Raw genomic sequence first — 570550 nt, 5'->3', positions numbered from 1 at the left:
TCGAATCTCACACTTTGGAACACGAAAATTAGGTCATAATATGCATCACTAATACGTCAATAAATACTTTAAATAGTTATAAATACATAAATCTAACAAGAATTACGTATATCTGTTTCATTTCTTTTCTATATTATTTCACAACATTCTCTACCTTAGAACTAGGTTCAGGCAAATTTATCTGGCTTAAAAGAAAATTTTCACTTGGTGGTAGGGCTTTGTGCAAGCCCGTCTGGGTAGGTATCACCCACTCATCAGATATTCTACCGCCAAATAACAGTACAGTGTGTTGTTGTGTTCCGGTTAGAAGGGTGAGTGAGCCAGTGTAATCACAGGCACAAGGGACATAACATCTTAGTTCCCAAGGTTGGTGGCGCATAGGTGATGTAAGGAATGGTTAATATTTCTTACAGCGCCTTTGTCTATGAGCGGTGGTGACCACTTACCATCAGGTGGCCCATATGCACGCCCGCCAACCAATGCCAAAAAAAATAAAAAATAATGTCAGATATAACAATAAATATAAAATAGAGATGATTGCGGGTTATCAGGAACAAGTGCCATTGATTTTTTCTGGCGGCGAAGAAAAACTCCGAGAGAAAAATGGCATGTGTCGGATGAAATTCTGCCACATGTGTATCCTCAAGCACGGTGAGCACATCGCGAGCAGCGTAAACTTCTTTCCAAATTTCAGGCTGAAGCTCAGAATTTACAGTCTTTTATTTAATTTAAAAACCGAACTTCAATGGAGTTGATTCTAATCGCGATATAGAATTATTAGAAGCATTACAATTACTAATTGATAATCAAAAAAATTATACCACCGTTTCGCTAAGAGACTCCGCAGACTTAATATAAACCGTTAAAAGGTAACGCAGAGGGACTTTTTTATCTTTTATTTTCAACAATTATATTTATAGTGAAATCTTTCATATTCGATTAGATTTACATCATCAGGTTATTTATTATTATTTATTGAGAACATTCTATACTTTATTATCTTAAAATAGATTTTTTTTTTTTAACGAAAGATTAGTGCCCATGTTACGTATTATGCGAATAGACTTTTTCTGCAACATAAAGTTCGTATTGATATCGGCTGTATTATATCAAAACAGAATACCAGGATATTATGCTGTGGAAGTGACTACTTTTTTAACCGCAAATGCAGAGCATAATCTATTAACCCATTAATTTTGGTAGTGGTAAAATTTGGTAGTATCAATAAAGTCTAACATTTAGTAATTACAAAATATTGAGAGGCACCCCACTAATGTCGTACTGAATTAACGTCCTGACCACACAATCAAAGGCCTTAGATAATTTACAAAACATCTCTCCAAGGCATCCTACAAGGCATGCCGTGACTTCTGCCAGGCCTCAGAATAATTTTGATAGGCTCGTCACCAACTTTTCCTAACATAATATAGCCTTATTCATTATCAATTAATATTATCATTGTTAAAATTATATCTACTAAAATGTAAACTGTGTACTATATTGCAAACAATTTTCTTTATCTTCATAATAACTTAGTAAAAACATGAGTAGTGAACACGACACAAGAAACAGAACTTAAACTACATAACACGAACAGCTAAGCAGCATTAATCACAATTCTCACCTTTAACTTACATATTGTTACTAAACAGCATCCAAAGGGCCGTTAAGAAGCTAAATAAATCTCTTAGTGGCCGCCTACGACCTCTCGAACACATATTAATATTTAATTGTAGACGCGATATCATCAAACGACGCATAACTTACTGTTAATAAAGTGTATTGTTGACGTGAATTATCCTCATAAGTCTGCCGAACGAGTCTCGCTTAAGAGCCACTTGGAGGCTATTCTGAAACCAACTTTTCATAAACAGCGGTTGAACAATAAATAAGCAACAAAATAGTTCATTTTACAATTATGAAATATTGATTCAACAAAATATTACTATTAGTTATATATAATTTTACTATTAAAACAGATCGGCAACAAAAGAATTAAAGCAGTTTAAATTTTACACTTTTATTTACGAAAGTAATAAAAATATCATAAATTAGTTACCTTGAGATTTTGACATGTACAGTAATAATATTTTGTAGAAATTACTTAAAAAGCTCGAAAATATGAAAGAGAAAGTATCTAAAATAAATTGAAATATAGTACAGATATATCGAAGAGTTACTTAATAAGTAGTCGCGTGCGATCATCAGTAAGAGTATGTCGCCTCGGGAAAAGCTCGAATCCAATAAACGCTATAAATAACAACATCGTGGTGAACTCCACGGATCCTATAACAGCTAATATTATCTGTTCATACATAACAATAATAAAAAATAAATAATTATAACGATAACCGTACATCATGTTTATTAGTTCCGATAAATTACACGAACTATGGAACTTGATCGATTCTAATGTGCTGTTGTATATTTATTATAATTAGGTTCGTCTCGTGTGGCGCGCCCATCAAATGCTTAAACTGTTTATTAAGAACTAATAATATTTGCATAATCGTATTCTATAACGTTCCTCTATGAAATTTAATATTTATCGACGAATACTTATAAGAATTAGTTCGATATAAAGACTTTTTTATAGAAATACCTAATGTGTAAATGGCATTAATTTCAATCAATAACGTTATGATTTATATTCATTATCCAATACGCCATTATGATTTAAGATTTTTATGAGTTTTTTATAGCTGAGAATTTTCAGAGAAGTATCGTTGCGTTTTAATTACCTAATATATTGATATATCTCTAGACAGCTGGTTTTTTTAAGGTAATTTAAAAAATATAATGTGTTTTCTATATATCCTTTGAATATCGATCGCCAATCGTATTTAAAAGCGAATTGTAAAGAGTTATTTATTGTTTAATTTGCATTTTACAACTACAAATAATCTATACAGAATGAAAAATGGCCATAGGTATATACAATAAAATCCGCCTTTAAATATACTGTAGAATGAACCTTATTCATTTACGCCAAGCTAGCTGCCCGTTCTCTCTTCATAGAGTCAAAATTCATAGACAGTAACACTCCACGGGGTAACCCATTGAATTTAAAATTTCCAAATACCTATTCTTAGCGGAGTCTTACGTTATAAAGTATACCTATGAGCCAAATTTCGGCTCTTTAGACTCAGTTGTTAAGGCTGCGTGTTGACAGTCAGTCAGGATGAACGATTTTATTTACGTATAATATCGATTAATTTAATCACTTCGTTTATTTACTAATATAGCAAATTTGTTAATTTTATTTCCAACGGCTACGAAAAAAAACGAAAATTTGGATTTGATTTATTGATAACAATATGACAATATTAATATAAAAAACTGAGCATGGTCGTTTCGATAATCATTAAATATTTATTGTACAATCCGAACATTGGTAAAATATTTAAATTTTTATAATCAAGCAGTTTATTCTGCGAAGATGACGTTAAAACGTTTTTTTTTTATGTTAAAGATGGATTGAATACATCTTTTGATACACAATGTGATTTTCATTGTAGGCTCCCACTAATTGCATAGGATATGGCATAAATGTATGAAATAACAAGTGCTCACTCTATTAATTTACACTCAATCTAATGAGCCGGTAGATTCGACAGGATAACCGGACCCTATTCCGGGAAGGGAGTACAAGCCCTAATAACTGCCGAACTGATGAGACCATCCTAATGTTATCATTAACTATTTTATTAACAGAATAGTTCAGTTCAACTTTTTGTCGTTTGTGGGATTTGAGGCCGTAGACCTCAAATCTCAAACACTGCCTGGTATGATATATATGTATCGTTAGTAGGTATCACTTTATTTAGGTATCACTACAGGAACACACTTACCAGTTATGCTACAGCTAAACAAAAAAATATATAGTTATGTTTCTGTTTTAATTGGTACATAAGATAACACCTTATATCCCGTTGTTAGCTACGCAGTGACGGTGTTAGAAGTGGTTAGTCGTGGTGATTGTATGATTGTTACGATGCCGGTCTTATTGAACAGTTATATCAATATGACCTGAATGATAATGCCACCTTCCTTGGGGAAGGTGGCATTATCATTCAGGTCATATTGTCATTTATCTTCATAAAAATGTATGAAATAAACTGAAATGAAATAATTCACATTTGTACTCATACTAGCTAACAAAATCTCGAACAAAATAAGTCATAGCTTAATTTTAAAAGAAAATCTTTGTTATTCAGCAATATTAAAATTATTTATGAAGAATTCTTATTATAAATAAATGTGAATACCTGCTCTAAAGTTGGACTCCCATGCGGTATGCATATGTAATGGATGCTATTCCGTTTAATTATTATCTATCGATAAAAATAGGGAAAAAAATCTAAATAACTAATTAATAATCATTCGACAAAAACAGGAAACTTAAAAGACTTTTTTAAATACTTAAATATTAAAATACACTAGATTATAAGCGAGATATTGAACAGTTATGTCAAACAAGCGTCGTAATCGCCAACTAGTCGTAAGTTCGTGCAAAAACTGCAAAAAGCCACAAAGGTTATACGCGTGTAAATCACAATAAAAGTCTCGAGAGACGCCTGAGAGGCCGCGGAGGCTGGAGACGAATTATGATTGCCGCGGGATGGCCGTAAACTACGCTACGTTGTATGCACTGTAATGCCACATAGGGATATTTGCGATTTGGTAATTTAAAATTTTATTCTCTTAAACTTTGTATTCATAGAAAATATTTCCTATAAGATAATGTAATATCGAAAATTACCCGAATAATTTCAAGCCAAATAGGCAAGCACATTACACAATTTCTTATTGAAACGATTCAATTTACTGCTCTTCGAAATAGTTTTTATAGTTGAACTTCTGACATCAAGAGTTGCTATACTTATTTTAGCCATATTTTTTACCACTGATGTTGATAAGTATGACAAATAAATGACAAAACATTTTTTAAAAGCTAGTAAGAGTAAGACATTCATCTTTCTTGATATAAATCGTTAAGATAAGCAATCATTAATAATTGTGCTATAGCACACTAATTAATATATAATTATGTTTATCCAGTAATGCAGAACAGGTAACAATTATTAACGTGTAACGTGTAAAATAAACATTTTCAAAATAACGCATGAACCACGGGGACATTTTTTCCCAAAGCCTTTATGTATACATGGCATAATATATTATTAAGAAATGAGTTAATTACTTATGAATTTTAATCAGTGGACAATACTTATATCATTTTGAAATGTCAAAGTTTAGAAGTGAATACAATTATTATTTCTAGGTATAATAAATAATTATATTATGATATCATATTATTATATTGTTTTCTCTTCAAATTCCCATAATAGTGGTCCCACTATTCATTTTAATGCTAGTAATATGTAATATTGGAAATTCAATATGTCCATATTAGAGCGGAAGTTACGCATAACCAATTGCACGAACCTTAGATACGTCTATAATATATTGATACGTTTTAAATTCCATATTTATAGATTGTGATTAAACATAAATGTGTTTTAATTTCCTCCATTTTAAATAAATATCATTTTTTTCCATTCACATAACAATCATCTTAAATCGGGTAATAAAATAGCGAATGAGTTTTTCAATAAATGTGGTTAGCCTACAGCTAGGGCGTGGGGGGTGCGAGGTGTCCGGCGCGCGCGCAGCGTGCGATAAAGCAGGGCGCCGCGGGGTCCCTGGACCTCCAGCATGGCGGAACTGCCGGCTGAATTGTGTGGACATGGGCCAATAATTTAATTTTTAAATAATTATAAAAAAATATATTAATACAATGTAATATTTTTGATAGAATAACCTAATGTGATTGGCTTACCATAAAGTAAAACACAATTCGATTATTCTATTATAAATATTTGTCTTACAATAGATTTTAATTAACAAGCCTAAGATACCTACATCTATTACTTTCCTACGTCTATTATCATCTGATAACAAATGTTCATCTCATGTTCAATATTTTTATAATAAATTATAGTTGTTTTAAGATTTGAAATATGTATACTATGTATGTACCGAGAATGTATACAAATCCAGTAAATTAATGTTATCTACTTTTAATTTTCGTATCGTAACGTTTTGAAACTTTGCAAATATTTCTCACTAGCTATACCTGCCCTGATTGCCCGCGTGGAATTAAGTTTGTGACGGAAATCCAATAAATTCTTTATTTTACCGTTCATATGCAAGATTAGCTTCTTGAAGGGCAAAAAGGTACCCAATATGCTTCCTTGAGGTATAAGCTCGCTTCGTAACAAATTTCATCAAAATCGGTTCAGTAGTTTAGCTGTAAAAGTATAACAGACTGATAGACAAACAGACAGACAGAGTTTCGCATAAATAAAATATTGAGTAAGATTAATGTGGGATTTTTATAGAATTCTATTATTTATAATGAGAGAAGCCTTGTTTTTAAACATTGTTCAATTTATATTAAGTATATTTCAATTTTACAAATTAGGAATAAATTAAAATTAATTATTATCCATGTCCTTTATATTCCATCGTCAGATCATGGTCGACTGCGCCGTGTAAATAATAATTAATTTTATTGTAAATGCTTATATTTTATTGCGGGATTTGTCAACAGAGTGCGCGATGTATTTTGTAGCCTGAGATATTTATTGTTAGTTTCTTAATGTAAAGTCTAAGTGAATATATGCCCGTACGCACGGTAACTAGCTGTATCATTAGTCTAGTATATAATATACAACTAATACTAACGGTTTCCTAAGAAGCGATATCTTATATAAAATAATTATATATCAACTAAACTTTATGACTTTGGAATTTGGACTATGTTTAATACATTTCCTTGTATTTGAGTGCTAGACATAGACTTATTTTAAATTATAATGCGAGAGCAATATATGTACAATACAGTCGACAAAACAAATATTGCCAAATGTATTGTATTTATATATTTTAAAAAATATTTTTTTTTTTGTTTCTCAAGATTGCAATCGAAAATTTTCGAAATTCGAATTTTCGATTTGTGTATTTTTTTAAAACGAATAATTATTTTTGTAGTCTGCATACCTAAATTCTATAATATTATTATTATCGAGATGTAATGCCTAAACTGAAAGTGGACAAGCAAATATAAGTTTTAATTTGATTAATTGATCTTTATTATCAATTTAGTGCTCGACGGTGAAGAAAAATATCGTAGGGAAATCTGCATGTGTCTGTCCAACCCTCAGTGGAATATGGTAGATACTTTTAGATTTAGCAGCGTCTCTAGAAATAAGAGTAAATTTTAAAATAGCAAGGGAAAAAAGTACTACAATATATTCTCTTTTTTATATACAGATTTCTATGGAGGCTAATAATATAGACATGCAGATATTTTTTGCAATTACGAGTTACATTTACATAGAAACTGTTTTGATTAAATGATAGTGTTTCTAGCCTTATCTCTTTCTTAAATTTTATTCTCACTTTAAGCTATATTTATAGGTATTGTATAAGTATATTAAAGTCAGAAATATAATGAAGTAAAATATAGTTGTATGTTAAAAAAATAAGCCTATCTATGTTATAATTATTCGGTTGATTTGCAACCATTTTTAATTTCTTTTTCAGTCTTCTTATATACATTAGAGCTTTTTTCAGATGCGCAAGAGAGAAATGATAAAAGGAACTTGTGGTAAATGATCACCTCAGATATTGATACCAATAAGTAAAATTTAAGTCGTCATTACGTCACTAGTCAAAGTATCTAAGATGTTATGTTTAAATAGATCACCCTTCAAACCAGACAACAGCTATACAAATTTACTTACCTATTGATGTTTAGTGGTAGAATTACTAGAAAATGGTACCTAAACGATCCTTGTCATAATCGTTTTATTCATAGTTAAAGTAATCTAGATAGATTACTATAATTACCCTACTATAAGTAATACTATCAGTAAAATATAAACATATCCCATTCATTCTTCGCTGCATTCTAGCTAAGTAAAAATATAGCTCAGCATTTTCAACAGTTACTCAGACTGCAAGAGAACATGCGCTGCATCCGTTTTGCTAAATCATCACAAACATTTGTTTTATTCTAACGAATGAAAAACAGTACCTCGAGCTTTGTTGTTGTTGTCGATCATTGTTGTTGTTTCTAGTGGTTGGTATTGGTGGCAGTGAGTCGGTGTCGTTTTAGCTTACACACCGTTTACACTAAAAAAAAACTGTATATCGAAATTGCAGTACCTCCGAACCGTACGTAGTAATTATATTCTCGACATTCACATTCACCTTACGTGCTATTAGGCTATTACCCGTAAGACCCAAATCGATCGCGTCCAATAATGTATTCAGTCACTTTACGACGTGATTTGCGTCAGATTCAATTTAGTTGAAAATCACTTCATCGTAAACCTTTGACCTTAAGGTCATTTCGTTTCCATTTGTGTCGTATTAACGTGCATAAAAGATAATCATAATAAACGGTGTAATTACATATGTTTTAACGATTTTGATTTCCATGTAGGTACACTTTATGAGTATCCGTAACATTTTTCTTTTTGACGTGTTTTCTACATATATCCTGCATTTCTGTGCATTTGTATGTCTTAAGTAAGTATGTATTAAGCTCATGAAAAAATATCCTTGTTTTTATTAAATAAGCTGTTTTCTATTTTGCCATAATAGGCCAATTCCAAAAAAAATGAATCTTTTGGTGTAAAAGCCGAGATTCTAAAAACTTATTGCGTTATATAAAACAACTCCTATTAGCAACCTCTATGTCAAAAAGTTGGGTATACTTATTACAATACGAGACTCGGCAAGTAAAGCGTTGTCTCTGCACCGGATCTTTTTTCAGTCGTGACGGATTGTCGTCTCAACGGAACATGGGAATATGAGACCTGAATTAAGGATACACCTGTTTTACAAAACAGGCTGAAACAGCTGATGGCGCAAATTCGCTCAGAAGGAAATTATTTTATAAATAGATAAAAATTTAAATGTGACTTTAGTTACTGCTAGTTGGTAGTGGGAATCTAATTATTTATTCGAATTCATATATAGGTAGTATTAGTAATTTAATGTACTAAAAAGGTAAAGAAAAAAGTAATAACTATACAAAGATTAAACGTGTATAGACTAATAAATTTTACCAATATTTCTTCAAAATGTGTTTTGTAAAACAGAACTGAATCAATTATAAACAAATAAGTTACCAACGTGAAGATGCACATTAAACATTTGTTTTTTACTTTGTTTTGGTAAACACTTATAAGACTACTGCTGGTTCCCAGTGAACAATTGTAACAAATCATCGCCGAGCGACATGTGGTGTGTATGAGCCCTTATCTACACCACCGACGACGTCCGCGTCGGAGGCATTTTGTTATCTTTAACGTAATCAATAGTTTAAATAACAAGGATTTTCAACCCAAAGTTTGCATTTAAAATTAACGTACTGGAAAAACTAATAAGAACAGCTATTTAAATTAAAAATTTACTGAAAAACAAGTAGTTGAAGGAAAATCGTATAAAAAAGTTTGCTTAGTTTATTTTCATACTTACATAAAAGTATTATAAACAAAACGTCTATATAGCGCTGAAACGATTTCATTGCTAACAGATGTTTAATTTCAAATAATATTCCGTGTAAATCGCTAAACATTACAGAAATTATTTAAAAAGAACGATGCGGCTTTGCGTTAATATGTTTTAACGAAGTACGTTTGTGCCGGGCTGTAAACAGTAGATCTTGCCCGATGACAGATCCACCACAGAACCCCTCATTACCCGCTTCTACTTAGCCAACCAAAATATCATAAAAACTGCAACAATCCACTCAAATACATACTCTAAATATAAGACATTTAGGATCAATTTTGTTGAAAAAGTGAGTAGAGCGATTCTCGAGTGGTAGATACAATAGCATCTTTAAAACGAAGATACAGCTATTATTGGGTGTTAGCGTGAATATTTGACAGTTTGAAAACGTTTACAGATTATAGGTATATGGCGGGGCAATCTGGCTTCCTGCTTTTAATGTAAACACTGTTTTGCTGCGATTCAGTGGAAATTAATCGGTATTTTACATAACGGGCGGGATTTTATAACCATCGATTATTTAGTGCACATTAAATATAAGCAGCCTTCATACGATTTTTATGCTTGTTAGTATAATATGCGGTAACAGGAATATTTGGCACTGAACCTTACAAATTATACATTATTTATAAGTTTACAACAATTTATTTATATTGGGGTTAATCTCAATAGTTTTTCAATTATATATTCATTGATAGACGCATCCGTTAAAGACGATTTACAATGAATATAAACCTTGTGTCGGTAGATAAGTAATAAGCGTTCAGAATATCATGTAAAAAGTTGGATTAATATTATTTTAATAGAAATACATCAAAAATGAAACTAATTCAAATGTGTTATAATTGTAACAAAGAGATGTTCCTGAAAGAACAATCTATTTCACTTGAATTATTTTGGTCAAGTAGGTGCTGATAATAATTAATTCTTCGCCTTGATATTTAATAATATTTAATGAATTAAAAATAGTTACTGTTTAAATCTTGACCGCAAGGAAAGATGGCAAGAACAAGCCGCATTTCCCCGTTGTATCGCAAATTTGTATATACTTATTTAAGCACTTAATGTTATCAATTCTTATGTTAATAAATTTATATTTAATACCCTTAATGATATTTAATGAGCGATTTTTATGAATCGTAAAATGAAGAGACACGTCTCAAAAAAACTAAAATATGGATCCGTTATTTTTCTTTACTTATTACTAAATATGACTTAATTCTATTACCTAATTAATTTAAATATAATATTATTATATTAGTATTACAGTAATATAATATTAATAATATAGTTTTTTTTTTTGGGATAAAAAGAAGTTTTTCTCACAAACGGGTCGACAAACTGTCACATCGATCGTTTGCTCAATGCTCAGTCTCGTTGCTGCTTTAACGAAGAAAAACTAACAATCTATACTAATATATACTAATATTATAAATGTGAAAGTAACTCTGTCTGTCTGTCTCTTTTTAACTACCAAACCAATGCACCGAATTTGATGAAATTTGGTATAAAGCAAACTTGATCTCCAAGGAATGACAGAAATGACTACCTTTTTGCCTAACACATGACAACCAACCCCCTTAAACGACGAACGAGCGAAGCCGCGGGCGAAATCTAGTTAAACTATAAGTGTACTTCATTTCATCTATAATATTAGTAAAGAATCCGACAATTCAATCTCTACTATCAAAATTTTTATTGAAGTAGTATTATTTACTTAATATTTTTTTTTACAATTTTATAGTTAAACTTTTATATCCAATATTTAAATTGAAAAAAAAAAATTGAGTAAATGCAAATGGTCAATAATGAATTACATATAATTTTATACTATATATACTATATTACTATATTATATGTATAAATGGAATATAAAAAATGTGGTATAGTAAATAACTTTATTAATTTTATTTAAAACCGATGTTAAATACCAAGATTTATATTCGCTTATTATATATTAAAATAAAAAACTTGTATGTCTTATTTAAAACTATGTCAAACTTTATTTCAATTGTAATTACATTTTTCGCCCTTTACTCCATTTAGCGTAGCCCTCGCAAAGAAGCAACAACGCAGAAAACATTTCCTCAGGAGGGACATCTACATCTTGAACGCCTCTTTTTGCTCTCCTCCGGCGTCCGTATGAACTAAAAGTGGTTTGAGGCCTCTTGATACCAGCGTTAACGAACAATGTCGGTGTCGGAGTTGTAACTATTGTATTCTGTTTTGATTTCACAGCTTGCACAATAAGACATAATAAATATCCACCAAACGCAAGAAAGGCTAGCGTTGTAACTGATATTGAGAAAATGTTACTTATTTTGCCGTATCCGCCTTTTTTGTATAGCCCTTCATACTCCATCCTTTTAATGAGCGGTGCTTTAAAAGCCATCGCTTGGGCGCCAAAGTTTTCTATATTAGCTGGTGTTGTGACCGTCATATTATCGTATTCGGTGGAAAAATCTTTTAACGAATTCTTTAATTGTAACAGCTTGTCTATAGTTAACTCGTTAAGATATTGAACTTCTTCTGTGGTTATATCCATAGTAATATTTCGACACAGTATTAATATAATGAAAACATAACATAGCATTGTTGCTCACAGGTTGATCTACGTGACACTGGTCCCTGCATGGTTAAGAAGTTATCACGACGGCGTGAAAGAAAAATTATTGCGGTCTACTAAGCGCAACAGTCAAGTAGCGGTCATATAAACTTGTCAATTATTGCGAAAAAAGTCGCAAGTATGTGTATACCTATAATTATTTGCTACATGAACGCTTTTTAACTGACTTCAAAAAAGGGAGGTTATCCGTTCGACATTATTAGAATTGAATTATATTTGAGTATGGTGATCCATTTAAATTTCCAAGCACGTGGGCTTAATTAAAATTTTAATATAACTTTTACTTTTAATATTGGAGTCCAAATATTTTTAAAAGTCTATTGTTCTTTTGTTATTTTTTCTCTTTGTCGTCAATAAGTATGTAAGAATCAAACCATATACATGGTGATGTGAATGTATTATAGATTATAAAATCTAACGTAAGCTCTATCATTTTTTTTACAATAAATAAATTCACATTTCTCTCTTGTCTTCCGTTTACGTGTTCTAAAATATGCAGTTTTAAATATTGTTATATATTGTTTATAATTTGTTACGAAAGGTTTAAATTTATTAAATCTTGATACTACACTATAATATATCATAATGAAACCAACATACTTTAAGAGCACTAGCATGGCTTTTGCTGACGAAATCTTAAAACATACATGAAATATATGAATGAGTGAACTGGATGTCTAAAATACGTACAGAAAAGCCCACGACGAATATATCTTTTTAGAAGTCACTGTAAACATTTACATTTTGAAAAAAGAAAGTAAAAAAATAACTCATTCAAACCATTTTTCAATCAATATACATTTCATATTCATTGTCTATACGCTTTTTCTGTAGGTAAACAAACAGAAACCAATAACAAGATCTTTGAACATGAAAAATATATAAATATAAAAACGCTTATATGAAAAACTACCTAAATATCGCACAAGCAGTAATATCGCTTGAGTAAGCTCTGCTTGTATTTGTTTATAATATCTCATTATGTAATAGAATATCATAGGGATAGGTACCTGAACAATCCGCGTGCGGAGTCGAGGCGGATAAATTTTAAAAACTAAAATTTTGGACCTATATTATCTTAGATGTGTTTGATGGCGATATACGCGTACCTATTAGTGTTTTGACGACCTCCGTGGTCGAGTAGTGTGTACACCGGTTTTCATGCCACTCTGAGTTCCCGGGTTCCATTCCTGGCCGAGTCGATGTAGAAAAAGTTCATTAGTTTTCGATGTTGTCTTGGGTCTGAGTGCTGTGGTACCATCGTTACTTCTGATTTTCCATAACACAAGTGCTTTAGCTACTTACATTGGGATCAGAGTAATGTATGTGATGTTGTCCAATATTTATTTATTTATTTTATGATGAGTAAATACTAACATTAATCTTATGTTGTTTAAATTTTGATGCAAAGTAATGTTTAATTTATTTTGTTTTGAATACTTTCGAAATGTTAATCTCCATATTAAATTTATCAATATCATTAAATATGGAAAGTATTATTGAAGAGTCGTTTGTACACAATTTCACTGGTCCAGATTTATTATAATTTGAATGATTACTTATAAGGGTACGATTAAATAGTAAAGTATAGTTAAACAGGTGATAAAGCTTCTTGTATGACTATCAAAGTATAGAATATCACTAATGTTCGATTTTCCTCATTTGCATAATCAAATTATAAACCAGTTTTGTACAGAACAGTGTAGCTGTCAAATGATACAATTTTCACTTATCTTCTTTAATAATAAACTAGTCAGCCGTCTTAGCTACGCAGGGGTTCAATTTACTAATAGACAAAATTATATAATATACTTAAATTTTTTTCATACCCTACAGAACTCAGGAATAGTGTAAGTACATAAAGTACATAGCTTTCTACCAGTGACTTTTTTTTAGAATTGGTTCATAAGTTTCGGAGGTCACTCCCTACATACTAACAAAAACTAATTTTCCCTTTTGTAAAATGAGTATAGATAAGGATGTACTTAAAAATACAAAACAATTCGATTCATACATATATATTAATATTGTATAGAATTTTAAGACACGCACTGACATCTATCGGAACTTTTTGGAAACTTTACGTAGAGATATATTTCTTATTAGTTTTATATATAAACGTGTACAATAAGACGTGTATAAGTAAATCAGATTTTTTGTTAATAAATAGTGTACATTAACTTATATGAGCAGCCTATATTGTGTAAAAATAATGAGACAAATTTTTACGCTCTACTGCGATGATTGCGCTTGCGCAGCCATCACATGGAGAACCGAAGCGTAGCTTAGACCCGACAGTTACATACTCTCTTTGTAGTGTCGTTTGTGATCTCAAGATGGCGTCACTTGTTATTTGTTTTCTTATGATTCAAATCGTAGCAGGAAATGAAGAATATAGAAGTGATAGTATTTTACATCACTTGAATACTGGAATAAAATTTGCTAAGGATTTTTTGGGTATGTTTCAATCATTGATACAATTTATTCATACGTTTTAGAAATGAAAACTATATTTTTATGTTGTTTCCGTTTTTTTTATTATAAAATGATACTAAAAAAATTTATAAATTATTAAGTATTTTTATTATAATTTATTTAATTAGTAGTTGTCTCAAAGTTTCTGATATTACAATTGTTTTTTTTTTAAAACATTTGAATTTTCAAGCGAGGCCAAGATTTCAACCCGCCTTTAATCAACCGTATACCATATAGGTACTGAGCCACCACGGTTTCATAAAAATCATTCAATATCATGAATATCTATTATACATAAATTAATATATTTCTTTCAGGATCCGAATCAGTTGCACTCAAAGTTGCTGATTTTGTTGTTCGTGCCTTTCAACCTAATATATCCTTAAACAATAAGCGCCCAAAACCTGACAACTCGAATGAATATAATAATAATGAAAATTATTCGGAAGAAAATAAACATAGTTACAATACAAATGAGGTTCCTTATTCGATGTCACCATTGCGTCATTTGGTACGATTGCTGGGTCTTCAGCCGAAACAAATCAGTGCAGTCGCTGTCAACGCACTCATATTTGTCGCTCAAATGGTAAGGACTTTTTCTATTGTATATAAATAAACGAAAACAGATTCAAAAACAGTAAACGTAATTATGTTGGAATTAAAAATAATAATATTTATTTTTAAATCTATTTATATGAAATATTTTTATTATCACAATTGACTAAAAAAAAATCAGTAATGTAACTAAAAAAAATGTCATAAATATTAAGATAGTTACATAGACTTATTAATTTTTTTTTAAATAATTGTTTATGGAACAGTATTTACTTATACAATTTACCGTTTTCATGACTTGAAATATAGTATGTACATATATTCACTTACGAAAGCCTTTTAAGTTAAACAAGACGTAAAACTTAACAAAGTAATCATATAATCTAATGTTAGTTGTCTTACGTACACCAATAAGTACATCTTGCAGCACGGGTCACTCAAATCACAATACTAATGAACGGTGTTAAAATTAATCAGTCTTAGGGAGTGAATAGATCTATAATATCATAGTATCGGCAAGCTTAATACTTGGTTAAACCTAAAATATTCCCATGAATTTATTGTAATGTATTTATATATTTTTTATGATGTATCTACTATGTTTATAGCAAAGATTATTTTTAAATTATTAATATCTTATTTTTAAGAACAAAAACGTTATAATTTATATTTCGCTTAAAATATTTATTGAGCAGTATTAAGACTGCGTTAATATATCAATATAACGGCAATATACACCAAAGTTAGATTGAATAATATGAAAAGTCTTATGTCACTCGTGCTGACTGTTTTTCGTATAGTTCTGCTTGTATTCACTGGTAGCTTGTATTCACTGATACATAACTTCAGATTGCATAATATGTTTAAAACAAAAAGAGTAAATAAATGATAAACATTTATCTTTTTAGATCACAACGTTCTTGGCAGGGCCTAGACGTACTAACAAACCATACCGATCGGAGGATTTTACGCAATGGATTCTTAATAAAAATTCAAGAAAACTTCAAGACCTTTTAGCGACAGCTAGAAATGATTCTCTGCCAAATTTGATAGACGATCTTATTCTGGAACAGGAATCTGAAGAAGAAACTAGTTGTATTCGACTTTTTGTTTGTAAAATAACACCATTTATAAATAAAATGCAAGAAGCGGTTTTTGGTGAGAAAAGAGATGATTTTGATAAAACTCACGGTGCATCTTTTTTGTATAGACATCTACCCACAAACGACGAATTTCTTGCTAAAAGTGAAATATGTGAGGAAAAACACAAAGAATGTAAACTATATGAGTAACTCTATTTATCCACACGTTTCTATTTCATCATTATGTACGGAACTAACAAAATGTTAAACAAATTGTAAAATACTTATTTATAAAAGTTGTTTAGCAAAACGTTTAGTGAAACAGTGATTTCTCTCTTTCTATCATCCTAGATTTAAAAATCGAATTTTATAGTTAAAATCTCAGATAAAAGAGGCAAGATAAGAGGCAAGACCGCGCAAAATATATAGTAAGCCAATAAATAAATGATTAAAGAGAAATAGAAAATCAAAAGCGACGCTATTTCCCGGTAGTACAAAACAACGAATCTTTTTGTAATAAAAATATAAAGGTAGTTCCTTAATTTAACATTTTTAAAGTGATTAACAAATTATCAATAACTACGCGCTACCAGAAATTTGTACTCCTTTTTGTTATTGAATTCTCTTGTTACTTTACTTCATAATGTTAAACACACTTCATGTGCCTTCATTCATGAGGTTAAAGCTTTTAACATTTCTACCCTTAGAAACTTTGATAAATTATTATAAAAAATAATTTATCAAATGCTTATTTATACACAAAGTATTATTTTCGTACTTATTGCAAATTCAAATAAATAAATAATAATTTGAAATATTTTATTTATCACATTTTATACTGGTGGAATCGATTTTTTTTTTACGCTGTTATTATATTTTATTTTAAATTCATAAATAGATACATCCTTTTTGAATTGGTATTTTCTAACACTGTTATAAGTAAACATACTCAAGTTCTTTTTATGCATTTTATCATGTGCTAACAAATATGATTATTGCACATTACACAACATCTGAGTCGACGATGTCAATAACCTCTAGAAGAAACGATTTTTATACCAGCTTATTTTTGTTTAATTAAACATTATGTAATGTGTCTGTGGCGAGAGACTGCATGGCGTAGAGAGCATGTCGCTAGGATCTGTGAAAGTCAAAACTTCGTAAAAAGTTATATAATAAAGTAAGCCTACAATAATAATGACAAGTAATTATAGGAATAAATACCAAATCATCAACTTTTTCAAAACAAGCAATGAACTCTTAAATAAAGTGTTATAAACACAAATATACAGAAATTATATCTGTTATGCCCATTGCTTAATCATAACTAGAACTTACCTAGGTAATCAATCGATTAGTATTTAAATTTGAGGAAAACATAAATAAATTTGCTTGTTTCAAACCTCCATTTTTTCTACTTTTATTTCCAACATTTTTATTAATCAAACTATTATATCTATAAAACCTATAGAAAAGGGTACAGTAAAGTAGGTACAATATTAATTATAAAGTAAAAGTACATTATTCGTATTTTAAAATAAAAAGTATTGACTATCTTAATAATCAAATACAAAAATAACAACTGTATTAAAAAATATCACACCATAGATATGTCATTTACCTAATGTTTGCTTACTTTTAAAAGTGCAAATTAACGAATGTCAATAATTTAACAGTTATATAATAATCGGTGATGTAATAATTAGATAATGGTAGATCGATGGCCGAGTGAGTGAATGGTGTTACATAAGGAGAATTTAAGTAGGTGCAAGAAGAAAGGCCATCGGTCGCCGGTGAAAAGCTTACTGGCAAAAGTTCGTCAGAGATACGTTGATAATCCCACAGAATAAATGCATTAAATTTTTATTGTATTTTTTATTTTATTTTAACATACTATGTCCCTTACCTATATAAAGACACTGAGGAAAAATCAACATTCGTCTCAGTCATTAGATATTTATAGACATATTTTCTCATAATTTTGAATAGCGATAGCTTAAACCATATGCAATAACCAATTCACCAAAATAATTACGTACATATACCTACAATCTACGTTATGTAGATATACGTAATTAGGTAGCCAGTCAAAAGTGCAGCTAATCTTTAAATGCATTTAAATAATACTCGTATGAAAAGACGCACAGCAAATGAAGTCAATGCAAGACGAAGTCTCATCACGATAATTTCTTCTATTAAATTTCACTTTAATTTGACTCACAAGTAAAATATAATAAACGGATAAATATAGGCATTTCGTGCTGCCAATGTGCGCCAGAGAAAGTGGTGGTCACACGGCCAAGTAAAAAGTAGACGAATTTTGTTTAAAACAAAAATACAAGCGCAAAATGCGGACATTCACCTGAATTAGCAAGAGTCAAACTCTTTAATTTTAACAAGAAAAAAAAATATTTTATATAATGTAAATATATAAAGACTTATAATTATTGAATGTCTGTATTATTGGTCATTTTCAGCAATACATATGTATTTTTAATTGTTTTTATATAAGTAAATTATGAATTGAAACATTTATAAATAAAGACTTTTTGTAAAAGTATTCATTCAAACATTTTTATTGATGATAAAACTAACTACTACAGGAAGTTTCCTTAACTGCTATATTTTTTGTAGCCTACCTTTATTAATACTTATTAATTAAAAATTATATCTGAAAATCCATTGAAAACTATGAATTTGTCATGTACGAGTATGATTCTAATCATAAATTAACACGGTTCTTGATATCTCAAATGAAAATTTAGATGCAGTTTGTAGGTTCTCAAATAAAACATAACATTTTACAGGCGATTAAAAGTTTTATCCAAGTAAATATATAAATCTATAATCCTTCAACTATATACCATATGTCGTGTATGCACTTTAGGGTGCACGATACAGATTATTTTTCATAATCAACCCACCAATACTGCATCCCATTAGTAAAACGCAGCTATTTAACCGCTTTGGGATATTTGACTCTTCTTATTAATAGGTAAAATATATGAAACGAAGTATGTCATTTGTGAAAATAGAAGAAAACAATTGTTATGCTATTTCCTAGTATTTTCTCTTCACATGAAATGGTAATTTAAAATCATAAGGTATTGTTGTTTTGTACCTACGAATGATCTGTCCTGGTTCACATTTAGATCAAACTTCACTTTCTATACAATATTACAGAGGTATTTGTTTGTTTATCAACTGCCTCGCTTGTTTAGTGGCTGGCTACCTTATAAGCCTGACGCCGGGCCAATCGAGAAATTCTCAGTAGGAGTCTGGAATCTGGAAGTTAGGAATATTGGAACAAGCAGCCGTTGGTCTTGCACCTGAAGTCCTTTAGATTGGTCTAATTTAGCATAGCATCAGATTACTGTAGTAATCTAATACATCTTTCCTCACTTAAGTGAGGAAAGATTTAAAAGGGAAACACTATTTTATTTTAAAATATTTTCGTAGTTTCTGGTAAGTCAGGAGCACATCATCACATTTCTCAAAACCTTAAATATTACAATTTAAGTTGTCACTAAAATATCGATTAGAGTAAAGGTTTCTAATAATACCACATAGCCGAGATGGCCCAGTGGTTAGAACCCGTGCATCTTAACCGATGATTTCGGGTTTAAACCCAGGCAGGCACCACTGAACTGAACTGAATTTCATGTGCTTAATTTATGTTTATAATTCATCTCGTGCTCGGCGGTAAAGGAAAATATCGAGAGCAAACCTGCATGTGTCTAATTTCAACGAAATTCTGTCACATGTGTATTCCGCCAACCCGCATTGTAGCAGCATGGTGGAATATGCTCCAAACCTTCTCCTCAAAGGGCGAGGAGGTCTTTAGCCCAGCAGTGGGAAAATTTACAGGCTGCTAATGCTAATAATATTATAATGTGTATTCCTTTTTAATATTTTTCTGCCATTAAATTATCAATTAATGTTCTATCGGATTATGCACTGTACCTGTGTTTGCGAACACACGTAGGTACACATTCTAATATTTCCTGCGCAGTTAGTACCTTTATGTACGTATTAATTAACTTTAGTAAACGTAAATTCATGCTACGTACTCTAAAATGTAAATATGGAAAAATTTAGACAATTAATTGTTTACTTAACGTAAATATAACTTACCACTTACAACAAGTCTATTCTTGTGGATCTTGTCTGCAATCAGTTTAAAAAAAATTATTTTAATGAAAGATTATTACCAGAATATAGTGCGCTTTTACTTTGATCTTTAAGTCAAATAGTAATAGAAAGTTTTGCGATGGTAACAAAAATAAGTTAAGCTGATGACAAGTATTTGTTTGTGATATAATAAAACTAGCTACCGATTTCGGTTTCACGCATGTACAATATAGAACTTTTAGATTGAAAGACAGACATAAAAAGAAAAACTCTTGTTTGTTCCAGCTAGGGAAGTTGAAATTATCGACGTTTCCCTACAGTAATATGCATGTTTTATATAAACCTTCCACTTAAATCACTCTTTTGATGAAAGCCGCATCAAAATCATACAGACTGCGAGTTTGATTTATATTATGTAGAGACGATATTATCTTTTACTAAGTATATAAACTTACGATACTCGTGATGATTTATTCTTCTCATTATCACTGACTGGCTGAACTTGCGACATTAGCCGTCAAACAGTCATCCATATTTTACCCCCTCAAGGTATAAATTAAAAACGTAGCCAAATTGCATCTAAGTCGGTTCAGTGGATTAAGCGGGAAGAGGTGACAGACACAGCTACTTTCACATTTATAATATTAGTATTGATAATTAAATAATTTTTGAAGGATTCATTAATGTATACCTCAAAGAATATTCATATCTCATAATATATTGAATATTATAGTGAACTCAAGACATACAGTATCTTGCGTTTATTGTATTTTAATCAAACAAATATCACAGTTACATAACTCATTTTAATTTTGGATCTATTAGTCAGGTACCTTGCCTGCGTTTTTCAAATATTGTTATAGGTGTGATGATAAGGCGATGCGACTATGGCAATCGGAATGCGGCGTGTCCTTCTAGGTCAGCGGCCCGATAATAGACTGTCATTGACCAGTAAGAATGAAAGCCAACATTTCGCTGTCCTACTGCCCTACTGGGGCGGTTACTGTTGATAATGACTTATTTACATCCACTTTTTATTATCTATCAATAAATATTTTGTATATTTTTAGTACTTTTGTTAGTTAAATTTAGCGTGTAGTTTCTTTTTCCAAGATGAATTTCAATGTGAATTATAATCGATGACATTTTAAAGTTTTATTATTAATTTTCAAGCTATTTAACAAAGAAAACTTGCGTAAAAACAATTGTAATCCAGTTTTCTTTCTTGCACATTATAAGGGCGCAGATTCCGGGATTATGCGTTCAAACTTGTGTCGGGCCATTAAACATATTGAGTTTTTTTTTCAGGATGCACGAAATGCAGTCGCAATACAAAAACATTGTTTTAAGTAAAAAAACGAAAAACAATCGCCGAATATTTATATATACCTGTACATTTACTCATATTGACAATTTTTTCCTTGAAAATCCTAAATTGAGACTGTCAAGGTAAATAAACTTTATTTTCAGCGTTTATTTCACCACGCCCTTTGCGGCTGCATAGAAATTGCTTAGTTATAATGAGAACTCGACACAATTTCAACAAGTTCCGCTTATTATAAATAAACTGTATTTTTATGTTTTCCTATTCATAAATGAGTTTATTATATTTTATATCATTGTAGTATTACTTATATGTGATCAAAGCCATCTACAAACACTACACACTTTAATTTTAGAAAGAGTTAACGTTATATGCTTATATGTATTCATACGATTATTTTAAGGCTCAACAACAAATTGAAAGTGAAATAAGAAACTTACGTAAACATTTCATTTAGTAAATTTACTTTATAATTGCAACGGGTTATTATTAACTCTTACTATTAAAATATTGTTTATGTAAGACATAATATAACATTAATTAAATATTTACATTTTGTTTCAAAATTAATATGCGAAGATCGAAAATTATCGCATTTTTATGCTAAATTTAGTATAAAAGTAATTGTAGCTTATAGGTATAATTGTGTCGAAAAGTTTTTTTTTTTTTTTGTCATAAAAATCACTTAAATTTTATTGATCTAGAATAAAGCATATTTTAATTTTTAGTATATTTTATACCAACCAAGTGTAATAGTACATAGAAAATTGTTATAAGCTGTTCAAACGAAGTTTTTCTTATCAACCACTCCCTTCTCTATATCGGCGATACAGCTTGACCATTTGCTTCAGAGAAATGTAAGTCAAGCATACATTCCAAGTTTACAGTTACCCTCCGTCCTCTAAGAGATGCAAATTGATAAATACACTCTCGCAGGTGTCGGTATAGAGGTGAAGTTACACATAAGTGTGAATTAGGGATAATTTAGAAATTTAGCTTTTCAGTGTGTTATTTTACACGGCGCAATACAGCTAGCTGAAAGCAAATAAGTACTTACTTACTAAATATTTTTTTATCAGTTTTACTCCATTCGTAAAACTAAATTATATTTTGTGTCAAGAACACATCAACGTAATGATTTCATTTAAAATTGATAAGAAATGTAAAGAAAGGTGACAAAAATCGTGAAGCAAAATTCTTTTTTTCCTTTATTTAATACATACATATTTTACGTATTTTTATACAGAAAACCTTTCATCGAAGTTGAAGTAACGTGTTCGTATTTCCCCGAATAAGAAAGTTGCGTTGACTCACGCTTGTTGCGTATAATACTGTATCTTGGAGCATACTATCAACATCTCCATAAAATACAATATTCAACATTCCCAAAACAACGAAATTATGAATTCCTACTCGTAAAATTGTTAGACGTAGTGAGTCATACCTCTAATATGTTATCCTAAATGTTATAATTTTTGTTTCTTGTCGATTTCGAAAGTTCATAATTATTGTACTTTATCGATTGAGTAATTTGGCGTATTGGCCAAGGTAATGCAAATCTATTCAGATATGGACTCCGACTATATTTACAATCGTATCCGTAATCCTATCATATTGTAAATATCTGAAAACTAATATTCCAAACACAAAAGTTTACAAGATAAACTTTTGTCAACATAATTTAGGTAGTTGTAAACAAATTCTCTGAAGTCTATTTGTTTTGGAATATATCAAATCATTAAAAATTTGCAGAATTGTGTACGTTTCATCTCATTGCCTTTGATTAGACGTTATAGAGTATGTACTATTAAGTATATTTAACAGTACCTACCGCAGAAGGCTATGTACGACGAGGTATCGTCTATGCGGGACTCCAACGAACTGTTATAATAATTACGGACCTATAAAGTAATTAAAAGTAAACAAATAACTTATATAAGGATATTAATACCTACATGTTTTTGTTCAACAATTACATTTTTTTTATGTAAAATAAATGGAAAAAACTACATAGGACTACCTACTCAGTTGTGAAGAAAAAAAATGTATGGAACTTGTGTACTTATTTAGTGGGAGAGCTCTGTGCAAGCCCGTCTGCTTAGGTACCACCACCTCATTAGTTATTCTACAGTCAAACAAAAAACTTAATTGACAACAACAACATAGTAAAATAAGTATTTATTAACAAGATTTTAGAAGTATACTTGCTTCTAGAATCTTGTTAAATATTACTCATATATCTTATTATATAAATTTACAGACCAATGCAGTTACTTACCCATTATTTTAATAGACTTAACAAAATGCTTTATGGTAGATGAAAAACACTTCCTATCCCATAAAATACTTTAGGTATGAAAAAGGCTGTGTTCACCTTTTTCACCTTATTGGTATAAGTCATCGAATTATTTCGTCATATCTTCACAAAGCAATATAAAAATTAGGTATATTTTTGTGGTGACTGATAAAGCAACCGAAACGCAAAAGTTTATAGGAATATCCGCTTATTTTTATAAGTTAATCGTAAGAAAGTGAATATTTAAAAATAAACAAAGTCTAAATCACTTTTTAATTTAAAATTTATTTAAAAAAGTAAGTCGACACGAACTAAATTACGACCTCACGGAGAGATAAAAGGTAAGAAAAAGTTTACAAGTACAAATAAGCTATGAAATTATCGACAGTTAATTTGTTCAAGTAATGTTAATTTCAAGTTTATTAACTTTTAAATATTTTTCAGCACAGGTTAATACTTCGTATAACAGCAAAGCTTAGTATTGTGTTCTAGTTCCCAAGGTTGACTTGAAAATTTAAGTCACAAAATGGGACATTGATAAAAATCTTACGGTTTTCTCTTTCATTCAAAGAATGAATGTAAACATACTGCGTTAAATCTTGCAACTTCAAGGACACGAGTGAAAGGGGGCAAATATTTTCCTCGACGCTCAACCAGAATCCGTTGGAAAGTACATACATTCATATTATTTAATCATATCATTAATTCTCGAAATTTATGCAATTCATTATTTTCTTAAAGAAATAAAAAAAATAAAACAGTTCATTCTATACTTAATTGTATGGATTAAGTATAGAATTATTATTTTTTTTTAAAAAGTAAATACAAGACGGTTTTTATGTAAATCTATTCAATAAAGAACTCAAATACTTAGATCTATAATGTCATCTTCTCCTTTGTTTGTCGACCGATTTTCTATTTCTTGTTTTGATTACTATTGACGAAAAAATAACTAAAATAAGAGTAATAAAATATTAATATTCTTACTCAAATTTTTAATAACGATTATTAGCAAATAATTAAGGTATTTACTTCAGACAAATAAAAAAACTTTTTGTTAAAAATATTTATTGAAAAAACCAAAACCTTAAAGAAACATTCAGTGTATAAGCAACAGTTACTCGGAAAAAAATAAACAAGCATCATAATAAATTCTAACGATCGAGCTCGAAAAGGCTATACACTTACCGTAAACATCCGCAGTTTTGCTTATACCCAATAAGTAAAAAACCGTAGTTGTGACCTTTGTACCTGTGAAATATAAATGAAATATATATTCAATCGTAACACAAATATTTAATAGATTAATATAATAAATTTACTCTCATACAAGATTTATATTGCATCACAATATTATATGATTTTCAATTTTAGGTAGCCCATAGACAATTATTACCACCTTTATTAACTTTATATTTTCATAACTATTCATTGTTAGGACATATTCCTAAAAAATAATCTTCAAGTAGGTGACAATTTCGCAGTATTGCTTAATCTCATTATACGGCAATACTCAACTCGCGTTAGAACTTTAGATATTGGTTTTATAGAGCATCAAAATAAAAAAGTCAAATAAGCAGTAATGATTTGGAATATTTTGTGAATCCTGAAATAATATTTTAACGTAGCATCGGGTATATTAAGACGATTTTGGATGCGCTTTGTGTAAAGGCTACATGAAGCTATTGTAAGCCAAAATCAAAGCCTTGCCTGGCATATTTGTCTTATTATTAATGTGCCTGTAATTGAAAAAAGTGTATTGAGATCTTTTTTGCAACAAATTACCTTAAAACTATGCGTATCGATGTTATTGGTTACGGCGCGGGCGCTGATTCTGAAACTGAGCCTTAATTACGAATCGCAAATGCAATAACAATCACCAGAAAACTTTAATGGTGAAAAAAAATCAACACGATGATGGTTTTAGTATTTACATATTTAACTTTATTGTCATTGTGATGATCAAGGAATACTTTGTAGGTAGTTACAGGCTATGCTCAGTTACTACAATCAATCTTTGTCCCTATTGTTATTCAAAACATACAAAAAACTACTTATAATATACTAAGTTAAATGTATAAGGATCACAGATATTAGTTTTTCACTTAATTTAAAATTTTAATTAATGTGACCATTCTATTATACTTAATAAAACTAATCGTACATTGAAAATAGTAAACTTAAGGAGTCAACTATATAATAGTCCTAATCACTGCATTAAACACTACAATTAAAATAGTATCTAAATATAAGACACACCAGCCGCGACCAATTTTTGAAGTGCTAGATGCTGCATCACGCACATACATTTTATTCGCATATTTATTCCTCTAACCAAAAACTAAGCACAACTACCTCTTAATTTAGGACATTTGCAATATATAAAGTATGCTAGATATCAGGTACTGTAGATTATTTTATTTTAAATATATTATTATTTCACTGTAATGCTATGTCATAAATTATGTTTATATCTGCCTTGTACACCCTTACCTCTTTCTATATCTGTTTCTTTCCTCTATCTTAAGTTTGCCTGGAAGAGATCGTTGTTATAGCAATAAGGCCGTCTCTTGTGCATCTTTCTGAAATGTAACTAGATCATGTGTTTACTGGTATACAATAAAGAGTTTTTTGTTTTTCTTTTGATTAATGTTAATTTTGATAGTTACAAAACGCGTACTTCTGATTAACAAGACTCTTCAAGCTCGAAGAACTAATATAAATCATGAGGAAAGAAATCAATATGTAATAACCGTACCAAGACTATACTTACATAAATTAATGCACACAAGAAAGATGCACTGATCTACTTTGGAAAATGTTATGAAGATGACAAAAAATAATGAACAGCGTGTGAATAGACGGTTACGATCAGAGGCTGTCGCTTGATATACTTAGGCATGTATTTACACCTGTGTTTAGAAGTGATCATATAACTCACCCTAAATGCTGACTTTATCACAATGTAGAATTTTTTATATTCAGAATTGTAAACCTTATATTTTAGTTGCATATAGTCAATCTGAAATCAATCAAGGATTATTTTACAATCTTACCCACTCATTGTACAGTAACGAGTACCTGTAACAAAAAAAAAAATTATAAATCAACTAAATTTCATGTATGATCCTTCTTGACAGACGCCTATTACATAGCTGAGATAGAATAACACTATACAAACTATGTCCTTGTCAAGGACTCGGAGAACGCGAGTTCCATGCAACGGGATGAACAGGTTGGACACACAGACGGATGGACGGACTAGCACAGTTAGCTATTGCTTTTGTATCTGGGTCATCCTATATATATGTGAAGTTCAAGGCGCACCACTCATTGCAAGTCAAACTCTCGCACAAGCAAGACGCACTTTCACCGGTGACGATTAGCTACATCGTGGAAGATATAGATAGTGTTTAGTGATTCAGTGATTGCTCTTTGGAACGAGATAAGGTAAGAGATTTTTGGAAGTTAATGATTTGCAGCAGTGAGTGATACCGTGTTTGAAGACCATGTGAAAGTTACTGGGTGTCTGTTTACGGAGTGGACGCTCCCAGCATACACGAGATCATACTCGCACTTATCTAAGGTGGTTTCACAAGTGATTTTAGTGTTTTAAGTGAGTGTCTATCGAGTCACTATCTTATTAAAATCTGTTAAATATTCTTGTGATCATAAATTGACATTTTGTGAACACCTTCCATATTTGTGAAAGTACCGATAGCGTAACAATTTTATTTTTAAGAGAAAGTATTTTAATTTTTGCATGTAGCACGAGGAAAACTTATTATAAGATACGTAATGAATACGTTAGTGGTTATGAACGTTTTTTTTATTACCGTTACTTTTTGTTTTTTTTTTTTTAATATATTGATAAATTTCAGACAACCATTAGCCATATTTTAACTGTTAAAAATATTGTTTACATGGTATTTGTTTAATAGGTATTAATATAAATAAGGTTTTCTCTAGATGACAAATCGCAAAAATTCACTGTCGCTGAATTGGTTGTGTTCCAAAAAAATAGCCAAACAAAAACTAATTTAAAATGTACAATTGAAGATGATATTATAATGTATATGTTAGCAAATAATAAAACAAGGCTTGGAAAAAAAAAACAAATAGACACGCAAAACCGTAAAAATAAACAACAAAACTTCTCTTTTGACATTAGGAAAGCTATGATGCTCTCTTAAAAAAACACACCATGGCATTCATTCGCAAATTACATAATGTGCGTATGCCACAGCTCAATTCACACGCCATCATTTACGAGATGAATAGGTGGAAATCTATTGAAAATGCACAAGTAAGAAGAAACAATAGCTTGGGGGTCACGAGAATTTCACAATACTTAAGGGGATACGTGCTATTACTCTTCAAGCTGACTTTAGACATGTAAATGAAAACCTTCACTTTCTAAAATGTTAAAATACATTCAGTATTATTCAACCCTGAATTAGACGTGGTCGATGAAAACAAAAGATTATTCATCAGGACATAAATTTGTTTACAAGATGAGTCCACAATGTTTTTAAATCTAAAAATTAATAAAAAATCATACAGAAACCACATAAGAATTGTGCGTTTTAGACCGGTAGCAGTATTTAATCTTAACGGCTTGATTCTTTAATTGCTCCAATTTGTAAATAGAGCGAATCAAATACTATAACGAACTCACTTTTTCAACGTTTATTTTTTTAAATATAATTGGAAAAACATAGTTTTTAATGCACAATATGCAATTTAAATAAATGGCTATTTTTATATCGAGATACTGTTCAAGTATCTAATTAAAAGTCTCAAAACGTTTGCGGATAGTGTCGAAAGTGGCGATGAAAGCTGCTTCGATCGGAATGGTCAATACAGTTTGCGTGCCATTGACACTCTTCTAGTTTCTCGTGTAGAATAACAGAAATTACGTATTACAATTACGTTAAAATTATGCAACATTTGCTTTTTCAAATATGAAAGTTTGGTTAAATACATAACATGCAAAAAACAAACAATATATTTTAAGTCCTTATGATTAATGCTGTATAATGATATGAAATAGAAGACAAAAAGTTTTAAATTATAGTTCAAAACTTTCAAAAGAATTTTTTAGAAAGCAAACAATACGAATGTACCTCTACTAAACAAGTTCTTCGACTCGCAGCTCGTAAACCATTCCGATTCATTCCTTTCATATCCAAAAAACTTTAAAGTGAAAGTTGTGACGACGAGAGAGGAATCTAGTCATTCACCGGCCGTTGAGTAACAAAATCGTTTAAACACGTAAATAATTATGCATTATATTACAACCATATATTTTTCTTTTTGATATCAAGATTTCACTTGATGTTATTAGTTATCATATTTGAATACAAGTAAAATCGGCGGATTAACAGGGAAGTAAAGGGAAATATACCAATATAAATTATTAATAGAGCATAAGATATGCTATTCATGCGTTAACATGTGTTTGTAGAAGGAAACGTATTTATTAATTATTGAGTGCCCAACAAGAACACGCAAGTTTTATAGATATAAGCGGTATTAACTCCCAAGAACATTAATGTCAAATAGATACAACAAGTTATTTCGAGATTTAACTAGAGATTAGAACATATGAAGTGCACTTCTAGCCGGTGTACCGTTTGGTCCACTTATAGAACACCGTAACGGAATATAAAATGCTCGTGCAATTAATCGAGTTTATGGAACATTGATTTCAGACTATCCGAGACATGTATAATCAAGTTCAGACAAAAAAAATTAGAGCCGACGATAAATTAATTCACGTATAAATAATAATTAGCTAATTCTTTTCATAAAATAATTACGCTTTTAACAATTATTACTTATGCGGAATACTTCGACGGTTACACTAGTTATTTATTTTTCTTTTCAACTGTACAGTTACTAATACAATATGTCCACGGCTGAATAATCAGTTCGTGCTCACATCCGCGTGTGAAACACGCAGTGGCAGTCTTATGCGCGGTTTTAGAAAGCGGATTGCACGCCGAACCGGTCAGCGAATAGGCGAAAATGGAATCAAAAACGAAGAAAATAAAAACCTTCATACAACATTTTCATTTTCTTTATAGATTTGTACTAGATGAGAATAAGTATGTTCGAGAAAACTGTCTTTAAAGTTAATAGACAACTTTTATTTTTCCACGGTGAATTTCCGATGAAAGTAGCCAGTTGGTCGTGCCGTGATAGCAGGTCTTAAGCCCTCACTCCGAAATTAGAAAAACGTTAACCTTGCACAGCAGTAGCACACGCAACCAGCTAGCGTTGCTTTCACCTATCGCCATGTTCGCTGCTCTGTCCACACCTTACTTTGCCATCAGTTGACAGATTTTATATATATACGACAAGTTAACATAACTTTATGCTAATGCCAATATTTATATCAAATTATTTGAAGTTATAATTAGTGTAGATTTTGTAGTAATTAAATAAAATATTGTTTTTATTTATTTATTTGCGCTAATAAAACAGAAAATAAGAAAAATCGACGGAATAAGGTAAAGACGCACGATTAATGTCAACATCCGTGTCAATTGAAAGTGAGGCTTTCCCGCGGAACGCGCCAAAGTTCATTAGCCTGCGCTACACAGGGTCACTAGGTCGCGATGTCAATGCCATTAAATTATACGTTATAAAATAAAAAAATATAGTAGTATTTTTTCATTTTTGAAGCTTATTAATATTTTAGGCAAATACGAAAATATATTAAAAGTGAAGAATTGAGCAAAATAACTAGGTATAAGTTATTTCAGCATTTAACTTATATTGTTTAATAAATTGGTAAAAATTGATTCAATCAAAATTATCTTTTATTCTTACTTCACTCACACACTTCTGTCGTGAGTTAACTTGTTCGCAAGTGTTTAATTAATTATATACCTGGGTTTTCCAAGTAACATCCTCCTTTCTCTTTTTAAATGAAACATAATTTCCCTTACAAGAAACAATTTAATCAAGCACAAGAAATATTATTATCTTTCGAAAATACCACGTGTAGCTAAGTACATACATAATACATAAGCGACTTGTATTGACGCAGTAAAATTTCTCTACGCGAATCTCGTGGACGCGGTGCCTGCTATAGAGACGCGATAAACTTGTTTTATAAGTTATAGTATCTATGAACTATACTAATACATAAAATAGTATAAGTAAATAAACACTGACCGTTTAAAAAAAACTTACGAGCAGATACGTCACATACATTTTTTTAGAAATATATAAGTATAAATAAATATACATTGTTCACTATAACCAAAAATTTAATTATTTTATGGTTATCATGTACTAAGTACATATGGAATGACTCATCATTTAAAGTGTAATGTAAAATGCCTACCATAACATACGTATCTATCTTAAATAAATATTCAAAGCAGACTATATTATAAATATAAAGATATATTTATATATATATATATATATATATATATAAATAACATAATCATATTAAATACATAAACAGTGTATTTTATATAAACCAAAAAATAATTTTACCTTGGTTTTTTACATAAAACAGAGAAAGTAGATTGTGTTGATATATTCGTGGGCATATTAACTTCAATTTATACAAGTAACACCTTATTAAGACAGGTGCGAGAGGTGACAACCAAACTACAGTTAGCAAAGACCGGGTCACCTGTATAGAGATTGTCGGTCAAACCGCTAACACACTTCCATACCGGATGAGCGATCAAACAGCGTATCTTACCGCGTATCGCATCTCTAATATAAATATAACGCCATAACACAACGTTTCTTGTAGAAAGTTGTCCAACGTTTTGAATAAATGTGGATAATAAAAGACAAGTTAAAAACGTGTAGCTAAATGGCGCCAGCACAATAATTACTTTAATGAACATCCTCTAATTAGTCTACATCCTCGTAAAAATATTCCGAGCCGACGTCTGGGGCTACTTTCTATAAGCGACTCCAAACACAGGCAATCAATCCGAGCGAATCATTATTCACTCATAAGAACACTTTCTAATCTGATGTCCACTGAGAGTGCAGAATTAAAATATCATTTCATGAATATGTATTAATCGCCGAGTGTATATTAAAATGTGTTCCTTAAACTTACTTATTATTGTTTCAGCAAAATGCAGCAGAAGGTTTCAGGATGGGTGTTTTTAGCCCTTATAAGTTCATCAGCAATTCTTCACACCCTCGCATACCCGCAGCATGCACCTCTCATATCACAGGTTTTAGTTATAATTTTATTCATATTATTATCAAATAGTTACTTTAGACGAAATAAAATGTAACAATAATTTTTTTTTTTTTAGTCCACAAGTAATGTGCGAACACAAAATCCACAATACTACAGCAATTCTTTACCGATACCACACCGAGAGCAAATAGCTCAAGAGCGTAAATTTGCTGAAAAGTCTAACGCGCTCAAGAAGGTGGCGCTCGACGACCTAGACGACAATCAGACCAATTCATTATCCGAAAACGGATTTTCATGGACGAATATATTAAGTAAGAAACGAATTCATCATATTATAATCCGTATATAAATTATATACAGTTCAAAAGTTATGAACATGTATCCGTCTGTATCGTTATGATGTTTTTATTTTTTCTTAGGTTCGTTAATGCAAATGATTTTCAACCCTGGAAGTATAGGGCCCAATAAGAGTGACAGTTTGGACACTGAATCTGTATCGCCATCTCCATGGGCCAATTACTTATCTTTGGGTTTTAAAATTTTAACCGCTATTCTGACCGGAGGGAACAGCGAGAGTATCGACAAAGGTGACAACAATTCTCCAATGCAGGTACAAACCACGACTATTTATTTTTAACGCATGATAAGAAAATATAATTGAAACATCGTATATATAGCAATTTATTGTACAAAATATATTTTTTATAAATTAGCCACATTATATATCATACTTATCCACTAACAACGATTATGTAGATATTTGCATATTATTTTATTGCATTTTTTTTTGTAATGTCAGACACTAGTGTAAAGCACTTAAGATTTATTCCTCACCTGTACGGAGTAGGTTTTCCAATTTAGATTTTAGTCACCAAAAATAACTCCATCCTTCACGTTATATATATATATATAATATAGGACTACCTCACAGAACAATAAATAATCCAGGAAAATAAAATATAGTCATTTCATCTCTGAGGTACTCCTATAGTATAGTTGTAAATAGGAAATTATGGTTATGGAGACGGTTTCGCTTCTCGCTTGCTTCAGAGTGTATTGGCTGTGGTTCTGTCGACGATGCTCGGTGCAAAAGATCCCGATCAAGTCGCCTCCATGGCAAAGCAGGCTGGAGAGGTACGCGAGCTATCCTTCCTACCCTTTTCAAAACTCCAATCATAATATTTATTAAAAGTATTCAATTAGTATTTAAATCAATCATAACAACCCCTTCTATTTATAATTTATGTATATTTTTTCCAGTTTATCAACGTCGTCATGAATCTTCTGGATGCTCTCAAGACATCTTTCTCTCACCGATCATTAGCTGCTAGATCAATAGGTCGTAAGGACTCTGTTAGTGACGCCGCCCTTGCCGGCATTGCCATGTTAAAGACCTACGTAAGAGCCTTCGGAACGAATGATGATAAATGTCTCCAAAAATATGTATGCGATGCTAATAGCGAGTGTTCAGCGGACATTGGACCGAAGAGTGTCTTCTGCCAACTTGGAACGTAAGTTTTATATTTGATAATACATACATTTATGTATGTATGTAGTAAAAAAGAAAATATCAATGTGTTAAAATTTTTTTAGTTACGCCGCAAGTTTTGTCCTGGAAAGACAGTCTGCCGGAACATTCGAACAGTTTTATGAGGCGGGAAGACGCGGACGTTCTGGAATTGATTGTCGTCAACTTTACTTTGAATGTAACGAAGTCTAATATGTTAAGTCACTAATAAATATATTTTTACATGATAAAGCGCCAAAACAAACAAAAATTGGCAAAAAAACATGAAACTCGTTTATGTAAAAAGCCGGTAGTAAAAATAGGATTTGCTTGTAGGAAAGGCTGTCTTTTGGAAACATATTAATTAAGACTTGCTTATTTTGTAGAATATGTAAAATTACAGATTTTGCTTTGCATAAAAATTGGCAAAAAAAGTGGTGTTATCCATCCCATCGCACAGTTTAAACGCGTAAAGTAAGGTTTTATTTAATTAAATTATTTTATTTATTTAACTTATTATAGAAGATAATGCTTAAACCCTTTTAACGAACCGCAAATGTGTAGTGTTCTCGTATATCCAAATTTAAACAGTTTTGTGAATAAATTGGCACCGAATTCGTTTTTTAATTCCGCCAATTACGTGTAATTAATGACTGATGTATTGAGTGATATAAATTAATTAATATCACCGGATAGTTGATATTTGTGTATATTGTTGTGTTCGCGTGATTGAGGACGTCCTTGTGTGATTGTGATTGTAAAATAAAACTTTTTAAATAAAAAATAAATCTTTTATTCTTATCACACTCTACTTGATAATTCGCGGAAAATCATCAAGTGATGATACCGTTATACATAAGTACAAAAGATTAGTCACAGCAAAAGAACTAGAGCGTAATGAAAATGTGTTTGAAAAACGCGCTCTGCCATACACCTTGACATTCGCAGTTCTGTGTGACATCTGATACGACGATGGAAAATTACCTCTCCCAAATGGGAATGGCTCAAAAGGAACTCACAGACAGGTAATTAGTGTCCACTTTAATAAATAGGTTTATAACGGACTGTGAAATAAAAAAAGAAAATAGACAAAAAATGTTTGACAATATTTTAAACTTATTTACACCAATAAGCGTAAATATGTAATTGAATAAAAGTAACATTTTTTACAGATTATCTGTAATATATTTTTTGATAGTTTCCAAAATATCATAATTTCCTTCAGAAATAACATAAAGAAGAAACTTTAATTTTCATTGGTGTTGAATATTATACAAAAACAGGTTTTTTTCTGCTATTTACTTATTCATAATACCACGTAAATAGTTGTAATTTTTTAAAAACATATACATACGTTTACAACTAAGATTATTTATTTGACAATTACCTCGATCAATTAGGTAGGTAGTTAATAAATTGTTTAATGTGAGTCGACGCTTAAAAAGCACCTTGAGTAATTATTTTAAGCGTACACATAATTATGGTAAAGTGATACGTTTGAAAACTGACTAATCGCTGAAGAAGTTACAATTAATGTTGACGAATAGTAAAACAAAAGATGTAGCTATATATTAATGAACGTAAATCAATAAATACAAACATATTGTTACTATTCAATTATTTATTATTTCAAGAGTGTGTACCGCATTTATAATTACTCTCGTAGTATTTTTTTAAAACAAATAAAAAAAGAACATAGTTGTAAAATATTTTTGACATATTAAAAAAAGTCAAATGTATGATGATACATACAATCTAATTTCGTTAGATATGCAGAATATTCCGGCCCAGCCCAGGAGCAACCTTTGTATTATCCATATGAACCAACGCCATCACAAGTGCACGTGAATGCACCCTTTAAACAGTAAGTATGTTATTTAATTAAATAAATAAAAAAAAAAAACAGTTTAACACTGACGTATCAAAATCAAAATTAATTCTTTATTCAAGTAGGTTCATAAAAGCACATTTGAATCATCATGTTAAATTGTTGAATTAAGTGTAAAGCTGGTGGGACCAGTTCGGAAAGTCGATTCTACCGAGAAGAACCGGCAAGAAACTCAGTAACTACTCTTTTCCACCATGTTATGTCAGTAGAGTACAATTAAATTTGTATTAATATACTGGCTTGAAATGAATAAATACTAAGTCTACGTTTATTTATCTTGAATATAAACTAAAATTGAGTAATATTTACAAATGCTTTTTTTTGGGATGAGTTTTAAATTTTTAAATAATTCAAGTTAAAAATAAATACGGAATCTTTATACTATACAAATTTCAACGTTTAGTTTTTTTTACCGGTATACTTGTGTCAAAGAACACGTATACTAATAAAGTACCTGTTTTTAGATTCATTATATTATTCATTAGATTAAATCGATAGGATACCAGAAATATGTTTAAATCTCAATTAAAAAGACAGATTTTTATATTAAAATAATCCTATTAATTGTTCTAGCCAATTCATAAGCGGAGGTCATAAAAACAATGCAGCTATGTCAGCTCTAACACTTCTGGCTTTTCTGTTTTTCCTGCATATTCTTCAACAATGTTTGAAGGACCATATGACCGCTATGAGTACTTCGCAAGTAATGATAATGACCGGTGGAAGAGAAGGCGACGAACACATCGCCAAACTTTCCCACAGTAAAATCGATAAAACCGGCGAACTTGAAACGGAACAAGAAAATAAGGATATAATCAAACACAGTGCAGCCGAAGTATCAAATAACAGTAACGAAAAGCACTTAATGAAAATCACCACTACCGAACACGGATCGTGGAAACAACACGACACACGTGATAAGTACCAAGAAAATCATGTTTTCAATAGATTTGGTAATCCACACTCAACGTCTTCAGACTATATCAACGCCGCGGAAAATGAAAAGCCCGATTTTCGTATCCATTAATAATTTCGTTAAAATATATTGCATTAAGTGATTGGTTAAATTTTTAATAAAATAAAAATAAAAATCATCCTCATTTATTAAGAAAGGGAACCTTTATTAAGAAATACTGTACAATATTTCAAAACAATCAGATTTTTTCTAATTCAATGAATTAATTTGTAACAAAGAATCTTACGACTCTAGATCAATTTATTCACATATTTTATATACTAGCGCACATCTCTTATGAAATGCTATTAAATCATTTTTATCACAAAATAACTTTTAAACTTATATTTTATTGATTGTCCATATAGAAAAAGAAAAATTTGTCAGAATCTAAATGAATTCATTGACAAATTTCCTTACAGTGGATTTTGATAAATTCACTTGCACTATCTTCAAGTCGATATACTAAAAATATGAGTGTCTAGTGTTGAAATAAAAATAATAGAAAATCTATTCTTCCTACTATAGAAGTTAAGTTTAAGACTGACAGCAATGTAAGATAATGGGGGAAAAAGTTAAATAACATTTAAGATCGTAATTTGTAATATATTTTAATACCTGGATAAAATGAAAAAAACATCAACTATAATTGTTTTAACTCAAAATATTCCAGTATGTTTACAAAGGATACATTGTAGCACTACAATACTTTATCGTTTCAAACATCCATTACTTAATTTCTGAAGTTATAAAAATAAGCCTTACGTGAATTCAAGTCTGAAAATTCGAGAACCTGATAAACACACTTTCTTCAACTCAATCGCTCAAACTCAATATTTATAAATAATAGACAGGAGCTACCTATTTCGTAATAAATATTCGAATTGTTTTGCAATATTTAGCGACTGTTCCTCGGATCCCCATAACCCTCAATTATTACGACCTGGCGTTTATTGAAATTGGTGCCAAGAAAGTAATATTTCCCATATTAAAGTATTATAGTTGTTTGGTAAAACTTTTATGTCGTCGTCTCATTTCGACTTAACATTAACACCGTTTAAACTTAATAAGTATTCAATGCAAAAGGCATTTACTTAAACCACCTTGTAATTAAACTTTTAAATCTGGAAGTCAATGAAATCTCATTTTTTTATGCTAGGATAGTCTTATTTTATTTATACAAAACTATCCGAACAATTGAGAAACAGAAGATGTTTAATTCTGTCATGCTTTTCCTAAATTAACTGCTATTTTAGAGATAATGTTACGCCCAGAATCATTTATCTATCTGTAAAAGCTTTCGTACGTATCACGAGTTCTCATTAAAAAATCTCTTTTCTAATATCGTTTAACTCGTTCTATATATTTTGTCTGAGTGAGCGCACTGGAACCCATGGTCGGGTCCGTCATTCGATTCCAGTCGGTCTGCCCTACTACAAATCCGATGGCTCGCATCTTCTCTTGCTGCCTTCTCTCTTCTATGTCAGCCCACCGTACCTGTTTTAATTACAACATGATGAAACCCCACTATAAACGTTATTCCAAACTTACCGTCAGAGAACAAATAATTGAAAAACCTTATCTTTTATGGATGAAACCGAAAACAATGTGATATTTTTTTACGAGAATGTAGAGATCTTTTTTTTACTCACAAACGAATAATATAATACTGTTTGTGAAAAGCGTATTTAAACGATATTTTAGCCATCCTGCGACTAACAATATAACAAATATTGTTATAAAAGTAATTTGGCGTATAGCAAATCGTGCAAGCCCACTAAATATTTCGCAACCGAAATACACCACATTTCCAAAGGGAAAATGGCTGTTTTATTTCGAAAAAAAAAAAATTGACCGCGTAACGGTTTACATTAAATATCCGAAACGAATTTTAACAGTGTACTTTGTTTTGAAAAAGTAGTGTATACTTACAGTTTTTTTTCCAGGTTTAGCTGTATTAGGTGTCCATTCGTCTAGCTGTAGGTAGTCTTCCATTGAGAGCTGGGAAGATCGAAGCGGCTTGCTGGTGCCGTCGAGGCGAGCTGGAACAACATATTTATTTTATCAATGCAAAATAATATTGTTTCCACTGATGCCCGACAATTTGAGACAATAAATAAATTGATAAACTAAACTAAAGGATAAGACCATACGATATAAATATGAAAATAGGCTAATATAACCCATAACCTACCTAGTTGCGCGGCGTCGTCCACTTTCTCCCACTTCGAAGTAAAGCTACTTTCGACCTGTGACGGACAGCACTTATGTCTTTAGTTACAAAGCTGAAATAAAAGTCATTAACCCTATCCATCCATCTATATATGACAAAATAAAATAATCGGGAAAACAAAAACGATAAGTAGAGGATAATTGAAACAATTAGATACATAAACATTATCAAAACGATTCTGTACATGTCCTTTGAACATGAATGTGGTTATATCATGTTTGAAACAATATATGTTATCGAATGTGTGTAGGTCCGCTGGACGTGAAGGAAGGCTGCAGCTCGTTAGCGGAATCTCACCTCAGTGTCGTGTGCGTCTTCCATGGTAACGTCGTCTGCGTCTTCCATTTGCACATCGGTTATGGAAGCGCTCTGGAGCAAAGTGGTCGCATCTAAATGTATGTGATGCGCAGGAGTTGGGAAGAACTTAGCAACGATCGATTCGATATCCTCGAGAGACCTGCCATGAATGTTCCGTTTGAAGCAAGTTTGCGAGTCAATATCCATCGTACAAATGTAAACCTGAAAAGATAAAAGTAAATAGCATGTAATATTATCTACCTCATAAATACCATATAAAAATCGAATATGTTAAACTATAAATACTGTACCTGGAAACCATTTTGCCGTGAAAAATTCCATATATCGGCATAGCTCTTTAATTGTTCGTTTACAGAGTCATATATTAAAAATGTAAAGTATCCATCTGTTAAACTCCTCTTGAAAGCTCTTTTCAATGAGTTAAGATAAACTTCTTCGGATTTTTGATCATACTCATATTTTAAAGATGGTTTTTTCACCTTATCGAAAATAATAATATATATATTAGTATTTAGTCGCATACATGCGAGTTTTCTAATTCTTACCGAACTAGATGAAATGCAATTAATTCAATAACTTACAATTTTTCCGGTAGTAGGATCTTTTTCTTCTATTTCACCTTCCTGCATGAAATAGTCATCTATTGACATGATCCTAACTGTACCTCCATGTTCTGCTTCTTTGTCTCTTATAAGTTTCGCTAAATACGATTTTCCACTACCAGGTGGACCTAAATTTAATTGATTTTATTAGAAAATTTTAAATTATCCATGTACCATACCATTCTGGATAATTATGAACACATTTTCTTACCTCTAAGTATAATAACTATCTTCTCCGGTCTCATGTCACGACCAGGTGGTTCTAATAAGTCATCAATCATTACTATATGCTGTGGTTTACCAGACTGGGTAGCTGTAGATGTTTCTTTCAATTCTCTAAGTTTTTTTGATCCAGAACTATCAATTGAATCCTTACTATGTTCTCTTTTTCGGCTGTCCCTTTCCCGACTTCGGCTACGATTTCGAGAGTCGTCTTTTCTTAAATCCCTGTATCTACCAGAGTCTCTTTCTCTGCCTGTATCCCTATCTCGCCCAAGATCTCTTTCTTTACCTATATTCCTATCTCGTTCTCTGTCTCGACCAAGATCTCTATCTCTACCTAAATCTCGATCTCTGCCGAAATCTCTGTCTCTACCCAAGTCTCTTTCTCTAAGTTGATCTTTCTCCCTTAACGACTCCCTTTCTCTACCTAAATCTCTTTCCCTTCCGAAATCCCTATCTCTTCCGAAATCTCTATCCCTTCCATAATCTCTTTCCCTGCCAGAGTCTCTTGATCGATCATATTCTGGTACTCTGTCTCTCCGTTCATAGTCTTCACGTAAAAAGCGATCACGATCATCACGTCTACGTTCTTCATAAGGATTATCCGACCTTCTGTTGAAGATATCATGATCATCTCTGATTGGTAGTTTAGCTCTATCCCTTTGGTCATCCCTGAGAGGTCGTCTATCATTATGTTTTAGAGAATTATTCCAATCGTCATTAACCTCTGGCCTGCGGGGTTTTTTTGAAAATAAATCATCAATTTCTTTTTCAAAATCTTTTTTACTGCTACTTTCACCATCTTTTGATTTGTGATTGTAATCAAACATATGGACGGGTTCAATAAATCCTCGAGCTGAAAAGATAAAAATCATATATTAATAAAAAGTAAACATTTATTTTTTAAGGTTTTGCCTACCCTATCTAGGAGCAGTCCCTCTCTGGGAGCATTCGACTACAGTGTAACAATCTAACACTGAAGTATGAGCATTACATAACAGTACTTCAGTTTTTCTCATTCACTTTTGTAATACTCGAATCTGAACTGTTAATCACAAAGGCGAATGCCCCTGCTGAGGAAACTCCATAATGATAGTAACTATTTGCCTACTTTACAAAATGAAGCTTTAATGTGCATATGAAAGCTGATATTTATGTTTGTTAAATACAAAGAAAATACAACATTAAGAGTCTATATATAAAGCAAGTTCAGTGAAAATATCCTAAACTACATAACACTTAATTATGACAAATGATTAGTCTAATTATGGTTTTAAATGATAATAAAATGTATAAAAATAAATGCAGGTACATATATTTATATTTGCTGCAAGAAAATTTCTTTATTATCAAAGAATATGCTTATTTGAATTCAAAAAGTAAAAATTCATTTAATATATGGAGAACTCCAAATACCTAAGGGTATGGTAATTTCAAAGTCAATTGCAACCAAATGCAAATGTTAGTTTTTATTCTCTAATGAACCCACCAAACATTTTATCAGAATATATGGTTCTATTATAATTATTACTTTTGATATAATAATTTTATTGATGATTCATTTTATGAGGCTTTTGTAATACTGCTATATTTTACTTCATATGTACACCAGAATTTATAATTTACTTGATTGTAAATTGAATTTTATATGTTAGATATTTTATTTCAATCCCTTTTTAATGTGTACTTTTGCCACAAATAAGCTTTATCATAAAACTTTTATCATATTATTGCTATTGTTATAAATCAACTTATTCATATCTTTAAATTGAAAAAGAAACAAATTGTACAACACTTTTATTCAATGTTGAGCCTTTAAAAATAGTAACTTGTATGATAAATACCATAGTAGGCATTACAAGTAAAAAATATATTTATTAAGTGTTTGTACAATATTATTACCAAGTATTATTACCAATCGATTAAATCCATTTTATATTGACAGATATGATTAGTTAAAGCAAATTTGTATTGCATATGTATTAAATAGTTTAGAACTTTTTTATAAATTCCAATAAAGGATGCATAAAATTTATTATATATTTGGATAATATTATTTTTATTTTCTTGATTAAAATTAAGGTATAGATAGGATGAATAAACACACATTACTTGCTAGTTTGATTTGAAAGTATATGCAATGGATCAAAATTTAAATTTATAGCTTTGGTGAGTTTAAATTCTAATATTTAAATGAAAAATCCTATAAGGATATCCTATTTAATAGATTTTAAATGCAATCTTAGCAATCAGTATCATTATTTTTAATTACCTTTCAATCTTAGACATTTGTGCTCATAGTCAACTATGATAGATGGAGTAAACAGTGGTTCATCTATCCATTTTGGTTTTGCTGGTTGTATCAAAGGTTTATTAATGTTTTCATGTATATCCCTTCTCTCAAATCCATCATGAGAATAATCATTTGAATTTTGCTGAGATGGCAAATTAGGCAACAATGGTCTTGATAGAGCTATATTAGATCTTAATGGTGGCGGAACACTCCTTGGGGGCATATTTTTATTGTGCCCGTCATAGTATTGTTCTTTTGGTGTATCATTCTGCCTATAATCTTCTCTAGCATAATTTTCCTCAAATCTCTGATACGGAGGTTCAGAATAATTAGAATTGGCTTGTTCTGGGTTATTTGAATAGGTATTAAGGTTATGTTGTTTATATGGCATATCTTGTCTAGGACCATAATCATTATTATGGTAATTGCTGTTATGACTCTGACTGTAGTGACTCTTCTCATCTTGTCTATAATGTCCAGGTGCATTTTGTGTGACATTACTGTTTCCAGAACTTATTTGGTTTGTTACCATAGACAGGATATTCATAATTTTCTCATCTCCAAGAATGTTGTTAATACCTTTTGAAATTGTTGAATAATCAGGCTGTCTATGATTTTGCTTTTGCTGCATATGTTTATTTTCAGAATTTTCTTCTGTTATATCAATTACATCTTGTTTACTTGAAGATCTATCAAAATCTGGTACTAAGTCTAGTCCTGGTATTCCCTTGGATTGATTAGTTGGTAAAAAGTTTTGACTTCCGGATTGAGAAGATTTATAATCTTCATTCATAGTTTGATAAGATTCGTACCTATCTTGTGGATCTACATTTTTGTTATTGTTCCTATTGTAACCTTGTTGATTATTATTACTAAGCTGCTGGAATTGGGGTATATTCTGAATTGTGTGACTATGTGCAGGAATATTATTTTGATTTTGTTTATTTGGGTGCACATTTTGGGGATAATTTGTTATATTTGTATTCTGCAATGGAGGAGGAATAGCAGTTGATATATTACCTGTATTTGTAGTATTTGTCACTTGGGATGTACCACCCATAAGGCGAGCCCTTTTTAACTTCATTTGTTGGCGGCGCTCTAACAGTTGCACACGGCAAGCTTCAAACTTTTGTTCATATTCTTTATATGCTTGTTTGTCAGGGTGATTAACATTCTCTTTTCGCCATTTTTCAATTTCCTCTTCCCATTTCTTAAATTGAATATCGAATAATTTCTCCTCCTCTGCAAGCTTTTTGAGAGCTTCTGAGTTGACTGACTGAGACTGTAGTGTATCAGATTTGACATTTGCAGCATAGGACCAATTTAGATTGTTACCTGTTGTGGTGATAGTATTGTTGTAGCCAGCTTGCGCACTGATGTGATATTGTACTGGAGGTGGAACAGTAGTATCCTGTTTCTGAGTGTTTCCATATAATGGTTGATCATTCTCATGTGGCGGTGGAGGTGGCTTGTCTGGCGGAGGTGGCGCTGGTGGAGGTGCAGAAGGTGGGGGAACAGGTGGAGCGCCAGCCATAGCTTGAAATGCTTGCATTTGCTGGGCATACTGTAATAATAATACTCATGTTGAAATATTTTAATTCTCATATTACCAATAATTTGCAAACTCATTCATTAAAATACATCATAATTTTGTAATTTTAATGATTGGATCCTAATATTTGTGATTTAAATGAATTTAAATAATTTCACATAAATAGCTATCTACCTTATCTCCATACTGACTTTGCCATTGAGCATATTGTTGTTGCCATTGTGCCCACTGATGCCAATTTTGTTGTTGCATTAGAGCCCATTGTTCAGCCGTATATGTTCCCATATTCATATCTGGCGTCATACCAATGTTAGGATTCCATTGACCTGTAGTCGGCATTGACCACGCCATAATTTAAATCAATATTATATACGTGATTATATCTAATCATAAAATATATCTATAAATTCAATCATTCAGAAGTTTTATTAAAACTATTAATGAGTAGTTGTCAATAATGTACAAATATAGATTTTTTAACAACACTCGGCGGCCATTTTGATAAACGTGAACGCTGCGCATAGATTAACGATTATCGACAATGCGGCTTGTGACGTAGTGATGTACAAAAATAAATGATATCGATAATAGCAGATGATTAACTTTGCCAATTAATAAATTTAAAATCATTTGATAAAAATGCCATTATTAAAAAAGGAATATAGCACAAATAAAATACTAATAGACATATAACTAGTTAGCATTTCTAGACAAAAAAAAAGAAAAAGACTATAAAGCTGATAATATCAACTTTAAAATTAAAAAAAAAAAATATTTCATTAATATAGTCTCATAAAATTATGATTAAAAAGTACTCGGAAGAGAGTTTTGGACAAGGTTTTGGCGTATCATATTATTATATAAAAGCTACGATGCTAAAAACTATGGAACTGCGATAGTTCCACCATACACTTAAGTTATTGACATGAGAAGTGGTAATTACATATTCGTATAAAGTATACTTCGATTTCATGACAGCAGTAAGTAGTAATACTTTCCAAATATAGTACAGTCAAATTTAATAAAAAATTTAATATATATCATGAAACTTTATTTTACTATTTATACAAGGCTAACAAAACTATATAAAGTATTTGTTTGGTTTATTAAGTATTATATACTATGTTGTTTCAATTACAATACTTGGCAAAACAAAAATGATTATATATTCCTCACATTTATTCTACAGATAGGTATGCAATATATTATCGTTTTAGTTTTTTTGAACGAGAACGATTAAAGCTTCAGTAAGTCAAAGTTTAATGTCTCAAATATTTATATAATTCTCATAATACCTCCTACCCTATTCATATAATTAGATAGATATCTAATTATATGAAAGTTATATAATATACATGTAAGTAACACAAAATTATTTTTATTAAGTCTAGCTTATCCTTTCAGAAAAATATTTTATCACAATCATTTTCTGTTTTCCCCACACATAAACATTCATTTTTTTTAAAGTTTAAGTTTATTATATAAAAGTTTAAAGTGAATTTTAAAATGTATCTCTTGTTTATTGAAAAGGTCTTTAATAATAGTTAAAACAAAATATTTTAAAATTCAATCATGCATTCTCAGTAAATGCTCAAAACAGTTGTACGGTAGTGATGTATGAAAATAAGAACCAGATATTTTAAAAATTACCTTTTTCTGTAGTTTATCGTTTTTTTAAAATCAAATACATCGATTCACAGCTACAAAACTCTTCCTCTAAATTATATTTAAGTCAGTTTTCCTTCAGAACTCAAATAAAAAACATTTTTAAGAGATCTAAACACATTCAATAATTCATACAATTATGAAATTAAATGACGAAATATGTCTATATCTATTTATTATTTATATCTATAATAAAATGGAAGTCTCTGTTTGTAATATTAAAATAACCGCTTTTTATTAAATGCATAATATGTATGTTTACATGGTACATATACCAAAATAACATTTTTTACAATTTTTGTCTGTCTGTTTGTTCCGGCTAATCTCTGGAGCGACTGGACCGATTTCGACGGGACTTTCACGAAGTCACAGGCACAGCTAGTTGTATATAACATTATGACTTACCTATTTTCTAATTATTTTGACAGTAATTGTGTTATTTAATTATTTTTTTCACGAACAAGAACTTGTATTAGCTTGTAACTTTAAAGTAAATTTATTGTGTTAATTAGATAACGGTAAAACTATATCTTTAAAATAAAGCCTAGCCGTGGGTCGCCAAAAGTTTCTTTAGAGAAATAGATAAATATATGCACTCAAAAAAACCATTATCCCTCCTTCATTCCATTATCCGCCACTGGGGACATATATGATAGTGTACATTTTTTAAATATAAAATTAGAATTACGATTTTACGTAAAATGCTATTAACATTTATGATTCACTTGTATTCATTAAATTCTCACCATAAAAAAAAGCTTGTATAAAAACAATGTATTTAAGTATACATACTTTTACTTTTTCAGTACAATGCGAGCGAAACCCTTATTAAAACTTATATATATTTCTAACTGGGTAACAACATTTCTTATTTAAATAACATTTATAATAATAATAATCAAGGAATAGATTTCTGATTGAGTTAGTTGTTTTCGATCATTCAATCCACAAGCACCGAACTTTGATTAAATCTGAAGAATTAAAATATTAGTTATACATATATTTAGAGCTTTTACTAATTTAACATTGATACAAAACTATTTGCCATTTGGATGTAATTAATAATTAAAATAAACATAACATAACGATACGATTTGCATTTCACAGGTAATAGGAGTAATTTTTACTTTATTATTATTTTATTAACCCTAGAAAAAATATTATATAATATATTTAATTTATTATATAATATATAAATTTAACTTAAATAGTGTTTTTTTTTTTTTGTTTTGTTGCTGTGTTTATTTTCATGTTTATGACTAAACATGAAAATTATAATATGCTAAACAGTGAAAAATTGACAATATTGAAATGTATTTATTAATATGATAATTATACAGTATAAATAAAAGTCATGTTAAATATAAAAAATAAATATTATAATATAATAACAAATTCATAGAAGTTTGACATTGTTTATGAAGTTTATTATATTATTTTGTGTGTGAATCTACATTTCGACACAACATTGTGTCGAAATGTTATCGATAATATCCAACTTTATGACGACAATACAACACTATTAAGACGCCATTTTTGCGTGATATGGAAGTGACTGTTGTGTGACGATTTGTCTATTTACGTTAATTTTAATATTAAAAGACATATTCAATTATTCATTTAATTCTTTTTTTAAATGTGTAATGTTCTTACTTTATTAGTAAGATTATCAGAAAAAAGAATTACCGTATACTATAGGTGATATCATCTGCGCGGGAAATGTGGATAGCTACGTTTTGTATTCCCGCAAATTAAAACTCATTTTATTTTTAAATATTGTGTTAAAAAATCAACATGATTGCATACAAGGGCCGAGAAAATAAGAGAGGTAAGGCCATAAAAATGCCTAGGAATATAGAACGCTTATATAAAGAAGGGAAATGCCGTGACTGTTCAGTGGTGGTGACGCGAATGGATTTTGCTAAAATATTGGGAAAGTTTACTAAAGTTAAAATACAATATGAAAGCAGTTCTTCACCAAAATCACAGAAGACGGCAGAAACAGCTGTACCAAATTCAAATGCAAGGTTAAAAAACAACGAAAATGGCATGGTACTCCTGCGAAGAACGGCTTACAATCAACATCCCGTAAAAGACTTAGTTAACTCTAGTTCTAAGAAACAGAAAACTAATGAAATTTCAACGATTACACCTCGGCAAGTAAATAATGTACTCAAAGAAAATAATGGCTCCAATAAAACAGATATTGTAAGGGAGAAAATCTTAACCCAAAAACAAACAAATAATAATTGTAATAAACAATATGCTATCATATTTAATGATCCATCATGCAATAATAATTATGATGTTAAATGTGATTTTTCCTTAATGGAACTGTTACCCAAAGTAGACAAAAGTATATTTCCTTCAAAGGAATGGTGTATAGATTATTTTCCTAAAAATGAAGAGCCGACTGATGATAAAGTATATGACCGTATAGCGGCTGAACTTGAAGATCTAATGTATAGTGAGAAACCAGATGATAAATTTAGTAAATCAGAATCTGCAGAAAATAAAGTGGATGATTTTCCATCCATAATGGACATACTTAATGATAACAATACCCCTGTAAATAGTACAGAAACAAAAGACCAAAGTAGTAATATAGAATTTAAAGATAACTTGGAATCAAGTGATGTTGAAGCTATGCTTCTTGGTAGCCAGCCAGCCCTCGATAACAAGGAAACGGAAGAAAACAAAGCATTAGAAGAACCATTACCTATGGAAGTTGATACTACCGATGTTAATAAATTAATAGAAGATGTTGCACAATTTAGCACTAGCACTGAAAGTGAGAAGGCTGAAGTTACTCCAATAAATGAAATTGAAAATCCTCATAGCCCATCAATATTAGATGAAGCATTACAAAAAGGAATAGAGGAACACTTACCATGTGACACATCTCAAAAAAGTGAACCAGATATTGAACCTGAACCTGAAGTAGAAGCGTTACCAGAAGAAAGTAGTAATGTCGCTGACCAAAATAAAACGACAATTGATGAAAGCCAAACCAACACTGATATTGAACAAGCTATAATTAATGACCAAAGCACTAATGAGAGTCCATTGAAAGAAAGCTCGGAAAATGATTTAAATATATTTCCAACATCTAAATTAGAAGATATTACACATGTTGTATTTAAAAAAGTAGTTGATGGTATATGTCAAAAATCTGTGACATGTCCTAAGAATTTAAAGTATAGCATAGAATTAGAAGAGAAATCTGTGGAGTTTTTAGGTGCTCCTAAATATATATCAAGTTTAGAAGACTTACAGGTATTATTACAAATTGTAAATGAGACAGACTTAAGAAGTTTATATGTACTTTATTGAAGTTTTTGTTTTGCTTAAATAAACCTGGACAAACCTATGATAACTATTTAAAAAAATGACCTAATGTAATTTTGTCATAACAAAATATAATAGTTGACTTGAAAAAACATTAAGTATAGAGATAGTATATAATAAGATAACATTTTGTCTTTATGTCAATGGAATATCAATATATTTCATCCAAATATTTGTTATAGTTATAACAATACACATTTGTTTAAAAGGTTGATAATTTAAAAAATGTTTTATTATAAGATCCAATAGGTTAAAAGCCAAAATATAATATACTATGAGGAAAACAATTGGTTATGCTTATTATTGCATTTATTAAATAACATTGATAATATTTATAAAATTAGTAAATTTTAGCATTTCTTTTTCTTGTATTTTCTTATCCTTCCATAAGATTTTTTCTAAATATAACATTGTCTAGGAATGTATCAAAGGAAGGGAAATCAAATTTATGCCTTTAATACATAAAAAGCGTTATTCTAATGGTTCTATTATATGTGAAATTATAGTACCTCAGTTGCCCTGGCAGAGCAACCAGCAGTTTATATAATTTGACACAGATTGTGTCAGACTTCTCAAAAACACCTTATATAATATCAGTTTTTTTTCTTTTCTGGTAGGAATATCCGATGATAACAGGGGTTATTATTCATATTATTAATATAAAATCGATTTAGATTTTATATACATTAAAATAAGAGTAGATATTTTAAAAAGTGCGTTTTATTTTTATTGCCATACGAAAGTAAAAAGTTACCAAGTTTAATTAACGATATAACTGATACTAAAATATTAATTTCCATTTGCCAATAAAATCAGAGATCAAAGCCAATGATTTTCTGTAAGCTATGTTTCGTCAAAATACATTTAAAATGGAAAAAAAATTGATTTCTTTAGAATTAGACAATTCTTGTCTCAAAAATTAAAATTACCTACAATATCACTCATTATGTCCACACTGAAAACTGCTGAACTTCTGAAAATTATTAAAAAGAAATACCAAACATTTTGATTATTAAAATAGTTGACTTTAATTAATATAAGTATTATTTGATACAGTTGACAAAATTAAAATATTTTTACGAAAATTTTATTAAGTTTTCAAAGTTGAAAGTCAATATGCTTCACATATAACATTTAATTGAAATTAATTCATGGCTTTGTATAAATATGAATTATGTTTTATGGCAACATTGAAAATTTTTAAGTAGATTATTTTATGTAATTAGTTTTTAGTTGGTGTAGTTCTCTATTTTATTTGAGTCTTTTTGTAAAAAAATATATCCTACAATTTAGACTCCATACAGCTTATTCATTAGATACCTAGTTTATACTTTAGTTGATTTTTTGTTCCGTGTATTCTTGGTTGCACCAGTCGAGTGATCAACATCACGATGTCTATGATAAATACTTAACTCTAAAAATGTCTTTAATTTATTTAAAATAAAAGTATCAACATTTTTTTAAACACAACCAACGGGGCTCGTTGTTATTTCTAGTTTTTTTAAATAAAATAATTTCAGTGACTTTGTGGAACATATATGAATAAAAGTCAGAAAATAATAATAACATATAACCAAAAAGAAAATATAGGTATATACTTTGCTATCTAATAATACAAGTTATCTCTTACCACGTAACGTTGTTATTATGTGAATTTGGATTCATGTTCCAAACGATTAAATACCAACGTTAATACCTTAAACAACGTAAATACCAGTCATCTAAAATTACATTATGTATAACTTTGTATAATTTTAAATAATCTTATTTAGTATAAAATAAAAATAAGACCTAATTATAATATTGGTATTGGTATATATTATTTTAATTTGCGTTCTTGTTTTTATTGAAAAATACCAAAATTTAAATTTTAAGACTAAAATTGATTGAAATGTGGCATTTATGCAATATGAATATAAGTTTGCATTAAACATCGAAGAATCCAGACGATTTGTTGATTGAAGCGGAATGTTTACCAGACTACTTGTTCACTTCCAGTTCTTTAAATGTTTTTTTGTGAATGGGATATTACGTCTCACTGCTATGTAAAAACATAAAAATCGACGTTTGAAATATAAAATGCTGTATAAATAATTAAACGTCCTTTACTTGTACAAATATTTATATAATGATTTAAGATCAAATAATTACAAAACTATATTCTTCAGCAAAGGAACTATGGTTTTCAGGATAACTTGTTTGGGTTCCTTCCCTCATAACAGATAAAGTAGCAATTTTGCACGCCGCGCCGACTACTTGATGCAAAGGTTTATTTTTATCACGCAGAAGAAACGTAGCCAAAGCACCAACAAAGGCATCACCTGCACCCTACAATTTTTAGGTATTAATAATGGTAAACATATACCTACTTATATCACCCCAAACTTCATACTTACTGTCGTATCCTTGGGTATCACTTTTTCACAAAAAACATGAACACAATCTGGTGAATTTATTGAAGCATAAACAGCTCCTTTGTCACCTAAAGTAATGATGACAGTATCACAACCCTTTTCTAATATTTTTTTGAGTGCAATTTTCACATTACTGAAATAAATAAGAGTCTAATATATTTTAACATTAAATTTATAGTATCAATTAACAACACGTCAGTCACGGCTATGTAATTTTGCTTACGGTATTTCGACGTTAAAACCGACTATTAAAGAAGCTTCAGGTTCATTAACGCACAAAATAGTGCAATGAGGCAATATAGCCTCAATATCAGTTCTAGCAGGAGCTGCATTTAGTAATTTAATCTGTAATATCCAAGATTTAACATTTTATGTTAATGCTTTCAAAAAATTGACTATTACTTTTAACCTTTCTTTTGCAATAACTTACACCAGTGTTTAGTTTAAATGCTTCTAGCGTAGTTTCAAATGGTGTTTCCAGTTGTGCAATGAGTACATCAGCATTTTTTACCAAGTCCTTAGCAAGGTCAACATCAGATTTACTTAAACAGTTATTAGCACCAGCGACTATTACTATTTGGTTTTCACCATTTTCCGCCACTGAAATTTGTGCAATTCCAGTCGTAACGTTTTGAGTTACGTGAGTATGGGATACGTCTACACCTAAAGAACTCAAATGTTCTTTGTACTGCTTACCCCATTGGTCATCACCAACCTAAAACATGAATTCAACTCTTTTACTGAAGTCAATCGTTAAATAATCAAAAAGTTTTACAATCCAATAAAAAATGTAAAATAATTCTGAAGCATCATTATCAAATTGTTGTAAAGAAAAAAAAATAGTTTCTTCCACAGGCTTACTGTATATTAAAAAACTTACCTTTATCAATAAATTGATCTATATTATAATATTATCGCTTAACAAAAAATAATATAACAAGAAAAAAAACCATATTTTTAAATAAACTTTCTAATGAAATGTTCGCTATAGATCTGTCCAAAGGATAGAAATGAGATAGGTAATTTTAATTTTTCTAAAAATGAATAAAATATTTACACAAATTTAGTTGTAGTTCAATTGAATCTACACGCTGTAAAGATAATTTATTTATATTATTTTTTGCAAATGATTAAGATGGTAAACCTACTCTACTAATCATAAAGGTATTTCCGCCTAGTTTAGCTGCAGCCACACATTGATTTGCTCCCTTTCCCCCATAGCTTGTCATAAATTTGGTGCCATGAAGTGTTTCGCCGGGCATAGGGAGCCGTGGACAAAATCTGAAAATAATACACTAAATCAATGTAATCTTTATAACGATATAACCTTTAAAATAGACTAAGTCGTAAAAGTTAAAGTGATATTAAACATTAATAAAGTTATTCAATAGATACATAAATACTGATTTTGGTATTTAGATAAAGAAATTAGACTATCAATTACATGTCAATAATTCCATAGTTTTAGGCAACCTTTTTTTTTTTTTTTTGTTTAACGAGGAGGAAATGCATTTACGCATGCCGCCCGGTCGGGGGACCGGGACGGGTATGTGGGACTCAACCGGGAACTAATGCCCCGTGCCAGGGCACGCTAGTGCTAATGCCCTGTCCTACCCACTAAAACCATCCTCGGGTTTCCACCATGCCGCCGAGTGGTGAGGCCAAGGGATCGCCAAGGGCATGCAACCGCGACCCCACCAGCGGCAGCCGCCCTAAGGCGGCTGAATATTCATGGAAAGCGCGCCTAGTGCGCGCCTTCCCCCTCATCCTCCACGTAAGAATGTAGCGAACTCCCCCGAGTTCGCCACTGGAGGCTGGGCGTCAACGAAGCTGACGCCCTGCGGCGGATAAGATGGTAGGCTCCGCCGCTGACCGCCGGTGTAAAACACCTGGGAGGCTCGAGTAGCGAGCCCTCCCACTCCCTCCTAGCCAACGAGGCCACTCACATGGTCCGCCCTGACGCCGATCAGGGACGTACCAGGAGCAGCCCCGCGGCATCCCTCCCGCCAGTCTTAGCCGTGGCCGACGAGCAAGCTCAAGCCGGCCCCGTTGCCCAGGGTACACCACGAGGAGGTGACTGACATGTACCCCAGTTTTAGGCAACCTAGCCTATAGGTACATAAGTGACAAAATAGGAAAAGAATATATAAATTATTTAAGTATTTACATACGTTGTAAAATCAACACTACAGGATCCAAGAACTACAATTTTTGGTTGCTTTAATTCTGGCTGCATTCTGCTTATGAAGAGCAAAAAATAGGTTAGGTATTTCAACTTTAAGATAAGCTTATAATAACAGGCAATAGTCGGGTCGATTTTCTTTATATCATCTGTTATCAGTATATACAATGGTTATAAACAGTACGTTGTGTTATCATGACTAATTTTAATATGTTCATGATACTCTGCACCTAGTTGCAAACATAAATAATGTGTCGACAATCTCACTTTATATTTTGTATTTCGTGGTTTTTTTTTTTATTATTGACAATTAATTAACCCTACCTTGAACTACATACATTTTACATTACATAAATATATACAAAAATAATATGTTTATCTTCAATATAAGTCTGTATGTGAGCGACAGCCCTAATAGTATGTATTGGTTAACCGATTCATTTTGACCTGCCTTATTTTATATTCACATGACAGGCGTTTATTTATTAAATGTAAATGTCAGATGACAATTGACATTGACGTAGTGGGGTTGACATACTCAACCTACTCGGAATTTATTCTATTTTAACCTCAAAGAGATTGAGGTGGCCATCGGTCTGTGGAGATCATAAGAAAATTATCAATTGTTTCATCAGAAAATAAATAACAAAAATAAAATATACTTACCTGTTTGCAATTTTAATTGTTTCATTCATTATTAAATCCATCCATTTATTTATCTTGTTTCATCCATCTGTTGTGTGTTTTAGAAAGGAAGCTTAATATATAATAATTAAAAATATTATCATGATATAATTCCTTTTGTTAATTGTTAGAATAATTATTTATTTACTATTTTTAAAGCAACAAGAAATATTTAGTAAAAATTAAATCTGGCTCTTGTCTTGCTACATAACACACAATTAATAATCTCACAAGTGAATCCTTTTATAATCTAAAATTATGTAGGTATATAAGTCATACATTTCTTTATATTTTTTTTGAAAATCCCAATAAATTTATAATTACATTAATTTTATCATTAATTTAACAAAAGCATATGTATGTCTAAAATTGAGATCATATAAAGATTTAGATCAGTTAATATTGAATTTAAATGGTAATTTAAATGATGTACAGTTCTAAAACAGGCAACAATAAAATCTTATCTACTCCGGTTTAACTTCTAGCTATGAAAATACTTGTTTAGGTATTTAAATAATAATATAGAGCATACCATATAAATTTAGCTTTAACTTTTTATTCTTATAGTAATTAATTCACTACATACTCTATTACATAATTATCAACAACCTTTAGTAATGTTGCATTATGAGGATTCAGAAGGTTTACTTTCTGGGTTATTGTCTAATTTTGTCTGTAATTCTTCAGTTTTACTCATTTTGTCTGCCATTTCTGCATATTTTGCTTGTCTGTAGTCATATTTAGCTGCATCTAATAGAACATTTTGTAGTAAAAGTCTATTATTTGACTGTTTATTTGTCAATGAGGGGTATGGATTTCCTCTTAATTCTAGAACAGCCTTATCAATATTTCTTCCATAGTAAGCCTGTGGTGCTTTATACATTTTGGTAAAAGCTGTATTATAATTCTCATATCTTGGTACTAAGACCTTAAATAATTTGTGAACTAGTTGCTTTTCAAGTAACCAGTAATCTGCTATTTCCATTGTGGGTTTATGACAATCGCCATGACTGATAGCTTCGGATATTAACTGAAAAATGAAAAAAATGAAGGGTAAACTTAGCTTTATAAATTTAAGGTGAATATAAAATTTACCTACCCTCTCAGCATATTGACGCGCTTCATCACCTCGACGGTAATTTAGTTCAATTCTTTCATATTTAATTAAGCCCGTAACAGTTTTTCGCAATTTATTTAGCCTGCCTTCCGGGCCTTGTGGGCCTTTTAGTCGGCGATGTTCAGGTGGTACTTTTATTCGTAACTTCGAAACAATTTTAGAAATATCAGCTTGATTCATATTCGATTCTTATAATTATTTTATTTAAACAGAAATGTAATTCAACTGTTCTGAGGTTATATTTTTATCATTACTTAGATGTCAATTTAGCACAGATAGTACAATTACATACACATACATCACGGAGCTAATAGAAATTAAAAAAAATCATCATGTGCGTGGTTTATTTTCATGATCGCATATAATTTTATATCTATTATTTTGAATCTTTTTTTTTTCATAAATACATAGTTTTGAATGAAATAATATATATTTTTTAAATTGATATTTTTTTGTTACTATGGTATCAATAATACAGTATTAAATCTAATGATATTACGTTATTGTTGTTATTATGAAAATATGTCAATTAAAATATGATTTAACTATGAAAAAAATGTAAGTAAAGTAAAGTGACTACTTCGATAAGCGTTAATTTTACCGTTTATAAATAATTTATAGGCTTTTTTATTTAGGCTTATTTATGGTTCTGTAACCGTTTGGTTCTCGTCATTTTTTATTTTTCGATCATTATTGAGTAAGTAAATTTTATTTATTTCATATAATGTAAGATGAAATAATCAATAATATTTTTTAAGACAATTTTGGTGAGATTACGGATTAAATCCACATGAGTACTTGTACATAGCAATAAAACTGACAACTTGACAATGACAAGTGACAATTGTCTTTTTATTCAATTTTAATGTTGATTGGTATTTACTGTTTAGTTGGTAATTGTTATTCTTCTTTCCTAGGTATTCTTTTGGGATTTCATTTAATGTATACTAGTTATTTGTATAGTTTTGTTAAAGATGTGTACAATCAAATACTACTAAAGTTTTCCTAAAAATACACATCCAAACATTTGAAAAATATAAAGAGGTAAACATGAATAATTCAGCATCAGGTATAGAAAATGCCGGTGTTTATGAACTTATCACGAAATTGTGCGAGAAAATGGCTGAAAAATACTGCGATAATAATAGGTTATCGCTGAAGCTCTTAGCATCAAAGTTAAGAGCTCAATCATATGAAATTATTTTAAAAAGATCTTCTACTGGAGTTTCATCACTGAAAGCTGATCCTATTAAGGATTTATTATCTCACCAATTTGTGTCACAACTAACTGTTAAAAATGTTGCTGAATATAAGCGGTCTATTGATCTAAAAAAGAATATAAGCAATATACGTAATGAAGACTTTGGAGAAAAGCAGGACCTAGTCAATAATGTACTTAGATTATTGATTGGGCTTCAAAATTCTATAAATGAAGATTTATCAAGTGAAATGTTTCAGGTTATTTCTTATTTATATATGCATAACAATGAAATTAATAAAAAATGCAAATTGTTTATAGTGTTTGCTTAACTTGAAATATAAATTATTACAATTGTTTTAATACTCTATTTTAATTTTTTAGAATCCATTTTCTTTTGGTCTTTTTGATGAAATGCTTCCAAAGCCGAAGAGAGAGATTTTTGGATCACCCCAGCCATACTCATATTTTCCAAAACATGTCTTTGAACTACCATACTCATTAAAACGTCAAGAAAATATTTTAGATAACAAAAAATCTCAATGCTACACTGAGTACACAGTTGAAAGTTTTGATTCACGATCATGTAAGATTACTATTATAAATTATTAATATCAAAATTATTACAAATACTAATGAAAAATAAGCTAATAATAATTTATATATAGTACAGTGAACATATTTAACAAAACTGTACACCAAATCTTTGCAGTTATTCCTGATATCCAATCTCAACCAGGCGTAGATGATATGAAATCATTCCAGAGTCCCATGTCAATACCATCTATGACATCAACAGCTTTATCTCCTTATACAGAAAGTACAATATTTAACTATCCCAGACTGATTGCTCCTAGAGATCTCTACATACCGAAATCTGATCTTCACATTCAAAATTATATGGATGTTAATGTTAAGGTTTGTTACATATTTTATGATCAAGTTATTGTTTCATAATTAAATTAAGAAATAAAAATAATAATAAATAAAAAATATCACTAAATCAATTATAGTATTTGATTTTATTAGATTCAACTGAAATGAATGATAAAAATTAATATTCCACCAATTCCACAAATTAAAAAATTTGATTATAACATACTCCATTTTGTTTTTTGTCTTTGGTCTAAAGTTACATTATTCTAACTTTCCTATCTAGCTAGCTAAATTAACTAAACTAATTTTATAAATTCGAAAGTAATTCTGTCTGTCTGTGTCAAAACACTTGAAATTCGGTATGAAGTAAGATTGAACTCCAAAGTGAGACATAAGTTTGTTATTTATGGCTGATAAATGCCGACCAACCTGCACCATGAGCCACAACCAGTAATTTATAAAAAATAAACTGTCTTTCTATAGAAATAAAACATATTTTAATGGAAAACAAATTAATATAACTTATTTCTAGGTTTCCTTGGCTGGTACAAGTGTTAAATCAGACATACCAGATATGTTTAAAGTCAACACAGATGAGTCTTTGAATGTGTGGGAGATTGTAACACAATTAGATAAAGATATACCAGAGGATATTTGGGAAGAAGTTTGTAAGTATAATTAATCATTTGTATTCAATGATAATTTAGTATGTATAAAATTGTTTAATGATTTTCTTAATATTTTTCAAGTATACAAACAGGATATTGCATTACAAATTTGTTACGCATATGTCAATAATAATTTTTGTATTACAATTAATTTGTTGCCAGGATAGCTTTTGAATATGTCCATTAAAAAAGCATTATTATATAACTACAAGTAATTGTTGTGTTATGATTTAAATGGTTAGTGAGCCAATCTTTGTTCCCCAGATTGATTTTGGATTGATGTTGGTGAGAAATATTAATCATTCCTCATATCACATTGGTGATTTCTCTTAAAGTACCTCTCAAATGAGCAGTGCCTACTAAGTTGGCCCATTTGCCTGTCCACCTATCTAAATAATAAACATAATAATGATTGTAGATTTGTCATTATTATTTAACTAGTTGCTATATTTATTTTTTCCAGCTAAGATGCCTATAGTCAAAGAAAGACAGCTAATAGCCTCTTCTTCAAGAGAAATGTGTCTATGGAGGAGTATCTATGGCAGTGAATTATCGGATCTTAAGATTATTTCAGAAAAACAATTTATCAGGCATATTATGTATTTGATAAGTAAGTAAATAATCAAATATTAAATTCTGTTTAGTATTCTAATTTGTGTTTTCTTTAATTAAAAATATCTTTTATCTTAAATTCGAAATTTGGTACAAAATCTATTCAGTAATTTTAGTGGTAATTGCCTAATACAGATTAATCAGTGTGTGGTTTTTAAGGTTGTTTTTGTATTATAATATTATATATTTTAATTTACGCTCTTTCAGTTGGTGTAGAAACGAATTCATTTCCATTTAGCGAAGCATCAAATTGTTTTTACATTAAAGACAATTTGGTTCTTGAAGCAATATCCAAAGAACATTTAAGAGGATATATTGCACCTTTGTTACTAGTCGGCACATATTATAGTCGTCTTTACAATTTCGCATTTAATCTCACTGCTGAAGATCACTTTCACACTAAAGGACTTGTTTTTGAGGTGAGTTTTTTATAACTTTTATTAATATATATTGATCCGTCGCGATTTCATTTCATTTTGTTTATGTCGAGTTTTTTACAAAAATATCGCTATCAAAACACCCGACTGCTTTCTAACCGCTAGGCAATTTTTATTGATGTATTTTAAAATGTATTTTATAATTTTTACTTTTCAGGCGGCAAGAGAAGTAATCAGAAGATACTTATTAGAATTTCGTCTGACTGCAACGGAAATATATGAAGAATATTGTAAAAATAAGACAGAGGAGCTGAATTGTATGCCAACGTTATTGCAGATCTTGCATCATATGGAACCATTAATTTATGAGATTGAAACTATTGCTTCGATATATAAAATGGTTGATCCAGGTATTTAAGTATCAATTTTTTTTTTAATGTAACATGTCAAAGACCACTTGTAGTTCCTAATTTAGTCATTGAGTATCTTGTTGGTCGAGATTTTGATTTGAGATGATGAATTCTCAATAACAGCCCGGAGGCTGAAAGCAGGTAGCATTTTACACTCTCATACCTCTGAAAAACATATAAAGCCATTAGTCCTGAACCTGTATTTTTTTCCTTTCGTGTCACATATAGAAGGGCCAAGTGGATGAAACTTGTGAGTAAACGCGTTCTTTTATGTATACATATCTTTACAATATGTCCTCTGTACTTTACAAGTCTCCCATGAGAATGGCCATTCTTGCCTAAATCAGTCGGAAATATAGAATTATTTTATTATGTTGTTAAAAAATGTGAGTGAAGAAATATATATTTAAAAGTTGAATTTCTTTTAAAATTAAATACGAATGGAAAATATATTGTGTTGGTGATAAAAGTTCATTCACACACAATTAAATTATGATGTAGTTTTGTTAATTTTTATGACTCTATTGCAATAATTGTATACATAGAAATTGCCAATTAATTATTGGTAACGCAGCAATTGATTAATAATGGACCGCGTTGTTCTAAAATGTACCAATCCACAAAAACAATAATAAAGGCTATTAAGATTTTAAAGAGAATATTATTTTAATAGAGACAGTAACCTTGTTACATAATGTTATGAGATGTTTTTAAAACAATATTTAAAGCAAAACGATTCAATTAAAATATTTCGTATTGTTTGTAAATATTTTTTTGTTGTTGTTACAGATTCAACATCGATACCACACGGCGCCGAGCTGATGTCATATTTGTTCAATGAAATATCCCTCGTGACGCACAGGAAGACGTCTCTAACGCTTTTTAATTCATTGTTTTGTATTTGCAGGGTTTATTTTAAGTAAGTTTTGTATACTTATTAATTGCTTTCTTGAATAAATAAAACGTTCGAAACGTTTCCTTAAATTTTCAATAACGACTAAGGTCAAATTTCGATCACTTTGTGAACGGATAGTGTTCACAAAGTGGTCGAAATTCTGTTAATAATGAGTAAGTAATAAGTGTTTATAATGAGTGAAACGAAACAAGCTGGATATAGAATACTATTGATTTGGGATTCATTTAATGGTTGGGATACAATGTTGACACACAAAATAAAATGCTGTTTTATTTTACAGATTTATCGAACGTTTTATATTCGAAGGTGAATTGGATGACATATTTAATGAATTCTTCATAAGGAAAGACAATCAGTATGTGAATTCTCGTTCGAAACGTTACTGGGATAAAGGTTTTCATATCACGCTAAGTGTAGCGGTGCCTGATTTTCTGAGACCTCTGGCAACGTTTATATTGCTATGCGGAAAGTCTCTGCGACTATTGAAGCTGTGCAATCCTAGTGTAAGCTTATATTCTAATTTATTTTAATAACTATCAACACTGTTGGTTTCATGTTTCCGAGATCAAAACATTGTTCCAATATCGAGTCTGGTCACTAAAAAGTTATTAAACATTTATTATATCGGTATCTTCTGTATGTGAGTATCGAGAAATACGTATTGGAGCACAGTTTTGCAACAGAACAGAACATCATTACTGTGACATTTTTACTTCTAAATTAAACAGTACTACTAAAAACTCTTTGGACATTACCTCATGATTTCCATATGTTTGCCTATTTATTCATACCTTTTGTATAATTTTTATAGGATCCTCTAGTCTTACTTATATCGTCAGACCATCCCTCCGTCCGTTGTTGTGCCAGTTTTGAGGAGCTGGAACGTCAGCAGGAAATCCTAGATGTGTACCGCACACGTTGCTTGTTCGTTAGCGGCGAAACTGTTACATTTGAGCAAATATTGCTTAAAAGGGAAGCAGAAAGGAAAGCGTTTACTGAAATGGCCTCCTTGAAACAGGCTGAAACTATGGAGAAGATTGTCGGTGAGATATTTATTTTTATTAAGCTTTAATAAGGCTACAAGGTAGTAGCTGCGTCATATGCTACCACTAGTTAAGAGAGGGATAATCATGTGAATAAAATATGATTGAACAATTAAACTCCAAAAATGTACTTAATTAACTTCCAATAATGTTGTTCATTTAAATCAATACGGTAAAATCAATGTATTTATTGAATTATTCTATTTTGATCTGATGATTATTATTGATTTATTTTGTATTCCATAGCTGAAAGAAAAAGATTAGCCCAATTAATAATAGCTGAAAAGCAGCATTCATTGAGGATCTTAGAAGCAGCGATGGCTGAAGCGAAAGCTAGTAAAACCAAGGTTAAGAAGCGTGAGGGAAAACTTTGTAAATTGGAAGAAGCGGCCAAGAAGGCTACCGAAGAAGTAGATTCGAAACTAAGAGATGATGAAAAGTATATATAATTTTTTTTTGTAATTTTACTGTTTTTACTGTAATTTTAGCTTTAATACATTGTATATTTTTAAATTAGTTTCGTATGGTAACCAGATATACAGGAGTTTATATCTAAATATAACAAAACATATTTTTTTAGATTTTTTTTCATAAGTTGACATGAAATGGGTTCGATTTATAGTTAAATTTTGCGACGCCATATATATATCGCTTAATAATATTTTTGTTTCATTCTAGGAGTAAGATCATGGAATACTATTCGAAATTGAATATGGAAGTGGAAAAAAGTAAGATACATACAGAGTGGAAGATAAAACGTCTGCAGTTAGACCAAAGTAGAATGCAACTGCTCTCTACTGAAGAGAGAAATTTAAAAAGGGAAAAGCTGGAATTGGAACATCAACGCAATGAAGTTATGGCGATGTCGATACAGAGTGATTTCAAATCTGATGATGATCTCGATAATGTTGACAATAATAATGGCGATATGGAAAATAATTCTACGGCTGACTCAACGCCTTCTGCTGAGATCATCGAAGAGCCCGAATGTTCTGCAATCTCAGAATTTAATAGAAACCGGGAAAAAACACAAAATTCATCAGACGTATTAAGTGCTATCTGTAATGTCGCCAAGAGTATTTTCGGCGTATCAAAATCTAAAGCTGGTTCGCCCTGTGATAATGAAGTAGAAGTTGACATTCAAGGAAATGTTGTTAATGCTCTTAAAGAAATTAATCACGAAACAAAAGCGGATCAAACATCTAACGATGTGATTGGCGCGAACTTAGACAATGCGATCGATAATTTAAGATTTCTTGAAAGCAAACAAGAGGCACTGAAAAATAAACAGAAAGTTATGGCGCATGAGTTTGGTCAAATAGACACGGAAAATAATCAGGCGAAAGACCTATCGCCCACTGTAAATTTTCCAGCACTTGATGAAGAAAATAATGAAAACTTTTGGACACCGAATGCTGAAGCTAAAAGAAACAAGCAAAAAGTGTTAGGCGCTGAATTTGCAATGATTAAACAAGAAGTCAAGGAGATTGTATCGGAGCCACGAACTGAGGCACAAAAAGAAGCCCTCTTGAACAGGCAAAAAGTATTAGGCGTTGAATACAATCTGCCATACGAAAATATCGCTAAAAAAGAACCTGCGAACGTAGCCCAGGAAGAGGCGATACGTAATAAGAATAGAGTACTGGGTTCAGTTTATGAAAAGACTATGAAAACTGTTGCAAAGTTTGATGCCGCTAAAAAGTCTGCTTTGAGGTTAAACTTAAAACCCTATAGTGATACTATGATTACAAAGACGTCTAGTGTTACACCAAATACTGGGGCGGTAACTCCGGGTGAATTATTTCCAGGGGTAAGTTTAAAAAAATTTTTGAGTTTTATCTGCATAAGACAAAGCTCGTAGCTAATATTTACTTCAGTACGAATTCCTTTTGATAAATTTCTGTATTTCTATCATTATTTAATTTAAGTTGTTATCGAAAATCTATTATTTTAAGGCACGGAACATCTCTGTGTATAAAATGCCTTCAGTATAAAAAAAAATATGCAAAGTTTTTTACATTCACATTTTACATTTTATAAAAGTCTTATTATAAAGTTTGTATTAAAAGTCTTTTTCTTTAATATTTGAAATTCTTTGTCAACCGATCGACATTTTATAAATAGTGAACTGAATAATTTTGCTATTTTTAGCTTGACCTTGAAACTCCTACAACCGCTGAAATGCCATTGGATGGAGCAATGACAAGTGACATATTTACTCCAAGAAGTGAAGGCAGTAGAGGCCTTGAATCAGCGAAAGTTAAACCCGATAAAGAGTTTTTGACATCAGATGGGTTTAATTTTTCATTGATCGTGGAAGACGAAGCTGTCGCGGCAGAAGACTTAAGTGACGCTCAAACAGAAGTGAGCCCTGAAAGTTCACCTTCAAAAAGCGTAGATTCTTGTATTAGTCCATTATACAGTAAACGATCATTGTTTAATATAATAGATGGTTCGTACAACTTGGAATCTTTCGATCCATTTGGCGTGAAGCAACTACAGAACTATTCTAAAGATTATTTTAACCATAAAATAAATGAAGATTCAAATTCTGTTTACACTCATCCAGCTGTTCTAATGGAGGAAGTAAAGAAGAGGCCTTATAATAACATATTTATGTCACATTGCGACCACGAAGAGGAAGATCAGAAAATATCCTGCGATAATATAGCAACACTCACAGCTTGCTTGCAAAGATCAGTAATGTTGCCATTGACTTATCAATTGGAAGTCGTCAATAATTCGATTCTCACACATTTTCTAGTCAATCTAGACATGTATGAACATTTAAGGAGTTTAAAGGATTATTTTTTCTTAATGGACGGAGAGTTTTCTAGAAGCATTTGCCATAATTTATTTACGAAGTTAACCAAGACATTGAACCCGCAAGAGTTGTTGAATTTCGCCACTTTACACAATATTTTAGACAAAGCTTTAGGGTCATCGATTTCACGTAAGTTCATACTTCTGTTTAGACATAATTATCTCCAAAAAAATACACTATGATTTAATTATATTATTTTTTGTTTTAATGTTGGATATTGATCGTCTCGGCCAATTTCGGTAAAGGCGGCAAATCTCAAGAGAGATCAGCCAACTACGCAGAACATGTTATCATACACAAGGCGTGCGCAATAGGTGCACTCTCTTTTCCCTCACTCTCATGATCCGATGGGACAGCAAATCAGACGCGACCGGAAAGAGTTCAGCTGCAGGACCAACGGCTTTAGTTTACGTACTTTCTGAGGTACGGTAGTGTGTACACAGCTCCTAGATTCCGAGAATTTTCGATATAAATTCGATAGAAGAACTCAATAACTTTTTATCGGCATACTTAGGATTTGAACTAGGACTTCTGAATCTGTGGCCACAGCCACTAGACCAACGACGAAATCATTAATATATAAAAAGGCAGTTATTTGTTTCAATGTTTACTATTATTAGAATATTTTATTTTAATGATAAGGTATGTATGATAGGATACTCAGAATAGGTCTTAGATAGATTCGAATAAGTTATCGCCAACGTCCATACCATGTTGAATACACCGGTTCTCGTCCGATCACCGAAGTTAAGCAACATCGGGCACGTTCAGTACTTGGATGGGTGACCGCCTGGGAACACCGCGTGTCGTTGGTCTTTTTTTATATTATCATGTCGTTATTAAATTATTTTACAGATGTTCACAAATTTTCTGAAAATTTATCATTTACTATTACGGAATCGCCCCTGAGTTTTCAACATAGTTCGCCGGATGTGTTACAATGTCTCTCTCTAACGTACTCCGTGAGCTGGCCGCTGAACATCATATTGTCGCAGGAAGCGTTGCTACGATATGCTAAGGTGTTCCAGTTTCTAATAAAAATGAGGCGAATATTTTGGGTTTTGAGCGAGGACTTCGTGGTAAGTAAATATGTTTTTTATAGTCATAAATTCATATTTCTCTATTATTATTACTTTTATTCAACAGCTACAAAATAAAAAAATCAAATTAAAAAAATATTTATATTAGGTACTTACATTTTGCCCATACAAAGAAGTTTTTGCAACGATTACAATTTTTTTTTTGACTAGAATAAAAATTCGCCTTTTACTAATGTTCCAGACTCTTAAACTCACAGCAAAATTATCGAGACAGCATTCACGAAAACTCCTCAATTCCTCTCAGTACATATCGGTACAAATTTACCGACATAACATGGCGTCATTAATAAGGGCATTGGACAATTACATCGTGACGACATGCATCCTAACGTCTTGGACGGAATTCGAGAAAGATCTGAAGAAAGCTAAAACGTTGGACGACCTGTACGAATGTCACGTGGTGTATATCAAGAAAGTACTCTTCAGATGCCTTTTGAATAATCGATCGACGCCCGTGATGAAACTCTTGAATGATATTTTCACTGTTATATTAAAATTTAATCGAGTTTTGAAAGCGGGGTAAGTTATTGGAACCCATTTGTTAGCGTTTGTTTCTTTATTAATGTTAAACTTAAAACTGCTTTATTTGAATACTGAATACACTTTTAATACTAGTACAAAAATAATTTTATTCTAAAAAGTAATTTAAGATTGTAGTTGGCAAAAAATTGTGCGTGGGCATATTCTTTTCTTTTATTGGCAAATATACAACGTACAATTAACTACTTCTAACTCAATCTGAAACTGAGTATCAGTAATACGTGTATTATATGTAAAATATTATTTATTTTTATATAATAGTAAATATATGCTTTTTTACAGAGAAAACTGAAATCAAAATAAAGTCTAAATCGTTTATTTTCAGAGAATGGCGACAAAACGCGCCCAACGGCTGTTTCACGCATACAAGTTACGTTCAATTAGAAGAACTTTTCCATTTGTTTGAAAAACTTGCAAAGTATTTACACAAAGTCATAACAAAGTTAATGGAATGCGGTTACCAAAGGCATTTGGTTGAATTACTGACTATGGTTAACTTAAATGGTTATTATGATCCTGATAGGTCGAAAGAAGACACTAACATTAGTTTACAATCTACCTGAAAATTGCCAAATTAAGTATTTTTAGGGGTCATGATTTTTTACAAAAACATATCATTAAATCTCCAATTCACTTTGGGCAAAATTATTAATAATAATTGTCTTAACACTAACTATGCGTTCTATGAATTAAACTTCAGCATTCAAAACATTTTCATTTTATTGAATGTTTTTAAAATTATCTTCTACAAAAGGACGTATGTATTTGAAGAAAAAGATTTTTCGCCACCTAAATAATTTCTGAAACGTTTTTGTATAATTATCGTTTTTCATTTGTCTTTTGTCAAGCATTAGGAAATTATTTTATACAACTAATTCTTGTCTATGGCAAAGTCGGATAGTGACGTTCTTTAAGACATTTAGATAATATATGTTACCACTTTCCAGCACTTAATTAAATAATTCCTTCCTAAAAACCGTGCCATCAATGAGTATGAGTTTATAATAATTAATATCTATGTCGTAGTGTGGAAATAGTTTTATAGTTTGAAGAATGAATTTGTGTTAAAATGTTCCATTATGATATGGATATCTTGTTACATTTTTGTGGTTAGATTGTATTGTATGAGAGATTGTAGAATTACGGCAATTCAATGTTTTTTATATATGTATTAGTTATTTTATTCATTGGATAATTAAATAGTTACTATGAATATCATAATAGCTTTAATAAAACTAAATTGAACCTTATTGTTATTACGATTAAAGTCTATAAATTAACGCAATCAGTCAAGATAGGATGTTATTTTTATGTATTGATGTTGCCATTAATTTTGATGGAATATGAAGAGCGTGTGTATATAGTTGTTTTTTGTCACCATAAAGTTAATTTTGCTTAGCAAGTTATAATCGATTAAGTTTTAATATTGTGATATATTTCCCACCAATTAATAATCATTGAAATATGTGCTTCTTGATGTTTTTTTGTTTTTATTATAAGTATGTAGTTGTATGTCAAAATTATGTTTTTATTTTTTATATTTAATCCATAGTTGATTCTAATCTCACTGTAATCACATAAGCAAGATTTCATGAGCAAATTAATGACATTATTTAAACTAATTTTAGCAATGAATCGTAATTCGCTTAGATCTAGAGATAATTTATAAACAATTTTTTTTACGTCAGATTATGATATTATTTATAATTAATAAATTGAATACTCACATAAATATTGTATTTTGATTATGAAAAAGTTATTGATCTCCCATCACATATTTTGTTATTAATTAAATTAAAACTAGTTGTCGATCGTTCTGTTATAGATGGGTTTATGTTCATAATTCAACTATTGATATTATCAACAAAATAATGATAAAGTCCACTGTGTTGTCACAAGGTCTTCAGATTTTAAATTAATGCTTAAGAATATGTATTTTTTTAAAGAGTATTAGCAATGCCCCAAAACTAATTAAGGAATTACTAAAATTCCTATTCACCCCTCCGTTTAAGCTTATCACTCGTTAGGAATGGGGACGACAATTTTTAGGTATTTAGAACATTTGAACAAGTGTACTAATGACTATATAGGAATTAGTATTACTATTGAATGACTTTTTGAATGATATTCGTAAACATAAAGTATATTCCTTATTTCTAAGCCTCCTCTTGAGTTAAGCCTCAGAATTTGTCGATAGAACAAAATCGGCTTTATTTATCGTGGGCTCAACGTATATGGAATCATAAGATTGATCTCGATGAGTACGTAATCGGTAGATTGACATTTTGGGTATCAACTGACAACATGACGATATAGAAAGATTATTTTAAATTAAATGATGATATTTTACATAAACCCGGAAAAATAATCAATTAAAAAGGCAAATCCTGTAAAACTACTACTAATATTGGACAAATAAACGGAATTATTTAATGTTTGCTTCGATATAAAATTTGTTCGTGTTTGCTATCAATTGTAAGATGTGTGTGTTGCTTTTTTCTTGTTTTTTTTTGTTCATTTATTAATTTGCTAGTAGTTGTTTGAGACAATCGATGAAGGTCTCCAGCATATTCTTGAACTTAAAAATCACATTTAAAAACAACTAAAAAACATTAATGATGAAAAGGATGAATATTATGTATTATAAGTTCGCATACCTCACGACGTCCCTAACATCTTAATGCCGTCAATACTTGCAACTCTGGTGGGTACCGCAACCTTTAGCGCTCAGCTGCAAGTCTTAGTGGACTAAATTTATAATAAAAGTAGCCGTTTTTTTAGAAAACCAATATCGCTTTCGGAATTTTTCATCGTCCAAAGAAAATGGATTCCCTACTTGGCCGATACACTTATTTGCTCCGATTCATGACATTTTCAATCACCGCAATACTTTCTAGGGTTTGTACTGCTTGCATATTTAGGAAAATACGTAAAATTTCTTTTATCAAAAATCGCGATGTCGGATGTATAAGAAATCAAATTTCATTGCGAAACTCGGCCATGTTTCTTGCTAATATACGTTTATCGAAGGTTTATAGGAGGGTCAAGGGTCATAAAAAGTCAGTAGTTACTCTTTTCCACCATTTAATTGATATGATAAAGTTCAATTAAATTTATATATATCCTGCCTGAAAATCAAAAAATACAAAACTAAGTCCACGTTTTTATTATGAATATAATATCGTATTTAGTAATATGCCTTATTAATCTATGTTTTATTGACAGGAGATTTAAGTTTATTAGTAAGTCAAGTTAAAAAAAACTAAATCTTATTATAGAAACGATTGAGTACCGTGCCCTAAAAAGGATATATTGACTGTATTTAAAAATATAATAATAATAAAATTAGGTGTTATAAGTTTAACTTAGATATCACCTCGTGTCTCAGTGGCGGACTAAGCCCGTCAGAGGCTCGGGGCAGCAAAACTGCTTGATTGATTTTGATGAAATTATGGAGGTGTTAAGCACATTTTTAAAGTCTTGTTTAAGATTTCATCAGGAGAACGTGGATGCTTTCCAACAGTATCAACATAAGTTAACTGTCTAACTTTTCTAACCGAACATACTGCGTAGCTGAGTCACTCTGTCCGGGACGTTAAATGAGGATTCCACAAAAGTGATTCCTGAAAATCAAAGTTTCAAGATTTGAATTTTGCTTTCTTACATAAGGTTAGGCAAACAGTACGCTTTTGTCTTCTCGGCATTAAAACTATTAATTTTTTTATTAACGAGCTTTGTATTACAGATGTTGCATAAACATTTAATGGTATATCTATCATGTCTAATTGCTGCTATCTCTTAAAGAATAGAAACCTTTGTGGATGGCGATTGTACTTAAACTTATATTATTATTATTAATTATAATAAGCTTTAATATTTCTCAATTAAACGTATATCGTGTATATTTACACCTCACTCATCCTCACCTCACCTTTAAAACATAACAGAACAATACTAAGTATTACTGTTTGGCGGTAGAATAGCTGATGAGTGGATAGTACTTACCCGACGGGCTTGTATAAACCAAGTGAAATAAATAAAATTATCCACTTTCAGCGCCATCTAACGATAATAGCTTAAACTACGTAACTGATATTTTATAGCTTTATTAATGGTATAAATTCAAGTAGTACTTTTAAGTCAAGCAGAAGTTCGAAATATAATATGTCAAATTTATTATTACAAAACTACCAAAATATTGTATATAAGTTTCTATTTAGGTAACATAATAAAAAAATATTTGAAAACTAGTAACGCCATCTTTTATCGAGTGGCGTTTTCTCTACAACGGTAATGATATTTTTACACCTATGTAATATAAACCGAAAAAAATAACACGTAACAATCTTTATTTTATATATACCCGGAGTAAAAAATTACATTTAATTACAAGTACAATGTCTAAAGAAACTATAAAATTATATGTTTACAATAGTGCCCGTAGCTACAGTGGCGCCACTATTTTCCTTATATTCAGGGTGTGTTTTCACAAATACTTCATTCTACTGCAATTCGTCCTAAGGTGAACATCCGAGCTTAATAGTTTCAACGTGTGTGACATTGAAGTGAAAGCTTGTTTCCTTCCTCAATACCTTGAAATATTGAAATATATGATTTGAAATAATTATAACAATAAGAAAATCAAAAAGTATTTACAAATTTTATAATCGCTATATTAGCTACTACAGTGAAAAGCAATTTAACTCCTATTTACCAGTATCGATCGGCAAACAGTTTTCCGTGAACAAGCTATAGTTTACAGCGGCGCCGACTATATTTCAACAAAAACGTTAAAAGTCAAGAGTCACCGTTACCGTCGCCGAGATGGCGTTCATGATGCCTGTAATGAAGAACGATTGGGACATTTACAACTCACAGCGGTCGCGGCGAGCCTCAGAGTCCGCGGACAAAGTGGCGATCGGCGGCCGGGTTCGAAAAGTGTCCGAATCAAGATCGGAAGGTCCCGTGTTGTCCCCACGAACAGCCGCTGCGCTCAGCCCTCATCGAAGTGCTCCTGCGATGCGCTCGTTGTCCTACTGTCGGGTACCTCCGTCCCGAGCATCATTGCGAGTGCACGAAAGCCGAAAGGGTTCGGGTAGCCCGCCCAGCAGCAGCGCGCGGGAATCGGACAAGTTTCACAGCAGGTTGGTGGAGAAGTTACGGCGGGCGTTTGGTCGTTCTGAGACCCGTAACGACGAAAGGAGCTCGTGAGTTAACCGGGCGTGCTTGTGTACAGGGCGTGCGCCGGATCCCCCGAGCGACATTCGCGCTGTGGCGCCTGCATGCCCTACCTGTGAAGCGGCCAGGCCCGAGGGCTCTCGCCACCGCCCTCGCCGACACACCATCTGTGATATGTACGCGATAGAGCACACCAGTTGAGTACGTTTGAATGTGTTAACCGAGGATGGACGCTGGAACCTTAATGTTTGAACATCCTAATAGTAATAGTCGTCACCTATTTGGTTCGCTTTGGCGGTTGCATGTTTGTTTAGTATTATGTTCACCTTCGAGTATTAAAGGGTTGTCGAGTGAGGTTGTAACAGGGCTGTATGTAGAATGTTTAAGACTGCGTTTAGTTTAAGGTGGAATATCGGGAACGTTTATTAGTCTATTATGAAGAGCTCTTAAATCGTTCGTTTAATCGTACGCCCAGTAGTCTTGGCAGTTCGCGATTGGTATCTGTGATTTGTTAACTATAAGTTACGGTGTTATTAATTTTAAATGAAAAGAAGTACCTTATTATTTATTTCTTTAAGCGTAAACGCCGTAATGATAAATTATCAGAAAATGATTATTTGAAAATCTGATGAAAATGTTTCATTGAAATTTGTAATTTTTGTTTAGCTTGATTAGTAAATATTATTACATTTAGTTTCGAAATTGGATTCAGTATTCTTTGATTGTACTTTAAATGGAAGATGCGTTTGCATATAAATTTTACGACATAGTGATTTAATTATTATGTGTTAGGTAGAGTTAGAGTATATTTAGCCATCGACTTGACATTAGCTTGTCCCAACTACATTATTATTATGTACATGATTAAGTATTTTTTGTTACGTATTGCATGATTTTATGTGATGTTAAAAATGACTGTGTAAATGGACCAGATTTATTAAATTTTAGGTATTATTTCAGTGAAACTGAACGCAAGTGACTTATAGTGATTGTATTTTAAATGTAGAGCTATATTGATAAGCGAATAATATTCATAGTATTTCTTTTGCATATTAAATTATGTTCCTTTGTCAAAAGAACTGCCGTATTTATAGACGTTTCTGCGTTTTCATCAAATGTAATAATTTCTATACAGTATGTTTATATACAATTACATGTAATCTGCATTGTCTGATCTGATGATTTTTAAAAAAAAATATATAATGCTTATCCTAATGATTTGTTTCATTATCCCATGAACACATCCTACAATTAAAGCTCGTAATCCACTAAAAACACGTTTTTTTTATATTTAAAAATATATTAACAGTAACAATAGATTTTTTGTACTTTTATTAATTTAACAACATTTTCAGTATCGGTGCCGTAACAATTAATTCGTACATATTAATTCAGTAATAATTACAAAATTAATCCCCAACCTACTTATCGGTTTGGTATTGATACGTTGAATACTTCTATTCATTTAGTTTTATACTGAAAAATATTTATTAAGAAAATTTACCTAAATAAAAAAATGTGTGGTATCGCTAAATATCTAATACAAAATTAATTTATATTTAATGATTAGTGCAACTTATAGCAATATTTAGAGCAATATATAACTTGGATTAAATATTTAAAATATCAAGCAAGTCCGGTAAAGTTTTTGTTACAGTGCCTGAATGTGACTCGGAGGCCTTTTTGTATTGCGTCGCCCCTTCGCGGCGCGGAACATTCGAGAACGTTCACGTTTAATCCGCGCAAATGTAAGGGTGGACTTGTATTATAGGGACCCTCAGGTGGACGTGTTTTACTTAGTACAAATCCGCACCGGTATAACTTGGAAACTATATCAAACATTCGCCCGCAATTTTTATTGAAGTTTTTTTTTTGCCAAAATTATGTATGATATTGTTAATTTTACGTTATTATTTCAAAGATATAAATATAAAAAAAAATCAATCTTTTATTACGTATTTTTGAATGAATGTATGATTTATTATTACCATAGGTCATAAAAATAGAGTTTCCTCCTTCCTGGCGTTCCTTTATCTTTTGTTTATGTTCGGTATGACATGATTTTATAATGCATGCAATTTGTAATAGCAATTATTACCGTGATTATACTTGAATAATTGAGAATTACAATTAAAATATATTCATGCATTAGTTTACAAAAGAAACGCGTAATAGGTACATATATTTTTATCTAAAGATGATATCATGTATTAAATTTTGGGAATATATTATATTAATATGATAAAAGAGTAGATTGACATAATATCTATATTATAAATATGAATCACTTATATTAACAATGATATTATTTTAATGGAAACATTATACTGTTTTAATTTTGGTGAGTTCTGTATAATTGTTATTAAAACAATTTTTCGATGTTACGACTTAACGTAACTTAATAAATAATATATAAAATCATATATACATGCAAGAATAATGTTTTTAGATTGTTTTGGTATTAACAATAAATCTAAAAAAATACTTATATACTTTATGTATATGAAAATGTTATCAATTTCACAATCAAGTTTTATTATGAAACTGACGCTACCAACGCCTTAACGTCCGTAATATTATTATATCTTAAATGATATATCAGTCACAATATATTGTATATGCGACAAACACACATACGTTCGTATATACCTTCCCCGTGTCACCGTAATCGGATAAAAGTATGTCCATAGAATGCCAAAAACCCTGTGAAACGCAGATGAGTCATTGTTTCAGCATGTATGGAAACGTTACCTAAATGTTTCGATAAGAAAATTTTCCATTACTTTGATTTCATACTCGAGGAAACACACCTGTTGCACAAAAACATTTTTTATTGTTTAAAAAACTATAATAAAAATATTTGAAGCCTTTTTTATTTTAATAGTATAGACAAATAAAAAAAATTAAAGAATTTGATAATGTGTCAATATCATATCTGTAAACGTCCTTAGCTGGGCTAAAGTCTCCCTACCCACTTCCTCCCTATTGCATTCCCTTCTAAAGTGCGCGGGATTGTGGATGAGATAATGACGTTACAATTCGCCAAGTACGAAATATAAGTACGTGAAAAAGCGTTTGAATGGGCAACGGTATAGGTTTACGTTTAGCCACTTGTCCATCTCGGCTGATGATCATAAACAATGTAAAAGACGTTATAAATTGTGTTGTAAAAAAAGTTTGGTTATTTACTTGAATAATCTTTTATTAGCCGAATTATATATCAGTTGTTCGATATGCATTAGCTGTAATGCTTTTTGGGGCTTGAGGGCTATGTAATTGTTGGCACAAGAAATACAATATCATAGGTCCAATGTTTAGGGTACATTTGATTTGACATTATTAGTCTAGGTACCAACATAAATTGGATTTTTTTTGCTTACCAGTCTTCTTGTCGTAAAGAATAAAATCTTTTGCAGGAATAAGGTACAATGGGTTCTACTTCTTAAGTCCCGGTTGGTAGGTACATAGATAGCTTTTTCTGTCTTCGCGATATAAAGAAAGTAGAAAAGTTATACTTTTTAATGAACCTTTTTGGTGGAATACTGACATCGAGAGAAAACTTGTGTTTTGTCCTAATGATTATTACTTATTTAGTTGACCTTCTTTGTGTGTGCCCCTAATGGCTGCTTAAGTAGATGACCTTTTCGCTAGTTATGCCGTTATTAATTAAAACAAACTCACTTTGTCAAACTAATTTAACTATTTTTTTAACGTTGTAAACGTTCTGGTTGTCTTGCATTTGTACGTCACAGTTATGGTAGAAAACATTAACAAGTACTCGATAAAATAATTTGAATACATATGTCTAATAAAATTTTTATTAGTTTTATTAACATATCTGTACAAATGAGTCTACAGTTAACCTATATAAGAGTCCAGTAGATCTCATATGCTACTGCATAATTATACTAACTACTGTTAGCCACTATTCATTTGAAAAAATAATTGAAATTATGTATAGTATAAATTCGCAATTAACTCCGTCTGATTGGTATAGACTACAGATATCTCTACATTACATAAAACATATACCTCTGACTTTAAACCTTTGCCTAATTAATAACCATTTCCTTACAACGAGGAAGCGTTTTATTATATAAAACATTCGAAAAAAAATATGTTTAAAATCATAAATCCAAAACGTCAAACAAAAAGGTACGATATGACTCAACTACATATAGTAACGAACGAAAAAAACGAAAAAATATAGTAATATTTTTATTATAATAATTGTTTTGTATACTAAAAACTCGGAATCCCTGACCTAGAGTGAGTTGTACAATAAAATTTTTCATTTATCGCAACGATTTTGTTAAAAACCTATATTCAGTTATTGTCCTACATAATGCAGTTCACGTTACGAAATTCAGGTGTAGAACAACAATAGAAAAACTTCAAGTTATTCGTTTGGACAAAAACGCGCGATAAAACTCGTTGAATAAAGAAGCCATACTGTGGTTTCTTTAGTACGCTATAATCGAATTGAATTTTATCCTATTAGTCACTAGATATTTCCAGTTCAAATAGGTTTAAAATTGTAGTAAATACAAGTAAGAGAGGTGCAAGTACTTATGTAAGTTTGAAGGTTATTTTTGCATCTACTTTTTATATTTAATGATCCGCACTGCATAATAATAATATAATTATTATAAAAAAACACAAAATGTATCGTAATTATGATTGATAACATTGTACACTAAGAGAAAAAATCTATATTTATATTTATGTTAAACGCTAATATATACTTTCATAAATTGTATGAATAGTGCATGCATTAATCTTCACAATTATTTTCAAAGTACTTATTAAATTTATAATCGACATCGTTGTCAAGTATTTCCTTGTAGAGATATTCCTTTCCGTTTGACTATCAGTTGAAGGATCTATGCATTTTAAAATGTTTAGTGGGTTTAACGTGATTCTTTCCGAGCACCTTGGTATGCGCTTACTGAAATAATACTTTTTTATACAAAAATAGATACACTTTTTTTGTATAACAAATATACAAATATAAAAGAACTTATCAAAATAAACACGTTTGTGCAATAAGGCGGCCTACTTAGCAGCCATTTTTTTCAGACAAACTTAGGGTTAAAATCATGCAATCCAATAATGGCGTAATAAAAATAAAACGTATCTTCAAGGTAAACTGTTAATCATTTACATATATATTGTCAATGTCTTATTATTGATTAAATATATTTATTTTTATATATTACTCTACCTATGTTCGTTTTTTAATTAACCCGTTGCCTCCACTTTTTTAATTTATTATTTATCTACTAAACGGAAAAGAAAAGAGGCAGCATATAAAGTAAAAAGTTCGGAAAAATAGTAATTACAAGATTTATTGCATCACATGATGACATTGCTCATGTCACGTAAATATAATGATCTATGTACTTCTAGGGCCTACGTAATTACCCAAGTATGTGACAGAGTGACAGGTGACTAACATAAGCGGCCAAATGAATGGAATTATTATTTCATTAATCAGCTCTTCCATATTGTGTCAGACAGTTCTAGATTATAATTTTTTTTATCTGTATTTATGTAAATTTATTTTATCAATCATTGTATCATAATGATGTAGGAATTTTTTGAATGTTTATATTTAGCGTATATAAGAAGCAAATAAAGATAGTTTTAATATTACTAAGTACTTACGTACTTACTAGTACTAGCTTGTGATTAAAAATTCTACACTTTTAACCTAATATATATATATTGTTATTATTATAGAATTATATTTTTTTAACGTACTCCATCTTTCCTCTCGCTTATCTGCAATAAGTGGAAGTTATTTCGTGAAAAGGGACGGAAATGTGTAACAGGAAGCCGGGGACGCGCGCGCTTTTTGATTTGACCAATAGGCTCGCGCATTGCTCCGTTCTATTGTAAAACTTCTTTATTTTTAGTAAATAATTTATGTTTTTACTTATCAAACTGTAATCTAAAGCAATATTATTGTCTTACTGTTCATTAAGAAAAAAGAAAACATAAGAACTCTTTACATTAGTGCATAATATTTATATGTATATACTGCATTGCCATTTATTAATGAAAAAGGCTTATTTTTTTAAAATTATTTGTTATTGATCATTCGGATCACATCCATTTTTCTTCAAATACTATCGATATACATTTAATACAAAATTCTAAGTAAAATAAACATTATCACAATATTATTATAACGTAATAAGAAATACCATTATATTACCGACGCTATAAATATGACTTTTCCGTTTTGAGTTATTACGTGGTAATTATTAGTATTCTGAGAGTCATGAGCACGATTCTTTATTTTGTAAAACATTGCTGTGTGTCTATGTTAGAGTGTGTTTATTTATTACCCTTTGATGAAATTGGATTTAGCAGTTATATTATCTATAATAACATAATATACTTTGTGTAACTAGTATCGTATGTCGAAAGTACAGTACATAGCTGAAAAAATAAAAATTTTCGTATAATATATTTTTAGTTATATTGACCACCCATCATATGATAAGTAAGTATAGTTTCATACAAAATATACTTATCATATGATGACTGGTCTGTACAGCAAAGCGAATCGCAAACCAGATTATACCGGATATAATACTGTATTGATTCCGCTTTGAACTGTCGAACGCGTTGTAAGTGGCTAGTGTACCATATGAATAAGTAATATAAATAAATTAAACCATCCGTTTAATTTTTATAATTATAATTTTTCTTTTAGTATCCTTATTTGGTGACTGGGTTTGACAGGACTATCTTTACAAATAAGAACTCATCCAATTCCATCCGATGAGTAGTTGCGCAATAAATTCTAAGACTAATTTTGGATTTCATTTTATTGGGCATTTTTTTTTGTTTTTTTAAGATTTGCAGATATAGTGCTAGAAGGTTCTATATAATCTGTAGTTTATTTGTATATAAAGCTTGATTTGATATTTTGATGATATTTTTTCATGTTGAGGTTTTTTATGATGTTTGTATGTGCAACAAAAAAAGTAATAATTAAATTACCGAGAAAAATGTCACAGTAATAACGATTATTGTAGTATTCAATCATCTATATAAATACAAATCCTGATAATAGAGATACCTTCGTTATGGAAATCGAACTTACTGATAACTATAACTGGTTAATACCGGTTTATAACGCAACGTACGTGTTTCTGCCAATTTTATGATTTCTGTTCTAACACTCTCACATTTTTAGATATTTTTTTGTATTTAATTCGTTAGTGGAAACATTGTAAGCTGATATTGAATTATAAAGGAGTTCAGTGAAAAAATCAATACCTCTGTGAAGTATACGTTTTTTTTTTAAATTAATTAATGCCTTACACCAAGTATTGGTTAGCTTATACGAGGATTCGGCTTCAAATTTGTGGTCGGGTTGATGAAAATAATATTTAATTTTGATCGAGTTTGGACTTAATTAAAAATAAACGATAAAAAGGTGGTTCTATTATATTTGTTTAATTAAAAAGATTAGAGGTAGAGTCATACATTCGGCTGTGTCGTCGTAGTATTGTTTGTATTTTAATAAATTGGCCTTATATTTATCTAATCAAAATTTTAATGAATTTTGATAGATAATAACAATATAACATTGCTTCGTGAACAAACTTTTTTTAATATATATTTATTTATTTATTCTTTATTGCACCCAAACTTAAAACTAAAAATTACAATATTGATACACAAAGTTGCATGAGGTGCAACAGGCGACCTTATCGCTCAGTAGCGATCTCTTCCAGGCAACCTTTGGGCAGAGGATCATAATATTTACATATATGGGGAGGGTACAGTAATTTTAAGTCACAATATAATTAACATTCAACAGATATTTATGTCCATATTTATTATTTTAATTTGTAAGTATATACATTTGTTTAATATTTTCTTTTATAGTATGTAGTGTAAATTTGATTTTAATGAAACGATAACAAGTTTTTTAGTTTAACTGAATTTTTTAAGTATCTTTGATTTTCTCTAATCTTATGTGTTATTATTATATGTAATTAGAAAGCATCGTAGAAAGTCAATAGACTTCAGTAAAAAAGTTTTGGGTGTTCTCCTAACTCACTATTTAGTATATAATTCATCATAAATAAAATAAATAATTAATTAAATTAGATCTATCAAAAATCAAGCTGTACAAAAATTTAAATAACTATGTATAACAGGTTACATTGGTGATAAATACTAATTGTATTTGAACATTGCTTGCAATGTTTCTTACGAGTAATTAATCAGTTCTTTTATTTTGAAACATTGTTAAGAAAATTCCTACTAAAAATGATATGACACTCAAGTAGGAATTTAATCGTATTATTTATATACACAAATGCCATTGAAATTGTGTAAATCATAATCACATACCCAAGTTGACTTAGGACCTTTTAAGGTCACATAATAATTTTATCTCATTGTGATCATAGAATTGTCACATCTTCTATAAAAAAACGTAATGCTGCTCATTTGTAAAAATTAATCGAATATCCAAAATATATTATTTTTGAAATTTTAATGGCATCATTATTATAGTTTATTAGTTTCACATATCGCTACAGACTTAGAAAATAATTCATTAGAGATATAATATCTTTAACGTGATTTTAACATTTAGATGTTATTAGGTAGGTATATACCTAAATTATAAATTGTTTTGTTTTGCTCTTGTGAGTACTATTTACGTAATGGAAATACATTGAGTACACAAAAGAGCATTGTGTGACAAATTTCAAGCAAGGAATAAATGCAATATTCTTTACAAATTAGACTACAATACGTTAGCGTCACGCGAGTGTCACCGCCATGATGTCGCCGGTGATACACGTGTGTTATCCGTACTTATCCCTGAAGCACGTAAAACTAATCCATTTTAAATTACGATAAAGAAACATTATTTTAACAAACAATATTTGATAAGCTTAATTAATGTTACTACATCTCGGGCAGGAAAACATCATGAGGGAATTTGTATGTGTGATGAAATTCTGAAAAATGCCTATTCAAATCTTCGTCTCCTTTGGCATTTGCTGAGCAGTAGTACATTATCTGGCTGTTTATTGATCGAATTAAAATATATATATATATGTCGGAGGAGCAGGATGCCGAACAGTTGGGTTCGGGGATTGATCTGACATTTGGAAGACTATGTGGGCGTGCAATGGTATCTCCATCTCCAATGGTATTCACAAAATAAAACGTATTTAATATCATCTAATCATTGTATTAATTGATTCAATAATCGTACACCACAATAATATCAAAAGATTACAATAATTCATCTCGATTAAGAGCAAATGGGTTTGCAAGCAACCATCGCATTCGAATCGCCTGTCAAAACATAACGAATTAACGACTCGCGTTGCCATGACCATTACAACTCCATTCGGGGTGACCCGCTCTTAAAAGTAAATCAGCCATCAAACATTATTGCCAACTACGCGATTAATTAATTATCCAAATCAACAACCAAAGTAACCACGCTCCGATATATATATATATATATATATATATATATTTGAACAGCTAAATACGTTTTTAATTATTTATGATAATTAGAAAAGAACACATGTATAAGATCAGGCCAAGAAGAAGTGACATAATGTCTTAGTTCCCATTGGTGGTAACTTATTAAAACGCTAATGTCTATGGGTGGAAGTGCAAGAAATATGCCTGTAATAATAATGAATTAGGAATTTACTCTTCTGCCTAATATTCAGTTTATTAAATGCCACTTCATAAGACATTTCATGACTTTTTATTTTATTAAAAATACATTACAGTATATAACCTTGAGTGACATACTATTTGTAATATATATTTATATATTGTATTGTAGTTGGTTCGATTTTGTTTGATTGTGTGTGTTTTAAAAGGATAAATGTGTTATGTATGTTTGTATTTGATTCTTGATAACAAAATGATGATATCGATTCCAGGCCAATTTTATTCATTGCTAAGTAGCATGTGATTGAGTTATAGTTTAAAAATAGGTGGCTATAATCTATCACACCTTTAAAAAGCACCTTGATTTTATCTTTGGACAATTATTAACTATTTTTTTATTTTATTTCTTTGTATACATAATACTTATTGCAACAATTCCTACATTTGAAATAACAATGTAGTGTCGCCGCCATACCGTCGCCAACATTACGCGCAGGTTGGACGCACTCATCCTCGAAGGACGTATCAGATAACACCCAGATTGATTATATAGCATTAGATAAAAACATAATAATTGACATATTTTTAGTCTACATTGCTTGGAATAAGAAACATCAGAAAAGATTCTACATTAAAAATGTCTTTTATTTAAGACAAAGACTAAGAATATTTTAGTTGTTTGAAATCTATTTAGAAACATAAATTTGGTAATCACCATTTACAATCGTGATTTTTCAGAAAAATGTACATTTATGTTGAATCAAATGTCGATAAGCAAAGCCTTTGCGTTTAATTTTCTTAGTTTTGTTATAAAGCTTTGAGCTTACTTCAGTTCGATTTTGTTTTGTTTTACGCAAAAATAAACACGTACTACGTATTTTTTTAGTTTGAAAATTTTACTACAAGTCAAATGGAAACTTTGAGGTATATGAAAACAAATCAAATATTTACCAATACGAGCTTAGAATTTATAAACACTATTATCATCTTTTACGTCAGACACTTGATGACGATAAACGTAAATTAAATTAGAGTACTTTTATCAGCTTAATAACATGTGATCTATGAACGTGTCAATTAGTGACGTTGTGTATTCAACATATAAAATATAAATTTACGCTTTAGGAAGGTATTGATAATAAATGTCGAGAACTAACTAGGAACGAAACCTTAGTATGTCAAGTAGCCACTGGCTGGTATATTACGGTTGCAGAGATTAGATGGCAATCATTTACTGTGAATACCAGTAAGTAATCTAGGTAGATAAACAAATCTAGGTTAAAGGATTTCATAAGTAAAGTAGAACGAACAATGTGATGAGTCGGAAAATATTCTTTATTAAATAATAATTTATATTGATTATTTAATAACATTATGGATTAATTATGGCCGTACTATCAATGAGTACATAATTATCATATAAAAACAGAAATATCTATCTATTTTATACGGGATGTAAAATCATTTACCCCATGATTGTTTTATGAAACAGCGGGGATAAAGCAAATATTATTATACTGTGAGTGTTGGTCCACACGAACACCTTACTGTGATACATTGTACCGACTGTCTCACGTCCTTCTTTCATGCGCTTATTCAATGATCTCCTAATATATCTAAAATTACGGCAATCCAAAATAAATAGACATTTGCAATACAATGAAAATAATATATAATTAGATAATGTTTGATAGGCTATCAGTGTAAATCCAAGTTTTCGGAAAGTTTCATGTGAATTGAATTGAAAGTAGAACAAAGAAAAATTACCTTATTATTATAATTATATAATATAGACTATTAATCCAAGTCATATCATTTATATATGTATTATAATAAGGATAAATAATAGTTCTTATTATGTTATTAATGCAAAACCTTCAATTTTTTAATTTTACAGGCCATAAATAGCAGTTATTTTAACTTACTCCATCCCCACACATAAGAGCTTCGAATCCCGAGACCTCAATCTTCATTAATGAATGAAGAAAAATAATATTTATATGAGGCAAATAATTAATTAAACAACAAAATTCCACATTTATTTAAGTTTTATTATTAGCATGAGATCAATCAAATTACATATTATTACATTTTATCACAGAACACAGAAACAAATATCGAAAAATATATTTGGCAGACATGAGAATAGGATATTAATTTAACAGCGTGTATGTTTCGTTTAGAGATCGTTTAATTTAATTGAGTGTGCTTATGTGTTAATTTTTCTGGTAACCGTTTGAATATACACACATATAAAATACATATTTGTATATGTATAATCTAGAATTAGATTTTATATTATGTCGATAGAACAGAAAATAATATTTAATAAATACTAAAATCGTATGAAAATAACGAAATGAATTTGTGTGACGTTTTATATGGAACTTATCTTTAACACTTGTTAGCAATAAATTATATCAGCATTGTTAAGAGATATACGATAAACAATAGATTAATTATTATTATATTATTATGAAATAACTTTTACGCTCATTTATAATAATATGAAGTAATAAACTTTTATAATGACCGCCTTTAAATTAAAACAATGTTATATGATCAAAAATAAAGTAAATCCCTTAACGATTCAAATTAAGAATGCCGCTTTGTTTTTTTTTACAAAGCCAAGACAAGAGATAAACCATATTATATATTTTATTTAAAAAAAAAACAAGCTGTAGAGTATAATGTCTAATGTTGCCATATTACTTAGTTAAAAACTTAGTGTTAATTGTTATCCATTAGTTCATACAATAAACGCAAGTCAATATTGAAAAGTAGTAGTAAGTAAAATAAACGTCTTAATGGTTTTTAAAGCTTCAGTAGAGATAACTACTAAGTACCGAGTATTGTTTAACTACAAAATGAAATGATTTAATTAATTACTTTTTAAAGAACCTTGTTAGCATTTTGAAATGCACGTGAACTATTAAATTTAATGGAAACGCGAAAATTCCTTATAATTAAGCCACTTAAATAAAGTATCCATGTAAGATATATACTCGTTTACATAAACTAGGAGCTAAGGGATCCACTCAAGGCGTCGTAGCATTATTATTATAGTAATACGTATAAAATTAGTCATTTAGTTCAGTGTTGATTAGGGATTAGCCTACATGACTGCTTGTACATTATGAACGTAGATCAAAAAATATTTTATCTTGTAAGTGAGTATCCGGTGAATGGAATATAATATATTTTATATGTGTGTAAGCATGTTGAATAGAAGTGTGTGTCAAAATATGTATGTGTATGTTTCATGGCGAGATTTGATGTATCACGTGCTTCAAATTCTGAAATCGAAAATAATAGCCAAAGTTTATTACACCGACGCACATCCAATGACGTACACGATAACGCAATATGCATAGTTCATTAAATTACAATGACAAAAATGCATTATTATACGATATTTATTTGAGTTTTAATGCCTAGGACATAAAGCTTATAGTTTCTTGCAATATTTTTAATCAATAATGTTTGCCTGTTATACCCGTGTTTTATGTCGCTTTTATGATCAAAATAGGTTTCTATTATTTTCGTTTGCGTTTTGTGTTTGAGTAGATGTTGTGTTTTATGCAATATATAATTTAATTCAATCAAGCTTAGAAATAAATAGATGATTTCATTTGATAAAGATTGACAATGCACATAATATAAATATCTGCTTAGTCAAGACGCAACATCAAACAATTCCGTAATATATGTGTGTTACTTTGGTGAAAAATAACAATAAATATTTAGCTTCCTGCTGTAGTATGTAGTTAGTATCTTTCTGCTTGTATTTATTGAACTTAAAGTTTTTCACAATATCTTAAAAATCCAAAGTATAACATAACATAACACATAACTTGATGTTAAAAATACAGAGTAATTGCCTTGAAATTATCTAATGCTAAGGCTTTATGGATATATTTTTTATATTGATAAATAAGATTTCGGCAAAAAAAAAACAATAAAAAACTAAAAATTGTTCGAAAGACTTTAAATGTTTGTTTTTTAATGAATAATGAAGAAACACTGTACTAACTAACAATGGCATAGGAACAAAAAATACCTACTATATTGATTTTCATATTTATTAAAATTTACGATCAACTTAAGCTATGATGAAGTATTTTCTCATTCAAATATAATAAAGCTTTATTGTCTAGGTATTGTGATAAGTTTTTAATATCTATTTTTCATTCTATTTAATCTATTCATATAAAAATAATAAATTATTGAATAAATTTTTTTTCTGTTGAGCGACGCGAGATCGATGAAGTTCAATGACCCAACGCAAGTTCTATCTCGCGGAAAAATACGGAGGCGATAATAAGACAAATCGTTTAGCATTATTTTCACGTTAGATACACATGATGATTAAATGAGTATAGTATATGTCGTAAAAAGGTTGTGATTTTTCAATAAATCTTTTTTTTTTCAACACTGTATCGGATTGGCTGTATAAGCTAGTTCATTTTGCTTGGGTTTGTAATCTATCCGTTTAAATTGGATTTATTCTATTTTCGATTTTCACATCAGACTCCTAACCTCGCTTTCGCATTCAATGCATGTTTTATTTGTAAAAAAATATGTACGAGTATATTATTGTATAAAATTGTACCTACTTCGAGGGTTTAATTCTCTACCTTTGTATGGTTTCGTATTTCCGACGGAAAATGAAATAATTATAGGATAATTCTCGTCTGCGACAGCCTTTTATCCCCGAATCTGCTGAATGGTATATATATAAATATGGAGATATAAAGATTTGTGATGAAGCCATCAAAATAAGATCTGGATGTCGTTATGAAAATATTTATTAACATAAACATTAAAATCTTCATAATTAAATTTTTTTAAAATTTTAATTATGAAGAATTTAATGAGAGGCTTTTATTTGCACTACCTAATTATGTTTTAATACGGCAGTCTGTAAAGCGGTCTCTTATTTTATTATATTGTATGGTATAGCAAATAAACTATTATTATTATTATTATATATTGTATTGACCCTGACACTCACGGTAGTGGGACCGAGTAATGAGATTCGGCTAACAAAAGGGGATGGCTCAATGAGGCGAAACTTCTATGGGTGTCTCCTTCAAGATCGCAGCTCGGCTTTGGTCGTTCTGCACTGGCAAGGGCGTTATGCGGAAAGCTTTCGGTTGATACGTTCATCAGGGAGGCGTCACACAGGGCATCTTGTCTGCTAGTGGAAATGTCCACTAGCAAACAAAATTTCCTTGCTTGCGACGTACACGCCACACGTAACACCATTGGTGCTTGGTGTACATACAGCTCTTGTCGCGGTCTCTCTGTCTGTATTCATTCACATTGTAAAAACAAAGAAACAATCAATAAGTTCCAATCTTTTTTAATATGCTATGACTATGACCTTGTGTATTTAGTAACATTGATTCACTCACTTTATTTATATCGTAGCGACTGTTCGGTAGTAGAATAACGAATGATTCAAATTTGAAGTTTATTTATATAGAATAAATAAAACAAAAACCACCTAGAATCGCCGTATTGAGGATGTTAATTTAGCAATATTTTATACTGTCATTTTATTCTATACTTAATTAACAAAATGATAAAAAAAGTAAGTAGTAAGTATAAAGTTTTCCTATACTTTTTAAGATCATACACTTTTGTGTTAAGTGTAATAAATTAAAAAAAAAAACGTAATAGACCAATGAATATTTTTTTATACTTTATTAGGTCAATCAAGATGAAGGTAAGTAGTCAATGGCTTTATTCCACATCGGCGCTTTCCTTTATTTTATTCTTATTAAAAGATAAATATAGTGATTATCTATGAGTTTCATATCATTATATATTGTTCAATAAATCAATAAACAGATATAATTTATTAAGCATATAACAACTTATATCTTAAAACCACTATTATCGTTCGCTTGTCCTTATACTACATAGATTTTTTTCAAATATTGTATTCAGATGGTGTGAAAGTGCCTCTCGAAGGTCGTTGGTTATCAACGCTGATAGACATTGGCGCTGTAAGAAACTATAACTATTCCTTACCTTCCTAATTAAGCTATATTATATTTTAATGAGAAACAACTTCATTGCCAATGCGCCACCGATCTATCCCTTGTACCTGTAGTGTCACTAGCTCACTCACACTTTACACCGGAACACAACAATATTAAGAATAGATGTTAGGCGGTAGAATATATTTCAGTACATAGTACTAGACGGGTTTGCACAAAACACTCCAACCAATTATAATAATCACAGGCACAAGGGACATAACATCTTAGTTCCCAAGGTTGGTGGCACATAGCACCTGTTATATGTCGAACAGTTTCAGCCAAACGACAACATGATTATAAAGCAGTTTATTTGTATAACAAAATAAATAAAATAAAAAATATCCATCCCTTATGTAATCGTGAAGCTAAAGTATATATTAAAAATTGGCTACTAGGACTAGATTATGAACAAACTGAGCTGTTGTTGCTATAATATTTTGTGAAACAATTTACACATACACATACACATACACACACACACACACACACACACACACACACACACACACACACACACAGACACATACACATACACACACATACACACTCTACTATAGTGTACAGTAAGAAATAGTTATTTATCATTTATTTTTATTTACATAGAACGATATGACACTAAAATATGAGAGAGGACACTGATTTCTGTAATACAGGTCTTTGAGCCTAGCTCAGAAATCAGGGACTTTATTATACTTTGTAACTTTTTATGTGAATAAAGATTATTTATTATTTATTATTATTATTTTATTATTATTACATAGGTGATGTAAGGAATGGTTAATATTTCTTACAGCGCCATATGCTCGTCGGCCAACCAATTTCATAAAAAAAATTGAGTTTGAGTTTGAATTTCAAATTACATAAAGTATGTAGTTATGTTTTAGGGAATGTAAAGTAAAACCGAAACTCAATTAATCCATATTCTGAATGAGTACCTACTATCTTCAAAAATGTTACCCGGTTGCTTCGCACGGTTAAAAAAAATGTTTTAACACGTGATATTTTCCTACCGATGAGATAAAAATACTTTAGACTTTTATATCAATCGTATGAGTTGTTTTTATATGAATCCGGATAAAATGTACATACAAGTCCTACCTCTTTATATTTTTAGAATGATATTTTATTATAAGGCACATAAGTTCAGCGTAGTTCAGTGTCAGATAACCTAGATACCAATCTGACACGACGCTTAAACAGTTTACGTACATAATATATATATATATATATATATATATATATATATATTTTCTGGCTTTTATTTGTGCCAAAAAGGCACAGATTATTTCGCCAATGTCACGTATTTTATATTTAATTACAGTGTTATCAAACCTCTATAATTCATGTCTACCACGATAAGAAAGCCGCAGAATCGATTCTAAACTTTTGGATTATGTTATTTCTAGCAGTTTCAAATAATTCAGCAATTCCCAGTATTTAAGCCTTCATTTAAGTCACATTTTAAAATATTAATAGAGAGCCGACATGGCCCGATAAATCGTCATTCTCAACCGTCATCTTCATAATTTTTATGCTAATTTGTGTAATTCATCTCATGCTGAAATCTTCATGTATCGTATGAGAATCTGCTACATGTGTATGCACGTGTTACTTTACTTGCCGGTATTTAAAAATATAAGTTTAACGAATGTATACGAATAAGTTAAGGCTGTGATGAAATATCAATGAAAGTATAGAATGAAACATATGTAAACTATTGTCAACTATTTAACAATTGCAATTCATAATCCTAGTGAATCATACACACGTGGTTGTACGGAAAATATGAGAAGCAAACAGAGATAATAATATAGTGATTACTGGTGTACGCTATATTTAGCTTCAGGACAGATTACCATATACTTTTATGATCGCTTGTCACGTTTGTGAACGTGTGGGTTCTGAATTTAATTTATATACAACTAGCTTAACCTACGGCTTTACACGCGCGAATAATATGTTACTTTACCTATAGCACACAAACCTTTACCACTTATTTAACATTCTTGATTTCGTCCTTCCCCTACTCCTTGCTCTTCCTATATAATATATTATTAAAGTATTTGTATTTTACTATTTACTAGCAGAATCTGCGGGTTTACCCGATCAACATTTATAATATTTATAACCGTCTCCCCCATTTTATCCCCTGGAGGGGTGAATTAAAAAAGTAGCCGAGGAAAGACCCTCACGATTAAGTCTATTTCCATTACATACTGAGTTTCATATAAATCGGTTCAGCGGCTTAATTTTGATGAGGTAACAGACAGAATGATTTCGCATTTATAATATTAAGTATAGATATGTATGGGTTTATTATTTATACCGAAGTCGGAACCTAATGGAAATAAATATATGACTAGGTACAGTATCGTGTGACATGATGTTTTATTTAGGATTGTATTTGTCTAATGGATACCTTGTATTACACTAGCAACCCGTACCGACTTCAAACGGGTGATAATGAAAAAAAAAAAAGAAGTGTACTTAGCAAGTAAACATTAAGTATATTTATTTCTTCGTTTATATAAGTATGTCTTAAAAACATTGATCAAAATGTGTCCCCACATCACTTTATTGTTACAGCAGTTATACGACCACCCGTTTCGCAGCGAACGATTTTTACACGTTGCACATAAGTTGGAATCGGTGTATAATATATTTGACATTGTTCATTCGAAATTTATAGGGTGAAAATCAATTTTAATCTATATTACATGTTCAAGGTTATTTAATTTAATACGTTTATCTGATAAAACAATAATAGTGAATTTGAAAACAGATATGTACATACTTCTGAAAGCAGACACATGCTATTGTGGATTTTTTTATTGGACTTATGAAAACCCAAAATTTTCAAGTAGATTGTTTTGATGTATTTCGTCGATTTCGCCAGCGTTTGCCATTTCAATATACGAAAACAGTTTTTCGGATATAACTCAATCACAGTTCTGTTCTGTAGAAAATATTTACTTACAATTTTTTTATTCAAATACCAAATCTTATTAATTCCTAAGCCAAACATATACAGAAACAGGAATTGCGTTTTTTTTTTAATAGAAGTATATGGATAATATTTAAGCGTGAAATAATATGAAATTAAATTTTCCATGTTTTTTTATTTTTCCTGATACATAAATTATATTTAAGCAGTATTATTATTATTATTGGGTAGAAATATGTTACTTTGTTTTAATGTACGGTAACATTTTCGGAGTAATATAATTTTCACGGAAGTCAATTAGTTCGTATAAAAGTACTCATAGTTGTATGCGTTATTCATCCAAAACTCAATTACTCACCCTTTTTTGTCAGCTTCCAATTTAATTCCGTGAAAGCCTTTTGATGACTATAGTAACCCGTCATATTAGTAAATGAATTATACTTATAACCGATAGTGTCAACTGATAAAATGGATGCTGCCAAAAATATATATAAAGTAAAAGTAAAGTAAAAAAAAGAGATATGCCAAACACACGGAGAACGAAGTCTGAGGATATACAAATCAACCATTTATTATCTATAAATATATATGTATGTATAGTTCTTTGTACTTCTCAATTAGATTCTCTTGTGTGCCTATTTTGTGCCCGAACGAAGATTTGTAATTTTTAACCATTGGGAACAGATTGCTTTGAACATTAAACTTTACTGGGGCAAAATAAAAAAGCTGTTTTTGCACGCCTTGCACTCGAAATAGTAGTAGTATTTATAGTCAAATCAATTATTTGTTACCCTAACTTACATTAAATTCTTACCCGTAGTTAAGAAAAGATAACCAAAGATAATATAGGCTCTTCGTTAACACTTAGGTTGTTATCTTAGTTCTTCTGTATATCAATACAATTGTTTCTATATAGTTATAGTTATAGTAAATTCAAGTACTTAAATTGTAATCGATAATTCGCTACGCATTCCATAATAAATTCTACCTAGAATCCTATTTTCAAACGGTTATTACGATAACATTATTTAAACTGAATACGTGATACTTTCTTTTAGAATAACAAAGTAATACGCAAAAATAAAAATCCTTTTTACGTATTATTAATTATTATCTTTTATTTTTACTTTCCTTCTTCCAATATATCTAGATGAATTTTCTGACATTTCTATTTTTTTCCAGAACAATAATTCTTGTTCTTCAATCATAACCTTTTATGACACCGAACATTAACTTTCTATGTCACTCGTGCTATTTACAGATCATGTTATCCCTTACAATGAACTAAAACGATAAAAACTTTTTACAGCAGTCTAAAGATTTAAGCTGTATGACTCTCTTTGTTAACTTAAATCAACAATAAGGTTTTTTCATACCATTGAAATAGCCTTATTAAAGTTAAAAACAAACAAGATGAAGATAAGAAAAAAAAAATTCTTGAGACGAACCAGAACTCTTTCGGCATTGGTCTCTTTTTGCTTTATTAGACTTAAAAAAATATCAACAATATTTTAAAGACAGTATTATCTTGACTGATTATTATCTATTAGTAACGAGTTAACCTTCTTATCATTTATTATTTTATAGCTACCAAACTTGCCAATATTCTCGAATGTTCTGGTTTTAAATGAAGTTATCACATCAGATATTGTAAATGCATGATTAACCCAATTACTCGCAAAAAGATAAAGATTATACCTTACCTAGTTGAAAAAATAATGAGTATGATATATCGTTGTTTGACGATAAATATAATAAATATAAAATATTTGTTTATATGACGCTCATTGCATGTTATTGATCTATTAAATCACGGAGCCGCACCCTTCAGGCTAAATTGTCGGCGTGCATTAGTGCGAGTGACGCTCGTGCTTACTGGCAAGTAAATAGAATTCGTATTTCTACCCGGTCGAAGTAATAATTAAATAAGAGTATTGTTACGTTTTAATTAAAACGTCTTTAAATCTTTAATATAAACCTTCTAGTTTATTGCTGTAAAACCTACTTTGTTAAATTTCGCCCAAACGAAGATCCTGATAATATTATATAATGTCTGACTAGCCAACTGCGCAGAAGAAATTATAGTGCACAATGGTAAGCGTAAAAACAGCTTTTGCACTCTCTAATTCATTTCTGTCGTAATCCGATGAGAGGACGACACATTAAACAGAGAAAGACATTAAAATCTATGAGTAAACTATTCGTTTTTGTTCGGATCATGAATAACTTTATGAACTGTTATGATGAACGAGCAGTTTTTATTTGAACCTTATGTAGGTTGTATTTCATAAATTCTTGTAACTATTTTTTCACGTTTAAGTACATTATAATTAAATTGTTTTAATAAAACGTCTACAGATATTATTACAATATAATATGGATTAGATTAAATTAATAATAATCGTTTATAATTTTTCATTAAAGCATTACAAGGTTTAATTTTCCGTTTATAAATCAAAATCCGTTATCAAAATAATCGTACATAATTCAATGTAAGAAAGCAATCATATACATACCTGCTTACATCGAATATATTAATTTATAATTTTCAATCTACAATAATACAATGAAAAGAGTATCTTATTTCCAAACATTCATTGAAATAAAACGATAGATATTTAATAAGCGAAAACGACTATCATTGGGTAGCTGCCAGTTGTTTGGGGGGAACTATTGTCCTTGGAATGTCAAGGCAGGCTTTATTTAGGTCACACGTTCAAGGACATGCGTGTTTCTACTATTTTCGGTAAGTCAAACATTTTAAAAGCATAATAACTGTGTAGGATTGTTAATATTTTTTTATTGTGAAGACTAATTACCGCAACAGTAATAAATATAACAATTGATAATACTTATAACAATAATTTGTGTTCGTGTGTTGTGGTAGGTATTTGTTAAAATTATAAATATATTATGCTGAGAGTTTAAATATTTGTAATTTATGACGCGTTAATATTAAACATGTATTTTGTTTGTGTCTGAAAATAAACATTGGAGCGTTGCCAGGGCATTATTGCTAATACTCTCCTATAAATCTCATTAGCTTGAATTTATCTAACTGGTTAAAAATATAACAGCTAATCAAAGTCGTATGTTATGTTGGTATAAATCTTAGAAGAGTAGTTGGAGTATTTACGTCACCTGAGATGTAAGTCTTAGAGTTGCCACTGTTATCTATACATTTATTAAAAGAAAATGATAATAACTTTTTTTTATTTTAATTTAGTAAAGCATAATAAGTAATTTTATATTTGGAGTGACGATTTGCGCAAGGCGGCGGGCAGGAGCTAGATGCGAGTTGCCGAAGAAAGACCACAGTGGCGTGCGTTTGGAGAGGCTTATGTCAAGCAATGGACAAATATGGGTTGATGATGATGATGATGATGAAGCATGCAACAAAATAGGCCATTTGATGGTAAGTGATGATACTGAAGCTCACTTAACATTAAAAACAGTAGTATGTAGTAGGCGCGAGGACCCAGCAAGACGGACCTGCACGAAGCCCTGCCTTTATTTTATTTACTAATAATCTCATTTAATTTTATTTTCAGAAATATATTTATTACATTTAATTTTGTAAATGGTAATTCTATAGCTAATTGAGAAAAAAGAGTTCACAAACCAGTTGTGTATCCTGTAAATAAACTCTTAAAACTATTATGTCTTGCTTTTCACTTTAATATAAAATATGGTTTTTTATTTGTAATAATATGACTTCTCAGAAATTTCAACGGTTATACTACGTTTTAGTACCCCTTTTCGAATAATAGTCGCTGTGAAATCTTTTGTTGAACATAGATATTATGTTTACTAATATAATATGTTTATTTAACCATTTTGACAGAATTTAATACTAAAATATTTCGTCTCTTAACCCTATTTCGATAAGACGTCGTCTTTCGATCGTCTTCTCACATTTTTATTCTATCTAGGTTCCTCATTTCAGGATTTTCGGGCTTGCCAATAAAAATAGACCAGTCACATGCGCGTTAACGTGAACTCGTTCACGTGCTCATAAAAACACATCGAACGCTATGCTATGTACGTGTACGTGTAGTCTACAACAAAATCAAATGTTAAAAACAATAAAAACTTTTTTCCTTATCGTTCCCATTATTTTAATCATTTGCATAAAAAAAAAATGTAAAAAAAAAGTCCTTTATACAAATACGGTAAGGTAAAGATTGCTTTGTTTCTTTATTTTTACAACTCATCTACGTAACGCTGGCACGGACATGAATAGTGAGATAAACGCCGCCCAAAGAATTCGCTAGTGCTAATTTCGTCTTTTCAAATTACGACGTGTGATAAAAAGGTTTTTGCCTAATAACATTGAAGCTGAATTTTTGTTGTATATATATATATATATATAAATATATATATATAATATATAATATAAATATATATATATAAGGTCTCAGTATGACTACAATTCGAATAATGTGAGCACTATCAAATGAGTTTCTTGCCGGTTCTTCTAATATTACATACAATTACATTTAGAACCAGAAGCACCTTACATTCAATTTAATCCTGAAACACAGCGTAAGTTTTAAAAGATATTAATAATGATAGATAATGAATATTTTGAATTTGAATGAAGTTGGCGGTTAGGTGACGGTTTCACAACAATTTGTTGCTAAAATATTTCAGAAATTTAAACTGAAATAACTTAACCATATTTACATGAATTACTATAATATTATGTAGTCAAAGTATTTAAAAAAAAACATTCAGTCATTCATAAATAATCATTATTAATAGTTATATATATGATACTGAAAAACTTACTGTAAGAAAACAACGTATTAAATTAAAATAATATAAATGTAATGAACATTATATGTATTTTGATGCCAACCATCTTTGAAAACCTAAAGATGTGCATTGGCGCCAAATACCTAATTCTTCGACAATAATTGCGTTGTATTATAATGAAATAAATAAACAAAATAATTTTGTTACCTATTCTTAGCTTTAATGAAAACTTTTTAATAGTACGTTTTGGCAGTGTGTATAATAATACATAAATATTGATGTTGGTAAATCTATTCGAGACTTTGACATCGTTCCACAGATCATCATGAACGTTGACACATAATTATATGTATGTATTTTTTCATGGATTAGGTTATTCTACTATCCAATGTTTATAATACGCCGCTAGATGGCGATCCAGCACAGCAACTCTTGTATCTTTCAGTTTAAGCGATCGTAGTGAAATGTTTGTTTATTGAACCGATCATCTTTAATTTTTCCATATACGTTGTTAGGGGCAACCCCGTCTTAAGCACAACGAGCTATTATCGGGTGCAAGCAGTGCTGTGGCGTTTGCACTCCCCTTCAAAAAATGTTTAAAATACATTCGGGAGTACTCAGAGAGCCCCAAGACCCGGCTTCCGGGTTTTTTGCACCCAGTTGGCTTAAGACGAGCCAGAGAGTTCAGAGGTACAGAAATGGAAATACCCTAAGTCCTAATACCTGTACCTTATATTTGCTTTCGCTCACAAGCCGCTGGCTGAAATAACTTAATTTCAGCATATTAATGAGTAATATCAACAAAAAGGTTTTAAATTAAAATTTTGTCTCATTAGCTATTGGAAACTAAAAATGAAAATTATGCAAATTACAATAAAATTTATTATTGAACCGAAGTGCATATTTATTTAATACGTAATGAGATATTGTATTATGTAATTTAACCACTATTCTAGAGAAATCATCAATAAAAATAGTAGTATTATATTTAACCGCAAGATATTAATATTTTGTAATACTTATTATAAAGAGGCGTTCAGCGAATATTATGTGTACATATTTATATTGTTATGACTCAAATGTACTAAAAATACTTATATATTTTTTTTTAATTTAAATATCATTCCAAGTGGGAAACTTGTCAATTACATATTAAGTTATTATTAAGGTCATATACTGTATTATATGCAGACAGTCTCAACCGTTTAATTTATTTTTTAATTAGAGCCATAATATAAAATGACCACCTGATGAAAAGCAGTCATGTCGATCAGACTAAATTATTGTAGGCAAGATCAGCTATTGAAACATGGCCAGTACTCTGCCAAATAATTTTATACCTACCAGCATATAATAACTAATAATACTATATATTTCGACACGAGTTGTATATACTATATATTACAAATATAAAGATAAATGTATGTTATTTTTTAAGTATATTAAAGCTGAAATAATTAGTAACTATGTATTTCTTACACCGCCAACCAACCAAATAAGATGTTAACGCTATTTTGCCTGCAGTTCCACTAGCTGACTCACCCTTCAAATCGGAATATAACATTATATAGTGCTGCTGTTTGGTGGTAGAATATCTGATGAGTGGGTGATACCTGCCCAGACGGACGTTCAGAAAGTCTTCAATCTGTTATATGTATTTTATTCGTACAAAAATGTAGCAATAAAGTACAATATTTGTTAATCATTTATAAGTTGAAATAACAAGTGAAAATAACCTAAAAAAAAGGTTAATTTTATACTGACTAAAATATGACTAGACGATATCATTCCAAATAAACACCTTAATAGCGTTGAAAACATTTTTAATATATAATGATTGCATTTTATGGTATAGATAATTACAGTCTGTAAATTTTCCACAGCTGGGCAGAGGCCTTCTCTCCTCTTGAGGACAATGATAAGACTTAATATCATTATATATTTAAAATAACAATGTATATAAACAAATATTACCTAACAGAATAAATAAAAGGGGAGAACTATTTTTTTATTATGATCACCTCGAAAAACTACTACACCAAAATACTAGACACTAACAGTAGATGCAGCGCCGTTCTGAAACGATTTAGCATATAGTATTATTATATAAGCAGCTTTGCTTCGCAGTTTCGCTTCGTTAAATTTAGACTATTGACGTGACAAGCGTGAATTTCATGTTCTTGTACAGTCAGCGTCAAATAGCAGAGCAGCAGTTAAGATTCCCAAAAAATAAAAACATCTGCAGTGATTAATAATAATCATAAAAACACAGTAATTTAATATTTAAAACATTTATTCTGCCTAAATAGAAGGAGCACGAACATCGTCATACATATATATGAGTTCATTCAAGTTCCAGTTGTTTCTAAAGTATTAAAACATTTAATGGAACACGCAATTAAAACAAACTTTATCGAAATTATTTTTACTTATTTTGAGCCATTGTTATATTTTTGACAGTATAAATCGCGTCATTTAAAAAAAAGGCGGTATAGTTAATCTTTAAGGGAACTTAATAATATAAAATAAATATCGAGCCAAGCGACCTCTCCGTCCATACTTTGCATACAAATTTAATATCTCACAGAATGCCAAGTTTTATTAAAAAAATGACGTTTATCCAAGCATCTTGTAATATCGCTGAAACTGAGCTACTACTAATTTATACTAGCTAAGTAATGGATAACCGCTAAAACTTTTAGTGTATATTATTATTATATTGAAAACTGAGTGACAAATGTTACTCAAATCATTGTTGTTTTTCATCACATTATAATAAGTAATATACTTGTTTATAGACATAAATTCATTGATGTTGATTTTTCTGTAGCTTTACAAATCTTTTTCGCTTATATTTTATTGGTTTGGCAGCGTTTGCTTTAAAAGCGTGGAACATAAATATCAATGAGGAATATTAAAAAAATATGCTTTATATATAAACATAATATACTATATATGTATAATGTATATGCAATATATAGTCTCCCATCCGAGAATTATAATCCAAAATTCACAGCATGAAAGTTTCATGTCAATAAGAGTTACTGTTTTCGCGTGACTCATCGTGAAAATATAACAAAACAAAACTTATCTCTTTATATAATGATGTCTACAATACCAACGAAATAAATTCCAAGGCTACAGCAAATTTACATACATTCGTACCAGGGAAGCGCAAAATTATGATCCAGAAATATCAATTACGCTGAGGACGCGTTACTGGCTCACACCCGTGGAATCTGATGAGAACCACTTTATAAATTAATAAGCGTCATTCAAACAACAAACAATTAACTATACTCGTTTTAAATCAAATACTTTGTTCGTTTAAATTCATTAGATGATACTATTGGTATGATGACGTCCAGCCATTTGCGCACAAGATATTATAATGCCTTCTTTATTCTCGTAGTCTGATGGACAACAATCCGACATAACAAGATATAGTTCAGGTTCAGGACCATGCTTTACGTATTGTCCTTCGAGACTTTACAATGTAGTACGGCCCAATTGAAACGTACGAAAGTTCCTTGATAAAACCCCTATATTTATTATTAGGTCGTCTACAACAAGTACCTTTTGATACTTATTATATATTGTCTATAAACAATATATATATATATATATATATTTGCAGTGACTGAAAATATTAATACCTCTTTATAATTAAAGATTTAGAAAAGGATAGAAAGTATTTAAGTCGTGTGATTTGGTTAGTTGAAATATTTTATAAAGTAGAGCCACACCATTATCAGTCCTGCAATAATAAATTTTCAATGTATACCAGTATCTGAATAGTTTTTTATCACACGAGCGGATGTCCGACGAACAATCTTTTGTGGGTTAAGTAATTGGGGAGTAAAGAAAAGGGTGAGTACAAAAGATACTTTGGGGTTGGCTTGAGGCCGATTTAAGATTTACAAGGGGGCATTGCCTATCCATCATCACCGATTTCGCACAAAATTTATAGTATATGCAGGACTTGGCTAGAATTGAAAATTCCCAATTTGGGTAAATTGGGAACATTAGATAGTCAAGCGTTCAGAAAATAACTAATTGCTGACACGGTTCTCGCACTGTATAAGCGATTTACATTTACAAGTTCGCCAGCAGCCGTTGCTGCAGCGGTAAGAGTTCGGACTAGTCATTCTATGGTCGACTAATTTTGATGATCTCGACTTAAAATGTCTTATAATCTTACCCCTGGAGATTGAAGATGGAGATTTTTTTTGCTTTTCAATTTTTATTTAAATTTTTATAATCTTCATTTTCCAATTAAGCAAAGAGGAGAATAAATTATTATATATATTTATTTGTTAAACCATTTTGAGATAAGGCGCAACATCATACCATATGTGAAATATTGTTACGCACGTACATCTTCATGAACTCAAATTCGGCCTTATGGTATCTCAAACAAAAATGATTTTAATTGCCATACGATAAGGTACAATATCAAATAATTTAATAACAAATATACCTTACTCGCTCAATTTGTGTGCTTGTTTGTTGTAAAATGATATTATTCGTCAATTTACTTCTACTGTTCTCGTACAATTTGTAACCAAAAATATAGTGTTTTACTTGCACAAACCCAAGCGAATGTGGAATGTTTGATAGTGTATTATTTTAAATTATTCAGTTTTCTTCATACTTTAAAATGTTAATACAATTATTTATGCTTCGTGTGGGTTAGGTTAGAATGAAATAAGAACTAAGTAATTAAGACCTCATAGTTCAACCAATTTATATTTTTAACCTGCATTTTCATCAAAATCTATTTTTATAATAAATGTTTTAGTTAATTAGGAATACTTTCATAACATTATTTTTTGATGATGAAAAAATATATACTTTATTTACATAATAGTTATTAACATTAATGCCTTTACTATATGTACAAGTAATTATAACGTAAGTATTAATGAACTCATCTTCATGAAAAATGTTTTAAAACTTATTAATTAAAAAAGAGACTTCTGAATTTGCATGTGTTTTAAAAAAGATGGCTCTAGCCTCGCTATTAGCCTTTAGTATAATGCATTATGGCGAATTTGGGCGAAATAAATTTATTTAACAACATATAGTCCATATAAGAGATACTACAAATAGATAAATAAAATAAATTAATTTTGTTTTAATATTCAGCACAAAATCTGTCTTGCTAATTGATGTTAGTTCATCTTTATTATAAAAGTTTAGAGTTCATTTGTTTTTTGTGTGATTCAACGCCCTAATCTCAATATCATGTACATACATATATTCAACACGCTACGAATCACGGAGGCAGATTTAACGTGTATAATAAAGTTAGTGGAGCAGCGTGAAACACCTCGTGTAGAGCAGTATTTAGATATAAAATGTAGAGTAAATTTTTAAAAATATCGTGTATTTAATCCCACGCATATTACTATTATTTTTATGTACAAACTATAAATTCCATGCAAAAATAAATTAATGTTTGAATTTATGTGCTTTAAAATTAGCGTTCAACACGTTCTTCGGACGCGACACTCAGAAATGAGAATGAATCACAGTTTATTTTCTCACGTTATAAGTTTAGCATAAAGTATTTAAATACCTAAATGACGAAAATGCTTGTGTATTATTCAAATAAAAAATTTTATAAGTTATTTTTTCCCTAGATTTATAGTCGTGGACCCGAAGATTGCGGGTTCTTTTCATCAGGAATTATTATTTATATATCTTTTCATAGGAATTATTATTTACGTAATTTGTGTTTATTATATATATTTGCAATGAAATTCTGCTTCGATTGTTTCCATATCGAAGTTGCGTGGTTGAATAAGCTCCAACAAAAGTATCAGAAATTATCAGCTTCTTTAGCAGTTCAGAACTGTTTCTATTGGGGCCGACATATAGGCTGCCTATAAAGGCACCTTACAAATAATAGAATATAAAAAAAAAACGTTTCAATTGTTATAAAATCTATAGAAGAATACATTTTTACATCTTAAATTTCGCCTTCTTAGTACTACCTACTCTTTTAGTTTCCTAAAACTCCAACACGGAACGGATAATATTCTGGGAAACTATTTACAAAGGATTACATGGTCAGACACTATTTATTGAGGCGGAATAGTTTAGAAATTTAGGTTACCGTTGTCAAAGCCAGAATTGAAAATTTCTCATGAAATTGTCGCTGCGAGTGGGTGAAAATCGAATAAAATATAGTGGGCAGGTCTGAATTTTTTGATGACTACCTAATAAAATTATATTTTGAAGGGTATTTTTCTATTAATACAACATTGTATGGAGAACATAATAATATTTTATTTTCTTTTGTGTCATTTGCATGAATTCGTATTCATAAGGAATACGCATTCACGCAAATGACAGGTAATTGACTCATTAAATACGTTTTTTGATTTGTTTTATAAGTATGTTTGTATCGTTTCATAATTATTAAAGTGTTTATTCAAAAGCAAATTCTTGTTGCTGCCTACGAATCGTATCATTGTCAGAGATATAATACATGCTTACATACATTGTGTTCGAGTCACCAAGCGTAGGACATAAGTTGTACTAACTTTTTATCACATAAGACCTACAAATGAAAAGAGAATAATGTAAAACATTGTTATAGAACTCAGGCGATTACATTTTTACAAATATTTTCAAGGTTACATTGAAAGTAACTTGAAAAAGCATTAAATCGGTTGGATATTTTTAAACCAATAAATGTATTCTACAGTCGCAGCACGCTTCGCCATTGGCAATAACGATCAAAGAACGATAAGCAATAAGCATAACATGTGACGGATTCATGTTTGTGTGACCTTCAATGTTGCCAATATCGAAATTCGATTGCTTGGAATAACGTCAAAATTATTAATTAATGCGGTACCTATGGATTAAATTTTACATGTTTCAATTGTATAATACTTTTTAGGAATTTAAAAATAATTAGTTTACAATTAAATCTCAATTTTTATCTGTGTACACTTTTACATGCACACATAATGTAATATAATTAAAGTGTTGTAATTTATTTTCAATAGCTAGCATTTGAAAAAATTAGAAATGAAAAAAATGTTTAATTCTAAAAAGTCATCAATGTATTCTGTGGTTGGTTAATAAACGTCTCAACGCACATTGAAACATCTAACTCTTAAGCCTAGGTAATAATGTCCATAATGCAATATAAAAAACAAAGTTACAGTCAGACAAAAACCAGACAATTTACATAACTGCTCGTAAACACTATCACTGCATAGCTGTGTTACTTTTACTCATGGCCAAGTAATTTTAAGCTCTCTCGTTTTAAATTTATAGTTCAAATTGGTATGGTACATAAAAAGGTAGATTATAACATTCGCGATGTCTCCGGTCGGCCTTGTTCGCCACGTGCTCTCGTATAACACTAAGTTGTCCTACATTGCAGACAGAAGGTTAAGTGATTTGGCCGGTGCACTGTGTTGAGATTATTGAACTGTTGGTGTTATTGGCTGGATTATAATCTTGCGAGTCTTATTATACCGATTTAATGATGTAAATCTTTTCTTGTACGAAGGAGTAAAAACACTTATGCATATTAATAACATTACAGTTTCTCAGAATTATAAGTTATAACGATTCTATTCAACATTTAAATTAATATAATATTGTTGAAGAAGCATGGAATTTTGCTTGATATTTTTGGTTCATAAAAAATATTAAAAATATATTTTTATTAAAATGCGCAGGTACTACAACTATGTGTATAGTAATTCCTGTTTATTTTTTTTACATTATTAATATTCTAATTTGTAAGTGGTTGTTTTACTTTTATTGTGATTATAGAATTGAAAAATTCAACATGCGCCAGTTTTCGTCAGAGTATTCTTTATATATTGATAGGAATAGCTATTCCCATTCGCCATGAGAGTCTCATAGCGAGACTATTTTATAGTAATTTGACAACCTGATCTTGTTTAGTTTACCTACTATGCAAAATACAACAAGCTTACTATGTAAACTAATGGAAGCTATACGGAAACGAAATCACAATAGTAAAATATATATTTCTATAATTAAGCCTATCTGAGAGCCAATCGTTTAAAATTATCATATTTAACAGATGTGGATAAAAAACTGTTACTAAGGCACGGCGAAAAAAACACAAAAGACATATATTAAATTAATGGTCTTATTCAAAAGACATTTTCGTTTTTTGCCAACATTATTGCTGCCATGTTACAGGCGCTCGCGCACTGTAGGTACGAAATAGAAAGCCCGCCTAATAGGTCAATGAACTTTCAACCGAGCATCGATCCACAATCAAACACGCGTGTAGTGTATAGTTTAAGCTAGGAACTAACTCGAATTCAAATCTAGATACGTACGAATTAAAACAAATCGTTTTACATAGTTTTAATTCATATACATAACATCTGCTGAAGAAAGTAGGTACTTACAACTACAAGGTCGTGCTGTGTCATTCGAACTTGATAAAACCTAACGGAGAGATTTGACGTTTGAATTTCATATCTAAGCACCATTATAATTTTCATAGAAAAAAAATTGTGATATGTATGTTATATGTACATATGTATATACATCCAACTCGGCAGCGTGGTGGAATAAGGTTTTATGCCTACTCCACAACAGGAGAGCAGACATCAATAAAATATTATAAATTAACTTTATTATTTGATTCTGAACGAAATCAAATTGAAGTTTGAAAAATACATTTCTGTACTGCATGAAGTTATATAAAACACATTTGTCGTTTGTCGAAAATCGCATGACTGGTCAAAGGCGAATTTTAATCGTTAAGGTAAAAGGTAATTTCGCAGATTTTTCTCAGACTTATGGCATTTGAAACGGTGGTAGATTTATTGATAATCAATAAGCAAGTGTAACGCGTAAGGTAAATTGAATAAAGGTGTTGTTTTTGTCCTGTCATGTTCATCTAGATCTTCTACTAGTGCAAGATTTATGAAAGATAGCAAGTGAAAATGATAATCGCTAAATAATAAAATAATTTCACGAGAATTTACTAATTATATAAGATATAACTAATAGCAAATTATGTATGTTGTTGTAAATTGCGGTGTCCGAATATGACACATTTTACATTACATTACATTAATAGCCCACCCTTTTGAGACGAAGGTTTGGAGCATATTCCACCACGTTGCTCCAATGCGGGTTCGTGGAATACACATGTGGAAGAATTTCGTTGAAATTAGACACATGCAGGTTTACTCACGATGATTTCTTTCACCGCCGAGCACGAGATGAATTATAAATACAAATTAAGCACATGAAAATTTAGTGGTGCTTGCCTGGGTTTGAACCCGAAATCATCGGTTAAGATGTACGCGATCTAACCACTGGGCTATCTCAGCTCTTGTGACACAATTTACCAAAATTAATCAATCATCCTAACATTGTTTGTACAATGTGGTATTTTGACATTTTCCTATTTTTAAGAACCTGTGTTTAATTTATGATATAAAATAATTTCTTAACAATGAAAACAATACGAGCTATTGATAAAGGACGAAGGTATATTGACATCACAATAAATCCAAGCTTAAATGAAACGGAAATAAATGAAATTCTGACATTTCCATTTGCCTTTGACCTTTCTCTTTATTCCAACTCCAAACAGACGATGAAAATAAACGTAGCCTTAAAAAAAAGTTATAAAATTTATTTATGATGCAGTTATACCCGCAACTTCGTTCGAATTAACTACCTCCAGGAATTGATTTATTTTCAGGTATATCTACAAGAAAACATTTAAAAAATACTTTACATTTTAAATAGAATAGTATTTTGTATCAAAATTGTATGTTGGGCGCTTTCAAAGTCAATAATACCGAAACTATAAATATGTCTACATATCTCGAAGGCGACTAGCTATATTAGCCACTCAATTATCAACCTAGAGTTTTAAATAAGCGGCGCAGTACAATGTAATCACTAACTGACAACATTTAAAAATCTAGTGATTAACAGCTATAATATTATGTTAACTAATTCAACATAAGAGCCTGTAATCTCACAGTAGGACTTCTTTACCTTAGGCTTTTATAGTTGGTGTTAACTCCACAATGCTCTAAACTCCATTCAGATTTTTTTGTGATTCATGCAGGTTTCCTAACGAGGTTGCCCTTCACTAAAGCATGAGACGTAATTTGTGTAGCTAATAAAAACCAGTGGCGCTTGCCTGAATTTCAACACGAGTTAATGGGTTAAATACCGTAATTCCGCCCACGGGTGATGATGTATGTGTTAATAATTTATTCTTAGTTTATATGTAAACTTATCTAAAATAAAATAATTTTGCTAAAAGATTTTTCCCAAAGTAACACTACACTACAATAAACACTAAAACACTAAAGTAACACTACACTTATTTGAACATAACAAATACCAAACTTAATGCACCATACAAAACTAAAAATGATTAACGAAAAATGCTCAGATTCGCACAAAAAAAAGGACATAATTCGATTTTTAAAGACTATTATTTACATTAACACAAGGCGAGAAATATAATTTATTGATTTAAAAAACATAACCTCTATACACATGTACATATATATTATTACACTAGTCTATATATGGATCAAATTCAATTGTTACAGGGTTAACTAAAAAGAGAATTATTGTTTTAAAAAGTATAAGCATTTCCTTACATTTTACATACACCATTAACCATGGGAATTAGGATATAAGACATTACAACATAATCTGTGCCTGTGGACTAAATCATCCAGCCTTCAAACCAGAATATAGATACTATGATTTCTGTTCGGTGGTGCAATAATTGGTGGAAGTAACATATATACGCCTGCACATATATTTTCAAATATTCATTACAATTCCCATAACGAAACTCTTCAAGTTGTTACAAGCGTTGCTGGATTAGTACCTACTTAGATATCGTGACATTGGCGAAATAATCTGTGCCTTTTTGTCACAAATAAAAGCCACTGCCAACTAATTGACAGTTTATAGCAATCGAATCGAATTATAATCGTTGCCTTTCAGCTGTTTTCAAATTCTACAAAAGCAACGATGCGATTGCAGTTTGGTCAAAGTTGGATCGCAATATAATAGTATAGTATAGTAATCGATATGAATTAATAGAGTTAATTATGATTGCGTTGTGATTATTTTATATGAGGAATAGTCTAAACGGGATCGTATTAGAATCGGGATTTTATCATTACAGTTATAAGTTTGTAGAATTAACCCCAACACAGCAAGGCGTAACGATTTCTCACAATTCATTCTCCCAAAAATCGGACGCATAATAATAACATCGATGTTTATAGTTCGCGTTATATTCTCTTAGTTAACAACTGTACACGTCCTTTTCATTTAATTTTCATTACACTGAGTGACGTGTTTTGTTTTGTTCTCATTTATAAAGGTTGTATTAGATTATATTATGTCGTGCAACGGCGTACGACGCAATATATATCGTCATGTCATATACATAATACATATACTATGTAAATATTATTCAGGACTATTGTGTCATGTGTAACTGACCTATCTTCACTAGGTTTTAGTATGTTATCACAACTAGGAAATGGCTCTACTTTAATATTATTTAAATATTTGTTATTAAAATCTGACCACGGATGACGGAATAATACGTAAATGCGTCTACGGCTGTTGTCATGTCTTGGACAATATTTGGATCCCATACCTAATGTTTGTTCATGCAAGTATAATTTTAGGTACAGTTTTTTTATTCAATGTTATTTACCCTGATTCGAATGTGCGATCTTCGGTTAAAACCACGTATTACACCCGCTCTCAATGTCCGAACTCGAAAATTTATTAGACGTATAAAATAACCAACCAAGTTCAATGAACGACTTAGGACGATATAGCACCTACCGTCGGTCATGTTATTTGACAATATCGTGTACAATAGGCACTATGCAACTCTATTCGACATCGTTTTAATAGTTAAGAGTACAGAGTTTATAGAGTCGACTACTAATAACACACACATAAATATACAAATGCAATGCGTTAGGCACTTCTTCAATTGCGACGTAAAAATATGAATATAAATAAACGTTAATTAATTATGGCTGCTCACATATCTTGTGCAGATATGCGAACGTGGGAAGTAAAAGGTGCAATGAAAGTATTATCATTTACAGACGTATTTAATATTTTAAAATATAGGTGGATTACATACACGTCATATTGCTTAGATTACATTTTAATTTTAATGTTTTTCTTTTTTTCGAAATATTATTTTTTGTCTGTATATGTGTAATTTTGTATTGAATAATCCTAAGCCACGAGTGTAGCACGTGGTAATTAATGTAAAAAATATATTTATAGTCAAAATTACGTTGATGAAATATAAAAGTTTTAAAAACTAACTAAAAATCTTCTTAGATTTCTAGAAATTTTCAAAAATGGAAATATGCATCCTTTAGAAAAATAATTTTAAAAAAGGTTGAGAAAAATTCTAAGAATAGGATGACACAAAAAATAAAAATAAGAAGCATTCTATTTTTAAACTCTTTGAATTGTATGAATCGATGTTTTCCTTTCTCTATTTATAAATATCGGTGAATCGACGTGAGCCCCTGTGAGCTGTGACCGTTAAGAGTAATTATGCAAGCCTCACGGTTGCGAGTCGACGACGAACAGACCGCGACTATCAGGGGCTCCGTCTTAAGTGTTGTTCCGTCGAGGTCATTCGTGTGTCGATATCGATATCTTAAATACGATTAAATACGATAAGAACTTTTATTACATTATTAAAATAATTAGCTAATTTATTGTTAAAATATTTTAAAAGAATGTTATAGAAATATTCTCTTTTATAAATTCCTTTTCTCTTTTAAATAATCCCTTTTTTAAAACAATTGATCACAATATTTTAGCACATATTGCAAGTATATTAAATTTAATTTTGAAGTTGCCGTGAATTCAACAATTAGATATCGTAGATGTAAATGATCTAAAAAAATGTAGTAAGCGTACTATATGATTGCGAGGAAGCAACCCACGAGGCAATGGAAGGAAAGGAATCAACAGTAAGACTGCTAAATATGCAGCTTACACCAGTTACGAGTATACATCGCACTGCCTTCAAATAAATGGGATAAGGGTAAGCAAATGAAAATGACGAGTGGCGATGCGATAGGCATTTTAATTATAAGATTTACTTTATGAACAAGCGGAGTAAGAACAGCTCAGTCGTATAACCTTAAAGAAAGATAACTACGACGTAATCTTTTCCCAAGGCTATCTGATTGACACTGAGTATAATTTTAGCTAGAGTACTTGTCGTTACATATTCGTTGTATAACTAGAAATAATTGAATTATGTTAACACTAACTCATTGATTCTCTGACTAATATGTTTCTATCTTTAACTGTAAACTTAAATTTAAATTTTGTTCCCCAGCAATACTCCGTGTTTCTTATATTTTGTAGTGCCTTTTTTATAAAATCTAGAACTATTAGGCATGCGTAATTAAAACAGGCCAAGTTATCTCTATTTAATTTATTTTCGAGATGGAAGAGATTTTCTTTTAGTGTAACTGTGTTGGCCATTGAAATGACAGCGAAGTAAACAGACACGTTATTAAATATCAAATAAAATTATTAAAGTACTTTTTTCTAGTATTTGTAAATAGTTGTATAAAAATATATGTTTTGAATGAGATTATAAATGTTGGTTTAGGAAAGTGACGATCATAAATTAAATATATTACAAAACTAAAAAAACATTATAAATTATTTTAAAAAGTGTATTACTAGAAATAATAAAATGAAACAAATTAAAATATTATCTGGTTATATAATTATTATATTTTATTAATTTAATTTAATAGTTTTCATTTATAATGAAGCATTAATATAACAATAAAAAATATATATATTTAAAAAAAAAAAAAATCTTCTTCAAAATAGCTCGACTGTAATATAATCAATGGTTATTTCCTTTAAAGTTTAAAACTGATACTTAGTTTATCGATAGCATCGAATACCCGTTAAATGCACGTACCTTTCGTTCATGTTTCATTGTCGACAGTGGAAATTTCCACGCATAAGTATGCAACCATCATCTATACTCTTCTTGCATTAATTCCAGCGTATAATTCTGTCTCTGTCTTTTGGAGTCAACGCAGACGGTCTGACCTACCCAGTTGGTACCGCTCACACATATACACTTTGATATATACCTTTCTCTTTCGTAGAACGTTCTATTTTACGAATAGCTTTGTGCTATGTATACTTCTCGGTCGTCGGCCAAATGATTTTTGTTAGCTGTCTTTCTCTAGAGCTTGAATGGGGCAAAATTTGTGTTCTTATGCAGAGCTACAGCTTCAAATCCAACAAAATACGATACTACAACCACGTGTTTTAAAGGTTAACGACTGATAAAAGAGATAACATTGAATATAAATAAACAATGGTCACATGTTATACATGTGCGAATTTTAAAGATATTTTTAATATTTTTTCCATTTTCTTTATCATGATTAATTAGAACGTGGAGGGTAGACATTATTCCAGGAGCAGCTTATTGTGTACATTGCTAATTTAATGGCGTCTTATCTGTATAGAAAACACATTTAATGGTCCTACGTAATCTAAAGTGTTACTTGTTACTTCGATATTTTTAATTTCAGCCGAATTATTTAATATTTTGAAATGTTAAGCAATGACTGTATATTTTTATTAAAATTTAAAATTGTTTGAATTGATTTCTCAAAATTTCTCGAAGTTACAATTGTGACTCGTTTAAAATGGCCGTTGTTGATCAATTTGGAACAATTAACTCAGATAAGTGACATGAATTCTTCAATAAAACGAACGTGAAACCAATTTATCATAGTGAATTATTTATACGGTAATTTAAATTATATTTTGAAAATATAAATGACTCGTCATTAAATATTGCTAATATACCTCCTCACAATTCTTTCAAATTTGTATAAGCCTTGTTAAGTTTAATTGTAACTTAAAATTTTATATACTTTTTTGAATAAATACTTTTTTATACAATTTTAATTTAATTGCTTTTACTTTTATTTCGTTATGTAGTAATCTTACGTATATGGAGATCGGTGAGGAAATGCCATATTGAAATTCTAACAGTGGGTTTTTTCCTATACCTACTACGTGAGTATTTCATTGTTGGCTAAAATTGCCTTATTCTGCAAAATATGTCGTGTTTAATACAATTGCTATAATTCACAATAATTCCACAAACAATATTTTCCATCAATTGTTTATTTCTTTTTGGAAAACAAAATTTTTCGATTTTTATTATAATTTTAATATTTAAAACAAAGAGCATTTTGCTTACATATGTAAAATTATCTAATTCTTAATTAATTATTTATTTTAAATTATTATTAAGTATTTTATGTATTATTTAAAAATACAAATGATAAAATTATTCAATAAATACTAAAGAAGCACAGAGTAATGATAAGAGTTTAATTTTGGTATTTATTAGGGCTGCTTTTTAAAAACACTGACCTATCTTAACGAAAAAAAATGTTAACATCAGTGTGAGTTATTGTTTAAATATTAACTTATTTTTAGTCACACATTAAAATATAAACATACATCAATAGATACCTACCTAATGTTCACGGATTCCTGATTATACTCTATCATATATTTTATGAAGATACCAAGTTACAGTTAACTAGTTGCTACTAGTGATAGTTATTTGTTCCAAATGACTGCCAAATAAATGCTCATTAAAAAGTTATTTTTTATTTATCACTCTGTTTGGAAACGTGGAATGTTGGCAACGTCACGGGCGTCGTCGGGACGCTTTAAAATAACTTCGCGGATTGCTTCCTAAAGTCGACGTCATACGTAAATATTTAGAAATCAGTTCATTAAAAATTGAATGGTGTATTCCATATAAAACAAAGAATAATATCCTTCTCTTTTATTTGTCATTGATAATTCTTTAAAAAATATTTAATCGAGCTAAATATTTTTTTATTCATCGTGACTATATATTTAAAAAAAAAATAGTTTTATTGAAAAAGATTGAGAATTATATAAGGTCAGTATATTGGTCATGGAAATTTAACGAGGAAATTTATATACTGTTTAAAATATACCAGGCTGGTATCACATATAAAGGCAGAATTATAAAATCATGCAGCACAAGATACTTTAGCTAATAAACGCTAAAACCTATCGTTTAATATCGATTTCATTCAAACATGGTTGGGCTGGATAATTTGAAACTTAAACTATTTTAATGTTAATTTTTAATTAAATTATTTATAGTAAATTATTAGTTGCTGCCAACTATGGGATTCAATCTCATTGTGCACTTTGAGCTTGTAATATCAATTAATCAATAACTGTTACTCCAACTTAGTACATATGTATAGTATTGATATTTGGCTTTATGGTAATAAAGGATTTTTTATACTTATTCCTTCCTATTTGTTTCCAATAAAAATCAGTATCATTTATTTATATCCTATTGTAATAGTGGAATAATTCCATCACACAATTATCAATGAAAGGCTTCTTCTCTAATATTGTAATGTATCTTTTTCTTCAAGGTAACAAATCTCAACCGTGGTTGAATTTCTTTTTTATTTTGTAGTTTGAAATTTTATTTAAATCCTCGTGTTTATTAAAGAAAAGTGCTTGAAATAGTTAGTGTTAGTTCAATTACAAGGGTCGTCCTATATGGCTTCTTTGTTTAGTATTTGTCCAGTATATGTTGACATCATTATAGGTTGTTAAGGATCATCAATGTTGTAGGTACATGAGCGTCTGTAAGTTAACTGAAAATGTACAACGTTTACCATAAAAATAATTCATATCTAATAGAAATGTTAATACTCTACATCTATTTATAAAGACAAAGGAAGATGTGATACGATATTTGTAGTGATTTGCTATCCAATGTATAAATCCTTAAGACGCTATCTGACAGACAATCTGAAAGAGATTTTGGAGAATGTAACAGTTGCATAACCTTCATTATTACAATTCAATTAAGTCTTAAAAAAATAATACATTTGAGTATTAACAAATGAAAAATCTTTTTATTCACTTAATTACCTACATAATTAAAAGAATTGAGAATTTAGTTTCAACCGTTTTGACATTTCTGTTTTTTTATGTCACTCAATGGAGGGAAACATCTAATATTATCACTTGTGACGTCAGAGTGTGAGGTAACTCCGAGTGCGAAACTTGGCACTGATTTTGTTTATCCCGATTCTTGGCCGTGAATTCATGTCGTAGAGTTCACAGTCATATTTATTTATCATGTTAAATGCTACGAGTGTTTAACAACTAAAATAGTACCTACTTGTAGGTTTTCGAGACTTATTTGGCTATAGTTTTATTTATTGAAAAATATATTTTTTTTAAATTTTATATTCACTTGTGGTCATTTACGTATATTTTTATGCAGCAATAATTGCAATAAATTTAATTTGCTTTGTAAATTAATACAAAATTAATTAAGATTTGATAAAATATAAGACTACTAGGGTCATCTATTGTCGAATAGCGGAACGAAAACTTATCCCATTGAACCATTGCTTACCTAAAATATTTTCTACTCGTGCTTTGAAATTATTTACATAGATGGCGGAAAGAACGGGTTTTAGTCTAGTTTCTATTTCTATACAATAGATGTCATTACTTGTCCACTTGGGCGTTCTCCATAAGACAATATATTATTATGATGTGTCTATTTAGTTAAAAAAAAAGAAATAATAAAAACGATTTTATTCATTATATAATTATATCTATCTATGTCTAACTATGCATTAACTTCTCATTTGTGTGAGAAATGTAAATACATTTAATTTAGCTATATAACAAGATTAGCTCGAACTCAATATCTTGATATCTTCCAATTTTCAAACATTATTTAATTCTTCGATGGTTAGGTGTATATAAATGACAACATATCTAGATATATTTAATGATTGTATTAGGAAGAACTTTATGAAATTGCCAAGAAAGGGATCTAAATTTATTATTAAATTGTTTTTTTATCTTCTAGCAAAACTTCACCAGCTCCAAATTTATAAATATTTACCTGTAGCAGCCAAACCATCATTTATTCCCTCGAATAGTGAATTAAAAAGTAGCCTATGACCTACTCCGAGACTCCAACTATCTTCATAATAAATTTCATCTACATCGGTTAAGCAGTTTATGCGTGCAGAGGTTACAGACAGAGTTACTTTCGTATTTTAGTATTAGTATAGATAAGATAATTATGAAGTAATAATATTTTAGTCATTTAGTTGAATTTAATAAGATATTAAGCTGATATTATATACATTATAAATTGTAATATATTAATTTAAATGTATCATACTTAAACTTATGTTGATAACATAACCCAATTATGATTCTGTTAGCCGCTTATTTATTAGTAATTTGCGACGTGTAACTAAAAAAAAGGGATTTTTTGTGATGAATAATAGCAATACCTTATTTTAAGAAATTACTAATATTCTTATTTACTTTTTTTTTAATAATAATATAATAAAAATAATATTTAATAAATTAACTGTATACAATCCAAATAATTGTATTGTATCTAGTTTACTTAAAGTAAATTAAAATACAACTTATTAATATACTTAATTCGTTTCTAAAAGTAGAAAGTTAGTTGATACGTCAGTCGTAGATAGTGAGTAATCAATTCATCATTATAACGCTCGCTACTTGATTACAATAGAATTACAATTACTGCGGAGTTGGTCTGTGGGAATGCGTCGGACCCTCACACGCTAACTATATCAATTACACGCATCACGCTGTCCGTCTGTAGATTTCCCTTGGTAACAATTCCTACATAATCGATCTTAACGAACATGCGACTTGTCAACGAATAATTCTATTCTTATTGACCTTAACTTGTAATAATTGATTGCATATAATTCATAAATTATACAAATATACAAAAATATGAAATTCACATTTGCCATGCGATCAGTGTAAATTAAAAGCGAGTAAAACTTCAAAACGAAACTACTTATTCAATAATATTATATATTATAATATAAAACGCGCTGTATATTCTTGTTTAAGTTTCATGTATACTTATTGGTTATGTAGTTTTTCAGTTAGGAGTTACAAAATAATGTCTTCATCATTAGAATAAATAGATGTTGATGTGCAATGTATTCATACATTAAATATTGCTCTAATTTAAATTCTTAATAATCTCAAATATTTATTCACATGTAATAATATTAATATTGCTTTTCGACCCAACTTTTCAATTGAAAATGATGAGTTTATACTGAGAAATTCTATTAAATAATGAAATATAAACAATATAAGTATATCAATATATTTTACTGATATTTACTTCTAATCCATCCATCTAACTTTATTATATTAATTAAAAAATCCTTACTATATAAAGGTGAAAATTTGTATGTATGAATGGATGTCTTGTCTTTTTCTTTGACGCAAAAACTACATAATTGTTTATAAGGAAACTTTACCATTATATAGCTTATAAATCAGAACAACACATTATAGACTAAAATAAAATAAAAAAGCGTGAATTGTCTTAAATATAACAAATAAGTAAGTAAGTATAAAAAATTTGCCATCTGCGAGCTATTCTGATGTGCGCTGCAAAAACCGTTAGAGTTACACGTTATCTTAAATAGCTCAAATACAAAAAAGTCCGTGAAAGTATATTTCTTTAATGTCTACGCCATTATCTCCAACGTGGTGAATCATAAATACAATAAAAATTTATGATTTATTTGTAATGAATATTTGGTAGTCAAAAATTGATCCTTCAATCAAAATAAATACTTTTATCTCTTCTGGTATTATATAAATGTTCGCATTTATATAATACCTAGGTACTTTTTTTCACTGGTTCTAATCTACGTTACGCCTGAATGCTATAGGGTAAAGAATATATTTATTTCATATAATTTTGTTTATCAGTAAACTGCACCCGTGCGAAGCCGGGGCGGGTCGCTAGTACATAATTACAATGACTCCTCCAAGTTATCTAATTACTTCATTTTACTGCACAAATAAAAACATGAAAACGTTATGTTTTTATTCAAATCTATTAAATATGATAAATATAATAATATAAATATAAAATCTCTTAAATTGTGATACTAAATGCAAAATTTAAAATGTAAATCGACCGATACAAGGATATATATATTAAATTTATGACAGCATCCAGTAAAATCAAATATTGGTATATTATTATTGTCTTTAATATAAAACATGCATTACATGAGCCGGAGAGTGTCAAGAAGGCAATATAACTGTTTGGGGAAATCGTACATGTCCCCAGAGATCGGTGGTGAGTTATCGAAATTCGTGCTGCACCTGAGTACCTACTATCACTACTTTGTACTTATCTTTATTTTCCGACAACATATGCTTTGAATGGTATTCTGCTTTAGTAATCATTTCATAATCCTTTTGATAATTTTTTATCTAACACCTGCGTTAATTTTTTGATATCATATCGAATTGATGTATGACAATTCTTATCTATAGTTTACGCGATTTGATTTTTGGGTAATTTAAACAGAATCAGTAGACCCGAAAGGATCGTCTTAAATATAATGATACCTTTATAATTTGTGATACTCATGAGTCTGCTCAAAATGGACATTAAAGCTATATTGTGTGTGTTCTTGTGTCTATGGTGTGGTGTATCTGCAAGATGTGCTATGTATGGACACTGTGCAGAAGTTGGAGGATTTGCAAAACCATGTCCTGCTAATCATGAAGCATTGCCTTTGTTCAGCAAACTAAGTAAAGAAGACAGAGATGAAGTATTTGATATAGTTAAATGGCGTTGCCCTCATTTGTTATTCGATGAGGAAGGTAACCAAAAAGATGATGACGATATTGTTGCCTGTTGTGACTCCAAACAAATTAAGGATCTACACTCAAGTTTACTATTGGCTGATGGTGTCTTTGGGCGTTGTCCTATATGCATAAGAAACTTTGCTAGGCAAATTTGTGAAATGAACTGTTCTCCAGATCAATCCCGATTTGTCAATGTGACCTTGGCTATCGCTCCTGATGGATCTGAATATGTAAATGAAGTAAACTATAGACTTTATGAAGACTTCATGGTGAATGCACATGCCTCGTGCTCCGGCGTCATCGTACCACAGACTGGAATGCCGGCTATAAATCTTATGTGTGGAAATGCTCCTGTTTGTGATCCTGAGGCTTGGTTTGGCTTTACTGGCGATACAGCCAATAATCCCATGGCTCCTGTTCAAGTTAACTTTTTTAGATGGTTGACAGAGGAAGATTCAATGAATGTTCGGGCTCCATTGTGCAACGAAACCTTAGAGGGTGATCTACCTTGTAGTTGTATTGATTGTTTTGACAATTGTCCAGTAACAGATAAACCAATAACTCCGGACATATGCACTGTATTTTCTGTACACTGCCTCGGATTTTCGGTTGGAATAGTGTTTTTTACTTTAACAGTTATAATATTTACAATTCTTTCATTATTGGAACGTAGGAAAATAAACAAAGGTTCATTTAGTAAAGCGGATGAAAAATACCAATATAAGGTTAATTTTGTAATTAAAATATTCCAAGAAGTTTTTAAAAGCATCGGTATATTTTCCGTAAATAACTCCATATTAACTATAATGTTAACAACATGGATAGCTTTTTCAATGGTATTCGGTATTTTAAATATAAATCCAACGACAAACCCCGTGGAACTCTGGTCTGCCCCAGAATCTCGTAGTCATCAAGAATTACTTTACTTTAACTCTAGGTTTGGTCCTTTTTATCGAGCTGCTCAAGTATTTTTAACAATTAAATTAGATCCGTTTGTTGTCAATAATGTAACTTACGGACCTGCGTTTAGAATAGAAGCAATACAAGAACTAATATCACTTGAGAATGCTATTATGAACATTGGAAGACAAGATGATACAGTAACATTGGAAAAAGTATGCTATGCTCCTCTACGTCTCCCAGGGAGTGAGCCAAAGTTAGAAGAGTGTGTATCAATGTCAGTATCTACTTATCTTCCCGATAGAAACAATATTAACAATAACACATATCTTAACAATATTCAAAATTGCCTTTATAATTATCTTTCTCTCAGTTGTATGGCCGCTTGGGGAGGTGGGGCTGAACCAGAAATATCACTAGGTGGTTACGAAGGTGATAATATGTTACTCGCTGATACTTTGCTAACTAATTACCCCATAACGAACCATTTACTTGCGGACCAATTAGAACCTGTTTTAGAATGGGAAAAGAAATTTATAGATTTGATGCATGATTATGAAAAAAATTGGAAATCTGAATTTGTTGAAGTAGCCTTCGCAGCTGAAAGATCTATCGAAGATGAAATCGAAAGAATTTCGGCAGCCGAAGCTATACCAATTGCTATAAGTTATTTATTAATGTTTATATACGTTATTTTTGCACTCGGCAACATTAAAAGTTTAAGAACTTGCTTAATCGACAGTAAAGTTACAGTAGCCATTAGTTGCATATGCGTAGTTGTAATCGCCATCATTTGTGCTTTGGGATTATTAATATATTGCAATATAACAGTGACTTTATTAGCAATAAACGTGATTCCATTCTTTATTTTATCGGTAGGTATTGATAACGTTTTCTTAATGTTGAAGGAATTGCAACATATAGAAAATAATTTGAATAACTATGAAGATTATAAAGATGACTTTAGTTTTGAAAAGAAACGTATTTTTGTGTTCGGTAAGATGATGCATAATGTAGGACCGTCGATGTTTGTTTCCTCTACTACCCAAATTACGTGTTTTGCAATCGGTACTATTTCTAGTCAACCGGCAGTTCAACAATTTGCTATATTTGCTTCTTTTGCTTTAGGATTCCTTTTTCTATTCCAAATAACGACAGTAGTTGCTATATTATCAATCGACTATAAACGGGTCCATTCTAATAGATTCGATATTCTATTTTGTGTCCAAAAGAAAATACTAGATGATCAAGACCCGCTACAAAGTAATAAGCCATATAAAAGTATTACTGAAAGACTAATGGAACCTTATGCCAAATTTATCTTAGACCGGCGAGTTAAAATAATTGTAGCAATTGTATTCATGGCTCTTGTTTCCATAAGTGCTATCTTGATACCACAGATTGAAATTGGCCTGGATCAAGAAATGTCACTACCGGCTGATTCTTATGTATATAAATATTTAATAGCTGTAAATGAAATTTTACGTATCGGACCGCCAGTTTACTTTGTACTCAAAAGTGGTTTAAATTTTACAGATCCGGATCATCAAAACGTAATCTGTGGTAGTAGGTTATGTAATAATGACTCGTTAGCAACACAAATATTTTTAGCGTCCCAATATAGCGAGATAACATATATTGCTAAAAGTTCAAATTCATGGTTAGACGATTTCTTTGATTGGAGTAGTTTACCTGGATCCTGTTGTAAATTTAACGCGACAACTGGTGGGTTCTGTGCAAGTTCGGATACCTCACCGGAATGTAAGGACTGTATTATTGATAGATCTTATTTTGGAAATGGATTAAGACCAGCAGGTGAAGCGTTCGGTGACTACATTCCGTTCTTTTTAATTGACAGTCCAACTGAATCATGTAACAAAGGTGGTTTGGCAAGTTATTTCAGCAATGTTAACTATGTACTTGATTCACAAGGCAAAGCTACGGTGGAGGATTCTAATTTCATGACATATCACACCAATTTGAGAACATCAAAGGATTATATAACTGCTTTAAAATATGCTTATGAGTTGAGCGATAATATCACAGCAGCGATATATAAAAACACAGGCTTAGACGTTGAAGTTTTTCCATATTCCGTGTTTTATATATATTTTGAACAGTATTTATATGCCTGGGGAGACACTTTTAAAGCGATAGGATTTTCTCTTTTGGGAGTTCTACTAATTAATTTATTTGTAACCGGTTTTAACTTTTTAATTACTTTCGCTTTAATTTTCACTGTAGTGATGATTACTGTTGAAATGATGGGTATTATGTATATCTGGAATATACCTCTTAATGCTGTTTCTTGTATAAACTTAATCGTGAGTATAGGTATAGCAGTAGAATTCTGTAGTCATATTGCTTATGCTTATGCTACTAGTAACAGTCCGCCGAGTCAGAAAGTCAGCGATGCTATTAAGAGCGTAGGGGCAACTATCATAACTGGAATAACTTTTACGAATATTCCAATAATAGTTCTAGCTTTCTCTTATACAGATATCATTGAAGTGTTCTTCTTTAGAATGCTTTTTAGTTTAGTTGTATTAGGTTTTCTTCACGGAATGATATTTTTCCCTGTATTATTAAGTTATTTAAACGACTTAAAATATCGATAAATGTAAAACCATTATGTTATTGTTTTAATAAATTTAATTATTGGGATTTATTTGTATAGTTCGATGCAATGCAATGCAAATACTTTTTTAAGGTTTGATGTAACTTGCAAATGGAAGAACGTTGATATTTGTAAATATACTTACTTATATAATTAAACGTAGTTAATTAAGCTCTTATCTGTTTTTATTTAATTTATATTATGTTTTCTAAATAGAAAATAAATTTAATGTATAAAAGTGTAATTATTTCTTTAATAAAACTATGAACATTTCAATGCTTTTTTTTTAATTATTAACAATAAATAATTTAAAGATTAGGTAAGACGAAATATACATTTTCACAATATACTATAAATTTAGCACAATATACTATAAGCTTAGATTTTACATAATTCTTACAATGAAATTACATACATACGGCGGCTCATCTCAAATCATTCGCCGTTTATACTTTACCTAAGCGATCTAAAGAACTAAACGCATGCAGTATGTACTTTATATTTACAAATATTTATTAGATGGTAGAACAAATAAATAAACTGTACAACGTAAGCTTAACAATATTTTTACTAGTATTCTAACGAAAAAGAAACCGTATAATTCAACAACTAAAACCTCCTTTGTTTTCGATTTGCCTAGAATCAGATCTTCCGCTTAAGTTCCAGCACATTATAGATAGTTATAGATATGCTATATTATAACTGTATAAAATGACCTACGTTAATGTTTATGCATCTAAAACGTGATTGAGATAAGCAATATAACAAATAGCTAGTCGCAGTATTTCTATTTTTGAAAGTTTTTTATCAGGTGGTAACGTTGGGAGAAGTTTCCTGAGCGATCCAAAAGCAGCGTTGAATGCTTCCACTCTGATTCTTTCTCTTGTTGCGTGAGCGGTTCGATACTTTAAAGTTGCTCGCCGTCGTCGTCTCCGTTCTTCACGAGATAGCCCAGCGCACGGTGATCCCGTCCCGCTTGATAAATATGCATCTTCGGATAGAGAGCATGGCTCTAATGTTCTGTCTCTATTTATAAAAGAAATATTGTTATTGTGACATTATTATTATAAGAATTATACTGTTATTGATATTTGTTTATCGAACATAAAGTATTTTAGCTCAAATGAATATTGTTTTGTGTATTTTTTTAATTGATTCCGCACAGTATGTTCTATTCAATTACCGTAACAAATTAACCAGTTATTGGGCGCTATGAAGGCGCATTCGTATAATTTATTCTATTGATTAACAATAACTTAATTGTTGTGCACAGAAATCTGTGTGATTTTAATAATTTGCAGTGCTTTGCAATAATTGGTTCATATTTCTTACAATGCCCGTTTCTATGAACAAAAATGACCAGGATGGACCATAATAGATTTTAGAGAATTTTCTCGATCATTATCTTAAAGTATAATATTAGCTAATATTTACTTTAACTTTATCTTAGCGATGGTGGAAGCGTACGAATAATACGTGCTTCTTAACATAGACAATTTATTTATATACCATCTTTAATAATCTAAATTCCTAATATAACTAGATGAGCATGTCAAGTCGCAGACACTGTTTGTTAGAACCTTAATGCTTACCTTTTTCTAGGTGCTAAGTTCTCTCTGCCAGTAATCGGTAGCAACGCCTCCCTTGGTTCAGCCAGCATACAGGGTAAGGATCCGTCCTCCATGCTGCTGGCGGTTTCTAACCAGCTCTTCATAATGAGTCTGTAGAGATTGATTTTAAATTAATTGAAATTTAATATAAATTTACCATGCTCATTAAATTATAAATAATTATATAACGTGTAATTAATATGGCATTAAAGTAAAACCGCGTGTAGCAGCTCCTTAAGGAATACTCTAAGGTTTTTTAATATTAGTGTAAACTGTATGTATTTATGTATATGTAATCTTTAATAGCTTTTGAGAGCCGAGATGGCCCAATGGTTAGAACGCGTGCATCACATTAACATTAACCAACAAGGAGCATCCTGGTGGAATATGCTACAAGACTTCTTCTCAAAGGGAGAGGAGGCCTTAGCTCAGCAGTGGGAAATTTACAGGCTTTTAATGTAAGCTATAATAAGACGCTTGATCAGAAAAATAAAACATCTTTATTTTGCCTTTTGGTGTTACAAAACTAGCTACTTAACCCCACATAACCCTCGGCACGTTTGTTTTGATTCCTGACAAATAAAATTTGCCGGCCGCAGGGAAGAGTGCTTCATATAAATAATACATCACCCGTTCACACCTTACACTAAGCGAGCTCTTTAGGGGATAATAAATCCGTATTTATTCTTTTTATATCGACCCTAGTAACCCTCGGGTAATCGAATCATGTTCGGTCGCCGTATCGAATCGATTGAGAATTTTGTCCACTCTAGATTTGGTATGAAACTATCTATCATTGGTATAATGATTAGGACTACTTAAGTAGTAATATAATTTGTATTAGAGACTAGTACTGATTACTGTATTGTAATGTGGATATGTTTCAAAAATACCGAAGTGTTAATTCGTTAATAATTCATTTTTGGTATTTTATTTGTGTGCACGCCCGCTTCTATTATGTAGACATCTTAATAAATGGTAGAAGTATTATTTTTAATATTCACATGGTCACGGAACAAATACTAATGTCAAAAAAAAAATTACCACGCGTGATCACGAAAACCGCTTTCATCAAAACACAAAATAAAATTTATCAATTGTTTTAACAAGTTAAACTATGGTAATTTTTTAATTCAAATTGAAGTCTGTCTATAAGTAGTAGTAGTCATTGTACTTAGTTTTAAAATTTCCCTGTAATTGAAGAGGCTCAAGCAATTGGATTCCATTGATGTAATTCCCTAACAGCAGTCGAGGGTGACATTGTTCCTTTATTGCATTTAAATGCAATCCATTACATATTACTTATACACGAGATTAAAATTTGAATGAATAAATTTTTCCATTTACGTGGTAACATAAGGTTTGTGGCATTGCTATTTGCTTGAAGACGAAAATTCACACGATTTATGTGTAAACCGTATTAAAGAATGTATCATCGATAGCTCGATGTTGTTATCTTATCGCGATGATATCACGATGATAGGTAGGCACAAAATTGAATTGTGGATTGTGTGAAAGACGATATGGCTGGAAAGAATGTTACTTGTGAGATGACGTCAGATAGAGAAGTATGAAAGAAAAAGACGTGCTGCGTTGACCCCAAATAAAATTGGGTAAGAGCAGGAGGTTAAAAAATGTATGGTGGAAATATTTAAAAAATACATGTATATTCTGTTCTAGCCTTTTGGATGAACTATTTTGTTCCATCGAACTAATTTTCTGGACATCTAGATATTCAAACATTCTGCTTCAGAAGAATTCAGAATAAACATTCAAACCAAAATAAGATTCGCAATTTTTTTGTAACTTTATATTTGTCTAAATATAGGTAACCATTAATGGGATTAATAATATTATTTTTACAGATTTCAGTCATATTTAACCTATAAGATAAATCCACTTTCATATGTTTTTTTTTTTATATTTAGCTATAATTTATATATTTTAGATATAATTTTCCTGCCGTTAGTGTGTCTCAACCATTTTCATCGTAATATTTATACAAGGTAGCGGTATTAAAATATAGTATATAATACCTAAAGTAAGCATTAAACAAATACTAATAATAAATTAATAATGCAATAAAATATTCTTAAATTTTGTAAATTAAAATGAAGCACACCTTTAAAAAAATAAAAAATCAAACATAAATCAATACCCAAGACACGGACACACTTAACTATGGAAAAAATATAAAAAAAAATTATCTAATGTTTTGTAAAAACGAGGATGATTTAATTATTTAAACTGATATCAGTCAGTTATAGACAATAAGCATAGTTGATAAATATCCTCTGGCGAATCTACCCCAAAGATTGAATATCTTTCAAAGTTGTCTCTTAAGAAAGTTTTACGTGAAATAATTGCATGTTTTCGCGTCATCTAATTTTGTAAACATTATTTTTCTAAGTTTACATGACTTCATTTTGATATTGACCTTGTTTAATTTTGAAATTTCTATTCGGCACAGAATACAATAACCGAAATATATGCCAATAAAAATATTTGTATTCATTACATAGATCAGAAATCAAACAAAATACACTAAGCCTTTAAGTAAAGAGCTTGTACCTACTATCTACTATCGGCATTTTTACTTATCTAAGTATTAATAAAGAAACTGCTTTAAAACGTTTTTTTCTGTTTATAAAGATGTATATATTCAATGGAAATCTTGCAAGCAATGAAAATAAAAAATAAATAATATTTAAAACTCACTTTGTAAATTTTTTTCAGTCCAAATCATATATGTTTAATAATTTATCAATCAATTAGACACAAATCACTTTAACTTTTTTGCAGTTCGCGTGTGTAACTTAGATATGACTATACTGGTCCAGACGTCAGCATCCCTCTGTATTTATGTCCTCTGAGGGGATGGTTTTACCCTCTAAGAGGGCGGTGCCTAGCTTTCAGTTTAGGGATCCGTATATTCTAACGAACCATTATAAATAATTATATTTTATCCATATTATAAATTTATATTTCAACATTTACAAGGAGACTTATTGTTATATTTAAATATTTGTTATTGTTACTAATGATTAAAAGAATCCTGCAGATCTTGATTTCATAGCTATTGTCAATCAGGGTCGGATCTACCGTATGGCTTTTTGGGCTTCAGCCCAGGGCCCCGTGGATTCAAGGGCCCCCAAATAAGCCAAGTCAAAGTAAAAAATAAACGATAATGCGAAAGAATGCATCATTTTATTAAATTAAACAGATCGTATGGTTTGCAGCCCTGCGAATCGAATATTGGATGAACACATGTTTAATCGCAAGATTCACGTTATATTCGCAAAACTTTGTCGTTTCTTTTATATATTACCAACAAATAAATATATACGTTTATTTTATGTATATATTAAATAATCTTAATAAGGCCTTGATTTTTTAATCAATATTATTTATTACACGTGAAATTTAAAAATAAATAAGATTATAATGTTTACAGTGACTTTAGTATTGTTATATATTTTTTTTTCTTTTTTGAAGTTATTGTTTATAATTTTATTCAGTTACGGTCCGCAGCATCTGATCTAAGCTCCGCCTCTCTCGCTCAGCCAATCCCACGCAGACTCCGCCTATTGATCCGTGGACACAGGTGTTTCCGGATAATTGATACCCGTATAAACTTGCCCGGATACTAAATCGATACAATTTCGGAGCGTTCCTTTTGAATAACACTAGGTCCTTTAACTGTATCGTGAAATTTCTCGTAAAATTTAAATTTTAATCATGAAAATAAGCCGTAATTATATTTTAAACTTATCTGATTAAAATCTGCTAAAATATTTTGATTGTCATGATTAGTTTTGATAAATTCTTCGTCGTGTTCAAAACTTTCAAATATTCTTACGATATAAGGAATTCTTACTGAGTATAAAAATATGTAACATATACTTAATATGAAAGAAATTTTTGTTTGTTAAATTAAGAATTAATGTTTTCTTTACTAATTTCTTCGAATATATTTTAGAATTATTTTTAACTTGGATCTATATTGTACTTACTATAAATAATATGAGCTAAAGTTATAAATAAATCTAAAACGCAGACAATATAGGCTCTCTCTATTTGCCTGATAAAATAAATATAGACAATAATCATTATAGATATTATCTGTGGTCTAGTGACTAGATATAAGGCTGCAGTACCAGTTGGTCTGGCTTCAAATCACAGTTCGATCCAATAAAAAGTTATTGGGTTTTCGTGTCGAAAAATCTCGGTAGTAATCCGGAGTTTAGAAGACGGAAGCGTGTATACTTCGGTGCCTTGGGATGCACGTAAAACCGTTGGTTCTGCGCCTGAACTCCTAGTCCAGTAGGATGTAGGACTTCCAGTCAGATTGCCGATGCAAATTATAAGAGTAAGGGGATAGAGAGGACACCAGTGTTTTCGTACATACAGCGGTCCATCACAAGAGAAAGCAGCTCCGCTGTTGTCGAAATCGGAATGACTTCATTATCATCTCTTATTGTAATGATTTATTTTTTTAGCAGATTTATACGTCAGAAATTCCAGGTCAGATTTTAACGAATACATCTGATTTTGTCTATTCACAACCGCCAGCTTCGCAATACGCAAGCTTCTAATATTTAGTGTGTAACTAGCAGTGACTAAATGAAAAATTGCCAGTTATTTAATTTAAATACAATATATAAACCTGTTTTATATACTTACGTGATGAAAATATAATTTAAAAAAATCATAATTTTATTGACTGACTTACAACATACATCAAGGATTATAAAAAAGAACGCTAATTTCTAGAAATTAGGTACATGTTACAATTAAACATTCATTGTATCTTGACCTCGAATTGTTACTCTTATCGCGCCCAAAGAACTGTCACTTCAATAAAAAAAATCTTTTTTAATCAGTATAATTGTCACTAGATACCAAGACAGCGATAATTCCATTTTCTTTGTAGGCATAAAACATGTTAATTTTGTTCGAAATATTTTTTTACATCTAGAATATTTTAATAAGCTTATATTCATATGGGATGTAATTTTTTGATTAACTTTTGTCAATGGATTATGAAATCACATAAAAAATATTTATTAAAGTTTTTATTATATACAAATAAAAAATAAAAATAGCTTCTGTACAAAAAACAACCGAATCGCAATTCTGATTTTTGGTTTTTGAATAATAGAACTAAGACACAATTTCGAATCAAAGACGTATAAGTACATGCATTGTTTGTTCACTTCAGATTTTTCAACGGCTTCAGCCATTTATGGATTATTGTAATTCACACTTATGATTATCGAAAGCTAACTGCTCGTCCCGACTTCGCTGGGCTATGTTACAGATTCTTCATACAAGTTTTTTACGTCGCAGCGTGATGTTATATTGCCTTATTCCAAAAATGATCCAGTAGTTGCTGAGATTCAAGACAAACAGTTCTTCAATTTTATAATATTAGTATAGATACACTTTTCCTGAAGTCTGAAGCGATATTACAATTTATTGTGATATCATTTCACACGGAAAAAAGTTGTTATTTTATTACATAGAAGCTTGCAAAAATGACGGAAATTCTATTTCTTCACCCACAAAGCCGTGAATACTCCGAGTTAACATAAGTTATGCAATTAGGGTTCATAATAGCAAAATAGCTTCAATGAACCGAGACATCTTATTCTTCGAGAAGCTAACTTGAATTGTGGGATACTTGATATTGGTAGGTACTCAACTATGCATGATGATCATGTATAAGAAATTCACAATTAATAGCGAAACAAAACAAAAAGCGGATACAAAAGTTCGTGTGGATTTGATTAAAATAAAAAAAGTGTCTAAATACATAATTATAAGATAAAATATCATATAATGTATATTTATCAGTATAATAATTGTTATCAGCGATATAAAACGTTTGTAAGTACAGATGCGTGATTTCAAGACTGACTAATTTTAATTCACCCATTGCATTTTTTATACAATTGATAATTTCTGAAATCATGAAAAGAAAATATACTTAATCCGTAAACGTTTATGTAAATTTAAGCGAATCTCCTTTTATTGTCGTTAATGTAAATGAATAAACATTAGCCAATAAACTTCAATACGATTTAAATGACTCGAATGATAAGTTTACTTCGAGACTGTAATATAATTTATGCAAAGAATCATGTACCGGGCGGCGACATCCGCTAATGGTATTTTGTATTTCAGTATTAATGCCATAATAATCAGCTATACACAAATACTGCACAGACCTTGAAGGTCATGGTTAGGGACATATTTTACATGACGACAACGTCACGGCATGTTTATTCCTCTATGTTCTTAAAGGTTAAATGTTGAAATAAGACACGACATTCTAATGCTGCAAAAACTTCGTAATATTATATCAGCTTTCACATATAATCTACTATCTTTTGCATTGTAAATTGGTCTAAATGTAAATTGATGATATATATTTATATATATATGGTTATAGAGAGTAGATCAAAAAAAAATTATCTACTAAGAAATTCTGAGCAGCATTTCGGAGTAAGAAAACCAGCGCTTTTTTAATCAAGTCTGGTCTTACGTGCTTAAAAAGAGACCAGAGAAAGGCTCAGAACCAACAAGTCCTGACCCACAAGAGAGGTTCTAATTCGTCTCCATAAATAATGCAATCAATATGCCACACGTAACATTCCTTCAAAGTTTGAATAAAGCTGTATTACCCTATTTACTAAAGCTGTATGCTTCAAACTTTCTCTTTAAGCTGAGAAGAGGCCTTAGCCCAGAAGTGGGAGATCTACCTTATCTTTTACTGAACTCTAACTAGTATCGATAATCTATACTAATATTATAAATGCAAAAAAACACTAAACCGAATTTGATGAAAATTTATATGAAGCTAGCTAGGAGTTCAACTCCAAGAAAATACATAGACTACTCTTTTACACCTGACGACCAACTCCTAAAACGCGAGCAATGCCCCGCTTCTTCAACTAGTTATTTATATATATCAAAATATCTTGTCGGTGGGTACGAATGAGGATATCGTGTGATCGAAAGGAGGTCTACCGCGTACGTTAATTTTCCTTATAGTGACATCGCGTCACGATACGCGCTGAAATAGTTCATAAGGCTTTTTTTCAATTGAATAATTTATTTCGTTTTAAGTGAAGAGTATAAAACATTTATACAAGACTATCTGTTTTTTTTCTTTTGAATTTCTATGTCGTCGATATTATTACAAGGCGCCTCTTAAAGCTAATTCGGTACATAAATGTGCCTTGTGTATTTGCGCTTTTTTTTAGTACACACTACAGTAGAATAAATTATGCCAAACAGAAATTTAAATCCTTTTTTATGTATTGACAATTTGAAAAATAATTACAATAAAATCCAACCTAGTACTACTACTACAAACGCAACAGACAAGATTAACTTTTATTATTTATATAGTGATACGCTAGAAACACATCTCTTTACAATAATTTGCCAAAATTGCTTGAATATTTTTTTAAATATGTTTACTTCTATAATATTGCTCTTAATTCGATCAGAATCGACTTTTATTAGGCTTTGAAGTTGTCGATGATAATGACGGTATCCGGTGAACAATAAATTAAATAAATAACATATATTTTTTCATATTTATATGTTGTATCGAAGTAGGGCCTAGGCAAGTTCCATATCGATTGAAATTAATTTCTCTAAGCTCTGAACCCGCAATTTAAAGCACTTTTTATCAACTTACATTGTTCATTGATTATTCTATTCATTAATAACCAAATCATCAATCAATCATCATCAACCAAATCATTTTAGAATTGATACAAAATGAAATATTTTAAATTAGGCGGTTTGTCTTCAATCCTACCTTTCATATTTTACAGGATAACGTTGCAACTGAAATGGTAGTGAACAGTTTTAGGGAGAGTAAGGAAATGCCAGTTACTATAGAGACCAAACAGTTAGGCCGATAATGTTTTCCGATTTTCCTGGTTGAAGAAAGCCTACCATAGACAAATATGTGACTAATAACATTTTAAAATCATTTTTGACAAATTTACATCATTTTTGACACGTTTTATGCAATATTTGTAAAGTCTGTGATATTTCCAAGTTAGTTTTGTTTAAGTGTTGCTTCAAGAATGGCTTTTAATTTCGATAGCGGGCAGGTAAGCTATTTATTTATAATAAATGATTATTTATAGTTAATTGGTTTAATATTTATACTTTCCAAGTTAAGTTTGCCAATTTTTAATGAAACCATGTTATTTATAAATATATTTAATCATCAGTGTCGTTATCTTAGAATTCGTAATTGTTTTACATTATGCCTCAAGCTTTTTCCAGTTTTACGAAAAAAAAAAGGTTTTCAATATTATTACTTACAAAATGTTATACTTACAACATTTTGTTGATTTTTTTTAATTATTATCGTAAAAATTAAAAAATTGTTTAACTAAATGTTATGAATATATGATTTGTTTCCTACCTTATCTGACTGTGGGTCTTTTTATGTTTACTGACTGATATGGAAGCACTCTGCCAGTGACTATCCCCTTTTAACATTTCTTTTATAACTCGTTTTTGACGTAATATTTTAATCCAAATAATGTCATTGAAATGCATAAGATATAGATCGATTTTTCAAACTAACTATACGTAATTATTATATTGAACAAATAAATATAATATATATATACATATATATATTGTAATGTCTAGTAATGCTCGATAAATAACGTTACTAATAATTTGACGGGAAAATTAAATCATAATTGAAATTAAAATTTTACTTTCGCAAGTAATGAAGATGAGAGTTTGATAGTAAACTTTCGTTGGAACATACTGTTACATTGGCCTTTAAATAATTTCTAGTTTTATTTCATTTTAAGCTGTTCGTTCTTTTGCTTTGCATTTTTTTCTACAACAAGAAATACTACTTGACTACTTCTACTTTTGTATTAACATTACATTAATAATACAAATAGTTTTGGTACGTAAATAAAAATGCCTACTATAATTTGCATGTAAAAACAGTAGCAGCCCGTAAATGTCCCACTGCTGGGATAAAGGCCTCCTCTCCCTTTGAGGAGAAGGTTTGGAGCATATTCCACCACGCTGCTCCAATGCGGGTTGGCGGAATACACATGTGGCAGAATTTCGTTGAAATTAGACACATGTAGGTTTCCTCACGATGTTTTCCTTCACCGCCGAGCACGAGATGAATTATAAACACAAATTAAGCACATGAAATTTCAGTGGTGCCTGCCTGGGTTTGAACCCGAAATCATCGGTTAAGATGCACGCGTTCTAACCACTGGGCCATCTCGGCTAATTTGCATGACCATAGAGTATTTTATGAAACTATTACTATACTAAGTCAGTCAATTGATCATCCAGATCTATTTGATTCAACAACACTAATCCCATATATTTTTTAACACCACTGCACCTGCAACGCCCATTAACGTCCCCCATCCATTTCTGCGACGAACATTTTTTATTTGCGAACAAATTGTAATTCCTTTAATCCAAGTTAGATACATCCAATTATATAGTAAACATGATTTAGCCTTATGATATATTTGAAAATTACATTTATTATTACTTAAATAAGGTACAAAATTCAATGGCTCGTTTTCTAGTCAGTAACAATAGAACATTGAAAGGGGGTGATTCTATTTCAAAGAGAATGACTATTTTTCACGCTTTTGTGTACGGTGTTAATCCATGTTTGACGTTGGTCGGTGTTCTTTAGTTAATAGTTATCATTTATCTCAAATGAATTGATTTTTTTATTATTTATATCAAAACACTCGCTGACTGACTTTACTTGTTGGTAGGGCTTTTTGCAAGCCCGTTGGGTAGATGCCACCTACTCATCAGATATTCTACTGCCAAACAGAAATTCTTATTATTGTTGTGTTTCCGTTTAAAGTGAGTGAGCCAATGTAATTACAGGCACAAAGGACAACATCTTAGTTCCTAAGGTTGGTGGCGCATTGGTGATGTAAGGAAGGCGCTTTTTAAGCATAAGCTTATATAATTATGACAAATACAACATTTAGTATAATAAAAGTGAATCTTTTTTAATAAAATTGAAATGCCCATATAAAATCTAATACTAAATATTTATTTAAAAAAAAAAATTGCCGTAGATTAAAATTTTCTGGGGCACTTTTTAATTTAGACCAATAGTTTCTGAAATGTTACATAAGTACATTATAATTTAAATAACACAGAAGAAAAAATCTATTATTTATTAATGAGATATGTAAAGCAATCATATGAAAAGTATTCGTGCGAGGTCGGGCGGATATTCAGTCAGCATATAGTCGACATAACATTATTTTGTTGGTACAACTTCCAAGTCAGTTCGCGTGATTTATGTCCGGAAATGATTTCGTGACATGACCGAGCTCCTCCCTTGAAACTTGAGTGCAAATATTTTTCTAGACAACCTCAAAGCGACGAAAATAGTTGAGCGATTGTACTCATAAATTGCGTTTCACATATAATATTTTGGGCGAGTTTATATAAAGCAGACTTTTTGCCTTTATTATGATTTTCTCTCAGTTTGATTAAGTTGAGTATATTTGACTAATATTTACACAAAAGGTCAGTTCTTTTATCAGGTCTATTAATAATCTTAAAGTTCGAGACTCTTTCCTGGAAAAGAAAAAAAAATAAAAAATTTAGTTATTAATCAAACATTAAGTATATATCTTCTTGATACAATAGTGACAATCATACTTTAATCATCAGAAAAAAACGGTAAACGCCAACACCAAGTTTCTTCGTAAAATGGTGTACATACATTCTTCCAGAGGCATGGTATTTATTTCAATACTGACTCCACAGATGTTTTTGTCTTTTGTAAGACTTATTACTCAATAAAACATGATTGACAAAAAAGGTTGGATTTATAAATTATTGATTTTCATGCCGGATAAAAAATTATTTAATTGTATTCAATTAAAGTACCTATTTAATATTATTGGTGGAAAAGAGTAACTATTGAGTTTCATGTCGGTACTTCTCTGTTAACTTCACCATAAAATGTTTTAAATAGGGATAGACGTACCTAAGTTTGGATAAAGATTCCTTCGTTTAAAAAGATACAAAATTTAAACCATTATGTACGTATTTCAGTTCTTTAATTAAACAAATATAAATTTATACTAATATTAAAAATGCCAAAGTAATCCTGTCTGTCTTTCGTCAAACCGTAACAGACAGATAAACAGTATCTGTCTGTTACTGTTTGACGGCGAAACCGCTGAACCCATTTTTATCAAAATTATTTTTATATTAACCCTTTATGAGAGGTAAAATTGGGGACAAAGAGCTGTTACAATTTCTTCAGTTTTAAAGATGAAGATATATCAATAGATACTTAGGATATTGAAAAAAAAAATACAAAATCTATAGGTACTAATATTATAAATGTGAAATAAGTATAAGAAATTAAAATGAAAACAAATATATAAAACAATTTAAATATATCAGCAACGCTTTTCTCTTCTCCGTATTTGAAAAGTGAGGTCATAGTCCACCAAGCTGAGAATGCACTGGATTCCAATCATTTCTATTTTTATATCAATAATTTTAAATAAGTATATATTATTATTATTATTAGAAAATAAATGAATTTTCGTGACAAGTTGAATCCCCCATTATATAAAAAAATACTTAACACTGTATTTAATTTAATAAGAAATTATTCTATAAATATCTTTAATTTTCAATTGAAAAAAATTAAATCTTGATAACAGAAGTTTTTTTTCCACTTTCTGTCTAAAGTTTCATTAATGTAATTTTTTACAAGACAAATGATACTGCAGTGTCACGGCAACTTGTATGGGAATTCGGAGGTATAAATAGCGCCAGTAATTTAAGCCTTTTAGCTGATTAAGTCTATTTAGGTTCACGGACGAGACCGTGACCTTAACGTGACCATCTTCGCTATTAGAAGAATTTAATCGTAGTTTAAAACAATGTAATTACGTATTCATGACTCTTAGGTTTTAAATTTCTAACTTACTCGTAATTATTCATTTACTTTGACTTTGATAATATACTATTATTAGTAAAAAAAATAGAATATACTGCAGGCAGAGTACAATTAATAAATGCTGTGCTAATGCTATTCTGTTTACGAACAAAGATGATTCCTAATAGCAACAATGCATAGGCAAAGTCACTGAGAAATATAGATAGACGATCTATAATTCCGTATCGGTAATAAACGGAGACTTGATGTAACTAGATTGAAAGTACTTTTGCACAAAAATGATATATAGACAAAAGTTATTATAAATCTGTACAATTTATATTTAAACATTAAAATTTTTCGAAACAACTGAAGTTATCAAAACAAACCAATGAAATTCTACCCACTGTTATGGTGTAAATCGACACCGAATTTGCTCCAAAATTCAATAATTTCAACTATAAGTATTATTGTTAATTTTGCATCGTTGGTGTAGTGGCTATTATAGGGCTCCCGAGGTCATGGGATAAAATGTTGTCTTTGCCTAAACTATAATAATGATACTGAGAGAAAATAAAGAGTGCACCTGTATTTGCACAACAATAGAATATCTGCTCCGCAGTTTAATATTGACCGTTGCGAATGGATGCCGCCGTGACCGAAAATTAATTCGAATCATCATGAATTGATTATTCTAAAATAATAATTAAAATATTTTAAAAACACCGCGTTATTTTTAAATATTTCATTGTAATAATAACAAACATTTGTATAATTCTACATATTCTTAAAATATAATTCATTATACACAAGGGTGCGACATGATAATTCTAAATTATTGCGGGCATTTAAATTGAGGCAAATCACCGAGTGACGTATTCGGGGTAAATAATAATTTGCAACCCTTTGTTGAGAAAAGGGATGATGATTATGACGCCTAGTACAGCGGAGCGTGCACTGACACCTGCTCAATATGACGTGTCACGTGTGGCGCTATTGTTCTTTTTTATCTATAATTTAGGATAGCAACTTCATATCTGTAGGTGTTTTTTAATAATTTTGTAATTTAATTTTAGATTTGATGATATCTATTTTTTTAAATATTTTATCTGTATTATCAATGTAAATTATTTGGCAATTGGAAATTAAATCATTTTTTTATTAATATTTAGTATAATAGTTTAATTTTAAGTATTTGAATTTTTGCCAAAAGCATAAAAATGTTTTTCTTACATAACATTTAACTCTTGAAATCAGTAATTTGTAATTTTGTATTCTTTCTTGATTAAAATTTAATATGAATGACTGTAGGCACGTGCGTCACGCCGCTCGCGGTCGCGTGCCTCCCTTCATCGGGTAGTCAAAAGTTGTATCAACTATTTATGGCTTGCAGAATTATTTACTATATGTATACGGCGGTAGCAACTACTTTCTTGGATATAAAATGTCACCAACTTTAGAATACAATATTGGATTATGAATGACAAGTAGAACTAAGATGGTTTTTGGCGAATTAATTGGCTTGTTGTAGTCGTATTTTTTATACTATTGCAAAATTAAAGATTTTATGTTGGTATAACATTTTTTAAATTTAGACTTCCAGAAATTGTTTTAAATCTAAAGTATAGTTAACATTTTTAATATGGTAGGTATGTTTGTGTATGTACAAACAAAGAATCTTAAATAATATAAATTCTAAGTTATTTTCACATAGTCCAATATTAGTTTTTTTATTTCACCCATCCGATTACAAATCAACATCAATCAATTCTTTTAGTTCAACAAAGAATCAACTCCAAAACGACTCGGTAACTGGCAAGTACCACGTTGGGCGCCTACTCGGGCCCGTCCAGTAGAAATGCGACCAAATCCAAAACCAATATGTGATATAAACGGTCGCTTTTTACCTGGAGCGCCGCGTGGAACCTCGAAATGCTTCGGACACTATACTGGAACGTGGGAGTTACCTCGGAAGATTACAAGAAAAGTCGGTAATAAGATATAATTTATTTAATCAACAGGCAAGGGGACTCTTATAACTATAATATTATATGTGAAGCAAAGACTGTTTGTTTATTTCCAAGATTCATTAAAATAAAAGTTAGAAATTATTATGTACGAGGCACGGCTTAAATCCTATAATATATATATAGGTGCATATGTATACCTATTATATATACATCAACTCCATAAAACGTTATGGTGTCTTTCTTTTTAGTCATATAACTTCGAGGTTTCATATGTTGACAAAAATACTTCCTCGTTCGATTTTATATTACGTGTTACGAAGTCATTTACTTTTTGTAGATGTTTTGTCAACCAGAAACATATACCAGGAGTACATAAGTCGGTTGTTTTGTTGATACCTACTTTGCACGCAAATCGTAAACTACATTGTACGATCTGCGTTGAGTTGAGTTTATAGTAGAACTTGTAGTGTAAATGTATTATTATTTATTTACAGCTGAAGAGTTAACGAAGGAACCACCGGCTGGAAGATTTTCAGATTGGCTGAATCTTCGTGTTCAAAGACAAAAGTCTGTCGTTTCGGCGCCAACACGCCTGCGCGCAGGAAAACGCGGCAAAGCGGAGAAGGAAAAGTCGCCAGATGATCAGACATTCATAGTAAGTTAGAGAAGTTACACGTGACGTTGTGAAATCATTAACGCGGTTCGAGAACGTCATTGTTTTTACCGAATGTATATTTAAATATTGGGTAACATGAAAGTTTTATACCTAATTTGAAGTGTAATAATAGGTAACTTGTTTTTCTTTATTATAAATAGATTTTTTCCTTACATCACTTTAAACGTAATCTTCAAATAACTCATTAATTACCAACTTGTATATAAGTATACGAAATAAATAGGTTTAGTAATTTTAATTTTGTAAAAGAATAAACTTTTTTTTTTAAATATCGTAACAGAAGACTATAATATAAGCTTTAGGGCTAAAACCTAACGCTATACTACATAATATAATAACGCTACTTTAATTTGATGGTTTTTGTAACTAATACTATGTTACAAAAGAGTAATTCATTTTTAGTAATTAAGTATATAGGCACTATAAAATAGTTCCTTGGATTCGTACCTATTATCGTTTTTCTTTACAACGCACACACACGTATAGTTTAATACAAACATATAAAGTAATTTTTCTTAAATGCACTTTGCACGCTTTATGACTTTTTTGAAATGATAACAGTACTTTTTTATCAACCTCACTTATCGTTGTTTACCGGATGTCTAGTTATACACAAAATTATCTCTTTTTGGCATCATTGGTTTGACACTGGTAAGAAGACACATTGTTTAACTAATAGCCCCCTAAACATCTTTAGGTAAACTCGTTAGATATAATATAGTTTTATTTGAATTACCAACTCAAGTTAATTAAAACTATACTTGACCCTTTTTATACTTTATAAAAGTTTTTAAATTAGTTGCCTGAATACGTTGTTTAATTAACGAGTAGTGTATTTATAGGTAATATATACTTTTTTAAGATACTTTTTTAACATACGATATTAATATAAAATAATAAAAGTAATGAAAATTTTTGCAATGACGAAAACTCAAAAAATTATTTCATATTGATACCGAACACAGAATAATTGAAATTGGTTATTATTTAAAAAACATCAAAAAACAGGCGGTCGGGCAAACGACCCATTTGATGGTAAATGGTCACCACCACCCATAGACAACGTTTCTATTAGAAATATTAACTATTCCTTATATCGTCAATGCGTTACCAACCTATCTAGCAATGTTATGTTCCTTGTGGATATTATTATATCCTAATCATTAAAACATTAATCCATGTATCTTAACTCATGATTTTTAGCTAAAATCTAATTATCTATTTTTAGAAATAGTTTCTTCCTTAACCTACACAACCTCAAAGATCAGACCAGTTCCAATCAAAACAAAAAAATTAACACTTTCCATTTAGAAGTCTACTAAAAAGTTATTAAAATATGAAACTGTATGCTATCAAGCAGACGTATTTAGATAATTTGTTTCGTCTAGAGCACACCTGCGTACCTATATAAGAGATAATTTTAATAAAAGATAATTGGTGGTCGAATTACATATTCAACGCTTAATTTGTATTTCGGTAATGATATTGTTTGCTTACTCATTGCTTATGCGTAATGTACCTAATGTCAATTATATGATATGTTGCTAAGGCCTGTTTCTCGGTAATTACGCTGGTTGTCAACATTATATATGACTTATAGCAAGCCCACCTAGGTATTTAAAATTAATTCATATCCAAACAGCAATACTTGGTACTGTTATGTTCCGGCTTGACGGGAGAGTGAATGAGCGTCAATATCTAAGGGAAAAATAATCATGTTCATAAATTCATATAGACCAGGCTGCTACTGAGAATTGACAGTGTTGTTTCTCCGTGTCTAGGATAGTACATAACAGAGATCAGTTCGATCTGTCCGGTCTTCTCGGTTTTCCTTGCACTAGGACTATTAGAGTGCAGGTATATTTGCGCACACATTAGCTACCTGTATTGTCTCTTGCGCAGTGGGATAGTTCTTGAGATTGGTTGCCTTAGCTGGAATTGGGTCAGAAGTACTTCTTTAGAATGCTTTAAATACAAGCTTCTCCATAAACAAAAAAAATATTTTTAAAATAATTTAATACTTCATATCTCTGTACTGTAGTTATAATTGTAACATTACGAGTTGCACATTTGTTCTGTGTTATAATTGGATAATGACTGATTACAAAACCAATTTTATTCAATTATTATTATTTACATACGCAGAGTCCTTACTCGTATTGTCAAATAAAAAAAAATAATAGTGTTCTTTTCCATTTCAGCCAAATCAATGTCCATTGCACAAAAATAAGTTAAAGAAGGGAAAGAAGAAACAATAAAACATACGTCCTATACCGTGAGTTATACAAATATTAATTTTACTTATTTCTTTTTTAAATTATTGCATGTCTGTACAAAAAAAGGACCAGGATCCAGAGGATATAAAGAAACATTCAGGTGAGGATTTAAATGTAGATCAAGATGACAATAAAGAAGAAGACGATAATCCTTTAGATTTAATTGCACCCAAAGAACCAGTCGACAGTAATGGTCATGGTCCTTACATACCAGGTTCCAAAACCGATTTAGACAAACGACATGAAAGTTATGATGTTTTAGTAAAAAACACTGTTGAACAATTGCACGGACCACAAGAAGATCCAACTGACCAGTTTTGGCGTAAAGTAGCAGAGAAGGCTACGAAAGATGACAAAAACCAAGATAAAATGAAATACAATAAAAAAAGTGGAACTCTGAAATTGCCGTACGTGAACGTTACACAGAACTTTCAATTTGCTAAGAAAATGCATGCAGGTAATTTAGAACACGATCCCTTACCTGATACTTTGGGTTATCGTAACATGACTAAAGTGGGAGAGCATAGAGATTCAGATATCGTCGTGAAGCCTTATGCCATAGGGTGGAAAGGTTATGGTGCTTCAGGCCCAACATGCTGCACAAAAATGCGTGTTCATCGACCTAAAACATGTGATCCGAAAAAAAACGACGGTGGAGCTGATGATCATAAACAGCGCCCAGCGACATCTGCTCTGGATTTAGGAGGCGAATACAAAAAACCCATGTCTTTAATGGATTTGGCGATTTGCTGGGATTTTAAGGCAGATGACCCCAAGAGGGAACCCAGACCGCCAAAACACATCGATGGATCGAATGGGTCGCAGGCACCGGCCGTTTTTACAGTGGTAAACACGCCTAAGGAAGAAGTAAATGAAACAATATTAACACACGCATACCCTATCTTTAATCAAAACCGAAACTTGGATGATGTGGGACGTCATAGTGTACCACATTTTGAGAAAGATATGACTAAAGAAAAACGAAAGGAATCTTGTGATGTGCAGTACTGTCCACAACATAATCAAACCGAAAAAACTATTAAATCTCGATCTTCAAGTAGAAAAAGTTCAATTCAATCTGGAGGAAAATCTCAATGTGATGGAGTTAATGGATGTGGCACACTTTCCGATATAAGTCAAAATTTAAACCGTGAAAATTCGATACCGAAAATGAAACATATAAAAGAAGCTTGGAATTCTGAAAAGAGTAAAAATTCTAAGTATGATATTAATCGCAACCGTCATAGTTTGGAGTCCTATGAAAAAACACCCCTAGCCCAGGGGAAGTTACAACAAAGTTCACCAAATGAATCCGAGATATCGAAACACTCTCCCAAAGAATCCTCCAAAAATAGTGAAACCACTAACACAAATACCAAACATAAACACTGCTTTTCTTGTAACGGAGTAAAAGTGTCTCAAGAAAGAAAACAAAAAGATGAGTATAAATTCGCGTTTAAAGCAGGTAACCCAAATTCCGTTCAAAGCACTACCTCTAATGACTCTAAGGAATTGAAGATACCGAAGATGCGTCATCCATATACAAAAAAGTCATATACTATTCCTACTTTAGCTCCCCCCTTTAGTATTTGGCGGGATGCCAATGCTACAGGTTATCCAGAACATTGGAGACTGGCAAGTGTATACCAACACGCTTACAAACCACCTGAACAGCGACGAAAACCTCTTATCGAAAGTGTTTATCAATAAAAAAAATACAAATGGATACCAAATTGTGTACGTTTGTGATTGAGTGCAATTATTAAAATATAAATATTCTATCGACAATTATTATTATTTTAAGCCGTAAACACCTGCGTTCTTATCAGAAGATGTTGATTCACCTTTTATACGTTTTTTATCAGTACAGTAATCTAGACCATAAACTAATATATTTTGTAACTAAATCAAATAATCTTGACTCGCAAAATTTGATATAATAAATAAAATAAATAAACTACCAGACATGATTGTCACAGAAAATAGTTCCAGTTATTTTCTTGTTATTCTTTAAAAGGGTCAAATGAAGTTAAATCTACTTGAGTAATCCCTAATAATCAATTGATATAGGACACGTGGCGCGCTCTGGGGGAGGCCTCTGGCCAGCAGTGGACTGCAGTAGGCTGATGATGATGATGATGATGATGATGATGAATTTGTATCATCCCCTTTAGGAAAGATATCTGATTGATTAGCTATGTTCTCTTTTATTTAAGTTTTATATTTATGTAGGTTGTTACGTATCTTCAGTAAAATTCTCCTATTGGAGAATTTAAAAATAGGACGTAAGTATTAATTACAATACAAAAAATAAAATTAAGACCTCGATGACAAAGTGCTTTAATTAATTTAATACTTAAGCTATACAGAAGTTATATTTTATAACAATCATCTGATTACGGCAGAAACCGTTCATATTCCATGAAAAATGTGCACTTTCGTATCGTTTCCCATGCTTTATTGCAGTATTGGAACCATCCCTTTTCCGATAAGTTTGGTACATTCGTTATTTGATGCCTGTTTACGCCAAGTATCATCCATCGAAGACGCTTCGCTAATTCTTCAAAGGGGGGATGACCGCGGTATATGTCGCGGTTTTCTAAAACGAGAAATCTATATATTAAAACAACACGTCGGAAATTGTCATGGACTTGAAACAATAAATATTAATACGCAATTCTTATCATGTAGGAACATGTACGCCCTTATTTTTAACACTTTTAGTTAGGCTTGGTCCATAGGTAACTGCTATAAAATAAACTGTAATATGAACCATAAACACTGGCATTGGTTTTATTTTCCTTTCTTCAAAATTAACAAAGACCCTTCATCTCCGTACAATTTCATATTGTACGTTGTATTTCTTATTGTATCGTACAAATTATTAGTAGTACTCTACAAAATAGGTTACGATATAGGTTCCTATCGGAGGCAGTGGAAGTACATCTAGACCTCTCCGATGTATCAATAGCGCAATAGCGAAATATATAACACAGTATTAACATTGGAATCACACTAACTCGAATTAGAAGGTTTTATTTACAAAATATTCCAAAAAATATATACAATATATAGTTACTACATGTAAGTGTTCCACTGCGTTACTCCACTAAAGCCTCACGCAGCGCCATTTCGGGTTTGTGGGAGATTTTCGTTTGAATCATATAAGTAAAAACATTAGGCATAAACTGAAGCAATATTTTTTAGATTTACTTTAAGTGTGTATGTACGTATTTAGATTTGTAGTATAGCGATAGTATTTAAATGTATAAATTTATAGTGTAGAGTTTTTTAGCTGCTATCATTATATTAAATATGTCATTTAAATGGATAAATAAATTAATTAAAAAAAAAAAAAAAGTATCCTTACTATGTTTAACTTCACCGCCATGTAAAAGATATATTCTTAACTAAATGCCCTTGAAAATTAAGTAGTGTTCGCATTGGTTTGAACCTGCAATCTTCAGCTACGTATCACATGTTCTAATCACTCAGCTCTTAGTATTATTATAAATAGCCTTTGTTCCGATATACATATATTTATTTAGTGGTTAATTAAATTATTTAATCTTCAATTTTAATATGAATGAAATAACTTACCAAAATCATCATATATCTCGGGTAACAAGAACAGATTTATTGGAGTACCACAAGTCCGAACATTATAGGACTTGCACACACTGTCTATATTCAGACCATTTTTATTTGTATCACTGTACATGTACATTCCGGAATTAAGCTGAAGATTAGATCTCTGGTATGCTTTCCTGTAAATAAACCAATCATTAGGTTTTGCGGTGAGAAGAGGAGAGGACACATTTCAGTTTGGTGGATATAAGATATCCACCACATGCTGGAATTAGCATTATGTTTTCCTTCACCCAAAATCATATTAATTTAAAACAAATAATAAATCCACTTGCGTCTCTCTTATATGGCTCTTAAAAATGTCAGCAATGTAAATACCTATAAAGATCCTGCATTGTTTCGACGGCTTTCGGGGTATAATCTTCTAGTTGACATCTGTTATGTAGAATGAGTAAATGTGGATGACTTTCCCCACTACTTGTTGACTCGGAACTTTCTTGATTGGTGTTCACTGCGTTAGACGCTGATAGGGTAGGTTTCAACATTTCTGCTGTTTGGATGTAACTGTAAAGAGAAAAGTTTAGTTTTAGTAGAGTATTTTTCAAATATTTTATCATCTTAGTAATATTATAAATGTTAAAGTTTATATGTTTAAATAGTTAACTCAATCATACAAAAACGGCTGGACGTTTTTCGATGAATATTGGAATAGAAATAACCTATACCCTGATTTAACATGAAGACTACCTAGCACCCGCCACTGATTGGCGGTTTCGCAGTCAGAAGTTAGTTTAATTATACTAAAAATTGAGGAATACTCTGATGTAATACTTATAATAAAACTGGATTTTATTACTAATATACAAAAACCAGAAACACAATTATTGTGTCTGATGTGTTGTTGCCTACAAAAAAGATTATTTGTTTAAGAACATGAAATTAGATATTTAAACATTATCATTAAGAATAAATAATTTAAACTGTTTTTTGTAGAGCATCGTAAGGGTTAACATAATATTATTCTGAGATTAATTATTAACATAACATAACTATTATTCTGAGAACTACAAAAATTTTCATTATAAATATTAATCTACAAAACAATACAACTATTACAAAATCTAAATTATAATATAATGCTGAGTTTGAATAATTCTTTATATTTCATCATGTATATTTATAGTATGTTCATGTAAATAATAACTACTTTGGTCTGTCACAACTGTACATGTTTTCTTAATATAATTATCATTATACTCTAATTACCAACCGTATAAAATTGTAATCAGTGAACCAATCTTGCACAGTTATTAAAACATGACATATCGACATAAGATATGAAGCAATTTGGAGACAATCAACTGTCATAATGTTAGCACTCCTTGCAGTCACAGGATTTGTACTTGTTTCTTCTATCAATGAAGGCGACCACAGAGGTTGACAATCCAGTAGAATTATCCGATCATTAGTAATATACATGTCGACACCTGAAATATAATAAGCACAATGTTATTGGAGTTGTTTTAGATTACATTGAATATTAGTAGTTACAGTACAACTTTCTTATTGACTAACTACATATGAGATCATTAAAAACTATTAAAAAAAGTAAGAAATGTTATGTATAAAAAGCTCTTAAAACAACTTTATATAAAAACATTATAGAATATAAAGAATATTCTATTGCATATATGCATGATATACATCATATACCACAAATATTGATCTTGAAAATTTGGTTTGGTAAAACCATATTTGGCTTTTCTTTAGTGTATTATTATGTTGAATATTGAGAAAATACCTTTTGTGCAGTTAACTCCTCGTTCTATATATTCTATGTCTTGCATTTTGAATTTAAATATATTACGAACATCTTGTGGTTTCTCTTCGGGTGTTTCTGAGAAGCTGAGACTTTCTAATTGGTTTTCCACTGGTATTTCACTTGATTCAAGTGATGGCTCTATAGAAACTTCATGAGATTGTAGTATTTGTGTACATAGGTCACTGCCTACTTCATTTTGGGCAATGAGATTTAAAATCATAGATTTGCCAACACCCTGAGTTCCTGTAAATGAGAATATTAGTTATAATTGTAAATATTGTAAAACATGATGAAATGGATAGAATGCCTCTTATGCCTTTCTCATTCACCCTTCAAACTGGAACTCAACAGTATTGCTGCTTGGTAGTAGAATATATGATGAGTGGGTGGTACCTATCAGAACAGGCTTTTATAATGCCCTACAACAAGGTAAATAGTTTATTACTGAAATTTTCACATTTTTATACAATGGTAAACTAATTTTATCAAATGTTTGAGATTATTACAGAGGAATTTATTAAGTTATATGTTTAAAATATTATGAATAACAAAATGTTCAAACCTAATATTCCAACCACCAAATAATTTGAATTAGAATCATTGAGAAACTCAAGAGCTGCACTGTTAAATTCTAAATTCTCATCTAGTAATTTCACAGGTTCTGCCATCAATTTGAAAACAGCATTGGATTTTTGATCTGAAAAAAGGTTTATTAATGTAAATGAATATTAAACATTTTCAATTCATACAGATAGATAAAATAGATAGATATGAAATCTCGTTGTTGTTAGATCTTGAAAATTTTTTATACCTACTACTTTTATGATTTTGATAGTGATATTTGGCAAGATACAAATCCTATACTGAAAATGTATGGATGTTGTATTATCAGATCAAAATAGCACCTTCATAATGTACCTAAAATACCTAAAATGTCATGCCATGCTAATTTTACGTAGTTGGAAACCACTTATTGATATAACACATATTAGTTTAATAATTTGATAATCGGATATCTTTTGAAACAAACCTTTCTTTTCCTTCTCATTTTGAGTTATTTTCGATGGATGTGGGCTTTCAATGTCTGCTTGTGACTTCGGACTCAGTGGCCTTTCTTCTTTTGGAGTACTCTGTTCACGAGTTTTTAAGATAAAAGTGGGTGGCTTGTCTTTTTCGTTTTTCTCTTTGGATTGATCTTTTGGGACATCTCGATCAGATTTTAAAATTACTGGCCTTCTCGGAGTAGTTATAGACTCCTGTAAGTTTAATTTGTTTAAATAAAACAAAAATTAAGAGATTAACAGGCGCATCATGTTATTTTTTTTGGTACCTTAGTCGTTATAATTTTCTTTTTTTTGTCAGCCATTCTAAACGGATATCTGCTAAACTAAATAGACAATTATGAACTATAAAAGATATTAAGAAAAATAAAATAAATTCATATTTATTGATGTTTACACCGATTGTTGGACTGTAAACATAAACAACACCTTACAAAAAAATTAATTTATTTTTTCTGTCAGTCTCAAATGGCATTCATAGTGATCATACTTCATACTTCATACTTCATAGTCAACTATCAAAGTCAAACGTTTTAAATAAAATTCCTTCATTTCTTAATTTGTTGGAAAAAGTGCAAAGATCTGAGACGATACAGTCTAGTTAGTAGTTTGATTGAAAACGCAGCCATGTGGTCATTTGTTAATTAACTTAATCATGTGTGATTTGCATTTTTATATATTTATAAGATTACTAGGTATTCCTTTACATGGGTACAATAAGGTTCTTTTTCAACTTTTAGATTGGAGAAATTCTAAATTTTTTCGGCTAGTAAAGTTAATATTTTTAAAATTTTGGCGATAAAGTTGGCTTTTTACAACTATAATTTGCATTTATTATACATATAAACCTTTCTACTCGGATCACTCTGTTTATCGGTGCAATCCCTGTGAAAGTTATTTAAGTGGCTTAAAAGACCTACACGTATAATATATACGTGTAGGTCTTATATAGTATAATAAGACGGTTGAAAGCAACTGAATTTTATACATACTATGTATAGCTTGTCCGATTATAACATAATGACTAAGTAATGCTTTTGTACTCATGTTTAGAAGTGTGAAAGCAAGATTTCAACGTTTGTAGCTAAAAAAAAACATTAAATTTAATTCATTTTTGTAAATCATTCGGGTAGATTTTTTAATACAGTTTTTTTTGTGAGGTAAGATAAGCCAATTTTAAAATTTGGCTACACTGCAAATACGATTTATGATTGTCATTTTATTAAGTAAAAATAGTAAGAACGAAAATGATCGGCGTAAATAATATTTATTGTTTGTCGATTGTCTTTTTTGTGTTTTTATTAAAAACAGTATGTACTGAAGACATATGTGTAGCAAAAGGTCCTTGCTCGTGTGTATTTTCTAATGGCACCGGTATTGACTTATCGCTTACTATTAAAGCAACATTTTATTCTACGCAATCATTTAAATTAAAGAACAATGGATCACAGTACGAATTGAGTACCTATTTCTATCATCCGTGCACTGATGTGTTGCTTAAAGTGAATAGTACTGCAACGAATAATTCATGTGACAAGCCATTGTCGGTAAGAATCTTTACATCTAGTTGTATTTTCCTTCTACTCATCCTTATCTTCGTATTGTATTAAAAAGCTTAAAATTGTACTCCTAATTTTAAGATTGTTATCTGGTATCTTAACATTGAAAGTCCTTGGTTGATTGTGATGATAATATTTTATTGAAGTAAAATAATGTCATTTGACCGTTTTATACTTTTGTTATAAAAAAAATCCAAAAATCACATATGGCTGTATAGCATTCTACTTTCGAATCAGTAAAATACACGTGTTGAAAATATCAGTATATTTGTGATTTCCAATAAGGATTCAGTTATGATATCAGGAACATTTCATAAAAACAAATAAACAAGTTAAAAAAATAATAATTGTATAATATGCTTATATAACTAGTGATTGCGTACAGTTTATTGAAAATGAAATAAATGGTATAGAATATATACAGAAATAAAATAAATTAATATCAGTTTAACTTTAAATGACAATCATTTTATTAAAATAATGATAAATACAAATACTGTGTCACAGTAAATTTGAACAATAAAAATAAATATGTATATAATAATCATAAGGTCATTTACATTCATTTCAGATATGTAGACATAAAACGACATTGGATTTAGTTCCTAATAAAACAGATACATTTAAAACAGATGGAGGTAATTATGAATTTCTAGGACGATCAAATGTTTCACAGTTTAGTGCTGATGGGAAATCAATTACTTACTTCAATGGTCCATCGTAAGTATACATTTACATAATATAACAGTAACTATAGTAATGTGTAGCTTGTAATGGTTTCAATGGTTTTCCAAGTCTAATCGAATTGAATTTTTTTATTACAAGAATATGAAATTTATGCTTGTCACATCAACAGTTTAAATTTAAAGTAAGTGAAAATGCAAAATGCAGCTAATTGTTATTATATTATGCACTAAAACCGTCCCCAAAAACCACTTCGACTTCTGGTATAAGTATTATGTAAATATTTTACACAACATTTCTGAATATAAAAAAAAGAAATAGAATATTTCAATAAGTTAATCTCAATTCTTTTTTACATTAACCTTTATAAGTGTAACTTAAAATATGTATTTAACAATATTGTCTACTCTTTTACATTGATAGAAAGAAACACAAGTAGAAAAACTGGTTTTCTGAATTAATATCTGGCCCAAAGTCATCATCAGTTGAATAATTACAGAACTGGTTTTGATACTTGTGGTTGTAGTTAGTTTCACATTTAATGTAAACTGTCAATAATTACACCTTTCGTTTTTTTCATTGTATTATTTTTTTTGGGCCATTTATGATTTAAAAATATATATAGTACATACTTTTTTACTTTAACTTTTTAGATATTGTATTCTTTGTATATTTAGTTCCAATTCTTGTTTATATTGGCCTTTTGAAAACTTCTTTGTATAGTACCCTACTTTTTGTTATTCTAGGTATAAACATTTATCTTTGTATTGAAGGTGCATTTTTACATTACATTAACAGCCTGTAAATTTCCTACTGCTGGGCTAAGACCTCCTCTCTCTTTGTGGAGAAAAATTTTTTTGGAGCATATTCCACTATGCTGCTTTAATGCGGGTTGGTGGAATTCACATGTGGCAGAATTTCGTTGAAATTAGACACATGCAGGTTTCCTCACTTCCTTCACCACTGAGCATGAGATGAATTATAAACACAAATTAGATGAAGTTGCATAAACCAATGTAATTAACCATAACAATATCAATTATGTCAAAGTTCGAAATCGTTGCAATAGAGTGTGTAGAGATGAACAACGACGCCATATCTACAAATCTGTCATCGAAGAAGAAGATTCCTGTAAAGTTTGGAATTTTTTAAAGTCACTAGGAGTTGGTAAGACGCGACAGGACAATTCTTATCAAAACTTGAATCTTAATGATTTAAATATCTATTTTTCCTCTTCTGTTGCTATTGATAGTGCAACTAAAACATGTACAAGGAATCTACTTTTAGCTTTACCAACTCTTGATACTCCTGTTTTCTTTTTTAGTCAGTTTTCCGAAAGTGACGTTAAGAAGAGTATTTTAGCAATAAAGTCCAATTCTATCGGGTCTGACTGCATTAGTCGTAAGATGATCATTCCCATCATTGATATCCTGGTTCCTGTTATCACATCAATTTTTAATGCATCCATTTCTACTAGCGCCTTTCCATCTATTTGGAAAAATGCTGAAATTATTCCTCTCCCGAAAAAAAGTAATCCTTGTTCTATGTCCGAATATCGTCCCATTTCAATTCTTCCACTTTTGTCCAAAGCTCTTGAACGTCTTGTTCATCAACAGCTTAGCAATTTCCTTTTAGAACATAGTCTCCTTAATCCTTTTCAATCTGGTTTCCGTCCTGGTCATAGTACGACTACTGCACTTGTCAAAATTACTGAAGATATACGATGGAATATGGACAATCAAAGGGTTACAGTATTGACGTTACTTGATTTCAGTAACGCTTTTAATACTGTGGACTTTGATATCCTGTGTGATATTCTGCGCACTCTTAACGTATCTCCTACGGTTACTGAATGGTTTCAAAATTACTTACAGGGACGCCGACAGCGAGTCAGACTGAATGATTCATACTCAGACTGGTCAATGGTTTCTGCCGGTGTCCCGCAAGGTGGCGTGTTGTCCCCTCTCCTATTTTCAATGTTTATTAATTCTATCAGTAATATTATCACTTCTCTCTATCACCTCTATGCAGACGATCTTCAGATATACTCTCACTGCACAGTTAATGATTTAACTAAAACTATAAATTGTATTAATAGCGATCTCACATCAATAGCAAACTGGAGCAAATCCTTCGGCTTAAAAGTTAATCCATCTAAAACTAAAGCGATAATAATTGGTAGCTCTAAATTACTAGCTCGAATCGATAGAACGCAGCTACCACCAATAATATTCGATAATATTGAAATTTCTTACAGTGACAGTGTTAAAAATCTGGGTATTTTGTTTGACCAACATCTCTCCTGGGGACCACAAATTTGTGACATAAGTCGTAAGATATTCGCTTCAGCTGGATCACTCCGCAGATTGCGTAATATGCTCCCGATTCCTACTAAAATTGTGCTTGCACATAGCCTTCTTTTACCAATTCTTGATTATGCTGACACATGCTATGTCGACATCACTGAGGAGCAACTAAATAAGCTTGAGCGCGTTCAAAATTTATGTATACGTTACATATTTGGTTTACGCAAATATGATCATATATCCGAATTTCGCAAGAAGCTCAAGTGGCTCCCAATTCGCCTTCGCAGGAATACTCATATTCTCAATCTGCTATACTGTATACTATTCAATCCTGTTTCCCCTCCATACCTAAAAGAACGATTTAAATTCCTTAGTGATTCCCACGAGCGTTCCCTTCGATCTGAAAGCAACTTGCTTCTTGAAATTCCTTCCCACTCCTCTAATTTTTATAGCAAATCCTTTACTGTTCAAGCATCCCGTCTTTGGAACTCCCTACCCCTGACCATTAGACGTGCACAATCACTGCCAGTTTTTAAAAAAGCTGTCAAGAAACATTTCCTAGAAATGTAACTTTGTAATATATAAATATTTCTTTATATGTATTTATCGATTAGTTTATATATTATTTATATATTTATTGATTATATATGTATGTTTGCCTGTGTATATGTATCTATTTATTTTTGTATGTATATTTGTATGCACAAATATACTCGTATGTATGTATATTGAATATTCCATTTAAAAAAATGTACACCTATGCCGTTAATAGACCATTTCCTCTGCCCCAAGGTTGCCTGGAAGAGATCGCTCTTCAGCGATAAGGCCGCCTTTTGTGCCATGCTTTATTTTGTTAAATTTATTTCCTGTGTGTTTTACTTACCTTGGTGTACAATAAAGAATATATTATTATTATTAATATCATCAATTATATATCTTTAATAGATATACTTTATTTTATATTATAGTAACATAAACAAGTTCATTATATATTATACTATGTTGAAAATCATATATTTTTTATATTTAACTACAAATTTACATTTTGTGCAGGTTGACCCTTGTTACGTTAGTATGTGCTCAAACAGATGACCAGCTACAAGTTGTTTCACTTGTGGATCCAGACAATATAGTAAGTTAAGATATTTATAACAGCAAATACTAAAATATATTTAGACTTACTTAGATTAGATTTTTACTTGGTGGTATGGCTTTACAAGTACCACCCACTCATCAGATGCACCCAAACAGCTATACTCAGTATGTTCCAGTGTGAAGGGTGAGTGAGTCAGTGTAACTACAGCCACAGAGGACATATCATCTTTATTCCCCAGCACCAATGTCTATGGGTGGTGTTGACCCTTTACCGTAAGGAGTCTGTTATATTGGCCTTTTGAAAATGCCTACTTATATATTCTTTTTTTATTTTTAAAACTGATTTTTAATTAATTATTTTTGATTAATTTTTAATGTGTTAGTTCAGCTGCACTACTTCACCAAAGACTTTTTTTACAGGTACTATCATTTTATTCAAGACAAGCATGCCTGAAACTTCTTGAAGAGGAGGGACGTTCCTTTGGTTCAACTTTGCTTATAATATTCTTCTCATTTGTGATATTATACCTTGTTCTTGGAATATGCACTAAGAAATTCTTAATGGGTGCAACAGGGATTGAAGTTGTACCTAACTTGACTTTCTGGTCAGATTTACCGAATCTAGTCAAGGTATGATTTTTTTTATTGATTGCATTAAATTGATTATTATTTGAAATCTATCATGTAATTTTTGTATATAGTTTTTCTTTGTATTTTTATATCTATATCTTTATTTCACGTACATGTTGAGCAATATTTACTAGGATGACAGATTGTTTTCTACCTTTGTGTTTTAGGACGGTTGGGCCTTTGCAATCAACGGCTTCAAATTGCCAACTCGCGGAGCCGGCCCCGTGACGTCACCAGACCCAAACAGTTACGACAGCATATAACATCAGAGCGAAGACCCCCTCAATGAAGGTCAGCTAATATTGATTGAGTAATATCGTGAAACAATATATAACATGGACTTAAACATTTAAACATTACGTCTTGCCGCTATTATAGTTTTCTGACGCTGCAACACGTGGGGATCAATATAAATGTGGCGTTATGTAATAACCGTATTAAAAGAAAAGCTTAAATATGTATAGAGAAAGTAGAATAATTTTTATACATTATATAATAACTATTCGTAAATTATTATATTATATTCAGCAATTTAAAAATCAATAACTCAGTAATAAAGAATACTGTAGATTTTTCCGAGTGTACTCGGCATTGCATTCAATGTTGCTTAAACCACGTTAATAAGCTAATTTAATGAACGCAAAAATATAATGTTGCAAAAATCTGTCTTTTATATACAATTTAAATTTAGAATTCTCCTTTAAATATTTCAAGACTTACATCCAGCAACTGAAACGCTGTTCAGAGTCACATTACCTACGTATATGCAAGTCTTTAAACTAAATGATCATTGGTTAGTGGTAGATGATGACGCAATAGGTGACCAATGAACAATCTGTATTAAGTTGGATTCGTAATTTGAAAACAGCTTATCATTTCAGAATCTGGCAGTTAGTGTGAGAACTGATTGGAATGTTTTATTTTAAACGATTGCCATTAAACTAAAACATTAAACTATCTTTAAATATCAATTTTAAAATTTTGGATAGCCGACCTATATTTTTGCAGACCCGTATACACACCTTTAAGAATCTCTAGATAAGTCTCGAAACAAGCATAATAAATTTATTAAATAAATTTGAATTTTATATGCAATATATTTAAAATGTTAGCGGAAAATCCCTAGCTAATAAATAATTAATTAATCTGATATTAAGGAGGCATAGAGAGGATATTATTAACAATTTATTACATGATGATATTACGACAAAGGTCCGCACTTGGCAGTCCTCGCGATGCCAATATGATATTATTTATGACTTTAAATATATTGAACTGAGGGTATGAATTTAAAACTCATTGATATTTATCTTAAAACATAAGACATTTTCGAACTGAAATCGGAACTTTTTCTTTGAATTATATAATAATATACATTGTTCATTTTTATTACAATAGTTAATTAGTTATCGAACTCTAACACATTAACTTAGGAATGAGAAATATGACTTTCCAATAAATTTCTTGTTTACAAAAGACGTAAATAACAACAATGATCCCGCCTAAAAACGTGAACAGTGAACTGTCAGTAGTATTCCAAATTATGTAATTTTTTTTAACCAGCAGTTCGATTTGTTATAATTCTTTTTTTGTTGGGTCAATTTATTGAAACAGGTTATAGGCAGTATACAGTACAACCTTCATTAATAAAATGCAAAAAGAAACCGCAGGGTTCAGCTAATTTAGTTTACAAATATGATAATTTTTTTCTAATCAAACTGTTATTCTGGGTGTATAATGTATATGTGTAGCCGTTTATGCGATAACGGCCTAATTTATTATTGATTAGTTTTACCATTTTCAATATCGTTTAAAATTGGAATCGAAGTCTGTTTAATCTAATTGTAGTATAAATGTGTAAATTTTTATGTATATTATGTAGTGATTGTACTTGATGTTATAAATCATGAGTTCATTAATCATAATACTATAGTTGTAACTGTTATTAGTAGAATTTTATGGATGAATTATGATAATGGCACATTATTTATTCAAATTAGGTATTGTAAAACCCAAAAAAAGCCCTTACTTTAAGTAACAATATCTATATTATCGTGGCATAAAAACATGATTAATTAAGAAGCTGGCAAGGATTTCCGTACTAGGCTTGCTAATGTTTCCAGATCAGATCGATTTAAATGTATTTGATCGATTTTTCATTAAAAGGTCTTTGTTAAAAAAAATAAAGAAGTTTTTATATTATTTGCTTTATATCTATCTCTTGGGTTGAAAGTCAGAATCATCCAGAAACCAAGAAAAATCCACGCGGACATCCAGGATTCCATTTATTTCTACGAGGCGCAATGTATATTGTTTTTAATTGTAAAGTTAACTTGACGGCTTGAATATGTTGACAGATTATATTATCTAATGTTTTTTATGGTATGATTAAGTGATAATGTCTGCCCTATAAGCAAATAATATAAAAAAAATACAAGCTAGCTGCTTAACCATTATGCGATTATGTCACGTTATTATCCATATTATTAATAATAAGAAACACTCTCACATAAACTCCCACTTAATTAATGTATATAATAACATATTTATATTAAAATATATTTAAAAACAGAACTACAATATTTTATAAAATTTTCAAATAAGCTACTATACTAATACGACTTTAATAACTTTATCATAATATGTATATTGGACATTAGTATATTAATTCTGCTATATTTTATATAAACATATAAATATGTATGCTAATTGCATTCATATAATAAGAAGTTTATTAATAGTTACTCTGTGGGTTCTTTTGCTTTATTTTATTATTTGTCATCTTTCTTTATCTGTGGTCAATATCATAAATAGTTACTACAGGTATAATAATTCTTTAAACACATTTTTTTTCCTTTTCCTTTAAAAAAATGAAACAAAAAATAATTATTTATGGTTGATTATGCCTTTTTCAATTTAGTAATGTTAAAGGTTGATATATTAAATCTTATTTACCATGTATTGTAGTGTATTATAATGTGCCAAGAAATTATTTAAAATGTATTACCCAATAATTAAAAGTGCATAATTTTGTTTGCGGTTTTTGCTTTTTCATATATTATACATATCTATCGATTATTATCTTTGTAATGTGTAACATTTTTACAAAATTATTGCCGTCACGACAAAGAAGGTCGTAATTACAACTAATGATGTTCAGTTATTAACATTATAATAATTATGAGATGCCTTAAGATCACTTTTTGCGTGTATTCCTGTTATAATAGCGCGTTCTACACCTTATTTTTGGAACTTGGTTTGTGTTTGTAATCCGAGTTTCGATGGGCAGGTTATAATGTCCCAGTTTGTATCACGAACACCTTTATAAATACGTAAATTAAAAATAATACTCAAATCGAATGGTTTGTTTGTAAAAGATTTTGAAGATACCTGTAGCTGCCTGAAATTTATCGTAGCTCATTGACTGAGTATTGAGATAACGATCTCTTTTTTTGAATCGTAGGTGTAGCGTTTGCTAAAGGCATCTTGCAATATTCGAAGTTGGGTACTTTTTTGTGTGACGGCAGTACATTTTATAATCTCTCGTCTTACATATCTTTGAACAATGTTTTTTTTTTATTCTATATTATACTGTTTGATTGCTCATTTATATTTTGAAGTGTTTTAAGAGTAAAATATATATTTGTGATTTTATACATTGTTTTATATTCACTCGAACTTTATACTTTCGCTTTGCACAAATAATTAAAAACATGGTCTGTGTTGAACCTCTTCAATAAATAATATAAAATAATAACATATTTTTTCTTCTTTCCTTTTTCGTTTCGTAATAATACTGTTTATTCAGATGGCGAGTCATGCTGGCGGTGAGTTGTACTCGCAATAGTATGCTTCATGTCTTTCATAATATAAAGTTTTAGGTATATTTGTTAATTATTTGTATGAAAATGTGTCACGTGACGGTGAAAAGTATTAGCAATTTTTTTTTATATTGTATTACAGATATCCATAGTTCTTGTCAAAAAGGTAATTTTAACTTCAAAAAGAAATCAGAAATGTGTTTGAAATGTTGCTAAAGGCTAAACATAACTTGACTAAACAAAGCTATTGTGTTAAAATTACTCTGGAACATCGTTGTAGGTTAGCAATATTCGAACAATAAATACGTTCAGATTTTGGGTACGATATGGATAGAATTTTGTTAAATATAACGTAGAAATAATAACGATTGTGATATTATTGTCTAATAATATTATATAAATTGTACTAAATAAGAAAATAAATAGTAACTAGTGATCAAATAAAACATATTCGTAGATATACATAATTTATTTGTACTGGATTAATAGACGAATCTAATAATACCTATTTATATACTAGGTGTATGAAGATCGGTCCTTGGTGACTATTGAATTAAAAATCCCATCTGAAAAAATATTTTTTTTTAATACGTTACCTTCGTTTTATTTAAAACAAAATCGAATAATTGCGCAAGTAATTTTGTTTTCCATGAATTTTTAGCACATTTGATTTCCAATATAAACCAAATAAGAAATCAGAAACCAGAAGCAAAAGTGGCCAGTTAAAGGTGAGCTATGATTAGTGGATATAAATCAATGTTTTTTTTTTACTTTGCTTGTCTAGAAGCAAATTGTAAATGGTCACTAAACTCGCCAATAAGCATTGTATTGTAGAAATTATAAAGTTTTCCATAAACGCGTCAATGCGTTGTCAACCATACAAACATGCTCGTATATTCACCCACGAAGGCGTGCCCTTCACGTTAAAAAAATCGGCGTGCATTAGTATGAGGGAGTGATGCTCGTGTTTATAAAATGTCTTATGTATTAGTGTGCGTGATCTGTATACGAGTAAAGACAGCAAAACAATACATAATTGTATTTATAAGTGTATTTTATTAAAATGCCGATAATTCAACGTGTCTTCGTTATTGACTGTCTATACATACATGGTATTAATGTAATGTCTGTCGGTAGAAAACCTGATGTCAGTGTTGTAACTTGGTATTAGCTACAATTGGATGACTGACTTGTGGTAGTAGTACTAGTTATATAGTAGGTAGTAGATGTAGTTCCAAAATAGGTTCGCAAGTAATAATGTAATCAAACATATATAATTACAATTGTGCTTGTCGATTTTATAGAGACTGTCTTGTCTTTTCTTATTCATCTCAAGTTTCTCATATGAATATATAATTTTATTGCGTAGAAATGTGATTATTTTCAGTATGTACCAGTATGTACGAGTACGAATGTTCTTAGCTTACTTTTGGGGCGTGTTCAGTCAAGCAGGTTGCCAGTAGAGCTGCCCTCTCGCAACCTTCTTTATCGTCACCTACCGACGCCTTGTTCACTGGGATTAGATTAATAATGTGTAAATTGTATATTATAAATATTTTTTTAAATTATTAAATAATATAATAACTTACATTACTATGTTGACATTACTATTGTGTTGTTATAAACTGTGATATTTTATTTTATACATATCTAAAAAAGTCTATGTTTATTATAAAATACGACGTCGATTTTGGTCATAGTGACTATTTTCTAGGGAGGACTATTTTCTATTTTAAAGTGCGTTAATAAATTCAATCCAATCAAGCCCATAGAATGAAGATTAATTGGGTTGTAGATGTAACAATTGTTCTGTCTTTTAAATAATAAAAAATTACCTGTCATGCAAGTTTCGTACAGCTTCTTTGCATTGTCCAATCTTGCTTGATCATCGGGGTACTCTTTTTCAGACATCTTGTATGCATTTTTATCGTTAAACATACCTTTGTCATCAATCTGAAATTAATATACAAGTATGTTTGTATCATATTTTTTGTTTAAATGTTTCTGCACAAAGTATAGATCGCAACGCGAATAATTCTACACCAAGTGATTTCAGTGAAACTTTACGCTTAAATCCGTAACTTTTCATTATGAAACCAAAGCGATCGATAGTTTCGCTATTTCAGCATAAACATAAGCTCTTGGTTTTTTTTTTAAATTGACTGTTACGCGTATTGCATATTATGATAAAAATGTTTCTATGTTTGAATTTTACTAAATAATCATTGAATATAATGAATTATTAAATAATTATTGTCATATTACCACAACCTATCATCAGAACATGTGAATCTTAACCAAAGCTTAATTTGTGTTAATAATTCGTCTCCTTGGCTCTGGAGGAAATATATTGAGGAAACCAGTATTTGTTGGATGAAGTTCCGATCCGCTTCCACCAATCGGTATTGGAGCAGCGTGGTTTATCAATAAGCTCGATAAACCGAGATACTTTACCTCAAGAGGTGAGGTCTTTTCTTTGAGGTGGACAAGGAGGAGGAGGAGGAGTGACATTTTCAGGTTGTAACCTAACTATAGACAACTGGGCAGTTGTCTATAGTTAGGGTATATACTTCGTTCAAACTCTAAAAATACCTAATAATACAATTGTTTACCCAATCAACTTTTTTGAAAAGACAAGCTACAAGGCACTTGGCGTTCTGGTGGTTGGGAATTTTATGATTTTTCATCATTTCTATTTCATCTCCGGAGACTGGATGCTCCTTGCTACACTCCAACGCTTGCATGATGAACCATTTCTTTATATCTTCGTCAGATCGGGCCTGAAATATTTTGCAAGCGTTTATATTGAACGCTCATTGTATTCGTAGGAAAGTTTTAATACAAGACAATGCGATTTAAACCGTCAATTTTACTATTTTTTACTAATTGTTATATCGAAATGGTCGTTTTACATTAATTTTGTACTGAACTTTAACCAGAATAATATTTTCTCATTATTCCCTGGAAATGACATTATATTGAACATTATATAAAGTTTCTGTACTTACAAATGCGATTCCGACAAAACAACACATAAATAAAATCGTTAATGTTGTCATTTTGTTTACAGTTGAACATTTACTAACTAGGTATTCTATCAGAAAATCTTTTTATATGTTTCATTTTCAATCGAAGCTCGTTATACACAATAGTTATGCTGATAATGTCATTTTAATATTTTGGTGATTAAGAACACTGTTTTCAGCGAGGGAGTTTATGTTATTTGTTTGTGCGTTTGTAAAAAACTAATTTCCGTCGCTGCGGGGATGGGGGAGGGGCTGTGTTACGTTTGTTGTTCGTTGGTCATATTCTTCGTATCTGTTGGGTATGTCTTTGCAAATTTTACATAGATCTGAACGCGTTAAAAACAGTATCATTTTTCACTTTCGCATTTATAATAGTATTCCTATTTTATTAATTATTTATAACTAAAACTAAAACTATAGCTAAATTAAAAAAAATACGTCTCGAAATTTAGGGCGGTCAGATCGTTGTCAATGCGAATTGGGGGATTTATTAAAAACGATTACATTAACGAGATGTCACTATACAATTATACTTTGTTTTCTAATTAGTCATTGTTTTTGCAGACAATTAAATCATTGTTGCTCATGATTATTATATATAAATCATCATTTTATCAATGTTAGGTAATTGTTTCGTTGTTATTATTAAACGGATCTCTACAATCATAATAGTAATAATGTTTTTATAATAGGAGTATACGCGTTTGGACACTGAACTTAGCGATTTGTATTTTATTATTTTTTGAATTTAGATTTACATTAGAAGTAGTGTTTGGGTTCTTAATGGTGGATAAGCTGTTAAAATAAGTTTTGGTTTCCTATTTTTCTAGATAAAATCAACAAAAACCTGACAAAAAAGTTATTGTTGTAGCCTAAGTTACTTCTTATTACATCAGCTATGGATTAGAATATTGTTGTTTAATTTGGTTACCGTGACGAAAATTGCACATTAATAGAGTCGAGAATATACAAAAAAAGTTTCCTCGTCAACTATAAAATTGTCAATGAAATTTTTATTTAACTGACTGACTGACTGACTTAATAATATTGACTGTCCGGAACTTTTATCAAAATTCTATTTAAACGTCCCTCACATAAATTCCCGTAATATGAGCCATTTCTTTTATACCAGATTATATAAAACGCAACTAGGTAGGTATTCCATAATATCCAGATTATCATTGTTATACATCACCATCAGTATTAAAGTAAAAGATTTAGACATATGTCACGATAGTCGCCCTCAATTCAATCGAAAAATAAAGAATTTTATTTGTGCTCAATTCTAATCATATGGTTTATCTTATTGGTTTTATTAATTATTCTATAATCTTTTAAAAATGTATTATATTTCTTATTTTTAATTAGTAAGCTTATGTTTAATTTAAATTTTCAATAATTACATTGTGTAATATGATAATGCATGGTGAGACTACCTGTAAGTAGTAGAACTTTTGCCTTGATAATTTTGAAATGTATTTTTTTATTTTTTATTTTGGATGTAATTGTTTCTACTGTTGGTTGTCCTAATGAAAATAAAATATGTACCGTGTAACCATATAAGTATATGCATTTAGTAAAAAGCGTCTTTTTTAATATTATAAACAGACACTCCAATTTTATTACATGTATAGATTTCTTCATTCATTCATTTTCTCGAGAGGAATGCGACTGACAGTTAAATGGCTGTTAGAATGCATACTTTTTTTCAAACAATACAATTGCATATAATTACCGTCACGTTACGAGGAAGACGTCCAAATAGTTATGCATTAAAAACACTGGCGGAAAAAATCTCTACTAATTGATTGTTATCTCATATTTCTAGAACCAGGTATTTCCGTGAATTTTGAAAAAATCTATTGTATTTTTTTTATTTAAAACTTAAGTCTTTATAACTCAGTCGGGCAAATGTAGGTATGACTTCAAACGCAATAAAGGATAACACAAAATAATTTATTATTTTTTATTTGAATACATAAGTACGTAATAAAAAATACAAGTTGATTCTTACGAAAACACTTATCGTTTTAATGTTAGTTGAAAATAAAAAAGTATATTTTGTAACTATTATGCGAATCGTAATAAAAATAATTTTGGTTAATTAAATTTACAGGAGTTTCCAACCGTCTTTAAATACGTAGAAAGTTATTTACGATGAGATTTTATATTACGGTAGGATCGATAAATATTTTCATAGATAGATAATTATAAAACTAACTACGGATTTGAATTATTCATTAGGGAAAGTAAAAAATTGATGGATTGTGGTTGTAAATACATTTTGTCACGTAGAACGAGGCCTCGCAAACGTCTTTGTAAGAGTCCGCTGTAAAAAAAAAACCGTTTAAGGTAGATTATAAGCCATAATTTGATAAATCTATATACCTATATTAAAGAAAGTGGTGTTAGTTACACTACTTATAACTCAAGAACGGATGAACCCATTTGGCTCAAAATTGGTGGAGAGATAGCTTAGAACTAGGAGACGGACATAGGATACTTTTAATTCCGTTTCGGAACGGAAACGTGACTATGATCACCAGGAATTAGATTTTGTAGTTCAAACGAATATATCCCTGTTAAATCCCTGAGCAAATGGAAGTTTATGATACATTCATGAAGGCAATTGATTTATTTTTAACACATCACAAAAAGAATGAATGGCTGAATGAGCGATCAATTTGGCGGCTAAGAGTAAAAATTTAGATGATTTAAACTACATAAACTACATGTTGGGCTTTGTGCTAGCCCGTCTGGGTTGGTACCACCTACTCATTAGATATTCTACCGTCAAACACAAGTACTCAGTATTGTTGTGTTCCGGTTTGATTTGATTGTCCAAAGGTTGGTGGCGCATTGGTGATGTAAGGAATGGTCAACATTTCTTACAACGCCTTAGTCTATGGGTGGTGGTGACCACTTACCATCAGGTGGCGCATTTGCTACCGATACCATAAAAAAAAACATCGTTTCCGATCCATCTTGCATTCGCTAAGACCATTAACAAATCACAAGGCCAATCTTTGAAAGTTTGTGATCCGAATCTAGATAGTCCATGTTTTTCCCATGGTCAATTATATGTGGCATGTTCACGGGTCGGAAGACCATCTGCGTGATTTTTTCTTGCGACTGATAATAAAACAAAAATGTCGTTACAAAGTGCAATGTCGAACCAAAGACTTGAGCAAATTATTTAGTAACCTGTTTAATATTTACAATTTTAAATTGTAATAAGTCCAAAAGGCATCGTCGTATTTCCTTTCTAACTGGGAAAAATCGATTTTTATGTATAAGAACCTTAATCGTTGTCGTTACAAAACATTAGAAAGTCAAATTGGATGAGAAAATTATCTCTAGTAGCATCAGTTTTAGTCTGTGTATGAACTCTGAATTGAGAAATGCCTTGAAAAGTACGTAATAAGCCTTTGGTCCTGATCTTAAATAAAATTTCTCGGGATGCGTTGTATTGCCGCTTCATTAGACTAAGAACAACGGTTGAGTGAGGGAATTAACAGTGTTTTTTCTCATGTGCTAATCTTCGAGATCTTCGTGGCGGAAATTCCGTTGGAATATTTTAAACGACTACGTACTTATTTTCCTGCAAGCTGTAATTGCTTCTTTAGCTGGCTCCTTTATTTCCTCCGGCAAGAGCAAGTCTGCTTGCTTCATCGCAGCTTCATAATTTAATTTACCATTTTTTATCTGAGGGACAAACAAAAAACATATGAAAAACGGATAATTAATTTTGTTTGGGTATATACAAACAAAGTTGTATTAAAATTGAATAGATACGAACTGAAATTTTTAACCTATTCCAGTATGAGAAACGTCTGTTTCTAATATTGATCTGATGTATGAAACCCACTTTCTGGATGAAATTCAATTTTATTTCTTCGTATTAATTTAAATTCATGTAAAAGCATAAGCGTTCCCTTACTATTTAGGAGTCAAAGTTTAAACGGGCTTAAATACTAGACAGGTTTTTGACATATTTTGTTATTATTTACAACTTTTAATATGATATAGAAAAACCAAAGACTCGATCAATTTAATTCTTAAAGTGTTGTGTCTATCATCTATTCATTCATTGTGCAATTATCTTTTGATTTTACGTGAAGAGCTTCGCGACAATACATCGTCCGATTTTTCTTTTAACTTTAAGGATTTTTTTTAATACACCACACTTATTTAAGTCACGACTTTCAAACCTACGTTTATATAAAACCACGCATTATTTTCACTGTGCGGGCAACGCTCATAATGTCATTTTATGATTATTATAATATTATTAAATATAGTATGTATAATACCGCATTAGCCATTTTCATGATGCATGCTACGTAGCACATTACTTCTTTTTCTTCTATAAATACGCCTTTGATCATTGGATCAATTTTCTCTGAAAAAAAAAGGAAACTAATTCATAGTGGACCAGCATTGTGACGATGAATAGCCTTTACTGTATCTGTCTTTTAACTTGATTGAGCTTAAAATTAAATACAATAACATAATAATTTGTTGTCTTCATTGATGGCGAACCGGCTGATCTCAGAGGATCGGAATTGCGATACAACGGGGAAATGCTGCTAGCGTTATTGCTACCATTCCAGTCATGATTTATACAGAAGCTGTTTTTGTTTTCTATTTGTATAGAATTAGGACCTAATGTATACAGTTCTTATGTTTAAGAGTTTATTTTCCTGGTAATATGAAGATGTAGAGAGATTACAATTTTTATTGCCTTTAATGCTATATGATTTTAGCTAACATTACATACCATCAGCAACATTGTTTTTTGGTTGACACGTTTTTCTCATCATCTTTCCTGTTGATCTTATCTGTTTCATTGTCATCTATAATTAATTTAATTAGGCTATATAAAAATTATGACGTACAAAAGTAATACAGTTTATTTTTTTGAATTAAACACAAACGCAGTATGGTTTTATTTAAACTATTATAAATTGCAATGGAAATTCAGTAGTTACGAATAATTCTAAATGAATGAATAACGATGTTTGGAGCAGTATAAAAAATTCAAATATGGAATGCACTTACCGCGTTACATATATTCAGAACAACTAGAATTTTAACGACCACAATGATAACTGACATGGCCTATGTTTTTCTGTAGACCTTGATCTTGTCTATTCGCTTATAAGACGATGGATAATTGATTAATGATAGTGTCATATTTAACACGTTGTAATGGTGTTAGTGCTGACACCATGCGTACAACTTAAGATTGGATATTTTTCAATCATAATTTAATTAGGTATAGTGAATTCCCTGATGTTGCGTACGTAAGACATTTTTAAATATAGAATGTTAAACACATATGGCGATGTCATCATTACGCCACATTTCTTTACATTTGGTCGTATTTGTAATTAGCTATGGTTTTTAAATGTAACCTCTTTTGTGATCCACTTAAAATAAAAATGATTAAAATTGAAATTGAAAAGACATTGGTCACCCTACCGACGACATAATTAATTTAATATGTAGGTTTCGTTTCGAGAATTATTGCACGGTAATCGTTTATTTCCGACGTAGCTTCAACCATTCATGACAATTTTATATCGATTTAAAAGTCAGTGCTCGGAATATCAGCAGCTTACTACGGATTTTATATAAAGTTATACCAATCATGGTACTTAAACTAAACAATGATTGTTATTACATTTTTTATTAGCAGCCTTTAAATTTCCCCCTGCTGGGCTCAGGCCTCCTCTCCCTTTGAGGAGATGGTTTGGAGCATATTCCACCACGATGCTCCAATGCGGGTGGTGGAATACACATGTGGCAGAATTTCGTTGAAATTAGATACATGCAGGTTTCCTCACGATGTTTTCCTTCACCGTCGAGCAAGAGATGAATTATAAACACAAATTAAGTACATGAAAATTCAGTGGTGCCTGCCTCGGTTCGAACCCGAAATCATCGGTTAAGATGCACGCGTTCTAACCACGGGCCATCTCGGCTCATGTATGATACCTGAAGATCCTTAAAAAAATGATCTTATTAACTTGGTTGCTAAAAATTGCACAATTTTTTATGAAGTTATCGAAAAGTAAAATTATAATGTGTTTTATATACCTTAATAAAATAATTGATTCCCAATATAAACTTCCACCTCTCTTTTCACACCTTTAAGGTGGATTCCATCTTTTGGTTTCCATCCACACCATATTTCAAGCATCGGTTCAGAGGCTTAAGCGCAAAAAGGGGTAACAGAGGCCGATTTACATTTCTAATATTAGTAGGATTTCACAGGAAGACAAATTAACTTAAACATTGAATTAACGCTAAGTTTACCCTTAAAGCCTTAACTTCAAAATTCAAAATGCCTGTTAATATTTTTTTAACAAATGCTTTCTTTTCAAAAATATATATTTTAAATTTTGATACATGTTTATATTACTTTTAATATTATGTGAACTATTGAATAAAGGAAATTGAGTTTGAGTTTATTTTTTTTTAAATAGTATAGACACTATGTAACAAGATGTGTTATGAGATAGATTTTTTGATTGTAGTGTAGTAGGTATATGAGATGACAGTAATAAAAGGGCGTATTAGTAATCAATCAATCAAATGTCACTTTGTGACTTCTATAAAAGAAAATTTAAAGTGTTCCTACAAGTATTCCTTCTACTACGTTACGCATGTAATATGAAGTCCAGTTTTGTTTATTTGATATTTGTTATAAGTTTATATCAATGCAGTGTCACTTTCGCAGTAAGTATTTTTTTAGAATAGTACAGCAGCCAATTTACTCGTGAGTCTCGTTGATGTGATAGAAAACATTTTATTTTTAAGTCTATAATGAAAATAAAAAATATTTTTACTAATATAATTAATATATTTTATTTTCGAAGTTGTATAAAGGCAGACAATGTTTGTTTACGCTTATATGATGGGATTAGCTACAAAATTTCTTACCGGCTCTTCTCCGTAGAATCTGCATTCCATTCTGGCAGTAGCTTTATTACTTCAATTATATATTAATAATTGAAAACTGTAATATTACAATTCCAAAAAAAATCATAATTTCTAAAATTTAATAAAGAATATTTTGATTTTGGCAAAGTTCTCAGATTTTCTGGAACCTGGTATCTTATTATTTTAATTGGCAAACACATTTTATATTCATAAAGGATATACCTACATACACCAGTGATCCTTAACCTCTAACTGTAATTGCGGTATACTTTTGCTATTAAAATAAATCGTTATAAATGATTTCTTTGTAATAAATGAAGGTTAAACGAGGTATACAAATTAACACTTTAACCTTAGGTATAAATAGAGTGCATGAATCATCATGGCTGTTTTATACTGGGTGGGTAGGGCTTTTTGCAATATCGTCTGGGGAATTGTCACCCGATCAGATAGGAGTATTCTGGTTTAAAGGTCGAGTAAGCCAGTGAAATTACAGACTCAAGGGGCATGCCAACTTAGTTCTGCAAGTTGGCGGAGTATTGGTAATCACTTACCAACAGGTGACCAATCTGCCCACCGGCCAACCGATATTAAACCGGATAACCGATAAAAAATACTATGTAGAGTGTGCTGCTGTGGAATACAATATTTTCTCTATAAGACAGCAGTAGGAGTAGCACTTTAGGAGTGATTGATGATTATCTTAAAAACCTACTTACATGGTTACTTACAAGCACATTTAGGCAGGTGTGAGCCGATCATCGTAGATTCTACTATTAAAAGTTATTATATCGGCTCTTCTTTTACTGAATATGAAAAACCGGGATATTGTCCTAATAAGGGTCGGCCCTTTATCGATTATACATTTAAAACTGCCAACTAAAGAAACCACAGGTTTAAACAAAAATTCTATGTTAATCGCGTTCGGTGACTATATCTCGGTTTATAACATTTGTAGTAAAGGCAAGGCTAGACTAGAAAAGTCTAGAAAACTAATAATAGAATCTGATGAGTTGGTCGAACCTACTCAAATGTGTTTGCCTAAATACCTACCACAAAGTATGTAAGTTTTTAAGATAATCATTTAACTACAAATATACTCCTAAAGTGCTCCTACTGCTGCGGTGGACTACAGTATTGTCTCATAAGTCTACATAGTAAGTTTTTAAATAATGTAAGTACTAAGTTTAATGTGCTTTATTTATCTTTATAATTACATATGTATGTATATCTCGTGTTCGGTGTTAAAGTAAATCTGTATGGGTTGAATAATATTTGTGTCACATTGGAGTAGCGTGTGATACGCTCCAAAACCTCAATTTTAAGAGGAAAGGATGTTCCATTAGTGGCACATGTACGAATTCTTACTTAACTTTGTATGTATAATACCATCTCTCTCTTGCATGACTTCTCCCACTTGTCTACGGACATTCGGCATTTTCACGTTGAATTAAAAAGATGACAAGGCAACAACTTAAGAATTCTGGGAAACTTATGAAAAAATCTTGTATTCCGAAGAACGATGTTACTGAAGGTATACTATGTATCAGATTTATTAAATACCATGTTTTCGTTAAATTCACTAATTGTTCCACAATCGTCCATCCCGTAGTTGCTTAAATTATTATTTTTCTCATTATTTACCTCATGTAACAGTAAGAATATTTTTAATGTATATCATACAGCAGAAAGCTGAAGGGTAACTGTAGCTAATATAAATGTAAGCGATAAAAGAGATAGTTCAGTTAGTAACATTTACGTAACTTAATAATATAATTGAAGCCATATTTACATTCACGACTTGTAAATAATATAGCACTTATTAATTTTTTTTTATGAATAATAATCATCAAAGGAAAATTAATATTTGTTATTTTTACAGAGCAAGTCGGAAAAATAGAGCAAGGAAAGTTCTTAGAAGAGAGAAATGTAATGTGTTACATCGCCTGCATATATTCGATGACTCAAGTTGTAAGTCATTCTGTTTACCATTATTTGCATACCAGTGTCTGCTATTGTGACAGATACTTAAAAAAAGAAAAAAATAGCCGTGCAAATTAGAAGACTTGTTTATTTCATAAACTATAAATATATGATACCAAAACGTTCTATTTAGCCGAAATTGTACCTACAACTCATTCATATTAAGTCCAAGTTGCTCTGTGGAAGTTTATTCCATGAATAAGAATGAATTTGAATGAATGCAGCATCGAAATCTAAATCACGAGTATTTAATTTACAGACTAAAAAATAATAAATGCATCATATAAATAACTAATAACACTTTTTATCGGACTTTAAATTATCTGTATTTTAGATTTGGAATGTTTTTATACGATTTTAAAATTTAATAAAATCACAGTTTAAAAATTAAATCTTAAATATCTTTGAGGTAAATTGTGTTTTGTAGATAAAAAACAATAAACTAAGCTATGAGGCTGTAATAAAACAAGTGGATTTGATGTTTCCGCCTGATATGAAAGATGCAGTGAAGGCTGCCGCAGAAAAGTGCAAGGACGTTGGTATGATATCTATTGTTACAAAAATTATCTCAAAGACATTTTTGAAATCACAAAGTGAAGAGTAAGTGTTTATAAAAAAAGGTTTTTTTTTTAGGCAAGAAATATAAAGATGTATGTGAAGCCTCGTATTGGACAGCCAAGTGTATGTATGATCACGATCCGAAAAATTTTGTGTTTCCATGAATTTTAGTTCAATAAATTGTATTGTTTAATAATTCTTTTATTTATTACATTCCAGTGTTCAACTTAAAGGTATGCTAGTATGCTATAATGCTTTTAAATATGGTATGTTATATATCATACTACATATACCGAAATAGTTAATAAATTAAATATAATAAATTTAAAGGAACTATATAAATTTTATAGTATGAGAAGCAACAGTCAATATCTTAAAGTAGGAAAGGTGTATGACAATCCAAATTCTTAAAAGGAGAGGAAGCCTTTCTCTTTAATTTGGATTAAGAATGGAGCTATTTATTCATTTATAAATAAATAAATCATAATCTTCGTTAAATATAATCCTGTTATACCACGTAAGACTTGAAGTTATTTTAGTATGAAACGTAATTAAGGAAGTCAATTTAAATTCACAAGGGATGTAAGACAATCAAGCGTATAAAAATAAGATGCATGTCGCTAGATGTACACAAGAATGGAGTAAAAAAAATGTTGTGTCAAAAGCAACGGCTTAAAGAAAACTGTAATGTTCATGGGCTTATTTTCAACAATAATTAAATAGCCGTATGAACACGTAAGAAAATCTTTGATTTTGTTCATATTAAATATTATCAACCATTAAAAGATTTGTCGTTTGATTTCTGTTCATGAGTTAAATGATATAACAATAGGTTGTGTTTTTAAATACAAATTATATGTTCAATGCACGGAAACGTTTAGATAATGTACAATTAACTTTATTAAACATAGGTTCCCAAAGTTTGGTAAATGATTTTCCAAAAGTACCTGTACGCCTTATTTGTGATGTGTTATGACAGTTCTATAACAGCTGCTGACGATTTCATTTGATTCTTCTGAAGGAGATTCTGATTCACATAAGTTGCCCTTATAATACGAAAATGAATTTCAAAATTGTTATTTTGTTTTATTTTTCGATAACAGTTTCTAACTTTGCTGTCGGGGTAAGTGTTTTTATTATTTGGACTATTATATAATATTAAAAAATAATTAAAATATAAATTAAAAATAATTTTTCAAATAGATGTCGAGAGCTCAAGTAAAGAAGACAATGACGATTATGAAAAATCAATGTATGCCTAAAAATGGCGTCACGAATGGTATGAGAACTTTAAATATATATCAACTCATGTAAATAAGTTATTAAGTCTGATTTAAATATATGTATAGGTATATAAATACTTCGTGGTTTGTTAAATAAATAATATTATATGTATAGTTTGTTGATATTTGTATATGTTATTAACGATCATAAAATTTTACAATTGATTTTTATATCGAACAAAGTTGTTGATCTGATAACAAACCGATATAACTCGATAGTGATATATATTTACTGTAATTATTAATTGAGGTTCATTTTCATATATAATATTCAAATTCATATGTGTTCGTTTTTTTTTTAATTACAGAGAAAGTTGGTAAAATCGAGCAAGGAGTTTTTCTAGAAGACCACGACGTAATGTGTTACATTGCATGTGTATATAAATTTGCTCAAGTTGTGAGTATAAAATATACTTTAAATATAAGTTTTTTGTCTTTGTCACTATAATTCGTTTGCTGTTAACCTTTTTGCTTGGTATTAACTATGAGCATAGAGATTATTTGACTTTTACGTCCGTCCAACTTGAATTATATTGTTTATTGCTGATGGGTGATATATATGGATAAGGTGATTACGTGTTCGATTTATGAATATGATTTTCAAAAATTACCTTAGTTCCACCATCACGATGTTACTACCCTACGAGTTCATAAGGAGCTTCTCTGTTGGAAACCGTACGGCGCAAAATGTTTTTTTTTTAATAAATTGTTTTTTAACTATGTCATAAGTATGAATATTTTCAGGTGAAAAATGATAGATTAGATAAGGACTTGATTTGGAAGCAAATTGATATCCTTTATCCTGTGGAAATAAGAGAACCCGTTAAGAAATCCGTGGCAAAATGTATTTTACTTCGTAAGTATATTTAAATTTAAAGAAGTAACACAATTCTGACACCATAACAGTATTTAGAAAAGTGTAAAGCCGTTAATATTTTATAAGTGTTCATACTCAACTCAACTCAACTCAAATTCCTTTATTCAATATAGAAATATTACACTTTCTTATTGATTGTCAAGTTAAACACTACCACCGGTTCGGAAAAAGAAAACACCCTGACCTGAGAAGAACCGACGAAAGAAACTCAGCGGGACTTTTTTTTTTTACGTCAAATTAATTATATACATAATTGTATATGAGTAGAAACAGCATATCATATCATATTTTTTATTATAGTACAAATTTATATACTCTCTAAGAGCGAACATGCGTTTAATTATTATCCGCGTGCATTAGTATGAGCGAGCGACTCTCTTGCTTACAACATGTCTTATGTCAAATTGTGAGACGACTAAAAGTAAAGACAGCAAAAAAATACAAAATAGATTTTATATTTGTTTTTTTTTTAATTATTATTATATCAAAAAGTTTTCGTGGACTGCCGCGGCTTCGTAGGTGGCTAGATCTTTACATTTAATAAATAATCAGTTGTTTAGCTGTTCATAAATTTCATTTTCCATAAATTATAATTCGTATAATAGATATATCAAAACGTAATTCTGAATATAATAAAGGATAATCAACGAAATATTTTCAGAAACTAATTATGATGACGGGTGTGAAGGAATATTCCGTGCAGCGAAATGCCTCTACGACGACAATCCCGACAATTTTATATTTCCTTGAAATTATTTAACTAACTGAAACATTTTTGAAGATAACTAAAATATATATTGTGGGGTAAAGAAACTTTGTCAATATAATTTAATATTACGATGTAGTATTGTTTTTATTTTATTTTCTTATAACAAATAATAAAACTCATTATTTATATTAAACATGTTATTTTTTACCTTAAAAATTAATATTTTTTATTAATTAGAATTAATAAACCAGGCTTTCGATTTCACGCACAGTGAGAAAGGGTTTAAATTTAAAATTGATAATCATTTATAGTTCTTATTAGTTGAATATATTTTTCTTAACCTATCCAGACGGGTTTCATTAACATATTCCTCACCAAGTTAAACGGCCACACCGTTATAGTATATAATAACTTTTAGTAAATAAATATTTAATCACAACAATTTCGATAATTCAGAAGCGTGTAACTTAAGTAAGTTTTAATGACTCCCGGTTTTCTCTGCCATTTCTTGATTTGATTTAGAACTTGCACTTTTATTATATGAAAAACGGGGTCTTCCCACCATTGACTGTCAAGCGTCAAGGCCACGAGTGACAAGAACTTAAAAAAAAATACACATTCATAATCAATGGGCTTATGGAATCTGGACCGAATGTATAAGGTATTCATAAGGTAAACAGACAAAGTACTAACCTAAGAAAACAAATACATAGATTTACCTCTTAATGACTGCAGGCTATAATCAACTCGTCTTTATAAATCTGGGATCGCATTTATGCATTCATATGTTTGCCAGATTCTAAGCAAACTGAGTGAAATGGATCGAAGAGATTTTTCTATATTCATAATTCTTACAGTTTTAGCCGGCGGTATCGACAGTGTGAGTTTTATACTTAATTTTTTTTTTTTTAAATATTAAAATAATTGAAAAAAGTTATTCTTACATAAATTGACTTTGTAAATATTCAACGAAATAGAAATTATGTTAAATATGTATAATCTTAATTGTAATTTTATAAAATACTGTTTAGATTATATATATACATATATATTATTTTTAAATGAAGTCCTTACGAATAAATATCCATTTTATAAGCTCGCGTAAGAGACACGTCTACCAGAATAGCTGCTATTGTTACAAAACTGGCTCGATTTATTTTTATATAGTGTTGATACTAATTCTTAAAATTCCATGTAACTCATTAAAATGTTCCATTACCGTGATTACACCCAATTTGCTACGTACTTCATGCGCCAGTAAATAACTATTATTAATGCCTATGCAGTCGTATCTAAGTTTCATTTGGTCTGCAATCTCTAAAACATTTTGTCGTAATTTTCTATAATTTTATACGCCTCATTATTTTAAAATGTTAATATTATTTTAGATGACAAGACAGCAATTAAAAAAGTCAACTAAAATGTTAAAAAATAATTGTATGGGCAAGAATGATGTCACAGAAGGTAAAAATACTTATTATGTAATTTAGTTGATAAAGTCGGTCACTATTAAGATTTATCTGCCGAAGCTTTTCAATAGATATGGTAGCTCTACTTTAAACTCAATCTGACTTTTATAACTATGGACTCACTATGAAGAATTTAAGTTTGCAAGAGTTTACTTGAAAAAGTAAATAATTTAATTTAATAACTTCACAATTGCAATACTAATGAGTTAGTGTGTTAATTGTCAACAAAATAGAAACACACCGCTAAACTGGTATCACTACAAAATTAAAGTAAAAGACTTCTCAATAGCTTAGTCTAATTGAAGACGAAGAAAAGTTAAGTAGTGACTGGTTAATAGACCTGCCACCATTTATAATGCCATTTTTTCACGAATCCATAATATACTTCGTACAAAGATTAATCAAGATTTCTACTTATGATATCGCGTCAATTAAATCTCAATTTTTTTTTATTTGTTGTTACTCCTGTGATGAGAATAGGTTTTATATTAATTACATTGTATATAAATAAAATACAATCGCTTATACGTTATCTATATAGAGTATATTGGATTATAATACAATAACGAATTTTACAGATATGGTCGGCGATATTGAAAAAGGAAAATTTATCCAGGAAAAAAATGTAATGTGCTATATTGCATGTATCTATCAAATGTCGCAAATTGTACGTACAAAAATTATATTATATTACTTAAAAAAAAAAAAAAACAAGAATTATCACATTTGTATAAGTCCTTATGTAACTACGTCTGTGATATATTAATGAGTTATAAGAATTATCTAATAATAAATTGTATTACATACAAGCACTGCACGATTTGCTTTATTTATGTAATAAAATAAATCACGATCACGATTTGATGAAATTGATGTGTATATATTTTTTATAACTGTTATAAATCTCTTTGTTACTTTTTGTAACAACAAAATAAAATTTTCGTATATGAATTATTTTTATATTCTGAGAAACAATTATAAAGTCCAAACACAACTATCAGCGATATAGCTAGGGGTTGGTTGTATTACCATTATAGTCATGGCATAAAACAAACCCATTATAAAAAATAGTAAGAGATATTGTTGTGTCATTTCTCTTCTTGCGGCGTAAAATTTAAATTTTACCAGAGACACTCTTGACGACGATGAGAACTATACCTATTTTATTCGTGTATATATTTTATTTAAATAATTTGTCTTCTATTATAAAAGTAAAGGCATTATAAACATAAACATACACAAACATACATAATTACAAATTCAGGTGGCCAGCTCTTTGTATCCTTTGGTGTAAGTGTAAGTTTTGTTTAAGGTGAAAAATAATAAGTTAAACTACGAAGCTTCAATAAAACAAGTGGATATTATGTATCCCGCGGACATGAAGGACGCTATGAAATCTTCAATTGAAAAATGTAAAGATTTATGTAAGTCTTCTAATGTTCCTATAAGTGAAATTTAGATCTTAAGAATAGCTGACGTACATAGCAATAGGTGTTAAATCTTATTTTTCAAAACCAAAATGGGCACGTTTCACGTAATTAAAATTACAAAAAAAAAAAAAATTTAACTTATATTTAAAATTGACTATATTTATTATCTGTAGCTGTCTGATTTTAGGCATCACAAATTACTACCTTAATACTTCTTAAAAGTCTAGACATATTAATGTTGGTAATCTATTTATATAGTCGTTAATTTTGTTTCTTAATCCATTAAAACTTTTTGAAATAAGCTTATTAGGTAATTCGGGATTTAGTAACTTTTTTAAATTGTAATATTTATCTACTTATACGCGACTTCGTCCAGGATTTATAAAAGTCTACTAATGATACTGCATTAGTATTTGTTGATTTTGTAAATTTAATTTATGAGTAAATACGAAGTTTCTTGCGGATTTTCCACGGTAAATCTACATCCTGAATTTATTATATTATTTATACTAAATTTATGACATATTTATGTATAATATAATGTTAAATGCAAAGCATTATATTTAATGTAATCTTGTGAAGTAATGACTCAAAAGTGCTTGTGAAAGTTTGTTTAAATAGAGTATATTTTGACACATGTATTTTAATAGTTTTCTTTACTTTACAGCCAAAAAATACAAAGACATATGTGAAGCCTCATACTGGACAGCAAAATGTATATACGACGACAATCCTAAGAACTTTCTATTTCCTTAATGTATTCAAATTAAATATCTTACTATTTTTGAATACTACTGCAATGTAACCTTAATACCTAAAAAGATCCATTATTAAATATTAGATTGTAATTTTGTAAATGATGTTTTAATTTTATCCTATCATTTCATTATCATTTTTTGTGTTACCGTACCGTATTTGAGTTAATTTTTTTTAAATTTTATATGTTCTTTTAGTAATGAGTTTTCTTTAAAAATAAGATACGAATTCCAAATATGAACACTATACACACTTCTTGAGATATTTTTATTTTTAATTTCAAATATGTTGTTGGACATGCTATCTGATGGCAAGTAGTTACCACCGCCCATAAATGCTGGCTCTGTTAGTCTTACTTACTGACCCTTCTAATTGGAACGCAACAATACTAAATATTGCTGTTTGGTGGTAGAATGTGTGATGAGTTTTGCTACCGAGATTTGAACAAAGCAAACATATAATAGTCAATTTTTCAGTTTTCACACAAGAAACATTAGGATGAGGCTAGTTAATCATTCACACAGTCAAATCGTTTTGGCGGTTTTTTGATCAATTCGATTTGTCTTCAAGGTACTGAGAAGTTGAAGTCATTATTGTCGTTAGCATTGAAGGTTACATAGATATTCACAAAAAGTGGGATTTAACGTGATTCTTTGTAACAAAGCGCTACGTCATGTTTCCTCTGCTGCCTAGTGTGTAATTGTAGAGTTCTCGTGACTTGTAATTATATCAAGGTACAGGTTATCTAAAATATGTAGGTATTATTTTAACATGCATGCTTATGTACAGTATACATTATTAAAATTAGCCTTATTGTTTAACAAGAAAAAACAATAAATATATTAATAATAGACAAATACCTTAACAGAATTAATTAGCATTTTTAATAATTTAAATTTACTGGGTGGTAGAATTATATACAGAGTTATTTTTGAAATAGCATGGACTTTTTTTATTTATATATCCGCTGTCGTTGCTTAAAAGATAGTTTGTTCATAAAGTGTTCATATATCAATTAACTATCTCTATCTGCAATTATTAACAACGAAAAATGGTACAGTCTACAATAAAACGTAGGATATAATTTTTTGTGCAAAATACATTGTTTTTAACGTTAACGTTTCGATCTAGATTTTGACAGAATATCTACACAGGAGGACTCCTTGGATTTTGTATACCATTAAGCTATACTTTATTTAAATTAATGAGAATGAGCCTTTATAGTGATTGAAGACGTGGAGGCATGAAGTCGGGGTCGTTTTGTTCCTAATGGACATTGTGACCTAAATTATATTATCAAATAATTTATCATAGTTCTTAACATTTTATCCATTTAGTTACTATGAATATTAAATTAAATTTTATATTTAAGCCAGAATAAATTTAAATAACTGTTCCCTATAATCTCTATAGTCCCGTATTCTACATAACTTATTATTAAGCATGCAAAATACTACAATACTGTATTGTGCTATCACGATAACCGTCCTTATTCAATAACAAATTCAAAAGCTATATATTAAATGGAATAAGAAGAAACTGGTTGCCCACATTATCTTGCTATTCCACAGCACGATAAAGTAAACTAATTTACCGTTCAATCCATTTCCAGTACTCTATCAGTTTCTATCTATACTAATGTTATAATAATTTGTGTATAAATATAATTTCATATAGTATTTAACTTCTGTGCTGTACACCCGCTTTCCGCTTTTTCACATTAACTCCTCCATGCTGGTTGTCTGGAAGAAATTGCTCTTAAGCGATAAGACCGCCTGTTGTACATTTCTTTTTTTAATATTGTGTTATTGAATGTAAGTTTTTTCTTATGTGTACAATAAAGAGTTATTATTATTATTATAAATGCGAAAGAACTCTGTATCTCTGTCTGCTGTTCTTTCACGGTAAAACTATTGAACCGAATTTCATAGAATTTGATATGAAGTAAGCTTGAACTCTAAGGAAGGACATAAACAACTTTATTGTGCCTATCACTTGATGACAAACCCCTGAACGACAGCTAGTATTTTAGTTTTTTGTTAGTAGAATTATCGTTCTTAAGGACTGTTTACTTGGTGCTTTATTTCTAAGGGCTGTGTTTAAGCCTGTCTGGGTTGGTACTGCCCATGCTGTATTGTTGTGTTCCGGCTTTAAGGGCGAATGAACAAGTGTAATTACAGGCAAAAGATACATAATAATTTAGTACCCAAGGTTTGTGGCGTATTCCACAAGGTTAAATTTTGGTTCCTTTTCTATTTCTAGTATATATAAATAATATTCCTTTCTATGTTAAAGGTATTTGTGATATAGTTTTGTTTGCTGACGATACTGATTTTTATGGTCAACAGAAAAAAAACTAAATTTGACGATGTAAACAGCGACAGTTTATGACAATGATAGATACACGATTAGTTCACAATAAATAATTTAGTTTTGAATGCTCAACAAACCAAATATATAATTTTTAACATACCGAATCTTAAAAGAAAGGAAAATATATGATTAAACGGTGGCTTTATTGATGTAGCCGATATTACGGTGTTATAGGAATAGCATTGGCCTCAGTGGAGTCGTCATTTACTGTCCCTAACGGTAACACTCAGCTCCGCGACATACGCGGTTAGAAAAGTTAGACCACTAACTGACATTGATACCGCTCGTCTAGTATATTTTGGTTATTTTCATAGTATTAAGTCATATGGCATAATATGCTACGCTTACGCTACAGATATTGAATCTGTTTTTATTTTACTAAAGAGTGCGCTCTTTTTATAATCTTGGAACTAGCTAGCTACTAGATAGCTAAAACATTCCGAAGAGAGTCTCCCATCGGGACTTTTTTTAACTAAGTAGGAATACTATAATATGCACTAATGTATATGTCTAATCTAAAAAAACTACCACATAATAAAGTCATTGTATAAAATCCAGCTGCAAAGCTGGCTGCATGCCATCTGAAAAGCGTAAACGGATATTAGGAGCAGTTATAATAGTGAAATATTTATTAATTAATTATTATCAACACTTGAAATATAAAACAGTCAGTTTTAGTGTCTGCAGGGTATTCTTCCAAACTTTTGTGGTCATTTCTAAATCTGTATTCATTAATATAGTTAGTATATTTAGTGCACTGTTCAGTTACATTATAATGTATAAATATTAATTTATTTTTTATACCGTTTTTTAAATTACCCATAGTATATTTAATTGCTCGTTTACAAGATTAAATGTGTAGATTAATACATTTATATTTAAAAATGCATGGTTTTAAACGATAATTCATGTATTTGCATTTATTAAACATATTTTTTTGCTCTGATATTAGTTCGTTATTACTGTATAGTATATGAAGATATGTATACACATGTTAAGGAATATAAGATCTGTATAAAAAATCTTACCGAATATTCAGCCGTATAATCTTTCGGTTCGGTAAATTGTCGGCAAATAAAGAGAGGATTTTTAACTTAAATTACTCGAAGTAATTTATATAACATTCTGAATGGTTCGATTGATAACAAAAATAAAAAGGTGGTATACATGGTGCTAAGCTTAAGGCGAACTTATGTACCTACATGTATATTTAAAACTAGCTAAGCCGGCAGACGCTGTGCTGTTAGTTAGAACAAAGCGGATAGTTTAAAAACATAGTACTAGAAAAAATGCATATCTAATATAATAGCCATCTATAATGATTAATGGTGATCGGTCAAACAGTTTCGCAGTTTATTAATATACCAACATCAATCTTATTGTTTTGTTTTTTATCTGTATCTTATTTTTGGTCAATGGTAGCTCTGAGTCATCATAGATTTTTCCCCTCATTACTGCTCATGGTTCAATATGGTCTCTAAAAAATTAGGTTTTTAATCTACTAAGCGTCGTTAGGCGTGAATTAAAACATAACAATATATATTTTATATAACAATAAAAAAAACCGATGTCATCTATACTGTACGTCATTCCATTTGAATATGATTCGTATAATCGTTCCAGCGTCTGATACAAACATATGAATATGAATTTTATATATATATATAAATTTAATAAATATTTTACTTATTTCACATTGTATTTTATTAAATTTATGTATTTTTAAGCTTTCGTTCCAAAGATATCTCATTTTATATAATACTCTTTATTGCACTGAGAAATTTTACATAGTAATTTTTACTCATGAAATTATTGTTCACAAATTTTATTCTTATAATTTAATTTAACGTCATAATTTGAACTATATTTTCTTTGTTTAAGTTAAAATTAAAATAATTATAGGTTATCAATTTTATAAATATTCCGCTTGTATTAATGATTTTGTAATAGAGTACCTAGGTTGATAATTGTTGTACCTACTCCGGAAAATAAATAAAATCCCAAGTTTTTTTCTTTTATTTATTTGGCTTCAACATATGAATTTTAGTCAAACAAGTTACTCCATTGCAAGATGCTCGAATCTTTATACAATAAATCAACGTTAAAAGAGCATTGGCAATGTTGAAAGGTCATAGAGATTCTAATAGAAGGTCCATTGTATATAAATGATAAAAATATATTTGCTAACAAATTAATTATAAACATCATCGAAATCGGTCTGATTTGAATTTCGAACGTGAGTTTTTGTGACCAAAATTACTTTAAATATACGCCGTCTCTTAACAAGTGAGAATGAGGCCTCAATTCCATCTTTGGGTGGCCCACTGATTCAGTTTTCTAATTCAAACATCAATACTTTGTATTGCAGTGATCTAATTTTAAGGTAGAGTGAGCCAAATTATTCCTATCCTTTCCATCCCATGTTTAGTAATGTATCCATGGAGAAAGTGCCCCAAAAATTACCACTAAGAAGTCTAGTTAATTGTAGGACTATTTAAAAATATAAAATTGACCGTATGAGACCTATATATTATATATACAAATTGTTCACTGCGTTAAGTTAAAACTACTAAAATCTTGCAATGTCAAAATCGACATCTCTGATAAACTAAACTCGTTTTACGAGTTATTTTAATAAAATAAAATACCATGTTCATATTCATATATTTTTTCCATTATTTATTTATTTTCTTATCGCAACACAAATAATATACAAAAAGTTATACAATAATCTAATCCATTTACAGGTATACAAACTAATGATCACAGACGAAACTTGAATAACAAAAAAAAATCGTAATATATTTAAAAGATACGGCCAAAAATATATGTATTTAGAAGTAATGTATTAAATATTGAGAGATATCCTTATAAAATACAATAAAATATAAAGGCCAAAGATGGAGCACTGAGAATCCTGCTTTCCAACGTTGGTGTATAAAAATTCCAATATATTTTACTTTGACGGTCAACAGGGTATCGTCTTCAACTCGAGGTCTTATAGTTATACAGAACTCTATTATACAGTCACGCTTTTAATAAAATATCTTGGCCTAGGATCCGCAAAAAAACAATAATATAGCTAAATGTTATCCCATTAAAGGAGGACCAAGTCGAACAATTTTGGTACATAGGTTCGGAAAGCTTCGGACACGTGAATGGGATAATTACCCTTTGACTATTAATAATAGTTAGTTTTACTAATTAAGTTTTAATAGTTTAGTTTTACTAAACTAAATTGACATCAAACGTGTGCACATTTTAGTATAATCCTGTGTGCCTTGCGCACTTCATAACCAATGTTAAACCAAATAGTTCAGCTACGCAATTTGGCTATGCTTAAACAGCGACGGCTGAAATGACTGGGACATGTAGATATAAATGGTAGGCATATGCTGGTCTTATCTTTCTAGAAGGGATAGTAAAAACTCAGATGGTAAAAATCAGAAACACCACAACATATACGTGTTTAATAATACATGTACGAAACAAAAGCGAAACGAAAGGTAAGGTTAGAGAGTGGATGATCTCGTCTCGTATTGGGATATGTAGCGCCAAGGAATAGTTTTGATTACCCATAGATTATATTTAAATCATTTGTAAAGGTGTACAAGGCTACTAATGAGACTGAAGATATATTTTATTACCTTTCGCTTGATTAATATGTAGTGCAATCGTATTTACCTAATCCTATCAAAGGTTACTTTTTGCTTATACAGTCTTAGTTTTAAACGATACCTAAAATAAGGTAAATTTACTTTTTACTAAAGATTATATTTCGCGTCCGGAATCAAAATATTAAAAGGGGTTTTTGCATAGGTAATTATCATTTCAACTAACTTATCAATTTTGTTGAATTAATTTACAGAAGGAGGAACACAACAAGTTAATTTTCGTAACCATCGTTTTTTGTTTATACATTTTAACACTAAGTATTACTTATAACACAGGAAAGGTTTCTTTTTAATTTGGGAATCTTAAATTACCTCATTTTTTAACTTTAATTTAAGCGCTAAAAAATATTAGACTTATGTTGCTGTACTCAACAAACGAATTACCGACAGGCAACAGGTAATGTTCCATGACGTGTTATGAACAAAGATAATATGATATATCTATCAAATGATCAAAATAACTAAGAAATAACCTGTTTTTACGTGGATACTAATCGCTCGTACGAAGCTAGGTTCAGATAATAATCTTAGAAAAAATATTGCTTGACCATGCTTGTTTTGTATATATATAAGATCAGCTTAGTCAGAACAAGTAAAGATTGAGCAAGGAGACGGTACAGTCGCATTCCTATAAATATATTATTTTAATAATGACGTCATTAACATTTGTGTTTCTCGTAATTGGAGTAGCCATTAATTTGGGAAACGTTAAAGTGAGTAAAATTTTATTTTAATAATTTTATTTTTATAAATATTTTATTTTATATTAAATGCACTTTCCAATTGCATAAAATGGTGATAAAAGCGAATATAATAATATAATACAAATATAATGTTGTTTTGGTATCTGTTGTGATTAGTTTTATATTAAAAAAAAATATTTATAAAATATTTATTATGGGGGTACATAGCACGTAAGCACCATCGGTAGCCTCATATATAATATACGTAATAAATAGTTATACGCCTTGTAGAAATGAATAAACATTGATACATATATATCTAAATCTTCTAACTTTTAATTATACTGAAAACTTCTCTTTTGGATGAATTTGACAAAAAATATTTATACCTATATATAGAAATATTTATTTTCCACTATTTCGTTAAAATAAGAAAATATTTGATAAAAAATTAATTAAATGTTTTACAGGCATTGTCTGATGATGAAAAGACCAACATCCACGCAGGTTTACTACCATTCATAGCAGAGTGTAGCAAGGAATACGGTGTGACAGAGGATCAGATCAAAGAAGCCAAAGAATCTGGTCAGATTGGTACCATCAATCCTTGTCTAATGGGATGTATATTTAAGAAAGTCAATGTGGTAAGTAAAATGTATTAATTTACCTCTTTATAGTATAAAACAAAGTTGCTTCCCGCCGTCTGTACGCTTAGATCTTTTAAGCTACGCAACGGATTTCAATGTGTTTTTCATCAATAAACAGAGCGATTCGAGAGAAAGGTTTATATCTATATTACTTACACGAATTTTTACTTTCGCTAGCCAAAAATAAAGTTTTTTTTTCTTATGTTTGTTTTTCAATCTAAAATCTCTATTCAAATATAAACCCTTATTTTACCCATGTGGCGGCGGGACGGGTAGCTAGCTTATAGTAAAAAGAAAACAGAAAAAAAGTAAGCATTTTTGACGAATAAGGGCTTTAAGTCCAAGTCCTATATATTATGATCAAGTAAAGTTTATAAGCATTTTCAACTCAATTTCAACTCTCTCACCGTCTCGTAAAACATCTTCCAGCAAGAAGAAACGGCAAAAAGCGCGCATAGTAACTCTTCTAAAACAAACCAGATTTTACTATAACCAAAGTGCAGTTTTTTATTTATGCTATGTTTTTAAGCGTGGTTTATCGTTAAGTATTATATATGCGTTTAAAAATTAGTGTTTTAATTTGGACGTTAACTTTCTCTTTCAGATTGACGAAAAAGGATTATTTGTTCCTGAAAAAGCTGAAGAAATTACCAAGAAGTTCTTGACAAATGAGGATGATCAAAAGAAGGCTTTCGATATCATCAAAACTTGTACATCAGGTTAGATTTACTTTTATATTATTTATTTCTAAATATTAATAGCATAAGTACTATGTTATACATATCTAAGAAAGAAAATAAATTAAAACAGTACGAAACATCGTCAATACTTAGTTTTAAGTAAATAATACGAGAATTAAAACATTTTCATAAAAGAAGTTGTACAGTTTTAGTATTTATTAACAAAAGATATAAAGGAAATAAATGCGATAATATACTTTGTATCTACTAATAATATACTTACGTATATAATATATTTACGTATATAATATAATGATAATATACTTATGTATATACATTGTAGATGTGGAGTCCATAATTTTATTTTAATGCACTGAATTTTTTTAATTCATGAATCACAAACATTAAAAGTTAATTTTTTATTTCAGTTAACGAGAAAGATGTCAGCGACGGAGAGGCCGGTTGTGACAGAGCCAAGCTTTTGTACGAATGCTTCATCCCATTCAAAGGGGCGGTAAGATAAAATTTGTATTTATTTCCTTTTAAATATATTTAGTGCAATAACCTTTATATTTTTAAAATTCGAAGATGTACGATTTTATAGTTTTAAGCTACTTTATCGTCTATGTATTTATATAACTTAGTAATCGTATGGAACTTATATATGTATATTTTTTGTTTCAGTTTGGACAGGCTCGTTAAATCAGCGTATTTGAAAAACAAAGATCTTTACTTTTACAATTTATTTACAAATGTTCCTTGACGTTTTGTTATGTTTAACTTGAAATAAAGCAATTATAATTTTATTTACCATTTTATTTATTATTTATTGAAAACATTGTTTACTTTTACATTTATTTGCTTATTATTAATAATTAATTTGAAATGAACATACGTTCCATTTTTCATTGGTCAAATGGATTTCAGATATTAAATACTTCCATTAAATTTCAATTCCAAACTGAAAAAGAAAAAAGAAAATACATTTAGGTCAAAAGCGTACAACACAATTTAGAACGTATTTTGAATTGTATACTTTATATTTAAAAACATAATTAATGACTAATTTACCTGCGATGCATTTTCTATCATGCACTTGTAAGCCAGCATAGAACGTTCACAGCCTTTGTCACCGTCTCCTACTGGTTCGGAATTAACTGAAAATATATTTTATTCATAAACATTTTTGAGGTTTGAACTATTATTTAATCTAATCATCTCATAGATTTATTTGAAATAAAAATAGTAATGACATTTTATTACATTATTAATATCACTTGGATTTTCCTATGAATAGTATAGGCAGCTCGTATACCATTAAGCGGATTATAATTAAAGAGCATTAATATATATCTTTGCACTACACACACACATACACAACACATTCACACTAACACGCTCTTCATACACTCATAACTCGTATGCTTAACAATAATATTTGTAATCAATTTGTATATATTTAATATTTATAATCCTACTAATTTATGATAATTTACGATTACGAATTTACTTTCCGCAATTAGATCGATGTTTTAGTAGTATCGGTTAAACAGGAACTATTCCGTTTCGATACGATTGCAATAAAGTGACAATTTGTTAGAAGAATTCCCCTAGATTATTATGTAGCTTATCTAAGAGGACTGTACCTCAACCAATTAGTGTAGTGTATCAAATGTTTACTGTTACTATAAAGTGTTCGTAACCACTTAAATATTATGATTATTGTTAAGTTTTTTCTTTTTAGATTGTTTCTCTTCTTTTTTCAAGTAAGAAGGACCATTATATTATTATACTATTATTTAATTAAATATTTATTTTAAATGGAATATAACAAAATAGTAAAAAAAAAACAATTCTACGCGCAATTTATAATTAATATTATTTCTATTTTATAGAAAATAAAATGGAAATAAACATCAAAATAACTTACTATGCGAACAGGAGTGGAGATAATTTTCAATCAGTTTTAATTCTTCGTTATCATTAAAAACTTTTTTAGCGAGGTCCAATGCTGTCTCTTTCTGAAGTAAGCCAGCATCATCCAACTAGAAGTTGACATGAAATCGTACTGTATTTTGTTGTAACAAGAACTTATCATCTTTTAAAAATTAATTAAATAAACGACTTTTTAAAATTTAAAGTAATGTTTACTTACAACGCCTAGTTTTCTGAGCATGCAAGCTAGGAAGCAAGGAGCATTATCGCCAGTAGGTATCTTCTTTGCTTTGAGGTTGGTGATATCATCTTTTGTAATAACGTGATCTTTTATACACTCAATACCTATTTCTTCAAAATGCTTGTGTATCATTGCTTTTTGATCAGCTGTCATAGCCTAAAAAACATTCAGATTTTGGGTTGGTGATCATATTAATATAATTAGTTATATTTTTATATTTAAAAAATATGTTTTAATTATTATTTAACATTATTTTATTACTTTTAGACGTAAGATGTAGAGGTAAACTTTTATTTTAAATTCATAATAATAATAGAAAATGGTCACAACTGATCATAGACATTTCCACGGCAATATTAACTATATCAAAGTTAATATTGCCGTTGTTTACCCCAAACTTGGTAACTAAATTGTTATGATCCATTGTGATTGTATTTACAATGGCTTACTCATCCTTTCATTTAGTATACAAACATAAGTAAGTAATGCTGTTTGGTGGTAAATTTTTGATAGGTGGTACTTAACCAGACGTACATCACCATTAAATAGTATAAAACAAAATCGCTTACCGCTGTCTTACCCTGTGTATGCTTCAATCTTTAAAATACACAGCGTATTTTTTATTAGATAGATTGATTCAAGAGGAAGGTTTATATGTATAATACGTGCACAATACAGTAGAGAAACACTGATTATTTTAGAGGTTTCTAAAGTGATGTCGTAAATAAACACAAATTTTGCGCTTACATTGCAAACGCGGGCTGAATCAATCTATCTGTGGTATTACTATGCCAATATTTCTCCTAAAAAATAAAGAATATACGAGAATTTTTACGAGAAATATTGGCTTACTTTCGAAGCGATTTTAAGCAATAGAGCATTAATTCTTATCCAATTAAATACATTGAGCATTTACTATAGATCAATATGGCCCTTTACATCATGTAATTTATATGAATATTTTTGAAGGTATACATCTGTATTTAAACCTTTAAAACGCATTGACATAGCAGTTTGTATTGTGTCTAATGACTGAAAAACTGTGATCTTTGTATATAAAGACATACTGTAGTATATTTAGTATCAGCATAGCACCCGCGCGAAGTAAATAAAAATACAGGAAAAGATATATTTAAAAACTTACAGCGATATCGAAAACCATGTAATTAATTAACAAGAAGGAAATTAAAAGCACAGATCTAAACATTTTTAAATAAAGACTTTACGACCTTTTTGATGTAATAATACTCTGTAATGTGAGAAGTCTATTACTAGTAACATACTTATATATACGGGAGTCTAATAATCGTTACAATGACATACATTTCAACCTTATTATTAAACACAATATGAAAAATTCGGAAATGATTCCGCGTAATATGCATACAGTATTGCTGCGTAATTCTCTCGTTTAAAGATTTTTTACTAACGATTATTTTGGACATGGTAGTATTGATTGCCTCGTTGGCCCAGTGGCTGTAAGAACACAGATCCCGAGGTGTTGGATTGAAACCCCACAGGCCGCGTCCATAAACAGCCCGGAGTCTAGAAGTTGGAAGTGTGTACACTCCCGTGTTTCGGAAAGTACGTAACGCCGTTGGTCCTGCGCCTGAACCCTTTCTGGTCGTTTCGGATTTACCAACGGATTATGAGAGTGAGGGAACTCTATTCCTTTCGTCCGTTGTTTCCGAGTGAGAGGTAAGGAATGAATCGTTAAACCCGATACATCTGTAAGGTTTACAAATCAACTGATAACAAATATCTAAAAAAACTATTTTAATACTTATTTTGTTTTTTTTAAAAAGCACTGACTATTTATATTTTTGGCCCTAAATTTTAGGCCCTGACTAACGTTTTATACTATGAATTAAAAAAAGAGGAATATCGGGGCACTAGAGAAACTGGCAGCATTATGTAGGCGCTACGATATTAATCCGTTAATTGTAAGATGTTTAAAGAGTGGGTGAGTGAGTGGTACTTAATGTTTGCGTAAGAATAAGTCATCAAAATCAGTAGAAGTTGGTATTTTCTTAGTGTAGAAGCTACATGTAAGTTTTTTACGATATTTTCAATTTTTTTAATTTAATTAATTAGACAAATTAAGACAATGAAATGTCAGCCGCGATTGCCCAGATTTGAGCGTGCGATTTTCGATTAAGATTCCATTGCATTTCCCTCCTTTATCTATAAAAGTGTTTTGAGCGGAACATTTTGTAACTACATTTCAAGCCAATCCCAATACCGCTTCTTTGTATAAAACTTTGCATTAACCTTTGGTACTAACGAATAGCAATTTGACCATATAAACAAATTTTAACTTTGCAGAACTCACAACATGAATATTTGTCGAAATTTGGGTATTTTACTTTTCCTTATTATTTGTACAAGATTCATATATATTTGTGTGTCAGCAGCGACGGGCTTGATAGTTAAACACACTAATTTCCCCATAATGTGTATCCACAGTTATTTATTACTAAATGGGTCAAAACAATGTTTTTATAAAGTTTCACTTAGTTTTATAAATATATATCACAACATAGATAATTTGATAATGATCCTTTTGTTGTATTTCATATATTTCTTGCTGTGCTATTTTATTTCTTATTTTCAAACCAATAGGACGATTTTTTCCGTAGCTACTTCTGAAGATTGGTGTTCTATTATATCTATTGTGATTTCAACTTTATCATTGGAGTGATCACAACTATTATTTAGCATATATAAATGGTTATGTAGACCATTAAACACATTTACACTTCAGTTTTATCCGTGTCAAAAACGATCCATTAAAATGGTTAAAACATTCATAAAGTTCTTTTTTTATACTACTATTTTATTAAACTTATATGCAATGGTAAGAATTTATAAAAACATAGTATATTTTTGTGTATAATATATAGGTAGTAATTTTTGAGCAAGATTAGACAGCAGTCTTAGCCCATTTACTTTGTGGTAGGGGTTTGTGCAAACCCGTTTGGGTAGGTACCACCCACTCATCAGATATTCTGCCATCAAGCAGCATTAATTGGTATAGTTGTGTTCCAGTTTGAAGGGTGAGTGAGCCAGTGTTACTACAGGCACCAGGGTTATAACATCTTAGTTCCCAAGGTTGGTGGCGTATTGGAGAAGTAAGGGATGGTTAATATTTCTAAGAGCGTCAACGTTTATAGGCAGTGGTGAGCACTTAACAACAGGTCCATTTGCCGGTCCGCCTACCCATTACATAAAATAAAAAAAATCCAGGTTCCTAGGGCACACGACAGTATGGGGCAATAAAATATTTTACTAAATTAATTTTCATTCATTTTTATTTCAGTGTTTTCTTTGATATATTTGCTAAATTGTACGTTTATTTGAGAAAATTTAAATATTAGGACTGCAAACCTTTTATCGCTGCATAAAAAAAAGGATTATTCCTTTTTTTTAAACAACAATCAAATATGCTACAAATTAAACTGATTCAATAAAAACCAAATATTTTAAAAAACAAAAAATACCAAGTAAAATTAAACAAGAAATTTACAGGCAATGGATATGGAAGAATTGAAACAGCAATATGTAGAAGTAATCATGAATTGCGCCAAGGAGTTCCCTCTTTCTGCAGATGATATGGAAAAGCTTAGTAACAAACAGATGCCTGATAATGAGAACGCCAAATGTCTCTTCGCGTGCGCCTACAAAACATCAGGAATGGTATGAATATTATTAAAGGCTAATTTTCAAATTCCCAGTTAATGTAGCTCTGAAGAATTTGAGTTTGATATTAGGATACTTTTTGCTCAGAAAATATGTCATAAAGTGAATAGTGATATATTTTTTTAAATAAACAGTCAATGAAAAAAATTACCTGAAATTAAGTAGGCACAATACAAATAAGTTCTTGTAAATTTTATGTTAAAAAACTTTCGCATTAAACCCCAAAAATTGTAACTCACATTTCGAGACAGCATTTCATTAGTCGTAGTAGTCCTTTTCTTAATTTAGAACACTGTTTCCATATGTCAATCAATCCAAGAAGATTATTTATTATTATTTAACCGCCGTAACCGCCGCCGGCTGAAAATTTTGAAGGAGTTTGTGCAATTTCGAATACTAAACTTAACTAAATGATTGGGCAATTTTAATGTTATCTTCGATCTCTATCTTTAGGTAAATCAGCCAAAATCTGATAAATATTATTATTAAATGAAAAACGGTAGAAATTCAATACAAAGTAGGTTTACATTGATGTATCCCTCGTACATTCACAAGGTCAATATAAAATGACTACAATTACATGCTCTGTCGGTGTTTGAACAATGACATTTCGGTTTGATTGCCAATTTTGTATACTGTTTTTTTTTGTCTACCGGAAAACATATGATTTTGCCTCATACAAAATTTTTGTTTCGTCACATCATAAAATGCTAATTTATAATATTTCAGATGGACGATCAGGGAAATCTGTCAACTGAAGGCGTAAACAAAATCGCTGACATGTATTTAGCTAATGATCCTGATCGACTTGAACAAGCAAAGAAATTTACAGAAGCTTGCAAATACGGTAGAGATGTTACAATAGACTAGTTGGAAGAAGTTACAGACAAAATTTATCATAGACAATCTAAAGCTGTGCTAGGCTCTTAGATCATAATTTAATATCATAGCATATTTAACTAACAACCTCACCTTAATTGTTATAAGAAGACTGCCGTCAGACCTAACTCACCTTTGCGCATCTGTGCGCTGCTGAAAGTATTTGTTGATTTATAATACTTACTTATTCCAAAACAAAAACGATTCTATAGAATACTCTAAGGTCTTATTTAACACCTTGTCATGTTAGGTTAGTTTGTTTTTGTTTGTATTATTTACATTTATAATTTGTCCAGACAATTGCTTTAAACGTGCCATACTTCATGGGCAATAGCTATAATGAAATTAAAATAATACGTTTGGATACTCAATAAACCGAATAACCAGGTTTCGATCGTGTAATTCCAGATTCTAGAAATATTTTTTACTATTGCAGTGTTAATATTGTAGTAATTTTTATAATTTTTCAATCTATAGTTATTTACCAACATTTGCTACAGTCATTGGTTATTATTATAGTAAAATTGGTTTTATTTTTTCAGTTAATGACGTTAATGTCTCTGATGGAAATAAAGGTTGTGAACGGGCTGCGTTAATATTTAAGTGCAGTATTGAAAAAGCTCCACAGGTTAGTTTTTTTTTTCCTTGTCGTACTTGTAAGATGCATGAGGGGCATACAGACAGACAAATGTCTGTCTGTATGCCCCTCATGCATCAATGAACTGACATTTGCTCACTCAACTTCAACCAAACCGAACCTGCGTGAAACTCCACATTAGGGCGGAACGGGAATATGTGGGACCTGGGCTGATACTACTTAGGGACCTGCCGAATTAATCAACATTTTCGTGTATTTTCACACAAACGCAGGTATTTACAGTCGAACAATGTTCATTAATCAGCTGATCGATAATTATTTTATTCGTAAAGTTACCCAGGATAAGAAATTTGACGTTTACAATAATATATTTATATTAAAAGTAATAATAAAGTAAGTAATACCATTGACATCAAAAAATCCAATTTAAACTAGATAAAAAGACACTACCTACGGCTCCTTGCTTAAATATAACCAAAATATAACATAGGTGGTGAAGAACATGAAATAGAATTATTGTCAGAGTAAAATAAAATTAATGTAGTATGTAGGACAGAACATCGGATGAAATGTTTTGATATACTTAAAATTTCAAAATTTTACACTGTTAAATGCGTTCGTTAAAGTGAACGCTATTTGTATTACGCTGTGGAGGGTCATTGTCATACTTCACACATCTTGAAAATATATACTAGCTCTTTCTATCAAACTGTTGAACTATCTTGTGTATAATTTTAGCGATACATAATAGTTTGCGTGTACCGTCCCCCTAGGAATTTTTCGTTTCTTTGAGATTACTACGAATGATGTTCCTGAAAATAGCCTATTAGTAAAATAAATAAAATATTGTGAACACGTGAAATAGTGTGAATATGTGTATTGACAATTATTTTGTCACTGTGAAATAGATAATGAATCAATTATAAAAAATCTAACTTCTGGTCGTGATCAAATATTTTACGTGGAAGACAAAATTCCTTTAACGACACAATATCCAGATAAACTATATACCCCATTCTTTAAATTAATATTAAATGAATTTTAAAATATACCTATTTAACATTATACATATTATAGAAATTAAAATTGAAGTTTAGCAATTGATTTAGTTTATAAGAGTAGAAATCAATTATATAAATTATATAATGAGAGGCAGTGGAATCAGGAGACTACCTTTTTGGAACACGTTAAACGTAATTCGAAAACTTTTAAATTAGTTGGTATTCATACTAAATCAATTTATCTAAGAAACAAAATCCTAGATTCAGATGATAAAATCAAGGCGACTTAAAAGTGTATGCTGTTAACCTAAAAAGAAAATTTTGCCTATGGAATTAACCCTTGGAAATAGATAAGTGCGCTTGGATTTACAAATTGCAAATATTTTTAAAACTTTCTTCGACAAAATACCCAACGGAATAACTTCCCATTTAAATGTTCCTAAAAATAATGTTCCTAAATGTAGTGTTGAATTTTTATATGAGCGAGTTACTGACTTATTATCTACTTTTAAATGTAAGCTTATTTCTATAAATTGGTCGTTGAGCAAAATATTTGAAAAAAAAACTGTTAAATCAACTTCTGGTTCACTTTGGTATAAATACTTTTTTTCATAGTGAATTTGGCTTTAGGCTTTGGCTGGAGGTCGCTCAACAACTGATGCTGATATATGATGCATGGGAGAAATCACTGAACGCGATTAGCGTGTTCTTCGATATATCCAAAGCATTTGATTGTGTAGAGCACGAAATACTCATGAACAATCTAAAATATTACCGTGTTAATGGTAAAGCTCTTGAACTAATTGCTTCATAATTGAATCAAATAATTCAACAGGTGTCTATTAATGGAATAAAGTCTTCTGGATCTGTCCTAAGAATAGGCGTTCCACGAGGCTTAATTTTAGGTCCATTTTTATTTTTGTTGTATACAATTGATCTTTCTTTTTATGTTAAAGCTATTTGTGATCTAGTTTCTGAACCAGTGGTAGCTTTACATTTAATTCGATACTGTAACATGACGACTCATAAGTGCTTCTATGAGCCAGCTTGAATAGAGTATATTTCGATTTTGGTGCGGCGGTGGCAAAGCTATCCAAGAGATCCGGTGTTAATGAGCTTACATCTTAAATATAGTCGCCTGAGTGGTGATTAAGGTGAAGATAGAAGGAGTACACTAATATTTTTATTTGAACGAGTTACTGTACTGAGTACACTAGTGGGCAAAAAAGAACTTGTTGCCTGCCGACAATCGATGCATGAAGCTTGTACACGAAAACCAACGACGTGGTTCCGTTCTCGTTCCATTCGATAGGCGCGCAAACGGTTTCATCGATCTCAGGGTTGGCAACTTTATGTCTGGAACAAATTTTTAAATTTTCAACATTGTTCATTTTTCTAGAAATTGGGCCAAAAAGCCTTATGTAGATTTGGCCCCGTGCATATTCTTGAAAAATTATATATATATATCTATATATTTTATTAATGTTATATTGATTACTTGAAAATTTTGTAATATATGTACATATTTTTTTGTTTCAGTTTGATTTCCCAATGTAAAGAAGCCCAAGTTTAAAAATCACAACGAAACATTCAAACCCGTTGACAACTTTGAGAACAACATTAACAAAGGAGTTTTTAATAGTGTTGTTAAGAAAAAATTATATAAATAAAAAAATAAATGTACCTATATTATTATTTTGTTTTATTAGTATTTTAAATTTAATAACACATTGTAAATGACTACCTGAACAACTTTTATCAGTTTGATTACAATCAAATGCGATATTAGATTATTTGAAGTATGTAATTATTATTTTTAAAATTAATATAAACATCGGAAGTTAATCATTATGGGATTATATGAATTTATTAAGATAAATATAAAGCTACTCGTTTTGTTTAAAAAGTAACGTATAAATTATTTTACGTTATTTCCATTTAGCTACTAGTTAATATCGGTTTACTATACAGAATTACACGATGTATTCTTTGAAGCTTAGTTTTTTATTTGTCATATTTTTTACAGGCTATTCAAATGTAAGTCGTTTATTATAAAGAATTGTTATAAATATTATTTTTGTCTATCTTCTCATCAAAAGTCTATAATAGCTATTTATGATTGTAAGTAATAAGACCAATGTAGGGTAAATTATAGCGCAATGTAAAAGTCGCAGGTTTGACTTAGGGCCTTTGTTGACTCCTAGCAAAATTTACACTCAATTAGAGTCTAAAAAGGAGTAATAGTAGCTATTATTCTGTACAAAAAAGACCACGATTTACACTTTTTACTATAAGCCCATTTTCACTGAATCAAGTTTATCTAATTCATTATATTATTGTTGGAATTGGTCATATTAACATAATGAAAAACAATGTTTAGGCGTTGACTGACAAGGAGCTTAAAGAAAAATTCGTATCAACGTTAATGACTTGCATGCAAGATCATCCTGTAGAAATGACGGAAGCGCTTAAATTGAAACAGCTGATAGTTCCGACAAAACGGGAGGTCAAGTGTCTTCTGGCTTGTGGCTACAAGAAATTAGGAACTGTGAGTAATTTATATCTCTAGCATATAAACAAGTAAAGTTATTTATAATTTATATGTCACTGTATAATTATAAGTACCGTTGGATTATATTCTATCTTGTAAAATTGTAAAATTTCCAAAGATCGTGAACCGAAACTTACTTCTTACAATTTAACGCATTATTTTTTAATTAAAGTTAAATTATAAAAACTCTTACCTAACCTAACCGAAAGATTATAAACTATAGGACTTTCATACGTTTACATTATTGTAAGTCGTATCTCCGTTTACAATCTATCGACGGTTTACAAACTCGCGAGATAGATTATAATATAACGGTATTTGCAATTTTACGGTTACGGTTAGATTAGGTATAGAAATACATACAGTTCAGTATCTTATTATCCTTTCTTCCCCTGTTTGTTGGTCGATTCGATCAACCGATTTTATTTTTCGTTTATTTTAATCGAAGATTATGGGTTCGACACGCACTAAGCTATCATGTGTATAATCTGTGTTTAATGTTCATCTCTTGTCCTTGTAACAAGTGTTATAGATCTAACGCAATATGTTTCTACCACAATAAGATTACCTATATATAAATAATATAACTAAAAACTCATCATGATCAGCCAATTGCAGTTCACTTCTGGTCATAGATCTCTCCCAAGGTATACCTACCGACTTGTATTAGCTGTGGTGAATCTTCCATTCACCATCCATCCATTAATAACATAAAGTAGGATCGACTAACATAAACTCATATTGCCTGTTATATCTTGTGTTTATATTTTTAATCTGTGTACTCAGATGAATAGCGACGGTATGTATGATATCGAAACTGGCTACAAGCTTGCCGAAATGGTGAAAAGTGGAAAGGCAGATGATAGTAAAAGATTTGAAAACGCTAAAAAATTGGTTGATATGTGCAGCAAAGGTAAATACATTCCGCTATGATAAACTATAAACAAAATAAACTTAAGATTATTGTTTTATCTTTCAGGGGCGAATTATAACAAAGTGGATGGTTTGAAAATCTCCATAAGGATATATAATAGAGCAATTCATGCGGTTCGGTTAAACGATCTCGAAATCTTTTAATCTCAACAGATATACCAGCATCAATATTTTTATATCACATTTACATAGTTGGTTATTTTTAGATAAGGCTTTTTCGTTTTTCTATTCAGTGTTTTTCCTGTGGCTTTCGGACAGAGGCTGTTAAGGCTTGGTTTTACATTAAATTGCTAGTATAGTGTCAGGCACAAGAGATATAACATTTTAGATCACGCAGTTGTCAGAACAAACACTGCTTAGAATGTTATAGTGTCAGTGTCTATAGGCGAAGTTGTCCAATTCCCACAAAAGGGGGCGCATCGGCAGCCTTATTTAGTTAAATTATTTCATATATAAACGCAATAATTATTTTTTATAAGGCGTATGATGTTTACCATATAAAATGTATGCCAGTTGGATAGAATTAGTTTAAAATAGCAATATCTGACTGGCATGCGTAAATTGACATAAAAGTTAGTAAAATAAAAAAGTATGTAGTTATTCTTAGGACAAGAATTGCACTCAACAGTAATCATGATTTTACGTATTAATGTTGTTTAGAGGATGGTTAGTTAAGTAGGAATGCTGTGTTTTCTTCTTTCGACTTTCAAATTAATGATGGTGAAAAGAGAAATCAGTGTGTAACTAAACTCCAGCCATATCGTAAACTCGAAATTCACCGCGGAACAAAAGCGTGAAATGTCAGAATGTGATATGCGTTGTTGACTGTAATAATTATAAAATTTACAGTATACATGTATTAAAATGGTTCAAAAAGGCGTGTCTGTTGTGAAAATTTCACGAGTGAGATACGAAGTGAATTCTTACATAATATTTATACGAGTCAGTTAAGCTTTTGTTTAGTTCGTTTAATTCATTTCTTATGAAATATCCTTTAGCAAAAAAACGTTTCTTAACGGTTTTTTAAAACTTAACGGATTTTTACAACGTTACAATAAAAGTTTTGAACGTTTTCTGGGATCCTTATTTAAAAGTACATTACTTTTGACAAGATTTGCACTTAGTGAAGTTGTTTTTTTTTTTTTAAATAATATTTCGAAGTAGATTATCGGTATAACCATGTACTACATCGGAGAGAGCATTGTTCATCTCGTCATGTAACAATTCAAGTGTTGTTATTTTAAAAACTAACGATGTATCATCGGTCACGAACACAATATCATGTAATATATAAATTATACTTGTTAAAGGGATTGGATTGGGTTTGGACGTATATTTTGTTTACTAAGTGTACTGAAAAATGTAAAATTCATACAATATATTAACTATTACCCGTGGAAAAATAATTAGTAATATATATAATAAGTATTTATTTTAGTAAACGACGAAACGGTTAGTGATGGCAAAGAGGGATGTGAAAGGGCTGCTTTAATATTTAAATGCAGTATTGAAAAAGCTCCGCAGGTTAGTTTCTTTTTTTAATTATTTTAACTTCTTTCATCCTGATCTACGAGACCTACTCGTACTTGTAAGATATCTGTCTGTCTGTATGCAACACGTCAACGTACTGACATTTGCTCACTCAATTTCAACCAAACCGAATCTGTATGAAACTCCACATTAAAGGCGGAACGTGACTATGCGTCAGAAAAAGGTTTTTGTGGTATGTTATATTCATTCGATTTTTATTCGTAGCAGGACCTTATGGTGTGTACCAACCAACCACATGACTATAATGATTATTATTCTAACGCCAAGCAGTAATAATTTGTATTGCTGTGTTTTGGCTTTATATATGTGAGCCAGTGTCTGTTCAGGCTCAGGAGTCAGGACCAACATCTTAACGTGCTTTTCGAGACACGGAAGAATAGTTTATTACCTCAAAATTTAATTTACTCTTCTTATTTAAGCTTAACCATATATCGTTTTTGTTGTTGTGGGGTCATTTAAGTCCCATAGAAAAAAGAAACATATATATCTGTGATATTACAACTTATATTGAAGTATATATATACTTATATACATATATATATTTTTTATAATAAGAGTTGTCACTTTAAATTATCTATTACAGTTAAATTAAATACATAACATAACAATATTTTCTTTTATTTTGGTTTCAGCTGGGATTCAAAATAGATTAAATTCAAAACATACTTTTTTATTATGAGAAATACAAATATTACATTCAAGATAATGGTTTTTAAGCACTTGTGTTCAATAAAAATTAAACAAACATATTTAGCATTTTTATTTTATTTTTTTATAACAAACTTCCCAATACAAAAACCTATTACTTGTTTCTTTTTTTACTTTATTTAATTATTTCATTTTTTAGCTTAAGTTATTTGAGATATTATATTTTGATTCGATTGCATAAGATGGTAGCAATATTTTGGATCGCCTCAACTTTCTGATGTGTTGATATAGCCTATTAAAATTGATGTAGGAAAAAAGATAAACAAACCTTAGATTCACGTATTTCATGCAATTTGCTAATAACTCAGCTATATTGTGCACTACTGAGGGTTAATGAATAATATATCTTTATTTATAATAAAACACTATTACACTTAACTACTTATTTCCACTTTAATTTTACTTCAAAAATTCCGATGACTGTTTCATCGATGTTCAAAACGCAATCTTTTCGTATTCGCAAATCCATAGTGAATATCATAGATTAATCAAGCTCTCGACCATTGATGTCGAGTTAAATTGCTGTCGAATATTATTTATTTGGCTTTTCTCCTCTGATGGTTGGAATAGAGTATACAGGATTGGCATCGGTTATGACATTATGTCTCTCTTTTCTATTTTCGTACACCTAAAGCTTTTTCTCAACGTGTACCTACACAATTATACACCTTAACTACATATAGGTTTTCTCAGGGCCGGATCTACCATATGGCTTTTTGGACTTCAGCCCAGGGCCCCGTGGATCAAGGGGCCCCCAGTCAAGTCAAAGTCAAAAATAGACGATAATGCGAATCACGACCATTCATTCCATTCATTTAATTCAAGTCTAAGTTCAGGTGTGTTTTAGGTGGGCCCCAAAGTAGTATTAGCCCAGGGGACCCTAAATTCACGGTCCGGCCCTGGGTTTTCTTACTTTATTTTAAACATTTTTCATACATTATTATCGAAATAAAAAAGAAGAGTAAGCCTCTTCACTTCAGTAGTATGATGCAATTCAGTCACTCAGACAATTGGCATAAAATCAAAATCAAAGTATACTAGTAGGCTACAAGCACTTTTGAATCGTCATTTAACAAACTATACCAAGTCAAGCTAAAACTGAAAGTTAACCATAAGGGCGACTTATCGAATACGATTTCTTATGAGCTTCCTCCCGCTATCTACAAGATAAACTTTTCTAAGCCTGTGCAATGCTTAAAAAACAGTCTGCTCGGATCACTTGCGTTTTAAATGTATCCATGTATATAGTGACTGCCAGTATGATTATTGTTACCCATTATATAATTGCAAGTTTGATATGAGGATCAAAAGGGATTCCTAGTATCGTATCTTATTTGTTCATGGACTATCAATTCTTCTTTTTCATAGTAATTCAAACATTCTTTACCTCGAAATCGTGAAAAGCTACTGGCGGAAATTAGTTTATATTTTCGTTTGTTTTTTTTGTGAGGGGAAATATAGCGACATCTGCTAGCGATACCTAGAATTATTAAGAGCAAGTATGGTCGTTGCAAAGCATAGCATTGTAGTTAGCTTAAAACATTTAAGATGGCGCTAGAAGTTAAAACGCAACGAGTGTTGATTTATTATTTTTTTACTTATAATTATTATAAATCTAAAAAATTAAAAAGTCGTCAAATATATACCATCAACTTAATATACTAAGTAAAATTAACGCAATATTTAAAAAAAAAATTATACATCTCCTAACATTTTTAAATTAAATTTTAATATCTAACACAAATTAAAAATACCTTGACAACTTCACATGATAAAACGACATCATGACGTTTTGCATATCCACCATTCACCAACACATAAACCTACAATCTTAACGCATGATTCACACATTCATCGAACCAGGTTTTTCTACATCTACACCCCTGCGCTGCGCGAGAGCATACACAGTTACACACACAGAGAAAGGTCAATAGGCAACCAACTTCATTCAAAGTAGCGCCTGTTGATCCGCCGGCTCGTGTTTTAGTTCTAACTTCACTCAAGCAACACAGTCTTCGGTCTCATTGATGACGTTTCGTGCAAACAATTGACGGTTTACAGTTTTGTTTTGTCAATATCTTGTATATAACTGTGTCTGTTGCATTCGAACATGTGTTGTGCGTTTACGTGATGTTATTGATTACTTTTCTTGGTTGTAAAAAATGTTTATGAGTGTAAATGTGTGTCCTTAAGGTGTTCATTGGTTATGTTATGGGAAATCTATTGTTTATTTGAGATTAACCTAGACAGCGTGAACCGGTAAGAAAATATAACACTATGTGACCTTTATTTATGAATAAGTAATTAACACTTTAAATGTATAACCGAAGTTACTTTAGTGATAAAATTAAAAATAAATATTGTATTTTAACATGTAATTAAACATTCTGCATCGGAACTCGTACAAGATTCATATCATGCGATTCATTACTTATTGGAGCATTAAATTCGAAATTTCCAGGTGCTTGAGTGGGATGATCATTCATCGATAGGCGTTTTGATTTTAGTTTCCTATTTTTCAAGGTTTTTCTTTGAAAATGTATTCTATTTAGACTTTTATCATTAATTTTCGTAACGAGTTGTGGAATATCTTCGATTTGTGATTTCCATTTCGTGAAGTCGGTGTCAAAATCGGATCCAGTAATTTCTTCGGTTTCTCTTCTCTTTCGTTTACCGGTCGCAACGCCGAGTTGCAAAAGAATTGGATTGCTAACTAAAGCGGCAGCGGCTCCAAGAAGTGCAATTCCTGCTATCGGCCATAATACCGCTTTGGCCGCCAATGCCTGTAAAAAATATGTTGAATCCAATGAATATTCATAATTAGTACTATGCAAATTACAACGTTGAAAGAGTAGTAATAGCCGTACCATACCGTACCAATAACATAACATACATACATACCTATTTGCGTCTAAGGTTTATTATTCAGAGAAAAACTACTTTTACAGATTATAAACTGTTTATACTTAAATATCTTTCCACCACGATTAAACTCCAATTAATGACTTATTTAACAAAGACAAGTCGGTCATAAATATTTGTCAACAACAAAGAGCATCAATACTATTTACGTTTTGTTTAAACAAAGATTAAAATTTTATGTTATATTCGAGCAGTTATTTAGTTAAAGCAGTCAATTAAATTTTGGTACATATTACGAAATACAATTTTGTAAAACATATAATATGGTCACATAACAACTTAATAATATTATAGATTAAAATGTAAAATAAATTATAGTAGATCGAATCAAGCAATCTTGCCGTTTCCTTATTACTTGGACATGTTTATGTTTAGTCGACATTTACTTGGTAATTTAGGTATTAGCGTGACTAGTAGGCGGAATTTAATTCATTGCCTTTAATAAATTTGACATGTAAAACTAAAAGTATACTTATAATACAAGTGGGAACTAAAGGTCTTATCTATACAAGATAATCGCTTTATTTAGTTATACGGTATAATTAATAATATCAATCAAAATATGCTACACTCAATTAGGCTTTTACACGTCGTAAAATTATATTTTATAGCTATTTTCAAACTTTATTATACGTTTCAAATAATGTACTAATTATAACTTAAATATAATAGTCATTCTCGTGGTTGCTACCGCATTGGTTATGTACGTATCTATAAGGTGGTTATACGTATTTATAACGTCTCGTATTTCCGAGTACAATTTTATAGATGACTTCTTTCCAACTGCTCAATTACTTTTATCACTGTTTTTTAGTATCTCGGATAGGCAAATGGGCCACTTGGTGGTGGCCCCACATAAAATTTGACACTGTAAATCATATTTGGCAAACTTTACATCCCCAGTGCACCACAAACCGTGAAATCTAAGTATCTTGTGACTGTTTACACTGGCTCACTCATTCTCCAAATCATAACACAAAAATACTTAGTATTGCTGTTCGGCGACTTTCATAGAACTTTCATAAAAACAAAAAAGGAATTCACTGACGTGGTTGTAGTGTTTGTAATGATGCCCAGAATAGTGTCCGACAGCACCATGATGTCCGTAGTGATAAGGGTCGAAGTTGTGATGATTGTATTCGTTATGAGCTTGCGGTACGTGATATTCGTATCCGTAACCGATATGTGGGTATTCGTCGTAATCGTGTATGGGATAACCTGAAAAAAAATGTGCATTATCTTATGGTTCATACTAATGTATCATTATTGATTCCTTAGCTGGTAATGACGAGACATTATGATTGAGACTAAAAGACAACCTGTTTTTAAAACAATATTCTCGCATCTTCTACTAAAAAGATGACATATTAAACCCAAATGATTTATTTTGATAGACAAACAATGAATTAGTTCATTCATAGTAATCAAAATTATTTTACCAGGATGATCTCGATTGATTAGTCCTCGGCTGTGACTTGAGCTTGCTAATTTATTGTCGGGTATATCCTGAAAAATTTATAAATATAATTAAGACCATAAAACGAAGCTTCATATATATAAACAAAAACTCGAATCCATCGCAAATATAAATTCATTTCAAATCATTTAAAGTTGTGGGCGTTCAGCCCTTGTGGAGATTTTTTCCCTAGGAAAATAATTAAATCCAATTACACCGTCGTCCTCAGGCACGGTCCGATGGGTCGGAGTCGGTGCGTCTGGTCGCTGCCCTCTTTTCACACGGCTCTTAATGTTGAAACTTCTCAATCGAATCAAAGACTTGTTCTTTTCCCGATTGAAATTTCTCAATCAAAATATATTACTCGCAAACAAGGCCAAATATCGTAAGCATATAATTAAATCAAAATAATAAAATATATGCTTCATTCAGGTTGGTTCTCAAATATTATTGAATCGTCATATAAGAAGATTAAATTTAATGCTAACCTACGACCGATTTCTATCGAGAAGAACCGGCGAAGAACTATGTATTTAGTTACTTTTTTACGTCAATCTCATGTACAAGATATTATCATACAGTTATTTCTCGAATATTATTTTATTCAAACTGTATGAAAATCAACGAATCACTTTTACTTAACATTTTACATCTTTAGTTAAAATGAAAACTGAAACCTACAATATTTAACAATTTACTCAGTGAACTATAATTGAAATTTGAGTGTTTTACGTGTATCTGGCCTAAAATTCAGCTGTATGATTTACCAATACACTCTAAAAGGTAAGGTAAACAAAAATTAGTCAAGGCCTACGTCAAATGTTTTCTTCGTATATTACTTAAAAGATAATACCGAGAATCGATCTCATATATGACTAATAGAATGGTGCCTTTACACTGTCGGTCGAAGAGAAATAAAAATGAAGTAGGAAAGATATACCTATTTATTATTCTCATAATAGTGATAGCTATTAATAGTAGGTTACCTTCTTAAATGTGTAAGAATATACTTTATGTAGGCTCTTGCATTTTTGAATCGTTATTTTACAGGATTTAAATTATCATTCATATTTTATGAAATCATATCCCTAGTGTCTGTAATAACACTGGCTCACTCGCCATAAACTGGAATAGCAATACAATATTATTTATTTTAGGTGATAGAATACGAACTGAGTCGTGTGATTATGTATCGAATGGACAATAAACGAGCAACTCATACAAGACCCACCCAATCCCAGAAAGGCCTACAACTCGTGTTAAATCAAAAGAAATTAAAAATAATATTTGTAAATTTTAAGTCATCAGTAACTATAAAAAAAATTTTTGTTCCTATTTACGTTCTTACAATTATTATAAGTTTTATCAATTTGTTTGCAATAAATATACATATGTTTAACTAATTTAGAAACGAAATTGCATCCCCTTTAAATTAATGCTTTTTGATTTTGTATTTTAACATATTTGCATTCAAAGTCACATTAGTCTGACTTTGAATGCAATTGACTAAAGAATGTAATGTTTAAGTGAGTAAACTGCTTAAGAAAGGTAACATGTTCACCGTCACGGGAAAAGATTACCAGCTATGTTGTCCCAGTTCCGACGTAAAATAAGTGCTATACAATAAAAAACAATTCATCTAATTACTATGGGAACAATATTTATCATGTATTTGTAATAAAAATTAATGTAAATTATATCGGTTAAAATGACTCACGTTTCCGTTCCGACAAGTTATCAAGAATGTGGGCCATACTAGTGATATTCTCACCAATAGCCTGAGCATGTATTTCTACATTTCAATTACAAAGTTTCTTACGTAGTTCGACGTTTTATTTATATATCACCTACATGACGTCTAACTAGTTGATATTGCATTTAATTCACCTTGTGCTAGTCGTTTTTTGGTGTCTCAATCAAAATTTAAATTTAACGATTCATTTAAAAATACATATATTTATTAAGTTATGAAATTTTACATATTACAAGGTGGTTTTCCATCACAATCTCTAGATTTTATAAAAATCAATTGGTGAACAACAACTCTTCGATTTTATGCAATTTACTGCAAAACAATAAATAGCCAATTGCTTTGTTCCGGTTTGCAGGTGCAGTAATCATGTGTAATTATCGAGACAATTATAAAATCTTATACCTTGTTGTTGGCGGTACATTGACATTGTATGGGCGAAGATGACGTACCATTGGGTGCCCCATTTGCCCTTCCTAAAAAAAAACATATCAATAAATTGTTCAAATTGATATTTACCTGTAAATTAGTCGGTCGAAAATGAGATAATTCAGTATATCGTTTCGGATCTTCTTTCTGCAACGTTTTTACATTCGAAGTATTCTGTAATACAATACATAAAACAAAAACTCAAATAAATACATCGTATCGAAACATCAGAATGTTAAACATAATAGCATTCAAACCGCTTCGTATATTACTTACAGTATTATCTTCCTTCAAAGAAAATTCCCTGATGTTCTCGTTGAAATTGGAATTCGTAATAGGATTACATCCTCCAAAATTCTCTATTGTTAATATAAAAATACCGAATGAAACAAATACATTGTACGAAGATCTAAAAGAATGTAACTGCATGATGTAAACACTTTCAAATGAAACCACTCGAACACATGAAATATTGCATGGTGCTCATGTTACATTAAAAGAGTAGACGCTGAAATGCTATACTTTATAAAAAAATGCGTTAGAAGAGGGGAGGTTTGGATGACAATTTGACAGACTGTGAAACAATGGATTCCAAGATATAGTTACGCCCTGTTGAGCGTTGCGAAGTCATTTCATTGTTCCTAATCATAATGATGGTCATATTATTGCAGATTGTTACAAGCTGTATGAGCATTGTCTCAGATAGTTAAACTGTTAGTCCTACTTAGAGCATGAAAGTAAATTGATTACGAAAAGATGAGGTGGAGAAATGGGGAACACGTATCCATATTCATTGAAGTACCTGGAATGGTAGAGTATTCTACACAAGTATCGCGAAAGCAAAGAAAGTCAACAGTTTCCGCACTGTATAATGCGTTCTCTCTGTGTATAAATTATTGAAAACATCGTGCTCTACCATAGTCCATAATATATTTTATGCTTCCAAATTTAGAGTCCAAATTTCTTTTAGAAAATCTATTACCTAAGTACTACATATCCTTGGTTTATATAATGGTTCATTGTGCAAGCTAGGTACTGTATTGTATACTGTCACCAATTAAAAACAAACATTAATTTATTTAATATTTACTTATACTAAAATTAAACAAATTTAAATACTTATGTTTAAGAAGCCGCTTAAGTATTTTTTACATTATTTTGTTATTTTCTATTAGTTTTCTTTATTACTTTATTAGTTTTCTTTTTCCTTAAATGTAATTTGTTATATAGTTTTATTAGTGTTAGTCCGAAGTTAATGGAATAAATAATCTCTGATCGACAGAAACGTACGCGTTTCCGTTTTATTAGTTTAAATTATTTATTTTGCGGCAAGCAGATTTACGATTGGCACTGCAATATATCAGGAACCCACTAATAAAATTCTGCGTACAAAGATATAAAACGGTTGATAATGTTAACGAAAATTATTCATTACGATGGAGCAATTTGGAAGGTAGAGCATTTCAGAAAAATAATTTACGTGAAGCCTACATATATAACAATTAGGGAAGTATTCATTAATATTTAAACAGTTCCTGTGTAATTTAATCTGTTATTAAAACGACATATCATTATTCATAGTATGTCGTAGAATATAGGATTACTATTATTATGTAACTACGTTCTTATTAAAGTTATATAAAATTGCTGTTAATTCCACTTCCAGGTGTACATTTTTTATATCTTCGTTTTTCCTAGACGGTGTACGATCCTTTATTTTACGACCTTAAATTCTTCAGGAGATCCATAGGTGGAAAAAGTATCGGATGCCTTTTCAATTGCTACCGCATGGAAAAACATTTGGAATTAGAAAGAGGGTCGTGACAAATGATCTTGTAGGATAAATTGGTCAAACCTCATTTTTCTTTTAAAGCTTTACAGAAAATTGGGATTACAGTTTTACAAAATCACGTATCTATATTGTAATTTTTTGTACCCTATATAAACTTGTATTTAAAATCTTTTTAAGAATAAAAATATAATTTTCACGTTCACTAAACCCATACCTTACGACGTTATAAAATCAAATCGCTGTTTCCTTGAATTTGTTTTTTAAGCCTTAGAAAGCAAACATCCATCAACGTCTAGAAGCATCAAAGAACGTTTGGAAGGTAAAGCAGGAGGTGTCACGGTAGATAGATCGAGTCGTAATCGAGTATCAATAGAAATACGATTTGTGATTGCGTTGGACTATACGTCTACGTGAGCGATGGCCTTACTGATTTGATTATACATGACACAATGAGTATTGATGCTGAATCGAATATCTTTTATAGATATCTGGGTCACACCCAGACATTCTTGTATAGTTAGTCGTCAGGTATTAGGCATAAAAAGTAGCTCTTGCTTAGAATTCAAGCTCGCTTCATATTTCATCAAATTCGGTTCAGTCGTATGTCCGTGAGTAACAGACAGACAGACGGACAGAGTTATATTCGTATTTATAATATTAAATATAGACATTAGTATAGATCATAATCATAGACACATACATAATATAGAAAGTTATGAAATCTTAGGATACGATGACAATTATACAAGTATACAAGTAGTTAGTTAAAAAATGAAACGCTTCTGACACGTGATCTGAAGTGCGAGCGCTGTTTATAGTTTGTAGTATATTGTATTTTAAAATTTTAAAGTAGCTTTTGCTTGAGGGTGCTCTAAATGCATCCACCGATGACATGAGAGCGATGTTTGTGAGATTCTCGCAATACGAGTCTTGTGAGTGACGTGGTTTGAAAAATGCGGTGATGCTTGTGAGACGTTAATGCAGCTGAATATGCGAGGGTGCAAATGTGCAGACGTACGGGTATTCGAAATAGAAATGGGGTGACTTTGAGATGACATCGTTTATGAATTGTCGAGATGTCGTAAACATAAAAGCGTTTTATTAATGGAAAACTTTAATACTGCATTTTGAAATATACGGGTTTCTTATTAGAATTTACATTTTTAGCATTTTTATTTAGCTTATATATCGTTTATTGAACTATGACGTTATTTTCGGTTGTGTCTCCTATGGTTCAGTTAAATAACATACATAATATCATAGATGATACATTTTACGCTAACATAGAAAGACAGAATGACAGACGAAACCCGACTGATTATAGTCACCAGTCTTTATAATATATTACCTTTTAAAAATGGCTTCTATGTCAAAACAATCGACTATACAAGTGTAACAATCATTATTTCTTAAAAAAAAAAAACATACAATTATTTCAGTAGAGCTATTCCGTAAGAACAAACTCGAAACTCATTGCAGAATACGATCGTGAAATATTAAAAAGTGATATGCGATATTTGACTATAACACTTCAATTAGTTTAATAACACACAGATAACTTATCAAAACTCATCACTCCAATACGATCAATCAGTTACGTGCTTTTATTCACAGGAGATGTCTAAAATTACATTTACATATATTAGATGAATACAAACGATTAACCATAAATGCTCTATCCTCTTGCTACATCTCTGTAATAAATCTAAAAGCCACAAACGTAAACACGAGCTGCACATCCCAAAAGGAATAGGCGGAGTAAAAAAATTACACTCGTTAGAGCGCGAGAAATTGGCGTTAATAAAAAACTCCGCGTAATTCGGAAACGTGGACGCTGACAAACGAGCTGGATGGAGGTGCGTAATGAGGCGACATCACCTGCCTGTATACAACGAATATCTACTCCATTTAAAATTGTTATGTTAACCTGGCAATTTGTTTTGGAATATTAGATTTATTTCTGGGTTTTCAATGTATGTAATGCTTCTTAAAACAGTATTATCTAAGCTAAACGTGGGCTCATATCACTTATAACCAATTGATTTTTTTAATATTGAACGTTTTGCTGATTTTTTTTTGCTTTAAACTTTGCTTAAGTAATGTTTGATACAAAGTGAACTTAATATAATTTCTCGAAATAATCTCTCTGAAAAACCAAATTTTTGGCTACTCTTTCCTTTAAATTATGTTTGAAGGTGTAAGCATATTTCCGTTGAGGTAATTTCACTTTGAAGATTGATGATTGTTCAATAGTTTTTTGGATTTAAATAGGTAATATATTTTTTATGTCATGCAAAAAAAGATCAAAAATATGTTTTAAAATGGAATGTATAGGATTTCATCAACGTCCTTATAGTATTCAGTATCATAGATAACTTTTTTTTTATATTTAGGTATGCATATATATATTTAAAATGAACTGTTTTTGTTTTAGAATCTACGGAAGTAAATTAATGATTGTCAGATGAAGTTCACCCTTCATTTCCTCTATAAACAAAGGAGGGTGCTTTAAAATTTAATAATTTATAGAGCTCGTTTGACTTTAAATATTTCTTAGCTTTTAGTTATTTTTGACGAAAGTATATTATGACGTGATTTATAATTTTATGAAAATCAAATACCAAAATCAGAATTTAGTTCATTTCTCGTTCGAAATCAAAATTACCTCATTTTACAGAACTATATTAAAAGTAAAGCTATCACCGGTTCAGAAAGTAGATTCTACCGAGGAGAAGGTCAAGAAACTCAGTAGATACTCTTTTCCTATATTTGAGATACATTATGTTTGTTAAATACAGTTACATATAAAAGTCAACTAGTATATTAATTCAAATAATGAAAAAAAAAAACATTTGTTTGATATAAATAATACTCTGATGTCTATATTACATACATGTGTGGACAGTGAACGGAATCAAATAAATTGCGGACACAAAACGATACCCCAACAATCCTATAATCCGCACATTGGGATATTCGCATGGTTCTGTCATGGCAGATAAAATGACACGACGCTGTGCCTTAAAATATTCACAAAAACAATTGATGTTCCTGAATTGATTATAAACAGTATTAAACAAATGACTTAGTTGATGAAGAGATATGTTACTAAAATCGCTTGGTATAAATGATAAAATTATCGCTGATGAAATTGTAAGTATTCGTTCTTGATGAACAGTAAGCGGAATTTTAGTGGCTTTAAAAACACAGGTTGTTTAATTTGCAAACCGAAAGGGATCATTGTGTCTATTATGACCGAATCGGCACGTTCCGCACACCTATGTGATCTACGGGTACGAACGAATCCGACTTCGTTGTTTTTTATGAAAAGATTATATTCGAGTATAATCCGAATTTAAATGAAACTGATAAACTCATTATAAGGATTTAAATAACAGAAATGGGTATTTCTCAGTTGTTCTCTTTATCTGTGGTTATGTAATTATTGGTAGGGCTTTGTGCAAGCCCGTCTGGGTAGGCTGTTAGATTGTTGTGTACCGGTATGAAGGATGATTGAACCAGTGTAACTTCAGGCAAGAGCGACATAACATCTTAGCTTCCAACGCTGGTGACGCATTGGTAATGTAGGCAATGGTTAATATTATAATATAACAGTGCCAGTTTCTATCAGCAATAGTGACCACTTACCATCAGGTGGCCGATTTGCCCATCCGCCTACTTGTTCTATAAAGATAAACAATAATTTATTTCTAAATTTTTGCGCGCTAGGTCGGCTCCAAGTATTTTTCAAAGCCTTGGACTTACATCGTCTCATGTGCTTAATTAATTATTGAGCCTTTTAAATTCGGAATTATTATCATTTCTTCTCTTTTTTGAGTCATTTTTAATACGTGCATATATCCGTCCAGCAATACGTTTCTGTTCTAATATCATAAATTCTATATCCCTTGTTTAGGTGGCATTGTATGAAAACTACCTATAAAATAAAATATTTTGAATTTCATTGCTACGCAGTCTAGCAAATTAGACTTAATGTTGGCTTTGTTTAAATTACTAAAATAAATAGTCCCCTGTGAAATATAAAATAGAAAAGTCCTCATATAAAAGTCCTCATATAAAGTCCGCATAGAAAAGTCCTCTGTGATATTACCTGCGGCACAGGGAACAGATATAACAAAATCATTAAGAAGACGTAATAAGGAGCCTAAAAATAATAATTCCAATTCTAGATGTGGGAAAGTTAATCTATGGTAAGGCGACAGGATGAATTGAGGTGCTTGAGGTGGTATTGAATATTATAATATTATTTTATTTAAAAGCTGCCTAAAAATTTAGTTTAAACATGACAATAGTAGCATATCTCTCAAAGAAGAGAAAAAGTTATTCTATGGTAAGGCGAAATAAGCAAAACAAACCGGAATGTAATGGATAGTCTATATCTATACAAATACATAAAATTTAAGTGTCTATCCGTTATATCAAAATAACCGCCTATTTTTAAGTTTAATTTGGCTATTTGCAAGTTACCAGTTACATTTTTTTTATCTTACGCTGTTACTTAATTATTTAAATATTTATTTCCGTCACAAACTGAATTCCACGCTGGCGACACTGCGAGTATTGCTAGTGTAAAATAAAACCTAAAATGGACAGAGATACAGGATATAAGCATAACGGTCTAATGAAAGCCCTATGCAAATGTTACCAGGACTACATAACTCACGCACGGGTGGCGACAGACCACCCTTTTTGTGAAATGACACTTATTTTTGGTAACCAGGAAATTGCGCACTTCTAACTAGGACGCTTAAACGGTGGAGCTCAAAGGCAATTTGTTAAAACGTTTCGAGTTGGGGACGCGACAAGTTTAATGGATATGTTTAATATTTTTAGCATAGATTTGAATAAATATTTATAGTAAGCCCCGCTTTTTTTATTGCAAGTGTGCACGTTTTGTATGCTTCTCCTTTATTTATATGTAAGGAATCTCGGTGCGACGCGATCTTGATGGATTTGCCAATATAAAATTATGTAAATTTTTCACATTATAATTTAAAAACGTCCCGAAATATTTATTAATAAAATAATGATTATAAGCAAATTTAAAAAGGCATATTTTATACGTTCGTGTTAACAAAAGATTAAAAAGCGATGTTTAATGTACGAATAGTTTTTGTTTAATAGAGCATTAAAAGACTTTCATTGCTCGATTGTCTGTATTGTAATGTTGGTGTACAATATTACAAATATAGTGTTAATTTATCGTCTTAGCACGGTACATTTTCTCTTCTTCGATTACACATTCCGGATGTACGAGAATTAAATTTGTCGACGCCGGACCAATGTTTACTTGACAGAAATAAACAACATCGATTACTGGATGTGCTCAACGTTCATTAATATTTTACAAATAATTTTTATCATAAATATATATTAAACATTGTGTTTTTTTCGTTGTATGGGATACGTTCCTAATTCATTCATCCGATTGTATTTGAATGTTGTACAGTTATTGTTGACACTATAAAAAAAAAAAAATACCTAAATCTGTTTTTTTTTTTAATTACAATATAGGTGGTGCAGCAATTGTATCTGTTTTCCATAAAAAATTAAGAGGCAAAGCATAGGCGTGTACGTTTTGATTCTGTTTTGATAACTAGTAAAAAAAGCTAATCTTACTATTACCTTCTGATTTTTTATGTTTACTCCCAGTAGGTGCAAAAATATAGTATATATTTAAAATAAGAAATAGGTGTTTAGTTAATTATACTAGGCTTTGTACGAGATGCTTTTTAAAATAATGATATAAAAATATAAGTTTTATAGAACAGATAAGTATTATAGAACAATAAAAATCGAACGAAACGATCTCTACTCCCTTAATGGAAATATGTACACGTTCCCGCTCGTCCCACGCCTTTTTGCATCATGCGTTTATTCAAATGTATTGTAATATCTCATAATAAATCTATAACTACTGGACAAAAATGCTTAAAATGTTTTGTTTTTGTGATAAATACTATGTGGTAAATAAATTTAATTTTGAATCAAATCCGTAATGAAGATGGTTTGAAATATTACCTAATACAGTTTTGGCAGCGTTCGTTTGGAAACACCCGGCGCGCTGACCACGTTGGCAACATATAAGCATACTATTTACGCTATGATACTTATCGATATACCAAAAGTGATGGGGATAAAGTGAAGATTGACCAAAATATAAAAAACATATTCGCGATGTTTAGTCTCTTCCAGTAGTAGTTACCGTTCGAAGAATTCATTTTTAAACGCACAACGGGTTGGACAAATGTTTATTTAATTTGAACTGCGTGGTATTCATTTGTTGATAACGAGAATTGAAGTGTAAGAATAGTTTCAAAACATAATAAGATTACTAATAGCATTAATATAAATAAATAAGCGAATTAAAATATATCTTCTTAATATTATTTTTTTGCCAAAAAGGCATACTTATTTTACTAATAATATATTTTTATACGAAATTATAATTATGATGTTTGTGCTTGTTTCAGAGTTGAAAATGTCAAACATTTGTGAACGATTCATCAGACGACACTGTGAAGATAAAAATGGCGGCTCATATATGAAGGTAAAATGACAATAAAATATTTATTAAAAATAACTATTTGAAGATAATTCTTTTAAGAAAAAAATTTGGGAATGTCAAATTCAATATGTAGTTAGTAATAAGTTACAAATTTTAAATTAATAAATACCTTACAAATATTACCGAATACTAATTTATATTTTTTAATACGATCAATATACTGTGTATTTTGTACATACATTACATTAGCAGCCTGTAAATTTCCCACTACTGGTCTAAGGCCTCCTCTCCCTTTGAGGAGAAGGTTTGGAGCATATTCCACCACGCTGCTCCAATGCGGGTTGACGGAATACACATGTGGCAGAATTTCGTTTAAATTAGACACATGCAGGTTTCCTCATGATGTTTTCCGTCACCGCTGAGCACGAAATGAATTATAAACACAAATTAAGCACATGGAATTCAGTGGTACTTGCCTGGGTTTGATCTCGAAATCATCAGTTAAGATGCACGCGTTTTAACCACTGGGCCATCTCGGCCATCTTATTTTGTACATAGAACTATACTATTATGATATTCGTTAAAGGGTAATCGATGAATGCATTTGACAGTTTAATTTCCTATTTTGCTAAAGTACTACTACCTGTGGTTATCGTTTTTAGATTTTAAAACATGATTCTTATATATTATTTAATGTATAATATTTTACTTATTAATTTAGACGTATTTACACATAGATATTATTGTTTAGTAATTTATAACAAAATACGGTCACTAAGCCTTTGCAACGTTTTATATCGTATACCGATTTTTACACGCTTAGTTTACTTATGTGTAAAAACATAATTGTTTACTTTGGTTCAAATCAACGAGTTTTCGCGACATTAAACTTAATTTTTTTTTTAATTATTATTGATTTTGAGCTTTCATCACACACAAAATGATGTATAGATTTTTTATAATTTATATGTTAAAATGAGGCGCCTTAAAATAACTGCAGAGCAGAATAACACAGCAATGCTAGTGCTATGTATGCATGTGTATCAGCAAAATAATTCCCATTAATTTTCTTACGCACATATTAAATTATTTGTATTTAAAGAGTTAGAAAAGCAATATTATAATTTATAGCATATTTCTTCTTGAAACAGAAACATAATATAACATTAAACAAACTCAACTTTTCAACCTTCGAAGATACTCATAAATCCAATCACATCAAACTTTAAAAGCGTTTTGGAGAAGTTGTGAAATGATCATTATAACTTTGACTTACAATCATGAAAATTGTCCATTAGCGACGGGAGCAATTTTCCGAACAAACAGCCCAAGGGCCGAGATTTTAATTAGTGTTATATTATCACTCAGGCGTCGTGATATAAAGTCACGTCACTTAGTAGACGAGTTGTTTCGAATTCAACCCTTTAGTCATATTTGTCAACGATTTTATTATATGTGTATTTGTTATATGTTTAATTGTTGCGTGACTTTTATAAAATTAAACCAAAAATAAGTGATTTCAATACTATTTCTTTATCAAATTTTTATGTATTTCGAATTCAAAGATAATATGTATATTTCGTCACTAAATTGTCGACGGTGTAAACATTGTCAATTTATTATAATTAGTACAGCATTGTATATTTTTGTCAAAATTGATTTGTAATGTATTTGCATACCAATTCGGCAACAGGAACAAGCTACCCATGATATATGCATGATAAATGTATTATGCAATTGTATCTACTATTCTTCATGGCGTAATAATTGTACTACCATAGGGGTTTATATTAATGTTTCCTTACACCAATTTACCGCCAATTAAGGGAACTAAGATTTTATGTCCCTTGTGACTTTAATTAACGTGGCTCAAACCGGAATAGAGTATTACAAAGTATTATTGTTTGGGCGTAAAATGACTGATAAATACGTCGTACTCACACAGACGGGCTTGCTCGGGCACGATAGAAAATAGAGATTAGCTTATAATTTGTGTCATCAATGCGTTTCCGAAAAGTCTCTTTTCTATCTCACTCGTGAAATGTGAAAAATCGTCTCACACTGATATTCTATTTTGATGAGTGTGTATTTTAACAGTTATAAAATTATAATAGTCAAAGTCGCATATCACATACAATATACATGCATACATACATTTAACGATCGTGTTTCATTTGTTCTTATAGAATAGCTCTTATAAAATAACATTTTAAATTTAGCAATTGCAAAGCGTAGTTGCGGTGCCGTTCAATTTCCGCGACCGCACAGCGGCGCCGGGCGTCCGAACGATAAAACGTAACACGTATGTGTAAATCTGTTTAAAAGTTGTTTTCTGATGTATTGTTGTTTAGTTTCACCAGCTATTAGTTAGTTCCTGTTATTTTGTTTATATAGTATAAGATAAATATATCGCACCTATATTGATTAAAATAATAATAATATCAAATAGTAAAGATGTTTAAATAAAAGATTAATTTTATCAGAAAGTATATTCTATATGTTATCTGATCGAAATGTTTTTGTAATCTACATTTTAATTGAAACAAACGTTCTCTATTTATGTAGTTATTAAATAGATACCTTAGACTATAATCTATTTCTGTGTTAAATCTTCTTCAGATGACGGAAAAAACGACATTACTTATTACTTTTCCATATACGTGTTATAATACAAAAATAGAAAATCTCAATAAGTCAATTCCTATCAAAAGTAACGTCATCCCGTTGGCTAGTACTTTAAAAGATAAAAACGTTGAAGGACTCGTGATTATACGAATCTTCTATAATATTGTGGAAATGTTCTGTGACTAATAAACTGACGTGAATCAAAATCGTGCTTCGACAGAATGTAATTATTACTTCCCTACCTGTGAACCTGGCTGTCTGGAGTTTTAACTCATTTTGTTGCGTAACGCGCAACTCGGTACTGAAATAATTAACTTTCAACAAGTTTTAATAAGATTTTAGATATGATGATCTTCTTACTTTGATTATTCGATTTTTAAAACATTTTTTTTTTAAAGAATTGTTTGTTTGAAGATAAAACCTACTACTCAAAATAAAAAATATAAGTTAAAAACATAAAAACATAAGTTTTTTTATAATTTTTCATCAAGGAGAGTTGAAGTAAGATCTTATAGAATAGCATTACTGATTAAGTAAAACTGAATAATTTTCACTCCCTAGAGGATGTTAGCTGTGACATAAATTTTCAACGAAGATCTTTTATATAAATTATGTTTATATTACTTTTAGTTCTCGATCACTTTTCACTTTTGTTTTTTTTTATATATATACGAATATCATAACTATGTATGTTATAGGTTATAATAAAAATATTCAAAGCGATGCATATATACGATACAATAATATTCAATGCATAACATTACAGAATTCTATATCTGTGCTGTTGACTACTGAGAAGTTCTGTTGTCTGCAGCTAATTCTGAGTGTATGACGAAATCAGGTTTATCCTAAAAATATATATTCATTGGATCTGAACCAACAATAAAATTTCATATCCGTGGGATAAAAAGAAGTGGTACTAATCCACTAATCAATAATCTGGCACGATTTTACTAACAAACATTGCAAATCAAATAAAAGCGTGTTAAATAAGCTACGATATATGTATTGACATATATTGTATAGTATGTAATTATGTGTATAAACATACTTAATATTTAACAATTATTATCTTATAAATTTACTCCTCCTTATTTCATAATATTTTATTAAATCGTATTTCATCAAACCAATAAGAATTTCTTGTTACACAGATATATTTCTTTATCTCGATAATTCAACTCTATATGTATCCTTAGATAAAAAGATAATATTGAACAATAAAAAAACAAATAATCTGTCTGTCTATCTATTCGTCCAGTCATTTCCTTGCACTGTCAGAAAATTAATAGCAGTAATCAAACTCGATCGCAATATGGCGTCCTGTATCACATTCTTCGACAAACAGCGGTAATAACTTTTGCGGTCTAATAACATTAAGTAAAGGGTGTAATTTGTTACGCCGTACAAATGACAAGGCGACAACAACGTCCATTCATTCCGCCATATTGACGACCGACCTTGTTTGTGTATCTTTTCATATTTACTAAAATATATGTAAGGAAATGGGTTATTTGTAAAAATTGTTTTGGGTTGAATTGTTATTAATGTTTTGAGTGATTTCTGTATCTCGAATAAACTACATATATATGATTGTGTTCAGCTTGCTGTCGTTGAAAAATAGTCTTAGGAAACCTGTTGATATTAAGAAATTCTGAGACTTAGATTGAGCAGCTTCGATTACTGCTCCTTAAAAGCCTGGCCTTAGTCATTACATCGAAAATTGTATGTGTTATAATTTTAATTTTTAATGTTCTCGGTCGATATTTTAACAACGATCAACAGTATGTGAAAATTCAAATGAACTAAAATTCGTAGAAAGCGAAAAAAAAAATACCATAAAGATCACGAAGGATATCCGAAGGAGATCGTAATATAACGAAATTTTCCCTTTTTTTCGTTCACTAAGTCGATCCTACACAATATCTCAAATTCATTCTGCTCGTTTCACATGCATTTTAAAATATATATCATGACCGGATGACTATTTGGCCTGGCCCCGTATCAGAACTTTTTATTGCATTACTTTTAATAGTTTGCTGATATTTATGAACTTTGTTTTGCAGAATGTAATTATTGTTTACATTATCATGAGTTATATTTACACAGGATGTACTTTATCAATGCATCATTGTATCGAACAACAATTGATACAAATAATAACTATCAATTTTATATTATTTTTTTTAGATGAGATTATAAAAATCACAATATTATTTATTTATTTGTATAATAATAGCAAGCCAATCGTTTAGGAAATTTTAGTAGCAATTAAAGTATACAAAGGAGGTCTTATATTGTACTAACAACCCACTTGTAAGCTCTCCTAGAGCACGTATTAAATACTATAATTAAATAATAGCTTACTCTAAAAATTAAAAAGTAGAAAATCGGGTCTTAGTGTAATATTAAAATAATAAAAATCTTTCTAAAAAAATAAACTAGATTAATTTATCTACTTCTCTAACAGGGTGTACATTATTTCGCCAATGTTAAGTTTGATAGGAAATTAATTGATCAATCGAGATATATATTTTTAATCTTTACTGTAATTTTCAATAATCACATTCATTTGTCATCAACTCAAATTAGGAACTATAATATTTATTATAATATTGATAAGTAGATAATTTTATTTATTAAGTAAAAGTGAGGCAACTCAATCTATAATCGGACAAACCAATAACTTTAAAAGGTCTACTTTTTTATTGAATCACTTTAGCAGATTACGACGGTAAATATAAACGTATAGTTAAATAGATGCGGAAAAATGACACTTTGTCGTGGCTGTAAGGAAAGACATTATTCATAAACGCGCGGGCGTCGGTAGAGCCTCGAGGGAACGTGCAGTTTAATGTCGGAATTTGCATATCGTAGTATATTCGAATTTTAGAAATATGCTTTTTGAGAATATGTTTTAAATTTGGGAATATAATACAATTTTATTTTCTATAAACTATTAAGAAGACGAATTCATACATTCATACATAAGCCAATTTCGTTTAGGTTCATCTTTGAAAATAAAGCTTTTGCTTCAGTTCATGTTTCAGGTATTGCGTCAGACAAGACAAGACTCAAAAGACACAGATAAAGTATCATTAATATTTGTCCTTGAAAGTTTTACTCTAATCGAACCAAAATATATTTAATATAATATAGTTTCAAAAATCACCAATTTTTTATTAAATATATTGATTAAGTAAAATATCGTATGGGTTTTGTTTCGAATAGACCGTAAAAATAATATATAGTCGTAAGCGTATTTTCCGAACATCTCCCTCTTAATATTCTCCTTATACTGTATTAAATAAAATATCGTCTCATAACATTAAACGATGGAAAGAAATAATAACTTGAGCAACAGTCCCGGCAGACATTATGCGACACTTCCAAACAATTAGACGAACCTCGTTAGCTTTATGCCATTTATGAAGCACTCTTTCGACTTCTATGCACTTTATGAGGAATAAAAAAAGTAGATCAAGTCGCATTATGACCCGGAATTGTATTAAAGGGGGGATTATCTCTCAATTGAGAAAGGAAATAGCTTCGTATTATTTTTAAAACATTATATTAAATTGAGTCGATGGTTAAAATATACTATTCTGATGAATTAACTTAATAAATTAAGTTACTAAAGTAATATGAAAAAAAAATAAGAAATGTTATTATTAAAGAGATTTACATAGCATAGTTCACTATTATCATTAAAATATACAAATGAGTAAGTATGATTGCTGTTAAGATAGTTATATATCACTAACAGGAACACTAGTGGAATGAGTCGTTATGGTTATTATTGGTTTCCTAGCAACGACATGTATACAAATACGTTGGTCGTTGACCTACTATAGAAAATAATACCATACAAATTACACTCGCAGCCAATGACCTATTTCGTTTTCTAATCATTGCCTCAAAATAAATGTTTATATTGTTATTGTTTCTTGTTTGAATGTACAGGTGGTTATTTATTAATACTGATCATATTGTTTATCTAACAACAAACTATACCTTTCTTATAAATATTGTTTATGTCTGGACTTGTAACCATTCTCATTCTGCTTTTGTCTAGTATTAACTAGATATGCCTCGAATAGAAATTCAGCCAGGTACTCGGCCATAGCTGTGAATATTCGGTGATAGTGATATCTTCGTGTGTAACAACATATACACAGGTTAGTAGTACTAAAAATGCTAAGAATTTGTGAATTGTTAGGTAAAAGTTAAAGTTGGTTTCCATAGCAACAAAGTTTATGGTATCAAACAATTTGTTTATGCTGGAAGGTATCGATTGAAATTCATTTAGTGTCAGGAGCTGGACGTATGGATCGACTGTCATACGATTTATTTATTGTATGGAAATTGAAAGCGACAATGAATCAATTCATTTATTAAAATACCAATTATTTATATTTTAGTTAAAATAAAATTAACCTTATTGTTTTAATTTCCTCTCTATCAAATCTCTGTCACTTACAAATAATATACATATATTCCAATTAAAACAAATGATAATTATCAATATTATGTGACATATAAGTACCTATAGGTATACATATCACTTTTTTGAGCATATACAGATACCATACACCAGTAGAAATTTAAAAAAGTGGTTGCTTTTTCAGATAATTTGAAACACGTTTTGAATTATTTATTAGTAGATAGATTGTCAAAGGTGATAACGCGTCGAAATTAAATAGGTTAAAATGCACACTAGGAAACAAGTATGATGTTGAGCCAGTGACAAGTTGAGCGAGTGTCAAGCTGTCACGCTCACCGAGTTAATAAATTTGGCCCGTTTGTTTTATATCTTTTGTAGTGTAACACTCTAAATCTATATAGATATTTAAATAATGTACGGACACACGCTATTCGTCATATGAAAATAACGTTTTTTTCATATCAATGACATTCACAAAACGGTGTTTTTTTTTTTTAAAAAACATTTTCAATGTATCTTTAGTCTTCATTTCATTCAAATAAGTGAAAAGTTTTGTGAAAGGAGCGAGAATGAATAGCCCGAAGGGGTTAAAATCGAACTTGTCGCTTTCCAATCAATATTTGACCCTTTTATCGTATTCCTTTTAATGTTCAAATTTATAACTGTGGTGTTCTAAATAATGATCAGTTCGAATTTCAAATTCAAATTTAAGAAATAAAAGAAAAAAGTTCTAACCAAAAATTTAAATCCTTCAATGAATATTCATTTCTGTTGTAAGACGAAACGTAGATTTCAACGTGTCTCGTTATTCATTTGCCAACACGTATCAACATGAGCCGAAAAATTATGGTAATTTGTCCTGTACAAGGGGCGGTGCGCTAATAAAGGCCGAAGTTGGTACAACACGTGGGGTGCTGATGGGCCGTGCGGCTTGGAGAATTTTATTTGAAAAACTTTTTACATCCGCCACCCCGGCTTCGTCTGCAAACTAAGCAAATAACTAACTCTTATACTCATAGTTCATTACGAATACGAACATTCGATTTTTGATAAATACATTTTATTGTACTAGTAAGGAAAATTGAGGAAAAGATAAGGATGAATTGGATTTTTTTGAACATTTTGAACGAACACTTTAGCGCGCCAATGGCTAACAGACAAGAAAAAGAAAATCGGTTGACAAACAGAATAAAAGATACAGGACAGTTTTATCTTAACTTGTATATATTAATATATATAAACGAGGCAAACGTCCTTGAGAGTTAAAATCTTCAAGAACATTTTCAAAGACAATGGATACAGCCCTGCAATAACAATCACTAATAATATCGTGTAATTTGGTTGTAATGTTAAAAATAAACAAGTGTAATCTAATAGAAGCATTTTTTTCTTGTTCTCGTTACCTATTTCATTACTGTCTAAAAGAAACTCTTCAAGAGTAGGTATATTTTGTAGTAATTATAATATATTAATTCTTATAAAGTATTATTTTATTTTTAGCAATAATTTAAATTTTATACTTGTTATGTAACAGGTTCTTATGTCAATTTCGCGTACCATTGTCTTAAATAACGATTATATACTTTTCTGTTAGTTCATGTTTTAATATATTAACTACCACTATATACTATGTACTTAACATTTATTTGTCCTTAAATTCTGTTTATTCAATATTTAGTGTACTTTTGACTTCCAATACAGCTATATTTGAAGTAATATAGAATTTCTGAAACATTGTTCAAGATGTAACGTATCTAGCAAGTGTTTCTCATTTGTTGGAGATCTTAATAAATAAATTATAATAATTGACTCATAGATATATCTAGTTTTTTTGTTTTAATGATTTGCTCGTAATTTTTTGCTTCCGTGTGTCAAGTGCAAATAGCTAAAGCTGCGACTGTGGTGAACAAGGTTTAACTCATTTCCCTTACGATTCCAATATGTGCTCGGGGGTGAATAGAAAATCGAACTTGGCCGTTTGAATAACGGGGATTATGCACAATTACCGTGAAATTTTCAATCCATAATCTCTTCTCTCGATTAATTGATTTTTTATATTTCCTAAATAAAACCCTGTATTTGAAAAATTATAAAAGTTGCCGTCAGAACGGTTATACACGTACAGAGGTTAAATATACATAATATAATATCTTTTACCTTTATTAGTATCCATCACGGCAAAGTGTTCTAAACATACATATATTTGACATTAACAAAACCAACACCTAAAAAATATTTATTTTTCAATTTCATGATCAAATTAAAATATTTTTAAATGTTCTATGCTAGAATATAGTACTAATGCATTAATTACAACGATTTCCCGTAAAAAAAAAAAAAATTAATATATCGTAACAGTTGAAGGATTAAAGTATTGAAATATCATATCGCCTTAAGAAGATTTAAATTGTTCACGAGTGAAATTTGAAGTGAGTTAATACTAAAAGTACCTCTGTTGAATTCATATATAAATATGTTTTGCAATTCAAATAATCCATTAGCTATTATTACGAAATTTCTTACACGGTCGTATTTTTAATAAATTGAAGTTCAATCTTTTATATTATTCTTACTTTCAGTTGCTGAACACACTCTCAACGGATTTAGAGGAGATGCTCTGCGAGATTTATGACGACGAGAATATTGCCAGGTGAGTAAACACATTCACATAAAGATAAGTAATATCAGCTGTAGTGTTATTCTGAAAGAACTCGCATCGTATTTCATTCGTCGAAACCGACTTACAGTATACCATAATAAGGATATATCCTTATGTAGGTACACACATTAAAATCATTTTAGTCGTATTATATTATATATCTATATATAAACACTTTAAATTGCCAATGAATTTACATATGCTTATTTTTTTTTATATTTTACTCTCGTTTGAATTTGCCCCTTCATTCTTCAAGCCACATTGAAGCAGCGTGGTGGAGTAAGATTCTCTTCGAAAAGGAAACAATGTCTTAGACATTACAGGCTGATACTTATTATAGTCGATGTCGCATATCACTTTTTGACATTTCACGATCGTGTTCTGCGGTGTGTTTCGAGTTTGTTCTTACAGAATAGACTTACCCGCATGAGTTGTAAAGTATTAATACTAAACCATTGAACTGATCATAATAAAAAAATATGGCGATGACCTGGTTATGGGTGTATAAATTTCGCGATTGCCGGCAAAATAAGCGTGACAGAGTCGAGGAGAATAGCTAGCTAACTTTAGAATTTTAATTTTATGTTAAAATGCTATCTTGTTCATGGATCTCTAACGCAGAGCCACCTAGCAGTTCTAATCTAAACCATCCAGCAACTTACCTTAACACACCAAAAATTTCATCAAAAGCGATCCAGCTCCACTCATGAGGAGTTCAGTGACTTATTTACACGCGCACAGAATAATTACAAATTGGCAATAAGTATTTACTAACATGGATGTCAAAAGGTAATTGATCTTTTAAGAATATGTATTATTTTGCTTTGAAATTATTATAGGTAAACTATTTAGTTTAATTTTAAGTTAAAATCCACTGAAGGTTATTAAATAGCAGAAGCATCACATTATTAGAACGGTGGTGCGCATCGTCGACGAACAAATTGAATTATACGCTATCGTGAACGACTCTTGATTTCAAAGTGCTTTCATCATCTCGTCTACCGTTTAATGAGATATGTTATGAGAGACGAAAGAAATAATCAAACGGCTTTCAAATTAGTAATGTTAAAGTAATTTTATAAAACTCTATAAAATTACAACATATGAACTCGTAGTTCAAAGTCGTGGAACAAATTGGTCATGTTTCAAAGACACGCGACAACGTCGCACCTATTCAATTTTATTTCAATTAATTTCTACAAATAGTCTTACAAACATTTTATTTGCTTGTGCATTATAATGAGTTTATTTAAAAGACACCTGCACAAATATTATCATTTACATTTATAGAACTTCTTGGTGGTTTTATTAAGCTTTGGCAAACAGCCTGGGTCCAACCTGTAATGCAAACGTTTAATATTAATACTTCGTATTGCTCTTCAAATAATAACAGGCTCAGCGACCTAACATCTGGGATGTTATAGGTGGTGAATTTACAATGTAAAAAGAAGCTTATGAAAACACATGGCTAATATATGTATTCAGATATGCCTAAATCGTAATTTCTGGTACCAATTATTCACGAGTCCGCGTTAGATTTATTGAGTAAGGTTAAATACAAAATACTATAAAATTACGCTTTAAAAATCGGAGCGAAGCAGCGACGTTTAGTGCGGTTAAACTTTTCATTATAAAAGCCTCGTATATAAAGCGTAAAGAATATAAATATATTATTTGCCTGCGCATAAATATGATATTGTGAGCTCACAATTCTGTCTATCAGTGCAGGATTTAAACAACAATTTGTCAATAACCGGTATGAATCAATAGCATGAAAGGCGTAGGTTTAACAAATCATAGTTCCTATTACATAGTCGACAGGCGCTGTCCGACGGCATTGCAAATAACAATGCCTAGTTTATTGCAGTAATTTAATAGACGAGAGAATTCAGACGGAAATATTTTATAGCTGTGATGAATTTGGGTTCAAAAAGTATTTATAACATAGCTAACTATCTATGGATGTTTAGTATACTATTTGAAATGAAGTATGTCAATGGAATGTAGTTTTTTTTATAATAATTATTTTATGATAATAATAATATTTGTGATAATAATGTGGAGTTGCTAGTGTTTTTTTTATGTTTTGTCTTTACTCTTGCTCTAATTAAAGAAAACGGTTTATGTATTGAATAACATAAATACATTTGCCGCTATATGATGTGATTATTATATATTAATGAAAGCGAATCAAACTAGAACCAATAAAGAAAACTTTTATAAATTATGCTCTAAATAATTATTCATAGAATAATAGCATTCCACCATCTTCATATCAGATAGTTAAGTCCATAACCATATGGACAAATATTTGCAAAATAACCTCAGTTTCCTCCTGGGCAGCCGTCTGTAGTCGAAACTGAGGGTGTGATCTGAATGTAGATGTTCACTAAAACAATATCAAGCATTACCGTAAAACTGACTTTATACGTATGTCTCGCATGAAATCCGTCCAAAACGGAGATTTTTCGAATAAAAATCTATGAAAATCGTCCCGACACGCCATCACATTATGCGACCGATGTGAATTATCATAAACGAATAATATCACACGAAAGTAAAACAAACCCTGTACATTTTTTTAGCATGGATTTGTGTATTTAAATTTGAGATATAATACTGAAACGGAGCTGTTGCTGAGAATATAACTTTTAAAATCAAATATAACTGTACTTTTTTAAAAATTTTGCATTTTTTTTTATCATACTGTTTTAAAGCTTTCATAAGTGTCAACAATGAAATGTATTTAAACAGGCCTAAACACATTTTGCCATTAAAACTTATCTTTTCGACACATAAGTGTAGTTATGAACATGTCCCGCCAGAACAACAGAACACGTCTAAAACAGAAGCCAAAAGTTCGGAACAAAGCATTATGAATAATGAAATACGCCCTATAAAGCATCGTCGCACCCCACGCCGGGCACAACCGAGCCTACGTACTCAAAATTTGCGGTAAAATCCTCAGTAGGGTGTCGCGAGTAAAAAACGGGAGCGCAAAGTGTTTTTTACGGCTTAAATACGAGTTTATTAAAATATTTAAAGCGTAACTTTATCGGGAATTTCCCAAAAGACACTCGGAAAGGTCTTCCGGCCCTCTGATATGGAAGTTTTAGTGATTTCGTGTGGAAATGATAAATTAAAAGTTCCGAGTAACCATCGTCAGCAAGAGTTTCTGTAACGAGTTTCTTTTTGCGATCCTCGTGGAGTGTTTAAGTGTTTATTTTTTCCAACCAGACCACTTTTTGTATTTATTTTCGTTTTTGTATCAAATTTAGGTATACCGTATATAAAATTGTGGATTATTATCCAAGTTAATTAAAGTAACAGTCTGCTTATATCTAACTAATGGACTGAGGTCACCTTTCGTATGAAGGAGAAGAGTTAGAGCTTATTCTACCACGCTGCTCCTGCAGTTGGTGGATAAACATGTGCTAGATTCATGTAACATTCACCGCCGACCATGATATTAATTATAAAACCAAATCAAAATTAATGAAAAATCAGTTTTGCTTCCATTTATATATTTTATAACAAAACGACAAATAATATTTCCGACATAAAGATAATTGAGTATTCAGACATATTATTTAAATAAATATAATATTCATATGAATAGAATAATTTATATTTCAGCTTTAATAAGAATAAACAAAGGTATGCAAGGCCCTGATTTATTATTTTATTTCTTTTGTTATAATTGAAACGGCTACGTTGAAGCGCGCTATAGCTTTTAATATTAAAATGACTACATATTTTCAATAGCAGAATCTGAATCTATGTTATGATATTTTTTCGTTATTAAAAGCGAAGCAACAATGCTCGTATTGTAACTGAGGCCTTTTGTGGTTTTGTGCCTCGTCTATCTAGGTACGGTGTGCTTTTAGTTCTTAAAACCACCCCCTCCCATCCCACTCAGTAGTTGGAAATGTGATGTGACGGTTTTATCGATAACAATTACATTATTGGAATAAAAGCCTTTATTATTGTATAGTTTTCAGCGGTTAAAACGCGTGCATCTTAACCGATGATTTCGGGTTCAAACCCAGGCAAGCACCTCTTAATTTTCATGTTCTTAATTTGTGTTTATAATTCTTTTCGTGCTCGGCGGTGAAGGAAAACATCGTGAGGAACCCTGCATATGTCTAATTTCACATATGTATTCCACCGATCCGCATTGGAGTAGCGTGGTGGAATATGCTCCAAACCTTCTCCTCAAAGGGAGAGGAGGCTTTAGCCCAGCAGTGGGAAATTTACGGGCTGTTAATGTTATATAAGATAATGAAGGCAGATTACAATGCACTGATTGCGATAAAAAAATGGCCAATGTTTTGACACAATGTATGTTATATATATTTTAAAGCTTGTGCTCTAAATACTGGTGTAACATCTTTGCCCTGACTGACTTATCGACTAGAAAAACAAGATACACTCAAACACAAGTTTCTTATTGCAACAGATAAGTTATATATATGGATGTGAAAAATAATAAAAACTAGTTCAATATTTCTTCGACGCAATTTGTTAATAATTCATATTATTTCTTAAAGTGTAAAAATAAAAAAAATTAAATCTTTTTCAAAACATCACTAGTTGACAGTACTTTTGAGTGATTGCGAGTGAACTCCACAAACAATGCCTGCAGAGTCAATCTCTGCACTGCGTAGGTATATCGGAATATTGTTTGGCTTTGCTTACAATGTTTATACCGAATAGGCTTTCAAACAAATCGATGAAAACGGTTCTGGTTAAAGCCGACACGTCCATGTTTTCGAGTTTCATAATAAAAGTAAGAGTAATGCATGTCGGCATTTAAAAAACTAAATGCTCTGAATAAAAAACGACTAGTGGATTACGTGAAATGGGAATGTTGTGACGATTTCCGTTCTTGCTTCTTGTGTTATTTCAACGAAATTATCCATCCAACTGTCGGCTCTTAGAAATGTTATTATTTAGATGAAGTAATTGTTTCTATATCCGTGGTACAACTTATTCGTCGAATAACAAATGAAAAAACGATACAGATATAAACGTTTCATCAAGAAAACATTAGAGCCGCTGCAGCGTTTGTAGATTTTTTGCTGGATAGGGGAGAAGAGTAGGCAATAATTATTTCCAAATTAACCGTGCTAGGGTAACCGCCGGCTGCGCTAAATTAAATCGAACGACAGCATAGGATGGACAACGACCGGACCGTTTACCCTGCGTAATGGCGTCATCAAAATCTACGGCAAAAATGTGTTGCGAATGGCAGACCCAGAGCCGTTATTTCACTTAATGTTGATATATTTCGTGATGATGGTACTTATTGAAATGATACATATTTGACTAAACCCTTTAAACAAATTAAAAAAATATATCGTCTTAAATTCACCCACCCAAGAACAACAGACTTTGTTTATTTTTCTTGTAAAATATCCTTTAAAGTATTTTTGGTATAATATGGTATAATCATGTGACGTATTAATTTTAGTTTGTAACTATAAGTACGTATGTAAGTCTGTGACTGTATCACATACATTTGAAATTCCATAATGTAAAGAAACTGTTCGGAGAAAATTAATAAAAAAGCTTCTTAATCATTTTCTCATATTCTTGCCGAAAATTCATAAGAACAGTCCATGACATCTTTTTCAGTTCTTTTATCAAATATGGCCATTAAATAGGCGTCAAAACAATTTATTACTTTCCGCAAGCAAAAACAAAAATAAAATAAGTTTAATTTTTGACAGTATACGAATAAATGTGTAACAATATAAATCCCAGTACCAATAAAACAGTTTATGTTATCTGTCCCCGCCGAACCGCCAAGTAAAGTGTTGCTATTACGTAAGACAAAGACAACAGAGTAATAACTATAACAATATCGTTTCGTCTACGTCTTCGCCTCCATTGGTTGACTTTCTAGCGGATTTTGAATATTATACCATACTATTATTCGCGCTTTTTGTTCAATGTTTTTCGACAATGCTCCTTATTTCATTGTGTTAGAATAGAAATTTCTATCTATTCATCTATTAATTATATTAACAAACGTGGAGGTGTAATATGTAGTTTAGGTGGTCGGAGATTTCGGAATTCCAGAATGTCGTGAGTATTAATTAAAATTGTTTTAATGGAATGTGTTATAATTTGTATTGGATTACAAAATCAAAATTTACTTTTTTTGGTAGGATTTTACAAACCTTTTTTGAATCGTCATTTAGAAAAGTTAAATTAAATTTAAAGTTATCTCTGTTTCAGAATAACCGGAAAATAAAAATAGTTTCACTTTTCCGGCAATTAAATCACCTAATTATGTTTCCTAATCTATAGTAATATTATAAATGCGAAAGTAACTCAGTCTATCTTTCTTGTCTGTTACACTATCACAAGTTTCACGTCCAAACTACTAAATCGAATTCAATTAAATTCGGTATGACACAAGATTGAACCCCAAGGAAGTTTTTTAAACCGAACACCTAACGACCAACCCTTAAAACGTGAGCCAAACAGCGGGCGGCAACTAGTTAAATATAATGTAGTTATTATTCCATTATTATACTGTTAAGAAATAATTATACTTAGTTATCATAGTTATTCAACATAAGATTAGAACATATTGATTTGTAAAGATAAAATAATATAAAACGTGGCACAGTTCTGCTAGTATTCATGTATTCAACTGTTATTACATATACTACTGAATTACGTTAAACAAACAGTATATTAATATATATACAATATATTAATAAGTTCACTTGGTGGTAGGGCTCGGTGCAAGCTCGTCTGGGTAGGTACTTCCTACTCATCGGATATTCTACGCTAAACAGCAATACTTAGCGCAAGGAACATATTATCTTAGCTTCCAAGAATGGTGGCACATTTGTGATCTAAGAAATAGTTAATAATTCTTACAGTGCTTATGTATATGGGCGGCAGTGACCACTTACCATCAGCTGGCATCAACAGCACGTATTAATTGTTCATCCTCCTACATATATCTTAAAAAAGTTTCTGTATGTCCCTTATCTTTAGAAACGAGACGTTATTAAGATAAAGTAAAATATTTTTTATGTTCTAAATACTAAAATCCCAAAATGGTAATAAATAAAACACGTTGATTCTTATTATTTTCTTTTTGTTAACTTTGTTCCTACCATTGCTATGAGGAAAATTTAGGGGTATGTTATATATACTTAAAGTAAATTCCAACGTAATCCGTACTCAAAAAGAACCCTCTTTATGAAGTATGGTGTTTGTTTCCCTTCATTTTGTAGGAACAGATGCGTCTAAAAATTGTTTATGAGGTTTTATAAAAGTTCTTTTAAGAAAGCGTTTCATTTTAAGTAGTCTTTTCGTCCGTGTAGAACAAATTATGAAGGATATAAAGTTCAAATGATTTTGAGATACATGACGGGTTCATAAGTAGTTGAACGAGCACAACTTTTTAAGAAATTACTATCAGAAATTAAGAACGCTTGATCTTTTAACGCATTTAAAACTACACTCATTCGGTACATTAGGTATATATAAAAACCTGAATATATTTTTAATTAAATTAATGAACTTAAAAGATCGACGATTTACATTTGTATGTTGTGTTGTCTGTGCAATTAATTTATGAGTATTTTTTTTCTGTATTGCACCTAAATTATATCAAATAAGAATAAATGTTTTTTCTCATTTTATTTCTGATAATCTTCCTTGCAGTTCATAGCGATCAATAATGATAAAGAAGAATCGCTAATATTGCGAAATAATAGCTTATTGACGTCACATCTTCTCTGTTGCTGATGTAATCTCATACACCAAACAGTCTGTTTTACTCAAACCATAATTTCTGATCAATACTTATCAATAATTCAGCTCTATACGGAGCACTAAGCTCCATAACTCAGAAGATCTTATGACCGACGAAACTTCGGTTTCAATTTACTGAGTGCAGTACACTTGGATATTTTATGCTAATGTCTCTCATCCTATGTTGTAATAAAATACTGAAACTCGAAGCCTCTTTACCTTTAGCATAAGTTTGGATTGCCAGCCGTCCCGTTTTCCCAGGATATATACTGTTCTACCTACATTATGTATGTATAAGATGTTTTGGTACCTTGATTTAAAATTTGGGCTATTTTAGCCAGCGATATAATCATATTTATTTTGCTGGAAACCCTTTTATGTTTATCCCTTTAAGTAAAAATGATCTGTGCTTGCTTTCCGATACTCAAATCTATATTAATATTATAAAGAGGTAATTTTTTATTGTATATATATTATCCGGTAATCTCTGGAACTAATTATCAAATTTCTAAATTTCTGTATTATTCCGTGCTGTAGTATAAATTATTTTTATATCATATCATATTCTTTATTAATAAAATGCGAAGCAGGGCGGGCGTTTGTGTAATCATAAACTAGACTATTAAAGACTAGCATTTCTAGAAAGAAAGTATTAATGCTAATGAAAATTAATATAATGTTGTCTTAGATTTTCGCGATTATTACACATTGAAATAAAACTAGTTTTTAACGGATTTAATCGCGTATATTAATTATTTTAACATCCCGACGTTTCGAGCACTTTGCAGTGTTCGTGGTCACGGGCAGACTAAGGTGACATTTGTCTGTTTGAATTAAAAAGAAATATTATTTACAACTACCGCCAACGATTTCTTAATTGGTATCTTGAATAGCGTTCCGGTTGCACGCAGAAGGCACTAACTGTATCTTTAGGTCTTGCAGTCTGTTGGATTTGGGATTTTAAATTTTTAATAAGTGGATCCCAAGTGTTAGAAAGTCTCCAACCATCTTCTCTATTGAAGTTCGGATGTTTTTGAATTTCAATAGCCTCGCGTATCATTCTAGGAATGAATCTGTGTTCTCTAGCGAGGATCTGTGGTTTATCAAATCGAATAAAATGGTTAGGTTTATCCAGAGCATGTTCACAGACTGCAGACTTTGAAGAACGCCTATTTTTGACATCTCCTATATGTTCCTTGACCCTAGTACCGATACTTCTCTTTGTTTGGCCTATGTAAGATAAACCACACTCACATTCGAGTTTATATACTCCCGCAGTTTGTAAAGGGATATTACTCTTGATAGGTCTCAAAAACTGGCTCACTTTCTTATGAGGCTTGTAAATGGTTTTAATCGAAGCTCGCTTCAAGATATTGCCAATCCTGTCTGTAACTCCCTTCACATATGGTAGAAATGCAGGTTGTCGCTCAACTGTGGGTGGCTTGATACGGCTTCTGCGATGCTGGCGAGGCACGGGCAGCTTGTTCTGGTGGAGTGCAAGCTTGACCTGAAGTAGCTCGTCCTCTAGGTGTTCAGCATCGCAGAGATGGTGGGCTCTCTGAAACAAAGATTTGCCAACGGTAGCTAACTGACTAGGGTGGTGGTGCGAGTCACCATTGAGGTATTTATTAGTGTGTGTGGGTTTTTCCTATAAACTGTGTGACTTAATGTATTGTCAGGATTCCTGATAATAAGGATGTCAAGGAAAGCTAAAGAATTATTTGCCTCTAATTCCATAGTAAATTGAATGTTTTTATTTATAGAATTGAGATGTACTAAAAATGCAGATGTCAGATCACTAGGTAGTATTGTGAAAGTGTCATCTACGTACCGTTTATAAAACCTAGGTGTTATTGGTCCGGAGCGAAGAGCCCTCTCCTCTAGGTCTTCCATGAATAAATCAGCGACCACGGGGGATACTGGGGAACCCATGGCTACTCCGTCAACTTGTACATAGAATTCATCATTCCACAATAAATAACCAGATGTGAGGCAGTGATGTAACAGCTCTGCATATTCAATAGGCATGTTGTGTGTCTGTAGCTTCCTCTTGACAATTTCGATGCAGTCTTGTATGGGTAAGGATGTAAACAATGACTGGACATCAAAACTAACCATTGTCTCGTTGTTGGTTAATTTAAGGTCTTTGATTTCACCAACAAACTGGTAAGAACAGTTTAGGTGGACAAAAAATCACTCGTGCCTACATGTGCAAAGCCACCTAAACTGTATGGGTTACCTAAGATCCATAAAACTGGTGCTCCGCTGCGTCCTATTGTAAGCCAAATCGATACACCAACATATAGATTGGCTCAACACATAGCAAGGATATTATCACCCCTCCGAGGACACACTGCGGCGTATGTCAAGGATTCTTACCAGTTTGTTGGTGAAATCAAAGACCTTAAATTAACCAACAACGAGACAATGGTTAGTTTTGATGTCCAGTCATTGTTTACATCCTTACCCATACAAGACTGCATCGAAATTGTCAAGAGGAAGCTACAGACACACAACATGCCTATTGAATATGCAGAGCTGTTACATCACTGCCTCACATCTGGTTATTTATTGTGGAATGATGAATTCTATGTACAAGTTGACGGAGTAGCCATGGGTTCCCCAGTATCCCCCGTGGTCGCTGATTTATTCATGGAAGACCTAGAGGAGAGGGCTCTTCGCTCCGGACCAATAACACCTAGGTTTTATAAACGGTACGTAGATGACACTTTCACAATACTACCTAGTGATCTGACATCTGCATTTTTAGTACATCTCAATTCTATAAATAAAAACATTCAATTTACTATGGAATTAGAGGCAAATAATTCTTTAGCTTTCCTTGACATCCTTATTATCAGGAATCCTGACAATACATTAAGTCACACAGTTTATAGGAAAAACCCACACACACTAATAAATACCTCAATGGTGACTCGCACCACCACCCTAGTCAGTTAGCTACCGTTGGCAAATCTTTGTTTCAGAGAGCCCACCATCTCTGCGATGCTGAACACCTAGAGGACGAGCTACTTCAGGTCAAGCTTGCACTCCACCAGAACAAGCTGCCCGTGCCTCGCCAGCATCGCAGAAGCCGTATCAAGCCACCCACAGTTGAGCGACAACCTGCATTTCTACCATATGTGAAGGGAGTTACAGACAGGATTGGCAATATCTTGAAGCGAGCTTCGATTAAAACCATTTACAAGCCTCATAAGAAAGTGAGCCAGTTTTTGAGACCTATCAAGAGTAATATCCCTTTACAAACTGCGGGAGTATATAAACTCGAATGTGAGTGTGGTTTATCTTACATAGGCCAAACAAAGAGAAGTATCGGTACTAGGGTCAAGGAACATATAGGAGATGTCAAAAATAGGCGTTCTTCAAAGTCTGCAGTCTGTGAACATGCTCTGGATAAACCTAACCATTTTATTCGATTTGTTAAACCACAGATCCTCGCTAGAGAACACAGATTCATTCCTAGAATGATACGCGAGGCTATTGAAATTCAAAAACATCCGAACTTCAATAGAGAAGATGGTTGGAGACTTTCTAACACTTGGGATCCACTTATTAAAAATTTAAAATCCCAAATCCAACAGACTGCAAGACCTAAAGATACAGTTAGTGCCTTCTGCGTGCAACCGGAACGCTATTCAAGATACCAATTAAGAAATCGTTGGCGGTAGTTGTAAATAATATTTCTTTTTAATTCAAACAGACAAATGTCACCTTAGTCTGCCCGTGACCACGAACACTGCAAAGTGCTCGAAACGTCGGGATGTTAAAATAATTAATATACGCGATTAAATCCGTTAAAAACTAGTTTTATTTCAATGAAAATTAATATGTTACTATTTATATATATACAAAGATGTGTCAATTTGCATTCCTACTAAAATTAAAAATATGGCAACCCTGTGGCTTGTTGCGTTACACAAAATATGTCATGCCGTTGTTAATGTTCCTATACTATGAGGCAATGTATTATGATTTATGTAACTTTGTGCGATGATTCACAAATATTAAAATTTAAGATATGAAATACATAGAATAAGTTTTCTTCAATATTAGTAAAAAATGACTAAAATTGACTATGAAAGTTGATAAGAAAGAAGGATTCGTATTCATTAATTAGCATGAGTATTTGTACAAAGATTTTTAGTTTAACCAAGTAAGCAGGTAATGGTATTAAAAAGTATTAATATAATATTTTGTTCAACTAAAACAAATATATGTATAAAAAAATATCTAGAAGAATAATAGTACATAAATGTTTGCTTATAAATGATAATTATATTTCGGTTAATTCATTGGATGATTCTATGTAGGTTTATAGTGAGTAGTATTTGAAAGGTTACATGTACACATTTACAGGGAAATTTAGATGAATGGTTCGTGTAGGTGGTCGTTAATCGCGTTTAGTGCTTGATGCGTGAAGCTTGTCGCTGACCGTAACGCCTTGGGCAGTGACGTGTTATATATTATGTGTCGTATTTTTAACCACTTTGATCGACGAGGTTTTATATTTATAGAATACTAGTTTAAAGTGACCCTGGCAGTTACAATATATATATAGACTAATCCAATGGAAGTAGGAATAAAGATAAACAAACCTTAAGATCTAGACACGCGGTAGCGTGTCAGCCAAGTTCTAGTAACAGAACTGGCGTGCAGCACCGTGTGTAATATTACACGAACCATTTGGAGCCACTTTTGACCTCCTCATAACTCAAAAACTATTTGACATAAATGTGTCAAATTTGGCTGATATATTGAGATTCGCGAGATACATATGTGTTCCAAATTTCATAAACGCATCTCAAATGGTTATTTAGATATTAACGTCTAAAAATCGTCATTTTTATCACTGACTGACCTATAGATCAAAACTATAACCTACTTCCAGGTGAACTAGAAAGTTGAAATTTGGCATGCAGGTAGATAATTAGGCCAATATAAAGGAAAAAATCTGAAACTGGTAATTTTTTATCATTTTATTATAATTTTTCATTTTATTGGGTCTATATGAAACCTTATATACTTAGTTCCTGTAATAACTGTAAATAAAAAACATGATGTAAGAACCAGCATTCAAAACTTATAACAGCCGGTCTTAATGTAGATTTTAAGGTCTTCACGTGAATATATAACAAGTTGAATACCACCCTTAAGTGTTTTAAATCCAAATATTTCCGTTTTATTACTTATTAGTATAGCCGACTTTGGTATTTATTACGTTATTAACTAGCATTTAGCGCACATCAATGGTGCAAAATCTATATATATACTTTAAAAAAAAAAAAATAGGCTTTTCGGTACACGGCGCGCGACGTGACGCCGAAGCAGCGGGATAGAAGCGTTGCGATTAAACCTTAACGCGGACGTGTCTGAGCGAGTAGCAACCGCGCTCATAAGAATTATTTCAATGCCTTCCGATGGAAGCTGCCTAGTCTATTCGACTGCATATTTTTTGTTTGAGTTTACTAGTATACAACAATAAAATAGGTTTCGTGAGACTGTAGTAGAGTATGTATATCGTAACAGGAATGATTTAAGTTTGTACTCTAGCGCTACAAACGGGGATTCTTATTGCTTGGAAGAACAGTATCGAGCGAGCATGCTGATGTCAGCAAAGGACTGGTGAATGGGTCCAATGGAAAAATAGAGAAAGTACATTGAGGACGTCGACAACAGCAATAGCGCACGTAAAATAACAATTCAATTTAAACATAATTTAATTTGCGAACTAAAAGCCAAACCAAGTTACAGGTATTAAGTAATGTACATATATGTTCAAAGGAAACAATTCTCTATTTGCTTAGCATATTCTTCTACTATTCACAAATCACAAGGCCTTCGCCTTGAAGGTGCTGTTTTCGACATAGGCTCCTCTTTATTAAGTAAAGAGCAGGCTTACGTTGGCCTCTCTAGAGTTAAAAACTTAGATGGAGTACATCTTATCAATTTAGGTCCAAGTCAAATCAAGACACAAGAGAGATCTATTGTAGAGTACAACCGTCTGCGCGCATTATACCACCCCTATTTGGGCAAATTAAGTATAAACAGAAAACGCGTAAAAAATATCCGGACACTGAATGGGCAATTCACTCGAACATTTCAGAGGTACCTACAAGAAAAATAAGAACGTATCAAAAAAAAGACAATTATACCACGTAAACATAAGAAAATAGAATAGCTTAACAAAAACCATTTGGTATTAAATTTGTTATTAATAAGTACCTACTAATAATTTATATACAAAAAGTAGTGATATCCCATCAAAAACATAAATGTAAAAATGAGAGCCAAGTTAAATATTATGATATATACCTTGGTTGTTGTCTTCAACGACAAAAGAAGTGAGATCTAAATTTGTGCCAAGTTAACTAGTCCTTTCTGAAATTTATTTATAACTACATAAAATATCATTTCTTCTTATAACTTGGGGTAATATATTGTTGCCTAAGGTCTGACTTGGCTAGTTCTCATATACAAATTATATTATAGCCTTCGTAAGTTCTAAGCCAACAATTAATTATAAACACAAATTAAGCACGCAAATATTCAATGGTACTTGTCTGGATATGAACTCGCAATATCTGGTTAAGATTCATGTTTTCTAGTGACTGGACCATCGCAGCTCTTAATGTACGTTAATACTAACTAAGCAATACTGAGCTGTCCTCCATTTTTCTTAGATGTTCTGAGTTATAATTTGTTATTCTAAACACAAACTACAATTTGTGTTTATAAACATATAAGAACTAGCCAAGTCAGACCTTAGGCAACAATATATTACCCCAAGTTATAAGAAGAAATGATATTTTATGTAGTTATAAATAAATTTCAGAAAGGACTAGTTAACTTGGCACAAATTTAGATCTCACTTCTTTTGTCGTTGAAGACAACAACCAAGGTATATATCATAATATTTAACTTGGCTCTCATTTTTACATTTATGTTTTTGATGGGATTTACGTATTTCATGCGATTTGCTTATGAGCAAGTTATTACTCAGCTATATACACAATTTAGCTGAGCTGAGCTACTAAGAGTTTATGATTAATACATTTATTTATAATACAATACTATTACACTTAACTACTTATATCCACTTAAATTTTACTTCCAAAAACCAATAACAGTTTTGTCGACGTTCAAAACGCTATTTTTTCACAAATCTGTAGTGAATATCATACATTAATCAAGCTCTCGACCAATGATATCGCGTCAATTTGCTGTCTAATATTTTTTATGGCTTTTCTCCTCTTATGATTGTTATTACGAGATGCGTCATATTTATATAGTTTCACAGACTTTTCTTTATTATGGGATGTAATATTTAAACCATCAGACTTTTCAAAGTTTTTTTAGTCAAAAATGTGAAATATTATAATAATGTTTGCCAATTTGCACTGTCAAATCAACATTTAATTGCAAATCTACTGGTTTAGTAAAATTCATTTTCCTTTTTTAAATATTCCTTCAAACTTCCGAAAAACGTTTTGGAACTTAATGTAATCAAACTACAGTATTCATTGCCATGCTGCTACAATTCTTGCTGTCTTGATTTGTGCTGAGCTGTTTTAATTTTGTTTTTTATAGAAATATAAAATATAAGTATATAATATATTATTGTATACTATTAAGTCTTCAATGTAATTAAATCTTATATGAAATAAGTATTTGTTATATTATTTTTGGTCAAATCCATTTAATTTAAGAACTTTAACTATACTTGTAACTTTGACGAAGTTTAGATAACTAACTAACCCCATCTCGTTTTGCATTGTATATTAATATGTAAGCATGATCGAATAAAGTTTCTACAAGCCTGAACAATTGTAAAGTCAATATAGACAGATTTTGCATTAGATTAGTTGCAGTCGAGCGAGTCCCCCGGCTAAGTGCATACCCTTGTTTGACATGAGCCTAACTTATTTTACTATTTCCCAACTTGGACTTGTAGTGCGTTCGGCTCTATCCTTCCAGACTTTTAGAAGTTTCTTAATTAATTCTGGTTAAGGATATGCTGAATTTAGCGTGTAACTGCTAATAGTTTATAAATAAAAAACCTACGTGTAAGTAAATAATGAAGATAAAGGTAACTTAAAATTTATCAACATTAAGTCCTTAAAAATGTACTACTGTATAAATCTTGACCGCATGGAATCGTGGCAAGAATGCTAGCAGCATTTCCAATCATCTGGGAATATGAAATATGTATAATATTTTTTCAATCGTTTTCTCTCTCATTTGAATTAATAATTTTGAGTTTTGTTTTTGTGATTGTTATCAACGTTTGTCCAGATTTTGATATTAACTTAATATGCCCGAGGCAACATACATTATTTTTTATATACCGAGCAGTGGTAGTGTTTCCAGGGGATAGTTTGAAAACTATCTGTATGTTCAAAGTCTACGGGAATGGAGTTGCGGGAACTGCTCATTAACTATATGGTGCAGCATTAAGTGCTTCTAGCTCGAGCACTGAGAAACGCGGAATACCGATCCATTATCTTATGTATACATATTGATGTATATATATATTATATAGATATTGATTATTAGTATATAAGTATATCTACGGATGTAAATGAAAGTGTGTGTGATATTTCAATGCACGAATTTTAGTACACGTAAAAAAGGGACCTTTCTTGTTCAATAGATCTCTCATCAAAAGTTATCTGAATGAGATTGCTGGAAGCAATAAGATGGCCGTTTCAACCTCTTTGTAATATACTCTAATCTTAAGGAATTGTTAAATAAATTTCTAGATACGACTTATTTCCTATGTTTTTTGTATTCTGTTCTATTTTTAGATTCTGTGTGTGTGTGTGAACATTGATTATAAAATTTAATCATTGTCCTTTTTAGAGTTTAAGATAGAATCCGCAGTGATATTCTTTTTTTTTATAAATAAATATTTATGTTTATTTTGTTTTGAGATATATTTAAGTAACTAGTTATCGCCCGGCTTCGCTACACAAAAACACAAACCATATAAAAAACGTACAAGTGCGAGTCGGACTCGCCCATGAAGGGTTCCGTAGCAGCATATAATATAAAAGTTCTTGTAGTTCGTTGTAACTTTTGAATGAAAGGTAAATGGCGGCTTACGATTTATGACATATTAAAAAAAACTATTTACTAGATTATTATTATTACTAGATCTCGTTCAAACCAATTTTGGGTGGAAGTTTTATGTAATGTACATCATATATTTTTTTTAGTTTTATCATTCTCTTATTTTAGAAGTTACAGGGGGGACGGACAAACGTTTTACCACTTTGCAAGTGTCTCTCGGGCAAACTATTCAGTTTAGAAAAAAATGATACAAGAAACCTCAATATAATTTTTGAAGACCTATCTATAGACACACTCCACACGTATGGTCTTGATGAAAAAACAAATTTGAGTTGCAGTTCTAAGTTTGGGGAACCCCCAAAATTTATTGTTTTTTATTTCATTTTTATGTGAAAACCTTAATGCGGTTCACAGAATACTTACAAGTTCTATCTACTTACCAAGTTTCAACAGTATAGTTCTTATAGTTTCGGAAAAAAGTGGCTGTGACATACAGACAGATAGACAGACATGATGAATCTATAAGGGTTCTGTTTTTTGCCATTTGGCTACGGAACCCTAAAAAATGGCATTCTATATTTCCTGGCGATAAAAAAGCACTATCACGCCTCATCGAGTTTACTTACATTAAATGCTGATATTTTTTTTTCTAATAATTTGGATAAATGTTTACTCCACAGTTAAAAGAATAAAATCATGTATGAAATGTTAACATAAAGCTGTTGATACATAGCTTGGCAATTTCAATAAACAATTTATTTTATATTAATAATATCAAATAATATACAAAAGATATAATGGCAAACTGCCAAAGCGATTCGCTTCCAGTCTGCCTAAGTTAATTATAGAACAAACTGGCGCTAAAGAAAACCCATTTAAATATTAAAATACACAGCTTAATTTCTTACTTTAAAATTATTATTTGTATAAACAAATTAACTTTATCGTCATTCTTATATTATTATATTTCTAAAAAAAAACAATAACAATAATTTAAATCTTTCAAACATGGTTCGTGATGAGATGTGACAAGTTGTTCAAACTCTGAACACATTCGCAGAGTAGATATTAAAAGCTAGCCGAGACCAACGAAACAGTTGAAATAAGAAGGAAATAAAATAACGTACAAAGAGCTGTCTTAGAATCGCCCATAGAATTTTGTTATGCAATATCCATACAAAATATACTTTATTATTTCTTATTTTCTAAAAGGGTGATTCGTATATTTCTATTAAGAATAAATATCTCGTGCACCACGCTTTATCCGCCGAGAGGGCGCCTCGAGGTGCGGTAATTATTCAGAAGGCGTTCAGATGCATCTGTGCGCTCCCACTTCGGTGATTTTTTTTTATTGTCTTAGCGTATGCCTTAGATAAAGATTGCCGTCCAAGGAATTTGTAAAATAAATACTATTTCAAACTTAGAATGAAGACGTGCTACTACTTTATTTTATTAAATTAATAATGATTTTTTTTAATTTTTTTACGTTGCATCTCCACGCGTTTGTATTTTAGTGATTGTTTCAACGAATTAAAAAATAAAAATAAAATACTATTAAAGTAGTTATGTGTTCTAGGTACTGCTATTTCAGCAAGCGATTTGTTTAAGTTATTGGATGGCTAAAAAGCAAATCGAAACTATTATCATTTTGTTAGTATTAGAAATGTTCGACACTAAGCTATCGATTTTAATTTTTATTACCTGTTGATTCAATAGCAAAGAACCTGTAAGAATTTCAATCGATATTCTTTTCCTATTAAAAACAAGTTACGTTTATTAATCAACGATTAATATTAATTGCAAATACTTTCACCATTTATATGGTCCTGTACATTAATTCAATTTATCTACAGACAAATGCAAGCGCTTCTGCGGAATTTTATTATAGAATCAAATAACATGTTCCGGGAAGGTTGTACTAACTTTGTAAAGTCAGTGCCTTCATTATAATATTTAAAAATTAAAAGGTATGTATATTTAAATGCTGAAATTCTAATTATGACCTTGTATCTTTATTTAGATTTACATACAATACAGATATATATTGTGCTAATATAATCAAATAAATTTTCTCAATTACGAATTAAATTAATATCAATTTAATTATTCATAAAATTCCAGTGTAAGTTTTCGCTAATAATATTTTATTTGAAAAATCGTCGACAACGCGTCGCTAAGCCCTGAGGGGATTTAATTAGACAGCTCAACCATAGTTTAATGGGGCGTGAAGATAAAGACTAAGGGAGATTTTAAATGATTCATGGAACTGAAAAGAACCTTTGAACATATATTTTATTCCAGCGGCGTTCAAATTTTTAATTTTCTTTGTTTTTTTTTTATCATGTTTTCCTGGTATCTAAAAAGTTTTACGTCGCATTACCCGATTAAGTCAAAGAGAGAAGTATATAATTACCATTATAAATGTCGCTGTGAAATATATTCGATTACATAAATATAATCTTCTCTTACAAACAACTAAGTACATTGTATTTCTCTTACATTGTAGTTTATTTCTTGAATATTACTCAGATTTAATGATTCGATTTAATTAATGTAACTGTTCCTTTTAGTTTTATTATATTTCTATGGAATATAAAAGAATGACAATGTAATGAGCAATATGTGTACATCCTTTTCTTTTAAAATTATATAACAAATTTATTTTATATATAATTACAATAACTATAATTCCGCGCAGTTTCGCCTGCGTTTAACGTTAATGCTCCGTCTCGGAATCGTAGCGTGATGTTATATATTCTATGGTCCTTCTTAATAAATGAGCTATCTCTTGATTTAGTTTTAATCGTATTTTCTATTCCAATGTATGTACATTTTGATATCAGGGCAATTAAATTAACACACAAACTTTAGCATTGTAATATTTGTATAGATAGATAACATTTACAATGTTTAGATAACAATTACAATTTTTACCTACTTCTTGTAATAATTCAAATAAGCCTTTTGTCGTTTTATATTCCTATATAAACAGTTTCCATACATTATTTTAAAATGAAGCGTCTCTTTTGCATGATATGAAATACTTTATGGACAAAAATAGTTTGAATCTTTTTAACCTCTAAAAAGAAAACATTATATATTTTGATCTTATATTTTCAAACAAAGACACAAACTATATAACATTTTAAGTGGTTATGTATAATATTTTTAATATGTTTAATGTATGTTCAAGAATATAAATAAAACGTTGAATTATGTACAGTCAAAACATCTACTGTAAATTAGGTTGCCAATCTTTGTTTTACCAACTAAATATTAATCTGCGATAATTTTCACTTTTACAAGACCGTACCCCTGTTTTAGTGGCTTTGTTCTTTAAACTATATGTACAAGTATATGCTTTAGATCTAGCACTAATGAATACAGATAGATAGTAGATGTAACAATAGTCGGTGATTGCACGGGCGCTGCGGTTCCCCCCCGACCGCAGCAGACGGCTACCTATCAGCATATTGCAGTAATTGATTAACAATTAAACATATTCTGATTCGTCTATAAGGTAATTATTTAATTAAAGATTAATTATCATTGATTTAAATTATCTCATTTCTTCTATTAAATTTAATCTATTTTACAAAAAATGCTGAAAGAGTTCTTATGTAACTAAAATGCCTGATTTTGTTGAAAGATTTACACTATTTATTTATCTATTATAAACAAGCCGTATTAATCATTTCAAAAACAAATGGGGAAAAATAAACGATCTTCAATTTGCTTGATTTATAGTTATTAAAATAAATACGATAATCCGATCTATTGGGATCATAGATTACTTGACGGGATACTGAATCTATCGTTGTTCATCTACAGTCCTTGTTTAAACCAAACTATGTTAAAAAGGTAATGGGGCTGAAATATTACTTTTACTCCTACGAAATTGGGATGGGTAGTTTTAAACGAAATACATCCAATGTACTCTATGCGTTTTTAAGGTTTATGCTTAGAATTACTCGGTCCGTATTAATATATGCACTTTTTAATAATAATTTTCGTCATACATATAATCATAATCTTTCCATATTTATTTAAATTATTAATATAATATAATATTAATATTTTTAAAATATTAACTTATAAATTTTGAGTTATTTATTTGAAACAAATCAGCTTATGTCACTTAAATTAATCAGAAGCCATTTTGAAGTAAATGCTAATAATACAATAAAGAAGATCCTACAAATCCTTTTCCAGAGGAACTTGGAGGAGGAATTTCGATTATCTCTCAAACGTAATGTCCGCGGGATGACTCAAAGGCGATTTTTTATAGACCGTCGGAGGTTGTGGGACCCGTAATTCAATTTATTGCGTCTACCCTCTCCCTGGGAGTGCTTCTAAGCGATAATGCAATTTGATTGAGCTACTTATTGGTCCTTTACCTTTTCATTACAGCGGCTAAATTTCAATCGAATTGAAAATACGCCTTCAAAGGGGTGAGTGAGAATACTTGGTAAATATATACGAATTTTCGCTTTCTTACTGAACGTGAAATACTGCGACACAATAAGAGGTCTTTAGCCTAACAATGGGAACTTTTCGCTATGCCTCTTGGCACCTAAAACACCGAGCGATGAATAGAAACGTTTCCCCGCTCAACTTATAGGCACTTTTGATGGCGCGGTGTGGTGGGTCTGCGAACCTTCAGTGGAAGCGCGATTAAAAAAGTTATGCAAACTGCTTTTATAACATTTTCCTTTATGATAAAGGCTTAAAGAGAATTTTACCAACCGATATTTATTTTTTGTTTTCACTTTCGTCGCACCCTAGCTCATTTTGTTTGAATATATATCTATGTGCCTTTAATATAAACCTTATAAGTATAAGGTTATTATACCAATTTAAACTTTATAAGTTTGTATCAGGAATAGCTACGAGATAGACTTAGTTCTCAGAACTTGTGGCTCTTCCATCGTTACACAAATTTTAAACCGTTAAGTTATGTTGACTTAAAGACAATTGCTTATCTATTATACAAATTCTTATAAAATAACTTAACCATACATTACGCTGTATAATGAAGCAATTTAACTTTTCGTCTCGTTCACGTAAGTTCTGAAAGCATTGAAATATGGACTTTAATATTACTTAAAAGACATTCAGACGTTGAATATGACACCCTGTATAATGGTGTCTTGTTTTCACTGAAAATGAAGTTGCTGATTTATAGACTCTAAATCGTTTTAATGGAGTCTCGCCTGGCTGTTTTAATAACTTTAGAGTCTCCTTGCGTAAATGATTACTTGCGCGTTATAAGCTCTTGTTAAAGGCTAAAATTTGCCTTACTTTGTCGTCACTACATCATATATCTGTATTTTGCTGATCAATAAAATATACTATATAGTTTGTATGTAAACAGTAGTATTGTCTTTAACGAAAATAAACAGTATATTTAGAAATCCTAGATTTTTCACTAAAAGTCTAACTTTTATTGAGTCGACTTAGTGAACTCAGGGAAACGCTTTGCGAAGTTTATATTCTCAAAGGACTCGTAGTTCAAGATTTACTGAAACTTTAAATATTTATTTACAAGCAATCTCTTAGGTAAAAAAAACATGATTTTCTCAAATCCAATACAATATATATCATTCTCGGAAAACATTAAAATGGATTGTATGAGAAAAGGGCACAAGTTGTCATTTCGTAAGCCATATTTTTTTTTGCAATAATCTGGTAAATATTAAGATTCCATTTCTGAATTCTTTGCGCCGTATCAAGAAATTCCTAGTAGGCGAATAAGAGTCTCTCAGCGGGATCCTGCATAATTGAGTCCATAAATCATGGGACTATCGAAATAAGATGTGGTTCACGAATGTTGCTGTAATAGTGAATAGTGCTTACGTAAAATACTATGGTTTCATATGAAAATCGTGTTACGAGGTCACATATGAAAAGAAATGTTTGAAAACCGAGTGATGAAATATAAATAACTCTGGGATATATGGAAATGTATGAATGCTATAAATTGCTTATACTCCTCAGTTGAAACGTATTCGTGCTTATTCAGTTCATATATTTAACAGCATATATGTATACCATATAGTATAGTATGTATGTTCGCGGTGTATACACTTGGTGGTAGCCCATTCGTTTGATGTTCTACCGTCAATGTTAGGTTTCAATTTGACAGGCATAAGGGACATAATGTCTTAGGAGTTTACTCTTAATCACAAATTAAATGCTTAGTTTTTTAGAATAGCAGAAATTGATATAGATCAACATGAACATCTGTTATAGGATCAGCAGGATTAAAACTTCGTAGTACTTAACTGGTTTCCATTAAACAAAATCATAAATAGTATATAACAACAGCACGTCATCACGTCTGTGGAGAAAATATGACAATAAAAAAAATAAAACCACTAAAACTTGTTATGTGCGTTTTTTCTCTAGAATCCATAAAATAAATTAGAAATATTAATCTTATTACAGACAAACCCATCCATGTTATTATACGTGTAGCTGATCTTGCGGCACGCGTGAATTATGTCTCAATATCGCGCGACCCTTGGCACCTGCACAGGCTTCTTTTATCGCGCTATTGATTCATTGTTAATAGAGCTGGCACGCAACCCACCTTATGATTTGTTGCTTGTGTTTCGTAGTCTGTACATTCTCCTGTGCTATATACGTACGAGATTTTGTCTTGTATTTTCTTTTACTTCATCCCAAGACGGATGAAGAGCTGAGATAATAGATGGTTCGGAGTTGGCCCTGTGGTTAGGGCAGTTGGATCTTAACTGAAGATTTTAGCGTTCAATTGAGGTCGCTAATTTTCGTGTTTTTATTTATTTCGTGTGGAAACCTATATAATAGATGAAAGCTGTTATATATGTACCCACCATGCACAATGAGTTCAAAGTTAACAAGAGAGCCCTGATCCAAATATTTCCAGCTATTATTTGTTTTTCTTTTTTGCTAGAAGCCCGTTTCGACTTCATATGGCTCAAAATTGCTGTAAAGTCACTTGAAGTTGAAATTTGCAAAAATCTTAAGTCAATTGGATCCATAGTTTCGAAAATCTCCTGATGAGCGTTACTTTCGTATATTGGGAAACTAAAAATATGATTAATGTGAAAATCTGCGTTTATTATCAGAATGACGGTGACGGTGAACTGCAGTGCGATTCTGTAAGAATTCACTTTGTATTTGACTTCAGAAATGTCATACTGATACGTTTCTTAGATATATTTTTTAAAACTCAACTCAATGTTTGGGCAGCATGCGCTCCTCATCATGCGGACCGAAACAATAAATTCGAGTATTAGCGAAGCTGATGAAGTACCATCAGTTCTCTCATTTGTTCTATTCTTGTTAATCAGCTAATTAAAAAATCTACTGCTTTACAGATTTGTATTTGGTTACATTGTTTACACAGTTGTATCCAAATAAACCATGTTAATTCATTACTATTCTACGCGCTCGTGAATTCGTGTGGCCAGCGTTTATTTGATCTGCCGCTACCGTTCTGTTTGTTTGCAGCACGTGAACTGCTTAACTTAGCTCCCGACAATGCTATTTCGATATTTTTTCGCTATTGTTTTTACAAGTCTACGATGTGAGGACGTCGCTGGAATATACGTGTGGGATGTTACGTCTGATTGTAAGTGCATTAGGATTTTATCTTTTAAATCTTTTTAAGTATTTGTATCTGTATACTTTTAAGTAAATTATACTTTATGGTTTAGTTCGTGTTTACGTTTATAAATGTATGTTCTTGCATTAAATAATATTTTTTCCATACTGGCCGTTCTCGGCTTCGCAAGGGTGTAATGTTTTTATGTTTCTAACTTCAAAGAACAAAGACTTTTATACAAAGTTAATTTTCCTCCATACTTTAAAATATCTAAAAACAGTTTTTAGCGGAAAACGTAGCTTATTTTATAAAATAAAAACATACTAAAAATGCTTCGTAATTTTAGCTTAAAAAAGCATTGCTTTATAGCATTACTTAATAATATGTGCTAAAACTTTTTATATAATATATTAAATTAATTTTTAAATTTAAATCAAGGACGTTGTATTTGAGATTTATACTGAAAGGGTACTTAATTTAATTAGCGACTTCGTTGACTTCGCACAGCCGCAGAGCGAAACTAGGTGTGTCATCCTAGTATTTGTAGGCTTAATTAATTAAAAGCGTAAACTTTCGAGTGCCTTCTCCGTTACCCTTACTGCGATGGCTGTAATTAGATTCGTCAACTTCTGCGGCTTATATAGTACAGTTGTTGAGAATACACAATTTTAGGTCAAAATTTTCGAAGTCCTCAAAGTTGAAGTACGTAAATAGCTTTAATTCAGTTTAATGGTTGAATTTTAATCTGCAAATTGAATATTATTTCATATATTTTTTTTATGGCATTGGTTGGCGGACGAGCATATGGGCCACCTGATGGTAAGTGGTCACCATCGCCCATAGACAAAGGCGCTGTAAGAAATATTAACCATTCCTTACATCACCTATGCGCCACCAACCTTGGGAACTAAGATATCCCTTGTGCCTGTCATTACACTGGCTCACTCACCCTTCTAACCGGAATACAACAATACAGTGTACTGTTATTTGGCGGTAGAATATCTGATGAGTGGGTGGTACCCACCCAGACGGGCTCGCACAAAGCCCTACCACCAAGTAAGTCATATTTTCAATAATTAATTTGTCAACTATTTAAATTAAACAGGTATAAAAAACCAACTACGGAGTTTCTTGTTAAATTCGACAAGAAACTCCGCAGTTGGTTTTTTCGGAAGGTTGTTATTTCAAATCGTTGTTTTATATAAGAAACAGCGTTCATTTTAATTCGTCCTGAAAATAGACGGCGCAAAGCTCATGAGAGCCTTAGTTATTTTTCTTTAATATTTCAATGATAATATTTTTATCAATCATTATTATTAAGTGCCTTTATTATGGAATTTAATAATTTATACTTTGTCTTATACGAAAGGAAATAGTATAAGTTATATAATTGCAATGTTTCTTATATAAATATGTATTTATTTTGTTAGATTATGCGCGAATTTTTTTAATTAAATACCTCTCGTGAACTCGGTCAAATATTATAGTATGTAAGTGGTAAATTATTAAAAGGGAAAAAATACATAAAAAACTTATACAATAGAAAGCGCTATTAAATTGTAATTAATAGTAGGTATACTTTAAAAAAGTATGTTTCGAATTCTAGTAACCAAGATTTACGAGCGGTTCCTTAATCCTCTTCACGAGTCATTGCTCCAACTTTCCGACGATTAAGATTTACAACGGAGCAAACCCTAAATAACTTAAATAGTTGGAAAACCTGATTCCCCGCAACACGAGCTCGATACAAACCGCCGCCTCTATATTTTGGAAACTATAATGCGGCTTAGTGTTTGAGAAATAATAATATAATTAATAATGGCAAAAATATCTTTACTTGTAAATATGATGTTGCTTTAACTATTGATTAAGATATGGGCAGTTTAAAGTTTTATGTAATTTTTTTTTTAATTCATGCAGTAGGTGTAGTGTGATAAGGACAGTGACATAAAGTTTCAAGTTTCAGAAAAAGTATATAAACATGATTTAATGGAGATGAACGAAGATTTTACTGAAAGAATTAAACTGAGTCTGAATTATTTTATTATTCAACCATATCTAGAATTGAAGAAACTAGTAGTATGAAGTTTATATGATTAAAAAATAGCTGAAAATTATGTTTGGCTTTTAAGTTTTTAATTTTTTTTTTATAGATTTGATATATGAGCTTTTGCGTCAAGGCATCCTATTTCTTTCAAACGTTTTCATTCTCAATTAAATTGTATTACTTAAAAGTGACATTAATTGATTTATTCGGTCCTTGAACACCGAGTACCTGTATTCAGTACCATTTCAATGTAGAATAGCTTCTCGTGTTATTTGAAACCAAAATATCTTTATTTTGGTTTCCGGGCCGCTTCGTCGTTAAAGGTGGTTTGGTTTGTTTCTTATATTATAGGTAGGCGCACGAACAAGTGGGTCACCTGATGGTAAGTGGTCACCACCGCCCAAAGAAAATGGCGTTGTAAGAAATATTAACCTTTCCTTACATCACCAATGCGTCACCAACCTTGGGAACCAACCTTAAGATATTACGTCCCTTGTGCCTGTAGTTGCACTGGTTCACTCACCCTTCAAACTGGAACACACCAATACTAAGTACTGCTGTTTGGCGGTAGAATATCTGATGAGTGGGTGGTACCTACCCAGACGGGCTTGCACAAAGCCCTACCACGAAGCAAATGTTTGTATAATAAATGAATTTTCTCTGTGACGACAGTGTGTGACTGAATATTGGATATGACACCGTGAAACTGCAGTGTCGCAGTTGCCCGCACGCATAATTATCCCTGCCCCGCTCGTTAGTGTCTGCCCCGTGTATGGTCAGTGTCCCTGACCCCTTACCTGTAACCTTCCTTTATTAGACACATCACTCAGCTTACGTATCTATGAAGTGACATAATATCTAAATTAATTATGATATTATTACCATACCCAAAGTACTATATCTGTTTTTATATGTTTAAATTACAATCATACGACTCCTGCTTCAGTTCAATTTCAGTACACACATACACTCGTATACGGTATTACTAAAATCCTTCCGTATCATTCATACGTAGATAGGAATCCATAAACCTACCTCCAATCTCAAGTACTTAGTAATGATCCCTCGAAAATGTGAAAAGAAAAAATATTTTATACGAAGGTACGTTTCAGCCAAATTGGGTTAAGATATCACGTAAGGATCGAAGAGAACGGGGCTTGTTTTCTTCGGAAATACAAGTACCTAATTCGAAAATAAAAGTTTTATTAATAAATAAATAGTTGTACTATGTAATGAGCTATAAGAGATCATAATATCGTTATTTAAAGTTCCGATGGAGTTCCGAACGTTATTTGTCGAAAAATGCTCGATACGTATATCTAATCAATGGAGTGCGACGCGTGGAAGACGCAACGTAATTACGGCAATATAATATCGATTTATTCTCAATAAGTGACGTAAGTAAAACCGGAATCTATAATAATAATAATAAAATGAATTATTATTATATACGATCGAAAAATTCCCACGCTATACTTAAAACCGCCTCGTAATAATAAAATATCTAATGGACAATGCATTTAACAGAACACGCGAACTTGATGCTCTTATATATATTCGTAGCTTCTTCTTCTGCTCTTATTAAAAATATTATTGTAATTATATTTTGTTGTTAAAATACCAAAAAAAATGTGAGATCCTTTCGTCGATTTTCTGGTCATAGTATTTTCTCTTTCTAACCGTTGGTAGTGTTACTATGGTTATCAGTTAGAGTAATGCTTCTATGAATTTACATGGATAATTCCATATAAATTCATAGAAGCATTATTTTATCATTATTGATTCAAATAATTAATTTAATGCGTAAAAGCATTTCAGACTTGTCATTATATTTCACGTACACATTGAAATGAATAAGAAGTTGCACAAAAACGCATTCGGGACACTTTCGAAGAACACGCATGTTTGTTATCAAGATACCTACTGTCTAATTATAATCTTGTAATTATATGACCCCAACCTTTTCAATTACACAAAGTACCAGGAAAGGGCGGGAACGGCTGACTCCGTCTGACTCAGCTGAGTTAATTCTGTAAGAACAACATGCATTGTTACTGTGAAAGTATGCTATTGTCATTTTATAATACTTTTGAATTGATCTTTGTATACTCGAAGCCGAGATGGCCCAGTGATTTGAACACGGGAACTTTAACAGAATATTGCGGATTCAAGCATCATTTCATTTTCGTATTATTGTGGGTAATTTACCATTATTACCATCATGTAAATTACATGTGATCCAAACCTACTAAATCCAGTCTTTAGACGGTCCTAGCCCCACAAATTTGTAGATTGTTACTTTTATGTTCATAAGCATCAATTTTATTATTAACGTATTTGCCAGTTCTTGTAAAACGAGCCATAAGCCTGACAGTCGACATGGCTTAGTGAATAGAACATTGGACACCAACTAAAATATTCATTTGCTTGCCTACAAGTCATTTGGTGCTCAACAGTGAGGGTAAACATCGGAAGGAAACTGCGTAATCCAAAAAAAGGCGAGTCAAATGTATGCGTTATTCCGCAATGGAATAGCGTAATGAATTAATTTTCAAAATGTTTATTCTTAATAGGATTATTTTTGTCCTGATAATAGGCATGTCCTGGAATAAGTGTTAGAACACAGCCTGTGTGTTCTCAGTTTAAGACTGATTTTTTGATCCGATTTTTATCTATAATTCATCGGGTGTTTGGCGGTGAAGTAAAACGTGAATAAATCATTAGTTGTCGGATGTAATTCTGTCACATATGTTATCACCAAACCAAATTAGAGCGAAGGAGGAATGAGTTGAAAATCTTTTCAAAAAAAGAAAATGTTTTAAATCAGCACGGGTATTAACAGGCTGTTAAAATATTGTCTATGTGTGGTTGTCATTAAAAAAAATACTTTTGAAACTGGCAGTTTAGATACCGATTAAGTGGAATATTTTTTATCGCAGAAAATTCAAGACTTTTCATGTTGCTTAAATGGAAGCATTTCTTTTCCAAAGTCGATGAAAACAAAGTGTTAGGCTTAGAAGTTAGTATTCTATTCAAATTGTATAAAGTCTCAAAAACAATGTGTGCCCAAATAGATTATAAGTATTTAAACTATAAAGCTTTCGTTGTGTTTTGAAATCCAAACTTAATGCCTTATTCATACGACACGGTACGCTACATACATGAGAGTCTAGGGTTGCCATTGCAATAAACGGTTTTTCTTGCGATAAATATTTTAGAAATAAACAAAAATTAAACATAAAACTTAAGTAATATTATGTTTCAGTCATTCTTTTGATATCGTCTTGATTTCGTCGTAATATGTATTGTCTATGAAAAAACGACTTAACTTTAATTAATTATATTAAACATTTACGATATCTATTCCCACTATTTCGTGATATATGCCTACGAATACTGAAAATCCATTAAGTAGATAATGAAAGATAAGGAACAAAAAGTTTATTTCAACTAATTTTGCAAATAAATTATCGTTGAAAATAAAATATTAAACTTAAAATCAAAAGTGTATCATAGTTATTTTTAACAATTGCAGTTTAACTAAAACCTTTTTAATATCAAAGTACAATGTATTCCAAGCCCTATCGTGGAAAGCAAAGCAACGTCCGTCATGTGTCCAAGCGAATCGTCGAGGAAATTAATCACATCGGGATAGTACAATGTTCAGATTTTATTACACTTGAGCGAACATTAACTTGCGTTAAGTTTATATGCAGACACTTTTACTTACCATTTACAGCTTAACGTAAAGACAATGATCGAAATTGTATGAATAATTTCTTTAAAAAAATGTAGAGGATGATCATCATCATCCTGCCCTTATCCAATTTTATTTGGGGTCGGCGAACATGTCTTCTTCATCCATACTTCTCTGTCTGACGTCATCTCACAAGTAACATTCTACCCAGCCATATCGTCTTTCACACTATCCATCGTTTCTTTGGTCAAATGTAGAAATGGTGATAACAAGAATAATTATATTATAAAGAATTATATTGATACACGCTGCATGGTGCTTCTGAGAAATTGTAGAAAGAAAAATGCGAGATCTTTTTATTTGACCCGACCGAGGTCATTCATCCCCGGGATCTCTTGATTTATACAAGTCAGTTAATAGATCACTGAGCCAGTTAAATGTTATGCTAGTAGGAACAAAAATATATTTATTTAGCGATATAGGAAAACAAATACGACCCTTTCTTATCCTTAATGTAAATTTCTAGATATTACTACAACCTATACAATGCAATATTAATAATATTTATGAAATTAATTAGTTTTAATTATAACGTTTTCTTATTCCATCATTTTCTTATTTCATAATACAATCATATGAAAATAAGCAAAATGTTTTGGCCGAGTGCTAGGTATTAATTGAGTCAAATTTCTGACCGCGAGTTCTGTCCTTCCGCAGAGGAAGACAAATTCTAAGTAAAGTTTACAATTAACGATATTCCTGGCAGAAAAACACTATTCATTGTTTAACATAAAGAAAATATCTGTTTGTATATTTATTAAAAAGTAGGATACATTAAGTTGTTTTTTTTTTTTAAGATAGAATCTGTATTAGATTTATTTGTTCTTCTATATTAATCCTGTTATCATTTTATCAAGTACTACTTTAGGTTTAACTAAGTCATATTAGTCAATTTATAATTTTGACATGTGTTTTCGTCATTACTCAAGGGAAACTTGTGTATCGAGCCTGAATAATGATGAAGGGGATTATTTATGGAGCAAACTTGGGTTATTTGTTACCAGCCATAACACGGTATTAGTTACGTGTTTCATTATTAATTAATTTTGCCGTTTTTATGAGAAAATATATGTTTATAATAATAAGATGTAGTAGTAAAATGTTAATGCTAACCTAATGGTTACCTGGTGGTAGGGTGTTGTGCAAGAACATTTGTGTAAGTTTGGCCGAAAAGGAGGTTGACATATAGTCAAACTCTTTAATGACTTTTGTATGCAAACAAAATTTGAAATTAATAAAAATAAATTAGAGAATAAAATTTAAAAGTAGAATGAGACATCTATCACCATCATTCGTATTGGAAACAAATATAATTGATATACAAATATCAATAAATAAAAAAAATTGTCTTTGCATAATAAATATAATAGATAAATTAATGAGGAATATCTTATGAATGAAGTATATAATTTATACAGCCCGAAACAAAGGTTCTATATAACCAAAACATACATATCAGCTATCTATCGCTAAACATCAACATTTGGTATTAGTCGGTTTCAGGTGAATGAGCGAATGTAAATACAAAAATGTGTCTCACGTTCCCATTAAACAATACAATGTTAATCATTTAATCACCAAACCGATATGACGAATGCAGACAATTGTACTCTATGCTTTGAATAATAGATCATGGATTGTAATTAATCACCTAACTGCTCACGTGTGCTTCCCCCGTATCTATCATTTTACATTCGCGTTGAAACACGGCCTATTGAAAACGGTAATATAATACGAGGAGGGATGGGAGTGTAATTATTGATATGTTAATAAGTAGTGATGCAACGATTACGAACATTCGACGAATAGTAAATATTTTCATCGCGAATATTATAAACAAACTCTCCAAGGAAAAACTGGCCAAGGAATTTTTTTCATTAGGGCCATGTACATTCGCCTCAGAGAGATATTACTTTTTAGAGAAAAGTAAAAACCCTAAAATAAATCGCCTTGTCAGCGGAAAATTTTAGTTGTTTCAGTAAAATCTCTTAGTAAAAAAGAACAGTTGTTGAATTATTCGTAATGGTTTTTGTATTTGCCAGTTAGTAGGTTTGATAAACGTATTCGTTAAAGTATTATTCGTTACATCACTACTAATAAATGGTTAAATTTCTCAATGTATGAACTTAATAATGTGATGATTCGTTACGGTATCATTTTACAGATTAAAATATCAATTTCGTTTATTGTGTCGGTATTATATATTGTTAAATTAAATTAATTGTATTGTAAAATTAATAGTTTGGGCCTGTAATTTGTATAAAATACCTGTAAAAAGCGTGGAGTTCATGCTCATTGAATTCCATTCCATGCCATGAATAAAATTCCATTGAACTTCTTGTTCGTTTTTTAGGTAGAATCTACATTCAGAATGTTTGGCTTATTGAGCCTAAAATAAAGGACAGAGCACATGTTTGTTTCCAAAGCTGGTAGCGCACTGGCGATGTAAGGAATGGTTAATCTTTCTTACAGCACCAATGTCTATGGGCAGACTCTGGACCATATTTGCTCGAGCATGATCACGAGCAAAGATTATTTGGGTTTTTGTTGAGAACCACAAAAGGAAGATCCATCCAAAAATTTAGCTTTCCCCTAATTTTTCCGAAGTGCAATGTCTTTATTAACTTGACTATGCACTATGATTATAAAAATAAAAATAAATGACTCCTAATGAAATAGCTTAAGCTACTGTTGTAATACCATTAAAAAAACAGTCGAGTCTGCAGTTGCAATTTAAAGGTCACGGTCAAATGTAATTATCTGTAACGTATTTTTTTATTTAACATGTTTGTTTTACGTAATGCGTTTGAAACTGTACATTACACGAACACCAGTTATCGTCTAAGATAAAAAATAAACATATACGTTGATCGTTTATTTATTTATACTATTCGAATACCTAAGCGGTCAATTTCCTCAGTAAATACAAAACTATTGATAGAATAACTTAGGAATGTTTTGAACAGGCCTTCACAACTAAAGAATGTTTTGTTCCGTTTGTTGAATTGAAAAGGTTAACTTGTAATTTATCTGTCATATCAAGTAACACCTTTAGCGTCTTTAATATTAAATGGTTTTCTGATCATTTATAACAACGAGAAGTTGATAGATTTGTAATTTAACTAGTTAATGGTATTGTATTGTTTATTGTATAGGTTTCTTGTTTTGTATTACAGTAATGGTTATAGAGGTTGTCCCAAAATAATTTTGAATAATGTATTGTGGCCACATTATAAACAAAACTAAGTCAATTTGTTAAGTTTTAATATATTTATAAGCAGCTTAATTCATGTTTATAATTATAATATACGTTAGAAGTACTTTCTCGTATTTTACATTACCTTGGTCAGCGGTGAAGGAAAAACCGTGAAGAAACCTGTATATGTCGGATGAAATTCTGCCACATGAGTACCAACCGGTATTGAAGCAGCGTCGCAACGTAGTGGAATAAGTTCCAAACTTTCTCCTTAGTGAAAAGGCTGTTCTACTACTATTGAGCTATCGTACTGTTATGTTGTTGTATGCTTAAATTTTATTTTTCACAAGAAAGAGTTTATGATGTTGCCATTTGCAACTGTATCTATTTTAAGTCTCGTATAAAGATAGCGCTTGTTAGATTTATTTATAAAGCTATTAATTGCTAATCTAGGAACACGGTGACAAATTATGATTGTAAAATAGTCTTTATTGTAAACGAAATAAGGTTTATAAAATCTTATATTTGAATCCTTGCAACTCTTGCACACGTGATGTGAGTTGTGAGTTTTGTAACACATGTTACGTTAGTTTGTATATTAACTGACAAAAGATTTATAATACCGGGGATATTTTATGTAGACATGAATTGTATAGATTGAAACGACTAAATAAGTAGAATATAACGCTTAGATATTTCAATGTTCATTAATTTTATTTTGTAAGTTTAAAAATAAATATTATGACGTAATATGAATTTAATGTTGGCAGGATTGCTTTTAAGTACCACTCGATTATTACTCTAGTGCTTAGTTACATTAACACGTGTTATTGTTGTTTGCTTGTTTTGAAGTTAGTATCACAGCTTTAGGAACGTCACCTTTTTTATTCGTTCCAATCTTTAGCGCCGCATACAAGGTGTAAGAACTATTTAAGTTCGGAGAACCGCGACTAAAGCAAACTCTTGCCTCATAAATTATACAAAATAATGTTCTTAAAATAGGAAATTTCTGTGTTATTGTTTAAAGAATAAGTAAGTCAATGTCGCAAGGGATGTCACAATATCTTAGTTTCAATGGAAACGTTTAACCATTTAAGAATTGTTTGAAGTGACATAACCTACAAGTTTTACACGATGAAGTTATTGAAGTACTTTAGAAATCGTTTAATTAATACTAGAAGCCAAATAGTAAAAAGATATACACATCCTTAATATTCACTAGCTTTAGAGACTAGAGCTAGATGAATTGGTACAAATAATTTAAGACTTTAAGTTCTGAACTAGAACTTGGTTTGCAGTGGTTCCATAAATACAAAATCGCGACTTGTTATCTCTGAATTATCGAAGATACGAACACCGATCATTGTATGCAATACGTCCAAGTTTACAGTACGGTTTTACTGCCCTACAAAGACATACAACAAAGGTACGTGTAGCCAGTATAGTATGCCAAGTCGGACAGTAAATTGACAATACAAATAAATTTGCACATTCATTCAAGTCATTGCATTTGACCAACCCATATTATAATTTGAAAGTTATGTAATGGTTTTAGTATTTGACCAAATTATATCGGCACTAGCCTTTTTTTATCGCATCATAATTATGTTTGGATAAATTGATCGAACGTGATACTTAATACATTTTGTTAAAATAGTGATGCAGTCGTTTTTGAAAAAACACCATTATTTTCGGAATTCACTCTTCCTACTTTATTGAAGTAGGTTCGAGCTTGTACACATTTGTATCAAAATAAAATTGTTACGTTACAGCTTTGAATTGAGTATTACGGCACTACTGGTTCCGAATTTAGTCTTCTAGCTAGAAGAACCGGCAATTCTTTTTCTCAAATGAAATAGATCGGTATATGTCTAGAATTTATGTTTTATTCTCTGAATGGAAAGTAACGAATACTAACTTTACGTTTGATATAGTCTATATATTCTGGTATTATGTAATGAGCCTCATCTACTTTTTTTTTCGGTCAAATTTAATCTCTCTGTATTTTTTTTCGTTTTTAACAATTTCACTTAAAATTATTCATAGTTATATATTTTTAAAATGCATACTATATCTTGCTGTAAAATATTGAATAAAATATTCAAAGAAAATTAAAATTATACGGTAATAATTGTATTCAGTAACACGGGTGTTTGTAATCGGTTAGAGGCATCTCGACCAATTACAAGGTTTTAGCAATTTTACGCTTCAACCGATGCTAAATTAATTAAGAACAATATGCAGACATAATAATTGTCTAGACAGCGTAAAAAATAATAATAATTCAACATTAGTATGAAATTTAAAATTGTTATGATTTCTATAAGTAGGTATTTTAAATCCAAACACTAAGTTCTTATTACTAAATTACTAACTATAAAAATATTAAATAAGAATTTTGGGTTTCGATGAAATAATTCTTCGTGATATTGTACCATTTGTTATCAAATCGTTTTTACAATAACTACGTACACTTAGTTAGCTATAAAACTTTGTATCGCCACGGCGTACGTGTCATTTATTTCGACTTCAAAATATCTTTTTTATGTACAAAATACGTCATGGCATTAACTGAGCTTGAAATATGAGTAAAGCAAGAAGTTAACACGAGACATTGAGAGACTCCAAATGTGAATTTCAAACTCCAACCTAACCAACAATACCAAATGTTTGAAAGTAAGCAGTCCTGATTTTAACAACATTGTACAGCAGGCAATGTGAAAGAAACATAAAAACGCGCACGAAGTCGGTCCAACCCTTTGATGGTACTGTCGATGGTTCGTCCGGGTAGGTACCACACACTCGTCATATACATATTTACATATATTCTACCGCCAAGCAACTATTATAAATATTTAGTATTGTTGTGTTCCGGTTTGAAGGGTAAGTTAACCCTACAATATATAATATCTTAGTTCCCAAGGTCGGTGATGTAAGGAATGGTTAAAATTCCTTGTTAAAATATTTTGGTGGTGTCACTTACCATCAGGTGGCCTATTTGCCCGTCTGCCTTATCTATGTTCTATCTCTTAATATATCTTTTCTTAAAAAAATATTAAAAAAAAAAGAAAAACAAAATACACTAGTTTGTTAAAATGTAGTCTCATCGTTATGCCATGTGCTTGTTTGTAGATTGTTAAGTCTATATAAAGCGTCTCGCCGATAGAGTGAAGAGCGCTGTTGTTATTAATTATGCAGTATCATTGGAACACTAATGCTGTAATATGTATTCATAGCTTGCCTTCATTAGTCAGTCAGGGTCCCAAAGGTGGCAGGTAAAACTGATACAAATTTAATCAGTCAGGTAAAGAAAGTAACCTTGAATGTTTTCTCTTCGCTTAAATATTTAATTGTGTTAAGTAATTAAATTCTATTCTCGTTTCTAATAACTTCTGAAATAAACGTTCTAAATAGGTTGCTTTAATTGATTAAGAGATCAAAATATGATGTACATAACATTATTATATTATATATTTAAATTTTATTTTTCACAATTAGGAATATTTTACATTTATTCCACGAATTTTACGACCATTTTTTCTTTACTATACCTTGGTACGAATTTCGTTACTTACACAGTATATAGAAAGATACATTTAATATTATGTGTGTAAAATTATCATTAATGATGAATTTAAATCTCTTTTTCACTACTTTAATTATATCTTACGGCAGAAAACTAGGAAATAGATTGTTTTATTATAAATATACCTAATACCAATTCATTACAGTCTAAAATACCAACGTACCTATAATAAATATATATATATGTATTAAATTAAAAATAATATTCCTTTAAATAATATGCGATAAAACAATAATGCAATTAAAATTGTTTATTTCCTCACTTCTCATTTTAAATCAATATTAATTAATAAAAAATAAAAAAAACCTTTTTTATTTATCAATCGAATTCTTACAACGGTTAAAAACTTGTATCCATCCAAAGAATACATTAATATAAACTGGTGAAAGTCGAGAGAATAAGTGCGCTTACCAAAAATAAATTGTTTTGTACATGGCTGTAAGTATTGTAGCTGTATTTATTGAAAGTTATTCTTGAAAATATTGATTCGAAATAAAACACAAAAAGAAAATAGGTTTTATTTAAAATATAGTTTAAATTTTTGAATCAATAATTTGAATATTTCAAATAGTTTGTTACTAGAATTTCTATCGCAGTAGATACATTTTACTTTCATCGGGAGGTTAGCAAGCTATTCGTATAACGTCCAGCTCGTTTTGTCGACCTTTTTGCTCTAGAGTCACGGATGCCTATAAAAGGCTACGTCCAGATAACATTATTCCATATAATGCATCCTCATCCCTTTGAAAAGGAAAGTTGTATAACGTTTTTTTGTAATCGTTTCCCTTTTAAGGATAGTGAGTTTTATTGCAAAATCCGAGGGAGAGACCATCGACAGTACCATCAAAGGGTTGGACCGACTTCGTGCGCGCTTTTATGTTTCTTTCACATCGCCTGCTGTACAATGTTGTTAAAATCACGACTGCTTACTTTCAGACCATTTGTGATGAAAACAAATCATTGGGAACAATTGCTGTCGTAATACACTTTGACACGTTGGAATAAGTCACAAATTTCAATAACACAGAAACTTTTTTTTTTTGCGTTAATTCATTCGATGTTAAAGATATGAAGATGGTACCGCTGATAGCGCTTAGTTTACATACAATTGTATGTGTGTTTTATACCTATTCATTTTGCAACATATTTTATAAAATTTTTGTTTCGTTTATTTTTCTTATTATTTCATAAATATAGCGACAATGTATAACAAATACATTGTCGCTATATTTATGAAATATTTACTCGAACGATAACTACGTATTTTTAAACAATACAAACAAAAGTCGATCATTATATTTTGTACTATTAATCTAAAATTACGTATATTATAAACCTAAGGAAAACTATTATATAATTAAAAATAAAATGTCAGATATATTAGAAAGAGATATGTTTTATTTGAAAGAAAGGTGAATTCCATTTAGCTCTATTCAAAATAATTATTTAGGCGTCCTCAATAAGAAATCCAAAATGCATTCGGCTGCGCAAGTTCAAATTGAACTCGTCCTGCAGGGCGCGTACGCACGTTCCTCGAGCCAGTGCGCCGGCGCCGACGTTTCCGATCGGACGATTGGATAGTGCGATTGTGAATTGCGAAAATACCGCAAACTTAATACGTATTTAAGCTTGGTACCGCTCGAGTGACCAGCCATACAAGTGCACCTTTCTTAGCCCACATATAAGATTAAAGGATTTTTTATTGAGTGAAATGTGAAGTAGGTAACTCATGGATCTTATTGGCTTTTGTTACACTATTACTGTGACGTTTAGAATTAAACTCGCAATGTACTTCTGGTTTGCTTAATTGAAGTTCATTGACCTATGTATTTTTTTCTATATTTACAAGGAATCGATCGTGATTAATTAATAGCAGTTATTAACAGTGAATTAGTTATGAATCATTTTAACTTCTGTTTAACTTGTCAAACAACAAATGATCTAATCAACACCCACTAAAGATTATCGTAATTTCGTCATTTTCTAATTACTATTCATAAAAAAAAAACGAACCAATACTATTATATTTTAAACATATTTCAGATATGGATAATAATGGTGTTCATATTTCTCTGCGTCTTTAAAATATGTAAAGACAGTGTTCCGTATAACAATGGGTCGCAAAGTTCAGGTGTGCAATTATTTCGCGATGATACTCCGTCTTGACAAGTCCTCGGTTTATGAGCATGACATTCCTTGGCTGGCTGCCATGATGTTCAATGTTGGCGGTCTTTTACACAATAATATATACATATATACAATACTAATGCATAATCATTTTTATATCTCACCAACTTTAACGGCTTTTTGATATTATATGACGATATATAAAGAAATAATTTAATATACGTAAAAGAATTGTATTTTGTTTTTTAATTTGATTCGTTATAATTATTTGTTACTTGTTTAACATTGAAGATAAAAAAGGTTTTGTATATATTATACATTACTACTTATGTAATTTCATAATAAAATTTCAACTGAAACAGTAATAAGCTATCAAGAATTATATTAAATTGTTCTTAATTTACCGATAATCGTGCAACAAGTAATAAACATATATTTTAATTAAATGATATTAATTACGCTACGTTTTAAAACATTTATGTTTTAATCTGTCAGTTCTTTGACTTCGCTAAGCAAATATTGAACATTTTGTATTGACTGCAAAATCTATTGTTACAAACAAAACTGATACATGTATGTTTACAGAGGTGTATTTATTTTGTGTCAGCGCTATCTGTACCTATAAAGTTACTACTTGTTTACAAGATAACAAACTTAGAACAATATACATACCAACATATTTAAAAGTTGAACGAAACCGAAATATTTATTTGTAAATTGTTAGGAATATAATATATTTAATATCAAAATTATATACTCATATTAATAACTAATAAATACTTTACAAAATGTCGTACGGAAACCTTCAACAATTAAAATTATAATAATGATAATTTTAAACATTGGCCATATAATCTGAGACTTTAACATACCAAAAATACATATTAAAAAAAAGTTTTTAAATTTAGAATTAAAATCGAATGTATTCAGACTTAAGTTTACGTTTTTACATCAAGTTTAAAAAATAACATATAAAGGATGAGCTATGACCTAAGAATTAAATGTCATCACTTGTATCAAATCGACGTTGCCTTTTAGGGAAACCAATAAATACCAGTGAGTAAATGACTAAGCCATATAAGAAACGCAGTTCCTATATGTATATGTAATTGGTCCTCGAACTTGAGGCCTACAACTTTATACATAATCTTATAGTTGTTTTCGGATCCAATAGAATCTGTATGACCTCATTGAGTTGTTGACGGAATTCGATCATTTAAAAAAAATGTACTAAAATTTATAAATTGGGCATATTAAAGTTTGCATATATCCTAAAATGATATTATAGGAAAAAGTAGTGTTTTTAGTTATTGCCTTTATTAATTAAATTCAATTATCAACAAAGCGTTATTAATACTTAATGTAACCAACAACATTCAATTAATATTTTTCAGATAATATTCTTATAGTAACGGGACGGGAACTTATCTACTCGTTGAATATTTATGAAGAGATTATTTTACGAAGCTACATTGTTTCTTTTATAAAATATTGCCGGTCAGTTTCGTATGTTGGTTGAGAGAGGTTGGGGAGGTACCTTAACTGTATATTCAATTCTGTAATGCTTGTTAACTGATTTGATTTGAAAATAAACTCGGAATAGTATTCGAATCATAGAAATTCAAGCCGTTAAAAAAATAGAACAGTTTTTTTCATTTTTAATGCCCGGCGATTTAACAAACACATTTTTTTATAGTAATTATATTGTTAATAAATGTTTTCTAAATTTTACACTTAGGTCGAAGGAAATGACATTAACAGGAAACTATCGCAGATAAAACACGACGATCTCTAGATATTGTAGCTTATAAATTATAATCGGCGTAGACGTTGTCTCGCAATTATCCCAGCCAGATCCGAGATAAAGTTATCCGTTAACAGTAAACGACCCGTGCTATAATCACGCTCGGCCAATTTTATGGCACATTTTGAGAATTGTTTTATATTTTATTTATAGCCTCGATGTATCTCTTTCATTAAATATTATTTAAAAAAGTAAAATAGCTTGTAAATTTCACGAAAGTTTATTTCACCGGTGGAGCAGCGAGATGGAATAAGGGTGGAATAAGAGATTTTCATTTGACATGATATGAATTTAATTCATTCAACATAAATTAAACACATGAAAGTTAAGTGATGCCTGAATTCGAACCCACAACCATCTAACCGCTAAGATACACGTGTTGCCCACTGCCAAATGGGCTTAATAAAAATGATTGCGTCAGTTTAATCACATCATTATAATTATAAATGAACCAATTTTATTATTTAGTTATTAGCTATAAATTCAATCTTATCGTAACTTATGATATCAATAAAGTCTATAATTCATATAAATCATAATTACAAAATATGTCTTAGATAAATTACTCGCGACAACATTAAGCAATATTTAAGTGCTTATAATAAAATTATATGTTCTAATATTATAATGTTATGTGATAGTTCTTATTAATACAATAATATTAGTACAACCCCCATTATTCTTACTACGAGGCGAAACCCTGTTTTCTGTAAAGGAAAGTCGTTGGAGTACATTTCACTACGTTCCTGCATTGTAGGTTTAACGATGTTTGAGAATAGTTATAGCATAACTACCTAAATGGTCTAGATAAATTACATAATGAAAATTAATAAAAAAAATATATTACATTTTGGTATAATTATTATCGATCATCAACAAGAGCTTAGTAGCTTTGGTATATTTTCATCCTACTTATTTATTCTAGAAGACTTTATTTTGTATGTAGTAAAATAATTTTAATATTACTTATTCAATACAAGTTGTCGTCCGCGGCTTTGCCTACTTTTACGAGTTTTATTGTCAGGTGTTATGCATAAAAAAGTAGCCTATGTCCTTCCTTGGAGTTTAAGCTTGCTTCACACCAAATTTCAATAATTTTATGTTCAGAGGCTTGTGTGAATGATCAACAGAGAGACAGACACACAGTTATAGCATTTATAATATTAGTGAGGATTACAACAAAATTAAATATTAAACCAGTTTTATCAACCGAGTGAGATGAATTGTTACACATCCGTTTTCATCAATATATTTATTAATAAAAACTGATATAAAGCCTGAAATAGAAAACAATGTTGCTATGTTCCTACACATCGTTCATCATTGTTATCCTTTTTTCAAAAAAAAAAATTAAATACTATTTAAAAAAAAAAAAATTAAATTTTACACCAAATTGATACAAGAGTTTCAGGTAATAGGTTCGATTATATCTATTATTTTATTATAGTGTCCACCGTGACTCAAAGGCAGACGAACTAACTGAACACCGAATGCTCCCAATTAATATCGCTATTTCCCTATTAAAATTCAAATGAATATGTAGTTTGTTTTGTAAAATCTGTTTTTAAAGTGAGATTTGAAAACAGTTCTAATGTTACAAATTAAAATAATCCATTGGAAGTTTGATAAGAACATTATAACAGGTTAGTATATTTCGAAAAATGATACACCAATCAGACAAATTTCGTTTGAGATTTGTTTGTAAGTGGTTCGTTGAATAAACACTTGAGGCTATTTTTATTGAAAGTAATGGCCAAATTGCTATAAAATTTATACCAGCCTTGAGCTATATGCGTTTTATTACGTTGCTATTTCTATGTAACAGTTTATTTTCATTGAATTATATAGTACTGAAATATGGTCAACAATCCCAGTTTTGTCTCTGGTAATTGTTTTATCAATATAATGTCAGTCTTTGCATTTAACATCGTCAGTGAATGTTTTTTTTTAATTAGTAGTATTTATTCTGATACATAGGATGTACGCTTGATGGCGTTTGCCGCTTTGTTTCCACTGGCTTTCACTTTAATTGTATATATTAAGTAACGTTACTATTACTGGTTGATTTTTTGTACTTCCGATCGATATAAGAAATTCTTAACATTGTTACTGCAATTATATTTGACAATATACATATATCTTTTGGCGCGTTCTGATCTTGATAAAATTTGGTAAGAAGCAAACTTGATCTCCAAGGAAGGAGATAGACAACTTTTTTTGCCTAACACGTGACCAACACCTAAAATGCGAGCGACAACTAGTATGAAATATATAAATGAAGGGTATTAAAAATTGTGTTTTTAATTGCTACTGAGCATGAAATAAACTGTAAATGCAAATTTAACACATTATGAGCTGTCATTATCTTGCCTTGCAGTACTTTTGCCTGAATTTAGACTTCAATTAAGATAGACAAAGTCAGTTATAACATTTTAATAATTATATATGTTTTTTCATATTAACAAATTGTATAGGTATAACAATATTTTCATATTTAGTTTTTAATGAAATGATTTTAATGACGCAGGAAACAGTGTATTGGCCAAGTTATTATTTCAATGCACATTACATCGTTACGTGTGGGAGTGTAACATAATTCACTGTATCCCGTTGTTAGAAGGGATAGTATGGTGGTGGTCACTCTGCCGTGACGTTCTTCCATTTAGTTTATGTGTTACTATCCGTGGTAAAACAAATGCCTATACGAATTTGTTAAAAATAATGTGAAATATTTGTTTTTTAATGGCGATAAAATTATTGGAATTGCATATGATTCTTAGGACAGCTATGAACATCGAACTAGATTATTAAAGAGTTTTTTTTTTTAATTTCTCTTTAATTTTAGACAAAAGTCCTTATAATTGTGCAAACATTTAATACGTATGAAATAGTGTCAGTGTAACACCAGTGAGTATTTATTATGTGATAAATTTAAAGAGTTTGTGATAGTGAAACGATGTTAATAACGAAGTACACTGCGATACTTCTGGAAAGCGCTAGAAGTGCTGAAGCAAGGAACGCTGTATCGAGATCTAATCGAGGTGTCGCTGATGCCGATTGGTCATCCTCGTTAGATAGCGTTCCAAATCGAAGACGACAATGGAGACGTCGGCACGTGGCACACAGGTTTGTTTTACTCTTAATTAGATTAAACTTGGGCACTGTGTGAAGAGTTAGCAGTGTTAGTGAATTAAAAAAAAAATCTATGCTAATTTAATATTTTGTTATTATACGTTTTAAGATTTACTAATTTATATTATTATTATTTTTTATTAATAATTACATAATATATTTTATATTCCGTACGTTTGATTTACTATATACTAGCTAATATAATATATACTATATACAAAACAATATTTTGAGGAAAAAAAAATACTCTTAAATGTTTGTATTTCGGTTCAGTAGTTTCGGAGAACTGTAAGACGTTTAATAGGGCGCATAAAAAAGCACAGGGCATGCGACCAGTGAGTCATCACTCCGCTTGATCCGCAAGATCCGCTTTGCACGTTTTTATTATTTTGTTTGTGTCACTGTTTAAAAAACGGTATAATGCTTTAATTGTACCTGCACAAAGCCGACGTTAAGCTCCTATAAAACACTTCGCACTAAGTATTTTAATTATAATTGTTATGGATGTAATTTGTTACTCTTACCTGCTTCGTCGGTCGATTGTCGTCTAGGTTATAAGGCCGTAGATTCCCATGTTCTTGGTTCAAACCCCTGTCCATAAAAAGTTATTGAGTTAATTTTTCAAGAAGTCCAGAAGTTAAGAGTTTGTTATTGTTCACGCTTCCGCGACCCTAAAAGCACGTGAAGCCTCTGATTTTGTTTCTGAACATTTTCTTGTCTTTTGTTTTCTTTCTTTGCTATTCTACTTGATAATGAGTTAAGGAATAGAGTACTTACGCATTTTCATAATATGTGTTGCGCAGCTTGCTAGTTTCTAGAAATCAGCTAGAAGGAATCTTTTTTAATAATATTGTAATATTTACACGTAATATGTGTTCAATATTATTAACAAAATAGTAATTTATCTGAAATGATATAGTGAAGGCCGAACAGTTACCACACGATGGACATAATCAGTTTGTACTCCTAATGCAATACTCGTAATTTGCTAAACCAGTAAAATCGTGACCGCAACAGGTGCGACTGTCGAAATATCGTGTAAATCAATATCGAGTTTCTTACTTTTGCAGTTGTTAAAGTGTGCCTTTAGTACTGCGGTCGACACACTAACAGTATTAGTAGTAGTAAAAAAGATTTTTCCGAAATACAATAACGCAAAGGTCTGTGAATCCTTTCAATATTTTTTTTTCAAAACAAAATCAAATCAAATCAATTTTGTTCAAGTAAACTTCACAATGAAGCGTTTTTGAATCGTCGATATCAAAATACTACCACCGTTTCGGAAAGCAGCCTCCAGCGAGTAGAAACGGCAAGAAACACGCATAGTTGCTCTTTTCAAATATACAGATTAACAATGCTGTATTTTTACAATAATTAGTGTCTTGTGATGGATAGACTCGGGTAGTCTAAATCCAGGCGTTTTTTTCTAAAAAGTACTCTTTTAATGAATAATAAGACTTATTTATTATTTCCCCCTGTAACTTCGATTCCGCTATCTACGCTCTCATCGTGTTATATGCTATAAGCCCAATCTAAGTAAGCTAACAAAATAGTTATAAATGATATGATATATTGCGCAATATTCACATTCGTATCTTTAGTGTACTGCCGAAATTACCCAAACTCTCCGCTTTTGTTCCCGGAAACTTCATCTACCCACTACCAATGACACTAATTTTTCGTCAGCCAACTTAGATAGCTAATGTGAAATGTTTCAAGAATATCTATAAATTTCACGTCTTGTCTCACCATGTGTATTATATCGTTTTAAATAACTGATTTTATTCATGCACTATTCGTTTGTTTGCAGTTTTATGAACTAGTTTTAGGTTTTCGTTGTAATGCAACAACTTTTAAGAATACCAGTGTTATGACAGCTAGATATAACGACTGGACTTATCATCAAAGCTGTTCATTCATGACATACATTACCAACAAATCAACATTTTTCCCATTGTCTTCCGCGTTCATTTTAAACGTTTGAATAAACAAGTACGACGCATTAGAGATTCATCGGATGCATCCATGCTTTAAAGAGAAGTAGAATCGAGACGTGTACTATAATTGCATTTTTATTAGTATCAATTGTGGTGGCCTGTTTGCTTAGTTACTGATTTGTATTCGAGTGTTTCAACCCGCATTAAAGATTAATTCAGCATGACAAGAATAACCACCTTAAAATTTTTCGAACGGTTTCTTTGATGCTTTGTAAGTGACTTTCAAGTAAATATCTTTAAATGTTATTCACACAGATGCGATAAGTTTACGTTAATGACGAATTTTGTAATGTGTTTTGAAATTTGTTCACATAATGTTAAGTGACAAATTATATGTATATTGTATATGTGTGTGAGCGTGCGTGCGTGCGTGCGTGTGTGTGTATGTATGTGTGTATACTTATCAACCGCGAGTACTTGTTTTGTGCTAGTTATATTTTACAGCTATCTTCAAGGATTTTTGTTTCTTTATGATGCAGGTAGGCGGATGTGCAAATGGGCCTGATGGTAAGTGGTCACCAACGCCCATAGACAATGGTGCTGTACGAAATATTAACCATCCCTTACATCGCCTATACGCCACCAAACTTGGGAACTGAGATGATATGTCCCTTGTGCCTGTAGTAACACTGGCTTACGCATCTTTCAAAGAGGAACACAACAATACTGGATACTGCTGTTAGGTTAGGTTATTATAGAATATTTTAAGAGTCGGTGGTCTTAACCAGACGTAGAAGCACAAAGCCCTTCCAGCAATGTCTATTTCCAATATAAAAAAAAAAAATCTTTAATCTTGAGAAAAGAACAAGGATCGTTCACCTCAGTCTCGCCTACGGCATAAATTGGTCACATCCTCAATCATTCACGTACATTCGTCTCAATTTAATTTGAAATCTGATTGTTCTGTTCTATCAATTAAATTTATCACACATTTAGAAAATTATTATATTTGATAATAAAAGCTTATTAATGTAATAAGATAGTTTATGATTAACATCAATAATATTCAACACCTATTGTTTCGATGCCATAACAAAGAAAATAGAACATTTAATACAAAAGTTCTTTATTATAAACAATACAAGTATTGCTGTTTGGTGGTAGAATGCGTGATGGGTGGGTGGTGCGCATGCGCAGAGTTGGGTCAACATAATCTAATAATGTGATAAGATTTATATAATAAATATCACAGATTTAATAACAAAAATAAATAACAGCGTTATAGTACATAATACATACTTAGGTACATGTGTGATGTGTGTTACATAAGTCAATGGTATAAGAGCTACCATCTTGTTGCAATGCCTGTCAATTGCGTTTATCTGTTATTATTCATCGATTCCCTGTACAGCGTTAGTCATTTTAGTTGTTTTTAATTTTTGAAAATATATTACGACATTACAGTTGAAATTTAAAAAAATGCTGATGATGAAACGTTTTAACCTTACTAAATTAAAAATATAAAATGGATTTTTTTCTTAGAAAAAGAAAAGGCGGGTGAGCAAATGGACCACCAGATTTTAAGTGGTCACCACCGCCCATAGACATTGGCGCTGTAAGAAATAATAACCTTTCTTTACATACCCAATGCACTACAAATCTTGGAGGTTAAGATGTTACTTGCCAAGAATTTCACTGGATCAGACAGCCTTCAAACCTGGCAAGCAGATTGCTGCTAATAATACAAGTATTGACTTGTATTATTGTGTTTACTTGACAAACTTGCACAGAGCCCTATAACCAAGTAAAAATAAAAGCTTATCTGTTTATAAATAAACCTATTTGTAAGGAACATATTTTTTTGTATACTTATATTCTTTCAAGCAAATGCCTTGAAATTCGAAATTTAAAAGTAAATATTTGTTGTACCGGAATTAGGAATGCATGTAACATACTTTAAAACTAGATTATAGCTTACGACTAATACCCACAGTGATTAGACGAGCACAGGAGTCCGTACCGTAAGAGGGTCAATCCCTATCATTTTACTAGCAAACCGGTCACGCACGGCGCTTTTTGCCAACTTCGCAACTTGGCAAAGTTAACAATTATATTACATAAATGCAACATGCATTTTAAAATACACTGAAGGTTATATAACATTTATAAATAAAGTGTTGTTTCGTTTAAATATACAACATCAACGTTTATTACACCAAGGAGTTAAGTTTTTATGTGAAATATTATTCTGAAAGTTTTTTTTTTAACATACTTATTAGCTTAACCTTAATGTATCTATGTTACGGAATCTTTCAACGTTATTTTAAACATTTCGGTACACTGAACAACCGCCACCATCTTGATCTTGCACACGTTCTAATGACCGATGATATTACCTACAATAATTTAGTATTTTGGCCTAGTAACCTGGCTAGGATCGAAAGGTTAACAAATAAAAATAAAATGGACTGATATTACAGGTTGTATACGTACCATCCTAGTGTAGGTAAATGTTATTATTTCTCGTTTTTTAATACAGAAAAGAGTGATACGATAAAACAAAAAAAAAATCCTAGATAGTTCTTTCATTCACAATAATTCCATGTTGTATTACACTAATTTATTAAATACTAAAGTATTGTACAATAAAAAAAAAAACACACTAAATGTAACCTACCAGAGAACGTAGGGCACAAAATGCACAACTCTTGTTCATATGAATACAAAAATAAATAGAACTTGCTCATACTTACATTAAAATAATTTACTAGCATACACATAAAAATAAATATATATAAATTTATTCCGTATTTTGTAGGAAGCACTTACACATTGTATATAAACCCTCTTATCTGTTTCGAAATGTAATGATGTCATACATACTCGTAAGTCACCGTTTTTTACCGTACACAGTGCGAAATCTGTCTTTGCAACTTGATAAAACAAAAAGAGAATTTATAAAGAATATATATTCTTTACCATCTACGGATAAAGGTTGCCAGTATCTACAAATTAATGAAAAGTATCTAAACGTAAAGTAAGGAACATAGATACCAATATATGGTGGTTAGGTCACAAAGTTTTTCTTCGTCGAGCACGAGAGAAATTGTAAACATAAATATCAAAATTCTCTAGTTCTAGCCACTGCAAAGCAAAAAGGCAATTATTTATCACACATTATTAAACATATTTTAGTTTATTAAAAATAAAATATAATTAAAGTAATATAATCTTCTAAATCCCAATAAGGATCGATTACAACCGTTTCAAGGAAACACGAATCAATTTTGATTGCGTACGTGTTTGACAATTTATTCGCGGCGACTCTGTCAATTGCCTCATTATTTAATTTGCAATGTCGGGCAATAAACTTTGTATTGTGTTACATACGTCACTATCTAATCATAGTGAAATTATAAGGAAAACAGCAATCAATGACGACAACCTTGTAGTACTATTTAATCATATTTACTTGGAGTAAATTCATTTAACTGTATTTAGGAAATATAAAATCACATCAATCACACACAAAGCACCAAAAACCTGTGTATTATGACCACATATTAGCAGTTTCTGAGAGAAAAAGTCATTATAAAAAAATAAAAAAAATGACCCTACGGTAAATTGTCAAAACAAAAATCGTTCTGAGTTTATTTAAATTTCGAACAAAATATATTTAAATAAAAAAAAAATCTTTATTATTTAAAGAGATGTATGCTGATGTAATATTTGTTCGACATCCCATATCAAATGATGATTCAATATTCGTTTTAATTGGTAACTCTCATACACGCTACAGTCTTTGCCTTTAATCATATGTCCATTTACTTCCTATACATCTTGTTAACCTCTGCTATGGTATGAACTATCCTATAAGGTTAACTAGGAAGTTTTGAGATAAGCATAATTAAGTATTGTATGAGAAACTGCGTTGCGATAAAACCTTTTTAGTTTCGAGTGCTGAAACAGACTATTTTATGGTTTCATTTTTATTATAGCTTGTTTGAAAAATATGTATGTGAGCCTAATAAAGGACCTTTGTACCGTACTAGTCGTCGCTTGGGGCTTAGCTTGAGTTTAAGTTTATAGACTCCTATAACGCTTATGACTATGTTACTCATTTGTGAAAAGTAGTGATGTCTGATTTTCGGTTCTTTTCGGTAGTTACAACACTGAACCTAATTACTAAATATTAATAATAATTTGATCCTGTATCATGACGTGTGTTTAAAGTAATTATTATTTATTAAAAATAATAGAAAACCAACACAATATTCAATGTATATTAACACTATACATCGCTATTATAGACTAACTCATCATGCCATTATACAGATCTAGTTTTATAAGAGTTCGCGACTTCGTGTGCGTTGTTTGAATTTAAGTTATTTGGATAATGTAGCGTGGTTTTATTTTAATTATATATATAATTCTAAAATAAAAGTAGCCTAAGTTACTCCGTTACATCCGCTATCTGCCAGTGAAAGTCCCGTAGAAATCGGTTCAGCCGTTCTAAAGATTAGCCGGAACAGACAGACAGACAGACAGATAGACAAAAATTGTAACAAATGTTATTTTGGTATAGGTACCGTGCATACACATACGCATTTAGTACACACATGCATTTAGTAAAAATGGATTATTTTAATATTACAAACAGACTTTATAATATGTCTAGATATAAAAGATAATACCTGGTAGAAGTAACTCGTCTGACATAATGAACGTCGAGCCATTTTAATGTATGCACAACAAATTTATTTAATATTAAGTGCACGTCATCAGGACTATAGTGATTTTCATTTACTCGACGGCCTATCAATACTGCTATTACTATCCTGTATATAATTTAATGACTATGCTTTTACCATCCAGTTTATGAAGTCCCCTCGGTCAGACTGCGGTGTTTATATAGCCCAAGTTCTGTCCGCACTCCATTAAAACTTTTTGAAACTATACGTTTAAACTGTTTTTACGGGCTAAGGATCGTTTCGCTTCAAAACTCTGACCTAAGTTATATATCTAGTTATCCAGAAAGTTACGGTTGTTAGTGAAATAATTAGGACTTTAGTTGGTTTTTTAATGAACTACTCATTATTGAAAAACCAGTACCAGTAAGTTATTACGGTGAATGTATATATTTATTATTAAAACATTTCTCGTGGTTGCAAACGTTGCAATTTTAAATATTACATGCACTGACTTTGCACAGGCAGAATAATGATCTACATACGTTTATTTTGAAGGACACATAAAAATAATTGGTTTTTTTTTCTGGATAATTCGCGATATAGGCTAAAATAAAACTGCCAAGTTTCATTACAATCGGACAAATGGTTATGAAATATGTACATCGAAATACACATGAATTTCTACTTATTGAAATATGTTTCGGGTTTTTACCGTTCATATCTTTTTATTCTTTTATTCCAACGTAGCGATAGAGTAGCACCTGGCGCGATCACGAGCTTATTGAGAGTTCTGCGCAACCTCAAACATTGGTGATTGGAGATTCCTTCATCTATCCCCATTACATTTTTATTATATTTATCTACTATAATGCATTGAACTCACTACAGTAACACAATTAGAACTCGTGAACATTATCTCTTATGTAAATAAATTAAAAGTAAAAAACGTTTCTAGAAAAAAGGTTTTGTATATAGAATCGTGTTTATGGTGTTGTGCGTTGACAAGATCTTCTAGGTGGAGCCGATCCTGGGTGTAGAATCAGGTATTTGTAACCATAAAACTGTTTTTTCATTGGAACTGTATCAAGACGCAATATCTCAACTTCATTGTATAAGAGCAAATGATACTAATTCAGCTTGCAAGATTTGACTTAAAAATTGCATTGTAAAAAATACAATAAACGGAACATCTAAAACGTTATACATATTTGAGGTATTTAATATTACATAAAATATAGTAAAATATAGTGGCGAGATAGTTTCTTATAAATCTAAAACAATAGATTTAAGTAGGAGGACTAAGGGACAAGTGTGATGTTTCCACACGAAAAAGCATATGAAAGTTCGTCTACGATCTATAAAGTAATCAAAAACGAAATGCAATTTGTGGAAAAGTGTAAATAGTAACTTAGAACAAATATTAATCCTGCTAAACTGCTAAAGTTTTCCTATATATCAAACAACGTGATGTATTTTAATCCTTATGGCTATTGCGATAAGAACTACTTGGTAGATGTACTTGAGAGAATGACGCAACTTTGATGATATGACCAAAGTTTGTTAATACACATGTTTAAAGAGACTTATTATATTTGATCCTTAAATTAGGGCTTAGACTAACACTTTGCTTATTAAAAAAAAGAGAAAATATTTTGAAATTCCATAGTCTTCATAATTATATTTACTAAAAACTGAATTCTTAATTTATACTACTATTCGTATCGAAAAAAATATTTATTTATTTAAAGGGACATTCTTTTTTTCTGTTACTACGAATCCAATAAACATGTGAATACAATCGTAACATTATAATAACAGCGATAAATAATCAGTGGCTAAATTGGCTGTTGATTTCCAGTACTAAACTTCGTCCCCGTGTCAGATTAATAATGGGTTTTTCAATAGTAAACTGAAGTTAGAAAGTTGGCTGTGTTGCACTCAACTGTCTTGGATTATATTGAAGAGGGCATTGTATTTGTGAAAATTCGCACTATAACATTCATATGAGCCGAGATGGCCCAGTGGCTAGAACGCGTGCATCTTAACCGATGATTTCGGGTTCAAACCCAGGCAGGCACCACTGAAATTTCATGTGCTTAATTTGTGTTTATAATTCATCTCGTGCTCGGCGGTGAAGGAAAATATCGTGAGGAAACCTGCATGTGTCTAATTTCAACGAAATTCTGCCACATGTGTATTCCGCCAACCCGCATTGGAGCAGCGTGGTGGAATATGCTCCAAACCTTCTCCTCAAAGGGAGAGGAGGCCTTTATCCCAGCAGTGGGAAATTTACGGGCTGCTAATGCTAAATAAAAAAAAAAACATTCATATTTCCGACGCTCTTTGTAGATGTAAAGAAATATGAAGATTATCGATGAACGAGAATATTTAAATAACCTGTATTATTTTAAGAGAGCAGAGATGGCCAAGTGTTTAGAACGCGTGCATCTTAATCGATGTTTGCGGGTTCAAACCCAGGCCAGCAACACTGATTTTCATGTGCTTAATTTGTGCTTATAATTCCTCTAGTGCTCAGCGGTTAGGGAAAACATCGTGTGTCTAATTTCAACGAAATTCTGTCACATGTGTATTCCAACAACCCGCATTGGAGCATCTCGGTGAAATATGCTCCAAACCTTCTCCTCAAAGGGAGAGGAGGCCTTAGCCCAACAGTGGGAAATTTACAGGCTGTTAATGTTGTTGTTTTTGAAGATATAAATTGATGGCTTTGATTATAATATAGGTAACGGACGCGTCGAAAAAAATTGTGACTAGCAGATGGCTCTAAGTACACGCACACTAATAAAGTAGTATAAGTTTTGGCAAGTGTCAAACGTAGCTCTCATGCACCCCAAGATAGTAAAGTTGGCTCGTTTGTTTTAGTTCTTTTGTAGTACACTCTTATCTAGATAAATAAATAAAAATATAAGATTGATGGTTTTGAGTAAATGTTGATATACTTAATTATTGTGTATACAAATTATATTGTCTCTTTAGACGTTGTGGACTAATGCTATTAGCTTTAGAACTTTTGTGCTAAATAATTTTTTAAAGTTACGCAATAAAATTTTAAATAAATATCCCAATATTAATGAAGAAAGCAAAATATTAATGTTGCGGCATTTTACTGACGAAACCTTGCGTATTCATGAGACTTGAATTTCATATTAAATATCCACTAATTTTAGGTCAATTGTTATTTAAAGTCGATAAATATCCGTAAATGGTGTTTTTCGTTAACTTAAAAAAATATATATTTAGCTGATTTCAAAGACAGTTAATTTAAAAATATATAAGTAACAGTTTTTAACATTGAAAATATTCTTATAATTGTTGCCTTAGTATTATATAATTCTATATATGGTATATATATATATATAATGTTGATACATAATCATATATCCCAAAGGATTTGACGACCTCCATGGTCGAGTAGTGTGTACACCGGTTTTCATGGGTACGCCACTCTGAGGTCCCGGGTTCGATTCCCGGCCGAGTCGATGTAGAAAAAGTTCATTAGTTTTCTATGTTGTCTTGGGTCTGGGTTAACACACACTGATAATAACTGTACCGGCTTCTTCAAAAGTCGTATTTTATTATGAACTTGTGTGTTCATGACCGTTCGAATGGACATCGTTTGTGAAGATTAAATCTTTTTCCAAATACATTTATTTATATCCTGTAAATATCCCATATCTTGATTTAAAATATAATCAGACATCAAATACCACATTTAACTGAAATTAGTGTAATTTGCGCTTTATTTTGAACATACTGACATATCCAGAAACACTCCTAGCAAATGTGCTTGCGCAGTTTCGTCCACACATACTTAATAAATTCTCCTGACCGAATTTCGACCAAGGCGCCATTCTCAAAAGAGGTTAGCCAATTACGCAGGTAATATTTTCAGGAACAAGTTTTTGGGTCAACTCATGTGTACTGATTGTATAAATTTTTCGTTAAAATCCTATAGGAGGCTATCTGACGTTATCGAAAATAAATCAGGTGATGGCATGACTGGGCTTTACTTTTCTAACTGCTGCTACTGAGATTTCACGCGTAATCTTTACATTCCTTGAAACAAAAAATTGGGAAAAATTCTGTCAACATCAGGATTTCCCACAACGTTTGGTTGATCGCTGATGATTCGCGAGGTGAATTATTATAGCTAAGAAATACATAATAAAACATTTTAGAATTTAAACAATTTAATTATTATTTGCAACCAGAAGTCTGTATGCGACCTTTGAGAAAAAATATCATGTTAAATTAATCTTTGAGTATCATATGAAACCTTTAAAATGCACAAATTCAGGTCAAGACCTCTCCAGTAATACTAAATTAAATATATACATATATAATAAAAACGCTGGAGACAAATATTTATACGTCGTGTAATATTACAGAAACTATGCCCTATGCATGTTACGGTTTTCATCCGTTCATTGTAACCGAATTAATTTTACATATGCATCGTATTTTGCGGTAAATGAAAGGAATTTATATTAAGGGGATGAATTCAATGCAATTAGGCGGATGTTAATTTTGTTGATGTATATACTTGAAAATTTTGATCTTCATGAGAATTTTTGTGGTTTTCATATGTATTTCACGTTGCATTTTTGTCGTGTATAATCGTATGTTGTATGATATTTATCTAATTTTTTTTTGTTTTAAATTTAAAATATTGTATAATTTTCATATTTAATCCGTTGTTTTTTTTTATAACTATAACTAAAATATAATTATCATTGAACATGGAAAATGGTTAAAAAAAATAAAAAAATATATCCCGCTGAGTTTCTTTCGCCGGTTCTTCTCAGGTCCGAGGTGCTAAATTCCGAACCGGTGGTAGATTTTTGACTATCAATAAGCAAGTGTAAACACTTCTATATTGAATAAAGATTTTTGACTTTGACTTTAAAACAGTGTTTGACTAATGGTTCGTTTGAGTTTAATCTTAATAAAAATACAAATTTTACCAAGTATTATAAGCGTAACTTATTTAAAATACATATAAGTATTGTATCGCTTTATTATTCACATATTATAAATAAGTAGTTAACGGTAATAACGTTAATTTCTAGCGATGTTTATATGACGTTTAATTTTTATTTTCATAGTTAAAATATCAAATTATAAAACAAAAAGACGAACATAACAGTGAAGCCACAAAAGAAAATACATCATCAAAAGCGAATACAAATTTCCAGCTATGCGAAACGACACGTATTTGTTCCGCTGTCCGTCTCTGTATTGTTTTATAATCTGAAGTTAAAATATACATAGCTAATAAGAAATGTCTGGATGGAAGCAATCGTGTAACATATGAGTTAAAATTTTAACGAAAAGTAGTTTCATTCCACTTAAAACTTTGTTCAATTTAATATAACGCCACCGTAGCTTTGACAATTATGTAAAAACTAATTATGTTTTAGTTGCTTACCTTACACTAAAAGAGATAAGCTTTATAAACACTTGAACGTGTATATCTTTGCTTTGTTTTAAACTCAGTCTATATAAGTAAATGATATAAACAGTAGCTCAGACGCACAGCTGGCAGGACATGGCGCAAGTGAAGGCACCCACGCGTTATGATGTCGGAATAAACTCTGATGAAATAAATGACAATTGATGCTAAATGTATTCAAATAACTTATTATATCCTTGTACGTGATATATTGCGAATAAATTACAAGCTCGTTATGTTAAAACAATGTTAGCATAGCGTTAATAAAACTATTTAAAGTTTTTGTTTCGGGCATAACCTACGCCTTTATCGAATATCTAATGAGTCCATATTTCCTGTAATACATAGAAAAGAGGTTAATTTGCTTTGTGCAATTTTATGGATTGGCTGATATAAGGCTTGATGTAAATCGTTCCTATAGGCACTTACTACCTTTCGACTTTCACTCATTTAAGGATTAATATATACTTATTTACATAAGAATTATTAAGATTAAGGCCTTAGTTATACATAAATAACAATTAAAAATAGTGTACAAATCACGACTGCGTGGAATGGTAAGAATGCTAGCAGCATTTTTCCGTTCTAATAGCAATTCCTATCGTCCTGTCATTAGAGCAGGCAATAAGGTATACTTTTAATAAAGAATTCAATTTAAACTGACGTTGAGACTGAAAACATCGATAATCTCCTTAATAGTTTCTTGATTTAAGTACAAAATATTCATTTAAATCGTTCTTCGAAGTACAAATGGAGTGCGTTGTGTCAAAAATGAAGAATCAACCCACAGAAATATAAATAAAAGTTATTAAGATTTCATAAACAATGTTATTTATAAAATATCTTTAAAATAATTCTTATAATATTATGTAACATACTATTATAACAATATACTATAAAAATCAATATACAAATGTTATTAAAATATATTTTTTATGGATTGACACATTGCACAAATAGTCATAGATCTTTACTGTTTAGGTAAACCACAAAATTATTAAATGTCAGCAGTAATTTATAGTAAATTAAAATTATTTAGTATGCAGTTGTGTTGTGTGCTAAATTAGCTTTACTGTGAATTCGCCACTCAGCCGTTCATTCGACTGCAGTTTAATTATGCAGTCTAAATTAAAATACTCTATGCATATTAAACTAAAATGCGCTACTTTATAGAAATATTAGCACTTACTAATGGAGCATAATTTATTCCTGCCAGACTAATTAGAAATTATAATTTTATCATTACTGCTTATCTTAGTTTTATTTTCATAAATATGAAATATTTTGAGAGCAAATATATTCATTTGAATTAAATTTATGGCCCGTTTTTTAAATATTTTTTTAGTCGTATTCATGATTAATGATATTATCTATTGTTTGCGCATCTTATGTATTAATAGCGTAAGCCGATTTTTGTCTCAGTGATTATGGGACGATAGCTGCATATAAAAATCTGTTATAGTCTCTTTTTGAAGAGCTCCAGCCGTAGGTGTGCAGAAAATTAACGATGATTCTTGATTGCAATGTACTAAATTGTTACAATATAACAAAGAATTAATTTTAGAGAGCGGAAAAATATTACTGGCCGGTTAGAGAGCAGTACTACGGCTGTATAGGAAAACAATGAAAAACGTAAACAAAATTTAATCAAATTGTTTTCGACAAACTCCAATTCTAACTCAACTAATTTATACTATTGATACTATTTGATATTAAAAATTTCATTTAAATGAGGCTTCATCATGGCGTCAAATGTAGATGGATGACTTGCAGTTTACAATGAAATAAAATCAAAATAAAACTTGTTTTAGTTAGTTAGTTTTCGATAGTTTTCGAGATTCCTAAAAACGTTTTGACTAAACGCGAAGTTTCGCGGGATTCCCACTAGTTTTAATTGCATAAATGAACGCGTCCGTTACGTAAAGCTCTCCATCCAAACTAATATACACGATTAAGTCTAAAATACTGTAGTTTATGTTTCTAAAACTAACACGAGCGAGTAGGCCGTAAATAGTTTAATGGAGAGCTCTGAAGTTAGTACTTGAGGACCGGCTGGGCATGCCTTTATAACTTAGATTTGTCTAACTATATAGTACATATTTATTAATATTACATTATTACTTCCACATATACATAGATTAAACAGCCTAATTATTATTTATTACAATTAACATGAGTTATGAAAATTAAATTAAAAAACTTGTCACTTGATTAGTCTCTGCAACTGACAGTTAAAGAGTGCAGGTTCGATTACGTTGATGCTATTGTATATGATATTTCACTGTAAAGGAAAAAGGCAAAATATGCTTGTGATATGTGCTCTTCTAAATCCCAGACATAATTCTCTTCGATCGTTCTACATGAAGTGCTTATTAATCGCGTTAAGTTAGTTCTAGCAAGCAGTGTAGTTAACACAATAATTATAATTAAATGTTGACACGTTGGCTACGGTGTCTATGCTCAGTATAAACAATACATGGCATTTGACCAAACCAATATCTAAGGGCAGGTTGTAAATAGTTTAGCTAGGATCTGCAGTTAGCCGGCGCGTTGGAACTTACTGAACGACCGGCACCTGTCCGAAACGGCTTCGGAGTTAATTACTTGAATAATTGGATTGTTTCGAATACTTGTGAATTCGTTGCATTTCTATCAGTTAACTTTTAGTTCATAGACTACATAGCCTGTAAATTGTGGTAATATTTTCTTTATACAATACGATAATAATTAAGTAAGTTTGCTTAGTATGGTTGAAATCAAAATGTGCAAATTAGTTTTTTGAATATGTATAATTATTTTCTCATTTCAGATAAATTTTATCATGACCCTTATTTGCTACATTTTCGTAAGGATTTAATCGCCTCATTTTGTTCATTGGAGAGGTATGGGAATTCTAATCCGCTACGCAGTTTATCTTTTGAGGCTCATCTCTAGGGTTACATAATCAGGGCAGAATTTCTGTCTGAATATGCCTTTAATATGAGTTCTTGATAATGATATTATAAATAAGATGTCTTCAGGCATACATATTCCTGAAGTGTATTTATATTAAAAATAGCTTAGCGGAAATAAAATGGCAATATCACGTATTATAAATATGACCATCAAGTTTTTATAATAGTTAAATTTAATAAGAAACAATTGTATATAACATTATTTTTTTAATATATAGTGTCAAAATAACTAGGCACAGATATTCATTCATAGAGCCAAAAAAAATGAACCCGATAGCTTGACATGATTATATCATCGATTTAGTCCTGAATTGTGGACGGTGACTTAAACTTGGCCCTTTGATTACAATGTACCCGTTGGTAGAGCTTTCAATTATTCTACCGCCGAACATTAGTACTCTGTATTGCTGTGTTCCGGCTTGAAGGAAGTGAGCTAGTGTAATTACAGGCACAAGGGATATAAATCTTAGATTCCATGGTTGGCGGTGCATTAACGGTGTAATAAATATAAACCATTCTGGCTTATATTTATTGCATTGCAAATGGCTGGCTGAAGGTGACCAGGCACCGTCGGGTTACGCAATTAGTCTCTCACCTCCCTAAAATAAATTAAAAAGCCTAGCCTCTATGATACTTCAGTTTCAAACAAAATTGCGAATACAATCGATCCTTATTATATGCAAACTTATGCGACTTATGAATATTACAATGTCGTTTTTATTAACAAGCGATTTTATAATCATTAAACATTTAAAAATTATCAATCAATCATTATGTTATATTGTGCTGCTAACGCAACAGAAAAGCCAGTTTGATAAATATTTCATTTACCAAACGTTACGCAATAAAGTGAATACAACAATTATGAATAATGAATCAATAGTATGAAAACTTCTATAAGTTATTGATTTCTAAAAGCAATTGATTTCAATACAATAATGAAATCAAGTTTGAGATGATTTATAAAAAGTATTGAACTATTTAAGTGCCTCATTGTCATTGTGGGCAATAATCTTACAAGGCCTTGTAATATTCATAAGACGCATAAGTTAGCATATAATCCCGAGGCCTTTGGTGCAAACTCCGGATACGGCTTTTGGAGTTAGTCTTTCGTCACGAAATTCTGCCGCGAACTGGAGTCTGGATATCGACAGTGTTGACAATCCAGTACCTCGGAAAACACGTAAAACCTGCCTGAACTATTCTCTTAGGATTGCCGAACCATCGTCATCAACATCATCATAACGTAATTTTTTTTCTCTTTCTTAATACACTCTTAATACATTTAAATATAAAATTTAAACTCAATAATAAGTCTAATAAATGTAAACACTGATTGAAAAAATTACTGACCCCTAAGATACGAGGTCTCCTAGTTTAGGGGTTCCTACAGGGCCTCTATGATATATGTAATTTGATGTATTAACAACAAATATAAAAAAAAATAACTATTGATTAATAAATTTATTGAAATACAATAAAATTGTGTTCATAATTTTATATTCTAACATTTTTATTTATATTAATTTGCCTCATAAATCCATCAAAAATATTAAAAAACTTAATCTCATGTGTAGTTCAAAAAAGTATTTCGACTCGTGTGTCTCCGTGTACTTGAGCCTGTCATTTATTCTTAAATACTCATTAGCGGCAACTTGTCATCTCGTGCTCATAACGAACGTCTCGTCAATTAGACTCGAGTCCAGCAAGTATGTATTTGTTTCTCATGTGAGTATTCTTTACGTTTTTATGTTTTATTTTATATCGATTTAATATGAGTATAGAAATACTTGAGAAATTGACTCGCTTATGTATCTAGCTTTTGTTTTCGAAATAAATTTTATTTAATGTAAAATGTAGATTTATATTAAACTAGCGACATCCCCGGCTTTGTACTGGTGGCATTTAGTTAATAAACATATATATATATATATATATATATATGTTTATTAAAAAGTCCACACATTATATACACTATATTTATTTTTTAGAACTATTTCGGAGTAATTTATCCTTCATTTTTTATATAATAATGTTGACGTAAGCATTGCACGCCATGTAAGCTGTCATCCGGCAATATGTTTATTATAAATCTTTTGTTATAAATTGAGTTAATTTGCATATGCATAGATTTATATTATATGCTGAAAACAGAATTATAGTCATGCCTAAGATTTGTATTTGCAATAGACATACAAAAAGACGGATATTTATAATTAGTATTAATTTATTTTTAGAAATAAAGTACATAATTATAAAGAATATTCAATTGAAAAAATGATCCTTATATATTCGAGAAAAGTCTTCAACAATAATACCTTTCACAATAATATAATAAGGCTTCCCGACCGACGCGACATCCCAAAATACAAATAAAATAAATTAAAAGAAATCTCAGAATCAGGCTCCAGGGCACAACGTAAAAGAAACTTCGCATGCTCGTTAAGTCAGGTGTTCTCAGACGGCCAAGTTTGGCCAATTATAAACAAGAAATTTATGGAGCATTTTGCATGTTCGCTCTTACTTCACTTGGAAAATACGCCAACTAGTGAAATTATTATTTTTTGTATTTTGTTACTTTAGCTTAATTGGTCCAACTGTTTCAGAGTCTGTATTTATTTTCTAACAAATCAATTTAATTGAATCAAAATAACATTTGATTATTATTATAATTTAACAACAAAGAAAACGCAATGAAAGTAACATGCGTGCGTTTTGCGCAAACGTGTATAACTTCTTATGCTTTACATACGCGCTGATCGATGTGTGGATAAAGTGTTCGCTATTCAATAAATATTATAAAAAAGTGAAAAATAATATGTACCTAAATATGTTTATGTATATTAAAACATGTTATTGTTATTATTTATTCGAAAATAGAGAATTATGCGCATGAATTTTGTAATGTTGCTAGAGTAAATAAAAAAAATGTTTTGGTGTTTATTTAAATGTACAGATACAATGGAAGAATTTTCTAAGTCTGCGGCACAGAAATGCTTAGAGGAAATAACTGTAGTTTTTGCAGGAACCTCACGGCATTTAATCTCTATCCGTTGACATCTTAAAACAAAATAAAAAACAAAGAATAATAGAACGAGTTTTATACAATTTTTCGTTCCTTTTAGAAAGCGTTTACATCGGGAAATAACTGACAATGCTGTATGCGTATATTTTAATAACAGGCAACATTTTGAATACGGCATCAAGTTCAATGCATATTTTGATTTTGTTAAATTAATTGTTGCTCTAATTATTAACATTTTTTTACTTTTAAGTGTACTTTCTTGTTCCTATCCATTTTAATAGTTCGAATTGACATTTCATCCTAATTTCTACATATATTATACATAGCTTTTATAATGAGAAGTTCGGTAATGAACAAATGGGACGAGCTTACGAACTCACGTTGGCTGTCGTTTTTCGACGCATACATTGGCGATCTATCTATACAAATGAATAATGAACGCTATGACTATCTATCATAGTCGTGAGTGTCGCAATTATATTTGTTGCGTATCTAAATCTTAAAATTTGTCCGGCAACGCATTTGCAAGCCCGCCGGTGTTGCAGAAGTCCATGGGCGGTGGTAGTCACTTTCCATCAGGTGAGCCTCATGCTCGTTTGCCACCTATAACATAAAAAATATTTTAAAATTGTATGTAGAACAAATAAACATACGTACAAAAATGTACACAATGAAGACACAAAACGTTTTCTTAATAAATCATCACGCAGCACAGTCTGTACACAGTATAGCTTGTGATTCAAGTTCTGTTTTTATACAAATAGCTTGCAGACGGGAGGATGACATAGGATTTTTATTGCAGTAACAATTCACGAAAGGAAAGCCACGGTTAGAAACTAGTATTTAAGAAGTCAGGGTCGAAATTGTCTTATGAATAAAACGAGTGAATTCTAAACAAAGGTCAAAGATCCAAATTTTTATGCAATAAATAATACTGTGTGTACAATTAAGTATGTAGTTGTCATTGTATAAACTCGAAATGAAAAGAAATATCGTAATTGCGAGGTGGATAAAGCCTCTTAATATCCTTCTAATTAAATGGAGAAGGCGAATTTACTGTAAATTTATTATCTTGTTTACAACATCAGCTGGCGAAAATATCGAGAAACGATCTTTACCAATTCCCTGAATAGCGAGTGATTGTACTCAATCAAAACCAATTTGGTTAGAATCTGGGTCGTGATTTATCTCAGAGAGTCGCTAAGTATGGCCTTGATATTAATTGAAAATGAAGGCGCTTTTATGCTTGTAGTGTTTACAATATATATGCATAGCTAGGTATAAAGGATTGAGATTTTAGTGAAACATATTTTAGAAAAGTATTTTTGCAATATCTACTTAATTTCAAAAACTCTGGGTCAAAAGAGAAAACGTTTTCATTTAAGTGTTAATTCGTTTAAGTAAATAATAATTAACAATACATCATTGATAAAATAATGAAAAAAAATTATTTGAAGCAGCAAAATGATTAATAAGTTTTGCCCAAGACAAATTTGATAAAAATTGGTATATATGTAAGTACTTATTTTCATGGTTTTGGACATTAAAGCACCTAAGTAGGTTTATTAGTATTTTATTCTTTTCGTTAAGATATGGATAAACGTCATTGAATTGGCTCGTGGTCGCTTCGCGTGGACACCCCCTATGCCATGTATTTGCAGAGAAAAGTGTTACATGCCCTATCAGCATGACGTCTTCTTCCCGCACGGATATATTAACCGAAATAGGAGTTGCATACAAAGAGTTGCGTAAAAAACTTTAAAAAATATATACTGCAAAATAAGACGAAGGTTCCCTTAGTATTGTGTTATTTAATATTCTAATGTAAATGAAAAAAAAATGTGAGAGAGAGCTAAGAAAAAAAAAGCTATTAATAACAAATTCAGATGTACTTTGCATTTTTAATTCTATTACTGCTTATAATTTGATAGAGAAGAAAAGATGCTTTGTATAATATAAAAAGAAATTAATGTTACTCAACGGAAGCCATTTTACGTGTAAACGACTTAAGTTAAACACTTACATACCGTATAAATAATTATAACACATACATAGAATCGAATTTTTTGAATTGAATTTGTATGAGAAATAGAAGATATATGATATTTCTGATCATTTATATAATTCCACAATTTACCAGTTCAAATGAATTCTTAGTTACGTCTTTTCTATCTGCGATATATCTTTATTTATCCTGGATTCGTTTATTGAAATGATTATCATTCAACCCCTAAGACGCTGCGGCCATGCATTCTTCCACAAATATTTGTTTCAATTAGGCTCTTCAAAGACCCCTCTCTCCCCTGTCAAACAAATGCTAATCGTTTTATCAAGAGCGACATTTCCGTACACTTTATAGATAAGACTTTTCTTATATGAGTGAAAAAGAAATGCCCTTATATTATGGATTTTATCTCGTTATATTTAATTATAAAGAAACAATAATACGAAAGTAAGACGCTCAAAAATAAAACTAAATAAAGTAAAAAAAAATCTTTTTTAAATCAAGTTTAGTTGAAATGCACTAAAAAGAAAAAAATAAACTTTTACAATAAAATTGTTACTGGTAACTGATAAGGGCATTTCACATTTATATGATAAAAAAGACTGTCGCGAGATTTACTTGTGTAAAAAGAGGAAGTTAATTAAATAATTAGATTAGAATAATTTAATCTATTCAAATTTTCAAAGTAAGTAAATACGAGTACTTAAGTACGCGACAAGTTTTTTACTTTTTAGTAATTAAACTTGCATTCGTATTTTCAGTTAGTCCATTTATTTGATACCCATATTATAGCACTAAAAATTTACACCGCCAAATTGGTTTACAGTGACGTCGCTTTATTCTTTAACTTATTCTCTCTAAAAATAAAAAAATATATATCCGCCATCTTGGGTGTTCCATTCAGTTAACGATGCATTGTCATCCAAACTGAACGTGTATACAAAATTTCAGCTCAATCGGTGAAAGATATCTGCTTCTAAATTGAGTTGCAAGATTTCATCCGTACACACTTACATTTCAAGTTAAATAAAACCTTGTAAAAACATACAACAACGAAGATAAAAGTCCAATGTATTCGCCTTACTTGCTCATTAAAATAACTTTCACAAAAATACTGGAAAATTAACAATAGTAATATTGCAATTTGGACATGGAAATGAAAAAAATGTCGTCCCTCGAAGTTGCTACTTCAGCTATTATTATTTTTTCCGTCTGCAAAATCCTCTTGACCCGTGACCAGCCTACGACGGCTTTAATTAAACACTTTAATGACTTTGGGAAGATTATTCTCAAACGCCTACGTTTTTAGCGGGATAAATGGATTAAGAAATGTCTGGAAAGTTTTCTATGATGAGGTTTCCTTATCTTAAATGGTTGTTAAACTCAAATTTATATCAAGACATATTTTTATATTAAACACCTAGCTGCCCATCACGACTCTGGAAATAAAAATATATATATATTTACCGGGCTAAATCTAAACCAACCAAGGACTCAAATACTACAAAAAATAATAAATTCATCGAAATTGGACTAATCGTTAAGCAAGAGTTCAAACAAACGTATTTACATAAGATTTATCTATATGTGATGTATCTATTTAGTTGTGTTCCATAAGATATCAAGTAAAAGAAAAATTAATTTACACCGCAATAAAAAACTGTTTTTTTTAACCCGATGTACAAATTGAAATCTAGTTATCTTACAGACAACTTAAGTCCTAGCGGTCAGGAACGTGCAACTTAAACATGGTTAGGCATCTAAATATATACAGTTGTGTTATTCCGGTTTAAATCCCTATCCAACATAGGGATGTTGCATAGTATTCTTCCTCTTATTTACGATTTGCGCAGAGTATAAACTACATGAATAAAGGATTCGGTAGACTTACTGTCAACTACGGGCTGTATCTAACCGTGCCTTCCTTGGGAATACTACCATACATGCTGCTATTACGAGATCCACGTGTTGTGACCACACACATTTAAAAGTAAACGTAAGAGCTCTGCGAAGCCACGCACGCAACATGGCATAGGAGGGATTATCTCATGTATATCTAAAAACGTTACTGCGGCTTCTATGTTCCGCGTCGATGACGGCCATCGCATGAGTTTTAGGTGATATCCTTACGTGAAAAAATTAAAAGATCTTTATATAATTTTCGTCCAGAATCATACGGCACACGGTACGGCTTATATATCTATAACTTTCAGAGTATTTTATTTATTTCTACAAATGATCAAGAAATATCCCTTTAACTAACTAACGAGATTTTTGGAACTGAACCTCTGGATACACTAGTATGTATACTTCCAAAAAGGCAATATGGAGATCAAAAATGTATAAGTTTTACAAGATACCATGTAGTCGGCAAATATATGTATTATCAAAAGTAGTAATGAATTTCGTTAAACACACCAGTTTCAATGCAAAGCAAATACAAAAGTGATCATTTTATTTCGCACTACAGATTTTGTGATTCTAAAGCGTTTTATTACATTTAGAAATGTTTTATCCCAATAGACGCCTAATACTTATTTTCTCATATATATGGTTTGCTACGGCTTGCTATGAACAATGACAAGGCGCTCGCTTGAATCTTAAAATTAAAATAGTTTGCACATAATATGTTTTGTTAGATATTTTGGTAAATAAAAGTAAATACATATAATAACAATACATTTATTTTTTTCAGGTAATACAAAAAAATATTTATCTACTTACAAGTAAGTATAAACTTGAGTAGTCATTTTATTTTTAGTCGTAACTTGTTAAATGATCATGTTTTATGTATAAGGTTTAAGTGTAATGCTTCTAAAGAACATTGATGTGATTTTGGTCACTTGTATGTATTGAATTGTTTGGATCATATTTTTTTCTAAAAAGCAGTTTGTTTTTTACAATATTTAATTATTATGTAAACTTTCATTGGTATAAACATGGGTATCTCTGCCAATTGGATTTTAAAATAATAATAATTAATTAAGTTACTCTTACTGTCCTCTATTTTCAATGTTTCTCTAAATGTTGCTAATGACTATTAGAATTATAATCACTAAGCTCAAAGGCACACGAAAGCAAACGAGACTTCTATTGAAGATTGCACGTACGTATTTACAACTATAATATTATTATTCAACTTTAGTCCTTAATTAAGAAGACTTAAGAATATTATTGGAGTACGTTTACATATATAGTATACATTGTGTAAATATGCCTTAATAATGAATTCTCTTCTCTTAGGTAACAAAGGACCCGTTTCGAAGATTCCCTTACCTTTTTGAACATGCTAGTTGAATCATAGAAATTGTCTCTTATATATTAATTTAACGAATAACGATTATACTAGACGAAAGATAAAATATGTTTTTTTGTATTTTAAGTTTTTATGAATTTTGTTGGGATTACGTAATATCGATATTTTTAAAAGATTGTTCTAACATACCAAAAATATAACAAAACTGCCTCTAATTACACATACAATTACTGTGCGTTTTAATACACAGAAGCTGTCAATAGCTACTTGCTCAAGTTAGGTACGGTACTTATTCAATTTTAAAATACAACTATGATATTATTTGATTTTATTCTAAACTTATGATATCGATAGTGGTGGAAGAAATTTGTTCAAGGTTTTTTGAGATACTACCTCACTTATCAAATATTAACGGTAGCAAAAAGGATAATAAATAATTATTGCTATTTTATCTGTTACGGTTTCATTGAGATAAAAAATAGTCTAGCTACAGGCAAAAAGTACAGATTCGGACTTACGGTTTGTAGGACATAGGCGATTTAAGGAATTGTTTATATTTCTAGCTGTACAAATGTTTATTGGGCTGTGGTAACCACTTACAAACAAGCGGCGTATTTGCCAGTAGCTTACCGTATTCATAACAACAATAAAGGGTTCCATGTGTGTAGACAAAATATGACAAAATTAAATAAGAATTAAATTGTTTACAATTAACTACGATAAGCATGCGTATATCTATTGTTACATTTAAATACCTGTTTGCTTACAAAGAAACTTAATAGTGAGCCACGAACCATGTATCTATTAAAGGGAAAACTGTCTAGAGAAAAGACCGCAACACAATGTGGGAGCTTCCAGTCATTGTATTTTATTCTAACAATGACAGGGTATTTCAAGTTTCAACGGTCGCAGACTTTAGATGAGACAGCGTTGCACTTATGAGCTATATCGATATTAACACGTCTTAATAAATATATTATTGAAACCCTTTTTATGCGTTCGATTTTTAAAAGTTCAAATTTTGGCAAATGATTCTATGGTCTACAGATTTCGATTGTTTATTTTTTAAAATCGAACGAAAGACAAAAAAATTATAAAGTTTATATTTTTGTTTATGTATTTCGTGTTATGTTGGAATCATATTATTTTGATTCCAAATTTCAAACCAATGCACACGTGATAAGATTTAAAATTAATTAATTTATTGAGCATTTCAAATGCGCCAATTTTTTATTAAACGTTTCTACATGATTAACACACTTCATATTGCATGAAGTACCCTCTAAGAAAATTTTCACTACACAATTTGAACACAAAGAATGTTGATGTTCCATTGAGAACTTGATGGACGGCGTATCATCATTAAGCAATATTATTAGGTTTTCATCCTCAGTATAAAGGTTATAAAAAGCTGAGACCGTATTATGTCTGTGTCAGCCCTAACACAATTTATAGCGCGTACCGTTAGCACAATCAGGCTGTGGTGCATAGCTAATTGTCACTTTCTTTCGACTAGCTGCTTTATCTTGTTAGTGAAAATTAAACTTACTTCTAGAAACAGACTAAATGATGAGTTAAAGAATAAAAAGGAATTTCTCCTCGACTGTACTTTTTACATGATATAAACTTTCTCATTATTTAATTCACGCTGATTATATATTGTCTAGAGTCTAGACGAAAGTCGTCTCGTATAATTATACAAATAAACTATTATTTAAAAGTAAATTAAATGTTTTATTAGTCATTAGGGTTAAAGAATAGCTGAGAAGGACCAGTTATTAGAAACACGTGAATCTCAATCGTTGATTGTAGGTTTAAACCCGACTAAAAAGCACCATGTAGGTACTGCATAAAAATGTAACGCATGCCGCAAACTCGAATTGGAGAAGCGGGTTGAAATTCTCATCACAAGGAGCGTAGGCCTGAGCTCTGGACATTTATAGTATATGTATGCTACTTTACTCTTTTTTTTAATAAATAATTTAATTAATATATATATTTTAAATATTTTATTGTATCAACAGATCGATATTAGCGGAATTTTTACTTATTATTTTATTTGAACCACTAATATTTCAATAACACAATCAGTGCAGTCTTGAAAGCAGTGAAGACAAGGGCGAAAGACGTACTTAAGAGTAATTTCCTTTCACTTTGCTTAATTGTAAACGTTAATCAATAATGTAATTAAAATTTAATTGCTATGAATGTATTTTTAATACGATCCGGCAATTTTATATTCAAAAGTAGTCTATAGTTACTGAGTAGTACTTTGTAGGTAAGTCGTTTATTATGCAAGGACCTATATATATATTTTTTTTTTCTGTACGTACTTTTTACATTTTAAAATATATACAACAGAAATTACGACGAAAAGAAAGATTTATTATTATTATTTATTAAAAATCACTTATTATAAATCAAGACATAACAACAGATGATATTATTCAAATGTATTATATACACACAAACACACGCACGAATTCACTGACTCGTATTCATATCTAGATATAGAATTATTTAAATTAAGATATTTTAAGAATAATAAATTTTAAAAAGTATCCTTAAAATATCTATCCAAATTTATGCAGGTCTACAGGAGCCTCTACATATTTCCAATTTTAGTTATTACGTAAGAATCTAAAGGAAAAAATGAATACAGTTTTTTGAAATATTTATTTGTAATTTCAAATGTACAAATAAACTTCTTTTGGCTCGCCCGTTGCCATGGAAATGGAAATATTGTTTTATACGCATCCGAGCAAACTTCGACAGTCGAACCTTTTTCAAAAAAGTTTAACTTTGCGCATTTAGTTAATCCCCTTATATAATTTTTATCAATGTAACATATTTCATATTAACATTTGATGAAACAACAATACATATATTAATCTTACATATCAACGTTTAGTCGCTACTTGCTTATTCACATGCAAACAAAACCTTTGACCGGAACAAATTCTTGACCGTACGGCCTGAATGAACTGGACCCTTACGTTTACAGAATCAAATAAACACCCGACTCAGTCAAATATTAGTAGGCGAATACCAAAAAAACTTCTTTCACAGTACACCCGCTAAAATAAATATAGGCTGAGTTCACATTTACCAACCTCACTCCTATAAATATGCAACCCTTAAATAATAACGTTAAATAACTAACTTAGTGTAACGTTAAATAATAATTGTTGTTTTTAGATATTGAAACATTGAATTACAATCATTTATTTATTCTTTTACCTCAAAATAAGTATAAAAACATTAGCGGATGTTGTCAATGCACAGGAATTATACCGGTGTGCGCAAATACGTTTTAATATTTCTAATAATGAGTTGGTCTGGCAATCAGACATGACCATAAATGAGTTCAGGTTCAGGATAACCTGACATGCGTTCTAAGGGCAAAGACATGTACACACTGCGAACATCTGAACTACTTGCCATTCAAAATTTTAACCCTTTTACTGTTCCGACTCGGAATCTGGCCCTATGAACTCAGGATTGGCAGCATATAATTATCCACTACACCAAAAAGTGAGTAACAATTATAATTTATATATAAATAACCATACATTTTTATTTAAATTCGTATTTTAATACAATCATAATTAAAGCTCTACATTGTCTTTATTTTTTTTGCACCCCAGAATGTAAAAAATCAAGTGTAGCTATTTGCACTTAGTTACACAACAGTTTGTGTGTTGTTGCGCCATGTTGCGTCGTTCAATGGGAAAAAGTCAGCCTAAGACATTTATGACCATGAAATTGCGAAGAGCATTTTTTTTTCGTTAAATAAAATGAACTGCTCTTTTTATAACAGCGGAATGATAGTTGTTGCAAAGTGGGCCAATTCTGTGCAATTTATGACGTGGTTCCCGGCCCCCGTTTATGATTTTACAACATATTTATCGCTTTATGGCATAATGGGGGCAGTTTATGATAATTTTCTAGCGACATATATCTGGGGGAATTGCCGTAGTAATTCAGACATAAAAATACAGTGCTCGTAAAAAGAATGAGCATTAATGAGTCGACGAACATCAAATTTGGACGTTGAAATAGTATTAAAAACAAAATACTGTTACGAGTAGACATTTTTGGTAAACAATTAAAAATTTTAATAAGATTTTTTTTTTCAAAATTAATTTCCAAACGTACGTTTCCTCATCTTCTCCAATTATTGTTGTTTCTATTGTGAAGTCAAAATAATTATGGTTACAGTCGACTTAAACCGAAGCACCTATTTAGCTACCACCTTTTTCGAAAAAAATACTACGATAGATAATTTATTAAGTTTAAAGTCTATTGCTTCTTTATTGTGTGGTAAATTCTTGTGATCGTCTAAAAATGAGCATTGTACTGCAAATAATTGCTCAATGTGGTTTTTTGGTAGGGAGGTTCGAGTTGTAATAACGTTTCCGCTCTTTACCCCGCTGTTTATCGAGCCAATGCAAACACGAGTGATTTTACTATGCGGGAGACCGTTACGACTATATATTTCGATACTAAAATATTATTACAATTTTTACTTTATGTATCTTTTTGTGATTCGAAAGGGAATCGTGATGGGGATACATTTTTTTAAGTAAATCTTCTAATATTTTCCTTGTATTCATTTTGAATTTATATTCCTTATAAATTTCATTATAATATTTAAAATAATATTATGTTAAGTAAAACACACGAATTTTGACTTTATACTGTGCTATAAATTATAAATAAATATGTGCATATAGAAGTTGAATAAAGTTAAATACATATTGTGTATGTATTTATTAACCTAACATATAAACTGTCTAGCTCCGTCGCGCTAAAACGCCCAAGCCAGTGTATACCATTATATGTTAACAAACTATTAATTTACTATGTAAAAATCTTAATTCCTTGTCATATTGAAAAAAGTGAACTTCATAAGAACATATGGATTCTTTATGGATGGATGGTGGTACGGCTTTGTGCAAGCCCGTCACTCATCAGATATTCTACCGCCAAACAGCAGAACTTAGTATTGTTGTGTTCCGGTTTGAAGGGTGAGTGAGCCAGTGTAACTACAGACACAATTTACATAACATCTTAGTTCCCGAGGTCAGTGGCACATTGGTAATGTAAGGAATGGTTAATATTTCTTACAGCGCCATTGTCTATGGGCGGTAGTGACCACTTACCATCAGGTGACCTATTTGATCGTCCCCCAAGCGATATCATTAAAAATAAAAAACTTAATTGTTTTATATTTTAAATTCGTTTGGTGGTAGGGTAGGGAAAAGTAATATTTCTGTTTCGTTTCATCCGTCTCATCATATTTTATTTACATGCTATTTTTATATTTTTTTGTCTAAAACAATTCTTAACAAAAAAAATTAACAATGCGAATGGTATATTTAGATAATGCCTACACTCAATGTCAGCTTAATCGTGATCAAACTTCAAAAGATATATATTCCTTTGTTTAAAATCTATGCCGTGGAGTGATGTGTTGGTATTTTAATTAAAAATCTTGGAACACATTGTTAATACAATAAGAATGACAAATTATAACCACAGAAGGGAACTTTTAAATAAACTTGTGAATGACAGGACATGGTTATACTTTAAATAAAACGAAATCGATTAAGATAAATCATATAATATATTACAGACAGAAATGATTAAAATATATTACTTTATTTAATTTTATAGAAAGTTATCTAGTTATTGTGATTTATTAAAAAAAATGCTCAAATTAAGAAAAAGAAAGGTTTAAGTAGTGACTTCACGCTGCCACCACGAGGCATGAAGCTGTGACCATAAAATTCAACCACCATATATGCAACAGCCATAAATAGTCCTTTTTTTCTTACCGGGTGATCTCACCAAGACAAAAGGGGGGACATGTGAGACTTATGGCTGATACCCACTCAAAACCAATGGTCGTAGTGGGACTCCGCGGGATCGCTTACGTATGCTATTATGTCGTCCGAAGACTTGCCTTGTCATGCAGTCCTCTACTGCCTTGATGCATGTTGCACTCGGGTATCAAGAACTCTCTCGACCCCAACTTTGCATGTATAGTCCTAATTAAGTGGAAGACACTACTATAGCTATAAAAGGACATTTATTCATATATTTAAATGCACTAAAAATTCAATTTAATAACACAATAAAGTTATATACATTCAATGACTGTCTGTGTTGGCGCTAGACGCAATCTTTTTAATTATGAACTCGCTATACGCTTTGTTCGCGTGGACATTTTATTTATCCCCAGGGCTCTATATTCCGTGGTCATGAAATATTCTATGATTTTATAGTTTCAAAAGAGCAGCTTTAATTGAAAACCAAACGAACATAATCAACTATCATTATCCGTGGTTTGTGTTTTTGTAATTGTTTAATATGTTTTAAAAAAAAAACATCGTAAACAAAAACATTACCAATTCAACTGTTTGTTCATATTAACATAGATCTTAATTTATTTTATGAGTGATATCATAATGTATATTTATATTACCACCCCACTCATTATATATTTCATCGTTAAGCAGTAATTATTAGTATTATTGTGTGTCCGGGTACACGCGACTTAATTTCTTAGTTACCATGGCTTGTGGCGCATTGGTGAAGTAAGGAATGGTTAAAATTTCTCATCCCGCCAAAATGTGTGGGTAGTGGTGACCTTTTACCAAGCAATGATGTAAAACAGAGAACTATCTCTACGCATCCCATTCGCGGTGTGAAATAATAGTAAAAATCTAAATGGTAGTTTTAAAGAAAGTCAGAAATGTACACACATTATATGTGTGTGTATACAGATTTAGACCTAAGTATGCACTTACGGCTTCACATTACTTGTTCGATCGATACTTACGAGTATAAGATAAGTTTTGCATAGCTGATAGTCAGACGAAGGATCACGTCTGACTATCAGAGTGCAAAACACAACGATCACCTAATATTCAAGATTATTATAAAATATCTAATTAAATCTATTTTCTATTATCACTGTTTGTATACGTCGCCTTCAAAAATCTTGGACACTTTTAGACAATGAATGATTCCACACATCAATAGGTGACCTACTGGGAATACCGCTGTGCTTTGAGCACATATTTGAGTTCATGAAGAAAGGAGCCACCTCCTTCATCGTACATGGTCTTTTTTGACCAAGCCTAACCGAACTGCTTGCAGTTCGGTTAGGCTTTTTCGCCACGGTTCCTTCAGTGATAAAAAAGGGTTGCCACCATCGGTGTTCCTGCTCTTATTGAGGCCCGTGGAATTAGTTATGATGATGTCAAGGCACCTGATGGACCAACAAACTAGAAATGCGATCAATCAGGTAAATGCTTTCTCCTGAACGCTTGCGACCATATATAATATATAATTAAATTCTTTATGTAGATAATTTTAATGTAAATTAATAAAAATATTTATATAATAATTATAAAAACATTTTCTATTTTTTTCCACGTAATAATGTTCAAATTGTTCCCTTTCAACGAGTTTTGACATATTATCACAGAAAAAAATCTTTTAACCGGTGAGTAAGTCACCACAATGAGGAAATTAAAATTTCCTGGAAGATACAATCAAGTTTCTGTGATAATTTCAAAAATTATGTTTGATGTTTTCTGGAAACCTGTTATACTCAGTTCATTTGCTTTACAAGAAATTACCATTTTAAATTAACAATGTTATAGTTTTCTTGAAAGCTTAGTGTTGTTCAATTGTTTAATTTAGAAGTTCTTTTTTACACTATGTAGTGTTCACTAAGAACAGTTAATTCGTCTAAATAATAATTTAGTTTAATGATATAGACGGAGCAAACTATTCTATTATTTAAAAAATACGTTAAATAATTTCCTATGACCACCAAGGTAAGATATAAGAATATATGTATGTTGCAAAATATTGTAAATTAATTAATAATATACGACGATAAAGTCAATAAAGGAACAAGAGAATTAAATTATTTGTAACATTTTGACTTGGACTTAAAATGTGTTGTTTCTGTGTAGAAATAATATTTGTTTGAGTAAGTTAAAGTGAGGTAAGTGATCACAGCCGCCTATATCCATTAACACTGAGGATTATTGAACATCTCTTACATTGCATATACTGGTGTATTAATTACCACGATAAGTATTTATAAAAATGATACGAGCAGACAAGGCGTTTTACAGTCTCGTAAACTGCGAGTTTTATTTAGACAAGTGCATTCAATTCGAGTCGAAGCAATTTCTACCGTCAATCTTTTATCACGTGATATGTCAAATAAATGTGTCATATTTTCTAAGCGAGTGTTAGTGATGCTTTCTCGATGAAATCGATGTACCTTCACAAGTATCGTTAGGACAAGCATCGTGATTGATCGAAATATTAAATTTATGTACGTTTTTTTTGTTTTGATATACAATCTACGATACAGTATACTTATATGAGTGAAATGTCTTCGGAGTTCTATTGTGTATTGTGTGTCGTTGACAATACTTTCGTGAGTCACATATACGCCAATGAAAGTGTCGATGTGATGTTAGAGTGAAACGCGAAGACATTATTAAAACATGTCTAAATGTACACGATACAAAATATTATTTAAAATAACAAGTACGGTAAAAAGCTATTATATGTAGGTAACTGCTAAAATTACTTTGGCAAATGGGCAGACACAATTTGTTTTGTTTTTTATCGATATATACGAAACCCAATTTTTTTATTGTGTGCGTTATATAATAAAATGTATTAGATTAACATATGATGATACAATTCTTAGGGTAATGATAAAAAATGTCAATATGTATATTATTGTGTATATTATTACATGAAATAACAATACTATTATAAATAAAAAATTTATTTAAGTGACTAAGGAAGCGCTTTTAAAAATGTAATTTCCTTAATCTCCAAGGATCCAAAGTTTGTACGAAGAAACTATTAATTTGTCTCATTATATCGAAACTTCATAGTTTAAAAATGCAGGCTTATTATGTATGAATATTCTGCGAGTATGTAATAAGATTTCCAAGTATTGGTAAAAAAACAAGTATAATAAAAATTAAAACCGACTCATACAACAATGAGAAATCTGATTATAGTGCAAGATTTTTTTTGTGATCGTATCTCGAACAGGTGCAAAACCAGAATGGCCGTTAGGGGTACGCTAATAGCGCAATCACGCTCGACCTTGCGGGGTTGCCTGCTTCTCACGTGTTCTGTTTTACAAGCTTGTGTAATTCACCTTGTTATTAACAGTGATTGAAAAGCATTATAAAAAAAGAAATGAATATGGATACGATGAAGGGATCTAGTTCCGGACATGCGTATTCGAGTGGGATGGAGATAGCAGACCAGTGGTGGGTGAACGTCAGTTGTTGCCCGGTCGTCGCGCCGCGCGTCGCGTTCGTGAACCGCACCGTAGACACGAAACCGTACACATATCAAATTTCAAAACGAAAATTTGATATAGTCGTCGATTTGTGGAAGTGATTAAAAGTTTTGCGGGTTTACCGGTAATTTTAGAAGTTTTAACGTATAGTTTCATTTTGGTTTTGTGCTTTACGTTTGTTATTTACGTATGTGTTTTTGTTTTTTACAAGTGATTCTTTAACGGCCTCTGTTTTAGTAGTGGGTATCATTTTTATTTATTATTTTATATTATTGTTTGCAATTTATACTTGTATAATAGTATTATTTTTAAAAATAGTTTTGTTATGTTACATTTTTGAATGTTTCTTTATGATATCATCAATACAGCTGCTTTATCGGTCTAGATAAGCCTTATCAGGTATTAAAAAGTTGGCCATGCGTTTGCAATAATGCACATAAAACACCTATCATATTAAGAAATTTATTATACTGTAAATAACCCGATGTCGCTTATGTTTTATCGTAATATTGTAGTATTTATATAGAATTTACAAATTTCGTGTTATATTACATGAATAAATACGACATACTTTGATTTAATCTTATTAGAAGTAGGATGAAGTTGTTCGTAATCAAAGAAAATCCCAATTTACGGATGAAATAGAAATAAAGAGAATATAAACAATTCATTCCAATTAGCGTTCCACACTGCCAATACAACTTCAAATCGAACAAGTGACGGGGGTAGGACTACTTTATTTTTAAACTATTCACATGAAATTCGAAAGACAAAGAAGGGATTTGAATATGAGGCGAAGGGGCTTTGAAATTGATCGCCTAGTCCCCAACCTCCGGTTTACCGACCCTTAGAATATCGAGGTAGGCTTAATTGGTAACAAATTTGATTTTGAGGCTAAAGATCTATATTTTGGTCCCTTTTCTCCAGTCTATAACTTTGTCTACATATCATTTTTTGGTAATGATAATATCCCAATTTCGTGGATGAATAATAATTAGTTTTAATTGATTAGAAAAAATAACATTACTTCTATTCAAAATGAATATTCCCATTAAAATATAAATTGGAAAAATCGTTTTAGTCAACGATGTCGAGTTGAAGTTCTCTTTGCTGCACTAGGTTATAATGATGTATTATTGTTTTTAAACTAACGACACGAAATAAACGAAATACCGATGGTATGAAAAAAAATATCAAAAGCATTTTCAATACTTTTCTCTTAACAAATAAAAAATATTTAAAAGTCGGTTGAATACTTTTCTTCTTCTTGATCATCTTAGATTTTGTAGCTGATAATCACGGCTTGCTGTTTTTTTTTATCCAAACTTTTGGTGTTATCGATCAAACTAGTTTAGCTAGGACATTATGAGCGGGGCACGCGCCACGTTGCTTAATACGATATCGAAGAGAATTATAGTTGACCATTGAAGCGATAATTCGGTACCATAATGGCACTAAGACCCCTTTTTTGAACTATTGTTGCACCCACGGGTTTTGGGTCGTTGACATTGGCCTTCCCCTATCATGTTTTCGTTTTGCACGATACTTTTTCATCTCACATTGTATTGCAACGTATAAGTCATTTATAATCTAAGTCATTTGCACGAATATATGAATGACTTTAATCCAAAACACAGACGATTATCAACGTTTTCGTTGACCGTTATACTTATTTGAATTTTTATTGCAATTTTGACACGAGGCTATTTTAAATTTTCTCCATTCAATGAAATCACCTACTCATATATAGTCCACTCATAATACTTTGTATAGCCCTTCAAATTATGTTTTTTTTTTTTTCTGTAACATAAATTACCATTAACTATTTTATGTTACTGAATGTTAGATGATGTGTTTCGTCGCAGAATAAAGAAGGGGACTTCAATAAATATCAAGTCTAAGGAAATAAAGTCCATTGTTATTCTTCCTAATAGATATTGGCAAAAACAATGCGGGCTGAGAATGCTTATACCGTTATAGAGAGGCGCTCAAGATAGTTATTTGAGTTGCATTAACTAGTGAGGGCAACAATCTTCGATACCTTGTTAGTTACTAGTATTGCGCAAGCGTTCTACTTTTTGCACGTGTTAATAGTTTTGCAACAGGTTCCGGCGATATTATTGCTTTAGTTTTTATATACTCATTCATCGCACAACAAATTCAGTCTTTAAATCTTTTAAGTTTTTGTTCAATAATAGACATAATTATATCTGGTTTAAAATTTAAAACTTTAATCTTTGATCATTGAACACGAGTTACAAAATAACCTTCAACATCGTTTTGATACGAATGAATACCCACCCACTTTTTGCGGCATCTTTGTATGCCCATTTTTGAACATACAGGTTTTTTATAAAGTAACCATTTACACCTACTTATTTATACTTCGATCTTTACTATAATCGGTAAACAGCACAGGTCTATCCCGAAGGGCGTTGCACTGTGCCGCGATGGAATGTGTCTGATTGTGGTTACGAAATACCATGACTCTGTAATCGACAGTCGTGCCTTCCACTCGCATACCAATTATATTGTTTGCCCAAACAATTATTCGTTTTTGAATCTCCAGTAAGTATTTTGTAATGAAAATATTAACCAATTAGCAACAGGGATCGTTGTCTCAGCCTAATTGCTACTTTTGCTTGCCTTGGCGTTGTGTTCATGGCTTTTTAATTGCTTTTACGTATCTGGCGGAACATTCGCTAATGTGCACTGTTACGGCCGGCCCGGAAAATACAACGGAGCCCATTGTTCCGACCAGCTCCTTATATTGCGTACAGCGGTTGACTTCACTAACACGCGAGAGTCGATGTGTCCAAATTCTGAGAACGGCTGTTGCATTTAATTATCCATCTTTGGTTTTCTGGTATATTAATGAATCGTGACAGCGCCTGTTCTTCTTTTTACTTCCGACTATTTTATAAAGTGTACTTTATCAAATAATAATTTAAAGCAACTGTAGTTGCAAACAAAAATCATAAGTACGTTGTTGTGCGATACCTTCATGCTTTGCATTTTGACTATGGGACGAGTTTGATTATAATTATTTTATTAAAGTATAATATGATTATTATCAAACTATATTATTGCTTTGAGAGCGATCTTTAAATTTGAAAGAAAAAATATTCTTTCAAGTTCTGGAGAATATCTCGCATAGAATGGAATCATACAAAATGAATTTACTAGTAAAATTATCGTTAACATCATTTGTAATACACAGGGTATGATCAGCAAAAAGCACTTCTGTGTATATCAGAGATTTTCCTTGCACTTAGTCTTAAATCGCTGATCTTGCCGTTAACTAGGTTAAGTTTAAGCTCATGAATCACCACTCAATTCAAGTATTCAGAAGTGCTTAACGTGCCTGTTCCACAAAGTTTCATAAAATTTTGGTAATAACTAGATTTTAAAGCCTCGTCCATTATAACAATGTAAATAAGATAGTTATGATCTTTATTGACGGTCACTTTAAAGTCAAATAAGGTTACTTTAATTTTTTATAACAATATCAAATTTATGATAGTTTTATTTTACTGCTTGATAAAGCTTTGTTTTGGCAGTTTGTCTGGATGGTTATCAGTCCTTTATCAATGATTACAGCCAAACAGTATTCTTTTTTAATGCTGGGATCCACTTCAATCTAACTCTAAGAGATACAATTTTAACATCTTCGTTCTCATGGTCGCTGTTGCATAGTCAGGTAAGAACTGGTTTTTGCTTCTAGATCTTCCAGTGTCTATAGGTGAAGGTGACCACTTAACACAAGGTGACTTTTTGCTTGTCAAAGTAGAAACAAAGTCTAATTTTGGTATCGTATCCCATAAATATATCGTATCCTCCAAATCTATTTGTTTTTATCTTATATTATAAAACAAAACTATTATTTTTTCTCATGTATATGTTATTATTATATAATTATAAATTACTGTCTCGTTGGTCTAGTGGCTAGTTTGCTTAGCAACAGATATTAACGTTGGACTAATAACATGTTATCGAGTTTTTGTTTCAATAATTTCTCATCATCAGCACGCCCATTGGTTCTGCGTCTAAGCGATCTTTGGTCGTCTTGAATCGCCATACTATCTGATTATTCTTCTCGTTTGTATCAGAGTAAGGAAATAGAGAGAACTCCTGTGTTTGCGCACACATTTGAGCACAATAAAATCAGAGGTTTAGGTTATTAATCCATTGATCATCATTTGCGAACAACGAGAGTTGTTTAGATAACATTGTTTATGTAAAAGATTGATAAAGATCCCAAAATTCATTATTTTAGTAGTAGTAACTCCTTCGGCGATCTTTTTGCAACAGTTAAACGTAAAAAGTGCATTTTTTGTTTGTTACTTTAATAGCTTTATGTCAATATCCTTTAAGCAATATTGATTATAACCATCAGTCATCTACCGATCTATTTGCAACATCATCAATCTCAGCCATCATTCATGTCGCCCGCATCCCGCTGCCAATTACGTAACTTACGAGTACAGAACTCGAAGAGTTAAATTGATTAAATTCCGTTACTCGACTATGAATATCTGCGATATTCTCATGAACCCACATTAATTACCGCCTCATGTCTACCGTTACCGCGTATTTATCACTGATCTTAGCTTTTAGACCTGTCAGACAACGGAGCCGAGATGACTCTGTCGCACACGTGTTTCTCAACCGAAGGTTGCGGGTTCAAATCGGAGGAAAATATTTTATTTAAGCCAGCATTTGTCTGGTGAAATTCTACTAAATTCTCTTGAAGAGGTCTCTCCTCCAGGTCCTTGGTAAAGTAAAAAAGTAAAGTAGCGATTGGATCTTTACTTTACCAAATACTTAACGTGACTATAAATTTTATAAATGTCAATTTCTTTAAATTAAAATATTATTTAAAAATAGCAATGGGATCCGTTCCTAATTGATTTTCTTTTTTTTATTGATGATTTTCAAGTTCCATAACATTATTAGTATCCATTAAATGAATTGTATGAGTTTTTATATTTTAAATTATGTATTTTATTATGTCATGGATGTTATAGAGCAAGCAGCGATGTTATATACATTTTGTAATCAAGTCCGTGACAAGTAATTCAAGATTCCTCTATCGGATATATTTTTCTTGTAATGGCCCAATAAAGCAAGTTTACGATGTAACCGGTATCAATAATAGAAATATTGGACAAGAGTCGGATGTTCCGAGACACATTGTGGCTTTTGCCTTCCTGCGTGCGCCGCGTCTTGAATACATATCGGATCTTCAACTGCCTTATTTGATATTCCACACTTAGGTAAAGTGGTTTCTTCTAGTTCCATATAGTTGTCAGAAACGTGCAGTTTTTCAACTTGATTGTTTGTGTTGAATATTGAATTAGTCGGGCGATTAATTTGACGTGTCGATTTTATTTTTTATTTAAAACAAATTGATAGGCGTATTTGATTATACTTTCTATGGTTCAATCGATCGCAATTTTATTCAATCGATGCTATTTTATTATATTGTATCGTGTTTAAGTCAAATATAGTTTGCATATTTCTTTGTAACATGTAAACGATTCGCATGTTCCTATTTATTATCGTTACATATTATTAAAATATTGGAACTATTTTTTCGACTTTCGGATGTTTTATTTCCAAAAAATCTACATTTATTATAATAAATAAATGTAACGCTACTACATTTATTAAAGACTTGATTTAAATGAAACAATTATTCATATAATAATAATATTTAAGAGAATGTAAAATAATATCCATTACTAGCCGAGTCACTACGAACATCTTTCTTATGTCACTTTGCATTCCTTTGTGTTAATCATTGTCAATTGACAATAGCGCTAGGAACATTACTGTTAACATTGAAATCATTATTTAATAAACGTAAATTAATAAAATATTTATAAAAAATATATGGAATATAAAAATAAATTAAGTAGCTATATATTTGTTGATTTTCATTAAGGATGATCACAATAATTTAGCATAAATAAATAATTAATTTATTTATAATCCGTAAAGGAGGTGCTGAGTTTATTGCTTGATTTTGTTAGTAGCATCGCGTTTAATTTATCTTTAAATAAAATAATTTAAATATACTTTAAAAATTCATACTTCAATACAACATGCATGTTTTGATTTGATGTGTTTAATTGTACGTTTTTTTTTGTTGTTATGCAATATAACGTCATGTATTATTCTACATACGCTAAACTTTTATTTTCGGCTGTCAAAACAAGAATTAGTATTCTGTAGACGCCGAGAACGATTCATTCTTCAAATGATTTGTTACATCATAAAAAAAAGTTAGTATATTTTTAATTTTAACAATAAATATTCTAATTGATACCTGCCGGTTTTTTTGTATTGAGATGGTAAAAAAAAATATGACTGAGGCACCTGCTTGCATAAATCGATCGGCAGATGGTTACGAGAGCATTTTTTGCATTCGACTTAATACACCTTTGAATTTAAAAAATTAAGGCTGTTATATCTTTAAAGGGTTATAAAATGTTTGTTTTGTAAGTTACCTTATGTTTATATTATAATTTTGCATTAATATAATTTAAACATCTGCAGCTAACATTTTATATAAAAAGTTTTCTAAAGGAGTGTAGTTTATTTAATTATAAATCAAATCTGATATTTTATTTCGTAGTGTTTTTTAATCTTAAAAATCTCATTAATATTTGCAGTCTAAGACTACGGTTAAAACTCTTCACCCTTCCATCTATAGAATATTCAAGCCTGCTTAAAAAATGCAACTTAGAGAAAATTTACATTCCCATGAGGAAGTCTACAGGCCTCCAACATTTTAAAACATAGATGGGATAAATTATGTCACTTAACAGAATACTTAAAAATATTGATTAAAATTCTAGACACTTATTAAGGACATTTTATAAGTATGATGTATTTGTAAAAAAGTAACTACTGAGTTTCTTATAATTTTAATTTATAATTAACATTAAATGTATTCTCGTTAAATTACAGTTCAAAAGTACTTGTAGGAGTTTACTGTAATTAAGTATATTTTGATATTTTAATTAAGGTTAAAAGAAAAACTAAACCTTTCTTTTTTTATAGGACAACTGTAAAAAAAATAGTTATTTTACTGATATCGAAATTTGATTTTAAAACAGGTAATCATATAAACTTAATGGACGCCAGATTAAATGAGATATTATGCAACTAGAAACATTATACAACACTTACATAATGCTAAAGATGGTTACGAGTGAGTGGTCACTGGTACACAAATCGTTCATGTCCGGACAGCACTAGGTCAGGTAGATCTTGTTGATATTTCGTTACCATATAAGAATACTACAAATAAAACGTAAAAGAAAACACATTGGATGTGAAAGTCATAGCATGATGTAGGCCAACTGACCAGCCGGCGCAAATGAGCTGTAATGATGACTGTGTAATAATAACAGACATTTTGTAAACCACTGTTTACTATTGACTCATGCTATAATACTCCAAAAATAAACTTACGTTTACATCTATGGGTTTTCTAGTACCAATCTACCTATTAATTTGTTTAGAAATACATTAGTAAACACACATTAATTATTACGTCGATTTTTAAAAGCTCTTCTATTTTGCCTGTATTAGTATTTTCGTGAATTGCGAAAACCCTTACATTTGTTTCTTTTTAATAATTGTCCAAATATCTGAAATAATTTTAAACTTTCAAAAACAGGTAAGCTGACTCTACCCTTACAAATTAACTAGGCTGATTTACTTCAGACTTTAGCATTAATAAGTCAAAGAATTTTAGTATTCCATGATGAAGGATAAAATATCAAATAGTACCTAATGTGTGATTAGGTACTATTATATAATTACAATTTATCTAGGCTACTTTGTTTACCTAAACAGGGTTTAACGTAAACACCTATTGGACCTTCGAAGATGTCTTAGTCACAAATATATTAAACCTTGTAGCTATGTATGTTGAATAATATAAACGCACATCAACAATCACAACCAAGGTCAAATACTTGATGCACTTAATGGCCATTCAACTGTGAGACCATTTTACACTGTAGTTTATTATGTGGTATCCGTTATTTATATTTTGAATAGTAGTTTCTTAAGACAAGCGGAAGTTAAAACGTATGTTTAACAGTAAGTGATGCTGCTCGTTGACGATTTGCAAGAACCCGATGCAATAACTACGTCCGGTTATTATAAAACATCCTACAAGTTATATCAAATGTAAGGAGTTTGCGCTTCGTGTAATATATTGAAAGCGTAAATTAATGAGTGGTAAAGACTACTCAGGTACGAATTGTTTTCCTTAATAAATAATTTACATGAGTTTTTATTTCATTAACCTACATTAAGAGTTCAATTGTTACTCAACGTTATATTTGTAAAACTTTACCTATTGTTGCCAGCCAATCAGAAACAGGTTGTTGAGTGAACATTGCGATGTTTAAATGTAATCGGTGTTTTATGTTCATCGCGAACAGATTTTTGCTATCAATCAGTTTTGGTCACTTTTTATGCTCAATGTTTTTGTAAAAGTCGCAACTTTGTTGGTGATTTCATTGAATCAAGGTCACCAATACGTCGGTTTTTTAATACAACCAATTTCCTTCCTTTACAGACGAAAATGTAGATTGATGAAAGTAGGTAACGTCTACTTTTATTAAAAAGTACGATGTCTATTGACCAGGCATCACCACTGGTGCCCATCAAGCCTCAGATCGCGTTGCAAAACAGTGCATTTATAAAGAACAGTCATAATAGGAGCAGTTTCTGCGGAGTGACTCCATCGCCAACGAATGGCAACAGAACGTTCAAAACTTTCTCTGTAAATCGCAAGAGTTGGAGTGGAAACGTAACTCTTCCGCTTCAACAGTATGCTCTAGATGAACCGGCGCCGAAGCTTGGGACATTTCGCTCCGGGACAGGAACTTTTCCCAGAAACCGGGAACGGAACAATAACAGTGCCTCCAACGGAATATTAACACCTAACGGGAACTCCGTGCAAACGCTCAAAGGAAATGAAGTGAGGAGGAGCGGATGCTCTAACGGCCGACGCTACGCTGAGATCGGAAACTGGAGCAAAAGGTACGTCAAGACGATTTAAAGTTATGAAAATATTACAATAAGGAGTAATGGATTACATTAATGTAACTTACTTATTTATTTTAATATGTTAGAGTAAAACATGAATATACAACATTTAGTATTTAATTCCTCAATTGATATTAGAATTAAATTAATTTATTTATGAATATTATTGTTTGAGGTTGGATGTATTTAAAGCTTCGTCTCATTTTAAAATAAAAATGCTTACAAAAATACGCTTAGTACAGCTCTGCCCCGCCGTATCCGTACCGAACCCGGCCTTATTTATTTTCTTTTTCATCTTAAGTAATTTTGTAACAAGTTTTCCAATTTCATTCTCTCGTCGCTTTCATTTCCTCCCGTTCGGTGAATCCCGCTCCCGTAATATTACTTTTATTAGCTCACAACGTTTAACAAACATTGGTTTGAGAATCTAATAAAGATTGAATTTTATTTCAATAGACGTATAATTCCGCCGATACAAAAGATTCACCTATTTCTGGAAAATAGTGTACTGAATGTTAGGAGTAATTGTTTTTGGAAGCAATTTGAAATGTATCATTTTCGATTATGGTTAGCAATCAATCTATATATATGATAAAGCGGTCAATTTCAAAGTAAACTAGTTTGCAGTGAATCATAATATTACGCAAGTTTACTATTAGTCAATAGTTCATTGGAGCACAGCCGAATGGCACCGTATTTATCTAATCAGAATCCTCATTATCTTTATTAGTGGCGAGTAGAAAGTTCGTCCATAACTCTCATCCACTTAATTTGGGGGAAGTTAGTAGCTCGATAAGACTATGCCCAATAATCTGATTCTTAAATACTTGGCCTTTTTATTGGGGGTTAACGTTATCGTGTCATGATTCGTCGTCACCAACACTGGCATTATCGCCCCTCTTTCGCGTCCACTTCTATCGTTTATGTTTATTTTAATCATAGCAATAAACACAACGATAGAGCTTACACTAACTGTTGTCGATACATTTTTTCTTCAACTTAGTATTATAGTATCACAAAATTAATTCAAAAACACAGATATCTCGTGAATTAGTTTTATATTTTGTGACTATTTTGTTTTGAACTTGGTATATTATATCAACGTTAAATTCATTTACATAAGTTTGGTGCTTATAACAATAGCTGTTCTCAGCAAATTATTATTCACCTAGCAATGAACGAGTCAAGGTTGATGTACGTAATTTCCACGCTGTGTTGAGCATGTACCTATTTAAAAGTTTTTATTCAGTTTACTTATGACTTCTAAAGAGATCAACGATTTTACTTGTATATTTACGAGGGAATAATTCTAACTCAGATCTTGAAACAAAAGGCGGATAGAGTCTGCGGAACATTATAATGAAACAATGAGAAAGCGAAAACAAAATCATAAGCGACAGATACAAATATAGGGTAGTGAGAACGAGAAGTCGTTTTCTTAGTACATCAATATAATGATTAAAATGACAGCATTTTTCAGCGAAACGGGAACGCTCTACCGAGATTTCCATTCGCTTTTGATGCTTCAATATAATATTTCTCTCGTTTCAAATACCTATTATTTTAGAATCTGTCAATATAAAGTAATCCTTAAGTAAATAATGGCATAAAAAATAGTTTAAAAACGTGAAGCATGAAGAACGTCGTAATATATTTGAAGTAAATAAGTTTCTACTCATTTGTACATATAACATTTAGTATGTTTGTTATTTGTTTCGATAACAATGAAGATTGTCTAATAGAGAATGTTTCCTTTAGAATATCATTGTATTATGTAATTTACTGTCTGAAACGTGAACTTGAAAATATAAATTAATCATGATCTTGAGCCTTTGTTTACATTTGAATATATCGAAATAAGTTTTTTGCTTCAATTCAGATAAATATCTAGTAGGTAAACTAGGTAAAAATACCTACCATTAACCATGATAATTACCCTAGGTAGACCAAATACATTACTCTGTTAGGTAATTGGTCTGAAAAAATGATGATAGTCACTAATGTGCCATTAGTGTTATACGTTAATGATGTATTATTATAGTCCTTAATACATAGGACGTAAGGACTGTATTAAAACAAATAAAATTGTAATGAATGGTTTACTGGTGGTATCTTAATAGCAAAACTATTTGCAAAGGCATAATCACGGCGCCGTAAAGTTATGTTCCAACTTTCGCTCATCGATTTATTTTCTTGCGTGTTATTTTCCATTTGCTTTTTTTTTTTGCAAAAAATATGTTCATCATTATGTGTAATTTATATATACACAAAGTCTTAATTGCTGGAATTATTTGGCTATCAATAACAATTTTTATTAATATTATAATTGTGAAAGTTTGGTTCGATGGATATATTAAGTTAGCACATAGATGCCCCTACTAGCCCTTATGATTTCTGTTATTGCACTATTATTATTAAATTAACTATTTTTATATTAGATATATGTTTTTACGATAGACAGTATATATCAATATTTATTTTGTAGATACTATATGGATATGTATGTATATGATTTTTTTTTATGTAGTTTTATATAAGTATGTGCATATATTGTTATATATTGTTAATTAATTTTTAATTACCGCCTTCGTGGTTTTTCTGTTTGACCTAAAATTTGACTGGCAGAGAATGCCTTCAGGTATTAAGTCCGCCTTTTGTCCCATTAAGTTTATGGTGGTCAATAAAGCATTTAAATAAATAAATAGATTATAGTCTGTAATATCATATAGGTCACTTATTAGTCAGAAAAAATGTCCCAAACACTTGAAAACACGCGGTTGTATCTGCGGAAAGTGTTATTTAAATCAGCAAAACAGCATTTTGATAAATAAATTGTTATGATATAGTTGTTTATATGTGTTTCGATTCAGCTTTGAATGCCTCTCCATCCTGGTTACTGTTTAAGCTAATCTCATTGCTTCGATCTGTGTTTGATAACGTAGGGATATATTTATATTCAAAGGTAAGTAAAACGTGAAACTATTTAAAGAACTTGTATCTGTGTGTATTTTTATCAATACTATAAAATCGTATTATTTACAAATCAAAATTCGTAAATTTAAACTTAAGTTTAAGCCATAAAAATGACGAAGAAATTTAAGAACTCGAATATTAAACTGGTAGAATTGTGATGTCATTCGTCGAGACGACTTTGTGCTCAATTTCATCTCAAGAGACTGATGCAAATTGCATTTCATAAGGCTTTATGTCAAATTACATTCAAATTTGACGATGGGTATTCACATATTTAGAATATTATGATGGACCTGGAATGATCTTCTCTTTATTATTTTATTATAAGAAGTGAATTTAAGTTTTTAGATATTTTTAATTTCCAAAAATTAAAAAGTAGGTATATACCAATCTATGGAACTGAATTTCCATCCTTCGAATTTTGGCTGTCTGTCTTTTAAGGTGCGAAAGGTATGCTAAAAATGCCTCATTCGATGTGTGTTTTTGTATTCATTTTTATACCTTCGGACAACAAGTTACATTAAACAAGTTTAAATAAATAGCTGCGAAATTTTACTTAACACGTGTAATGTTATTATCGCTCACAAATCAAATAACTACTGATTTTATGTTAAAATAGTATAAGGTACATTGCTAACAACTAACCACTAACCGTTTAGTAAATGTTAATTAGCACAGATAATTATCAGCTTGATAAAAATATGATTAGATAGTAAATATGGAGCAATATTTATGAGAAATGAGCAACGCTCTGTTTTGAAAAATTGCTGATAAAATGAATATAAATTTTAATATAATACCGTTTAGAATACTAATTGTCGCTCGCAGGTTATAGCTAAAAATGTATTCATATATATTATTAAAAAAAAACTTTATTTTGTGTATAATTAAATAATTTTAATCTTACTTATTTAATACTAGTTGTTGCCCGCGGCTTCACTTGCGTTTAAGGGGTTTGTCGTCGGTTGTAACATATAAAAATGTATGTATATCTATGTCTTTCCTTGGAGTTCAAGCTTGCTTCATACCAAATTGCAATAAATTCAGTTTAGTGGCTTGGCCATGAAAGAGAAACGTACAGGCAGACAGAGTTACTTTCGCATCTATAATATTAGTATAGCTAATTACCTGGAGAGTAAAACTGTTTACCTTAAATATTAAAAAAACCTCTATTGAAGCGAACCCGAATGAATTAAAGAATTAATTTATAGCCAGTGTCTCAGGGATTAATTAAAAAATTCTAACGATGAATCCAAATCCGTTTAAGTATTTAAAAGTTTTGGTAGAAAAAAGAACATTACACAAATATGTAGGTACATGATTTTTACACCCTGTCAACATTATACTCTGTTTTGGACAGCTTTTATTTGTATTATATAGATAGACGGACGGAGAAATGGTTCACCTGAGGCAGAGTGGTCAACCATAGATATTGGAACTGTTAAAAATACTAACCATTCCTTACACCACCAATGTGCTACTAACCTTGGGAACTTGTATTTATGTCCCTCATGTCTGTAGTTTCTCTGTCTCATTTACTCTTTAAACTGATAGTATTCCTGTATATCGGAAGAATACATACAATATAATACACATATAGTGTACTCGTGTTATAGTTAATGCTATTTGCAATGACAATGCAAATATACTAGCTCAATAGTTACCTTTAACGGTTGCATTTTAGAATATGAATAATTAATTGAACGGAATAATTATTCAAAGCTAAAATTGTCCCAACTTTACACAGTAGATGAAATCCAATGAAAAACGTTAATGATGTGACGTGGAATTAACATAACAAACAGTCAGACACGAACAGTTCCGCCCAGTCTGTTCCGTGCAGTCTCTTTAGTATCTGCCACACGTCTATACGTAACGTACTCGTTAGAGCATGCTCTTTTATTTATTGTCTATTCTCTTTAACTTGTCTTGAAAAATCTGTACTTTTTATTGGGTTTGTTAATGAAGTTTTATTTTAATTTTTACACATCATTGCGTTTTCTGTTGGTGTGATAAAACTCAAATAGAACGTATACTCATAGTTGAGTAAGTAAGTGTTTATAAAATAAATTTGGCTTCGATCAATGAATAAAGAATACATTTTTATATTTAATGATTATTTTGAAAGTTAATTACATTTTAGTACCTTTACATAGTATAAAACCACTTCGCGTCGTCTGTATTCTTAGATCTTTTAAACTACGCAATGGATTTTAATGCAGTTTCCATCAATAAACAGAGTGACTCAAAAGGATATTTATATAATACATGCATATTATACTAGAGAAAACCAGGAATTTCAAATGTCCTAGCTGAAATAAAACAAGATTTTTTTTTATATTTGTTCTTAAATCTAAAAGTTGTGTATTACTGTACTTATGTGAATCCGAGGTGGGTGGCTAGTAAGTTATAATTTTATTACACCTACAAACGTCCTTGTTATTCGCTGTTAGAGAATACTTTTAGCATTAAACCTACATTAGTTTCAATTTCATGTCCTGCAATTAATGAATTAACTTATATTTAAACATATACTTTGTTCATTTAAAATACAATCACAATAAACTAATAACTAGTAAATACCTTAATATCTTGTTTTTGAGACACTATATTAGAAATAAAACTTCTTAGCATGATGGCAGTGAAGTTCGGATTCGATGTGTCTCAATGTAACGATTCTAAAACAAAAAGATACAACGTCCATAACATTTAGTGTTTTTTTTAACTCTATCTTGTTTACTGTGCTCCCTTTTTTCGTCATTGAAAAAGTAACAGCGTGTACATCCAGTACCTATACATCACGTGCAATTAGCATAACAAACAGATATGCACGGGCAGTTTCGCCCGGTCTAGCTCAGCCGGGGTTGCTTGGTATCTGCCACACGTTCATACGCGTCGTGCTCGCCAGACCGTGGCCTTTCAGATCCACTCGACTTTCCAATGCGTTAGCCGATTTTGATTTGAGGCTTTTAAAGAAAATTTTATTCATTCTTTTATTAAAATCATAGATGTTACATTTATGTTCTTGTACCTTTGATTTGTTAACCGATTCCAAATAGGAAGGTTATTTGTTACCTTTATATAATTTCTATGTTTGCATGAGTACGATTTTGTGAGAAACGACTGAGCCTAATATTTCGATTTTTCACTATTCGTAATCACTACACATTATAATTATGAATGATAAGCTATATCCGATAATTTTTAAATACTAATATATAAAATGTATAAAAATATTAATTGAAAATAAAAGCGGCAGTCTGAAATCCATTACCCAAATAAGTAAATCCCACGGGATGAAACATTCGTCCCAGTTTCCCGGGACGTCCATTCTCGAGACCGAGTTATTGTAATGAGCACGACAGGGATATTTATGCTTCGCCATGCGTCTTGAATACGCAATAAATGGTTTCAGGCCCTTAAACAAGACGCGAACGAATTCAATTTTCATATCGACTATCATCGAACGCTTTATAAGAATATTGGTCGTAGCAAATCCTAACTGTATCGTCGATACTATTTTTTTTTACTTGTAAAAGCTTTTATAAAATTAATGTGTACGTCAACAAAATACATTATGTAAAGAACTAGTTTGCGTCCGCGGCTACGCTCACGTTTTTGGTTGGTCGTCAGGTGTTAGGTTTAAAAAGAAATAGGCCGTGTCCTTTTTTGGATTTCAAACTAACTTAGTGGTTTGGCTGTGTAAGAGCAACAGACAGACGGAATTTCGTACTTATAATATTAGTATAGATATATAGATGTTTAAAAAAATGTGTTAAAAATAAACTCACAAAAATGATTTAAATAAAGTTATAATAAAATATGCAGCTAAATTAATACAAAAACAATACTACCCCCTTAGTCTTATCGCTTTGCATCTGCCCGCCAGCAAACCCACAATATGATTGATAAGACCATTTTTCATAATAAGATAAAATCAAGAATAAGAATTTAAGCAATATGTAGTCAATGGGATGGAAAATAAGGTCCCTATATTATATTATATATGTAACTGGTTGCGATGAAAAAAAGTATATCATCCAGAAATAAAAGAGTCCAAAGGCCTTTATGGCAGTGAAGGAATTTAATAGCCTCCATGAAAAGGGTCTTTCAAATCCTTTCACAATGGTGTGAGTTGTCCCGTCTGGGGAAGAAAATGATTTTTCACAAGTCTTTTATTCTTGGCACACAGTTTTAATATGGCGACCAGTAAACATTATTTCGCCCATTGTCCTGATTTAGACTTTATATTTGTCCTTTGTCATGTAATTTATCAAAAAAATACTGTCATAATTATCTACTGAAAAATATTAAGAAAAAAACGAACAAAACCGCATTTTTATTATTACGAAAAATATTTTTGTCATCGTCGACCTCGGTGTTTCTTTATTCGTGTCCTCAATACAGTTTTGTAACGTTATTTAAAGTTATAAAATCATATAAAAGGTCAAGTCTATCTGATCAGGCATTCGTAAAATAACCAGAATTCTCCTTATCTTAAATCTGATAAGCAATGACAGGTAACCAATTACATACAAACTGTCTTCACAAACAAGCGCCGAAATAACAATGTAATAACCGAAAATGACATTGTTTTTCTTGGAACGCTTTCACTAAAATTACGCGAAAAATTCACGATTTAGGATATTCTTCTATTGCTTGCAATAATATTAAGAACATAGTATTGTTAATGTGGTATAGAAAAAATGTAAAAAACACAGAGAAATCGTAATATGAATTTGGAATATTCTTAATAATTGCGAATATTTTTAATTATTATAATATTGTAATAAGACTTCGACCCCGTTTGACAGATCGCCGTGACATTTTTATACTAACTTGCTTTTAAATGGCGTAGCAGCTTCAGTTTCTATACCGTTACCGTTAAACCTATCAAATGGTATGTACAATATATATATATACAGGAAGGACAACGTCTGCTATGTTTTGCTACTATAATATTATAAATGGTTTCTTAAGCTTGGAAAGGCTCGTTCATAGTCATTCACGCTTCATTAATGTTCATTGACAGTCAGTCAACTACTGCAATTTCAAGGTTATTATTACGATCGTTATGCTTATTTGCGCGACGTATGTATATAATATAACGATCTGTGATAAAAAATATACTTACACGATATTATAGCAGTCTGTCTAACACTAGCATTGAATTCATGAGCGTGACTCATTTCGCTTTCTGTCAAAGGAGCAACGAAGTGAAGAATTTCTATTTGTACCAGCTGTGGACAGTTAATCTGTTATTGGGTAAATTGTTCCGGATTAGTGTGGTTACGAGACCCTGAATTTGTGAAACTAAATTCACTGACTTTGAGTTTTCTCGAAGTCAACCTATGTCTTTTAATTTTAGAAGATATATTATTATTAGAATAAGTTTTGTGATTTTAAATAACCCAACGAATAAATATTTTCAAGACTAATTTTTTTCTTATTTAAATTTTATTAAATAGTTCACTTAACAATTTTTCATAACATGTAAAAAAATATATACGTAGTAGTAATAAAAATAATCTTTTTATGTTTGGCAAATCCCTAATCGCTAAGAAGGTTTCGATATCAAGCTGATTATTGGATAAACATTGTATATATATAATACTTCACTGCTAAGCACGAGATCAATAAATTATAACGAATTTTAGCATATAAAAACTCCTTGCTCATTGAGTCTCTGATCTTCAATTATCTTGCACGAGCTCCATTTAGCTATCTCATAGTGAAGGTACTTAATAATTGACAAACATGTTATTTATTAACATTTGAACATAATGGGCACAAGTTACACTGTACAATGACCGGTGGTGTCTGAATAATTAAATTAAATTGCGATTTAATCAATAATTTTAATACGAGTACGATTTTATTTCACTCCAAATGATTGCAGGTTGTACAGTAACAATAAAATAATAATCGCACGACTTGTAATAATGGCTATTGTTACGGTGATTCTGTGGTCAGACATTTATATTACATAAAGATTTTTATAATCTTTTGAATAAAATTGTAATGTTAAAACTGTTCAAACTCGTTGAGTGTGGAATGTTTTTTTTCCAACGAATGGAATGATTTTGCGCAAAATTGTGACCTTACTCCAGTTTTGGATGCTCCTAATTCACTATGTTTACGGGCTTTCATAATATAGTAAGGGACTAAATACATGTTGCTCGATTCGAAATACGTTTAAGAACATTCAGTTTAAGGATATATTAGTGTACTGTACTTCTTTTAATATGTATTATTTTAGTATTGATGACTCATTTGTTTATTGGCTAGGTTATAACTTTTAATAGGTGGTAGGGCTTTGTGCAAGCCCATCTGGTCATCCAGTCAACATATATTCTACCGCCAAACAGCAATATTTATTATTGTTATGATCCAGCTTGAAAGGTTAGTGAAGGGCGAATGAGCCAAGCACAAGCGACTTAAACATCTTAGTTCATGGTTGGTTGGCGCATTGGTAATGTAAAGAATCGTTAAGATTTCTTACGATTGTGATCATTTTCCATTAAGCGGAACATTTGCCGACGCCTACCTATTATGTAAAAATAAGTGATAAGTTGCAGATACTGGACTGGGCAGGCTGAAAATTCACATTTGTTTTTCTGTCAAGAAATTGTAAATAGAAACTCGGTGTTAGTTAGCAATAATACGTGCCTCGGAGAACACGTCCAAAGCATATAGAGGATAGAGATCATGGAAATCGTAACAGTAATGATATTACCGTTCCACTAAATTATGAGAGTAAGTGACAGAGAATGCACCTGTGTTGTGCTCTAATTTGTTTATTAATTTATCTCCTGCGCAGTCAGTCTTCGAGATTGGTCACCGAGTCTATAATTTGATCAAGTTATTATTATTATACAATCATGTAGTGTGTATAAAATATTTATATATGTAGATACCGGTATTTGTAGTAGCTTGCAACATTACATAGTAACGTGTGATAAATGTATTCCGAGCATGAAGTTTACGTGCCTGCGATAAACTTTTGTCTCATGTTTTACTATTAACTGTTGTCTATGACTTTGCTCGCATTGACATTTGTTATGAAGACACAGTGTTTTTTCCATTTTGGTTTGCCATTTGTTAATATAGAAGGACATACTTCACATATAATAATAGCTTCTCGGTCTGACTTCGAACGGGTAGAACTAAAGTTTTTTTTTGTGTTAATTCTTAAATGAAAAACAAACCTTATGATATTATTAGTCTCATCGTTGTTCTTTGAAACATATTAATCGAATTAAAGTTACTAAGCCGCAGTGGAACAGCATGTTGGAGAAGCCCTAAGCCGGTATCTTGGAAGAGCGACTTTTCCCAATCTATGTATAAAGTAAATAATATCAAGTATTTGAAATAAAACTACGACATTGTTCATGATTATGAATTTGTATAGTATGAAGATTTTTTTTAGTACTTTCGGTTTTCTTCCAAACATATATTATCAGATTTCAACGGTTGAACATGATTATATTATTTTCAGAACTAACTTTGAAGTGTCATTTAGACATTATTTCTGTGTCACCATAAAATTTTACCCTCAACGCGCTAAGGAAGTATTACATATATACATACTTCTTATATATTATTTTACACATAAAAGAAAACCGAAAATAAATGACTATATAGTTTGTTATCAAACTCGTACTACGAAAAAGTATAATGTTTAGCGCGCAACTTTTTTACTAAAAATATATTTACTTTTATATAAATTTATATCAATGCCGAGCTAAATCAAGGAAAGATAATATTTTTGACAATTATAAAGATTATATTATTTAAGAATAGAATTTCAAAGCTGTTTCTTTAAACAAAATTGTTAAGTTAAACATTATTGTATTTGTTAAATATTTATGTTTGATTGTAATCAGTTGTGACATAATTATGAAATTTCTCATTTAAATACCTAAAGCCTTTGACATTTTGACAAGTAAATACAAGTTTTTAATGTAATGTCATGTAAAAATTATACGTTTAAATACGTTTCGTCCAATTAGTAATGTAAAATAAGTAATTACATCATAACGACTTGTTTCCTGACGTTGACGATAGCCGGTTTCTTATAAGTTCAAGTAAAAGTAATTGAGAATACTGTCATTATATATGTAATATACTGTAATTTATTTATACTCAATAGAAAATTAAATATAATGTAGAGTACATTATTTACAATTTTAACTTTGATTTACTTTAATTTATTGTTAACTTATCGCTGATTATTAAAAAATATACATATGGTGCCTGTGGATATCCCAATGTTGGGCTAAAGTCTCCTCTCCTTTTTGAAGAGAAAGTTTTTGAGATTATTCCACCACGCTGCTCTTATGCGTTTTATTCACGATGTTTCCCTTAACAGAACACGCGATGAATTATAAACACAAATTAATCACGTGCAATGCCTGGTACTTGCCTCAATCATTGGCTAACGATTACATATTCGAACCACTGGCCATCTCATCTTATGACAAACAACTGACAACACTTATTGTACTTGTACTTTTAATGTATCGTTGCATGTCAAAATAGCCTAATCTATATATGTATATAAAAGCGAAATTGAAAATTGAAATTTGGCAGGTAGGTTCCTTATAGGGTGTAGTCATCCGCTAAGAAAGGATTTTACGAAACTTCACCCTAAAGGGGTTAAAACGGAGGTTGGAATTTTGTGTTCTACAAATATCGCGCGAGAAAATCCGCAGGTTTACATATGTATAGTGTTTAATTAATTAAATAAATAAAAAAACCATGAATTTCGTAATAACATGCTTTAATGTTATTATATTTTTTTAAATACTATTGCAAGGATTATTAGGATAGCAAGGAGGAGGGAAGGAGCAATTAATTTAAAAGTGCGCTTTAAAAGGGTAAAATAAAGATATTAAATTGTAAATTTTCTCCTGTCCTTGACCAGTTATGTAAATATAACGAGATTAACTCACATAACACTGTTCTGCAAACACAAATAACTCCTTCGTATGATCTTATTATAATTACGGGGGAAAGTTCAATTTTGCTTGACATCTCAAATATTTTTTTATATATTTCAAATTAATTGAAGATCATTAAAATCAACTGTATACGTCATACTAAAACTGTTATCCGATCCGATTCTGCATTTTTTTTTTGTTTATTATTTAAATTAGTCATAAGGAAATGATATAGTAACTAGGAAAAACAATTGAGAATCAAGATTAATGTGTATAGAGTTGCGAAACCTTACTCACCGAGTAAAACATACATTCCTGAAAATTAACTTAATTGTAATAATTTTAATTAAAACAAGGTCTTAAAACAGTGTTTATAAATATATAATCCTATACTAGCTGTGCCCGCGACTTCGTGCGCTTTGTTTGTATTTAAGTTATTTGGATATTGTAGCGAGATTTTATTTTTACTCTATATATAATTCTAAAATAAAAGTAGCCTACTAGTAAGTTACCCCTTATTACATCCGCTATGTGCCAGTGAAAGTCCCATCGAAATCGGTTCAGCCGTTCCAGAGATTAGCCGGAATAAACTGACAGACAGACAAAAATTGTAAAAAATGTTATTTTGGTATATGTACCGTGTATACATACATATGCATTTAGTAAAAATGTCTTATTTTAATATTACAAACAGACACTCTAATTTTATTATATGTATAGATAATTAGTTATGATTTTCAATTAATGTTTGATATAATTTGATCTATTTTTTAGAACGTTCAGGTATTTTAGTTAGAAAAGGTTATAAATTTTAACGACCTACGAAGTGGGTGGTACAGTCGGTGGCTTTCTATTTTTCTGTCGGCTGAATATAAGCAGTGTTGTTAGTCTGTAAGTGTTCATTGACTACACAATTGGCGCCATCGCTAATTGTTTCGAAGTGGTTAACTGCACGTATGAATGGCCACTTAACGAGTTTAATGCCGCTGCCCTATTTCGCTCGTTACAATACCATTGACATTCACAATTCTCTGAAGCAGTATCGTTATTTCAGTTTCATTTTTTCCAATTCAGTATAGCGACGCGTAGATTATTCATTATTATACTCTTTGTACGCGTCATTACCAGCACCTGATTTTATAATCTAGGGTTTTAATTTATTTTATGGAAGTTAATGAAAAATATGTAGCATCTCTCATCTCATAGTAAGTAGTCGCCTTCGCTTATAGACAAGTGTCTTTAGTATCGTGCCCGAGGTATAAAGCTCACTTCACACTAACATTGCGCTGTCAACCATAGAATCTAAGATGTTACATCCCTTGTGCTGTAATTACTTTAGCTCACTCACCGTTATAACCGAAACAAAACAATATAGAACATTTATGTTTGACTATAGAATAAATGATGAGTTGGTGGTACTGACATATTACTAATATCCCCTTTTTATTATTAATAAATAGTGTTGAGCCGAGATGTCCCAGTGGTTAGAACGCGTGCATCTTAACCGATGATTTCGGGTTCAAACCCAGGCACCACTGAATTTTCAAGTGCTTAATTTGTGTTTATAATTCATCTCGTGCTCGACGGTGAAGGAAAACATCGTGAGAAAACCTGCATGTGTCTAATTTCAACGAAATTCTGCCACATGTGTATTCCACCGACCCGCATCGGAGCTGCGTGGTGGAATATGCTCCAAACCTTCTCCTCAAAGGGAGAGGAGGCCTTAGCCCAGCAATGGGAAATTTACAATTTTGCTGCTAATGTAATGTAATGTAAAATAGTGTTAAAAATATAATTTGAGATGTACCTGCTTTTGTTCCCAAAAAATTTTTTCATGTAAATAGAACAGGAAAACTGAAACCACTCAACTTGTATAAGCTTGTATGACTCATTTTCACTTCCTGCTTGGATATGGATTCATCAATTCGCGAAAACAAATGACTCGACAACAGAATGTTTTTGCTACATTTCTGTTATGACATTTGCATCAATAGAAATTTTCGCAATGTAAAAGTTAGTCAATTTTATATTGCCTGTATTGTGGGCTGTATTCATAAAAGAAACCCTTCCAATTCGAAAACAATGTTCGCCAATTTCCAATCAAATGGTGTGCGTTTCATTTTCTAGTCAACGATTTATACCTTTTCGTTCACCAACATTCAACTGTACGGTCCTGCAAAATAACTCCATTATTCATACATGGTTGCGAATATAGTGTTTACGTGGAAGACAATAGAACTAGAGTTGCATGCGCAATTTTCGATAGACATTCTCTGTTGTTCGTTGATATAATGTATGGAACGACAGGTCAATCAAAAGATAAAGGCCCGGGGCTTCAATCGCTGCAGGCATTAATTAAGACCGATATAAGCGGATCGGCGCCAGGATAGATTAATAGAACATTGCTTTAGTATTGTCGCCTGAGTGACGTTTTACGTAATTGAGTTGGTTTATACATATTAGCGGACCATTAATGCAGAATTTTATAAATAATTTGCTGATTCGATAGGTTATTTCGGAAATGTTGCTATTATTATTACGAGTATTAATAATTTTTGATACCATAAGTAGAATCTATATTTGCTTTATTTGATCATAAAATCATAAAATTCATTCATTGTATACAAAAATAATTTTATGAATATTAAAGAAACAAGTCGTTTAAATTAAATCTATAAATTAATCGCATTAACAAATTAAGGACACGTCCTTTATCAAATTATTAACACATTTTTTGACGTCGAAACAATGATAATACGAAAGTAAAAGATATCGAAAAGATAGCTGGAATATTTAGATATAAATTAATGTTTATTATGATATTTAAAATATTAATAATTTATACGTATATAAAATTTGTTTGTAAATAGGTGATATGTTATGATTATTAAAAGGTGTTGTATTACATTATTACTTAAATACGAAAAAAAATAACATCGATTTTACATCGCGTAATTAATTAAACATTAATCATCAATTACTAATAAAGATTGTTCTAATCTGTTAGTCAAAACTTAAGACCACTTATTTTCTCTTTTATTCTTGGCTAATAAATACTATATCTTTCACTATGCGGATTGTTAGATACAATAATTAATTTAATTCAATTGAAATGACTGTACTTTCCCAGCAACAAATACCGATACATTGAATTGTAATTATTTAAATTTAAATTGTCAATATTAAAGTCCCTTCATTGATTATATTAATGTCGGTTGGTTTCAATTTATCGAACTGCCGTTTAAGTTTGTCTGTCCGTCATCGTTATTGAATCAACTCCTTGTTTGCATGCACTTCAATTTACTGTCGATCTTGTTAGAGAATTGGCAACATGCCTCTTACTTATGCTGGAATTTCTCGTACTGCAGTTGAAATGTGGATACAGTTGTCATCTCACGTGGGAGTCTGTAATTATAGAGTGAGTGTTTTGTCTAGTATTTCTTAATTACTTTAATTTATCGTTGCTGAACTTTCTTCATTTTGTCGAACAATTTTAAATTAGTTCGGCAGATCTAAAGGTTAGTGACCGATTCAAAATATTTTAGAAAACTAATATTAATTGAAACGAAATTTGATCGTAACATATCTGTTACGAACTCATTTTTTAAGGAACAGAAATTACCATTAGATAACAGCTCATAACAATAACATAGTACGGATGACAAAAAAAATATATTTTTTAACTAAATATATATTGAACAAATAAAACCAATAGCTCGATTAAACAAATTTTACGTCATTTGCAATTGCAGACAAAAATCAAAATTACTTTGTTAGTAAAATAATTAACGTATAGGCAAGAGAATAACATTATTGTTGGTATTTAAATTAATAAAGAGAACAAATAAAGATAATTTAACGTAACTTATAATCACGATAAATAATCCGCCGATTATAATTATATATTCTGTTAATTTAAGCGTAGGTACATTTATTTTTCTTTTTCTTATGATAAAACTTTAGGTGAATGACCTTGAATTCCGCACATATTCCAAGCCGTTCTGAATGCATAATGATACTAAAACAGATAATACGATAAGTTTACATTCCCAGGTGCTTGCGAGAGCTGCATGAACAATAGAAGTAGACAGCTATTGCTTATAAATTTATACAAGCTTATATTTAATAGAAAAAAGTATCTATTTTAATTTATATAATTATTTCTTTGTTAATTGATTTGGCGGCAGCGCTTTGTGCAAACCCATCTGGATAGGTACCACCCACCCATCAGACATTCTACCGCCAAACAGCAATGCATAGTATTGTTGAGTTCTGAATTGAAGGGTGAGTGAGCCAGTATTACTGCAGGCACAAGGGACATAACATCTTAGCTCCTGAGGTTGGTGGCGCTTTGGGGTAATGTAAAGAATGGTTATTATTTCGTACAGCGTCCATGTCTATGGGCGTCCATGTCTATATAAAAAAAATCATATAAAATGGGTTTATAATCTTTTTTAATAGAAATATGGCAGAATTTCAACAATTGCTAATACAATTTTTTACCGATCCTACTCAATAAATCTCCAATTAGAAGGTAGCTAAAGCTAGAAGCTTTCATTAAAAATAATTACTTATAATTAATAATAATGTTTCAACATTGCTCGTAAGATACTACTTGTATAAAGTATATTTTTGTCATTACCTCCTGTTGAGTAACATTAATAACTAACTCATTTACCCTTACGACATAAATATTTTTCAACATATTCATTAATCTTGTTATGTGATTTAAGAGGGACTTTATTTACATAAGAAATTTAAATCTTAGATACCAAAATATATTCCATTCAAGTATGCTTTTCCAAGCAATTTTGAGTCGTTATTTTACGGAATTGTATTAAATGTAAATCTACCACCGGCTTATAAACATATTAATTAAAAATATGTTCATATTATATAATATATTATTGTTTAAATAGAAAACCAAATTTATCTTAATACGATAAATGTTTAAAAGCCAACGTAATTAAATTGCCTAATTAATCCATGTTTACGTTTACGTTTCTGTTTTTTGTTGCCAATGAAACGCACTTTTGCTTTTATTCAATCCCTTGTTGTTCAAACGCCTGAAGGGCTAATTTGAAGAGGCCATCAAATTACTGCCTCGAAGCCTTTTACGGACTGGGGTGATTTATTAAAAGAATCGAAGCTTCCGATTTGTTTATGTCGCGGAAATAAGCCTTTGTTTTCTCTTTCCTTTTCATACTTAGACGCGAAAGCGGTCGATTTGAAAGACATAATACTATACAAAGGACACGACAGTCATTTGTTTAAATTAAAAGGAAAAAAAACAAAGAGTTATAAAACTCCATTGAAATTCAATGTTATCTATGACCTCTTTACGACGTAATGTATTTAAACTTTAAAACTATCAGACTAAGGTTTTTTTATAACATTTTTATGCATATATCATTGGTTAGATTCATTGTATTCTATTAATAAATGTTTTAAGCGTTTGAAGAACCTTCAACAAAAAGCGCTTTCGACTGAATCCTATGCGACATATAACCAGTTTGTAAAATATGCGTTTCGTGAAGATGCAGGCAATAAAAGCAATACATTTTATTCGAAGGCTGCAAAGCCGATCAGAACTACCCCACCACTCACAGTAAACGCTCGTAACTTAAAGTTTAGTTTATTATAGAAACCTCTGCAGTCGAACTAAATTTCTACAAGTGCAGCGCTGTAGCGTCGCTGTATATAACGATCCTAAACGGTAAACAAGTTTGCAGCACTATCAGAGCGCTTCGACGATCTAGTTCCTACATTTCAGTATTAGGTTTCCGAACACCGAAGGCTAGACAAGTTTTATTACATTTATTTTTATCGGCTCTGACTTAATTGACGACACCAGAGCTGTTAAGCTAAGTTATAGGTCAATAAACGATATCGTAAATAACTAAATAATTAACAGTTGAAATAAAATATACAAAATAACATCTCTGTAATGTATTTAGAATTGTATGTTTTAAAAGAGTTATTTTGTGTTTTTTTACACTTTAAACTGGGAAAGTATTATTAATTATAAAATGAGTAATAATTATTAGTAAGCTAAATTGTTCTAATTTCGCTTACAAGGTTTGTCAATACCTTGTAAAAATTGCATTACTCAATACGGTATAACAATACGTTTATTTCGTTGTTTGTACTACTTGATCCCAAACGCAACGTCCTTACGTCCCATATCACATAACCACAACAAAACTGATTGACAGCTATATTCCCTGGACAACCCTAATTGTCTGGTCACCCTCATATTACGGCAGATTTAATCAACATTGCTAAACTTTAACTACGTTGTTTGTGATATGAATTAACTGTACTAATTGAAATTGTACAAAGGGTCGAAATGAAAGATATTAATATGAATGTTTAGTGTATTCATATATTGTATCATTTTAATCAATATTCTAATAGTATAGAATAGATAAACCGATTAAGTGTGGGCTGACTAGTGTAGGTTATATTCCATAGCCTTGTATGCTTCCGTGTTCGAGCTTAAGTATATGTTATCTCAGTCGCTACAATTATATACATTGCGTTTGAATTCTGTTATAATGATAAGTCTAGTTTAGACGAGATGATACAGCAGTAACGACAATATTGAATATACCGATGATTGCAGGTTCCAATTTAAGCAACACCTCTGAGTTCAAGTTTTTTTTTTTTTTTTTTTTTTTTTTTCGTGTACTAAAGAAAAGTAAACGGGAAAAATTATATCGGATGAAAATGTACACCTGTATCCATCAACTGACATTGCAGTGGTGTAGAATAAGCTTCAAGCCTTCTAGTTAAGAATAGTGTGGGCTGAAGCCCAGCTGTGGGAAATTAACACGCTCTTATAAAGCTAGTAAAAGTTACTAAATAAAACTTTCAGTTATTTTTCAATCGTTTTAAAGTATTTGCCCTCAGTCCCGCCTTTGCACAGGTATTTTTCCCCGTGATACTTGTTTAAATAATTAGGTATAAAAAAATGTAAAGAAACAATTTTTATCGAGCCAAGCGATCTTTCCGCCTGGCCTGGCCTAATATTTCACAGCACGCACCATGTCCCTGGTTCTTATGACTTTTTTTAAACATCGTTATTTATCTCCATAAGAACTGGTCCAATTCTTAAAGTTTAAACGGTAATATCATTTTATAGGCACATGCTTTAAATTTAATATTTTATGTTGATAAGATTTTATACTATGTGATAAGTTAATAGAAATAAAGGTAGCTTTTATAATTTATCATTTATTTAAAAACGCAAAAATCACTACCGTGTCGTATCTTTCAAAGATTCATATACAGTGTCGCGGACTATTCTGTAAATTATTTTTCGATATGCAAGGATTTTCAATTTGGCATCGTTTGCTTGAAAGTCCCAAAAGCGTCAATTTTTCCCTGATATAATACGCAATATATCGGTATCTATATAACTTATAAACACGCTTTACCTACAGCCTATATTCGGCCTATAACTATATATAAAAAGGTTATATAACAATTGTATTAAGTACAACAAATTGTGTGAATTCAGAAATAAAACTAAACTCTTTTCTAGTAAGATTAAAAATAAAAAGATAAGCTTATCCATTACGGTAGTAGCGAATGATATTTTGCAATTACTCATATTCAAGTAATACGAAATTTATTTTCGAATGTTCTAGAGCAATATATAAACTCATCCACTTATGAGATGATTGAAATAAAGCTAAAACGCAACACCGACTCCGCTTTACAATGGATACGGGCGGAAAGTTGATTCGGTTTGCCGTATTATATCCCTCGAGTATTCCCAAACACATTCCACAGAGAAATCCAATATCTGCCCCCCCGTAACGAAATTGCAGTTTGAATGCTGCAGTGATTTTGATTATTAAATCATGGGTTCATATTTGCAAATTGATATTATCATACCGTTTCCCTGTTGCTTTGTTACGTTACGATTTATTAGTACGAAGTATTTGAATTCTTTTTCTATTATCTTTATCAGACCAAAGAGTTTCTATATTACATTTATTAATTTTGATGAACCACAGTAAGTACTAACAATTTCATCACCTCCGAACTGTAGTATCAGCTACAAGCGATGTAGGAGTAGTTATAATTTCTATTTTAATGCTCATGGGCCGTAATGACCATTATCAACCAATTTGCCAGTTTATTAAATAAAAAAAAAACTCTGTATTCTAAATAAAAAAAAAAAACTCAAATATTAACCACTAAATTTTGAACTCTTCAAAACCGTATAACTTGTTGTATTGTATGTCTGTGGGTCAATTATGAATATTAACAAGCTAAACAATTACAATGAATTGAATACATTCCCGTTTCATGCGAATCTCTTTCATCTTTACTTATTATCGAGAGCACGTCACGAACTCCACGTGAACTTTCGTTATCAGAACATACGTGTTTCTCTTCTAGTTAGTAAGTTTTGCGAGGATATTAATGTTGTTAATTTCCGAATTAGTGACGACCTTTCAAAACATTTCCAATTGTTTTGATACCATTATATAAATACAATATATTATAATTATGAGATAATTAGAAATTGTTGTGTGTTTTTGGTATTGTTGATACGAAATTAAATTAACATAATTCCAATTCTGGTGAAAATTCGCCCGTAAAAATAGTCCAGTTTTGACCGTAACACAATCATACAAATTTGTATAAATAATATCCAAATAGCATTTCTTTCCTTTATAAGTAAAAATGATTTAAGCCAGATATGTTGATTTTTTTATTTTTTTTATTCTGGCTTTTATTTGTGCCATGAGGGTTACACAGAATAAGTTGATTCTGATCTCGTCGACATCAATGTCTGACTATTGTGGCTTGAATTTGACATTTGATGAGATTTTTTTGTTTTTTAAATAGATACAAGATGTAAATATTACGGACTGAAAAATACGTAAATGTTAATAAAATATAGAGAGGTAATTATATAAAAAGCCCTTCCAGTGACATAGACAGCACTGTAGGCCCATTGTATTACCTCGGTGTGCATATTAATTAGGTGTCGAATAATCCTTATTATCTTGAACGTCGTCGGCGGAGAATCGATTACAAGCTCATCTTGTTACATAATAATTGACAAGCTTTTCAATATAGACAAGATAACACGACAATAAAATTCATAGTATATAATACAAAATGTATAAAAATTGTAGGTGATTTATTAAACAAAGCCTTTGTTATGAAGATTATATCTTGATTTATTTTTTAATTTATTGATGTGAATTTTTATTATTACATCGTTTTTCACGCCGAGAACACAATCGAGCGTTTTTTCGGAATAAATGTTTGTCACTCTGCGGTCCATAAACTAGCACGCTTGTTCATTACTCCGTTGCTTTGAAAGAACAACATACCGTAATTTGACGAACAGACACACGACACATAACACGTGTCATTCAACATTCTCAAGTAGATAAACCTACTTTGATTAGTTTTATGATTTAATAATATACTAAAAAATCTTTTAATATAAATATGCAGTTAAGCATATGAATTTATTGGAGCTATTTTAATTAAAAAATATAAGATGAAAATAATTCCAACGTCTGAACGTCTAGTGCTTTCATTTATTAAATATTCAGATATAAAAACTCAAACCATAAACAAATTCCCAGACATAACAATAACACGACTATTTAAATCAACCAACCTGTGTATACTCCTACTAACGCAATTCCTTGCCAAGATCAGGCTGTAGATTATAATTTTCAACTGCTAATACAATCTAAATTTATTGCTATTGCGATCGAAGTTTCAATAGCAAGCCTTCCGCAGCAGATATCCTTAATTTATACTCCTATCCCTTCGGAAGTCACCATTCTAAATCAAACATGGCGCCAAAGCCTATGATTTCCATACGGGGAAAGCGCATATTTTAATATATAATGGTATTGGAAACTAAGCGGATTTGCTGCGGATTTGTTGTATTTTTATCAGATAATTAGTGAAAGACTACAAATGTACATATTTTTATCAATATATATTTATATAAATAACTTTTATTTGGAAAAAAAACGGAAGAAAGAAGGTTACATTTAATATGATAATACTTTTTTTTTGTTACGATTGATGAAAATCAATCAAAAGCACGATAAATTTTTGTTCGTTGTTGTTCGTAATTTAACTAAAAACTACTTTTGAAATACAACTAAATTCGATCTTTGAGAGCTTTGCTTTAATTTTTTATCTACTCTTATATTTTATTTCACAATTAACGTCGTTTAATTTACGTAACAAAAGTAAATGCTTCAATAAAATCAGTTTGCTTTTCATAAATAATTTATGCATCCATTGACGGGGCTGGTGAAAAATTGTGCATACTAATGACGTCATGTAACATGAGTACACTTTCATTTTAATTGAATTTAGCTCGAACATTTCGAAATCGATTGCTATCGTTTAATAATTCGATTTCGTAAATTTATGTATGTAAATGACATTCACGAAATAAAGCTATTTAACAGAGTTTGGCTAACCACTTTAATTGTGTTAGTTTTCATGTCACAAAAGACGAAGAACATGAGGTACCTACTTTAAAGTATATGATCAGACTTCATGTTTTTAAAATGAGTAAAACTAGCATAACCAGATTGAACCGGCTTTCTCATGAACTATTATGTTTAATTTTTATTTTTATTGTATCTTACAATAATTATTTAGATATATTATTAAACTGCATAGTTAAAATCTCTTTAACAAAAATAAGCATACCGAGAATAGCTGGTGCGTGCTATACGGCACGAATAAATCGCTCGGCAGGTGTATCTAAATTGTGGGTGGAGGCGTTAATATTTAAATCGGTAGTGTAATACGGCAGGGCGTGCGCCTATCGCTTGATGCACGCAGTCCATTTCCATAAAAGCCTCTTCAATCTCTCAAAACGTTTTGGGAATTTAAATTCGCGCTTAGCGTTTTTTTGCCTGTCTTTTAAGCGGAGGTTTTTTCGTTAATATTTAGTGCTTCATTGAATTTTAAATACTTGGCTACGATAGAATATTTGACTAAATTTGAAGATTTAATGTTGCTTGCCTTATTTTATTTATAACCGTGGAAATTAGATTAGCTTCGTGCGATAGCATACATCCTGTCCATTTAGTTTTATGTGATATGATTTCCTTTATTAGCATACTGTGAGTGAAAAGAAGTTCACCGTCGATAACAGATAGTAAACATATTTAACGAAACATACTAGACTAGACTTTCATAAAATATAACCATTACATTACTTCAATAAAAAAAAGTAAGTTATTATTTATACATAAGACACATAAATCCGAATTGATACATACTTTGATATACCAGACATAAATAGCGAATTTAGTATTCGTTATTATATAAAATATTTTTTTAACAATAAATTATAAACAACTGAGTATCAAAAATGTGTTATGATCAATTCAACGATCATCAACTTAATGTCGTTGATCATAACTCATACTCAAAGAGAGTATACCCATATATTTGTAAAATGAACTCCCATTTTTTTAAGTCGGTTAAAAAGAGACTGTTCTCTTTCAACATAAGCAATGATAACGAAAAGATAAATGTATCGTTAGATAATTTTATATATTCTATTTCAAAATACGGACATAGATGCGTATTTGTTTTAATTTAAGATATAGAAAGTAAATGACATTCATATAATTCTTCAAATGAATCGGAGTATACTTTTTGTCAAGTGACACATAATAGTTTCGGAATCTATTTCTATAAAAAGCACGTCCAGATATGCGAATAACGACCTTCTTATGTCACACCGTTATAAGTATTTCTATTTCGTAAATAGTAGACACGTTGAGTTTTAAGCGAGACATACATGCATTAAATGATATAAATAAATATTTTTTATTATTTTTATAAATACAACATAGTCACGTTGAATTAAAATCGACTTATGTGGGTACTTCCTTGTTTAAACCAACTAATTTTCAGTCTTACTGCACACTTTGATATAATAAACACATTCGGATACGTTCATGTATAGAGTGTCGAATGCGCGTATTTATAGAATGAAGTAGCCCAACTAATAGTAACAAACTATGTGTATTGATCACGCGATCCTAATCCAAGTTCCACGGAGTGTATCGAATCGTCGCCGATATTTAAGATGGTGTGCACACGGCATACAAAGGTCGGCGACCCCAAGCGATGCGGGCTCCGAATTCGGTAGCCGTCGGGGACATTAATCGGACGTCACTTGTCTTTGATACTTGGAAGATGGGACGAAAAGGGTAAAGGAACACGAGTAATAGTAAATAACAGAACTATTCGAGACCTTTTCCTTTTCCATACTGTACACAAAAAGGGGTCTATTGACATACAATAATCAAAGTGTTTAAGTTTAAAGATTTACTCTTTTGGGGACAAGTAAGAACTTAAAAAAAAAAATTTATTGACACGTGATCTTTGGATTTAGACTGAAACTTTAACTAGTATATTTGTATATATTTTATAAACATCAGATCGACAATACTTTCGAAAACTTTTCTTATAATGAAAAAATATATTAATAGATATAAGTAAAAGTATATTATTTGCAAAAAAATAAATAAACGCAACAAAAATTTTTAATACATTATAGATTATTATGAAATAAAGACAAGCTACAAACTAGTCGTATTATTTCAAGAATATCTCTCAAGGTAAATTATACCATAATCAATGTATTAACTAAGTCTATTTTTGCATGAATCGTATTCTGTCATGAAGCAGTATACAATTTATTATGAAAGTAGATAATTATCTGCTAATTAATGTTTAAAGGTGTTTAATCCACAGGTCATTTGTTATTACCTTTAAGTTCGTGATTTGCTACTTGATCCGTATTTGTGTTAGGTTAAAGCATTAATGTTTATAAATATCCACCTTTATTATAATGTTTATATTTGTTAACGTGATAAGGTACAGTTAACCTTTAATTGCTTTCATACAAGACTCAAGTATTACTTAATAATAATAATTTTCAAAGCATTTCGGTCAAGGCGCCCAATTTTTAAGATTAACCAACTGCATGGGAAATATTTTATTGTAACACAAGTATATGCGCTAACGCACTCTAATAGTCAAAATGTCGGCAATTCGATACGATCAAGAGATCAGGCACAAGACACAAAATTTCCGAGGAGCGGGAGTGTAAATCACCAATTCAAAACTTCCATACTTTTAATTGCTATATAGTATATATTTTGACAGAAAAAAAAAACCTTTTTTTGGAGTTATGAAACTTTCTTTAAACAGGCATAAGCTTGCCTTCTTTCTTACAAAGTAGTTAAAATAATTAATTATTTAATATATAAAAATAATATAATAAAGAGGATTACATCTGGTGATTCGGAATTTCGCAAAAACTATACATCAGCCATCAACATCATCAATTAAAATTAAACTTTCTAATGATGAAATTTTATTACTCTTGGACACTAATAAGCCTTTTATGTTGCATAGTATACGAGATATCGGTTACATACATATATCAGATTATGTCAAGTCGGAGAGAATATAGTAAGTTGTCTAAAGATGCCATCTCTTTAATGTATCGATTAAAATTGCCCTTTTTTGTAGTCAAAAGGGAAAATTTAGGCTCTTCCTCGTGACTTTCTGTTTAATCTATATAAATGAACATGTTTATATTACCATTTATATCAATACGAAGAATTTAATAGTTCTAATTCATACGTATAAGAAATAGCATATTCAAAACCTTCTAAAGAAATTATCGAAATTAAAGTGAATCCGCATCGAATTCGCCTGCTTAGTTTCAAACTAAGCCGACAAAGATACAGCAGACGCGTTTAGCGACTTTGTTTTGAATTATTTATAAACGGACTTATGCGAAAGTAATAAAAACAAAATGGTGCTTAAAGGGTAATCTGCCATAAAAATCCAAACGAGATAGTCAATACACTTGCCCTATTATAAGAATTATAAATAAACTGTTTTCTTGTGAATCCAGTTCCGACAGTACGTTCGTCAGATCGAAGATAAATCTCCCGAACAACGTTTCACGCTTGATCGCCGCTGTTACGCCTTACCAAGTTTTGTTTCGTCATTTTCTTATGTAATATTCTACAAAGAAAAAGTAGGCGAAGTGAGGAAAAAATCACTTCAAACGTATGATATTGGGTCTGTGTGATCATTATTATTATTTTGCTACTCATAATTATCACAGCTTGTTATGTAACTTAGATTTGTATAGCAACATATAAAAAATTAAATGTTTCAGTCTTCGCACACGTAGAAGATCTAGAAAATAGACCCAAACCTAAGAAAAATCCAAAAAAATTGACCGACAATTTTCTTTTATTTTATATTTTGACATAATAAGCTGTATCTCATTTATGAACTATCTTATTGTAAAAGTGTTATGACAATACGTCTAGTATTTTCTCATTTATCTAGAATAATTAATGACCAAGCTTCTTTATAATATTAGCGTGATAAATATTAATAGCGACTACATTGTTATAATAAAACTCATTACACTGTTGCTTCGTTAGTCGTTATGTTGTTATGAAATACCTTTGCTATATTTGTAAATAATGTTTATCTCAACTTATTTATAGATCTCTTCGTCCCTTACGACCGATAACTGGATTTATTTACATGTAAATAATTACATTACTTCTATCGGTTAATAATTATCAGGTATTTTATTGTAAAACATTTCAACATTTCGTAAATTCTGACTTGGTATCAATGACCTTTTAAATTTAAACGTATTACACAATTAAGGACGAATGATTTTTACCATTTTCGTAAAATGTGAATTAAAAAATAATACTATTAATTCAAACTAGTTTTATAATATTATCGCTAGCATCTAATTTGAATAATAATGAATTGAGCGAAAGTCTAAAACAAGTATCTGCAAAATAGATAAGGGAAAGACTGAATGAATAAGATTTTCTTCAATAATAGAAATTAGATTTTCGCTTCCCTCGAGCAAGATATTAGTATGATAAGTCTGCATTACCCAAATTGCTTTGACCGTAATAATTTTAGGTAAGTTACCTGTTGAGAGCCAGTCTCCTGGGACTCAAAAGGAACTCACGTTAAAGACGAAATGCCTGAGTTTAAATGAAACAAAGCCACAACAAAGATAAGACGCAGCAGTGTTAAATATATTTATATAGTTTAAGTCCATTGTGTGAATATCACTTTACAACTAGTTGAAATGAGTGTCTAGTCTTTGGCTAATAGAATAAGGATCAGAGTAAAATATAAGTAGAAGAAGTTTGAGTTTTTGTATAAATACTATTTCAGATTAAAATATTGTCGGCCCAAAATCCTACAGTACACTAAGTATACGTTAAAAAAAGTAGTTCAAATACAGAACAGAAGAATCGGTAAGATATCCTAAGTAAAAGTTATCCTTTCCCTTAATTCATAAATAGATATTTAAATTTAATTAAATGATATGACTTGTTCAACCTTTAAACTGGAACGCGTCAATACGGACAAAAACAAAACACGGACAAATGTTGGGCACATGCCCTTTCCATTGGTGGAAACATGCGGCTGGTCTGAGAAAATATATTTTGATCGCCCACATCACGACATACATGGGAATTAAACTCACGTAACCTAATCAGAGATATCTTAATCAGAATGTTAATTAATTTACTTTATTTTTGTTACAGGTAATAAACGAGATAATTATTTAAAAAAAAAAATATTTATGGACAAGGCTCTTTGACACAAATATTGAAGGTAAAGTAATGAAAGTGTGTACAAGGTCTTATTTATTCTAAATGTCAAATTAATTATGTTTTTAGTTAATACTTCGTCCTTCATTGTAGATACAGATTATATATAAAACATAAGGAATATCAAATGGTTGGAGGCTAGTTGCATAATACAGACACTATATATCTATTCTAAGTTTTACAGGAAATCGAATAATTTATCACCATTATTGTTTTCTAAAAATTATAAAAGTTAAGTTTATATATTTTTTGGCGTTATTCATTTAATCGATTTCACCAAATGTCGCTGTTAATATTTTCATGTTCGAGGATATCTTTCAAGGTAAATTAAACCATAATTCATGTATTAAATAAGTATCCTTTTACATTAATCGCAGTCTGCCTTCGGTGCATTCGAAAATCAACTCTAATTATGTCTAATTAAAGTCGTGTTTATAAATAGAATGTTGTCTGCGATACAAGTGTCGCAACTTGCCGTATCTAATGTCACAGACTGGCTCTCTTCACATAAAGTGCCTAAAATAAGCCCTCTGATGTCCCACTGTTATGTAGGAAGTGTACTTTATGAGATCGATACATTTGGACTGCTGTTTATTATTAATTTATAACTACAAACGTGCAGGGAATTCAACGATTTGACATGTTTGTGAACTTATTTGATACAATATATCCGTTTCGAATTTAGAAAATATTTTATAGATATAAATAGGTATTGTAAAATAGGATGATTATAATGAATATTTTTGCGAAATGTGAGAATGTTCGGATGATAAATGGATGTTAATATGGTTCCTTAGCTTTGTAAGGTAATTTAGTGTGACATTACATTTGTGTTACCACAAAAGATTACGCAACTAATTTGATTATACCGGAACTAAACATTATACTTTGTTTTGTTACTATAGCAACAAATCGATGTTTTGAATGCAATGGTATCGAATTAACACACTAAACTGTCTTAAATTTTATTTAATCATTTTTCTGTGTAAATAAATTACTGCAATAAAAAACAATTGCTTTATTCCTATATTCCCAAGCATTGCAAGTACCATTCGTACTTTCTACTAAAGCTTTTTCCTTAATCAACCAATTAAGGACGCTTCGAGTAATTTAAAAATGTCCCGACAAAACAAAAAGCAGTCGATTCTCCAATTTTTATTTTCTTAATGAGTACAATGGCTGCAACTTGATTCGCTTGTTTTGATGTCCGACTATTTTTAATTGGATACAAAACGATGTTTTTTTTTTAAGATAATCGAATCATTCAATGAATTATTGAAACCTTTCTTTCAATTTTTTCGGACAGCTGTTACTGAATGAAGGAACTCCATTTCTGTTATTAAATATAACAAATTAATTACCTTTTTCGCTTAAAATTAAAAAAAAATTTAAACTTTAATAGAAAAAGGTCATTGAAATGACTCAAATTGAAAATAAGAGAAAAATATCTTTGCATTTACGAATAGTACAGCAACACTGTAACTTCAAATACTAATTATTGCAACTATTTTACAACATATTCAGAAAAAGAATACATGTCAACAAATAACTTGTAACACTTCGAGTTCCATGAACTATAGTACGAGTATGCGTAATACTTACGCTTTATGAGTATATCGCTCTTTTGTCTTTAATCTTAAGGTTCAAAATAAGACAAAACACACTCGTGGTCTGTAGATAATTACACTGATACACTTCCAGCGGTAAAAGGAATTTCTAAGATTATCTTCAAGTACAGTGGCATAATACTATGTCGGTCTTAATTTTTTTGTTATAATATAATGTTTATTACTGCTTGTTTTTATAATCTATGTATAATACTGATCATAAATGCACACCCTACGTAAGAAGAAATTTGATATTTGAGGGCGAGCTTCGTTTTATAAAGTATAGGCGTAATAAGACAGAATTTTGTGAAATTTTGCTGTTAAAAGGAGCGCCGCCGTTTCATTCTTCTTAAACTTTATGTAATAGATCTGTTCAAGGTATCATGTAGTTTAAATCAATAAAACAATAAAATATTTATATATGTTTTTGGGTTTGGGAAAACTGCTTATGTCAAGCTACAAACACGCTAATGTTTTTTAGCTTCCGCCGCCAAAACGTTATATAAATATCTAATGTAAAACATTAAGCAAACAATAAATTAATTATACATCTAAACTGAGAACGTAGAAATTATTCATATTACTTGAAATGTTTCATTACTCTTCATTTGTTATTTATGTGAAATGTTAGAATCATTAGGTTTGCTATTTGAAAATAAAACACTGTCATCGCTGCGTTGTTATTACGTCGTACAATCCCATCGGTTAGCGTAAGAATGGGTCAAAAAGGCCTCGCTCATTATTATGATAATACATATTGTGCTATATCCGGAGGGACGTTCCGGTCTTTCAAAGGGCCTTTGCTCAAAAATTTCCCCTCAACACTGGACAGTTAACATATTGAGAAGCAAACTCTTTCTGAGGCTTCATCCAATATTTACATTGTTTGTTTGTTTCGCTGTCGCTATAAATTGAGTAAGTTTTAGAAAATATAGCAGTAGTTTCTGACCCGCACTTGAGGAAATTTTATCATACACAAATACGTAGTCTAAATAAGTTTTTGTGTTCACAGTATATTTTATAACTACATATATTCTAAACTGCCGTTACCTGTTAAAAAATATATAATTAAAAAAAGTAAGTTAATATTGGTTGTTAGCAAATAAGAAATTAAATGATCGCTAGCGATATTTCCGATATTACAGAAACTTAATTTACGAGCCGATTAACTTTATAATATAACATTATGGCTATTAATAAGACTAACTGCCGGTCATTAGTCTGTTCTTATGAATCTTTTATTTCAATATTTACTGGTATATAATTAGATTTATATGTTAATGGAATATCTTTAATTATTTAGCCGCCTTTGGTTTTCTTTAATATAATTATATAACACTAAATTAGTTTTTTTTCCTATGAAAATATTTTAATTGTATTTATTATTTTACCTTTATTATTCGCTATAAATAGACGAGGGCAATGACACTGTATAAAAAAAATCTTAAAATATTGATGAAAGAATGGAAAAATAATATCGCTTAAATTAATAGCACTAGACAACAATAATATGTTAATTATATAAATTATTAAATATGTTTTAGGTTGGCAACACCGGTATCACTAGTGACACGACAGATTTATTTATGCACATCGCCTGAAGGTCTTTATAACCCTCGCACACGTTTGACAAGTTACACATTTCGATACCTCTTAGAATCTATTTGAAAGACGACGAATATATAATTTTCGTCTACGGTAGCAACGCAGCGGTTTTTATTCCCGGGGGCAGATCGTACCCCATCGACATTTACAGTGTTTTTTATCAAAGCTCTTTGTAAAGTATTTGAATAATCTTTTTGATAATGTAGGGTGTATTGTATTAGGAACATGCGAATTTTTTATATATTATTATTTCTTTCAATTTTGTATATTACATTAATAAAATACAAATTTATATTTTTATAGTCTATTGTAAGCTTGTGTACCAAAACAATTTATTATAAAATATAGGTATGATTTTTTTACAAGATGAAACATGTGATTGCTTCATTAATTTCAAATAAATGTATTTTTATTCCAAAATGTCTATCTGATGAACTAGATAAGGTTTATTACACATTATAAGATTACATGATAAAAAAGAGTCGTATTCGTCGATATTCACACAGTATTTATAATTTGGTCGTATAATACTAAACTAGGCTATACATTTTACTTGACAAAATATTACCGAATTTCTAGATAGTTCTTATCAGTGGAACCAAGCGGTATGTTAACATTCAATTTAATTCTGTAACTTCTCTTTTCAAGAAGTACGTGTAGTGTGCTAATTGAATTAAAACTATTTTGATTTAGTCGGTTAATTCATTTACATCAAATGTGATTATTGACTTGTATTCTATGCACTTTATATCGTCTATCAATATAGTTGAATGAGACAAGCTAACGACTTTTTGCTGTTTACACTTGCGGTCGTTAACATGGTTGCGCCCGCGCATATGTAGGTCATTTACGTGCTATTTTAATACACATCACAGTTGTCGAAGAGTTTTTTATTATAATTCGTGTTAAGTATATAAACGTTGGCAATAAAGTGTGAAACATTTTAATTACATTAATTTAATAATAATCCATAGATAAAATTAAAATTAATTATATGTAAAATTACTAGTTCCGCCCGCGGCTTCACCCCCTTTTGATTGGGTGAGGGTGATGAGTGCTAGACACCCTATATGATATAATTTCATCAGTTACGTAGTTAAGATGTGAAAGAATAACAAACACACGAGCTCAGTTTTGAATTTTTAATATTATAATTGGGATTACGTTTCCGGTAACTTAACGCGCCTAAATACGATAGAGTACTAAAAATGTGATTCTATATGATTTATTTGAAACGTGTAGCTTATTGTTACTGCGACGACTTCACAGTTTACGCTTCACGATAAGTACTGTTGATACTTCCCTAATGGAAGGACGAGCTCCGTACTACCTAAAATAAACAACATTAATAACTCGTCTAAATAAAATAAACTTCTCAGATTGATTTATTTGCCTTATTTTTATACTTTTGCTTTCGTAATACACATTCGGGGATAGTTAAAATTAGTTATGCTTTCATAATATTAACATGAATTTAAATTTCGAATTGTATGTTGTATCATTTAAATAGTTTGAGTTATTATATGTATAATTATAATAAAGTAATATGAATAAAAAATAGACGTGAAATGTATTAAATTAACATTTAAGAAAAATAACTTATGACAAAAATGACAAGAAATTATATAAGATCTTATCTTATATTATAAGATTTTTTTTATGTTTACAAATTTATCTTTACATTCCTTTTTAACGTAAAATTCAAATTTATTTTTATTTAGTTTCATAATTTATAAATTTGTAGGTATTTATGTAGTTTTATGCCCAATATAATATAGTAGTTTATATCTACGGGAGAAGAACATTTTTTAAATACGAATATTTTTAATCTTTATAAAAATAATTTCAAGCAAGTTCAGTGGCTAAAAATCTTTTTTTAATTTTATTATTTGGACGAGTATTTTAAGAAATAATAAAATATATTTGAAAGAACATATAAGAGAAATGGCGTAGGGCGTGCAGTGAGATGCAATCACGCTGAATAATAGCCGCTGCTGGGTATGGTTACGACAATTTCTTGGCGCGAGATCAGAACTACAGTTTCAATAAAATATTTCCTAAAAAACTTTTAATGAAGCCGTGTTGAGTTGGAAAGAATCGCCTATTAAAACATTTAATAACACTTAAATAGTGCGCTTTAGTTATCTATAGTTTTAAAGATTTTATATCCATTGCTATGCACATATTTGCGAAATAACACTATGTCATATTTTCAATACGTTTAAATCACTAGATGTGTTTGCGTGAAACGTTACTGTTCTAACCCCGTAATGTGATCTTATAAACTTTAAACAAACTCATTTGCTTTTTAACCGACTTAATTCTACAAAGTAACATGATGAGGAATAATGCTTATATCCCAAATGATAAGTCAAATAACACTTCCCATACCTTCATGACTTATAAATGCTGTACCGCGGTTAATCATATAAATAAAATGTTTTATGTACTTCTGTCATGATTGATTTGACATTCAAAAAAAAGATAGCATTGTTTAAATTACAAGTACAGCCGCTAATTTACACACAAAAAAAGTCGTAAGTAAAATAAAAGAAAATCGTTGTAGATATCTTGTTTTAAAATAACACGCGTTGTTGATACGTGACCTGTCAGAGTGGATTTAAGGTCCCTTTTATAAATTCAAATATATTGTTGTTATTTAATTCCTCTTGAAATAAAATAGAATCAACACTTTTAATATTTTTATTTCCGAGGTTCACTATATACAGTACTAATTCAATATTCTTGATTGTGCATATTAACTCTTGTTTGATCGGATTATGCATACACAATATATTTATTATAGTGATTTTTGTACAAATGATTTCCTTTTGCATTTAAATATTAAAACGATATAATAACATCGCAAAAATGTTCATTCGCTTAATTGGAAAAATCGTTCGATTTTCAAATAGCTATTGAAATATAAAGAACAATACAAAAAAGACAATAACAACAATATTATAAAAATTCATTGTACTCAATTTTGTGTGAGCCCTTTGTTATTAATATAAAATTAAATTATAAGAGACGATATGATCGAATGTATAGAACACGTGGACCTAATTAGAAGGTCTTGTGCTTAATTAGTTTGGTATTAATCTCGTGTACGATGGCGTAGAAAAATATCGCAACGAATCCTGCATAAGTCAAATGTAATTCTGAAACATGTGTACATAGCAATCCCCACCGGTAAAGCGTCATGGATTAGGCCGAGAAACAAAAATCGTGGTGTCTTCTGTGGACAGAAGACACACAAGTACTAAAAGTAAATGCCACGATTACCACACAGTTAAGTTAATTGCTGTTACTTTTGTACTTCATCAAATCATCAAATCAGTTTACTATGATGGAAAAATACTAGACGACAGAGGATAGACATAACTAAGCAAAGCGCAATGAGTTCTTCCTGTGCTTTTGTGTGTATAATTCGTTTCGACCTCGGTGGAGAATTGAAACGTTAAGAAATCTGTATGAGTCAGAAGATATTCTAAGACAAATGTGGCTAAACATCAAGTATTCTCCAGAAGTGGAGAAAGCCAAACCTTCTCCTCAAAAGGGATAAAGATTTGCCCAGCAGTGGGATATTAACTTCACAGTCGGACTTTTAGTTATTTTAGCTCATAATATATATTATAGACTATATAGTTATGTTGACATAGATTCATTTGCATTAAATAGGTCTTAACCGCACTTTTGGCGAAAAAGAGGTACCCTAGTTGTTTGTTAAGCCAGCTGCAACCTCGAATGTTGCCAAACTTGTGGTCGAAGCGCTCTAATAATCTTCAAGGTGAATGTCGATGGCACGCAAACTCTGATAACGCTATGCTTGCATAATTCATAAGAAAAAAAATACAAGCTTTGCAAAATACTTCATTCATGTGAGTGTAACAATTCACGAATTCGATGTAGTGGGCTGATAATGTTGGTAATATAATCATGTATTTTTTTGACGTATATTCTATTTTCGTTTTAACTTGCTTGTTTATTAACTATTATTTTACGAAGATAACTATCAAGCAGAAAATATAAATTAAAAATTTGGTAATTTTTATGTAGACAGACGGGGAATTGGGATACCTGATACCTGATACCTGGTAAATGGTCACCACCATCCAAATACATTCGCGCTGTAAGAAATATTAATAATTCCTTACATGTCAATGCGACACCAACTTTGGGTGCAAAGATGTTATGTACCTTATGCCTGTAGTTATACTGGTTCAATCACTCTTCAAACCGGAACACAACAAAACTTAGTATAACTGTTTGGCTGTATCTGATGAGTGGATGTTATGTAGCCAGACAGGCTTGCACAAAGCCCTGGCACCGAGTGAGTTCAGCTGATCTTCTTAAATAATTATTGTCATATCAACACTTACCAACATTTATTTAGTTAGGGAAAAGATTAAGCAAAAGTCTTGTAATAGCATTGATATTACCTACAGTTTTAAAAATACAATTACAATTCAGTTCTCATTTCAGCGAAGGAAGAACATAATGAAATACATAATTCATCTCCATACTTCCTTACATGTTCATACAAGACGTAAGATGAATTTTAAAAATCACGTCCATATCGCCGCGTTTTCATCGCTTGCACTCTTATCTTCCGCAGCTCATAAATATTCTGCAAACATTTATATGTATGTTGTTAGTATGACCCGTTCCTCATTTTATTTTCTTAATTCGATAATGTTGTCTGCCCAAACTAAAATGTTTCTTAATGCTTTGTAAATAAGTCTCTTTTTGTCTTTCTATATTGACAGTACAGAATGTTACAAAAAAGGTTTGTAGTAATTTCTACTACGTTTAAGTACTATTCTATTCTTACTTTATTATGATTAAAACATATTAGAAAATTATGATTATCAATTTCCGTTAAATATATCTTTTTATTTAATTCAAACAATATGTCAGATATATATATTTTAAACGATACTTGTAGGAAATAAAATAAAATCAATTCGATAATAAAACCCAATTCGACGTAAAGAATCACTGAAAATGTTATAGCGACTATAATTCGTCGGAAAGTCAATAAAACGTTCCGCTTTAACTGCGTCAACTTTATTTTAACGATTAAAACTATTTATCAGTTGTCATGTTGAGAAACTTACCAATGGTTATATTTAGAGTCAAGTTATCAATTGTGTTAAAACCCTTATAATTATAAGCATAAAGACCTGGGGTTAAACCTTTTTGCAAGATATTCTATTGTCATCGAAATTGTTATTATGTTGTTCAGATAGGTTCACTTACATACATAGAATTAACTAATGTAAATGACATAAAATAACTAATAATACCATAGCCTATGATTTAATACTGTCGTCTATAAAATTCCCTTTATTTTTTTTAATACAATATATAGAGTCAAGTTTACCAAATTGGCAGTAACATTCTATCGCTTCTCTGCTAATGCCCCGCCAACCATGGGAACAAAGATGTCATGCCTCTTGTGCCCGTAATTACACTAGCTCACTTACTCCTCAAACCGGAACACAGTAATACAAATTATTGCTATTTGGCGTTAGAATAATTGATGTAGGCGGTATTTACTTAGAATGGCTTTGTCTCAGCCCTGCCACTTAATACAAAATTATTAATTCACAATACTTTTTTATTTATGCTAATTCATTAGCTTCAACAGTGTTTTTCTGTAAAAACTCTAACTCGAATCTCATTCTCGAAATTTAGAAGACTAATTTTCGTAAAATTGTCTGTTGCCATTTCACAATTGTGATCTGTGAGTTTGGAATTTGTTCTCGCAGAATATCTCATCTACATCAGAGTATACATCTTAATCAGAATGAGAATGTAAAATGAACAAAACTGTTCATATTATACAACAGAGAAGCGATAAAGGTTATGTATTAATATACGATGGTATGATAGTCCCGAAATAATATTAGAATGTTAATGGAGTAATAACTTTATTAATAACTATAACTATAATCACCGAAACGGCGCGGCGCACGTGTTATAATGCCTGCGTTAATTTATTATTATTAGTGAAAACAAATATTTGTGGGAGAAATTCGCGATTATCATGTTCTATAAAACCATGACTAATTTGTACATATCTCGTAAACGCTTAGAACTAAGCCTAAGTTTCTACACTTATCAAGGTTAATTTAATGTAACTGATGTCTGAGAAAGAAAATATACGTATTATTAATATAAACATTTTTTTTTTAAATATTTTACAATGTTACTGAGATAAATAATATTCTTTGAAAGTCAAAGTATATATAGTATAGTCATTATGTCTTATTTATTTTTTTATGAACTATATACCTCTTAATTGGCCCTTCAATGATTCCATTTATTTAAAATGATTGTTAAAAGTTTGGGCGTCATCCAATGATTATTGTAAAAATATGCTTGTTCAAAAATTTCACATTAGTTTTTTTTATCCAGGTCAGACATTTTCATCACGTAGCATTATGGTGCTGGTTCATTGACCTAGCTGTTTCGTAACCCATTGTTTTTTCTGTTATTAACAGCGTAGTGCTTTTGTTCGTACTCGAGTTTTTTCCTCACAAAGTCTGGTAGTAATTATTCCTTGATCTTTTATGAGGCGCAGGAATGAATGAGAAAATGTAGGCTACAAACGAAAAATTTGCATAAAAATTGTTGTTGTTTTATGCCTGCATTTGACTTTTAGCTTTAAACCTTTTAATATAAGTATTTAAGTATGGTACTGTTATAATACTTAGCTGTTATCAAAAGTCTTTTTTAAAATATGTTGATCAGTATCGAAAAAAAAATAACCAAAGAAAAAAATCAAAGTATTTCTGTTTTTTTTAATGTCTTGGGTTGAATAAAAATTTTTGTAAAGTATTGTACACACTTACTCTAAACACAGAAGCCGTACGGAAGTGACCACGTGCGACCACAATTATCGAACGCAATGTGATATTAGAACGTAATGTATTCGAAAGCCAGTGGTCACGGTCGGGTTACGGACGATAGGGGCCGCCACCTGGCGTTAACGCAGTCTTGCACATGGCTTGTTAATCCACCATGTGCAATATGATCGATACACTGTGTTTTACTTGTATAGTTTCAACAGTTTCCGTATCAACCGCTAAACAAAACTTACTGTTGTATTCCGGTTTGAAGGGTGAGAAAAACACTCTCACATAAACAGTATGAAGACATTACAAGTATTCCTTTAATTGGTAAAAAAATACTTTTGTTTTGGTTTCGGTTTGAAATTTTATCGAATAACTGACAAAATCAGAAGGTAGTTATTGTTTTCAAAAATCATATGACATCATCAACTTTACACAATTAATTTGAAATATCCTGAAATTAGTTGAATTATCATTCATTTAAAAATATAATTACTCGTCACTGTGCTACGCTTGCAACTAATAGTGCTTGTACCTATTAGGTATTTTCATGTAGATTTTCAAATCCGCATTAAACAGCAGACATTGCGTGAGTCCGTCCCGGGAGTCGCTTGTACGCCTTTATTTCTATTCTAAACAACACTATTTCCTACTTACGGAAATAACACTCTTTTAGGCCTAAACATAAAGGTTATATTCGAGTGTACGTGTATGTTTATTCGTGCGACTCGCTTAATTACTCGACAGTGACGAATAGAAGCTGCGTGTTGCGAAATTCCTATGAAATCTTTTACAGTCAACGGTAATTGTTACTACAGTGATATAGTCTATAATTTGCGTTCTATAGTATTCTACAAACGCATCTGATTAGTTAATAATTACTGATATTGTGAAGTAATTGCCTAAAATATATACGAGTATTTGACTAATTGTTTTTAATATAAAAATTGTGCTTCATGGTTATACACATCATACCGTACTAACCTGGTAAGTGCATTTATTTATGGTGTATGTTTATACTATAAAAATATAGTATAAACATTGAATTCACTAAATATATCCTTTAATTGTACGAAAATATATAAACATGTATACCTAGCTTGTAATTTATTACAATGATTTATAAATTTAGTTTTATTTATAAAAAGATGTAATTATTTTTATGACGTAATATAATTGAGACTATTATAATAATAATTCGTTTTTAAAATATTTTGAACCTTAGTAATTTGGTTTATGTTCTCGGAGGCACTGTGGCACGCGTCCTGTACCAACGCGAGTGCCGTCTGCCTAACGAGCGGTCTAGTGTTATAGATCGTCGGGACGTGCCCCATGCAATGAGTTGTGAAGTCCTTGAAGCTAAATTTGAGTAATAGATAAAATGTGAAATTTTAAATTTCGCATTCTTTATTCGGGTTGCTCATTTTTCGCGAAATTTTTGTTATTTGAATTAATATTTCGTTTGGGTATTCTACAAATATTAGCGTTGGGAGTATTGGTAGAATTACTTTTTTCTTAATTGATCTGTGAATGTTTTGAAAAATGTTAAAATAAATAAATATAAATAAATAAATAAATATTGGACAACATCACATACATTACTCTGATCCCAATGTAAGTAGCTAAAGCACTTGTGTTATGGAAATCAGAAGTAACGACGGTACCACAAACACCCAGACCCAAGACAATATAGAAAACTAATGATTTTTTCTACATCGACTCGGCCGGGAATCGAACCCGGGACCTCGGAGTGGCATACCCATGAAAACCGGTGTACACACTACTCGACCACGGAGGTCGTCAAAATGTTAATATTGTATATTAAAGATGTAGGCTTATTAAAATATTTTTATATTAAATGTAATTTTATTAACGATATAGTAAATACATATGTATGCATGGTTATATCGTTCGTTAATAACTGTTTACTTATGTAATATAAAAATGTAAACGAATACTTATTCGTAAATTTAACGAAGTATTAAAAATGATTGTCATTATTAATGATATTTTTTCCTAATTTTCAGGTACGTCACAAACTTCTGCAAAACAGTAAGTCCCCGATTTTACAAAATAATACCTGAAGAGAAAGATGAAAGGCTATTTGAGTTTCAACTCTTTCAAAACAATGTCAAACAATATATCATGCTTTGCAATATCGTGGAAGGACATTCGACTTCGTCGGGTGGCTCGTTTAACATAAATATTTGCAATTAAAATTAAGCATCAGCGCCCTATCCGTGCTATTATTCAAATTGCACACCACAGGAGACCTCAGAAAGTTCCAAATTAATTAAGAGGGCCATAAGACGGCCCGTTAAGGAAATAACAATGGAAGTCCCTCGCATCCTTATTTATTGTTGCCAAGAGGACTATTTCACATCGTCTCGAGGATTTCGGTTAACCCTTTAGCGTCTTTAGTATTTCCCATATTTAGTATCTCGTGCAACCCCTTCGATGCATTCTCCTCGGATGCCTCGCTAATGCTTCGAGACTTCGTGGTTTACGAAGACAAAAGTTTCTCCTTGAAGAGGGTACACTTGTGTAATTCCTGTGGTAATACTAATCACGCGCAGACACTTTCAAAACGTGCTAAGTTATTCTCAGAAAGTTAGTCGAGTGTACGAACATGTACACAAGAATTTCCATCTCGAATTCCTTTTTGAAATTAAGATTTTTTTTTTCAATGTAACATTATCTGTCTGGTTTAATGACTAATTATTTCTTTAGTGAAGATGAATTGTCAGTAAAATGGTTCTCAAGTATTCGAAATCTTATACAGGCAAAAAAATGTATTTTATTTTCATAAATAGAAATGTCAAAGTAACAACTTAAGCTTAGTATGAAATGTACTTCAGTTGGCTGAGCCGACCTCTCGCTCCACGTGGAGGAGCGTAAGAATCTCGACATGTCCCAATTTAGAGAATAGCTTTTCATTAGTCTATTTGTATAATAAAATAAAAAATATTTTGAGCCGTGATGGCCCAGTGGCCATATAGCCCGTTTAGAACACGTCAATCTTTAACAATGATGGCATTTTTACATCAGAACAAGCAGTACCGAATTTAAAATGTGCTTAATTTGTGTTTGTAATTTACCTGGAACTATTGGTGATGAAAAAAATCCAGAGGTTGCCTACATGTATCGATCAAAAATCTGCTGCATGCTAAGGTTAGTGAAGGAACTTCCATTTGTCCGCCAGAAATTTTGCCAACAACCCTTATTAAAACTACGTGCTGGATCCTCCAAAACCGCCTCAAAATAAATGCAATTAATGGAATATTTAAAGGCTGTAACTTTTTTACAAACATAATCCTTTATATTTATACAAACCTGCATATTTATAAACCCTTGATAAATTCAGCAAGATTTGCATAAATATTTGTAGCTCTTATACGCAACTAAAAAGATGTACAGCATTAATAGAATGTAGTTATTTTTTATTAGATAACAATACTAATATTTTAAAAGACAGTTCATTATATAAAAAACTCTATTCCTAAATGTTCTATGTTCATAAATAAAGAAAGTTTAAAGTTATGTCAATATGAAATGTTGAGACAATATCAACATTGACTCAAGTATTCTATGAAACGATAAGTTAAGACGAACTGACCGTGTATCGTTTACCTCATTATCAATAGGTCATTGCTCTAGACCGACATCGATAAGAGGTTACGTGATTCACTCATACGGCGATTCTGTATTAAAACTTTCACATTTTTGTGTTTAAATTTTAATGCCATTTTTTGACCTCTGTAATGAGGCTACGTTTTAAATTATTCCCTTTTATTTTACATAAGATACATTTATGGCATAAATATGCAAAACTGAAGCATGCAGATGGAGAGACTGGTTCATAAGAAATTTCTAAATGCATGAAATTTTCCAGACGGGCAAGCTTAAGAAGAATGCGTTTTGTCTAGCTGCCTGCCCCGCGGCGTGTTGACAAAGAAAAACTGCAAGTGCAGCTACTGTGCTTTATACGAGCATGTTTCCATTCTTTTCTAGAGCACAAAGCAGTGTCCTTAAAAACGAATTACGAATATAATTTGTAAAAAAAAAAAACTAAAGAAACAGAAAAGCTTTTTGACAGTATTGAAAAAACAAATATCATTTCAGCATGTTAAATATTTTTACGTATTTATACAAAATAAAAAAAAAGCAATGCCTTGCCTTAACTTTGCCATGCTAAAATTTACTTAGACTATAAGCAAATAAGATTATATTTTTATTGTGTTATAGTTGAAGCGGTCAACATAACATTGTATTTTTACAAATATATTAATATTTTGTTAATTTTTTTTAAAATACTATTAACTTTTTATTAGTACTTAATCCAGTACCGCCATTTAAACAAATTTCAAGTGCAAATATAATTACCTGCATAATAATATAAAATCTGGTAATTAATAGCATTGTCCTTCTTCAATCAAAATAAAAAAAAAAACAAATCCAAGTAAATACAATGTATACGTAATTCAAAGAATAAACGAAGATTCAGCGCGGTCTTATTCTGCTCATTTCGCTTGTAAAGGGGTCGTAAGGCGTGAATCTTGTTACAAATGTATGTTGTAGGAATTCTACTGAATAGACTGATTTGTTAGCGATCGCTTTTCAGACTGATTTCTCTCGGTTCCTAACGTGGAAGTACGTACGTAACAAAATACGTTTGTAGCAAAAATGTTCCACGTTTAAGAAACATCGAATCACAATTAAATTTAATAACTAATTTATATCATTATCTTTGCCATTCCTAATTGATAAACAGTGATTATGAAAAATAATAACGCATTACAGAAAAACTAAGGCCTTTCAATAATTTAACCGTCCATTGACCCATGGAATCTTTTTGAAGAAGAAGTACCCAGTTACGTAACGTAGAGGTCTTCATAATTGGTTTAAATCAAAAGGAATGTTTACATTCGCCAATCTTAACAGACACTAAATACCACTGAATGTATGACAAGGTCGATTTGCGGCTACGATATATGACACTTGTGGTCAGATGTATTGTGACTGATTGATGTCTCCTAGACATGACAACAGTTTTAGCAATTTGTTTTATGAAATTTCAAAATTGTTTAATGTATATTTTTTTATTAATCTAATATATAAAAACTAATTCAAACTGCTTATAAAACTATCTTTATACAATTACCCCACTTTACCCGCTCGAGGGGTGAATTGAAAAAAATAGTCTATGTCCGTCTCCGGGACTGAAGCTATCTCCATACTAAATATCATCTAAAACGGTTTAGCGGGTTAAGCTTTAAGAGGTACTGTTACTTTTGCGTTTATAATATTAGTTTAGAGGGAATTAGGTACATTGATTTGAGATAAATATACTTCCACAGAAGCGACATTAAAAACTTTCTTGATGAAAATGTACATTTACGTGCAAACTTTAAAGGTAATCGATCAAACAGTATCGAAGTCCATTCATCTCAAACAGATGGTGTGTCTGACAATACTTTAATACACCTATATACTTATATTAAATAGTTTTCATGCGACAAGGTTGTTTTTTAAAACAATATTTATTTCATTATATTAATATTTAGGTAGTATTTGATTTGTCGTATGTCGTTGTATTTACACTGGCTCACTCAAATTTGAAAGTCGGGCCACCATTCAAAATAGTTGGGCTTACACAAAACACGAAGTAAACCGTTATTGTAGTCATTTATTTATTTATTTAACCCATTTACAGCTCTGTTTAGTACTATTTACAATAAATACATATTTACAATAAATACATATACAATTATTTTACATAGAAAATTTAACTCTAGTCTAAGTTATTAAAACATATTGTAATGTAAATAAAGCAATGGTAAGCAACTCAAGTTCGATGAATATTACCCTCCGTACTAGGTGAAATGTATGACATTAAAAATATGTTACAAGTTTCAGTTCAGAAATATAAGAAAATAATTATTGAGTTATAGGGCATTATGACTGAATACCTTCGTCTTCTTTAGCATGCTTTATATCCTTATAATATTCGCCCCATATATTAAAGGCATATCATTTTAATGAACAACAAACCACGTTACTTAATGTTTATCAAATAAACAAACCATTACTCCCGCTAATGACTCCCAAACGGCACGGCATACCTTTCCCGGGGTATTTTATTATTATCCGCATTATATTTTATCAACATTTAGTTTAGCGAAAGTGATCCCACTGGCATTGCGCCAGGACTATGGATATCACGACAGACAAATATTTTGGGCCGAATTCATTTGAGTCCACGCGCGCCGTATATTCTACTTCTATTTATGTGAAGGCTTATGGATTTTAGTTTATTGCTTTAATATTGTTACATCTCAATCACGCGATCAAAGCAAATTCAAGCAGAAGTTAGGTACTAACAACACTACAGTTTTTTAAAATATCAAGACTTTTTTTCTATAAACAAATAAAAATACTACACAATGTAAACTCTCTTTTTATGTTTATGTATGTTACAACTCATTATATGTTAACTTAAAAATAAAATTATCTCTTACTAAACCAAAGCAACGGATGTTATCACGTAGAAAAAAAACCTTTCGTATTTTAATTAAATTTTAATAATATCTTTGAACAAACTTTGATATTTATAGTCAAAGGAAATAAATTTAGGTTAGTTGGCTAATGAAGAGAATTTTTCATAATTCTTAACAAGCACATGCGTTTATAGTGAATTAAAATTCCGATTCTCTTTTGTGTAGTTTCATGTACGGCTATAAATTTAAAACAAAAATATTCAGTGAACAAAAAATAGCGTACCGTTTCAGACCTAGTATTCTAGTTATCATTTTGCGTTTTGTTACCAGTAGGTACCGTAAAATCCTCGGTATTCAAGTGGAGCGATATAACTGCGAAGGGAATGAACGAAACGAGCCTGAGCTGAACTTGTAAACTACGTTAAGCTATAGAATTTTGCAAAAAACACAAAACACAACCTCTCTTCATAGCAAGCGAAGCGAATTTTTCTGCTATTTGTGTTATTTCTAGAGAAAAGCCACACGTTCATTTCAAACTCAGGAAATGTAGACTAGGAAATATTTCAATTATTGAAATTTCTAAATTTCTTGTTATGAATTTATTAAGGTCTTTCCGGAATAAGGCTGCGATTTCAAATACTTGTGCTTAGTAATATATATTTTTTATTAATCTTAATAGCGTGTAGTTTTAGTAAATTTGAAAATAATGTTATATTAAATTATGCATTCTAAATGTATTGTTAATCCAATATATTTTTTAAAATATTATTTTTTGATTTATTTAATTCATCAAAACAAATTTCACACTTGTATGTCTAGGTAACTATTAGTGCATTTTAAATGTAATCACTTATCATCAAAACGAAATAAACAAATTTGGTGACACGTCTTTCATATTATGAGGTGATTTAGAGTCTTCTGGTCCTAAATCTTGTAATTGATTTTGTACAGATAATACCGCACCGTGAGTATAGTGTTGTAGTAAATCCATGATATCTTAAATTCTCGAATGTAGGTATTTTATTCATATTAAATTAGACAAAAATCTTACATATACATTTGGAGTGTGCAAAGAAAATGTAAGTGCGGTTTAATGACTTCTAATGTCCATTATAATGATTAATATAGCTAACTCAGTAAGGAATAGATAGCAAAAGTATTTTTTCTTTATATATTTTTATAAAACTATACATTTTAGTGTGCTACATTTATTTTTCCTTCATTATTAAGACATAGTTCTGTGTCTGAATTATCAAACGTTAATTAATTACTAACATTAAAAGAGGATTAAATATACTACTGATATTATATAGCTTCGTGTTGATATAATTCTCCGTTCCGTGTAAAATGCTTTGAAGAAAAACGGTTGATAAACAGAAATTGATACAAGTTAACCTAATTGAAATCCGGACGTGCTGTTGGTCAATAAAATACCGAATAACCATTACAATGATGCTTATGATGTCTAAGATTACATTAAAGTTTAACGACCTCGTGACTAGTAGTTGTGAGAAACAACATTTTGTACTAGGAAGGCTAATAATATCTTCAGAATTAGGTCCACTGCTCGTCCACATGACTTTATTATATCTGTACTAACTGAACCTGCTGCTTTACCCGAAATTAAATTCGCGAAATTTATTAAATTTCACGTATAGCACACAAATTGTCAACCCAAATTTTACCCCTTCGAGTGTTTAATTAAAAAAAGTAGCCCATATCTCTCCCCGTGACTCAAACTGACTCCATAACAAATTTCATCTAAATCGGTTAAGCGGTTTAAGTGTGATGAGGTAACAGACAGAGTTACTTTCGCATTTATAATATTAGTATAGATTAAATTATTATTATCTTACTTACATAAAGATCCTTGATAGGACCAATATATATATATTTATCGAACACATAATAGTTTGATGCAGCCCAGAATTTGGAACATGATGCTCACAATCCCGTGCCACGCAAAGTTCATAAAGCCGTTCATACTATGAATTATCACTCTGCCGTCGGTTCGAATTATGATTCCATCGAATTAGAAATAATGTAGGAGTAGAGATTGCACCCTATGAATATTCAAACACTGATACATTATATTATCTCCAGCACTGACTGAGGGATCCTTTCTAGTTTATGATATTGAAACCCAGAGCCGAAAAACGGTCAAGAGGTACGTTAATCATGTCTACGCTTAATTCAACTTACGTTCTTTTATAGCGTAATAAATCATATCCTAAACGAAGCTTTTAGTTGGAATATTTCATCGATATTTAACTACCTCTTTGTTTTACCATCCCGTGAGATATACAATTAACGGTATGATTATTTAGTTTTATAATTTATAAACGTATTCGTAATTATGAAAACTAAACAAATTCGTTGCGGGTAATTAGTAAATATATTTTTCTTACAACTGTTAGAGTATTTACTTTTTAACAAATAAATTATTTGCTGCATAGAGAATAATTTTTGAATTAAGCAAATTCAAAAAATAATCCTCAAAAATAGAACACGTTCGCGAAACATTAAGAGTCTAGAGACTAGATTTCATAATCTCAATATGTATGTAAATGTACGTCATCTGTGATCGGTAGCTGTTTTTCTCTTATGATGTCTGTTTACAAACAAATCCTCTCGTTCAAAGTTTGTGTACATTATAACTTTTTTACGATTTAATAGCCACTTCAGAATTTCGTAATGATTGATAGCTTGCGAAGTAGTTTCAATCGGAATGATTTACTATTGTGTAAACGGAATAAAAAAGGGCACGTTATGTAGAACATTCTAGAAATAGTCATGTCAAAGAAATATCTGACCAATAAAATCAGTTAAATGTTTTTAACGCAATGTATTGATAGCGATATCATATACGGCTTAGTTTATATAAGTGATATTTACAATAACTTCAATTGATATAGAGTACTAGCAAGATATTCATTTTCTTTTTTTAATACTGTAAAATAAAACCAACTTATATATGGTTATGATGTCATGTGATATAAATAAAGAAATATCATTTTAGAAGGTTATTTATTACATATAAAAGTTATTTATTTTAGAAAAACTCGCTTTGAAAATAAAAAAAAAAACTGTTCAGACTTTTAATAATATTTAATGTATTAATCAAAACCGCTGTTATACACCGTTTCTTCATATCTGGTATTCGCTGTGATAGTAATGTAATTAATTGTGAAAATATATTTTATTTGATATAGAATACGTTCACGTGCACATATCTCCAACTATCGATCGATTTCTATTCGAAAAGGCCCATAGGAAACATCAAAGCTTTACTACCGACTTGAAAACGTACATCAAGAACATTTCATTAAGTCAACGGACCCGAAAACAGATTTGTACCGCAATAACCGCCTATTGACTTCAAAGCCTATTCGCAGTACACCTTTTAAACCCTACGTTCTTACTAAGAACGCCGAGTTACGAAGCTTATGGAGGCGAAACACTTTTCATTAGAAACAACTGCACTCCAGACTTCTTGTGAATACTGTAAAAATTGTTTTTATAAAGAGGTTGAATTAAAAAATCAAACTATTTGGATAATAAATCATGGAAACATTTTATATTTTTATTTCTTTGTAATCTATAATATGATTCATATATTTATGTATATCCTGTTCATCGTATTTGCATTTATAAACTACATTACGTAAATATTAGGTATTTTGTACTATTGATATATTTTTAAACAAATTAAAATAATTATTTCTCTCAGACGCAAAACGGCGTGGTGTTCTATTATCAAAGCATAGCATAAGCAGTAAATAAAAATAGCAATTCACTCGGCCTGTATTTTATAAAATATTAATTTGCATCACAAAATTTACCAGAGCGAAGCCGCTTATTTGTTTATTTTTACATAAACCCATACAATCCTGTGCATTCTACGGATATTCATATTTGAAATTCCTTTTGACGTATTCATGATTCCCTTTGAACCCTTTATGTCCAGTATGCAGTATTGACATTCAGCAATCCCGCGCAATATACAAGTTTATTACAAATAGCCAATATGCCATGTAAAAAGGACGAATTTATTTGTTCATTTCAGTTCGGTTATTTATATACCTCCCGACTATATACCGACATATAAAATATTAAAGCCTATGTAGTCCGAGACAAAGGTGAAATATTTTTGCTTTGGTAGCATTTCATCTCATTATCGAACTTCACATAAAAGAACGTTCAATTAGATCTCGAAAATGTTTCTCTCAATATGCCTAAAGATGTTTCATTTTTAGCGACCAGGCTCGACTTTGTACTTTTCGGAGTCGCTAAAGACAATTTGTTTATAAAAAAAGAAAATTATGCACTCTTGAATAATGTAGCTTCCTACCAGTAAAAAAATAACAAATTGGTTCATTAATTCCTACACACAAACATACAATATTAGTATAGATTAACCTAAAAAAATGTTTACTATACCTAACTGAATTAATTTTACAAAAACCTTGTAGATAATATTTTGAATTGTTGAACGAATTACTTTTGTTATATTTTATACAGATAGAATACATAAATAATTATTGAATGGATTTATACATTCAACTAAAATTAACGACGTAGTAGTTACTAAGTAACGATATGGATGGTTTTGTTAGCTCTGGCTGTTGGCATACATGCCCTAGAGAACGTGTTAAGCCGTCAATCCCGTTTTCATTAGTCAGGTAACAGCTAACACTTGAGCACGTGAGATTATGTGGTTCGATTTTAATGTGTTGCAAATAATTTTAATACAACAATAAAAGAACCGGATTGTTATTTTAAGTTCACTAGTTTAAATACTTTCTAAGTGAAAACGATAAAACGTACCATTAAGTGTTATAAATCAAAGTATACTTTATCCTGTGAGTTCTTACAAGCACTTTAAGATCTTTATTTAACAATTTACTAACGAAAACCAATAAGGAAATCAACGACTGTTATTTAGTTACATAAATACATGTAATATTTAACAACAATCGATCACGCTTTATTCTCGTTTATAATACCTACATACGTATAGTAAAGTAACTGCCTGTAAGTGTCCCACTGCTGGGCTAAGGCCTCCTCTCCTATTGAGGAGTAGGTTTGGAGCTTATTCCATCACGTAGCTTCAACATAGCTGAATTTCATTGAAATTAGACAGATTCAGGTTAATCACGATGTTTTCCTTCACCGTCGTGCACAAGATGAATTATAAACATAAATTAAACTAGAAATTCAGTGATGCTAACCCGGGCTTGAACACGCAATCATCGGTTAAGATGTACTCGTTCTAACCACTATGCCATCTCGGCTCGCTACATACATAACATCGTATTGAATAATATGCATCGCACCGCATCCATTAAAGATTACAATAAACTTAAATACACACAGAAATTCCCACTAAGTGTTGCTCTTTGGCTGTAGAATATCTGATGAGTGGATGGTACCTAGCCAGACGGGCTTGCAAAGACTTACCACTGAATATATATGACAGACATTTTAAATTTATTATCTGTCAAATACTAATGTTTCACTAACTTAATCAAGCAGTGTTCTAAGAAATCACTGTGTAACTCAGTTATAGAATATTGTAATCTGTTATATGGTGTTATGCTATTTTGTACCGTATAACAGTGTAGTGTTATAGTTATTCTAATCAATGTCGCATATTGCGATTTTGTATTTTACGACTATAATTATAATATATGTGTTATTATATATGTGTATAATACGATTTTGTATTTTTGTATTGTAGTGCGCTTCGAATATGTTCTTTCAAGAAAGCTAATTAGATTACAAAGTGATTTTTATGTATGAAACGAGTTATTAAATATGGTTTGACAGCATCGTACTTGGCCTCTTTTTTCTTTTTGCATATACCTACTTGTTCCTTTATCTTTTTATGTAGGTGTTTATATGTTTAGCTACCTGTATACTATAACATTACTACTTTAATTACTAAGATACCAATCAAGATTCAATTCATATATCTCCTTCTGTAACGGACATGAAATATTTTAAATAAAAAATACTGAGAACTGATTCATTATAGCGTTATATTTCGCAAGTTCTATTATTACATATTAAATTTCTTAGTACCTCAATGGCTTCTCGAGCATCCAGGGATTTGTTAAGGGTAGATAATGAATCCCTCGCAGTACATCTTGCGCAGGAAATAAGCACAAAGTGTTATTCTATTCGCGAAGAAATGGGGGGACGACGAAATTCTCAGTGTACCGATTTTACGAGAAAGTAATTGCTATATAAGAAAGATAGATAGATCAAAATAAGTGAAAAATATAAACCTTACGATATGTTTGGAGATATATCGGATACGAAATATATCGGATGTTTAATTTTGCCTTTTTATATTCCTAATAGAGACGTTTAATCCAATTAGTGTAAAAGTAAAACGTCCACCTGACTGCTAAGGCTAATAAAAAGTAAAGTAAGGGCCTATAAATGAGCCACTGCTATAAGAGTATTAAACTCCTCTTGAGCAGAAGGTTTAAAGCTATTTCCGCCACGCGATTTCAATGCGGATTGGTAGATACACATGTGGCTGAAATTCTTTCGACTTATTGAGGTACCTCAGGAAGTACCCATTTACGCCCAGTACGAAATTCTTTAAAATAAATTAAAAGGTCATGAATCTTGGTCGTGTGTGTGTGAGTGATTTTCTAAATGTTCTAACCTCTGGGCTATTTCGGTACCAAAAATGCAAAAGATTTGATACGTTTTATTGGTTAATTAAAATATATAGACAATACCAACATAGACAAATGAAGGTCAAATAAATCGACCGTTACGCTGACTTATCGGGACAGTTGCAAATCCCTTCATCCCTACAGAAAGGTTGATTCTGCAGGAAGTTAAGACATTCTGTCGAATCAATGAGGCGCGACGATTTATGTACTGTGAAGATTTGACACTGCGTCACAGGGTTGATACCCCTTTAATGTTTCTTTCGAGCAGAGGTTTTTAAATTTTTAGAGTTGCATTGTAGTTAGTATTTATTGTAATTTTTTTTTTTGTAAAAAATAAATAAATATTCTGTCTGACAGCAATACTTAAAAAAATATATACCCGGTGAAAAACCAAAGCCAAATGATTTTGTACATTATTCGTAATTGAGTATCAAGCATCTAAGTACGCAAACAGTTCCATTTATAAGTTTCGTGCGTTCTCATTTATAATATTAGTTCATCTTATACTCTCCAAAGATAACGTCAAGTATCAAAAGGATTTTAGATATTATATACATTGTATAGATATGATTCTATAGTAAACTGGAATATTCTGCTAACGGTAAGCTTACTGAAGAAAATTACTATGCAAGTTGTTGTCAGGTTAGTTAGGAAATTGGGTCAATTTGCTGTTTCAATCTGAAGCTGTTTAATTAGTATTCTAGACAATTTCCATAGATTTATTAATTATAAACACTAACTTAGTGTATTATTTAAAATCTGATTCATTATTAAATCAATTCGACTTTTAGATAATAAACACTCATCGATGTTTAAAAACAAATATAAATTAGGAGTAGTTGTATTCATGATGTTCTCTTACTGAAAAACTAAACCAATATACATAACACGTATACCAGACGATGAAAGATTTGGGAAGGTTTTTTTTTTAATTTATATAATACATTGCAGATATTGTTTGACGACAGTTTCGTTTCTTATAAAGAATTAGCGCAATGTAAATCTTACTAGACAATTAAATTTTGAGAATTAACCATAATATAAACGGGTATGACAGACTATTGTATATAGAGCATGCATTAATAATAATGTATCTTTGTAAATAATATTCGGAATCAAAATCAAGTAGATAGAAAATTGCTATTGCATATACTATACAATTATATAACGAGGACATATTCGTCGTTGTATATAAATAGAAAGTATTTATTACAAATAAGAGACGTGATAGAACCTCTAAGTAATAATTTGAAAACATTTTTGTGATCTTTTTCGTCACAGTTATGCCCTGTTTTATTTTCGACGGAATCTAAATGTCGCAACTTGTTTTAATCAATGAAATAGTCAAGCTAATCCGTGCCTTATCACTGCCCTAGTTCCAAACAATGGCTGATTGTCCACGTGTTTGTTCTGATGATAACTAAACAAACATTTTGGAAGATATAAGTACACTGTGATTTCTCTGCTCGAGATAGTTCGGAGCTAAGCAAATATGTTTTATTTGGTTCATTGCACGAAACGTGAAGTGATTACTATAATTATTATGTTTTTGTTCTAGTCTAATTTTAGATTAAATTCAGTTATATGTTTTTTTCGATTTTATTAAAATATTATTAATATGTAACAATAAATAGTATACAATTTTTTCATGAATAAAATTAAAAATATACAAAACTAAGAAACAAAATGTATTTTATATAAAAGCCTTACAATCTACATGTTACATTACAATTATAATAATTCTTAGCTTCAATATTCATTAATGATTGACGAATTTTGTGTTTATGTTTGGCAATAACTTAATGTTTGAAGGATAATGAAAATGTTCTCGTGGTTTTGCACAGATATGTTAGTAAAAATGTAATAAAACTGTATACTTGTATATGTATTCTATATGTATTCATAAATAAACCAAAATTTTACCATTATTTCTCGGCAATGTTGAATCAATAACAACATTTAGTACACACAGACATAAGACCGACATTTTATGTAATTTGTATAATTTCAATTCAGTTGCAAAATTACTTCTTTTTATTTAATTAAAGAATTTAAATAGATTTTTATAAAACAATGTCTGCCCTTAGTTTTAATGTTGATTTATAGGACGTCGGCTCCTTCTTGTCTTATGTCAGATGTTTAGATTTATTCGCCGGAAACGAAGACTTTTGATCTCTGCGTTTCGACATTATGTAGCTTAGTAAAGGGTATCAAATTTATTTTGTATGAATAAAATTAAAATTAACTTTAAATCATAATCAGTTATAATTTATTATAGTGTTTCTTTATAAAGTCATTTTTAATCTATCTCATCTTTAATTTTTTTGTTTTTTTTTTTGTTTTGCTTTGCTTTTAAATAATTTTATAATTTTCACAATGAAGCCATTATACTAGAAGAACATTAATAGCTTCAACAAAAATATATTAATCACTCGTTAAAATGCTCCTCGTGATAATAGATACGAGTATATACTATTGAAGAATTGTATTGTAATAATATATTTGAAGAAATAAATTAAATCAAGTAAATAATATATTTTATATTTTGAAGCGATAACTTCTTATGGAAGGTTAAACCGCTTCGTTACGTAACGCGTTACGGCACCAGACAATTTTTAACAGATGAAACTAATAATTGCGGCAACGCTAATTTCAATATTACATAGTTTAAGTTATCACTATTGTCGGGCGTCCACAGACACACACGTTTTTTTATAAAATAAAATAAACCGAGTTTAAGCACAAAATATATTTTTCTAGAATATTCCCGTACCTCTGGATGTTTAATACTAAAATGGGGGCTAAACAACCACTAAGTCACAATATTATTAACATCATACTTTTTGGCGTATATGTTTTCTCGTAAAATATTATGAAGAGATTTATCGCGTTATATTGGCTGTTAAGATAATAATGATCTTAACTTTATGTTCACGCATACGATACGCACATAGTATATATTTTTACTCTGTAATCAAAGTTAGACTTATAGATCTGTTACAAAGTACAAATTATTCACGTAATAACAACATTTCCTTTAATAAGTTATTCAAATTTACATAGAATAAGAAAGTAAGATTATTTATAGGTAGACTGTGAGACAAATTCCATGAATTATATAAATATATTATTATTATATTTTATTTTTAATCATTTTGTTTATTTAAAATAGATTGACATACTTCAAAATGATGCTAAGTTATCGATGATCACCATCGCCCATAGACAATGGCGCTGTAAGAAATATTACCATTACATCATCACTTAACTTAATATTTTTGTCAAATAATAATATTCAATGATTTTACTTCTTTTAATTTAACTATTTGACGTTTGTTTTTCTTCTTACTTGTTAGTCCAAAACAAAATATAGGAAAGTACTTACACACTTTCCTATATTTCATTCCTAGCAAAGGTAATCTTATATTTATAAGGATCTATTATGTTAGTTTTATAGTAGAAGACTATATCTACGAGTTATATTTTTTTATTTCTTCTACTACTATAATTATGTCAGCATGATTCTAAAGCGTCCGCTCTATGTCGCTGGGAACCATTATATTCCCGAAACGTGTTTATTGTTCAACGAATCTGCAACCAAAATGACAAATTTATTCGAATTTAGACTCAATAATGAAATATAAGAACATCGTTTTTTGTTGAAACCATAAAAGTTTTAATTTTTACTTATTATATATATTAATTTATACCTTTTAATAAATTTATATTAGATATTCCAGCTGTACCATATTATATTTGACATTTATTTTTATAGTAGCAACATTCATCAGTCGATGGAATACGAAATCGATTGCAACGGTGAGTCATAAAGTCGGAACACGGCTATTTATTGGTTGTTTAGTCTGCTTGTTAAAATCAATGAAGTTTGATTTAACGATATGTCTCAACAAGGTTGATAAATAATAATAATTATTGTTTCTTTCATCGTTACTGTAATGAGGTCGAGTTTCTATTTGAATTATAAATCTATTGAATATATATACCTTACCTTACCTATAGCTTTGGTTTGTAAAATAAAATACAAAATAATTGTAATAAAAAAAATGATGATGTTAATGAGATTCATTTAATGATACAAAAATGTATCATGCAAAGGATTACAGATAAATGGTCACCAATTATTTATTCCTATCCATTAAATTCGAAAATTAAATCGAAAGTTGAAAATCAGATCGCTTTCATTATACATAATATATACGAATGAAATGTGAAGATCAAAGTACAATTACGAACTCTTGATTTAAAAACAGCACATCATTGAAAATTTTACTTTAATGATGTGACGAAAATTGTCACTGAGTAATTTTAATCGCATATATTATAACAGAAAATAATGATACGTTATTAACAGCCAAAGACAAGACATTATCCGTATATCGTATATTTGTTTATGAAAATGTTAGAGCCCAGTTTCCTCAAATTTTCAATAATGATTAAGGTTTTTTATTTTATGTTACATATAGGACGATCAGCCAAATCAGCCACCTGATCTAGTGACCACTGCCCATAGACAATGGCGCTGTAAGAAATATTAACCATTCCTTATACCGCCATTGAACCACCAACCTTGTTAACTATGATGTTATGTTCCTTGTGCTTTTCGATCACTAGGCGATTATTATTGTATAATATTATTCTGTTAATTCAGTGGTGCCTGCCTGGGTTTGAACCCGAAATCATCGGTTATGATGCACGCCTTCTAACTACTGGGCCATCTCGGCTCAATAATAATACCTTCTCCTCAAAGGGAGAGGAGACCTAAGCCCAGCAGTGGGAAATTTACAGGCTGTTTATGTTATGTATGTTATGTTATTATTCTCTACAAGATAACATCGACAACAAATTAGCTCGGTATTACTATGCGATTATAACGCGGGATTTAATGGATATTGGTAACAAAATTTTTCTCAATTATTATTTATTGGACATTAAATAAGCTAATGAATATAATATACAGACATTCGTGTAATACTTACATATATTAAGGTATTCATTCGACACGCTGTATAAATACTACTATAAATATTGTTATGATAAAATTTGCAAATGTAAATAAAATTTTAATCAGCGTTCCGATTCCTAGCTTCCTAGCATACAGCTGGTCGTAAACGGACACAAAATGTTGTCTTAACCTACTTAGTCATTCCATAAAACTACACATGTCTTGCAAATGCCACCTACATTAGCAAATTTATCACAAAAAACTTTGATCAATGTACATGTGGGAATATTTAAATCATATTTATGTTATTTTTTATTGCTCAGATTAATTTAAGATGAAGCATCCTTGCGATTAAACTCAAAAACTGTAAATATCCTATCGGTTTCTTGAGAAGATTTAAAACTTGTTCCAGCAGACTTCTGCGGGCTGAACGCACATATGCCAGACTTGCAACCGAAACATTCCTCAACATTTTTTCCTTCACCGCCAGGAACGATTTAAATTATAATCACTAATAAAAATAGACGATGATTGCGTGATGATGCTTGAGTTCAAAACTGGTCAGTATTGAACACACTATCATCGATTAAGATAAATGTTTATTAAGTACCTTAAAATAGGAGCCTTGCCAGAATAATTCAAATTACTTTTTAAATTAAAAAAAAAAAAAAAACAAGAACGAACGAAAGTTTTTTTTTTAATTAAATGTTGCCGGTGCTCGTAATAACACAAACCAAAACGTGGTGAACTACAGAAACAATGCTTGAAGAATTTCAATGAACTTCATGCACCGACTAAAATTAGAATAAAAATCCGCGAACCGTTTTAATAAAGGATAATGGTGGAAAACGTGTTGTTTAATGCATAAGGCTGACCATACACGTACAGATTTAGTTGAACGAAGCGGTATTATATTTTACATCCACTACATTTAGAAATATTTAGATGTTATTGTTATATGTTAAAATAACATTATTTTATTATTAATTATTATTGGCTCAGTGGTTAAAACGTTGATCTTAGTCGACGATGGCAGGTTTTTGTATGATTAATATCTGACCCATGTGTAGCGCGGTGGAATGAGCTTCAACCCAGGAGAAAGCGAAAAGGAGAAAAGTTTGCTTACTTACTTTCAGTTCAATAGGTATTCCATTAGACTTTTTATTTGTATTAAACGATATTTAAGTGTGTTCATTGAATCAATAAATGTCACAAATAATCTTAGAAATTAATTAAAAGTTAAATTGCAACCATTTCGCAGTTATTAATATAATATAAATGTTAATACAAATATTAATTGTTATTCTAAATTAAAGTTTAGTCTTATTATCGTTTCTTAATTTTGTTTTTACCGTTATTAATTGTAAGGTAAACAATATTCACTGTATAGAATCGAAACGCATCGCTTTACTATTTAGTGGACGGTAGCTCTTATGCTGGCCAAAATGGACTGCGGTAAAGCCCGTCTTGAGAGGGAAAAGATTTTAGCGGAAATTTTAATATGGTTAAAGGAGGGAGTCGAGTGCGCTAGGGATTTAGTTTTAAATTATATTAACGATATTCTACTACCGGCTTGTTCAAGAATTTAGTATTCAGTATTACAAAGTTCCATAACATATAAGAATCGGTACTAGTTTCATTTTAAAGTGTAGAATATTGTTACTTTTTCGCAAATCTATTTTGTTATGCATTTCCTTATAAAACAGTTAATGTATGTAATAAAAATAAATAGAGAATAAAACGAATATTATTATTAAAAGTATAAATATATTAAAGGTAATATAATATTTTATTATTATTCGAATAGCGTTTTGAGTGAACCAAATAGCAATTTAATTAATATTTATTAACTCTTTACTTCCCACTGAAATACTGTATAATGTAAATACACTGCTATTATAATTCATTAAATACATACAATACACAATTTTATCGATATTATTTTATCGGAAAATCATGAACACTGTCACATCCCTTACGTTTATTTTTGTGTTAGTTTTAAATAAACGATTATTATTTAAAGGTTGGTTGTTGAAAAAAAGTAGCTCGTTATTAGTATCCGTATGTATTTATCGACAATGAATAATGTATACATTATACCGTTTTTAGGTCAATCAAGCGACAACAAATCGAATACAAGTGTTGCTAGATGAATAATGGATGGGAGGCTGGTATTTGATTTATTCAACCGATCCAGGTTATGTCTCTTATATCACAATAACGTTTATTAAATGAACTAATTGAATTTATGTTGAAACAATTTTTAATGATAAATACATACACAGACTTAGCAAACAATTTTACAAAAAAAATACATATATTTAGACTTCTGCTTCTCCATAGCATTCCAATCACAAGAAAGTTTAATATAAATATCCAACTTCGACTGAATTAACATGATTTAATTGGTAGAAATCTTGAATAACTATTACTATGGGTATGATATTCATTATGTATTCGTGAAAAAAAGGCCATTATAAATGTCGTTAAAGTTGGTATCGGACTCTGAAAAAGTGTTGTGTAATAAATACAGACATAATTGAAAGCTGTCTTTATAGCAGAGTTAGAGGTTTTTCTATTTTTAAAGCTCCGTTAATCGACGGAATGGGCAACAGTTAAGTAAATGCGCTCAAACGCCTAAGATCAAACAGTAATTTAAGATAGTCTCGAAATATTTCTCAAGAAAAACAATTATATAGTAGAATTTCAGATGGTCCTTCGAGCCGGACTTAAGAATAAATTAAAAGTGAAAAGAATTCAGCATAAGAACATAATTATTATGTTTCTCAAATTCAATTCCCTTGTTAGGAGATTGTGCAACTGAATGCTCTCGTCCCTATCATCGTCAAGTGCTTATTGCATCAATAAAATGCTCCGTAAATGCTTCGAGCACTATCTCAGACCGACTCTTCAGAATTGCTATCTAACAATCTTCGCGTAACATGCGCCACTACTCTTATTACAGTAGAATAAGGCACAGAATCCCTTAAACTGTCCGCATATCGTAATAAATTCGAAGATATGGCATGCGACGAACTATTTTCACCAAAAGTTCGGGAGACTCAAATAGATTTTAATGTCTTCGAAAGTTTAAGGAATAAGGGATAAATTTTGTTCCGATCTTGAATATTTTAATTCGCTTGGATTATATTCTGTACAATGTGGATTGCAAGAAATTAGTATATAAGTATATAGATCAGTTATTTGGAATTGGTTTTATAACCGAACTTTATGTTTAAGTTACAATTTTTTTCTTATAAATAAGATCTTAATATTTTCATAAATTAGGTGGCAATATAAATGTTTAATTAATAAATTTCACTTAAAGCGAATAATATTTATAATTCTAAAATAAAATCATAAAAGCTATATATCGCTGATGTCATAATAAATCAACAAATTGTGAAGAAAGAAATCTGTCGTACAAATGAAATATGTTCCGCAGTGTGATACGCGATTTTGATACGAGTATCCTATACATTTTATAATTATTATCGTCAATGTCGCTTAACTCATTCCGACATTTCACGTTCGTTTTCTGTGGTGATTTTCGAGTTTCTTTTTACAGAATGCCACTTTTGAAGAGGCCAATTATCATTATTATATTACTTACATATCCTCTATGTATTAAAAATCCATATAATAAAAACTAAAAAAAAGATACTTTCTACCTGACCTTATTAAATTAATCTAATTTTTACATATATTAATACAGTTGTATAGTTATACTAATATTATGAATGCAAAAGTAACTCTGTCTATATGACTGTTGATATTTCACGGCAAAATCACTAAACCTCATTTGATGAAATTTGGCATGAAGGAAACTTGAACTCCTTCGAAGGTTTTTATGCCTACCTGAAGACCAACCTCTAAAATGCGAAGGAGGCCGCGGGCATAAAATAGTACTATACATATATTGAAGATAAGTTAGACGTACAAATTGTTTATTTGGTAAAATTTAACGTAACGTAAATTTACTACCAACCTTGGCCCTTGAATTATCATTTTGTGTGTTGATAAGTAGTAACTTGCTCGTTTACCGTTCAAAATTACATATTAATAGCTAGCGTACCTATTTAACTGCCCGCGGTTTTATACGCGTTGAATTTCGATTGTAGTCGTACTTGTCTGATTCATACAGTTCGCCATATATGTTAACTGTTCCGATCGTTAGGAATATACCGTGAAATTATAGATCATAATCTTCCTCAATAAACGGAATATCGGACTCAAAGATAATTAGTAAGATTAGTAGTTCCTGAAATTAGTGTTTTCAAGCTATGTAATATAAAATATAGCCGTGATGTTCGATTATTATTAATTTTTTTTAATTTTCTTATTTTAAATAATGATACAGTATTATTTGAGTGTCACTGTCACTATGAAATGACCGGAGGAAAAAAAGCATTTACTATTATAACTAAGTAAATATGTTTTTGTTTTGTATTAAAAATTTAAAACAAGTAAATATATGCACTTATTTTTTGTTATTCAAAAATAGATTGTATTTTTATAAATAAATAATATTTTCAAGGCTTCTTTTTATTCTTTTTTAAAACTATAACATACACAGGTATTGTCGTTATAAAGCTTTTTACTTGATTACATATAGGCCTCTTGACTTGTGAGACTTCCCTATTATTCTTGATATACTTTGTTTTATGTTATTATGTATCAGTTATTATTTCTAACTTCCTAAAAAATATAACAGCTCGTAACTTGACTAGCGTAAAGTAGTTCATGGTAATGTTTACTTAATACTAATTAATAACCGTAATCTAGCGATTCGCTTCACTTCTAACGCGCATTGTCGGCCCTTGTTATTTAATGTGACTTATTTGTTAATGGCTATTATGGATGGTCATCTATTGAGGCATTGGTTGCTATGGACCAATAACCACTTGGATTTAAATTCAAATTAGTTAAACTGCGTGTTATCAGGGTTTTAGAAACTTTTAAAATTTTCATTATAGTCGTTTAAAAATATTGCTGAAGAAAAACTACCTGATTCGTTAAGATATTGTATTCCGTAAATGCTTTATAATAGACGCCTTACCGGGTTTTACAATATGTTGGCTACCGTCCAACGTTTCAAAGTTTCGATAGCCTCATACAGCCTTTGATACTCATACTACTTCTGGGATTTTATTGACCTGTCGGTTCCCAGTTGGTTAAGACGTAAGTTATTATTACATTTATAATCTGTTGTAGATAATAGCTAAACTAATTTGTCACGACTATAACACAATCTTCTTTAACCTCACACAAGATAAAGGGAAAGCAGAGTTTGCTGTCCTGATTTTTAGTTTTATATAGATACTATGTACATATCAGAATTATACATTATGCATAAAATACAAAGTCTAGAGTCTAAATAAATGACCGCATCATAGATAACTAAAAAGATATATCGAGAATCCAATATAATGTAGAACAACAATACGTTTTAAAGTTTTTTAAGATATTGTGTACTACTACAGGATCGCAGCAATATGCAGTGTAAAAATTATCGAAAAACCAACCTCATTTCCTTTTAAAGTCCTTAACTTTTATTAACATAAAAATATATACCTAATTAAACGAAAAGTCAAAGGATATTTCTGGTTAAGGAGAAATGGTTTAAATATTCAACAAATTAATGTAAACATGCCGTTCAAAGTGAAGGTCTATTATGTATTAACCAGAGGGATGTAACCGCTCTTTGATCGTCCCTCGCCCCTCTTAACTGAGGATTAAGCAAGTCTCACTTTTGCATAATTATACTCTATATTAGTATAAAAAATCAATTTGTGCTCGTGAGACGATATTTATTATTCAAATTGAGCTCCGGAGCGTGGCTATAAATTACGGATACATTTTACAGTAATCAAATTTGTTGCAAAGTTGTTTCTAAGACGTAAGCATCATCACATAAACTAAATAACAATTTGTTTTAAAATGATAATTAACACATACAACCTTATTTTAAAATTATTTACTTGTGATGATGATATCATCCTGACCGATGTAGGTCACGGCGGACAATATTAAGGCGGACCAGCCGTGAGCCAAGAGTGTGTGGTCAACCCGCTCTATTCCGTCACGCTCATAATCCGATGGGAAGATAAATCTGACACGACCGGAAAAAGTGAGTGCAGGACCAACAGCTTAACGTGCATTTCGAGGCATGGGAATGCACACACTTCCAACTTCCAGACTTCGGGCTGTTAGTGTGAATTTTAAATAACTTTTTATCACCCCGACCTAGGGTTTGAACTCAAAACCTCATGCCTGCCTGTCAGGAAACTGTTGCCGTTAGCACTAGGCCAACGAACAGTCAATTCTAATTCTATTATATATTTAAAACAATGGTCACATTATTATTATTTATGTATCAAGACATACCTCTTATTTTGGCAATATTATCTGAATACGTTAAAAACGTACATATATTTAACATAGATTTGTCTCTGTGTTTGTCTTTGTATCGTATTGGTAGTCCATGGTTATGATTTAGGTAAAATAATACAACATTAGTAATATGTATAATTGACATTAGATTGGTTGAAAAAACCTGTCTGCTCCAACAATTAATCTACCTCTACTCTCTAAATTAATAGTTTATATTTATCTATTTTAAATGTCTAGTTTGTAGTTGAGTGGTCCTGTGTAATTACAGGCAGAAGGGCATTACATCTAGTTATGCCCTTCTGCCCATGATCGGTATACACTAACGGTAAACGGAATGATTAATAATTCTTACACTGCCAATTTCTGTGGGAGGCGGTGGGCCATGCGGTGGGAGTTGCCTGTCTGCCTTCCAACATTTTATTAATACAATATAAAAAATACCATTTACTATAAATACATGCTTTTACACACGATTATTTATTAAGTTAACTTCAAGATACGCTAACTTAACAAAGAATAAAAACTTTTTTTTTTTCGTCAAAGCGTAAATAATGTATCGTCGGTATTTAGCATTCAGCAAAATATGTATTCGAGATTGTCGCTCGTTTTTTACATAACATGTAATCATATAATACATGATATGAAAATAATCCATCATTTAAGAAAACGTATTAATTTTATCATTATACAAGTAAACTCTCACTTGTAATTCACATTTGAATGAGCACGGTGTATTGAAACCTGTCATTGTAACTTACATTTCCTGTAGAAAGTGAAAATTTTCTTATAAACAGTTAGAAACCTCCGATCAGCGGTTATTGAGATGAGTGGACTACAAGCTTATACTGTGACTGATTCCGTTCGGAATATTTTTTTATTTATAATAATATAATAAATTTGGAAAAAACTGTCGGTCTGTTTTTCTGTCGATTTTTCATGGCAACTACTGAATTTAATAAAATCTGGTCTGAACATATAATTTTTTTATGCCTAAAACCTGACGACCATCTCTTAAACACGAGCAAAGTGGCGAGCGACAACTAGTATTATATATAAAAAAAATTTGATATGTAAAAACATATTTTAAAGTATTTTTGTCTCATAAATTAACTATATTTTCAAAAAATAAAAACTCTTCAATCCGTTCCTTTGTTGTAGGGTAAGTAATAGAAGAATCTAAAAATCGAACTAAAACTGCAAATTAAACAAAAGTATATTAATTAATATTAAGAATCGAATATTTCAAATTTATTTATTAAATACTTACTCTTAATATTATAAAATATTTTATATTAAAAGCTAAAATGCGAAGACATATTTCGCACGGTATATTCTTAGTTCGAAGGAAAAAGTGGAAATAATTACTCGGTCATTATGATGCAATTAAGTTAGCTTAGCTGCTAAACGAGCAGGTTCTAAGTTGTTTCTATGCCATTTTTTTAATATACTCGATTGTATAAAAAATACTTATCTCATTTATATTATAGTGATTATGAATTCGTCGAATTATTTATGTAACGATCTATATTAATTATCGACCTAGACAAATAACACGTGGAACCAACTCATTCATAAATTAAACTTACTTAGGTCAATTACTAAACTTGGGACACATTAAATATTAATTATCTATGTATGTATATGGCTAATATACTGTTATATACTCATTTCCATAACTCGGACGAGCTTATGGGCCACCTGATGGTAAGTGGTCACCAACACCCAAAGACAAAGGCGTTGTAAGAAATATTAACCATTCCTTACATCTACTATGCGCCACCAACCTTGGGAACTAAGATGTTATGTCACTTGTGCCTGTGATTACACTGGCTCACTCACACTTCAAACTGAAACACAACAATATTGAATACTGTTATTTGGCGGTAGAATATCTGATGAGTGGGTGGTACCTATCCGGACGGGCTTGCACAGAGCCCTACCACCAAGTAAACTAATTACAAAATTACTTAATGATATTATTTTATTTTGTCTCACAAGGCCTGGAAGTCTTACAAATGAAGATTAGTTCTAATTTATATTACATGACTTACTTCGTTTGATTAAGTCACTTAAAATTTAGTTTAATTATTTTGGTAAGGCTGTGGGTGGTGACTCAGAGTTGAGATTTTATCATCAAGCTGGTTGGTAAGATAATGTGTAGCTTCATATTATATGTTTTTTAATACGCATTTTTATTTACGGTTAGTAAAATCTTATTAATGGATTTACTCTTTCCCTCATTACTAATTTGACATTCGCGAGAAGAAGACAAAACATTTGTAACAATACAATACGTTTACAATGTTTATGAGTTAATTTGTAAGTTTAAAATGCTATGCGTCACTTTAATTCGTTTACATATTCATAGTAAAGCAACAAAAATGGCCAGAAATCGGATATTTACGGGTCATTGCTTAACCCACACTTGTCCTCTCTTGTCTAGACTGTATTTGTTCAAATAGGCTTAAACGTATAACAACCAATGATTAACACATTTCCGTATAGTTTAACACATTCACATGTCCTCATGTAGCTAATTTACGCAATGACCTGACACACTGAAAGCAATTATTTACGCTCGAAACGACACATTAAAACAGATTAACCGCGAAGGTCTGACAGTGATAAGCCATATTCCCGATGTATAAAGTTATTTTATTCGCTTTTGTTAAAACAGTTATTATAGTCTATGAATCTCCCTGAACCTCTGCCTCGAGAAGAGAGGAAACCTTCGCCCCAGATGTTTGGTCTATAACCTAATTTTCCAATGCGGATTTGTGGATCTACATATGACAGAAATTTTGTGTTACTCGCCCGGATTGAAACGTGCAATCCGATTGAGGTTCAGGTGTCATTATCAACTAGTACATTTTTTTTTATTGTCTTCAAAACGTTATTTACATAAGAAAGGCCTTAATATGTAGATATATTATAAATCTTAAATATGGTATTACTCTGTAAATATGATTACATTAATTAAATTTCGCAAAACAGTTGGTCAGATAATTAATGTTTCGTCAAATTCTAAAAGTTTATTTGACACCATTTATATGGACCGGAAAAACGCGTGCTGCAACTTGATAAGACATTTTAAATCCTCAAAGGTTAACGGGCTGTCACGATAACGTGTACGTTTAAGTAAGGTGAGGTTTATCATAAATAACAAGCAATAAATATCGTAAAACATTTACGAAATCGAATCCACTTAAGGATTTACTTAACATTTCGCCTCTGATAAAGAAAGTAATTATCAATTATATAAATGTATTAAATGTCAGATTGATATATTATTAGCGACTATTGGCTTTAGATGTATAGAGGTTGTTGAGTAGGTGTTTAGTTAAACATTATATTTCTCTCTTTTATCGTTGATTTAAAATTTGAGAGGAGAAGACAAATATAGCTGTAAAACTATGAATAAACGCAAACTCAATAAACGTACGTCAACCTGTTTTATAAGACAAAAACGTCTTCACAACAAATAAGATATATATTAATAAATTGTTATTGAACATTTTTTTGATTCATTATAATGTTACGTTTTTTTAATAATGTCCTCATCAAAAAGTTTTGATGTATTTGTATACACCTTTTACTTTCGTTGTAACTTGTAATATGATTGTAATAAGTAGAGCAACCCATCACTATAATCTTCCTTTCGTATTTTCTGAAAGCTTCCGCTTGCAGACATCAACGCTAAAAGGGTTAAAATCGTCTCTCACAGGTCACTGCGAACATTATTTTAGCGATCCACATCCTGCGCCTGAATATATTTTGTACATATTAAATATTTAAACAAGAGTCGACCTAATGACACATATATTAAAAGCTTATTTTTTTTCAGCAAATTGTAATTTCAAACAGTCTTAGAAATAAAATACATTATATAAGTACGGTTAGTCATTGATAAAAGTTGGAGTACGAAGGCACTTCGTTTTGAGTTTAAAATAAACAAGAAATTTTCACCGTCGAGAAAATTATCTTAGGATAACTTTTAATTGAGCTAAATCGTTTAGTACAAATATTTTATGGAAGCATTACTTGGTCTTTATTAACATTTTATAGTCCATTAAAACTTTATAGATACAGCCGGTTCCATCAACACCACTTAATATAATATATATTATATACTATTGAAAGTAAGTCTAATATAATTTCCCCATAGCGTAAGAAGCTTCAGCTTAATTTAGCCGACGTCGGAGCCAATGGATTTACTCAAGAATGTCGAGATTAAATAAGAGAACGATTCTTGACTCTTGATAAAATAATACCGCGTAATAGGCAAAGCGTATTTATGAAATGAAATTCGTAATAAATAATACTTTCGTTTGATGACATTTTGGGGTTTTATTCAACAAATGTTTCGTATATCCAATAATATGATACAATTGTTATATTACTTTTTTTGTATATTTATGTTTAATATTTATTTTAATGTATTAATTGGTTATATTTTAAATATGTTCATTTATATTTATATTTTAATTGATCAATTTATTAAAATAAAATATATAAATTTTTATTAGTTCTTACGAGAGTATATTTCAATCATAATATTACAACTCTATCAATTTAATTTTATTGAAACTTAAATTTATATGTTAGAGTAAATAAAACAACAAGTCGAGTGGCGATTTTTTATGGTTTATAAACAAGATACAGTAACTAAGTTTAAATAAACAAGCTAAGAGTTCCATAGTTCCATAACAAATTGTTCGCAAAAGCCACGTTAATACTACTAAGATCGAGTCTCCACTCTCCAGACGCCCTCTATAAATATAAATAGCATCTTCCGAGCAATTTAATTTTCAACGTTATTTTGTTCGAAAGCTAAAACGCTAAAATGTCCAGAGACTAAAAGTGTCGCGCGGTGTATACGGTACCTAAGCACTAGGTACACTTATAATCCTATTAGCGGAGGCGTCGCGTCCTGACAGATGTTATGTAAAGTGTGTTATGTAAGTTTCCGGTGAAATCTGGTTAACGTGCATACTCGTATGTGTTATTATAATGCATTCAAAGGGAATAGCGAGTGGGTTGTATGATCGTTACAATCGTATGGAGAAATCAGTCACCTGTGAATTTTATTAAGTACGTGTATTATTAAAATAATAAACCATTAAATATATCAATTAATGGGAATATGTTAGGTATATCTAATTCACTATAAACGTTTTTGGTATTAACTTCAGTGAAATGAACCAACAGTATAATGTATACTAATATTCTAATTGCAAACGTAACTCTGTCAGTCTGTTTGTCTGTCACGGTCTAACCACTGAACAAAATTTGATGAAATTTGTTATGAAGTAAAAGCCTAACACCTGAAAATGAACCTCTAAAACGCGAGCAAAGCCGCTGACGAGAACTACTCAGAAATATATATAGACATTTTTATGACAAAGCTTAGTGTCCGTGTCAGTTAATGGACTCTTGGACTCATTTAAGTTACAAGTTCCTTGTACATATTTCAAGTGCACTTGTTCCTAGAGTCTAAGTTAGTCGTCGAAAATATTTTCTTGTATAGTTTTTAACAATTTAGATACATGTACTTACTTACATACATACTTTTTTCGTACATCATTTTTAGTAGTAGCTATATTGTGTGTCGACCTAAAAAAATAGAATAATACTAAGGTATTATCCTGCAGAAGTTTTATATAATTTTATTGCTTGAAAGACTTTGTGTAAGTGGTCGCGGTCGTCAGGGTAGATACCACTCAGGTGCTCTCCTGTTGAGCAGCAATTCTTTGCATTGTTGTGTTCCGTTGTAAAGGGTTAGTGAGCCAGTGTAATTATAGTCATAAAGGAAATAACGTCTCAGTTCCCGGCGCATTGACGCTTTAAAAAGTGGTTAAAACTTCTTATAGTGCAAACGCTACCTAACTCATATACTTTTCATATAGTTTTAAAAAATAAGTATTATGTATTGTTGAATAAATATATCACTGTAAAATTGTAAACAACGTTAAATTATAATCAATCTAGCGTGATTGTAAACTGTTGAAAAATTGTGAACGGTGAACTTGAAATAAACCGTGCAAAATTAATTTATAACCTTTCGGGTAGGTTACAGTTACATAGATATATCTATAACTTTATAGTGATTATTATTTTACTGACAGAAATCCATAAAATAGTATACTGTGTTTAATAGACTATTTAAATTAAACTATGCTTTATCAAGAGTATGGGACTCAATTTTCAAATGTTCATCTAACTGAACCTTACCCGTCAGAATAGTAATTCAATGCAAGATACGATTTACATAAGCGTGGGTTTCTTGAGCGAATACAGTTATCAGAGAATGGGACAGTTCGTGTAAATTGATTATGCCTTGATTTTGAATTTAATTGGTTTATTAGAATAATAAAACTTGTATTATTTTACATCTTATTCATTAAGAAACCTAAAAATAACTGCGTAACTTAGTACATAAAGTAGAAATAAAATCATATAATGGAATTATGAAAACGTCGCACTCAAAATTGACCTTAGAATTAATTAAACTGACGTCATTGGGTCAACGAAAAACTGAGATGAATAGATACATAAAATTTCTCATTAAATATAAATCGTTACTACTAGAACTCTTAGTATTTAAGGATTAAATCAAATATTTTATTAGAGTTAGATTCGGTAAATAGCGTAATTATCCTAGACTCTTCCCGGTATTAAAGCTTATCAGATACAAAACGCCGAATGTAAAGATTTAATTTGATACTGTAAGTCTGAGAATTTATTGAATGATTTAACGATTCGACATATTGTCTTCATCCGTAACGGACAGGTTAATTGTTTACTAAAATCAAGTTCAGTCAAAACTCTCAAACTTGCTTAACTGGACAGTATATACAAATATATCTATACATATACGGATTGTACAAACCAAGTTTATAATGTAATGCAATCGTATGAATACTTAGATTATAGAGGAAATGAAAATTTTACATCAATGGGCGTAGGTGGTAAGTTATTGAAAGTCTGCGCCTTTAGCCTTGTAATTGAATCGTTTAAATATCTGCATTTATAGTACATAATTACGTAATTATAATTTGCAATTATTTTTGCATTTCGTATAATTAACGCATAACTTTGAACATTTAGAGGAAACACTACGCAGGCTATCTTTGGAAAGCAGTGTCTAAATGTAGTATTAATTATGATAAAATACGAAAAAATGCTCCTCCGTCAACTGCACCCCAGCTTGGCACTTTCATCGGAAACGCATTAGATACTTGAATTCAAGTGAAAGCATTTTGTATGATTCACTGACGCTAGTAACGTGGGTGTAAGACACACACACAAGTATATCATACGTACGTTTGTCCATACACAAAGGACTAGAGTATATTGGAAATTTTAAAGCTGTGAACATACGTAGGCACTAGTGTTCAGTGTTTTTTTGTTAATTTCGCGTATTGTTCTACTTTCAAAAATAATTGCCGCATGCATTAATTCCCTGACAAAATTGAACTATCATCACTTCAAAATATTGCCAATTTTCTCGTATTCGATTTGACGGGTTTCTAAGTAATTGCTAAGTTAAAAGTTTTTAAATCAAATTTTTGTTATAAAACTTGTTTGAAAAACTACTAAAATTTAATTAAAATTACGTAATATTGTGTGCAAAGAGGATCTTATTAAAACAACTGATACGCTTACATAATAGTATATTTACTTCATTTTTAACCGACTTCAAAAAATGGAGGTTATCATTCGATATCTGTAGCTGCAATATTTTGCTTCATAAACATTTCTCAGTTGAAAAAGTTGTGTGTTTTCACCTCCAAGGTATGCAATTTCTTTCCTAAATTTGAATCATTCTCATTCGAGTTAATTCTTTGTGACATGAATTCATGAGAGAGAGGAGTTCACGCGTCGATGCGCGACAGTTTTTAACAATTCAGCACCATTCCAAATAAAACAAATACCCTACGGCTTCGCAAAGCACACCTGTTTACTTACTTCATCTGTTCGCTGTCTCGTCTATTAAGATAAAAGCGAAATGTTTTAGCAGAAACACGAACTTGTTTTGCCTAACTTTTTGATTTATCGTGACCATTTTAAAGTTATATTTCAAATCAAAGTAACGACTATACTATTAAATCATATTATACTATTTGTTTTAAAAAAATACACTTAAAAATAAATGTCGAAGTACATTTATTTTTAACCGATTTCATTACATATATACATTAACAAATAATATATATAAAAAAACCTTCAAAGACAATAACATGTGTGTATACATTACCATTCTTTTATAATTTAAAAATGTATTTTTCCTTAAAATAAAATAAAAACACCTTTATTGCTTTTAGCCACGTATTCAAAACAAGAGTCAACACATCCATAAACAAACAGCCTAAAGCGATACGGGAAAGAGAATATCTTTGTAACAAAGCAGCGAGGAAAAACATCAGGTACCTATGACAAATAATGGTACACACAAACGGAGACCTAATTAGGCGTGTAATTAATGTTACTGAAGTATCAAAGTCAACATGAATATTTCTTTAGAATGAAAATGTAATATATGTACTTATCTTTATTATAACTTACGCGATTTTTCGTGTTATATATTATTATTAATCAGCAATCATTTGTGTGAATGTAAGAAAGGTCTAAGAAGGCCTATAAAGGCATATGGGTTATAATATATTGTATTGCTCGGTTAGTACTCAGTATTGTTGTGTTCCGGTTTGAAGGTTGAGTGAGCCAGTGTAACTACAGGCACAAGGGACATAACATCTTAGTTTCCAAGGTTTGTAGCGCATTGGTGATGTAAGGAATAGTTAATATTTCTTATAGCGCCATTGTCTATGGGCGGTAGTGACCACTTACCATCAGGTGGCCTATTTGCTCGCCCGCCTACCGAAATCATTAAAAAAAAGTTTCACCTTAATGTTGTAAGATATAGTTTGTATTTGAGTGTTCTTGAAAGAATTCGACTACTTAACGTCATATGTATCATTAGTTCGCCAACCCTAGTAAAAAAGAGATTAACTGATACTTGTGAGCTACAACCTTTGTAGTAGATAGGTACATATATATTGTAAGTATTTTTCGGTAGCTATTTATAAGAGATGGTTAATTAACCATAAGTCCGCCTTTTGTAGAGGACATCGTTATTTTCTTTTTTCAGTTCTAAAATTTTTCTTTATATTATGTGTATATATATTTATTTAATATACATAAAACGTAATATAAACTAATATTATAAATGCGAAATTAAGTATCTGTTTGTGTATTGCCCTTTCAAGGTCAATCTTTAAACCAAATTTGATAAAATTTCGTATGAAGCTTGAACTCAAGGAAATGCATAGGCTTTTTAGTTTTTATGTCCAACGCCTGACTACCAACCCCTAAAACGGGAACTTAACCGCGATTAACATCTAGTATTGTATATATTCATTAATATATTTAATGTAAAATTTTATACATAAAGTTTAGTATTTATTAGCTAAGAGCATGTTATTAAAGTCACAAACGAGTGCTAATCACACTAATATTACAAAAGGAACATTGTTTGTTTTCGTATTCATATGCGCGTTCCAAGCCAACGCTGCCAGCAACATACGACTACACAGAAACTTCGTATGTAAGTTTTATGTGTGTATTAACAAAAAGTCAATAAAAGTCCGAAGCGGCATTATTTTTCTTTTATTAATTATATATAAAACGTTCAACTTATTATTATTTTTTACACACTGTATATCTTCTCTGGATTTGGATCTGGAATAATCGTTTACACAGAAATGTTGATCGGTTAAGAGACGAGAGAGTGTTGGGATTAAACCCGCAATCTTTGGATACTTAATTCACGTGATCACGTGTTTTAGCCACTAGGACACCTGTGCTGTTAATTGATTGCGGCGATTAATTATCAATTTCGTCAGCACCTGGGACCTATCCCATCCTATCTATGTGGGAGATTTGTATTGACATTTGTTTTAATAGTAACATATTAATACAAATCACCAATAAAATATTACAGTTATTTACAGTTATTACAGTTATTTTATATATATGAATGGTATCGTTTTTTGAAATAATTCACAATAACTATTCATGGTCATACATTAAATGCTAACTGGTGTAATCATTTAAAGTCAAGTTTATGTCTAAACCGCATACAAAGCTAATAGTGTACACAAATCATTAACGCCGTAATAAAATATATTACGGCTTTCGTCAGCCCACCTGGGGCAAACTAGGCGTAGAATAATGACGGGTTGGTAATTAATAACGGAGCTCATCAGCCGGTGTCATTTTAGTATGATGAATATTTAAAATGAGTAATATATGTCACGTTTTATAGACGATACTGAGAAGCAAGATCAGTTAAGAAAAATATGCGCAGTCTAAGTTGGCCGGCTTGAAGTTAAATTTGATATTTATTTTACCTCAAATGATTTTCTATAGTGTTACGATATAAAACATTGTCATTTTTGCACATCATAAAGGTTTATTACTTAAGCACCTATATCTGTGATTACAAGAAAACTGTTATATATGCTAAGGAGTAGGACTGCGTCAATTCACGGTAGCATGCGAAAGCGATCCCGTGGCGCCTACCGATAAGACGGAGAGGGTACCGCTGGTTTTTTAGTGGGTATTCCGGTGTGCCGCTAACATCTTGGACACCGGCGAGTCCCACATACCACCCCACTTCCACGTGGGGGAAACGCGTAACGCGTTTTTCCAGCGAAAAAAAAAAAAGGACTGCGTCAATTAAACCACGAGGCTAGTTACACACTGATATAATAGAACGCTTTTGCGACGCAGCCACACACACACATCAAACGCCTACTTAACTACATACATATATAACAAAAATGTATTCAATTTGCATCGTTAATCAGCTTCACGGATAATTACAATCCCAACCCTTAAGCAATTTATATTGTGGATCACCCGATACATTGTTATCTTGTGTCGGCTGATGTCAAAAATAAATTGAGTGTCACAGCCGTGTCATCGCAGGACTAAGTTATTACAATTTTTGATCCTAAGCTAACGGGATTGATGAACGATCCTCTTTAATTTGTTGTCTATGTCATCGTCTTAATAAAACTGGGTCAGAACATGGGGTTTTGTTGATATATCCTATATCGATAGTTTTTACATTCTACTGAATATAGCATTAAATTTCTCTACTGATTTTGTATTTAAATTTTATTAAAATGAAATAAGTAAACGTGCTGTTAATAAGTAATCGGGAAATATGTCCAGCACAGCCGGCACCCAGTTCACATCCTCGCGCCCTGTAGAGGTTTTTAATTAATACGCTAGCGGCCGTGCTCGGTGAAATAAATCTTACTTAATGTCCCTTTAGTCTGGTCAGTGGTACCCCATGTGGGTGGTCGGGTATAGACACGTGAATCGATTGTATAATGGTGCCAACAGGCGGCAATTGCAGTAAACGCTCAGAACATGTGCTGCAAAATATATTGACAATTCGCCACAAGTTTCGGCTCGAACATTTCATATGAGTTATAAGTTTTGTTGTGAATTGTGTTTATTTATATTGATTGTTATTTATTTTTACATTTTATTTGCAGAAATGCAACGTTCCTTGAGCCGCATCTTCAAGGGGTGAGGCGACGCGATAGTCGAAGCTCCGACTCCGAACACGATGAGAGATCAACTGAGGATGACGAACGATCGCTCATTCGCAGCTCACCACGAACAAGGCTACCGCCTCCTCCGCCCCCACCGCCAGACGACGAGCCCCCGCCGATGAAACCTCGCGAGTTCTTTGAAAGATTACAAAGCCAAGCGATGAAAGAAGCCCAAGATAGAAAACAGAAAAGAGAACTCAAAGAATCGAATCATCTATTTCGGCCCTTGGACGCTGACGGTAGCCTAGGAGACAGTCTGAGCCAGGTATGTTATTCGTTTTCCACGCTACGAAATTTAGTCCAAAATTTGGGAAACTTTGTGCCAGCCAACTAAACTACTAATGAACCGCACTGCGTTGTTTCAATTTTACTAACTCTTTATTCAACTTTTGTTTTAAATTTTGTTCCGGTGGCTTTATTTACATGCAAAATTAACTTAGACTCTGTTGCAGTGTGTATGAAATACCGAAATACATTTGTCGTCTATTTGTATCATATTGAAATGCAGTATTGAATGAGTTGTCAGAATATTCGCTTACCTTCAATTTCGCTTCCATTACCATTTCAATGCTAAGAGCGTTATGTTACATAGTAGCTTCGTCTCTCCAATTTACCGTCCGAAATTAAATTTACATTTATAAAGGCGCTTTTGTAAGAATAAATATAAAATATATAATTCACACGTGATAAAATTGCTTAATCATGAACTTTTTTTATTTATTACTTCTTCTAGACGTCGTTCTATTAAAATTAGTGTTTTACCTTATTTATTAAGAGTTATTTGTTGTGAGACTCCATACTTAACTTCATCGTAACGTTACAAAAATCTTCAGAAGATATTGTTTCCGAGTTTGTTTCTATATTGAACTTAATTAATCTGTTGCGTCATTATACAATTCAATAAAACACAAAAGGCATTACCTAATAAAATATCTCCAAGTATATATCATGTCCATTACAGAACAGATACGCCGTGACAATATTTACACACAAACGTGCCTGCACCACACTTACCGCGCGACAAAAGCACTTGAGGTGTTACTCCAGTCAATTGTAGGTAGCTTTATACTCGAGCCCTCTAGACCCTTCCGACCGCTTTTGAAATATGAGAATAAGTCGTGTTTTATACATTGCTGAAATGACGACGACTAATCTTGGATGAACATTTTTAATAAATTGTTAACGCAATGAAATATCGTAATAACGAAATCAACAGTTTTGTTATTTTCAGAACCTTTTTGTTACAAAAATGGAAATATGATTTGGAAGTGGCACTTTTTGAGTACGATCAGAGTATTAGTGTCAAGGTCGAATTTATGGACAACATTACTACATGTATATGTATTTTCGATACAAATCGTTTCTGATTCGAGATTCTATGCTTCTATCTCTATCTAGTTTTACTTTTGTTTGGTATGCTTAGGTTGGGACTTATAGAGCAAAAGCATTAAAAACTTAAAATTTGTATCAGATATATTACTTTAGCACTGGCTAAGAGTAGTACTATTACCTATATAAAAAAATCCGTATTTCTTTATGTACAAACCAATAAGAAATTATAACATCCTTGTCTACGGTCGTTGAACTCAAATATTTCAATGTAATTTTTGTTTTATTGCTTTTTACAAATGTTTTATTCAACATCAAAATTTAGGGATACGAAATAATAATCATTAGGCCACACTTACGGGACCATTGGATTGACAATTAACCCTCAGATTAGTGCCCCTTGTCCCCAGTTAACTGTCTTTTGTGGGTCATAAATGACACTCCAATTGCTTAGAATTGCAGATAAGCATTCGCACGTATTAACCATTCGTCCCTTTTTTGCGTATATTAGAAGCTATTATGAATTGCTCTCTCTGAAATAGTACATTGGCTTAGTGTTAATAATTTACTGTTAAATAGTAAAAAGAAAAAAAATGTTTTTTTTTTTCACTATTCACTATTAAATGGGGCATTAGATGTTTTAGAAACAACAGAGTTCCTTGGTATTACAATAGACTCTAAGCTCCAATGGGGTCTGTGCCTGTGCGGTAAAAAAATTAGACTTTTGACGGATGTAGATACGGCTCGCCTAGTGTATTTTAGTTATTCCACAGTATAATGTCTTATGGCATCCTACTCTGGGGTATTGCAGCTGATATTAATACTATTTTTGTATTGCAGAAGAGGGCTATTCGTGCAATAAATAACCAGGGACCAAAAGATTCGTTAAAATGTAAATTTAAAGAAATTAAAATAATGACCGTCGCTTCTCAATTTGTTTTTTATAGTGTTACGCAAAAACATAAATATTTTTTCCAGAAATTGTGACGTACATTGTATTAATACTAGAGACAAGAATAAACTTGTTACTCTAAGTACCTGATTACACAGGGTCAGTAACTATTTTTGGGGCAATGTATACGTTTTTACAAAAGGATCCCAGAAAACGTTAAAAAAAATTTAATTGTAATATTTAAAAGAATCGTTAAAGAGCGTTGGTGCTAAATGATATTATAACACTAAGGACTTTTTACTTGATTTCACACCTCGTGAATGAAATGATCGCCTCCAAGCGTTTCAAATAACGAAAAAATTTTTATTATTATTTTACATGAAAATATGAAATCTATACATGTGAAAATGAAATTAAAAAAAAAAAATAGCTCAATGTGTTGCTTTCGCCGGTTCTTCTCAGAGCTGAGGTGTTAATTTCCGAACCGGAGGTAGATTTTTGACTATATATTGATAAGCAGGTGTATTCACCATATTGAATAAAGATTTTTGACTTTGACTTTGATTGTTAAATACATTTTTATAAGTCATACAAAGAAGACACTGTAAGTAAACACTTACTAATGATACAAAATTTACTTTATTCAAGTAGGCTATTGCGAGCATTTTGAATATTTTTGCCGATTAAATTAAATTTAAAGCCAATGAAACTGCGTTACGAGCGGAGAGAGTTCACGTGTACGGCCAACGACTTTACTTTCCGAAGCACGGGAGTCTAAAGACTCTCAACTTAAAACTGCGGACTGCAACTGCAATACCTCGACAGAATAATTCAATTACTTTTTAATGGCTCAACGTAGGATTCGAACTCAGACCTCAGACTGCGGGCTGTTCAGCCTTATAAGCTAAATAAACAAACAAGGTTAATCAAATTCTTAAAATACAGTATTTTTCTAATTATATGCATAAATATATCTTTGCTTACAGTTGATTTCAGCCGAAACAATTGGGTGGTAGTAGCTTGTTTAACGTATTTTATTGTTTGATGAGCCTTCTGTCCCTATTCGCAAATATAATTAGAAAATACAAGCTTTTGTATTGTATACAGACTAACTTAAAAACTCCATTATAACTTTGAATATCACTTTTCCTTATTGTCTGCTAAGTTGGTACTGTTAGCTATTATTTTAACACATATAAAAAAATGTTGTCGGGATTGCGATATAAATAAAACTTTTTGGTGAGATGAAATGTTAAAAGCTGTATAATTTGCACCATTGTCAACAGCGGACGATTATCGGTCTGCCCCGTCACTTCCGTGTACGCTGTCGCCCCCTGACTGACTTGACGGAAAAAAAATAACTCACCATAATTTGCATCCACTGCAGTGAAGTCGATTCAGTGCTTCCGGTTCGCGCTGCAGTTTTAATTGCGGTGAATAGACTTCTAGAATACTTTCCGTATGATCTGCACTTTGAATGTTTTTATAAAATAGATATTTCATAAATAATAAAGTATTTTCTATACACAAGTTTCTTCTAGAAAGTTCTTTATCTACTCAAATTCTACCCGTAGTGATTTTTAGCTGCGACTCGATAATGTAGATCATACGTAATAGGATTGTTTATGAAACGTAATAAGTCTAGAAGTATGTACGATAAGTATTAAAGTCTAGCAACTTAGAATGATAATAATAAAACCATATTAAGTATTATAAAATATTCCCTAAGTTCATTATTTCCTAAATAATTTTCTTATAAAGATAAATCTTATAAGCAGTATAAAAATGGCTACTCATGATTACACTTGCTCTCGTTTAGATTTGTATGTGTGTGACACTTGAGTGCCTTCTGTTTTTGATTGTATGGAGCCTTTGCGTATGGCAAAAACATGTTAAATAAAGATTATCCTTACAATAATAACCTCCCATCAATTTTGAGAAAGTTGAGACGATATGTCCTTACATATGTGTTGATTGGTATATATTAAAAAGCAATATAACACGCATACGTTTATATCTCGACCATTCTATAAATAATCGTCAAAATTTGAAATATTACATGTGTACTAAAACGCAACATATGGAAATCAATAAATACATATTTTTATAATTGTCTTTGCCTAATTTACTATCGTGTTTGTTTTTTTTTATTTAATCTTTAAACCAAATGGTCCTTAGGTCGCCTAGCGATGTAAAAGTTTGATTCTAACTGCTTGAGTAAGCGGCTTGTCAGACTACTCACGTGAGACTATTCTAACAATATATTGAGGAGAGGAATATAATTCCTATAAGTAATATCGAAGATATAACATTACTAGTTTTTTTTAATTATCAAATTCAAATTAAATTATTCTATTAGGCTCATAATCAGCCTGGAATCGTTCTGTTAAACATATGTAAAGCGCCCACTGGTTCACAATGTAGAACCGGAAAAAACTTTCATTATTATATTCATTAAATTATATATTATATATTATTATATTCATTAAAATTATTTTTTAGTTATCCTGTATGAAAATTGACGAAAACTGTCTATTCATAAAATTATAAAAGGGTTCATTAGTATGAATTGTGATAGATTTAAATACATCACACGATATTTGAACGTATTTAAATATATACGAATATAAATCCATTCTATTATATAAACGAGTCACCACTAAAGTGCGCGCTAGTGAATTCAGTACGGCTTTTGCACTACCTTATTCATTCAAGTATATTTTGACTTAGTCATTAATTAAGACGTTACTATTCAGTTCACTTGTGGTTAATGACCTGTTTCCAGAACATTACAATCACTTTCTGTTTATGCTGCATGCATGTATAATATCAATAAACTAATTTTGTAAAATTAATAAAATTATAAGAAAAATTAACACTTTTTGCAATTGAAGTCAATTCATCGAATGTACAGTAATATCAGGATTATTTTCACTAAAACTTCTTCCAATAATATGTTTTTTACTGACAGCAAATCAAAGCCTTAATTTTTCTTTTTTATTTAATACTCAAAAACGAGTTGAAAACTTTCTTTTTTTCTATGCAAAAAAATTCAATATAGTTTTTTTTAAATTATATTATCGTAAACTAATATTTCTTTATAAGTCCAAGATCCCGAAGATCCATAATAGTTAAAGTTACTATAACTGCTTAAAAAATATCATAAAATTACAATTTTAAAATAATAACATTTTTATAACAATATATTTATGATTTTACTTTTAATAATGTAATACGTAAGCACGTATGTTTGAAATAATAAAATATATCAGTTAAGTCAATAAACTTATAAAAAGAAGTCAATTAATGTAAGTTTGCTCATAAAGTTGACATTTCCATATACGCACAGCGAGGCGACTTATTGATTTTAACCACCCAGTGTGAGTCATCTGCCGCTGCATTTCCCCCACAAACGCTGCCTCCCTGCATCCCCGCCTGGACCACAAACGCTGTTTGCTCTCTTTGATTGAACTTGAAGAAAACTAAAGGGTCGCTGTAAGTTTGTTTGTGAAGTTATAACTCTTTTACTCGGACCCGCTGCGTTTTGCATCCTGTTTGGTCTGATATTTTTTTTACCCGACGACGTCTGTGTTCGATTCCAGCTCGTTAAAAGTTGGTCGCTTCGACAATTTTCTCAGTACGTTCCAATAAATATCGCTAGTGGGATTTATTTTAAAATTCTCGGCTATCGTCATGTTTTTTTTTTATATGATATCGAATACAGATTTATATAAGGTATGTTTATTAAAACATTTTACGCTATACTAAAACACATAAATAATAAATACCGTTTGATAAATTTATAAGTATTTTTTTATATAATGAATTGTATTCACTATGACTTAATATTTCAAGAACATAAAAATAACATGTAAAATTATTTGTATCGGTATATTTATAGAAAACACAAGTAGGTTATCGAATATGAGTCATGTCATAGAAATTCTTATTCAATATCGTTGGCAAAGTTTCTCAGCGTTCCAACGGACAGTAACGGTAACTATTAACCCAATTAAAAGTACCCCATTCTAAAAGTTCGGTAGCAGGTGGTATACGTTCACTCCTTAAGCGACATACCCATTTACAACGTAGGAGCACGTGTGACCACTTCGCACTCCAAAGTCGAGTAAAAGTGAACTGTTATGCGATGCTAGGATGTACATTTTATGATTTTTCGTATTCCGACACAGCTGATCCTTAAGAGATTGGGGACAAACTTGAGAGTGGATTTGAGAGTTTTGTATCTCTATTAAGTTCTGGGGAAATAGCCATGTTAATACGTTTTCGTTTTTAATATGGCCCTTTAAATGTAGCTATTGTACATGTAGTTACAAGTAAACTTACACATATGATCTTCAAGCACATCTGTATCTTATTTTTATTTTTTAATTGTAGCCGCGATAACATTAAAACTTCGAGGTCAAATTATCGACAACGTTCTTATATGTAACCTTTTAAAAATGAAACGTTTCTGATACAAAAAGTAAATAAAAAGCCTTTACGTATAGTATGTTGAATACAAACTTTTTTACTGGTATTTTATAATGTATTAAAATATGTAGTGACTTCAGTATTTAGTCACAGACAGATCGTATTATTTGTCTTGGAAAAAAAATCATCACCCTCTTTTTATGCGTATGATCAATAATATCTACAATGGTATATAAAAAAAATCTACAATATTATACCCTTTTGTAACAATAGGAGTCAACAATTTAAAAAAATGAATGTGACGCGAATATTACGCCGTCATTTAACGCTATACAAAACTAATTGGTATCCAACTTTCCTAATAAATCTATGTTCACACTGGAGAAGCTGCAATATAAGCCTGGACGAGCTACCTTTGTTAACACCTCTCCGCTACGGGTGCCGAGACCATTGTTGTATGATTCATGGCGCTATCGCGAAAGCCATTATTGTTACCGATTGCAAAATTAATTTTCCCGCCAGATTGTCGCGATTTCGGCTTGTAACACTGGCATTTAAATACCGCAAATTGTTGCATATTAATTTTTGGCTATTGCCTTTTAAATAATAGCAATTAGTATCTCGTTATATTGTTTTTATATTTTTTAATGATAATTGTTTAATTATGTACAGTTAATCGTGAAATCAATTGAATTTTACCATTTGAACACAGAACAGAATACCAGTGGGTTGGTGATACCTTAATAAAAAAAAAAAATCATTGCTATATTATAACAATGTATAACTAAAAGACATAACACGAACTTCTTTTAAATACGTATTTCAATATTATTATTAAAAAATACGGCTTCATTAAAAATAATCTTTGTGCATATTTTATCTTCCGACATCCTTTTTGCAATCCTTTTTGAAAAGTTAATAATATTATGTATATTTAAAATTTGATATTCAACCTGCAGTTCACCGTGTGCAGATGTCGGAACTGTATCGTTTATTTGCCACAGACCATTAATTTACAGACCTATAACACCGGCTGATACGATTTTTATTTATTTTGCAGTCTGTGGTCGGTATCGGGTTTACCGCTTAGTTTTAACTTCGCTAGCTCAATTTTTTAATAACTGAAATTGTTTTTTTATGTATAAACAAATAATCATTTGATTTATTGTGATAATAATAAAAATGTATGTAATTAAAAATATATTTTAATTGTCTATGCGTTCTCTGTTTTAAGCATTGATGCGATTGTGATGAACTTTACTAAAGTCATTTTGATTAGTGGGTGTTCCCGCGAAGATTGCTGGTTCAAAAATAAAATAAAAATGCTGTTCTCTATGTTTGGTTTTCAATATAAATTTGCCTTTTATAATGACTTTATTGTTGAATCTAAATTTTTCCATTGCTGGGCTGTGTTTTCCTCTCTAGAGCTATAGCTGAGAAAGAGTGTAGTTTTAGAAAATAGACCAATTCGATCCGTCTTGTACATGTTCCATCACAATATTTCATTTCGACGAAATGAATCAAAAACACAAATGAAACGGAAATGTGAAAATCAGTATAACGCCTACTTATCTAAGTTTGTACCTTTAACCTTCAGGTGTACGTACTCGTCTAACTTTGAAATCTTATAAAATAATTTTATTTGTTCTATTTATATTCATCTTTTGAAATTATATTTTTAATAAATTCTTAAAAGCAAACATCGTTACCGAATATTAAAACCGGCTGCAGTGTTCATATACACATATATCTGCTGGAGTAGCTTCGTGTTTCGCTCCAAATCCTCTCATTACGGGAGGCCTTTACACCGTACATAATAGCTCGTGGATTTAATATTAAACGTTTTACAGTTCCGTACTATAAACTGCAATAATGTTTTCTTTTTCTCTTTCGTGAGAGCTTAAACATTATTACATCATATGAAGTTTCTGGGATAAATGTTTTGATCTGTCTATAGTTAATAAATGAGGTTCATAAAAAATACATATCTCAAGGGAAAATAGTATAACTCTTATACAAGTTCGGCCAGCGGTTCGAAATTTTTATATATTATTATATCTGAAAGTTTTAGGAAAACATAATTATATGACTTAGAATGTGTTAGAGACTAGCCCTAGCTACTGAAATTACAAATGTTTCGAGCATATTTTTTTCTAATCTTATTTCCAATATATTTTATTGATAAAGCCACCAAGGTCGTCATTAGTTAAAAAAGCATAAACTCGTTTGACAAACAGAGGAGAAAAATATTGTGGCTTTACTGAACAATTATCCCTCTACCTGTTTTTATAAAGATTCAATAAATCTCAACTAGCATATCATTAAGTATAAAGAATAAATGTCTTTATTTACCTGCCATTATAAGAAAAAACATTTCTCTAATCTAAATCACTTCACTAATTCAGTTTTAACTTTATTAATTTTTTTTTTGCTAACACACTCTTTCCTCTATTACAATTTCGTGGAAAAAGTTACTAGCAGCCGCTAGCATTTTTAAGCAACCAGTTTTATTTCGCTCGAGCTGATGTCTGATTCCACTTTTTAATCAATTATGAACCTTATTTTTTTGTACTTAGAATCATTTCTCAACTGAACCGCAAGTTTACATTCTATAGACCTTAACCATCACTGTCTGAGCCTAAAATAAACCTGAAAATATTTAAATAAAACTTAAGCTTTAAAAGAGCTATGTATAAATCGTTGACCCTGCGGTGAAAAGGTATCTCGACGTGTTCCAACTAGGCAGAACTAGTTATAGTTTTATACTTACTTTCTTTTCTCTACGAAGTTTATAAATAATGAGAAGTAAATATTACGTCTATTCGAGTCAACGACCTTTTAAACTTCATATTAATTTAATGTAAAGAAAAATTATAATTATATAAAGAATAGTTACAGCCTGTGAGATGTTTTGACAAGAAGGTTTAGATGTTATATGCTACGCTGCTGTAATACCACCATCTTGACTCTCTAAGAGCTGCCAACGGGGACATATACTGACTGTTGCTATACTTTTATAACGATTATTATAGACATTTGTATTACTCATTTCCGCATACACACAACAGTAAAAACTCCGTATAATAAACATATAATTAAACTTACATATTAAATTCTGATTAAACAAATTATTATTTTACATATATGCTCATTAAATTTCTATCAAAAACACGATTTGATTATACTAATATAAACATTCGTCATCTGTTTAATGAAGTCATTTCATTAAGGCGCATTACATTGCGTTCTCTACTTACCCACTAATTGTTACAAATGTTTGCGATTTAAATTTCAAACAACACCATTTAATATGCAATGTTGTGCAGGCGGCTTTGTCTCAATTAGACGCCGTGACAGTTCGCACGATGAATTGCGAGTTTGTTTTAATTATAAAGTTTTTTAATTGCTTGATGATATCCTCCTGATCATTTTTGTTGACCTGACTACGATGACCATTCTCGATAAAGACTTGCGATAGGATAGTACACAAATGTGTGCGCATATACAGTTTCATCTATACTTACTATTATAAATGTGTAAGTAACTCGGTCTGTCTATCGCTCTGTTACTGCCAAACCACTGAATCGAATTTGATGAAATTATGTATGAAGCAAACTTGAACTCCAAGAAATATAGGCTACTTTTTTTGCCTAACACATGATAACCAAACCTCTACAACTATTTTTATATGATGCGGCGGCGATCCAATATAGGTGGAAAGAGTTTAAACACAGGACCACTGGATTTACGTGTTTTCGAAGGTACGGGAACGTAAACACACCTAACTTTCAAACGGCTACTAAAAACTTCTACTAAAAAATTGCTTGATAAAAAACAAAAGTCAACACCTCGAGGTTTGAAGCTTTATAAGCTAGCTATTAGATGCGAACGAGAAATTTTCTTTAATGTGTACCCATCTATAACAATAAAGAATTGTGTACTTTATTAAATTGATAAAATAAATAACATAGGGATAAACTATACAATATACGAGAATATGCTGAAATATATTAAATTGCTTCCATCGTTTTTAGTGTATGTGGTGTAAAGAAAATTGTAATACATTTTGGCGAAGACGTCTTTGAATATTATCTACGGACGAATAAAACAGTTTCGAAGATATCCATGTACATTGTTTTTATGATAACATTTATAAATGAATTCAAATTATCTTGCAGCAATTACTTATTCATGAAAGTAACCCATATACATAGAAACTTTGATGTCTAGGTAAATTAATTAGTTAATTTACTCGTTCATTCCCAGACGTCTTTACATTTCGCATACCAAATGTACTTAAATTCACGTTGAAGTCATTTCGTAAATGTAGGTAAAATAAGGTTGAAAGTCCTTACTCATAATTAATGTAAGTTTCCTTTAAATTTGAACGTAAGAAATAAGAAAGATTAAAAAAAACTAGATCCTAAATTCCATATTATATTTTATTACATCGTATATGTTTATAACATATTTTCGATAAAAGTATAGTTCCATTAGAAGTATTTCAATTCAAACGGATAAGTTTAATCCTGGTCTGTGGTACCATATATAACTGTGGCAATCAAAAGAAAATGTAGGAAGTCTGCGAAGTAGAACCTAATTCCCGGCTTACGACACTATCTAGTTGCCGGGAATTTGGCGTTTTGCCCGAAGTATTATTTGGGACATCTTATCTTACTCTTTGTTTATTACTAATTATATTTTCACATAAACAAGAGCATAAGTTTTTAAAAATTGCCATGTCTAAATCTATTCATTATTCTATTATTTATTATATATTAAAATTTCATAAGTATTCTCTTATTTAATATAATCAGCGTACTGTTACAATTAAAAAGTTATAACCGTCGTTTATATTAGTAATTCATCATTTCTTCATTAGAAAATTAGTTTAATTAAAACCTCATAAATTACACATAGATCATAATAATGCACATATAAATCATCACGTAGACAATTAATCTCAACACATACACCAATTAATATGACCAAGCAATTTGCGCCTTATGAACTTGAGAGAAAATATACAATTGCTTGAACAGATAATACTATATACTATACTATATATAGTACAATATTTTAGAAGTGCATTGCATTAGGCGATATTGGGATGGTACAGAACCTCTTATGAGATGGCTTAATAAAAGCTACAAAAGCAATTAGCGTAATGTTTCGTTCTGCACTCTGATACTAATGAGACACAAGAATAAAGGATTATTCTTTTGCTGCGCTTCTGTAGGCTTTGTTAGTGTGCGGATAATATTATTACATATTTGGATGCGTCGTCACGAAGCGAGCACTTGGTTTAATATGTACAAAGCCAGTCTTTAGTAAAAAATATTCCAGACAGAAGTTGTTTCTTTTATTTTTGTCAGCTACTATATTTTGGCATTAATTCGATGGCAATTATTTAAACGAGTACGCAATTTCCTTACCGACTTTTGTTAGATTCAGTTTAAAATAAGTTCTATTTAGTTATCTTATGAAAGAAAAAAAATAATTATATTCACTTAAAAAAGTTTTATATAAATATGTAATGTCTTACATAGCAAATTTGGTTTGGTAAAAAATTCCTCATCGGGTGACTCATGTTTCCGAACGCAACTGTGATACCATATAATACGACCAGCAAGTGAGACATACTATTGTTATTTACAAATTCTTGCAAATATTTGGCCTAATCTTTGAAATCTAACAAGATATTTTTGTAATCGTATTATTGCTTATTGATTTTAAAATAATATTGACTTAAAATCAATAAGCGATATATAACTATTGCCAACAATTCAATGATCTATAATAAAAAAAAATCTCTAATAAAAAAAAATATTTTATATGAGTTTTTTGATTCGTTTTGACAGTGGTTTAATTAAATGTTTTACTTATTTTTAGAGTCGAGAGAGTCTATCATCAGACGGAGAAGGGGCCAAAGGGGATTGTTCCTCAGTGGGATCTTCAGGATCTGAGTCAGAAGAGCAGCCACCATGCGACATCGGTTTGCTGGAAAGGCTAATCAGAACACACCCGGTCTGGTTTCTTCCGGGAATTCAGCGTGCTGGTGCCTTTCATCTTTTACAAGGAAAAGAAGAAGGAGTAAGTGCATAAGAAAATTTATAGAGACTATCACTTCCTTTTATCAATCTCAATTGCTAATCGAAATTATCTGTGTACGTATACGATGAAGTTAAACATTATTATTATTACAATTAACAAATCGTTAATAGTATAAGTAATAGTAATTTAAAATGTAATCCAAGTTTATACTGAATGAGTTATCTAACTAAGGGTCAAGATCATATTTTCTAATAAGACAAATTTAAATTATTTTTCAGAACTTTGTAGTTCGCCAATCGAGTCAGCCTGACACGATGGCGATCAGCGTCCGGCTGCCCGCAGATAAAGGGCCGTATATAGAGCACTATCTGATACAAGCATCGAGCGGCCGCATTGGTCTCGAAACTTCACACAATCGCTTCGACAATATACCTGAACTGATCGCACATTATTCTCAATGCTGGTGAGCTATTTAAATATTTTATTGAAACATTATTCAAGCTTTGTTTTATTATCTTACTGAATATTGGTAAAAAAATATATTTTCTTTATGTAGCCCTGCCTAGTTTTAGTTTAAATAGGTACATAATATTGTTATTATATTTTACAATGATTGCAGCGATGAGCTACCAGTGCAACTTCAGTTGCCAAGGCCGCTTCGAGAAGCAAAGAGTCGTCACCAGTTAAGTTCTCTTGCTTTGCTTGGGCAAGAGTTTTGGGGCTATCCAATGGCCAATCCAAAAAATAACCCGAATAACCTACTCTCACCCAGTCAGCTGGCTAATGGAGCAATACCAATGGCTGTCACACCATCAGATACTGGATCTAGTCTTAGCAGTTTTAATGCAAGTTAGTACATTTTAAAACATTTACAACTTGTTATATTTAATTCATTTATTTGTTAACAATTTATTTAATGAAATATAAACCTATCGACTTAAGACCGTTTTGTTTTGCGCGAGGATAGTAGATTCATCTTAACAAACGTTATTTCAAGAAGTCATATACATAATTAATCTCAGTAAATGTTTTAATGAAAATATTCTTATGTTTTAAGGTACAGTGGCAAACTCTCGAGAGCAAATTTTAAGCCCAGATAAGGATCAGAATGTAATTTTAAAAATGTCACCCGTAGACACTTCGGGCTCCCCACCGAGTCAAAGCCAGAGCCTAAGTACGTTTAAAGGTAGAACTGCCCCATCACCACCAGCTAAACCGACTGGAACATTTGTCAGAGCACCGCGACCAACCCCACCAAATACTTTAAATCTAATATCCAGTACTGTAAGTATTTTAAAATTATACAAAAATTAACTGCTTTATTTATTATCTTTAAAATAAGTATTAACAAGTTCGATAAATATTTTCAGGCGCATATAACTCATCCTCACACATTTCCTACTACAAACGCGCCACATTCCCCGACTCATTCCAATAACGTTAAAACGACTCCGCCGCCTCCTCCTCCCCGATGGGCGAAACCACCTTTTCCAAAGATATCCTTGTCCCCTAAATCAGAAGCTTTTAGTCCAATTAACAAAGCTACGAGTGGGAATATAATTGTCACGACAACAGTTACTTTTAGTGTAAATAATACACAAATACACAATCATCAAATTAACGAAAGCATTCAAAGTGACCGGTTGCAACTAACGCTTGCGTCTAATAGCCTAAATAATAATAGTTCTGATGCTATGTTCAGCATTATGGACGGAGCGAAAAGCTTAACTGACTCTAACGGAGAACTGCAGGTGAGAAGTTTTCAATAATACAGCATGGCTTGCATACAAAGATTTGCATGTTTTTTTTTTTCATTTTTGTTGTAAATATATTAAAGCCTATTTGCTCAATGTTTTTGTTTCTAACCCATAAATATATTGTACAAATTTTCACTAAAATTATTACTGTTCTTATATAGAATATGATGCACCGTCTGACACCAGAAGGAGAATGTATAAGTACAATGTCAGCTAGTTTACACGGCAGCTTTAAAAGGCAGATCATTGAACAAAATAACACCGAAGCTGGATCTCCGCTAGAATCTCAGTCTCAGACGAATACCTCTGAATCGGTCGATCCCATAGCAAATACTTTGACAAAATCAAGTGTTCCCTTCCCTTCTAATCAATTAGTATCTCCAAATGGGACCAATTCTGTCACCAGTGGCATTTTTTCTCCGACAAGTCAAATCAATTCACCAGTATCTAATGATACTATTTCATCTAAAAGTGGAATATTCTCACCAATAAGTCAGACTAATAAAAGTGAAGTTTTTTCTCCTGTTTCCCGAAGCTCACCTATATCAAATAAAAATGTTTTTTCTCCTACTTCAAATAATTCTATAACGTCACCTATGACCGGTAAAGATAGAGAAAAAGTATTAACTCCCAATACTAATACTACAAGCTCTACGCCTTCTGGTCGATCGAGGAGGAGTAAACACTCCATGCGCAAGGAGTCCAGACATTATCAGGTAGGGTTATCGGTTAATTTGTTGTATATTGGCGCTCCAATTTGCTGTATAAATTGCCATTTATCGTTGCATTTTTAAAAGCCACAAGCATGCGTATTATGATACATACATATATACATAAAATATCGCATATAGTCAAACTGCAAAACCATACATGTTAACAGCATGGCACATATAAACACCAACATTATAAAATAATAAACTGAAAAAACGTTTACCAAAAATTATAACCAAAAGTAATTGTAATTACAAATAAGTTTACTTTTTAATAAAATTCCATGCAACAGAATAGTATATTTATATAACACATATTATTCTAGGAATCAGATATCCTTGAATCACCGGGGGTATATTACAGAAGTTCTTTGATGGATAAAGTAAGTGATTATGAAGATATTTGGGGACCAGAAAGTAATAACTGTTCAACATTTAAACCACTTAAGTCTGAAAATGATAATAATAATATAAATAGTGGTCTCATGAAAAGTAAGAGACCGGATCTTCTGCCGGATACACTGCGTGAGTAAAAATATTGATTTGAATAATTATAAATGATAGTGAAAAAATTAGTACCTTTATTTGAAATAAATATTATCAATTGCAATTTCTTATCTTGAAAAGTAAATGATGAATATAAATTGTACAAAATGATATTTTTGAATGCACCTTTTCGAATTTTAGCAAAACTGAACGCAGCAAAGAGCACTCAGTCAATAGTAGAAAAAGAAAACATGATTCTGCTCAATTCAGTGGAAAGTCTGAATGAAAAACGAAATCTCTCAGACAATTCTCTTAAAAAAAGCTTTAACGGTTCCAACGAAATTATAGCAACTACAAACAGTAAGGGTGACGTCGTAGCAAAGCGACCTGACAAGCTTAATATTGTTATGAATATGAATAAGAAATTAACCGAAGAGATTGAAGCTACTTTGAAAATAAGAGAAAATCATAACATAGAGAGTATGGAAACGGTTAAAATGGAGGACGACTATATTAAACGTGATGACTCTGAGAAAGAGCACGCAGGCAGCCCTTTTTATGCTGATCCTGTAGATGCAATTAAAGAAGTAAGTGAATATTGATCAACTTTTTAAAAAATAAAATTTATTGTAAAGGTTTGTTCGTTACAATATTATTGTTTCCAGGCCGCTCTACTTCCCGTACAACGACGAAAGTTATTAAGATCTGCTGTGAACCTCTCACAGAGATATTCGGAGCCACCATCTCAAAATCATCCTTATTATCCTCTTCGAGATATGCATAGTATCGAAGAACTTTCACGTAAATATCCTAATTTTCATAATACTATTTATATTAGGCATATATTTGCTTTTATACCATCTACTGATAGAAAACAAAATTTTTTACTTGGCTCTGTGTAAGCCCGTCTGGTTAGGTACCACCGTCTAATAAGATGTTCTACCACCAAACCGAAACTCTTAGATTGTTGTGTTTCGATGTGAAGGGTAAATGATGTAATGTAGTGTATTAACTACAGGCACAAGGGACATACAGTCTTAGTTCCCAAGGTTGATAGTGCATTGGCAATGTATGGTAAATATTTCTTACAGCGACAATGTCTATGGGTGGTGGTGACTACTTGCCATCAGGTGACCCATTTGTCCAACCACCTACCATAACCTAACCTAACCATCATAAAAAAAAACATTGTATAACAGTATCAATACAAATTCTTGATTGTCATTGTGATCAATAAAAGCTTAATACATCGGTCATTGCCAATTTACTGGCCATAGCTTCTATAGGTAAATATTATTTACCTTTTTGATGTTTTCAGCGTCTTCTCCAAACACTTCAACGTCAGTAGATAATCTGGTGTCATTAAGGTGCAAGCCCAAGATGAAGGCGGTGGAGCCGCCACGTGTGGCTGCCAAGCCGCCCAGCGGCAGGAACGAACACACTTGGGCCGTTGATTCCAGTTGGCAATTCATCAGTAAGTCTGTTATAATTTTAACTTTGGTTGTATGTGGTGTGCATGATGTTTAAATTTACTTGTTAAATAATTACTACATTCCTTTTTTTCTATTTATAATAGGTATTCGAATTTGTTCAAGGCATAATTTTTTTTTTCGACTGGAATATTTTTTTATTCTGTGACTTTCATTTGTACTGATTAATATACTATTCGTATTTATAATATTAATTTCATAAAATTTCAAAACAGTATAAAGGTTTTATTATATTTCTAGATAAGAATGACGAGTGCTCAAATAGCGAGAGTGGGACATTCCCTTCACTCGTCGAGCAAGAGAGCCGGTTGAGTGGAGTGGACGACGGGGTGCAACATTTGACTGTACACCAAGTAGTCGCACAGCGGTAATTAACAACACCCTCCTTATATTATACATAAAAAAAGTTTGCATGTTTCAATGTTTAATTACTTAATCAACTTTGAAAAATAAAATACTTTCATTAAATCGATCATAGTGTAGAATAGAAAAGGGGTTTTAAATATTCATTTAATTGCGTTGAAACTTACAAACTAAATCTGGAAACCTTGCGTGTTACATCTACCGCGTACCTACCTATACCGCCTACGAATACATATCCATGTTCTAGTCGTGAATCTTGATTATTTTTAAAGTTATTAATTACATACGTTTTTTAATCAATAGTAAACAACCCATCTGTATCTTTAAGCTAATCAAAGTAAGATAAGATTATAAGACCTAAACCTTCATATCAGGATAATATAAATTGCCAATTCTAATGCAAGTTATATTATCCTGGTATGAAGGACGACTTGGCCAGATCGTTATCCCACAGATATTATATAAACATATCGTTCACCGCACTGCACGTGTGATATATATGAAGATCTTTGTCTTGAATTAAAGACTTGATGGCCAAAAATATGCCTCTCTGTTTGCCGATCCCGGTGAACTAGTTTCATAGTAGACTCAATAGAAAAACTTAGTTCTTCTGTCTACAATCAAAGTACTTTTAAATTTTCATTAAGAAATAAAGCATAATATTATTTTAAATTATAAGTATATGTAGCAAAAGTTTTATTAAAGTAATTATAAGTAAGTAATTGTTTGATAAATTGTTTAGATTCCCGGAGCTACGTTTGAACGCAGAGCCGGCAGCGCTGCCGGAAGAGGTGCGTTCTCCACCGCGCGCGTCGTGTTATGATAACGTTCACGATCTTAGACCATTATCTGAACAAGTAAGTTATTCGAACTTCATACTATTTTTTTAACTTCTTTAGACGTCTTGAGAGACAGTTAATTTGATATTCGAATCGTTAGTAAAAGGTTCTTACCTAAATAATTTAAATCGGTCACTTGTAATTAGTTGCACATACTAAAACTACTACTATTTTATTGTTCGCTTTAACTTAATTCAATATATGTTTATACTGACATAATAGTAAAACTTAATTGTATATTTTGCAAAAAAAAAATTACGAATAAAATCGTAAGTAAATTATTATGATTAAGATTTAGTTTAATCGATTTTATGTGAAGAAAAACTTGAATTTATTACACTCTTATTATAAAATAAATTAAATGGAAAAAACCATTGATAACTATTACATTAAAAAAATACATTATTTAACAGGCAAGTGACGATGGCACGGTCTTCTCTGAGCCATGGGACAGTTCGCAATGGGATGGACTTATACCACCTACAAACGTCCAGCAGAACTATGATGCCGTAAGTAATTTAATAGCCACATTAAAAATAAGAAATGAACTCTCTAGATAAATATTAGTACAAATGAATATAATATTAGTAAAAATAAAGACATTGGACGAAATGACATCAAGATGGTAAGTGGTCAAGAAAAATTAACCGTTCTTTTCATCACCATCAACCTCAGGAAATATTATCCCTTGTGACCTTCAAACCTCAATACAACAATATTACTCATCATGTTGCTGTTTGGCGGTAGAATATGTGATAGGTGTCCACTCATCACATATAGATAGGACAGGGAAGGCATATCCAGACGGGTTTGTATAAACCACCACCACCATTTTATAAGGAAACCTTTAACTCAATAGTAGTCACAGTTTTTTGAAATGTTCACAAGAAACAGTTTGTACCACAAAGTGTAACTAGAAATTTCAACTTCGCGTCCGGCGTCGTTTTTTTGGTGGAAATGTTCCATTACTGGGCTAAGCCCTCCTTTACTTTTTTCTATCGATGAGGGCGATCAGCTATCTAAAAAATAATAAAAAACACCCATAACTTTCTAATACCAAGATAATAAATGTCACTGTAATCCGTCTTGAGCCTAGCTTATACTAATATAAAATAGGTATGTCGTGTAATATACATATGTTATACATGAATTACTGTTTTTTTTCCTCTAGGATGAACCGTGTGAGTGGGAATCACCAATACCACGCCGAGGGCCAACGGCAGTCACGCGAGCTAAGAGCTTCCGGGACAGGCTAGATCCTCTACTAGGTAAGAATAGCTTGTAACCAGAAAAATCATATTAATGCATCAAAATAAACTATGGGATGAGACAGGACTGTGACAGATAATAGGTTACTCATGAAATGGTTTATTGTGGTGTAAGGCTCAGATAATAATCATGAGGACATCATTTTAGGCAGAAATTCTATTTATATTAGATCAGAGATTAAATCGAGAACCAACTATTTTTATCTGTTTAATTTCCTTGGTTTTTGGAAAACAAAACAGTAGACGGTTCTATTTGTCTTCAGGAAACAATAAAGTCAATAGGTACACTATATCGTACACGAGGCGAACGTTAAACCATCAAATTGACTAAAGGATGTGGAACTCCAGAAACGTCAGAATAATGTTGGAGGTCACAATAATATGCAGGGTTCACAAAAAGTAGCTCCGATGCCTTTTTTTATGGCATTGGTTGGCGGACGAGCATATGGACCACCTGATGGTAAGTGGTCACCACCGCCCATAGACAAAGGCGCTGTAAGAAATATTAACCATTCCTTACATCACTTATGCGCCACCAATATCAGGAACTAAGATGTTATGTCCCTTGTGCCTGTGATTACACTGGCTCACTCGCTGGCCTTTGTTACTTTATTAAATAATAAAGGTAACATTTTTTAATTTGTACTCGTACAAATGTTAATATAACCATAATAATATATTCCTTTATCGTAACTGAATTGTAAGTAACAATAACGCACTTAAGTTTTAAGTGTCGATTTTAAAGCCTTATCTATATAGTCTTGATCTATTTCGGGATCCATCACTAAACCTACATAATTTCTATAGTATTCAAGTATCATTTCTAATACTATAATTAGCTGCACGATGGCGGAAAATACGTAATTTAAAACAATTATTTACATTGTTGCCACAAAAAAACGTTTTAGATACTTTAGTCATTGACACCAAAAACTTGTGTATCGAAATACAAATACCTGCATTGTAATTAAAACGAGATAAATATAGCTCGAACTTATAAATACAATGCTTAAAATTTATATCATTGTAATTATCAGTAATATACTACGCTGTATTTAGAACGCTAATAGACTATGACTTGTTTATAGCGATTTTACGATTTATGTACGAATAAAGATTATCACGATCTAGTATAAAGCAGATTTGAAGCAGTGACATTTATGAGTGTGAAAGTTTTCATTATAGTTAATATTGTCATGTCCTGTTATTAAGTTGAATACTACAGAATATAATTGTCACCGCCGTCCGAGCGAGTTCTCGTAGCGATAACATTTTAATTGCTCATTCCGCATCATTATTTTAAAATCAATCAGAACGAATATACAAACAATGAGGCCGCAGCGCACATCTGTTATCAATAAATATATTAGCTGAGTAAATAATTAATTATGATTAAAGGGTAAAGGTCTGCGCGTGCCGTGAATTACTTACGACGCTATCAAACGCGCAGTCGTTAGCCGACGCTCGTATTTGCAACGCGACTAACGTTGTTTGAATGAGAAATCATCGCTTTAAATCTTTCGTGCAAGCGGGACGTAACCGCAGAGTGATCGGCCATGAGGTGGTTCAAAAAGTTGTTCCGAGGAAAGTCCGTGAAGCAGTCTGAGATTAAATCCTGCAAAACTCAGCCTTCGTTGAAAAAAATAAATTCGAAAGAAAATAAGAAGATAGTATCCGAAGTGCAGAATGCTCCGGAGCTGGTTACCGAAGGAGTATTTGCATTGACGACTATAAGAAATTTTCGTAGTGATTCCATAAACGAATACGTTTTCGAAAGTGAATGGGTGTTTGTGTCTCGTGAAAAATTTATGGAACCGAGATTCCAGCAGCATCTAACTAGAACGGATAATTTAACTAATTTGTGTAAAAAGCTAGCGAAAAGGAGTGGTCATAAGAAAAAGGCTATGGTCACAGTTAAGCCTCCAGCTTGCCACTGCAATGATCTCAATACTGAAGAAAACGGTGAAACAAAAGATTTTTATGGAAGTCCCGTTCAAAGAATTTTGAAAGCTGTTGTTGATGTATGGAACCGTCTTTATAGTAGAATTAAAAAGTGTTTATGTAAAATAAAACGCGAAACTTCTGATGTTGAAGAACAACATTCGGATATCACGAATTCGTATCTGTGTAGGTAATGATTCTTTCCATTTTATACAAGTCAATAAATTATATTTTCACGCTATTTTAATTTAGATAATAACAAAACGAAAATAATTATCTTAGGTACAGTAATATTTATTACTATTCAATTCCGTAGAAGTAGTAAAATTAAGTAATAGCCTTTAAATATTCCATTTCTGGGTAAAGCTAAGAAGTAAAGGTAAAAATAAGAAGACTTGGACTTTTTCCATAACGTTACTACGTACGTTACGATGCAGGTTGTTACACGTGTAACAGAATTTCTCCGATGTATGAGAAATTCTTCTTCACGTTGTATTCTTAACCAATCAAAAGTTCGAAGTGCTAGCCCAGTTTGAACCCGCGATCTTCAGTAAAACAATCATGGAAACATAAATAAAAAACGAATTTAATTTTATTGAATAAAAATGTAAGTCAGTATCGGTACAGAAGTCTGTCTGCCTAAGTACTCATCAAATGTTGAGGATGATAATCTCGTCCCGCCTGATTTCAGCCACAGCGCAAAATCTCAACGGTGTCCCGCCAACTTCGCAGGTCATTCTATTGTGCAGAAGTGTGTGCAAGTACAGTTACACTCTTTATTCCCATATTCTTATAAACCGATGGGATTGCAAACCCGACGTGATCAGAAAGAGTTCAGGCGCTGAAACACAACGGCTTTACATGCTTTCCGAGGCATTGGAGTGTACACACTTCTAGATTTCGAGCTGTTACTGAGAAGTTTCCGATAGAAAAATTCCATTTATCATCAAATAGTACTTCCCTTAATGACTATAGTAAAAACTGTAGGTACTACTTGATCCCAATTCCAAAGAAACCCATTGATGGACACATAGCAACCAGTTGTTAAATATGTTTGCATTTTCTTGTCCGAGCAGCAGCGGGTCGTGTCCGCGCACTGCGCGGCGGACGCTCGACGCGAGGCGCCGGCGCAGCGCTTCGGGCGTACGCGCTACATCTCGCGCAGGACAAGAGTACAACGTTCGCACAGAATGTTGATAACTTCATCGCCTGCACTTTGGATTCCAAGGAAACTTGCCCTCAGGTATTAAATAGTTGTAGCAAAATTATATAAATAATTATAATCGGTCAATAACAATTATTTGTACAATGGTTTTATATTTAATACTTCCAATAATATATTAAGTGACATTTCTTTGAATATTTTTTTTCGGGTAGAAAATATTATAAAAATATATTATTCGTATAATGTTATAATCAAATTAGTAGTATCAGTAGTAGTGACTATTCACTACTACTGTGATTAATTCTTAATCAATGATCGTTTTCAATTACCTCTAATAAGCGATGAAATTATCGATTTCTATCAGATTTACGGTTTTTAGTTATACATTTATGGAAAAGATTGTTATTATAATCTACGAAATACTATAGAAAATAGAATGCAAGGAATTCCTGGGACTTTAAGTTAACAATTATAAAATGTCGTTTCTTCCAATATCGCTTTTATGAAAAAAAAATCTTTAAGTTACGTCGTTTAGACACGAACTCAACACGTAAGTAACACGTGGTCCCTAGTGTAATGAGATCATTCATGTTACAATTACTTATCTTAGTAGCCCTAATCAAAGGGCAAATATGCATGCACGTGCAGCGATCGAGACAAATACAGATAATATAAGTACGTTCAGAAACCTGATAATTTTATAGTACTCTATTTATTTTATACATTAACTTTATATTATTCAATTAATACATATTTTATTGCATTGCAGATAATGATGCGCAATATGAGGCAATTTATGTCCGGAATGAAGAATTATCTCGTGAAACATGGTGAGAGGGAATTTGAAAAGGAGGTGGAGAAAGAACGACTTAAGGTGAGATTTTAATATCTGCTTTTATGATATATCATAATTTAATGCCGGTGTACACACTACTCGACGACCTCCGTGGTCGAGTAGTGTGTACACCGGTTTTCATGGGTACGCCACTCCGAGGTTCGATTCGATTGCCGGAAGTCAATGTAGAAAAAGTTCATTAGTTTTCTATGTTGTCTTGGGTCTGGGTGTTTGTGGTACAGTCGGTACTTCTGATTTTCCATAACACAAGTGCTTTAGCTACTTACATTGAGATCAGAGTAATGTATGTGATGTTGTTCAATATTTATTTATTATTTAATGCATCTTACCCAGAGAACTGTAACAAGAACCTGTAATACAGGAGTAGCCAAAAACATCACTCTCTATCAAGTAGAAGATTTAAATTCAGATTATAAAATAAGGTTATTTTAAACAAAACTTAAGCGTTATAAGAAAATCCAATTACAGGAATAATAAACAAAGATATTTTTTACATGACAAAATTTGCTTACAGTTGAAACCAACGGAATTCCTAAACTTGGACGCGATATTGGAAGGCGTGATGCATAGGCTGGTAGTTCGTCCGTTGCGGTCGAAGCTTTACACTTTACTTGCTTCGTGGCATTCTGCTGATGTACGACAGTTGCATTCCGCTATTGAAAGAGCGCAACATGCAACACCTCTGCAGTTAGGAATTAAAGTAAGGGACTCCATTTTTTTAGTTTTTAGTTATAAGATATATCTTATTGTATTGTATACATTAAAAAAAATTTGTACCTACAGTGCGAATAATTTCTTACTTAAAAAATACATAGTATATTAAAAGAAAAATATACATTAATTAATGAATTTAAGTTAAATTTTGGAAAAAATATAACCAGATGGAAATATTTGACAGGAATCCACAAAGATACCTTCATCGGCAGTCTTAGCAGTCATCTCAAAACATTTCCTGAAGATGCAAGAAGCTGATTCTCCGTTGGACAAACTTGAAAACCTTCTGGCGGCTATATCGGTCATGTTTAATGCGGTGATTATATTTTTATTATTTATAGAATATAAATATGTATTTTATGTCTTCATTTAATTTACACTTTATTTTTTTAATTTTAATTTCAATATTTATATTGATAGGAGAATTTTTGTTTTTAAATTGATTACTCACCTATAATCACACGGGTATTAACGTTTTTCAATAGAATAATTTATGATTGATAATATTATTAGGTGTGACTCAAATAATAAAAATAAATAATTAACAATACCGTATTTCTCAAAAATATTCCAGATCCGCGGTGAACGTACGCTCGGTGCTGATGACCTCCTCCCCGTTCTCGCGTGGACGGTCGCTCGCTGTCGGCTAGTGTGCGCAGAGCTGGAGGCGGAACTGATGGCGGGCCTGCTGCCGGCCGCCCTACTCGCCGGCGAGGGGGGCTACTATCTCACGGCCCTGTTCTCTGCTGTCGCGGTGCTCAAGAGACTGGCGCCGGATACCGGACCGGACAGTACGACTCCTGTAAGTCGACAGATACTATATTAATATTATTTTAGATTTAATTTCACAGCAAAAAACTGGCCAATAGAGTCATATCGAATCGAATTAAATTGAACTAGACTGTACCTACTTTTGAAAGCAACTAACAGTCTCGATAAACATGTTAATGTCATGGAAGGCGATAGAACAGTGAGAAGGCTACTAGGACCTATTGCTATGGCGTATATGGTAACGAGTGCCCGTTACAGTGGCGGCGCGGCTCGGCGGAGAGCGCGCGCGAGGGCTGCGGCGTGGCGGTGGTGCGCGTTGCGCTGCCGGACGAGTGCCGCGGCTCCATCCGGCGCGTGGCGCTGCCGTGCCGGCCGGGAGCGCGCGCGCGCGACCTGTGCCGCGCGCTGGCGCACGCCGCGCACATCACCAACCCGCAGGACTACGCGCTCTTCGCACTGCACGACGGACAGGGTGAGCGCCTTCGGAAATATATTGGGATCCTCTTGACGAATTCTATCAGATAAAATCCTTCGAACTAAAATAGTTTGGTGTGAAAATGAGTACAATCGATATATTTTATCAAATTAAATAAATTATTTGATTACATGATTTGAAAATAAATAATTAGAAGAGGAGAACTCTTCCAACCCTTCTCTATTAATAAGATTCGTTAATTTTATATTATGAAAAAATGATAATTACAACCTATAGAAGTGTTTAAAAATAAATCATTAAGCACAAGTATTATATTATATTATTAAGTGCAGTCTGCACTTAAAAAATTTAGATAAAATTTTCTAATTTTAAACCCTGACATTTTATAATTTTAACAACATTTAAACCATTGACAGTACATAATTATAGTCTTTAAATTCACAAAAAATAGTTTATGATTAATGTTTTTTTTACAGAAACAATGTTGAACGAAAATGATTGCCCTCAAGAGGTAATGTCGGAAAAAAGTGGACAAAACTTCATTCTCGCTTATAAGAGGATAGACGCTAAAATCGCGTGGCCTCAGCAGGCTCTGCTCTCTTATCCGTAAATGACTCTCTCACTAGCGTCGTAAGCAGAAATCTCACTCATTGAAAACGGACAAGGTGCGGAACAAATAAAATATAACAAAAGTTATGGACGACTTTAAATGGTAAAGTCGAAAGAGGTTGTCGACGAGCTCATTACCAACAAATACATTATAATTGACTCTGGAAAATATATTTTTGTCATCTAATAGTGATATTTTCTACGATATTAGCCAACTGTATCTACCGTTATTGTAGTCTTGTATAAGTACATTGCGCCTAGGCAGTATTTTTCAAGCCTTGCTATCGCTTCTCGTATTTGCGTACTAATTAATGTCTTTTCCATGTAGCTTTTTTACCCCATTAGTGTTTAACATTTTATATACTTCGACTGAATAATCATGATCCTCTCAAATGTTTTGTACATTTGTATTACGCGTGTTTTTAATAAGTTCGTGTGGTGTAAGTTTTATAATAAGTTGTTTTATTTTATAATTAACTTAAACCGACGATCGTTACCTTAAAAAGGTAGCTTTTTAGTCGGATGTATGTATGTATATGTTCCTAAATTACAAAATGTACACTGAAATAACTCACCAAATTGTTGTTTTTAGTTTGTAGTATATCTGAAAGTTTTTCTAGTTCGATATTTCGTTTGAACGTCTATTCTAACTTTTATAAACGCTAACTTGTTTATTGAACTGTGATGTAATTTGTATTAGTAAAGTAAGTTTGTATTAATTTTGTATATTCGTAGAGGATTTTCTTAATATAATTTATTTATGTATAGCTTAAGGAAGTGTACGGATCAGGGGAATGATGAATAAATTTTGGCAGAGAATAATGTCACTTAGTTAAAACGAGTAACTTCTTTTAATTGACTTTGAATTAATATGGTTTAAAAAATAACAATAACAAAAGTCAAGTAAAATATTTAACACCAAAAACAACCATCAAAATGTTTTAAAAACGCCATAGATATAAAAATTATAGAGCTAACGTTTATTCATCAATTAATATATTCAGATATGATGGCATTTTATTTTTCACAACAATACTATTTTTAAAGTCTTAACGTTATTACCTAGAATACATTTTGTTCAGAACATTTACTTAAAATGATAACTTATTATATATGTAATTTTATTTCATTAACAAAATCAACATTCGTCGTTAAAGTAAACCAAATGAAGCGGTACACTAATCCCTTACATAGCAAATTCGGTTTTATTTCAAATGGTTCATACAAAAAAAACCTTTAAAATAAAAGTTATCAAGGCCTAAATATTTCTACTCGAATAGACCATGCAATGGTATCATTATTAATAATTAATGATGCACGTGAAGATGGGATATGATAAAAATGGTCAAATTATAGTAATTAATAAATATCAAATTGATTCAAATTCCACTTGTAATCATGACATACAAATAAATAAGTATGTCCTATGATAAAATTGCAGTCGTTTATTGCTTTACAGTAATTGTGTATTTGGTTTTGTTTACTTCATTATTTTAGATTTGGAACGTATCTTTTAACTAAAATATATTTTGTCTCAGTCTTTTCAAAGATAAGTCTAATATGTAGGAAAGAGACAGACATTACATTGCTTTTTAATTTTTTCTTAAAATATCATTCATAAGAGTTTGCTTATAAATATTACAAAGTCTGAACGCTTGTGTACACAAATACCTTAATATTTACATACAAGTACATTTTTTATAAATTGTGTGTTATTAGATATACATTTCGCTTACTACCTTTTATTCTATGGGATGCATATATATACACTAGGTTCTATTATTAATAGTATACAATATATTAATACGTAAATTCAGCTTAATATTTTACTACGTATTTGTAATACAGTTTTCTGATACGTATGTTTATTAATAAATAATGTCGGTGCCACATATCTGAATATCTAACAAAACATACAGTATTATAGCGAATTGTCTATGACGTTCCAACTGAATCATCTTTAATAATAAATAAAACATTTTGTCTGAGACGTTGAATCGGAAACAATACGTATATCAATTCGTCGTAATACTGTGTTAACTACGATTTTGTATTTATTGCAGTCTTGTATTTTAAGGTTAGCTAACACGTATATTGTGTTTTGATAACAATTTCAGTCATTTGTGAAAAATAAAAACATTTTTACCAAACAATAAAATTGTATTTTACTTTTATATTCTAACAAAAGGATATCCTTACGCTGATTATATCTTTGATTAATCTTAATTGTACATAAATAATACAAATACAGATGTATACAGACCAGTGTCGGACTGGCAATATAGCCGAATTGACACAACTGAGACCCTACCTACCCTCTGGTTTACATATATTATAATTTATAAATAAAAAAATGGGTGGCTTTGATTTTCGATCGCACAGCGCTCAAAAAATTTAAAAATGCGCAAGGAAAATATAAATCGATTAGATACATATAGTATATACACACATAAGTTATAGCTCGTGAGTATCACTAGATTATATCTTTTTAATTACCAAATTGAAAATAAAATTTGAGATACGTTCTAGGAAAAGTTTCAAACAAATAAAGGACGTAGTATTCAACACAAATAAATATTTGAGAAGCAAACTAAATTCACAGGTAGTCAAGTAATGTTTAATCGATACAAGTTGAAATCATTACTTGCAGGGTTCTCATGGCAACAAAAGCTTAAATGACCATTTAATGGCACTGTTTTACTTAAAACAGAAACAATAATTTAGAAATCGCACAATTTCATAATTAAGATGCAAGTCAATTATCCGAAAGAACTGCCTCCGACATCTTGGGATACGGTACATCTTAATTATCCAGTACAAAAATTCCCTGAAACCGGAATTTCAAGTTAAACATTAGGAAGACAATGGAGACCTCCGCCGGATATATTAAAAACCCTTGTAAGTTCAATATTTTCAAAGTATTGCATATTATAAATGGCTTATTATAAGATATTCAAATTAAACAATTATTAGCGAGTAACCCTAGCCTCCAATACAGTGTTACGTCATAGAATGTCATAATGAATTTTATCACATTGTATTATAAACTAGCTGGTTCCCGCGACTCCGTTCGCGTGATTTTAAGCCTCAAAAGTGGGAGTGTTTTATGGTTGAAATATCTGTGTATATTTGAGTCTGTCGTGGCATTGTTACGATATTACACGTAGTGCGATTAAAGCATATACCTGTCGGTACACAAATATTTAATACAATTATTTAAAATAAATATGTATGTGAAACTAATAGCAGCGAATCTTGCCCTCGTGATGTAGAAATACCAAAGATTTAACATAACGCCACCTAGTACTCAGAGGTAACAATCAACTCGTAAACACATGTTAACATTTCTTTTTAATTTACCAGAAAACACCAGTTGATGAAGTGTATAAATACAATAGAGACTACGATGTAACACACGATCTGTTTCGCACACAAACAAATCTGGACTATGGATACAAAATACCTGAAGCGTGTAGATTTAACAAGCATACTTCTTGCAATGAAAACTTTTTTATTTACCCTCCTAGTAAGCAGGTAACAGTACTATAATTTACTTGAACACTGATGTATATACTGTCTCAATGGAAGCACTTATTTTGTTTGAAGTTGATCTTTACATTAAGACAAATACTAAAATGTTTTTATATATATATATAGTTTTTGAGATTTTTCATATGGCTTTGTGCATTAGATATACTATGTTTTATTATAATATGATTCAAAGCTTTCATAACAACGCCCAATAAACCAAGTTAACTTCCGTTAGGAAACTCGTAAGGCAAATAAGAGTAAACAAATGTTTTGTTACAATAACCTTATAATTTTGTTTACTTACAACCTATACTTGTCACTGAACACTAAAAAAAACTTCTGCTTAAATAAAAAATTAAAACTACGTAATTTAAAATATATTTATTTTTAAAAGAATTAATTACAGGTTTAAATTGAGAACGTGAGAATTTATATAATTAATTTATATTATAAATTACTAATAAGCACGTGTAAAATTATTTAAAATAGCTCGCAGATAGAACACCAGCACATAAAGTACATGGAACGACGGAGATGAAAAGTTCGTATACAGAACCCATAAAACCATGTAGATTGGTTACCGACAAGGACCAATTCAAACATCCTGATTCCTTGCCGCTTGAAATGGTAAGAGAACAAGATGATTAAATATTTTTTTTTTTATAAATATCTTCATATTACAATGGTTATCTTATCACAAGAACCGTGCTAACGATTTCTAAATATTATTTAAATTTAAAATCCATTGCATAGCATATATATAGCATAGCAAAATAATCTAACACAAACTATAAAATTTATCGTATTTTATATCTTTATGTGATTACAATAAATATATTATACGGATATTTTTTTCAGACGAGAGTTGAACCCTTTCATAAAGATATAGAGCCGCTGGATACAACATACGAAGGTTTCGAAAAATATTTAGATCCTTATTTGACAACTAATAGATTACATCATAGACCTTTTACATCTGATGTATTGAACAGGTCATCGAACTCAAAAGACATACTCACATATTATATTTTTTCAAATACTCCTTGGGTATGTAAACTTAATTAAGTATAACAGACATAAATTGCTTGATTTAGTGAATTGCATTTTATTGATTCCAAGTCCAAACTTTACAGCCAGTGAAAATTAATTTTATTATTTGTAAAAATGTAATAATGTAAAAATATAATAGTGTCCTCTTGAACACATTCTTGTCGAACTTTAGCCAATTAAATCGAATACTTCAGTTGACTTCAAAAAAAGGGACCTAATCATACGATCTATATAAGAGCAAGATCACCACACCACACCAGACCAACAATAAAGATCTATGTAATTATTGAAACGTATAAATTAGATAATTAAAAATATATATATTTTTATATTTAGGTCCGTCCAGCAAAACCGAATATCGAAGAATGGCAACTTCCGCTCAGTAAACCTAAACCCCTTTGCGATAAAGAAAAATTTAAAGATGAAGTTCGTGAAGTTAGAACTCACAATAAGTTAAATTGGGTACCCAGGTAATGCTTAATAGATCCCTAGAAAAATAAAACTATTACAGGAAACTAAACAGAGACATGTAAATCTCTTCCAGATTTAAAATTAAAAACTGTATCACAGAAGAACAAATTCAATCCTTAACTTAACAAACATCAGAATGTTCTTAGATATTCTTATCTGATAGACTAATAAGTCAAAATCAGTTTTGATAATAGCTAATTTTAGTTTTATTGCAAGAAACACTAAATAATTAAGAATTGTTACTTCAGCAAAATTTCTATAAAATTTCATATGATAACATTTATATTGTTTTAAATGTATTTCGATATTAGAAATATTTTAATACAAGTCATACATACAGACAACACTTCACTTGACGGTAGGCTCTGTGCAAGCCCGTCTGGCCGTACCTCTAGATATTCTACCTCTAAACAGTAATACTTCGTATTTTCGTGTTCCGGTTTGAAGAGTGGCTGAGCCAATTCAGCTACAAGCACAAGGGACATAACATCTCAGCGCCCAAGGTAGATGGCGCAGTGGTGTGATGTAAGGAATGGTTAGTATTTCTAACATCTCCAATGTCTATGGGTGGTGATGACCATCAGATAAAATTACGAAATATAATATACAATTTTTAATGATTAATTGTGTCAATTATTAAAGTAAGAAAATATATTTTATTCGCAGAACATTCTCTACAGAGGCAAGAGACAACTATATACAACAAAATTCTCGCCTCGAATCGCGAATACATAACTACGAAGAAGAAGTCAGATCTGAATATCAACGTTCGATCGCAAATTTACAAACGTCAACGCAACACGAACAATCTGCTATGAAATATTTAAATACAACTGAATACTCTCACATCGGTTCTAGAAGACCGATATGTTCAATAATAGACCAATATTTTGAAAAGAATAAAAAATTAGCTAAGAGAGCTAATATAATATAAAACATATCGTCGACGAAGTCATGATGAATATTTTCAAATAGATCGCACTTGTGACATGTGATGATGTTACCCTATTCTGACCTATTTTATCTATACAGCCGTTCCCAAGGCTCACTAGCCACCTGAACAGGACATATTATAATCCAAAATATGTGCTCAAAGTGCGAATCTTATTCTGAGTGAATAGACTTCGCACTTATAATCAGACGGAGGGGGCAGGAACCTCCTTCAAAAACGGAAAGTGTTAAGGCGCAGGACCAACCATTTATTGAAATGATGAAGGTTAAACCTTCATCTTCAGCCTAGGGATTTGGAATCAGCAGCCTCACAAACCTTAGAAAATATATTATAATTTGTATCTATCTCATGACATTTTGCAACAAATTTTCGTATTAAATGTACAGACAGAAACATGATTGCGTGAACGAACGATGGGTTAGCAGTTGTGTTACAGGATCTTGTTAAGATACCCAATTGGACAACGGTTTTTGTCGTACGTTATCAATTGTTTCCGTTATATATACGTAACTGCCGTTTGTAGTGCATAAATCCGTAAGTGCGTCGCTTCCTCGCATGCAAGATATTATAAAATCTACTATACCTATTTTAAAAAAGTAATATCTCCCAACCTTATTTGTCGCGATTTCAGCTCTTATTAACGAATAAAGTCATCGTATTTTGAAGTAACTTATTTAGTACGACATTTTAAGATCCGATTTGAGTGAAAAGTTTCTATAAGTAATGTTTCTTACGAAGATAGCAGTTATTGAGCTGGACGCACTCTGTTACCATCATTCACCAATAGAAATCCACTGGTAGGCTTCTCAGAAAATGCGCCGTAGCTTCATCCCCATCCGTCGGGTCTGCTAACTTCTTCGGCTTTGGGATCTATCTGCCTGTAGTGTGCACTACGCTGTGTTTGCTGGTGTCTTCTCTTAGAATTGTTTGCTCTATCGGCCATCGATTATTTGTTTATCACGACGAGGCCACTGACACATGCTCCTAGTTGTGGAAGCTTGTTGGTAACTCCGGTTCTTCTTCTGATATATTCATCACGGATTTTTTATATGTACGTCACTCAGAAAAGCAATCTGTAGTTTTTAAGATTTTTATTGAAAAACAGTACCGAGTGTTCAGTGCTTCACTCAACACGTTTGCTACACTTCGATATCGATGAAATTATCAGCTGCTAACTCTTTCAGGATCCGATTTTTAAAATAAAATATTGAAATATTGTAATTATGTCACCAAAATTCAAAACACATACACATAGGCCAAGCTTGACATTAAAACTAAATATGAAAAAATATTTAACAATTTTTTGTCATTTTACCTAACAGTATTTAGTTAATTTATAAAAATATTTTCTTATAATCCGTAACTAAAAAAGGATTCACTTGTAAAAAAAATTGAGTCTTCTTTTAATTTAATCACTGACATGGTGCTTGACACAAAATCTCGATACAATCTTTATATATTGAAAGTAATGACAGTAAAGGAAACGTTTTAAATAGTATATATAGTATAGTTATATATAGTATATAGTATAGTTTTAAAAAAGTAATTTGTCTCATTATAAAAACTATTTTTAAATGCCAATGACATGTCATTAAGAAATGTTTACGTAATTCACCCGTGACAACAATATGCATACAAAAAATAGATGGAAATAATTTATTTTTTTATAGTAATAGGTTTGGTTTCGTTTATAATATACCTTATACAGCCGTATTGGATTTTAATCATATCTATTGCGTTTATTTATGCGTTGTACACTCAAATTGGAATGATTTTTTGAAATTTATCATTTTTACAAGTAAGTGTTCCTTTAAACATTTTTACAAGTAAGTGAGTATCCTGTAAACTGTCGAAATATTGTAAAAGGTTATTCAATTTACAATAAAACATTTCGGTAGCTTGTAAATTATGAAATATCTAACTGAAGTTCGCTTTGATAGATTATAATATATTTAACACATTATTGTGGCTTAACTTGTAAGCAGTTTATTATGGTACATAATCATTTGACCGTTTACAATTTCGTGAGATAAATTATATCTTACAGTATTTACAATTTTAAGGTGATAGTACAGATTTTAATTTTATATACTCATATTTATATTGAAACATACGTATTATGTAATATTATAACCTGCTTCCAAACGAAAGTATCTGCTTTAACGTATTTAATTAACTGAATGATTTATGTAAATTTCGAAGATGTGACGCAAGGTTACGTATTTATCTTTTTGTCGTCAAATAAAAAATAGTTTGAATGCATTTTATATTATCTGACAACTTCATTATAATACTATAATAAATATTATAGTGTATGTAATTTTTATTGCAATTGTTTACATTTACATTAACTCTAATATATAGTGATGTATGATCAGACGGAGTCACCATCTGCGTTCGCGCAACAACTAGCAAAGTAATTGAACCATTCACACGTGTTTGCACAATTGAATATATATAATTTTAGTACGCCGCGTTGTAACTTATGTTTAATAAATATATTTTTTTGTGATTAGCGACATTTTAATTTTTTTGATTTAAACATGGTGCACCTAAAATTACAGTTTTTAATTGTACTAATTATTTTGGAGAATTTTACTTTTGCGGGACCACAAAAGGTAAGTCTACATTTTATTGTTATATACTTATGTCTTAATGATGAAAATGCATTGAATTTTTTTTCTTGTAAGTTTATTTATAAATTTATTCGTTGTATGATATTGTAAAAATTATTATTAATTTTCGACACGCAGTTAATTCTACCTTTAAAATAGAATCACGACTTACTAATACGGTTAAACAAATAACACCTCTGTGATATTTTTAAGGAGAGTAGTGTTCGCTCAGTGATATTTGATTCAACCAGAATCATTATTGATTTTTTTCAGATTTTTTTTTACTTTTATTAATCGGTTTACAAGCTAAGCACTAAGACGTTGTGTATACATAAAATATATTTTATATATAAAAATATGTATCGTAAGAACGATTGTCAGTAATTATCCGCACGGGTACTTATAATAATCGCCGTGACGGAGCCACTAGAGTGAAAATGAATACGTTTATCCAAATTAACCATGAAGGTTTGCAATTTGAAACATACTAAATTTTAAGTTACGGTGAATTAACTCCATGACCATAACAAGTGTTGGGTGTCTTTACTATATGAAGGATTTCTACTCTGACAAAAGCAAGGTTGCTACCAAAAGGTTTTACAACCAAATCTCTATGTATATAAATGAATCCACGTTTGCCTTGGTCACGCCATAACTTAGAAATGATATTACCGATTTCTTTCATCATTTTTATTATTATGGAAAGAAAAATTAAGAAAAATGCATAGAAAATTGAAATTTTCAGAAATCTTAAGAGCATTTGCCGTATTAGTTTACACGAGTTTGTTAATTGGGACTGTGAGTCAAATATTTCTGTGTGACTGTAACCAAAAAATACTATACATAAGTTTATTATTAGAAGCTATTAAGAAATCATTAATACGTTTTTTTTATTATTATTATTTATTCCAGTTCGGATTAAATATTTATAGCTAAGACAGGATAACACTTATATGTCTAGAATAATTTATAATAATTTAATCTGTGTTCATTTCATAAGTAAAAAAAAAATCCTAAATAAAAAAATAAAGTTTGTTCGATCCTACAATGACTAAGTAAATTAAAGTAATATAAAAATAAATTTTCTATTAATACTATGTATAATTCTGTAAAATAAAGGAAGACTTCTTCTACGTATATTCAACATATAAATAATATATTAAAATATCTGTACCCATACAGAGTAAAATAAATTGCCCCGAACGGAATTAAAACACGAGGCTTCTTTATCTTAACTAAATCATCGTCACCCTGATGTTCATTTTGATTAGGATGATGATGATTTAGTGAGACAAAGAAGCTGTCTGTTGTCTTAACTAAATATGTAATATATATAACTCAATGCCGAAATATATCGTGCAGTCCCGCAGGCGAGGTCGACATATGTATAAAGTAGAGCAGTAAAAGTTGTCCTGGCAACCACTAATAACGTTTATTGGCCAGAAACACCACGTGCATATGTCACCGAGAAATTGTAAGAACCGTTAGTTCATAATATATACATAGACAGCTTGTAAATCTGAACGGGGACAATATATACTCATGTTATAAATGCGAAAGTAACTCTGTCTATCTGTTGCTCTATCACGGCCGAACTACTAAAACGAAATTTAGATATTTAAATATAAATAAATATAAATATTGGACAAAATCACATACGTTACTCTCATCCAATTGTAAGTAGTTATGGAAAATCAGAAGTAACGACGGTACCACATACACTCAGACCCAAGACAACATAGAAAACGAATGAACTTTTTCTACGTCGAATCGCACCCGGGACCTCCGAGTGCTGTACCCATGAAAACCGGTGTACACACTACTCGACCGTGCAGGTCATCGAATGATGTAATTTTATATGAAGCAAGAACTACAAGGAAATACAAACTTTTTATGACTAATACCGGGCGACATCGAGTATACGACAAAACGCACACATAGTGTGTGCATTATCGACGGTTTTTAATCTTAAAGATTAGGTCAGTATGTTAATTATTAAATAGAAATCCGATCCGTTATATAAATATTCAAAACATCAGCACTACTTAAAAATAATTTCAAAAGCTAACGGTTCTTACAAGTATCCGGTAACATATAATATATAAAACATATATAGTAATGGGAAACTGAAAATTTTATCTTGTTGAATCACATACAACAACTTTCAATTAATAAACATCCCATTTCGTATCATCATGTTAAATATATACAGCTTATCACACACGTGATTGTATTATATCTATAATAATAAACAAAAAAATTATTAAATACATATTATTGAAAAATATCTTAAAATCGAAATGTAAAATTTATAATAATAATAAAAATAATGATGTCACCAGTGAAAGTTATTTTATTTTAATAATATAATAATGGATATCAGTCATATAAACATTATCAGTATCTTTTATTATCGTAATAATTTCTAGAATGCCATAAAATCTTTAAACTTATGGGTTTAATTCATTAACTCGTAGTCCTAAATAAGAGCATTTTATTTTTCAGATTCATTTATCAGTTTACTACGAGAGCAAGTGTCCTGACAGTAAATTGTTCATTTTAAAGCAATTACTGCCAGCCTTTCATCTGCTGCATGATTATTTGAAGTTAAGCTTAATTCCGTTTGGAAAAGCGAGGGTAATAAAACATTTCATCATTTCTATTTAATATTTTAATTAAAATATGTAATTACGCTATACTGATGTCAAACATCTCTGGCAGTAAATATAAATTAAAACTAAAAGTGTTAAATAAAATAAATATATGTATATCCTAAAGCTTTTTTACATAGTTAGTTTAGTTATGTATCCTAAATATAAATAAATCACGATTGTTTATAATTTTTATTTAATAACGAACATATGGTGATATATAAGGAATATAATATTAAGTTAAGTTATTATTTAATAAATATTACAATAATCATAGTAAGGTTTCGTAAAATCAGTCTTTATTATTTTCATAGATATTTTATTTTATTTTCTTTAGGACAACCAACAGAAGAACTGGCTATGTGCTATTTCTTTTATTACGGTAATTCATGTGAGGGACGTTTAAATAGAATTTTGATAAAAGTTCCGGATAGTCAATATTATTGTTAAATAAATTATATAAAAAATTCATTGACAATATTTTTCGTTTATTCTCCAGACTTTGTATATTGAACAGATTGCATCTTTCATTATAAGACTTTCAATTTATCCTAAATCTATATTATAGTTGACGAAGAAACTTTTTTTGTAAATTCTCGACTCTATTAATATGCAATTTTTGACACGGTGACCAAATTAAGCAACAATATTCTAATCTACTACGCACGATATAATTAAAGAGGTTCAAGAAAGTCTCACTCCTTTTCAAGTTTTTGGAGCATCTTAGAACAAGTCCTAGTGATTTGTTTGCTAAATCAAGAGCTTTATCTATACGCAGTTTGAAATTCAATTTATTATCCAATGTGATGCCTAAGTCACGAATCCTATCAACTTCCTTTAATTCTATATATTTTAGATAATATTTGGATAATATAATTTTCTTTTTACGAGTAAATTTTATGTGATAACATTTATTAAATAAACCTAAGCTGAAATAATAGCCATTAAATAAGCTACAATTCACTATTATATTATCCTAATATGAAACATTTCAGAGCATTAACTACGGGGATGGAGGGTTCGAATGTCAGCACGGTTCAGCGGAATGTTTAGGCAACATAGTACAAGACTGCAGCTTGCATCAGATGAAAGGACAAAGCGATAAAAAGAAATTGGCATATGTCGTATGCGAAATGCATACCGAAGCTGCTTCACAGGGTAGATTCGATGTACGTTTAAAATCTATCTGATATTTCATAAACTAAATTATACATTTAGATTGTTTTTACATAATGTCACTTGAATGGATTCTGTACTTCGTGGTGATTATGTAGTGGAATGTGTATTTGTAAATTATTTTTTAGCGAAACGAGCTGGTAACTGTACGTTATGTAATAGTGTGAGTAATTATTTCTTGACAGTCATAGAAAATAGATTGACGTGAGATTTTGGACGCTTGCCTTCATATTTTTTTTTTATAATTTATAGAAACTCTACAATTGTATTTGAAAAGATATGATTGTGTGTAAAATAAATTATGTGAATCTTAGCTTGATGTTTGTACGTAACGTGTATTAATTGCAATTTCAATTAAAAGAAATATATATGTATATATATATATATATATATATATATATATATATATATATATATATATATATATATATATTACTTGAGATTTTCAAGCAAGCTTAAATCCACAATTAAGGAAGCAAATGCTAGAGTATTCTTAGGGTATTAAAAGTTATCATATCAATATATATCAAACATTAATTAACTGATACATATTTTATAATATTTTAGTTACGCTTCGGATTCAAATAAAAAATTGTTAAAAAAATGTAACATATAACTTTTTAATAAAAAATAAATATTATTCGTTTTCGATAGATTCTAAATCGACACGGTTTTATTTATGCGTGACATAACTTATATATTATGTTTTAATTAATTTTACTTATTAATAAGTTCTTTATTGTTCTTTCAGTGCGTAGAAAGATCAAATCTTTCGACTGAACATGTCGAGAAGTGTGTGACGTCAGGTGAAGGAACAATATTGCAGCTCGAATCTGAATACCACACTGGTTTAGTAAATCCCAAGTTTGTTCCGACCGTGACAATTAATGGAGTAAGTAAAAATTATGTACTACAAGTCCTAATATCAAATAGTAATACACAACAGTAACAAATGTACCTACATTACCCGTTATAAGATTTTTTAATTTGTTTATATTGACTGGATAGAATAATCTGTATGACATTGTTAAGCAATGCACGAAGTCCTGGGGAAATATTTTAATATTTTGTACCCAATTAGTACCCAATACAAGCAGTCTCAGTAACCGATATTAGAAAAAAATATGTATTTTTTCATATTTATAATATTTACTCACTTTTATGCGCTTTAGTTCATACTGCGCCACCAATCTTGGGACCTAAGATTTTACGTCCCTTGTCCCTGTAGTTACATTGGCTCACTCGTCTTTCAAAACCGGATCAGAACAATATAAGACGTGTCACTATTCAACTTCGCGCGATAATTTTCTACTTACTGCTTCGATCCCTTGATTCTTAGCGTGATACGAGTCAATAAACTTACAATCAAAGTCAAAGTTAAAAATCTCTATTCAATATAGAAGTGCTTACACTTGCTTATTGATAGTCAAAAATCTACCACCGGTTCGGAATTTAGCACCTCGACCTGAGAAGAACCGGCGGAAGAAACTCAGCGGGATATATATATATATATTTTAATAAATGGGTTACCTACCTAAAACAATAAGATTATTTCAAATCGGACCGGCAGCAACTGAGACTCAAACTGAGACATTCAAACAATCCAATAAACTGTTCATATTTATGTTATAGTATTGATTAATACATTGTTAGCGATAATAAATAGACTAGCTAGAAATGGATGGTCGACTAAAACCTCTTTTAAATTAATAAATTTGTGTCTTTTCCAGGAATTCAACCAAGAGATTCAGGACTACGCACAAGTAGACCTTATCGGCACTCTCTGCTCCCTACTCATTGATTCTCAACCATGCGGGCGATATTACAACTATATCGCTTTGAATAACCTTATGAATACAAGTCCTAGAAATACACATTGATATAAATCTCAGATGATAATAATATAAGTTCTTTAATTTATTAAACATTTTTATTTTTGCTAATATTATAAAGAGGTAAAATTTGTTTGTTTGTATGAAGAATCTCCGTAAATAATGACCCAATTAAAAAAAAAAATTAACTAGTAGATAAGTAGCTAAATTGTTTCTGAGTCCTAATGGGTGTAATTTAAATTTATATGATATCATTATCTTTATTAATAAACTGCAATCGCGCGAAACCAGGTGAGTCGCTAGTTTGTAAATATTAAAAAAATGCATTATACTGACTGACTTCTATATTATATATAGTTCAATTTTATGAAATATAGTAATAGACTATTTATGAAAAACTGTTGATATTATTTATCAAGTAAATATTAGATGAAATTTGAATATCTTAATTGAGGAAATTAAATAAAAATGCTCATTCGTTCCTTTTTATTTATTTGATTTAATTACACTGGCAATATATTTTTAAAATATGTAGGTATAGACTCAAGATGGCAGATTATCCACTATCCAGTTGTAATAATGAGCTATGTTAGTGTACACGCTGGGTACTCCCTCGCTCCCGCAGTTTTCTGAACCAAATGACACTATGCCGACCTGAAATCAGAAAGACATCACTTATTTTTCTTTTTTTTTTAGTTTATGATAAAGGTAGGCCGACGGGCAAACTGGCAGAGGCACTAGGCCCGGAAAACAGCAATACTAAGTGTTTGGTGGTAGAATATTGGTACCTACTCGCAGTTCTGCTTGCTCAAAGGTGTACCACCAAGCATAAATGGTGAAAATTGAAAATGAATTATATAAACAATGCTTATCTATCTTTCCATAATTTTGAATTGTTGTCCCATATAATCATAGCTTTGTATGATGATCATATTGTGCAGTTAAAATTTAATCCGTTGTCGTAAAAAAAAATCGGTAGTCGGTTTTAAGGACCTTATTATTTTCAGTAAGCCTTTTTTATTTATTTTATTTATTTAATGAAAATGAAATTACATTTGGAAAAACATGCCTCTAGCAGTGCAATAATGTTGTATTTATTATCATTAATAGTTGATATCGTGAGGAAACGTACATGTGTCTAATTTCAATGAAATCTGCCACACGCGTATCCACCAACCCGCATTAGAGAAGCGTGGTGGAATAAACTACAAACCGTTTCCTCTAAAGGGAGAATAGTCCTTAGCCCAGTAGCGGGGCATAAATAGGCGGATAATTTACTTTATAAAAAATATTTATCATAGTTTGAGCCTAATATTTTATTATATTAGGCTCAAACTATATAAATAATTAATTAAAAGTTAACAAAAATACATATAAATACAATTACAGCTGGATGTAAGATTTGTATTATATATGAATATTTTTTACATACTTGAAAATTTTGACCATCTCTTTTTAGTAACAGAGGCGCTCCACCAAACCCTGAACAAGCGTCTTTCCCTTCTTCTCCTCCTGCACATAGCTGGCCTTCGTGAATGGGGACCGATTCACCAAAAATACGCTCACATGTCTCTAAAGATACGAGAGGTACATCCAACTGTTGTTGGCGTCCAATCTAAAACAGACACAAAAATAGGGTTAATAAATATTAACAAATTGTATTTATTCAAAGATTAACTTTTCTTTGTACTAAATTGATTACTCTTTACATATCTATTATAAAATTGTCACCATACATACATTATATAAAAAACATTAACTAATAATTTTTAGATAAAGAGGCAGAATAGGTAGAAATTAAACTGTTTGATCTTTTATATAAACAAAAAATAAAAATACAATAAAAAATAATTAATATAAATAAAAAATAATTTTAGATATTATTGAACCATCGAGAAAAACTGAAACTTAATATTTTGTTATATAACTTTATTTAAATTTCCGTATGAATTAATGTTATGTTATCGTAGAAAAGTAACGCCGAACCGTAATATTAAAAAGTAAATAATACATAATTAACTGTTATAGTATATGTATATATATACTATATAGCAAAAATCGAATTCAAAGCTATAAAACCACTAAATTAGACAAATCGTACCAAATTGTTTTGTCCTGACAGTTTTCCCCAGCCGACCAGCGAAGCGCGTTCGTTGATCACTATTTCCGGCTTATCATTCAAACAGATCGGTGCGGCTGTCACTGAAATAAAAGCACAACAAATTAGTGTCAAGATTTGTTATCAGCTGACATAATAAGTTAACCTTGTACAAGGACAAACCTGAAATCATGCACCGCTATACTTACATATACTATACAATGTAATTTTCAATTATTTTTTTATTTTAGTGTGTACATCGGTTTTCATGTTCGATTCCCGACTGAGTCGATGTAGAAAAAGTTAATTAATTTTCTATATTGTCTTGGGTCTGGGTGTTTGTGGTACCGTCCTTACTTCTGATTTTCCATAACACAAGTGCTTTAGCTACTTACATTGGGATGAGAGAGTAATGTATGTGATGTTGTCCAATATTTATAACATTTATTATTTATTTATTTATATATATTTTGAGCCGAGATGACCCAGTGGTTAGAACGCGTGCATCTTAACCGATGATTTCGGGTTCAAACCCAGGCAGGCACCACTGAAATTTCATGTGCTTAATTTGTGTTTATAATTCATCTCGTGCTCGGCGGTGAAGGAAAACATCGTGAGGAAACCTGCATGTGTCTAATTTCAACGAAATTCAGTCACATGTGTATTCCGCCAACCCGCATTGGAGCAGCGTGGTGGAAAATGCTCCAAACCTTCTCCTCAAAGGGAGAGGAGGCCTTTATCCCAGCAGTGGGACATTTACGGGCTGCTTATGTTTATGTATTTATATATATTTTTAACATTATAAATTTAATAAGTGTCACATGATGCGAATTGAAAACGATCTTCATATGTACACTCAGTCCTAATCGTAGATTCTAAGATTTTGTTCATTTATGCGTTCTTTCAAACATATTATGTAGACATGTACTTTAAAATTTCTAGGACAGATGGACAAAATTGTAAAGTGCGAATGAGTTTTTTGGGAGAATTTAATTTTTTATACTTTTAATTGTGTGTAATATTTATATGATATTATATTTTATATAAGCACGGTAGTATGCGCAAGCGATCCCCTGTCCTACAATGAAAGATGGAGTTTCGCAATTTTTTAGTTGTTAGTTTGATACTCATCCAGGAGTCCTATATTCTCACCCTCCCACTTAGCAGTGGGGAAACGAATTTTTCTGTATTGACATAGAAGAAATTCAATTCAAGTCCGATTTTATTCATGTTTTTTCAGAGGTCTTTAAAATTATACGGAATTAAATAATTATTAACTTACCAGAGTATTTGATCTCGTCTTTCAGTATTATCATGGCAATATCATGTCTGAATATCTTTTGCTCGTATCCGGGATGAACAGAGACACTCTCTACCTTAATCGCCTGAGTTGCTGGAGCGCAGAAGTATTCGTTACAATCAGGACTTTTGCTTATATCCCATTCGCCAATGACAACGGTTGACCTTTTTGAAAATTAAAATAATGAATTAAGGAAACAGTTGAATACTCTAATTGTTGATTATGTTCGAAGTAGAATATTCTTACAGCTTATATCCTTCAGGCTTGGCTAAAGCGCAATGTGCAGCAGTTAGAACAACGCGTTTAGCTATAATAGAGCCGCTGCAAGCGAATCGTACATTGCCAGTGTCTTTATCTGAAAATTAAATAACGATTAGGTACATGATAAAATGATCTCCCCGTGCTATGTAAATAATAATTTATAACAAATTGTTACTTACAACTTTTATACAACAATAAAATACATTACAAAAAAGTTCCACAATATGTAGATTTTAAGAGGAAATTAGTTAATGTTACTACAATATTTCAATGTTAGATATTGATACTGGATCGATTTCATAAACGGTGGCCAATCTTAACGGAGACAAACCGATATAGTATAGCGCACGAGTGCACTATATCCACGGAAATCAGTTACAACCAAAGACATTTCAGACCAACAATTTCTGGCTCCTTTTTTTTTCTTGTCAGAAAGCCCAATCACTTTTGATCGGCAAAAATCGGAGGTTTGAAGCCAGGACCGATCTTTGCAGCAACTACTTACTTGTAAATCCAATTCTAGCAACCCAAGGATGAGCACCGATTCCACTCTCTACGCCATTGACCATACTCTTGCCGCATTCGCGCGTGCCCGGCGCGTAAACATGCGCGCAATCACAGGACGGGCAACACACGTAGTCTTCGTTATTCATATTACCGCAGGTCAAGGAATTGAGCCGGTGAAAGTATCTTATGAAATATAAAATATTATTGTAGGATGCTCGATATATTATACTACTAATAATTTAATTTTTTGTGACGAATCCAATCTATAACTAATTTACCTGTCCGAAGAAAAACATGAAAAGTCCAAGAGGTCTTCTAATAACGGACATGCGCTAATTGGTACACAGGACATATTGACCGGACATCGACTCTGTAATGACAATAAAATGAAAATATTAGTGAATTATTCCTAAACTTAAACAATTACTTTGATTTCATTTTACTCTATTAAAACTAAAATAAAAGCGACAAACTATATATTATACTTATGCTTCATATATTTACTTGTAAGTTGTAAATATTAAAAAAAAAATCAACTTACGTGTGACAAAGTATTTTCGGCGCGTGGGTTCATGTCAATGCTCAGAGATACAGCTGCAAAATTAAAATAAGTTGTAGGTAGTTATACAAAATTTCTATATATGTGAAAAATACTTAAAAGTGTTGAATAGTAAGAGTATCAAATCCTCATCGTTTACACTTTAAACCAAAATAATTATATAACCCAAAAGAATTTTCTAAATTTGAAAGGCGAATAAAGCAACAGGTACACCAAATTATTTTTAAATATAAAATGTCACCTGTAGACGAACAACAGAAATGGCGAAATGAAATCTTTATGAGATCTATCAGCACCTGGCGTAAAGATATATCCTAGGCGCAACATTTTTTTTAGATTTGTGAATTGAAAATCATTTGGGGTCGGCGTAGCATGTCTTCTTCTTCCATACTTCTCTGTCGGACGTCATCATCAAACATTCTTTCTAATCATATCGTCTTTCACACAATCCATTCATCGTTTCTTGGGTCGTCCCCTACCTCTATATCCATCCACATCCATTCTCAAACCCTTTCTCACAACATGGTCCTCCTTCATCCGCATAACATGCCCCTACCAAGATTTGTGAATTGAAAGAAGAATAAAAAAAAACATTTTATAGTGCCTATTTAGAATAATTGAGCGCTCATAGAACATCCTAACTTTATAAACATTTAACTATATAAAGAATTGATTTATAATAATGAACTTAATGTCAAAATAAGATCGCCCATCAATATTGCATGTGTGATTATGGTTGTAATTTCATATAACCCTGAAATCGAACACAATAGAAATTATAAAATCGAGGTTGCCATAACGATTATGTGTGGTTGATGCACATTATTATTGATATAACGATGCAAAGAGCTGTTATATATTAAACTCTTGGAAATTATTAGTAGAGTCACTAGACAGATTTGCTTACATTCAAAGAGATTAAGATCTTAAAATTTTAATTATATATGCGTATGCAATACATATTATTATTATTTTAATTGTAAACAAAAGTTATCTTCGTCGAAAAGCTTTACATTAAAATATTAATAAACACGATTAAAATACTATTGTGTGAGGTATTTGAGAATCTTCAAAGTGAATATTTACCGGTTTATCAAAACCAGGTAGAGTTAATTATTATTGTAAAACTAAAATTAAATATTTCAACTTCAATTTATGGTTACTACGATTTTAACAAATACAATAATACCAATTCAAATAATACTACAATACATATTACGTACGTATATAAAAATAAATAGTATATTAACTTAAATAATTGTCATTTTTAACTTACTTCCAAATTGCGCGTTAACTGTTAACTTAAAAATAAACACAAAAAATAATACAGGATGCACAGTCATTTTCACTAATTTAATCACAGTTCATAAGTTCATAGTTTAAATATTAATCACAGTTTTTAAATTTTTGGAATTTTTGTTACAAAATATATAATTTTAAGAGGCAATTAATAATATGTTTGTCATTGTAGACCGATAGCATGATCACAACAGAAATGACACGGTACAAAGCCTCCGTTTCGACCTACGTGATGCAGGTTTGGTAAACAATTTGAGACGTTAAAAATTAAACATTATATCAAACTTACTAATATTTTGGATATCATTGAATGAAATATAATACATAATAAATACATCATTTTAATTAGATAACCTTTACAAAAAAAAATATCAAATAGATATACATACACATTTATTCTTTATAAATTTATAATACTCTTAAACAAACGACACTACTATACTATACTATTTTTTATTAATAATATTTATTCTCTTATTGCTTTGTATGTTATATTAAAAGGCTGTATCTAAATTTTGTTACTGTAAATATATACATTAAAATCTTGTAAACATAAACTAATACAATCGTTACAAATCGTTTGCGATCTCTGAACTGTGAATCACCGCTATACACTGCTTTAGATTTATTAAGCGAATATTAACCATCATTTAGTATCATCGTGTACAACAATTTATATCGCTTTTTTAAATCGAATCTAATAAACATAATATAATTCGAAAAAGTTTTTATTTCGTGTAAAATATTGACCGCCATTCATGATTTTATCGTATTTAAAACGAGTTGTAACATGCGGTTTTATCCGCTTTTTTTACACTATACGTGCCTTTTTCCTTATTTCTGAATTATTTTTTGACGTACGTACTACTTCTCCGCTTCTTAGGGCATCATGAAGTTATAATTATAACTGACAACTTTAATAAACGGAATAACTTAGAATGCAAAAAGGACTACTCATTATTTAACACTAAATTACCAAGATTACCGTATTTCATTAAAACTATCCAGCTGTATAGTAAAAATCAATATACATAAGTAAATTTCAATTAAGGACTTTCTATTTTCAGACTGTCATTCGAATAGTTAACCTTAAAAAGATAGAACTATTGCCTACCAATGAAACAATACGGCCTATGATTTACACATAATAACTTAATTCGGTTTGACCGACAGATATTTCATTATTTAAGTAAAAATGTAAAACATAAAACAAAAACAATTATTGGTCTTTTTGTGTTGACTGTCCAGTATTTTTTTTTTTATCCAAGAATACAGTTTGAAATATTACAAAATGTTTAAACTTTAATAAATAGTTTTCAATAAATGTTTTTCTGTAAAACGACTGACGGCAATGCCATATTCATTAACTTACATAATAATATTTCGTTGTCCATAACTTTGTATTTCAAGAAGGAATACTATCAAAATATTAATTGTAACGTAAATTCACAGAATTGTAAAGAATTATATTCTTTAATTTAAAATAAAAATATAATCAGTAATTCATCTTTATAATATATATACAATTTTGTTACTGTAATTTGCACTTCATAACGCCTATTAATTTGATAATGTATTTTAATTCACACCGAAATTGTAGTTTCATAAAAAAGACACGGAATTCAACACGACGATCGGAGCGTAGCCGCTAATCTTGAGTGAAAATCAGTTTTTTTTTTGTTACTCCATTGTTAAAGTCGGTTTTTGCACGACCCGATGTCATTCACACTGGGTCACTGGACACTGAACCAGGTGTACTTCTACTGTTCATTTTAAATTAAAATATATCATAAGAACGAAAGCATCAAAAAATATATTTTAACACGCTCAATTAATTGTACAAACAACTTGTTTAATTCAAGAAGATTTTATGTTATTATAAAATATATTACATTTGAACTATTACTACAACTATAAATCGAAATTGTTTACAATGGGGTCACTTTTTCAATTTTCACGCATCCTTAAATATTTAAGTTCATAAGCCTCAATTTTCTATTCAAAGAGCAAACATAATTAACGCGCTTGACACAAATTACTTCCTAATCCGATAAAAATACCCAAATCATTCAAATCACAAAATATCACATGAATTTTTTTTCTATGGCTTAATTCTATCATTATTTTGTATTCAATCTGAATTCTGACTGATAAAGAAGATCGTATGACTATAATTATGAAAAAATAAATAAATTTAAAACTGTTTTTGGCAGGCGTTGTCTACGAAAACAAAACAATGACTGATTGGTGATAAATTCAAATTCATATTAAAAATTTCAAGAGCTATGGCGTAGAAAATCAAAATCAATCAAAATCTTCGATCAATTGCTAATAACATGCCGAACTAAAAATTTAACCAGTTGTACTAATAATAATCATACACGATGCTTCTCTTGAACGAGTATAATATACAACAATACGACAACATAAACCATATATCCCCAATGAAACTGGCAAGGAGTGCATCAGACCAGAATGTATTCTTCACTTATGTATGCCTGATTAATGAAGTAAAACCATCATTAAGTGGAAATAATAATGATAAGAATTCAATGGACCGAGGACAAGGGAGATCGTTACATGTTATGAACTCTGACGAAGTTAGTATATTATATTCCAATGGCAGGAGGATTACGTTTACATATTCCCTGCCACATACCATTTGCTCTGCTATAACGTAATAGCGCATAAGCTACAAACAGTTCTTGATTAATAAATAGACTTAATACTATTTAGTTTAAATTTACTTCCAAAGTTCTGATAACAACTTCGTCGTCACACAAAACGCAATTTTTTATGAATCCATAATTAATAACATACATTAGTTTAGATCTCGGCCAATGATGTTAGTTAAAGTCAAGGTCAAAGTTGCTTATTTCTTTTTGCTCCTCCTGCCATTGAAATCAACTACAGTGCAGTTTATTTTACATCATCACCACGGTTGTTTCATATAATAATTGGCTTGGCTTTGTTCTACTTAGATGGTCGGCACATTAATAGATTTTGGCAAACTTTTACAGCCAAGTACCTTGGAAATGTTTTTACAATTTTTTCACCAGTGCATGTGAGTTGCAATAGGATGGCTCTGTTCTTCTCTAGTTGAAGAACATTCTAAAGGGACAGTTAGTGTTGGGAATTTATGATACATTAGCAAGGGAACTAAGATTTCAACTTATTGTTGTTGTTTCTTCTTCTCTTCTCTAATCTTCCCAGATTGTTCAAGATCATTCAATAAAAGTAGAGAGAACAAAAGCCCTCTATGAACTTGTTGAAACAAATCCACACAAAACTATCTCTGAACTCGAAATAGAGAGAAAAATTGACGTGAGTAAGATGATTAATCTATTTAAAATATGTTAACAAAATCAATTTGTATTAGAAATATGGAATTTTTAATAAATATTTTAGGCGAGTTATTGTGAGGACGACAGTGATCTTTCTGATAGTGAAGAATATAATCAATACGTAAACCCAAAAAAACTAAAATTGACAAAAATGAAATGGTTGTCTGAAGGAAGAGAAGGTTCTATAGATTCCAGGTAAAATATAATATAACTAGTAGATACTTGTTATTTATTTTTCGGTGTTCAGATTCGCTGTCCTTCCAGAAAATTGAATGCCTTAACAGGCGCTATCATAAGACGTAAACGAAGAGGATTTCAACATCGTTGAAACTAAAATAGGTAAGAAATATTTGAAAAAGGATTCAAGATACTATTGTTGCCCAGTGTTTTATTTGATTTCTTAATGTAGTTAAAAAATATATTATTTTAAAATTAAATATATAAAAAGTAATCTTAATTTAAACATTTATTATTACTTCCTTTGAATGTTCAATTATTGTTTTTACGAAATTAATACTCCATGAAAATTGTGAGAAACATGCAGAAAACTTATATTTGTATATAATTTTAATTGACTATTAAAGGCCCTACTCCGGTATTTAACTTTATACATAATATAAACACAAGTACATGGATTGAAAAATTTATCAAGATTGTAATATTGTTTCAGTTCACAATCTTTGACAACAAGTAGTTCAGCTAACTCAACTTGTAGCCGAGAGTCGGATGACGGAATAAATCATCGTCACAGTTTCGGAGAAAAGTGTTTATCAACAATTCTCAAATTAGACCGAGAACACAATATGTTCGGACTATCGAATATAACGATAGTTGGAAAGAAGACATCTAAAAAAATACGCAAGGAAGACGTTAAGCCGGCGTTTCCTCAGACAGCTATAATACAGATATGCTGCGCAAAGGGCTGCTGTAGGAACAAGGCTCGTAATTGAACTTTACTAATATATCAGGCTTATTTATTATTTTAAGAGAGGCGTAACAGTAAAGTTTAACGTGGCACGTCGCCAAGCTGCTAGTTAATATTCCAGATATTAACTTTTACTTACTCCGTCGCAGGTCATGGTCATGAGATCATGAGGTCAATGACCATGAGATCTATGTTAGTCTCTTATGTCAGTAATCGCACAAGCTTACTATTACAATTAGAACAGTAGCTCTTAATTGGTAGGTAGACGGGCAAATGGACCACGTGATGGTTAGTGGTCACCACCGCCCATTGACATTAGCACTGTAAGAACCTACAAATACAAGCTTGCACAAAGCCTGCATCAAGTAATGTTTATTATTATTGAATTACCAATACACAAAACATTAAAGATTAAGTAATAAGTAATGATACTGATTCAGATGAGACATTAAAAAAATATAAAAGAAGCAACGTGTCAGACATTGACCGATTTTTAAACGAGTACTATATATAATTACTTTGAAAATATTTGTTTACAGAGTAACACTGATCTACCCGCTTCTTTAAAGGTAAGCTATATTCAATAATAATAGCCTACAAACATGTCACAAAACTTGTCCTCTTACGTGTGTTTCCCCGAAATTACGTCCCTGAAATTATTCCTGGTTGATAATTTGGGTAGCATAATTAATTCCGAACACTAGTATGATATAATTTTAAGACAAAGGCATATTCCAGTGTGGCGGATGTCGCAGTTGCTGTTTCGACCCATATTGCCCAGTTTGTGTGGGACCTTGCGACCCGCCTTGTGTATGTATCGATATAATAAGTTAAAAATCATTAATCAACAATCCATTCCATCAAATTAGTGATAATAAAAATAATGCATTCAAATATATGCTATTTCATTAACTGAAGAGCTATTTTGTAAGAACAAACTCGAAACTTATTGCAGAACACGATCATGAAGTCTCAAAACGGTAATGAAATACTAATGCGACATCGAGTTCATTAATTATAAAGTTTAAAAGTATCACCATAAGTTGATTTTTGACATTTCATGAATGAGATACGAAGTGAACTCTTACAGAATAGTTCCTACTGATGATTCAGTTTCACTTTGGAAATTTATCGAGGAGTACTTCGTAATGTATCGCAAAGATTGCCCTTTATCATATACCGACGTGATTTCTGAGAATTATCTAACTGACCTAATTAATAATAATAAAATTAATTTGGGAATAAGATAAATTTGGGAATAAGATATTCCATTAATATGAGGAAATAACAGTTGTTTTCATTTGCAGGTTGATCCCCCCTGCCCGTCACTTGTAAGATAATCTTATGATATTAAAATTAAATGCTTGAAAGTAAATATCTCTATGTAAATTTTGTAATAAAAAAAAAAATACTTTTCAGTGTAGTCAATGTCCAAGAGGAAAATGCAGTTGTAAGGTAACTGTACTTGTTTCAAGTTTACTACAAGCCATATTTCAACAAATTCGGTTCAGTAATTTTGCCGTCTTAGAGCAACACACTATATATTTCTGGTTAGGAATGGTTAATATTGACCATTTTTTACATCGCCAATGCGCCACTAACCTTGGGAAATATGATGTCTTGTTGTGCTGTTCCAGTTCGTGTGCCAGTTGCATTACAGGCATGAGGACCATAACATTTGCAGCGTTTAGACAAATAAAGTCTTATGTCCAAAAGTGTGCACTTATTATCAGGAGACCTATTGCGAATCTGTTATCATATAATAATAATTAATAACTAATCAAAATTATATTCTAATCGTTTCAAGTTTACTACAAGCCATATTTCAACAAATTCGGTTCAGTAATTTTGCCGTCTAAGAGCAACACACTATATATTTCTGGTTAGGAATGGTTAATATTGACCATTTTTTACATCGCCAATGCGCCACTAACCTTGGGAAATATGATGTCTTGTTGTGCTGTTCCAGTTCGTGTGCCAGTTGCATTACAGGCATGAGGACCATAACATTTGCAGCGTTTAGACAAATAAAGTCTCTATGTCCAAAAGTGTGCACTTATTATCAGGAGACCTATTGCGAATCTGTTATCCTATAATAATAATTAATAACTAATCAAAATTATATTCTAATCGTGAGTAGTATGCATAAAAAATTAAAAGCACTTTCATACCTACTTTCTTACTTTTCAGTCACTATGTCACACTTCCAAGTGTAGGCTCGATTGCAACAACTGTTATGGCTTGAAGGTAAAATATCCATATTTATAATACACCACTATATCCTTGCAGACTTTGCTGTGCCTGTTTATATACCAAATGACATATCGACCTATTGAAATGATGCAGCGCCATCTAGCGACTAAATAATATAAAACAACAAACATGTGCAAACTTCCACTGTAATCTGTTTAAGGCGGTCGACGTCTATTAATTTTAAGCAGATAATTATAACATACATTTATATTTACATATATAATTATGAATTCATTATATTACTCTTTTTTTATCCTACTAAAACCTCATTCATGAGTATCAAACATACACTATCGTCGTCGCATGTCGTGTCAGCGAGACTAATTGTTCAATTAAATAATAAATTATGGAACAGATTTCGGTGGTATAATTTTGTAATTGCTGCGCTTGGATTCCATCTTTCCATTCCGCTTTGACATGTCCTTCTTACACACAATGGTCTCACGGGAGGCTAGCGCCTTGTTGGTATAGTGGTAAATTCACACGCTGGAAGCTTACTCTAAGTGGAGCATTGGCGACAAGATTGCTTGCAGGAAGATCTCGTGTCACCTAGCGGATCAGCCTTCCACTTAATCACGCCTTCAGCGCGTGCAGTTACCACTAGACGAACGAGGCAGTTACCTTATGAATAGCAATATCTTCGTTTATTTGTTTCTCCTATTTTTATTCATTTTATTCTGAATTTCAGGTATCATTTAAAAGGAAACCTAAGTTCGAGCCATCCCCTGTAAGTTATTTTTGTTACTTTGAACATATATTAATAAATAGTTCTAACTATTAATATATCTTTACTTTTTTATTATTTTAGCTGGAGCTAACGCCTCGATCTAGTTGCATTTTGCAAAAGGTAATTTCTTTAAACATATTGTAAATATTTGTGTTATATGAATTGTTAAGTAAACCACATACTTACATCACAAAAACTATTTTGTTAAATTTTCAGCCAATGGCCGCTAGGTCTTGTCACCATTTCCCCCAATGTCTTCCTCCCTCTTCCTGCTTTCCTTACCTGATGCCGTGCTACTGGCCAGCACGAGCTGGAGCCCCTTGTAACCACCCATCGCGATGTTTCCATAACCCACCATGTAGAGCGCCAAGGAAGAGAAAGTATCCAATTCCGCCCGAAGAACGATGTCCTTCTGTAAGTATCTTGCTTAATAAGAAATAATTGTGAACAATTGTATCAATATCAATAAAACTGTATTGAACCTGTTCATTAATTTTCTTTTTCATAATTTATTATGTTTATGATATGCTCGTAGACTGGTAAATGCAACGATGAATCGAAGAACACTAAATGTGAGAACCAATTTTGTCCTGGGGTGAGTTTAAACAATTAATCAATTTTAATATCGTTTATCCGTTCCTTAGAAATAAAAAAAATGTTAAATATTCTACACTTAAAATAAGCCATTTTTTGTATTTTTAATTATAGAATGTTATGATTTTGACAATTATTATAATAACTTTATGTTTCCAGAATAATCCATCCATGAAAACGGCAATTGAGAGTAGATTTGGGGGGAAAAAGTGAAAATATAATGGATAAAACGCCAAAAGACCAGCACTCTTGTTCATGTTTGGGGGTACGTATCCAGGTTGTTTACAATATACATACTTTCGTCCGTTATTATAATATACTATATATTGTTCTACATTATACTGATATATATTTGTTACAGACAGTTGAAATAGTTTCCTTGAAAACTATTTATGGTAATACGAAGACAAACAAACAGTTACCCAAGGTTTATTCATTTTACAATTCTTAAATTCATCTTTCTTATATTTATATATTATATTCTTATATATATTTATAAATATTAAAATTAATATTTATTTCTCTTGGTCACGCCATAAGTTTAAAACGACTGTTCCAATTTAATTCATCTTCTTTTGAAGTTTTTCTATAACTTTGTATATAGTATAACTTAAGAACGTTTAAACCGTATTAGCAGTTTACACGGGCTATAAAAATGTGTAGAATAGTCGTGCTAAGCTGGGGCGAGTAGCTAGTATATCCATATTAATAAAAACAGATATTCCAAAGCTAGGGAAAGGTTTTTTCTGATTACTAAGCTTTTTCAATTGTGGAAGCAAATGTGTTTTCTGTTAATGTATCATCAGTTCGCACCCTTGAAAGAGATAGATATAAATTAAGTATATGTTCCGTTTACTTTCGTTTATGATCCACGTTTCATTTTATATGACGAAGAAGCATGTCCCGGCTTTTTTTTTAAAATATGACGTCAGCATTGCTGACGTCACGAATGTCAGGGTTTGGATTTCTATCCATCCTCGAAGGTGTGAAATTAAACTCAGAAAATATTCTTCTCTGATTTATTCCAAACTGAGAAGGTCCGATCGCTCCGACGGCTCGAACAAGCCTCTTGATACCGGCGAGCGTTCGGCCTTTTATAACAAAAATGGGACCTTATTCACTCAATATAACAACTGTTTATGGACGGTAAAATATTTTAGACTAATTTAACACCTTAAAATTCACTTAATATTATTAATTTAACAATCAAACAGTTTTCAATTATTAAAATAATTAAAATAAATATATTCGGGCACGTGGTTTTGTTACCAACTACCTCATAATAAAATGAAAATTATTCCAGTTGTACTAATAACTACAAAACTTATTCTCCACAGAAAAAGAATAAAATTTCACAATGCGAATGTGACTCACCTACTTGTTCCAACTGTTTCGTAAGAAAGCCTAAGGTATAACATTGAATACTTTGAACAAACAACGCTCATTTCATAATAAGAAGATCAAATAAAACAATTTCAGATCAAAACTTCTAAATCGAGTCAAACTTTACACTTAAACTAAAGACGTGCACGATGTGTGTTAAATTTTTAACGGCAGACATTGAGATAACTTGTATCAAGAGATGCGTAAGGTAAATATTACATTACATACATTAGCAGCCTGTAAATTTCCTCCTGCCTCCTCTCCCTTTGAGGAGAAGGTTTGAAGCATATTCCACCACGCTGCTCCAATGCGGGTTGGTGCAATACACGTGTGGCAGAATTTCGATATTTACGTCACCGCCGAGCTCGAGATGAATTATAAACACAAATTAAGCACATGAAAATTTAGTGGTGCTGCCTGGGTTTGAACCCGAAATCATCGGTTGAGATGCACGCGTTCTAACCCCTGGGCCATCTCGGCTCTAAAATAAAAAGAACTGAAACACAAAAGCCAACTTTATTATCTTTGTGTGCGTGACAATTACGATTACGCTTGAGAATCGCCAAAAGTCATACTTCTTTACTAGCGTCTTACTGCTTTAGTGACCTTAGTGTATTGGTAAAGGTATTTCGGCGTCCAAAATATAGCAATTTCCAATGATATCCATTTACTTAAATCTAGTGAATCTAGGTCATCACAAAAGAGTAGTTAATTTATGGAATGCAAATTTGCACCAAAGCTGCTTTTTTTCAAAGTTCGTTTTAATTACAGGTAACTTAAGCTGCAAACAAATTTTCTTGCCATTGATTGATTTTTTTTCTAAATAAACAGCCGCAGCCACAAGTCGTTTTTATTACAATTATTACAACCCTTTCATATTTATATATAAAACTCACGACTCTGTACAATTATTTTTTTTATTGATGCTTTTCTTGTCTAATGAAATTTATCCCTTTAGATTTACTCACTCACGAAAGCGCGCCATCAACTTTTTTTATATACAAAAAACTTAACAAATACAATATAATTCGTATTTTTTTGTCATGTTAGTCTTCCGACGCACGTTAAAACATAGTGTAAGCGTACTCATATTAATAGACGATAATAAATAATTTGACGTGGAGGGGATTTATTTCTACCATTAAATGTCATTAGAATTGTTTTCACTGTTAAGGTAACAAACAGACTTCACTTCACGGTTATAATATTAGACTGGTTTGAAAATAAATTGCATTAATGAAAGTATTTATAATGGACACAATCATTATCTAATGATTTATTAATTTGATCATATAAATCTTTTATGGTACAAAATCTCTGGACACCATAAATTTCTTAACACATGGCTTATGTGGTTTTCTATAGTGCTTATATTGGTCGATAACCGTATAAGGCGGGGTGCCTTGAGCAATATGGCAGTAATCACTGCAATACATGAAAGGAGCCATATTCGTTTGATAAGGGTTAGGGGGGAAAGGTGCCAAGTCAAACATCTCTCCATGGCCCCAAGAAGCGAGGGAAGATGAAGCAAATGGTAGTTTGTATTTCTTCTTCGTTTCCGATACAAAAACTCTGAGGATGAAAAATATAAAAGCAAAATTAGTATGAGAACATGCAAATCTTATGCCAATAATTATTACTATATTTCAAAGAGACAAATTTGGAGTTTCATATCTAGCAATAATAGAACAAAATAAACATAAATTAACAACGTTCGAAGGTTCTGTAGACAATATAACACACTTTCTAGAAATAATAATGACCTCGATATTCATCTTTACAGCTTGTCCAAATTCAGTGTATGCCGTGGTCTCCTATAATTGAAGGTTGTTTGTTACCCTTATATTGTTTAATTTTAAGAATACGTATTTAGTGTGGAGAATCTTTTGTTGAAGAGTCATCAATTAAATAAATATATTTTAGTTAGGCAAACTTTCCAATAACTTAACTGATGATAAATGGTTACAATCGCACATAGACTAAGAAATATTAACCATCCCTTCATCATCTTCAATGCACCAGGAACCTTCGAGACTAAGATGTTATATACCTTGTGCCCATAGTTACACAGGCTCACTCACCCTACGTTACTTAGTATTGCTGCTTGGCGGTAAATGTTGTGGTGAGTCGTTGGTACCCAGATGTACTTGCTCAATGGACTACCACCAAGTTAATGCCTGCCTTCTATATTTTTAAAAGCGAAAGGCGTAATAATAAGAACAATTACGATTACCCTTTAATATTATTGACAGGATTATGACAAGCTGCCACTTCTTTATATTCCTTCTTCACGTGAATTCTATCATAGACATTTCTGTGTACCTTAGCGGTTAACGGCATCCATATTTCCTTATGTCTAGGACCAAAACCTCGTACCTTCAATTAAGTAAACAATCGAAATTATACTTGTTTGTGTATTATTATCCCACTAAGCCTTTAGCCTGGATTATGTATTAATACACTTAAAATATATTTCTGTGTCATGATGATAGAAGGGTCGATATGAACCCTTACTTAGGATAATTGAAACAATGAACAGATTATGGTTGTTTGATATAAAATATGCCGTTTTTGAGTAATATTTAGTTAGTAATATTATTTAGTAGTAGTTTTAAATGATTTGGCAAATGGCAAAATATGGTTTACATTTCGCTCAAAGAACATTGACCCCATTAGCGCCAGGCCAGACATTGAATATCATAAAGTTATCAGATATGGAGCCTTCTAACAAATAGCCTTTCATCAAATATAGTAAGATACTATTTTAAGAGATCCCATCGATTAGGAATGTTAATATTAACCAATGTCTGCGGTTTCCTGAAAGGAATACATCTTGAGGAAACTTGCAAGTTCCACCACCTGGTACTAATGCGAGACGCATTATAAGAAGGTGGTGGAATAAACTCAAAACATCCTCGAAAGGACAGGAGGCCATATCCAATTAGTGAAACAACATTTATAGGCGGTTACCTATAATAAAATAGGACTTGAATCGTATCTTTAACAATACAAAATACCTTTGGTACATTAAATTCCGAATAAAATGTGATCTGATCTTTAGCAGCGATTCCGTATTGTTCGTCCACAGTGAAAGGTCTGTTACAAGCTCTGTAACTTGTCAAATAAGGATCAAGTAGTCTGCGGAATCCACCATCACTATCTGATATTACAGGAACTTCATTTCGACCAGATGCAACTACCTAAAAATAAAAAAAATAAAACGTTACAATCTCTTTAAGTTTGTTGGTAAAACTATTTACATCTTGTATATAATATTCGTTATTATAATACAGCATTGTGATTCTGCAAGACAACGTATCTCACTTGTGAAATTTTGACAGTGATACATGCCATTTTGATATGTACACATATTCTATTTTTTATAATTATGATAGTCAATGTCACATATCACATTCTGTAATTTCACGCTCCTGTTATGTGGTGAGTTTCGAGTTTATTCTCACAGAATACCTCTATAGGTTACATGTAAATCATTATTGCATATATATGATTACTGAAAAAGTACGACTTCTAAATATCTCACTGCTTATACTCGATAAATTATCATGTAAACCTTGCGAACCGGTATATTTACACTAGATTTAATTTTGTAAAATGAGTACTTGTATGTATTCGGATTTTTTATTTTATGTCTTATAAATGATATACATAAATGTATGTAATGTGTAATCAATGCATAATTGATCTTACGTCAAAAATATATTCAGGATCTGGTGACTTAACATCGATCTCTGGAGGTGCTGTGGGCGGTGCAACGATTCCCCTAAAATTATCTTTCATTTCCGATATCATAATTGGCTGTACTATGTTCTTACTTTGTAACTGAAAACATGCAAAACGGATCGATTGACTTCTAGTATTTTTTTTAGTTTTAACTATAATATAAATATTACACGCACAACACTATACAGACTAGTGCACAAAACTATACAGATGAGTGTCACTTAAAGTGACAAAAACATCATAACTAAAAACACAAAACGTCTGTATAAAAAAAATAAACTTAAATTATTTTTTATGAAAATAAAATTTCCATAAAAAAAGATAAATACTATTTTATTATAACACACTAAACATAAGGCAAAAAGAGCCATCAGTAAAGTCGAGTCGAAAAACAACACAAAATGTTAAATGTAATGTCCAAAATGGATAACAACTCATTAAAGTTTAAAAACAGCATTATGATGTTATATATAAATGAATTATTATTAATTTAACATGCAAGTGAGTACCTTTTTCTCGACGCCGGTCATGAAGATCACTCTGCGACAGTTGATGGCGCAGTCGGATCTTTCCATCGCTTTATTCGGGTTAGGTTTCACACAATATTCACCAGTAGTAGTTTTGTATGATTCTTTTTCTACCACCATGTCTCGTCCAGTCACTCGCTCGGGCAGTGGGTCATCAATTTTCTAAACATGAATATAATAACTCTGATATCTATGTAATTCACAAATACCATCAAGTTATAGGTTTTTTGTCTGACTTTTTTTGTTTGTTTTGTTAATCTCAGATTCCTCACTTATGAAAAAATCTTTAGGCATTAGATAGCCCGTTTATTAGGAAAGGAGAATATATAACATTATAACCCATTGACGCAGAGCAATAACGCGGAATAAACCACATGGAGCAGATAAAATGTATACTTATATAATTCTATAAAAATACGAATTATCTACTTTTTTTTATAAATAGCAATATATTTTTAAATAGGTATGTATAAAAGTTATTTTGATTAAAAATATTTAAAGCTGATGCAATATTTTTATAGAACATATTTTGAATGCGAATCCTTTCTCTAATAAAGGTATTTTACAAAAACTTACGCAATCCAAGCTATGCGGTATTGCTGGTATGTATCGATGTGCTATACTTGTACCCGTTCTGGTTTCATTGTTTGAGTGCCTTAACGGAATGTTATAGTATACATTGCCCCATGTGTTAACATTCTGTATAAGTAGATCATTTAGAACGAGTGGCTTATTGGATTTTATATTAGCCATGATTCAAAATTAATAAATATAAAAGTTTTTTTTCCAAAAATAATAATGATTAAAGTTTTATGACACAAACTGATATGTTGAATTGAAATCTGTCAATATTACCCTTGAAGGTTTTATTGCAGAACGAATTACTCAGTTAAAATCTAACTCATATCCTTATAAAAAAAGTAAAACTCAATGTTTTTGTAATGAATCGCTATTCCCATTGGCCAATTTTAGTAGAATAATATTAAAAATGTGTTTGTGTGCGGTGCATAACCACCAGTACAAGTATGTACAGTGAACACCAGTCGAGTTTATTTGAACGCGCTAATCTTCGCGTTAGAAAGCCAACTTATTGAGAATATTCTAACGTCAGTGAAACTGTGGGATCAGATAATGCTTAACATAAACATAAATACTATTAAATAGTCGTACTCGATAGTAAGTCTTTATTAGTTAATAATATAGCAATATGAAAGACAAACAAATATTTCTTTGAATAAAATCGCGAATTAAAAAATCTTAGATAACATTTTGACAATTGTATTTTTTCTGTTCCTGAAAGCTGGATTGTGATCCAAATCATAGTTGTATTGGCTCGTTTGCCACGGCTGAAGGTACATAGGCAGTAGGACGTCGTTTTCTGACAACCATTCTAATACATAATCAGTTACAGCTTCCACGTGAGGCGACTTTTCAAAACTAGATCGAATCTTCATCTTAGTATGGAATTTAAATGACTGAAAGTAAAAATAATAATTTGTCTGAAATCAATAACTTCCAAGTAAATCGCTTTCAGTGATCTCGTTCTATTTACTAACAGTATTGTAAAACCGCAATTTATCTAACAATTCAGGAAAATACGAATTAAATATTTCTACAATCATCAGATTTCAATAAATGAAGCAAAATAAAATGACTATTTACCTGTTTACTTGAGCTATCTCCTACAATCCTCATAGTTTCTGCCAAAGTTTCGCCCTGTTTTTGTCCCTGTTAGAAGAATGTTGAGTGTTGTTACAAGAATGTTAAATGAAGTCAAAAAATTCGATCAGTAGAATTGTTCATATAAAATCAATTACTTTAGGAAGTATTTCTTTAATCATAGCAAATAATTCGTCTGCTTGGTCATGGTATAAAAAGCAGGCCCAAGGATCTTGGAAGAATTCGTAAAAATTATCCAATTTCTTTGCCTATAAATACATCTATTATTATTATTCTACATAATTAAAGAGAATTTATCTGGTTTGTTTATTACTGTTATAGAAAATTAAAAATAAAACTTATACATAGTTGATGAACTAACAAGGCAACTTATGGTTATATTTTTCATTCATTGGTGGTCACCAAAGCCCATAAACATTGGTAAGAAATATTAACCATTCCGTTTATAAACTAAAGTGCCAACAAAGTCTTACTGGGCACTAAGAGGTTATGTCCCTTGATACAGTGGCTCACTCACCGTTGAAACCGGAATACAAAAATACTAAGTATTGCTGTGTGACGGTAGAATATCAGATAAGTGGATGGTAGAAGGGCCGTCACAAATCCCTACCACCAAGAATTAGAGCTTTAGGCGTTTACTTTATTAGAATAATTATTTATTTATTTTCTTTATATTAAGAAAATAATAACGGCAGGTTATAATTTACGGAAAAAGTCCTCACAGTATATCGCAAATGAACATTATTCAGAACAGTTGAGGAGAGACCATAGAGATTTTTAAAATTTTCGAGCGATATTTTTTCTGGAGTCAAACATGTGATTCCGTCAACAATAAGATCATTTGACATGCGAAGTTTAAAATACCCATTTTTAAAAGTTTCCATCACAATACCCTGAAATAATATTAATATATAAGAATATTAAACACCGTTATTAGAAAACGTGTATTTGTTTTTCGTTAACCTAACATATTCTATTCATTGAAAGAATAAGATGATTAGACTAATAAATATCATCGTAAGGTTTAAGATCAGAGACAGGAAAGCGTATTGTGCTTTATAATTAACTTAAAAATACGAAATATAACTCACATTATACTGCAAGGATTGTACATAATGATGAGGAACCTTCATCCCTGGCGAACGCACCTCTAAATATTGAAGACCACCAGGAAGCATGAATTGTGTAACATGCGGCTTTTTAAAGGTTGGAATTTTTTGAAATTCTTCCAAATCGCTTGATTGATAACTTCATTTATAAATGACGATGTGAAATAAACAAATACCAAAAAATTAAACAATATTCATACATAAGATTTTAAATTAACATGGTAATTTTTATTACTATAAGTATTTGAAACGAGATATTTACCATGTTTTTTTATTTTTATTTGGTGGAGCTCGATATTTCGACATTATCTACAAAAGTATTGTTCACGAGACAGAGTATCGTAATATGGTAAATATCCCGGTTTAAATACTTATAGTAATATTCATACACTTGAATAAATCTAAAAAATAGATCACTAAATTTACTTACGATGTTTTAGTATTAATTGATTCCGAAATATCATCAGTTTCTTTCGTATTTATTGAAGACGAATCAAAACTGACACATTTTATTGAACCTTTTCCTGTCTTTCCTAGCTCCATAGGTGTTTCTTTAAAAAGTGGATCTAACAGATCCCTTATTTGAGAGCCAAGCTGTATAAATCAAGCGTCAACATTTGGTATCGTATCATTATCATTTTGTGCATTTGTAAAATTATATATATAAAAAACTAGTTGTCGCTCGCGACTAAGTTATAGAGGTTGTTCGGCAGATGTATGGAATAAAAAAAAAAATGTCTTTCTTTGAAGTTAAAGCTTGCTTAATACCAAATCTCATCAAATTCGGTTCAGCGGTTTGCGTGTGAAGGAGCAACAGAGAGATAGACAAAGTTACTATCACATTTATAATATTAATATAGTTAAGTTTTTATTGTTATTTATTTTTTCAATCAATTAAACATTTACGAAACTTTATAATGGATTTAAAAAGTCACCTTGGCTCCAACTTCGTAGGCATCGTAATATTTTTGACGCATTGCTTCAGCATAGTACCTTCTATAATATCTGGTGGCTGGTCCGGCGGCATAAATTGAGGGATCCTTTGTCCTACACTGATGATCTATTAGAATACCGCCATCATATGCCATACCGCTCTTATTAATAGCTAGAATATACAAAATCATATTATTTTTAAAGATGTTATTATAACATAAGAAAAGATGAGATTATTTATATGTTTAAATAGAGTGTCACCCTATAGAAGAAATAAAAGAAACAAGCCGACTTTAATATCTTAGTGTGTGTGACAACTCCGCTTGATATACGCGTAACTTCATATTTCTTTACCAGTGTGCGTGTATTTAGCAGTCAAAGACTTGGCCACATTTTTTTTTCGACGCGTTCTCCGCGTTGACAGTTTATCAAATAAATCTAGATAGCAAATAATAAAAAAAATCTATTATATATATCACATATCAATAATTTAAGCATGAGAGATATATACAATGCTAATTCATACCAAAAAACGCTTGCTCATTAACACCTCGGGTTCCATAATAAAATAGGGCAGAGCATTTTAGTTGTAACAGATGAAATTGCGAGAGGAAATCAACTTGAGTAACTAGATTGTCAACATCCATATGCCAAGCGTGAAAATAATAAGAACGATAAACTTTGATTATCAGATTATCTAGAAGTTCGCACACGGTTTTATCTACCTAAACAAATAGATTAAAAATCATTCAGTAAATATAAACTATGTAAATGATAAATTAGATAAAGACAAATTATTATCATTAATCTTTAAATTCGAAATTAAATTAGGTTCGAAAAGCAAAATATTTTGAAATTTAATTTGTCAAGCGTTAATGGCTCGATATCATCCGTAAGATTCTTATTAGGTTTGTAGTAGTTCAAATATACTTACATAAGAATTACAAAATAACGACACCCTCATTTTTCTAATATGTAAAGATGGAAAAGGTTCTATAAAAATTATGTTTTCAGTTGGTATCTTCATTTCAATTAAAGTTGCCAAACAACAGTAAACGTGTTTCGAAGCACCATATACGAGTATTTTATCTGAAATTCCAATTAATTTTAATTTATTTTTTTTCTAATTACTTATTATTTAATAATTCTTTGCCGAATAAATAATATATTTACCAAATCAGCTTTGAGGGTCAAGCAGAAATCATTATTCCGGTTTTAGATTATTATGCAATTATTTTTTAGCAAATGAAGTTGCTATATAAACTATATGAATCGATTTTTTTATAATACACATAGTTTCTAATTTGTTTTTTTTTTTTTATAAATTGATTACATAACTCGCTATATATACCGGAGGCATTCGAGGTTTGCTATTAACACTTCAATGCCAAAATATATTTTAACCATAAAAACTCATGCAAAAACTCACAATCCGCATTCAGCCAACTTAATGTCCGGACAAAGTCGAGTGCTTTGTTGGCATCTGTTATCGTGTTTATTATGAAAACGTTAGCCGGAGTATAATTAATAACGCCTGGTTCTAATCTAGGCTGTGGTATATCAAGACGAGTATATTGAGGTAGCTTTCCGCTCCTAAATTAAAAAATAGTAATAACATAAGTCTGTTTCTCTTTTTCAATTCATCTTATTCTAATAGAAAAATCTATACAAATTCTCTTACCTCATATCCTTTTTTCTTTTAAATATAGACTTTAAGTAATCCGGATGTTGATATTGCTTTCCAAATAGTAAAAATAGAAAATCATAATCACATTTGCGACCATTTGATAGATGTATATGTTTTTTACGTCTGCAATCACATATAAAAATCGTATATAGAGGTTTCTTGTTTGATTACTGTTTGTCATTTATAGAGAGCGGTATGTGGATGTTGTGAATGTGTTTACATTCGCGTAGGTTCAAAATCAAAAATAATTCTCTGAAGAGAGATCAAACCAAACAATAATTAAGGAAAAGTTCACGCTGTTTCAAGGGTTTAGGGGGTTTGCATATTACATAGGTAGATGACTTCCGTACACCTTATAAAACTTGGTTAACACAAATAATATTCTTACTTATCAATCTCGACCATTGTCCCTTGAATGACATTCACATAATACGTATATGGAACGCTTTTAAGATATTTATCGGAATTTGTGTAATATTTTTGGAACATCATTTCAGAGAGTGGATTTGTTTTTCTCGTGTATGGCAAACCATTGGGCGATACTAGAGTCACGTTAGTGAAAAACAAATAAGAACACGAATCACTGAAAAACGAGAATCTTATAAAATGTTACACTGTGTGAAAGTAAAAAAAAATTATATCTATCAAGTATTTTTGAAAGTATAATATGAGAAGAGCTTGCCCTGTAAGCTTATCACATTATTATAACGATCCCTACCTTGGTAATCCAACAGGTTGTTATTAGACTATCTTTCCTATATAACAATATGGGAAGGGTTATAATATATAGAATTTGATCTACCTGAAAAGCAGCGTATTAAGAAATGCCATAGCAGTTCTCGAAGCTCCAACGATAAGAATTCTAGCGTTAATATTGACTTTTGGAACACTTGTTAACTTCTTGCTTATAAACCAGCTACTAAATGCCATTCTGTTAATTATAAATACATTGAAAGTAAAAACCTTTTTAATAATAAGCCTTTGTACAAATGTGCTAAAAAATACTCACTAATATAACTTCATTCCACATTTGAAACAATTAATATGATATAAAAACCTGTCGCGAGATTTACTTGTTTAGATCAAGTAAATTTTACCATTATCCTTTTAAAATTTACAAGTCTTTAAAGTACAAATAATGATAACATAATGTTTAATAAATCTTACACAGTATTGGAAAGTTTGCGGATCCGTCTTAGTTCTGGCGTTGATATATAAACAATTTTTGAACTTCTCGGCATAAGAGGAACCATAGAAGCAGCTAATGAATTCGCTTTATGTGTTACCTTAAATTATAAAGTTATAAAAAATAATACATTTAAACATACAATGAGAAATAAACAAAATTACTGACCCATTTATTTCTATATGCAGTTAACCACATCATAGCGTTCGATCCAGAAAGCCTTATCATATCTCTGGCGAAGAACCTATAATGAGGTTCGAATACGGGATACACTAAAACAGCTTTTAGTGTGACTAAGCCGCAGTCCAAACCTTGACTGGTATGGTATTTGTGGATCCGATGCGAATCCAGGTTAAATTTAATACGAATGAAATCTATTTGTTCTGGTTTCCTAAAAAAAATTACCGTGATCAGTATTTCTGTCATATCTATTTAAATGTTGTTTCGTATATATTTGATAATATATAGCATTATGTATTGCTGTGAACCAAACTCACTCTAATATACCAACACCGATAAGTGTGACGCCACTCAGTAACACGAAGCACTGTAGGTCACTTTTGTGAATAATAGTATTTTCTACAGTCCATAATGTCTCTTTTCCGTCTAAACTCCTCAAGAGTTGAGCAATTTGAGGTACGTCGATTAATTCTGCCCTACGAACCCTTAATTTGCTACAAAATAAAATTGAATTTAGTTCATTTAACCCAGCAGTGAGATATTTACAGGCTATTTTGACTTTTTTATTTTATAAACTCATTGAACATTAGACTTCTACTCAAAAACATGATAAATATCTTTGAAAAAAACCTGAGCACAGAACTCCGATGAGCAACATAAAGAGCGTAGTCTGTTGAAGTTTCTTCTTTAATGGGAACAAACTGTAAAAAAAATATTTTGTGTTCATTTCGTTTGGTTGTCAGTATAATATAAAACAGATAGGTATTACCTGATTATTTTTGAATTTGTTTCGAACCATAAAGTTTAATTATTTACACGAACTAAAATAACTATGCACCATTTAAACTTCTATAAGGATCTTCATCTCAGATTTTTATGTATAAAATGAATAATCAAAATAAGAAATAATTACACAGAAATGCTCAAGTAAATGGAAACTCTTGTCTTTACACGGCACCCGAATAACGCAATAATCGTATTCCTTCATAATTTCAAATGCCGCTTCTAGCAAATGGAAGGCTTGTCTGAAAATAAGCCAATTTCATATTGATGAGTAATTTAAAAGCTGAAATTTGTTTCCGTATTTTGTAATTAATTTTAGTAACTCTTGGCCGATTTCTTACATGGAGACGAATAGAATATGAAGACACAATATTTTTCTGTCTAATCCTACACTCTACGGCTGGAGTTCAGATACAGGACTAATGGTTTTTCGTGCTTTTCGAGACATGGAAGTATAAACATTACCAACTTTCAAACTCCGGTCTGCTGAGATGAGATTTTTAACGGAAAAACCGAATAACATTCTGCCAATCCCTACTACTAAACTCAGGACCTAGGGATCTGCACTATTATAAGCTAGGCAATGTAAAAAAATGTAATATAATTTTTGAAAAATAAATTGATTCATTATTTTTAACTTAATTAATATAAATACCTACGTCTCATCCACATCTTCTCTAAATCCCAACAATTCGATCATAAAAGCATTCGGATCACCAGCGAATGTTTGCAATTTATTATCTTGGTTGCTTTTATTTCTAAGTATAGAAGTTCTTCCTGAAATTCAAGGTTATCGTACAATAGACAACAATTAAAAAATATATATACAAAAATATTTATTAAAAAAATATTTTGTAATTACGCTTCACTCTATCTTGAATCTGCATTAGACGAGAATGCCGAGGTCCTTCATCTTCTGTATTAGGCCTGTATTATTTTTTATATTTATTAATAAATAAGCGATTATTTGCTATAATGATTAGAGAGCTAAGCATTTAGAAGAATGGGACAGTATTTTTACAACAGCACATATTACAGAAAATACACAACAAATAAATAAAACATTTGTATATTTTTTTTTCAAGGTTATATTCAAATTTTACACTAATATTTGATGATTTGAGGGTAGGCTCGTCTCATTCGGGAAATTCAAAATTTCCGGGCGCAACGCGTTGGCGTTGGGGCGGTCTCACCGATGATGGTCAAGTATTGGCCAATAAGCAGTGGTCAAATAAGTTAAAAACAATAAATAATAATAAAACAATAAACTCACAATAAGAATTCTGAAGACAGTACTTCTGGTACAGTCAAAAGACGATTATCGATATTAACAATTTCGTAATCAAAGGGATCGTCATCTAGAAGGTAATTCACAAATGATGGATTGGTTGCAGTTGATGGTGTTGGAGAATTTAGTTCCCTTTCGCTGTCTTCGGAATATTGTTTCCTGTAATAAAAATGATCGAAACTTTTCCGCATAGCTGATTTCCGGTCAAAATTAACTTTACTGTGCGTTTTAGTTCTTTTGCCATGTTCTTTCTTTATTGACGGCGCCTGTTTGACAAATCAAACTCTGTTGAAACTTATAGGCTACATGTAATTAAGTATAAAAATAACGATATATTTACAACATTAACTTCGTCCATATCTGGCTGCAGATCATGAAATGGACTCCATTTTCCTATCATTATTGGCTCTCTATAAAAAATTAAACAATTATATGTGTAACTTATAATCAGCCATATTTTTTACTTTTCTAAAAGTGATCACATTATTGAATATACAGAACAAATTCTTAATTAAAACGAACTAAGAGGAAAAATATAATGATAGACTTTACGTTTTCAAAAAATTTATTTATAATAAAAAAGCAAGCTTACCCAAAAGTATTTAGTAAAGTATTCGATCGCTTATATTTTTCTTTTTCTAAAGCTGTCAGTTTTCGAAGACCGTGAAGGGGTCCAAGTTCATAAGTATTTTGCAGCAAATTATAATTCATCTTGGTGTTCAGGCACATGACTCCAACTGCTTGGTCTTGGTACTAAATTAAAATATGCTTAGGAATAAACAAAAAAGTGTACAGCTTAACTTATTAAGTATTATATATCATAATTTATACAAACTTACATCAGCAACAATTATTGTTCTATCCATTTCTGGATGGCGCCCGATAATTTCACTTATATAAAACTCGCCATACATTTCTTGTAATTTGGGACAATTTTTGCCCAGAATACTTACGATATCATCATTGTCTTCTTCTCTATATCATAACGTTATTATTACTGTGGTTATTATTATATATTACGAGATGGCCCAGTGGTTAGAACGCATGCATCTTAACCGATGATTACAGGTTCAAACCAAGCAGTGGGAAACTTACAGGCTGTTAATGTTAAGATAAATGAAAGAAAAGAAACTGTTGAACAATATCGATATAAAATAAAAACTATAATTAAATCGCATCGCAGAAATGATATTGACTTTCAGGCGCGGTGTCAGCAATTGCTACCACAGTAGTACCTACTGGGCCGTAACTGTCTTACGGACATGCAAGTTTTCCTCTGTTAAGGAGACATCTCGGGGTTTTCTGACCACGATGTAGGTTTCGTTTAGATGTTTTCTGTGCCGCTATGCATGAAATTAATTATAGTAATACTTGTCCGGGTTTTAGGTAACCCGTAATATTCTAATGAATTCATTTCAGTTCTATGTACTGGGCCACCAGTCCTAGTATCCAGGTGGATTATACATATTTAAGCGTAAATTATTAATAACAAAATAAATAAGTTAATAAAATAAACTAACACCGCTCGACGTATTTTTAGTTTAGGGCAAAAGTCATTGCGTATCGCAGTGTAAAGGTACATAAGATTTTCGGTACCATTGTTTATTTTTGGCTTGAATTTGTATATATTGCGCTTCTTAAATGTTTTATATCTGGACATCCAACCTGTGTATAAGTAATTTTATTTAAAAATGAAAAACACATTTATTTGCAATTATGTCGTGTTGTCTCGTATTTTAAAATATATATTTAAAAAACAAATCAACGTGAATTATCTTTTTGCAATCTTTTCAGAACTGTTCCCTATTTAAATATCTTTCCTTTATAGATTCAAAATGCGTCTTTTTTATTATAATTTTTTAAAAGAGATTAATCCGCCCGAAAATTACGACCATTAGTATGGGTAGTTATAACAGATAAACTTAACTAAAACTCGGGCTCAACAATAGAGGTAATTTCGGCAAATGCCAACCGCCATCATTTAGAAAAGTCCTCTGCGTACTCTAACCTTATCGTAAATATAACCGTAAATCGTAAATAAAAGAATATAATAGTTTTATGTATCTATTGTCAATGAATGAGGGCTCTGTCTAGAATAGTAAATTTTTATTATTTTTCTTTCTTACTGGGTAGGAGAGTGAGTACTGAGAGGTACTGAGGCTTAAGTTAGATATTTGATATTGGGATTACAATTAAGAGCTGAGAATACGCACGTCTATCGTCACGATAACTACTGTTATATTCGGGTACTCGCATGCATTAGTATCGTTATTCGTAATAAACAATAAAATATAATACTCAAACATCAAATAGAAAAACTTAAAAATGCCATAATACCCATTTATTCGCAGTTTAGTAGTAACGTATTAAATCTTATAAAATTATTTTTATAAAAAATATCAAAATACCTTCTGGGCAACCAGGCGGCACGACCAACACGATGTTTAAAAGATAAACGTCATTACGGAATATCGATACAAAAGCTTCCTCGATGAAAATATCCATGACGGCATCAATACAACACATGAAATGTATGAACAAAGTATTTCTGGATAAATAATATTTTCTGAAATACACAATTGCCAAATACTAGTCACAAAAAATAACATTTTTTGTTTAACGCTTAGAACAATGAAATTGTCGTAAACTTTGTCTGAAATGTCGTATATTGCATAAAGGCGCGTCCCCGCCAATAATTTCTCGTATTTAGAGTGTCAGATCGCAGGACTGGACTCGATGAACCTGATGATTGTCGTCAATTTCAAAGAAAGCCGAACGATTCGGTATAGCGTGCAAAATGAAAAGCACAGATGATAAAGAGTCATGCAGCGTTGCAGGGGAGATAGCCAAGTATAATTATGACATGTCAGTATAGTGAGGACGCACCTTTATTTAAATGGTCTAGCAATATTTACAATACCCCTCCCAAATTATTCAATACCTAATATATGTTTATGCACTAAATTGATTTATAAATATATATTATAAAGATATATTAACACTACACAATTTAAAAAAAAACACGTTTGTGACTGCACCAAATTTTAGCAATATTTCGTAACACAACTAATGGTTGTGGGTTTTAATTAATATGCGATTGTAAATAAAGTAATTTTGAAACAAACTGAAATAGATTTCGTATCCATGTTTCCCAATCCGAAGGATCGACTCCATTTATGTTGGGATGGTCACAAAGCGCCATGAACCCTATTACTTCCTTTTTATTATTTATCATGCATATTGACAAAGTTGATAATTCTCTGGAATAATTATTAAAACTCACACAAAGTTATACTTAAGGTTTAGTAAAGCAAATTGTCTTATTTCATTTTTGCTATTTAAAAACAAAGAGTAACTAATGAAACTAACTAAATTACTTATTAGTTCTTATGAATAGAAATACATTTGAAATCAGCAATAGTTTTGGAAGATTCAATTAAATAATTATGTTTTGCTTGAAAAATACATTTGATTGTATGTAAAAATGCGTTACATAATGTTTATACTAACATGACAGATCAATACTTACATTAATTTCCCGATATCAACATTATCAAAGAGCCGTTCAGTATGTTTGAGATTTATTATCAACTCTATATCATGCTTATCACCTTCTACAGCTCTTCTGAACCTTCTACCGTTTGTACCGTTTCCTACTTTAAAGTCGAAAAATATAGACATCTTGACTAACGTTCATTACATGTGAACTTTATTACCAAAGATTCAGCTTCAAGTTGGTTATGATTTCAATGAAACGCCAAATAAAACTATGAATAATATATTACAACCATAATTTACAAATTCAAATTATTCCAAATTACATTACATCGAAAATTATCATATATTAATGTGCATCAAAATCGTGAACCACACGTGCTAAGACTTCTTCGAATCATACAATACTGACCAGTATTAAGTACATCTCACAAACGAACAGTTAAAGCTGCCAGGACAATAATTACTGAGTATTATCATGTAAATAGTATGAATAAAAATAAAAATTATTTGATGGTATTTCGTCACAACTTAAATCGGTGACTTTACAACTTTTATCAAGCCAGTTATTCTAAACTATGATACTATATAAAACACAACTAAAACGAAAATTATATCCAACTGAAAATCTTCAAAAACATATGAAACTACGTAAAAAATATACTATTCATAACATAATCTATTAACATATTAAATTACCTCAATACAATGTCAATTAAACCTATCAAAAATAATAATAATAATTGTGACACATACAAATGGAATATTTTAACTGGTATGTCATAAATTAACATTCGATTTTTGTTCTAAAAATCTCACTTATGTCATTGATTGTCCACACATCTTAATACATTACTATTTGTAATAAAAGGAGCACAGCATTGTATTAAAATATGCATACATCATCGTGTCGAAGCGCTTCATATGAGGGGTGGGAAGTTTTTGGCTCGCATTAAATGTGAATGCGACTTAGACCGGCTAACGTTGTTTGGAGTCGTCTTTAAGGACATACTGGTGGCTGTGTTTTGTCTCTGAAGGTTCACTTTGTTCGCGCTGAGGGGAGCTCGGGGGGTCGCGAAACCATCGTTATTCAACTTCAATGCGGATCGAGTTAGTCTCGTGGGCGTACAGAGGAGATTACTCTTAGGCGTCATCGGCATATTCACGTGTTGTATGTTCTCCTTTCCGATTTTAGGCGTCAGTGGAGTGGGATTCGTTTTTAAAGTTTTTTTTGGGGTCTCTTTTCTTTCTTCTAATGTTTGAAAAACGATAGTCGGTAAGTTTACTTCGTGGCCTTTGTTGTTAGCCATCGAACTTCGACTGATCTGTTTTTCGTTAATGCCGTCCTATTGATGATAAAATACAAATATTAACTATGAATGCATTATTAATTTGTTACGTACAAACTATAGTAGTCTAGTCATTAAATGAAATGCTTATAGCGATTTTGAAAATGTTAAGGACTGAGCATATCTTGTTCAAAATAAATCATCAAGATATTCTTAGTTCATATTTAATTTACACCTAAATTACACCAAATATAAGACAAAATTTTATACAGATTTTGATTGCTGAACATACATCCGTTAACCTCTCCTCCTTCAACTTTAATGAAACTCTATGGTCAAAAGACACGCATTTAAGATTATCTTAGAGCAATGAGGTCACCTTGAAGTCAGTGTATGTGGTGAGAAGCGTGGTCTCCATGAGCGGGTCTGTGGCGCGAGATTCGCCTGACAGCGCACCGCCAGTCGACCGCCGACCGCCGCTGCGACGACGACCGAGCGACTGAGGACGTCAAGACAGATATTGAAAACAACATACTACAAATATAAGGATTCGTTACGTTTAAAAATATTTTTAATTTACCACTTTTAACTTATGACTATTGATTTGGCTTTATGATTATTGATGAAATATGTACACACAATGCATTTTTTGTAATTGACTCACGGTTCGCTTGTGTTTGAGAATGCTGCCGTTAAAGGTGGCCTTCGGAGTCTTCTTGCCCTCCCCGCCGTAGTCTAGTTTCCGCTTGGCGTGCTCCCCCTTGCCCTCCGCCACGGCGCGCGCCGCCAGCCGCCCGCTGATGCGTCTGCAAATTGGTATTTTATTATATTAGTGCAGATTTTATCCGTCCATAGTCTTAGATTATTACAAAACCAACATTGTTTATTTTTTATTTATATTTTTTATGCCTCTTTTTTTATTATTTCATAGTAAAATAACAAAAGCATTTTACAAATGATGTCCGGGTACTTTAATCTATATTAATAACATGTACAAATTTCTGCCATATAGACGACTATATTTTTTTTACAAGAAACATGTTTGGCATATACATACAAATTATTCGAATAAGAGAATAATAAAAGAAAGAGATAAATTTCCTTCTTCAAAACAATTTAACAAATCAATAATACAAGATAAGATCTAATTTCTAGTTTACTAATTACGTAACAATACAATTCACTATAATAATTACTAAATAGAGCAACTAAATAATTACACTATAATTAACCAATTTGATTGGGCAGCAACTAGTTATGGATTGTTCTACAATAACAACACTTCTCATTCCCTCTACTTATGTAATGTATAATTAACTTTTTAGCTACGTGTCAATAATCAAACTTGCCTGCATGACGTGAATATTTTCACTTCATTAAGTTACAAACGGGCGCTGAAATAGTAGAAGGGATGACAAGTATTTTTGTATCAGAGCATGATTTTTGAATCATCTACAATAAAGTGCTAAATTAATATTCCTTTTTACATAGAAGTATGACCACACAGTGAGCATGGCCATTCATGTTTTACATAGTATGAGATCAAAGTTAAACATATCAACATACTCAGACTGAACACCATTTGCACGGACAGTTTGCTGGGGAATGCTGGGAAAAGTATAACAGATAGTACACTAAAAACTTTATGTAAAAAATGTAACTATACTAATGTCAAGTTGTTCACCATTCTTAGTTAAAATTTTATATTTCTATAGTTAAAGATATTAAATTATGATTAAATAAATTTTATTTTCTTTTAAAGTTATATATGTTTGAAAAGAAAAGCATTCTAGTAATTAATTTTTATTTAAAAATAAATAAATTAGGATAACTATTGAGGCTAATGCTGATCGAGACTTGTATGCTGATAGAGAATTATTATGTAGATATGTTATAATTATGAAGTTACATTAAAACATTTTAAGAACCTAATTAAACGTTCAATCCTTATTAACTGACATATAGACATAATATAGAACAAACATTCAATAAGTGAATACAACTTTCAACTATGGTTAGTAGTGAATCTGTTGCTTTCAATCTGAATAAAACAATGAATCCATTGCTTACCTCTTTACAGTCGATATAGCGGATCTCTTGAGCGCGGACAGGTTGGAGGAGAGAGTGGTGACGGCCTTGGCAGCGCTGCCCGTGATGAGTTGACGCTTGTTGGGGGGTCTAGAAGTCAAAAGACCTGCTTACACTGACTAAACACTTGTAATTAACATGCATTGATGGTGAGAGGTACTCCGATTTTAAACGTTTATTTATTTTTATCAATTAGTACTATTTACATGAAAAATATTGAAATGTGTAGGGAGTAGCTATCATTCATTGAAATGACATCCAATCAAATTTATTAAACTATTCATGCAACAATTACTATTTGATGCAAACTCACCTATTTAAGTTTAAAAATGAATAATAAATGGAATAGTAAACTTTATGTTTTCATAAAAATTAAAATCAATGTTATTTGCCCTTTAGTCATGTCTCATGTATAATATTGTTTCCATTATCAATTTACAATTCAGAATTTTCTGATCAGTTTAAAATTTCAAATACCTAGCAGGAACTTAATAAATAGCTCATCAGTAGACCGAGACATATATCAATAAAACGTGATAATAAAATACCTGTTCTTCTCGGCGGTGGCGGCTAAGCCAGCAGCTGTGCGATTGCGTTTGCCGAGAGGGGAAGTTGCAAGCGATCGGAACAGTGGGGTGGTAGGGGTGAGCGCCTGCTTGCGAGCCGACAGCTTGTTATGACGCTCCTGTATAAGATGTACAATGTGTTATTTTAAAATATTAATTATGTCCTAATAAAGGAACAATTATATATGTGAACAAAAATAATAAAATATAATCCAAAGTATATTTTACCAAAAAAATAAATGTATTTTTTAATTTATATAATAATTAACTATGGCATAAGATTTACATCTTCCAACAAACTTTCATTACATTCTCATTTTGTAAGACTTATATAAATATATAATATAAATTAATTAGTGTTTCCAACTAACCGCTTTTCTAATCTCCCACTCATCTTGTATCAACTGCAAAAGAGGTTTTCCATCCACAGTGAAGGTGTTGCCTGTCTTAGACTCGTATTCAGTGACCAAGTCTCGAATCTGTGCTTCGATTTTAGGTAACTGTAAAAAAAAGAATATTATTAAATACTTGCAAAAAGAAACAGTGTGTCCATGTTTATAAGATTAATAATTAAATATTTTCAGATTTCAAAATGCTCTGTCTGAAGGATATATAGGAAATATATAATTGAAAATTTCCATTGTTTACTGTAAAACTTTAGTACATATTGTTTTTCATTCTTCAAAAGCAACCTCCTCTCCTTTTAAGAAAATGATTTTATTCCACCAGTGGCAGGCATTCATCCCCAAGCATGAGGTGAATCATAAACACAAATAAAGTACCTTATAGTTTAGTGGTACTTGCCAGGCCTTGAACTTTTTAACTCTGAGTAAGATTCCTTAACCACAAGGCGATCACTGATCTTAATCCTTAAATATATTATAAAATAAATAAAACCAAGTACATTGCTAACTATTGTCTTCCGTTCCTTCTCTTCTCGCAGTAATTGCCCTCCACGGTTGTGATACCGGCCAGGCTCGGAAGCACGTGCTTCCAATTCAGTCATTTTCAACCATAGATTCTTGCGTGTCACTACCAGCTCAAAGATATGCCTGAGGGAATATTTTTTTTATTCATATATAATCTCAATGCCTTCAACTTCAGTATAAATTACAGATAATAGACAAAAATTATATCTATGCATTGTTTTAACATGAAGAAAAAGTACCCATTTATACTATTGGTCGAGATAATAATTAATTAACAGATTAAATTCTTGATATTATAAAAATTTAAGTAAGAACATAGACTTACTTGTTATCATTGTAATATTTAGTAATTCTATCCAAATATAGTTCATGCAAGGTGAGGGTATCTTCGGTGAATATATCCTGGTAGTAATGCAAAAATTCCTCTCTCTCTTGGGTTGAGTACATTACATTGTCCCACATCAACTTTATCTTTGTACGGACATTTGCAACAAACACCTGAGAATCAAGATTAAAATTTCTTAGTAAATAGAGCTTTTAAAGACCATAAAATTAACATTTACTGGTTTTAGTACAATTTATTTAATAATAAATTCATTGTAGTCATTTAGTTTAACAAATAAGCTGCTCTTAGAGTCGTTAATTTTCAGAAATGTTAAAGTTGAGTAAAGGCAACAAAAATACAAAAGAAAACCTTTATATTATAAAACTATATATAGGTTATTTTGAAATATCATAATAAAATGGCTGTCTCTAAAAATAAAAATTCAAGTGATAAAGTCCACACTCAAACCTTTTGTACTGCATATATATATATTTTTTATTTAAAGTGTTTTTTTTTTGTGCTAAATTTCATGGACAATAAAGAGAATAATTAACAAAAAAATTAAGTGCATCTCTATGTAGCCGAGTGCAGTTCTGTAATTGAAATTTGCTCTAAGTTTTAATTTTTTTATTTATATATTTTTTATTATAGTATTAATATTATAAATTATATAGAAAACAAAAATGTCTGTATTACAATTACATGAATTGTAAGATGTATCCAAAGCAATGTACAAGTTACTTCTGGTAAGTTTTATTGCAATAAGAGGAAATTATTGAAAAGAAAAGATAATGATGAATAATTACCGCAATCTTTTGTCTTTTAATTTGATCACATCTCTTTATTTCCTCCTTTAGTGCTGTTTCCGTAGCAGGGTGACAACCAGGATGTGCTTGTAGGAAGTTATCACGATAAATATAGTCTTCCTCCAAACAGTCCCAAAGTTTAGTTAGTCTCTCTCGCAATTCTAAAACCTACATATAAAAAGTACAATTTAATTGAATATGTACAAATGTTAAGAGATTAAAATAAGTTCTTCTATATTTCACTGACAAACATTTATTATGTTTGAGACCCTGCTATTGTTTATTCTCTAGAACAATATGAATAATCAATAAAAAGTTTACAAATGTTTATCTCAGTTGAAGCTGACACTTTAGTCAATTCTTTTGTCTCTACTGTCATATCAGATTTATAGTAGTTTATAGTAGATATAGTTTTCAAAGGTTTTATGTTTATTGAAGAGATACTACTTACCCGATTGTTAGTTTGGTCATACTTCTCTTGCAGATCTTGTTTCAACTTTGCCAGGCGATCCATATTGTAATCAGTAACCTTAAAGTCCACTGATAGAGATGTTACAACAGTTTGCTCAAACTTACTTTGTGGTTTTATTTGCAACTTATCTAAAAATATAATTTTGATGACATCAAGAAAAGGATGAAGATAAGTTTTATACCTAGTAATAGTTAAAACTTAAAAAGTATACTTATGTAAATACTTTACAAAACAAAGTCAGTTACAATATTTTTAAAATAACTTTAGTAAATAGGTGGTATAATTTAATGAAATTTTATTATAATAAAAGATTTCATGAACCTTAATAAACATATAAATCAATTTATAATTGCTTTGAAATACTATTATTACAAGAAATAATTTACTTATTTATAATGTATATGGAACATTAAATGACACAATAATAAAGTTTATAACTGTGTAAATTATATTTATTGAAAAACTATATTTCATACCCATAATATCTTTAATTTCAGCTTGTGTGTTTAGAAACAATTCTGCTCTCTTGTCCCTCTCGGCTTGCAGGACTTCCAAGTGATCTTTGAGCTTATCCAATTCATCTTCAGAGGGCAAAGGTATTTCTTGTAGCTCATGAGTTGTGACACCAAGTTTTTCAGTAAGGTCCCTCTGCCACTCAACAAGCCTTTTCATCTTCTTGCGACGCTGTTCCATTTGCTCTCTATATCTATATTATGCATTAATAATTAAGATTAGATTTTTATGATACTTTTACTTTATACTTAATACAAATATATTCAATGCTTGCATTTCTTAATGCAAACTTTAGAAAAATATAAAAATATTGCTTGAATTTTATACAGAAGATAACTTAAAAATTACAATACACTCTATACACTTATATACAAATCTTAGATATAATTTATCCAATTATGATAAAATGCATTTTACCCAGCTATCTGCTCTTCTAATTCTCTCTTGTAATCAACTAACATCATTTCTTCTTTGAAGTCCAATATTGTTATATCCACCGATAGACATCGGCTTAGTTCTTCTGTTTCTTCTTTTAACTCTAAAATTTTACTTAGTTTAAATTATATTATATATATATATATATATATATATATATATGTGATGTTTAATAAAGTTTTATTATATTGAGTTTATATAATGAAAACCCTTTGAAATTGGAAATAATCCACACTGTGTTACAGTCAAATAAAATGCAGAAATTTTCCTTATAAATATATTGTTCAAACTAGTGTCCATGTACTACTACTACCATTAAATTAACATCAAAACTGTGTGAAATACACAATGTGGACTTCCTATACTCTTAAAACCTTTTTAGAAGGTCATTTAAATAGACATTGATATTAATATTTTATGATAATTATTCCGTTTCTAGACTGTTGTTTTTGAAATTTCATACTTACTGTCTACTTGACTTTGCATTATTATAAGTTTTTGTCTGGTTTCCGATATCACATCTTTATGAAACTCCTTCTCAATCTGTTTCAGTTTGATTATATTGCTAACTTTTGTACTGTCATCCACGCCCAAATGAGACCAGTTAAGCCAAAGTTCTTCCATCATGTGACGAATATTCTGAGATATTTCATGAAGAACCTCATTGCTGAAATTAAATTCATACTATTACTTCACAAAATAAATGAAGCTACAACCTTTTACCTACTAAATAATTTACACGATTAAAAATCGTTTATTTTATGCAATAACTATTTACCCACCACATTAAATTTTGTACATCATTTTAAAGAATTCAAATTATATATCTGATAAAAAAATCCAAATAATGTAAAGATGATTTTAATAACGACTTTTGTTCCTATTAATTTAAGATTTAAGAAAAAACTTACAATAGCTTGCCGACATCCTCAGTTAACGTGATCATTTTTACGAAAAACCTTTCAAGTTATTGTTTAAAATTCACTCCTTTTAACACACTAACCACTTAATCCTAAATCTTTCGTTGTTTTCAACGATCTCAAATTTTCAGAAATTGATACGACACTGGTTTTTAGGAGACTCGATCGTTTGAAGTTTTCAAAATTCAATACGTTACAAACAAAACGTCCAATGCTTTAATGTGATTGGCCGTTGCCGCCATTGGTGCAGATACCATAGAGATTATTGTCTACGTATTATTTATGTCATTGTATGACAAATACGAGCTACAATTTAACATATATAACATGATAATCGTCACGTAAAAGCTGATTCGGTTTCAGTTATGTAAAATTTATTATAATTTATCTTAAAAATGTTTTATAAAAATATGAGATCCTTATTTTGTAGTGTATTATTAAAAAAAATGGGTTGTCGCTTATATATACCTATAAAACATTTAATATAATGTACATTTATTGAGTGTTATACAAACATATATAATAACCAAAGATATTTAAAAATTATTCGGTATTTAAATTATTCGTTTTGAATCAATTGTTATATTAGTATTGTATTGTAAATTTCATCCTATATTTAATAAAACCCAGTTTGTAATCAACAATCGACTCTATTAGATCTTGCCCAATTTCCTAGTCTATTCTTGGAGATCAATAAATAAATAGTTATATACTTTATGTCTTTTACCATATTTGGTTAATGTCGAATAGTTATTTTCGTGTAAGATGAATAAAATTGACATTTATATTTCCCACAACTAGTGATAAAGAACAATTACTTACATCATAAAAATATAAGCATATTTTATTGAATAAAATAACCATTTAAACTTTAAAAAAAAAGAATAAAACCATAATATTTTCTGAGCTCGCAACATTGATAGGCATTAGGCAAGTCCGAAAACCAGAAGTCAGAAACTCAGAACTACTATATTGATGTCGGAGGACCAGTTTGAGATTTGAAATAAAATAAATGTCAAATTGTCAACGTATTCGAGATTACTTCAAGAATTTTTGTGTTGTCTTAGTAGAATATTAACAGAAATTAAAAATCAAATCATTTTTGTATTCACAGAAAATATTAAAATACCTAAAACTTGATTAGTATATATTTATAAGTAAATACCTACTATTTTCAAATTATCCAAATAAACAACAAAGCATAATGCGTTATTGAATTATATCTTACGAGAGCGTGCGAAATAAACGACAAGTCATTACGCAACTGTTTTCTCAGAGTAAAATATCCTATAAAACCAACTTTCATTGATTGGAATTGCAGTTAGCAGACAGAATATATTTTATAATATGTTCTATATTTGTGTTATATAGACCAATAATTACCTTTTTGGGTAACCCTCTATGACATTGTTATAAATAAATTAGTCGAATTAAGTATTAGAAAAAAGTTTGCTTTTTTTTTTTAATGTATGTTATTAGGTATATACTTATTACAAAATAAGTAGCACGCCAGGTGACCTTGTCATCCGAAGCAATAATTATTTCTGTAGCATTAGCTAACTCGGTTAAGACATTTCCGACGTAGAAATTGCGATGACACTTCCTTTGTTGACATAATTTAGTTGATACCATACAATTATACATTAAAATGTTGTTATTAGGCATAACTTAAACTTACTATATTTTTTAATATATTTAGATTAGAAGTACCTAATAATTAATACTTAATGAACGAGAAGTTTTTTTTTAATGAATTCGTTAATTAAAGTAAATACTTAAAGTATAAGTAACCATTGATGATTTAAGATGATATCAAATTATTGTATTATCATCCGAATTGAATATATGTATGTTATACGTACCTATATTTAAAATCAATAAAACTATAGAGGTAGGGTTAAATGGATTTCCTAGATTTGTTTACATAATGATTATTTAAAATCAGTTTAAAATTAATGTATAATAAAGTATCAACAGATAACGGCTCTGATGGCGTATATAATATTACGCTTAGTATAAATTTACTTATATAGCCTATGGATGTATATGTAAATTTTGACTACCGCAAAAACAGTTGCAATGTCAAGGCCGTGTTCGAATATTAATATGGTTATTTAAGTTTGTGTTATATGATATAAGGAAAGTAGGTAACTAGGTAGGTGATCACGGAAGATGGACTGAATAGAATAATTAAGAGGTTCGATTCGAAGACGAAAGAAACGGAGAAATTTAAAATATTTGATTAACGAATTCTATACAATAATGTTATGCTTATATTAATTTTAAACCAAATTAGTTAAACGGTATACAAGTGGCCGAGCGATGTGAAAGTCGCAGGTTCGATCTTGTTATATAAAATTAATATAATTTCATCTACATTATTAATTATATATTTGTTTCTATATTTAATTAATGCGGTTACTTCTATTGAAGAAATGAAGACAAGCGCATTTCACTAACCCATTGATTAGTGGCGAACTAATTCCGTCAGAAACTTGAAGCCGTTGAATGAGACCCTTAGTTTAAAAAAATTATATAATTGTACCATCTTTTCATTTTTTTAGTTCACATTTGTATAGATAAGTATTTATGTTTATTCAGTTTCATTCATCAGTTAAAATTTTGCAAGTAAAATTTAAATCCTACTTAAATAAATAAACATACAATATACATAGGGGTGAGTAAAATAAAATACGAAGTGAATTACATCAAAATGGAGTTGTTTGGGGGTCCCCAGGACCAGACGCCTGAAGGAGCCCCTTGGACTTTCGGCAAGTTAGACCATCCCGTTAGTCTGCATCTAGCCAGGATTAAAGATATGAATCAAATATTAAACCACCCATTGAAAGTTCTTTTAATTCTTCTTCTAAAATGAAGTTCTTCTTCTTCTTCTTCCAAAGTTCTTTTATTCCAAAATGTTGTTCTTCTATACTTATAAAATAACATATCCTGACTGACTGATTCGTCATCGCTGAGCGTTAAGTATTTAAGTTAGGACCATAAAATTTGGTAATTATGGTCATTTTAATGAGTAGACTCCCGCTAAGGAAGGAATTTTGGAACTTCTACCCCTAAGGGGATGAAAATTTGTATGGAAGTCCGGCCGTCATTTATTAAGTTAGAAACATGAAACTTTATTTTGGAATACTGATTAAAAATGAGTAGATACGCAATAAAGCGTTTCTGGATATTCTACCCTAAGGGGTTATAATAATACCACACACCAATGTGGTATTATACAAAGAGATCTTAAATTAACGTCATATTTTCAGTTTATCTGTGAATATAATATTCAACTTCCCCGCGAGCAAAACCGAGGGCCACATCTAGTTTATCCATAAAAGAAAATCATACTTTATGGAATATTTTATACCTCACGGAAACTTTAATGTAGCACAATATTTAAATGATAACGATAAAATGTAAATGATTAGAGATCGAAGTTGTTACAAGTCTATGTTATTCAACGAATCAAAATCTCGTCACGTCACATATTATTGAGTGTAACGATAGAAAATAGCTTATAATAATGTGTGAATATTGTTACTAACGGGATTGTTTAAACAAAAGCATATATGATAGAGAATACTAGGATTTATATTGTGTATGAAAATTTGGAGTAAGTACCATAAATAATTAATAGAGATTATTTTCTCTTAATTACATACATTTATAAATATACATAGTATAAAACAAAGTCGCTTACCGTTGTCTGTCTCTGTGTATTCTTAGATCTTGAAAATTACACAATGAATTTTGATGCGTTTTTTTTCAATAGATAGATTGATTCAAGAGGAAAATTTATATGTATAATATAGCGCAGCACAATATAGTGGAGAAACACTGATAATTTTAGAGGTTTCTAAAGTGATGTCGTAAATAAAAACATTTTTTTGTGCTTAGATACATTGCAAACACTGGCCGAACCCTACGAGATAGATCAAAATAATGTAATCAAAAAAGTCCGCGATGGTATCTATCTATCTTTTAGGGACCCACAATAACTATTTTTTATCCCTATGAGAATAAATGGCTTATTTTTGATTCGAAGCGATTTTAAGCAATACAGCATTAATCTATATCCAATTAAGTAACTTATATACATTGTGCATTTAATATAGATCAATATGGCCCTTTACAGCGTGTAATTTAAATAAATATTTTCGAAGATATTACTGATTTAAAATACACGTACATGTATTGTCTAATGACAAAAATGCTATGAACGTTGTAAGATATTCTGTAGTATATTTAGTATCAATATTGCACCCGTGCGAAGCCGAGGTCGCTAGTGTATTAGTAAACAAAAAATTTTGTTAGTTGAGAATTTTATTTAATAACGCTCACCTAATTTACCGAAATATAAAAAATGTCATTATATATGTAATTTAGGGTGCATTATGTAAATTCTTCTGGTGCACTTTATTTATTCTAATAAGTCGTGTATTAATTACATCGCGTGTATGTACAGAAAGTACCTACTTACTTAATATATCTACAACACACTAACGTAGGTTGTATGTGTGCTGCAGAATAATTATTGGTCGTTGATTTCACGTAATATTTGTACAAAAATGTCATAATTAATCGTTACATAGATGTAATGCTCAAGTTACATTTTATCATCTTCTTGAAATTATTGAATGTAAGTGACATTTTGAGAGGTATTAGAAAAGCATTTTTAAGTAGGTTGTATTTTTTTTTAAATTTAATTGTAAAGTGTTATACCTAGATCAAATATTTACGATACATCATCAAAATTTGTATTTATATTTATCTTCTGTAATAACAAATTATACCTACCGTTCGAAATGTCATACTTAATAATAATATAATTTTTATTTTGTCATAAATAAAATTGAATGTAGAATTAATATATTATATCTTAACGACATCTTGATGAAACGTCAAAATTATTAGAATTTACTCATCTTAAATCAGGAAATTATTAAAATCGTTCCATAAAAAAAAACGTAACATTGAATGTACATGTGAAAAAATATACAATGGATTAAAATTTTTCGTCACTGTTTATCTAAATGTGTAGACATTCATTGCTGTTTCATTACCTGTTCGAATTACATAAGCAAATCTAATGTGATTTCGTAATTCAATTCACAATTTATTAGTTTCATACCAGTCACAAAGATCTTAACGCAAATTGTTTTCTTGGATACAACATATAATTAAAAAAAAATGTTATCGATACTAAATTTGCAATCGATATATTACTCAAGGTGGAACAACATTGGGATTCGAATTTCAAACAGTGAGTGTGATACAGTTTCCTAGCCAACCTTAGGTTTGATTTACGTAATGTCGCCTGTAATATCGAGTGTCTGCCTTACTTGTTCTCGTTCCTAGATAATTATGAATTTAAAATAGACAGAAATAATAAAAAGTACTGTAATTTTCTGTTTCGAAAATATTGCTTGCATCAGCTCAATTCTCTTTGGAATGTTGCACTTAAGATAATCTTTACGAAAAATCACATTTGAAAATATGTTTGTAACCGAATATATGAGATCATTATTTTTTTTAAACATTTTGCTTTTCATTTTATGAAACAAATAATTGGTATTATTATTAGGAATGCAGATAGACCATTAACGTTTTCATTTGACGTAAATATATCGTTACTTTCTATTTCCACATAACAATTTACATTTAATTGTTCTTTATAAAACTATTAAATATTTAATGCATTTGAATTTGCATTATACTAATATCTAAAGAAATTAAATGATTTTATCGCTATCTTTATAATATATATAATAAATAATAAGTTAAAATAATTTAGTTTTTAAATTTCTTAATATGAACGGATATCCTGTAGCTTATAACTAATTTATTGCGATAAAAAGACTAGACTAGGTTGTATTAAATACTAAATGCCGCTCTCTTTAAATTTTATTTCACAGATTTTTATGCTATTAATTCAATGTTAAGTCTGGTCAAGTATAATGATGTATCAAATAATGCCTTAAAACTAAATACAGCCAAGGTATCCAATATATTCAACAGTATACACTTTAATGGTAATCAGACTCGGCAGTTTACTTCGCGGACGATGGCGAAATTTCATAGATCTGTGTAGAGTCCGAAAAGATTACTTTATTGCTCCGTTGCACCGTTTAATAAGAAATATGTTATTTCAATGTTTGCCTCATTTACGTAATCATTGATTTAAGAAAAAAATAACAAAATGTTTATTATTTAAAAAATAAACGACATTATATTATATTCAAAGTAAAAATCGTCGATATAAACATAACAAATAATTGATATCTCTGGAAATTTGAGTTACTTTTTATTTTGTAACGATAAAATACCTAACGTGGTATTACTCCGGTTGAGTTGCAGAATATTGCAACTTATAATTTACACCGTCTCTATTACACTTCTCGCTATGAAACCTTTTTTAATGATATAGACTTTGTCAAAACGTTTAACAACTAAATTTTCATTATTCGCATAGGTAGTTTTCTTAAAGTAATAATATAATGAATTAATTAAGATAATATTTAAAAAAAACAAGCTTTCTATTTATTATGTCTTGTTCGATCTAAATCAATATGCTAATATTTCATCACTTATTATTTATTCTTTAAACTAACCAATTTAAAAAAAATAAGTGAGAATTACAATGTAATGTTATCAAAAAGTTTAAGTAATTTAATTTTACATAATAGTTAGTTATAAAAGATTTAAATATAACGATAAATTAATAAATTAAATAATTATCAAAAACAAAGTGATCACCAAGTAGTTAAATATAATTAATCTGAAATATGTTTTTTTTTTCAACGAATACCATGCATATTTTAATTTGTTTATTAAAGATTGTATGGGATGGGTTTGAAATCTTTTATTCATTCTACTCTTTAGGCTGTAAATTTTTTAGCATTTGCCCTAGGCAAACATAAAATTAAAAAAAGCAGTACGTTTTAGATTCGACTTTCAAATGCTTAGCTGAAACGATTCTGGTTGAATATTATAAGGCCAGACTTGTGACTTGAGGAAACTTTTTAGAAATAACATATACATTGCAATATTTCTTAGAGTTGTTACATTGATGAACATAAGTAGGACCTAGCTTAAGAAAATATTCAGACTTATTGAGTCAAAAACCGACATTCATTTATAAAACAATCTAGTTCAATCTTTGTTGGCCTTAATTTCGTTTGTCGTTATTTTATTACGATATAACGTAATGCTTTTATTTTTATAACACTTAAGCCTTTCGTAAATGATAATGAACTGTGCGAAGAGAATTGAAAATATTTGTTTTTTTTTTTTATTGTAGGCTTACTTGTACAAAGAGTAGTAAGAATGGATTGATAGTAATATCAATATATGTGTGTCATTTTGGCCAACAGTCTATATAGTATTATAAAATCTTATGATATCCTTTTTATTTAATCTTCTAATATAATTTCTTGATATTTAAAGATTTTTACAAAACAAATAGAGCCTGTTAAGTGCGTAATGGTTATCGTAAAGGGACACACGTACATATTATAAATTAAGCAACATCTGAAATTATTTTGAAATATATAATGTTTATTTATATAGATGTAGACTGTCTAATGCATTATATCTGTGTATATAATAAGCAAAGAATATATTAAATTCAATTTAACTTTTTTGTACATAGGTACATAGGTATGTCTCTTAGATTGTTGTTATTTTTTTTAACAGAATCTTAGCAGGATTTTAATTTTAGCTAGTAATTATAATTATGCTCTTGACTTCACTTCCAAATATGTTTTTTTATATTTAGAAAATTGCGAACAAATTTTATTGTCTTATGATTTCTACGCATACTTTTGAAGTGATTAACGAAAATATCTATACAAAATTTAAAGTAATATACAAATCCTCAATACGCTGCCATTGACAATTTGCATAAAAAATATATCTTTAATGCAAATGAATGACGATTAATAGATACATTTGTGTGGTATCGCATAAGAATGATACCTAAATATTTAAATAGTGTAGTTCTTTGATCGACTTTTTCTCCTATCTCTAGATAAATTTCTATCTATTGTTCTTAAGACGCGGACGAAATGCCAATGTACCGTTCGCAAGTACACGTAATATCAAAGCAGAGCACTCACACACGCGAATGTCAGAGAAACTGAGTATATAAGCGATGCAAATAGCAATTGCTTGCATTACCAACCACCCTTTCGTGGAGTCGTGACCAGTATTGAACCTACCGCAATGAAGTACCATGTGCGTAACGTGTTTTTTGTGCTTGTGTTTTTAATTAATAAAATCCTATGGTGAATTTGGAATATAAGGCATATTATTATTTAGTGGTTGATTTAATTTATTAAGTGTATTTATGATATTAATTTATGTAGAGTTAATGAACCGCTAATGAGAATACTTTCTTCCTGATATATCGGTTAACTATTGTAATAACTTTTTTATAGGAAGCCTTTCTCTTACGTAAGGAAGTTGAGTTCCTCGTGTTATTCATTTAAGATACCCAAAATATATTTGCCAATAGCTTCAACTACACTTAAACATATCTTACGACATATATTATATATAGATTACTTATCTTTATCTTAACTTAATTTGCAGATTTTCTTGGGACTCTTCGCCGTGGCGGCTGCCTATCCAGGTATTATCCATCAGGAAGCACCACAACATGCGGAGAGCTTCGACCACCAAGGCCTTATTGGCGAGTCTGGACACCATCATCAAGTTCAACATGAACATGCAAAGTCACACCAATCTATCAAATTCGAGCACTTCCACCCCGTTCCAGTGTATGTCAAGAAAGAACACAGCCATCTTCTTAAGCACCCTCTTGAAAAGGGAAAATCTGAACAAAATTTGAAACAGATTCACCCTGAAACTCAGCACAGCCACGGTGGTGGTCTTGTCTTGGAAGACCACAGACTGGACACTGAGCACTTAGCTGCTAGTCTTGGTCACGGTGGTTTTGAACATGGTGGCCTTGAGCAGGGATCTTTGGAGCAAGGGAGCTTAGAACACGCTGGTCTTCAGCATGGTGGTTACGAACAGCAGGGAGGTTTTGAGCATTACGCTGGCAGTTACGAAGGCGGCGAAGGCTTAAAAGCATACGCTGAAGTACAAGAGCCTGAATATCAGGGTCATTTCTATCCCGAACACTCTCAAGGGCTCTCAGGCGCCAGTGGAGAGGGTTACAAATTTGAGCACTATTAATCGCATTTAACTTAAATCCTACGGGCGTACCAGTGTGAAGAATTCTTCACCGTCTCAAATTATTTTAAGATGTTCCTCTTGCCTGTTGAATAAGCATAATTTGCAGCATATATTGCTGATCAGAGGCTTTGTGATTATTAATGCTTCAAAATTTGATAAAAATGTACCTGACATACATAGGTTAAAAGTAAAATTGTTAAATAACCCGTGAATTCTTTTAGTGGTGTAAATGTTGAGGAAAATGTGTGTCGGCACTTGTATTATGGTATTATGTATATTGTATCCCTTTATGGTGTGTCGTCCTTGCTTGTTTCTGTATAGTATTATAATGATTATAATTAAGGGCGTATGATGAGTCCCAGTGAAATTGTGATATTAATAAAATGTTGAATTTTAACTATATCATGTTTAATTATTAATTCCCACCCATAACGACCAACAAATTTTTGAATTTGGATACTTTTGGAAAGTTTCTATCGATAACAAGTAAAATATTTTGTGTCAAATCTTTAAGAATGAGCACGCATTTGCATAACAATGTTATGTTAATAACTAATAAGTAGGTGTCCAGTTAAATAACATGCGATGATTCAAACATTGCTATTACGTTCGTGGCTTGTCGAGCTTAACAATATAAATCTCGTTGCATAATATCGGATTTCGACCACAAATTCAATAATAGGCTTTTAGAATGTTTTTATATATTAATAATAATTTTATTACTGCATAATTAAATTACATACTCTGAAATAATGAAATAAAATAAATTAATTATTATTTTAGCAATCAATGGATGGTACAGTTTCAACTTCCTCGAACATAACAGATTTTGAAATGGCATCAAAGTGAGTCAATATGCAACGAGCGGGTGGGGATTGCGCAAATCGGTAGACACAATAATTTCACCGATACTCAATAGATTGTCTCTAATTGATATGCTGTTAGATAAAGTCACGATGCGTAATTTGTGAACCAGTTACTTGAGCAATATTGGTTTAAGATTGATTTAATAACATATCGTATGTAATAGTAACGTACTCACTCAAAAATACTCTCACTCAATCTCAACTCACTCAATATAAAAGAGACAAATAAATTTTCTATAAGTTAATTCTTAAACTTCCATTAACTTATTTAGATTTAATTAATATAATGCTATATACATAGGTTAACATATTTTAAATTGTGTTTTACTTTATATTTTGTCAAGTCTAGTTAGAATTTTAGAAATGCCATCAGTGACGTTCCTAATTTCAGAAAACGTTTTATATATGTGATTTTTTTTAATCTATCTATATGTCTTCCTCAATTCTTTAAACCGATTCTTATTTATTCAGTTGGATAATGTAACCAGAAGTTTATGCAATTTAACGCCAAGCTGGTATTAATCTATTCCAACCATAAATAACACGTTATAATGGTTATTATTGCTCTAATTCGTCAAATCGATGTTACGTGATTAATATCAAAATTGACTTAACTGACTTGCAAATAACGGGTTATTGTAATTACCCATATTTCATGGTAGGTTCATATTATTATGAATTATTTTACATATACTTAAAGGTCTTTTGAAATATTAGGATGTTGTGTAAACAGAAAATCTGTAGTAAAAAGTATAATATGTTACGTAATAATGATAATTAAATTAAACGTAATAAGTATTACTTATAAACTTTGTTTAACGGGTGTTTGGTTAATCACTAATTTCTCTCGTTTTGTCATCATTGATTTGTCATTCGAAAGAAAGATTCAGTGTTTATTAACGAATCATCCCCTAGCCATTATTTATATAGACAATGCCGTTATTCTTTAAATTATTTGAATTGATTGATTTATTTTATTTGATTTTTTTTTATTATTATTTTAATTTTTTTATCTATGGAAATGGATGTGTCAACGATGCCAGCGACTGAGGAGTTACTAATTTCGAAGATGTTTGCGCAATCTCCGTGATTACGAATAATAAACCATTTAGTTTCTCCTTCCTGATGTTCAACTAGATGATTTCGTATTCAAAACGGTAGGCGTATGCTTTCTAAACGAAGACGCGTTATCTACTTGAAGAATATTCAACTATCTTCCAAAATATACCTACACATACCTATTTAAAATTCTGTAGTTTGTTTACCCCAAATCTTAAATTACAGCTGTTGTCATTGAATTGAAAATCATCATTAAACATAATACTTTTTACATAATGTTTACTCTGTACATTAAATTACGCCAAATTAATAATAATAACCACTTACCGTAGAGTAGATTATATTAGAGTAAATTAAAGTTAAGTACTAAGTGAAATATTAAGAAAAATATAAAAAAGTAATTAAAGTATAAAATATATAGTTAATGTAAGTTTTAAGTTCAAATGATCACAAAAGTATTTATGTCGAGGAAATGAAACATTATGTTAATCAATGATATATTTCATTTAATAACAATTTAACAAGAGCCTTAAAATTAGACAACAAATACTTACACTAAATGAAAATATTTTTAATTATTCATATTAATAAAGCGTGCATTTAAAGAAGGATGCTAGGACTAGGACTTAAGAAAATGTACGACTATGCATAAGCCTCAGTAGAATACGTTTTTCAAATATGAGATATCGTTTTTGGTATTTAGTACTAGTAGTTTAGTAATATACTAATAGTGTTTAACTACCGGTACAGGAATATGCTTGACAATTTCTAAAGGTACGGGATAAGGATGTGGGATTTTAACCTCGTAGGGCTCAGGAACAGGAACTAGGACTGGTGTTGGAACTGCAACTTTGAATTTTCTTACAACCGGCACGGGAAGGTGTTTCGTTACACTTACCTCTTTGTGGATAATTATTGGTGGTCTTTGATTGACAGCTTTAGCTTGTTCATTTTGTCTTTCATCTTCGAAGGCTTGTTGCTGCCTAAATATTGATTCTATTTGTTTCTCAACTTCAGTTTTCTGTTCATTTTTACCATCTGATTGTATTTGTTTAGCTTCATTTCTCTGTGTGTTTGTTCCGTTCATGTTTTGGTTTTCCTTTTGAACATTTAATTCTTGCATTTGCAAACGGTTTTGACTTAAAATACCGTCCCATTGCTGTTTTAGCTGTACATAAGGTAAGAACTTTTCCTTATTAGCAGATTCTGGACTAAATGGTACCCAATCATACTCTTTTTTTAAAACACTCTCTTCTGCTGTTTTTCTTTCTTTTTGAGTATTGAAATTGTTCTGTGGTTCATTTCTAAAAATGTCATCGAAAACATTTTGTCTCTGTTCTTCCATTGGTTTTTGCTCTGCATATAAGTTTGTAAAATCATAATTTATTTGTTGGTTATCAGAAGTTGTTTTAGGGTAAAATGAATATTGCGATAGCACTTCTCGATTTGCCTGTGGTTCTTCAACTTGTGAGAAAATCTTATTGTATTGATTATATGTTTTTAATTGTTTTTGTTGATTGTCCTGAGATAGAGGTTCGACCTGAGCCTTTGGAATTTGAGAGATTACCTTGTTGTACTGATTATATGTTTTTAACCTTTGCTGTTGTTGATTGTCATGCGATAACAGTCCACGAAGTTCTACTTTGGGTTCTTCAGCCTGTGAGGTTTTCTTGTTGTATTGATTGTAGGTTTTCAAAGGTTGTTGTTGTCTTTCTTGTTGATTGTCATGTGATAAAAGTCCCCTAAGTTCTACCTGGGGTTCTTCAGTTTTTGAGGGAATCTTATTGTATTGATTATATTTTTTCAGTTGTTGTTGTTGATTATCTTTCGATAAAATTGGACGAAATTCTGCCTGGGGTTCTTCAACTTGTGAGAAAATATTGTTATACTGTTTATATTCTTTCAGTTCTTGTTGCTGATTACTGCTTGATAGATATCCACGAAGTTCTGGATGGGATTCTGCAATTTGTGCGATAGCTTTGTTATATTCGTTCAGCTGTTGTTCTTGGTTGTTACGTGATAGAAATTCACGAAGCACTGGCTCGGATTCTTCAATTTGTGCGATGGCTTTGTTATATTCGTTCAGCTGTTGTTCTTGATTGTTACGTGATAGAAATTCACGAAGTTCTGGCTGGGATTCTTCAATTTGTGCGATAGCTTTGTTATATTCGTTCAGCTGTTGTTCTTGATTGTTACGTGACAAAAGTCCACGCAGTTCTGGCTGAGATTCTTCAATTTGTGAGATAGCTTTGTTATATTCATTATATTCTCTTAGTTGTTGTTGTTGATTAAGTTCACGAAGTTCAGGCTGAGATTTCAGTTGTTGTTGTAAATTGTTCCGTGAAAGAAGACCACGAAATTCTGGCTGAGATTCTGTTATTTGTGAGATAGCTTTGTAGTATTCATTATATTCTTTCAGTTGTTGATTAAGTCCACGAAGTTCTGTCTGGGCCTCTTCAATTTGTGAGATAGCTTTGTTGTATTCATTATTTTCTTTCTGTTGTTGTTGTTTATCGTTACGCGATACAAGTCCACCAAATTTAGCTTGGGGTTGTACAACTTGAGAGTTAATCTTGTTGTATTGATTATACGCGTTTAACTGTTGTTCTCGATTAGAGTTTTGTAAACCTGATTGTTGACGAACTTTTTCTGCGTCGATTTGTACTTGAGCGTCCACAGATACTTTGCCATTTTTTAAATTCTTAATATCTTGCGGTGTCAGATATAATGTATACTCTTGAGTAACAAATCTCTTATCAAACTTCTGTGACGAATTTGATGATGTTGATGATTCTTCTATTGCTCGTGGGCCAGTTTTTAGTTGTTTCGATTTGCTTAGCGCCGCAAGGGCTAAAATGCAAAATATCTGAAAAAAAGAATGTCTTAGTTAGTAAAAAAATTGAAACACACAAAGGATCAACAACCATTTCAAATTCATCAATTTCTCCACTATTACTCCTATTCTTTCAAATTCTGCCACTTCAGTTCAGGAGGTTCATGCCAGTTAAAGCAGTCTGTGATTGCCAAAACCGGCATTGAAGCTCCGAACTTTCTTCTAAAAGCGGAGGCCTTAGCCCAGCAACGGGAAATCTACAGGCTTGTTACTTTCCTTTTTACTTTGTGTTATAATCCTAATTAAGTATATTGATAACGAGACTATTTATTATTTGTGAAAGAATCATATGTATTTTAAAAAACCTTCACACAATAATACTGACTACAAGATAAAGAAGAATAGAAGTCACAAGTACTTACATATGCTAGCAACTTAGTCATGATTGTTGCTGTCGATGAGATCAGAAGAACTCTGGTGAAGATCGAGAAAGGACATCTTTTTTTATACTCGCGAGCTCAAAAAATATAAAATGGAAGCTGTTTTGGAATAATTTAGAATAAATTAAGTACGTTTTGATTTTATAATTCACCGGAAGCATCGATGAATTTGATCAGTACATAAATATTGAGTTTAATGAAAAAATGTCGTTTTCTGTGTTAAATATGTAAAACTATCTATGTGTGAGTGTGATACATATTCCAAACGACTTCATGGCTAGTCAAATTTCTAAATTTCAACAATTATGAAACATTTTGGGATATAAAACACGTCTTTATTTTTTAAATACAGGTATATTGAAGTTACATCATATTTTATATACTACATATTCTATTAATCATAGATATATTTTATAACCTTCTAATAAAGCAACTAATTATACTTAAAGTTCGTAAATCTCTTGCTAACTAAATAGTTAGCAAGAGATAATTTAAATAACGTGAATCAAGTGTTCGTTGCAGTAAATACTGCAACGAACACTTGATTCATGTTCAAAGAATAAATAGTGTTTCATTTTAATTTAAACAAATGTAGATATCGTTTGAAGATCATACATATATCATAATTTTTAGTACTTATGACCCTTATATAGTACTAAATATATTACCATTAAATACCTTTGAAGTTTGACAATCGTTTACTGCGGCGTTTATCACGAACTGTTCATTTACTGTCTTTGAATCAAAATTAAAACCTTTATAATGAAATGATTGCGCAATGTGTTGGTAGCTTGTATTTGATAAATAATATCGAATTATCGAAATTCATTTTCTAAGCTACGTGCAAATCCGTTGCATTACTTGTTCGATTAATTTTATTTTTAAAATTTTAATTAAATAAGAATTATTTCAATCAGAATAGGAATAGGCTAGTTACATAAGTCACATAGTCGTAGGAACGTTTGATATTCTGACACCCATAGCTGATTCAATTGTGTTTTTAATGATTTTTTTTTAAATTCGTTTCAACAAAATTCGGATTGATATCCAGATTGTCCAGACGCTCTGTTTTTTATTTAACCAAAGAAAGGTACAGCTAAAAAAAGACTGTCAAATCTATTCCATGCCTAATATACATATTACACTAAAACAAAATAAATGTGTCAAAGGGCGATCAATGCATATTTTGAGTCATATTTTATTTAAAACATATCATTGAAGATTTAAATCTCTTTTTTGTGGTTAATCATTAAAACTCATATTCCTTTAGAAAATGTTCTGACATTTCGAAATAGTGCTTATAACTCCTAATTAATAACTAAACTCGTATAGTTAATATAACAACTACTTGGTCTAACATGTATTGTATACTTAGTACGTCATGAGATGAATCATTTTACTAAGAATGTGGTGTACAAAGTATGTATATATATGTATATGTACATCATATAGAACAAGAGAAAATTGAGGGCACCGAGAGGTACTAGAAGGACGAAATTCCGTTCACTGTTACATTTTGTCGCTAAGATACGATGGAGCAAATAGATTTCATCTAAAAGCGAACACACAATTTTACAAACGATTGTCGTAACATTACCAAGACAATAAAATCAATATATATAAATTTAATAAACAGTTATTTGAAGGTACAGTACTACGAGTATATTGAGAAGACCTCCTCTGATCTCTCTTAGATCATAATTTTTTTTAAGCAGGTAGTTTAAAAAAAACAGTGTAGGAGATGTTTCTTTATTCCGTAACTTTTGATTGCCTGGGCATATTTTAATTGAACGTTATTGATATTTTAAATTTATTTGTATCGTTAGGATCCTAACATGAATCCGACTGACACTGGCTATATTTTTCTTTTTTGTTCATTTTTAGCAAGAAGTCACGTCCTTTAATTTTTGACACTGTCAAAATTAGTGATATTTTATGATATATGTATATAAGCTAAATAATATTCAAATACGCGTGTTGAGTTATTGGTATTTGGCCACACTCTGCATTATTATTTGTATTTTGTATTTATGTGTAAGTTTCCTAGGCATACAGACATACATGATGAACGAGCTATTATAGGTATTTTTAGAAAAGAAAATTAAATAATCTATTGGTACATTTGATCAGGCGACATTTGATCTAAATTATCTATTTATTTTAAGTATTTTCTTTATTCAGGCTTATTCCAAAACAAAAACAATAAAAATCTAAATATACTTTATTCAAGTAGGCTCTTTTGAATATTTAAAATCTTCGTATTTAAATATATAGTCTAGTGGCCAGCTCACAAAGTTGCAATTCCCGATGTGCCGATTTTGATCATTAAGTGAGTGAGTGGTTATTATTTTCTGATAAAAAAATACAGTACAACCTTGGAAATAGGATGTTCACAATGTAATTTCTCGTGCCTGGGAAATCACAGATCTAGGTCCTGAAACTGCTCTTACGCTGATTGTGGCGGTTTGGATTACGGGAGCGCAATCGTTTTTCGCACATATTCTCGTGCTACTTATACACTATGCATCTTCCGAAAGGTTGATTTAAAATATATATATAAAATATTTAACGCAAAGGAACATCATCATCATCACGCTTCATTTTTTTAATTAAAAATTAAAAAAATAATTAAACATTAATTAAAATTAAAAATAATGTCATCTTTAAAAAACAAATCCTTTAATGTGAAGGTGAAAACATTAAAGCTATATAAGAAGAAATTATAAATGATATTACTCATATTAATTAAAATATGTTTGTATATGATGTTGTGTTGTTATATATAATGAAGATATTTTACACGTTTTTTTTTTTTTTTATAAATTTAGTTTATTATTAAGTTATTAGACGGGAATCTATGAATATGTTTAACAAGTGAAGTTTAACGAGTTTCATTTCAGTAGCTTATAGTAAATAAGGCAACAGAAAAAATCATTTAAGAAAAGAAAAATAAACACGCTTATATATTTACATGATTTTTCGTTGGGATTTGGCTGAGAGAGCTCTTAAAAAAGCTTTAAACTTTTTTTATTTAAAAAATGAATAATTTGATTTAGCTACACTTTTATTCGGTTTATCTGTTAAAACACCACTGATTAAATATTTAAAAAAAAAAGTTATATAACCTATTTAAAAATAATATTCATAGTCGACTCATATAAGCTAAAATCTTCAAATATTAGCTTTTCGTTTGATATTTCATTAAAATCTAATTTGTTTTTTAGCTTCTATAGAAAATCATAATACAAAGACTTGGTATAAATTAATTATGAAACTACTTTGATCGTTACCAAATTGCAATTTATAAAATTATTATATCTCATATACTATAAAAGAAAGACGTATAGTCGAATTGGGTGAAGATTAAGTAAAGATCATGAATATTTTAATTTTTATTTGTATTACATAATCACCTATATAACAGAACAAAACAGTCAACAATATATTTAATTTCAACAACAATTTAACATTTAATAAACATCTATTTCAGACTCATTTTTAAAAGGTATTAAAATTAAGGTTGACATAATAATTTAATGTTTTCTGATTACTGGTACAGGGATGTGCTTTATAATTTCGTAAGGCACGGGGTATGGGTGAGGTACTTTAACTTCATATGGTTCAGGCACTGGTACGAGCACTGGAGTAGGCACAGAGACCTTTACTTTTTGTACAACATGTACTGGAAGATGCTTAGTGACCCTCACTTCTTTGTGAATAAGTATGGGTGATCTTTGGTTATTTCCTTGGTCTTCTGCGCGAGAGTTCTCTTGACTAAAGTCATAAGCTTTATTATTCCTTAAAGCAAATTGGATTTCTTTTTCGATTTCAGATCTTGTTTCCTCCTCCTCCTCCTTGGATTGGTTAGATTCCCACTGCACAGTTGACTCTTTGTTCGCCTTTAAATCTTCAGAATTTTGTTTCTCATTTGCTTCAGACAAAGCCTTAAGCTGGCCACGGTTATGTTCTAAAAGGCGATTCCAGTGTTGTTGTAACTCATCATGTAAAAGTGCTTCTTCTTGGGCTTGATCGGAAATAGGATTGTATGGTCTGAACAGTTGTGCCTCTTTCCTTTCTTGTTCTTGCTCAATATTTTGAATTTGCTGTTCTCTAAGCTTTTGTTCACGATGCAAGTTGAAAGCCTCAAAACCTCCGTCTTGGTTTTCGAAGACGGGCCTAGTCTTGAATAAAAATGGGTTTTGGGAAATAAAACCTTGACTTTCCTCTTGAGGCTGTTCAACTGGTGCTACTCTCGTATATTTCGGCCAAGGAGTTTGCTCTGGCTGTTGACCGTAGACCTGAACAGTATATTGTTGGTTATCTTTAAGTGATTGAGCCTCAGCTTCCTTGTTCGCAGAATTTCTGGCTTCATTCAAAGATTTGATTTGACTTGGTGTAAGAAACAATGTAATTTCCCGAGTCGCATATCTCTTATCGTTTGCTTTCGATGTTGAAGAGGATTCGCTAATTGTTTGCGGTCCAGGATTTAACTGCTTTGCTGCGGTGAATGCCACTATGGCTAACATGAAAAATATCTGAAAGTTATAATATAAAGTATTTAATATACCTTAAACTTAAACAAGATACAATATTAAAAATACGATTACAAGGCATTATAGACGATACAATATCGAATGAGTTTTAGGAGATAAAACAAAATTGGTTCACCCAAAATCATAAGTGTACAAGGCGCATCAAGTATTTTAAGCATATGAAAAATCATTATCGTAATAATTTTAATTGAGAATGTGTAAAAAGTACCAGATATTTTTATTGTAATAAAAAAATGGATCAAAACTTACAGTTGACTGCATCTCGAAGTAGCTTACGACAGTCTTCGATCAGAACAGGTAGATATCTGTTAAAAAATATCGATAATACAACTATTTTATACTCGCCAAATCAAAAAATTTTCATAAGAACACACGTGGTTTTGAATAAATTATATCGGTTTTCGAAATTTGCGGAAGAGGCAATATAGTTTAAGTTTATACATACCATTAGAAATTTAAAACTAATTTATACATAAACATGTAAAAAAGGACTTAAGAAATTTAAGTTTTTTAATATTTATGATATAATATATATAATAGACTCTGAGATTTTGTTTCAATTTGACTAGTTTTATTCGATACAAAAAGAGAAATAAAATAAATTTCAAAATTATATACAAATGTTAAAATTTTATTTTATGTCTACAGCTTGACAAGTACACTTGCGGTTATCATAAGGACTTTTATTATGCAATAGAATGTAGTCTTATTTACTTTGTATTAACTAAGCTATTATTAATAATTATATCTAAGTCTATTTAAATTGGCCTTAAATGACCAAAAACATTTATTATAAAGGCTCACGGTTAAAGTTCTAGAATAAAATTTACGGATTCGCAATTATCCAACTTAATTTATTTATCATATCATTAAAATATGTAAAATTGTATTTCTTTAAAATTTAGTTTATTTGAAATTGATGTCAAAGCATTTATATGTGCATAGGATTAACATAGAAAATTACCAGCAAGTAATCCAATTGTAAACTGAAAAATCGTCTTAACGTTATTTCAATCATATTTTGACAAATCCATAACATTTAACAAATTACGTAAATTTAATATTGTGTTTTGATTTTTTCTTTCATTCTTATTTATTAATTTTATCGTATAACTCATTATTATTAAGTACACATTTAAAAATATATATTAATCAAATTAAATCAAAACCAATTACTCTTTATTGTACACCAATAATCACATTTAAGAAAAATACACCGGAGGCGGTCTTATCCCTAGAACAACGATCATCTTATTCATCTATAAAACTTATTATATGAATTATATCAAAAGCGATTCAGAAATAAAATAAAATCTTAAGTTTAACTACGTTACGGAATAGTAGTTTAAATTAAAGTGAAAATTAAGATTTATGAATATATATACATACATACATATAATTATATAGTTTTCATTTTGTACTCAATAAAAAAACAAGTCCCTATTAACATAATCTAATTTATCAAAAACGTATAATATCCGTTGTTTAAAGCACCGAATAAGATATTAATTTTATTTCACTAGATGAACTAGTACAAAAATGTGTGAATTAATGTTATCATCTTTAAAAATTCAATAATTGAAAAACTTTAAATCTCTAAATCTCTAGAAAATTTAAATCTCTAGAATGAATATATTCATATTTTTAAAAGGACCTGTAGCTGGTATATTAAAAGAGCAAATAAAATTAATTCTATTTATTTTCAAAAAATATCAGCAGCCTGGAGTCTCACGATGACATTGAACTGTTAAAAAAAAAATTAAGTTATAAAATACGTTTAATTTTTTTAAAACGAATCTAATTCAACTTATATAATAATTATTAGCACTCGAAAAAATGCATTTTTATTTAACCCAAAAACATTAAATTAAAAAAAGAACACAACTTTATACCTAATATGGATTCCAAAAGATTTCTAAATCATTTACATTTCATAACTACATCAAATAAAATCACCAAATGTAATAAATTATTATTAATTTGATTTCTTTTATTTGTTTTATCACTTTGCTTTATTCGGTCATTTGATGAAATCGGTCTTTAATGTTATATGGACATATAATCAATTTTAATACATTTAATACATAATCTTGGATTTTATGCCAGTTTATTCAATAAACTTATTATTTCTTACACACCGATTATAGCATTTAATATTCAGAACATCTACAAAGCGAGATTTTCTAAAAAAATATTATTTAACTATCCAGAGCCAATGAAGCTCTGAAGTTTAAGATGTGCTGTTAAACTTTCATTAACATACTTACATTTTTGTTAAAATAACAACAATCTTTAATTTATATACTGTATTTTTATTTATAATCTAAATAAAATTACTCCAATAAAAACATTTTTATTTACTTTACCACTTTTCATGATGGGGCGGCCGTAGATGTATTATTTGTATCTGCTAAACTTGTATCAGGTAAAGTCGCTAAAATAAAATAAAAAATAAAATTTTCGATAGTGTTTTAATTCCAATAAATAAATAAAATTATTCAAAGCAATTTATGTTTTTATTACTAGAAGAGCTATTATTTCAGAAATCATAAAGCAAAAATCACTTTCAATATCAATGCTCGCAACATTCGTTATGTTGGTAATATTGTTAATTAACTCACCTGTAGTTGAATCATTGGGATTAGGTTGTTCACCTGAAATCATATTATACTTTACTTCACTAAACATTGTAATTACAAAATATTGTTATAATAATGAAACTTTTGAACTTTTGAAAGAAATATTGTGTTCTCAATATCATTACTTACAACATTCGTAATGTTGGTAAAATTGTTAATTACTTACTTTTAGTGGAATCGTTAGGATTAGATTGTCCATCTGAAATCATTAACTTTAATATAATTTACTGATCATCATAATTACGGAATATTAGTATAATACATTTTTTTTTTAATAATACTAGAAATTCATTAATATTAATATATTGTGTTAGGAGTGGATACGATAATAAGCGATGGCAATTAGCGTCCACCCTATAACGCTGGCATCACTCACATCGCTAGGCGGTTCGTATACCTTAAGCTTATTGAGAACTTGAGTTTTAGAAACAGTATTCTTTAGTAAAACAGTATAAATCAGGCCTTTTTAAAATTTCTTATAGAGTCGACTGGAGACCCAAGCTAACAATTACTAGGGTCAAATTTTAAAGATCTAAGATTTCGTAATTACATTTTTAAAAAAGTTTTCTTTTTTAATTAAGTGAACAAAAATTAAAATTAAACAGTAATATCAATAGTCATAAAATCAAATAGTAATTTTATATAAACCTGAACTTGAAGCTACCGTTGTACCATCTGTTGTAGTTTCAGATTCCGATCTGAAATTTAAACAAATATAACAAATTTAATTTAAAATATCATCTACAATTAGGAAGTAATTTTTTTACTGTATAGAAGGCACAATACGCACTGTATCTCCATAATTGTCTTAGTGATTTTCTCGTCATCCACACTAAAGACTGCTTGAAACACCCCTTCGAATGTGGATGTGTACTCGGTCATACGAATTGTTATTGCTGTTGGTGAAGTCTGAAAATATTAATATACGAGTACCTTAATATATCTAAATTGTGAGAAGAAACCATATCTATCAAACGTACAAAAAAAATCACACATACCGATTTTAACTACTACTACTAGCTACATATCTTACTTATATAAAGTTCGAGATTGGTATTTGGATATAAACTAAATGCCAGTAATTTTCACTATAGACAAAAATGCTTTGTTTTCTATCTTATAACCAAATTAATATAAATTCGTAATTTTATACTCGTGCAAATGGTCAAAATATATAAAATCAACACTGAATTCGTAAAATTTGATTTAAACGCATGAATCGCGATATATCTCACAAAGTGGGTCAAATAATAAAATCCGTTGCTGCCGATAGGAAAATTACAGACTATCATATAACAATAATAAAAAATTATATAAATCCGTGATGAATACGATCAAAGCAATAATATTGACAACTTACAACATAAAATGCTATTGAGTTAAGTGAACTTCTTCTAGTTGAAGTTTCTAAAGGTATGCCGTTGACGTAAACCTGTTAAAATAAATATTAGAACATTTCATGGACTTAAGCAATAAAACTCATTAATACATATCTTAATATATTAGTTAATTTATACAAAAGTAATTTACTTTAGCTAAAACTACAGTTAAGATTTCTCTATGTCGGAGGTTGATAGCTAAATCCTTCTAGTATTTATGCTGAATATCTCAAACATATTCATTATCATTTTGTTTTACGAGTACGATATAAATTGCAAAATAATATCATTTGTTTTTCATTAGCAGCCCGTAATTGTCCCACTGCTGGGATAAAGGCCTCCTCTCCCTTTGAGGAGAAGGTTTGAGCATATTCCACCACGCTGCTCCAATGCGGGTTGGCGGAATACACATGTGGCAGAATTTCCTTGAAATTAGACACATGCAGGTTTCCTCACGATGTTTTCCTTTACCGCCGAGCACGAGATGAATTATAAACAAAAATTAAGCACATGAAATTTCAGTGGTGCCTGCCTGGGTTTGAACCCGAAATCATCGGTTAAGATGCACGCGTTCTAGCCACTGGGCCATCTCAGTACATTTGTTTTTACAAATATCGAATTTCAAACTATAAACTATGTTGTGTTAAACATACAATATCTGATTATTATGTATTAAATTCAATTGAGAAGAAAACTATAAAATTACCTTATCAACGAGACAATTGTCACAACTGTACGGAACTTCATGTTCGAATTGCTCTCCTTCATTTGGTGCATTTAGAACATCTACTTTTGGTATCGTAACAGCTGAAAATATTAGCAAACATTTAAATACAAAATTCTGCTAACATTGACCTTAATAATGAAAGCGAGCCCATATTCGAAATCACAGTATTATCTAAAATCAAGAAGTAATTAGTCTTTTAAATGTTTCAAAATCTAATAACCAACCGTCTTCTATGTATATATTACTATTAAATATGTGTATATTTGCTAATGTTACTGACGTCTCGCATATCTTGAATACCAATTAATATATTCGCTCTGAACTAATTTTATTCAACGCATAAATTTACATAGTCAACGATTAACTATTTTTTAAAGAATGGACAAAATGCATACAAAATATACGTAAATGATTGCTTACCGGGCGCTAAAATGCAGAATATGAAAATAATTTATTATGATAATACGAATATACATTAATAACAAGTAAATTTTGGACTAAAAAAATTGTTGTACTTACAATTGTCTAGAAAAATAAGAAAACAATTAATTAAAAACTTTAAATAAATTTATTAACTCCTGTAATAAAAAAAAAACTCACTTTCAATAACAGCCAAAATTTTCGTGAACACTTTTCCACTATCATTAAAAGATCCCATGTATACACAGGATGCAGTGTCTTCAAACCTAAAAACATTTAGGTACTGAGTGTAATATTGAGCACATTTAACCGAGATTAAAAGTTCAAACCGAGGCAAGCACCACTGAATTCATATTATATAATATGCTTATTTTTTTTTTATAATTCCATTCATGCTCAGCGATGAAGAAAAACATAATGAGGAAACTTGCATGTGTACATTAAAACCAATTTAAGTTTTACGTGTAGTTTAACGTGGAAGGACGCGCCTTTGTAAGTGAATAGATCCAGCTCTTGGTGGAAAGGCTTTGTGCAAACCCGTCACGCAGTTACCACCCACTTATCATATATTCTACCGCCAAGCAGCAATACTTAGTATTGTTGTGTTGCGGTTTAAAAGGTGAGTGAGCCAGTGTAACTACGGGCACAAGGGACATAGCATCTTAGCTCCCAAGGTTGGTGCCGTCTTGGCAATGTAAGGAATGGTTAATATTTCTTACAGTGCTGTCTATGGGCAGTGGTGACAACTTACCTATCTGCCAACCTATAAAACGAAATAGTTTCTCAACATTTCAAAAGTAAGACATGAGGTGAGTTCTTATTATTTGTATTTAACAAACTATGTTGAATACAGTGCTACTACTCAATGATGAATTCATAACGTAGATAATCTTTAAATTACCTGGGAAAGTTGAAATTGACCAAATTTTTTGATGCTATTATGTGAACATTATCAGTGGAGATCATACTCTCCCCATTGCAAAGAACATCGGATAGCTCACAGGATTCACAAGAATAGTTCATAGACAGCTCGACGTGTTTACCCACATCGTATGAGGCGGTTAAACGACTTGTTTGTACCACTAAGAAACATAATAAAAAATAACTTATTGTTTTCCTATAATAAATATGTTCTGATTACACTTTCAATAAGAATAAATAATGACAGAAGACCTTTAAATGGTACATTAAAATAATTACTAATGATAATATAATCCTGACAAATTCTCAGTGCCGACTATTAACTTCACAAGAGATATTTATAGTACCTAAATGTTTGCAAAAATTGTACTCTCTATCCTTGTGCTTTAGTGAAGTTGCGGGCTAAAACTCGCTGACTAAGTAAAATGTTGACATACGCCAAAGGACATACATATGTTTATATCAAAATGCAGTATAATAATATCAATTGCAGTCGTGGCAGCTCATATTTCCCAAACTAATATGTAACAGAAAAAAACAGATAAAAATCGTTTATAAATTTCTTAGATACTTATTTCGATGTTTTAAACTTAAATTAACGACTCCTAGCCGACTCTTGATAAATAAGGACTACCTATTCAAAATAAATTTGTGTCTTTTTTCACAAGAATTAAAGGATAAATGTAAGTAACAACATTGAAACCTTAGATATCTCATTATTCAATTAATAAATAATTAATATTATTTACTTACTGTTTCCTACAAAAAAAATATTTTATATAATTAACTTAATTCGTTTGAAATATGTACAACTAATCATACTATGTCAATAAAAAATATATCTCAATAAAAATAACAAAAAGCACATAATTACCAGTATCTGTTAAAAAAAATTAAAACATTATGAAAAGCGTTTGATATTAATCAAAAATATAGCTTTAAATTACAAAAACAAACAACCTGATGTAGTTATTTGTGCGAATAGTTCGAAAATGCCAATCACGATGGCATTGTGTTATGAGTGATTTTGTCTTCATATAGGCTTTTGTACCAGATTTATTTTTTTCGTCAATTATGTATGAATATTTGTTTCAGAGCAAAATGAAGCAAACGAATGAACTCGAATTTTATAATTGAACATTAATAAAATTAATTAGTAGCTAGTTACGGGCTCTATAAAGCATACTCCCAGGTAGGGACAGTTACAAATTTATTGAGGTATTTGTACAAATTTTGATGGTATGGCAATATCTAAAATAAGTCTACTTTTTGAGATCGATGTTAAGTTTGTCGAATTTAAAGTGACGTTTAATTTACATTTATAAATATAAAAAGTAATGTAGCTGCGTTACCTTTTTCTGAAATTTAGATTTTTTGTACAATTAATGAGAACTTATTTTACTCATAACGTTATTTGTTTTTATTGAATTAATAAGATAAGGTATTATTATTATCTGCGTCTATGAAATATCTTAATGAGCAATGTATGTAGAAAACTTATTCTTGTATATGAACTTGAGGTCAAATACATAATCAATTTATTTCTTATTTCTATTCAATCTATTATTCTAATTTTATTTTATTGATTATCTTGAAAGTAGATTTTTGATCTTGAAAATTATTTTATTTACCTGGAGCTGTAAGGTGAAAAGTAAAATCGATTTTTATAAAATCCAAATACTTTTTCAAAAAATATGTAAAAGAGAACCTATCTATTTTTAATAAATATATTGATTTTACTTACACAAAACAGTCAAAAGTCGTACTTTTTCTTCATAACCATCCCCATTATACATTAGCGCAAAGTAATCGCCGAACCCTTGCGGCGTATTGCCTTCGACTTCAATTTCTAATATTAGTTGACTAAAAACAGTAGGAAAAAATATAATGAATAACTGGTACAAATTTTTAATTCCAAATATCAAAAGTGTTTTCATACGTACCGTTTTCCTTGTCTGTAAATATAATAATAATTAATATATATTCATGAATTACATTCTTTATAAAGAAGTATTTGTTATATGTGTATTGTGTGACCTAGTGTGAGTTCGAGCAGTGATAGTTTTTTGGCCTTTCAGTTTCTTAGATACAGATAAACATCAATACTTTGTATTCATATTTTCAGATTGGAAAGGCAAATGACCCTGTATAATCATTATAGAAAGTTACATAACTGTTTATATTCCGGTATATATACGGTGAAAATTTGAGTATGCTTGTGCAACAGACACAAGAGTCATCCAGGGGTGAAGGTAATTATCGAGAACATCATTTGATAGTCTGCCTTACTTGTAATTAAATTAAAAATAGTCTTACTACATAGCAAGTGGTGACTTTTTATTAATGTGATATGGTCACAAGATATCTAATATAAAAGGGGTTTTAGAATAATGTTAAATTACTTGTCAATATAATGTCTTTTGCGATATTTAGCCGTATCCAACACATAGATGCTGCCATCATTCGCCCGCACCATAATAGAGCCGAACTGACATCGATTGCAGCGCATCGGAATGGAAGTAGCATTGGCTCTCTGGCCCAGGTGGACTTCCATAGATCGCGCTTGGATCGAAATCGAACTTTGAGCTGGAAGTAAAATTATAATTAGCTGTTAATGAATTCATTTTTCAAGAGTTTTAGATTGTCTATGATCCTTTGCGCGCGTATAAAGAGAGCTAGTTATTTAGTAAACTAAATGCGGGGCGAGGTAATAAAATTTATTCTCAACAACTCATATATACTCATGATATTTGTGTTGCCTAATATATAAATAAAGTTGCATTTATACATGATTAATTAATTAAGTAAAAAATGTTTGTACAGCTAAAAATACATTAAACTTACTTAAATAAAACGCTTTGAGATAAAGTGGTGCATCTTTCCCGTTCTTTTTAACAGCTTCAACTTCATAATTGCCGTAATATTCAATGGACCAGTCCGGAAAATGTAATGTTAATTTCACAAATCGTCCACATTTGCTAATCTTTGCGGTGTATAATGATTTATCTAGCGGAACCTAAAAATGTTCATTGTTTATATGAAACAATGTCATAAAAGGTCTCTACAATAATCTAAATTTGAAGCGAATGAAATTGCGAAGCGCGTCTTCTTATATTATTATATTTTATATATTATATACTACAATTATCTTCTGGTATATGATTTATTCTTATTAGTTTGGTTCAGTTAGTCAGTGAAGCGTTACACTTCGAATTTATTCTTAATTCCCGTATTTTAAAAAACGCGATGTTGAATTGTCATCCCACCGGATTGTAAGAGCAAGTGAGTGTAACTTTGCACTATCTGCTTCTAATATCTGTTGCGTAGTTAGTTAGTCTTTGTAATTCGAGGCCTTAATCAAGAAGCGTAGCCATCCGAGAGTTAACTATTGAGTAACTTACACGGGTCTGGGTTGAATGAGATTTTCTCTGCAAAATAAGATTATTAAATTCATGAATAATATTCAGGAAAAATTAAAAAAAATAATGGGAAATTTGATCTCTCTTTGTTTTGCAGAAGAAAAAATTTTAATTGTTTATACTAATTGATATAAAGATGAAAATTGAAAGTTCATCAACATATATCAAATTACGTATTTATGAAAAAAAATACAACTTGTACATTTATAAAAATATTTTATGACAATTATAACGATTGATAAAAAAAATATAAATTTTTAAAACGATAATGTTTTATCAGAAACTATAACAAACAATATCCATATACATATATACAACAGTAATAAACAAGTAAGGACTTACTGTCGCTCCTTTTTTCGTGAAAACAACGTCATTAAATTTATACCCCTCGGGAATGACAATTTTTTTAGTACTACTTGTATAATTCTTAGACTTCTGTGATACAAACTCTTCGTTTCTGTCACCTATTTGATAAATGTAATTTAATAAAACAAAACTGTATACTTAACTATTAATCAGGTCAAACCAAATTTAAGTATTAAATCCTCCATTAATAATAATGATTAAAAAGTAATCATAATAATTAAATATATAAAGATTTGCCGGAATTTATTGTAAATACACACAGGATTATTTTATTACGAGCCTCATAAATTCCTCTCTTACTGGAAACTTTTGTAAAACTCTTACGATTCGAACCGATGATCGAACGATGAACGATTACCTTGACCTAATAGTAAAAAATATACTTACTTGGGATAGCTGATGAAATAAAAATAAAATTAAATAAAGTAATGAATTTTAATATTATAAAGATGTTTGTGTTGTCCTTATAAACTTGTCGTCGATGTAATTTAAAATATTATTTTGCAATTTTAATGTACGTGCAAATTAATTATGTAACTATAAGTTTTTAACTATAAATTTAAATTAATATTAATAATAATTAGAAAAATCTAAGCGAAAACAGAACTTGTAATATGTTTATTTATATACTTACGTGGCACAAATTCTAGAAAACATAAAAATTCCGATATTAATTATAAATTTAATTATTTTCTTGAAAATTTCATTTATCGAATGTTATACTTATAAAAAGTGCTTATAGCGAATTTCATACAATCATAAAAGATAATGTACTAAATTATATGGGGCTGATTTTTTATTTGCCAGTCAACTTTTAACACAAGAATTACTTTGAACTTAAAATTATTTTAGTACAGGAACATTTTCTTTTCAATTAAGTGACTATTAAAATATCGTTAATAAAAACATTAAATTAAGTAAGCGTATAATAATTACCGTCGCCTGAAATTTTAAAGAATACTTATTTTTATTTCTGTAATTTTTTTTATGGTTACGTAAGTTTTAATTTATTTAATTAAAAGTAATTCAATGTACTTTTTTAATTAAGACACTGGAATAGCACAAACTTAAAAAAAAAAACTTACGTTCATATTCTAAAACAAAAAGTTATATTATTATTAGGTAGGTATTAGGATTAAAAAAAATAAAAATGCCTTTTAATAACTCACCATCATGATCTGAAATAAAAATTACAGTTGAATATTAGATACATTGTTGCATTCTACTTTCATATTGAAGTACGTATCATAAACTATATCACAATTTTAATAATATTATTACTCACCTTCAACTGTAATAATAAAACCGTACATAAATTATTAAAATTCCATATAAAAGATACAAAAAAGTCTAAAATAAAGAAATACTTACCGAAGTTATCTGTAATAAATTTAATTCAGATTTAGTTTAGAATTAATAATTATGAATATACAGAAATAGATAAAGATACATGCAGCTTTCTAAAGTATATACGAGTTGAACTAATAGATAGAACTTCTGGATTTTAACTGAAGTGAGTTCAAATCAGTATATGCATAGCCTAGGCTTTTATTAAGCAGTAACTCACAATCATTTATATGTATATGGACATACCAACGATTAAGGGCTTATTAATTTGATCTGCTTAAGCGATAAACTCCCAATTTGTCTCGCTTAGCTTTCCCCTACATATTTCAGCTCAACATACAAAAATACTTACGCCACAATTCACTAGCTAGCATCGCTTGATCTGGTGAAGGTAGACTGAAAATATATCCAATTTGGCAAGGATTCCAATGATCACAAACTTCTTTGTCTGGATCCAATTCCGTGACGAATTTATATGTCTATAAATAAATTCATACAATAAAGTATTTAATCATGATATATAATCATTTAAATAATATTTATCGCAATCATCTGGAATAAATAATGCTATAAATATAATTTTAACACTACTTTACTTACACTAACGCTTTTTACACTATGAAGGTTGTTGTTTTATCCGACCCAGTTGGGACGCCTCCCATCATCTTCTTTTTCGTATTAAATTTTAATAAATCTTCATAATAAATCTTTAAGTAATCTATATCTTTGACACGTTCTCTAAATTAATTGGCCAAATGAGGATTTCGATATACAACTTCGTCCGTTAAATTTGTCTATATTTTGATACATACGTGTTAAGTTAACCAAAAGCCGCAAAAATTAGTTTTCTATCGAAAATGACAAAAACCTATCGAGCGAGCTTTCAAAGTGAAGATATCTATAAGATAATTCTAAAACTACATAACCCTTGCATCTAAACAATAAAGCTTCGTGATATATTAAAGTAATATCGTTTATCGGTCTCACGAATACTGTTTTTTTAAAATTTATACGTTTGCATGTAAATTAAAAAATAACTTACTCTATCTGGATAGTAGCGATAATGGACAACGACGTCATCAGTAGCTTCTAACGCACATCGACTGGTTGTATAATTAAGGGATGTTCTCTCAATAGGCGCACAACCAATTACAGTTGAACCGTTACGAGGCAAGTCCGGGCCTTCTATTTTATGACCTAAAAAAAACTGACTGGCCTTAAAAGTGCTAAGATGTATGATTTTAATATGATGATTAAGATCTACGTTATTTTTTTAAATGAAATGATACAGTTATTTCGTACCAAGTTATTTAGTAACTAGGTAATGATTATATATATTTCGTCCGTTATGTTTGCAACTGAAAATGCAGATAATTAAAATGGCAAATATTCTTTGTCAAAAAGTTAAGAAATCACGCTGCCCGTCCCAACTTTGTACGAAATTAATGAAATGAGAATATTATTAATTTTGTCACAAAAACTCTTAATCTCACTAGATTCCAGTAGTTAAGTTTGACCGAGTCAAATACACGCAAAAATTGACGCTTAAGAGCTCAGATACAAAAGCACATGAAAAATTATATTATATATAAAGATTATTATCATATTGAAGCTGAAATGACTCAAATAAAACATAGAACATAAGTAGAGCATGTCTTTGAATGAGAGAGAATACCTTTTGGCATATAAACGAAGATATTTTAGTTTAAGTAATCGAAAAATTGGTAAACGTAGAATATACTTACGATTACAGAAGAAATATTTATTCTCAGCCACATATAGTTCCTTATCCTCAGCACTAAGGCAGGAATCATACATAATTTGCGTTGGCTCGATTTCATCTTCGCACATTATCAAACCAGAGCCATCAGGCTCTTTGGGCAACAGGTTAGTGGGACATCGGTATAGCAATCCTATTACCAAGATTATTTATTTTCAAATTATTTAAAAATAAATAAACCATTCAATTTAGTAATAACTAAATTATAACTGTAAAATTAAATACTATAATTTTGGTGGTAGGGCTTTGTAATAGCTCGTTTGGGTAGTCACCACCCAATCATAACAAATACTACCGCAATACTTATTATCGCTGTGTTCGGATTTGAAAAGTGTGTGAGCCAGTCTAACTACAAACACAAGGAATATTGAAGGGAAGTTGGTAATACCTTGAGTACATTTGCTTTCCCAAGATTGGTGGTGCGATGACGAATTGGTGGTTAATTATTCTTACGTTACCAATATCGATGACTGGTGATGGTGGTGACCACTTATATAAACATATAAATTAGGATGATTGTCTGCGTAAAAGCAGCCCATACCTCTCTTACAATAAAAGTACAGGTTAAAATTAAGGCAATTGACATATGTCATGATTTTTAATGAAATAAAACTATGCACAATCGAAGTCAACGAGCTTATCTTTTCTTATAGCACATATTCCGAAGTGCAGCTTGCTCGTCTGAAATAACAAGTGTGGGCTGGGTATATAGATAGATGTAGATATAAATACAGAATATATACAAACAACGTTTTGAAATGCTCATTAGCAATAAGCATTTTTTTTTTTTATAAACTCTGAAAAGATAAAATTTACCCTTAATCTCCATAATGATAGGTTTATATATAATAAATATAACTTTTAAAATTAAATTAAATTATATTTATAAAATTATTTAATGTAATATAAAATGTAATACCTATGTAGTATATTTACTGCGTGTTTAGTTAACTAACCTTTTCTTATAATGAGGGGAGGTTTACTCCTCATCTCTGCGATAGTTACACCCTTTTCTCCATTTTGTATAGCTGTCATAATTCTTTTATAGAGAGTTGTACGTCTTTCTTGTTCTGCTATTATATATGGCAAGAGCTCCTCTGATAACACGTCTACTTTTTTCTTTGCTTCTGCATTCATCTGCCATTATAACTCAACTTATTTCCATTTTCGGAAAAGCTGATCAATATAAATAATACTAATACTGAATGCTCATTGGTCGCTTATTGCATTGCGTTTATTGGACCAATGAACATTTAGATTACAGTCAAATACTTTAATCTGATTTTGAAGTGGTTCAGAAAATGGAGGTTTTTTTTTTTATTGGTAATTGCAACGACTTTATTAATTATGTATTTCTTTTTGTTGTGTATAAGAATTGTGTATCAAGATTATTTTACTAATTCTCAAGCACCGTAAATAATACAAATAAAAACATTTCAATTTGGGTAACAGCTTTTCATCAAAATATAAGCATAATCATAGTATTATTTATTTACATTTACTCATACGGCTCAAACTATTGATGTAAATTATCTAAGAAGTTGCAAGTAAGAACTTACCCTATCGGCATCCTTATTGAATTTAATTCCTGTCCCATCCTTTAAAAAAGAAATTACGAATATATTACATATTTAAGCTAATTTCAGTTTGTAATCTAAAGATACTTACGACAGCTTGTCTTCTCACTATATTAGCCAAATATCTTCCTCGTCTTGTCGCTGGTAACAAAACACTACCAGGCTGTACTTCATCTCCCGTCTAAAATTACCAAAATTCATGACTAGACCAGCTCAATAATGTTGTGCTCTCCTATTATATTTTTAATTTCGATTAAATAAGAATAAAATAATCAGTCATTTACAGAATATTTATGGAGAAACAAATACAGTCTCTTTATCAATCAATCTTAATCTCAATGAACAGCTGTATTTGGGTCTGAGGTATGAATGAGATTGTTAAGCCAATTTAATAAATAAATTTATGATTATATTTATAATAAGCAACGTAATGATAAGTCACAATAAATAATGCTTCTCAAACTAGTGTAATGAGATGATCTATTAACATTAGATAGCGTATTTTCTTAACACATTCTGAGACAGTATACATCTATAGCAGTCATAATAAGTAGCTCTTGTGTCTAGTGTACCGTACCGAGTGTCAATAATAGATTTAAAATGTAGGAATACACACTATTTCTATTTTTAAAAATAAATGATATGTCTTACTAACAGGCTGATAACCGCAAGATGAAAAAGAAATAAAGAATAAAATTAAAACACAAATCAAATTCGCACTCATGCCGTATAGCGAAAAAACTTTGGTTGAGTAAATCAACGTTTTTGATAAGGAACTACAAACGCTTAATTGTTAAAGTAATTGAGCCGATAAAAAATAGCATTTTAGTTTTACAACAATTTTATGAGAAAAAGGAGAGTAATTAGAATTAGAACAATTATAAAATAATTCACTAATGGGCAAGTTTTATCCAAACGACCTCAATAGAGATTTTCATAAAGATTTTTTTAAAGTTTTAATTGTAGAAGCGACAACTGTTGATTGATAATGTTGAATAGATGTAGGTCCTTGGTCTACTGCCAATCTACAATACTTAGTATTGTTGTTTTTCCGGTTTAAAGGGTAAGCCTTATTTTAACTAGAGGCGCATTGGTGATGTAAAGCATGGTTATCATTTCTTACAGCGCTAATGTCTATGTGCGGTGGTGACTTACCATCAGGTAGCCCATAAGCCCGTCCGCATATACAAGTATAACATATATAAATAATAACAGCAGTGGCGTAGCTAGGTTTGCAAGGGCCCCGGTGCGTAGGAAAAGAAACGGACCCTCTTTAACTTATATTACACTTCAAAATGATGTATAGGAAAACAAAAAATCTTGTGCAGCAGAGCAGGGTCGAGGTTTTCTATATTCAGGAGCTCACGAGTTGGCTGACCCGCTCTTTTCAAAGCTTAGGTAAGGCCTCTGAGCTCCGGGGCCTGTGCACCTCCTGACCCTACGATAGCTACTTCACTGAATAACATATATTATTTGTGTATAAAAAAGTACACTAAAATCTCATAAAAAATACCTAATCTTAACAATTTAAAGAAAAAAACACTTTAATTATTCTACACATTCATAAATTTGCTATTTACTTCCGTCAGGCATTAAATAATCATAATATAAAAATGAATTTATTTTAAACCGTACATTTTTAATTAGTTCTATAATCAGCCATTAGTTGTTCATGTTAATTCAAAGAAGTAAAAAATAACGACGTTTTTAAACTCAAAAATAAAGAAGAATTTGATGATTATTATGAGTGTGCCAGTGTAACACAAGAGACGTAACATCTTAGTACCCAAGGTTGGTTTGCTGAAATCAGGAATGATTAATATTTCTTGCAGTACTAATGTCTATTGGTAGTGGCGACCACTTACTATCTGGTGTCCCATTTTCCAGTCCGTCTACTTATGACATAACAAAAATAAAACTTTATTGGCTAGCGTATATAGGAGTGTAATGTAGTGTAATGGATGCCAAAGCTGCTGGTGTGCAAAAAAAGGTATTTTGTAATTTAATTTTTATTAAATATGTAGTAACAAACTAAAATTAAATGTATTAACAATCAGTCATTGGTGAATTATTTAGTTCTGCCAAACATGCTGGAGATACGTCACTTTTCCCGATTTACGACTAGGAATCTCTACTGGAACTTCTTTCTTAGTTTTTACAGGGGAAAATTTTTGTATATAATATGGCCTATACATGTTTCCATATACGGTTTTGGTAAAAGGTACCGTAATTTTTTGTTCCACTTCACCAGGTACAGGCACTTTTTCTGTTTTTAAAATTGGTACAGGAATATGTTTTATAATCTCTAAGGGTACTGGATAAGGATGTGGAATTTTAACCTCAAATGGTTCAGGTACAGGAATTAAAACCGGCGTTGGAACTTGAACCTTTACGTGTTTAACCGGTATTGGCACTGGACGATGTTTTGTAACCCTGATTTCTTGATGTATCAGAATAGGGGGAGAATTTGCGATAGCTTCTGCCTTCAAAAGAGCACTTTCTTTTTCTAATTCTTGTCGATGATTGCTTCTCAAGATTTTTTCAATTTCTATTGCGTTTCTTTGATCGTTGTATCGCGGAGCATATTGCAACTGTAACAAGGGTTTCTCTGTTTGAAGTAACAGTGATTGAGATTTCTCTTTTTCAGAAGTTATTGCTGACAAAGTCTTTAATTGGTTACGATTTTGTTCCAAAATACGATTCCACTGCTGTTTCAGTTGTTCATGTAATAAAAGTTCTTCCTGATTTTTTTCTGAAACTGATCCATATCCTCCAATCCATGCATTTCTTTCCCCTTCCGAATCTCTTTCATTTTGTACGCTCCATAATTCTCTTTGTTTGTCCTCACCAAGCTGAGAAAACAAGTATTGTGGTTTAGCTTGTTGGTCGATTCCATCTTGTTTCCAAATTTCTATCAAATCTGAATATTTCTGCTGATTTTCAGTAGATATCTCTCCTTTTTTATAAGAAGGACCATGTGAGACCAATTCTAAATTATCATATGGCGTTTTTTTCGACTGAGATATTTTAGCTGATTTTATGTTTTCAAATTGCTGACGAATAAATTCTTCATGTTCTTGGGAAGTTAGACGTTGATCATTTTGTTCCTGTGTCTCTGTAGATTGAGAAATGGTTTGAGAACTTACAAGTCCCTTTCCAGCTTGGAGTGCTTTGATTTGACTCGGTGTAAGATACAAAATGATCTCTTTTGTTGCATAGCGTTTTTGTGGCTTTTGCGTTGATAGTGGCGATGAGGTTGAAGTAGATAATGAATCTTTGATTGCTTGTGGACCAGGATCTAATTGTTTCGCTTGTATTTCTGTCAATGCAAATAACAGTGCAAGAAATATTGCCTGAAATATAAACAAAATCATGATAAAATATAATAAATTATTTTGGTCATATAAACAAAAATATATAAATGGTTAGGCCTTTCTGTAAATGGACTGGCTAAGGGACCACCGATGGTCAGTGTACAACAACGCCCATAGACAGTGAATCTGCAAAATTTTAAGCCTTTCTTACATCGACAATGCACCACAAACGTTAAGAAATAAGAAGTTATATCTCTTGTGCCTGTAATTACACTGGCTCACTTACGTTTCAAACTAACACTGTGTAGTATTGTTTAGCGGTATAAAAAGTTAAGTGATGTTACCTACCCAGGCGGGCAAAACCGATTTCGTACGTTAATATGTTATATTTAAAAATATGAGAACACTTACACGAAAATCCATTATTATAATATGTATAGACCAGTCTTCAACCAGCGCAGACGATCTTCTAATGATTATCAAAGAAAAATTTCAATTTTATATCCAAGTCGCATCTATATTATATGTAACTAATTTTAAGATATTATGAATTAACTGAGGCCGTATAATATGCAAATGAATATGTCTTGACTCAAAATTTCATATTAAATTATACAAATTTTGATTTTCGTAATACACGGAAGAAAAACCTTTATTTTATAACAGCATGTTTAACAAATCAGTTTCTTATTAATGTACATAAAATTATTATGCCTCTCGTGTATTATATACTTAATAGAAAAAGTATTTGTATGTCTTGTATTTATTCGTATTATTAGCACAGTCGGGTAAGAATTTCAAATTGCATTAAGTACCATCTATATTACAACAATTATTGTATCAGCCTTTAAGGGTCACGTGTAGTTGTCTTTAAGTTTATCGTAATTTAGCCGGGCGTCCAAATTCAAAATGGCGATCAATTTTGACCCCGACTTTAGCCGCCATCTTGGTTGTAAAGGAGTAAACGTTTTTCATTTCTTAATTTTCGAGAAAATCTAATGACTAAAGTTGATCATTATTCAATTCTCTACATTTACTTCCTTGCTCATTTTTTTACCTATATTTTTGCATTAAGTGATTTTACTTTTTTTTATCGTTCATCCAATTGAGTTTGAACATTTATTTTGTTATGCGGTCTCACATAATGTATATGCAAACTTTTTTTATTATATTTTTTTGCATTAATATATGAACATAGTTTATTTATTTTTTCAACAAATTGTTACTTTTATTTTAAACTAGTAGTTGGCCGTGACTTCCTTAGCACGATCTTGACAAACTATGAACTATCAACATGACAACCAACCAATGTACAATACCAAAGTATCATCGCAATGTCTATCACACCGGTATAAGATCGTACATGAAACAAAAAAATGATTCGTACAAAGCTATAAACACTAATAAGCGCCTCGTCTGCTTGCGGTCAGTTAGTAAATAGGTGATAATAGTTGGAAAATGATCCATTTTCAATTATGCATTTAAATATATAAATACATAATGCTTGATATTTTTTTTATTTACAATGAAGTGTTAGGTAAGAGACATGCTAAATTGATCTAATAAAAGCTCTTGTTTTTGTTATATAAATCAAATTAGGTACCCGTCCCGGCTTCGCACGGGTAGAGTAATGGCCTAATTAAAATGTTTTTGTCGTAATACATATAAGTTTATTAGTTTACTTAACAAGCATCGTCATAATACAACCAATTATAACCTTATGCTTTATAAATCTAAACCATACCCACCACTTATCACTCCCTCCGTTGGTGAAAACCGTATGAAAAATTTTAGTTTTTGGGTTTATCGCATACAGAAAGATAGACACACACACGATCCTTCTCCTTTTTTATAATATTAGAACAAAAGAACAAAATTTTAAATATGCGTTCTAAAACTTAAACTAAAATCAAAATATATTTTAATCACTTAAAAAATGATTAATTATTTAAAAGATATTTTTATAGTGACAATACAATATTTATTTATTTAATTGGAGAACATACAGCTAAAATATAAACAAAAAATAACAAATACTTAATAACTAAAAAAGATATACTTAGTATATGTGACATAATAGCGTGAGTTAATAAATAATATGCATAATATAAAAGGATTTCTCTTTAAAATCTGAATAGCATTACAGTTTCTGTGGGTGAGACATTTCTACATAACACTGATAAATTTTATTGTAGGCGATTGTACGACGAGTCACCATCATTATAATACATAGTTACCGGTTATTGCCTGGAACTTTAGATATATTTTATTTACACAATAATAGTACAAAACTTCGGCTTATTTTTGCATAAAAATAATAATAGTATAAAGCTTAGACTCTTTTTTACGTAATCGGTACGGACTATTTCCAATGTCGTCTAATCCAACGGTGGAGGTCGAGATGGTGTGCTAAACGGATTAGTGACACTTTCCAACCCAAATACAAGGGTTGTGAGTAAATTTCTGCGCGACATGTTTATTACAACACTATCACCCAATCGAGCGAGCTCATCGACGTATATATATATATATTCGCCTCTTAAACCTTGAGAACATACAAAATACTGTTCTTAAAATTATACTAAGAATACCTTGCCATCTGCCTGTATTCCTTAACATATTTGTCTAAGCAACACGCGTTTACGTACTATTAAAAAAAGTTATTCAAATTTAATAAAAAAAAATAAGAATACCAATTATAGAAAGTAGCCATAAATATTATCTATGTTTACTTACAATATCTAGATAAGTATATCATGCATTAGGTTTAAAGTTTTCATTAGTAGTGGTTTTTGGCAATAAAAGGTATTTAATCCTTAAAATTGAAATCAAACAAAAACAATATTTTATTGTTTTTGTTTGATTTCAGTATGCATAGACTCCATTTTGACTGGTTCCTCATACAACTATCATCTGAATAAAATTAAATAAAAGCAGTATTCAAAATGAAGACAAAAGAAAGGGAGTCAACACAGGTTTCGTATATTAGATAAAAGTACTAGCAGGTAAATATCCTCTTTGAGTTTACTCAACCAGAAGCCGATATGAGATTCGAACTTAGAACTTCCAGCTACTAAACCAACGATACTTTAATAAGAATCAGAAGTATACAAAAGTTGACTATATAGTGGAAAATTCCTTATAAGTTCCTTCCTTTTACCTCTAGTATTCAACGACTCTTTACTTTTTTATATAACAAAAAAACTATATAATCCTGTCATAATTCTTTTGATTTAATGATAATATTATATTAGCGATTAGTAAATCTGAGAAAGCATCACCATTAATATTGTGAAAATTTTACTATTATGTAGGAGGATAATATGGAAAATAAGCACATTTATTGTGTTTATTTATTATATGTTTATGTTAATCTGATGTTACATAATTATTATATGTATACAATTACATAATATTGAAGTGTTTCTATGTTATTTGAAAATAACTTAGTTTTTTACATTCCTTAAAGTTTTAGAATCTTCTAATATTAAAAATTTAATACAAGTTTAACACAAGTAAAACACGAATGTCATTCCAGCTAGTTGTAAGATATAAATAAAAGAAAAAGTTAAAAGTATAGAATTTATTTTACCTATTATACATATGTACATCTAATGACTAAAGTATTTACAACTATATTTGACTATTTGGCACGATCATGACTTATTTCACCAGCAACAGCTCTTCTTTTTGTAATGGGTGACGTGTTTGATGATGTGGATTGGATAAGGTTTCCAAACTGCTACTGGGACCTCGACATGTTTCTCAACTGGTACATGGACTTTCTTTATTACTTCCACAGGTCTCTCGACAGGTACGTGAACCTTTTTAATAACTTCGAATGGTACATGTTTAACAACTTCAACGGGTACTGGCCGATCTACCTCAACATGTTTTGTTTTGTATACGGGATAAGGTACATGTTTGACGACATCTACATGAACGGGGTAGGGTTGTGGAACGGGGACTTTAACTTCTTTACGCACTGGAACTGGGACGGGTTGGGGTACAGAAACTTGTATATGGCGTGTTACTTCAACTGGAATGCGACGGATGATATTTTGCACCACAGATTGCAATTCATATCTTGAAGCCTGAGCTATAGGGCGGCCAACTGAAACCGAAGTTCCAATAACTCTCGGTGCTCCAGATACAGTAAGTCTACCACCATTTAGTCCACCTCCAACGCCGACAAGATCTCCGCCTGATAGGCCTGAATCTCCAAAATTGGCTTCAGGGAGGAGCGCATTGTTAAGACCGGGAGATCCTCCATCAGTAGCCGAACCAGAAAAAGAAGGACCACTCAATCCTGCATCATTGTAACTTGCTCCAGTATTATCCAAGCCTGATGCTCCATTAAAAGCAGAGCCGCCTAAATCTCCACCAAAGGAGCCAGTGCTTCCAATATCGCCGCTTAAAGCGGAACTGCTTCCACCTGCATTACCGCTTGAAAATGAGCCACTGTTGGTAAAATCAGCGCTGTTAAATGAAGATGATCCACTGGATAAAGTAGGTCCACTGCTGCCGAATGAAGAAGTACTGTCCACATTGTGACCACTCACATGTTGTTCATGCAAAACTCCGCCATTGTTTGATGTGTGCGCACTGAAGCCTGAATTTCCTGACCCTGATAAATTAGGTGGCCCATAAGAATTCGAGGGTGCACCATAAGATGCAGAGGGCGCACTAAGTGCCGAATCTACATAGGAATCATGATCGTGTTGACCAGTCAATATACCAGCTGCTGCACTGTACACTAGCGCTGACAGGAAAACTGTCTTGACCTGAAACAATGAAACACAAAGTTTTACAAAACGTGTTTAGTTACGTTATGTTACATATTTAATTATGAAATAATATGCTTTACTTACAACAAACGCCATGGCTATTAGCTAAACGCTTAAAGCCAGCCAAAAAAGGTTGTTGTTGTTGTTTGTCCCGAGTTCGGAAAGTTTGTGATTTGATACCGTAACGTAACCACATATTTATACTGATCATAGACGTCGCCATTTTGGTACAACGCCTATGAATAAATTAGTCGAACGCATGTGTTATCGCATTTTATGTTATCTTTATTTTTTAGAAATAAAAATATGTATATTATATCATTTCATTTGTATAAATAAGGTTTCGGCCTGAAGAAAACATGTATCTTAAATGCTATATTTAAATATTATTTTGTCATTGAAATAAATATCATTATTAAAAGTTATTCCCCCATAATCAAATCAAACCCAAACAGTTTTCAATCAACTGATTTTTTACAAGCACTTTTGAATTGTAATTTTACATGAATGTATGTAATTAAAAGGTACCGATACCGGTACCGGTTCGGAATTCAAATTCTACCAAATAAAAAACTTTTAACTTTGCCCTTTATTATGACGCATTCTAGTAAGATTACATAAATTATAAATATTTGGTCAAATTTCAGCAATAGGCTATAAAATTAACATTTAACCTATATCGATCGAATTACATTTTTAATTGATTTGTTTGATGGCATCTTTCGTGATGTAAACGATTTCCGTCCTTCATACCTTTGTTACATAACATGAGTAGAATTTGTTAAAACCGGTTTCGAATCTACGCATAATTTCACCTGGCATATGAGAATTTATAAATAATTATAACTAATAAAATATCGTTCAACCGATATTTGGAGGAGTTTCCGGGGAAATTCTGTGTCACCGTTACATAATTGTAACGCGATTATATTTTTATATAGCAGTCCTATGAAAGTGTGTCATAATAATAAAGCCAGTTCAACCAGTTTTAAGTATTTCATAGATAATAGATCACGACCATCTCAACATACCCTACATAATGCGTGTAGAATTAACACACAGAATTTAGAGAAAAACTAGAATTAACTGTGAATTGACAAAGTACTTAAGACAATAAACAGTTGCTAACTTTTTAATTGAAGGCATTTTATTCGTAAAAAAATAATATTCAATAGAAAACATTTGGTACAAAATTAAACTTTTCACGGTTATTAATTTATAAATGGAGTAAATAGCATGAAATATTTATTTTGTTAAATATTTATTAAATTCTCAAAATTTTATTCGCTTAAGAAAAAATATACTATTTGAGAAATACGTATTATATTTCTAGTAGCATTTTTAAACTGTATATTCAATTTTATAAATGTATTTTCTTGTTAAATAAGCCTTTCTTATTTTAAAATGCACTTCATGCATGCATATAATCATATCGTTTTTTTTTTATAATATAAATAAATAAAAAAAGGCAAATATTATTCAAACGTTATGCATACTCTTGCAAAACTTAATTTATAGTTATCCAAATCAGAAGTTCTGCTTAAGGGGTAACTTGACCTTCGTCTGCATCCGTCCATCTGATTTCTTCATTGAATGTCTAAATTTCACTTAATGTTTAGTTATATTTTAGTAAGATTCTCATTTTCTTAGACCTTTATACTTATGAATTTCAAAACAGTTTACATAAAAAAATAGTAGTAGGTACATAGATTCTTAAAAAAATTAAAATATTATATCTTAAATAAATTTACACAGGAAGTCAATTACACAGTTTTTTGGTTTAATTGATTAAAATGAATTGCTCTAAATACTTAAATTATATAATCGATAAATATGATATAATACTATACAGCATTTTTTATTTAATGATATGTCTTTTATACCATTTATTATGTGTCGTCAACTGACACTTTTTTTTCTTGTTTTAACAACTTTAACAATTTGTTTTTGGTAACATTTCTTAAATGTTAAGATTTCAATACAATCTATTATTTTTATTTATTTAATGTATAAACATTAGCTGAGATTGCCAAGTAGTTAGATCACAGGAATTTTAACCGGAAATTATTGATTCAAAGATGGCGAGAATTATTCCATGTGTTGATATCCTGTGCTCAGCAGATTTTATATTGTGGATGAAAAGCTGTCGCATGTGTATCAAACCGCCAGTCTCTTTTTTGTTGTCTCTCCGTCAGAGGGGTGGAGGCCTTAATTGTAAATATTTACAGTATACAGTAAACAAAGCAAAATAAGGCATTTCATAATCAAAATATACTTCATTCTTAGGCTTTTACAAGCACTTTTTAAACGTCATTAGTACTGTATTTAACGTAAAGCTACCACTGGTTTGGAATGTATATTCTACCGAGAAGAACCGGCAAGAAACTCAGTAGGTACTCTTTTACAACACTTGAAATACAAAGTTAAGTCACTTAAATACATACATAGTTTATATCCTGCCCGTAATCTTGTGTTAAATAGACTAATATGCATATTAATGTTTTTAACAAACTATTTGAATTTATGAATTACGAATTTTATAATATCTAAATTTTATTATAGAAATGAATACTTTGTCCTAAGAAGGAAACTTTCTATGAAAGTAATCAAATGTAACTGTGATAACACATGACATTGTTGTAAATATATTTTGAAGCAACTGTAAAGTATTCCTATTTGGTAAAAACATCTCTATTCTCATAATCTTTTAAGATTATGAAAAGACCAAACAGCTCTTTTTTGCAAAATGAGAACAGATTTAATATCCCAAAGTAATATGTCATAAGATATACATATAATACTAGACGAGTGGTACCAATTTCAGTATTAATCCAAGAGTTTTTTCAGCCAAAAAATTACAGTATAAATTAAAAATAAAACTAATACATACGAGTTCCACGGTTTGAGAATATCAGCACTTTTGAATGGTCAGCTTACAAATAATTCAAGAATGTGTTTTCTAAATAGTGATATCGGTGAAAATAATAATAATCATGTTATTTATTTATAAAAGGATATGTAGCTGACAATAATATTTTGTAAAACTACTATTGTGTTAGAAAGATTTCTATAGATATCTAAGATCTATTACAGAAGTCAATGCTAACATAGTTTTAACAGTATCTCAGTCAAACTTCGTAAGGTTTTATAAAAAATATATAACATACGACCAAAAGTACATAATATGTGGAGCAGCAATTCAATTGCACATGTGTGTAATAAAATTTGTACTATAAAGATATTTTGTATGAATAAGATTTAAATTAAAAAAAAATTAAATTATTGTTCCGATTCTCTCTCTTTGTTTGCAAATCAAAGAAGTTTAAGCTCTTATTATTATGACAGTTTATTTGATCCCCTAGTTAAGCTAAATATTTCTGAATAATGAATAATGTTCACCCATCACTTCAAAAAGTATATGAATAAATATGTATGAATGGTGGTGAATAAAAATAATATCAAACACAAATTTATTTTAAATTTTATTTAAAAATAATTATTTTAACTACTATTTTTATAATGAAATGTTGAACTAAGTAGCCCTAAATTTTCATGATTTGTATCGGTTTAAAAAAAAAACAATATAAATACGAACAACCACACTGATTCGGCTTGTTTTGTATGAAAAATAGCAATATTTTTAACTTTGCCGTTTCATAAATTCAAATAATTTCTAAAAAATACATTGGTAAAGAAGGCAAATTATTCGATACAAGATTATATAGATGATAAAAAAGTGTGGAGTTAATGCTTGTTGACTTCCAGGCAGGATATATAACAATTGTATTTATCTAACATGAGTGTATTTTTAGATGTTGAAAAAGAATAACTACTGAGTTTCTTGCCGGTTCTTCTCGGTAGAATCTACATTCCGAACCGGTGGTAGCTTTACTTAATATAATTTGTTAAATGACTATTCAAAAGTGCTTGTGAAAGCCTACTTGAATAAAGTATATTTTGATTTTGATTTTTGAGATGTATTTTCACAAATCTACACAGCTGCTGCCAGCTGGAAGTCAGAGGCGTTATTTAATCTTACAGTATTTTTTTTTTATAACTTTTCAAGAAAACATCAAAATCATGGCAAAACAATTCAAATCGAATATAAGAAAAGTTTTTGTTGTACTTTATTTTGCTATTACAGATTTATTTATTTACGATAATGTAAAAAAATATTGAAATATCGAATAAATATATATATTTACAATATATTAACCAAAATAGTTAAGTTAATAATTGACAATTCTACAAATATGTATCTACAGATATTGTAAAGTATTATAAGGGATAAATAAAAGTTGAGAATCTTTGGATTATTGTTTTAATAAAGTAATAAAACCTATATTACTATTTACAAAACGTGAAAAATTTAACCCACAGTTCATTTACCTAAATTAATGACTTAGTTATCACCCTACATTGCAGCCTCTCGATGAGCTAACGACGTGACGTATATTTACAAATAAACCATACTAGGTTGCATTGCGAATGAGATATGTACATTTGTATTTAATATTCATTCTAACCATTGGTTTACCACAGGGACAATCCATGTCCGTGGCCGTGACCATGGCCGTGACCGTGACCATGGCCGTAACCATGGCCATAGCTTTGACCGTGGCTGGAGTGGGCCTTATGGTGAACAGTCTTGAACAAGGGTACTGGGTAATTCTTCACGACATGGACTGGAACTTTGACAAGTTTTACAACGGGCACTTCGACGATTTTCTCAACTGGCACAGGGTGGTCGACTGGCACATGAACAACTTTCTCAACTGGCACTTTTACAATTTTTTCTACGGGGTAAGGTACGGGTCTGTCGACTTTCACGTGCTGAATCTTGACAACGGGAACGGGGATGTTTCTTACAACAGGGACCTGAACAGGGTAAGGCTGTGGAACAGGAATTTGAACAGTTTGAGGAACCGGTACGGGAACTGGTTGGGGAACTCTGTGTGTTACGTCACGAAATACTTGGTAAGTTTCATCACGAACACGGTATTTTGTAGGAGCACCATTATTGTTAGCAAGGCCATGAATTTCAGTGATAACTGGAGCTTTTGGTCCTGCAGGAGGTGCATCATTTCCAAAAATTGCTGAACCAGGAAGAGCAGCTCCAGCACCAACTGGCGCGGAAAAACTTGCGCCAGGTAATCCTGATCCAAATGCATTGCTTCCAACAGAAACATCAGTGAGTCCCGCTGTACCGAAACCACTATTAGCCCCACCAAATCCACTTAATTGGCCACTTCCACCAAGACCAGTACTGAATCCACTTCCAATAACACCAGAATCATATCCATTGGAATGACCACTACCGATAAGGCCAGCATTTAATCCACTTGAGTGACCACTTTCTACGTGTCCGAATCCACTCGAGTGACCACTTTCTACATGTCCAAATCCATTCGAGTGACCACTTTCTACATGTCCGAATCCACTCGAGTGACCACTTTCTACATGTCCAAATCCGTTTGAGTGACCACTTTCTTCATGTCCAAATACGTTCGAGTGACCACTTCCTATATGACTGTCACCAGAATAAGTAGCAGATGGTAGAGATCCAACTGGAAATGAACTGGGAGAGAAACTTGACGATGCTAAGGCATTTGAAGAAGATGCTGAGAATAAGCTGGAAAGTGGTGCCGCTGGGTAACCATTGCTATGATCTTCTTGATGATTGTGTCCATGTAAAAAACCTGCGTAGCAGCTATTTAAAAGGATAGCTAAGGCTGTCAATTTCGTCTGTAAAAATAAAAATAAAAATGAAATATCTGTATTAAAATAAAATATAACTTCGTCATAAGCATTAACTCACAAGGGTAGCCATATTGTTTAGCTAAAAGCTGGCCACTCTAATAAAGTTGTGTATTCCACAACAAGCTGGGCTTGTTTGCGTAGTTTCGGCTATTTCCATCTATATTTATATAGTTGTGTCGTATATTTCGTGTTTTAAAATGATAGAAATCGAGTGCAAAGAACAGGTTATGATCGTCTTTCCTTTTCTAACGGACATAATATTATCTGAATTAATTCTATTACCGGTTACTTAACGTGTGCCCCAAAAAAAAAGCATAGGCGCATCAATATCATATCGATTGCTTAATCATTTAACACGATGACGAAAGCGCGTGCGATTTATGTAAATAAATATAATAATGTGATTTAAATGATAAAAAGGCCGTAAAATAACTTTAATATGATTTTTACGAAGAATATTTCCTACTTATTTTGAAACTGTTATTAAGAAAAGAAATTATTATGCATAACGAGTTTTTAAGTTTTTTACCGGCACGCACAACATTCCACATCAATTCCCGCATGACACACCTTTTTCTAATTAAATGATTGGTATTATGAGTTATATAACTTAACCGTAATGAAGTCAAAGCTCTTAACTTACTTTTGCTTTCTGTATTTTTTACCGTTTCTAATTAACATACACGTGGACACTCAAGTACCAGTGATATGACTATAAATGTGACAATTATTTTTTAAACAGTTTCATATATTTCAGTCATATGTTTAACTCGATGATATTTTTCTTTTTTCTACGTAGGATAATGCTTTATTTTTTGAAGGATATTTAAGAATAGAGATACAGTATAGGTTTAATATTATTGAGTTCATCGCTAGTATTTTTTTTTACTTTAGGTGAAATAAATAGTAGCGTAGCGGAATATGCTCCAAGCCTTCTCCTAATACTATTATTATTTATTTAATGTATAAATATTAACCAAGTTGGAAGCTGAATGGTACGCCTATTTAGGACACGAATCATTGTTTAACAAATCTCATATTTTTTCTGTTATATTCTTTTTTCTTTTCTTTTTTGGTGATTTTTTTTGTTAGAACGTATATACATATATATTTTTATGATTATATATCGCATCTCTGTCCGATGTATCTTGTGCCTGTAATTACAGTGGCTCACTCACCGTTTTAACCGCAACGCAGTAGTGAAGTAGAATAAATGTTGAATGGGTGGTAACTACCCAGACGCGCACAAAGCCAGTAAATTAAAATTTTAAAACTATTTAAAAACTAAGCTTATACACACGTATACACATGTTTCTTATATTTTCAACTCAATGCATGATATCTCCTATTAATATACTGCATAAATCAGTCATAACTTATTTTTTAGTTAATTACTTTTTGAAGTTCTTCAGAAGTCTGAAAAAAATTAAACGAATTGGAGAAAAAATTATGTACTATTATTTTATTTTAAAAAATAGTAGATAATTTTATCTCTAATTTCACTATTTTAAGTAATCATAAACATATTTACTAACAACGATTTCTAACCCAATATCTCCCCAGGGGGGATACATTTTTAATAATCGTCCCTCTGTACTGTCCTTCGTTGTGTTAGGAACTCATATCCTAAATTTATTGTCCCTAGATCCACTAGCACAGCGAGGCTAGTGCGTAGTACGTAATTGAATTAATTTATACTTGTTCAAAATTTTCTAAGATACTGATTCACTTTTCACAACGTCTTAATATATAGTTTTCAGACAGATTCATAAATTATCTGTCTAAACAAAAGCAAATATCTTAAGTGGTTAACGCATTCAACTGTAGTACATGCATTAAGAAAGCGAGACGATACATAGCATGTTGATATACTCTAAGATGTGATTGAGTAAACAGTAACAAGTATTACAAAATATATGAATCACGGTTTTACTTCAGTGCAAACAACCCTTTAATACCAATAATAAAGTAATAAAGTATATTTATACTTTTATACATTACTAGTACCCCTTCTTATATCGCTATTTATTTATATTACTGTCTTTCGATTTAGTGAGAAGTGATCAAGTGGTAATTACAAGCACACGGGTTGTGGGACCTGATGTTTAGTGTATTAAGTAAAAAAAATCCGTTGATATTACTCTAACATTGCTCTAAACTCTAGCTAGCGCTATATATAAATAAAATAATCATCAAAACATACCTATTGAATGCTTGTAGCTTTTATACTTAAATCTCGATAATATATAGTTAATTTTAAATATTGTCATCACAAAATATTTGTTACGTTCAAATGACGTAACAATGATCTTAGGAGTATTAATCTTTATAATTGACCATTAGAATTAAGTGAAATCTAAGAAATATATACAAGAGAAAATGATGAACGTCGTGCTGTCATGTTTTTCAGCCTGCGCGAGCGCAGCTATTAGCTAACGATTAATATCTTGCGTGATATATGGGAAAGTATATGTGTATTAATTGAATTAATTATTCTACTAAGACTGATATTTTGAAGTATGATTAATTGTTGTTTAGATTGATTAAATTATAATAAAATAGCTTATAGTGATTTCATATTTTTAATATTAATAACGACTTAATATAAAATTAACGTATAACAATTTAATTCATCACAATAACAATTAAAATATATTTTATACATTAATCATTTTAAATATTTATTTACATTATGGTAAAATTAACATTCATTTTTTTTTAATAAATTTATTATACCTAAACTTACGTTCTACTTATTTACATTAAAAAACCGCGTCGATAAACAATAAATGCCATTATGAATTGCTAATATTATATTTGTAGCACCAAATAGCTATTTAAATTAACAATATGTATATTAAAATGCTTTACATTTTTTTGTTTAAGTAAAAAAAAAATGCAATTATATAACAGTGATAACTTTATAAAAACATTTTATAGATTTGCACTACTATTTATTATAAAACATTTCTTTCAATTCATGTTTACTGAAATTTGGTACAAAACTTCAAGTCCTAATCATTATTTTAGTAAAACGTAAATATGAGTTAGAATATTCATATTAAAGACAATAGAAATACAGACAAAGTCGATAGTTTTTTAGAAAATCTTATAATATAAATAAAGAATTAGACTGTCTCTTCTTCATTTAATGTATCTGATTTATCCTCTGCCATGACATGCACATGTTTTAAATGTGTCGTCTTTATATCATCTTCTATAGAAGTACCAGCTTCATATAAAGGTTCAGTTTTAAAAACTCTTAGCATTTTAGGTTTTATCACTCTTCGTCGTCGGCTTTTTTCCACTTTCTGTACTTGGCGATGGCGTGAAGAGTGAGGAGGAGGGGGCTTAAGAAGTGGGTACGGTTCCTCAAATTCTGACTTAGGATATTTCCGTTTATAGGAATAACGACTAGAGTATGTACTCATCTGCCTATGTCTGTCTCCTGAACCTCTATGACCAGAGCTAATTAGGGCATTTTTTGGTCTATCGTCGTCTGAATTCGATGAATTACTATCCTCTGCCGATTCAGAACCATCAGATATTATTTCTCCAGCAACTACATCGTCTTGTTCTATAACTGCTCCTATTGGGTGATTATTCGAAGAGTCTGCTATTGGAATGTTTTCTGGTTCTTCTTCGCTTCGTGAATATTTGACACCTTGGTAAGGAGGTCGCCCACTATTATAAACGTCAAAAAAGGAATTACTAAATGAATTAAGACCATTATTAAGGGCAATAGCGTTATGATTGTTTTTGAGCTGAAGAAGTTCCTGTAATTGCGAAATATCCAGTTTCATAGGTAAAGGCTTATTCATTTCGCGAAATGATGTCATCTGACTATCATCAACGGCCGTTTTTCCTTTTAACATATCTGCAACTAATTTGAGATCAACGTTAAATGGATTAGCAACTTTAAAACCATTTATTGTTGATATTAAATTACCAGACTGCGAATCAGTATCAGGTCTGTTAATTTTAAAGTTAGTTGGTTTATTATTTGACATCAATTTACTAAGAATTTCTGCTGTAACATCTATGTGATGATTATCCACATTTTGATTGATTCGTACAGGCAAAGGTGATGGAATATTACTTTGATCAAAGTTGTTGCTACGAAGATATTGCGAGTTAGAATTTAAGCTTTGTGTTAAGCGGTACGGTATGTCATTAAATTTTAATATATTGGCAATATCGGATGATATTTGCGAGTGCTGTAATCCTTGTTGATTAATATTTCCTGATGATTGAGCATTTTCTTGATTGTTTGATATCTGCTTTGCAAAGTTTTGTGTCGCTTCGTCTACAAAACGTTTATTACCTGACCCAAGGTTATAAAACGATTCGGCCAATTGATGCTTTCCATATTCTAATTGTTTAAGTTTATCCAAACTTATATAATCATCTGGTTTTGATTTAATCGTATAAATATTGTTTTTATCTCCGTAAAATGAATCACCCGGCCTTGAATACTGTTTAAAGTTTTGTTCATCGGCATCTTTATTGTGTCCATAAAAATTAAATCTGTTACTTGTATCAGTATCAGTCTTTACAGATGAATCTGAATTTTGAACAACGTTGGACATGTCAATAGAAACGATATTTTTTAAAGCTTTATCGTGATCAAAAGGTTGTTTCGTTCTACTGTCTAAAGTGTCCCTAGAATTTATGTAATAAAATGGTGATGACGTAACGGATTCTGATTGTGAATTTCCATAAACATTAGAATTATACAATTTGTTATTTTGTTTTATGTTATCATTATTGTAATACGAATTGACACCAAACGAATTGCTTAAACCATTGTTGTTATATTGAGAATTTGATATATATTTACCAGCTTCTAGTTGTTGTTTGTACTTTTCGTGTGCTTTTGCAGCTGCTCTAGCAAAATCTTCTGATTCTAATTTATTTTCCGTTACAGCCTTAGCATTTGGTTCATAATTATAAGGTTTGCTAGAGTCCATTTGGAAACTCACTTGGCTTACCGCGCCGGAATCCGGTTGCACACTATGTATTTGATATTTAAAATAATTATTTTTAGTAGATATCTCTGGCTCATATGATTTTTTATCAGACAATTTCCATCCATAGTCACCATGTGAATAAACTTCTGATTTACTTGTCTCTGGTTCAGAATCCCTACTTTGACTTTTAATGTTACTATAAAATTGATAATCAGGTTGAATATAATTTAAATATACATTATTGGCCGAGGGCATACTGCCGATACGATGTGTATCACTATTAGATCCTTCTGAGTTTGTTTCTTGTCTGTCTTTCTGGTTATTATTGTATCTGAAATTTTGATATTGTGTTTGCAGATACTCATTTTCTGATTTAGATAATGCGTTATAGCCGGTGTTCATAGAATTTTGCCACGATTCGGAATAAGTCGATATAGTAGGTGCGACTGTTGATGGTGTATAATCATTTTGATTTTGATATTGATTTTGAATATTTGTGGGATACCTTACTCCATTGGCGGAATTGTCATAATGATCAATTTGTCTCCTTTTATTTATATCATTATTGGTTTCATAGTTGCTACCTATAGTAGTTACTCTGTTATTATTGTAATCCAAAACTCCTGATTGAGTATTTGTGTTAGGAGAAGATATATACTGTTGCATATTTTGAGGGCTAGATAGGTAAATCGGAGAAGAACTTGATACATAGGTATTTACAGGAGTCCCTAAATACTGAGTATTTGGTAATGGGGTAGACATGTAAGGTGGAATGGGTGTACTATGTGCATTATCCAAACTATATAAATTCGGGTTACTGTACTGAAATGAATTTATATTCGATTGATAAACTGGGGTATATGCTTTAGGTTCGAGAGACGATATCTGGTTAGATTGTTGATTTATATCATAATTCGAAGGTTGAATTGTCGAATATTGATACTGCGGTTGTGGGGTAGCTGAATAGGGTGACGCTGAAACTGGAGTACTTAACTGTTGTTGCTGATTATATGGACTTTCCGCGTGCATTCGTTGCAAGAAATCTTCAGGTGGTAGAGAATATTGCATAGCCGTATACTGGTTACTAGCTCCAGTTTCACTGTCTTGGGTGTTGCTATCTTGAGATGGCGTATCTTCCTCCTGTTGTTGTTGAAATGGATTTTTTATCCTGTAAACTTTTCTACCTTTACTACGATCTCCTCGGTTATAATCACCATTGTTCTCGTCGCTTAAGTATTGTACACCAACAGAAGTCATTGGTTGATTGTGTTGTTCTCTTTGCATAATATTAGTATTATAACCGGTGACAGTTTCAGTCTGAGCATCATTATTAGAGTATTGTTGAAGCCGATAAAAATCTTGGTCACTGAATCCATCTTGACAGCAAACTTTATTGATAATCAAAATGGTGACTAGTAGCCATATCTGAAACAGATATAAAAAAAAATCAAAGACAGGTATTATTAAAAAATAATACTCATTGATAACAATTTAATAACTTAGGTACAAAACATTATTGATGGTCCTACTAACCACCTACTACTAAGTTAGACTAAAAATAAAAAAATATTTATTTATTTAAATAGTAATACTAATAAAATAATAAAGGAAAGTACAATTAGGCGCAAATAAGTTTACATCACAAAAGTAACAATCATCAAGAATAGTTAAAAGATGACGAACAATATACAATACTGTTCTTTAAGTAAAATACCTGTATAAATCCTACTAACTTATTAAATACATGCATATGTATCTAATACCAAAATAATAAATAAATAAACGAAATCATTTAAACTTTCAACTTTTTAAACATAATCAATATCACTTATGTTACTTATAAAGTAAAACTATAAATATATTAAATGATTTAACGTTAATGAAAAGATCATTATCAAGGCAACATACATCAGGTGAAACTACTGAAAATCAACATATTTCCTTAAGCGCCCATTAGTTACGGTGTTCATGAAGAAAGCGAAAGGGCAAACGATAACCTTCGAGAATCGCACGGCTAGTATAGAATAATAAATACTTCCTTTAAAGTAACGTTATCGATGGCTGAAGACATCGTGAGAATTACCGAAGATCTATGGGCGTCTCTGTACGAAGAATATATTATGTGTGTGTAGTCTTCTCTACGAACATTGTTGTATATCTTCTTCATTACTTCGATTCGTGTTTTAATGTGAAAGTTATGTCATAATATTAAATAAATTTCTCATATTATAAATCACGCTCGTTTATGCGTGATTAAACATATAAATTTCAAATAATATGTTGCTCTTAGTAAGTCTATTACGTTATGAATGATTAATTTAGAGATAAAACGGTTTTTTTTTATATAATATTTTTTTCCGTTCATCCGGGAAGAAAATCTTGGTATAAATAAGTGTCTTGACAAATATGCTAATCTTAAAAATATTGTTAAGAGAAATTTAATATTAATGCATGCTGTTGCTCGATTAAGCTCAAACGCGGGATAAATAACAAGTAATTGTTTTGAGAAATGTTTTCGTGGACCACGGGATGCTTTTTTCATTTATAATAAATACTCAAATTAGTTTTACACCAAGTATCATGGATTTTATCTGTGTAATACACATGACTCATGAAACAGAAAGATTGAGACTCAATAGGAGTGTATCATTGATAATGAAGAGTTCCAATAGTTGATTTGGTGAAGGACCCAAGACATGGACTGCCTTCATCAAGTTAACTCGATACTGACAATTTATTGTTTCGTCATCAAATGATAGATGTGTTTGAATAAATTGAGCTCATGAAACATAGAAGTAAAGTTAACATATAGAACATGTTTAAATCAATATATGTAAACTACCCTTTTCCAAAAATATGTAAAAATTAAAATATAAGACAACAAACTTCAATATAAAAATTGGCCCTCACTACTCTACTACTACTACTCTGTTATATTAATAAATAATAACTGATTACAGTAACGAGGTCTTAGAGTATTTATTTGAAAGCTATAAATACATGATTCAAATACTTAATAAATTAATGTAGAAACAGAACATCATAAATAATATTAACAGTGAGAATATTAACAGTAACTATACTCGGTAATCGAATCGAATAATCGACGTAAATGTTTTCCTTTCATTCGATACATCCCACAATATATTTCCCATAGAAAGTACAAAGGTTAAATCCGCTAGCCTATTGAAGGATAAACAATGTCCGGAGTCAAAGGGCGTTGCGACGAGTGAATCTGATAGATACACTATGTGGAAGAGTTTCTCTAGCCTTTGCTGGCAGAACTGGTCACGACCGGGAAAGCGTATACAATTTAAACTTATAATAATTTATATTTTACGAGAATATAAAATTCACGCTTGTCACCTCTATATAGTCTTAACTTGTGCGACTGAAAATGCGGAGCGAAGCTACCTTATTTTATAATATTCGTTGCATATTCTGGTATAAGTTTGCATATTGGTTTGGTAGAATTTTAGTAGAGATCGGTTAGAAATTACAAATAAAATCGTATTCAACATTCATCTTATTTAGAATTAGTCTGTTCAAATATTAAAAAGTATTTATTGAATTTATACTTACGGAACGTTATTCGATATATGAAATTTTTAAAATGACAACGTTTATAAGTTTTTAAAGAAGGAGATGCTCGCCTCTCACTATTATATTATAGATTTAATAATTTGATAAATGAAATCGGAAATATTACTCTTAGAATATTTTGTACAATTTAAATCAATGATTAACGTAAACACAAATAAATATAAAATACTTCTGTTCTTCTGTTTTTATGTGTGATGTTTATATTTTACTATAGAACTATTCTATTAAATCATTTCCAATCAAAGTAGTCATTTGTGCACTAATGAAATCACGCAGTTACACATATGATTAGGGAAATATTTATATATATATATATACATATTGATATGTACTAATGGGCTAATATTATTAATAGTGATAATATATCAATGAAAAAATCATTCAGGACTCATCACGGGAATTGCACAAGGATCTAATTTGAGCCTACTATTTTTCGATGTATAAAAAATGACAGCTAATTACTTTTCATATTTCCGATATTGAGTTAATGGAATGAATGTATAAAGAATTTTAGCCTACATTTTTACAACTTTGTCCCCGAATAATACTGAGCGCTTAACGATTTACTTGTATATATTTTTTTTTAATTTGTTCATTGAAACACAAAGCACTAAGCCAGCTTACTAATCATAAGCTATTAAAAAAATTCCACCATTTATAAGCTCTTACGCAAATATGAATAACAACGTTACAAACTAACGATCTATGGGATGGAAAATATATTATGTATTGCATAATATATAGTATCTAGTTTAAAATCCATGACATGATATGAATCTTTATTTCTTAAGAAAGTTATGACACTGGCATAGAATCATGTCGAGACTAACATAATGTGGAAAATTTGAAATTGAATCTTTTAATTTTAAATAATAATAAAATATCTACAAACTATAAGGAAAAAATGCACTATTTTAGTACAATAATAGCTTAAAGTATAGATATGTTAATATCGATATTTAATTATAACTTTTTCATTTTCAACATTTTCTATCATTTTTATTACTTCAATTGTTTTATATTTATCATGTACAATTTAAATGTTCAAGTTATAACTAGAAAAAATACTAAAAGCCAACTAAAAGTGTTTCATATAATGACATAAGCTGAGTCTGTATTGTGTTCACTTAAAATAAAATAAAAAATAAAAACTAGTTTTAGTAGAGACATCTGAGAACAATGCACTGTTATATAAAAACTAAGATTTATAGCGTTGTCCCTAATCGGGACAAGTCATTATACCTAATTTGGTAAGTTACATAATGGAAACTCGTATTCTAGTGAAAGTAAGTGCATCAATTTTCCACGTGGATATCAAGATTTTTATAAATGGTAAAATACTTTAAAGAAAATAATAATAAACTATGTTACAGTGTATAATTTAATTGAGCCTTAATTAATTGACCCTTAATACTAACGGACCCATTGGATATTGTATCGACTGGTTGAAATAATATTTTTTTTTGCTTGACACAGCGACACCTACCGGGTCTAATTCTAACCAGCCAGGTAGCCACTCGAATACACACAAAAAATCAGGAGTTATTAGAAAATTGCTAAAATTGTTAAAAACTCGGAAAATTGTTACGTAGGTTTTTTTTTTACCTATATTTTAATACGAATAATATAATATAATTTCTAATGTATGATATTGTAAAGACATAACTTATAGAAAATCAAGTTTAAGTACATTATAAGACTGATAAACTTAAGCCTATTTACATATTAACGTCAATTGAATGTACTGTTATCACTTATCTCCAGTGATACTTCCGAAACAGCTTTGTGTATATCATTAGTGTCGACTTGTTCCTTTACATTGCAAATAAGTATACATTATCTATTTTCCAATCATTGATAAAGATACAAGTCGTGACGTAATTTGACTTTACTATCGAACTAAATTATAGATTGTTGAAACAATTTAACACTACCAGTATCCAACGGAAATTTTCCAAAAATATACATTTATCATGATGTTTTATATAATATTATTAATAAATTGATTTATTGAAACAAAAATAATTAGGGAAATCAATTGGAAAGTTCCTTATATAATAACTTAACTCGGTTGGTCACTCCAATGACTTACATTAACAACCAGTAAATTTCCCACTGCTGGGCTAAGGCGTCCCCTCCTTTTGGGGAAAAGGTTTTTGGAGCATATTCCACCACGCTCCTCTAATGCGGGTTGGTGGAATACACATGTGGCAAAATTTCGTTGAAATTAGACACATGCAGGTTTCCTCACGATGAAGATTCACCACCACAAATTCAGCACATGAAAATTCAGTGGTGCTTGTCTGGGTTTGAACCTGAAAACATCGGTTAAGATGCACGCGTTCTAACCACTGGGCCATCTCGGTTCTCACTCCAATGACTTGACAATTTTTATTGGTTCGACCCAGGCACTACTTATCTGATACTGAATACTGATTGTATTTAACTGACATATTTATTTTTATTAGATGTTTAAAAAGAGTAACTACCTAGTTTCTTGCCGGTTCTTCTCGGTAGAGTCTACATTCCGATCCAGTGGTAGCTTTACTTAATATAGTTTGCTAAATGACGATTCAAAAGTGCTTGTAAAAGCATACTTGAATAAAGTATATTTTGATTTTGACGTTAATTTTGCAGCATAATAAGCTAACCACTAAGTCAATAGGACAGTTATTGATACAATATGTGTGATACTCATTCAATTACTACTACACACTTACAGTTATACTAGTTCATACTTCCGAAGAAAACACTGTCATTTTACATAATAATCAGATGGAATAACTTGATAGTGATGTCCACTTTAATATCCGACTATTGTTCTTTACTTCCCGCCCCGATTTAGATAAAATAAACTCGCTAATTAATACAATTACCTTTAAACAGCTTTCTGAGATTAGTATGATATCTACTTCCCTGTTTAATTTTTACTGAATGTTGAGAAACGTTTTGAATTATTATTATTTTTATTTAAATTGTCCAAAAAGTTTTTATATATTTTATTGAATTTACAATTTATGCATTACAACGACGTCACTACTTTTTCGCACTCTACGTCTCGATATATTTTCCGAAGTATTGTTCTACATTGATATTCAAGCACTATAGTCATTAAAATACAGAATTGTTTCTTGAGATAAAAAGGAAAGAAATTGCTTTATTATTAAGTATTAGAGATTTAATGGTAACGAATTTGTTTTTTACATTAGTTTCATAGAATAATGGTCCTAACATTATAACTACAATTCCAAGCGGTCATATACTGTAATTATTTTTAAATTGTAAATCTTTTAATACATATTTTATATTATATACAATTATTATATTTAATATGTAACGCTTTCTAAATAACGAACTTACGTATGATGTACATTGAAGAGTAATTTTCAGAACAATCCTATTAATATTATTAATTAAATACATTTCAATTTGTTATCCTAGCGTTTATAAATATCAGTAAATATATATAAAAGCTATATATACTATCCAACATTAATCGTTGTCACAATATATCTTATTAATTTACATTTTCAAATTGAATTCAATATTACATAACTAGCGCTAGAAATTTAATAAACACGTCATGTATTATTAATAACATATAATATAATCAAGTGCGACTTTTAACTCCATCGCATAAATTTCTTGCTAAAAATAAAATTATTTTAAAATTATTTTTTTTTTTTACATTTTATTTATTACAAATAGTATCGATTTGTCATCATGAGTTATGGCAACACCATCAATTAAAAACATATTAAAGTCTATAAATTAATTGGTATATTGACTACGCTTAAAATAAATTGATAAAACAAAAGTTCAGTTACTAACCGTTTGCATTTTAGTCTTCATTTTGAACGCTTGATTTAATTTAAGAGCACCAACAAGCACAGTTTTTATTTTAAATGATATAATCACAACATTTTACACATACACTAAAATCCTTGCACTTAAATTGCCGTGATGTAGTTTTAAATTGTCAAGGGTTTGTTATGTTGCCTTAGCAGTGGTGAAATGAAGTTCAAGGATAGGTAATCTGAGGTTTATATACAGGGGTAGCGGAGCGTGGTAATGCGTTTGTGTGCAACGGTGGGTGCATAAAGATAAATGCAAGTGACTGCACACAAGCGCATCGACAACAGCTACTCAAAGTTTAGAAATTATAATTACTATAGATTATTTTTATTTATTCCGGTGTAAAATGTTTTAATATTTAGAATGTTGATAATAAGCATTGTTATTTTCAAACAAACCTTTATTTGACATAATTTAATATCAAACGTTATTTAGTGTATTATTATTTTTTGTAATATTTGACCAAATTTCCTAGCTGTTATACTGTTCCCATAATCAGTTTCTGTTATATAATATGGAAACATGCAAAGTTTTAGAAACACTGACCTAATTTATCGGCAATGTCTAGCAAACGTCCAGCATACCCTTCTCCTCTTCAACGCTTTCAGTATTTCTATATCTATAAATTAGTATCAATTTATGTCTTGTTATAACTTTATAAAGACAATTGAATAAGTGAAGAAAGTTATCATTCAAGCAACTTACTCGACTGCATGCTTACGCAACTTATATAATCATTATATTAATTATACTTATTTAGTAATATTTTACGTATAAAAATCAATTAATTTTACTATTTTTATACGTTGTTTCAATATCTCGAGACATTCTAAGTAATATTATAAGAGAAAATATTAACGAAGAAAACGTAATATAAGACACACACCACAAACTCTCGTAAAACATTTTCCAGATATATAATGTCGCCATTACACTTAGGAACATTGTCAAACTTCATTATCAGTAATAATAGCCAACGGCTACAGGCAGTCCAATAACAGTGATCAAAATCAAATTGATTAACGATCACTTCCTAGTTCAAACTTACGATTAACTTAATCATACGATCAGAGACGCTTTATAGCGCTTAAAAGCGCTTTAGTTAAATTGCTTCAAAAAACGAAAACTGTTATTACAGCGCTATTATTTCAACAATACTAACGCCTTAGGAGGAACACACCTGCCCCTTGTTTATGAGTTTGATGGTTTTAGATATTCCTTGGGCGTCTTTCTAATAAATGAATAGGCACAGAAAATAGCGTGCTTTCTAAGCTTGCCCGATAGGCGCTTGTTAAATAAATGAGATTGCAAATATGCTACAATAAAGATAACGTTCTGAACATAGCTGGCAAAGGTCTTACAAGTACACAGGCTCTGATACATTGCTTTAATTAACTTGACAGATAACATAAAACAAATAAAACGTTGACACGTGACGAGCCAACTCATATGTATTTTGGGCTGTATTATTCCTGCCATGTGAATTGTTTCTTTTTTTTTTGTAGACTTTCTCGAAAACATAGTTTTTTTTATAAATCATTGCTATTAATATATGGTGTTTTTAAATGAAAATAGAGCTATTTTCTACTCTAAAACAGATTCGGTTGATATTCTGGGAAAATGTCTACGGCAAATTGGTTTTGGCCTTCTAAACACAAATAAGGCACATGAAAATACTAAATTTTTATTGTAACGTATTATACCTAACATTATTAACTCTACCGCAGAACAAATTTAGATAAGTATCGTCTTGAAAGTTTTGAACATTGAATTAAATGTCCTGGAAATCACTTTTCTTCTCTTTTATAAAAGCCTCATTTATCGGAACCCAAAGTTTTACCTGTCACCTAGTATAGCTTGTCATTACGGCTTGATAAGTGCACATGCATTTGTTTTTTTTTTTAAATGTGATGTATATAATTTATTATGATAAATATAGACATCACAAAAATATTATAATATATATAGAATGAAGACACGTAATAATGTTTATAGTCATTTTCTGTTATTCATAACTAAAAGAATAATACCTAAAATCCCTCATACAATTTACTAATATTTCTAATTATCCATCTAATAAAGCGTAAAGCGTGTGATATGATTTGGAACAATGATATCCTAAGGATCCAGTGTTGAACTTGCGGCTTTCAAATCTCTCGGCAGCGGTTAACCGCTGTATTGACAGTTAACTTTAAGTAACCTTATACGAATAATAATACCATATATTAAATTAATTTCCATAATATATATTTTCATTATTGCCTGCATTATTAAAAAAAAAAAAAAATGTTGTAATAAATTTATTCGAAGTGTGAATAGTCCAATCGTAAGTTTTATATAAATAGCAACATGACACATAAAAATTCAAGTACTGGGTAGGGCTGTTTTCTCTCTCGCTGTTCCCTTCCGCATTTTCTTCAATACCGGCTCCGTACCAGACCGAGCAGGAATAGGAAAAGTTGAGACACGTGTTATTCCGGTAGCCTGTTACAAAATATATGTGACACACGGTCGCTTTGATCAAACAAGACTTCAATATATTTGATTTATATTTATTTCTTTACCTCAATTATATTCCGAAAGCGACTTGAAAATTTCCGAACTTGAAAAAGGCAAGATTTTTCAACGTTCGGGACGTTAAAAAATCTTGCCTTTATCAATCAATATGCAAGTTTGTAAGGGTAAAACTATAAAGATAATCCGGTCCGAGAAAGATAGCCAATAGCATATACCTACGCCTATAGATCTTCGTATGAAGATTTATAGGCATATGTATGTTAGGGTATATGCTACCGTATGGTAGGAAACGTAAACCTCATATTAAAGATATTTTCACCGGGTCTAAGATCCTTCCAGTTTTCCTGTAATTGCTCGTCGTTTAAACTAATACCGAGTAATGCATTAACGATTACACCTAATAAAACTTTACTGGTTGAATGGATTTGTGTGAGATGTATTGACATTCACATACAAATGCGAGCAATCAGTAATGATTTCGAATTCAGATAAAAAAATATTTTCGAATCATTCGTGTAGAGATGCTATATAAAAATAACAGGCGGTCGACGTTCGCTAAGCTTGTATGTAGTTAAAAAACTATAGGAATTGAAATAAATTAATCAATTACATAACCAATACAGGATGTCTAACAACAGGAACTATATGTATTGCCATAATTTCTTTATTTGGATTATCAGGATAAATAATGTTCAATACATTAACTATTAATTCTTTGAAGTATTAATGAAGTATTCTTCATAAAGCGATAATGTTTTTTAATAATACATAATTTTATCAATGTCATTAAATTGAATACTATTTATTAATATTATAAATATTTAAACTATATTTACTCGTCGTATTTCAGAAATAATCAGTCAATCACTAAACGAAAACCTTCATAATAATGTTATGAGAGATCAAAGGATTATTTATATAGATCCGGCGAAAGTCTATCTCTATTATTCAAAGAACTTAGGAATTATTATATAATGTTTCATTGTTTCGAAACAGCAATATCATGAGAGTATTAGACGCAACTTATATTACAGTTCAAAGATCAAAGTTCAAAGTGCAATTGTTTCAAACGCCCTTTGCATTGAGGGAAATATTGGCCTTAAGATATCAACATGTTACAAATTTATTCTTCTGCAGTATATTTTTATTTGGTCAAGTAGCTAGCTCATACTTGTAGGGCTGCAGATCCAGAGACCCCGAGTTCATATCTCGCGTCGAGCAAAATTATATTGAATTTTGCCATCTAGAAAATAGTCAGTAGTAGCCAAAGGTTAAGATGTAGTCCTTACATACCCGTAACTCAGAATGCACGATTATTATTAGTAGCCTACTATTATAGCTCGATGTCTGGTACTAAGTCTTTCCGTCTGTTGCTCATTCACCCCTGAACCGCCGAATCAAACTAAATTTGATTAAATTTGGTATGAAGATTTTTTATGTCTAACATCTGCAGCTAAAATAAGCCTGGAGAATGTCATCGTTAACCTATAACGAGGATATAAAAAACGAAACATAAGCACGTATAAGTTCTCTTTTATTACGATTTACAATAGAAACTACTCAGTGATAAATACACATATATTTATGGACAAAGAATCTATTCTATATAACACGGGCGAACTAACTACAAATAATAATATTTAAGACGATATAACAATGTTGTTGCAACGCAACGTTTTCATACAGAAAGATATTCATTAATATCATTTTATTTAGTTTTAATCTAGATTATTTATTCGTCATTAATTTTATTATATGAAGGCAGCCTTCATATAATAAAATTGACATTAAATGCACACTTAGATAGCCCCCTACATTGTGGACGTACGAAATATTTTTCCTTCTAATTAAGCGTATATTAGACCATTTTGTTTTTTTTAAGTCATAGAAATACAAATACTGGACTACGCTTAACCGCAAACAAACCTAAGTAAGAGTAAACTTTATCGGATAAAATTTTATATTAATAAAATAAGTAAGATTATCCATAGTTGTGTATCAATTACGTGTTTACGTGCGTGTTTTACGAATATTCTTCCCTTAATTTCAAATGTTATTCCAAATAGTAATCATGTCTTAAATTATTTTCATTTTGGGCAACTTAATTTTTGGAGTTATTATTTCCAAGCAGCATCATTGAAAAGATAATATGTAAAAATTACTAATGTACATGTGTAATTGTATTCTAATGATTATTTTTATGATTGTTGTGTTATATTTATTTAAATAAGTAACCATTTATTTTTTTCATATACTCTTATAATTTAATTCTAAGATATGTAATTTATATAATTCTAAGATATGTTCATGATTTATGAGCTTTATTTAATTGAATAAATTCAGGGATATTAATAATAAAGTCAGCTTAAAGATATTTATTTCAACAACATAATTTGTTTACACAAAATTGAGTCTAAAATTAACAAACATAATTATTACAAGGACATAATAGTAACATGTTTCACTTAAATATCTAAAAAAATATTGCACTTAAAAACAGCCGAATTCTAGCTGATAATAGAAAATATTACAGTTTTATAGGATTTTATTCTAAATAATTGAAAGTATTATAAGCAATAAATAGGTAATGATGGCAACAATTAAATGTTAGGGAAATTATTGGTAACACAATCAATAACAGCTTTTATATTTTATATAAGTTGTAAATAACAAGGATATATTAGAAATGGAACGTATCATACACAGTTACTGTGTATAAATAACCAATATATGTATTATTTTATGTTCGTGCTATCGCGAGTTCGCCCTATTTATAATAATTGGGCCTTAAATTTAAACAAAGTTGCCTTTGTTCAGTTCATGAGCTAACTGAAAAGTAACACGAATGTAATATACAAATAGAAAATTTAAACCGCGAAAAATTTAAAATGTTCAGTTGTGTATAGACTTAATACATCGTTTTGTGTAAAGTTAAAATTAAACGAATGTTCAGTTGTGTATAAACTTAATACACCGTTTTGTAAAATTAAACGAATAAAACGTATTGTTAAAACATATTTTTTTTAAATAATCTTTCGTCATCCTTTAAATCCATTTCTTAATATTGGCAAAACGTTAACAGTAGATTCATTAATACTTTTTTATAATTTATTAAGAAGATAACAAAATTACGATGACTTTTTCTTTTCGCTTCTTTCATTTGTTTTTCTTGATGGTATTCTTGATGAAGCTTCGGTCTTCATTGGGGTCTTTACCATTCTTTTTGGGTGCGCGTGATAATTCCTAGGATATGATGGCTTACTTGCTATTGGTTGTACGTATTGACTACTTACAGTATAATCACTTTCAGAATTAGAATCAGTGTATTGACCAGCTTGCAAATAATGCAACGATTGAGAGTTAACATATGACACTTTCTCATTGTTTGGATTTTTCAAAACTGTCTGTGGTACCATAACGTTAAACTGAGATTGATATTTGGCTGAAGGCATTGGAGTAACGTAGCTTACTGTCTGAATACTTGATTGCGAAGGTTTTGAGTTTGAATTGTAAGAATAAGGTAGGACGGTAGCAATTGTATGATCTTTGCTGGGATAGTTTTCAGAAAGAACGTATGTTTTAGAATCTTCAACTTTTTCATTTTGGTAAACATATTGTTGGGGTGCGCTAGAACCAGTGTTGTCTTGGTATTGTTCAGTATGTATCAGTTTAGATGGGAGTATAGAAACGGAATTCTTCTGTCCGGTTTGTGTTGAATAATATTCTGGTGAAGTACTATAAGCAGGAAGTGACGCGGTATCATATCCGGAGGATCCTGATTGTTTTGAATAATCAACGTTTTGTTGAGTTAGGTCATAACCGTTACTTTCCGAATTTGCAGATACATATTGAGATACATCTGGCTGAACCTGTGCAGCATTTTGAGTATCATATTCCACTGAGGCTTCTCCAGCTTGTTGGCTGCTAGAATACTGTGGGGTTCCATATTCAATACTTGCTGATGAATCATCTGAATTTGGCTTTTGTTGAGATACTGATTGATCGTACTGTTGATATTCGTTAGAATTTGAACCCGACTGTTGATTCTGTTGATATTGAGGTTGAATATAATAAGAACGCATTTTAACTTCTGTTTGAGGAACGTAACGATATTCATATTCATACTGTTGTTGAGGTTGTTGTTGTCGTTGATAATGCTGTTGTGAGACTGAACTTTGGTAAAGTGATTGGGGTTGAGAGACTAGATATTTTTGCTGTGTATAAGTCAAAGGATATCTTGCCATTACTGGTTTTACTGCAGAATATTGAATACCAGAATAATCTGCTTGAGTATATGTAGGTTTGACATAAGGACTCGAGTAATGTTGTGGCCTGGTCTCAGGCGCTGATATGGATTGGCTTTGATAAGACATTATCTGTGGGGCAGATGAGAATCCATTTTTCTTGAAATATTGATTAACCAATTCTTGGAGGTTTACGCTATTTAAATGTTGCGATAGAGGATAATTTTTTGGTAAATCGGGATACAATTCAGCTGTTGGATTTTTCAAGTAAGAACTAGGGACCCTTAAGACTAATACAGGTACAATTCCTTTGTTTTGATTTAAGTACGAATTCTGAGTACGCAAATGATCTTGAGTCAAACCAGCATTCTGGTAATAAGGATTATTAAGAAGTTGTGTGGGGTTAATAAAGTAATTAGGCATCACTGTGGGGAATTGTCCACTTAAGCCTGAAAATTCTTGACCATTGTAAGTTGTGTATAATGTTTGAGCGGCTTTTCCACTGGAGTAACCTATTGAAGGTGTTTCTAAAGTCTTCTCGTAATTATCCTTAAATTCAACAGCAGGTTTTTTGTATTCATAAGAATTTTGTTCGTCCTTTAAAGGAACCAATTCATAGGCCTGTGAAGGCTGGATTTCAACATTTGTAGAAGAAGATGAGTATTTTGAGCTTGACAAGGAACTATATTTACTGTCATATGAATTTTGATTTGCTGGTAAATCTTCTTGTGAATAAGGATAAATCATAAATTTTCCTTTGTCTTGATTCGATTTACCAAAGTAAGTGTAACTATAGCCATTGTTAGTCTTATATCCATAACCAAGATTAGCATCGATAGTACGTTTGCCTTTTGATTTTGAATCCGTATCATTTACGATTTCAATTGCAATGACAGCTGGAAATGGTGGTTTTTGTTGTGATGATGAATTTTCTTTATTATTGCCTTCCACTTTAGTTTCCGGTTCTTTCTTCTCACTCTCCACTGGAACATCTGATTTTACGCCAAATTTTTCTTCAACTTCTCTCAAAAAATTTTTTTCATCATTTGTCAGAGCGTCAGCCTTTTTATCCTTTACATTAGACTCATTTTTGAATTTTTTCGGATCTGGAGCTGCTATAGCTGCTGTCAGCGCCAGACAAAAACATACCTGTAATCGAGAAAAGTTTTCATTAAGTATATTTTACATATTCTTGATTAAAGTATCTAAATATATTTTACCATTACTAAATAAACAGTAAATTGTATATTGCTTATATGATCGGAGGCTTGGTACAGACAATTTTTACTTTTCAAAATACAACGTAATAATATAGACAAAACGAGTAATAAAGAAAACGACTCGTAATAATGATTAGGTTAATACATAAGTTGGCCATAAAGTATACGAGACATAAATAAACTTGGTTTATACTTTACGTTTACATAACAACTATGTTCTTAAACATCTGCAAATCCTCCGACACGCCATGTTAGCTTTCCATGACCTCGACGCATAAATTTATCGCTCAATTAAAAATTATATAAATTTCACTATTATTCCATGAATAATCCAACTATGATGCAACAAGTTCAACTTATTAATTATGTATTATTAATGTAAACATAGCGGAAAGAAAGATCCATTATTCATTATTGATGTTCCGGTAATGTGTTGCTCAACTTTATATTTCCGCGATAATATACTAACTTTTACATGGTATCGCCTTCATCACAAATTCAACCGCCAAATAGCAATAATTGTGTTTTGGTTTGAAGAGACAGTGAACCAGTGTTACCGGCACAAGGGACTTCACATCTTAGTTCCAAGGTTATTGACTTGTTGGCTAATTAAGGGATCGTTAATATTTTCTACATCGCCAGTATGGGGGCAATAGTGACTTAACATACTTTTTTACTTTCTGGTTAAATATATTTCACTAAATATTTCGTCTTAAAAAAAGTAACTGCTAACGAACACTCCTCGTCTAACATATTACAGCTACAAAATTAACACAAAAATTTAAATGATAAAATATCAAGCTCAGACATTAATTTTGTCTAAATACAAAAACAGTCACAGTATACACACACAGTCACATTATAAAATACTTTTGTTCAATTAAAAATAATTAATGGTCCAAACTACAAACAAACAATTATTAACAAGCTTTCGCTGAAACACGTACAAATTGTCATAATCTGACTGCACGCATGCAAAGATGAAGCGCGTTACGTGTTGTTGAAGTAACGCGAGACGAAAGTGAGAATAGTGGATTTAATCGACAATAAAAAGAGAAAGTCAAATTGCGTCCAATGGGATTGCTAAATATCAACCAACATTTTCCGCTCTATAATCTATAATCCTGACGGTTTGAGTAAAAATAACTTGTAATAAATTAATCGTCGAATTCATAATTTCATGTATTTATTACATAAGAGTAATTTAAACGCGTGGAATGTTTGCAGGATTACTAGAATTTTCCTGTTGACTCGTAATTACGATTCTGTGGCCGATACAATGACCTCACTCTCCCCGCTTTTATTCAGCGAAAACAATAAAACTGGGTGATAAAAATATCATCTAGCATGTTTCTCTAAAAATAACAAATGCTTTCTATTATTTTATAGTTTTGTCCAATTGTAATACTAAATTTAAAAATTGAATTTGTATAGTATAATTATAATTAAATTCTGCCACTTGTGTATCCACCAAACTGCATTGGAGCAGCGTGGTGGAATATGCTCCAAACCTTTTCCTCAATGGGAGAAGAGGCTAAATTGAGAGGAGAAATTTAAAGGTTGTTAATATAATGTTATGTAAATTATAAAATATCATGAAGTCATTAACATTCGGAACACACAATTTAGTTAAACGTATGTAAAACCTTTTTGAGATTAAACTACCCATAAGATTCGGTAATCTGTGGTTTGACTAACATTTGATTAGCTGTTTAACAATCATCTACAACGAATGAAAATAAAACAAATAATAATTACAATATAACTCATCACGAAATACAAGTCGAAATGTATTCGATAAATAAATGACCCAGCTATAACAACGTGTGCGCAATTATGATGACTTGTAAAAGTGCTTTTAGTCCGGATTCAGGTCAGATTATGACATTAGTGAAGACCGCCTAACATAACTTTGTGTTAGAAGATTGCTTCGCATATTTGCGATAACTTCACATTATGAAATGAGGAACTTGTTCAATGTGTCAAATAACAAATATAGTCGTATTAATTGAAAATAGATAGCATAAGTAATCACCATCAGTGTAATGACTTGTCAACCTATACCTTATTTATTAATTTTGCAATAAAAACAATATTTTATAGTAGCATCTATTTTAATCTTTATCCTTATTTATTCGAAAAGCATCTACGTTTAGTAAATAAACAACTTTTTTAATGAATGTAGAAAAAACCAAGAACGATACAAATTATTGCAAAATCATATGTTTTAAAAAAGGGTTTGCCGGTCGCACGTGACTTACTTACTTACGTGATTAAGCGCTCGACGATAAATTTTAATAACCGTATATTTTAATAGTAGGGTAAATCGTAGTAAATCGTACGAGCATTATTATCTAAGATCTTACGAATCGTCAATTTAAATGAAATAGTTGTATAATATAAACCTACGATGTGTATAAATTTTTTTTAACGCATAACGTTAATGGAATTGAGACGATAGAGAAATTTGATTCCTTCCTAATTCATTTCAATTAATAAACGATAATACACTACAGTAGTGACTAAGTGTCCCGCTTGACAAAGGTGTAACTCTAATCTAATGATGGAGCTGAAGGTTTTAAGCTTATTACACTTTAGTACTCCGCTGACTACTTGAAAATTCGCTCGATGACGCTTAAACCAGCGATCATTTTTTATTAAATCCACTTGTTCTGCACTGGGCTGACTCGCTTATAACTAACAAGTAATGAGCTTTATACGGGTTTAAAAAAAAAAACTTTTGTTTAGTAAAATAAAAAATTAAGTAAAATTTGAAATTTTGATAAAAATTTGATATTTTGAAAGCGATTCTTAATATGGCATTCTGTCTTAAAAAAGGTTTCTTTATTGTATTCCCAGTACATTAATTAATCTAAATGAGTATAAAGAGACTTTAAATACTTTAAATAGTGTTCATAATGGTTTACTTCCTTGGAGAAGTTTTTAAATTTTATTTAGTGATTTTCACTACATTATTTATATATTTTTTATTATTAAAAACAGATTAAAAACAGAAAATAATAACGTTACAATAACCGTGTAAACAAACATCTCTCTATATCGTGATAACATTCAATATACATTTAAATTGATTGATTGATTGATTGAGTCGTATAATTATTTTTATGGTAGAACGATTAACGTTATTTATTAACATACATATATCTCATATATATGCACAATTACACGATTATGACAGAAATTGCTAGTCTTTAGAAATTGGTCAAATACACGAATGGTAATATTTCATCTAAATATTTGCATTAGGATTTTTTTATATATTATATTACTATCAAAACGGCCTGTAAAGACCCATTTAAAAAAAAAAAAACGTTACATATTTTTTTCTTAGTGATAAACAATTTTTAGTTTTATATATATATATTTTTTTAGGCAACTATTGCTAGATTGTAATTGTTATTAATCTCGTAAGAAAAACAAGATATTTTAATTACAGTTTCGTTTAGATATCGAAATGTCTAAAATATTTAGCAATTAAGTCAATTAAAAATGTTAAGCTTAAGTGAGAACAAGAATATTAAACATCATTATGTATTTCTATGAATGCAACGGGAAAGTGTGTTCATAATAACGAGTATAGATAAAAGAATGGGTACATTGCAAAAGAGAGTTAGGTATTACAGTGCATACTAAAATCTAGGCAACAACACGTACGTTCTCGATCATTTGCCAAATAACTGTTAACATACCGCTATATCTTTTGTTATCAAAACAAATAAAATTAAACGAAATATATCGTTATTAGGTTACAGGACGCCAAACTGTCCAACACAAGTTTTAGTAACGATGTATTATCGTTCTTTTATATGCAATACTACAGACAAAGTATTTAAAAAATGTGCTTTTAATGATTTTATTAAGAAAAAAGTATTTTACATTATATTGTGTGACTATAATATACATTAAAATATAATTTAATTACCTACTAAAATATAGTATACAATTAAATTTAATTGCGCATAATCCGTGTACATTTTTTAACAAATTCTTACTTAGTACATTAGTACTTTGCATAGTTATTTCTATTTTTTTTTTTTTATTTGTACTTGAAGAGTAAGTATGAAGTATTTGATAAATTATCTTTTATTTTTTTAAGATTTTCTGCGAAACGAGCTTATAAGGCGCAACACACAATATGTAACAAAGTAAAGAGTAAATAAAATGGTTTATTATTATAATGATTGATTGCTTAACTTCTTCTTTTCGTATTATTTGTTGTTAAACAGTACATGTCCACTTAAAACTCTTTTCTTGTTAGATGTTTATATACAAAATAAAAAATGATGTATTATTAATGTGTTTGACTATAATCTAGATAGTAATTTCACAAATTTATTTTAAATATATTATTAATCGTTACAGTACAGATGCTTTAGATGCAAAAATATAATTTTTATTTTATTATATCGATCGCAACGAGAATCTCAATTAACAAAAACCACTAAACAGCGTATGAACAAACTCAAAACTATTCCATCACACTCATAATCCGATAGAATGAGATCCAACACGACGAGAGAGCTTTTCCTGCTTTTCGAAGCCCGAAAGTGTTCACTGCTAACTTAACCAAGACAGGAAACAACGTAACATTTTAGATTAGCTTTTAAACTTGCCACTAGACCAACGATGAAGTCACTGTACTTACATCGAAACCTCATAATAACTACTTGAGGTTAATAGACTATAATAACAGAGGTTGTAAAATTATGAAATTATAAAAAATATTTTTTATAATAACAAACTTTTTTTTAATAATCCAAAATAAGGTCGGATCGAACATTGATTCACAATATAAAAAATAAAAAAACTTAAATTTGTATTTTTGAAACTTTTTATAATTTCTCTTTTCTTGGGTAACCTTTTAGTTTGGCAAATAGAAAGTATTATACCGTATGATTTTATGTTTTATTCAAACAAAAATATTCGAAGAATAGCGCCTCTCGTTTCAAATTCCAAATTTTATATGGCCAATGATGTAATTCTGATAATTTCACAAAGCAACAATACTTTCATATAAATTAAATTAAATCGAATTAATATTTTTTGTTTTTGATAAGTAGAAAATTTATTTATAAGTAAACGGACAAAAAAATGGCCCAACTTCTGGTGACCAGCGCAGATAAAATTTTAAACATTCCTTAGAATGCCAATGCGCCATTTGGCCTGTAGGTATACTGGCTCACTCACATTTCAAACCAGATCACAATAGTACTAAGTATGTGTTTTGCTGTTTGGCGGTAGAATATATGATGGCATAAAGCCCTACTGCCCAGTAAACTACACTTAACATTTATAAGCTAACTAGTAGAAAAACGCATACGAGTAGAATATAAAAGAAATTAGAAAGCAATGTTATTAAAAAAAATATATGCCTATTTAGACATTATAAAATATCAATTTGCCGTCGCTTTTCTAGAGACGTTTTGAAAAATTATAACAGGATGTTATATAAATTTGTATAGTAAATTGGCATGTCTGGAGAATTATCTGGATTAATCAAAACTATTGACATAATACTTTTTAGCATATATCATAAATGTTATTTGGATCAAATTGCTTTGTTAGGTTAGGTTAAGTTACGTACAGGTAATATCGCTTTTGAACTATTAAAAATTACTTGATCCCATAAATATATCTAGTTCAATTTTTAACCCAACGCAATATCAACAAAGTCAAAGGTAGAAGAGCTTAGCGTATCTTCTTCTCCAGTGACGATATGTACTAGACCAGCAAAATCTCAAGAGAATCAAGTGATATTGACAGCCTACAAAGGTCACACTGAGCTAATGTCTTTTCTCCAGCGTAGGAGAAGTATTTAAAATTTTATTACCACGCTTCTCCAATGCCAATTGATGGAATCTCTCATCGTTAAGCAAGGAAGCTTCAGATTAAAATTCACGTATTTTAACTACTGTGCCATTTCGACTCTGAGAATCGAGGAATGACTTGTAATAGTGGTCATGTTAGCAATTATTTAATTTGATTAAACGAAATATTGTTATGGCATATATATTACTGCTTAGAAAGGTCTTTGCTTTTACGAACTGCAATGAAATTGGAATATCTCATTATTAATTTTTCATATTTAATCTATTATCTATATATAAATTGGCAAGACAAAACGTTTCCACTTTTCCTGTTTAATTTGTCAACTAATTTTCTCGTACTTTTTTTCAAAATTGTAGTAGAAAAAAATATTCGTACCATGCAAATTAACCGAACCCTGATAAATAATCAATTCCACGACAACCATAAAATAATAATTTAATTTCATTCAACTATAACACAAAAACTACACATTGTTAATCAATCCGATATTATTCAATGCTTTAAAATATGAATAAATTATCTTTCAACTTATTACACATAAATATACAATAAAAAATATTTACCACTGAAAACCACCGCATTTTCAAACTGCAAAATATAACGCCGCTCCACTTTCTGTCAAAAGAAAAAAAAAATCCTTATCAATCACAGCACTACACCTCACAACACAACACTAATCTGCACTTTAAATTGAGACCAAACAAGATACTAGCTAGATAGCTTAAAGCATACAAGCCAGACTATGACTTATTACATATCGTTAGATGTCAATATCGTATGAGCTTTTTTAAGCATTTGGTCAATCGTACCTGTTATCGTGTTCCAGTGGTCGAGTACGTGCAAAGCAATGGGTCTGTGAATCACTATGTTACGTTCTTATATACCTCGGAAGAGTTCGAGATGCGCTGAGACTCTGCTTGTCCGAAAGCACACGGCAACTATGGTGCGTGCGATAAACTTGATTGCACACTTTCACTTGAATATATCCTGTGACTTTAACCAACTTACATAAAAAAGGTATAGAAGAAATATTGGAACTCGTAAATAAACAGATCCTTCTACGGATTTTTTACGTTATTTTTTAAAAAATAAGACGTGTATCAAATTCACAAAATATTATTAATTTTGTTTGCACGAAATCGAGGTATCTGTACCGTAAAGTAATTTTAATATAATTGAATAACAAAAAAGTTCATATAATCAATGTTCACTCTAATATTTTGGTTTAAAATATTTATTAAGCAAATTATTTAATTACAAAATAAAATGTAATATTTTTTTTGGGTTCACAAAAAATGAGCACCGTTATTTGTTGTATGGGCCATAGTGCGCGACCAGTGGCGCTTTCAAGTTATTTGCATATAAGTAGAGTTGAAGCAACTGTTTACAACATTTATTTCAACTAATTTCCTAGACATAACTTACACTGATTGCTTTATTTTCAAAAGATTGACAACGAAAAAAAAAAACAAAACAATTTAAGCAATCCATCACTATTATTAGTAAGCATAGCCGGAAAGTTTCGTAATGAGTTTATGAAAAATAATGATTTTCAACAACATTAAGACAAAGACAGGAACGAGCTAGTATCAACTGTTTTTTATACATTAATGATATAAATCGCACTTTAAGTTGAGTAATAAATAGTTATATAGCGACATCGTAATGTAAAAATAATGTATTGAATTTTCGCAAGAAATAGTGAATTTATCATACGTTTTCCCTTTCTGCTATAAGCAAAGCACTTATTAGTTCCTATCACCTTTAAACTTATCTAACCTGTGTAATATCTGACGCATCATATGTCCAGGAAGACATTATTTTTTACACTTGACGAAAGGCAAAGGCATTAAATTTCTTTGATTACTGATGTTTAAAAACTAAAACAAATCTTTGTGATCACTTCTTGAGGTGCATTCATTCAATTGGCCCAATTAGAATTTCTTCTGCCCAACAAATCTGCTCATCGATGCTTTTAATCAGGCCCATCCTAACACAGGGTTCAGGGGGTACTTACAAGTAACCCACGTACAAAAAATGCCGCGCGTTGGGGTGTGCCTCGCCTATATAGTCAAGTCTTTGACCATCTGTGAGGCCAAGGTTCCAGAAGATCTCTAAAAACCTTCTTTTTCTGGAGGGAAGAAAACACTGCACACTTGGACGCTTGTTAGCCTTAACAAGGAGCTGGTAGCCCATATACCCGATTCTCTTCCTACACTTAATAAAAACAAAAACTGTATTTTTATTCTAGTGATTGGTTTATAAGGCAGACCTCAAAAGGCTTCTTCTTCTTGAGATTCTGGGATTAAAACTCGTATTGGGCCAATCGTTTTTAGGGCTTTTTGTGAAACAATCACCGGTTATAAGTAGTTTGGGGTTTCTTCAGCGTTAAATACAGCAAAGCAATTGTAGCCGGTGTCCTATGACTTAGCTATTATTGCTCGTATCATATTTACAGGCCCTTCGCATTATGAGAATTATAAAATAAGGAGGGTAAAAATATTTTACGCAGGTGGTTCTGACATAAATCAAATCAAAATAAACTTTATTCAAGTAGCCTTTTACAAGCACTTTTGAATCGCCATTTAACAAACTATTTAAAATAAAAATCATCATCACAACAAATTGAGTTATGACGGAAACAAAAATTGTCATATACCTACTGATATTCGTTAGGAAATCTTAATTCAAATTAAGTAGAAACTAAAACGAAGGTACGAAGTGCAGGTCGAAAAAAAAAGTTGGACTAGAATAAGGATGCGTTTCGATCAGTCAATCTACGTCACGTAAACGGTCCCGCTATTCAAGCAACATAAAAGCCAACGCACATACTCGTATAAATTCAACAATTAACAAGTTATTTAGTTAAAATATATATAAAATAAAATGAACAACATAAAATGAAGCTAAAAAATGGTTTTTCTCAAGAATAAAATATTTTGTTTAGTAGAAAAACCATTAAAAAAATGACCATATTTATATTATTTTTTTACTTGACGGAACCCCGCAATTTATACTTTCGTAAAACACTTAATTACTAATGTCAGTATTTAAGAATGGTTGTATTTAATTAAAAAATTTAAACAATGGATTGTGCTGTCTTTATACGTATTTTAATCTTAGAACTTGCAATGTACCTACGTAATATATAATTAGAAAATAATTAGCAAAAGTACATACATATTTTTTAAACTAAAAGTAATATATGTTCATTATTAATATATCAAATGACTTTATCGTGACGATTTAGAAAACATTTACACAGATAATAATAAAGGAAGATTGAGGCGCATGCAATTCAGTACACCTATACGTGACAGAAGTAAGACTTCTCTTTTCCTCATCTAAACTTCTTGAAATTTACAGTAAATTTGCATTCAAAGTTCGAAATTATAATTTTACAAATTTGGTCTACAATCACGGAATAAGAAATTTCACTTTAAAAACACTTATTTTTATCAAACTTTTTAACATTGAAATTACGAGTTAATCTTATATAAAAAATATTTAATGACGTCATATTAACGAACATTTTCAGTGCAAACTAGATCAACTAAATCGTCGCTATGAAAGTAATATTTTTCTAACTAGAATATGCACTTACCATTACTTTTAAAACAAAGATGGGAACTTTTGTTTCAAGCCGAAGTGATTACATTATTATAGTAGAGAAAAGAGACAGTTTCTTGTAACTAAATTAGTGTTATGTAATCGTTTATTTTTAAATTAATTAGATGAAGTAATACTATTTTAAGATTACAAACTTATTATTCATCTGTTAATTGTTTTCATGAATAATACTTTCACTTATTATAATAACTAGGTTTTTTATTCTATGCCTTTTATATGTGCTTAGGTTTAACTCGTATTTTCACGGTTAAAGTTTAATGAAACAACTTACATTTTTATTTAACTACATTATAAGCAAAGGTACTGAATATAAAACAGGTAAAACATCTCTTAATTAAATGCAGATTTACTTATTATAAATTTTCATCTATGGTGAAATAACTCATTAAAAAAACGTTTATCACGTGTAAAAAAAATTGTGAGTCGGCGACACTTGCTTAATTTATTTATTACCTACTAAGATCTGATCTCTACACTAAACAGACATTATAAAATTCCAACTATAAAATGTATACATATAATGTAATAAAAATTCAAATAATGTATCGTATATTATATGTTGTATGGTAATTGACTTTCGACGTCTTTGTTGACACTTGCATGACTTTGTTTAAAAAAAATAAAAGCATTAAAACGACTTTAATCGTTACATTTTTTTGAGAAAAAATGCTTTGAATTAATTTATCAAAGCCGTGATAATAAACAGTTTTCTATACAGAGACAAATATAGCTCCGTTCTATAAACAAACCAAAACCTTTGAAGAAGTACCTACTCAGAAAGAACAATTATAATCGTGTGAATACTACTACTATTTCTATAACAAAAAGAATCATCATACATCTAAAGCGAATTAGAACTGAACAATGTTAGAGTAGCTGATTGATAGAGTATCATCACTCTCAATAACTTGACCGCAATAGCTAATTCTCTTTCATTAATCGTGTTGCGAAAAATGATATCATTAGAATACGTAACTTTAATTGATTTATAGGTCACGTCACACATACTACATATCTTGCTTATGAAATAGTTTAAACAACTATGCTTACATATTCGGTTGATATAAGTCAAATAAACATTAAAAATATATAAAATGGTCTAATGTTCAATAGCTGGTGAAACTAAATGAAGAGCTGAAAGAAACTATAATAAGCATGTCCTTTATACTTGGTTATACCAAGTATAAAGGACATGCTTATTTCAAAAAAATACTTCTACACTCATACAGAAAAAAGACATAAATGTATGAGAATTCATAAAGAAATTGATTCAACATGTATTGGGTCTTTAACCTCATTGCAGAAGCACAAACGATAAAGAGTTGAAGTTGAAAATAATTGGATTGAAACGATAAGATGTGTCGAATTTATTGATTTCTTTCACCTCATAGTCGATGCATAAATAAGAAAAAGAGTTAAGTTGAAAATAATTGTATTGAAACGATAAGACGGGTCGGAGTAATGAAGGTTGGCAAGAAAAAATGTTCTGGAAGTTAGGTGACAAGGAATTATTAAATGCAGAAAAGTCATAAGATATGACAGATGCGGTAATCAATGAGAAACCACTTAAGCTTAGTATGAATTTAAATAACATAATCAAAATTACCGAACCCGATACTAAAATGAATGCACAACTTTATATAAGAGTTCTTCATTAAAGTACTCCTTATTTTTTTGCAAATATAATAAATCCATCTTTACAAGGGCCTGCTTACTTTAGAGATTAATTAATACATTTAAAAACTGTATGGTTATAATCCAATATGATCTAACGTGATTACAATTGTCCATTCCGACTGTAATTATAGTCAGTATTGAATAATCAAATGTTCTAGTAGGCGTATAAGACGAATACGAAATAACATTGACCCAATTTCATATATAAAAACGTAACACGATTATTATACATTCATTAAAAAGTGTTTAAACTTATTCAAAATTAATCAATACGTAAGCGGCGAAAACTTCCGTTTTTAATAATATCCGGTAGAAAATAATTTTGCAATATTATGTAATCGATGTCCACTTCATTAATCCTGTTGTCGGTGAAACAAGTATACAGATGTCATAAACACTTACATGAGGAAATATAACCTGATAGGTTTGACGGTCGAATATTTCCCACGTCTATTGAAATACGAAATATTTAAGTAACTTTTTCAAATAAACTAAACGCAATCAATCTGTGAGTCGAAATGCCAGTGAAATTGATATGGCTTAGAGAGTAGTACGCGCGTATCGTAACCAAAGGTTGGTAGAAATCGAGCAAGTTTTAAGTATAACCCTATTATCACAATTAGGTCCAATGTTATTCTTAACAAAAAAAAAAAATGTTTGAGAAAAAATACTACTAAATCTTTGGTGCAATAAAAATTTTATATATAAATATTTTTTTATTTCCAGAAAAATAGATCACACAAATTAAATCTTCCTAACGATCGATTTTTAAATTTGATAACATGAACATTGTCCACAATCATACATCACTTTCTGCAAATATCTCGCAAACGGTGGGTCTTCAAATTATTTAAGGATATTTTTTATTTTTTTTTGAGGACAATATTGTATGGACAGTTACTTTGAAATTATTTTACTGCAGCGTACAAATAATTTCAAAGTAATTGAGGTCCTTAATTCTTTCTTTAGGCTTTACCTTCAACCGAAGCCGATGTTTACTGCCAGCCGCACCTTTCATAACATTTTTATTATTGTTAATAACATACCCAAATATTTAACTTACCTAAAACATTGGGTATTGTACTATACTGTTATATTCCAATCAAAAAAGTAGTATATAAATATTACTGATTACCCACTTATTTTATTACTAACATCATCATAAGCATAGTACCAAATATTTTTTGCGACTTACAACCAAATTATCATAATTTTTGGCTTACGGTCTATTGTAATAGCTATGGCCGAAATATTCAGTTTGGAGCAAAAGCACTATTTAAACGAATACTAATTAATGATATTGCGAACGAAGTTGCAGTCTATAACAAATTTGGAAATACCTAACGTTAATGAAGGCTTAAAATTTTTTAGTAATCTTTACTGCTATTGTTATCGTCTTATATGATTTAGTAACTTCTATTCCCAAGTAAATGCAACAAAAAATATGTTACAAAACGTTTAAAAAAACAGTGTAACGGTAAAACAATCTCATTAAATACAGAGATTTCTTTTTTTATATTCTTTTAATATTACGAAATTAGAAATTCAGATTATGTAGAAATTATGAATTGGTAAAATAAAAAAAAATAGCAATTTGGACTAGAATTTATTTTACAAAATTGTATTATTAAACAATATCAATTTAAATTATGTTCATGTAGTATCTTATAAAAATAAAATAAAATAATTTTAAATTCTGTTTAAATTATCTAATGTGATAAATGTAAATATATGAGTTTCTACTTCAAGGCTTATCGGGATGCAGACTTTGACAGTAGCTGATTAGATCCTGACTTTGATCAAGCAATTCATGTTTTAACATAAGAGTAACATTTTATTGCTGGGGAATATAGAAAATATTAGTCTCGAAAGTAAGCAATAGTACTATTTAAAAAATATAGAATGATATATCCTTATTATAACAGTATAAGCTACATTATGAAACAATATATGCTTACGAATATACACGCAATATAAAAAAAAACTAATAGGCTCTAAGCGAAAGCAAAACACTACATAACGCTTAACTGTATAATTATAACGTAACGTGTTTTAATAATCAAAGTCAATATGAAATGATTATATAATTATCAAAAATAGTATCTACTCAATTTTGAATAATTCTGATACATTTGTAGCTATATTGTATGATACTTAAACACAAACAAAAAAGTCTACTTGGTGATAGGGTTTTGTTGAAGCCTGGCTGGGTAGGTACCACTCATTATATATTTTAACACAAAGCAGTATAACTTAGTATTATTGTGTTCCTGTTTGACGGATGAGTGAGCCTGTGCAACTTTAACGTGTAAAATTACAGGCACAATCTCTTGTGCCTGTAATTGTGTGTGACATAAGGCGATGTAAGGAATAGTTAATATATCTTACAGCGCTAATGTCTATGGGCGGCGGTAACCACTTATCATCAGTTGGCCCAATTTCCGCCTATATATACTATTAAAAAATGAAAGTGTCAACAATAGTCTCACCACAAAATGATTTTTTAATAATTTAATACGTCAACAAATGCCCGAATTTAATATTACGGATGTATCGAACAATTTTGTAGGTATAAATAGTTTTTTTTTATATAAAAGTAACCTCTTTGTAATGAAATTTTATTAAAAGTCCATTGTGTATGTATGTACAGTATCTTGATTTTGTCCTATCGTCAGTCTTGACCAGAGCTTATTATATCAAAAACATATCGTAATAATATCGTACCATATCTGTCTAAGTACTCTCTTTTCTTGGCTCAATAATCGTCGAATGTGTGTTAAGTTGTGGTACATTTTTCTAATGTAATGGCGTGAAGGCATTGTTTCGTAAGGGTAATTATAACTTGTTTTTTTGCGTTAACGTTATATTACAGAATAAGCTCTATCTCCTTTTTTATAGCGTAATATTTACACAGAGCATAAATTAAAAAATAAAAATTAATAGACTTAGGCAGCATCATCTCGCTTTTAATCTTTTAATTAGCCTATACTTGTAAATGTAAAGCTATTTCAAACTTGATTGATAGCAAAGTTTTTCCTAAATTAGTTTTCTCATACATAATGTCATACAAGTATATTGCTTAATTCAGAACATTTATCATACTTACATATTTTCTTACACATACTATATTACGTTACGAAGTCAACGCTTCACCAGTCACACCTTGATTTATTTAGCGTAGTTATAAAATTAGCATAATTCGGCTCATCTTGATAGCTGTAATGGATTTAAAGTCAAACCTATATTTCAAATTTTATTCATAGTTTGTATTCGCAATTGCGGTAACTCGTTAATCTTGAAGTTTGTACGACCTTAAAACTAGCTTGCGTAATAATTACAAATGTAATATTTTCAAATTTTTAACTTAACTTAATAAAGTTTAATAACTCTTTATTAATTTTTAATACCATATTTTTTTGTGAATGAAGTTATGGTGTTAGGCGGCACGAAGTGTTTATTGTTATCGTATATAATCACATGTATTTAATGGTAATACGTAAAAAAAAAAATATACAAAACAATACGTAAATTAATATAAATCACTACGTTGTAACCAATTAATATACGACTAAGACTTTTCACAACAAAATATTAATATAATATCTATTGATATTATTTATAATAAACGTTTTTTCGCCCTCGACTTTACGCGCATATTATTTTTTTTGGTAAATAAAAGTCCCTGATTGCTTATGTCTTTGAGTTTCAAGCCAACATCATACCAAATTACATCAAATTCGGTTCAGTGGCTAATAAAGACAAGAAAGCATTACAGCGTAATTGACAAAGTTACATTTATAACATTAGTAAATATTTGATGATCATAAAATTATTTCTTATAAATCAATGCTTAAATATATAATTATAAAAGCAATTAGTATATTGTAAGTAAGGATAAATTATGAGACTAACATTAAAAGATTTATTGCATTCATTTATTTAAATCAGAGTGAAAAGGTCATATTTTGTATACTCATTTCAGTGCGATAGAACGTTTTGCTTTCCATTTTACAAATTATGCTTCATAATATCTCATCACTATACAGTAAGATTTAAAGATTACGTGAACAACAGAATGATTCGTTAAATGTAACATTATTCAACATTGATCATTACGTATACTTATAACTTCGATATATTCATTAATTTACATCCCGATTGGAAAATGTTTGCATCATATCAGATTTATGCTTACGAATGCGTGTAAAGTTTTTTCATAAAATAACTATATTTATATAATAAATTAATAATAGATGTTAATTAAGTAATTAATTATAGATGTTGAAAATAACAACTTGAAAATACCCCATTGCTGGCCTAAGGTCTCCTTTCCTGTACATTGCGGGTTGGATACACATACAATTGACAACCTCCGTGGTCGGGTAGCGTGTACTCCGGTTTTCTTGGGTACGTCACTCCGAGGTCCCGGGTTCGATTCCCGGCCGAGTCGATGTAGAAAAAGTTCATTAGTTTTCTATGTTGTTTTGGGTCTGGGTGTATGTGGTACCGTCGTTACTTCTGATTTTCCATAATACAAGTGCTTTAGATACTTACATTGGGATCAGAGTAATGTATGTGATGTTGTCCAATATTAATATATTTATTTATTTAATTTCGTATCCCTTACATGCAAGCTTTTATACAATGTTTTTTTTTCACCACCGATTAAGAGATGAAATATAAGCACACATTGATAATATGCAATTTTAGTTACGATTGTGTGGGATTGAATTCAGAAGCATCGGTTAAAATTAAAGCGTAATATTTATTATATATACTCAAAAGGTTATAAAAAATACAAAAACTAATAACAACTCAATTTATACGTACAGCCATTCTAATTAGATCAATAACGCAACGTGCGTGTATTGACACGCTTGTATCATGTATATTTTCACTTTCTTCTTCAAGATGAGGCATCTTCTACTATCTAATGCATGAATTCGGGTGTAATAACCGAAGACTTGTGTCTTTGAATTATTTATGAGATCACGTGATCTAATCACAATATGAGTTTTTTTACACGAGAGACAAGACTGTCTTATTAATGAAAATAATACAGTTTATACAAACAAAATATAATAAACACAAAAACAAAACTGAATAGAGACAAACAAATTTATTCATTTTGATATTTAAGAGAAAAAATATATTTTTTAATATATATATTTCCGAAGTATTATTTTAAATACCGTTACTTTGATTGACTCAGTCATGAGTGTAATAGCACTCTATAAGATATTACAGAATCTGACTAAAATATAATGTTTAATTTATTTATAAACATCAAATTCACGGCTCAATATATTTTACAAATCTTATCATTACAAATATAATTTTACAAATATTAATTATGCTTCGAATACATTTAATTTCGGGTTTTTAATATAATATGATATCAACAGCTAATAAATAACAACTTAAAAATTTATTACCGATTGAATGGTTAATTTGTCTTTTGTAGAGCTGAACACTTATCTACCGTGTTCATGATATTAATGCTGAGGTAACATTGCATAACGATTCAAGATCTGTTATTCTACTACTGAATATAATTTTTACCGATTATGATGTTCCATATATATCATTAAATATAAATGTATGTAATTCACTATATCCAACGTTAGTTTGTCCAGCATGCGATTTTTTTTATAATTTATTACTAGGGGGACGGGCATCGGCCATCTGAATGTAACTGATGACCAACGACCATAGACAATAGCGCATTAAATAATATAAAACAATTCTTACATCGCTTATGCACCAACCTTGGAAGCTAAGATGTTATGTCCCTTGTGCCTGTTACACCGGTTTACTCACCTTTCAAACCGTAACACAAGAATACTAATGACTGTTCAGTGGCAGAATATCTAATAAGTTAGTGGCACCCAGACGGTCTGCCACAAAGCTCTAGCGCCAAGTAACCATTCTAATCCATAAATGCGATTTAGTGAAACTCTGTTGCTGACACTTGCGTAAAAGTTTCTGGTATCTGGTAACATAAATGTAAAGTAAATAGCGGCCGAGTCGCTTCGGATAATTGTTTTCAACAACATTTAAAGAGCCATTGCAAATATTTTGTAAGCTTAAATTCCATGAGCTAACATTCAAATGTTATATTCAAAGAGTAAGATAACAATTCGTAAATGTCTCGCTGCTTGAAACTTACTCCTCACCTGTCAACGAATATTTGTAACTTACTCCAATACTCTGCTCTATGTTGACGAATATACGAGTATTTGTGTATACGTCGCTTAGTATGATTTGTTTATAAAATTTCATATATAATTAAGATGAAATTAAATCAAATGAATATGTATTTATATAATATTATAAAACTTATGAACTTATTTTTAGTAATTATTATTATAGTTATGCTATGACCAACATTTATACTTATAAAACATAAGTATAAATGTTGGTCATAGCATTAAATCTTCGGTTTACGAAAAGGTATTCTTTATTCAATTTTTAAATTGAAAATATAATCTATAAAAACATTTAAAAAAAACCTGTTACAAAAATATTTTACTGTAAATTCTTAATGGCCTTGCTTATACGCTTAGGGAGCCTAACTACTCTATTTCGAATCCTGAGTCAGGCCGATAACAGTTGATGAACTAAGAATTAGTAGTTATATTAGCTTAACAATCTAGTCTCTGAAAGAAAGTGAAGCCGTTGGTCTGGTACCTATTCTCTTGTAACGATTATAACGGATCTTTTATATGAGTGGATTCAGTAGATCATTTAACTCTAAATTATTCTATATATATAAATTAACTATATAAAACTAATATGTTTTACTAGCGGCATCTAAAAAAATCGATACGAACTTCTCTTAAAGAAACCATGCTCTTAAAATGCTCTTTGTATTTAGAGAGTTACAATAATTGTAGAGACCAACTTTGTAGTTGTGTAAATTTTTCACAGATGGCGTTGTAAAGTAATATATAATACTATGAAATAAAAGTTTATATTATTGTATTAATAGTTATAATTAAATATAAACAGACTGTAAAGTTATATTAAAAATATATATATTTGAACTGGTACCCATAAGTCATCTAATGTCTTTAACATAATCCATATAAAGCGAGACAACATTAAACCATATTAATACTCTTTTTATCCTTAATATTTCCTTGTATTTATACACTTTTTTCTCGTATTTACTAAAATAAGATTTTTAAGTGAAATTGCTGTGTTATACTTTTTTTTAAAAGAAACCACCGTTATAAAACAATCTCATTATGAAACAAATTAAATCAACTAGGTACGCAATGTTTCGCTTCCTATTTTCATATAACACGTTATTCAAATAACATATAACAGTGTCGCTTTTCTGCTAATATCTTTTAAGCGATACATTGATACAAATATTCAGATATATCTGTAGTTGTATAGCTGCTATAGCTGTTATTATAACATTTATTCCATTCATATTGAATCGTAATAAAAAATATATAGAAAAATTGGGAAGTTGAAAAGCCTAAAGGCTCCTCTTGAGCAGGAGGTATGGAGTTTATTCCATATATTCATATCTGCTTCTTTAATGCGAATTGGCATACTTTCCGAGCAATATATTACTTCACCAGATAGCTCGTGATGCTTTATAAACACAAATAAAACACATGAATTTAAATCTTCGTTCAAGATTCAAGTAATCTAGCCCTTAACTATGAAACAAAAAGACCTGATCTTCCCAGCTCTTTATGTCAAAATACTTGATGTTGTATAATCAAACACACAGTAAAAAGGAGCCATGTTAGGTTCAAAATGACTAATCTGTAACATACAATTTGTAAATCAAATTAATGTGTCGTACTATATAATCTACGCATAGTACAATAAAATTAGAGTCTGTTTGTAATATTAAAATAACCGCTTTTTTCTAAATGCATATGTATGTATACACGGTATATATGTATACCAAAATAAAATATTTTTCAATTTTTGTCTTTTTGTTCTAATCTCTGGAACGGCTGGACCAATTTTGACGGGACTTTCACTGGTAGATAGTTGATGTAATAAGGTGTAACTTAAGCTGCAATAATATTTTTTTGGTTAAATTCAAACGTACACGAAGTCGTGGGCTCAGCTAGTTTTTAAATATGACTACTTATAAAATCCGAAAAATTCGAAATATTAAACCACGTCATTTTACATCAATGAATGCACTCCCATTTTTAATCAGGCCACTCCTTGGTAATTTATAATAAAATTACGCAATGGATACCTTTTAATAACTAAATATTTTTATAAGAATTACAATTTCTATATGTACGTTATTCATAAATACTCAAAGCTTAGATTGAAACTAAATAGAACTCATCAATCAAAAACAAAAAATCGAATTTCCTCAGTTTTAACTTATTATTATTTCCTGTTACCACAAAACAACATAATTACGTTATATTTTGATTACACCATTATATTACAGAATCTGTCGTCATTATCTTACTTTTCATACATTAAATACTTTTTTTTATAAATAATAGCCAAGCAGCAGTCTAAGCGCGAGGTGGTCACATAATATAAGGCTGAGTATATACAACAAAAGGAAGTAGATTCTAAATAATACCGGAAAAAATACAAATTGATATATGTAAACATAGGTTAAGAAATTCATTTTAAATATAATATATTATATTTATGTGATCTTGTTCCGTCATAGAAAGTAGGTTGATAATCGACATCCACTCGTGACTCGTATTTGCAGACGCCGGAACAAAATTATCTTAAATACACATTCAAACAAAGTGTACAATAATCGTCTGATACGATTATGTTGTAGCTTCAATACAGGTCTGTGGGAAAACCACGTAGGAAACGTTCTACATAACAAAAATATTTTATTATACGGTCTTAGGCGTTTGAATGGAAACCATTTTTGTTTTTTAACGATATTAAAATCTTTTGAAATATTGTAGCAATTTTGTCTACCAGCGACATTTTATTAGAATAAACAAACTTGTTAAAATCGCTGTTTTATTATCATGCTCATGCAAAAACCGTTGATCATTTTGACATGAAAATTGTACCAATTGAATGTTTTAGTTTTTGTGTATTTGGAGGTTTTGGCTAAATATTATCATACAATATAAGTCAACGTATAACGTAGCCACAGCAAGGCATGGTGGGGACGCTAGTATAAAATATACGAAGTGCAATATCTTATTTGTAACGAATTAAAAAAGTTATGGCTATCCCATAAAATCTTTGATAAAAATCTATAATGGTTTCAAAGGTTTTGGTTTTGGTCCCTATTTTATTATTACTAGTATGGTACTATATTAGAGCAAATCAATATAGATATGTATATTTTCATATATCAAATTTATATCGTGCAAGTAAATATTCATAAATTATTTAAATACTTGAAAAATTTAGGGTGTGTCTTGACGACAAATTACAAGGATTATCGAAAGATGATCACGGCCGATTTTCATGAAAACTGAAATTGCTATGCTAGAATTTTTTATATCGATTTAAAAGATAATAATAATTGCATCAGCCGAGAGTGTCGACAGTAAAGTCAAAATTATTTGATGTTCAACATCCAACTAAGAAAAATAACTGATTTATAAAAAAACTAATCTCATTTTCAGCTTCATAAAGTTCTTCAGCTGTTTAGATCAATTGCTATTTTTTTTAAATATATATGGAACCTAAGATTTGAATTTTACTGCGATTTAGAATTCCAAAAATATATTATTTTATTATTTCAAATCTGCCTTCTACAGTTTTAAGTAGGATATGACGCTGCAAAATTTCTATAAATATGTAAAGGACTTTAAAAAATAAGATACTCATAACAAATACTAATTTTACTTATTTTTATTAACAATTCCGGTTAAAGACATCTGCTAATACTATATAACTGTTCTATATATACTAAAATACTGACCTATCGATTATTTTAACAATTAAAACACATGACAAGCCTCGTTAAAACTCTCTCTTACAATTGAATATTTAGTAATAATCATTTTATAAATATATCAAATCATGGTATTTACAATAAAAAAGAAGAATCTTAAAAAACAAACTCAGGCACATTCTGATTTTATAACTAAATTCTCATTGCTTTTTTTTTAAATAGAGCTAAGCGTTTTTTTAAAGCAATAAATTACAGATTATTCATTGTAAATTATGTTCAATGTTATTAACGAGAATTAAAGGTGTTATAGTTCGGTTTTCTTACAGAAATGTTTCTTTATCAAATGGATTTTTGATTGAAATTCTTTGTGATAATTATTATGTAAATTTCTTATAGTATAATAAAATACATAAAACAGTAACATTAAACTAATTATAACTAGTCAATATAGCTAAGTCAAATCTTAACATAGCGTGAGATAAATATTACACTATTCTCTTAATCATTATACAGATCTAAAAACCTAGTAAAAGCTATTTTTGTGAAACTTTATCCAGTTTTGGAGCTCTTTTGTGATGTCCATATGTTATACCACCTGCGGCCGTATGGTACATCTGATTCGGTAGAAATCCTCGCTCGTAATGTCTCGGAATAACAGACGACTGCGGCAACTGGGACAAATGTCTGCCACTTGATAACGCTTCGTAAGCGGATAATGAATCTTTAGTATAACCTCTTTTCATATATTCTATCTGAATACTAGACGGTATATAAGAATCCAATAATGATGTCGGGCGTCTTTTTAAAGGAATCGCGTAATTTTCATTCGGTCTAGGAGTAAACGTACTCGATATATATCCTCCTCCAGTTTGGTAAACGGGTTTCGTTGAAGGACGATAAAATGGCAAAGCTTTTGGAATATGTGCTAAATGTGCCGGTGGGGCCTTCAAAAGTAGTGGGCTTGGACTCGGCAGTTCTATAGGATGTCTGTATTCATCTCTAATAGGCGTCCGAGAATTGTAGTACCTTGGATACCCTGAACCCGAAGGTTTTGGTAATGGTTCTTCAAAGTGACTAGGATATGACTTAGGATTATTTAAATCGTTATTTTGACTTTCATCAACTGAATTTGTGTCTATGTATTGATGACTTTGGTAATAATCCTTTGGTGGTGGTGCAGATATAGCAGTGGGATAGTGAACAACTGGCATTTGATATGCCAAAACTGGTGTAACAGAGGCCTGAGCCGGTGCTATTGTCGGCTGAGTGTAACTATAATACGATACAGGAGCATTGTATGGCTGTAGATATGTTTTACTCGTTGGTGTCACATAAGTAGGCACTTGAATGTAACCAGTGTGCTGTTGGACATTTTGTGGTTCCTGATAAGACACTTGAGTGACAGCTGGTGCAGGTAGTTGAACTTCAGGTCGAGGATGCGCCGCTTGCTCTGTAGGTTCATTGTAGTATTGAGGAACCAAATAAATTTGCATTGGTACATTTGACAAATACCCAACCATCGCTTGCTGTGTTGGTGTTCCATATTGAGGTTTCGGAGTAACGGGTGGTCTTTCTGGCTGTTCAGTAACAGCGTATTGATGTACATAACGATTTTGCTGTGGCGCTTGAGTTGGGTTAAAGTATTGGACGAAATTATTTTTGAGATAGTCAAGTGGTACTAAGCCAGGAGCTGAAGCACCATAACCTTGCTGTTGTCCTTCTGACTTCTCGTATTGTTTTTCCTTTTCACTTCTTAAATTATCTTCTTCTATATCCTGTAATTCTATCTTTTTCTCAGCTGCAACTGTGAGAGCCAGTAGAAAAATTGGTGCTATCTGAAACATTAAAACATATACATTAGTATAAATAAATAGATGTAAAGGTATGCCCGTGGTCAGTGAACTGATTTGCTAAAAAAGGTGCGATAAGGTGTGCCGCGGGATAACCAGATCCTATCATTACAGCGAACATAGTCGGTGAATGGAAAAAAAACACAACTGTTTATTATGAAACCGGTTGCTATAGCAACGCACTTGTAAAAGGGAGCGTGCCAGCTTTTACTCTCAATTTATGTGGTTATCTAATTGCATTCCACTTTCTGGTGGATGTAACTTGCGGTTTCCTTGATTAACATTATTATAGTGACAAGTAAGTATAATACGCACTCAATGGTAACTATAATGATATGTTTACTTCGTTTTTGTAATATATACACAGTTTTGCAAACGTATGTTCTGGTAGAATAAACTATATCTAACAATCTATTTTTATAATTATTTTACAATGAGTAACTTTATAATTACTTAATTTATCTAATAATATCTAACAATATAATATTATATATGAAATACTATATCCATCTTCGCACTGATAAAATTCATATAAAAGAATCTTCTTAGTGAGCGCCTACGTCGCGAAAGGACTAACTATGATAAATTTCAGATGCACTAGACCTATACTTTAAGAGATCTCGTGGTGCGTCTCAGTCTGTGACACTTTGATTATTTCTATATAGATAGATAATTAATAATTTATATCACCAGCGTGGACTATTAGAAGCAATAAGATTTTTTCAAGTCCTACTGGTAGTTAGAGATTATCGCTTCAATCTAAAAAACAAACAATCTCTCGGTTTTATTAGATTAGTTAATATATTAAGAAATATACTTGTGATGTAATATTCGGAACATGCAAATGATATTCATAACATAAAAACAGATTGATATGTGAAATTATAATATATAAAGCGTCTGTTATATTACGCGTTCCTTTGTTTTTTTAATTTCACATCACATGCGCTGATTGAAGATACGTAATTTTGAAAGTGCTTTTTCTTCAACTCCGTTACTTTGTTATTGTTTTATATTAATAATAATAATAAAAGAACATTTGTTTCATTATTTTGATGTAATACTTTGTCTTAGTTTATTTTTTACTTTTATAATAAAGTCATTTGCCTCTCCATATTGGCCAATAATTAAAAAATATGTTTGGTTTGTGTTTCTACTTCACATCGGACGTACTCGGGCGAAAACGTCCTGCATGTTTCGGACGAATATATCTCCACTAATCCTAATATTGAAAATGATTGCTGTTACTTTACTTTAACGTTATTATTTTATTTAGATTTTAAATTACGTGAACGTATAATTATTAGAATTCTAATCAGATTGGTCACGCCACTGAAATATGTTTTATGCTGCATTGATACATTACTAAGCATATAAATTTACATCACATAAATACAAGTGTCAAGGGGTCAACATTTTTATAAGTCAACTCATCTTATTAACAGGTGATTGACATGGCCACATAGTAAAAAGTTCTTATATAATTTAAAAATTACTACTTTTTATTTAAACTAATCAACTTACTTATTTTTTATAACACGTCAGTTTCTGCATATTTAATCTCTTGATTAGAGAGTTCACTTATATATATTTATACTTATTTTGTAGTTTCATCGTTTTGCTTTCATTATAATCGTAAACATATTACATTACAACGCATGTACTGAATTAGGTATTTATAATGTTTTAACGCAAAGGAAGAGTCAGACAAAATTATTCTAGTTGTCGTTACCGGCTTCGCTAAAGTTTTAGGGGTTGGTCGTCAAGCATTACGCATAAAAAAATAGTATGTCCTATCTTGGACTTCTAGCTTACTTTATCCCAAATAACATCAAATAAGTTTCAGTGGTTTGGCCGTGAAGGAGTTCAGACGATCAGAGTTACTTTCGCATTTATAATATTATATAAAAATATATAACCTGTTTTAACTTTAAGAAGACTTTTTTCTCACATTAAGTAATAATTGTGCTTCTCGGCAAAGATATATGAATAATTCAACGTCTCTCTTTATCTCTCAAAAAATATTATAAGCACAACGTATATATAATGTGTACCAGCTGTATTACAAAACAGTAACAAACTATCAAATACAAATCATATATCATGGTTTTGTAACGTTATTTATTAAAATTCATTTAACCCACGCTTTTTAAAATTTATATTTAATATTAATAAAAAAAAATGACACCAAAAAGCGTAGGCACAAACAATGGCGAATACGTAATACGATTAAATTCATTGATAAATCATCGTTACAAATAGCTTCACTGATTGAGATTAGATCTGATGTTAGCTTTTTATTTTAACAAGATTATGTGCATTATATTTGTAGTTACCTTTACCTGTAGTTATTAGCAAGCAAGGTGTGTAAATCCCATTCGACATTAATGCCCTGCCAATCATGTTATGTCCTTTGTACCTTTAACACACACTGACTGGTGATTATAATGATATACTCTTACCTTAACTCGAACTATAACAAAGCTTAGCTATCCCGAAGATCGTGACATAAGCCGATAAAAATAAGATGACAAGATCAAAGTATTTATTGATAACCAAACAAACTTCACATCACATCAGACAATATTACTTCTAAGACTCAATATTTAATGTGTATTTTCTTATTAAATTATTACCGAGTATATAGAATAATATAACAAATCAGACCTTTTATTTCAAGGTTTGACATAATGGCTTATTATTTAACGAGACATGTTGCTAGTTTTTTTTACATAAAATGATAACCATCTAACCTTTGTAACCCTGATTAGCGATTAGCTAAACATTGGATACAAATATGTAATACTTTCACTGTGGCATTTTATCCTTAGCCTTCATTTAGCTTATAAGCTTGCTATATACATTATACATACATCGTTTTATAGATACAAAGACACATTATTTCATATTTAGGTCGTAAGTATTATGTCATAATACATGAATTACACATTAGCTGCATACACATATCAAGTTAAATCTAGGTGAAGCATGTTGAGTTATTTATTAAAAAAAACTTCGTCACTGCAAGCTGCAAGGATATCGACTTGATATACGATAGAGTACAGGCAATTGCTTTATATAGCTTGTCATACGTGTAAACTTTTTAAAATAATTTTGATCACGTAGGGCTATAACCAAACATCCATCATTTTTAATATGTATTCCAAATTAAAAAAGGTTGTCTTAAAGATAATAAACTGTTAAATGTTGATTGAAACTGGTTAAACTCCTGAATATATATTTATAATTATACAAATAATTCCTTTAAAAGGTACGTGGCGATTAAGTAATTATATTTTGATTTTAAATGAAATTTAATTGGGTGTGTAATTACCTAACCGTAAGAGAATAATAACCGCAAGATAAGGCGCGTTTGTTTTTATCATCCTAAAAAAAAACATTTTTTACAATATGAAGTATATACGTATTAAACCTAAAATAAAGCATTATACTAATATTAATTGTAATAATAAAACGTCACAAAACAAGATATAGAGCAATTATATAAAGAATATTAGTCTAGCTGCTCATATGTTTTAACATTGCCTTATATATCTGTAAACTGCCATATGCCCATCTCAAGATGGACATATATAATTTTCAATAAATTTTAAAACAACTCAAGACACCATTCGCCAGAACGTATAATAAAAATAATAAGAAAAATCTTAAACTGGAACGAGCCATATGTGGAGTGTCCTAACTTCACCAAATATTGCAAAAGTTCTGTTTCTGAAGTTTTTGTTTCGATCACTTCTTATTTCAACATAAAATTTAAGCAGAAATGTTTACCTTTATTATGTAATTATCATTTTACTTTTACATTTTAAGGAATAATTAAATTAGAGTTCGATTTATTTTAAATAAGAATCGATAAAAAATTGAACTAGTGTGTTCTAATTCAGTAAGTGTCTATAGTCATAAATAATTAAGAACCGAATTGCTCAAATGTCTTTATGACCGACCCAAATTCATTAATTAAAAACACTAAGTCGACTTTAAGCCGCCTTACATTTTTTTATTACTTAAAGCAAATATGTTTTTAAAGTGCATTTTAATCTATATACAATATTTCTGTTCTGTTTTTGTCTGCATCTCCGTTTTCTTTTTCTAAACTACTCAACGGACTTTGATACTGTTTTCACTAATAGAAAGAACGATGAATGAATAAGCTTTGTATATATACTTTGTTAATATTTTATCCAAAATGAACGAAGTAATACGATGTTTTATCCGTATAAAAAACTGTTTTCGTCCGCTTTCATATTTCATCAATATAATTAAATAACTGCAGATCTTATATGCAAAGAAAAAAACCTTCACAGCAAACAAATCAAATTTCTTGGCAGTCACAAATATCCAAATTTGGACCAACATAATTATGTATAAGTCATGGTCATATTGATCTATGATTCACAATAAAATTATTATTCATATTTCTCAATATGACATAAATCAATAATTAAATAAACGTTATAAAGCAAATATACTATCAAATAATATCATGATAAGTGCTCTTCTCATTTTCTTCAGGCGGTAGTGTTAAATAAAAATGATTCAATACTAGCGAACCGCCGTATTGACAGAAAATATCTAATTGCGTAAATTAGTATTGCATGGACGCTAATTTAAAAAAAATATATATTGTCTTAAGTATGGTTTAAATTTTTATGTTCTAAGCTACTATCATTTGTAAAGCTACTAAAACAAACAGTAAAAGTCGCTAAAGATAAATTGATTTTTAAAATCAAACAAAAATGTTATCAAAATCCAAATTAATTTAAATATTGTTCATGTAAACCGTAACATTTAAGTTATACTTCTTTGGCGACAAATCTAAATTGTTAATGTTTAAATTTGTGAATATTATAGTAGTGGCGACAAAAGAGGATATTACAGTAGATTTTTATCATTTAATTATAATTAATTATTTAATTACAAGTACAGAATATATTTAATTACATAATACACTGAAGAAATAGAAGCTGAAGACTCAGCCTGCATAAGAACACGCCTCTTTTTTTAAATATTTGACATGCTAACGTATTCATTGTTTGTGTTCAATGTTAAGTATATCGTAATTAAAACCAGTATAATCAGAATCTTTAAATTTATGATTGAAAATTTTATCTACATTTGTAGTAAAACGTCCACGGCTTATTCTTCTTATATATTAATAGTGTAAACCGATTTTATTAGGGGAAATTTGGATATAATGCAAATGAAACTTCGAATTTTGACACAATGTCTGAAGGTGAAATTCTGCACCACGCATTAATTCAAACAATTCTTAGGAACATTTCCCGTGAAAATGCGGTAGAAGAATCAGAGTGATCCAACATTTCTACGCAAAACCAAAGAGTTCGGAAATGGCTTGATTGTCGATAATTCGAGCAGCTCTGCCTAAAAGACGGTCAAATGGAAGAAGTTTGGCTTTTAGTTGACCGCGGAAATAAAGAGGTTCGAAACATCATCGTTAAGTATTCCGATACTAGCTGTGGGAGCAATAGGAATGTTCTAAAATCGTGAAGAAAACCCTTGAAAATTTAAATTTAAATTTTCAGAGCTAAGTTGTGTCTTTTTGGGGTGGAATTGGACTACGGCCGGCAGGCCCCGGTGCGAGACTTTGTTCAACAAAGACACGATTTCACAAACAAGTATGTTTCCGTTATCATCGACGTGTTTCCTAAAAATATTAGCACGGCCGGTGTATGAGGTTTACGGTACGGTCGTCTGTACAACAGTGAATGTTGCTGATTTTCTACAAGTCAATGATATAAAGAAGAAACAGAGTAGGTGATATTACACAGTCTTGTGAAACACCAGAATTAACGAATTTTAGGGCAGATCGTGCACCGTCGACAACGACCGTGATGTTCCAATCTGCCAAAAACCTATTGATCCAGTTGCATAATTTTTCATGAAGTCCATAGGAAGGAAGCTTCGCTATGTCCAGACGGGTTTCTAATGCCTCCCTCAACTGCTTCCGCCCATCAATGAGTCCGGTAAACTAAAAGATTACCGGCTGAGCGATCCCGATGGAAACCGATTTGGCGTTCGCAAAAGAAATTGACATCAAAACGATATAACAGTTATATTTAATACGATAACTTCAGCTGTTTTACTTCTACAAGCCAACCTTGAATAAGTCGATTATTCATTTTAATCGTGAGAATATAATTATCTTACGGACACATACTTATTGATAGCTAAAAAAAAGAAAATAGACTTTAATTTAATTGTAGCTAAAATTAATGCGTAATGTATAGTATACAGTATAATAAGTAGATAGCTCATATTTATTGCTTTTTGATATATTTGATATAATTGTTAATCAAATATAACTTTTCAGACGGCTCAAACTATAAGAAAACCCTTGAAAATTTAAATAAAGTAATCGATTACAATTATACGCATCGATTCTCGTAACATCGTTGGATCTTTTAAATCGATTTCGATTTGAATTTTACGGCCGATTTGAGTCGTAAATGGAATTATAAATACTGCATCAATCCATTAAGTAAACTCCTAAAATGTAACAGCAATCTAGCAAGAATTTTACGGCATGTTCCAAAGTTGCAACATATAGTTAAATTGAATGGATTTTATCTGAAAAAAAGTTTAAAGAACGTTGATAACCTTTGAGAGAAAATTGACATAACTTTACTGTACTTTAAATTTTGGTCCATTACAGTTTTTTATTGCAACGGGCTATATTTCAAACATTATATTATACCTGATGCTGTTTTAGTGCAATAACAGAAACATTCCAAATTATATACGTTATGCCAAAATACTAATTCTAGTTAGAGTTTAAAGATAAAAATGCATAATTGAATTAAATAAATGGTCGTCATACATCATCATTATGTATATATGATTCTTTATATACATAATAAATAAAACACCCTGTTACAATTAACGAACCTATCAGCTTCAATAATAACAATAATCTATTTCATTTTCTCATAAAACACATTATGTATTGAGTCAATGTATGTGTTCATCATCATGATAAAATGAAAAATCTATACTACACACACACACATACACACTACACACACATACACAAATAATCAACAACATTTTCTTTCAAACTATGCTCTTATTATTATATTTTAATGGATGGAATTCATTATTAGGAGAATATTAGAGAATCCTTTATAAAATACTAGTATGTAAACGCCACTTTACTACAGTCCATTTTAACATAAAATTAAATTAAAATTGACCTATATATTAATAGTGATACAGTTCAAATGGGAGCTTATCTTATATCGATTGCTATTGTTTATGAAAAATGTCGTTCTCTTGTTATAATAACATAACCAGCTTTCATGATTGTAGCGAAATAAAAAACAGCACCGTTTGGAATCCACTCATAACTTTTTGTTCAAAAGTTTTACAAAATTGGTTCAATTGTTTTTGTTTGATGCTTATACAAAGAGACGATGAAGATTTCCAGTTTTATAATATTAAAAAATTATCAAATATCATATCTCACCTTTAATAAGAACATGATGACCCCGTTTTGATAAACACTTCACGAGTTTCGAACTTATTGTTTTATTAACACATCAAAGCACTTCCGCAGCACAGGCAGTCACCGCATCTTGACTCGTAAGTGTGGACTGCACTCTTTCTTCATATCCGTCTGATTGCAAGCGAAGCCACTAGAAACCCTATAATATTAAAAGTGATAGTTACTTTTTTTCACTACATTGCACCCGATAATGATATAGAAATTTTAATTGACAATTCCATACTGAATAAAAACTTTTTTAACTCTAATTTTGGTGCGTAAATAAAAAAAATGCAATCGAAGATGATAAGAAATGTAAATATGATATACAATGTTTTTACTTTTTTTAATTTAAGAAAGAAGGCGTTCGGTCGGCTACTCGTTTGGTACCTAAGTGGACGCTTGTATCTCTTGTGGCGTTGTTAAATACATTCTACATATCGGTGTAAGAAAGGCGTAAAGTTGATACCCAGATGTATATTATAATATGATATTCCTAATGAAATCGAACATTGAAACTTCTCATTGGTAAGTGATAGTAGTAATAAGGTCATTAACCCCCAGCATCTAAATAAGGTCTAACTTTTCAAAATTTCAAATAACATCTTATAAAGTTTAAAATATAGGTCACTATTTATAAATGTCTACGACAGTAATTATAAATTTCCTGATTTTGAAACAAATAGATCAGTCGCCCTTTCTCTCAAAACTGCAGTTCTCGGCAAAGCAATTTGGTATGTCAATACTTACAAATAGTAAATATCAAATATAATTCTATCTTATACTGACCTTTTTTTAAGCGTCGTTATTCGTGCGAAAATCGTTGACTGACAAAGACACAATCATCGAGAAAAAAAGAAACTAATAAAATTAACATATTCTAATATGCAGCTGTATATCTGTAATGTATAAATGAGTTACGTTAAATGTAAATCTATAACAAATAAACAATGAATTTTTAATAATAAATTTGAATAAATTTTGTTATATTAACAAAATCCACATGAAATAATATCATTTTTTAGATTCGCAAAACAGCAGGAATATTCAACTATACAGAAAATATTATACTGCACCAACACGATTTAACCTACCTATATATTTCTTCACCCTCAGACTACCCAACATGAGAAAAATCAGTAGCAGAAACCCTTTTACCTGTTTTCAGAGGCAAGGACTGTCTATTTCCAACTCAGTTGAACTGGTTGTTATTTAAATTTTCTGGACAGTAAATCAGTTTATTTTTTACCTGATTTGAAATTTGTTCCCAATATCTCTAGATTTTTAGCCACTGCTTAGCACTAGATTATGAAAATAGTAAAAGTACTAAAATGCATAAATTAGTTATCGTCTGTATATTATATGTAACTATGCAAAGGTACAAAAGTTCAGTACCTCAATCTTCTGTTTTTGAACTTTTTTTTTCGTGTAGCTATTTAAGAATTGTAGTTATATCAATAAGGAAATAAAGAGAGAACAAATTGGTCGAAACATTCAAATTAAAACGTACATGACTTTTAATAATGATTAATAATGGGCGAATTTTGTATTCTGGGAAAAATTGTTTATTTAATTAGTATATAGTAGAACCATTTTATTTTATAGCCTACGTAAATAATAAAAATGATAATAAAATTATCACTTTTTAAATTTGAGAAATGGTCACGTTATAGTGAGTCGTACCTCGCTAATAACGTATCATCACAATTGGCAGGTATCATTACATACCGTCGTAATATTTACGATTATGAAATTGACGTCGTTCGATTTCAAAAATAATGATAGGGTTTTCAAAAATTGAAGTTATCATTCGGATATAATGTAAAATATTTAAATACTATAATTATTATAATCCAACAATAGCAAGTGATATTTCATAGATATTTTTGAAACAATAAATAAATTACGCGCATTTTTTTATAGTTTTTAACAATGAATATTTAAAATAAACAAGATATTATAACAAAGTTGCAAACGGTAGTGTATGACCCCTTAGAAACAAGTGTAAATATATGTGGTTGAAATTATTCTATATTATTAATTAAATAAAAACAAAATTTCCCACTGCTGAACTAAAGCAAACAAATAATTTCCTTTTGAAGAGAAGACTTGAAGTTTATTGTGCCACGTTGCTCCAATGTGGGGTGAGTCCTCCACACATGTAGAATATTTTCATCCGTTACAGGCCGTTTCACCACGATGTTTCAAAAGAATTTAATTATTACCAGGACAAATTAAAATGCAATTTTTTGTTATCAGTTTCAAGTACGTTATCGATTTAGATACACGTGCTCCTCCAATAGGTGATCTCGTTTTCTCGATTCTCGTTTTACTATAATGTTTTATGAGCTTTATAATTGTAAAAATATTGCATTGCATATTTGTATATTATGACTAAATTTAAATATACAGCATTATTTTGTCAACAATTTATTCTAAAATATATTCGTCCTTCGTCCTTCATCCTCTCAAAGAATTTTTATATTTTTCCTACATGTATGTTTCACTGTTCAAATTGTACAAATTTTTAAGTTCAGCAAACACCAGAATGAATTTAAAGGCTTAGCGTTTCGAACCTTTTCTGACATATGTCTATTTGTACGATTTATTAGTATCTGTCATTGTTGTATAATAGTGTCACTAAAAATCTATGTTGAACTTTAGGGGTCATTGTATGCTTCCCCGAATTTCAATACAAGCTGAGTGACATTCCTTATTGTGTCGGTACACGGCTGTGCGGACATCTTATTATTATAATATAGTGTGTCTTTTTCAATATATTTTTGTAGCAGTGTCTGCCACAAATTAAGCTATTTCAAATTCAATTCTACATACAATCTACATCTCTTCGTCTTAAAACAATGAAAATGCTTTCACTTTGTTTTTACGGATCCGTATTTGTAATTCTTTGCCTCAGTGATTGATAGTGATATATAGTGGCAGACTTTTTTTAATTAAATAAATCTGTAATACGTAAGCGGAAAAAACAATTTTACACCTCGTTTATTTAGATCGATAGATAAAACCTATATTTGTTTACACCACAATACAAAGACTCTATAAACGCAGCAATTCTTAAATACATATTAAACGTCTGCGTAGACATAAAATTAAAAAAAAATTGTAAAACGTTCATTATTTTTTACCAAACTCATTGAATATACTTATAAAATCGTAGAGCCCATAAGTCTCAATACAATTGATGATTACGTGACGTACGGGTTATGAAACAAGTGTATGTATATAAAAATAAAGAGAGTTTTTAAAATAAGAACTGAGGAAGCATTTATATTGCCGTCTCTTCACTAATTACACTTAAATCTTAATTTATACTATGGCAATATCATTGTCGTTTTTGGAATTATATTAATAAAATGAGGGTTTATAGCATTCATCATTGTAACGACTACATACTTACTAGTAAAAGTAATTACATATCATTATGTAGTTCATCGTATAAATGAAAATAAAGCTATAAAGTGAATAAAGACATCGCCCTAGACGTATCGGTTTCACTGCAACACTTTCTAACCCAACTAAGCGGAGCCGATATCCTATATAGCGATCTCTCTTTGTATAAATCCTATAAGTTTCCCTTACCAATTTCCTTTCAGAAATCTCCAACATTGCGGAACTAAATATTTATCTTTACCAATATACAATAAAAATACTATGTTGTTTTTCGCCTGATAGTTATTCTTCTGGTTCAAAATATAAATAAACTTTAGTAAAATATTATATTTTAATGAATATCAAAAAAAACTATTCTGTTTTATTTTTAATAATTCATACAACATCACAGATTAAAATCAAAAAGTACTTCATTCAAATAGCTCCGAAGAGGCACTTTTGAATATTTAAAAAAAATATATATTACATTGAAACCTTCTTGCACGTTTAATTTCATATGTTTTTATTATTAATAATTTTAATTATCAAACAATGGAATTGTTGCTCTTGAAGAAATCTTATGTCAAATACGGCACAAAATAACTATAACTATGTGTTATGTACTATATTTTTTTGATTATCTATGCGGTATAATAGCTAGTTTAATATACTCCACATAACCTGGACATGATTCTATATTCGACCGATGAAATTTTTATATGAAAGTTAAGTAATTATTACACTCCCGCGCTTCGGAAAGCACGAAAAACAGGTCCATCGACTGATTTCTACCGGGCGATCACATTACAAGCATTAGGAGCGTTTTTGCAATTGTGTATCGTTGACAATTTTTTATTCTACAATTACATAACGTTATACTGCCGTTGACTTGAGTTCATAAATATTTGTACCGAAAGATTCACTTCACTTCCGGTCGCTCTGATTATCACTTTAGTTTCATTATATACATATCTATAAGATCGTTTATATTTATTATGTCTAAAGAATAGTAGTTACCATCGCTTTGTTAATATATATAATTAGTGTTCATCCAGTGGTTAACTTTTAACAAAAGAAAAAATCTATGATTTTGAATGTTGTTCTAAATGAGCAACATTCATTCATCAATTTATTATATTATTTTTTATTATTATATTACTTAATTAATATATTACTTAGATCGTTAAAAACTGCCAACCAAAGAAATCGGTGCCGATGACAAGGAGAAAAAAACAAGGTACTGAATTATTTGTGTACTGACTTTGTGTAAAAAAATTCCCTTAAAATTACTTAAAAATACATCAAACATTAAAAGTACAGGAAACACTTTCACGTTTATTTTGTACATTAATTTATGAAGATTTTAAGTTTGAAATTCGAATGCTGACACATGTCGATTATAATTGACGTTATAATTATAACTTTAGCATATGTATTTAATAATGTAAACATTATAATCAATCATAATTATCCCGCATCGAGCAATCTCTCCATCTCTACCCGAAGCGCAGATACATCATAACGCGTCTAATGTTTTTCCTCTAATGCATTCCAAGGCATAATTTTAAACGACTTTTTATAACTGTGAAATGACTGGTCTAAACTTTAATGTTCAAGAGACAAATTTTTATATAAAGCCAGTACTTTCAATAAATGACATGTACGTTCATAAAGATTAATGTTGTGTAACAAATGAATCAAGAATTTATTTTACTATTAATCTTTAAATCTTTCTAAATATGTTTAACATATCTATCATTCTATTGTTGACTCTTTGAAATATATAACTTAGAATTTGTAAATGGTACTGTAAAGAACTCACAGAAAGCTTTCTTTTTTACCAAGTATCGTTTAAAAACCAGTGCTCGACTTTTGGCAATCACATAAATATGATTCATGTTGATTTACTAACGATTGGTTATTTGAATATTTTACTATAGTGATGTTATATAACACAACGTGTTGAAACAAAGATTGTAATAAAACAGATTATATTTTCTCACATAATGAGTCTTGACGTTTGGAACTGTTTGAGATACTAATGACCAGTGAGCTTAAACAGAATGAGTTCGATAATTATCGAAGCGATTTCTAACTACGTCAAAAAAGTCGTATTACTAATTAATGTAATACTTCTTTTGTGTTACTTTAGGTATGCAGATGAGCCAATAGCACTGCCATAGTATAGAGTAAATCTCACTCGATACAGCGTCTTTGTGCTGCCTGCCTAAGATATTACGTATATATTATTGGGTCAAACCAAATCACAGCACAAAAGGTAGTTATTATAGGTCAGTAAAAAAAAAATGATCAGTTTGTGTAAAGATTACTTAAAAGCATCACCAACTGAGGAGATTTGTAGCTCTCTAGTCGAGGAAATCACGTTGAGGTTCTGCAGTCGTCATAGAATATCGTAGTCCATTGGCATGTAAAGTAAGAGAGTGAATGAGTGCACCTTATTGCTGCCGTAATCTGTCAAGAGGACATAATTATCATTAATTCCAGTGGAACCATTCCAGTCACATTAAAAGTGTACACAAATTTTAAAAAACTTAAACATTTTAAAGGTGCAATAAAAAAATTAATGGTTAAATAACTGCTTGATTCATTTGAAACGCAATATTTACTAATGTAAATAGCACAAAATATACTGACCGAGCATGTCTATTAAAAGTAACTTTTTTATATTATTTTTATGAATAAAATAAAAATATGTGTATCTAATATAATTACATAACGAACAGAAGGGCCGCTGGTTCGCAATTATCGAGTGATTTTAAAATTCCAGAGCAGTTATAAAAGCATTTATTATAACTAATGGCGTCTCCATTACGTGAAGGCTTATGATGAGCAAATCTCAACCGGATTAAGTTCATACTAATAATATATTTAGAACATAAATTTAACACATCAGTAGTATTCGCTTACGTAGTAGTAAATTAAATTAACTACTTACGTAAAGTAAATAATTGTTGTATAAATGTTTATCGTCCTTCTTACGTGTAGTTGCAAAATAATTAAAACATATATTTTTTCGCAAAAAAAAAAACAGGGTAGACACAATCGCTTTATAAAAACTGAAATAGTTGCAGATCAACGGAGAAGGTTATTAGGGTCATGATCAACCTCTTTTCAAGCCTATCGTTAGCCGTTTCGGTGATCACGTGGGTTGCTTACAAAACTGTTTATCGTTTCAAGCTCAATTATTGTAATAATTTATTTTCTTTATTTATAAACTAACGACCCGCCCCGGCTTCACACGAGGGCAATGCTGATACTAAATATATTACAGAATGTCTTACAACTTTCACAGATTTTTTGTCATCAGACAATACAAACCGATATGACCCTGCATTTTAAATCTGTAATATCTTCGAAAATATTCATTTAAATTACATTCTTATTTAACTTTTACCATATTGATCTATATTAAATGCACAATGTATTTAAGGTAGTTAATTGGATAAGGATTAATGTTGTATTGCTTAATATCGCTTCGAAAATAAGCCATTATTTCTCGTAAAAAGTAAAGGATAAAAAATGGTGATTGTGGTTTATCGAAGAGATAGACACATACCATCTTGGACTTTATTGAGAACCTTTTTAAGGTGTACAATACTGTAGTACATTATATTGATCCATCTCGTAGGGTACAGCCAGCGTTTGCAATTTAAGCGCAAAAAAATGTTTTTATTTATGACATCATTAAAATCTAAAATATTCAGCGATTCTCTACTATATTGTGCTTGAATTATACATATAAACCTTCCTTTTGAATCAAGCTATCTATTAAAAAAAACCTCATCAAAATCCGTTGAGTAATTTTAAAGATCAAAGCATACACAGGGGCAGACAGCGGTAAACGACTTTGTTTTATACTATGTAATGATAAAGCGTATTATAATAACAAGGTGAAAAAAGGTCCCAGTCTTTAAATTCGCTTTATACAATTGGTAAGATTCTGTGTAACATTTTTTTTAATTTGAAAGCTGATATATTCGCTTTTTATTTATCCATAAATCATTGTAGGATATCTAAATTAATTACTCTATCATATTTACTTTTTTGTATTTACATTTGCAAGTCTAATTTTAAATAATTCAATAGTAGCAACACCAATAAAAAATAAAGATGTTTATTTTTATTTATATTCGATTGATCTCTGATTACGTACATGAGGAATGATACAAATATTACGAGAAGCAATTAACACATACTCCTTTCACTACCGAAGATGCTTTTACGATGACTTGATTTGATATATTAGTATTGAGTCATCGACATATATTTAAATGACTTATTAAAGATTTATTATTTTAAGCGATAACTCATCAACTTTACACTGCCTGAACCAAATAAAAAATAAACATATACAAAAAAAATCTATAAAACTTATTTTGAAGTAAATTATGCAAATGGCTACTTTGAAAATTTTCACCAACAATTATATAGTGGCTAGCTTAAATACCTGAAAAAAAAAGAAAACTACTACTACTACTTGATTACTATAAAAATAATGTATTTTTATTGGTGAGACATTTTCAGTTTCAACAGGTAGTGCAGATCTATTAAGTTGGTAGTATTTCTACAGCGCTGCGTTTATTTGAGTTTGCCATCGCTTGGATTAAAAGGTAAAGTAAGATTATAGAAAATGCACCTGTAGATACACACCATATACACTCCTGCACCAATGCATCTCTCGCTTATGACTTATATTTATTTGCGTGGACACACTTACACTTAACTTTAGTGGACACACTTACACTTAATTATTATTAATCATAAATTAAAGATATAAAAATTAAATACAATTTTTTTTATGGGTTTACGTCGCTTTGCATTTTAATTTTATGATAGTCATCTATGACTTAATGTGGTATTAGTTAATAAATATATATGTTTTTTAATTAATTATAGATAAAAAAAAATATATTTAAATAATTATTCTATTCTATAGTACTTTTCTTTTTTATAGTAACTTGATTAACTTGGATAATGCCATACACTCATTATTATAATATGCAAATAAATGATCAATCTGTAATCTGCCTTTGTTTATAAATGTTTATACATGAACAAGTCCAGTATTTATAGAACAAGTCACTAAATGACTAACCGGTATACGCGAAAACTAAAAATTTTTCATCATCATTGTCATCCGTACCCTGATAATTTTGAACGGTGCACTATTTTGTTTTCACATTAATTTCTGCAAAGTTCAGAATACATCACACCTTGTTGAAGATTCCACTTATATAAAATACAAGTATTAATTTAATTCGTAAATCGAACTACCATAAATAGCAACTATGAGACAAGCCCCACGTCTATTAAAATAATTAATTGCATTGACTTACTTCCATTAAAATAAATTAATGAAGCATCATTTAGAATTATCTAAATGGCATATTCGCATGATTACATAAACTGAAATTGTTGATGTGTTTCTAGTTTTTTTCTGTTAATATAAATTATAATATATGTTATAATATATCGGAAAATGTTTTTTTTTTTTTCTTTTTGGTTTTTAAAGTTATGTATATTGTAAAATACGAGAAATATATAAGATATAATAAGATAAATGCGTGATTTGATTTTTACTAGCAAATCAATGTTATTAATTTTTCTTCTACCAATATAAGTAATCATATTTTCATATTTTATAAAAATATTCGTACTGTATCGTACAAAGATTTGATAAAATTAAAAATATATATCTTAAAATGTCTTCAATATTTTAAATAGATAAGCAACAAACAATTTATGAGATATAATACAAAATCAATAAATAATTGGTAATAATATGCATATTGCATTAAAACTATAATTATGATACGTGCAATCCGACGACCCAAAAACATTTTTGAAAAGTAAGTAGGTGTGGTGTTTTTGTGAGTGAGTCTGAGTTTATGAACTTACTAAATTAAATTATTATAATTCATTGCGTTAAAGGGTTTAAGCCAATGTATTGAAAAAATAACTGTAATTTGTATAACAAAAACCAAAAAAAAATATTGATATACATTTTAATATAGAATAACATTAGCATAAATCAACAATAACAATCCTTAAAAACAACAACATTGAAAAAAATTATCTAATAAATAATTTGATTTATATTCATAAATGGCAACAATAAATGGTAACATTTGGTATTGAAAAATTATTATCTTTAAATTTTTGAATAAGAAGTGCGAGTATTATACGCACTCTTATAACCTGTATTTGAATCTGATGACGTCACATAGTCAGCACTCTGCACGTAATTGCCGGTATCTTCTTTTGGAGAACTTTGTGGAACTGAAGATTGCAGCTTTTCGTATTCATTCGAGGGTGACGCACCAGATGCATAACTATACTTCGCTTGAGAAGATGAAGGATAATAGTTGTAAAAGCTCTGAGTGGGGTTAGGATACACTAAATTATTATACAAAGTTGGATGAGATTGTGGCAGAACCACCATTCCAGAAGGTTGACTCAGAAAATGGCTGCTAAATTGTAATGGTTGGTAACTTGGAGCAAAACTAAAATGTCCTTGACCAAGAGGTCCAAATAATGTACTTTGACCGATGTGGCTTGCAGGGTTTGGCGCGAAAAAGGAATGAGGGTACTGTATCATTGGTGCTGGTGAAATCGTAGGCTGTTGTATAATGGCTAACTGGACATTGCCATTTGACTTTTGTGGTAGAAGTTGGTATTTAGATTGATAACCTGGGTTGGGGACGAAATTAATGGGAACAAATTGTGATTGAGTCGTTGGAGATGACACCTGTGTGTGTTGGGCATTGGAGATAGATGATTCAGGAGCATTTGAAGATGAATAGTACTGGCTTGCAGTCTGACTAGGATAAAAAGAATTTGGTACTTGGCTTTGATAAGTTTGACTTGGGTTTTGGCCGCTGGGATAGATATTGTAATTATAATCAGTCTTTTGAGCCCCCGTTGGGATTGCGTTCAATGCATTGGCTTTTCCCGCTCCCCGCTTTTTCTGTTCGGCATCTTCAATCTCGCTGGCAAATGTGAATGCGGCGAAAGCGACAAAAATCTGTAACGAATGACAACTTTAACAATTCGTCATAGTAAATTCAAAATAAGCGTAAAGAGCGATCCATCAGGTGCCTATAAGTGTAATTTTTACGAACATTGTAATATCGAAATCTTCTGAAATTGGTAGCGTAGTGCTAATGAATTAACATGTTACTAATAAATGAAGTACTTACAATGAGTCCCTTATTCACCATTGTGTTCATTTACATAGCTCGTATGAAATGAAAAGTGTTCTATTCACTGGTGCTCGGAAAAGTGTTAGTAATTATCAAGTTCACGTATTTATATGAGCGGCTATGGGCAACTTTCCTCTAGTTCCAGATGGAAGTACTAAGGGAAGTGACCGATAGGTCTTTGTCCTGTATCGTAACAGATCCAGTTTCTGTGAGAGCGATAGCTTCCTGCATCAGTGCGGAAACACATTGCTCGCATTTACTACGCTGTTGCGATTATTTCCCATCAACCATTCGAAATTGCTTACGCCAATTTAAAATTCTCATGTAATAATCACATAGTAAACAGTCAGTACATAATTTATTGACGGTTTATATAAGAAAATGTACTAATGTTACACTTAATTTTCTCAGATTATCTCTTTAGAAGATATTAATTTTGAGGTATCATTAAACTCCGGAATATTTTGTTTTTTTGAATTTTGGATCATTGTTATCACTTTATAATAAAATGATACGCCTACAATGTGACAAAGGTTAACCCGGGATTACATACCAATTACAAGATTTTATTTGCTAGAAAGTTTATAGTATTAGAGTACTTCAATTCTGAGTAACGTAACATCAAAATTTAGTGCACATTAAAGTGTGGATGAGAAAGTGCAGGAATAAGTGATTGGAGGAAGTTGTTGGTATTGAAGATTCATATAACAATTAACACATAAACTGTTAACATAAACATCACTTCATATAAATATAATATAATGTATGAATTTTATAAATAGCAGAGAATAGCAGATAACTAAGAATATGATAAATCTAAATTCAACCTACTATTACTATTAAAAATATGCTTGGCTATAGAAATGGCAGATATCTTTGTTCTACGTTTTATATATCTAAAAAAATTCACCAAAGAATCATTAAATACACGGAGCCTCATCCTAAAACTGCCTACCTATAGCAGTAAATATTATAAGCAGTCCTTCACTGTGCAGGCAATAACACTTTGGAACAACTTACCGCTAAGCATAAGACAATCTAAATCGCTACAAATATTTAAAAATTCTCTGAAGAAATTCTATTTGGACATTAATAATGATGACATTTGAGATACAGTTATTTAATATCCTATTATACTTTCTATTATATTTATTAATAATATTTTATATATTTTTTTTTATTACATATTCTATATAGATATATGTATGTATATATGATTTATTTATAAATATCTATAATCTGTTTTATATTTTATTTATTAGTATTTTTTGTATTTATGTATCTGCTATATTTATTGAGTTGTATTTGTTATTATTCCATTATGTAAGTTTTTACTGCACCACCATATTGCCGTCTTCCATACACATTATTCCTCTAACCCAAAGGTTGTCTGGAAGAAATGGCTTATAAGCCATAAGACCGCCTTTTGCTTGGCCAACTTTGTCTTAAAGAATATATATTTTTTTTATCTTTATGTATATTTGGTGTGCAATAAAGAGTAAAATAAAATAATAATAAAATAAATAAATATGTCATTCTTACTTTCCCTTCAAAAGGAAAGGAGGCCTAAGCTCAGCAATTGGAGTTATGGGGCTTTTACGGGCATTAAGAATACCATTTTATACAATCAGTCACAATAATATTGAAAAAGATAAAATAAGTTTTAATTACTTGATAACTATCACCAAATACTAATACCAGTAAAATCGATATCATAAAAATTACAAGGTCATCGTGATGAGCTAACTG

At 30.7% G+C, this 570550-nt stretch overlaps 40 protein-coding genes and 1 non-coding gene across 51 annotated transcripts; 20 read left to right on the top strand and 21 right to left on the bottom strand.

Moving 5' to 3' along the window:
* Positions 1–11608: 11608 nt before the first annotated feature.
* LOC125068988 lies at positions 11609–12184 on the bottom strand. The gene has a single exon (XM_047678394.1). It carries the CDS (start codon positions 12182–12184, stop codon positions 11609–11611), a length of 576 nt encoding a protein of 191 aa, XP_047534350.1.
* A 2363-nt stretch (positions 12185–14547) lies between these two features.
* Positions 14548–16539, top strand: LOC125068909. Its single transcript, XM_047678283.1, has 3 exons — positions 14548–14674; positions 15010–15278; positions 16156–16539. Exons 1-3 carry the CDS (start codon positions 14554–14556, stop codon positions 16537–16539), a joined length of 774 nt encoding a protein of 257 aa, XP_047534239.1. The 5' UTR covers positions 14548–14553.
* A 10873-nt stretch (positions 16540–27412) lies between these two features.
* Positions 27413–34541, top strand: LOC125069022. Of its 2 annotated transcripts, XM_047678432.1 has the most exons (7): positions 27413–27530; positions 32197–32302; positions 32387–32582; positions 32691–32881; positions 33322–33405; positions 33532–33782; positions 33865–34541. In XM_047678432.1, exons 2-7 carry the CDS (start codon positions 32201–32203, stop codon positions 33989–33991), a joined length of 951 nt encoding a protein of 316 aa, XP_047534388.1. In that variant the 5' UTR covers positions 27413–27530; positions 32197–32200; the 3' UTR covers positions 33992–34541. The 2 variants fall into 2 exon arrangements, with proteins under 2 accessions (XP_047534388.1, XP_047534389.1); XM_047678433.1 differs by lacking the exon at positions 33322–33405.
* A 162-nt stretch (positions 34542–34703) lies between these two features.
* Positions 34704–36708, top strand: LOC125069024. Its single transcript, XM_047678434.1, has 3 exons — positions 34704–34803; positions 35547–35642; positions 36240–36708. Exons 1-3 carry the CDS (start codon positions 34751–34753, stop codon positions 36691–36693), a joined length of 603 nt encoding a protein of 200 aa, XP_047534390.1. The 5' UTR covers positions 34704–34750; the 3' UTR covers positions 36694–36708.
* Positions 36709–36880: 172 nt separating this feature from the next.
* LOC125069021 (YLP motif-containing protein 1-like) lies at positions 36881–44349 on the bottom strand. 2 transcript variants are annotated; one of them, XM_047678430.1, is made up of 9 exons: positions 44016–44349; positions 42269–43853; positions 39986–40852; positions 39754–39902; positions 39463–39651; positions 39152–39373; positions 38816–38870; positions 38554–38663; positions 36881–38118 (listed from the first exon to the last, which is right to left on the bottom strand). In XM_047678430.1, exons 1-9 carry the CDS (start codon positions 44190–44192, stop codon positions 37960–37962), a joined length of 3513 nt encoding a protein of 1170 aa, XP_047534386.1. In that variant the 5' UTR covers positions 44193–44349; the 3' UTR covers positions 36881–37959. The 2 variants fall into 2 exon arrangements, with proteins under 2 accessions (XP_047534386.1, XP_047534387.1); XM_047678431.1 differs by lacking the exon at positions 38816–38870 and having other exon boundaries at positions 37989–38118.
* A 2689-nt stretch (positions 44350–47038) lies between these two features.
* Positions 47039–50296, top strand: LOC125068863. The gene has a single exon (XM_047678208.1). The coding sequence runs from the start codon at positions 47301–47303 to the stop codon at positions 48837–48839; it is 1539 nt and encodes a 512-aa protein (XP_047534164.1). The 5' UTR covers positions 47039–47300; the 3' UTR covers positions 48840–50296.
* A 558-nt stretch (positions 50297–50854) lies between these two features.
* On the bottom strand, positions 50855–53895 carry LOC125068695 (ribokinase). Its single transcript, XM_047677975.1, has 6 exons — positions 53440–53895; positions 52417–52549; positions 51699–51983; positions 51492–51613; positions 51251–51401; positions 50855–51182 (listed from the first exon to the last, which is right to left on the bottom strand). The coding sequence occupies exons 1-6, from the start codon at positions 53502–53504 to the stop codon at positions 50994–50996; spliced, it is 945 nt and encodes a 314-aa protein (XP_047533931.1). The 5' UTR covers positions 53505–53895; the 3' UTR covers positions 50855–50993.
* Positions 53896–54670: 775 nt separating this feature from the next.
* On the bottom strand, positions 54671–55511 carry LOC125068724 (39S ribosomal protein L17, mitochondrial). The gene is made up of 2 exons (XM_047678020.1): positions 55234–55511; positions 54671–55164 (listed from the first exon to the last, which is right to left on the bottom strand). The coding sequence occupies exons 1-2, from the start codon at positions 55429–55431 to the stop codon at positions 54760–54762; spliced, it is 603 nt and encodes a 200-aa protein (XP_047533976.1). The 5' UTR covers positions 55432–55511; the 3' UTR covers positions 54671–54759.
* Positions 55512–56131: 620 nt separating this feature from the next.
* LOC125068808 (gamma-tubulin complex component 6) lies at positions 56132–66525 on the top strand. Its single transcript, XM_047678125.1, has 16 exons — positions 56132–56709; positions 56834–57035; positions 57162–57367; positions 57858–57993; positions 58457–58603; positions 58813–59024; positions 59200–59392; positions 60182–60311; positions 60589–60811; positions 61120–61351; positions 61598–61790; positions 62030–63161; positions 63503–64304; positions 65031–65254; positions 65457–65794; positions 66141–66525. The coding sequence occupies exons 1-16, from the start codon at positions 56302–56304 to the stop codon at positions 66376–66378; spliced, it is 5016 nt and encodes a 1671-aa protein (XP_047534081.1). The 5' UTR covers positions 56132–56301; the 3' UTR covers positions 66379–66525.
* On the top strand, positions 64872–64990 carry LOC125069025. The gene has a single exon (XR_007119802.1). It is a non-coding gene; the product is annotated as a 5S ribosomal RNA (ribosomal RNA).
* Positions 66526–70312: 3787 nt separating the features above from the next.
* On the top strand, positions 70313–71940 carry LOC125068749. Its single transcript, XM_047678052.1, has 2 exons — positions 70313–70959; positions 71052–71940. The coding sequence occupies exons 1-2, from the start codon at positions 70640–70642 to the stop codon at positions 71110–71112; spliced, it is 381 nt and encodes a 126-aa protein (XP_047534008.1). The 5' UTR covers positions 70313–70639; the 3' UTR covers positions 71113–71940.
* Positions 71941–115102: 43162 nt separating this feature from the next.
* On the top strand, positions 115103–118775 carry LOC125068773 (NPC intracellular cholesterol transporter 1 homolog 1b-like). The gene has a single exon (XM_047678076.1). The coding sequence runs from the start codon at positions 115111–115113 to the stop codon at positions 118768–118770; it is 3660 nt and encodes a 1219-aa protein (XP_047534032.1). The 5' UTR covers positions 115103–115110; the 3' UTR covers positions 118771–118775.
* A 722-nt stretch (positions 118776–119497) lies between these two features.
* On the bottom strand, positions 119498–120483 carry LOC125068857 (helix-loop-helix protein 15). Its single transcript, XM_047678197.1, has 2 exons — positions 120362–120483; positions 119498–119795 (listed from the first exon to the last, which is right to left on the bottom strand). Exons 1-2 carry the CDS (start codon positions 120481–120483, stop codon positions 119498–119500), a joined length of 420 nt encoding a protein of 139 aa, XP_047534153.1.
* A 7966-nt stretch (positions 120484–128449) lies between these two features.
* LOC125068589 (protein Flattop) lies at positions 128450–137242 on the top strand. The gene is made up of 4 exons (XM_047677770.1): positions 128450–128514; positions 134116–134329; positions 134803–134963; positions 137186–137242. The coding sequence occupies exons 1-4, from the start codon at positions 128488–128490 to the stop codon at positions 137240–137242; spliced, it is 459 nt and encodes a 152-aa protein (XP_047533726.1). The 5' UTR covers positions 128450–128487.
* Positions 137243–137267: 25 nt separating this feature from the next.
* On the top strand, positions 137268–139035 carry LOC125068585. Its single transcript, XM_047677767.1, has one exon. It carries the CDS (start codon positions 137309–137311, stop codon positions 138968–138970), a length of 1662 nt encoding a protein of 553 aa, XP_047533723.1. The 5' UTR covers positions 137268–137308; the 3' UTR covers positions 138971–139035.
* Positions 139036–139596: 561 nt separating this feature from the next.
* Positions 139597–144222, bottom strand: LOC125068586 (nonsense-mediated mRNA decay factor SMG9-like). Its single transcript, XM_047677768.1, has 8 exons — positions 144001–144222; positions 143701–143926; positions 143233–143367; positions 142650–142913; positions 142119–142335; positions 141227–141412; positions 140861–141027; positions 139597–139859 (listed from the first exon to the last, which is right to left on the bottom strand). The coding sequence occupies exons 1-8, from the start codon at positions 144034–144036 to the stop codon at positions 139657–139659; spliced, it is 1434 nt and encodes a 477-aa protein (XP_047533724.1). The 5' UTR covers positions 144037–144222; the 3' UTR covers positions 139597–139656.
* A 545-nt stretch (positions 144223–144767) lies between these two features.
* On the top strand, positions 144768–153759 carry LOC125068587. The gene is made up of 5 exons (XM_047677769.1): positions 144768–145278; positions 145862–146010; positions 149334–149412; positions 149796–150005; positions 150173–153759. Exons 1-5 carry the CDS (start codon positions 144979–144981, stop codon positions 150266–150268), a joined length of 834 nt encoding a protein of 277 aa, XP_047533725.1. The 5' UTR covers positions 144768–144978; the 3' UTR covers positions 150269–153759.
* Positions 153760–154278: 519 nt separating this feature from the next.
* LOC125068592 (general odorant-binding protein 19d-like) lies at positions 154279–158674 on the bottom strand. 2 transcript variants are annotated; one of them, XM_047677785.1, is made up of 5 exons: positions 158588–158674; positions 156439–156606; positions 155662–155779; positions 155254–155339; positions 154279–154392 (listed from the first exon to the last, which is right to left on the bottom strand). In XM_047677785.1, exons 2-5 carry the CDS (start codon positions 156568–156570, stop codon positions 154372–154374), a joined length of 357 nt encoding a protein of 118 aa, XP_047533741.1. In that variant the 5' UTR covers positions 156571–156606; positions 158588–158674; the 3' UTR covers positions 154279–154371. The 2 variants fall into 2 exon arrangements, with proteins under 2 accessions (XP_047533741.1, XP_047533740.1); XM_047677784.1 differs by lacking the exon at positions 158588–158674 and adding an exon at positions 156835–156944.
* A 257-nt stretch (positions 158675–158931) lies between these two features.
* Positions 158932–162003, bottom strand: LOC125068593 (general odorant-binding protein 72-like). The gene is made up of 5 exons (XM_047677786.1): positions 161914–162003; positions 161633–161708; positions 161166–161254; positions 160446–160557; positions 158932–159181 (listed from the first exon to the last, which is right to left on the bottom strand). The coding sequence occupies exons 1-5, from the start codon at positions 161968–161970 to the stop codon at positions 159093–159095; spliced, it is 423 nt and encodes a 140-aa protein (XP_047533742.1). The 5' UTR covers positions 161971–162003; the 3' UTR covers positions 158932–159092.
* Positions 162004–163536: 1533 nt separating this feature from the next.
* Positions 163537–166505, top strand: LOC125068594 (general odorant-binding protein lush-like). Its single transcript, XM_047677787.1, has 5 exons — positions 163537–163596; positions 165259–165334; positions 165683–165771; positions 166211–166322; positions 166417–166505. The coding sequence occupies exons 2-5, from the start codon at positions 165259–165261 to the stop codon at positions 166503–166505; spliced, it is 366 nt and encodes a 121-aa protein (XP_047533743.1). The 5' UTR covers positions 163537–163596.
* A 1039-nt stretch (positions 166506–167544) lies between these two features.
* Positions 167545–169251, top strand: LOC125068825 (general odorant-binding protein 19a-like). The gene is made up of 4 exons (XM_047678145.1): positions 167545–167620; positions 167933–168021; positions 168369–168480; positions 169163–169251. The coding sequence occupies exons 1-4, from the start codon at positions 167545–167547 to the stop codon at positions 169249–169251; spliced, it is 366 nt and encodes a 121-aa protein (XP_047534101.1).
* A 756-nt stretch (positions 169252–170007) lies between these two features.
* LOC125068776 (general odorant-binding protein 72-like) lies at positions 170008–172930 on the top strand. Its single transcript, XM_047678086.1, has 5 exons — positions 170008–170090; positions 170599–170674; positions 171258–171346; positions 171992–172103; positions 172777–172930. Exons 1-5 carry the CDS (start codon positions 170028–170030, stop codon positions 172863–172865), a joined length of 429 nt encoding a protein of 142 aa, XP_047534042.1. The 5' UTR covers positions 170008–170027; the 3' UTR covers positions 172866–172930.
* A 6560-nt stretch (positions 172931–179490) lies between these two features.
* Positions 179491–194663, top strand: LOC125068987. Its single transcript, XM_047678393.1, has 13 exons — positions 179491–179625; positions 180066–180239; positions 180847–180961; positions 181351–181436; positions 185424–185455; positions 185838–185955; positions 186627–186794; positions 187527–187644; positions 188219–188304; positions 191656–191823; positions 192613–192739; positions 194198–194283; positions 194637–194663. Exons 1-13 carry the CDS (start codon positions 179563–179565, stop codon positions 194661–194663), a joined length of 1368 nt encoding a protein of 455 aa, XP_047534349.1. The 5' UTR covers positions 179491–179562.
* On the bottom strand, positions 181630–197053 carry LOC125068775 (general odorant-binding protein 19d-like). Of its 2 annotated transcripts, none has more exons than XM_047678084.1 (5): positions 184243–184354; positions 183078–183254; positions 182853–182967; positions 181994–182079; positions 181630–181883 (listed from the first exon to the last, which is right to left on the bottom strand). In XM_047678084.1, the coding sequence occupies exons 1-5, from the start codon at positions 184303–184305 to the stop codon at positions 181866–181868; spliced, it is 459 nt and encodes a 152-aa protein (XP_047534040.1). In that variant the 5' UTR covers positions 184306–184354; the 3' UTR covers positions 181630–181865. The 2 variants fall into 2 exon arrangements, with proteins under 2 accessions (XP_047534040.1, XP_047534041.1); XM_047678085.1 differs by lacking the exon at positions 184243–184354 and adding an exon at positions 196935–197053 and having other exon boundaries at positions 181631–181883.
* On the top strand, positions 196972–407639 carry LOC125068774 (protein sprint). 6 transcript variants are annotated; one of them, XM_047678082.1, is made up of 25 exons: positions 196972–197277; positions 209862–209938; positions 219545–219615; positions 379323–379647; positions 391927–392127; positions 392367–392551; positions 392708–392937; positions 393146–393372; positions 393459–393839; positions 394007–394561; positions 394882–395080; positions 395243–395628; positions 395707–395842; positions 396360–396515; positions 396772–396898; positions 397637–397751; positions 398147–398242; positions 398905–399001; positions 402019–402185; positions 402877–402981; positions 403478–403663; positions 403862–403993; positions 404252–404479; positions 404707–404920; positions 405361–407639. In XM_047678082.1, exons 2-25 carry the CDS (start codon positions 209870–209872, stop codon positions 405492–405494), a joined length of 4722 nt encoding a protein of 1573 aa, XP_047534038.1. In that variant the 5' UTR covers positions 196972–197277; positions 209862–209869; the 3' UTR covers positions 405495–407639. The 6 variants fall into 6 exon arrangements, with proteins under 6 accessions (XP_047534038.1, XP_047534036.1, XP_047534037.1 ...); XM_047678080.1 differs by lacking the exons at positions 196972–197277; positions 209862–209938; positions 219545–219615 and adding exons at positions 258222–258391; positions 263450–263730; XM_047678079.1 differs by lacking the exons at positions 196972–197277; positions 209862–209938; positions 219545–219615 and adding exons at positions 296427–296562; positions 305041–305507.
* A 602-nt stretch (positions 407640–408241) lies between these two features.
* On the top strand, positions 408242–411479 carry LOC125068986. Its single transcript, XM_047678392.1, has 6 exons — positions 408242–408289; positions 408857–409027; positions 409514–409651; positions 409883–410071; positions 410411–410544; positions 411212–411479. Exons 1-6 carry the CDS (start codon positions 408242–408244, stop codon positions 411477–411479), a joined length of 948 nt encoding a protein of 315 aa, XP_047534348.1.
* A 2472-nt stretch (positions 411480–413951) lies between these two features.
* LOC125068783 (gamma-interferon-inducible lysosomal thiol reductase-like) lies at positions 413952–419819 on the top strand. The gene is made up of 5 exons (XM_047678093.1): positions 413952–414115; positions 416618–416749; positions 417759–417932; positions 418691–418831; positions 419670–419819. Exons 1-5 carry the CDS (start codon positions 414041–414043, stop codon positions 419817–419819), a joined length of 672 nt encoding a protein of 223 aa, XP_047534049.1. The 5' UTR covers positions 413952–414040.
* A 495-nt stretch (positions 419820–420314) lies between these two features.
* Positions 420315–425934, bottom strand: LOC125068688 (CLIP domain-containing serine protease 14D-like). The gene is made up of 9 exons (XM_047677964.1): positions 425773–425934; positions 424479–424531; positions 424216–424307; positions 423936–424120; positions 423416–423524; positions 423152–423333; positions 421873–421973; positions 421204–421386; positions 420315–420425 (listed from the first exon to the last, which is right to left on the bottom strand). Exons 1-9 carry the CDS (start codon positions 425837–425839, stop codon positions 420315–420317), a joined length of 1083 nt encoding a protein of 360 aa, XP_047533920.1. The 5' UTR covers positions 425840–425934.
* A 2134-nt stretch (positions 425935–428068) lies between these two features.
* LOC125068686 lies at positions 428069–435864 on the top strand. Of its 2 annotated transcripts, none has more exons than XM_047677962.1 (18): positions 428069–428395; positions 429009–429119; positions 429204–429334; positions 429810–430077; positions 430604–430633; positions 430803–430874; positions 431372–431395; positions 431484–431519; positions 432255–432311; positions 433006–433044; positions 433126–433164; positions 433261–433458; positions 433580–433639; positions 433798–433903; positions 434000–434065; positions 434976–435047; positions 435118–435229; positions 435793–435864. In XM_047677962.1, exons 1-14 carry the CDS (start codon positions 428180–428182, stop codon positions 433849–433851), a joined length of 1335 nt encoding a protein of 444 aa, XP_047533918.1. In that variant the 5' UTR covers positions 428069–428179; the 3' UTR covers positions 433852–433903; positions 434000–434065; positions 434976–435047; positions 435118–435229; positions 435793–435864. The 2 variants fall into 2 exon arrangements, with proteins under 2 accessions (XP_047533918.1, XP_047533919.1); XM_047677963.1 differs by having other exon boundaries at positions 433798–433915.
* Positions 435865–436322: 458 nt separating this feature from the next.
* LOC125068985 lies at positions 436323–440045 on the bottom strand. Its single transcript, XM_047678391.1, has 6 exons — positions 439869–440045; positions 439275–439454; positions 438733–438864; positions 438039–438221; positions 437255–437397; positions 436323–436593 (listed from the first exon to the last, which is right to left on the bottom strand). Exons 1-6 carry the CDS (start codon positions 440043–440045, stop codon positions 436323–436325), a joined length of 1086 nt encoding a protein of 361 aa, XP_047534347.1.
* Positions 440046–440539: 494 nt separating this feature from the next.
* LOC125068984 (cilia- and flagella-associated protein 61-like) lies at positions 440540–451901 on the bottom strand. Its single transcript, XM_047678390.1, has 28 exons — positions 451668–451901; positions 451264–451398; positions 450569–450704; positions 449659–449750; positions 448978–449113; positions 448731–448891; positions 448479–448548; positions 448124–448404; positions 447713–447777; positions 447510–447627; positions 446981–447092; positions 446698–446768; positions 446385–446561; positions 446056–446278; positions 445869–445987; positions 445504–445632; positions 445090–445284; positions 444696–444824; positions 444444–444607; positions 443949–444103; positions 443541–443739; positions 443017–443186; positions 442512–442675; positions 442064–442220; positions 441695–441865; positions 441110–441220; positions 440955–441020; positions 440540–440767 (listed from the first exon to the last, which is right to left on the bottom strand). The coding sequence occupies exons 1-28, from the start codon at positions 451817–451819 to the stop codon at positions 440540–440542; spliced, it is 4086 nt and encodes a 1361-aa protein (XP_047534346.1). The 5' UTR covers positions 451820–451901.
* A 19-nt stretch (positions 451902–451920) lies between these two features.
* Positions 451921–460174, bottom strand: LOC125068914 (protein regulator of cytokinesis 1-like). The gene is made up of 14 exons (XM_047678290.1): positions 459968–460174; positions 459524–459723; positions 459039–459159; positions 458585–458814; positions 458088–458236; positions 457637–457804; positions 456831–457003; positions 456481–456628; positions 455948–456076; positions 455559–455695; positions 454993–455100; positions 453587–453728; positions 453302–453421; positions 451921–452979 (listed from the first exon to the last, which is right to left on the bottom strand). Exons 1-14 carry the CDS (start codon positions 460000–460002, stop codon positions 452554–452556), a joined length of 2286 nt encoding a protein of 761 aa, XP_047534246.1. The 5' UTR covers positions 460003–460174; the 3' UTR covers positions 451921–452553.
* Positions 460175–468165: 7991 nt separating this feature from the next.
* LOC125068734 (cation channel sperm-associated protein 1-like) lies at positions 468166–469549 on the top strand. The gene is made up of 2 exons (XM_047678032.1): positions 468166–468217; positions 468575–469549. Exons 1-2 carry the CDS (start codon positions 468206–468208, stop codon positions 469181–469183), a joined length of 621 nt encoding a protein of 206 aa, XP_047533988.1. The 5' UTR covers positions 468166–468205; the 3' UTR covers positions 469184–469549.
* A 2283-nt stretch (positions 469550–471832) lies between these two features.
* Positions 471833–474384, bottom strand: LOC125068983 (transcription factor SPT20 homolog). Its single transcript, XM_047678389.1, has 2 exons — positions 474364–474384; positions 471833–473974 (listed from the first exon to the last, which is right to left on the bottom strand). Exons 1-2 carry the CDS (start codon positions 474382–474384, stop codon positions 471833–471835), a joined length of 2163 nt encoding a protein of 720 aa, XP_047534345.1.
* A 6231-nt stretch (positions 474385–480615) lies between these two features.
* LOC125068726 lies at positions 480616–494265 on the bottom strand. Its single transcript, XM_047678022.1, has 29 exons — positions 494165–494265; positions 493601–493690; positions 493492–493530; positions 492889–493069; positions 491898–492065; positions 491195–491349; positions 490493–490631; positions 488782–488903; positions 488422–488448; positions 487865–488036; positions 487423–487606; positions 486964–486975; positions 486765–486883; positions 486652–486657; positions 486373–486378; positions 485895–485900; positions 485774–485779; positions 485001–485181; positions 484280–484365; positions 484199–484204; positions 484100–484105; positions 483659–483759; positions 482934–483005; positions 482364–482482; positions 482222–482271; positions 481740–481772; positions 481556–481588; positions 481301–481368; positions 480616–480678 (listed from the first exon to the last, which is right to left on the bottom strand). Exons 1-28 carry the CDS (start codon positions 494231–494233, stop codon positions 481307–481309), a joined length of 2250 nt encoding a protein of 749 aa, XP_047533978.1. The 5' UTR covers positions 494234–494265; the 3' UTR covers positions 480616–480678; positions 481301–481306.
* Positions 494266–500491: 6226 nt separating this feature from the next.
* LOC125068982 (uncharacterized transmembrane protein DDB_G0289901-like) lies at positions 500492–501736 on the bottom strand. The gene is made up of 2 exons (XM_047678387.1): positions 501695–501736; positions 500492–501607 (listed from the first exon to the last, which is right to left on the bottom strand). The coding sequence occupies exons 1-2, from the start codon at positions 501704–501706 to the stop codon at positions 500492–500494; spliced, it is 1128 nt and encodes a 375-aa protein (XP_047534343.1). The 5' UTR covers positions 501707–501736.
* Positions 501737–506058: 4322 nt separating this feature from the next.
* On the bottom strand, positions 506059–507440 carry LOC125068981 (chorion protein S38-like). The gene is made up of 3 exons (XM_047678386.1): positions 507429–507440; positions 507147–507355; positions 506059–506942 (listed from the first exon to the last, which is right to left on the bottom strand). The coding sequence occupies exons 1-3, from the start codon at positions 507438–507440 to the stop codon at positions 506144–506146; spliced, it is 1020 nt and encodes a 339-aa protein (XP_047534342.1). The 3' UTR covers positions 506059–506143.
* Positions 507441–510469: 3029 nt separating this feature from the next.
* LOC125068772 (putative uncharacterized protein DDB_G0282133) lies at positions 510470–519795 on the bottom strand. Its single transcript, XM_047678075.1, has 3 exons — positions 519775–519795; positions 511898–513765; positions 510470–511828 (listed from the first exon to the last, which is right to left on the bottom strand). Exons 1-3 carry the CDS (start codon positions 519793–519795, stop codon positions 510499–510501), a joined length of 3219 nt encoding a protein of 1072 aa, XP_047534031.1. The 3' UTR covers positions 510470–510498.
* Positions 519796–525402: 5607 nt separating this feature from the next.
* LOC125068980 lies at positions 525403–543856 on the bottom strand. Its single transcript, XM_047678385.1, has 2 exons — positions 543767–543856; positions 525403–527708 (listed from the first exon to the last, which is right to left on the bottom strand). Exons 1-2 carry the CDS (start codon positions 543854–543856, stop codon positions 525444–525446), a joined length of 2355 nt encoding a protein of 784 aa, XP_047534341.1. The 3' UTR covers positions 525403–525443.
* Positions 543857–549349: 5493 nt separating this feature from the next.
* LOC125068978 (altered inheritance of mitochondria protein 3-like) lies at positions 549350–558249 on the bottom strand. The gene is made up of 2 exons (XM_047678384.1): positions 558171–558249; positions 549350–550651 (listed from the first exon to the last, which is right to left on the bottom strand). Exons 1-2 carry the CDS (start codon positions 558183–558185, stop codon positions 549350–549352), a joined length of 1317 nt encoding a protein of 438 aa, XP_047534340.1. The 5' UTR covers positions 558186–558249.
* Positions 558250–567671: 9422 nt separating this feature from the next.
* Positions 567672–568819, bottom strand: LOC125068977. Its single transcript, XM_047678383.1, has 2 exons — positions 568799–568819; positions 567672–568623 (listed from the first exon to the last, which is right to left on the bottom strand). The coding sequence occupies exons 1-2, from the start codon at positions 568817–568819 to the stop codon at positions 567751–567753; spliced, it is 894 nt and encodes a 297-aa protein (XP_047534339.1). The 3' UTR covers positions 567672–567750.
* Positions 568820–570550: the final 1731 nt, after the last annotated feature.

Source organism: Vanessa atalanta, chromosome 14 (assembly GCF_905147765.1).
Source record: "Vanessa atalanta chromosome 14, ilVanAtal1.2, whole genome shotgun sequence".
Lineage (NCBI taxonomy): Eukaryota > Metazoa > Arthropoda > Insecta > Lepidoptera > Nymphalidae > Vanessa > Vanessa atalanta.
Note: the sequence above shows the minus strand (reverse complement) of the source record. Positions and strands in the feature narration are given on the sequence as shown.

Coding starts and splice junctions, on each gene's coding strand:
- LOC125068986 (XM_047678392.1), top strand. CDS start 408,242: ATGCAAGTCAATTATCCGAAAGAACTGCCTCCGACATCTTGGGATACG. Junction 408,290..408,856: donor CTCCGACATCTTGGGATACG/GTACATCTTAAT, acceptor TTAATTTACCAG/AAAACACCAGTTGATGAAGT. Junction 409,028..409,513: donor TTTACCCTCCTAGTAAGCAG/GTAACAGTACTA, acceptor TATTTAAAATAG/CTCGCAGATAGAACACCAGC.
- LOC125068909 (XM_047678283.1), top strand. CDS start 14,554: ATGGCGTCACTTGTTATTTGTTTTCTTATGATTCAAATCGTAGCAGGA. Junction 14,675..15,009: donor ATTTGCTAAGGATTTTTTGG/GTATGTTTCAAT, acceptor TATTTCTTTCAG/GATCCGAATCAGTTGCACTC. Junction 15,279..16,155: donor TCATATTTGTCGCTCAAATG/GTAAGGACTTTT, acceptor TTATCTTTTTAG/ATCACAACGTTCTTGGCAGG.
- LOC125068688 (XM_047677964.1), bottom strand. CDS start 425,839: ATGACTGTGCATCCTGTATTATTTTTTGTGTTTATTTTTAAGTTAACA. Junction 421,974..423,151: donor AGACGAGATCAAATACTCTG/GTAAGTTAATAA, acceptor CTTTTATTTCAG/TGACAGCCGCACCGATCTGT. Junction 421,387..421,872: donor TGTCAGGACAAAACAATTTG/GTACGATTTGTC, acceptor TGTCTGTTTTAG/ATTGGACGCCAACAACAGTT.
- LOC125068808 (XM_047678125.1), top strand. CDS start 56,302: ATGAATAATTCAGCATCAGGTATAGAAAATGCCGGTGTTTATGAACTT. Junction 57,036..57,161: donor AAGTTTTGATTCACGATCAT/GTAAGATTACTA, acceptor AAATCTTTGCAG/TTATTCCTGATATCCAATCT. Junction 63,162..63,502: donor CGGGTGAATTATTTCCAGGG/GTAAGTTTAAAA, acceptor TGCTATTTTTAG/CTTGACCTTGAAACTCCTAC.
- LOC125068863 (XM_047678208.1), top strand. CDS start 47,301: ATGATTGCATACAAGGGCCGAGAAAATAAGAGAGGTAAGGCCATAAAA.
- LOC125068773 (XM_047678076.1), top strand. CDS start 115,111: ATGTATGGACACTGTGCAGAAGTTGGAGGATTTGCAAAACCATGTCCT.
- LOC125068775 (XM_047678084.1), bottom strand. CDS start 184,305: ATGTTTAGATCTGTGCTTTTAATTTCCTTCTTGTTAATTAATTACATG. Junction 183,255..184,242: donor ACATGGTTTTCGATATCGCT/GTAAGTTTTTAA, acceptor AATGTTTTTTAG/GCTATGACAGCTGATCAAAA. Junction 182,968..183,077: donor TGCTCAGAAAACTAGGCGTT/GTAAGTAAACAT, acceptor GTCAACTTCTAG/TTGGATGATGCTGGCTTACT.
- LOC125068724 (XM_047678020.1), bottom strand. CDS start 55,431: ATGAATCAAGCTGATATTTCTAAAATTGTTTCGAAGTTACGAATAAAA. Junction 55,165..55,233: donor CGCGTCAATATGCTGAGAGG/GTAGGTAAATTT, acceptor TTCATTTTTCAG/TTAATATCCGAAGCTATCAG.
- LOC125068772 (XM_047678075.1), bottom strand. CDS start 519,795: ATGAAGACTAAAATGCAAACG. Junction 513,766..519,774: donor TGAAGACTAAAATGCAAACG/GTTAGTAACTGA, acceptor TATCTGTTTCAG/ATATGGCTACTAGTCACCAT. Junction 511,829..511,897: donor GATACTGATACAAGTAACAG/ATTTAATTTTTA, acceptor AAGGCCGGGTGA/TTCATTTTACGGAGATAAAA.
- LOC125068726 (XM_047678022.1), bottom strand. CDS start 494,233: ATGAGTGCGAATTTGATTTGTGTTTTAATTTTATTCTTTATTTCTTTT. Junction 493,691..494,164: donor CATCTTGCGGTTATCAGCCT/GTTAGTAAGACA, acceptor TGGTAATTTTAG/ACGGGAGATGAAGTACAGCC. Junction 491,350..491,897: donor TAAATATTTCTTCTGTAATC/GTAAGTATATTC, acceptor AGTTTTTTTTAG/GTCATAAAATAGAAGGCCCG.
- LOC125068587 (XM_047677769.1), top strand. CDS start 144,979: ATGATCGGCGTAAATAATATTTATTGTTTGTCGATTGTCTTTTTTGTG. Junction 149,413..149,795: donor TTGTGGATCCAGACAATATA/GTAAGTTAAGAT, acceptor CTTTTTTTACAG/GTACTATCATTTTATTCAAG. Junction 150,006..150,172: donor ATTTACCGAATCTAGTCAAG/GTATGATTTTTT, acceptor TTTGTGTTTTAG/GACGGTTGGGCCTTTGCAAT.
- LOC125068977 (XM_047678383.1), bottom strand. CDS start 568,819: ATGGTGAATAAGGGACTCATT. Junction 568,624..568,798: donor TGGTGAATAAGGGACTCATT/GTAAGTACTTCA, acceptor CATTCGTTACAG/ATTTTTGTCGCTTTCGCCGC.
- LOC125068594 (XM_047677787.1), top strand. CDS start 165,259: ATGACAAGGCAACAACTTAAGAATTCTGGGAAACTTATGAAAAAATCT. Junction 165,335..165,682: donor GAAGAACGATGTTACTGAAG/GTATACTATGTA, acceptor TTATTTTTACAG/AGCAAGTCGGAAAAATAGAG. Junction 165,772..166,210: donor TATATTCGATGACTCAAGTT/GTAAGTCATTCT, acceptor TGTGTTTTGTAG/ATAAAAAACAATAAACTAAG.
- LOC125068783 (XM_047678093.1), top strand. CDS start 414,041: ATGGTGCACCTAAAATTACAGTTTTTAATTGTACTAATTATTTTGGAG. Junction 414,116..416,617: donor CTTTTGCGGGACCACAAAAG/GTAAGTCTACAT, acceptor TTTATTTTTCAG/ATTCATTTATCAGTTTACTA. Junction 418,832..419,669: donor CGACCGTGACAATTAATGGA/GTAAGTAAAAAT, acceptor TGTCTTTTCCAG/GAATTCAACCAAGAGATTCA.
- LOC125068857 (XM_047678197.1), bottom strand. CDS start 120,483: ATGAAGAGCTGGTTAGAAACCGCCAGCAGCATGGAGGACGGATCCTTA. Junction 119,796..120,361: donor AACTTAGCACCTAGAAAAAG/GTAAGCATTAAG, acceptor TTTTATAAATAG/AGACAGAACATTAGAGCCAT.
- LOC125068586 (XM_047677768.1), bottom strand. CDS start 144,036: ATGGCTGACAAAAAAAAGAAAATTATAACGACTAAG. Junction 143,368..143,700: donor AAATGAGAAGGAAAAGAAAG/GTTTGTTTCAAA, acceptor ACCTTTTTTCAG/ATCAAAAATCCAATGCTGTT. Junction 141,028..141,226: donor ACAATGCAGGATCTTTATAG/GTATTTACATTG, acceptor GTTTATTTACAG/GAAAGCATACCAGAGATCTA.
- LOC125068589 (XM_047677770.1), top strand. CDS start 128,488: ATGGCTTTTAATTTCGATAGCGGGCAG. Junction 128,515..134,115: donor TTAATTTCGATAGCGGGCAG/GTAAGCTATTTA, acceptor CAATTCTTTTAG/TTCAACAAAGAATCAACTCC. Junction 134,964..137,185: donor CAGATGATCAGACATTCATA/GTAAGTTAGAGA, acceptor TTTCCATTTCAG/CCAAATCAATGTCCATTGCA.
- LOC125068585 (XM_047677767.1), top strand. CDS start 137,309: ATGTCTGTACAAAAAAAGGACCAGGATCCAGAGGATATAAAGAAACAT.
- LOC125068825 (XM_047678145.1), top strand. CDS start 167,545: ATGTCGAGAGCTCAAGTAAAGAAGACAATGACGATTATGAAAAATCAA. Junction 167,621..167,932: donor TAAAAATGGCGTCACGAATG/GTATGAGAACTT, acceptor TTTTAATTACAG/AGAAAGTTGGTAAAATCGAG. Junction 168,022..168,368: donor TATATAAATTTGCTCAAGTT/GTGAGTATAAAA, acceptor GAATATTTTCAG/GTGAAAAATGATAGATTAGA.
- LOC125068592 (XM_047677784.1), bottom strand. CDS start 156,885: ATGACAACATTAACGATTTTATTTATGTGTTGTTTTGTCGGAATCGCA. Junction 156,607..156,834: donor GTTTTGTCGGAATCGCATTT/GTAAGTACAGAA, acceptor AAAATATTTCAG/GCCCGATCTGACGAAGATAT. Junction 154,393..155,253: donor TGACTGAACACGCCCCAAAA/GTAAGCTAAGAA, acceptor ATATTTTTTCAG/ATGGGATTTTTAATTCAATA.
- LOC125068980 (XM_047678385.1), bottom strand. CDS start 543,856: ATGCCTCATCTTGAAGAAGAAAGTGAAAATATACATGATACAAGCGTG. Junction 527,709..543,766: donor TTGATCTAATTAGAATGGCT/GTACGTATAAAT, acceptor TCTCGATTACAG/GTATGTTTTTGTCTGGCGCT.
- LOC125068981 (XM_047678386.1), bottom strand. Junction 506,943..507,146: donor CCATCTGCTACTTATTCTGG/TGACAGTCATAT, acceptor AAGTGGATTAAA/TGCTGGCCTTATCGGTAGTG.
- LOC125069022 (XM_047678432.1), top strand. CDS start 32,201: ATGCAGCAGAAGGTTTCAGGATGGGTGTTTTTAGCCCTTATAAGTTCA. Junction 32,303..32,386: donor ATGCACCTCTCATATCACAG/GTTTTAGTTATA, acceptor TTTTTTTTTTAG/TCCACAAGTAATGTGCGAAC. Junction 33,783..33,864: donor GTCTTCTGCCAACTTGGAAC/GTAAGTTTTATA, acceptor AAATTTTTTTAG/TTACGCCGCAAGTTTTGTCC.
- LOC125068686 (XM_047677962.1), top strand. CDS start 428,180: ATGCTTCTCTTGAACGAGTATAATATACAACAATACGACAACATAAAC. Junction 430,634..430,802: donor ATCTACCCGCTTCTTTAAAG/GTAAGCTATATT, acceptor GGCATATTCCAG/TGTGGCGGATGTCGCAGTTG. Junction 433,165..433,260: donor CTAGTTGCATTTTGCAAAAG/GTAATTTCTTTA, acceptor TTAAATTTTCAG/CCAATGGCCGCTAGGTCTTG.
- LOC125068914 (XM_047678290.1), bottom strand. CDS start 460,002: ATGATCACGTTAACTGAGGATGTCGGCAAGCTATT. Junction 456,077..456,480: donor GGAAGACAATAGTTAGCAAT/GTACTTGGTTTT, acceptor TTTTTTTTACAG/TTACCTAAAATCGAAGCACA. Junction 453,422..453,586: donor TTCTCAAACACAAGCGAACC/GTGAGTCAATTA, acceptor TGACGTCCTCAG/TCGCTCGGTCGTCGTCGCAG.
- LOC125068776 (XM_047678086.1), top strand. CDS start 170,028: ATGGATCGAAGAGATTTTTCTATATTCATAATTCTTACAGTTTTAGCC. Junction 171,347..171,991: donor TCTATCAAATGTCGCAAATT/GTACGTACAAAA, acceptor GTTTTGTTTAAG/GTGAAAAATAATAAGTTAAA. Junction 172,104..172,776: donor TGAAAAATGTAAAGATTTAT/GTAAGTCTTCTA, acceptor TTTACTTTACAG/CCAAAAAATACAAAGACATA.
- LOC125068695 (XM_047677975.1), bottom strand. CDS start 53,504: ATGCAGCCAGAATTAAAGCAACCAAAAATTGTAGTTCTTGGATCCTGT. Junction 51,984..52,416: donor ATACCTTTATGATTAGTAGA/GTAGGTTTACCA, acceptor TTCATGTTTTAG/GTTGGTGATGACCAATGGGG. Junction 51,614..51,698: donor CATTTAAACTAAACACTGGT/GTAAGTTATTGC, acceptor TGGATATTACAG/ATTAAATTACTAAATGCAGC.
- LOC125068985 (XM_047678391.1), bottom strand. CDS start 440,045: ATGGCTAATATAAAATCCAATAAGCCACTCGTTCTAAATGATCTACTT. Junction 438,865..439,274: donor TGACCGGCGTCGAGAAAAAG/GTACTCACTTGC, acceptor GCATGTTTTCAG/TTACAAAGTAAGAACATAGT. Junction 436,594..437,254: donor CCTGTCAATAATATTAAAGG/GTAATCGTAATT, acceptor TTTCATCCTCAG/AGTTTTTGTATCGGAAACGA.
- LOC125069021 (XM_047678430.1), bottom strand. CDS start 44,192: ATGGCGTGGTCAATGCCGACTACAGGTCAATGGAATCCTAACATTGGT. Junction 43,854..44,015: donor AAAGTCAGTATGGAGATAAG/GTAGATAGCTAT, acceptor TTATTATTACAG/TATGCCCAGCAAATGCAAGC. Junction 39,374..39,462: donor CACGGCAAAATGGTTTCCAG/GTACAGTATTTA, acceptor TTATCTTTTCAG/GTTTACATTTGTACGATGGA.
- LOC125068984 (XM_047678390.1), bottom strand. CDS start 451,819: ATGTCTATATTTTTCGACTTTAAAGTAGGAAACGGTACAAACGGTAGA. Junction 448,892..448,977: donor GAACAATAATTGTTGCTGAT/GTAAGTTTGTAT, acceptor ATTTTAATTTAG/TACCAAGACCAAGCAGTTGG. Junction 445,988..446,055: donor CTGCATATAGAAATAAATGG/GTCAGTAATTTT, acceptor TTATAATTTAAG/GTAACACATAAAGCGAATTC.
- LOC125068987 (XM_047678393.1), top strand. CDS start 179,563: ATGACGTCATTAACATTTGTGTTTCTCGTAATTGGAGTAGCCATTAAT. Junction 187,645..188,218: donor TACAGAAGCTTGCAAATACG/GTAGAGATGTTA, acceptor TTATTTTTTCAG/TTAATGACGTTAATGTCTCT. Junction 188,305..191,655: donor GTATTGAAAAAGCTCCACAG/GTTAGTTTTTTT, acceptor AACAATGTTTAG/GCGTTGACTGACAAGGAGCT.
- LOC125069024 (XM_047678434.1), top strand. CDS start 34,751: ATGGAAAATTACCTCTCCCAAATGGGAATGGCTCAAAAGGAACTCACA. Junction 34,804..35,546: donor CAAAAGGAACTCACAGACAG/GTAATTAGTGTC, acceptor TAATTTCGTTAG/ATATGCAGAATATTCCGGCC. Junction 35,643..36,239: donor GTGAATGCACCCTTTAAACA/GTAAGTATGTTA, acceptor TAATTGTTCTAG/CCAATTCATAAGCGGAGGTC.
- LOC125068593 (XM_047677786.1), bottom strand. CDS start 161,970: ATGTCAGTTATCATTGTGGTCGTTAAAATTCTAGTTGTTCTGAATATA. Junction 161,255..161,632: donor AAAAAACAATGTTGCTGATG/GTATGTAATGTT, acceptor TTTTTTTTTCAG/AGAAAATTGATCCAATGATC. Junction 160,558..161,165: donor TCATGAAAATGGCTAATGCG/GTATTATACATA, acceptor TTTGTCCCTCAG/ATAAAAAATGGTAAATTAAA.
- LOC125068749 (XM_047678052.1), top strand. CDS start 70,640: ATGGCGTTCATGATGCCTGTAATGAAGAACGATTGGGACATTTACAAC. Junction 70,960..71,051: donor TCGGACAAGTTTCACAGCAG/GTTGGTGGAGAA, acceptor GCTTGTGTACAG/GGCGTGCGCCGGATCCCCCG.
- LOC125068774 (XM_047678079.1), top strand. CDS start 305,095: ATGTCTATTGACCAGGCATCACCACTGGTGCCCATCAAGCCTCAGATC. Junction 396,516..396,771: donor TTCCAGTTGGCAATTCATCA/GTAAGTCTGTTA, acceptor TTATATTTCTAG/ATAAGAATGACGAGTGCTCA. Junction 402,186..402,876: donor CCAAGGAAACTTGCCCTCAG/GTATTAAATAGT, acceptor ATTGCATTGCAG/ATAATGATGCGCAATATGAG.
- LOC125068988 (XM_047678394.1), bottom strand. CDS start 12,184: ATGCTATGTTATGTTTTCATTATATTAATACTGTGTCGAAATATTACT.
- LOC125068983 (XM_047678389.1), bottom strand. CDS start 474,384: ATGACTAAGTTGCTAGCATAT. Junction 473,975..474,363: donor TGACTAAGTTGCTAGCATAT/GTAAGTACTTGT, acceptor TCTTTTTTTCAG/ATATTTTGCATTTTAGCCCT.